Source organism: Sus scrofa, chromosome 13 (assembly GCF_000003025.6).
Source record: "Sus scrofa isolate TJ Tabasco breed Duroc chromosome 13, Sscrofa11.1, whole genome shotgun sequence".
In the NCBI taxonomy this organism is placed as follows: Eukaryota; Metazoa; Chordata; class Mammalia; order Artiodactyla; family Suidae; genus Sus; species Sus scrofa.
In genome coordinates this window covers 117,672,002-118,140,526 of record NC_010455.5, presented here as the reverse complement: position 1 = coordinate 118,140,526, position 468,525 = coordinate 117,672,002, and the positions used below count along the sequence as shown (strand labels likewise).

At 39.0% G+C, this 468,525-nt stretch overlaps 2 protein-coding genes and 1 long non-coding RNA gene across 25 annotated transcripts; 1 reads left to right on the top strand and 2 right to left on the bottom strand.

Annotated features, from left to right (window-relative positions):
* On the top strand, positions 52,144 to 308,328 carry PEX5L (peroxisomal biogenesis factor 5 like). 22 transcript variants are annotated; one of them, XM_021071214.1, is made up of 17 exons: positions 111,149 to 111,371; positions 112,112 to 112,247; positions 113,711 to 113,782; positions 185,142 to 185,207; positions 187,498 to 187,602; positions 197,644 to 197,755; positions 206,565 to 206,759; positions 209,975 to 210,101; positions 211,629 to 211,725; positions 221,518 to 221,613; positions 284,669 to 284,785; positions 287,628 to 287,771; positions 290,868 to 290,938; positions 292,289 to 292,486; positions 293,143 to 293,308; positions 293,695 to 293,852; positions 300,398 to 308,328. In XM_021071214.1, exons 2-17 carry the CDS (start codon positions 112,155 to 112,157, stop codon positions 300,600 to 300,602), a joined length of 2,022 nt encoding a protein of 673 aa, XP_020926873.1. In that variant the 5' UTR covers positions 111,149 to 111,371; positions 112,112 to 112,154; the 3' UTR covers positions 300,603 to 308,328. The 22 variants fall into 22 exon arrangements, with proteins under 22 accessions (XP_003132599.5, XP_005670067.2, XP_020926881.1 ...); XM_021071215.1 differs by having other exon boundaries at positions 112,108 to 112,247; positions 209,978 to 210,101; XM_021071213.1 differs by having other exon boundaries at positions 112,108 to 112,247.
* LOC106505754 lies at positions 272,429 to 293,122 on the bottom strand. The gene is made up of 3 exons (XR_001300453.2): positions 292,422 to 293,122; positions 291,508 to 291,542; positions 272,429 to 272,508 (listed from the first exon to the last, which is right to left on the bottom strand). It is a non-coding gene; the product is annotated as an uncharacterized LOC106505754 (long non-coding RNA).
* Positions 313,576 to 440,447, bottom strand: USP13 (ubiquitin specific peptidase 13 (isopeptidase T-3)). 2 transcript variants are annotated; one of them, XM_021071212.1, is made up of 21 exons: positions 440,091 to 440,447; positions 414,085 to 414,210; positions 406,262 to 406,322; positions 398,261 to 398,382; positions 390,945 to 391,087; positions 389,094 to 389,278; positions 378,030 to 378,124; positions 376,647 to 376,834; positions 369,382 to 369,453; positions 368,932 to 369,025; positions 358,584 to 358,709; positions 357,358 to 357,511; positions 354,730 to 354,904; positions 346,074 to 346,162; positions 343,275 to 343,397; positions 342,999 to 343,025; positions 338,698 to 338,841; positions 338,126 to 338,292; positions 336,229 to 336,382; positions 320,397 to 320,481; positions 313,576 to 318,499 (listed from the first exon to the last, which is right to left on the bottom strand). In XM_021071212.1, exons 1-21 carry the CDS (start codon positions 440,256 to 440,258, stop codon positions 318,406 to 318,408), a joined length of 2,592 nt encoding a protein of 863 aa, XP_020926871.1. In that variant the 5' UTR covers positions 440,259 to 440,447; the 3' UTR covers positions 313,576 to 318,405. The 2 variants fall into 2 exon arrangements, with proteins under 2 accessions (XP_020926871.1, XP_013837679.2); XM_013982225.2 differs by lacking the exon at positions 440,091 to 440,447 and adding an exon at positions 439,676 to 439,984.

Sequence of the window (468,525 nt, the reverse complement as noted above, 5' to 3'; positions counted from 1 at the left end):
AGGTCCTTGACTAGAAGTTTCATGTCATTCTTAATTTTGTTCCTTATAGGTAAAATGTTAATTTGTTTTGGCTTCTTTCGAGATTTTCTCTGTTTTTGACTTTCTGAAATATTAACATGATATATCTAGATGAAGTTATTTTTTGGTACTTATTTTGTTTGGTACTCTATGAGCTTCCTGGATCTGTGGTTTGGGATTGGCATATGTATGCTGAGGTATGGTGGAATGATTGGCCAATGGGGACCTGCCATATAGCACAGAGAACTCTACCCAGTAGTCTCTGATAATCTATGCGGGAAAAGAATCTGAAAGAAAATGTATATGTGTATATATATGACCGAGTCACCCTTTATACAGATGAATTATCACAGCCTTGCGAATCAACTATACTTCAATAAAACTTTTTTTAAATGTGCCTTTCTTTGTCTTTTAGCATGCCTGATAATTTTTTTGGTAAATGTCAGACATGATACATTAACAAATAGGAACAGAGGTAATTAAGCTTTTGGTGTGAAGTTTTGTGACAGTCTGCATAGGAGGTAGGCTGTATTTAATGTTTGCTGTAGCTGTAGGTACTAAAGGTTTCAGTTTCCTCAAGTTCACATTTCATGTCTATTTTTTTTAACTACCCTTTGTCTTTGTGTTTAACTAAGACCTCCTTCTTATATTGAGTCTGTGTCTTATAATTCTCTCAGTTGTAATCCACTGATATTACACTGGAGTCCTGTTGAAGTGATGGTAAGGTATTATAGAGGAGATCCTTTCTATAGTCTTATGGTAAAAACTCATTTTTTTTTTTTTTTAAGCAGCCTAAGTCCCTGGGCTTCAGTAGTGCCTCTTGGTTGTTGTGTTGTTGTCTTCCTCGTCCCCTTACTTGTGATAGGAAAGCTAGAAGTTTGGATATGGCCAGTTGTCCCTCCTTTGCATCAAATAAGACTCTGGTAATGTAGTTTCCCTTGAAGGGCAGGCTTTTGTTTTGGAGGCACTCTGGGCATATTTCAGAATGGTTACCTTTCCCCTCCTCCTTCTCAAAACATACTCTCTTCGGGCAAGAACCTGGTGAGATTGTTAGAGATAAAACCAAGGAAAATGTGGAGGTCTCTCTAAGCTAGTCCATACCCAGTCTCTAGAAAGTTATCAAAATTACCAAGTTTGTGTTCTTACCCATTTATGACTCCAGTGACTTCTGCTTCAGGTAAACTAATCTTAGCTGTGCTTCTCTGTATTTACCAGTCTCTCCGAATTTTAGGGTGACAATTTTCTCTGTGGCTCAAATTATTTAATAGATCTAAGAAAAGTCATTTGCTTTTCAGCTTGTTCAGTGTTTTTCTTGTTGTCAGGATGGAAGTGACAATTTCCCAAGCTCTTTACATGTCAGAATTCAAAAAATATATTTTAACAGCTTAATTGAGTTATAGTTTATGTAGTATAAAATTTGTGTATTTCAAGTGTTCAAGTTAATGATTTCTAGTAACTTTACCAAGTAGGGCAACCATTACCATATATCCATTTTAGAGCATTTTTACTCCCATGTTGGGGAGTATGCTCTTGATATTTCCAGCCTCCTCATAGAAACTTTTGTATCTAAATGTCTCTGCTTATATTCCCCCAACATTTTATTAAATCTGATAAAATATCTGCTGGAACTCTTCTGATTCCCTGCCTTGTTTTCCTTAGAGATTGGATTTGGAGTTTGAAGACCCCATATTGCTACTTATTATTTTTATCACCCTAGGCAATTCACTTAAACTTTGGAGCATTTCCTGAAAAAAGAAAGCAGAAATTATTTGTCCTGAAAATTCTTTGCAACTAGCAAAATAACATAGAGGTGGTGATCAATAAATATTTGTGAATGAACAAATCTGGACTTGGTTTCAAGATTCATGAATTGGTGGCACTGAGCAAGATAAGGAGGTGTGTTCATGGATCTATGCATACAGTTTTGAGAGATACAGGAATGTTCTGATACTGTCTGAAAATTTTTGTTGGTATAGCCTCACAAAGTTTTCAAAGGTTTCAATGCCCAAAGGGGTGAATAACAATGGTCTAGATGATAATCAAGGACTTTTCCAACTCAAACATTCTGTTAATCAATGTATATACTCTATTTTCTGTTCTTAACTCAGGATTTTTATAAACCAGATGTTATGTAACTGAGAGCCTTTGGCATTTGGCTCTAGTTGTTAATAATATTTCCTATCATACCGCACACCGGAATTTATACAAGCACTTATAAAAGGTGGATTCCACACCCCTTAGGCTCAAAGACTGCAAGGTGCTCATTCCCCCAAATCTAAACCTTGGAATCTCACTACCTGTAAGTTCACCATAAAAAAGACGGAGGTTGAGGGGATGAAGGGAAAAGAAATGATTAGGTCTGCAAATCAGACCCCAGCTTAATTTATCCAAATAGCTGGATATTTGTGGAAGAGGTAGAAGTCAAAGTTTAGTTTGCCTAGCTAGCCTCAAAGAGTGTAAACCTGCTTATCACTTTAAAACAGGAAACAGAAAGTAGAACACCATTCATTCCTTAAAAGACCGTCGTGAATTAGGTTGCAACTCTTCATTTTTTTTAGCGTGCAAGCAGGTAGGTGAACTAAGAAGAGAGTGGACAGAAGAGGCAGGTCTGATGTGGAGAGAAGGGGCTAAAAGTTTCCCTCCCTCCTACCTAGACATTAGACTTATTTTGATTGATAGACTGTCATTCATCACTCAAGCATGATTTTGCCTTGAGCCTGATTTCAACTGGATAAATGCTTTGTTGTTCTAATAAATGCTTTGTTGTTCTTGCTGTATATAACTTTTCCTCACAAAGCCATGCACTCATTAACACCTAGACTGTTGATACAATGGATTTATACTTAATCATTTTCTTTACTGAACTCTACTAAATACACACACACACACAAAAAAATTAATTAAATATATTTTTACTATTAGGTAGTTTATAAATATTTATTAAATGGACGGACAAATGCATAAATGAATCATTGCTGTCTTAAAGCATTTAGCTGAATAGAGTTACTAACAATTCATTCATTGATATGTCTACTTAAATTATTAATTTTCTTCCTTATTCCCAACCCATACATGGTAAGATATAGAGTAATAGGAGCATAGGACAAAGCAAATATATTTGGAGATTTAAGAAATCAGGATGAAATAAGAAGCAATTTCTGTTGCCTGGGCCCTAAGATACCAGGAGCCCTGATGAGGTTTTTTTGTTTGTTTATTTGTTTGTTGATTTCATGGATCACCGCAAATAGTCTGATAAAACAGGTAGGGCATAATTATATTTATTTTTCAGAAGAGCTAAACCAAGGAAAAGTAATGGACTTACCCAAGGTCATAGAGCCAGTAAGTGATATAGCCATACCAGGAATCCAGTGTCAACTCCAATTTAGCACAGAGCCAGCCTGCATTTTACCCAGAGTCTGCTCAGACTAAATCTGACCCCATACACAGGGTATGCCCAGGTTGGCCCAGAAGGGAAGCAAAATCTGTCACCCCCAAATCAGCCTCTTTGCATATTGATTATTTTAATCTGGTTATTTTTAAGAAACTGCAGACGCAAAAGAAGCTCTGAAAACTGAGTAAAATCTACCCTTTTGTAAGGATATTTATATTTATAAGGGAAATCTCCATTCCTAAGTGTGTCTGCCGCTCCCCCACCCAATACTTCTAAATCTCTAGAAACACTTATCAGTGAAGAAGGCTAGGACTTAAATCTGCATAAGAACCCTACCTTATTTACCGTGCTTTTCCTGGGACCCTCCTATAACTGATTCCTCACCTCACACACCCTCTTTTGTCTTTGGCTGAATTGAAGGTGCTATTTAAAGTGATGGCTGTGGCCATTTGCAAGATTTAGTTAGTTTTCCTGGAACTGTCTTGTGTATATAGGAGGTATACATGTTATTAAACTTCTAGTTTTTTTGTTCTTTTAATCTGTCTTATATCAGTTTAATTATTAAACTAGCCAAAAAACCCAGAAGGGTAAAAGGAAGTTTTTTCTGCCCCTACAGTCCGTAGAAATAAAGCAGAGGAGAGGTGTCTTTAGTTCATGGCTGCATTGTAGCCCAACTCTAAGGGCTCAGCTGAGCCATGGTGACAAACAAAGACTTCTGACTGATGTGTTTTATGCTAAAGAGTCCTACAAAACAGCTGGGATTTATCTCACTAGTGTTCCATCTGCATTGTCTATGAATGTTACAGCTACATTGTTTTCTCAGTTCTTATCCCCCGTGCAGCAAAAAATTGAAATGGCAGAAGCTTTAGAAAGTGTAAGCCAGCTCTTTAAAGCGAAGGTGTTGCAGCTCAAAAATGTTACAGCAAGTTTATTAAAGTGAAAGTACACTCTTGAGAGGGAGACCAGGCCACCCTGCCTGTAGGGACTTGGCCCCCTTTACAGTTGGGTTTCTCTTTATATCCCTTTCTGCAGGACTGAGAATGAAGACCTGATTTTTCCCAACCAGGCCCTCTGCACGTGTGAGAGAGCTGAGTGTTGATTGGTCTCAAGTGTATGCCTCATCTGCATGGGGCATACTTGATCTTCTGGTTGGTCTCAGGAAGGATAAGTCATCTGCATGGGGGATGGGTCGTGGAGAATTCCTCTTAAAAGTCCCTTGTCATTGCGCCTGTATGATGTATATTGCTCCAGTAGAGGTAGGGTGAGGAGTGGCCCAAATACTTGTCCTAGGAGGGAGTAGGAAGGAATAGGACAGGTTGCTCAAGGTGGGGAAAGGGGCATTACAATGAGATAGGTGGGGTGACGATAAGGGTCTGGTAATTCTTGTCTTGGCCAGAGGCATTGAGTTCAGTCTTCTAGAAGGGGACTTGAAGCCCAACAGTAAGAAAAGCACTTAGTTGCTGAACCCACAACTGCACCTCATATTCATTTGACATTCTTAAGATTGACTTGCTAGTAGTCTCTGAAGATGATGGTACAGTAGGGGGCAGTTTCTGAAATGATCTTACTCATAAATGAATGAATAATTAGTATTCTATGAGAATCTTCTACCCATCAGTATGACTAAGGTGGGAGGACTGGGACACAGAAAAGAGTAGGTAAGAATCTTTTCCCTAGCAAAAGAAAACATGGGTTATTTTCCTTGATAAATCAGAACCAAATGCCTAGGCCAATATTTATCAAATCATAGAAGCACCTGGGGCACTTGTTTAAAATGTAAATTCTGAATAGCCCTCCCTAGCAATTCCTGAGGAGTGGATAAGAAAAAAACCAGCATTATTTACAAGGATTGCAGTTGATACTGATGTTGGGGACAGAGCAAATCTATAAGTGATCATCTAAATAACAACAGATTTGTAAATAATGTGGAATTATATTCAACAGAGAAGATATAGATGCAATCATATTAGTATCTCTAAGCCCTTTATTTCACAGGACAGTGGTGAAACAAAGGCAGAGCCAACTTTTTGCCTGGAAAATTTAGGAGGAACCATAAACTTTCTTTTTTGACAGTATTTCTACAACTTGACTTCCACAGTTCTAGGCGATTCAATTAATTAAATACATTTCCAGCACCTATCACATTCTGGTACCTAAACCTTTGTCCTCTCATCCATCAAGCCCAATAAAAGAGACAGATACAGAATTATACAAATAACCTCAATTCAAGGGAGAACATGATCAATGAAAACAAATGTAATAAAGAAGATGCCTGAATTTTTAAGTTGTTAGATTAAGTCCTTATAGCACACATTAGAGATGGGCTTCCTGAAAGAACTAATACAAATCAGCATTGTCCCTGATATACATGTGTTGGGTCAATATTACATGGATAAGCAGAATTGGCTGTGTAATTAAGTAGATAATTCATCACAATTGATTGTCAATATTTTGTTTACAATACACTCGTTTTACAGACCATATGTATTACACGACCACTTACCTCCATGTATATACAACCCCCATTCACACTGCAGAAAGTGGGCTCTAAGGACTTCCAGGGCTTCCTAGAAAACACTATAAAAACTATTACAAAAGGAGAGAAAAACAACAGAAAAAGGAAGGAGGGGTATAGAAAGTGCGGAATAAGTTGGTGGAAATAAATCCAAACTTACTAGTAGTTAAATAAAAATGGACTTATGTCTGCTTGCAGCCAAAATGGAGTAAGAGAAAGACCAGGTTTTAACCACTTTGAACAACTAGGAAACCAGAAAAAAAAAAAAAAAGTGCATAAAATCATGGTTATCAGACTTTGGACAAAGAGCTGCACAGGTCTGTGATCCCAAGAAGAGGAAAACAAGCACTCTTGCACCAGATTATTGCCTGGAGGCAGACTAGATTCTGCATGTCCCACAAAGAGCAGGAATCCAGACAGAGCCCTTTGGTTCTGCTGAGTTGGGGAGGCAGAGTTTGAAGTTTGGAGAGGACTCTGTGTCTAGAATTTGATAGGAAGAATGTAGTTGAGGAGAGAGCTGGACAGAAGAGCTCCAGAGAGCGCCTTCGTGTCTGGCTGAGTGCAGATATGCACATATATGAAACAGAAAGAGTTTATTTAGTTAGAGGACCCCCAAAAGTGAAGCCATTTGGCAGTATGTAAAAAGAGCTGTGAAATCATCAAGTACTTTGACCAGGGAATCCTATTTCTGACAACTATCATATACATCCATATGCCTATATATGCATTATTTATAATAAGGAAACATTGAAAAATCTGTCTAAAAATTAGGTAATAATTATGTAAACTATACTATAACCTAAAGTCCTTGAACCCAAAGAATCCATGAATCTTATTGCTGTACAGTAAATTTTGAGGATGTATATATTTGGGGAGAGCACATTTCAATCGTGCTCAGTCTTGAACACATTAGAAAAATCTATTTGTTTTTTAATGTTGTTGCCTGGGCCTAACTCCTGAATTTCTCAGGATGAGGCTCACACACACAGTGATCTTTTTCAACTCCCCACATTAATCTGAAGCATGTTAATATGAGAATCACTGGATCTGAAGCTCTTCCAGTTCTCAAAGGGAATTTCATCTAAAATTTAAGAATTACTTTCATAGATAAAAATAGTATGTAGTCATTAAAAATGCTTATTACAAATACTATTTTAAAATGGGAAAATACTTACAATGTTGAAAAAAGTATAGGCTAAAACTATATGTATACTGTGATTACAAGAACACATATTGATGGAAATACCAGAAGGAAATGTGACAAAATGTTGCCAAGAGTGGTTTCAGTAACTCACAAGTATCTTTTTTTATTTTCTAAATTTTCTGATTCATATTTGGAGAGGTGAGGGGTACCTTTGGAGGACTGTACACAGCAAGTGGTGGGGTAGGAGACCCTAAAGGATTGCCCTCCTGTGGAGCCCTTTGGTCTCCTTAGCCTCCTGACAGCTCCACTTCAGACTTGCTGTGCCACTGAGTCATTGCTCAGCCTCATTAACCAGAGCACTATCTCATTAAAATAAAAAAATAAGATAGCCTAATTTAAGGGATGTCTGCCTCTAACCTCTGCCCTTTGACGTAGCTTATAATCTTTCAGACCTCCCAAATCAGAGGGTTTAGATCCAACATTTTTTTTTTGGAATCACTGTTACAGGAGAGTGGTTTTTTTGTTTGTTTGTTTGTTTGTTTGTTTGTTTGTTTGTTTGTTTTTCCTCCTATGAGGAGACCTAAATTAAAAGATGAATATTTGGGATCCTAAACTCTTTTCCCAGATAACGTGGAAAATCTCCCTATGCAGAAGCCAGAAAATAGCTGATGCTAATCTTAGCAAAGCACAAAGCACACAACTTTTAACTACTGCAAGACCAATAGACTGATTATGACCTCTTTCCTGCTGGGCCCTAAGAACCTGCAGGCATTCTTCTATTTCAAAAGTTAGGTAATAGCTCCTGTTGTTACTTCTTTTAATTTCATAAAATGGCAAATCCCTGTAGTCCTGAGTGATTTAGCAAAGTAAGCAATTATAGGAGATTGCTGGATCCATCTGCTTTTCCCCAGTATATTTGAAGCTGAGAATGAGCATGTTCAGTTTTCCATTCTTCCAAAAAGTCAATCAAACTCCTACTGCTTTGTAAGGTCACAGAATACCTGCAGGCTCCTTTGAGAACTCTAGGGGGGATTCTTCTTAAAATAGCAGTCCCATTGTATTAGGTCTTCTTTGGTTGCAAATGACAGAATCCCCTCAAACTAGCTTACGCAAAAAAAAAAAAAAATTAATGAGAGTAGGAACCATTTAATAATAGCTCACATAGCAAAAAGTCTAGGAGCACACTGTATGCAAGATATCATCAAACATCTCATATTATCTGAGCTCTAATTTCCTCTGTGTTAACTTTATTCACCACAGGCTACCTTCACATGGAGGTAAAAATGGCTGCCCCCACATAGCTCCAGGCCTGTGCCATCCTTGCATGTAACCTTAGAAAGAGGTCCTCTCCCTCTCAACATCTGTAGCATACTACAAAAACTTTGGCCCTGCTTAAAACACACACAGCCTGTGTGTGGTACACGCTGAACAGATACTCTAAAAATTGGTCAACCTAGATTAGATGCTTCTTAACCGGAATCAGGAACTCATTGTGAATGGTCTCAGCAGGTGGAAGGAACACTGTATCTCCACCATAATGTACATCCAAAACAAGAGTTATCCATTTAAACTTCATCAAAAGTAAAGGAAAGGGAGAGAGAATTTTAGTTGAAAAATACGATTTTAATAACTTGTCACTGAAGAATAGAGGTAATAAAGAAAAAGAATCAGAGAAATGTAAAGGACAACAAATGTGAGATATACAGCATTCCCATGACCCTAGAAAGTTCCTTGTGCCCATTTTCAGTCATTACTCATCCCCATATTGGCAATTACTGTCTTATTTCTAAGCCCATAGATTAGTTTTAACTTTCTCAAACTTTATATAATCAGAATTACTCTAGTGTGTACTTTTCTATGTTCTTTCACTCAATATGAGATGTATCCATATTTTTGTGTTCATTATTTATTGATGAGCTCTATTCCATTGTAGCAATATCTATTAAGTTTCTGTTGATGGATGTTTAGGTACTCTTTATTTTTTAGCAATTATGAATAAAGCTTCTATAAGCATTCTTGTACATGTATTTTTGACCAAATGTTTACATTTCTCTTGAGTAAATGCCTAAGAGTGAAACAATCTCCCAAAGTGGTTGTGCCACTTTATACTCCTATCAGTAATGTTAAAGTATTCCATTTGTCATGGAATATGAAATCTTTGTCATGATACTACTAGTCTTTCTAATTTTAGCTATTTTGGTGGTTGTGTAGTGTTATCCTGTTGTGGTTTTAATTTTCATCCATGATGACAATTGTGTTGAGCACCTTTTATGTGTGTGTTGTCCATTCAATATATTCTTTTGTCAAGTGTCTTTTTGAGTACTTGGACACTTTTATTGAGATATCATCATTATTGATTTTTGTACTATTTATACTTATCATTTGTTGTACATGCATATTGCAAATATTTTCTATTTGTGCCTTCATTACTAATATCTTTGAATAAGAAAAACTTTTTAATTTTGATGAGAACTAATTCATCAAAATTTTTTAATGATTGTTGTTTTTTTTTGTCCTGCCTAGAGAAATCTGCTTGTCCTAATGTCATGGAGATAGTCTCCTATGTTTTATTCCATATGCTTTATAGTTTAGCATATGGCTGATGAGTCTTTTTAGATTATTTTTATAAATGATTTGAAGTAGGAATAGAGGCTCATTTTTCTTTACATACTTTAGTTCCAGTATTTCTCTGACATTTTGGGTCAGAAAATATTTTCTGTGGGAGGCTGTTCTATTCATTGTAGAATGTTTAGCAGCATTCCTTGTCTCTACCCACTAGAATGCTGGTAGTGCCCCTACTCAATTGAGACAATCAAAAATGTCCCCAGACATTGCCAAATGTTGGAGGTGGGGGGCAGAGTTGCCTGTGGTTGAGAATGGTTACTTTATGCAATTGTTCCAGTATCATCCTTTCACCATTGAATTGTTTTGGCTCCTTTTATTCAAAAATTAATTGTTATATACATGTGGATTTTTTCCTAGACTATCTCCATTATGCATATGATCTACTGAATTACACCAGTATTGTAATACATCAATATTGCAGTTTTTATTGTTTTAAAATAAGATAGTAGAATATGCTTCAACTCTGTTTTTCTTTTTCAAGATTTTTTATATTGAGCAAGATTAAATTCTGAAATCTTCCCTCAAATTATTTAGTTCTAGTAGGGTTTGTTTGTTTTGTTTTGTTTTTAGATTTCTTAGTATTTCTACAAATCTAATGATGTCATTTGTAACTAAAGATAAATTTACTTCCTTCTCTCCAATTGCATGCCTTTTATTCTTGCCTCATTGCACTGAGTAGAACACCTGGTACAATGCTAAAAAAAAAGTGAGAACTGATATGCTTGCCTAGTTCCTAATCTTAGGGGGAAAGCATTCAATATATTACCACTAGATATAGTGTTTGCCATAGGTTTTTAGTAAATACCCTTGTAAGATTAAATTCTCATCCATTCCTAGATTTTTAATTATGAGTAGTTTAGTATTTGTATGGCACATTTTTTCACCTTTTAGTTCTGAGTCTGTATTTGGATCACATTTTTTTAAAGACACACATAGTTGAGTCTTGTGTTTTTATATGCAATCTGACAACCCTGATTTTAAGGTGAAGTGTTCAGTCCATTTTCATGTGGTGTAATTACTGATATACTTGGTTTCTAATTATTGCCCACTCTGAATTTTGTTGCTTGTTTCTTCTTGTTTCTCTTCTTTTGATTAACAGAATGTTATTTTGCCTATTAACTTTTAGTTATCTCATTAATATTTTGATAGCTGTCCTAGTTATTACAATATTTATCCTTCATTTATTGTTGCCTACTTTAAAATAATGTAGCACTTCAGGTAAAATATAAGGACATGAAGCAGCATATTCTACAATTCCATTTACTTATCCCTTATGTTACATCTTTTTACTTCTGGCTTCAGGATTTTTCTATCTTTGATTTTCAGCAGTTTTACCAATATGTGCCTAGCATGACTTTCTTTCTATTTACCCTTCTTGGGATCTACTGAACTTCCTGGATCCCTAGGCTGATATTTGGACAAATTTAGGAAATTTTCGGATGTTATTTCTTTTTTCTTTTTTTTATAATCACACCACAGCATGAGTTGATTTGAGTTTCACCCCTAGTTCTAGTTCTCCAGGGTGTGAGGTTTTTTTGTTGTTGTTGTTGTTTTTTTCTGTTTAAGTATCCCCTGATGGATTTCCACTGGATTGTTGAGGTAGACCGTTCCCTCTACTCTGGATGTGGTGACCTCCATCTTCCAGCATTCTGTGACCTCTTTTATATCAGTTTATTTCTTAACCCTTTACAGTATGTGCTGGCCTTTGAGAGGTTTTACCCAGTACAAATCAGCCCTTAATCAAAGACATGAGCAAAACCTACCTGCAGACATCTTGGCACTTCTCAAATACCCAAGTCTCTTGTTTCCAATCTCTGCTACACAAATTCTAAGCATTTCTGCCGCTCTAAACTCTGATCTCTGACTGGTCAGAGGCAGACCTCTGGTTTCTGCTTGGGTTCAACCTACCCACACCACAGTCAGGAAAATGCTTCAGGACAGAAAGCTGGGGTTAACAGGGAGCTCATTACATACATTTGTTTCTCTTTTCATAAGAATCACAGTTCTGCACTGCCTGTTTACTAAAAACTAGTCCTAAATACATTTATACCTTTTTTTCCCCCCAATTTTATAGGTATTTATGTCAGGAGAGAAGTTCAAAACAAATATCTTAGTCATGGCTGAATGCAAAAAACCTTTTGGGATTTTGGCTAAGATCAAGTGCAGTATCTGTTTTCATAAGTTCTATAAATTTTGAAGCAAAATGAATAAATTAATGAATATTGGCAGAATCAGGAAGAATTATTTTAAAGGTATGCCTTGCTAATCATCTCTATCATCCTGGCAACCTCTTACACAAACTCATCCACCTATCATTTATCCCATTCATTATAAAAATGTTTTTTGGTTTTTTGTTTGTTTGTTTGTTGTCTTTTTAGGGCCACACTGCAGCATATGAAAGTTCCCAGGCTAAGGGTCCAATCAGAGCTGTAGCTGCTGGCCTACACCACAGCCACAGCAACATGGGATCCAAGCCGTGTCTGTGACCTACACCACAGTTCATGGCAATGCCGAATCCTTAACCCACTGAGCAAGGCCAGGGATCAAACCCATTTCCTTATGGATGCTAGTCAGATTTGTTAACTTCTGAGCCATGATGGAAACTCCAGAAAAATATTTTTAATTGTACATCAACTGTACTTCATTTTAAAAAAAGGAAAAAATGTTTTCTGCATTTACAAAACATACTTTAAAGTAGAAAAGTCTTAAATAAATCAAAATAATAAATATTCAAATTTTTATGCATCTCTACTAGCTGTTAAAATTAGTGGACAAGAAATGTTCCTTTTAATTCTCAAATTTCCCCCTCTCTATTTTGCCATCTGCTTTGCCTACAAGGTCATTCCTGATATCAAATATATACTTGCCACCTTGGTACTACACTTATAGCACAAAAGAACAAGTGTACACAGCTAGCATTCTCCCTCTTTTTTTTTTTTTTTTTTTTTTTTTTGTCTTTTCAGGCCACACCCACAGCATATGGAGGTTTCCAGGCTAGGGGTCTAATTGGAGCTGTAGCCACCGGCCTAAACCACAGCCACAGCAATGTGGGATCCGAGCCACATCTGCGAACTACACCACAGCTCACGGTAACACCAGATCCTTAACCCACTGAGCGAGGCCAGGGATTGAACCCACAAGCTCATGGTTCCTAGTTGGATTTGTTTCCGTTGCGCCACAGCAGGAACTCTGTACACAGCTAGCATTCTTTCTAACCTTATCACTTTTTCCTTCAGATCATGGCATTTTTTTTTTTTTTTTTTTTTTTGCTTACATAATTCTCCATGTCCTTTTCTCCTTATTACTTCTCATAAGTAACAGAGAAGATGGCCAGAATAACTAGAAATTAAACAATACTTCTAATTCATAAGAACATTGACCGTGGAATACCATAAGTTATGATACCCCTCAGTTTGTATTCATGTACTGGATTCATACAATCAGGTAAAGGGAACCAGGTATTGGAGACAGAATGAGGAATCAGAAGATCTTAGTCTTCTGCTTTTTACTAACTAGCTGTGAGCCCTTAGGTGATTTCATCTTTGGTGACTGGTTTCATCATCAGTAAAATGATAGGGTTGGACTAAATAATTTTAATATCTAACATTTACTGTGACGACTTTCTAGGTACCAGGTACTATGCTAAGAATTTAGAACATTCAATGTTTTTTAATCCTTACCATAATAAATCTATGAGACTATTTATCAGGGTTCTCCAGAGAAACAGAACCAATAGGATACATATAGATATATAAAAGGAGATTTATTATGAGAATTTGCTCACATGGTTATGGAAGTCAAGAAGTCCCACAGTATGCCATTGTAAAGCTGGAGAACCAGAAAAGCTGGTGGTAAAATTCAGTCTGAGGCCAGAAGCCTGAGAACAAGAGAGGCTGCTGATGTAAGTCCTAGAGTTCAAAGGCCCAAGACCCAGGCACTTCAGTGTCCGTAGGAAGGATAATATGGGCATCCCATATACAAAACAGAGAGTAAATTAGCCCTGCCTCCTCCTCTTTGTTCTGTTCAGGCCCTCAGTGGAGAGGGTAATGCTTTGGGGAAGGCAATCTGCTTCACTCAGTCTACTGATTCAAAAGCTAATCTCATCCAGAGACACTCTCACAGACATAGCCAGAGATAATGATCAACTATTGAGCACCCTTTAGTCAGTCAAGTTGGCGTATAAAATTAAACATCACAGAGATGGATGTTATTATTGTTATCTATAGAACACTTAATACTGATGTTCAGCACCATTAAGGATCTTTTGTAAGTGATAAATAGAAGAGCCAGTATTGGACTTAAACCTGTCTGACTCATGGGCCTGGGCTGGTAATCCTCAAATTCCAAGTGAAACAGATTTTCTAAACGTTCTTCCCTAAAATATTATATTCCATATCCTATTGGGAAAAAAGTTTACACACAAACTGGCAAGTCTTATCACTCCCCCTTCTGTTGAGCATAACCCAGGCTTGTACTATGTTTGCACATTGTCTGTCAAGTTTGTTCCCAAGCTGAAACTTCGTCTAACACAACATTCTGCCTAGAGGTTCACACATTGCTGGCACTTAGTAAGTGTTCATAATAATATGAATGACATCTGTTTATAAAAGGAACTTTGCCGTTAATGCTCATTTGATATTAGTCCAAATATATATTTAGCAATGCTAAATGCTGAAAATATTCTAATCTTTTTAATATACATAAAAGATTGTTTATATTAATATTAGCCCACAATAGCCTCAGTTTGTAAAAGATTGTTTATATTAATATTAGCCCACATTAGCCTCGATTTGCATAGTCTGGTTCTGGATAGGTTGCACTCCCAGTAAATATCCCTAGCCAAAAACTATTCTAGATCATTCATTTATTCACTCATCAGTGAATGTTTAGCATTTAGTGAATATTATTTACCTACCACTGTGCTAAGTGCTAGACAAATGAAACAAATATGATTTCAGCCTTCAAGAATTTAGTAAGTATTGGTAAGTAAACAGACAATTACAATTTGGTATAAGTTCTATTGAGTTAGTACAGTAGACAGGCATCTCAACCAGGATTAGGGATCAGAGAAGTGATACTACACAAAGTGATATCCCAATAAGACTTAAAATATTCTCATAAATTAGCCAGGTGAAGAGCAAGTGGCAGAGGATTCCAGAAAGAAGAATTGTTTTAAAGAACCAATGGTTAGGGAAAGAAAAATGCATTATTAGAAAAACTAAAATATAGTTCAGAATGGTCCAAAGGGGAGTGGTAAGAAATGAAATTGAAAGATAGGTGTGCATCATCCTTATGGACCTTATAAGCCTAATAAGCTCCATGTTAAGCCATGGAACCTTTACCTCAAGACAACAGAAAAGATTTAACTGATAAAGTGAGATAATCAGATTTGCATCTTGGAAAGTTCACTTTGCCTGAAGTGTGGGAAGCAAAATACAGGGGATAAAGAAGGGCCAAAGGAGAACAATTGGTGGCCTTTTAAATTGATGGTATCCTTGGAGTTCCCATTGTGGTTCAGTGGTTAAGGAATCTGACTAGGAACCACGAGGTTGCAGGCTCGATCCCTGGCCTTGCTCAGTAGGTTAAGGATCCAACGTTGCCGTGAGCTGTGGTGTAGGTCACAGATGCAGCTCGGATCCCACATTGCTGTGGAGGTGGTGTAGGCCAGTGGGTACAGGTCCAATTAGACCCCTAGCCTGAGAACCTCCATATGCCACATGAATGGCCCTAGAAATGGCAAAAAGACAAAAAAAAATAAAAATAAAAACTGACAGTATCCTTAACTATGATAAAGGTAATTGATGAGCTAGAGTTGATTGAGATTAAATTAACAGGACGGAGAGTTGTTTGGAAAGAGGTAGTTGAGAATAAATAGGAATCAAGGATGTGCCTGTGTTTGGGGCTCAAAAACCTGGATAGATGTTGGTTTTACTCATTGGGAGGGAACATGGAGAGGGATAAGCAGCTTTGAGGTGAGAAAAACTGATTAATTCAGTTGAAGTCAAGTCTAAATAATTAGCATTGTTGTTGTTTGGAATATCTTCCTGGACTATTTCGATTCTAATATAGTCCTTATCTGTACAACGAATTTGCACCTGTGAATTAGAGTACATTCAGTTTTCTCTTTCTCCATCAACTTTCAAAAAATGCTCTTCAATTACTGGAAAGGTGATAGGAAATGGAGATTTCTCATCCTGAATAATATTGATTCTTAAAGAAGGTGATAGTGGAACATACCTCATAGGCTGGACCCAATCCTGTGGGGAAAGTACCATTCTGGGCTAGTCAGTAAATTTTACATGATCTTATATGGTGAGTAGGCACATATACTGCAATACTAGTTCCATGGGAAACAACTGAGAGAGGTCCTAAAGGACTGCAAGACAGTATTAGCTGACACAGCATTTCTGAAAAAGCTGATACAGCATTTCTGAATATGTAGCTGCTTTCATAGAAATGGATAAGAGTCCTGGTGATGTAGAAAATTAAATCCAATGTCCCAATCCAGTAGCTTTCACTGTATGCTGCTATAGGATCCCCTCAAAGACTAGAGTTACTCATTGAGTAAAACCATTGGAAACATCCACCAAATTGCCTAACTGCTAAAAACTGAGATTATCCTCAAAGAATTCTGTGCCCCCCCCAGCGATTACACTTCTCACCCAGACTATTCTCCTCAATGACTTTACCTCTCCAACACCTGCAGACATTTGCATTTGTGACTTCATCACAGAACAGAGCTCAGTGACTTATCCTAGACATTTTTCAGGAAGATGTTAAAGCCATAAAATTCAACTATCTAATGAAATCCTTCAAAATAAATTAACTACAGGTATCTTAATGAGTCGATGTAATGAAGGATGTCTGCCAAGAAGGATGGTTTTGGCTAGGAGCAACTGATCTTAAGTCCATCCTTCTGATGATAATTAGATAATATGTCTGGTTACCTGTTGTTTATTGAGCCCACTCCTAATTTATGACAATAAAACAATGCTCTCAATTTAAAAAGAAAACTTTATGTTTCTGTATTCTACGGTGTAGTAGCAAAAGAGGTTTTAAAATATCTCAGGTAAAAGTTAAAGAGAACAATGAAGGATGACACAGAGCATCCTTATTTTATGCTGCTCTGCCTTGTCAATTTTAAAATGATTATCCTATTGAATTCTCAAGGTGGTATTATAAACAATGTGAGGAACAGCTTTGTGATTATATCCTTAGATTAAATTTCTAAAAGTGGGATTATACCCTGGATCAAATAATTTGCTCAATTTACAGTTTATACATCAAATTACATACAAAAAGAACTATCCATTTAACTAAATCCCATCAATAAAACATGAGAATGACTATTTCCTTATATTTTCACTAATAATGGCATTTATCTATATATTAATCTGTACTAATCCAAACGCCAAAACATATTTCAATGTTTATTATTCACTTATCTGAGTATTAATGCAGTTAGATATATTTTCTTGTTTCTTGGCCATTTCTTTCTATTTATCACCTTTGTATTATCATTGTTCATTTTTAAACTAAGCTATTGATTTGTTTTCCTCATTGTGGACCTCATTTTTTTTCTTCTGATTTTTAAATTTGTAATGTTTGTAACATTAATTTTTTTATTTTTACAGCCTAGAAATCAGCTTTATTTGATATTAATACCATTGCCTCTTATTTTCTTTTTGTCTGTGCTTGATATATTTGTCATATTTATTTATCTATAAATTCTTCTAGAAAACTCTAAAGTTATTCAGTTTTTCTATCTTCTCAAATAAGTCTTAGTAAAATTTTATCCTCATTCTCCCAAAGTGCCCACCTAAAAATATGCTTTTTTTATGTTTAGCAGTTAATTTCTATCTAATAGATGTTATCAATTTCTGAACTCACTGTAGGTCCTTGCATCCTACTCCTCTTTAGGTTTAATTTTAGAAGCTTTTTATGCAAGAATCTGTGGTAAACTTTCTAGAAAATCTTGTGTTTAAAAACAAAGATGAATTATCCCTTACTCTGGAATGATTAATTTGGCATGGAATTCTAGCTTAATTTCCCTCAGCTCTTTGAAGACATTCTTCCTTTGTCTTCTGACAATTCTGCTGCTGATGAGAATTCTACTGTCAATCTGCCTTTTCTTTCTGGTTATCTCGCTCTGTGATTTTCTGAAGTTTCACTTTATTTTTCTTGTTCAGTATTTGGAGAGTTTTATGGACTGAATTGCGTCCCCTAAAAAAGGTATGTTGAAGTTCTCATCCCAGTGTCTCAAAATTTGACTTACTTGGAAACAGGCTTCTTACAGGGGTAATCAAGTTAAAATGAGGTCATTGGAGTGGACTTTAATTCAATATGATTGGTATCCTTTTAAAAGGGAGAAATTTGGAAATAGAGACAGACATATGAAGAAGCTTCAGAGAAAGAGAGAGAATGCCATGTGAAGCTCAAAGCTGAGATTGGGGTGAGGGATCTGCAAGCCAAGTAAACAACCAGAAGATGGGAGAGAAACAGGGAACAAATTCTTCCTTCTAGTCCTCCGAAGGATTCAGTGCTGCTAACACTGGATCCAAGCTGCATCTGCAACCTACGCCACAGCTCATGGCAATGCTGGATCTTTATCCCACTGAGCAAGGCTAGAGATCAAACCCGCTTTCTCATGGATGCTAGTCAGATTAGTTTCCACTGAGCCACGATGGGAACTCCCCCTAGATTACTTTCTAACTTCAAACCTTGTGAGTCATTCTTAGTTAACTACTGTTAATACCTTTTCCACAGCCCAAAGCAGAGAACTCTGTTGGCCTGGGATGTGAACTATTTCTAGGCTATAAACAAATTAGGCTTAATAGCTTTTGACAAAATCAGGCTTAGGGAGGCCCTATTTCTTTTCTCCAGATTGAAAAAATACACACATACCAGCACCTGGTGCAGTGTAAACACAGAAAGATAATGATTTTTCCTTAATTCTGAATGCTGAGCTAAGATTATTTGCCTTCCATAATGCTGAGTTAAGGTTCTTGGTCCTTAACACCTCAGCATTGTAAAAGGGAAATACAGAAGAGAGAGAATATCCACTTCCAGTTTTTTAATTTTTGTTACATAAAGACTCTCCTCATAAGCAAATCTAAGCTGTGTGTTGCTGTAAAATCTGACTGAGATCAATTATCCTCTTTCCTGGAGTGGAAGAAGTAATGAAGAAAAGATTTGAACGCCTTCCTTGAAGATTAACATTCCTTTTCCTCAAAACTTTTTCTTGTTGTTCCACAATCTTTTACTTCTAATAAAGCAAATAGGTTGAGAGCATACTGATATTTTCCCCCTGGATGGATATGCTACTTCTCCTGTCAATATAGCTAAGAACTCTTTATCATTGAACTTCACTAAGATTCTATTTCTAGTTTACATGGGTATGGCTTATATATTACCTTAGACTTTGAGCTGAAAATCTAGTGTATAAACCCATAGCTCATAATTAGTCATTAAGTTACTAGGGCCTGTATGAAGAGTAACCTGGAGGAACTGGTAGCCAAAGTTTAGGTGGGTTGTATCTGCCTACTTCTGTGACAATTTGACTAACTTGCTCTGGGAATTATCCATTATTTTTAGGGAAAGAATTCCTAGTGTTTAACTCTTCCCCAGCTTTGGTCTCCTTAACTAGTTTTTTGCAGATTTCAGTAAGTAGCCGCAAATCTCCCACCACTACCATCACCATCAAGTATTATTTACCAGTTCTCTTTAGATTTAATCTTTCCTCCAGCCATGCACTATATTCCTGTTAAAAAACAAACAAACAAACAAAACCAAACAAACTCCACCTAGTTGTTAAAAGAGTAATGTGATTTTTCCATTAGACCTGCTCCTCTCTTGTTCTGTGGATGAGTCTTAAATGAGCCATTTCCTTCTTTTTCTCTCATGGCTCTTTTTCATCACTGGAACTTCTTCACCCACTTTCTGATCCTAACCTTAATATCCTCATTTGTTTTCATCCAATGTATTATATCTGGCAAATTTGCAATATGACTTTCTGGTCATGTCCCTAGTATTTCTAAAGATGGACTTTTATCTCTATTTTTATTCTTGATATTTTTGTTATTCACTTATGTAAATATTACATAAAGGCATAAATTATGCAAATATGTCTTGACTCTACACTCTGTCCCATAAATATAACACTAAAGTGGACTTTAATTTAGCAATTTATAATAAAAAGTGAGAACTATTAGGTAACCAGATAAAGAACAAAGAAAGTGTAAAACTTGGTCAAAGACGCTGAGGAAGGCTTCTAGGAGATTGGTTTGGCTAAAACAGACCTTAAGTCTTAGATACTTATCAGAAGATTCTATGGATAAAAATTATAAATATTAATATTATAATAAATGTATTGCTCCTTGTAGTATCATAGGACAATGTATTTGACAAAGTAGAATCAAATCTGTGGAATAAAGAAAGCAAAGGAATAGGATTCATAAGACCTTCTTTATTTTTCCTTATTTTTTTTTTTTAACTATAAACAACTGCCGCTAATTAGCTATATGTACTTAGATGTGGCATCTGTCATCTCTGGGATTCACTTACTGCAACTATCAAATAAGTTAAATTTTCTGTTCTCTAGGTTACTTCATGCTATACTTATTTATGCATAAATGGTAAAAAGATGACTTCTCTGTAGGTAAAATTGCCCGCATACAGAAGATACATTTTATCTTTGCCTAGCTACTTTCTTCAGAGTGTTGGTATCCATGACATCACAACCAACAATTATAAAAATAATTGGGAAACTTTAATTGAACGTATTAAAGATTCTTCAAGCATAACTTAGAAGAAAAGATTTCAAAATTGCATTCAAATGAAATGTTTATCTTTTAAAAAAATTTCTGTTTGAGTGGATTTTAAAGCGAACTGTATTTTATTCAAAAATAGAGTCAAGAAAGTCATGATTATTATCATTTTGGGAATAGTGTGTTATAGCATAGTTTAAGTTCAAAAAGTACCTTCTGAAGACTCTTAAAGATCCTTTCAAATTGTTCTCTCCCACCTCTGAAGTGAAGGGCATTTGAGGCAAGTACAAAGCGGAAAAAAATTATAAACAATGATGGTTAGTAATAGGAAGGCAGATGGCATTGATTAAAAGAAAATAGTAAAAGATTCTGATTTGGAAGTAATTTCACAATTATGTATTATGCTTTAATCTATTCTGGAGACTGTGATATGAGAGTAATGCAAATTTTGCTAAGCTTTATAATTATGAACTATTGAAGGTGAAAAACTATCAGCCTAATCACATTATCCTATACACAGGAGCCCATGGTTAGATATTCTTGCATCTGAATTTCTCTGCCATCACAGATTGCTCTATACTATCTTCCAAGCAGTGGCGTTCCAGAGAGGGAAATAGCCATGTTATTTGACATTTGCTCTGTTTCTCAACACTCAATACATACTCAGTAAATACTGATCAATATTGTCTTTAATGAGAATTCAGATTAAAATAAATATCTTATGAATAATCCTTAAGCACAATGCAGTAACTAGGAGCATCTTGACATAATTTCTTATAAATTAAAACTAGGCAAGGTTGGGCTCACCACTTAACATTTTCAATATTATTATGAAGTCTCCTTAGATAAGAATAGAGCAGACCTTTGGTACAGTATAATTTTCTTTGACATCTCGTAATTCATTTATGCAATGCAGATGTAAAAATATTTTTGAGTTTTTAGATCATGACTTCTTTGGCCATGGAAATGACTTTAAAGAGCAAAGAGAACAAATTTCTCACCATATTGCTTTTCTTTTGTAAGATATATCTTCTTTGCAACAGTATGCACTGCCTAGTTCTCAAAATCAATTGTGAATAAGAATAACCTAGGAATGTTGAAAAAAATACTCAGTTCCTAAATCTGACACAAAGAGATTCTAATTAAGGAGGAAATAATGCAGGTTGCCTTGAGTACCTCATAGGACTATAGGATAGCAGATATGAAAGATTTATTTTTAATTTGAATATTTTTTCATGGAGTTTAAATTATTATTACAATAATTAATACCTCTCAAGAAACTGTACAGGAAAAGATTCTTTTGAATACATTTTTCTAATAAGAAATTATATATTCATTACATAGAAAATTTGGAAAATAATGGAAGGTTTAAATAAGAATTTAAAATTTGCCCATATCCTACTATGGAAAATTTCAACCATTAATTTTTGGAGATTTTTCTTTTTTGGAGATTTTTTTATTGTTGCATAAAAACCCAGAGAAAATTGTAACAATTACATGTATTTCAACAAGGAAATTTACACAGACACACCTGTTTAGCCAGCTTTCAGCTCCCTGATCAAGAAATAGTATAAGCACCTCAGAATCCTCTCATTTTGTGCTTCTTTTTGTCACAACCCTCCACCAAAGATAAATATCATTATCCAGACTTCTAATGCCACAAGTAGATTTTGTCTACTTTTTATTTATAAAACATCTTTCTCTCAATATTAAGAAAACATAGAGATTTATGTAGTTTATATTGTTCTGAATAGTTACAGTTCATTCATTTTCATAGCTATGAATAGTTTGGGGCAATTGCAGATTATTCCAGTATGAACATTCCTGTACATGTTTTGTGGTGAACATATATTTGCACTTATATTAGATATTTACCCAGGAGTGGAAATACTGAGTCATAAGATATGTGTGGAGTATCCATACCTTCAGTTTAGTATATTCTGCCAAATGAGTTTTTAAAGTAGCTATACCAATTTGCATTCCTACTAGCAAAGTATGAAAGTTCTAGCTGTTCCATTTCTTTACCAAAACTTAGTACTTTATTTCCTTTTCACTTGAGTAATTTTGGTAGATAAAATGTTGTCATATTGTGGTTTTAATTTTTATTTTCCTAGTGACTAAGGATGTTGAGCTCCTATCATTGACATTTTGGTGAATTTCTTTCCAGTCTTTTTTTATATGTCTCTAGCTATGTATATTGATATTTTAAAACTAAGGTGATATTGAATATGCAATTATGTGACCATGTTAAATTACATCATGAGAATTTTCCATGTTCATAAATATTCTTCATAAATATAATTTTTAGGATATCATTCTGACTCATCTCATTAAAAATAATTAAATAATTCTCTAATATGTGGATAAAAATAGACTAGAGAAAACTGTATCTGAACAACTGACTTCCCTACTTTGACTTTTAGATGTCTCTGTTTCTCCATTATAAGTCATGGACATTAAATTGATTTGTGATTATTATATCATTATGATGAGTAGCAGTAGATTGGACCTAAAGTAGTCAAGTCACATGAGGATGATAGGACATTCCCTGGCTATGTTGGCTGGGTTTTGGCAGATCAGTGAGGGTCCTTTGAATCTGAAAATAATTTGTACTGTGTAAGGCAAAGCATTGTGATAAATTAGGAATTATTATTATAATTTTAGTACATCTCATAAACAGGAGGATTTCAATCAATATTTGCTCAAAGTCAAAAGTACAGATGGCCACCCACAAGTAAAGTCTATTCTGTGGTATTCTGTATTGCAGTGATCAGAAGTCCAGACTCTCTACAAATGTCATGAAGATTAATTCCACTTCTAATCATTGTAAAGAAAAGAAATTTAGAGTTGATCATATATTTGCCCTAGTAGAATAGACATAAAAGTTTGAAAATTTTTAAAAATAAGAATATTACCGTTAGCTAGAGGTTAGTTTTAACTTGTAAATATCCCCTCAAAAAAGGGTACTCTATTACTTATAAACTCCCTTATAGAACTGATTTAGTGAACTCATTTTTTCAGAGCAATTCTTGGCGTCAAATTCTTAGTAATATTCTGAGTGTGTTGGAATATAGTTTATTAATCCTAGTTAACCACAGCTGACTCAGTAAACAGGTACAGTAGCTACTTATATATCAGAACAACATAGCAAATACCCTTTCCTAGTAAGAGGAGGGACAGTCTTTCAAAAGAAGATTTGAAAGGAAAAGTGAGATTACTAAGCATAAACCATATTCTATGAACTTCACAAAGTAGGTTAACTGATAAATACTTCACCTAATTGGAAAAGGAATCACTGGCTTAGTTTCTGTCACTGTATGATCAGTTAGATTTTAAAATGTGAGCATTAAAAAAATCAACTTGAGCTCTGCTGACAACCTGCTTAAAGACGACAAGTCTGAATTCAGCACATATTTCAAACTCTCATGGCCTGTATTTCTTTTCCCTTTGTTTATGTGGCTTCTACGATTACACCTAACAATTGCACTTCCTTATGTTCAGTAATACTTACATTTCACAGATAGTGAGCATTGCTAGCTTTCCCTTTTCTTTATTTGCAGACTTTTGTATAGTTTTGGTTCAATTCATTTACTGATACATTGTATACATCTAAGCCATTTGGTGCTAATATGTTAGGAGCACCCAGGTCCACACAGTGACATTTCCAGAGGCAATGACCTGTGCTATATGTCACAAGTCACCCAGAGCTTACAACAAAAAAGATAAGATTACTAGACAAAAATCCCAAATACATATATTTCTGACCTCATGGCAAAGAATACATTACAGTCTTGCTTATTCCAACCCTCCCAAAAACTAATGCAGTAAGACATGGATTTTCATGGTGATAGAGAACTGAAAAGAGTACAGCCAGTGTTTCTCAAAATATCATTTGAGAATTTTCTGCATCGGGAATTCCCATTGTGGCTTAGTGGAAACAAACCCAGTTAGTATTCATGAGGACATGGGTTCAATCCCTGGCCTTACTCAGTGAGTTAAGGATCCGGCATTGCCATGAGCTGCGGTGTAGGTTCCAGACACGGCTTGGGTCCCACGTTGCTGTGGCTATGGTGTAGGCCAGCAGCTACAGCTCTCATTTGATCCCTAGCCTGGGAACCTCCATTCCTGCATCAGAACACCTAAACTTCTTACTACGAAATGCCACACCCAGAGTTCCGTGGTGGCTCAGGGTAAAGGATGTGGTATTGTCACTGCTGTGCCTCAGGTCATTGTTATGGCACAGGTTCAGTCCCTGGCCTGGGAATGTCTGCGTGCCATGGACTTGGCGGAAAAAAAAAAAAAAGAAGAAGGAAAGAAAATGCCACACTTGTACCCTTAGAACCAAAATCTCTGGGGATTAAGCTGGTAAATTTAGATTTCTATTAAGTTTCCTGAGTGATCCCTACTCATGATAAAGTTTGAGTGTCCCTGCTGTAACATTGTAACAATATTTATCAGAGTTAACTCTGTAAAGCTGGGCTTCAGGAAGCACCTGGCCTGCTAGCAGGGGACATCATGAACACAGGTCAGGAAATTCTCCTTGCATTCTTCAAGTCAAGCTGTTCTCTGTCATCACACATCTACCCAGATGCTGCAAGGAGACTATGACTGCTAACAGCCAGTCCTGATGGTCGGAGCAGTAGATTACAGTTGGCAAGTTACAGACTCCTTTATGGCACAGATTTCCCTTTGAAAGTGCACATGTGAGCATATGCCTATATGAGCATATGAGGCACCATTAAGCACTGAAAACTAATGTGAAGTTAGAAGACCTGACTTTAAATCCTGCTCCAATAGTTACTATTAGTTAGATGATACACTACTCTGTCCAGTCCTGTGGCTTTTCTATGTGACTTTAGGGAAATTGTTTAAATTTAAACCTCAGTTTCCTCACCAGATAAACGGGATTCATAATAATTACTTTATAAATATGAGGACTAAATGAGACCCAAACATAATTTCTGAGATATGGTAGGTACTCGTCAAGATTTATTCAGTAATTCTTTACATAGACACGTGTGTGAACAGTATGTAAATTATAAAGAGCTATCCAAAAGGATGAGGTACTATGTAGTCAGAATGAGCACAGATGGGAGACAATTTGTGTTAGAATTCCAGCTCCATCACATGCTATCAACGTGATGTTGGACAGATTACTTAATATCTCTAAGCTTCCCTTCTGTCATCTGTAAAATGGGGATAACAATTGTATCTTTCTCATAGACCATTATAAAAATCAATGAGAGAATGCACTTAAATCCCTTAGCATAGAGTCTGAAACATTGTAAGCACTCAAAGCATGTTTGCTTTTATTATATTACCATTGTAAGATATTAATAGCAATGGTTGAACATTATATACTAATTATTATAATTGATCTCATGGTAATTTTGTCAGGCAAGCTGGTAGGTCTTGTTTTCCTCACTTTACAGATGAGGACACAGGATATAAGATGAAGAGCCCTAGACATCATCACTCAACTAATAAATGCCAGTCAAGGTATGAACCTAGGGCAGCAGGAAGTTTGCTCAAGTTATGTAGATATTTATTCCCACCCTCCATCTCATTTCTATTGTCTTAGCCTAATTTAGGACTAATAAAACAAATTTATTTGGAATTTACTTTGACAAAAGTGTTTTTCATAAGGGTTGCAATCAGAAAATTTTTAAAACTGAACAGGGTAAAGAATCATCTCCATGATTTGTCTTGAGGACATTTAAGCAGTATCTCCATTGTCATAGATCCTGGAATTTTCTACTAAAAATGTATTTATTTCTATATTGGTAACTTCTAATAACCAAAGACCGTCTAGAAGACAAACTGCTTTTAACAAATTGTCCTGGCACTAGTAACATGAATTGTCATAGAATTCTCTTTTGAATTCTCTCCCTCCTCTGCAGTTTGAACCCTCAATCTGATTTAGTACCTCATTGTCACCCCCTATAATTAGCATAGCAGCCCCTTATTTAGTCTTCCTACTCTGGTCAATTCTCCACACTGCTCCCAGAAATATTCTTAAAATTATATCCTACCGTGTAACTCCTTGGCTTAAAATTCTTCATTGCTTGCAATGGCTGTTTAAAAAAAAAAAATCTTGCGCCATTAGCTGGCCATTAAGACTCTCACAACCCACCTTCCTTTCTAGCCTTGTATTACCCCCTCCCCACTGTAGCCACACTGGACCTTACCTCTGACTGAAATGTCCTTCATCAACCAGACCCTTTCAACTGGAAAACTCTGACTTCTCTGTCAACTCTCAGCTCAGATAAAACCTTCTTTATAAGGTCTTCCCATAGGACTTTATTACACATGGTGAAATATAAAATGCAGCATGTTACTTCTGAGTATGTGGTAATTCTTTACTCCAATGCCCTCAGGTCTTTCTTTTATGAATTCAGTCCTCAATAGCTGCTGAAAACTGTGCCTGGCACATAGTAAGAGTCTCAATACATATTTTAACATACAAATGATTAAATAAGAGGTAGTTTGAGCAGGACTTTGTGGGAATAGATCCCAGGATTGGAGAGATAGGTAGGGAGGCTGGAAAGTGGAGGCAGGAAATAAATCAACTTTTTTTTTTTTTTGGCCAGAGTTCTGCCTGGGGCTGATGTTCGGTGAAGATACTCCCTCAGGCTTCATATAAATCTTCTTGAACTCTGCTTACCTGTTTACCACATAGGTTTGAGCTACAAAACTGTTGAGATCTCCCTGAACCAGATGAGTAGCAAAGTTAATAGATTCTTTGAAGTTAGCACAGAGGATATTGTTACCAGATCCAGCAAACAAGAATGTAGGATGCCAAATTAAGTTAAGTTTCAATGATAATCAATGAATAGATTTTAGATATTTATACCCTGTAATTTTTTTTTTTTTTTTTTTTTTTTGGCAATGCTAAAATAGGGCCATCAATTGAGTTTGGCAGTGATGATATTTTATTGCATTTATAAATGTTTTGCTTTTCTCCAAAAAAGATTTATACCAGCTTAAAGCAAAAGATATAAGATAGTTAGTAAATTAGATATAGAAAACTAGGAATGAGTAAAATCTATAATTAGTATAATTGAGCTTTAAATTTTGCCCTAAACTTTCTGAAACAGTACAACAAGTCATGATAAAATGCATATGTCTTGGGATTAAAAAGACCATTATTTATGGTGGAAAAGTATTATTATCATAAAGAAGAAATGTGGTATGATAGACTATTTTTAGTAAGGGCGTTTATGTTCAAGTCCTTAAGCAAGTCACAACAGCATTCCGGACCTCATTTCAGAGTTTATCTATAATAAAATGGGATTATAATTGTCTCTTCCAGTTACCTACCTATAGGTATATAACAAATTACCCTATAACTTAGTGGCTTAAAATAACAACCATTTTATTTTAGCTTGTAATTACTGGATCAAGAAATTGAGCAGGCCTTCGCTAGGTAATGTGTCTCCTTCATGCAGCATTAGCTAAGGTCACTCCATGGTATTCAGCTTCGGCATCGGCTGTTCTGAAGGTCCAAGATGCTTCACTATCAAATCTGTGCCTTCATGGGATCATGTGGAAGGTCAGGTCCATCTAGGATAACAAGGTACCTACAAGAGGTCTCTCTAGTACAATAGATTCAAATTAGTTAGACTGCTAACAAGGCAGTTCAGGGATTGTAGAGAGTTATTCTAAGAGACAAGAAGTAGAAATTTCTGATCTCTTAAGACTTGGGCCCAGAAATAGACTTAGTCAGCCCTCCTCCATGTTCTACTGGTTGCACAGTCACAGGGCCAACCCAGATTCATGAACAGAGGACACAGACCCAACCTCCCAATAGGAGGGTCAAAAATATACTGGCCAACCTCCACTCTGACTCTTCATCAGGTTCATGGAAAGATGGAATGAGATGATGTATGTATGTATGGGTACAGATAATGTAAATAGCCTATTATGTGCCAGTCTTATCAAAATATCCCTTAGCACAAAAGACCCTGAATAGGCAAAGCAATCCTGAGAAAGAAAACTGGAGCTGGAGGAATCAGGTACCCTGACTTCTGACTATATTACAAAGCTATGATCATCAAAACAGTAAGGTACTGGCACAAAAACAGAAATATAGATCAGTGGAACAGGATAGAAAGCCCAGAAACAAACCCAAGTACTTATGGTCAATTAATCTATGACAAAGGAGACAATAATATACAATGAAGTAAAGACACTCTCTTCAATAAGTAGTGTTGGGAAAACTGGACAGCTACATACAAAAGAATGAAATTAGAACACTAACACTACACACAAAAATAAAATGGATTAAAAACTTAAATGTAAGACCAAATACTATAAAACTCTTGGAGGAAAATTCTCTGACGTAAAGCACAGCAATATCTTCTCAGATCAACCTCCTAGAGTAATGAAAATAACAAAAACAAATGGAACCTAATTAAACTTAAAAGTTTTTGCACAGCAAAGGAACCATCAACAAAATGAAAAGATAATCCACAGAATGGAAAAAATATTTGCAAATGAGGCAACTGACAAAAGTTTAATCTCCAGAATATACAAATACCTCCTATAGCTCAATATCAAAAAAATAAACAACCCAATCAAAAAATGGGCAGAAGGGAGTTCCCATCATGGCTCAGTGGAAGCAAATCTGACTAGTATCCATAAGGAGGCAGGTTCAATCCCTAGTCTTGCTCAGTGGGTTAAGGATCCAGCATTGCCCTGAGCTGTGGCATGGGTCACAGAAGTGGCTTGGATCTGGCATTGCTGTGGCTGTAGTGTAGGCCATTGGCTACAGGTCTAATTCAACTCCTAGCCTAGGAAACTCAATATGCCATGGGTGCTGCCCTAAAAAGATAAAAAAAAAAAATAATGGGCAGAAGATCTAAATAGACATTTCTCCAAAGGAGACCTACAGATGGCCAAAAAAAAAAAAAAAAAAAAAAAAAAAAAACCATGAAAAGATGTACAACATCACTAATTATTAGAGAAATGCAAATCAAAACTACTATGAGGTACCACCATACACCAACTAGAATGGCTACCATTAAAAACTCTACAAACAATAAATGCTGGAGAAGGTGTAGAGAAAAGGGAACCCTCCTACACTGTTGGTGGGAAAGCAAATTGGAGCAACCACTATGGAGAATAGTATGGGGAGATTCCTTAAACTAAATATAGAACTACCATATGCTCCAGCAATCCCACCCCTGGGTATCTATCTATGCAAAATACAATTCAAAAAGATACATGCACCCCAATGTTCACTGCAGTACTATTTACAATAGCCAAGACGTGGAAGTTACCTAAATGTCCATCAAAAGAGGAAAGGATAAAGAAGATGTGGTACATATATACAATAGAATATTACTCAGCCTTAAAAAAGATAAAATAATACCATTTTCAGCAACATGGATATACCTAGAAACTATTATATTAAGTGAAGTTAGACAGACAGTGAAAGACAAACATCATATGATATCACTTGTGTGTGGAATCTAAAAAAAAAAAAAAAAAAAGGTACAAATGAACTTATTTACAGAACATAAACAGATTCACAGACTTTGAAAAACTTATGGTTACCAAAGGGGACAGGTGGGGGGTGAAAGGGATAGACTACGAGTTTGGGATTGGCATATCCACACTGAGGTATATGGAATGAGGTCAATGGGAACATGCTGTACAGCACAGAGAACACTACCCAATATTCTGTGATAATCTATGTGGGAAAAGAATCTGAAAGAGAAGGGATGCACATATACATATGACTGAATCACTTTGTTGTACAGCAAAAATTATCACAAGTTTGTAAATCAACTATATTTCAATAAAACTTTAAAAAAACAATCTGAAAATACAATTTATAAATTTAAAAAATATATCCCTTAACTATGGCCTCTACCTAATCCCTGCTGCAGATAATCCTTTAAGCCAGGGAAAAGGTATACATGTAAATAAGATGACTGAGATTTTCACAAGTACTCCTTGGGAATACAAAACCCTGAATATTAAAAGAAGCTGATAGATAGGACACTGATTTCCAGCTGTTTCTAGGGCACTGAACTCTGCCTTAGGCCACTGGACCAGTATCACCATCCTGGTTTTCTCAGCAAGTGACCCATGTGCCTAAGAGTATTTATATTAATGATAGTTCCCAAGACTGGAAAGACTGTCAGTATTTTAGGGAGAATAATATTATAAATAAATTTTGTATTGTGTATATATACCACATCTTCTTAATCCAATCATCTGCTGATGGACATTTAGGTTGTTTCCGTGTCTTGGCTGTTGTGAATGGTGCTGCTGTAAACCAGCTACAATGGAAAAAATTAAAATCATTGTAAATGAAAAATAAATAACACATCCAAAATAAATAAATAAATAAATAAATAAATTTTGTGAATTAGCTAGTTCACAAAAGAAAAAAAATCATTTTCTTGAAAAAATATTCTAATGATGTTATACCTGTTCAATAACAAAAAAACTCTTTTTTGTTTTTTTATGATTTTTATTTTTTCCATTATAGTTGATTTACCATGTTCTGTCAATTTCTACTGCACAGCAAAGTGACCCAGTCTATATATATATATATATATATATATACACATACACACACACACACACACATATATAGACATATATACACATACACAAATATATACATATACATATGTGTGTATATATATATATTCTTTTTCTCACATTATCCCCCATCATGTTCCATCACAAGTGACCAGATATAGTTCCCTGTGCTACACAGAGAAAATCTCCTTTAAAACTTCATTTATTGAGTTGTTAGCCTAAGGAACATGTACCTAGGATTGATTCCCTACCATAGCATTTTTCCAAGAATGCTGGGTATGCCATTACCAGTTCCATTCAATTGCAGAACCAAGGTTTGGGAACCACAAAGGTATTCTTATTGCTCTTCTTCCCTAAAACAATTCTTTTGTTATCACCTTGAGATTATTAATCACTTCCTTGAGCTGAAGAGATGCTTTAGGGAAAAAAAAAAAAAAAAACCTGCTAAAATGACATTTAGTACTCACTGACCTTAATAACCCACAGGAATTTAATGCTGGAGAGGATTTTACTGTCTTCATCCATACCTACAGCTAAAGAAACAAAGCCCGGGGACCTGCATAAGCTCACAGAGCTTGGAGTAATAGGGACGGGACATGATCATAACAAAGCTTTACATTCATATATTTGACAAGCCGTAAGCTCTTATGCTTATTTTATGCCATTTGATCCCCATAACCTCGTATAAGGAAACTCTAAAACCCAGTGCATCTGAAGACTAGCCGGGGTTCTTTCTACTACACACTTATCTAACATCTACTCCCCAAGAGGATGGAGCATGGGTCAGGTAAACTTTGCTTTGCAGCATGAAGGTGGGAGAGGGATGAGAGTAGACCAGGCAGGCTGGTCTAGGCAGATAGGCTGGATGGGTCATCTGGATGAAGAAGAGCAGGGGAGTGCAAACTGGGGAAGGAACCCCCAAAAGAAAACAGCTGTTTGTCAGATTTTCTTAGGGGTTAATTTTGAATAGCTTCTTCATTTTCCATTGAGTCCTTTTAATGGCCTTAAAGGACACCTGACCTCATGTGATTATATCTGCAGAAGAAGGACTTGCCCAAATACAGACTGCTTAGCCTTTTCTCCTTTTCTTTAGCTATTTTTGCTGAACCATCAGTAAAAACCCAAGTGTTTGAGCTAAGCAACAATGGGAATAATTTCCAGTTTTGCTTCCCTTAGCATAAAAGGAGGCAATCTCTTTCCAATCCAAGAAACTTGGTTAGCAAAAATTAAGAAACATCAGGAACCATCAGTTTCTCTAGCCTTTTTTACTTTTTTTAAAAGAAAAAAAAAAGCACCAATTATGATTTTTGTCTATTTCTTTTGTAACAAGAAGTATTTGCTCCCAGTCTTCTGAGATGTTATTTCTAGGTTTATTCTGTCAGTATCTGAAGAATATTTCATAGCAATGAGATAACTTTTGGATGCGTGGAGAGAAAATAAGCTGTATTCAGACCTTCAGAAAACCCTGCTGTAGTCATGGGGCCTGAGAATATGTCTCATATCCTTTATCACGGTCAAGAGACTCCAAGGGTGGATGTTTCATCAACAAATCTAGTTTTAATTTAATTCCTAAATTAAAAATCCTGGGACTATTTTACAGTATCTAAATTTAGATAGCTAGATAAGAGAGAGAGGGAATTTAAAATAGCTAAACACTATTAAATGTTTTAGGGAAATTCAGTTATGCAAAGGCATAACTAAGGGTAAATACTGGTCCCACTGTGATGAGAAGATAAGGAAATAATGGGCCCATTGACCCCAAAAGTGTCTTAGTGTTGGAGACATTAAGTAACACAAGAATAGCATGGATAGTATCAGTAATCCCAAGAGGTGTTACTAGAAATTTCAGATGCTCTTAGAAAGATTTTTTTCAAAATTAAAATAGTTAATTGTTTTTATTATAAAAATATTTTACAATCTTTGTCTTCAAATATAAAATTGTTAAGAAAGTAGACTAAGAGAGTTCTCTTCATCTCCACACTCTCTCCTTCCTACCCCTGGAACATGCACAAACCTTCTATAATCCCCTTCCCTAGCAGTATCCACTGTTAACAGTTTTAATATAGCCTTCTGGACTTATGTGCACAATGAATACTTTAATGTGTTCATGTTTATATAATGTTCTGTAATATGCTTTTTAAGCCACTAGTATGCTATAACCATCTTTCCACTTCAACACGTCATAAAATCATCTCATCTTTTATAATAGTTACATAAAAATTCATTTCCCAAAATCCATTCTTACCAAGGCCCTGCTGAGTTTAGGTGGTTTCCAAATGTTTTTTTATTTCAAAGAGTACTGCAATGGACGTCTTTAAATTTATATCATGATACACTTTATTGAGTATATCCCTATGGTAAATTTCTTGCAATGAAATTTTGGGCCAAAACATCTGCACATTTTATAATGCCATAAATTTTTCTAGGTTGCCTTCTAGAAGATTATAACATTGCTCATTCCCACTAAGAACATATAAACATTCCTAGGAAGATTTTTTTGCTTCTAACAGCTGCTTCATGGAAAGAGAAGTTTGTTTCTGCCATTTAATGGCAATTGAGAATGTGATGACTTCTCCGGAAGCCAAAGAATCATTGGATAAGAAACCATGGAACTTTAAAACCCCAGTAGTGACTAGATAGCTCTCTTCAAATCTGGTGCCATATAAGACATCTGACTTTTTGAAAACTTTATATACCAATGTCTTCATTGAAAACTAAACAAGTGCCCTCACGGCTGTCTAATGGGAAGTATTTGAGTTTTTTTTTTTTCCCTTCCACACAGAATGCACTTAGAATACAGTATAATAGGGGAAGCACTGGGCAGGAAGTTATGGTACATGGAGCCGATACCAGTAGGCTGTGCCACAAAGTGGCACCAAGTGCACAGTAGGGAAATTGATCTGTCAGGGCAAATGACAGATCGGGATAGACATGGCTATTTAAAGTGAGTCAAGCATAACAGTTGCAGCCATTGGTTGTGGTTAGATAGGATATGAGGCAGCAATACTGGTTTGTATCAATTGAAGTCAAAATTGGGTGAGAAGGTGAGAAAAATGCATTCAAAGCAAGCAGAGTCAAGGGAAGAAAGTGATTCTCAGAGAAGTAGACCAGGCTCTGAATACTGCCCTAGATAAATATAACTTAGATCTAGTTGAAGGTGCTCTCAATGGTAATCTATTCAACAAAGATATAAACACACGCATGAAATACAAATACACATCTATGGTCTGTGTGTACATATGTGTATATATGTATGTATATATTTGTATTTTGTATGTGTGTTTCTAAGGATATAGCAATAATCAAAGTCTTTCCTTTATGAAACTAGTATTTCAGTTAAAGGGACAAAGGATTTTGATCACCAATTTCAGTGTGTGTAGAGGGCAGTGTAGGGTTTCCCCACACTTCTAGCAATTCTCTTATAGCAGCTAAGTAGCCTAGCATTCAGCTCAATTCTGATACTGATTAAAGACAATATCAAGTTGAAAAGATTAAGGACTCATTCTTATAAAACTGCTTTCCATTTCAAATGCCAGTTGCAAGTCCAGGTTGTCACCTGTGCTTCTGACCAACCAGCTATAAACTGGAGGTTCCAGTGATACCTTCCTTGGGTTCAATTAATTTGCTTGATAAACTCATAGAGCTCAGAGAAACATAACTTACTAGGTCACTGGTTTATTACAAAAGGGTATAACTTGGGAGTTCCCTGGTGGCCTAGCAGGTTAAGGATCCAGCATTCATTACTGCTATGGCTCAGGTCACTGCTTTGGCATGGGTTCAGTCCCTGGCCCTGGAACTTCCACATGCCATGGGCACAGTCAAAATAAACAAAAAGGTATAACTTGTGAATAGCCAGATGGAAAAGATACATAGGGCAAGGTATGGGGAAGGGGCACTAAATTTCCCTGCCCTCTCCAAGACCACTCTCCCTAAATTTCCATGTGTTCACCAACCTAGAAGCTCTCTGAACTCTGTTCTTTGGAGGTTTTATGAAGGTTTCATTATGTAGACATGATTGATTAAATCATTGGCAATCCTTGATTGAACCCAATCATCTATCCCTCTCCCCTCCCTGAGGTAAAAGATAAGGAGGAGACTGAAAATTCTAATCCCCTAATCACCTGGTAGGCTCAACCAGGTACAACCAAAAGTCGCCTCATTAACATAATAAAAGACACTTGTATCACTCTCCTCCTTGGAAATTCCAGTGGTTTTAGGGGCTCTAAATTGGAAACTGGGACAAAAACCAAATAAACTATTTCAGATACAATAATCAGAGAAGTATATTTGATAATGCATTTTGAGCAAAGGCTTGAAGGAAATGAGCAGATGAGCAATATACATAACTAGAGGAAGAAACTTCTATGTATGAATTTTAAAGGATGGAGTATGCTTGGATGGTAGAGGAGCAGCAAGGAGGCTAGTGTGCCTGGAGCCAACTGATAAACCAGAGGAAGTGTAAGACAAGATCAGATATATACAAATATACATCTATGTGTGCACATATATGCATGTACATGTATGTTTACAAATTACTATGGCAGACCATGTAGTGTTGCAGCCCTAAGGACTCATATTAAGCAGAATAGTGTTTAAAAGTGTTATTCTGGATGCTGTGGAGAGGAATCTGCAGAGGGGTGGTGATAGAAGCAAAGACCAATTGGGTGCATGTCCAGGCAAAAGACCAGAGTGGTAAGTGGAGAGGTAGAAAGAAGTAGTTTGCCTACTTCAAAAGTAGAGTGGGCAGAATTTGCTGATACGTTGGATTTGGAGTGGAAAGAGTCAAGTCAAGGATGATTCAAGATTTTTGGCCTGAACAACTAGAAAAATTGGAAAGCTGTGGAAAGAACAGATTTAGAGGGAAGTGGGAAAAAAGGGGTTTGACTTGGGGGACTGTTAGGTTTGAAACGTTTATTAAACATTTAAGTGGAAATATCAATTAAACAGTTGGAAATATGAGTCTGGAGTTCAGGGGCAAGAGCAGGGCTGGAGACAAAAGTATTGAGTCATCAACATAAAGAAGCCATGGGACCAAAAAAGGTTATCCATAGAATGAATGGAGATAAAGACAGGGCCCAAGGACTGAGCCCTAGCACATACCCAGGTTCAGCTGAGGAGGAACCAACCATGGAGAGGAAGAAGAGCAGATAGTGAGGTAGAAGGAAGCCAGAAGAGAGTGGTCTCCCAAGGGTAAAGTGAAGAAAGTGTTTTAAGAAGTGGGGGTGACAATCTGTATCAGACATTGCCAACAGATTGAATAAGATGGTGACTGAGAATTGACGATTAGATTTGATAGTGTAAAGGTCATCATTGACCTTGAGAAAGCAGTTTTGGTGATATAGGATTGTGAAAAGCCCAAATAAATTAGATTCCTGATAAATTAGAAAGGGAGCATTAAAAACATCTAAAATGGGTAAATCTCTCAAAGAGTTTAACTATACAGAGAAAAGATTGATAACTGAAGGAGAATCAAGAGTCGGGAGTGTGTTAAAGATGGGAGATATCCATGTATTTGGGCTAATGGAAATGAGCAGTAAAGAGGAGACAGTTTATGTTAGAGAGAGATGGGGAAATTGCAAGCATGAAGTTTTTTTGTTTTTTTTTTTTTTCTTTTCTTTCTGTTTTTTTTCTTAGGGTTGCAGATGCAGTATATAGAAGTTCCCAGGCTAGGGGTTAAATCAGAGCTACAGCTGCTGGCCTATGCCACAGCCACAGCAATGCCAGATCTAAGCCCTATCTGCAACCTACACCAAAGCTCCTGGTAACACAGGATCCTTAGCCCACTGATCAAGGCCAGGGATGGAACCACGTCCTCAGGTTCATTTCCGCTGAGCCACAACAGGAATTCTGCAGGCATGAAGTTCTTGAAGAAGAGAAAATGAGATCCATTTCACAAGGGGAAGGGTTGGTCTCAGGAGCAGAACTTTTGTCTTTTGAAACAAAAGTAATGCATTCAGGCACAGGTGGAAGTAGATTAATAGATGAAGTGGTAGGAGAATATAGAAATTATCTTCTTGGTTTTTCCCGTTTACCAGTTAAATAAAAAATTGAAGTAGCCAGCTGAAAGTCAGTTGAGAGAAAGAGGCATTGAGTATCAGAAGCAGAAGAGAGTAGACTGACTAAGGAAGTGAAGGATTGCTGGGCAGCACAGAAGACCTACTTGCAATTTGTGGTCCTGAATTTAAAATGAGGCCAGCAAGATGTAGCAGGTATCAAAAGAGTAAATTCAATCAGAATTGGGTTTTTTTCAGGTGATTTTGACAGAGGGAAAGAAGAATAAGGGAGCTGAAGACATAATCTTTATCATTTAATCACAATAGCCAATATTTATTAATCATCTATGGTATGCAAGATACCATGCTCAATGCTCTACACAATTTATCCACAATCTTTGTAACATCTCTTAATGGTAGATATTGTTATCCTCATTTACAAGTGAAGAAACTAAGGCCCAGTGATATTCAGTGATTTACAAGAGCTACACATGTCTAGTGTTTATCTGGACTGGGATTCAATGATATTTTGTATATCTTAAATTGATAGTAATGACTTCAGTATTTTTAATTTTAATTTCCCATTCATGGCTCATGGGAAAGGGAACAGGGAAAAAGGAAAACATGACTGCTGAAGTCTGCTTTGGAAAACACCCTACACACATACTTTCAGACAACCAATATTAGGGCTGCCTTAACATACTAGTTCAAATACTTGGAAAACTTTTCTGTTTGCAAAGACTTTTCAGAGAATGGGGGACTGCGGGGAGAGAGATCAGGTTCTTTAAACTGAGCTAAGCCCAAGGAATTGATTCTGAGTTTTGAAACTTTTTGAAACATTCTTTAATTTCAAAGTTCTGCACTTCTTTCTGTTGTTTATGGCACGGACTTGGTTTCTCGTTTTGCACTCAGGACTCTTGAGAATCACTGGGCCTTTGGAAAGGCATCTAAAAGTAAGATCTTGATCTTGAGTGGACACTAAGGAATGACATTATCCTGTATGGTAAATAAAAGGCCCTGGTCATTGAGTGTCATTTCCGGAATCCAAAAATGTGTCCAGGTTTAGGATACTTGTTCAAAACCACTCCTAAATGTTGGATAAGAGCTGGCCCCCCCAAGTATGGCATTAGCCAAGGGAAATGGGAGAATAGCCAATTGGAAATAGCAGTATCTATCCCCCAGTTGTGTTCTATCTTCTACATTATAAACCCCATTCTGTTAACCTCAAGCCTTCTTAAAGTTTTAAAAACAATGTGCTGGTCTTACAAGTTTGGGGGATTTCAGATGGAACCTTTGATCACACATAGGACAAAGTGTTTTGTGACCTGCTACAGAAACCTGAAGAATGGTTATGAGGAAACAAAAAAAACCCAAAGAAGTCCTCCAGGTGAATGGGGGGCCTTTAGGTACTCCCTGGGAAGTCTCAGAAAAAGTAAGGACAAATGGGACTTCCTGCTAATGAGGACCTGCTCTTATTTAAAGAAGAGAATCCTTTAGGCTGAAGAACTTGAGGACATCTGAGTTACTGAAACTGTTTGATTGTCTCTACGATGCAGTTTTAAGTTTTAACTACAGTTGCAAATATTCATGTTCCTTCTTTGCAAATATATAAATACAAAGTATCTGTATTAATGTTACATACCTGAAATTTGTGATTCTAGTTGCTGGCTTACAATGCCACTCAAAAGATGCAAAGTGACATTAATTCTTAAGGTGCAAAAGAGAAAAAAAAGTAAGTAATTATTCATAAACTCTTAGAATTCATGTCATAAACATAGCTTTTAACCATGATAAATTTATGCAAAAACACATTCTTCCCATACCCCTTATACAGATGTGGTTCAACTTCTTACCCACCTCCCACTGAAGTCACTGAAGTAAAGTCCTGAGACCCTCCTTTATCAATCTTTGTTCTTTTACTTTATAGAAAAACTTCATAGCAAAATCTTATTTTACAAAATTCAGAAAATATGAAATATAAAACAATATAAATTCACACTATCATAAAGAAGACACTGCTAATATCTCAGAGGCATTTAATTTCAGTACAAAAATCAAAAATACAAGAATCTCTATCTTCATTATCTGAATATAATACTTCTCAAAAAATGTTGGATATGAAATTAACAGGAGCCATATTTCATTACTCTAAATACAAAAGAAAGTTCTCAGACCATCAAAACTTTTCAAGTAATTTCCTCAAATGTCATTAAAATACTCTTAAATACAAATGTAACAATCACCAAGAAAGAATTTCTTCATAATATAAAGCATATAAAACACCAATCACCTAATTATTAAACTTTTAACTCACTAGTAGGTATCTTTATATGCAATATACATGGAGTTTGTACATTAGCAAAGATAAGTTACAGTTTCCCTCTATACTACAGGAAATGTGTACTGTAATATAAATGATAAAATAATAAGTTAGGTAATAAAAATAAGATCTGAGTTGGACCTGGACTGGTAGAACTGTTAGATGGCTCACAGAAGTGGCTTCTGGTAGTGTTGAAAATCTAGACCATCGGGGAGAAGGTGGGGAAAATGGTAATAATAACGCATGTCATGTTTACACTCCTGTAGAGAGCAGGTACAATGAGCCTACGTTTTGTCACACAATGCACACCGTTTTGTCAGGACTCAGGGGCAACTGTAGAGTCTTCCCTAAACAGTATTTGCAAATCCCTTATGATTTTGCTTTTAATTTAAATAATGAATTTGGATAGTGAATTGGTTAGTCGATTTGGGGCAATTTTTTTTTTTACAAATTATTACAGTGGCCGTTCATATAGTAAGAGCCAGATAGCGAGGAATTATATACACACACATACATAAGTGTACACACACATCATATATGTGTGTTTGTGTATACCCATTCTGCTATTATTCATATTATGGCAGAAACAATTTTTCATTAATATTTACACATTTTCCATGTTTTAGTTTCTAAATCACTATTTTTAAAGATGAATAGTGTTTTATCATATCCAAATTAATAAATTATCATTTTCCTTTTGCTAGCATTTAGGTTGTTTCAGTTTTCCATTACTACGAACAATACTTCATATATAAATCAGTGTAAATTTGTGATTGGTTTTAAATTCTTGAAGGTGGAAATATTAAGTCACCAGATATAAACATTTTTGAAGATTTTAATCCATGTTACCAAACTATCTTCCAGAAAAGTTGTACTAATGACAGTACCCCTGCAGTGTAAGAAAGTAATTTAAAGTGTCTCTTGATACTGAGCTTTTTCTTTTTAAAAAACTGCAACCTGATAAGTGACAAAGGTGCTATGTTCAAGTAACCATTTCTTTCATTGCTGTTTTTGCTAACCTTTTATTTATCATTTATATTTATTGACCACTCATACATCATAATTTTATGAATTTTCTATTCATGTTTTGTTTATGTTCCTATCGGATTATTTTTTTTAATTTTATTTGTAAAAGTATTTGCATATTAACTATAACTGCCCACTATCTTTTATGTTGTGAATATTTTTTTCTGCTTAAAGTATGAAAGATTCCAAACTTGAGCTATGTACCATTTACTGAACTGAATCAATCCCCTTAGGAATACTTCCTGGTATAAATGAGCCTTATCAATTACTACAGGGAAATCATCACATTTTCCACCCATCCCACCTCACCTCAAAAACTTTTCTTCTTCACATTGGGTGGAAGAATCACATTTTCTACACTGATCTAGGCCTCCCCTGACCTGTCCTGGTTTTTACGAAGTTCCAATTGTCAGGTAGTTCTTACACTTCTTTTCTTGAAGCACTCAAGTCCTGAAATTTCAGTGCTTTTGAGCTGGGCATAGAGTTTGTCCAGAACTGAGGCCTTGATCAAGTTAGTCCCTTAACTTGTCTAGATCTCAGGTTCTTCATCTGTAGAATCAAATGCATGATCCAGGTGACTTCCAGCATCCCTTTCAGTTCTACCCTTCTGTGGATCTTAGTTAAGTTAATACTGCATGTGCCTGAAAGTAACTTTTCATTAGTGGGCTTAAAAGACTCCATTTGTTTTGAATGTCCAATTCCTTATTTTAATAAGTGGATAAAACCCATAATTTCTTTCCTTCAATAGCACTGACTTTTTTTTTTTTTGGTATATTTACTCACAAAAAATTGATGTATCACTTCAGAAAACTCAAGACACATTATTAGTAGAAAGATGGGAAATTATTCATTCGACAAACATTGAATAATAGTGTGCCATGCACTGTAGTCAGCCCTGAGGATGCAGTGATATGTAAACACAACTTCTGCTTTAGGGACCTCACAGCCTAGTGAGCAGGCAGATATGTAAATCAATAAGTATACTCTTGTGAGGTAACACCAGTGTCATGTGTATAAAACCTGTATGCAGTCACAACCAAGGCATGAAATAGTGAGGGAAAACTTCACAGTGGAGCTGACACTTAAGTAATAGCCTGAAACAAACCTCTGGATTCTTCAGCATGTTAAAGGAGAAGAAAAGGAGAGGGCTGCAAATGGAAAGAAGGAACAGCATGTGTGTGAAAAGAGGCTTGGAGGGAAAAAATAGTGAAGAGCTTTGCTTGTCTTGAAAATAATGTGGATTTTATCCTCTTTTTAATGGAGAATGGAGGATTTTTAAAAGTAATTTACATTTGTTTTTGAATGTTGATTCTCATTGCATTATAGAGAATTGATTAGAATGAAGAGAAAGGGGAGGCTGAAAAATTTAGGAGATTCTTATAAATTAGTCCAGAAAGGAAATAATGAGAGTCTAAACCCATACATTATGGATCTTTATTATAATACTATACAATATTCTAGTGATTCCCTTTGTGGGATGAAAAATCATCTCTACTAGGGAGTTCCCGTTGTGGTGCAGCAGAAACGAAATCAACTAGTATCCATGAGGATGCGAGTTTGATCCCTGGGCCCTCTTAGTGGGTTAAGGATCTGACATTGCTGTGAGCTGTGGTGTAGTTCGCAGACATGGCTTGGATCCCACATTGCTATGACTGCTGCATAGGCCAGCAACTGTGGTTCCAATTCAACTCCTAGATTGGGAAATTCCATATGCCATGGGTGCAGCCCTAAAAAAAAAAAAAAAAAAGGCAATAATAATAATAATAATAATCTACCATCAATCTACAAAATCACTAAGAGTTAATAAATACCAAGATTATTTCACTTCTAAAAAGCTATAATTTTTTGAGTTCCTTTTGTGGCTCAGCAGGTTAAGAACCCAACTAGTATCCATGAGGACGTGGGTTGACCCTAACCTTGCCTGTAATTTAAGGATCCGGCGTTCTGCAAGCTGCAGTGGCTGAAGTGTAGGCTGGCAGCTACAGCTCTGATTCAGCCCCTACCCTGAGAACTTCCATATGCCAGAGGTGTGACCCTTGAAAAAAAAAAAAAAGCTATAATTTTTTTTTTTTTTCTGGCCACAACACAGCATGTGGAAGTTCCCAGGGCCAGGGATCAAACCAGAGTCACAGCAGTGATCCAAGCTGCTGCAGTGAACACCAGATCCTTAACAGGCTACGCCACAAGAGAACTGTTTAAAATTACAATTTTACAAGCATTTACCCACAGGCATTATATATCACATTGAAATCTTATTTCCTCTTTCAAAAATAAACTCGAGGTTTTATTTCCCCCTCTCCCCCCATACATCTGTTTCAACAGTAGGTAAATGGAAATAGAATAATCTAAGAAAAGAGAATTATCTCAACAAGGATTAAAAACCAGGGATTTACCTTGATAAATAATTCTCCATTTTTGTGGATTATTCATGTCTCTAATTGATATAATATTGCTTATCTGTCTGTCTAACAAGAACTCTTTAAAAAATCAAATCCCCTCTCTTTGTGAGTAGCAAAACCAGGCCATTTTCATTTATATGAAGTAAACCTTTAATCCTATCACATTCCTAAAATGCCTTTGCAAATCCTCATAAAGATTTGCAACTTTTCCTAAGTCTAACAGTTTGTCCATTGCATTTCCTCCCTTGGGATATTAATTCATCAAAAAAAAAAAAAATTCAGATATCAGTATTTTTGAAGCCTGAACAGAATTTTATCATCGCTAGTGTACTTTGAGTTATACTCCCAAATTCCTTTATTTAATCATAAATATTTGTTTCACCTCTGTCAAAGCATGTCAAGAATAATCATTTGATTTCATTAGTCCTCAAATTCTTCATATGAAAAAGGAGGAAGTCAGGCTAAAAAAGCTAAAAGTTTTTTTCCAGCCTTAGCTTTGGGTTAATTCTCCAGGTCCTTTTGTTTTAGTTCAAGGAGAGAGAAGTGTTTGTGTACTACAGGAGGCCCGACTTTCCCTCCTGTCTCCACCAATGGGCAGATTTTTACATTGAATATTGTCTATTTTTCTCCATTTTTTACTTGTGAGCATGTTTCTCTTTTCCTAACTTTAAGTTTGGTCCTGAGTAAGGAGGGAATTCCGATAGATATGGGGGAGCTTTGGTGTCACCTCATGAGGGGCTTCAGGTTTTAAGTTGCACTGAAGTGGAGTGGCCCCTTACTTTACCTGGTCTCTATTGTGCTCATGCCTCTGATCAATATCCAATCCACACTTATGACATAGCTCCCTGTTATCCCTCAGCTAGAAGAATGCCTGCACATAGGATATTTCCCCCCATTTTCCCTGCTATTTGCAAAATAGGATTAGTTGTAGGATATGTTATAATTTATGCTCCCATTCTCTGGCCAGTGTTCCCTATCCTCAAGTGGGTATTGGGGCCAGGCAGTTTTACAGAAAAAGTTCATTCTTTTCCTCAGATTTTGGGGGTCAAATAGATCTCAATTATCAAGGATACATTTTAGAGGCATCTTCTATGGGGCTGACTGCTTGTTTCCCATCTTAAGTGGGTCTTCCTAGGAGGCTGACAATGATCTGAGTCATAGCACCAAAAATGTCGGGTTCCTCTGCTCTGTGCTATCTCTCCTGGTCCTTGCCTACACACAAGGATTTGGAGGTGTAAGCCGAGAAGCGCTGTAGCTGTGCCAGAATAGAGCCAGCAGGCTTCTTCCCCAGAAAGGATGGAGGCAGGAGGTCTGGTGGGAGGTTTTTCCAGCTGGGAGGTACTGCAGCAGGGCCAGGATAGAGCCAGTGGTCTTGCTGCACAGGGATGGAGGTAGGCTGTCTCTCCAGGTAGGAGAGATCAGCTCAGGACAGGAATCTTTCTAGGTCAAAGGGAATTTCTGCTTGAACTGACACTGCAGTGTAACAACTATGACCTGGGCCCTTTTAATGAGCCATTCTTGTCCATCGCCCTGAGTGAAAAATGCTCTTGCTGGTTGCCTCGGAGGTCAAAATCAAGATTCATGTAGCAGTCAGGTAGCAGTGTACAGCAAGTTTCATTTATGCCCTCAGAGAGAGCAGGCTGCCCTGGGGTAGGGACTGGCTCTGGCTGCAACCAAGTCTCTCCTTATACTCCTATATCATGGACCTGTTTGGGGAGCCCTATTCTCTTGCCCCAGGCCCACTAATTTCCTATCCCAAACCCCTCTGCACCATGTGTTGTTTTGATCTCTGTATGGGGGCTGCGTTTTGATCCTCTGATTGGTTCTGGGTGAGGACGCCTTATTTGCATGGGAAAAAGGTTATGGGGAAGTGCCCCAAAGAGCATTCCTGATACTGGTTTGTGTCTTCATTGTTTTATCACAGGCTTCCTGTTTTTGGTAATTGATAAATGGTCTGTTTTAAATCACCTGGGTCTGAGTCCCTATCCTATCCTACCTAACAATTCTACATAAAATCAACACATTTTCATTAATATTTTATTTCAGAGAACTATATCTGAAGTGTGCCTTCAGAGTGCACTAATTTTAAATTATTTTATTTTCAAAACTTTTCTACTGTTCCAAAAACATCCAAAATAATTTATGTTCTTCAATTACTATTGAGAATTTTCCATTCAAGATGCTGTAAGTTATCTAAGCAAAACAAAGAATAAAACAAAATTCTTCATCTGCCTACATCTAATAAGGAGTGAAAAAAAAAAGCAAAGAAATAATTAAACAAGGGAAAAACTGTATGAATTAAGAGAATTTCCTATCATAAAGGACTTCTCAGCAAGGGGATGTATTACACCGGAGTATAAATAAAGGCTTCATGAAGGTTTTGCTAAAATTCAACCTCTGTCTGCCACTGCCTAACTGAAACTCAGAAACAGAGTTTTGGGTAAAGGAGAAAAAGATCTCTTTATTGCTTTGCCAGGCAAAGGGCGCCGCAGCAGGCTAACACCTTAAAGACTGTGCTCCCTATTGGAAAGAATTGCGAGGAGTTTTATAGTAAAAAGGAGAAAAACAGGCTTTCAGATTGGAATCAGGATTGGGACAAACATGCATTCTTCTTTCTTTGGGGGGATCTTAGTCATCAAAGCTGGTGTCTAGAGGTCTTGGCATGATCATGATGGTGGTCTTTTGGGTTATTGCCTAGACTAATAGTACTTGCAAAAGGGGCATATAGATCAGAAATTAGAACAAACTAGGAAAATTCCTGAAAAATATCTTTAACCCACAGGCAATTGTGCTCAGAGTGCCTAATCTTTAGCTTACAGGTGATTGTGTTTAGGGTGCAATTAAGCCACGAAGAAGGACAAGGACAGACTCTAAGTTATTCAGTTTTAAAGTATTCATTTCTAAAAGAAGCATAAGGAATATAACTTTTCTCTTAGGTGTATAAGATGCCTATATTATTATGTGTATCCCTTGAGAGGGAACCAGGACCCTGCCCCAAGGCTTTGCTGTTGTTTCTTGGCTGTTCCTCCCTGGTCTTTGCATCTCCTCCCTTCCTTGATTAGCAACTGTCTGAACCTGTCCCTAGGAACTCAGGGAAGGTCATGGAGGCTGAACGAGGCCCATTTCTTAAAAACAAGAAATGGGGGACACAGAAAGGATTTTGGCCCCAGGAGCCCCACAGGGTCCTGCTCCGTTACAAAGGTAATAGGATTTGAGACCAAACTTGAATAATTAATAAGCTTTCATCCCTTAGGAGTAGGGAGGGAGTATACATTCCAAAGAGAGTGAAGAGTAGAAGTGTAACTTGGACTATCTTTGGGGAATAATATAAAAGTAAAGTTACTGTAGAAGTTAGGGAATACACAGAATTGAAAAAAAGATAGGCCAGTTTGTGGAAGACCATTGTATTAATAAGCAGGATTTGGGGTGCAAGTGACATAAAATCCAACTCAAAAAGGAACGTATGGGAGTTCCTGTTGTGGCGCAGTGGAAATGAAACCCCCTGGGAACCATGGGGTTGTGGGTTCGATCCCTGGCCTCGCTCAATGGATTGGGGATCCAGAGTTGCCGTGAGCTGTGGTGTAGGTTGCACACGAGGCTCGGATCCTGCATTGCTGTGGCTGTGGTGTAAGGCCAGCAGCTGTGGCTTTGATTCAGCTGCTAGCCAGGGAACCTCCATATGCCTTGGGTGCAACCTAAAAAGAAAAAAAAAAAAAAAAAGGAATGCACTAGCTGAAATAACTAAAAATGCATAGGTAGGCTGGCTTTAAGTGTGGTTTATTTGCTCAAATATTGTCCCCAGGAGCTTGCATAGACTCTTCCTCCAGGTTGGTTTCCTTTCACATTTGGATTGCTAGATGCTAGCATTTGCCCTGGTTGAATAACTTGGTCATATATGTGACCAATGGGGATGGAATGTATGGTTGGCTCAGCCTGGATCATGTTTCACCTCATAAACCTAGTTGTAAAATGTTTCCCACCGTATAAATGGACCAGTATAGAGAAGAAATGGCTCCTCGAAGAGAAAAGACAGTTCTTCCTGCCACTAGAAGAAGGTATGGCTCTGTGTAGCAAACGATATTCCATGACTGAATAAAAAGCCAAAGGCTTTGGATACTAGTGGCAACAGGAATCCAGTATGGTATTTGAACTGGGCAGTAATATAATAATGCAGGCCTTTGTGAAATTAATCTGGCTTCAATGCAAATGATAGTTTGGAGTGAGAGATGAATAAAGGTGACAACACTAGCTTTGAGATTGGTAAGAGGCTTTGAGAGTCTGTGCTAGGATGGTAAGGAAAGAAAGAGTCAAAAGCAAGAGACATTTTTGTTGGCAAATATTTCCTCACCAGGACTAAGAAAGTCTAGAAAGTATTTTTAAAATTAAAAGCATTATTAGATTGCTAAACGAAACGTCATAAAAAATGTAAATTATTTTAGTGTGATTTCTTAATAAACTGGTTTAATAGGAGGCCCAACTCTGAAGCATACACCTTGTCTGTTCATTTGGAAAAACATTTCTGCCATCTCCTAGTCACCAGAGTCCATATACGTTTCTTCAATCATAATTCCCCCAACAACTTGGGGTCTGCTGTATGGGCTTTTGAAATTCTTTCCAGATCGAATGACCTAAACACCAGCTAATCTCATTCAATGTGTCAAGGAGACAAAAAGCGCAACTGGGCAAACTTTAACAAACTGTTCCTCCCTCTGACTGAACAATAAAAAACAATTAGACATTTTAATTTGAGTCTACAATTATTTTGACTTTTGTTCTCTCCTACACCATCTTTGAGCATCAGGGTTTGAATAGTACAGATTATAAAAGAATGGTTGAATCACCAAATGAGTATTATTCGTATTTTTTAAGTCCACAAGCATACTGACATCATCATTATTACTCAGCTTTTTAAAGATTTAATAAATCCAGAATTTTTAATAGCATTTAGTATGCAGGAGGATACACTTAAACAAAACTTAACTCGGTCAATACAAAATATATTCTGCTACCACTCAACTCTAATTTTATTAAAGTGATCAAAATTACAAATAGTATTAGCACATTTCTTGCTGTAAAGAAGCTGGGCATGCTGTGATTTTATGTCAAGTCCTTTGGCCACTCAGAATACAGTGAGGTTATCTTATAAATTGAGCAGAATATGTTTTGGACTTTTATCTTGGCACTGATGTCGCTCATTGCAAAAGGCAAGGATTAGCTTTGCCACATACTTACACGAATAAATGAACCTTCTGGGCCACAGTGCTGCTCAAATTTGATGGTGCATACAAGGCATTTGGGGATTTTGTTAAAATGCAGATTCTGATTCAGTAGGTCAGGAATGGGGCCCAAGAGTCTCCGTTTCTAATAAATGCAAGGAAGATCTGATACTGCTGGTCAACAGACCACACTGAGTTACAAGGGTCTTTGAATTTAAAATGAGAAATATTTTCTGGACCTTGAATCTGGTATTAAATCATGCTGATTTTCTATTGCAAAACAATGCAAAAGGAGTAAAATATGGATTATCTTTATTTTCCTCAGAAGCAATGTGTCTTCATAACATGAATTATACTGGATTAGGCTTGGCAGTCATGATCCTAACCGCTTGTAGGTTAGACCATAGCTGATGGCAGCATTCCTGCCAATGAGATGTATACTTGTATGTTGGTTGGTTAGATTCATTAGTAACTGTTCCTTCTACACTGTTTATAGAAACGTTCTTCTTTGCTTCATATATTAAATGTAATTCTTTGAGTTTGACACATACTACGAATTCATCTTCAAAGTTGTTTTTCCATGATTCCAATTATTAATATGAAAACTGGAAGATCCTGTGAAAAATTAAAAAGATATTTGGCAGAGATTTTCATTTTTATTGAAATATTTCTGGTCTCAGAGAAGCATACATGCATCTATTGCCACTTGCCTTTGTTCCAAAAGAACCACACCTTTTTCAAACTGCTACATCTCTATTTGTTTGCCTTCTACCAGTTTAACTTAATGATTCCATGGGGGGACCAGAGATTACACCAAGAGATGCATTTCTCACCATTACTGAAGTCATAGGATAGAGAAAGTTAGGCACATTTTCTCTTTTCAACATCTCTTAAAAACAACTTGATCTGCAAAAAAAGATTTTCACAAATATAATTACATTATGATTTAATTTATTATTATATGTATCATGAAATTCACATCTGCTTTATCTTCTCAATTTTCTACTGGTGTCTAATTGCGCATGAAAAATTTCTTTTTGCGCCAAAACACTCTACTACTTAAGCTAAGAGGCTAGGTCTAGATGAAAATTTTTGTCCTAGCCAAATAAAATGTATAAATTGCTATATTCTGTGAATCAAGAATATCTCAGGATACTGCCTCTTGTATTGGTAAGCAGCCAAATATTTCCAATTTGAAGGAAATATTAGTGCTATGGAGATAATTAAAATTCAAAACTGAGGGGGGAAAGTTTGAGAGGAGAGGTTAGATGTGAACTCTTAGATAGGAGAAATGGAAAAAATATGGACTCTGCAGAGGTTTTTTGGTTGTTGTTTTAAGAAAAGTCTAGGAATTCCTGTTGTGGTGTAGCAGAAATGAATCCAACTAGGAAACATGAGGTTGTGGATTCAATCCCTGGCCTTGCTCAGTGGGTTAAGGATTGGGCATTGCAGTGAGCTATGGTGTAGGTTGCAGACATGGCTCGGATCTGGCATTGCTGTGGCTGTGGTGTAGACCAGCAGCTGTAACTCTGATTGGATCCCTAGCCTGAGAACCTCCATATGCCACGGGTACAGCCCTAAAAAGCAAAAAAAAAAGAAAGAAAGAAAGAAAGAAAGAAAGAAAGAAAGAAAGAAAGAAAGAAAGAAAGAAAGAAAGAAAGAAAGAAGGAAAGAAAAGTCTAGACAGCTTATCATTCTGGGATGGTAAAATGTACTCATGTCAAGAACCTGGACCTTGGGTTTCATGGAGATAGAGACCTTGTCTGTCTCACTCATCAGTGTATTTCAGCACGTGGCACAGCATTCCCACCTAATAAGTTCTTAATAAATATGAATGAATGAATGAAGAGATACATATGTATTTACTTACATTCCTGAGATTTTGTGAATGTAGGGAGAAACTAAATGAGTTACTTAGGTTTTAAAAAAACTTCTACCTTCTACTCTAGGTAATTGCCATACAGATTCAAGTGCTTTTTTTGGCTTATCACCCCCTGAATCTGCCATTAGGTAAAAATAAGCATATAATGGATTGGAAAACTTTGGCCCCTACTTTACAGATTTCTAGCACTTTTAAATCAAATTTCCCTAAGGTTTCTATGCTAACATGCAAAAATTTTATAATAAATAATTTCCACCTTTTAAATTTGTAGAACTTGAGGTCTGAGGAATAATCACTCATATTTCCTGAATTGGAAAAGAGCCTGTTTACATACTTATATATGGTAGTTTAAAATTTACAACTCCCAGAGTTCCCATCATGGCTCAGTGGTTAACAAATCCGACTAGGAACTGCAAGGTTGCAGGTTCAATCCCTGGCCTTGCTCAGTGGGATAAGGATCCGGTGTTGCCGTGAGCTGTGGTGTAGGTCGCAGATGCGGCTCAGATCCCATGTTGCTGTGGCTGAGGTGTAGGCCAGCAGCTACAGCTCCGAGTTGACCCCTAGCCTGGGAACCTCCATATGCCGAAGGAGCAGCCCTAGAAATGGCAAAAAGACAAAAAAAAAAAAAAAAATTTGCAACTCCCTTTGCATACATTGAATCCTCAGCAACCCTGTGTAGGTCAAGCAGATTCTTGCCTTACTTCAAATGCCAGTAAATAGAGAATTAGTGCACTTGCCCAAGAGAGTAGTGAGATAAAATCAGCATTTCTACATGCTGGCTCCTATTCTAGTGCTCTGTCCTATAAAGAACAATAAAATGAGAACTGGGTGGTACTTTACAGTTTATGGTTCTTGTCAACATATCTCAATTTTCAGGATAAAACAATACATTTATCCTGTAGGGTTTAGATATTAAAAGGCTAAAGTCTAAAGAGGGTAAAGGAAACTGTTCAGGGCTAACTTCTGGTGAAATCTAGGAATCTACATCTCCTGCCTGCAACTCTTAGTGACTTTGCATTTGGTTGTTCATTGGTTGGCTTGTTGGTTGGTTGGTTGGCTGTTTTAGGGCATCAGTTGCATTGAATTGGATTAATTTTTTTTTTTTGGTTCATTTCACTCTTTCACTAGTCCATGCATGGCTTTGTTTTATTTAGTTACACAGTGATTTTTATAGGGTAATGCATGCCTGTGAATCACTACCCAACATAACAGCTGACATTGACAGTTAACCTTCATATAAAATACTTCCCTATCCCTTTCCCTACCTCCCCTTACCCAATATCACCAACATTTTAAATACTCTATTAATTGCTCTAGTACTTTTCTTTTCATATGGGTATATATAAATATATATTTATATTCCTAGGGAGTTTGGTTTTATTTTTTAACTTTATTAAAAGTGTATCATGATATATGCAAGGTTTGGGGGATTATATCATGTTGTATGTAATTTGAGGGATATGTAGTTGTGTAATGAGAAAGCTTTTTACCAATTAAAGTAGGTAATCACATTATAGACACATACAGCAGCCCACCAGCCCAGGTGTGTTGTGTGTGTACTCATTTATAATGTAAAGATTACATCAAACTCCCCAGTCTCTTTGACTTGAGATATATTTAAATGCACTCTACCTATATATTATATAGGAAAAACCCATTCATTCAATTAATATTTATAGGGTGACTACAATGTGCCAGGAGGTATTGTAATGTGGTGTGACACATCTCTGCAAAAACAGATACACTCCTCCCGCAAAATATCCCTGATCTCATGGAAATAACATTGCATATATAGAGACAGACAATAAATACATAAAATATACAGGATGTTAGGTGTTGTTAAGTGCTAGGGAAAAAAACAAATTGTGGAAGGCCCTCAGGGACTGGGATTTGCGATTTTATAGTGGTCAACGATGAATTGGGGTGGGGGAATGAGTGGGGAACCTTTATTCGCTCAGTGACATGGAGGTAATTTGTGAGAGCTGAATTAGAACAGAAGTAAACTCTTCGGAAACCCCCACGCTCAGCTTATTCCGTCTGTAGGATGACAGGCTTAGTTGGTATTGATGGCTCCTCGAGAGACAATGCATATTCCTCCTACTTTTCTTGCAAATAGCCGCCAGCTCCGCTGGCATCTCCCTAGAAGCCCATGCCACACCTGAACGCCTAACAAGACCACCATCCGCCGGCACTTGGCAGTCAGGTGCGTGCATTCCCAGCACGCGAGGTGCGGGGAAGTGGGTGCCGCCTTCCTCGGGCAGCTCCAGAACCCGGCCGGGGACGCGCGCGCGTGCCCGGCCTCGCGGCCTCTCGGCAGGGACGCGGCCAGGAGGGCGGCGTGCGCCCGGCTCGGCAGCTGCAGCGGCGGCTGGTGTGGGCGCTCACGTCAGGGCTGGGAGGAGGAAAGGGTTCGGGGCGAAAAGAGTGAGAGAGATATGAGGCAGCCAGGCAGGAAGCGAGAAAGAGTTCGGCGGAGGAGTGAGTTTTAGAGACGCCCAGCTAGCAGGACCTGCGCCTGCGGGAGAGCGTAGCCGCCTGGGCTCCGCGCGCCTCCTCCGCGCTCTCTCCTGTGTCCGCTTTCAGCACCCCGAGCAGAGAACAGTTCCCTGCAGCCCGCAGCGCTGTCAAGGGGCAGCAGCCGGCGGGGCTACCTGGAGCCTTAGACCCAGCTCAGGGGCACCCTTTGCGAACCCACTGTGCACACCACCGTCTCCCCTCTGTTGGTGTGCAAGTAAACACTGGGGGAAATCATCCGGCGGCCTCAGGGAGCTCTAAAGAAGCCGAAGCAGAATGTACCAGGGACACATGCAGGTAAGACATTTCCATCGAACCGGTTAGGAATCTTGGGGACTTAATATAAGAGCAAGGCGGTTCACCAAGTTACTGAGGTCAAGTGCTACCTTCATACAATTCAACAAGTGAAGTGGTGCAACATGACCATGACATTTCAGTCCAGTGCTATCGGTAAAACTAGACGGGTTTCTGAGGGTGGGAGAAGGGGAGGAAAGACCTCAAACTTTGATCTGGGAAGTTTGTTTTCTGTGCATTCCCTGAGCCTGTTTCTTTAAACAAGATCAAGGAATCGAAACAGAGGAAACCTGGAGATGACTGTGTTTCCGTTGTAACCCTATTGATGCAACTCCGCATGTATGTCAACTGAAGGGCAAATAATAATAGGAAAGACAAAGCTTTTCCTTTACCATCTGCAAAGGTTTCTAGACAGTTGGAACACTTTGCCACTTTCGTTTTATTTTTTTTTAACGTGATAATTTTTAAATGGTTTGTGCTGTATATTTACCCCTTCAGATGATGGGACATTTTCAGCTATTCCTAAATTCACAGGATGACTTAGGAGGATGAATTCCAAACATATGTCTAAGAGGCTTTCATGTTTTTCAGGAGAGGTGCTGTCTCTGCTATTAAAGCTCATCTGAGCTGAGAGCCACTGCTTCTCTCTGATAGTCTCTACTCTCTTGGGCAAGATTACTTTAACCTTGACTCCAGTTCTCATTCACATGGTTGGTTCTTCCTTATAAAGGCAGGTGTATGCTTTAGGGAAAAAAACTGAAATACTAACTCAGCCTAAGGTTGTTTTGTTTTGTTTTGTTTAATCATTCCTAAATGCTTTCGTCATCAGGTTTGATGTTTGGGCTTCCTTTCCATTCCAAAGATAGTCAAATACTGTTATCATATGTGGTGCTTTCACCCTAGTGTGTAACATGTGTGAATCCTGAGAATGCTACTTCTGTGTCTTCAGAGCAATTGAAAATAGAAAAATTAATATGTTATTACATACATGACTTAGTACTACCCAATATTTAATTTCCAAGTCTGTAGGGAAATTCTTTTGGATTATAATTAACTTTTATATAAAGTAGTATTATAGCATATTCCTAAGTTTTGTAAGAATTCTGAATCAGCACTATCGGAATTCTAAAAGCATTTCCCATGTTACTGACATCATTGTGTTTTGAAAATTAATAGAATTATATCACAGTTGATGGAAAATAATTAGTGTATGAAGTATGTTTCTAAATATGTATAATAAATATGATTTGCACATTTCTTATTAAAGCTACACCAATTGGAAAGTTAGTAACAAAGAAGCATTCAAACAATGACAGCTAAAACAATTAACAGAGGATTATTACCATAGTTTCATGCTTCATCTTCACCTAAGAGTGATACTTATAATTTTATGTATTATCTATTTATTATCCCTAAGCAGTTTCTCCGCAGGAGTAAAAATAGGAAGATTTTGATAATTGGAGTCAATCTTTACAAAATTGCTCACTCACACAAAATTCATAATTGACTACTTGGGCAATTTATAAAAACTTTCCACTTTATTTTTTGTTTGAAAGTATGTTTTGTGAATCAAGAATTGAAGCCACAATCTGGTAAACTCAGCCCCCCTACCCAACAATTTAAACTCAATTTTCTGGATATTTCAAGGAAGGATGCTACTTAAACTTGAATTGTCTAGAACAATGTCTGAAGGTTTCATTTCATTTTGAGAGAATAGACAAAAATCTAAGACTCTGCATATGCTCCTGACTTAATGTTTTTTTGCTTGTGCACTGCTGTAACAGCAAATATGATGGCTTGCAGTAAAACTCGCAAATCTTTGCTGCCAAGTTTAACTTGGAAACATTACTAAATAAGGACTGTAATCAATATACTTGCCAAAATTTCAGAGCACAATACTTTTTTTTGCTATTGACCATTGATGTTAACTTCTAAGACCGCTAAATGATATGATCATCTGAGTGGGAACACCCCAAAAAACACTTATTACAACCTGATTTATAATATAGTTGTTTGCCTACATTTTAAAACCCCATTCTCTTTACCAGAGAATAGTATTTAGCCTATAGACAAAACCTCCATTGTGTTGGTACCTTTAGATTAAATAAAGAATTTTTCTTTATCAGAGATAGCATAATCTTCCTGTGTGTACCTGACTGAAACTAATCACAACGGAGGAGAATAATAGCCCAAACACTTGAAAAATATTTTTTATTGAAAATCTGAATACATATTTGGTAAAGTGGACCAGGGATAAGCAGATTTGCTAACATTTCTGCCAACTTTGGAGTTCTTGAAACACTGGTGTTACTTGGCTAATACCTTAAAACAGGAATGAAACAGAAAATATTTGCCATCATTAGCTGCGCCTTCTAATTCTCTTTTCTGTATCCAAGAGATGCTAAAATGCTTTGTAAATAGGCAGTCTGACGTGGGGAAAGTGTTCACATGAAGTCTTTAAAAAAGTCTAATTTAAAACTCCTGTAGTGCCTTTGTTTTTGCAATTTAATGATTTTGTAAAGCCTATTAATTCTTATACATATGGCTAATTCATCCAGTTCACCATAGAAACTGAATTCATTTTAGAAGCCACAAATTTTAAAAACATGCATTTGTTTTACTTTGCTAGTTTATTAGAAGATACAAGTTGACATCCATTAAAGACAGACAGACAAGTAAAACAATAGTATATATTTCTTGGATTCAAAGTAAATGCCACAGGTATATTTCTTGGGAGCAGGGCCCCAGAGTTGTGCTGTTTTCCAAGTGCCTCACCAGTTATTTCCAGTGGGAATTCATCACCGCAGCAACTTCAGCAAAAGCTGTTTCTTTAGCAACTATTATAGATCTGCTTCTTCTTCCCTTTGACCAAGAGGACCAATGGTGTTTAAATACACTTTAGCATCAGTCTGACCACCTCTCTATTCCTAATAAATGGCCTGTGATTTTAATCCCTCCAATAGCTCTGTGTGCACTGCACTGTGATGTTTTGTGTATGTGCAGATGAATTAACACTGCCAATTAGAGCAAAATAATTACGTCTCTGAATGTCTCTTAACCAAACTTTTTTCTGAAATGGTATAAAAACTGAGCAATATAATTTCAATTTTGAATTAAGATTTGTTGTTTTTATTTTTAATAATGCATCCCCAGTAATGTTTTTGTACAAAGAAAGTTTTTTCAGAAGACAAACAAAAAAAATCTATTTGTAATTATAGCTGGTCTTTATTTAGACATTCACAATAGACTTTTTGACTTATTCGGGCCTGCTGAGGAAACATTCCACACTCTCTGGCTTTATAAGACATTAACTAAAGAAAATTTAAGTAACGAAAATGGTACGATTACTAACAATTTTAAAAGTAGCCATTTTAATTGTTTTCCCCTAAAGGGGTTTTGTGTTTATCCTTATTTATGACTTTGCTTAAGCTTTTAAAAAAATTTATAAAAGGGAACAGCTTGTATAACATAAATTATGTTAATACATTAGATCTGGCCACTGGGGATTCATCTGGCTCATAAGAAACAGCAAACATAAGAAGCCAGTTCAACGTGAAATCGTAGAATGTTCTCAACATCTATAACAGAAGTTTGTCATAACTGATACCTTAAACAAAACTGTAAAGTAGATAGTGTTTGCCATGGGTACTTCCACTTCTCTAAAAGATTCACTTTTTCCTTCCTGATACCATTTTCTGTCCTATGTTATTTCTTTATCAACCTTTTGCTAACAAAAATATAATTAATACCAATATACCACAAACATGCACATGTGCACTAATACACACACGCACACGCACACACACACACACAAACACTACAGTAGTATTTGTATTTTTAGAGGAGACTCTTAGGGGTTTTTTTAGGGAGAAGTATATTTTAAAGAGAAAAAGGTACTGCTGGCCTAGGTCTGGGTTTGGTAGTTTTGTTTTGGTCATAGGTCACTGCTGCCCTCTCCTCCCCTCTCCCCCCAGCTCAAATAGTACCTGTCCTTCCTCCTCAAAGTCTTCCTATGAATGATAATCAGTATTACTACTCCTCGAATGAATTTGCTTCGTACATGATTTATTGTCTGAATTAATATCAAATAGGACACTATTGAAGGAAATTCACATATAGTAAAGTTGCAGGCTCCAGCAAGATTCTGAAGTGCCTTCTGATATATTTACAAGCAAATCATGCTTGGTATGAGAGTGATATTGAGCTTCTAACACTTAAAAATTATAATACTTAGGGTATAATATTGCTGAATATTTGATTAACCTGAAAATCTCATTCCCCAACTATACCGGCCAACAGTTTACTTTATAGACTTACTGTAAAGAACACAATATGTTCTTCCTAGATTTTGTTTATGGTTTATAAACATTCTTTCTAAAAACATGTGTTTGAAAGAAAAAATTCCAGCATACAAATGTTTTGACTATAAAACATTTTCGAAGTAAAGAAGAAGAAAAGGTTAAAACAGAACTTGTTAATTTTAAAATCCTGAATCTCTAGTATTTCCACTGCCAACCTAAGAAACATTCAGATGTGATGTACCATGTAGTCAAAACATCTGGCAGCCTACTTTTTTACACTTTTCGTTGAGATCACATGTTGCCAACACAGGCACAAGCTAGCGCTGTTGAAAGGCTTTATATTCTAGAATTAAATTCTCAACACAGTTATAGAATAACTGGTGTACATTTCCTGCACTAAAAGTGAAGGCAAACTCCAACCTAATGTTTCCTTATGGGACCTAAGTCCAGTCTGAGTGGTTGGGGACATCTAAACATGATGTCATTTCAAATACACTTATAAAGAAACTGGGGTTGCCAAGTTTCTGAAATATTAAATCTTTTCATAATTCAGAATTTGTAGAAGGGAAAAAAAATCTTGAAACACAGCATGGAACCCATGGATCAGAGACCAGATGCTGTAAATTTCAAGGTACATTTTTTTTTCAACAACCTCTTCCTTCATCTCCACCTCACCTGCGTCTAACCCTCTTCAGCTATGCCATCCCCCTTACTAGGGGTGCCAGATGGAAGACCTTTTCCCTGTTTAGAAATATTCATACATCTTATATATTATTATATTATGCAACATATAAACAGAAAGATTAGCTGATACCCTATTAGTTAAATATCAAGACTGATATTGCTGATTGTTCAGAGCCCAGAATCTAATGGAGCACATTGCCAGTGTTTTCTTATAACTTCGTTTTTTCATTTATAAATTATTTGTGACAGAAGTGACACCTGTACTGCCAGAGGGAAATTTTCTTTGTCACTTAATGATTCTTGGTTAATTGGCTATCTATATATTTTTAAAAAGTGAATATTGACTTCTATTTTGCATGTACATGAAAGTTCATCCAAGGTGGGTTAAAATAAGAGAATATATCTATGACTTTGCAGGTAGTCAGTGAACATGTGAGAGTATATTTACCAGTAGCTGTTTTAATGTCCTTATTGACAAATCCTTTTATCTGTGCCATTTTGTGGACTATTTCTATTGACTTGTATCCTCATTATGGGTTGTATTTCCCTGCTTTTTTATCTGCCTGGTGCTTTTTGATTGGATGTCAGACATTGTGAATTTTGCTGAGTGCTAGGGTTTTTTAATTCCTTATTTATTTTTATCTTTTTTTTTTTTTAAAGGCTGTACCCATGGCATATGAAAGTTCCCAGGGTAGTGGTTGAATCTGAACTGCAGCTGCTGGCCTACACCACAGCCACAGCAACACGGGATCCAAGCCATATCTACGACCTACACCACAGCTCACAGTAATGCCGAATCCTTAACTCACTGAGCGAGGCCAGGGATCGAGCCCATGTCCTCATGGATACTAGTCGGGCTCATTACTGCTGCACCATGATGGGAACTCCTCCTTTTTTATTTTTTAAGTTTTGTGATTGTACGCAATTCAGATATTTGGAAACAAGAGTTCCTGTCATGGCACAGCAGAAATGAATCCAACTGGGAACCATGAGGTTGCAGGTTCGATCCCTGGCCTTGCTCAGTGGGTTAAGGATCCAGCATTGCCATGAGCTATGATGTAAGTCACAGATGCGGCTCAGATCCCACATTGCTGTGGCTGTGGCATAGGCCAGCAGCTGTAGCTCTAATTCCACCCCTAGCCTGGGAACCTCCATATGCCATGGGTGAGGCCCTAAAAAGCAACAACAAAAAAAATTGGAAACAGTTCGACCATTTCAAAGTTTGCTTTAAAGAGGTTTTACATGATACCAAAAGCTACCAAAATATTTCAGTCTGGTGCTGATTTGTTCTCCCTGCTGAGGTAATATTCTTCTGAGTCCTTTATCTGATGTTCCATTCATTAAGAGATTTCTTGACTTGGCTTTGAAAATGTCAACTCTTTATAGCCCTGTTTCAGCTCCAAGAACCGCTCTGCCTTCTCCTTTCTGATGGTCTGAGGGTAGTTTCCCCACATACCTCATCAGAACTCAGTGGAAGAATAGATGGGGAAGGCTCTACATGTCTCCAGAGCTCTCACTCTGTGCAGACTTCCCTCAAGCACTCTGCCCTGGGTATTCTAACACCTTGGGCTCTTCAAATCCTCTGCTCTGTCTCCTCAACTAGGTGGGAATACCAGACTCTTTTAGGGTTCTTGCTTCCTGTACTGTATTCTGGAAACTCTTCCCTGGCAGTAAGCTAGGACAATTGTAGGCCTTGCCTTATTTGTTTCCCTTCTCTTGGGAATCCTTTAAGGGTATTTTCCCCCAAGGTTTAAAAATCACTATTTTGTATATTTTGTCTATTGTTCCAATTTTATATGGAAATAAATGACATGTAGCACTGCATAAGCTTAAAGCATATAACGTAATGGTTTGATTTATGTATGCTATGAAATGATTACCACAGTAGGTTCAGATACTACCCATCTTATGTAGATACAAGGAAAAGAAAGAAAAAGGAAAAAAAAAGTCTTCCCTTTGATGAGAGCTCTTAAGACTCATTCTAACAACTTTCCTATCTATTATATGTCAGTGTTAGCTACAGTCATCATGTTGTGCATTACATCCCTAGTGTTTATTTATCTTATAACTGAAAGTTTGTGCCTTTTGACCACCTTCTTCCAATTCTCCCTCCCCCCAGTTCACTACCTCTGGTAACTACAAGTCTGATCTCTTTTTCTATGAGTTTGTTTGTTTGTTCCCAGAATCCACATCTAAGTGAGATCGCACAGTATTTGTCTTCCTCCATCTGACTTATTTCATTTAGCATAATGTCTTCAAATCCCATCCATGTTGTTGCAAATAGTACCATTTCCTCATTTTTTATGGCTGAGTAATAGTCCACGGAATATATATACCATAGCTTCTTTAGTCATTCATCTATCAATGGACACTTCAGTTGTTTCAATGTCTTGACTATTGTAACTAATGCTGCTATGAATTTTTTAAGCTAGTGCTCTGTTTTCCTTTGTATGAATTATCAGAAGTGGAATTTCTGGATCATATTGTAGTTCTATTTTTAAATTTTCAAGGGTCCTCCATACTGTGTTCCATAGTGGCCATACCAATTTACAAACCCACCAACTGTGCACAAGGTTTCCCTTTTCTCCACATCCACACCAGCATTTGTTTTTTCTTGGTTTTGTTTTGTTTTGTTTTTGGATGGTGGGTATTCTAACAGGTGTGAGATCATATATCATTGTGGTTTTACTTTGCTTTTCCCTGATGACTAGTGATAGTCATATACCTGTGGACTTTTTTATATCTTACAGAGAAATGTCTACCTAAGTCTTTTGCCTATTTTTAAATTGGGGTATTTGGTATTTGCTATTGAGTTGCATAAGTTCTTTATATATTTTGTATATTAACCCCTTATCAGATACATGTTTTGTAAATATTTTTTTCCAATTCCTCAGGCTCTCTTTTCACTTTCTTGATGGCTTGTTTTACTGTGCAGAAGCTTTTTTAGTTTGATGGGTCTCACTTATTTGTTTTTTTATTCTGTTGCTGGTGCTTTAGGTGTTGTATCGTCTTTTTTTGGCTGATCCTTATTAATACTGATATACTTCTCCTATTAAAACTCCATTAGATAAATTACCATCATTATTCTCCATGTGAAATTTCACTAAATTGATCATCTTTATGTGTATTATTTTTAGACAATGACTGTTAAAAATTGCACAGATGAAAAATAATAGCTCACTGAGATAGGAAGAGGCTGCTTATCCACCATTTCATTCAAGAGAAACACACAGAACTCTGCCAGCAGCTCTGAAATGGGGTGAACCTGAGCCAAGTGGGAGAGTTTGCATTGCAGGTGCATACATGATTCCCCAAAGCCTCTGCTCAGGCATAGATACCCCTGGAAAAACAGATACACCCTGTGAATGGGACATGATGTAGCAAAAACTTTTTTTTCCCCTAAGAGAATGCCATATGGTGATCTATAAATCATGGAGCTTCCAAGAGCAATCAGTGCTGTTGTAATGCCAGATGCCAGAAATCTACCTAGGGAGCAACCAAATTCCCACTCCCACATACCTCTCAAAAACCATGCTGTTTTTAAAGCAAGTGGTATGGTAAAGGGATTTAGAACCTTTTCAAATGAGTCATGATAAAAGGAACTGGGGATGTTTATGTTGGAAAGTGAAGAGGAGACTGTTATGACTTTAGAAATATTTGAAGGGTTATTATATAGGAAGGAGAATTATTCTATACATCCTTGAGTGTTAAAACTAGTATCACATCAGAGTGAAGTAAAGTTTCCTCGGGCAGTGACAATAAGATGACCCTGGATATGGTACCTAGTTCTCACTGTGGTGAGATGCCTAATTGAGGACAGAAGAGGCCTAGAGTGAGGGGGAGCTGCAAGTGAGCACTGCACACAAAGGCCTGTGATCTGAGACCATTATCCCTATGGACAAAATCCAGTGAAAAGCACGATGAGCTGGTATGCGTGTTTGTGTGTGCATGTCTATGTGTCCTACCAAAAATGGAAGTAGTCGACTGAAATAATGACCTAAAATGAGAAAATGATCAGCATATCCTGACGGGGGGGGAATATTCCTTGGTTACCTGAAAATACATAGGTAAACATCAGACAGAGCTATGCCAGTACTATGATGCAAAGTGATCAACGACAGTGAAAAGTCGGAAAATATGGAACCTTTTCAAGGAGATGAGAAAGAGGAAGACATGTATACATCATGAAAAGATGAAGCTGCTGGAGCTACAAAACGTATTTTTAATTCTTTTCACATGGGTATTAACTGTGGGTACACAGTTATACTGAATGGTATCCCCTGGTCATGTGGGGATATAACATCTGATTGGACAGATGATTATATGCACATGAAACATCTGGGCGCTTGCTGGAAATGCAGAATCCTAGGTCCCACTCTACTTCTACTAAATCAGAAACTAAATTTTCCAAGATACCCAGAGACTTATATGCACAGTAAAATTTGAGATCCACTGATCTGAAAAGTTGACATAGAGAACAGAACCTGATCTATTGCCTTGAGACCTTAGCAAAAAGATTGGGTAGTTTTCTAACATCACAGAGGCATGATGTGGTCCCTGACAGAGGAGATGGCAAAAGCAACTATCACAACTATGTCTGAATAAAATTTCTTCCTTATATTCACATTGTAATCTCTCTAAATTGGTTGTAGTTTTTCCATCTGGAGAAAACTCTGCAAGTCTATTATACTCCATCTGAATAAAACAAACCTTCAAATATTTAGAGAACTTTTATGTCTTCATCCCATTAAATCTTTTCTTCTCCAAGATAAGCAGCCTAGTTCATGCAATCATTTCTCGTAATGACATTTCTGATGCTTTAGTGACTCCATGAACATATGACTCTCTGAGCAAGACACACTGTTCAAGATGCGATCTGACCAATGCTAAGCACTGTGAGATTATTTATCTCTTGGGAAAGACATCTACCTAGCTTAAGACTGCTATACCGCCTTAGACTAAATTGCCCTCTAAATTGTTCTCACATTTCTGTTCTCTGAATAACTTGGGAGTTATCTCACAGGTGTTAGGTCTTTATACCAGAATAATCTTGGATTCACCGGCATTGCCGTGAGCAGGGTGTAGGTTGCAGACTCAGCTTGGATCCCACATTGCTGTGGCTGTGGTGTAGGCCAGCGGCTATAGTTCTGATTGAACCCCTAGCCTGGGAACCTCCATATGCCATGGATGTGGCCCTAAAAGATGAAAGAAAAAAAAAAAAAAACAGCATAATCTTGGATCCAAATGTACTCATTAGAATATTCTAGGTTAACAGTTCCTTATGTTTCCAACAATTGCAGTAGTGTTCAGTTTTGAGGCCACAGAATCTTGAGTTTGAAGGACTCTTAAAAATATTTTGTCCAACCTTCTCATTTCACAGATGAGGAAACTAAGGTCCAAGAAAGCCAGATAGCTTAGTTAGCAGAGCTAGTACTGGAATGAAAGCTCCCTTACCCTGGTGTGCTATTCTCATTCCACCGTCATTCTTTATTTTGATGTTTGTTAAAAGCCAAAATCTAAATGAAAATTAAATGTTATAATTAACTGCTAGATGTTTTCAAATATCCAAGAGTTTGGCATTTCAACATAAAAACTGATTTTTTTCCTGCTTTTCAATGTCGGTGTAGCTATTTGGTATTTTATTTATTTGATTTTAGTAGGCATTTACTTGGCTGACAATGGAAGAAAGTCTGATCTGTAAATCTATTTTAAAAGTGGAATGAAGTGCCATGAAAAGTTCTATCAGTTTTTTTCCCTAAAGGTATTTCTTACTGTTTCTCCTTGAACTGACTAGATTGACCATTTGAGTGAACTTGTTTGATAGGTTCTTGGAATTAGTCGCCTAAATGCAAGTAAATCAATTTGGAGTTCTTAGCTGTAAGCAACAGAAAACAACACTGGCTCATTTAAGCATAAAGTACATTTGGACACTTAATAAGCACAGAGGAATGATGAAGATAGAAAAATCACCATTTTGCAATCATCATAGTAAGAACTAATTTAAGCCAGAATAATCAGTGGTTGCTAAATCTAAGGATGGTTTGAGGAGAAACAGCATATTTACATCAAAATATCACCCATACAAAAAAAATAGTGCCTTTTACATGGAGGAATTTGTCAACATCCTAAGTAATCAAAATCAACATCACCAATAATGTTACCGACTAATGTCCATCTCCGGAGGTAAGGCCCTGAGAAGGATACATCAGTCCTGTAATGTTACTGCTGAGAATACCCAACCTGAATCTAATCATGAAAAAATCAAAGATAAACCCAAAATAAGGGATATGCCATAAAATAAACAGATTATATGTTTTTCAAAAATGTCAGTATCATGAAAAACAAGGAAAGACATTTTTTCCCATTAAAAGACTAGAGAGATATGACAGCTTAAATGCAATACATGATCCTGGATTGGATCTTGGGCTGGGAAAGAAATTTGTCATAAAGCACAGTGTTGGCACTCTTTGAATATAGACTAGAGTTAGTGTGATTTTGATAAACTTAACTACGGCTAGGGCAAGAGGATATCTTTGTTCATAGAAAATACAGTCTGAAGTATGAAAGGGTAAAGGAGCATAGTGAGTGTAACCTACTCCAAAGTGATTTGGAATAATAAAAATAATATGTACAATATAATTACATATATGCATTAGAGAGAGAACACAAATATAGTAAAATGTTAAAAATTGATAGATCTGGGAAAAGGTTATTATGGGAGTCCCATTGTACTCTTTTTGTAATTTTTCTGTAGGCCTTCTTTTCTTTTTATGGCTACACCTATGGCATTTGGATGTTCCCAGGCTAGGGGTTGAATCAGAGCTGCAGCCACTGGCCTACACCACAGCCACGGCAACACAGGATCCAAGCTGCATCTGCAGCCTATGCTGCAGCTTGTAACAATGCCTCATCCTTAACCCACTGAGTTAAGGGATCAAACCCTCATCCTCACAGAGACAACACTGGGTCCTTAACCCACTGAGCCACTTAAGATTATTTCAAAATAAAAAGATTTTTTTATGATTTAAAAAATAGTGCATTAGGATACTCACAGACTCTTAAAACCAGGATGGAAGGACCATGAAAACCCCATGTTGGAGCTTCCGCCACTGCCCCCCACAGCCAGGATCAATTCTGTAACATGACTGCTTCTATGTTCCCCAAATATCAATTCAAAATGCAGGCAGGGTAAGTTCCCATCATGGCTCAGCAGAAATGAATCTGACTAGTATCCATGAGGATGCAGGTTCAGTCCCTGGGTTAAGGATCCAGCGTTGCTATAAGCTGTGGTGTAGGTTGCAGACGTGGATCAGTTCTGACGTGGCTGTGATGTAGGCCAGCGGCTACAGCTCCGATTCAACTCCTAGCCTTGGAACCTCCATATGCCACAGGTACAGCCCTAAAAAGATAAAACAAAACAAAAAAACCCCAAAGTAGAGGCAGGTGTTACTGGTAGGTGATGCTGAGTCATCACATCCATTCCCTATTTGCAAGTAGTTTGGGAAAATGTGTCTGCTCATCACCAAGAGTCCAAAGGTAGACAGTTTTCCAAATATAGAGTTTAGATTTGGGAAAGTTAAAAAAAATATTTAAAAATTCAATATCCACTATAACATGTCGTATATATTACTTGAAAGTAAAATAGACTCCTATCTTGACTTCACTAGAGTCCAGTCGGCCTTAGTAGATAAGAGTTAAAAGAAAATAATTCTCTTTAAGCCCTGAATTAATTTGGTACTACCTGCCATTACATGCAGGCCTGTAAGAGACTATAGTAGAGCCAGAATATATTGGTTTATTAAATCACGCAGCAAAGAAGAGAAGAATGATCCCTCCATCATTCATCAGTGTCTATCTACCGCTCACTTCTGTTCTTTTTGAGAAATTAGAAAGAGTTCTATAAAGAATTTAGTAATTAACCAGGGAATTAAAATACTTATCAGGTACCTTAGTGATAAGAACACTTTTTTTCCCTCCATATGTAGGAATTTAATGTGGAAAACTGGGCACATTAGCATTTCATATTCACCAAAGAATGATTATAATCAAGATGCCCTGTGCATGTGAGTCATTAATATTGATATGCGGCCTATTATATAAGTCTTTAGGAAGATTTATGTAAGACAAGAGAAAGTTCTTAAGCTTGGGGCAAGATTAAATTAAGATAGAATCTTGGAGATGTAAAGGTCTTTTAGAGTTGACATAGCACAATGTTGTCATTTCACATATGAGGAAACTGAGGGTTCAGTCTTAATTCTCAGACTTCTGGAATTAATTGCCTTCCCCAAAATGGAAAAAAAAAAAAAGCATGTTAAAAGGCTTTTGATGGCATGCATGAAATGTTGTTTAATGATCCCTCACATTTGAAGAAGCTATAAAAACATACTGGCTAAGAGCTAGCACTCAGAATCAGACAACCCCAAGTTCAAATCCTGGCTTCACCGTGTATTATCTGTGTGATCTTCCTCTAATAACTTGCCCTCTGAAAACTTCACTTTCCACATCTGGGGCAAGAAGATGATAGAAGTACCTATATGTTGTGATGAGTTTGTGAAGATTAGCTCTTATGTTTTTACAAAGCTAGCAAAGTATTTCATATCCATTGTGTATGGAAGAAGGGCTTTAGCCACAGCAGTGCTTATTATACTTGATTTTTTACAATAGTGACAGATGCTTGATTTTCTTCTTTCCTCACAGCTTTGGATTTTTTTTTTCACTTCCCCATCCCCAATCTCTTGCCTTCTGAACATTTATTCATCCTTTAATATCCCACCCAAATGTTATCTCCTCAGTGAGAGCTGCTCTGTACCCTACCAGTAGTACCTTCCCACCTCCCCTACACAGGGTGCAGGATTAGGGATGTCTTTCTTAATACGTACTTAGAATGATGATCTTATGTCCATCATTAAAGCCATAATTAACATATAGCTTAAATTATATATTTTTGTCGGTCTCCTCAACTACTTGTATGCCCATCTGTGGTAGTGACTATATATTCAATATATCTTTATATCCTTGGAGACTAGGAGTGCTAGGCACCTACTGTTAATGTAGTATTTATTGAATGAATGAAAGAATGAGTTAATGAATAGATGAAAGAATGAATGAATGATTGAAATACACAGAAGAGTCCCTACCTATCCTGAATACCAAAGTGCAGTTGGTATGGTCTTCCTGATTTTAAGACACATGGCCCCAGAATCTGGTCTATTCCCATGAGTTTTAGGAGTGAATACATATCAAGTGAAGTTTCTACACACTTGAAAGGGAATCAATTACAGGGAAACCTTATAAACCTTATAATTAGATTGCCACTGTAATTAAGCAACTCTCTGCTGTCAAAGCAGACTACGCAGTTTAATGGGTTCGACCTCTTCAAAGCCTGAGGACAGTCTAGGGCTGCACATTTAGAAATAGAATAGATTCTCCTAATGGTTTCTAACTATATATCTAACTGGCCAAGGTCACTTGGAATTAGAATTCATACCTCTAAGGTTCTATATACCTCCTCACCACCTCAGCTAGTTGTCAACAGTGATTTTGATATAGTGCTAACACGCACACTCTTGAGACTGCTGAGACGACAGAACATCATAGTTAGAACTGTCCTAGGAGGATGTCATTTGCTTACACCCAGTTGTAAGGGTTGCTTATAACTCTAGCCCTGACCTTTTCATACATAGGCGTGCACACACGCGTGCACACACACACACACACACACACACACACACACACACACTCTTTCCCAAGGAGCCAAAGAAGGAGCTTCACTCACAATGGTCATCCAGGGATGTATCTATTTCATGAGCCTGTCTGAATAAGGTCTCCATAGATCTTATTATGTCTCACACAGTTATTCTAATATGGGAGCCTGAGATCTGGAGGAATAATTCTTCCTGTTCAGATACACAGTAAAAAGATTCGAAAATCACATGTCAAAGATCTCTCTAACAGGAGAGAGGAAAAAACTATGCCAGTAATATGTGCCATCTCTGGGAAGATTATAAAAAGGGACCCTACCCTCTCTGAGTGGGTTGAATACACAAAAACTCTCCTTTTCCCTGGAGGACACAGTCCCACACTCAGGCATGTGATTTGGCAAGTGGAGTTAGAGGGTTGGGTTTCAGACTTGGCTTGTGCCTCCCTGATCCAGACATTCTTGCAGCACCAGTATGTTTGATCATATGTATGTATGTGTGCGTATATAATGAATGGTTAATAAATGAGCCCTGTTTTACCAAAGATAGTCTAACACAGATTGAATATGAGTTTGCTAGTCTTTATGGAAGGTGGTTGGCTTACAAGATTACTGGCTTTTGGAAGTTCACTTGTGATACAGCAGGTTAAGGATCTGGTGTTGCTGTCGCAGCTGTGGTGCAGGCCATAACTGCAGCACCGTTTTGATCCCTGGCCAGGAAACATCTACATGCCACAGGTGAGGCCAAAAAAAAAGTTACTGGCTTTTGTTCCAGCTCTAGGATTCTATTATTATCGAGTACTTATTTAGTGATACAGTGCATCTCTGAGGATTAGGTCAGGGAAGATTTTTTTCCACTTTACTAATAACCATATCATGGAAAATAAATTTTAAAGCTTCGCTAACATCAAGATACTTGTGTTTCCTTAAGACACCAAAGAACAATGTCTCCTAATTCTTCAAAGGATGTACTACTTAGGAGGATCCCTCTGTACTTCTCCTCTCCATTCTGCAAATAACAAGAGATACTTTTCCACAAAGCTATCCTCAATATGGCAGAACTCTCAGCTGTTCTAGAATACTGATTAACTCTACAACAATAGTCACTTTTTGTGAGAGCCTTGTAAAAGTTAATCTTTACAATGTTTCAGTGAGGTTGGCAAAGGATAGCTATTTTATCTTTGTCATGCTGATAAGGAGACTACAGCTCACAGGGTTTGAATGCTTCACCCAGACCTCCACATCAAATCAGTTGGGAACTGAGGATCAGAATCTGGGTCTTCAGTTTTTACTCTATTGCTTAAGTGCACATGGCAAATTCAGGCCACATCTCTACGTCAGTAACTCAGCTATAGCAAAATGACTCAACTAACAGGGGACAAAAGGATTTTGTAAGTTTTCTGGAACATTGCATGGCCTTGGAGGGTAGAAATCTCTGATGCATTCTTCCTACCATTTATGTAAGACAGATGCTAAATCCATGCAGCTCTATCAATTCTCTGAACTCAAAGTCTGCATATATTAACTTAGTACCTTGAGACTACCTTTGTCTGTGATGAGGTGTGCTTGCCTAGTGGAGTACATACAGCTGTGAGGCATCTGTTTGTGCAGAAAGCCTCCCTAGAATCACAAATGCCAAGGAATCCAGGAAAATAATAAGGCTGTGGGATTAACTCAAGCTCAGAATCCCAGTGTAGAATCACTCTGTGTTCAATGTGTAGAAGTAGAATCTTGGGTTGTATGTATAAACTACATTGAAATAGCCTCCCAAACCTGTCATTTACCTAAATATTTTACTGTTATGTTTTATTTTGTACTTTGTTCTTATAAGAAATTTTAAAATAATATGGTGATGAACCAAATTATTTATCTTTTACTTTAAGGCTTTAACCTCTATTAAACCCATCTTTGACTTTAGTATTGAAAAATTAATCACTACATGTTTGGGGGAGCTCTCTTAATTTCTTCTGCTCTTAGAGATTAATTTTTTGCAGGGAAAAAGAAAATAAAAGCTTTGTTGAAAGAGAACTTCTAATTGGCAGGATCAAAATTAATGGGAATATGTATGTATATTTTTAATAATCTCAGTTGATCTTGAAACATACTTAGAATGGAACCATAGTTCCCTTATTTCATCAAATTAATTTTAAACTTTTCATTACTTTAGAAGTGGAAGGCCAAGAAATAACATTATAAATATCAGAAGGTAGTTTACTACCTCAATACCAACTCAAAATAAAACTAAAAATAAAAATCATGCTTTGTTTTATAGCTGAATCAGCCTCCATGAAAGTAAGGCCCGGACATCTTCACTTTAACACTCTGCAGGGAAATTTAGTGCACACTGACGTGCGGAAACACTAGCCTCCAAAGTAAGATCTGACTTATACGGCCTACCCATCTGGCCTTCTCATCTACAACTTCCCCATAATTTTGGTGCTTTCCCAAACTATATCCACTGCTTCCATGCCTCTGGCCTTCTCTAATGAGTTCTCTCTGACCAGAACATTCACCATTTCATCTACTCGATTAATCCTTGCCCATCCGTCAAAACTCAGTTAAAGGGTTCTTGCCAACAAGGAGTCCTCCCTGAATCTCCAGGGCTGGGGTAGCCACCCTCCTCTCTGCTCTCCTAGCAGTCTATACCTGTGCAGACCTTTTGTCTCATCTCCCCTCACCCCACTTTCTGGTGAGTCCCCTTGGCTGTGTCTTGTTCATCTTTTTAACACTGGCATTTAACACAAGTCTGCTCATGGTAGATGAAAAATACATGTTGTATAAAGTCATGAATCACTGAATTAATTCATCTTTTAAAAAAAATAGTTGATTTACTATGTTGTCATCTTTTATTTAGCCTGAATTAATTTTTTTAACTTGATGTAAACTTCTGGAAATCCCCATAGATCAGTATAGATTGAGCATCTTACCTGGGGTCTTTGAAGGTGGAATTAAATTAAATATTCCATGAAAATAGAATATTCCCTTTAAAAAACAACTAATGCTGAGTATTATATTCAAAATCCTGTCTGATTGATTAATAACAAAAGAGAGTGGGGCAGGTGTGGGAAACCAAAAAAATAGTAAGCACTAGCAGGCAAAAGAATTGGATCCCAGACCAATTTCTGCCCTAACTAGTGAATGATTTAGGGAACATATCTGGCTAGGGGTCAAACTGGAACTGTAGTTGCTGGTCTACACCACAGCCACAGCAATGCCAGATCCAATCCGTGTCTGCAACCTACACTACAGCTCACGGCAACACCGGATCTCTAACCCACTGAGCAAGGCCAGGGATCGAACCTGCATCCTTATGGATGCTAGTCAGATTCATTTCCAGTGAGCCATGTCAGGAACTCCCAGGAACAACTCTTAATTTCTGTGAGTCTCAGTTTTCTCATCCGCAAAACGACTAAATAGAATCTTAATCTTTCCCCGGTACTATTATTTTATAACTCTAAACCAAAATTTAGTAAATTAACATTTTGAAATATTATTTAACACAATAAAATCAATTTCAGTAAATGATATATAGAATTTATATTTGTGAAATCGGATTTTGGGAAGAAAAACTATTGATCCAACTTTACCGTAATATTAGACCAGTATTATATATTTACTCTGGCTTTTTTCTACTTAGTTACAGAATGTTTGGTCATGTGGATTTGGATTTTTTCCCTCTATTTATTGGTTTTTTTACTGGTTAATTACATGACTTGATTTTCCTATGAAATGGTAATCATTTGTATTCATGCTTGTGAATTACATTATTATGAGTGATATGAAAGCCATGACATTATTTAACTAAGTAGATGATCTTCACATTTTCCTTATGGTTTCAAAGACATGGGAAAAAATTTTGAGTGAGTTATTAATTCAAGTTATATCACTCCATACCTGTGTGGCCTTTGGACAAATTATTGAACCTTTCTGAGCATCTCAGGATAGAAAACTGAAGTGTGTAATAAGTTATACAAAAGATTGATTTTTTGATTTCTAACTCTTGACAATAATAACACGGATTTTTTTTTTTTTTGCCAAATTTTAACAGTGGATTCTCTACTTAAGAAATACCTTATATTACTGAGGATGATAAAAGATTGTTCACAGTATCCAGTTAATATAGTGCAGTGTCTCATTAAAACAGAGACTAGCACTTCCACTTTTTTAAAAGGCTACAGTAAGATTATCTTAATGGAAATTATACCCTCAAACCAATAATGGACTAACTTAGTTGCAGTAAAAAGTATTTCTATTTTCTTTCATCTGTCTCATTTCCTCAGTGAACCCCAAAGAAATGTAGATACTGGTTGTGCTACTCATCTGATACAACTACAGATCCTTTGGAAACTGCCTTCAGTATGCCCATTTAGAAGGAATTGGAGGAACAGATATGAGGATAAGTAAAAATGGGAAACTAGATAATAAATCTATGCTTACCTTTGTGAATATTTAAAATAACGTGACATTGTAAGTCAAAAGTAGAGACCAGAAACTAACACTCTGACAGAGCTGTAAGTTCTCTTTTGTAGGAGGCAAGCAAGTTTAGTATCTGGGGGCAAAGTTTTAAAGAATATTGATTTATTAGAGAACAAAAAAAGCTGATCAAATGAGAGGAATGTTTATGCATTTATTCATGCATTCTTTAAGTAAGCGTGATTGTGCAAGTAAACCATAATCTACATAAGGACCTAAAACCCAGAGACTTAGAGTTCAAATTTTTGACTTTATTCCCATTGCTGGGTCCATGTGGCCTTAAATAGCCTATTTGATCCATTCAGAGGTCCTCGCCACAGATTGTAGGATGCTACCCAACTTAGTAATGGCAAAGATTATTTTGCCGGTTCTTGCTTCTTCTTTCTCACTTCCTACACCCTCCTTATGCACCCAATTAAAATAGACACCAAGACACAGACACTGAAGAAGTGCTTTCCTTTTATTGACCATTCATACCTGACTGTAAAAAAATGTTGGTTGCACTTATCTCTGAGACTCTAACATGCCCATAAGAGAGCAACCCTGAACCTCCAGCCCTGCTGTCCTGGATCACAATGAAAATTCTAGACAAAGCGAATCTGCATAAATCTCCAAGAGGCATTCCAGAGGCAGGGGGAGCCCTTTGAGAAGCATAGCGACTGAATGTCACCAGCCAGGACAGGCAGGCATAGATGACAGCCTTATTGGGAATGGTCTAAATGCCGTACCTCAAGCCTTCTGTGAATTTGTTGGTACCATTCAGAGCAGCAGCCAGCCTCCTATCACAGTGAACAAGGCCTCCAGGCTAACAAAGCTTTTCTCCTCCTCCCTAAAAACAGACCAAACAAAAAGCAGGTTTGGAAAGAGCTGCACCGTCACAAATGTTTGCATCGTCTTTAACCAGAACTTTTCACTTAAAAAAAAAAATCATGTTCTGATTTATATCATAGTTTATGTTCATGATACTTAAATTGTCAAGTACAGGTCATACCACTAACAGAGGCACAGAGTGTTAGTTACCGGCATTTCCAGTAATTATCAGATACAGATGGTTCACCATGAAGCCAGAACTAGCCTCCCAATGCTGTAGTTAGTGTGATTTCCTTTAGAATATGCTTGCATGAACTACACACTGGCCAGAAGAACTCCAGCCCATTCAACAAGAAGGTTAACACAAAACCTACAAAATGGTGGGAAAATCCAGGCATAAAACTAATTATAACAGCAATTAGTACATATATTTTGTTTTTACTCATGCAAGGTATATGGTATAGGTGTGAAATCACAACACAACCTTTGGAGGAAAAGGACATTCTCATGTAATGTATATGTTCCATACAGTGCCTGACACACTGTACAACCATAACACATGTAAGTCACTGAAATCCAATTTATTTTCTGGCCACGCTCCCAGGAAAGCTTATCTGATTTCCAAACTGTGGGTGCTAAAATAAAATCTGAGAAACACAGCAGAATAAGAAATAGATCTCTTCAGCATATCTGATATCCACCCACCCTGAGTCTTCATTCTTCATCTTACTTTTCTTTATTTTGGAACCTGATTCCTTTCTCTGAAACTAAACCTTTTCAAAAAGGTATGTATCCAGTAATGTTGATAGAAATAAATGTTCATTCATTTTTATTGTTATTATTATTAGTAGTAGTATATTATTGTAACTGTTATTCATTATGAAATATTTTTGAGCACCTCTTTTTATAGAAACAAAGATTTATGATAATCCCTTTCTTTAGGGAGTTTTTATCTGAAGTGATAAGAAAACTTACATAACAAGATCAGATTTAAATAAAATAAGGAAACTCACCAATTTTTGTTTTGCTTCTCAATCCTGAAGATCTGTGTTTTTAAGAATTCCTGAAACTGGAATAATAAAAATGGAAATTTTAAAAACTTTAAAACACAGAAAGTGATATATGACTGACTGGGTCACTTTGATGTACAAAAGAAATTGACAGAACACTGTAAATCAATAATAAAAATTATAAAAATAAAACTGTTGAAATATTCAAAAAATTAAAAATAAAAATAAAACAATACCAATGTTAAAAAATCAAGGAAACTCAAGAATTTTCATAAGGCAATGTAGTTAAATATAAAGTATGTAGAAAATAAGCATTTAAAAATATGGTTCATGTGCACATGACTTATAGATGTGGTACACTCAGTTTGAGAGTAAATTAATTGACTATATATACAGTGCTTTAAATTAAGTATCAAAAAATAGTCCCAAATCAAATACAACATATTTTAAATTTTTTCTCTGCTGAAAAGGTTAACTTTTTACTGGCCCCAGCTTAAAAGCACTTTTTATAAATTTATAAAGGGAGGGAATTCTTTGAAGCCTTCCTGGAGTTTGAATTAGTAACCCATATATTCCTTTTATTGGTGTTATTTCATACCCTAGATGTTATATGAGGAAAATGTCCCTCTTCCAAAACAACAGAGAGAAAATTATTAAAGATATTTCTGCCTGGGGATAGGTAAACATTAAAGTTTGGCAAACTGCCATTTCAAGCTATTCATAAGTCAAAAATATAGTGGCATAGTAGTTCTTCTGATTTCCTTCATGTAAAAAATGTCTCAAATCTGTAAAAAAAAATCTTTTTTCCTTTTATCATGACACAGCAATTTACCCACTAGAGAAAATCTTTTGTAGAAGTTAACCCAGTATAAAATTTCATTGTGGAAAAATAATTTCATATACAAATGTAACATGTTAATGAACACTACTCTTTTTACCCTAAAACCTTTAGTAATAAAATCTGGAGTTAAATAATTTTTTTCATGAATCAGTCATGCTCTATTCCTCAGGATTTCCACTGAGTTAGGTATTGATTGACCAAACAAACAACCCAGATGATAAGTGCAAAATCATTTATAGTTATAAAAAATGTTCAGATATTGGCATGAATAAATTAACTAAAATAATAGCAACAGTTAAGAATATTGCTTTACAACTAAATATAGTATTCACATCCTAAAAGTGACTTAAAAAATCCATCAGCCGTCCTCTGTCTGAGTCCTTGGCAGCTCAACATCCTTCACCTCAGAGGGAAAGGGCAAGGCCAGGCATTTACTGACAGCACAGCACTTCCAGAACTAACCCTGACTCTGGCCGCTCTAGTGGTATACATCTGCTGCTTTTGAGAGAAATCAGCAATCATCTTTTCTTTTGCATCCCTGGACAGATAGCCTAACTAGATATATTCAAGGACAATCAAACTAAAAGTCACTTGGGGATAGGAGTTCCATGTTCGCACTTTGTGAGTCTCGTCTGTTTTAATTTAGAAATTCCTTAAAGACAGGATCATGAACATTCACATATAGAGAGAAATGAACATAGATAGCAAAAAAAAAAAAAAAAAAAAATTCACAGCACTGAGCTGACATCCAGTTAATAGGAAGTTAGTTTCAACATTAGAGGTAGCAGTAAGGATTTATAAAATACTTTGAATGCTATGATCTAATAATTGATGAAAGTCATTCCTTTCCAGGGTCTGACCTGCCATGTTTGCCTGAGGAGTGAGATTGAGATGCTAGAATAAAATGAAGGATAGAATTAAGAACAAAAAGATGGGATATTTCGTGTCGGTGGTAGTGGTGATACTATAGCATTTACTTATTGCTTTTTATGGAAAGGAATATTATTTTCCTCAATTTAGTCGTTGTCTAAATCACTAATAGCCATTATTTTCCTATCTCCATAAACTTAGCCCAAATACCTCCTTATACTTTTCTATAATTTCTCGTGTTGATTATTCATTCTGTGGTTACTCTTTAATTTATTATACACCGATGCCAACTATGCTCAAGACGAAAATCCAGACAATTTGCTTCAAATCTCTCTTATCATTGCCTTCCATTCTCCTAACCTGAGTCCTCTCTACAGTTTGGTTTCTTCACCTCAATGGTGAGGAAATTAACATACAGAATGGTCTGAGGGCCCCTTCAACTCTGAAATTCTAGTTCAATACAATAAGATATCAGGGTTGTTGCTTTGTTTTAATTTTTAATGATACAGAATGATTATCACTTTAAAGAACATCTCACTGTATGAGACAGTTATGGATGCCTGTACCATGAATGGGGCTTATTCTTCTTCTGTTATACAGAAAACAGTATATAACATTACAGGAGAATTTAAAAACAAAAACAAAAATCTTTATTTTGGAGAAAACACATTTTCTGTAAATTGTAATTAAATTCCAGTAGCTTTTTTCTCTAACGTAGCAAAGATGGGACTTGAGCCCAGAAAATCGCTCCAGAGCCCACCCACTTGTGTACAATATTATTAAACAAGCATTGTAAAGCATTTATTGGAGTGTTAGCAGCAAAGGATGCAAAGCTGAATGAGGTATGGGCCTGTCCTCAAGGGGGTTACAGAGCCAACTTGTCTTTGAGCAAAGCATTTCTCCAAGGCTCTGCCAAGGAAGAAGACAAAGCCCTTTGTGTCCAGAATCCCCAGAGCACTTCGACCCTTCCTTTCTCACAACACTTTAACAAGGGGGTTATTGTTATTTGGGTTCACCTGTCAGGTCCCTTACTTGAAAGGAATAAACATTACTCATGTTCGCACTCTATGTTTATGCTGTAAAATGCTTTAATGCTTTTTAAATAATGGAAAGAATACCCTGATGTTTACATGTGGACAGCGTCTTATGGTAAGTACTGTGCAAGGATGAAATAAGAGCCGTGGTGAAGTAGCTGCAATTGCAAGAACAAAATCACCATAATAATCCCAATTCAGATTTCAGGGTGGTTCCCCCCACCCCTTTCCTGGAAGAAAAAAAGAATGCAATGGAAAGATTTGCTTTATTTTTTCAGTAAGTGCAGGTAAGATAGAGCACATTTTTTATTATGCATATTTAAGTCTTTCCTTACATGACTTAAGAGTTTAGCTTCTGTTAAACCAGACTACTTTCTGTGGTTTCTTTTGTTTTTTTGCATTTTTTTTTTCAAACAAATTTCCAGATTTAAATTTCCGACAGGCTTTCTGGAAACTATAACCTCTTTGTTTTTAAAGTTTTCATTAAAGTAATAGCTCTACACGTGTGTGATTTGGGAATTCTGAGTCTCCTTTCTTCGCCTATTCTTAGTACTAAGGTCACATACATTGTACATTGTCGCTTAATTGAAGAACAGAATCAGAATGATGGTTCCTTCCTCAATAGTTTCCTAAGAGAGACCTGCTGACTTGTCACAGAAAACATAAAAAACACATTTCATTAATTTTCATTCTGCTCTCGAACTCTTCAAGGCCATAAGCTTGGATGTGTTATCACATTGCCCATCTGACGATGCTCTCTCTCATTCCCATCAGTCTATACTGGCAGGTCTGGCAATTCACGGTGGAATATGATAGACAGACACGCAAGAGAAGTTCGACAAAACTTTAAAGGGAATCACAAAATTAAAATTTGATTTTTTTTCTGATCATAGAAGTCATGTATGTTCAGTGTAGAAAATTTGGACAGTAAAGTTAGGAAGAAATACAAAATCATCCACTATATGATAATTATTAATTTTCAGTGATTTGTCATGAACTATTCTTTCTATAAGAGGATGTGAATATCCTAAGGATACCATGAAATAGTAATAATATTTTATTCCTATTGTATGAATAATAATCAAAATAACCAACATTTATAGGATTATTACTCTATATTAGGCATTCTACTAAGCATGTTACATACATTTTTTAACTTAATTCTCTCTGGAAATGAATTTATGAAGGAATATTTGTAGTTCTAAGCCATGGTTGAAGTCACCATGTAGAGTCAAGACTAATGGTCTTGGCAAGTGATCCAAAAATTATGGAAAACAAGTATTAAAATCATAAATTAAAGATTAAGACATAAGTTTAAGGAATTTTATAATAGAAGTAAATTTTTTATTTTTCGCTTTTTAGGGCCGCACCTGCAGCATATAGAGGTTCCCAGGTCAGGGGTCTAATTGGAGCTACAGCAGCCAGCCTGCGCCACAGCAACACAGAATCTGAGCCGTGTCTGTGACTTACTCCACAGCTCACAACAACATGGAATCCTTAACCCACTAAGCGAGTCCAGGGATCAAACCCTCAACATCATGGTTCCTAATTGGATTTGTTTCTGCTGCGCCACAATGGGAATGCCCAGAAGTAAAATTTTTAAATGTGGTAAAATTTAAACTCACATATTGTCAAGTAATAAGTTATTTTATCCAAAAAAGTCCTTTGCCATCATTTTGAGTTACTAAGACCTGATCTAAAAGTGAAAAAAAATTAAAGTATTAAGGATTTTAAACACATATATTCATGCACAAACACACAGACTTAGATTCATGCTTCAATACCACTAAATGTATCATGGGCAGTACACTGTTGTGCATTTTCTTTCTTAAAAAACCAAGCATTTATAGGAGTTCCCATTGTGGCTCAGTGGTTAACGAATCTGACTAGGAATGATGAGGTTGTGAGTTCGATCGCTGGCCTTGCTCAGTGGGTTAAGGATCTGGTGTTGCCGTGAGCTGTGGTATAGGTTGCAGACACGGCTCTGATCCCGTGTTGCTGTGGCTCTGGTGTAGGCTGGCAGCTACAGCTCTGATTAGACCCATAGCCTGGGAACATCCATATGCTGTGAGAGCAGCCCTAGAAAGGGCAAAAAGACCAAAAAAAAAAAAAAAAAAAAAAAGCCCTACGTAACATAATTGTGAATACAATCCTTTTTTTTTTTTTTTTTTTTTTTTTTTGCCATTTCTTGGGCTGCTCCCATGGCATATGGAGGTTTCCAGGCTAGGGGTCCAATCAGAACTGTAGCCGCCGGCCTACGCCAGAGCCACAGCAATGAGGGATCCGAGAGGCACCTGCAACCTACATCACAGCTCACGGCAACGCCAGATCCTTAACCCACTGAGCAAGGCCAGGGACCAAACCCGCAACCTCATGGTTCCTAGTCAGATTCGTTAACCACTGGGCCATGATGGGAACTCCAAATAGAATCCTAATCTTTTTAGCTCCATGAAATGAGTACTTGATTTTTTATTGTGATTCAGAGAGATACATTTTAAAAATAACTCTGCATACCAAAGAATGTTTTGATCATATAAAGTCAGGAAGTTTTTACTAAAATAAAAACATTTAAAAGAGATTGCCATAGGTAATTTAATATATTCTTCCCATGTGGGCTATATAGTCCATATTCTGGAATTTATCATTCTCTTGCATAAAGTATATTGCATAAAATGAGGATCATTAACCTTTTTTATTTCTTCTTTGTTGTTGAATTCTTCTGCCTATTGCTTTTGGTCTTCGCCTTATTAAATAAAGTATGTTAAACATAAATTTAAACATAATTCAATCCTTTTTTTTTGTAATACCTTAACCAGGGTCAACATTTTATACATCAGTTCTCCTTGCTGAGTACTGTAATCATATAATCCTTTTAGAGAAGATATTGAGTTTAAATAGCACTAAGTCCAAAACAAGACCAGTCTAGGGTGGTTGCTTTCCATTTATTTAATTAATTTATTTATTTATTTATAATGAAATCTCTGTTATCAATTTGTTGTGATAGAGATAGTGGGAGAGGGGGATTATTTGCTCCTTTCTCATAAAAAGGTTGTACAGAAATACTCTACTTAATTGCATACTATTTTTATGTTAGTGTTTCAGTAACCTTAAAGGCATCATGGTTGATGTTAGTTTTAAAATATCAATAAGACAAAATGTCTGTCTATTATCATAAGTTATAAATAAATTAAATTGAGAACCCTTTTCTTCCTTGCCCATCTCACAGTAGCTGTTAAAATTCTAATTAAAGATTGTTTGTCTACTCTGTGAGGAGCTTTTTACCAAAGCTGGAGCAAATGGGATTACTGTGAAGGTGATGGATATAAAGCCATTTAAGGATTAAGTCATTTTAGGTTCCATGAGTCCCTTCAACTAGGCAAATTGCCATGAGATGATAAGAGGAGAAAATAAAATTGAGGGGGCAAGATTGTTTTCTTGCTAGCTGCCAAGTTAGAAATTGAATTTTATGGCTTCTTCTCAGACAGGCAGTGCTCAGAAGCTATGCTCATCATCATTCTCTGTTATCAATTTGTTGTGATAGAGATAGTGGGAGAGGGGGATTATTTGCAACTTCCAAAGTTCAGCGCCTGTTGCATTCTGCCTTTGGAAAACTCTTACTCTTTTCAGTCTTCTGGAGTTTAAAAAATAGCCCTTTAAATGTGATCTGTTGTTGTTTCCTCGAAAAGGATAAAAAGGGAAGGGAGACAATGGAAGGGATGAAAGAGTGAGGGGGCGATCACTCAAGAATTGAAACTTCTGGAGTTCCCATCGTGGAAATGAATCCAACTAGGAACGATGAGGTTGAGGTTCGATCCCTGGCCTCGCTCAGTGTTGCCGTGAGCTGTGGTGTAGGTTGCAGACGTGGTGCAGATCTGGCGTTGCTGTGACTCTGGCTACAGCTCAGATTAGACCCCTAGCCTGGGAACCCACACATGCCACGGGTGCGGCCCTAAAAGGGACAAAAAGACAAAAAAAGAAAAAGAATTTAAATTTCCAGCAATCCTGAGAAGTAAAAGACTGCATTAGCAAAAGACATCTTATTTTCATTCAAAATCAAGTATTCTGCTTTCTTTATAGTCACTTAATTATCATCAAAAAACCTGCTAAACAATGCTCTTTATAATTTTTCTATAATGGTAAAAGTTGGAAGGAGAAAAAGATCACATTATCAAAATGCTTGGCAAATTCTGAATTATTAAGTATCTTAGTAAGTCACATGCATTTCCCCAATCATTTTTTCAGGAGAGGATGCTACCATTTTCTTACAATATAGCTTACACTGCCCTTTTTGGTGGTTAGTGTAATTTAATGCGTTTTAAGGTAACAAAGCCACCTGCTCTAATAGCTAAATCAGCATTAATACATAAAAGCTTTTCTCTCAGCAGCAGAAAGATATGAACTCTTATTCGTACTTTGCTTTTGAAGTTTCATTTCCCAGAGAGGTCTTATAATCATTATGATTTGGATTTCAATATTATACTGTATTTGACAACTAACCTTGTTTTTGGTGAAGATCACCAAGGAAGTTTTTCAAGATATGTTAGTTTCTTGTATTTCACAGGGTATTGGCAGGGAGGATGTGCATGTATGCAGTCTTTTACTGTGTCCAGCCCTCTATGAGGTTCTGTCACTTTTACGTCTTATTTAAATGGCATGTCTTAATCAAGGCCACGTAAACTAATCTAATGTGGACACAGTACTGAACAGAAGTGTCCTATTGACCAGCAACCTGTCTGGTACTCCTTTCCAATTCTCTGTTATTATTTAACCCATTTCATAATAAGGAAGATTAAAAAGGAGTAATGTTAAATAAGAAGTTTTTAATATTTCAGTGAATCTAACAAAATTAATAATAGTTAATGCCACAAAATATACTCAGGAAAAGACATTTGAGATGATAAGATATGGCAAAGATGAAAAGAGAAGACATTATTGAAGTTTTTTAATGAAATGACATTTTTATACAGGTAAAAGTATGATTGATACCAGATGAGAAAGAAGTGAGTTGAAAGAATATCAATTTTAGACATATTTTAATTTCATTTGCTTTAAATGTAAGTGAACAAGGAGAAAACCTTAGTTGCCAAATCATTTGGTAAAACACACCTGTAATTCAGTTTTGCCCTTCTAGAGTAATTGTTATATTTTCTCAGTGGATAATTAATAAGGAGGGTCAACACAAGTTTCCCAGCACTGACGGTATTAATGTTTTAGACCCAATAATTCTGTATTGTGGGGGGCTTCCTTGTTTTGTAGGGTGTTTAGCAGCATCCCTCCCATCTACCCACTAGATGCCAGTAGCACCCTCCTGGTTCTGACAATCAAAACTATCTCTAGTCAGCGCCAAATATCCCCTGGGGGCAAGATCACCCTCTGTGGAGAACCACTGCAGTTAACAAGCACTTGCCCTATGCCAAGTGAACTAAACAAAGACCCTGATCTCATAGAAATTATATTGTAGTGAGAGAGACAGAAAAAAAGAAAAACTAAACTATGTAATGTAATGAAAAGAGCTGAAAAGGAAAACAGGGCAGAATAAGAGCATAAAGAATAATGTCAACGACATTTAAATCAGCACTGTCCGAGGAGGTGTCTTGAGCAGAGACCTAAAGTGAGATGTGAATATCTGGAGGAACAGTGTCTTAACTGGATGGAATAGCAAGTGGGAGGGCCCTGAGGCAGGACCAGTTTGGAATGTCTGAGGATAGCTAGTGACTAGTTGTTGCTAGGGCAGAGTGAGCAGGTGAAAATAAGCAAAGGATAAAGTCACAGAGGCAGAGAAAAGCCAGATCATGCAGAGACTTCCAGATTAGCTCTGCCCAACAGAACTTGCTGCCATGATGAAAATGTTCCATTAATTGTACTGCCCCAAACAGTAGCCACTGACCACATGTGGCTATTGAGCACTTGAAATATGGCTACAGTAACTGAGAAACTTAATTTTTAATTTACTTTACTTTGATTAAAGTATACCTAAATATATGATGAGCTACTGTACTAAACAGTGCAGTCTAAATCACAGTGACTTTAGATTTTATTCTAAATATGATTTTAAAAAAAAAAACTACCAGAAGGATTTGACCAAAGGAAAGACGTGATCTCCTTAGCTTTAATAGGACAGTAAAAAAAAAAAAAAAAAAAAAAAAAAAAAAAAGGAATATACAATACAGAAAAGACAGTCTCCTTCATAAGTGGCACTGGGAAAACTGATCAGCTACATGTAAAAGAATGAAATTAGAACATTCTCTAACACCATATACAAAAACAAACTCAAAATGGATTAAGGACTTAAATGGAAGACTGGATAATATAGAACTTCTAGAGGAAAACATAGGTAGAATACTCTTTGACGTAAATCACAGTGGTATCTTTTTTGATCTGTCTCCTAGAGTAATGCAAATAAAAGCAAAAATAAGTGAACAAGACCTAATTATGCTTAAAAACTTTGGTACAGTAAAGGAAACCATAAACAAAATGAAAAGACCACCTTAGTACTGGGAGAAAATATTAGCAAATGATGTAACTGACAAGGGATTAATTTCCAAAACATGCAAACAGCTCATACAGCTCACTATCAAATAAGCAAACAACCCAATCAAAAAATGGGCAGAAGGTCTAAACAGACATTTCTCCAAAGAAGACATACAGGTAGCCAGTAGGCACATTAATAAATGCTCAATATTGCTAATTATTAGAGAAATGTAAATCAAAATTACGTACCATCTCACTCCAGTCAGAGTGGCCATTGTCAAAAAGCCTATAAGTAATAAATGCTAGAGAAGATATGGAGAAAAAGGAACCCTCCTACATTGTTGATGGGAATGAAAATTGGTTCACCTATTGTGGAGAATGGTATGGAGGTTTCTTAAAAAACTAAAACTAGTAACAATCTACTATTATAGATATGATCCTACAATCCCACTCCTGAGCATATACCCAGAGAAAACCATAATTTGAAAAGATACGTATATCCCAGTGTTCATTGCAGTATTATTCACAATAGCCAAGACATGGAAGCAACCTAAAGGTGCATCAAGAGAGGAATGAATAAAGAAGATATACACAATGGAATGTTACTCAACCACTAAAAAGAATAAAATAATGCCATTTGCAGCAACATGGATGGACCTAGATATTACCATACTAAGTGAAGTAAGCCAAAGACAAATACTCTATGATACCATTTATGTGTGGAATCTAAAAAAAATGATACCAATGAACTTATTTACAAAATAGAAATAGACCTACAGACATAGAAAACAAACTTTTGGTTACCAAAGAGGAAAGAGAGGGAGAGGGAAAATTTAGGACTTTGGGATTAACATATATACACTACTATATATAAAATAAATAGCCAACAAGGGCCTACTGTGTAGCACAGGTAACCATACTCAATATTTTGTGATAAACTTTAAGGGAAAGAAATCTGAAAAAGAATATATATAACTGAATCACTGTGCTGTACACCTGAAACTAACATGCCATTGGAAATGAACTATACTTCAATAAAAAAGGACAGTAAAGGTCATAAAATCCAATGTATTTTCCCCATTTTAGGAGATCAGATCTAAATCTAATGAGAACTTCAACTAAATAACTCATGCTGAATTCCAATGATTTTCTAATTCCCTTGTCCTTTTAATTGGCTTTCCTCTGTTTTCATTTTTTAAATTATTGTTTGCTTATTTTATTGCTTAATTTTGTGAAACTGTTTCAAATTCTTTTTGGAGTAAGGATGAATACATAATCTAAATAAGGAAATGGGTTAATAAATGGTAAAAGGTAGGTATAATCTCCATTACTTAATAACTGAGAAAAAAGAATTAAGCTATTTTGCTTTATGAGGGGATATAACAAGATAGAACCAAAAATTCAAAGATACAAGAAAAGTTAAGAAATGTGATCTGGACACAACCCCCTGTATCTACATTGTAGTTGCTCATTAGATGTTTAGTAAATGAACCCATAAAGAAATGCTATCTGCAGACTTTTTCAATATGTACGACCAAAATATGGAGACGAGAGTATATATAATGTATAAAGGTTAAATTCTGATGAATGGGAAAAATAAATTATTTAAAAAATGGGATATTTCCTTAACCAGTTGGAGTTAAATTATCACTTACCCAACAATACTATGTTTATACACAATGAAAATGAAGTTAAACTCTGGCAATTATATGATTAATCTGAAGTAGGCAAACAGATTAATCAAAATGTTTCATTCTGTTGAGCTGAATGAAAAAGCTAGAGAATGACATCAAAAGAATTTAGTCATTGGTAAATGTGATTTGATGGTTAATTTCCACTTTCTGTATTCTTCTCAGTGGCCCTCACTCTGTCTTCCTCTAACTTTGATACTTTAAGGGAAAAACAAACAAACAGATATGCTTATCTCTATAGGTTTAGGACATGCTTTTGACCTTTCATGTTTCTTCACTACTGAAGCGGTTGGGTTTAGGTGTACTTGTAAAAAAGTAAATTAATAAATAAGGAAGGAAATGATGAAGAGAATGAAAGACCTTGATATGAATGGAAATGAGGTTTCTGAAGTAATTAATTAAAAATGTCATAGACTGCCATTAAAGAAAAGATTAGCAATTAAAGCAGAGAGATTTTGTTAATTACTCAAGGTTGAAGCACAGAACAACCTGAGAGCAGTGAATCCATTAATGAGTGTCATTTCAAGGGAAAACTGGGTAATATTTTTTTGTCATTTGATTGAAGCTGTATTGAAAAGGTTTGATTTAATAACAATATCAGACTTTTTAAAGATATACATGGTAAGATGGATGCCCTTATGCCTAGGTATTTCATGTCTAATAGTGACATATCACATTTGTAAATATTTCTATTTTGAACAGATAAAAAAAGAAAGACAAAGTCATCTGTCTTAAGACTCATCAATTTGTTTGATTTAAGACTCAAAATGACAATAATTTTTCAATTTTATCTTTCTGTCCTAAGAAGTAGTCAATTAATAGAGTAATCCATTATAATTTCACTGTTTTCAATGCCTGTTTTTAAAACATTTTTTCTCTTCCAATCAGAAAGATTACATCCTCCTATATATATATATATATATAACGAAAAAAAGCTTACTGTTTGATGCTTAAAATTAACCCAGTAAAAATGTTCATAAACTAAAATTTTATTTTAAAAAAGCTTTTAAAAGCCTTTGGCAGATTTCATAAAATTACTTTAAGATATTCTTGATCCTGCATTTATAAAAATATTGAGCAAAATTTTAAGTAGTCCAATTTATCTGAAATAACTAAGTTTTAAGTAATTCTAGCCTGTATTTGGCATTTCTTTTATTCAAATTCTTTTAGAGAAATTCAGTTCAAACAGTTGATGAAGCCAATTAGATATTCTGCTTTGTCAAAGTGGATGATATTCATGCTTCAGCGCATAAGAAATCCACCTGGAGTGCTTTTGAAAGTGCAGCTCCTGGAGCCCCATCCCAAAGATTTGATTTATGTACCTAGGTGGAGCCCAGAGATGTCCTTCTTAATAAAAATCCAGGTAGTTTTGATGCAGCAAGACTTTGAACCTCTGCACAAAAAAACAACAGGTTAAGATAGCTCAGTACCAAGTTCCCGTTTCATTTTGCTTGTTATATATTTGGGTTCCAATGTAGAGCTGTTACCATATTCATTTAAATTGATATATTTGATTGTTATACACATTATTTTAATATTTTGTGAGCCATATATCATTCCCTTTAGCTTGACCAAAAAGCTTTACCTGAAATTTGAATGTGAATTTTATCTTATTTCCTAATTTTACCACATAGTAGATATTTTTAATCAATTATTAAAAAATGAATCTGGCTTGCTACCATGAATATAAAACTATGAAATGATCATCTGAAGTGCTTTTACTAAATCTAACCTTTTATACCTAGCAACAGATATCTTTAAACAGAGGTCTCTGTGGTCTAAGTTTGAAGACCATAGAAATTTACCAAGTATTCAGGATTTAATTTTTCAGCCAAGGGTTTTTTAGGCAGTTAAAGAGCAAAAACCAAATTTATAGGGACTTTCCTATCTATTACTATTCAAATAATAACTGCTTCCAAGTTGGAAAGGCCCCTACAAATAGCACTTTCTCTTTATAACTGAAATTGTGAGATCTCTTGTGGAGGAGAAAAATATAAGATTCTCAGAGTTCCCTGGTGGCTCAGCTAGTTAAGGATCCAGCAGTGTCACTGCTGTGGCTCAGGTTGTTGCTGTGGTATGGGTTCTGGCCCAGGAGCTTCCGCATGCCACGAGCAAGGCAAAAAATATTTATATATATACACACATATAATATATATATAAGATTCTCTGTATAAATAATCAAGAAAGAGATGATTGGGATGAAAGCAGTGGCCAGTAGCACTTGCTAGAGGATTGCCTCACATGCCTCATTTTAAAATTCAAATCATTATTGTATAAACCCTCTTCACTTATTTGCAGAACAGATTTCTATTAGATTTTATGAAATTTAATTGCTCTTTTAATACTATCATTTTTATAACCAAAAGGAACCAAAGTAGCCTGTTAAGGACTATTAGGTAAGACGTAATTATTATTTATTTGCCTTTTGTACTTTTTGGAAAATGTTTAGGTTAAATTTGTGACATTTTCATATAAGATATGTAAAAATATCTTCAAAGTTGAGAAAAAATTGTACCATAATTGAACTTGAATAACAAATCTGAGGCCTCCGGAGCATTTAGATATACAAAGTTTTATTTTTACTAAAGTCTTTATTTTTATTAAATCTTTGAAATAATAAAGGTCTATATATGTGGTTCTTCAGTTTATATAGGTTTAGGACTTTATTAGAAAGATTGAAATGTCAATAATATAAATTTGATGAAATAATTATAGTATTTTGGCTCTCTGCAATTTGTTATTAAAATGTATGTTCAGGGTGATTTTTTAAATTTGTTTTTGTTTTGTTTCATTTTTAGTGCACACAGTCTGAGCCCACAAAAATTAGACAGTCATTCTTAAAACCTAATATACTCCTCATCCAGTAACACATAAGCATGGGGTATAGTACAGATCGTTCTAATAATGGATTAAGACACAGATGTTTTCTGTGTTTCACATGATAGAATAGAGTGAGCTAAGCTCCCTTTGGAGACTGAGTTTTCTGAATCAACTTGTTTACAGAGCTGCTAAGACTTCAGGCTTTATTTAGGAACGTCTCAATAGGGTATTTGAGGCTAGGCTCCAAATCCTCACCTGAATTGTGTCAGTTTACATCTCCGCTAATATCTCAGAATGGATTAGATTTATATCTCTCTTTTCTCTGTTTGAAAATAGAAATTCTTTGGTCTCATCTATCATACTTTCCTAGCCTATGAAATGAATGAAGATTTAGCTAAAGATATTACTTAAGATCCCCTCCAGATTTAACTGGCTATGAAAATATAAGATAATTTAGATTTTTACAGGACATTCCACATTGAAATTGCAATTGTTTCCTGATTTAGCAAGATTAATAATGATACTTGTCAGATTGTTCTGAAAGGAAGAGTTTTATTATGTTTGCCATTATCTCAGCCTTTTCTTGTAAAATACTATATGTTAGATGGTCTCTCTACAATTCCAGTGGAGTTAATGTTGTAGCTGCACTTGAAACTGAAGTAAATATATTTCTTGATATAAAAATTAATAATATAAACCCAGAAAGGGTTCTATTGAGAGAAAAATATGTTATATGAAAAATATTTGCAACACAGTTGACAAAGGGTTAATAGCCATACTATACAAAAGGTTCTCACAAATTGCCAATAAATAGACTGGCAACCCAATATAAAACCAGGGAAAGGATACAAGTGGGACTTCCAGTCAACAAACATGAAAAGATGTTCAAATTATAGGAAATTGAAAGAAAAGATATCATTTTACATTCATCAGACCAAGAAAAAAATTTTAAAGAAATTAATACCTATTGCTGCCAAGGATGGAGTCAAGACATAATTATATAATTATGGTCTGGCAAATTTTTTAAACAGTTTTAAAATTGAAAGTCTGTATACTTTTTTATTCAGCAGTCCCACTCCTAGGAATCTATCTCATAGAAATAAAACAACCAGAAGCTAAGGAAATATGCACAAGGATGCTAGTTGCAAGACTGTTCAGAACGGAGGGAAAAGGAAACCAAGAGACTGTCCGTTTTTTAAAATGGTAGAAAATTTATGGTATATCCATACCTAGAGTGATGCAAACATTGAAAATAACAAATTAGAGCTATGAAGGTGAAGCTAATTCAGGTGATTGCTTATGAGGCATAACTGTGAGAGGGAAAAAAAAAAAAGACACAAAGAAGTAAATGTCACATTATCTGTAAAATATAAAACAATGACAATCCCAGCTAATGTATATGTGTAAATGATTGATTGTATTTACCCACAAATATGTGTGTTTGACTAGGTCTGTGGCTAAAATGAACACATATTGCACTATTATGCATGAGATGGATCATGTCTATATTTGGTGATATGGTATGTTATATACAGGCAGGAGAAGCAGGCAAGCCAAAAAAAAAAAAAAAAGGAACAGACAAAATAAAGACTAGAATGTAAAAATAATACATATCATCCCATTAAAGCATTTATATTAATTACGTATATGCTTAAAATATTTAACCTAAAATGAGTAAAACAATGTTTTCAAATTGAATTCACAGAGCATTGCTTGAGAGCACAATGAAAAATATAGCTAACATTATTTATCAACCCCCCCTTCAAAGAATGTAGGTTTAGCTACAAGATATGGCTCGAAGCCTTATTTTACACACAATGACAACAAAATTCAGTAAATGAGCTTAAAATGTCCACCACTTGTGATAAGCTATGTTAACACTGCATATCCATTGAAAATGATGTTATAGAAGTACACATATTTACAGAAGGGAAGCTCATAATATATTAAATCAAGAAAGCAAGTTTGGAGTTCTCTGGTAGCCTAGCAGTTAAGAACTCAGGGTTGTCACTGCTGCAACTTGGGTCACTGCTCTGGCATGGGTTGGATCCCTGGCTGAGGAAATTGCATGTGGGAGTGGCAGAAAAAAGCAAGTTATAAAAATTATATATACATACTGTGATCCTTTTTTATCATTTTAAAAATTATAGTTGATTTACAATGTGCCAATTCTGTATGGCAAAGTGACTCAGTCATTCATACATATGCATTCTTTTTTAATATTATTTTCCATCATGATCTATCCCAGGAGATTGGATATAGTTCCCTGTGCTATCATTTTTATCAAAAAACTCAATGGAAAAATGGGTAAAATCAAGAATAACTGATAAGCAGGACTTCATTAAAATTAAAAACTGCTCTGCAAGAAAAGTCAAGAGAATTAGAAAAAGCCACAGACTGCAAGAAGATATTTACAAAAGATACATCTGATAAAAGACTGTTATCCAAAATATACAAAGAACTCATAGAATTCAGCAATAGGAAAACAATTTGATTTTTAAAATGGGCAGAAGACCTTAAGAGACACTTCACCAAAGAAGAAATGCAGATGGCAAATAAGCATATGAAAAGATTCTCCTCATCATATGACACCAGGGAAATGCAACTAAAACAAGATACCTCCACACACGGACAGAATGGCCAAAATTTGTAACCCTAATAACACCAAATGCTGGTGAGGATGTGGAATAAGTTACTCTCATACGGTGCTGATGAGAACGCAAAATGGTATAGCCACTTTGGAAAATGGTTTGGTGATTTTCTTACAAAACTAAATGCACTCTTACCTTACAATCCAACAACCGCATTCCTTGGTATCCACCGAAGGGAGCTGAAAACTTTACATTAACCTGGAAAACTTCCCACAGATATTTACAGAAGCTTTCTTCATAATTGCTAAAACCTGGAAGCAACTAAGATGTCCTTTAATGAGTGAATGGATAAACTGTGGTACATCCACACAGTGAAATATTATTCAGTGCTAAAAAGAAATGAATTATCAAGCCACAAAAAGACATGGAAGACTCTAAATGCATATTGCTAAGTGAAAAAAAAGCCAGTCTTGGAGTTCCCTTGTAGTGCAGCAGGTTAAGGATCCAGTGAAGTCACTGCAGCAGCTCAATTTACTGCCATGACGAAGGTTCAGTCCCTGGCCCAGGAACTTCTGCATGCTACAGTTGTGGCAAAAAGAAAAAAATATGGAGACTACATAACCATTTGTTGTATCTCCTGGTTTACCTTCTCCAGCTTTGGCATAAAAATCACTATTTGATAAACACACAGTGGTTGATTTTTAGTCACTCAACATTTCTTGAGCCTCATTTTTCTCCCATCTATAATGGTGAGGGAACAAAGGTTGAACTAAATGTTCTTTAGAATCCTTTCAGCTCTGAAAATTAAATAAGTTTGTTTCTACATTTTCCTATTTGTACATGGCTTGAATAAGTCTTTAACAATCTAACAATCAGAACATGAGGCTGGGCAGAATAGATTATAGCAAGTATCAGTTCTGAGCATTTCTGCTTTGTATATGTCTACTCTGTCTTCATTTTAATCACTGGACTGCTTGCTTTCCAAGGGCAGTCATATTCCCCATAAACCCTCACACATAAATAGGACTCAGGAGGTGACATCATTAATATCTCCTTCTATTTTTAAGAACAAAAATAAATGTCTAAAATGCTAATTCCATAAGTAAACACATTAAATATTTAGGAGACAGGATAGTCTAGATTTGATTGGTTGTCCCAAAAAAATGACTAAAGAAAATATGCTTAATTATGTATTTTGTATGATTTATTTTCTTGAATATTTGAAAAAACAAATACTGTGCATTTCAGAGAAGGGCAAGAGAGAGAAAGAGGGAGGATAGTATGATCTTAGAAATTATTTAAGTACCAGAAAAGCTGTGTCCGTTTATACACAGAGGGGAAGAACTGAGGGAGATTGAGAGATGGAAGTTGTAGGTGAGAAAATAATTGGTGAAGCAAAGTGGAAAAATCTGTGTGGGGGAAATGAGATCTGAACCACAGGCAAAGAGCTTCATCCTATCAAGCAATGTTTCTCCTAAAAAAAAATAGGCAAGAAGGGGAGTTCCTGTTGTGGCTCAGCGGAAAGAAATCCAACTAGTATCCATGAGGAGGATGCAGGTTCAATCATTGGCCTTGATCAGTGGGTCAGGGATCTGGCATTGCTGTGATCTGCATTGTAGGTTGGAGATGCCACTTGGATCCTGCATTGCTGTGACTGTGGCTGTGGCTAGGCCAGCAGCTGTAGCTCCATTTGCCCCCTTCCATATGCCACAAGTGTGGCCCTAAAAAAAAACGCAAAAAAAAAAAAAAAAAAAAGAACCACAAAATCAAGACCCAAAGATAAGTAGAGGAAAACAAAGGCTGCTGAGGCCTTGAACATCTCAGAAAGCAGCTCTGGTTGGACCCAGGCAAAAGTATCGGTCTTCATGGCAGTGATAATAAGATAAGCTGCTGTAAGGACCTAGCTATTCAACAATATCATGTGTCTGCAATAGATACAGTAACCTTGGCTTCATGACATTATTTGTAAAACTTGATGATCTAGAAGAGTTACTGCATCCATGATGCAGCAAGCACCTCAATGAAATGTCTTATGGGCAACCCCAGGGCTGTGCTGTCAAGGGATAGCAGAGAGAGTGATGGTCAAATGGGGAAGCATCCAGTGCCTCCATGCAGGTTTGGTGTTGTTTCTGTGGAAGTGAGGAAGAAGGCTGCTGACATACTAACCTGTTGTGGTAAAAGGGAATCCTGACAGAAATGCCCAGCATTTGCAACATGCACCCAGGAATACATGTAGGATACAAAGAGGCAGGCAGTCCCTAAGTCTTTTCCTAGATTTATGAGGGATCCTGGGCTTCATATTCTCCATCCATTGGGAGTATTATAGAGTTGTTATATGTGGAGATAGGAATTATATAAATAGGCTTGAATGCCAGCTTCCAAAACTGACTAGTCAAGTGAGCTAATGGAAATGTACCCAGTACTTTTATGTCCATCCCCTCATCTACAGCTTAGGTATAGTGAAAGTACTTACTCAGGAGGTTATGAAAATTAAAACAAACAATACAAGAAAGTTATGAGTAAAGTTCCTGGGACTTTGGTATGTACTTAGTAAATTGTTGATACTAATAATCAGCAGCTTAATATCAGAATAAGGGGACATGACAAGAAATAGGAACTAATGGAATAAAAAGAGTCTAATGTTGTTTTTAAATATAGGAGAAATATGTAAGCTATGAGCCAAGATCTTGTTTCTGTTGAAAGTGATTGATAATAGTATCTGTATGAGATTTCTGAGTGCAACAACCAAAAAATTCTCCTATAAGCATAAATGCATAGAATGGTGGAGATGGAAGACACTAAAAATAGTCTCAATTGATCCAGTCACTTTACATATAAGGAAACCAAGATTTAAACATACTAAATTTACTGGCACAAATGATATTGACTGGCAATGGCAACACTGGAACAAAGCTATCCTTTAATAACGTGCTTGACATACTTACACCTAGTATTAGTACTTTGCATTTCCTGTCAACCCCTGTCTGTCAAACAAGACACAGGCAAGAATCACCTTAGTTTCAAGAAGCCTTGTTCCTACCTATATTTGAACACAGAGTCCATAACCTTACCTGTTCACTTGTCTCATTAGTTTTTCTTTGATGATACTTACCTTTGTATGGGCTCTCTGGAATTTTTTCCTGCCATGCAATCCAGCTCCATCATTCTGCTCTTCCACATGACTGGCTTTACCTCACCCAAGCCCACAATGATGGTTACACTTGACCATATTCCATGATGCAACAGGCGGCAGAACCCTTCGACTGCTCAGCCCCAGATTTATCGATCATGTCAAAAAGGATGTCAGTGCATCAGTGTATACATTGTTGGATTGCTGTAGCACAGGAAGCAGCTGAGTCTAAGGACTCATGTTAACAGGGGCCATGCGTTCTTTTTTCCCAGTGCTTCACCTTTCTGCTGCAGACATTAATCAATCTGCCCTCTGTAATCCAGCCAATTCCTTAATACAGCAGACTCTTGAATTTCATGAGGTCTATAGACTGATCTAGATTGCCCTAAATTTAATCATTTCCTACATTAGTTAGAAATGCAGTTGTTCTGATTATAAACCACTACTAAACGTGGGGATACTGACTTCACTCACATCGTTTTCAAACTTTGGCTGCACAGGGAAATCACCTGAGGAGTAGTCTTAAGTGGTTACTTTTTTAGGTAATACTGATGCCCAAGCCCATCCCAGATCAATTGTATCAGAATCTTAAGAGTGGGGCCTGGACAATTATATAGGTACAAACTCTGGCTCTTCCTTAGGAAAACTACTTAAGCTTTAAGCTCTCTTTTCCTCAATTTTCTCATCTGTATATGAAAGTGACAAAGTTCTCATATGGTCATAGTGAGAACTAGAAAAATAAATATATGGTACAATGCTCAGAATATGCCTGGCCCATCATAAATACTCAATAAGCATGTTATTATTATTACCTCATAGGGTTATCATGAGAAAAAATAACTATAAGTGTTCAATAAGTACTTAAACAGGTGAATAAAAGAAGTTTGTAAGTACTAATGTGCTATTCAAATGTAAAGTGTTTGTAGTATTTTATGTTACATGTAGTATATAGGTCCGAATGTTATAGAAATGTAAAGTTTATTAAAATTTACATTGCTATAATGCAAAGCACAAATATGTGCTTAATTACAATTTTAAAATTGATTTGGTTTCTTTTTCAAAGATTATGACCACCAGAAACAGTTCTGTAATGATGATTGAAAATCTCCTTGATAATACAGTGGAATGGGAAATCTTTGGAAATAATTTATATCTGCTGAGATTCTAGAGGATAGGGTACTGGCCTAATTCATTTCTGTGTCTCCTGAGTGTTGTTCAGGGACTGGGACATATTAAGAACGCAGTAAATAGTAGGACAGAATTAGGAAGTGAGGGTAGGAAGGAATGTATGTCTCCGTCAAATTTAGAACCCAGAGGAAAATGTTATGGAATATGTTTTTAAGGACATACATCACCTACTTTTTATTAATTTTGATTTTGAACAAGTAACTTAACCTTCTGTGTTATTCAGTTGTTTCATCTTTTTTTTTTTTTTTCCTGTCTTTTTGCCTTTTCTAGGGCCGCTCCTGCGGCACATGGAGGTTCCCAGGCTAGGGGTTGAATCAGAGCTGTAGCTGCCAGCCTGCACCACAGCCACAGCAACTCGGGATCCAAGCCGCGTCTGAGACCTACACCACAGCTCACAGCAATGCCAGATCCTTAACCCACTGAGCAAGTCCAGGGTTGAACCCACAACCTCATGGTTCCTAGGGTTTCCTTAACCACTGAGCCACGACGGGCACTCCCTCAGTTGTTTCATCTTTAATGTTAATATTAGCATATGAATTTGTGCAACTGTTCTACTTGATTAAGCAGATTTGAATGCATTTTTAAAAATTTAAATAACTAGTAAAATTGTGAGAATGATAATGGAGAACTGAAAGAGTGGGTTGTTTTGGCTTAATTCGGTGGTTTCATGGATACAACAGTGTTATTTAAATTGGAATGGGGGATGCCAATCCTTAACGATCAATTAACCTTTAGTATTTACCAAGTGCTTTCTCTATATGAGAAGCTATAGTTACTGCTGCTTGGACAAACAAGGCAAATACAGGCCATGGTCCCAGGCTGCCTGCAGTGGATAGAGCTGGGCCACTAGTTCTGTTCCATGTCCTCAGACTTAATCCTGCCAACTGAGTTCTGCCTGTTTCCTTGGAGGCCTATGCAAAAAACGCCGGTGAATTCAGTCACTTCCAAGATCAGTGCCAGAAAAGGCATTTCAGGTCCTTCCTCTATTATCTGGGATATAATACATAAACTTGTCTTTTAAATTTTATCTTGAAATAGCATTTTACTGATTTTTCAGTAAAGAATGTTCCAAAATAACACAAAGAATGTACATCAAGTTTATTTCTATATAAACACCAACTTGCCAAATCCTAGTAATTCTACTCTTTTTCCTGATATCTTCTTTCAAGTTTATATCCTGTGATTTGACTCCTAACTATATTTGTGTCTCCACTTTTTACTCCCTCCAATGAAATCTATACCTTGTTGCCTTGTTAGTTTTCCTTAAAGATGACTGAGCACCAACATATTCCTTCTTGAGAAATGTATTTTTACATCCAATTTCAACTACATTTATTTGTTGCATCAGAATGGAGACTTAAGTTGCAGCCTTTTTTCTTACATTAAGAAATATTGAGTTTGACAGATGTGAAGGTTACACAGCAGCTTGTGGAAGACCCCAAATCCTCTTCAGTATTTGAAATAATGTTATATTTTATTAGGCTTAGCTTCTTTCTTTAATTAATAATGGTTTTCTTTCTTAATAACCACAAAATTACTAATTAACTGCTTCCCAATAGTTTCAAAAGAAATCACAGAATCAACAACGTTAAAGATCGTGTAGTATGAACCGTTACTTTGAAAATGGAAAAGCTGAGCATGAAAGAGTTAACCAGGCTGTTAAGAAAAAAAGTGATAAAAACAAGGATAGGACCCAGATGTTGGCACAAACCAAAGTCCTTCTCTACCTACTTTCCAAATCCACCATCTGTAGTCATTCTTTTTCTGTATCCTTAATATTTTGCATCATATCTGAAACATTCTGTAAAAAATCCAGTTTATGTTAAAAGTAGATTTAACAAAGAGGTGAACTTCAAAAGGGTCAGCAGCGAAGGCTCACTGCTGGGGTTCTGCTCCAGTTACTTGGTAGCAGCACCTGAGTTCAGTTTAGTTGGCTTTTTCAAGGGGGATGTTTGGTCAGGCCAGAATTCTTCCTGTTGCTTGGTTTTAGGTTCACAGAAAAGCAAACCGTCAAGGGGATGTTCTGATGTATCCATGAACTGCAGCTAAGCCATTCAGGGTCTTCTTAAAATAAAGCTTTGCTGGGTTTTCTCAGTACAGCCTTCTAAAAGTTGACACAGCAAGAATTGCTTCTCACAGGTTCTATTTTTAAATCCCAGTCAAATTTTTTTTAACTTCAAGATTGAGTTTCTGAGCCATCTTTGGTGAGTCTTGCCATCTTGCTAGAAAGATTGCTTAGTGGTTACACACTATCAACTCAACAAGGAAGGAAGGAGGGAAGAAGGGAGGGAGGGAAGGAAGGAAGGAAAGAGGGAGGGAGGGAAGGAGAGGGAGAAAGGAGGAAGACAAAGGAAGAGAGGGAAAGAAAGATCAACTAATAATAGCTTTTATTTACTGAGTATTAAATGTGTCTCTTCTAAGCACTTTACATGTATTAGTTAAATTTTCTTGGAACAACTCAAGGAGGTAGGTTCTATTATTATTCTCAGATGAGAAAACTTAGGCATAGAGGAGTTAAATGGCTTGCTTAAAACCACGCAGTTAGATAGGATGTAGCAGAGCTGGCTCTAAACCAAGCAATCTGACCTCAGAGACTGACCTCTCCACTACATAGCTTTGAGCTGAAAAAGCATTAAAAGGCTGTTAACTTTTCTCGATTTTTTTTCTTTTTGTACTTAACCAAACATGCATCTTTACATTATGTCATCCTAACTTTCGGTCAAATGGAAATATACTGGAGGAAAGGGGCTGAGCTAAAAAGAATCCAGTCTTTTGGATTAGTCAGAAAATCTTAGGTTCTAATTATGCTCTGCTACTTATAGGTTGTGTGACCTTGGACTTGACTCTGGGAAAAAAAGCTTAAAACTTTAGGACTTTCCATTTCCTCATTTGAAAACTGAGAAAAATATAAACAAACACATGATATTATTCAGACAATTAAAGCAGACAATATAGGTAAATTCTTCATTTTAGTGTATAGCAAACTGTCCTCCCCAAAGTAAGTTTACTATAACAAATTCAAAGTTTTAGTGGCTCGTTCTTATTTTGTTATTGTTGCATAAAGTTGTATATATCTACATAGAAAAATATGTATGAGATTGTTCCTATGAATTCTAGCTGTTAACATAATTATCATATTAGGTATAAACACATGCATGAACTATGTTGGGATCAATGCGCAAAGACAGCTAAATTAATACCACTAGTTTTCCTATACTAAGGAACTACCTCCTCTAGAAACTCTTACCTCCCTTAACTGCCAGAATTTGGCTCATCTGCTTCCACACCCAGCCAAATCTTACTAGCATTGCCCCTGAACATCATGTAGCTGAAGGGCTCTGTAGGAGCCACCAGAAAGCCTGACTCATCCTGAAGGCACTGCGGGAAGAGAGGCTGCAAGTGTGAAGTGAAGAGAATCAAAATGAGAAAAATGTAGAGAAAATAGGGTTTAAGGCTAAGGTTAGACGGCCTTACTTGGATTCTCAAAGCTTTTTTTGTGGCTCCAACAGCCAGAGGTAGGGACAGGGAGGAAGCCATTCAAGGTGGTGATGTCTCATAGCCATTCAAAGCTGCTTTGGACCAGGCCTGGCAAGCAGAGGAGTGATGTATTGACCTATCCAGTCACCTCTAAATTTAAATGCAAAGTCGAGGTCTAGGTCAACATCATATAGAGAATGACCTCTGGCTTCCAGCCTAGAAAAGGCTGCATTTCACTTGCTCTTCAGGCTGCAATTGTTCTGAAGCTTTTTCATATGCCATTCATCTACTTTTGTCTTATTGACTGAACCCCTTCATATTTGATCTAAGATTTGGGTGAAACCCAAGCTACACTGGTCTTGTGCAGGGTTTACCTATTATGCTAAGTAAGAAACTAATAACAGGACCTAATATATACCAAGCACAATTTATCATATCTTGACCTATATTTATTTCCCACAATCCTTGTATATAGGCAGAAGAGATGTGCTGGAATAAGTCAGGATCCTTGCTCAACTCTAGAAGATATGTCAATACCCAGCCAGCTCTTAGGTCTATTGTATAAAAGCTGAAGTACATAATTTATGATTATAATAATCAAAAAGACTTTTTCCCATCCAAAAATTGAAAAAAGAGCACAGAACATAAGTTCGGGAGACCTGAATTTGATTCTGCATTCTAGCACTTTCTAGATGGACAGAGCACTTTTTTTCTCTTAGAATACCTTCATCAGCTATTATTATAAATAAGGAAAAGAACATCTACTTTCATGGAATCACCTAGAAAAAGTAAAGGATATAGAAGAATATAGAAGTACATGTAGAAGTATTTGTAAAGTCTAAAGCTATAACCATTTTATGATTCAGATGTATACTGAGTAACACACAAAGCAATTTATCATAATTGGATAATTTTTGACATGGTCTAGTATGGAATTTTCCACCAGACTCTAAAAGAGACAAATTGACTTTGTTTATCATTATTAAAAAGAAGGAAAATAAAAACTAATTTTCCAAGGGAAAATTTTTCTACCACCTCAGAACAAGTTTACATTCTTTATAATATAGCAACGGTTTTCAAACTTCTGCGTCAGTGCCGTTCTGTACTCTTAAAAAATATTACAGAAACCAAAGAGCTTTTGTTTATATGGATTATATCTCCTGGATTTACCATATTAAAAAGAAGACTATGAAAAAATTTAGCTGTGTACTTACTAAATTCATTGACAAATAGCAATAAAACACTCATTGCTGAAACCAATAACATTTTTTAAAACTCTATTTTCAAAAAAAAATTACAAATTTTGGTGAGAGGTATGTTTCACACTTTTACAAATTTCATTAATATCAATCTTAATAGAGAAAATTGAATTATAATATCTGCCTCTGCATTTAATCTGTTGCAATTTTTTGGTTTAAACATGAAAGGAAAAATTTATCTTCATGCAAATATATAATTGGGAAAGGAAGGAGTGTTTTAATAGCCATTTCAAATAATTATTGCTAGTCTTTGCTACTACATCAAAATTTGACATGTTATTTCTTAATGTTTAGCAGCAATGTGGCACTGGACGTAGTATCAGTAAACTTTGTGTACTTTTTATATTAAAATCCATGGTTTTTCCTTACACTTTGAATGGATCTTTAACTCATGCACAGTTTTGATAACATGCCATTTGGAAAACGTTAACCCACTGAGTTATTCATATCTTATAAAAATTTCCATGCTTCATTTTGCAATATCAAAAAATACTTCATTAATATTGCTGATCTCATCAGGAACATCTTTAACTAAAGGGAAGTTATCAAGCTCATAGTGGCAGATGCAAGTTTCCAAAATTCTAACTTTTATTGAATGCTTGAATTTTGGCGATGAAGATTGGTTATTGTCCTTGAAAGGCTCTCTTCATTTATTTAGGGGGGTAAATGCATGATTCCCAAATTTAAATAACCATAGTTTTTCTGTCAATCATTTTTTAAGTAAAAATTCTATTACTTAAAGTAGCTAGTTTTAAAGTAGCTAGTTCAGTTCTAACAAGCACTCTTACTTTGGTGCCTCCATCTTGATTCTTTCTAGGGTGTTAACAATTTTACCCACTGTTGCTTTTGCACCACAAATGCAAATGTCAACACAGCAAAAAGGGTAAATAACATTTTGGTACTATTATGAAAATTGTTTTAACTTCACAGCCCACCTGAAAGAATCTCAGAAACCACCAGTGTTCTGTGGACAACATTCATGAGCTAGCATTATCTCTTAAGTGTTATGTATTCTTCATTCTGATGGTTTTAAGGATTTCTTAAACTTTCTTAACAAAAACTGTTAGTGTAAGATGGATTTGGATATGTAAGGTAGATATGAGTGTGTGTTAACATGAAAAGATATTCACAATATGTTGTTGAGTAAAAAGTGTAGTTTAGTATTTATACTACAACCACGTTTAAAAAATAAAAAATATTTGTATGTATACATGAACATATGTATTTATCCATACATATATGTGTATCTCTGTATATAACCATTTGGTAGGATGACATCAACAAGAGAGAATAAGAGGAGTTAGGAGTAATGGGAATGATTAATCTTTTCCTTTTGACTGTAAAGCAGATGGATTTCATTAAATGTTTAATAAGCATCAACAAACAATTTAATAGGCACATTTCTGTACTTAAAAATTTTGTAAGTGTTTTTTATAAGGAAAAGCTTCTACATTTATAATTTTAAAAAACCTTTTTCCATTTGGGGCACAGTACTCTCCATTGGCAATTCAGCTGTTCCTTACTGGATCCTCGCTTTATCTCTCTTTAAAACCCCCAGACTCACCTACCCAGGATGATTTTACAGGAGTGCAGAGTTTTTAAATGACTCTTTAGGGAATTCCCATTGTGGCTCAGTAAAAACCCGATTAGTATCCATGAGGATGGAGGTTTGATCCCTACACTCCAGTGGGTTAAGTGCATTAAGGATCTGGCATTCCCACAAGCTGTGGTATAGGTCACAGACAGAGTTGGATCTGGTGTTGCTGTGGCTGTGGTGTAGGCCAGCAGCTGCGGCTCTGATTTAACCCCAGCCTGGGAACTTCCATATGCCACTGGTGCAGCCCTAAAGAAAAAAAAAAAAGACTTTTTATTAAAGTCATATCTATTTCCAAAGATGTATTTAAAGTAATCAAGCTGCAGTCATCCTTCCATTTCTCAGTACTATGTTATCAATATAGTTTTCACTTTGGGTATTAATCAGAGGTTCAAGAGTCTTCAAAGGGACCCTTCCAGTACTCTCAAGTTGATATGAGCTTTGTACTCTTCATCACTGAAATTTCTCTGCTCTGTATTGCTCAAGTCTTTCTCAATGTCTCTTTAAAACTTTGTGACAACCTCTGTAATAGAAGCATCTAAAATTTGGGATTTGATTCCTAAAGAGGAAAAAAAGAAAAATGCAAATATTAGAATTGATGGAAGAAGACTACCAGTAGTGATCTGTACCCACCAGGATGCTGTGGTTTGGTAGAAAGAAGTCTGTTCTGCAGCTCTGACATTTGCTTACATATAGCTGAATATCCTTGAATAGTTTGCATGTAAGATAATTATTTTTAAAATTAATAACAAAGGAGTATCTCATTAAGTAGCAAGAATCCCTAAAGAAACTTTGAATAAGAAGATAAATATTGTGATTGAATCTACCTTACTCTACCTCACCTTACTCCAGCTTTCTCCCATTGTAAAGTTTTATTCTGTGACAAGTTAAAAACAAGTGAAATGCAATGGAAGCGATGAGTAAATACATTCCTTTTCAATATTTTATACTCCCTGAACAATCCAGCTCTTAGGTTTGCATAAAGGATTCCTGTTTTTGATGCCCAAAAATCACAATAAATCCTTTTAGATGTTCTGCAGTGCTGAACAATTTCACATTGTATTTTTTTAAACAGACTCCCTTTGTTTTCGTCAACAAGCAAGAAACAAGAAAAGTTTAGATGTTGCTTTGGAACTTTACAGGGTATAAAAATATCCTTCACTAAATGCAAAATGTTTATCTATATTAGTCAAAATACATTCTCTCACTTTTCTCTGGCTATCTATATCTATCTATCAAGAGTTTTTGTTTCATTATATTTTTCTTAAAATAATTTTACATATTACTAAATTGAGTGCCTAGAATGTGGGGGAGGTTTGGTAGGTCCATTCACTGCTAATTTAATTCCCGACTACAGCAAATACAGATACTTTTATCACTTATAATAGCCAGTGGTGAAAAGGTAGTCTTATAGCACAGAAATTGATTAATTAAACATGTCATCATAAAACTGATATGTGGTCAGCCCTCAACCCGTCCACATGCCAGTTTTAATAGGCTCCATGGCTAATACAGACTGACCACTTCAGTGGCTTCCATTTACTTTCCTTGCCTCCATTCTTCTTTCCTACAATCTGTTTCCCACACTTAAGCCAGAGTGGGCTTCTTAAAGCACAGACATGATAGTGTCACTCACCTGCTTAAAACCCTGCATAGGGTGTTCCCTTGTAGCACAGTGGGTTAAGGATCCAGTATTGTTCACACCATGGCTCAGGTTTCAGTATGGCATGCGTTTGATCCCTGGCTGAGAATTTCTGTACGCCATGTTCTCAAAAAAAAAACAAAAACCTCTATGGCTCCACATTGCACTTACTATAAAGATGCAATTTTCAAGATTCCACCTTCCTCTGTAGAGTCATCTGAGATCACCCTCCCGAACCCAACTTTGCTCTAGCTACACCACCCTCCTTTCCAATGTTAGAAGGCCCTGCCGTCTCCTACCTTTGGTCTTCCCTCTGTATCACACTTGTGTATGCCAACTCCCCAAGCCCTCACACAGACCAGTCCCTCTCCTCTACCTGCAAGGCTTCGCCTCATCATTCAGATCCCAGTGTCTCCTCAGGGCATCCTCTGACCTTGACACAAAGTGAAGTCCCATGGCCCCTTCATATCTCCAGACTCCTCTGTCATAGATTCCTTGCATGTTTATAATTACTTGCATAATTACCTCTCTTCCCCAGTAGGCATCGAGCTTTCTGAGAGCAGCGGACCATACCTCCCTTGTAGCTCTAGAGTCCCAGATTTCAGCACCTCCATAGTAGATGATCAAAAATACATAGAAGATGAGTGAATAACACAGCCCTGATGTTCAGAAGCTTGTAATATAGTAGTAAAGTAGACCAAAAATATGGCAAAATCTGTCCCATTATCACCTTATACATGGCACTCGAATCTCTTTTATGGAAAAAAAATAGATGTTTTGGATCTATAGAATGTATTAAAAATAAAATTTTAGTAATATACTTTTATTGAAAAGCATATGTTTAAAGTAGTATAAGAATAAAATTAAATAGTCCATACTTATGCCAAGGAAAAATCAATTTACCGTATTTGACAAGCTCTCTCTATCCCTTATCTTATTAACAAATAAGGGAGGTTTTATAGTTTATTTATTTATTTTTTTAGTTTATTTTTTGAAGTCCATTTCTTTCTTAGCTGATTAAGTCATATGAATTTCCTATAAAAATCAACAAAGTGCCAAAAATCCCATGTGTATTCATATGCATTTGTGCTTAGTTTTTCCAGTAATGTATGTCATATTTCCTAAAAGTTTCAGGTGCTATCCACTACCTGTTACTATTTTTGTGACAGTAACACATAACTGTATTGACTGAATCTAGTGTCCCTGGTGCTAAAGGGGTGATCACCATGAACATGAAGCAACCATTGTTCTAAATTAATACAATTTTGTCTAAACAAACTCATCCAGTACTTGAACATCTGACATGGTCATACACTCTACCTTTCATCTTCTCAAATTAAAACAAAAATTACATCATAACTCAAATACACAATTTCTAGACAACAAACCTGTTAGCTTGTGCCATGGATTCAGAATATTTTATCTCAGATGGTCAGTGATAGTACTTTATATAAATAAAGCTTTTAAAGGTTGCCTTTCATTTTAAGCCACTTTACTCTTCCCCTCATTAGCAGTAATACTTTCTATATCAAGCAAGGTGTTAGTTGATGCTTGTCCAAAAGTAGTATATGTGCTTGTCTACATTGTCTTCTGCTGTTTTAATCTTTTAACTGATTGTCACGTGTCCAGTGTATCAATGAGCTGTCTGTAAACTAGATTTTCTTGGCCCCTTGTACATCCTATGGCTTAGATGAGCTCTCTCAACAAGGAGTTGGCCAGAAGCCCTTATCCATGAAAAAGATGAATAGGAATCCCAGACCTGCGCACCTTCCAAGGATTCCATGTCTTATCCATAGTGTTGTCATCAGTGAACCTATAAGCCATTGCAAAAGGGATGAACAAAAGAAGCCATCAGGAGACTGATGGAGAAATGATAAGAATTGAGGTGTTGGGTTAGGATTCCTGAGGCTATCAAGGCCACAGGGGAGAACCCAGAAGTGAGAGTAATGGGTTATACCTCTCTGCATAGGTTTTATGACTGAAGCATAAACTTGGGGTTAATTCTTGTCAGAAACAAAATTTCATAGACAGATTTTACTCAAGAACCGTCTAACCATCAAAGCAATGTATAAAAATAGAGGCATAATTCATATGAAACAATGCTTATAGAAGAAGCTAGCTTTTTCTTTCTTTTGTGTTAAAGTGAAAAGATTGCTCTTTTCTTCCACAAGGACATAAAATCATCACATCCAGAGCAGTTGTTATAAAGGAAGTCAGTGGCAGGTGTGCTATGCCAGGTGCACCAACTGCCAGTAAAAAAGGAAAGGAGCCACTGGAGAGGTCATTGCTAAGCACAGCTGTGTTTGAGATTGGAGTGACAAGGCTCTAGTCCCCATCTAGTAAGGCCAATGTATATAAAAACAAGAACACATGTCAATAAGGATCAGAAGCAGAATGTCAAGTAATGGTTTTAGTTTTAAATAGATTACTTTTTTTCTCAAATATGAAAATATAAAATACATAGATTACCCTTTTATTATTTTTTGGGGGGAGACTTTTATGTGATAACAGTGTTCATTTGCCATTCGAGGATCCAACATAATGTCAGTACTCTCAGGCCCCTTACCTGAATTATACCAGCAACCTCTCCGGCCCTGCTGTTCCAGTGATGACAGGTAAAATTGCCAAATGGGAGTGCTTTTAGTTTCACCTTGCCTTGAAAATAGCACCAATACCACATAATGCCAAGAAATCTTGTAGATTAAAATACATATCATTTTTCAATCATTATTGTCTTCAGCAGGCAGGAAACAATTTGTGTATATTGGTCATTGCAGGCTATACCACTGCATTTACAGCTTCAAGAGCCAAATCCAGAGGAAATGAGAAAATGATTTTTGTAGAGATGAGAACCTTTCAGATGAAAGAGTTGGGCTCAGAATTTTCCAGTTAAGAAGGGCATCATTTTTTGTTTGTTTGTTTGTTTGTTTTCTTTGTGGTTTGGTTTGGTTTGGGGAGTGAGGGAGGGTTAAGAAGAGTTTGCTTATTGTACTCAAAGTAATGTGGAACATTGCTAAATCTGACGTAACTGAAATATCAAGTTTAATTTTTGTTTTCTGCCTGCTTAATCTCAATAAGCCACCCAACTACTATACTGTTCCTTGGAACATATGTAACCCCTCTGAGACGCCATTAGCTAACTCTACCTGAGTCTTCTACTTTTGTTGAATGTGTCAGAGGTAAATACTTACTATCTAGCCTCCATTAAAGAGAAGTTATTTGCAGTAAACACTGACGATCAAAGGATATGAAATTGAGGACATGATGATTAATATCAACTGGAACTGCCTATCACACCCTGGATTTGTCTCAAAAAATTGAGTTGTTTGATCACTTGCTTTTGCCTGAGAACTATAAAAATCCCAGCCCTTTGATCAGAAATCCTCTTTCCTAATCCTAGTGATAGGACCTATCACTAGCACATAACACTAGAAATGTAGTTCACTGATTTGCTTTTCAAATGAATATAACAATTTGCTATAGGGTAACAGATCCTAAACTTTTAGTACTCTTATTTTGGAAGCTGAATAAAGCAATGACTTTGCTTGTCTGAGTTTTAAATTAAGTAAACCTTGGAAGAAAGAATGTATAAAAATGTGATAGTATGAACTATATGTACTATGCTTTAAAAATATATTACAGAAGATAGATGGACAGATATGCAAAAAGCAAGTATAGTAAAATGTTAGTGGTAGAGGAATTCCCTCTGTGGTACAGTGAGTTAAGAATCTAATTGCAGGAGTTCCCTTCATGGCACAGTGATTAACGAATCCAACTAGGAACCATGAGGTTGCAGGTTCAATCCCTGTCCTTGCTCAGTGGGTTAAAGATCCAGTGTTGCCATGAGCTGTGGTGTAGGTTGCAGACGCGGGTCAGATCTGGTATTGCTGTGGCAGTGGCATAGGCCAGTGACTACAGCTCCGATTGGACCCCTAGCCTGGAAACCTCCAAATGCCCTGGGAACGGCTCAAGAAAAGACAGAAAGACAAAAAAGAAGAAAAGAATCTGATTGCAGCGGCTCCAGTTGCTTCAGAGAAGTAAGTTTGATCCCTAGCCCGGCACAGTGGGTTAAAGGATCCAGTGTTGCCACAGCTTCTGTGTAAGTCACAGCTGCTGTTCAGATTCAGTCCCTGGCCTAGGAACTTCTATATGCTGCGGGTTCAGCCACATGAGAAAAAAAATGTTAGTGGTAGAATCTAGGTAGTAAGTATACAGGTGCTCACTAAAATTCTTTCAACTACACCATATACTTAATTTTTTTATGATAAAATATTGGACAAGGTATATAAGAAGCTGCATATCTAATAATTTGTGTACTTGAGAAAAAGTCATTCACAAGGATGTAAGATTGAGCAATCTTAATGGATATTTATGTTGGAGAATTCTCATCTTTGGAAAATATAAAATTCTTATAAGAAGTTTTCAAGCTCTTCAGGTTACTCTCTTATAGACCAAGAGCCACTCTAAAGGTAGGAAAGCAGCATTAAGGAGGGACCATAAGGCTATAGTAAAAATTTTATTGTGCATCACTGCTACTTTAGTATTCAATTAGTAAGTAACTGGAATATCTATGTTCCCAATTAGACTTAGCCTTAAAATTAAAAAATTACTAAAAATCTGGACATATGCAAATGACTTAAAACGTGGTTTAAAATGCATATTTGTTATGCTTTCATCTCTTTTTTCACCCAGCAATATACCTTTAGAACTGAGTTTGATTACCATATGTTATGTTTGCCCAAGCCTAGCCACACAAAACTAAAAAAAATTGCATCCTGTGGCTATTTTGTTTTGTCATAACATCACAGTTGGTGGGAGGAGAACACAACTGTGAATGTCTTTAAGAAAGGAAAAAATAGTTTCTGAAAAATGCCAAACCTAAGCCCTTCTGCAAACGATTTTCTGTAATGATGACATTTTCCCTTCAGAAAGTTGATTTCCTCTGTATATAAGAGAAATTAAAAATCTGCAAATTGTCCTTTTACTTGGTAAGGTGATTACTTTCTAATTAAACGTTCTGTCCAGGATTATGTCCTAAATGGGGAAACTCTCAAGCTTTTATTCCAAGTCTTTGGGGAGAAGCTCCTCCTCTCTTATTTTGTATTTTCTTTTTTCACTGTTTCTTTGGCTCCCACAGGAATGATCTTGGTAGATGTGCTGACATTGTGGATCTTAAAAAAAAAACAAGGGACATGGGACCAAAATGATGTCAAAGAACTGAAGGCTTAATATTATAAGGGAAAGTCAAGAGGAAAGGAGCATATTAAATGCAATAAAGAAAACATCCACTTCACCATCCTATGACACTTGCCACAAGGGACAAAAGTAATAACCATAGCATGAATCTCTACATTTTTTAGAAAAACAAGCTTTTATTCCTCCAGAAACATAATAAAGGAAGGGTAAAGCCCTGACCCAGTCACTTTTCCGCAAAGTAGACTTTAATGAGTCTTTTCTATGGCAATTTTATGGATCTCTGAAGCAATCACATTTTCCTTTTTTTAATAATTTTATAAAAGAAATTCATTCTTACTTCAAAAAGAACTCCCAAGTATACAGAGAACACACAGATCATGTATAATTCCATCATCCAGTGAAAAGAACTTTTAATATTTGAAATATATCCTTCCAGATTTTTCTTCTATAAATATATATATCACATATATTTTAAAAGAGAAACATTCAATTTTTCTCCAAAAGCACTTTGTTCTTACTTTCTTGCTTCATGAATTATTCCCCTTCACCCTCCGGTATCTCCATTTTCACTTTCTTTACTGCTCCTTCTTGAACAATAAACACACTTAATACCTTTACACAAGGGAAGAGGGGGAACTATTACTTTCCCAGTATTCTTGCCCTGTATTTTTTGTCTTTTCACTAGCACACTCTCTCTTTCTCTTCTCTTTCTCCTGTGCTAAGAACACTTAACATGAAATCTACGATCTTAATAAATTTTTTTGTCTTTCCCTTTTCATTCAAGCTTTCCTAAGGGAGAATAAGCCCTCTCTTAACCTTACTACCAATGTATTCATTAATTTACTCTAATCTTATTTCCACCTTCACTAATTTTTGAAGTCCAGAAGTCCTTGATGACTTCTAAAATGTCAAATACAGTGAAAGTGTGCATTTCACTTCCTTACTTAACCTTTCATTGGTATTTGACACCATCTACAACTTGTTTTCCCTTGACTGCATTCTGGCTCTCCTCCTACGCCTGTGAGCACTCCTGTTCCACCTCCTTCATTGGGTTCTTTTCTATGGCCCTTTCTTTAAATGTAGCAATTCTATAGGACTCATCTCTTCTGTCTCTACATTTTCTTTTTTGTGATTTCAACCACTGCTACAAATCTAATTCAATCCATATGTCCTGCCTTTATCTCTCTTCTAAGATATAGACCCATCTATCCAAGTGGCCAACCGGGTTCTTCCAACTGGAAATTTCCACAGACACTATGAACTCAGCAAATATCTTCTTAGCACAATATTTCCCTTCACAATCCTCGTCAATGACTAAGACTCTATTCAACTGGTGGCAACACCATTCAACAGCTATAATAGTGAAAATAACAGTAAAGATGTTTCTGAAAATATTTGATACAGATTTGCCCACTGAAAGAAGTAATATTTGCATCTGTTTTGGCATCCTGTCAATCATAAATTACATTTGAGACTGATTCATCCAATTAGCTCTAAAAGGGGCTGCTAGATAATTTGATAACTAGGAGTCCATTGGTGACTATCAAGAATGCAATTACAGAAAATTGCAACCTGATTGTGGTTGGTTTAAAAGTGAAGAGAAGTATTCCATTGTGTATATATACACCACATCTTCCTAATCCAATCATCTGTTGGACATTTAGGTTGTTTCCATGTCTTGGCTATTGTGAATAGAGCTGCAATGAACATGTAGGTGCATGTGTCTTTTTCAAGGAAAGTTTTGTTCAGATATATGCCCAAGAGTGGGATTTCTGGGTCATATAGTAGTTCTATGTATAGTTTTCTAAGGTACCTCCATACTGTTCTCTGTAGTGGTTGTACCAGCTTACACTCCAACCAACAGTGCAGGAGGGTTCCCTTTTCTCCACACCCCCTCCAGCATTTGTTATTTGTGAACTTATTAATGATGGGATTGAACTAGAGACTCTCATACTGAGTGAAGTAAGTCAGAAAGAGAAAGACAAAAACCATATGATATCACTTACATCTGGAATCTAATATACAGCACAACTGAAGCTTTCCACAGAAAAGAACATCATGGACTTGGAGAATAGACTCCTGGTTGCTAAGGGGGAGGGGGAGGGAGCGGGATGCATTGGGAACTTAGGGTTAATAGATGCAGACTCTTGCCTTTGGAATGGATAAGCAATGAGATCCTGCTGTGTAGCACTGGGAATTTTATCTAATCACTTATGATGGAGCATGATAATGTGAGAAAAAAGAATGTATACATGTATGTGTAACTGGGCCACCATGCTGTACAGTAGAAAACTGACAGAACACTGTAAACCAGCTATAATGAAAAAAAATCATTATATAAAATAAAGAAGTGAAGAGAAAGGGACTATGTGTGGTGAGTATGGACCACTCTTTCAAGTTTGAAAGTAAAGAGATGAAAGAAAAAATGAGTGTCTTTAGGGGAAAGTAGATGTGAGGAAGTCATCTTTTAGGACAAGGAATACTGAGCAATTTTACAGGCTTAGAGAAGGAAGGTGGTGGAGAAGAAGGAATTAAAGCTAGGAAGAATAAGAAGATAGGAGTTGAACACTGACCACTATGAAGAAGAGAGTAAGAAGGTCTTTGTCCCTTTTCGTATATTATATATTCTTCATTAACATTTGCTTTAATAAATTCAGATCTACAATTTATCACTTATTGAAGCATTGAATAAATAATAGGAAAAAAGTTTTGGAAATATTCACATGCAATCTTTAACCTTTATTTTGATGTCTCTAATTAGGAAAAAAAAACTGTAGTTGAGGCTAATTTGTACAATTAACTAAATCATGTGTTCCTTTTCCCTTTCAAAACTTCCTTTTATATATTCCATTCCTAATGAGTATAAAGAATCCTTTTAATTCAACCCATACGCAACTAGCATCTTTCAATTAAAACTCTTTCATAAACTCTTATTTTAAAATGAATATTGGGTGCTTCCTTTTTTAGGTCTCTGTCCCATCAGATTTTGTTGTTTTGTTGTTATATAAAATTTTCTTATATAATATATTCTATATCTGTGGCTATATGTTGTTCCTCTATCCAGTTTCCAAGTTTTATTGTTTATTTAATTCAAGTGAATAAATCTACCTTTCTGTTCTACTTTTGCAGAAACAGATAGGGTTAGGGAGAGATGGTGGAACTTTTACAGAGAAGAAAATTTACCAATTAGGCTTAATGTTCCTAAGACAACAACACCTCTGATTCAGTGGTATTAAAAAAATTTGTCAGCACTAAGAAATAACTGGATAGTTCTCTTTCCAGTTACTTAGAAAGTGTTCATAATGGTTTGGGGATGATGGCAGACACTGTGTTTGGAGTTTCAGAGATTGGACATGTATCCTGAGCTGAAAGCACCTCACAGGGAGCGAGGCATTCTCAGCAAATGATGACTACTTCCTTTCTCTCTTTCCTCATTTCTCCCACCTTGAGGTCCTCACCATCTTAGCTCCACTGCACTGATGCTGTCACTCAGCTGCACATAGGTAATCAGTGGACAAAATCGGCTCTCAGCAGGCAGTGGGCAAAGGATGAGGTGGAGAGGGGCCTAACCTTACTGTACTGCCTCAGTGGAAATCCTCAGCTCCAGCATCTGTCAGGGGAGGTGGGAGGAGCACAGGAAGTGATTACCCTCTGGCTTCTCCTCCCACAGAAGCCCTGCCTCCTCTGCTTGGACAGTGGGGAGGTTAGTTTTCTTTCTCCTTCTAATTCAGTACTTTGGCTAATGTGAAAGACCACACAGACGCTATGGAGTTGCTTTTTGTGCTTGACAAAAGTGCATAGATAGAAGACAGGGATTCCCGGCTGGGAGGAGGGAGGAGAGCTGAAGATCCCTGCCTGGGCGCCCGATCTAAGCAGTCAAAGTGGGAAGCTGAGTGCTTGAAAGAAGATTATACTCGCACTAGAAACAATCAGTAAGTGAGCGAATAACCATTATGGCTTAGAAAAGGCTTAATCCCCCTGGGGTTATGGGGTGAGCTAGAAAATATTGCTTAACTCTAGAGTAAAACTTGAAGGCTTCCGACTCTGTGTACAGTTGTCTGCTGTTTGGAGACTAGGAGTTTAAGTGCAAACCCAGAGCTCTAAATACCTCCTCCCACTCTTGGAAAATGCCAACTACTACTTACAGTAGTTGGGGATATAATTTCCTTCCCTGACCTATTCTGTTCCTGGGAATATTACTGCTAAACCAGATAAGGAGTTAGGATTCAGTTGGAAAGGTGGAATCTGGTATTGGCAGAAGAGGCGATCTTGAAGCAGGTTCTGTGAATGCTGACATTGTTGTATCTATTAGCAGTGATTTGTTAATCACAAGAAAGTCTGGCGTGGGGCTTTAAAAAAGGAAAATTGAAAGCTTTTATGACAGAGAAGCTGAGTAGTCCATCTGTGTGAAGTGAAATATAAAAAATCTGTATATTAATAATGGATGGAGGGTGTATTTGAGCATTAAACTAGAAAAACAGTCATGGAACATAGCAGTGCATGGATAAAAATTAGCTAGAAAAGGAGAAATTATAGTTTCAATGACTTTTTGTGCTATCCAAAAATTTCACAATGTTTACAAAGTCAAGGCAATGATTCAGGGATACTTTGATTACTGTATTACATTATAAAAATGTTGCTGGGCAATATCTGTGGTTCTGTGGTCAGCAAGTTTTGGCAATGAAGCCACTGCCGCTGGTGCAAAGAATTCTGGGATGTCTGACAGTGAAATGGATGGAAAGACCCACATTCCATCTCTCCTTAATGCCCTTTTGTCCAGAAATCGGGTCATGCAAATGAGCTACTTGGTACGTATACAGATCAATATTTGGAAAGACATTTCTAAGTATTTTGCATTATAGGGTCTCTGGACAATATCTTATGGCAACCAGTGGACTAAAAGGATACAGAGGCAAAGTGATAGGAAGGAAGTCAGCTTGATTGAAACCAACCTTGTTCTTTTTTGTTTTCCATCAGTCCTGAAATGGAACCTCAAATGAGGACAAGAATAATAACAGAGAGAAATACTGTGGCCATCTGTTCTGTTCTAAGTGGCTAAACTCATTAATATATGAATGAGAATTCAGATTTTATTTATGCATCATAATACTTGAAGATTCAGAAAATCTCTTTATTACAGAAAAAAAAATGGGAGGTATGTTTATTGAGGAGGAAATGTGGAAATTTGGTTTTGAAATGTTTTAGGAGAAAGAACAGACAAGAATCATGTCCCACAGCATGTAGATTTATGTCATGTTTGCTGAAGGATGTAATTATTCCTCCAATGAGATGAGACTTTTAGAGTGACACAGTAGATGCAAACATAAGAAATATTTTTAATTCCTCTAATTCTAGTTGATATAGTTAATACCTAGAGAAAGGATTATTTTTTTAAAAAAATAATAACCTTGAATTACAACTATGTAGTGAATTTTATTCTTACTAGTCCACTATGGACATACTATGGTTTCTGAAATTATGAGGAAACAACTCATTTGTGATATTTCCTTAACCGTTACACTGGGAGAAAGAAAGAAAGAAAACAAAAAAACAAAAAAACTCAGACATATATCTTTCTCCTGTAACATAGCAATACAATGGTTATCATGATCTGTATCCTTTTCTAACTTTATAACTTTTACTATGGAGAAGATAGATGGGGGAAAATGCCAATAAAGTACATTTTTTAAGTGGTCTCTACTCTTCCAACTTTTCAAAATGCTTAATTTTGAAAATTACCTTGTTTATCTTTTAAAAATTATTTCTAAGTTATTTTTTCCAATGTTAGTTTTCATCAAATTTATATTCAAATATAGAAAATCTGAAGATTTGTTATCTGAGTGGTGTTATTCTTACTTATTCTTAAAAAATATGTAAAGGATTAAAACAAAACATTTAACAGTTGAAGTCTTAAGCATAGTACAGTTACTAAATGCAGTTTCAGTCTATAAGAAAAATGTGCTGGGACTCTTTAAGGAATTGCTTGTTTATCTCAAATTATTAAAGAATATTTTCTAAAAATGTAGAATTGAAAAAAGCTGACAGTATTCAGAAAAGGATTAAAGGTATAATTTGGATGGAAGAGGCTAAGCAGAAGCCAGCAGTTTAATAAAGATATTTGCTTTCATGAGAGATTGACATAAAGAATGATGTATTTTGACTAGTGAACAAGGCTAAGTAAAGACTTTTATCTTTAAAAAGTATTAAGTGGAAATTAACATTTTTAATGGAAAGAAAACTAAATGATCATTTAAAATTATTCTTTCACAAGAAAAGTAAAGAAAAAGGATATGGAAAACTAAGCAGTGATGAAGACCTGGAAATAATTGTTGATCAAAAGCAGGTAAGTGAATGCTTACATACATTTTCTACTGTTGCATTGTAGATTTTTGACAATTGAAGCCCTTTGAGCATTCAGCCCTGCCCTGGCAACTATATTAACTTGTCCAGCTGAGGCCTGCATAAAAAGATAGATTTTGAGAGCAGCTAAGCCTCCCCCATACAACACCTCTGATCCACTGACTTCTGTATGATGTAATATCTGTGCCCTGTGTGTAGGAATAATGGAAAATAAAGCAGAGCAAGATAAGACAACTTTTGGAAATTAAAAGCCCCACTAGAAAAATGAACAATGATAATTTTGTTGGGGGGAAAAAAAAGACTTAAACAAGAACCAGAAAGTATATTATTTTGAAAATGAGCAATGCAACCATTAACATAAAACAGTATAATTCAGGGGGAGGGGATGAAAGATTTTTAAAAACTGATAAGTTTAAAATATATCCCCAGTTTTCTTTCTCAGATTGCAATAAATTTAGAAATCATTTTTTAAACAAACAAAAAAAGAAGTTATTTAATATTTTTTTAAACTGCCTGTAATTTGAGAAACATCTAGCTTGGATTTCATATGGGTCCATAAGGTGAAATGAAAACTGCTTAATAGACCATAAACAATGATACACCAGGTAATGGAAGGTATCCAGCTCATGCCACTGAATTGGCATTAGCCCTTAACATCTTTGTTAGTTATCAGGTAGACAAGATAACTGCACATCTATTTCATGTGTAAGTGGCACTGATTCTGAGGGTATGTAAGCTCAGGTGGAGTTAGAGAAATAATTCAAAGGGATCTGAACAGATGAAGAAGTTAGAAAGAAAGCAGTCAGCAAGTTACAGAGAGCCAAGTTGAATTTGGACAATTTCCTAATCATGCAGTTTGTTTTGCATCATGGTGATTGCTTTAAAGGGGCCATTGTGTCGATTTCTGAAAAAAGGGGAAAATGACATCAGAAGATAGCAACTGGGAACAGTTGACTTACAGACTGACTTCTTAGGTCTGAAATAATTGAAGTAACTGAAGTCGTCTTTTGGGGAAAACTGGCCAAGCAAAGCATCTCCCCAGGGGGTGCAGAATATATCCATACTACAGGGTTCACACAACCTACCTTCAAGTTTTTCTTTCCTTATCTTCACTTTCCAGAGTAAATTGTGGTGAAGTGTTGGGTTTGGCCCTGTGTTTCTACTTAGTGCCAAATTGTCAGTTCAATTAATAAGATAAGTGGGACTGGAGCCTGAGTGCTCTGCTGGGCTATTAACTAGCATTTTAACTATGCCAGATTAATTACTTGGGGTATGTGATCTCCATCTCCCACAGATCCTGCCCTGTAGACTGGCATTCTGATGAAACGACTGGACCTCCTTGGCAAAAGAATTCATAAAATGCAGGGAGTTCCCGTCATGGCTCAGTGGTTAACAAACCCTGCTGGTAACCATGAGGTTGCATGTTCAATCCCTGGCCTTGCTCCGTGAGTTAAGGATCTGGCGTTGCCGTGAGCTGTTGTGTGGGTTGCAGACGCAGCTCGGATCCCATGTTGCTGTGGCTGTGGTATAGGCTGGCGGCTACAGCTCTGATTCAACTCCTAGCCTGGGAACCTCCATATACCGCGGGTGTGGCCCTCAAAAAAACAAACAAAAAAAAAGAATTCATAAAATTCAATTGAGTGTATTATGAGAATACACATACCTATACATTTCTCTATGAAAATGAAAAGTTTTTTTTTTCTTCTTTAATCACGTAGAAGTTAAATTCCTACTCTTTTTGTACTTCTTTCATGTCATTTTACCCCCAAAGGTGCTTTGCTTTTCTTCCTTTCTTTTCTTTATTTTCCCCTAAAGCTTCTTTTTGTTTTAAGTGAATTTGGGGATTCAGAAAAAGGTGTCATTGTTCTTTTATTCTCATGGCGCTTTTCTTAAAATGTATATTGTTGTGCCTGAACACATTTTACCAACTGTTAAGGAATCTTTTGAAAAAGAGAACCCACTTTCCTTCTTCTTCAGAAAATAATGCTTTTTTTACTTTGATCAAATGAGGAAGGATTCAGTTTCTCAGTCACTGTTGCCTCTGTTGTTATCATGTTACCTCTGATGCCGTTGGACCAGTTGGCACCAGTTGGCAGTGACCCAGCTTTGCTGAGTCATTCATGTCAAAACATGTTTCAAAAGATGAGTAATTATAAATATGAGTTGGCTTTGATGTTTGCTGTTGGCAGTAAGAGTAGTCCTTCCTTTGGGGGAAGGTTTATTTGGTGTTGATGTAATGAGCAAATACTAGGTTTGAAACAATGACAACGTTGACACCTCAAAGTAAAATATTTGGGAAAACATTCTAATTCGTCTTTATAACACTATGAAAAATTCTTCCTAGGTTTAAGAGATCAACGTTAAAAGTGTATGTGTGTTTATGTGTGGATGTGTATAAATTACAGTTATGTAGTATTGCCTCATCTCATAGATATTATATGTATTTTTGGAGGGGAGAGGAATCCTTATGTTCAATGTAGTCTTCCTATGCCTTTTCAGAAACATAGTAGAAATGTGTTAGTCTAATCTTCATATAATTGCAAAAAGCTTTTTCAGTAAATTGTGCCAAAAGAAAATCTAAAGGAAATAAAATAGTTGGAATGCTGTAATAGGCAGAAGTCTACTAATCTCATTGTCTGTCATTCAGAAGCTGTCATTTTACAAATGCTTTGCTGTTTTATCAGTCATGTGATTTGCAAGTTTTGTACTTCCACAGAAAGCCCACAGTTTTACTTATATAAGAAAATTAATAACAGAAGTAGCACAGAGTATGAGGATTTTGTTCACTCTGGCTGCCCATGTTCAGGGAGGTAAAATGTGATTTCTGTGTTATCTCTACGTGAGAAAAAGTAATTTTGGAAATGTATAAGGTTTTACTCCTAAAAGGCCATATTGTGCTTTTCTCTTTGTAAATTTTAATGGTGAGATTTATTTGAGATACACATTAAAACTTTCCAGAGAATTCTTAAATTAGTGTTGACATCCGAAAACAATAGGAGGTGCCATATAATATGTAATCACACATCCACACACTTCTATGGTCATTTAAATATAAATGTATCATATGGGCAGTGAAGTCTATATTCTCTTCCAGAAATCCCTAGAGTTTTCAAACTTCATGCATAGGAAAGTAATCAAAGGAAACACTGGATAAAAATTTTTATGTCGAAGAAAAAGGGAATTCTTTAGTGGCCTAAAGGATTAAGGATCCAGCATTGTCACTGCTGTTGCTTGGGTCACTGCTGTGGTATGGATTCAGTCCCTGTCCTGGGAACTTGCACATGCCCCAGGCATAGCCAGAAAAAATATTTATGCATCTAAAATCCAGAGATTTGATATAAGTATATACATATATTTCATTAGATGTATACTTATATACCATATATAATATACATATATATAATTATATATATAATTATAATAAAATACATAGAATTAGTTCTATATTTGGCTTTCTAGAATAAATATTGAAAGAAATTTGTATATGTATTTTGGATTATTTTTATAATTTATTAAAATATTCTTTCCCGATTAGAAGAGGATACATCTTGTTTAGGAAAATATTTCATGGACAAATGAATTTCCTTTGAAGTTACTGAGATACCAAGGGTGGGAGTGGGGAAGTAGATAGTCAAGTGATTAAAAACATTAGCACTTTGAATAAATAAATTTATTCTAAGTTACTATTTTTAACTAGAATAGAGTCAACTTAATTAAGGTTTATGATATATGTGCTGGATCAAGATCACTTTTTTCCTAAAATGTTTTCAAATTCCAAGCAGACTTAGAGAAGGTAACCAAGGCTGACACAAAATCATAGAATATTACAATTGTAAAGAGGATATACTTGTAGGTTCAAGCTCTTCAAAATGATTTTTTGTTGTTTTTCTTTTTTAAAAAAATAAATTGTATTTGTAGTGCATTTTTTATTATAGTTGATTTACATGTTCCTTCAATTTCTGCTAAACAGCGAAGTGATCCAGCCACCCATACACACCCCTTTTTTTTTATTTCATTTTCCATCAGGTTCTTACCCAAGAGACTGATACAGTTCCCTGTGCTATACAGCAGGACCCCATCACCCATCCATTCTAAATGAAACGGTCTGCATCTACCAACCCCAAACTACCCATCAGCCCCCCTCTTTTTCTCCTCCCCGCTGGCAAACCTGCCCTACAAGTCCATGATCTGTTTCTTTTCTGTAGGGAAGTCATTTGTGCCATATTTCAGACTGCACATATAAGTGATACCATATGGTGTTTGTCCTTCTCCTTCTGACTTACTTCACTTAGTGAGTGTCTCTAGTTCCAACCATGTTGCTACAAATGGCATTATTTTGTCCTTTCTTTTGGCTGAATAGTATTCCATTGTATATATGTACCACATCATCTTAATTCGTCCATCCGTCAGTGGACATTTAGATTGTTTCTATGTCTTAGCTATGATGAAATGTGCTACGATGAGCATGCAGGTGCATGTATCTTTTTCAATGAAATTTTTTTCTGGACATAAGCCCAGGAGTGGGATTACTGGATCATATGGTAGTTCTACATTCAGTTTTCTGAGGCACCTCCATACTGTTTTCTGTAGTGGTTGTATCAATTTACATTCCCACCGACAGTGAAGGAGGGTTCCCTTTTCTCCACATCGTCTGCAGCATTTGTTGTTTGTTGACTTGTTAATGATGGCCACTCTAACTGGTGTGAGGTGGTACCTCATTATAGTTTTGATTTACTTTTCTGTAATAATTAGTGATGTTGAGCATTTCTTCATGTGCCTGCTGGCCATCTGTATGTCCTCTTTGGAAAAATGTCTCTTTAGGTCTTCCGCCCATTTTTCAGTTGGGTTGCTTGTTTTTTTGTTGTTAAGTGATATGAGTTATTTGTATATTTTAGAGATTAAACCTTTGTCGATTGAATCATTTACAAAGATTTTTCTCCCACTCTGTGGCTTGTCTTTTCGTTTTTTTAAGGGTTTCCTTTGCTGTGCAGAAGCTTTTGAGTTTAATTTGGTCCCATCGGTTTGTTTTTGCCTTTATTGTCATTATTCTAGGAGGTGGATCAAACAAAATGTTTCTGTGATTTATGTCAAAGAGCATTCTGCCTGTCTTTTCCTCTAGGAGTTTAATAGCATCTTGCCTTAAATTTAGGTCTTTAATCCAGTTTGAGTTTATTTTTGTGTGTGGTGTTAGAAAATGTTCTAATTTCATTATCTTACATGTGGCTGTCCCAAGCCATTTATTGAAGATACTATTTTTCTTCCATTGTATGTTCTTGCCTCCTTTGTCCAGAGGTGCTTGGATTTATTTCTGGGCTTTCTATTCTGTTCCATTGATCTATTCTTCTGTTTTTGTGCCAGTACTATAATAGTATGTTGTAGATTGAGTTCATTGTAGGACTCAGAGTTGCAGCTGCATATCATTCAGTGCAATAAGATATGGAAATGTCAAATATCAGCCCATTACAAGGAGAACAAGTGTACATGGATAAGAACCATGATTCTCAAATTTTAGCATCTCAGAATCCCCTTCTCAGAACACAGATTGCTGGGCCCCACCACCAGAGTTTCTGATTTTGCAGGTTGAGTTATGGCCCAAGAGCTTGTATTTCTAAGTCCTCAGTTTATCTCAGATCCCAGACCATACTTTGAGAATGGCTGGGTCAAAGGAAACAACTCTTGCAATGCTAAAGAGAAAAAAATATATGTATGACTTATGATAAATTTGGCATTCTTCAACTAAGTATTACTTGGAAATCTAAAAGCAAGATTATTGACATCCAATGTAATGATGCTGAAAACAAGAAAATCATGGCTATTTACAACTAAAAGTGCCTTCGAAGACCCACAGGTACAGTCTACCTGAATTGCTATCTTGTGGCAGCCTTGTGATCAGAGATATTTCCTTATCTGTAAAATAATACTGTGCATTCTTATTTTTAAAATAATACTCTGCTCTTCCCATCTCTTAGAGTTTCTCTAGGAAGATAAAATTTGCTAAAAGTTCTTTATAAACTGTAAACCATTGTGTCGTTTTAATTAGCTAGTCATCACCTCCTATTAGTCTGCTTGGCCTGCCATACAAAATATCGTAGACGGGGTGGCTTAAACAACATACATTTATTTCTCACAGCTCTGAGGGCTAGAAAGTCAAAGATAAACCCACTGGCATGGGTGGTTTCTGGTGAAGGCTCTCTTTCTGGCTTGTAAATGACCACCTTCTCACTGTATACTCATATCCTCATATGGCAGAGAGAGAGAGCTGTGATCTCTCTTCCTCTTCTTATAAGGGCCCAATCTTCAAGGCATCATTTAACCATTACCACCTCCTTGCAGGCCTATCTCCAAATACAGTCATATTAAGGATTAGGGCTTCAACACATGGGTTTGGAGGGGACATAAATATTCACTCCATAAAACCACCCTACAACCTCAATTTAGCCAAGAGGAACGTTGATACCTAGCATGATGAATCAAGCTGCTCAGAGTTCCTGGTTAGTACAGAGAGAGTACTGGAAGGCAGCCTTCCTTCCTGATGTCCAGCTTTATACACTATCATCCTACACAGCTCTGTGGTCGCCCATTCCTGGTCATCCCAGATGAGAATTAAGAAGCTGTTTTGCTTAACTGCTCTAATTATATAAAATAACTAGTTGATGGAAGTATCATAATTGGCCAATATTTCTTCATTGAACCCTCCAGGGAAACTTTTTCCACCAACACTCCTTAACTGTTTACTTCCCTCTCTGCCTTATGGCTTTGTTAGGAGAGAAATGCCCTTCAAAGCAAATATATACAGAATTAGAGTTGAAAGGTGATTGTTGCCATCTGCTCACCCTCCCCTTCCCTACACAGCCTCCTCCAGGAGATCCTTGACCAGGCATGAGAAGCACCATGGAGAGAGACAACACATACTATTCTTAGCCTAAAACCTTTATGAGAATCTCCTTTTAAATTTATAGAAGCCTTAGCAGAAAGCAATGGAAACTACAATTTCTGTGAAAAAGAAGAGATGAAGTATAGCCACCCCTTTGTGTTTCCAGTAGCGCATAAGCTTTTGAGTAGGATTGTAATTTTATCCTGGTGATTGTTGTGGCAATGAATCCTAAAGAGGAAAATACAGGCCCACATGGAAGAAAGAGAAAAATGGGTTTATAGGAAAAGATATTGATCTTACTTCTGGTACTAACAGTGAGTGTAGTCATGCCACCATCTAAGCAGCTGACCCGATTCTTGGACCCTTAAATAGCGAGAGGAATGGGGGTGATATGTGTCACTGCCTTGTACTCAGCACCATCTGGCCAGTGCTTTTTTTGCCATATCAATGTGGTGAGTTAATTTAAATATAATTCCAATTCCATTTACCTCTGAGGAGACTTATAAAGCATGAGATCCCATCTCTCGGTGTCATGTATAGCATTCTCCCCAGGTACCTTCTTGGAACTCTGTGTTGGTCACCAAGAACAGAAACCCCTCTAGAGCTGCAGAAAAGAGACAAGCTGGGTGGCCTGGAGATTCTGAAGCGGGATACTGTGAGACTCTGGAGGGACCAAGCACATTATGCAGCTGTGCTTGCCTGCATTATGCTCATAGCAGACATAGCCTCATTAGAATTTTCCTCAGGAAAGATTGATAGATGAGAAGTGGATCAATGAAAATATACCCTATCTGTGTGTGAGGAGAGAGACTAAAGCTTTTCAAATGTGCTGTCTGAAATCAGCATCAGAGTAAACAAAGATTCACTGCTGTAGTCCAATCAATGCCATCTTGTCAGCAAAGCTATTTATCATCAATAAATGTTGTACAAGGCATAGGGAAAGTTTTGCACCCAGTAAAATAGAAAAATTACTGGGATAAAGGCATTTTCACCTGCATTTTATTCCTAAATATTACCTGCTTGTATCAAGTAATATGAAAATAGTTCTGAGTTATTGGTTATTGGAAAGGGAACAGAGGTAGAAATCACAGTAATGCAGAGTATCTTTATTTTTTCCTTGTAAACTCACAGTGGTGAGGGGTTTTTTAGTTTTGTCTTTTGCTTTTTGGGGTTTTTTATTTGTTTGTTTGTTTGTTTGTCTTTTTAGGGCCACACCCACAGCATATGGAAGTTCCCAGGCTAGGGATCGAATTGGAGCTGCAGCTCCTGGCCTATGCCACAGTCACAGTCACGCAGGATTCAAGTCATGTCTATGACCTACACTGCAGCTCGCAGCAACACCAGCTCCTTAACCCACTAAGTGGGGGCTGGGATCAAACCCATGTCCTCATGGATACTAGTTGGGTTTGTTACTGCTGAGCCACAATGGGAATTCTGTGGGCTTTTTCGGTTTTTTTACTTCATGCATTTGAATTGAGTGTATGGATTCCCCTAGGCATCACCTCTGTCTCTAGGAAAAATAAAAGGGCAGACCTAATGTCTTAATTTCAGAGTCTTCTGACATGTTACTGAAATCTAAAGGTAGGAGGCCAGAAAATGTAGAGGGTCACTCTTTATGGAGTGACATAGAGGTAGGAAAGAGAGACCTGAAAATGAAGTAGGAGGCCATTGTCCTAATTTCTGATTTTGACTTTGCCACTAACTAAGCAGAAGATCTTGGAGTGAGCAATTTAAGTCCTCCGCGTTTCTGTTTCTTCATCTGTTAAATGGAATAATACCATCTGTCTCAGACGTCTGTTAGGTTCATATGGGGATGCCCCTCCAGAGAGCTTGTGTCCAGCTCAACCTCTCTTGGTCAGAGCCAAGTCTAGAATCCAGGGCCTCTGGTTTGTCTAATGCTCTTTCTCCAGCATCTCACGATTCCTGAGTGTCACATTGGTTGTAAATTACATTTACAACATTTCCTCTGTAAATTACTTATTCCCACTGCTTTGCCAGTAAGCAGTCTGCATGCCCTCTGTAAGACTCTAGTCTGGTGCCCTTTCATGGCTGCCAACTCCTCTGCTGCTGCATGTGTTGGCCATGGTTATGTCTAACAAAATTGTTACACAGTGGTTAAGAGCAGCACTTTCTGTCAGGAATCTGATTAAAATCTGAATGAAAATAGGCTACAGTCACATAGTAGCTATATTGTCCTGGAAAAATTAACCAGCCTTTCTGAGCCTTAGGCTGCTCTACTATAAAATGAAGAAAATACTGTCTACTTCATGAAGAGGCTGTTAAGATAAATAAGTTGCTGTATATAAATTCTTAGCAAAGCGTGTGGCATGAAATAAGTATTTTATACAATATCAGGCACTGGAGTGGATGAGTGGCAGGAGTTGATGGTAAAACCCTTAGATTTATTAGGTGTAGAATCCCCTTGTATTTCTTCAGGACTGAGTTATAATATTTCTAAACAATAAAGTCTCTTCTGAGGTACTAAGTACAAATGCCTCCTTGGATCAACAAAGTACAGAAATGAGGGGAATAGACTGTGTATAAGAAAAATACGGAGTGAAGAGGACAGTGGCTAATGTCACAAGCTAGAAGGGGCACACACCTACCAGCTCCAGCTAATTGCTGTCTTGCTGAAAATGGGCTCAATATCACCACATACATGAAATTTTTCAAGAGAAACAATTAATATGCTCCTTTTTACATGTTTAAAATCAATTTTAAAATTGTATAATAATATGTAGTCAAATAAGTCAGTCTGGGTCTGTATACAGCCCTGAGATTCCAGTTTGTGACCTGTTATTCCCAGACTCTAAGATCAAAGAAGAGTAGGAGGCTGGCCCGGGGCCAGGAAGGCCTCTGCTCTCCCCCTATTTCTCTCCTGTTTTACAGCTTCTCCTTTAGACTTAACCTAGTTGTCAACCTGGTTTAAATAATGGAGATAAAGAGAGTTCCCATTGTGGCTCAGCAGTAATGAACCTGACTAGTATCCATGAGGGCACGGGGTTTAATCCATGGCCTTGCTCAGTGGGTTAAGGATAGAGTGTTGCCATGAGCTGTGGTATAGATTATAGACATGGCTCAGATCCTGCGTTGCTGAGGCTGTGCCATAGGCTGGCAGCTGCAGCTCTGATTCAGCCACTAGCCTGGAAACTTCCATGTGCTGTGGGTGTGCCCCTAAAAATAAATAAATAAATAAATAAATAAAAAGTTAAAATATAATCATCTAGTGGACTTCAGTCCCCTGGAGGTTCAAGTACCTCACAAGGGAACCAGTTAAACTAAAATGCAAAAAATCCCCATTTGATAAAATGAGGTCAGGTAAAGATAAGCTGATATTTCCTCCTATTCAAGACTTTTACCACCTCCTAGTCTTACCACTCTAGCATCTCAGAGAGTAATCAAGGGACCAGCCCTGTAGAATAATAGGCACTTAGCTTTCTTCTACCAGTCCATCTTCACCAGTTTTCCAAATAGTAGTACAAACCACAGGGCTTGGTTAAAAACTGTAATCACTGAAAGACCATGAGTTAGCACTTCAAGTTCACCAAATATCTTAAATGCCATTATATGTCTTTATTTTAAGATATTAATGTACAGTCTATGTTTATTACATGCAGCATAAAAAACTGGACTTTCAAGTTGGAAAAATATATAGATGTCAAGTAATTTTCAAATAGCCCATTTTTTAAAACCTAATGGGAAAAAGTTCTGGCAGCATGTTTTGTCACTGAGAAAAATAAAATACAAAATCGAAATGACATGAGCTGACATGCTGTGTGTAAGAATGATGTGATATATGAAAATAACATCCAAGGACAACAGTGCTTGAAACACAGCCATCTGGAACACAACTTGAAAAGAAACCATTCAGCCTTTCACTATGGAAAGTTTGTTGTGCTCTTACTGGTTTTGATGTTTGGGGATTTGTTTTTTTAGTGGTGGTGTTGTTTTAACTAGATTCATATGGTCAATTGGAAAACTATAAACATTAGAGCTGGAAGGAATTTCAGAAGATAATCTAACCCAGTGGTTTTAAGATCACACTCCATGGAACCCAGCCACTTTGAACAGAGGAGCGTATCTATGTATGCGATAATTCCCCTTAGAGAGCAAGTTAGCCCTTAGAGGTGCAGACAAACTTTGTCTGATGAAAGGGTGCTGCTGCTAAGAAGTTTAATTATATTGGTTCTAGTTCAACCAGAATAAGTTGAGTCGGTATAAGGAAGCAGCTTGATTGTGTCACTAGGCTATTTTATGTTGCAGGAAATATTAGAATTCAGATCTGCAGCCACTAGTCTTGGCTTCATTCATCTACCCCATAACTGCCTTCCTAAATTAAACTGCTTCTTAGCCTTTCTTCTAAGCCCCCTCATGCTGGAAAGCCAAGCATACCAGTCAAGCCAAAAACATCACTTGAGAGGAGTGTGTATTTCAAGTGCACAGCTAACTCTATTAAATTTATCTGATCTTTATGAAAGGCTGTCTATATGAAGTGCTTTCTACTTCATAAAGAGGTCTCCCAAACTTTGTGACAATTTCCCAGTATATATCAGGCACAGATGTTAAAGAGTTTTAAAGTGGAATTTGAATCTCCTACAATCCTCCTAACGAGATTAGCAATGTGTTTCCTCCATGTTGAAGCAGATGGTTTTCCACAGCTTATCTCTCAAGTCTTCTCTACCTGGATCAGCTTATCATCTCCCTTTCATCTCCACAATCCCTTTCCCTGGGGACTGTGAACTAGGCCCACAGTTCAACATCTAGCTTCCTGGTCCATCCATTCTGAAGTGAGCTGCCAGCACTTTGTCTAATGAACCTGCATGTGACCTCACTGATTACTGATTCTATCCATGTCTATTGTCATAAGGGCTTTGAAATAAGTGGTGGGTAGAAACATTTATACTGAAATGATTTATGTTACAAATTCAAAATATGTTCAATGAAAATGACTAAGTAACAGACATATCATACAATTGTTTTTTTTCCTTTTTTGATACTTAAAGTGGAGAGAGAGTTTGGAGAGTAACTTCCCTTTCTTCTCTCTGACTTTGGCCCTAGATGTTTGTATATGCCATTGCTCTGACCTTTTCATTTCTGTGGTTGTGCTTTTATTTCTCTCTCATCCAGATTTTGCATTATGTATCTTTTCCTTTCTGCTCAACCCCACTCTCTGGAATGTGTTTCTTATTCTGACACTGCATATATAAGGTTTGACAGAAACACAGTTCCTGCAAACCTGCTTTGAATAAAAAAAAAGTCCCATTGCTTCCTTTTCTTTCTTCAAAACAAGTCTGTAATTCTGTCATTTCCATTTTTAGTCATTAATTTTTCACATGGTCTACCCCTAATCAGAGTGAATACCACTTCCTTCCTATCCTATCTTGTGATCTAGGAAAAACATGTGCATACACAAATGATCATTCAGTACAATTGTTATTTATTCCTCATTGTAGTATTTTTTGGCCAAATGATCTCATTCTTGAAATATATGAGTAAGCGACTTATTAAAGAAATGGTGGTGAGAGAACGTACCATCTCGGCTTTGTGCTGGATGTTCTGAATAGAAAAAAACATTCATTCATCACTTTTTTCTAACAAAATTATCTCATTTGTATAATTTGTGAATAATTAATGAATTCTTGTTGTAGAAAAACACTAAGCATAGAAGGAGTTTTCTTCCATTCAAAGGTTGTCCAATTATCACTTCCCTACACTCTCAGCTTCTATCTTTAAACTTTAAATGTGTCCCCAAAGTTGACACATTAATTTTTGTGAACTATGGGAGTAGTTTCTGAAAAAGAAATGAGTGATGGTGCATCAGATGATGGATTTTTTTAAATCAAATTGTTTAGTACAGAATAAAACAAATTGAAGCTCACAGATAGGCTTAGTTATTCTTAAACTTTTAAGCCATAAACATAAAACCTTGGAAACAGTGCATTTAAAAAAAAAAAAAAAAAAAAAAAAGAAGAAGCGTAGTTTCCGCTGTGGTACAGCAGGTTATGGAGGATCCAGCATTGTCTCTATGGCAGTGTGGGTTTAATCCCTGGCCCAGCACAGTAGGTTAAGAATCCAGCATTGCTGCAGCTGTGGCATAGGTCGGATTCAATTCCTGGCCTGGGAATGCACTTTTTGGATGCAGCAAAAAGAATAAAATAAAATAATATAGAAGCAATTTGCTTTTCACTAAATGAATGAGCAGTCTTACCCTTTCACCTAAATTCTAAGGAACTTGATTTAAAATAATTCACTTGTGGTTTTTTGAACCACAGTAGCCATGCAAGACATGCATAGGCACCAACACTGCTTGACTTACATGTGATACACCCTCAAAACATGAAGAGAACATGCTGCCGCTCCCTGTCTACCAAATACAATGCAAAACTCCTCACTTGGGCTTGTAGGCCATGTGTGGTCCAGCCCTCAATGACCCTGTTATCCTCACCCAGTGCCACCTCAACTCCACACCCCATTCATACTGAACAACTTGAAGTACTCCAAGTGGGTAACACTCTTTCTCCCCTTTTGTCCTGTGCATGTGTGTGCATTTATGATACACATCACAAATCTTCTAATATATCTCCTAGGAGTGGAAGGATATAGATGGAGGAACGGGGCCTCCTCATGTTTCTGCTACAGACTTTCACCTTTAAGAATTCAAATGGTAAGAGAGGAGAGAGAGAATGAACAAGGCCCTCTTGGCTCTACAGACAGATAGACTTCCTAAGTCCTATAAGGGTGGGGGCAAGTGAGGAGGTGTGGAAAAAGGCAAAATCCAGATAAAGCCTTTTCCTCAAAAAAAGAGGGAGCAAATTGGAAAACAGAAAAAAATCTAAGAATTTATTGTTTATAGAAATGTGATATGCAAACAGTTTTGCTGTGTATCATCTGGGGCTTGGTTGTGGGGAGAAATTTTAGTTACATTTAGCGTGTTTATACCTTTTATTGCTCTAATGAAAACTGGGGCTTGATTCTGTCCTGTGCCAAGGTCCTTCCTCTCACACGATACATGAGGGAGGGCAGTAGAGAGCCTACAGAACCAGCTCAAGGGATTTCAGCAACATTCAACTTAAAATATTCAGGGGAGACAACTCAGCAGGGAATCATCCATTTAAAAACTGGTTCTAAGATAAACCAAGCAAAATTAAATTGCCTTTTTTTAATTAGTAGTAACTTAAAATAACTTCTAAAGATACATGAGATGCTGCTTTTGAAAAAAATAACATTACTTTGATGGAAATGATCTAACCTCTACTTCATTCAATTATTTTACAAAAACTTCTTAATAGCCTATTTCTTGCCAGGTGTTTGCCAGATACTGTGACACAGCAATGGCGTAAACACAGGCACAGTCTTTAGGAAGCCAACAGCACGGTGTGGCGCGTCAGTCAAAAAGCAGTTATGGTGCAGGTGCTATAAGCAGAGCTGGAACCAAGGACTTGAGGAGGCACTTGGGATCCCCAGGCCTCTAAGATGTGCATTATTTCCCGGTCATGGTCCTGAAAGAGTTACAGTCTTCCTAGGATTCATCATATTCCCAGGATAAGACGTGGGTTTGGGGAACAAGAACCAAAGATGTTTTTAGAGCCTGACTACTCAAAGAGAAGTTCATGGACCAGTAGCAGCAGCATCAACCTGGAATTTGCTAGAAATTCATTCTCTGAGTCCCAGACTGAATCAGAGTCTCTAGGAGCAGGGTCCAGGAATTGGCTCTGATGCTCCTTCCAGGGAATTCCTCTCCACACTGTGGTTTGAGAAGTACTGTTTTAGATTATTCAAATGTTTGGTGTGAAGAAGGAATTAGTTATTATTTTGGTAAAGACATTAAACTTTTATTTCCTAGGACTGCAAAAGAAAAGGAGTTAAGACAAGCTAAGAATTTAAACCCTTTATTTGAAAGTCCCTAACCTTGCAAATATTCCCTCCCAGCTTCGTTCATTAAAGTGAACCTACACAGTAATCAGTCCTGTGACCCAGGTTTACATAAAATATAGATGATAGTAACCAAGAGCTAAAACTTATTAACCTAATCTTTTCTAAGCTTAAACCACTTTTGTTTTTAATGGTCTGTAGCATATGGAAGTTCCTCAGCCAGGAATAAAATTCAAGCCACACCTGCAGCAACACCAGATACTTTAACCCACTGCGTTGGGCCAGGGATTAAACCTGCACCTCCCAGAAACCCAGGCTCCTGCAGCTGGAGGTTTAATGCACTGTGCCACAGTGGGAACTCCTTAAACCAATTTTATTTAGAGATTAATAACTACAGACTTATATAACATTTACTGTGTGCTATATTCTGTTCTAAACATTTTGTATATTAGGTCATTTAATCTTCCCAATAAATCCATGAAGTAGATACCATCATCCCCATTTCCAACCACACACTAAGGCATGAGGAATTTTATTCCAGGCTGCTGCATTGCACACTCCCAAGGAGATATGCTGTGCACACAGTCTGTGCAGCTGTACATGACTACCCTAGATCCAGTGAGTTCACAGTTAGGAATTTATCCTTTCCTCATGCTTCCCTGACTTATCAAGGAGTTCTGTTCCTATCTTGATTGTGGTAGGAATGTAAAAAGGTAAAATCTGAGAAAGGCTTTCTGTTTGTAAGAGAAAGATGTATAGAATAAAGAAAAGCATGAATCAATTAAGATGAGTAAGTTGAGAAAGAAATATTCTCCCTCAAAAGACACTGTTCTTTGTGTATGTGTATGTAGGTGAAAGAGAGGGGAGAGAGAAATAGAGACTGTGGATAGATAGCCATAAACACACATACACAAAAACAGACCTATGAAAACGGGTGCTTGCTCAGTCCTTGGATACACACACACTTCTGAGGCCGTTGGGACCTTTCAGTGTGCTGAATAGTAGCACCGGGTGACAAGGCAGCCTTGCGAGGTAACCAGTAAAAGGCATACTGCATTGGGATTGCCTCATGTGTTCAGGTTCTTCCACCTGAGGTATGTCTCATGATATGTTAAATCCTTACTTCATGCCTAGAATTACCATTGGGCTCACCACATTTGAAAAATTCCATGCCTGAGACAAGACAAGAAAGCCCATGGCTTCAGCATTTGTTGAGTAGCTTCCCATTACTGGAGTAGATTGCTGTGCTCCAAAAATGTCACTCCGCCGCCAGCTGCCTCACAGGGGCTGACCTTTCTTCTTAGGCTGAAGTCCCTGCTGAACAGTTCACTAGAACTGGTTTATCTCGGGTCATTGGCAGATCTCCAGTTTCCCTGCCTGTCCATCTAGAAGAGTGGTCTGAGAATTGATATTCTGTCACCCGTTCAGATTTTGACTGGCACAACTCTGCCCCTCTAAGCTCCTGGTAATTCCTGCATCCTCCCCAAAGCAGCACCCAGCCTTCCTCCAAGAGCCTTACCTGTGGGTGCTAAAGAGCTAACAGTCACCCTTGGGGTCCATTCTCACTGGTTACTCTGCTTATGGTATACAAAACCCTCCTCAGAAACTTGGAACAAGATCAAAAATATCACCCACACTCCCAAGGATTTTTCGTTTTCCATACTTATTTTTGCATAGTCATAAGCATAATTTAAATTTTTTGCATAGTTGCAGTTAGTATGCATTCAGTTTTGTTTCTGCCTTTTTATGTAACGCTATACCAGACTCATTTTCCCACATCATTATTTAGCGATTATAAATATCATTTTAATGGTTGCCTTATATTGAATCAAGGTGATCTTTCCACATGGTTTTTTCCTCACAACTTCCCCTGGCTTATACAGTGACCATCCAAATTTTTCCCTCCTTTTTTAAGGATGCAAGTTATCAAATTAAAAAGGGAAAGAAGGATTGCCAGAAAATCATGTACATTGCCAGGATTAGACATATACTGACTTACCATGAATTATGCATGTGTATGGGAATATATATATTGTAATATTTCCATATCCCTACTGCACCTTTAAATATCACTGGAGATGCCACCACAAACATTGCACGGCTCTTATAAAACCTCAAGTTTAAATCACATCCTACATGGCAGTTATATGGGGTTCTGCTTCCTCAGGCTGACCACAGCCGAATCACAAACATGGATTTGCATAAATTTGGTTTGCATGAATTTTTAAGATTGCTGAGAAGGGAAATTGACTAAATATTGTTAGAGCCACAGATAACTTGGGATATAATTTACTCTGGTACCATATGTATTGAGGACACAGATGTATGGACCCACTAGGATATTCCTATGCCAAACAAATACATAGGCTTAAAGATCTATATTGAATATAGTTCTTATATAAATGAGGTAATAGACTTAAGTCCTATGACTTCTTCATGTTGCAAGGCAATGATAAAAAGAAGTAATTGTTAATGTATTTTAGAATATATAGTCTTTCGGAGTTCCTTTCATGGCACAGTGGAAACGAATCCGACTAGGAACCATGAGGTTGCGGGCTCAATACCTGGCCTCCAGCGGGTTGAGGATCCGGTGTTGCCGTGAGCTGTGCTGTGGGTTGCAGACACGGCCTGGATCTGGCATTGCTGTGGCTGTTGCATAGGCCAATGGCTACAGCTCCAATTAGACCCCTAGCCTGGGAACCTCCATATGCTGCGAGTTTGGCCCTACAAAGACAAAAAGACACACACACACACAAAAAAATATATATATATATGTATATATATATATATATAGTCTTTCTAGACTTTATATATACATTCTAGATTTTAAATTTTTTGCTCTGGTTCCAAAATGTAAAATTCTTACATCAATGCAGATTCAAGGAGTACACAAAGTGCCCATTTTAGCTCCAGTGGGGATGCTATGATTCAGGTTTCTGGCTTTGCCAATGACGTTCTCCTTGACCTTGAGCAAATCTCTAAGCCTTGATGTCCCTATCAGCACAGTGATATTTTCGTTACTTATATCTCACAAGAATTCTGGAAGAATTTCTTAAAGAAAACTAAAAAAGAAAAAAAAATCATCTGAGCCACTCAAGAAGCTTACTTCCAGTGAATAAATCCAAAATAGTATCATCTTTAAGGAAGCCATTCACTAAGGCTATAAATCAATCTCTGTGTCGAAGAGCAATTTATTTTTTTTTCTTTCTTTCTTTCTTTTTTTTTTTTTTTTTTGTCTTTTGTCCTTTTAGGGCCGCACCTGGGGCATATGGAGGTTCCCAGGCTAGGGGTCTAATGGGAGCTGTTGCTGCCAGCCTACACCGGAGCCACAGCAATGCCAGATCTGAGCCGCATCTGCAACCTACACCACAGCTCACGGCAACGCCGGATCCTTAACTCACTGAGTGAGACCAGGGATCAAACCTGCAACCTCATGGTTCCCAGTCAGATTCATTTCCTCTGCGCCATAACAGGAACTCCAAAGAGCAATTTAAAAATAAAATCCCCTGTAGAAAAATGAATACATCCAGAACTATTACTTTTAGATCAGTGATACTTAGGGAGGCAGGCAAATTGTGGCTTCATTTTATGAATTTATAAGTGGTAGAATTACATGGCCTTTCCTTTAGAATGATTCTTCTGATAACTTTTCTCTCTAGTCATAATGAGAGAAAAGATGAATAATTTTTCATGTTTATGTTTTCTAGCTGTCTTGAAAATATGATATAAATATAAAGTTCTAGAGAAATAACATTTATCTAGTGATTCTATTTTTTTAAATGAGCAAAATTTTTTTCTACAAAAGTAAAACCTATGCTGAAGCTTCTAAACTCTAGGAGTCAAGAAATAGCATATTCCAAGTCAAAGCAATGTATTTCTTCCCCAAGACTAGAAAAAGTCCTCCTCAATGAATTTTGTTAACACCTGAGATTTCTTTAAAATAAAAATGGAAAGTATGCAGAGTTCATAATGACTCTTTAGCAGAAAAGTCACATAATATCTCTCAAAATACAGTGAAACCAAATTAGTTTCAGCCAAGTGCCAAAGAAAAAGAAAACTTCCTTTCCTGTAGTAAGTTGACATTTAGAACCACTCTGTATAGTTTTGAAAGGAATCACACCCTCTGTCAATAAGATGTATTTGGAACAATTATTTTGGGGTACCATGGTGGGAAAATGTAGTAACCACCAATGAGTTTTTATTATTCTTTCTTATTTAGAAATCTGCTTCTGACATCACAGGAAGGCTTGTGATCAGTTTCCTTAGCCTATCAGAAAGGAAAAAAATAATCCAAAAAATATATATAAGGTTTAAAGTTTATGGTGAGGCCAGAGTTGGGGGACTGGGTGCAGAGAATTTAGTTGTCGGCTTGTGAACAGGTCATTTTAAACACATGCACAAGCATGGCAGATGAGATTAGTGAAGTTGGGTGGATCAAACTTTGTACCCCAACTTGTCCAATATAGTCTCCTTATGACAGGAAGAGGGGTGAGAATAAAGGGAATTAACTGTGTGCCAGACTACAATCTGAGAGGTATTATTATTATGCCAGTTTTTCAGAATGGGAAAAAAAAAAGCTGAGAAGGATTGAGAAACTTGAAAATAGTCACATAACTAGTAAAGCAGCAAAAATGGAGTTGAAATAAAGTCTCCCTCCAAAGCCCATGCTCTTCCTGCCAAATACGTTCCCACAAATCATTAAGAAAACTAAACAGCAATGCATTTTGTTTAAAAAGATAGAGTCATTATGGGGTTCCCATTGTGGCTCAGCAGGTTAATAACCTGACATAGTTTCTAGGATATGGTTTCAATCCCTGGCCTTGCTCAGTGGGTCAAGGATCCCAAATTGCCACAAGCTGCAATGCAGGTCACAGATGTGACTTGGATCCAGTATTGCCATGGCTGTGGCATAGGCCCCAGCTATGGCTCCAATTCAACCCCTGGCCTGGAAACTTCCATATGCTGAAGGTGCAGCTATTAAAAAAAAAAAAAAAATACAGTCATTAGTTAGTGTATCTTGCCTACCATCCATGGGAGTTTAGATAAAAAGAGACTTCTTGAAGAAAAAAAAAGAAAAATATTTTGTCGTCCCCATTGTGACTCAGTGGGTTAAGGACCCGGTGTTGTCTCTGTGAGGATGTGGGTTCCATCCCTGGCCTCGCTCAGTGGGTTAAGGATACGGCCTTGCCTTAAGCTGTGGCATAGGCCTCAGCTACAACTCCTATTTAAGCCCTAGGCTTGGAACTTCCATGTGGCACAGGTGCCACAGATGGCAAAGAGAAAGGTGGGGCTGGGTCAGGGTCAAAACAAAGGCCCTACTGGTCTGCTTCATAATTGCCAGTCCTTTTTTGGAGATTCTTTGGAAGAAGCCAAGTGCTAAAAAATGAAAGTGAGTAGGCAGGGTTCTCATGAAACACAAGAAACAAATAAAAATGAAGAATGTAGTGTCCTATTTCCTATAGTTGTTTGCACACAACTATGCTTATATTTACTCATAATTGGCCTAAAGGTAAATTGTACAGGAAAAATGGCTCATTTCACCAGATTTTTCTCCCATTCTGAGCACCAAAGCTCCTACATTCATAGCAGATTTTTTTCACTATTAGCTAATTCCTGAGTTTGTTCTTATAGAATTATTCTTTAAGTAAATCTCTCCAAGGCAGATGCAAAAGAACAAAAAAGAAATCTCTTTGTAACTTAAGAAGCAGCAAAGTTCCGTAGTAACTAGAAGAGATCACCCCTCACATCCCTTCTGGGATTTATGGAATTAATAATGTCGGGAAACACAAAAGTTAAAATTTTTTATAATTTTTCTAGAAGACTAGAGTGGAAAAAGTGGGTTATTTTGCAACATGTTGCACTTTGGGGAATATTTTGAGTCTCTTGCCCACTTTTAGTTTCATTAGTTACTCAACATTTGCTTTCTCACTGTATTCATATTGGTTGACCATGGTCTTCTTTTCCAGCTCTTCCACATGCTTCATGATTTGCTGCACGTTGGTCTTTGAGTCTCTTCCTCAGAGAGACTGTTTGTTCTTTCACTTTTAGTGGAATGAGTTTCCCAACATCATTCCACTATTTCCATCCTGAGTCGTGGCGAGGTCCCCAGCGCTCACATGGAGAGAGAGAGATGGGCCATGTAGAAACATTCCTCACAAGACTGGGGAAGCCAACTTAAACTTATAAAAGATGCAGCCTTCTACTTTCTCAAAACAAAACAAAATGACATGTTTTAATGTTAAGTAGATCAAGAATTTTTATTAAATAATGCAGACCTCCTTGATTATACCTGCATACAAATAGATTAAATCGTATCAGAGGCAGACTCTTTAAATAAAAATGACTATGCCACTTTGTGTCACACTTAGGTTATTCAAACCACTTTGTTTCACTGGTTTCACTTTTATCATCATCATCACAAATTCTTGAGCACCCACCACAGACTAAGTACCATTGAACATGTTCCTGTTCTTGAGAAGCACGTGTTCTCTATATATTTATGACATTAATGCCTAAACACAATGGCTTAAACAGAAGAAGCTTATTTATCTCTCGCTTCAAAAGAAGTCTAGAGTTTCACTGTCCAGGGCTGGTATAGGAGCTCCCCAAAGTCATCAAGGATTCATGCTTCTTCCAGATCTTGGCTCCTCTAGACCTTGAAAGAAGTTCTACTCCATATATTCCAAAATGGCTACTGAATCCCCATCCATTGTCTTGCCCAAGAAGCAGAAAAGAAGAAGGTAGGGAGAGAAGGGCAGGGACTTCTAGTCCTCCTTTTTTATCCCCTTTCCCTTTTCTTTTATTCACTCCTTTTCAGAAGACTCCCCAGAAGTTCCATAGAGTCCTTTAACTTATATTTATTGCCCAGGACTTAGTCATATGGTCGCAGCTGGCTACTGGAGAGGGAAATAGAGAGTCATTTATTCTGCATGGTAATATGTCCACCTAAAAAGCATGTTACTAAGAAAAGAAAGATCTTGGGGTAGAAAACTAGCAATCTCAGCCATGAATGTCCTTCTAAAATTGTCAAAAATAAATTTCACCTCTGAATTCAATGACAAAGGAAAATAGCACATATCACACATTTTTCAAATTTTTCTTAACAATTTTATCTTACAAAGTCACAGAGCCCAATATTGTTTAACTAAGGTGTGGGTAGGGAAACAAGAAAAACTGTTTTTAGGGAATATGCACAGTATCTGCAGTGATGTCTTTAGCATTTAGCAATACAAAAGGAAATAGACTCACTTGTGCATATTCTAAAATAAGAAAAGGCCAACAGTCCTTGGATCTTGTGGGATTAATCATTTCAGTGCAATCTGATACCCTTTGCCATTAGGTAACACACATTTTGGTCCAGGCCCTTTCTCATGTTTTCATATTTTCGAATGCTCACCAGTTTTATCTCAGCCTTTCCTATTTGTCACTCACCTCATCAGTTCCTTAAGCTCCCCTACACAGATGTTTCATTTGCTTGTCTCCTAGGGACATATGGTATCAGTGAGGGGAATGTTATCATGATCTTACTTTTGTCTCCTCCATGTTTTAGTATACATTTTCAGCTAGATTCTAAGTGCCTCAATAGCTGTCTAGTCTTGGCTCCTGCATTAGCCCCCATAGTGTTTACTGGGGTTGTTGTGTATGTAACAGGCCCTTTGTAGATGCTCTCAGAATAAGTAAAAGATGTGAAAAGATAGGAAAAAAGGATTTTTTTATACAAGGCTGCCCTAATGGTCCAGCAAGTTTGACTCTGAGCCATTCTGAGACCCGCACCACGGGGCAGAAGGAAAGGAGCGAAAGTGACCTACACGTAAGGAAGCTGTCAGCACAACTCAAGTGCCACTAACTGAGAAAGTTTAGATGGCAGTGGGATTTCAGGCAGTGCTCTGCATTTCAGCCACTATTACACACTACTGAGGAACACAATACTGAGGAACTCATCCACTTACAGCAAACCCTTAGCAAAGGCTGATGGTTCAGGGAAAGGGACTGACAAATGGTTAGGAGAGGTGTCAGGGTCTCAGTCAAGATGAAGACAGGGTCCCAGGAGCAAATGATGGTGAAACCCAGTAGCACAGACTGGGCCTACATTGCCAGCCCTCACAAGGAAGAAACAATATCTTATGCATCTTGATGTCCCCAGCACCTTAGCATTTCTCCTGCTCCCAGTAGATTTTTAATAAATGTTTGTGTCTCTAGATCCTTTGTCCATAACCATAAGACTACTCCTGACTCCACCTTGCTGACAGAATGAAACTGCTAATTCCTCCTACCTTTGAGGACTCCATTGGTTTCACCTTGTTTGAGGAAAGTAACGTGGAGCAGTGGGGTGAGAAGGCAGCCTGCCCCCAACTTTGGTTCTTTACTTGTACTTGAGAACAAAACACCATACACCCTGCTGTGGATGACAGTCCAGCATTAACACAGGCAACTTTGTGTGCAGTTCTACCAGATACGCTATGTGAAAATAAAGACTTCATGGCCTCTAAATTTAAAAGATAGCAATTGGCTGGCCTTTAAATTTTTTTTTTAAGGGAAATAATTTCTGGTACATTCATAATATAGAATACTACCTGCAACTTAAAGTCACACTGACAGAGTTTATACTGACACACACAAAAAAATGCTTGCAACATATTAAGCAAAACACAAATGCAAGGCAAAAACTGGAAAAGTCCAACTGTTAAAACATGCTTAGCAAAAAAGATTCTAAGGAAACATCCTAAATTATTAAAAGTTATTATCTCTGGATGCTGAATTTTTAAACTACTTTTCTGTTCTTCTCAGTTCTGTATTTTGCAATTCATTAATCCCCCCAAAACAATTTTTTAAAATAAAATACTACAATACTGATTAAAAGTAAAATATAAAGAGAAAGAGCTATACAACTAATCAGACTAGAAATAATGCTGTTCCAAACACCAGTTACAAATAAAGCCATGTGTTTCCTTTAAATAGTAGAGACACAATGGAATTAGAACCAGGAAACTAGGTGTAGGATCTGCTTACTCTTTGTGTGGCCCTTAATTAAATATTATTAAAATCTCTTCCCATGAATATAGATACAATGATTTCTTGTGTTTAAAATCAACATCAGCAACAATGTTTCTTAAAAACGTCTTAGTTGCCAGTTTATATATTTGTGTTAAAATGCATTTTAACAATGAGCTTTAATACTTTCAGCAGCTTCAGATTAATGAGTCCTGTGCTTTCATGGAGAGAACATCTGTGGTAGACATTCCTTTTGTTTATCTAGTACTTTGTATTTTCAGTGATTGGTGGGGATGGGGAATCAGGGAAAGGTAATGTAGCCTGAGCCTACCCAGTTTTACAAATGAAAATATCATTTATAATTTTCCAGGATTAAATTAGTAACTCCTGCAGGGAGGAAATTTCCTTGAGCTCTAATTCTCTCCTTGGCGCCACACACCTAATTGTATTTCTTCCGTGCTGCGTTCCTATTTGTCTCCTCATTCATCTTCTCTGGTGAGATGACAACTCTGTCAGCACCCATTTCCAAATTCTAATCTTCCTCCTTGTAATTTCTCACCTTGCTGACCACAGTCAAACAGAAGGGGAAGCCGAGCTGGTTTTGGCAGGTGCTTTAGATAAAGACTAAACAGAAGCTAAATTCTTACAGGAAGGAAGACAACTTGCTAAATAAGGATTGCATCAGGGTTCTACCTGCTGCTGCTTTTGTGAAGTTTGATCATTTAATAACTTTAGCAAATGTCTGTGTCTCAAATGCAAGGACAGTTTTGAAAACTGAACTTCCAGATCCCTTGCTCTGAAATATAAATCCATGAAATTTATTTGTAACTATGGAAGGTTGAATACATCTTTATTCCTGGATGTTCATGATTTTAATTAAGAATAAGCACCTGATTAATAACAATGTTCTAAATAATAGATCTGATCCCTGTACTTACCATTCATTTTTGTCCTTCTTTCAAAAAACTTTTGATTATAACATGTAAAATATCGCTATTATAAAAAAAATTAGAAACTATAAAGGAAAGGATGCTATTGACTTTGTATCAGTACTTTATATTGTTTTTGCTTCATTTTGGAGAATCAAGTTGCTGAATAGAATAAGCCTTTCAAACAAACCTGGGTTTTAATCCTAACTTGGCCACTTTCTAGCTGTGATTATGGACAGATTTCTTAACCTCCCTAAAACTTTTCTCTGGATGAAATGAGGACAGTCATACCTGCTTCATGCAGTTGGCATGAGGATTAGAAATAATATATCCTTGGCACATAGTAGATAATCAATTAATGGCAACTATAATAATAGCTATTATTATAACCTTTTAAGAGTTTAAGTTTAAACTTTTTTTACAGTATTTTTTAATGCTTAGGAATTTCAATCCCATTTCTAATATACCTAGTGTGTGGAACTGAGAGGATACCATCACTTTGTCAGATGAGTGCACTTTCTCAGTGCCTCAGGAAGGGATTTGCCACACCTGCCCTGTACATTCGTCTGTGAGAGCCTCCATCCAACTGAAAATTACCATAGGAAGGGGGTCCATGTCTCATATACTGTGAAGCCCTACACAGCTAGCAACTGCTAAATTCACACCCACTGCTCCTGACCTTAACCCACAGAGATAATAATTCATGGCAGATATTTCTCATTGATCCTTCTCTTCCTGTCAATTCAAAAAAACCATGTATATCCAGCTCTATTTTACACCATTTAGAGGTGTGCCCTTGGTGTCCAGGAGAGCCTGAATTGGCAAAAGCTGCCTCCACTAATTGAAGGCCTTCTGGGTGCTGTGTGCTGTGTGGGTGGGAGACCCTTAGCCCCTGGGTTCTCAGTCAAGGCTTGCACCCTGGAACCCCCTGAGGACTTACAGGAAAAAAAAAAAAAAAAAAAAAAACTGATGTTTGGATCACACTGACAGGGATTCTGACTTAATTGGTCCAGAGTTGGGCTCAGCTCTAGCTAACCTCTGCCCTTTCAGTAACCATTGAAACCTGTTACTGACTCTACTCAGAGTAATTAAGAATCCATGTGTGCTTCAGAAATTGGTGATTTTATCGACTTGTTTGCTTTTTATTCTCATCATCACTTTAATTCTACTGTAGTTTCTCACCTGACTTTTTTATCTCTGATATTTTTCTTTCTTCAGTCTCTATGTTGGACCTGTAAACAAGGAATTTCATAGGGAGGTAAGGGCTGTCATGCAGTGAATTTATATTTCCTAAGCACCAACCTATGCCCAGCACTGTCCTTGGAACTATTTCAGTTAAGCTTCACAGCAGTTTTAGAAGGCAGGTGGGAGCAGCACATCTACTAATGAGGAAACTGTGACATGTGGAGTCTAGCCCACTTACCCTGTGTCATACAGCCAGCAAGAGCCAGGATTCGAATTAGATCATTTCTGATTTCAAAAATACTTCCTCTTAATATGCCCCATGGATCACAAAATCAATGTTTTGAGAGAGAGGGGAGACCACATAAAAGAGTGAAGCTGATTAGAGAGGCTATAGGAAGAGGTAAGGACTGTGGCAAACTGGAAAATGAATGCCCCAATGAGGATAGTCAGATGCAAAATTTAACAAGACATATCTAGGTATACACTGAATTTGGCTCGCAGGCCACCAGCTTTTAAGCGTTGAAAAATACCACAGTCCTGCAGTTTGACTCTACAACCACATAGAAGAGGCAGAGAATATACTGTAACCTTGAGTGGAATGGAATGCATAGAACTTGAAGGAAGCAGATTCTGATCTGGTATGTTCAGTAGATCTTTCCATGCAAGCTGCCCAGCAGAGGAACTAGCTGCCATGAAATAGCAGCTAGTTCTGCACCAGGATAACAGGGTACTGAGCTAAGGAAATGCCTCAGCCACTCCTAAGGAAAGCTTCCTTCCCATGGATGTAAGGTACAATTCTGTTAAACATTTACTGAGCCCCTAGTATGTGCCATGCCCTGTGCTAGGGACTATGGAACTATCAAGGTGCAGGACCCTGGTAGAGCCTGCAGTTTTAGCTAGCCTGGCATCATATTAAGGGGTTTATATACATTAGTTTGTTTTTTCGTTTGTTTTAGGACTGCACCCACAGCATATGGAGGTTCCCAGGCTAGGGGTCAAATCAGAGCTGTTGCTGCCAGCCTATGGGATCTGAGCTATGTCTGCAACCTACACCACAGCTCACGGCAATGCCAGATCCTTAACCCACCGAGTGAGGCCAGGGATCAAACCCACATCCTCGTGGATGCTAGTTGGATTTGTTAACCGCTGAGCCACAATGGGAACTACCTAGTTCTTTAATGTTTATCGGTAACCTTAAGAGATAGTTTCCATTAACTCCAATTAAAGAATGATATTAAGACTTAGATCAAGAAAGTTGTTCAAGGGCACAAGGTAGTAAATGACAGAGAGGGCTTTAATTGGAATTAAAAGCCTGTGCTCCTAACAACTGTGCCAAATATCCTCCCTCAGTAGGGACACAGCTTGGAGTCCTGAGTCATCATTCAGGAAATCTGTCCCAGGCCTGATGTCCTAGTGCTCAAGCTTTGGCCTATTGCACACTGTCCAAACCATATCAAAAAAGAGCAACCCAAGAACTCCCTTCTACTAGCACCTCCCTGGTTCCTGGTGATGTGATATGGGGACTTCAGTTAACTTGGTTCTGTCCAGTCGAACCACAAGGGAACCAGTTCACTTAAATTTTTCACTCTGTTGTTTCTGAAGCAGGCGGTGAGATAAGAGGTGTTCTGAGTGCAAGCACTGCACAGCTTTTCTCATTTCAAATATGACTTTGAGGTCAGCAGTACAACAAAATATCAAGAAATAAGCATATTGAGAGGCAATCTTGCATTGTGAAGAGGATGTAGAAGGAGAGCTTAAGAGATCAGAGTTTAAGTCCTCTTTCTCCACTTACTAGTTGTTTTTGTGCTCCTTCCTCAAATAATAATAGAAGAATTGCTAAATGTGCCTTAAATGTGCATACATTGAAAAAAAGCTTACAAGATTTGTAAAAGTTGGTTTATAAATCAATACACCAGTAACACATATATTATCATTTTCAGAAGCATAATTTTAAAAATTTTGGCCACACCCATGGCATGTGGAAGTTCCTAGGCCAGGGATTGAACCCAGGCCAAAGCAGTAACCCAAGCCACAGCAGTGATGAGTCCTTAACTGCTGGCCACCAGGGAACTCCAGTTTTATAAAGATAATAATAATAATAATAATTAAACTGGAGGAGGAGGAAGGGAGGAGAAAGGGAAACTGATATTTATTAAGCTCCTGGTACATACCAGATCATGCTAGATCTTTCTGGATATTTCATTTAATCCGCACTAAGCACTCTGAGCTAAGCAATTTCACAAATGATGACCCACTATGACTGAGAGGTTAAGAAAACTGCATGGTATTCAGGCAACTCAAGTTCCTGGACTACTCAACTTCTTCTAGCAGGGACCATAGTCTTTTCATTCTTGTTGAATAAAAGTTTCTTCTTAGGGAGTTCCCACCGTGGCGCAGTGGTTAACGAATCCGACTAGGAACCATGAGGTTGCGGGTTCGGTCCCTGCCCTTGCTCAATGGGTTAACGATCCGGCGTTGCCGTGAGCTGTGGTGTAGGTTGCAGACGCAGCTCGGATCCCACGTTACTGTGGCTCTGGCGTAGGCCAGGGGCAGGCCAGGGGCTACAGCTCCGATTAGACCCCTAGCCTGGGAACCTCCATATGCCGTGGGAGCGGCCCAAAAGAAATAGCAAAAAGACCAAAAAAAAAAAAGTTTCTTCTTAGGAAGCTAGGTTGAATACAACATCTCACTTACCTTTCATGCATCTCTGAAAGCAGCAATCTGCTATGGTCTGAGTTAACAGTTGCTCTTCAGCAGGAACTCACATGGACTCATGTTTCTAAAATTTCTGCTGTATTCTAACTCTCTAAAATTTGGAATAACTCATGATTAAAGATATGGATATTATGATCTGCTTTTATATGGAAAAGTTGTCTGTGCATTCATAAGTAGTGCTAACTATAATTTGAGCGGCTATAAGTTTACAAATTTTTTTGATCATTATCGTTTCTTGGGGAAGACATATTCTTCTAGAAAGTTTGTTGAGAGTTTCCTTGGAATTAAGCATCTCTTGCTCTAAGTACTTGAGTTACCATTTTACCAGGAAGCTTTATCTGGCCCAGTTTCCTTCCACTTTGCCCAGGGAATTTGCACAACTGGTGTAGAAAGGGAAAAGGAGATGAAGCAGAATTGGTAGAATCAAGCATTGTGTTGAGAATTGTGACCAAGCCCTTCAAGAGACCTTTGTCTGACTTAAGCCGCTAAGAATTCAAGGCTTGTTTTTCTTTCTCTTATATAATGACAGCAGTGGGCCACAGATGTCACATGCTTTGCATGCACCACCTCATCTGTGTTTTTGTGATTCTTCACGTGGTAGAAGAAACACTGCTCACAGAATTCAGATTGCATTCAGCTTCCCAGAGAATTAGCTTTCAGTGGGCAGAAACTGAGTTTCCATATCTAAACGCTACAGCAAAGCATTTGATTATTTGAACATGAGTTTCTGTTCTCCTCACAATAATTTACTGCAGGCTAATTGTTACACATTTAAATACTTTGAATAAATGAATTAAAAGTCAGTTTTCATCTTCGTTCATCCAATTCATTAGATGATTTCGTTTTAGGAAATGAGGAAGTAGATGTGATTCATTGTGCAACAAATGAACAATTCATTCATTTATGCAAGGAATAAGTATTGGCTTGGCTATCTCTGCTGAAAGATGAGATGGTGTTTTTCCCCACTGCCAAGGCGACCACTGGGCATATGGTGGGTGGCGATGCAGTGTAAATGCTAGAGGTGAAGCTAACTAACTTAGTGTAAAGATTTTGCTTGGAACCTAGGGCAACCTTCATGTACCATAAATAGAAAAATAAATATGGCTCTAAAAGTAAATACAGTAAAAACAAACAAACAAAAAAATCAACTTTTAGGTAGTGTTTTATTTTTGCAAGTGCTTTGGTATGTGTTATACCATTTGATTGTTACACAACAACCTGGATATCAGTATTATTATTATCCCCATTTGACCAGAAAAAAACTGAGAGTCAGAGAAGATTGGTGGATTGCCAAAGGATGTTAACAGAATCAGAATTGGAACCCAGGCCTCATGATGCCAAAATGTTATACTCTTTCTACTATATCTGCTGTAATTAACGTAAAAGGACATAATGGGGAGAGAAAGAAATGGTCATCCTGAAGCTGTGTCCTTTGGTTGTTCTCGCTCCTGTCACAAGAGGCAGCCTGTCCCAAGGGGCTAAATCAAGGTATAGAATCTGGGAGGCTGAGTTGAGAGGCGAGTCTTGTCCCTACCTACCATCCTCAGTATGTGCATCTACCTGCCCCAGGAAGGTGGGCGCAGGGGAGAAACCATCCATCTCATGGGCCTGGGAGGGAGGGAGAATCTGGGTGCAATGTGTGGCAATTGAGGACCAGGAGATTCAAAGAGGATTTCATCACTGGAGAGCTGGGAGCCTTGGGCTCTGGCAACAATGCAGCCAATGATCACCATGATCCCAGAGTGCTAGTGTTGCTCTGGCCACCACAGACACATCCCTCTCCCAAACAGCCCCTGGAAAGTGCACTGCTTTGGGAGTGTCCCTCCTCAGGCGTAAAGGGCTCTAAAACAGTCAAAACAGCTGAAGTATTGACCTCAAAAGGGAGCCCTCAGAGGAAAAATGTGGTCATTGCTTGTTTAGAGAGACACAGGAAAGGCTGCCACAATTACTTTCAGGTCAGCCGCCACTTTCTGGGAGGATTCCATTTACCAGCACAGTTTTTTCTCACACTTGTGAAAAGCAGAGTGAACTTTAGATCCAGATCCTCTCCCTCCTGTCAGCCTCTTTTTAAAATAACTGATTAAACATCTTGTTACTTATGGAATTCCCTGGAGGCTCAGCAGATTAAGGATCACTGCAGTGGCTCAGGTCAGTATTGTGGCACAAGTTTGATCCCGGCCCAGGAACTTCCACATGCCATGGGCACAGATTTAAAAGAAAAAAAAGAAATCTTGTTACTTTCAAAGGGAGAGATATCCTAATCCTATAATTAGTGTGAGCTGTATCAGAAAGATGAGGGCTGGTTGGTTGGTTTAATTTTTTTTAACTATCCTAACTCCCACTCTTCCCTACCACATGAATCAGTGTTTTGGCAAAGGCTTTAGCACCACCCAGACCAGGGTTCAAATCCCAGATGTGCTCTTTATTATCTGTGATTTTCGAGCCATTAACTCTCTGATCATCAGTTACTTCATCTGTAAAATGGGGAAAATGCTACCGAGCTGACAGTTATAAGAATTATATGAATACTGCATGTTAAATGCTTACCATGACATTATACATAGTTAAGTAAGTCAGGCACAAAAGGACAGATGTTCCATATATATGAAGAATCTAGAGTAATCATATTCACAGACAGAAAGAATGGTGATCGCCAGGCAGAACAGTGGTGAATGTGAAGTTAGTGCTTAATGGGTACAGACTTTCAGTTTGGGAAGATGAAAAAGTTCTGGAGATGGACAGTGGTAATGGTTGCACAATAGTGTGAATGTACCCAATGCTGCCGAACTGTACACTTAAAAATGGCTAAGGTGAGCTTCCTTCATGGCCTAGCGATTGAGGATCTGGCCTTGTCAGCTGCTGTAGCTCTGGTTACAGCTGTGGTACAGGTTTGATCACTGATCCAGGAACTTCTCTATATCATCAACCCAGCAAAAAAAAAAAAAAAAAAAAAAAAAAGGCTGTGATGACAAGTTTTATGTTATATATATTTTACTATAGTAAAATAATTAAATACATCCTTAATGTTTACAATAGCACTTGGCCTGCAATAAATAATAAGTGGTCCTTCTAATCCTATGTCCCACTCTTGGCATATTGCTATCAATGCCATTTTTCACACTGTTTCACCCACTGTGTCTGTCTCTACTATGGTACTTCACTCTCCCTGTTTATAAAGGGCTGTTTATTATATCTTATTCACCTTTCCAGTCTTCATAGAATCTGGCATACAGTAAATACTCATTAAATGATTTGGGGAAAGAGAGAAGGTTGCTGATATTCTTTCCTTTTTCTTTCTCTCTCTCTCTCTCTCTCTTTTTTTTTTTTTTTTTTTTTTTTTAGTCTCTTTAGGGCTGCACCCACAGCATATGGAAGTTCCCAGGCTAGAGGCTGAATCTGCCAGCCTACACCACAGCCACACCAATGCAGGATACAAGCTGCATCTGCTACCTACACCACAGCTCATGACAACACCAGATTCTTAGCCCACTGAGAGCAAAGCCAGGGATCAAACCTGCATCTTCATGGATACTAGGCAGGTTTGTTACCACTGAGCCATGATGGGAACTCCTCCCTTCTGTCTTTTACATCTTAAAACCACTAAACAGAGCAGTAATCAGTCACTTATTTCTCTTGGGTGCTAGAAGATCATTATTTGGACTAAAATAATGAGCTCACACTATTGTACAAATGTACTAGTTTCTTTAATCCTCAGTAAATGAGGGGGAAATTTCTCTAAATTAAGTCTCTGGGGATTGAATTCATGTTGTTCTTAAGGAGTTATATCTTGATCTAAAAATATAGGCAGAACAAAAATGGAGCATAAGGTTGCTGTTCCTTTAGAGAGAAATGAATCCTATATAGTGTTTATCTTACCTAAATATAGCTGGAGCGACACACAGTCCTATCTCTGTGCAGTGTCATTTCAAAGAAACAGTGGCCAGATGCCATAGCTTTGAAGAATAATGCAAATCATTAATGAACTTTCCTGACAGTGGTGACTGAGGGGCTCTCACAACACCTTGCACAGAAAACCTCTCAATGATATAGCTCTCGAGGATTAAGATGGAAAGACTGTAGCTCAACTGCTCTCCTAAAAACAACAAAATTTACAACCAAATACTGAGCAATCTTCAACCAAATGGACGAGAAACTTTCAAAAACATATCCTACTCCAGAAGACAAAGAGGAGGCTACATCAAGAGGTAGGAGGATCAATTACATGATATAAGCAACCCCATACCTCCCGGGTGGGAAGCCCCACAGGCTGGAAAGGATCACAGAGACTCACCTACAGGAGTGAGAGTTCTGAGCCTCATATCAAACTCCCACATGTGGGGAACTGGCACTGGGAGAAAGAGCCCCCAGAGCATCTGGCATTGAAGGCCAGTGGGGCTTGTGTGCAGGAGCTCCACAGGACTGGGGGAAACAGAGACCCTATTCTTTTTTTTCTTTTTATTTTTCTTTAAACTTTTTTTTATTACTCAAATGAATTTATCATTTTAATGATCATAACAATCCAATTTCACAAGATTTCCATCCCACAGCCCAAACACATCCTCCCAACCCCCAAACTGTCTCCCCCAGAGACCATAAGTTTTTCAATATCTGTGAGTCAGCATCTATTCTGCAAAGAAGTTCAGTTTGTCCTTTTTTCAGATTCCACATGTCAGTGAAATCATTTGATGTTGGTGTCTCATTGTATGGCTGACTTCACATACCATGATTATTTCTAGGTCCATCCGTGTTGCTAAAAATGCTGGTATTTCATTCCTTTTAATGGCTGAGTAGGAGACCCCATTCTTAAAAGGTGCACACAGACTTTCATGTGCACTGGGTCCCAGGGCAAAACAAAGTCTCCATAGGAATCTGGGTCAAACCTGACTGCAGTTCTTGGAGGACCTCCTAGGAAAACAGGGGTGAATATGGCTTGTTGTGGGGGAAGGACATTGGAAGCAAACTCTTGGGAAGATTCATCAGCATGCCTTTCTCTGGATGTGGCCATTTTGGGAAAATCTGGCCCCACCCATCAGCGCTGAGAAGCCCCAGGTCAAACAACAATCCAGGTGGGATCACAGCCCCACCCATCAGTAAACAGGCTGCCTAAAGACCCCCCAGGCACACACCCAGCGACAAAGCCCCACCCACCAGAGGGATAGGAATCAAGCTCCACCTACCAGTGGACAGACATCAGTCCCTCCCATCAGGAAGCCTACAGCAAGCCCCTGTGCCAACTTTAGCCACAAGGGGGGCAGACACCAGAAGTAAGAGAGGCTACAATTCTTGTTATCTGTAAAAAGGTCACTGCACCAAAAACCTGTAAAAATGAAGAGACAGAGAGCTATAACTAAAATGAGGGAGAAATTAAAAAACCCCAGAAAAACAGCTAAGTGATCAGGAGATTCTCAACTTCCAGAAAAAAGACTTTAGACTGTTGACGCTGAAGATAATACAAGACATTGGAAATCAACTGGAGGCAAAGATGGATAACTTACAGGAAGCACTGAGCAAAGAGATCCAAGATATAAAACTTAAACAAGAAGAGGTGCAAAATACAACAACTGAAATAAAAAAATTCATTAGAAGCAGCCAACAGCAGAATACAGGAGGCAGAAGAACGAATAATTAAGGTGGAGGACAGATTAGTGGAAATTACGGATGCAGAACAGAAAAGAGAAAAAAGGTGGAAAACAAATGAGGAGAGTCTCAGAGAACTCTGGGACAATGTTAAACACACCAACATCCGTATTATAGGGATGTCAGAAGGAAAAGAGAGAGAGAAGGGGACAGAAAAAATATTCCAAGAGATAATAGCTGAAAACTTCCCTGACATGGGAAAGGAACCACTAACTCAAATCCAGGAAGCACAATGAGTACCATATAAAATAAACCCAAGGAGGAATATCCCAAGACACATATTAATCAAATGGACCAAAATTAAAGACAAAGAGAAAATCTTGAAAGCAGCTAGGGAAAAGAAACTAATAACATACAAGGGAACCCCGATAAGGTTATCAGCATATTTTTCAGCAGAAACTCTGCAGGCCAGAAGGGAGTGACATGATATACTTAATGTGATGAAAGGACAAAAACCTCCAACCAAGATTACTCTACCCAGCAAGGCTCTCATTCAGATTTGAAGGAGAAATCAAAATCACAGATAAGCAAAAGCTAGGAGAATTCAGCAACACTAAACCAGCTTTACAACAAATACTAAAGGAACTTCTCTAGGGAGAAAAGAAAAGCCCGCAACCAGAAACAAAAATACCACAAATACAAGGCTCACCATTAAAGGCATATATATAGTAAAGATATAAATCATCCACACACAATTATGCCACCAAAATCAGAAATCATGAGAAGAGGAGGGTACAAATGCAGGACACTGGAGATGAACTTGCAATTAAGAGACCAACAACTTAAAACAATCTCATATATATATAGACTCTTATATCAAAACTTCAGAATAACTGCAAACTAAAAATCTACAACTGATACACAAACAAAGAAAAATCAACTCAAATACAACACCAAAGATAGTCATCAAACCAGAAGAGGAGAGAACAAGAGAAGAAGGGAAGAAAGAAGAGCAACAAAAACAAGTCCAAAGCAATTAATAAAATGGCAAAAAGAACATGCATATCAATAAGTACCTTAAATGTTAATGGACTAAACACCACAACCAAAAGACATAGACTGGATGAATGGATACAAAAACAAGATCCATATATATGCTGTCTTCAAGAGACCCATTTCACTTCTAGGGACACGTACAAATTGAAAGTGAGAGGATGGAAGAAAATATTCCATGCAAACAGGAATCAAGAGAAAGCTGGAGTAGCAATACTCATATCAGACAAAATAGACTTTAAAATGAAGAATATTTTAAGAGACAAGGAAGGTCACTACCTAATGATCAAAGAATCAATCCAAGAAGAAGATATAACAATTTTAAGTATCTACACACCCAACATAGGTTTCCCACAATATATAAAGCAACTGCTAACAACATTAAAGGGACAAATAGATGATAACACAATCATAGTGGGAATATTAACACCCCACTTACAGCAATGGACAAATCATCCATACAGAAAATCAATAAAGAAACACAGGCCCTGAATGAAACATTAGACCAGATGGACTTAATAGACGTTTATAGGACATTCCATCCCAAAGCAACAGAATACACATTCTTTTCAAGTGAACATGGAACATTCTCGAAGATTGATCACATTCTAGGCTAAAAATCAAACCTCAGTAACTTTAAGAAAATTGAAATCATATCAAGCATCTTTTCTTACCACAAGGCTATACAACTGGAAATCAACAAGAAAAAAACTGCAAAAAATACAAACACGTGTAGACTCAACAACATGCTACTAAACAACCAATGGATCACTGAAAAAATCAAAGAAGAAATTATAAAATACCTAGAAGCAAATGACAGCAAAGATACGACACTCCAAAACCTGTGGGATGCAGCAAAAGCCATTCTAAGAGGAAAGTTTATAGCAATACAAGCCCACCTCAGGAAACAAGAAAAAGCTCAAATAAACAAGCTAACTTTACATCTAAAGCAGCTCGATAGAGAACAGACAAGACCTGAAATTAGTAAAAGGAAAGAAATCATAAAGATCAGAGCAGAAATCAATGAAATAGAAACCAAGAAAACCATAGAAAAGATCAATGAAGGGAAAAGCTGGTTCTTTGAAAAGATCAACAAAATTGATAAACCCCTAGCCAGACTTATCAAGAAAAAAAGAGAGAGGACTCAAATCAATAAAATTAGAAATGAAAAAGGAGAAGTAACAGCAGACATCACAGAAATACAAAGGATCATAAGAGACTACTATATGCAACTACATGCCAATAAAACAGAAAACCTAGAAGAAATGGACAAATTCTTAGAAAAGTACAATCTTCCAAGACTAAATCCAGAAGAAATAGAAAAGATGAATGGACCCATCACAAGAACTGAAATTGAAACTGTGATTAAAAAACTTCCAACAAACAAAAGTCCAGGACCAGATGGCTTCACAAGCGAATTCTATCAAACATTTAGAGAAGAGCTAACACCTATCCTTCTGAAACTATTCCAAAAAATTGCATAGGAACGGACACTCCCAAAATCATTCTATGAGGCCACCATCACCCTGATACCAAAACCAGACAAAGATACCACAATAAAAAAAAAAAAAAAGAAAACCATAGGCCAATTTCACTGATGAACATAAATGCAAAAATCCTCAACAAAATACTAGCAACCTGAATCCAACAATACATTAAAAGGATTGTACTTCATGATCAAGTGGGATTTATCCCAGGGATGCAAGGGTTCTTCAATATCCGCAAATCAATCAGTGCGATACACCACATTAACAAACTGAAGAATAAAAACCATATGATCCTCTCAATAGATGCAGAGAAAGCCTTTGACAAAACCCAACACCCATTTCTGATAAAAACCCTTCAGAAAGTGGGCATAGAGGGAACCTACCTCAACATAATAAAGGCTATATATGACAAACCCACAGCAAACATCATTCTCAATGGTGAAAAGCTGAACAAATTCCTTCTGAGATCAGGAACAAGAAAAGGATGCCCACTCTCACCACTACTATTCAACATAGTTTTGGAAGTCCTAGCCATTGCAATCAGAGAAGTTAAAGAAATGAAAGGAATCCAAATTGGAAAGGAAGAAGTGAAACTGTTACTATTTGCAGATGACATGATACTATACCTAGAGAATCCTAAAGGCTCTACCAGAAAACTGTTAGAGCACATCCATGAATTTGGCGAAGTCGCAGGATACAAAATTAATACACAGAAATCAATGGCATATCTATATACTAACAATGAAAGATCAGAAAGAGAAATTAGGGAAGCAATTCCATTTACCACTGCATCCAAAAGGATAAAATACCTAGGAGTAAACTTACCTAAAGAGACAAAAGACCTGTACTCTGAAAATTATAAGACACTGATGAAAGAAATCAACGATGACACAAACAGATGGAAAGACTCTTGGATTGGAAGTCAATATTATCAAAATGACTATACTACCCAAGGCAATCTACACATTCAATGCAATCCCTATCAAATTACCAAGGACATTTTTCACAGAACTCAAACAAAATATTTTAAAGTTTGTTTGGAAGCACAAAAGACCCAGAATAGCCAAAGACATCCTGAAAAAGAAAAATGGAGCTTGAGGAATGAGGCTCCCGGACTTCAGACTATACTACAAAGCAACAATCATCAAAAGCATTTGGTACTGGCACAAAACCAGACATATAGATTAGTGGAACAGGATAGAAAGCCCAGATTTAAACCCACACACCTATAGCCAACTAATTTATGACAAAGGAGGTAAGAATATACAATGGAGAAAAGACAGCCTATTCAATAAGTGGTGCTAGAAAATTGGACAGCCACATGGAAAAAAATGAAATTAGAACACTCCCTAACACCATACACAAAAATAAACTCAAAGTGGATTAAAGACCTAGATATAAGACCAGACACTATAAAACTCTTAGAGGAAAGCATAGCCAAACACTCTCCAGCATAAACAACAGCAACATCTTCTCAGATCCACCTCTTAGAGTAATGACAGTAAAAACAAAAATAAACAAATTGGACTTAATTAAACTTAAAAGTTTCTGCACAGCAAAGGAGACCCTAAACAAAATGAAAAGACAACCCACAGAATGGGAGAAAATCTTTGCAAATGAACTGACTGACAAGGGATTAATCTCCAAAATTTATAAACACCTCCTACAGCTCCATACTAAAAAAACAAACAACCCCATCAAAAAAATGGGCAGAAGATCTAAACAAACAATTCTCCAAAGAAGACATACAGATGGCCAAAAAACATATGAAAAGATGTTCAACATCACTCATTATTAGAGAAATGCAAATCAAAACCACTATGAGGTACGACCTTATACCAGCCAGAATGGCCATCATCACAAAGTCTACAAACAATAAGTGCTGGAGATGGTGTGGAGAAAAAGGAACACTAGTACACTCTTGGTGGGATTGTAAACTGGTGCAACCACTGTGGAAAACAGTATGGAGATTCCCCAGAAAGCTAAAAATAGAACTACCATTTGACCCAGCAATCCCACTCCTGGGCATCTATCCAGAGAAAACCATGACTCAAAAAGACACATGTACTCCAATGTTCATTGCAACACTATTCACAATAGCCAAGACATGGAAACAACCTAAATGTCCACCAACAGAGGAGTAGATAAAGATGTGGTACATATACACAGTGGAATATTACTCAGCCATTAAAAGGAACGAAGTAATGGCATTTTTAGCAACATGGATGGATCTAGAAATTATCATGTTAAATGAAGTCAGCCAGACAATGAGACATCAACATCACATGCTATCCCTGACATGTGGAATCTGAAAAATGGACATAATGAACTTTTTTCAGAGCAGATACTAACTCAGACTTTGAAAAACTTATGGTTTCCAAAGGAGACATGTTGGGGGTGGGGGATGGAAATGCTGTAAAATTGGGTTCTGATGATCATTGTACAACTATAAATGTAATAAATTCATTGAGTAATAAAAAAATTATATAGCTCTCTCCCTCTCATCAGTCTTTCCTATTCATAGGAACTTCAAAAACCAATCTCCACCTCCTCCTCCTCCTCTTCTTAGTCTTCATCTTCTTCTCTGTGTCTTTCTTCAGAACCCTCTAGAATACCTGGCTTTAGTTTAATACTTCAAAAATGACCTTCAGGAGTTCCCATCATGATGCAGTGGAAATGAATCCAACTAGGAACCGTGAGGTTGCAGGTTCAATCTCTAGCCTCGCTCAGTGGATTGGGGATCCAGCATTGCCATGAGCTCTGGTGTAGGTTGCAGCCACAGCTCCAATCTGGCATGGCTGTGGCATAGGCCAGCGGCTACAGCTCTGATTAGACCCCTAGCCGCTAGTTCAGCCCTAAAAAAGCAAAAAAAAAAAAAAAAAAAAAAAAAAGACCCTCAATGGAAGTCCCACCCCCAGAGTTTCTGATTCATTGGGGGATTTGCATTTCTCACAAGTGCTTAGGTAATGCAGGTACTTCTGGTCTAGGGAACACACTTTGAAAACCACCAGACGAAGAATTTCATGAAGCCTCTCTAGTTAGAGGTATTAATCCCCTTTACCCAGGGCTGACCACTCTTGGGGTTTGTTTTCTTTTATAGTGTCTTTATTTCAAAGCATGCCTACTCAATCAAAAAGTATTGTCCTAGAACTTCCATCCTCACAAAAAGAAGGCCATCTAGGAAACCTAACTTTAAGAATGAGGAAACTGAAGTGTAATTCTTAGGTGCAACAGATTTCCCAGAGGAATTCAGATATCACCAGGTCCTGCAACAGAATCCCTAGAGCACGAAGCAGTCTTTTCCCCAATTCACAAGCCATTCACTAGGCCAGGTCATCTGTTCGGAGCTCATGTTTTATGATCCCTGTGGATAAAACACTTCTAACCATTACTTCATCAGGACTTAACTTCTAATGCAATGACTGTATGCTGCACTGCAGAGGAGATTTAAGACTGGGGTCTAATGGCTTAAAACAGGCCAGCACTGTTCTCATAAACTGCTAAAAGTAGAAACTACAGGTCACAGGGCAGTTAGAAATTGCAGCACCCCCACAAATAAGCTTCTGAAGTGGAACAGTGATTCCCAGGAATTTGAAACACTCTAAGAAAGGAGTTTGAGCTTCCCCTCCCTACACCTGCATCCCTTCCTTGAGGCATGTCTACTTTGAAAGCTCTTTTCTCCCAAAGTGTTCACCTTTTCACTGTGTTGTTCTGTGGCATTTCCCCCATCAGCTCATATTTTGTGTGATTATGTTAATGAACCTTATAATGCCAGTCCCAGTGGATGTAGACAGTTTTATTAAACACACTATTTCCCTTACCCACCAAAGTGTTAAATCATGGTTTAGAGGTTTGAATTCATCATGCTGATCTAGTTATACCAGACAGCTCTTATTGAATCTCCAGATTAACTGGACTTGAAAGTCTTTTGTGCAGATGCACAATTTTGAAGGGATTAGCAGATTAAATATCTTCTAAGGTCTCCTCCATCCAAGTTAGGAATAAACAGCCTACATCTAGTACTTATACTCCATTGACCCTAACAGAAAAAGGGATGGTCAGCTAGCCCACACTTAAATAGGTGAAAAGCGGGACTTCTAGTCTGGATGTCATAAGCAGCTGCATCTCTCTGGAGCTCTTCTTGAAAGGACTTAGCCCCATTTTGTATATTCACCTCTGCAGAGTTCATCTTAAAGATATTTACCTCTTTGGAGTCAATCGTCATGATGTTTAGTTAGCCTTTGATGCCGTAATTACAAGGTGGCAGTGGTAGCAGTGAGAATGGTGGTGGTGAAAGTGGTGTTGGAGTTGGTAGAGGTGTAGAAAGTAGTGGTGGTAACAGTGGTAGAGGTGGTGACAGAGGTGATGGGGGTGAGAGAAGTAGTTGAAGCAGTGGAGGTGGTGAAAGGGAAGGTGACTGAAATGGGGAGAAGAGAAGTGGTAGAAGTGCTGGCGCTGCTGCTCTGCTTGGATAGAGCCAAGAGGAGCCAAGCAATGTTAGACCTGGTAGCTCTCGCACCCTACCCTTCATATGAAGAAACTTAAGCCCCCAGAAGGGGCGGCATTATCATTCTACCCAAGAGAAGCCCCTCACCTTCCTGACTCCTTCCTGTTGCAAATGCACCAAGCTTGGTGAATGTTGAATGCCCCTGAGAAATGACACCAACACCTTTGAGCCAAGATTCCAGAATTTCCAAATCCTTAGAACTAGGTATTCAGAAACATTGAGGACACCTTGCTTCTCCCAAGCCAAAGAGCTGACCTCTATATGATAGATATAACCTCTATCTGGTTATACAAGATGTATATAACCAGATGTGATTTCACCACATCTGGTTATATATCCACTGCATGGGCAACCCTGAAGCCTATTATTCTATGCAGTTGGGACTTGCATCTGGAACTGGTGAATGAATTGGGTCTTCCTGGAGAGAAGTAAATTAAGGTGATTGGTTGTTATATGATGGTGACATGAAAGGAAGCCAGGGTTGAAAGATTGAAAGTATGTTTGCAGGCAAATCTGTTTGCAGTGCTTAATACTGTTTGATTTTTCTTAATGAACTTTTTTCTTTTAGAATAATTTTAGATATGCAAAAAACTGCAACGATTAAATAGAGTCCCCACATGCCCTGCATTCAGTTTCCCCTTTTGTTAGCATCTTACATTAGTATGGTACATTTGCCACAATTAATGTACCAGTATTGGTTCTTTGGTACATTAATATTAACTAGATTCCACACTTTAATTGAATTTTATTATTGGTATCTCTCTAAATATAAAACAATGTGAACTTTTTACTATTGCAACATGGTAGATTCCGTCACACAAGATTGCCTGAAGCTCCTGAGGATAGGATCTGCTTTTATACATTTGTTTATATTTCTTTTAGCACTTTGTATATACCAGAGACATAGTAAATGTGTGTTGACTGATAGATGACTGCAGTATCCCACTGATGCTGTTTTAGTACACAATAATGCACCAGCCTTACTCAGTACGGGTATGGTTTTATACACCTGGAACATAATTGAGTAACTAGGGAAATATGCTGTCATGCAAGCTGTCAAGTATATTTCCCCTACTTTCACTTTCACAAAGCCTGGCCCAGCACGTGTCTGTGCTAAAGACAGTGCTTATAGCTATGGAGCAAGGTAATCTCAGAGAAATTGCAAGAAAGAAAGGTTGGAAGGTCAAGGACCATATATAAATCCCTACTCATCCTGATGATTCTCATTGGTGACTAGACTCTCGGGGAGTCACATGATACACTGTCCCTTTTCCTGACAAGGGCACCTACGCACAGCTGTGTCTGGCCCTCTTAGCAAAGTCCTAATTCTTTGGTAGTCAAGCTTCCTATGCAAATTGAGGGTTTTCCTAAAAGTTAATGGAGTAAAATTAGGTTACCTAGAAAGGACAAAAAGAAGGAAATCATTAGATCCAAAACTTAAATTAGAAACTAAACATAGCTCCTTTTGATTCAGTAATAATAGCCCACATTTCCTCAATACTTAGTGTTCTAAGAGGTTGATTAACTCATCCTTCAGGAACCCAAGAGGTAGATTTTCTCTTACACACAGGCAAAAACCTCCTTCTTCTCCTTTCTTTCCACTTGATCAAATGAGTAGAGGTCCCATCTGAAATATATTGGCATCTTTCATCCTGAAAGGTGGTGAAGTTGTTTGCCAGTGTGTGAATCTGATTCCATAACCCTGCAATAATGACAAGAGAAACATATCAGCAATCAAAAACTGTTCAGTACATCTCTTCCACCCTCCCTACCCTGTTCCCATCTCTTCATGATTTTTTTCTTTCTTTTTCTCTTTCACTCACACACACACACACACACACACACACACAGAAGATGGGATACTGTCATAACTTTCAAAATAATTTGTCCTGCTTACTTTGAACTTTAATAGGGAAAAAATCAGCAAGTTAACTTTAAAAAATTAAAAATGCCTTTCTTCTTATTAGAGTAATATATGTTCATGGTAAGAAATAAATAACAAATAATTACATCAGCTTTAAAGAAGCCAAAAATAATCCATAAGCATATCTCAAAGATAGCCATCACCACTATTTCATTCTGTTCTTCCAAAACTTTTTCTTTCTGTGCATGTATGGTTTTCCTTAATTGAAATCACCTACATTTACTCTTTGATTCTCTATTTGTTCATGTAACATTGTGCATTATCATTTTCCCATGTTATTAAAAATTCTTCCAAAATATTTTTTGTGGCTGTGGAAGTGTATTTCATATTGTAAGTTAGGACTAATGTTAAGTCTTCTCACCTCAATAGTTCCCTCAGTTCCCCTACCTCCATATGCACAACACTTTTTAAAAAAAACTAATTCTCACATAACAACAGAATCATACAGGACTTTTCATAAGCTTGGCTTTTGTTCTGGGTTTGATTCCTGGCCAAATTACCTCTGCCAATATCTGGTCCTTTGCTATCCAAAGTACTTTAAACTTGACATCTGACCATTTGCGATAGGAAACACACAAACACAGTGACTCTTTAATGCAGGAGATTGCACCAGCAAAAAAAAAAGTTTTTTAAAAGTACATTAATTCTATAAAATGCTACTGCATGAGAAAATCAATATTTTAGAGGTAGTAGTTTCCAAACAATTTAGATTATTAATATTGAGCCCTTTTGTGTACTAAGCAAAAACCCACACAACCACGGTAAGAAATGGTCTGTGGAGGACAAATTGATATTAGATTCATAACAATATTATCTGCTCAAATAATTTTTATTTGCTTCATGTTGTGTCAATGAAAGTAAATAAAATATAGACACTGAAGTCAAATGTAACCAGGTACAAATTCCACCTTTGCCATTTGGTAACTCATTATTACCAGGCAAGTGGTTTCACCTCTGAGACCCAGAGACCTCATGCACCAAATAAGAACCATGGAGCCCAATCTCACTGTGTCATTTGTGCTAAGCAGTCATTGAGACACTGTGTGAAGATTCTTAACAGTGCACGGTAGATAATGGAGACTTCATAAGTGTTCATTCTCACTGCCCTTCCTTCTCCCTAAATAGCCCAGTTTACCCAACAGACACTTAGCTTAATTCCTGGTTCAGTATACACATCCTTTCCAATCTTCCTCCTATGTATATACATAAAGCCTGCCATATCTGCTTGCACAGAAATATGCTATATATAACTGCAAATTTTACTCTATGCAAATATGTATAGGACAACTTCCAGAGTAGCAGCTATTCATATGCACAAATTGTATGCCAACCTACTCAGTCTGGAGAGGGTTGGTACAGACTGGATGAGAAAGCAAGCTGGCCAGGGCATCTGCTATGCTCATCAGTTGCCAGGCTGGATTTGGCAGATCTACCTAGCTGGTCTGGGAGGATATTCCCTTCTTTTGTGTCCCATTGGGTCCTTCTGAGTACTGTGACAACCTTCCCAGATAGAAAGGTACTCTTCTCCCATCAGGCATGTCAAAATGGGCCACAATTTAAACTCTCAGGTGTCAGGAAATATAGGGAACAGACTGCAAACTAAAGCAATGCTACTGAAGGCTGTCCCTCAGCACCACCTGGAAACTTATTAGAAATGCAAATTCAGGGGCTCCCCACAAACCTACTGCATCAAAATCTCTGGAGAAGGGGCTATTCAGGGACTCTGATGCTCAAAGAAATTTAGTGTAAAGTGGAACTGCATTCATTCCACCAATGTGTTTTAAGTATCTGTCACTCTCACATGACACTAGACACACAGGTCCCCTTGCTATACCATGAAATCAGAAGATGAAAAGTAAAGACTCAGCATAATTAACTAGAACTTTTAAAATTCTATCTGCATTTTATTAACATTTCTGGTTCTAAAGTTACAGACTATTTTCCAATTTCAGTTAAAAATTCATTTGAAATGCTTGCTCTTTAGTAATAGATATTTCACTGGTGTTTAAATTAGTTTTCTCAAAAGAAGGAATTGTCCATTGCTCCACTGCCTCTGGTCACTTAATCTAGCATGAGCTCCCTAAGTGCCAACATTAGCAGCACTGGCTGGTGGGTGGGTGACAGCTCCTGCATGGAAGGCACATGTGCACATAGTGGTTCTGCAGCAGGTGGCCGTTGTCACTTCCATGATTGGTCCTAGATTTCCTGGTAATGAGAGCCACTGGGTACATGCTCAGGAAGAACACACATGGTCCAGAATAGCTGTCACTGCTGGAAACAACCTGAGATGTATGTGAATAAAAGTCTGGGGTCATGAATTATTCCATCAAAAGTGCCTTTATAAAAAAGTTAATGACCATAAATGGAGCTTAAGTTAACCTTTATTTTTTCAAATTGGAATGAGAATCAAATCAAATTATATTTGAAACCCAATCCCTTGTGGCTTTTGAAATGTCTTAAATGTATTTGCCTAGTGTTCATTCTTCAGACTATCATAAAGCATAATCTGGCAATATCAAAACATATTCAGCTTTGTCCTGTTTAAAATATGGAGAAAGATCTTTTTTTAATTATAAAGCTTATACCTGCTCATATATAAAATTCATGGAAACAAGAGTTCCCATTGTGGCTTAGTGGAAATGAATCTGACTAGTACCCATGAGGACGCAGGTTTGTTTCCTGGCCTTGCTTAGTGGATTAAGGATCTGGCGTTGCCATGAGCCGTGGTGTACATCGCAGATGCAGCTCAAATCCTGTGTTGCTGTGGCTGTGGCATTGGCTGGTGGCTAAGCTCTGATTCGCCCCCTAGCCTGGGAACCTCCATATGTCAGCCCAAAAAGACACAAAAATAAAAAATAAAAAATAAAAAAATAAAAGATAAAATTCATGCAAACATAAAAAGGGAAAAACATCTCAAATTCACCACCTTAAGGTGATCACTGTTTAACATTTTGGGAGTTATTCTTACGCATGCCTCCCTATAATCACATACACACATATATACACACATACACATAATTTTACAGAAATATGATCATACTATACCTGAGGTATTGAACTGTTTTTCCCTCTCTTCCCTATGTCCTAAAGATCTTTAGATCTTGGTAAATATAATTTATGTTTTTTAATAACTGTGTAAAATTTTGTTTTACAGATTATCATAATGTATATAATTAACCCCCAATTCACAGACTTTAGAGTACTTCCAGGTTTTCAGACTTCTAAATAATAGTGGGATAAACATCCTTGTACATGGACATCTTTGCACTTTTCTGATATCATTAGCATAAATAACTAGAAGCAAAACTGTTGATAGAATAAAATGTGCATTTAAAAAGTCGTCTCCATCAGTAAGCTGCCCTCCAAAAAGATTATGTCAATTTCCCTCTCATATATAGCATATGAATCATATTTATCTATATTCCAGCCAAAAGACTGTCACTCTTTTTAATATTTGCCAATCTGATAGGCAAAAATCGACATCTCATTTTTATTTCTTTTCTTTCATTACTAGTGAAGCTAAGGAAAACTGAGTTTGGGATACATGTAAAATTAACTGAATATCTCAGGACCCCTCTGGTTAGCATTTGAGTTAATTGGACTGTGCTGTATCCAAGGAATTTTTAATTTATTAGCTTGGAAATGACGCTTTTTGAACCTCTTTAGGAGAAAAACACATAGTGATTTTTTTTCTTAAGAGACAGATAAGAATAATTTAAACAAATCAGAGCATACGGCTTCAGGCATCTTGTCATTTTTTAAGATATTTATAATCTTGAAAAAAAGTATTTGAGGAAAAGTCATCCTTTCCAATGTGGTTCTATCATTATAAATAAATGCCAAACATGATTTCTAAAGCAGACTGAGAGAAGAATTTATAGTCAGGAAATTTGGGTTATGTTCTAGGTTTTGCCACCAACCAACTTGGTGACCTTATAAAACTGACTTCACCCCCATAGGCCTCAGTTCTCTCCTCCAAAAAAATGAAAAAGGTTCCTTGAGATCTTAACAGTCTAAGATGTGTTAATGATCTACATTGAAGAACAGTAGTTTTGCTACTTTAGTTGGCAGAGATACTGAACCCTAGCAGTAACACAACTCTAGCTCCCCATCTTGACATGATAATAGATGTTGAACTTAGATCTTGGTCAAAAACAAACAGTTCATTTTTCTTTTCATAATGTTTAATAATCCAGACAATCTGGGTAAATAGATCTTTCATTTTTGCATGTGACGGAGAGAGAGAATGTGTGTGAGTGTGTTTCCATTTATTCATTTCTCACTCATTGAGTATCCACCATCTTGCAGGCAAGTACTAGAAATATAAAAATGGACTAGACAAAAAATGGTCTTCTTCAAGGAGCTAAACATTTCATGGAGAAGCGGACAGATAAGCAAACAGGTATTATATGAAAGAAAGTTGAAGTTGTGCTTAAATAATATGATTTCTTTATCAAAATTCACATTTGTATGAAATGGTATTTCCCTCCTCCTCCATTTTGCTATACAGGTGAAAATGATGAAATGTTTGAGCAAGCATAAAATGTTTTTAGGGAAAAAAGTGGAAGTCGGGGCCTCTTAGTATTAAGGTATCCACTTTGAACAACAGATCCTAACATTTCTTCTTATTTTAATAGCTCAAATGTGAACAACCTAGAAAGTATTTACCATATTTCAAATCCAAAGATGGTTATTTGGTCCTAATACAGTAGAGAAGGACCAGGTGTAGTATAGGGCTTGCCCATCAAAGCAGAACAGGTCTAGGGAGTAGTGCCCATTCATAGGAGACTCATATAGGCAGGCAAAGCACCAAGTTCATGGGCATCACAAAGCTAGCTGCAGTTTACCCTAATGGCCAGCTTCCTGGGTTCCAATAGATAGGCAGAGGCTAACATTTCAGAACCCAGAGTAGATGATATCAGCATCCCAAGAGGGTGGCATTTAGTAACTGATAAGTCATTCCATGTATAAGAGGAATCCAGCTATAAGCCTGGGATTCAGTTGAACTTTAAGCTGCTGGGAATGAAATTAGAAACTGCCTAGAAAAAGAAGGTTGTAAAAGACTGTCGGTAACAGAAAATAAAGGTCAGAGGAGAAACTCCATTTTATGATGTAGTTCGGTGGTTCTCAACTTCAGCATGTATTCACATCACCTGGAGGGCTTGTTAAAACTCAGATTGCTGGGCCCTACCCCCTGAATGTCTGATTCATTTGATTCCAGCCAAGAATTTTCTTTGCAAACAAGTTCCCAGGTGGTGCTGATGCTTCTGGTCCAGGCCATGGGCCATGCTTTGAGAACCACTGACAGGACAAACAAAGGAGAATTCACTCAAGATTTAGCACCTCAGAGGTGGGAAAGGAAAGGGAGTGCTGTGGAGCCTGTGATTTAAACAAGATTTGAGTACTGATCTGGTGAGCAGCAAGAGTAACTGGGACGGCAAGATGAGGATTCATAGGGTGGGAGGGGACAGGATGCCTGAAGCTGAAGAAGTGCTTGGTTGGAGAACAGACACCATGGATGGAGTATGGGGGATACCCATGACCTCTGTTGTAGGGTGAGGCAGAAGCGGGTGATTAGACAGGACCTAGCCTCACTGTCCACAGGACTCATCACCGTCTCTCTGTTGCTCCCTGTGAACACATGTCCTTCTTCATGTCTACTTGAAGAGAATTTCTGTAAATTCTGCTCAAACTATTTCCTTTAACCCTTTGAAATTGCCAATATTCAATGGCTTTTGCTTACATATGAAAAATGGCAATTTCCTGAGGTTCAACCCCGCACAAGCTAGAATATGAACTGAAAGTAAATGCAAAATTCTTTATGCTTGACTTGGCTCTTTTTTTAAAAAATGATGAAGAAAACTCTTAGGTTTCCCATATTTAGATTTAAGCACTTTGAGGATTTTTCTGCTGCAAATTTTCCATCTTGGACACTGCTTTTTTTGCTGCCCCCTGATGTTAACCAGGGAAGCAACCTGATTTTAACTGTATTTGGGAGGTTAGAGCTGTTCAAACAAAAAAAAAAAAAAAAAAAAAAAAATCAGGCTTTCTAAACATTTCACTTAAGATTATCCCTTGTTTCAAATAATCCTTGCCACTGCTTTTCTCCACTATAAGACTATTAAGACTTGATGGGATGTCATTATCATATGAGCCCTGCTAGCATGATGTATTTCCCTTTGGGATATAACTTAAAGAGTCAGAAAAGAAGGATAGAATTACAGTTGGATTCTCAATAACTTGCACTAATGACAGAGACAACTGCTCCCAGATTTCGGTCATCAGGCTAAAGAGGATGTAGAGAAGGGTAATAGAATAAAGGGGCTTCGAGCCTGGATCTTGGTGATTTTGCTGAAGTGTGTTTGCATTTAATTATCTTCAACAAAAGCTAGGGTTTATGCTCTGGTAGTTTTGTTCTCCATGTGATAGAACCACATGAGGTAAGCCAACTCCAGTCCTTCGCCCTCAATTCTTCTCTGTAACATCAAAAGAGACTGCTGGGTTTTTATAAGAATCACTGAGCTTTAGATCTGACACAGAATGAACTGTGTGCTGCCAGTGGTAACTGATGGTTACTTGCGGGAAATGAAGGAAGTGCTTAACATTCAAGCCAGAATCAGTAGGAAGGTCGAGACTGCAACTTAGATACACAACTGTTTAAATGCCACCCCTTCCCCACTCCTCGCTTGTTCTTAATTGCTTTTAAAGGCCACTCTCCACCCTGTTTCTGAAGCTGGGGATGGGAAGTATGTCCCTGTGAGGCCGTAATCCGGCCTCGTTCCCCAGCTGCAGACAGTCCTTCTCTCTCCTGGAACAGCGAGCCTTGGACAAACTGGGGGTCCAAAAGGGAGTGCTCCCATTCGGGTCACAGGCTGAAAACCTTGAGAGTAGCTCTCCTGAATTATAGTTGCAATTTAATTCAGCAAGATTATTGAACCTCTCCCTGTAATTGAGTAGGCTCTGGAGATCCAGGAAAGTATAAATCCCATCCAAAGACACACAATCTACTGGTAGATTTCTATAAGTGCATGTAGTTTGGTTTTTCTCAGCTATTATTGAGGTAAAGGAAATTGTTGGCTGAAACTTTTTAACTATCATTAGAACTGTTATTTGGTATGCCAGCTACATGAGCATTTGCTGCACTTTATGCCCATTTCTGAAAAGATTAAAACCGAACTTGGCTCATAAGATCCAGACCACAGCTGCACTATCTTTACTAAAGGGCCGCTTTTGCTTTTTAATGTCCAATCTGTTGTGGATTTGTGCTTTTATAAATAAAGATTAATTGCACACATCAATGAAATGAAAACCAAAAGTCATGCAAAATGTTAAGTCCAACTTTTTTTGTTATTAAGTTAAACAAGCCTGAAATTACTTTGTAAAATTGCTACAAAATTTCTAAACACATACTTTCAATTTCTATACCCACCTCATTGCAGTATGGTAACAGACAGTTCAGAGGGCTGAGTAACATGGTGTAGCCCCTGCCTACCTCTCCTGGTCACTCTGTAGACAGTCACATTGGCCTGCTTCCCCTTCTGAGAACACCACCTTGCCTGGCAAAGATGTCCCCTTTGCCTTGAAGACACTTCAACCCCTCTGTGCTTAATTAACTAGAACCACCCATCAGATCTGAAGTCAAAGTCTCTGTCTACCCTGGCATCCTAGACTTGGTCAGGGCCCCTGCTCTGGCTCTCATTGTATCACACATCTCTCCTCATCACATTTACCACCATTTAGAAAAATGTGCCTCCCTCACTAAACTGAACTCCATGAATGAAGTGCTGTCATCCGTCTTATTCACCAAGGATCCCAAATGCCTAGTCACCAGGTGCCTGGAACATAGTAGATCTTCAATAAATACTCGTCCAAATAATAAATAACATGTAACTTGAGTTTCTATCACTCAAATCCCCATTTTAAAAATGAGAAAAATGAGCTACAGAGAGTTTAAGCAATGTGCCTGAAATTTCCAAAGACATATATATAGTTAAAACTATTTAAGATCTGTCAATTTCCATACCACTCCTTTTTTATGACACATTCTAAAATGGGACATTTCACAGACATTATGAATGCTGTTTTGGATGATAGCATTTCTATGAGATGAAGAAAGTCTAATATTCAGTACTATGGTATTTCTAGAACTAGCCAGAAATTTTGCACAAACAGAATTTTATTTTATAATCCATCTATTCATTACATGGATATTTATTGAACACCTACCATGTGCCAGGCACTCCTCTTAGTACTATAGATGTAGCAGGTGGGGATATTTTCCATAGTCCTAAAAGACTGAATCACTGACCTAAAATCACGAGTACTTAATAAGAACAGGATATGCATTTACTGCTTGGGTCTAAGAGGCAAAATCCACTTGCTCCCCATTTTTTTTCTAGGTGATAATAGGGATTAAATTTACTTTGGGAGAAAGTAAAACAGCTTGTCTCTTTTCTTACACTGAGTGCTTGTTTACTGTGGTAAGAGTATAAAATAGCCTATTTCAGCTTTTCACTTTGGTTTGAAAACATTAATTCACTCATTTATTCATTCACTTTTTTAATTCCAAAAACGTTGATCCCATCATGGCGGCTAGGTGTGATGGTAGATGCTAAAGGCAGTATGAAAGAAAGAAAGAAATATGGGCCTTGTCTTAAGAAGGTAACATCTAGTTAGAGAGTAACAGCATGCTCATAATTAACTACAATACACAGCACAAACGACCAATGCTTTAGGAGAGCTTCAGAGAAAGTGTTCTAAAGAGACAGGCATCAGCTGAGCTGCCAAGGCACCAAGGAAGACTTCATCACAGAGCCCCAGGCAGAGGTCGCTCTGATGTGGTCCAGGTCAGACCTCCCCCAGATAAAATTGAAGCCTGTGCAAATCTCCTAATCAGAAAGAGGCTTCTGTACCTCATGCTTCCAGTGTGGTAGCTGAAGGATATCTCTTGATTATATATCTTAGTTCAGGAGTTTTCCTATGTCTTTAAAAATACATCGATAGCTCTGATAATAGTTTTGATATTTACAGTCTACTTGAATAGGATGTCACTTGATTAGAAATAAATATAGCCCCACTTTGTCCTGCAAGTAAACAAGGTCAGTAACCCCATTAGTCCAGTCACATAGGTGAAAAACAGATAAAATATTGAAATGAACAGCCAACATTTTTTTTAAAACTTTTAGTGCTTACCTACTTTACAAGTATTCTTTTTCTTTTCTTTTCTTTTCTTTTTTTTTTTTTTTTTGCCACACCCATGACACATGGAGGTTCCCAGGCTAGTGGTCGAATTGGAGCTACAGCTGCCAGCCACAGCCACAGCAACAGCAGATCTGAACCATGTCTGAGACATATACCATAGCTCATGGCAATGCCAGATCCTTAACCCACTGGGAAAGGCCAGGGATGGAACCTGCACCTCATAGTTCCTAGTCAGATTCATTTCCATTGCACTGTGATGGGAACTCTTCATTGCTTCTTTTAATCCTTAGATCAAACTTACAAGTTAGACACTGTTTATTATTACCATGCCGATTGTACCAGTAGCAAAATGGAGGTTTAAAGAGGTTGTTATCTATAGTCCCACAGCTACTAAGTGGTAGAACTAGGAGTTGACTCCAGGTTTGATTCCAAACCCATGAACTTAACCACCATGCCATGGTTTTCAAACTTTAGTGCACACCAGAATCACCTGGAGGGCTTGTTAAAACACAGCTTAGTGGCTTCACCCCTAGAGTTTCTGATTAAGTAGATTGAGAATATGGTCCAAGAATTTGTTTCTAACAAGTTCCCAGGAGATGCTGCCACTGATGATGATGCAGGTGCTGCATTTGAGAACCACTGCAATCTGCTACTATCCTACCAATGATAGTTTTCCCGGTGCTCTATGGAAGAACCTTAAAGCAGTCTTGTTGAATAAATATATATGCCAATTTTCCCTTTATTGCAATAATCAAGAATTCACTTGAAGTCTCTGAACAAACTGATACACAGAAAATTTAAAGCAAATAACCAACATATTAAAATTCCTAATTAAATTTTCCTATGAAATGAATAGGGAATTCTTTATCATAAAGGGCAAAGTTGATCTTCTTATATGAAGAATGAGATTTTTAAATTAGTTGACTAGCATTCTGATCACCAACTTATAATTGTTTCAATGAATATGTTGTCCTTCAAATAGCAATATGATATGAGAAGTTTAAGAAAGCTCTCAAAGTCTAAAGGCAGCACTGGACAAGCAAGAGAAGGAGATATTTTCTTGGCACATCTAAATAAAGGGAAAAAAAAACATCGACATCCTGCTGTTTTCTCTTCCCATAGGACATTGTGCTTCTCCTTGGCAGCGTTTATCACACTGGAAGATATTTGTGTATTATCTCTCATTGCTTCTAAATTGTAAGGATCGCAATTGTTTGTCTTGTTTACCACTATCCCCCAGCCTGGTACAGTGCCTGGCAATATCTGATGACTGGCTGACTTATGGCTTTCTAATCCATAATCTCACAGGCAACAGATCATAGTCACAGCAGTTACACACCTGCCTAGCCAGCTCCAGAAGAACGTTGTACAGAATATACAGCAAATCCTTATATATTGCAAGAAGTAAAGGAGAGAACTGTGAACGCTCCATGAATCAGAAGCAAAATGTTTTTGTTGCCCATTCCTAAGCCTTTTCTTGAAGCACTTCTCTGAGATGCTTTCTTCCTGCTCAGTGATTTCTGAGCTAGAACATAAAGAAAACACACATTGCTTGAGGAAAGCTATAGTTTAATGAGGCAAACAATAAAAACATCCTATGAATCCAAATCCAGCTGTGTGGGTATTTCCTGCCAAAAGATGTAGGAGTTGGAGGAGTAGGGGATGTGTCTGAATGTGAATGGGTGTTAGAGGCCCAGATGGTTGCAAGCTAAATCAGGAAGAACCAGTGACTGTGCTCATTGTCATGCTCCAGATGACACAGTAGCTGTCCCTACAAGGGTAGGGACACCAAAGGAGAGGATGCTGACTGAGTCACTGCTCTCAGATTCTTGGATCACATGGATCTCTTCACTCCCATTGTACCTATGGTGATATGTCATGGATTTTGAAGTGCTGGAAGAATAATCATAAAGTTTGAGTACAGAGATATTAAAAACTTTATATGGACTCCAAGCAAATAACTGAGCAGAATACATTTGTAATTTAGCTCAAATATGAATTGCCATAATCAGAGAAATGAGTATTACCTGTGCAGACTTAGAACATAAGGAACAGTCTTAGTTTTGCTAGTTCCTTAATAAGTTCGTATCTGATTGAGATGATGATGTTTGTTGGAGTGTGCCCTAGTGTGATGCTACTGGCCAATGTGGAAAGACAGAAACAGCCTGATAAAATGCACTCATTATCATGCCGCTCTTAAAGTTATTTTTAGGACATTACTCACTGTAATATCTAGTCCCCTCTCCAAAGGTAAAATTCCCTGGGAAGGAAGAGATTTATTTTTAGAAGAGCTGTGCATGTCCAAAGCAATTGGCTTGTTTCCAACCTTTTTAAAAAAATTATTGAAGTATAGTTGATTTACAGTGTTATGATAATTTCCGCTGTACAACAAAGTGATTTTATATATATATATATATATATATATATATATACATATACATTCTTTTTTTCAGATTGTTTTCACATATAGATAATCACAGAATATTGGGTAGAGTTCCCTGTGCAATATACCAGGTCTCCATTGGCCAACCATTCCATATATCACAGTGTGCATATGCCAATCCCACGTCCTAACCCATTCCACCCCCTAACCTGTCTCCTTTGATAACCATAAGTTTTCAAAGTCTGTGAGTCTGTTTCTGCAAATAAGTTCATTTACATCCTTTTTTTTTCAGATTCCACATGTAAGTGATGTCACACAATGTCTGTCTGACTTATTTCACTTAGTATAATAATCTCTGGGTCCCATCCATGTTGCTGCAAATGGCATTATTTCATCCTTTTTATGGCTAATGTTCCATTGCATATATGTATCACATCTTCTTGTTTTGAATCTTAAAGAAGCTAGAAATTGTGAAACCAGTTAAGAGTCAGTGTTCCTAGTTAGTAATAAGTAACTTAGGAAAATGAAACACCTGGTATTCATCTTTGTACTAGACTTATTTTGACTCTATATTTATGTTACCTCGAGTCTTACCCATATGTAATGTGTTTTTCTTTCTCTATTTTATTAATTTTGAAAGCTAACATATACCCATTTGTGTAGCAAGGTGCAAATAAGTTCATTACAAAATACTTTCTGAGTATCTATTAAGTGCAAAGAACTCTGAGGTGACAGGAATTTTGTGGTGAAAAAAAAAAAACGCTGTGGTTCCTATCTATACTTGTGGAACTTAACTTTGTAAAGACATGAAAAGTTTATTAAGGCATGTCTAGAAAATAGATTCATATTCTCCCAATGATCTTGGGCAAATTATTTAACCCTTTTAAGTCTTTCTCATTTTTATTCAATTTAGCAGAATAATAACTTCATTTTGAAAGATTTTTGTAAGGATTAAATTAGATCAAACATGTAATGTATGCCTGTCACATAACAGGTTCTCCACTAATACCTTTCTCTTTTCCCACTTAAAACCATGATATGTTTTGCTTAAACGCTTCTGACTTAAATTTTGCTTCAGAACAATAGATGTTTCAGGTACTCTGTTGAAGCTAAAAGAAAGGATTTTTAAACACAAATTTCATTTTACTAAGGACCCAACCTAAATCAAAATGGGGTTGAGAAGGGTGCCTTTGAAGTGTCCCCATAATCATTCACAGAAATAGACCTATCCCCTAACAAGGAGTAGTTCTGGCTGGGAAAGATTTTCATGAGTCTAAAAATTATTTCTGTTTATTTATCTCATTCTTATCAGGTACCTAGAGGAGGCCACTTGCTGTAGTTGTGGGAAGATCTTCAGCTTCAGAGTTAAACAAACCCAAATTAAATCCCACCTCGCCACCTTAACCTTCGGCATTATCGAAGAAAGTATTAGGACCTACTTTTCTGGGATCTTTTAAGAATTCTTTCTGATCTCCAACATAAAGTGTAGTTACTTCCCTGACAATGCCTTTGCCTTTGTGCTGGTAACTGTGCTGTACACAAAAGATAATCCAGCATAGATAGTTGTGAAATCACAAAAGCAGAGTATGAGATGGTACTTGATCAAGTCCTGGTATCTGTGGAATGTACTTCCAAACCTACAGCTGGTCTTGAGCTGACCTGCAATATAGAGAAGTCAGTAGGACTTGAAGACTGAAAAAATTCTCAAATATTTTCATTTCATAGGACCCTTTTCTTCAGAACAGTCTATGGATGCCTCGTGAAGTACACACAAATATACACCCATTGTGCATAATGTTTATATCACTTAAAAATGGTATTCTCTTTTGTCTTGCCCAAGAGAATAAAGAGACGAGAGACAAAGGGGCAAGAAAGAAAAAAAGGAAACTAATGTCTAACATCTATCAAATACCCACACTTTTCACACACAGCTCTGTGAAGTGGATGTCATTATCCCCATTTTAAGAGATGAGAAGGGAGAAACTCAGCCAGATTAACCCAAAGTGACACCCTCATAAGTAGGAGTCCTGGGATTTAAACTTGGGCTTTAAACTTGGACTTTCTGCCTCATAATTCAGAGAGAGGTAGAAAGAGACTTTTATTAATGAATCACTTCAATGACACTAGAAGAGCTGCTGTACCAGGGTGTCTTTGGGGCTTTTCACATTAAGGTATCCAGCCTAGGATAGAAGAAAGGGCATGGGCTTGGGGGTCAAATGTGCTTGTGCCCAAATCCTGACCCTCACCTTCCCTATCAGCTGGGTGGCCTGTTTAACAATAGGAAGTTTTCCACATATGGCTACTGGAATCCATATACTTTTTTCCAAGGAGGAAATAAACCGCAGTGGAAATTCCAAAGTATCACTCAGTAGAACCAAGTGGTAGTAGAAGGGCATGGCTAAAAGTGAGGGCCCCAGAATCAGACAGACTTGACTTCTAATCACAGAGCTAATGGGAGACAGTGAAACAGTAGTTAAAAACATAGACCCCCTAAGTCAGACTCTGGGCTCCTGTCCCAGCTCAGACACTTACTAGCTCTTTTACTAGTAGACACTCTTCATCTCAGTTTCTTCACCTGTAAAATGGTTATAATAAAAGTATACACCTCTGGGAGTTTCCTGGTGGCCTAGTGGGTTAAGAATCTGGCTTTGTCACTGCTGTGGCTCTGGTTCAATCCTGGGCCCTGGAACTTCCACGTGCCACAATACCTGGTACATTTTAGATGCTTATAAGTGATTACTATTATTACTAGTATTACTTGGGACCTGTCTTTGGGCAAGTTATTCTTTCTGAGCTTTAAGTATCTCTTTTTCAAAATGAGGATATAATCATATTGACTTCAAAGCAGCATTTGTGAGAATTCACCTGGAAACTATAATGCACTTAATACCATTTTGGTAGTTATTTTAATTAGCTGGATGCTCTGATGTTCATCTCTTCTTTGAACCATGACACTCTTCAGATAAGTTTACAGTTCTGAGTAATTTCCCAAGAGTTGAAATTGTTGTGTTAATTGTTAAACATCAAGTCAAGAACTGTTTTATTCCTGGAGGCTTCAAAGTGAAGAGAACATCTAATGCACAGAGGCATCTTCTCCAGGAGTGACTCTGTAACAGTCTCCCTGTGCCTCCTTCATTCTCATATTGTGCAGGAAATTGTATTACTCAAAAAGCCAGAAAATGCTTTCTACCTTCCTCCAGGCAGAACATATCACAGAATAATCACTATATTTCCACATAAAATGTCACTGCACTTTTCAGATTTTTCCAATAATCTTTCAAGATTGGGTGACTTTTCTGCATATTTCTCAGCACTAAGTTAATTTGTGTTGGTTTCAATATTACTGTACTAGTCCTTTCTTAGAGCATCTTTAATTAAAGTTTTACTTCCTTTTCTTTTATTTTATATAACCTCCATGCCAGTTGGGTTTCCCTGAATCTTAGGATCAAGATAAGATTGACTTCAAGCATTCCTACGCCATGAAATTCAATACCTCTCCAACCCAGCACCACTTCACAAGAGTTCTGCAAATTTAGAGGCTCCTTAGTGATCTGGCTCTGAACTCATGCTTCTACTTTATCAGAGTTGTTTGTAGATTTTTTTAAATTCATTCAGTCTACTCTGTGTCAGGCACTGTTCTGGGCTCTTCTTATGTGGTACAGCACAAAACATCCAAGTCACTTCTCTGCTTCTCTCCATCTTCCCCACTTAGTCAATAGCAATGTGGAACATGGCTCTATTCCTCAGTTACAAGTAAAAAAGTTTCATTTTACAGAGATATTTGTGTTTCCAGCTGATATCACTGGAGGTTTGGGAATATAACTTGAAGGGGAGGGGGGCAGAGGAGAGGACTAAATTGCCACCAAATTTGTTTTAATTATGCAGAGTTTTTTTAGCCAGTATTATTTCTCTCCTTTCTCCCTATTTTATATTTCTACTATGTTTTAATACAAGTAAATGCAATTTCTACCACCTCCACAAAAGGCTTTTTAGGAAATAAGAACTCATGGATGAACCGTAAATTCATAGAGCCTTTCCCTTGGCTACTGAAATGAGATCACGGGGGTTTTAAAATATCACTGGTAAGATCTCCCTTAAATTCTTAGCCAGGTGCTGAAATTTCTAGTTTCTGCCTAGTGGTAGAGGGGTATGGGAAGGAGGTGTCATATTTCTGTAACCCAGGTTTAGGAAGAATCTCAAGAAGTCTTAGGTAGTAGGACTATATATCATCTATCCATCCATACATGCCTTCATTCATTCATTCATTCACTCACTCAGTGAGCCTTCATTTAGTACCCCTGTACTCACAAGATACTGTGCCTGTGGTAACACAAAACAGATGAGATTCAGTGTCCAGTGTCATGGACATCATAGTTTATACTTCAACAAAGAAAAGAAAATCATGACTGAGCAGGATCTGGAAGGATACAAGGAAATACCATATGATATCTCTTATATCTGAAATCTAATAGGCAGCACAAATGAACCTTTCCACAGAAAAGAAAATCATGGACTTGGAGAATAGACTTGTGGTTGCCAAGGGGGAGGGGGAGGGAGTGGGATGGATTTGAAATTTGGGGTTAATAGGTGCAAACTTTTGCCTTTGGAATGGATAAGCAATGAGATCCTGCTGTGTAGCACTGGGAACTATATCTAGTCACTTACGACGGAGCATGATAATGTGAGAAAAAAGAATGTATACATGTATGTGTAACTGGGTCACCTTGCTGTACAGTAGAAATTTGACAGAACACTGTAAACCAGCTATAATGGAAAAAATTAAAAAACATTATAAAAAAAAAGGAATACAAGGAATTCAACAGGTAGAGATGCGGGAATTCCAAGTGAAGAAAACAGTCTCTAGAGATGCAGAAACTTGCATGCATGCAGCCTTCACTGGCATGGTGAGTGGTGCAGAAGAGCTAGTGAAAGGGGAACTGCAGAAAGGAAGTGTGGAAGAGGATCCTGCAGACTTGAGCAGGAATACAGGCACAAAGAGCCCCTTCTCTCAAGAATGTTCCATGATTCCAGGCAACTCTTAGAGTTTGTTCTGTCCTCTCTCAAAATTTGGTGCCCTGTATAGGAAGACTGACATTCTAAGAGTCATGTTAGCACCTAAGGAGACATCAGTTTTCTGAAACCCAGGTCAATCAAAGGGAAGATCCACTCCATGTATTTTTGCCAGCTTTTGCACTTGCCTCTGCAGTCACAAATATCACATAGAGAGCAACTATATTTATGAAAGATCCCAGCATATAAAGTACTTAATTTCATTATTCATTTTGTAGAAGGGGGGAAAAGATTAAAATATTGCATGGTATGATATGATTTTTTAAAAAAACTATAAACCTTCACAGAATTTAGACTGAAAATAAATGAGTAAAATTCTACAGTACTAATTAAAAGAGACCTAAATAAACAATGAGTTCCATAATAGAGAAATTCAAGGTTAAATTATTTCAAAAACTATCACTTCCTTTGTTTACTGTGACATAGTTTGTTTTATTATTGTAACTTCAACCACTATGATATTAAAATATCCAAAGTCAAGAAACACATTTCTATTTCCAATTAAATCTTTTCTAAGAAAATAAGCATTTTTTAATGAGGGTAAAAATGCAAACAACTTCATTTTCACTTTTCAGAGAAAAGGTCAGCAGAACTCTAAGCCTACTAAAAGAATTTTTTTTAAGTTGCTGGAAAGGTCAGGCCGAAAAAATATATCTGGAATTTCTAAATTTTGATGACTTTAATATAGAAAGTTCCACAACAGAGGGTTCTATTTTTACTGAAATTTAAAATCTCTTAAAAGACATTTGTGATAAGTAACATTTATTATAGATGGAAATAAGACTAGAAAATAAATCTAACATTTTTATTTGGTTGAATAAATTAGCCAGGATACAGATATAGATACCAGATATAAACAAGTTTTATATATATATTTTGGTATGACAACATATATATGTGACATACATATACATGTCACATTTAAAAGGATCTGTGATCTGTGTTGGACTAAGGGAGAAATGGGAAGTAAGCCTTTAAAATAACTGATCTTCTATTGCTTTGATAGTGACATTTGAGGAAAGGCAATGTTTAAGTATAAGAAAATGAATCCTTTCTGTTTTTAGTCTAGTGAAATGTTACAAAGTTTCAATTAATCAGAACACTCAGAGCTGTTTGAGTGTTGTGCGTTGAAATTCTTCATTACATCAATGTTGACTAAAAGGGGAAAAAAACTATTTTAGTGACAGATCTTTCTAAAATATATTAATGCTTTTTTCTATATTACTGAGTGCATTAATACTATACCTAATTCTTTCTTCAAAGAATGTGAATATTATAGTCTTCAGGGCTATTGCTCAGTGCAGCTCTCCTTACTGAGTGGTACTCAGATGTTATTGTCAGAGATGCTGAATATACACTGACTGTGAGGCATAACTTGGAATCTTTATATCCTTCAAATGAGCTTTTTTGTTTGTAATTAATTTTTTCTTCTAAACATCAAATTTTCTAGAAAAAGTTAATTAAGGATACTGGTTAATTAGGTTTTTATTTTTGTTTTACTATTACTGAACAGATTATAAATGGCTAAAAGGAAATAGTGTGATACTGTTAATCTGTGGAGGAAGGAAGAGTAATGATGAATTTTCAGCAAATTTTGATAGACTGAAATCAATTTGAGCTTTCTTCAATTTAGTGTTTAGAGGAATAGCTTAAGTAGAGAATCTAAGACCTTTTATATTTTGTGGAACCTTTTAAAAGCTTAATAAACATATGCCAGCATATGTTGATATGGGAACAACTAGCATCTTAAAGAAATGAATATTTCTATATATATAATATATATCTAGAATTAGAATCAATTTCAATCTGTCTAATGAAATATCAGGATCATGAGTTGCTTTTATCTTTGAACCTAATAGACCATAATGCATTATTTAGTAGGTTGAAATTAGTTCAAGTCAAATCTCTTCTAAATGTTAATTTAATCTTGTTATATATATAACCATGATATATATATATATATATATGATTCAGGAGGAAGAAAATGTGGAGGATAGCAGAGAATCCATCTTTAGGAGATGGAAAAAAACTTCATAGGCAATTTAAGATTAGCATTATCAAATTACTCTTCTACATATTTTTAGTAGCCTGGTACACAGATTATAGACATATTTCAAGTATAGGAGATACAGGCAATATGCCTAAAGCAGGCTGTAGAAATGACCCAATGCATCTGTGAACTTGATGTTCCACCAAACTATTCCAGTCCTTCAGAAGCAGGAACAAGATATGAAGGTGATGCCTATTTATAATTCGTCAGACAAACCAGTGAACTCATTAGTAGAAATATATACTTTTGGAAATGCCAGAAATGTTTTAACAGTCTTAAGGTCCCCTTTGTTGAAAGTTGAAGGTTATCTTTTCTATTGTGATTATATAACTTTGGTTGAATAGATTTCCTAATATGGCTCTATATTTGTCAACCCTAGAGCACATAACACAGGCTGTGAATTCATCAGCAGTCTAATGGCACCTTGGGAGTTTTGCAACTGCTACCTTAATGTGCCAGATCCAGACTTGCCTTCTTTTTCTATTGTTAGGGGAAGTCCATTAACTTTTTCATTTCATTATAGCATACCCCTGTCAAGTTACTCTCAAAATAATAAATAGTTCTTTCAGATACTATAGACTCTCAAAAACATATGGAAAATAATTTACTCAGCTAATGGGATTTTGCTAATTTATAAAATTATTAGTGCATATTGAGGACTCACTTCTACATTTTATCTATTTGATCATCACAAAATGCCTGCAGTCAGGGAGGCATTTATTAATACCAGTCTCATGCTCCAACTTAGAGAAAACTAAGCCCTCTTTTCAAGAAGTTCCAAACTATAATTTGTGATCATGTGACTAAATGCTCAATTCAGTTCAAGAACACACAGCTCCTGTTGGCACTGGCTGACCACTCCAAGCATAATCTTCATTTGAATCTCTTTTAAGCAACGTTCCCTGACAAGTAGGTCATAGCCCCTGATGGGATATCACCGTAGAGGCCAATTTTGGCCACCAAGGTTCAGAATTTCTAGTTTTCAATATCTATGAAGTCCTTTAGATCAGATTAGAAATCACAAAAGGAGTGAATTGAGAAGGCTTAAAATAGACCTGTAACTCAATAGTCTTTGGATGTTCCTAAAAAGTTTACTAAGGTACAAACGTAAGGTTACTTTGTAATCATGGGTAGTTGTTTCATTACTGTATTAGTTTACCAGGGCTTCCATAACAATGTCCCACAGACTGGGTGGTTTAAACAGTATAAATTTATTTGCTCTTAGATCTGAAGACTAGAATTCTGAGACTGAGGTGTCAGAAGGAATGGCTTCTTCTGAAGCCTCCCTTCTTGGCTTATAGAGGACTGCCTTCTCCCCCTGTCTTCATATAGTCTTTCTTCTGTGTCCTAATTTCTGTGTCCCAATACCAGTCAGATTAGGGCCTACTGTAATACTTTGTTTTAACTTAATCCCAACTTTAATAAAGACCCTATATCCAAACACAGGTACATTCTAAGCTACTGGGAGATAAACCTTCAACATATGAATGGGAGGTGGTGTCTCAAGCCAGTCCATAATAGTTACTAATCTCAGCTCATTAGAAACTGATTTCTCATTAGCCCGAATGGCTAGAATTAGCATCCCAGTCTTGCTTCTGATGCCTGATTTCCATGCCTTATTAGTCCCTTTTGATTTAGGTCATCGCAATCCTGGCCTTTGCTTGTTGGCTACAGAGACAGACTTCCTCCTAATTTGCATATGGATAAGACCTCTTATCCATATTGTGAATGTTCTCTGCCTCTGTTGCTGTCATGGTAGTCTCTTTACACCTATTTTTCAGTTGTTTGCTCCTCTTACGTTTCCCATGGCTTCTAAATCCAAGCTTATTACAGTGTTCTACAGTAGCCCAAAACTGGAAACAACTCAAATGTCCATCTACAGTTCAGTGGATAAATTGTGGTATAGTCAGATGATGAAATACTATGCAGTGAAGCAAATATAGTAACTATTGCTACTTACTCCATGGATAAATCTAACAAACATAATATTGCATCTTTTGCTACCTACTTCATAAGGACACTTAGGCCACAGAGTCCATGAGCTCAGCAGCAACAATTCAGAGTCAATATTTATTGAGTACCTACAAGGCTCTAGGCATTACGGAAGTGCTTCATAGCTACTCTTATTTAATTCTCTCAAATTTATGAAGTAGATAGCGTTTCTATCCTATTTGTAGAAGGTGAAATGAAGCCTCAGAGAGAAAAATTTATAAAAGGCAGAGCTGGGATTGAAACTCCTATCTTCCGACTCCAGTCCTGGTATTTGGTGCCACCAAGCCACATGGCCATCTCTCCCTTCCACTAAGCATGGAAGCTGCACTGACTCCATTAGCTATTACTCACTGGCCGCACAGTAACTGGTGCTTACCACTTTAGGGTCTCTCCATACTTTCCCTAACTCCTCTCCATAGAGTAAGAAAGACTTGATCCTTTTAAGGAACCAGAAGGCATTAGGGAGGATCTGACTCACACATTGCCAATGACCTCACAGGATGATCAAGAGAAGCAGAGATGTCAGAGCCTGATCCAGAATTTTAGAATAGAAATGCCCAAAGCCTCGGCTTCTTTCTTAGAGCTGTTTCAGGGAAGTCGGGCAGATGGAGTACCTTAACTGAGAACTTCTTGGCTAGTAGCTTGTGAATTTAGCCTGATTTCTGTAATTTAGTTTTCCTAAGTTATATCAACAAAACCAGGGCATTTGGTGACTGGAGAACAAGCTGGTAAAAACACTTACACCTGCCAGAAAATGAGAAAAGCCACAAAGAAGGCTACCAAATAGACTCCAAGTCCACAACTCATTCATAAATTAGAATTTGCCTAAAAATGTTCATAATGGGTAATTCAGTTTCACTACTTACTAGTCTTCCTCTAGAAAGAAAATGAACAGAGTGTAACTCTACCTTCTGATATCTGTATAAATTTGCTATCTCATGTTCAAACATTTGGTAACAATATATTTACCATATACTCTTTACATCTTTTTTGGCCATCCCATGGCATATGGAGTTCCCCAGACAGTGACCAGATCTGAGCTATGGCTGTGGCAATGCCATAATCTTAACCCACTGTTCTGGGCAAGGAGTCAAACCGGTGTCTCAGCACTCCAGAGATGCCACAGATCCCATTGCACCACAGCGGGAACTCCTCCATTTAAGGATCAATTTCTTTGCTGTAAGATAATGATAGTAAACATTTAAAGGCCTCCAATTTGGTAGGGAGATGGCATTCTTTCTTGAAACTTATTTTTTTTTTTTTACTTGATACACAGATTTTACTTACCAGGGGCAAGGATTTGGGGGATGCATCTAATCACTGATTAAGAAAATTTTCCCAGGAGCTCCCGCCATGGCACAACAGGATCAGCAGCATCTTGGGAGCTCTGGGAGTTGGGTTTGATCCCTGGCCCAACACAGTGGGTTAAGGATCTGGCATTGACCAGCTGAGGCTTAGTTAACAGCTTGGCTTGGATCTGATCCCTGGCTTGGGAGCTCCCACATGCCAAGGGGCGGCCAAAAAAAAAAGGAAAAGTTTTCCAGATGATCAAATCAATTTAAGGAAACTGTTTCATGGTCTTGACCACATATTTACCTACAGGGATTCATATTTATTATGTTTTCTTTGGAAAACTTTTCAGTGAAGAATATGTGGGGAAGGGAGTTCCCACTGTGGCACAGAGGAAACGAATCCAGACTAGTATCCATAAGGATGTGGGTTCCAAACTCTGGCCTCACTCAGTGGGTCAGGGATTCTGCATTGTCGTGAGCCATAGGTTGTGGACACAGCTCAGATCCCTCATTGCTGTGGCTATGGTGTAGGCAGGCAGCTGCAGCTCTGATTCAACCCCTAGCCTAGGAAATTCCATATGCCATGGGTGCAACCCTAAAAAGCAAAAAAAAAAAAAAATGTAGGGAAGACAGGAATGATAAAGAAACCAAATTTTTGTACATGGTTCTTCTCCAGTTTTCTTATCCCCAGTCTTTCTCATTCTGCTATCTTGTATGCTCCACCAGCTTGGCTACCTGCCAACACTTAGAAACCCCAGACCTCAATACTTTTCCTAACTCCTCCCAGAAAGAGGCCATGTCTCACCTTCCTCTGTGCTCAAAACACCACTGATTCAGCAGTGCTTAAGCATCTATCCATACTGGTGATGAATGATTCTCTTAACATCTTAGAGTGTTGGACAGCCATCCATTTATGCAAGTAAAATACAAGCAGTCTGGAGTACTTGTATTTGGGAGGGTATTTTTTTGAAAAGAAAAAGAAATAACAAAATAATCTTTAGGACTTTGGGTTGTCAGTCATTTTCCTTTTACGTAAAATTAACTCCCCCAAAATGACCATTTTACAAATCATCTGAGATATTTAACAAGGAATTGAAAATAACAAGAGTAACCCTTTAATTACAATAACAGTTTTTTGGTTACATAAAACATAATCATCAAGTTCATATAATCATCAAAATCTCTCAAACATAAGTATATCTATATAAGTGTAAATAATAAATTTTGGGATTTATCAAACCAAAAAGGAAAACTTACCACCACATTCTGCAGTTACTTATTAATTACCAGATATGCATTATGTATATCATTCTCAACATAAAGCTGAACAAGGTCAAAAGAAAGCAATATTTTTTAAACCAGACCACCCTGCATAGCAAAAGTTGCTTGCAGATGCATAATAGTCAATATTAACGTGAAATAGCTTCCAAGTAATTTACAGTCACATAATCAGAGTAAGCATGCTAATAAAATTTCACTAATTCAGAATGGTTATAGATGAATGAGAACTGAATGTTGTGACTTTGAGCATTTGTCAGAAAAGCTTGCTAAGTAAACATAGTAAATAACCTGGGGACAAGGTGGGAGTGAGATGGAGAATGTTTAACCTTCTCTGGAGAACAAATGGTAAACTATGGACAAATGGATCTTGTTAATTAAAAAGAAGTCTTATCTGTTCTTCAGAGATAATTCTAAGTATCTTTACTTGATGATGCTTTATTAACTTTAATGAATTTTTATTTAGATACTTGAAATTATTTAATTTCTTTAAATGTCTAATTAAGACTTTTTATGGAATACCAAATCACCTTTTGTCAAAGTTGGGCATGTTATATGATTTCAGTATCTTAAATAATTTGAAAATGGTATTTCATACTTACTTGTACTTACTGAGTAAACTTGAGTGTCTATCACTATATCAAATAACGCAAAATGTTTCAAAAGAAACAAGCACAATCTTTGCTCACACAAGGCAGTTTCATTGACGAGACACAGTCATGGAACATCTTACAAAATAAAGGATTATAATAAGGTTCCTGGGAGGAGCTTAATCTGCATGCACAGCTCGGGAATTTTGGATACCTGTACCAGGCAGTTCTGTTCCTCAGGTGACCCACTGTGTAATTAGAAAAAATGACAAGGAGTGCTTGGAACTAACTGGTGACTCTGGTCATTGAGGGCTGATTTTTTTTTTTTTTTTTTGATAAAAGTAGAGATAGAGGTTGATTCAACTTCCTCAGAAGTGCTCCTGGATGGTCAGGAACACACCTTGAGGCAGGAGAGACTAAAGTGCTCAGGCCTACTTTCTGGAGGAGAAACCACAGAGTTACATCGGTTTTGCACACCAGTTTTCTGCTTCAGGACTGTATGTTCCAGGCTTTCAGAGTGTGTTTTAAGTGCTGTAAGATGAAAGCTACTGATTGGGCACCCATTAAGATTTGTGAGTGCTGTTAAGAGAGACTCCTTGAATGCTAACAAAAATAGTGAGAGCACAGCAGTGACAAGGAGGGCCTGTTAGAGCAGGAACAGCCATGATGCAAGTACTGAAGGGGTGGTGGAGGCAGCCCAAATGGACCATGTGGAGGTGACCGAGAGAGCAGCTCCAGGGACAGCACAGCAGCCCCAGGGACACCACACTGCCTGTTGAGAAGACACTAACCCGGGGTCAACTTATGTACCAGTCACCACACATACACATACCACATACAAAAAGTGCCGAATAGCATATAACAAAAACCGAGGGCATGGATGTTCTATAGTAAAATTTTATTAGAATCACTCCTCATTCATCTCAGAAGACTTCACAGGAAAGAGGATGGTTTAGAGAATCATCTGGAAACAAAACAACACTGAAGGGAAAAAAAGGACAATAAGAGAGAAAGATATGGAGAATCAACTAGATTCTCTCCTTTTAAATACCATGTGTCATTATTTTAAATAGAGAGGCATCAATTTCTTTACTCCAACTTGACTACCCTTATTAAGGAATCAGAAATCACATTATTTCCAGTAATAAACAGACCACTGAACCAATGGTGAATTTGTTATGATTTATGAATTTGACATATGAATCTAATTAGGACAGAATTCTGTCCATGCTTCCCAACTGTTTACATCTAGATCTGTGCCTCCTTTGGAATGTTTAGAAACAAGGGATGATTGGAGTTCCCATTGGCTCAGCGGAAACGAATCTGACTAGCATCCATGAGGATGCAGGTTCAATCCCTGGCCTTGCTCAGTGAGTTAAGGATCTGGCATTGCCATGAGCTGTGGTGTAGGTCACAGATGCCTCTTGGATCCTGCGTTGCTGTGGCTGTGGTGTAGGCCAGCCACTACAGCTCCAATTCGACCCCTAGCCTAGGAACCTCCATATGCTGTGGGTACAGTCCTAAAAAGACAAAAAAAGAAACAAGGAATGATCAGTATGCTCAGATTTAGTTCTATTTGTACCACCTTTAAAATATACAAAACATTCTGTTGGGGGAAAATGAGTTAAATGTTACTGTGATAGAACCAGCATGGTTTGAACACTGCTATGTGTTGGGACAAATCTATAGCACACTTAACTAGGATATGCAGAGATGGCCAGCATTCAGGGAACATTGCTCTGACATTTTCCAGTATTTGAAGAAAAGCTTGAAGAGAGCATGACACTTACCATGACATTTACCTTCCCTAGTGCAGGATTATCTTGGCTCTGCACATGAGAGACAAGAATAGCCATCAGAAATTAGCCCTTTTGTGGCCAGTTTTCAGCAGATACGTATAAGACCAGGGTCCAGAATTTATGAGATATGTAATTTTTTAGCATATACAATACTGAATACCATTTCATTTCAAACAATGTTGCTAAAATGGTCTAAATGGCAGATATTTGCTTACATGTATTTATACATAAAGAAATATATGTAGTACATTCATAGTTGTAAACTTGATTGTAGTTTGTCTATCCTTAAAATATTCATCCTAAAAAAACTGTTTAATATCTAATATCGGAAATATAAATTTTGGGTGGAAAAAGAGTGAAAATGTTAAGGCTGCTGTTTTTATTTTCTTGTTTCTGCTTTTTCTCAGTTTTTGGCAACAGCATATATTAAATTTATAATCAGAACAAAAGGAAGACTATTTTTTAAATTCATATAGCAGCTAATTTAGGATTAGCAGAGATACCTAGTATTGTATCTTTTACTTTTCCCCTAATTTAATGTATATACATTTCTTTTGTTTAATATCTCTGATAAAGAAACTGTGTTATTGTTGATAGATTAAAAATAATAAAAATTTTAAGTTACAAACTCCATAGTAGCAGTAATAGAATCTGTCACTAGATAATTGCTTATGAACAGACTGTATAACCATGAAATTAATTAATTTCATGTACCCAAAATGGATCTCAGGAAAATCCTAGTAAAGATGGGATTTAATAGCATGGAATTAGCATTTAGTAAGAATTAGAGAGATGCTAAAGCTTATAGGCCTGTAATATCTACAGAATAGGAAAAAAAAAGTTTGTACATGAAATGCTTTGGCTCATTTTCCATGGAGATAAAAGAAACAAAACATTTTGTTAGAAATGTGCTCATGGGTGAAGTTTTGGGTGTCAGACTCTTATTGACTACTGCAGACTGAAGAAAACGTTTCTCCAAAATGTCTGCTGAGATCCACATTTTGCAGTTATACGGAGAAGTGGTTGCTGCCCCAAATTGAATGGGACCACTGAAACACCCTGCATTTAGGGCAGTATGTGAGGATGTCTGGGAGAGCCCCTGGCCTCACAGAGACCAATGGAGAAAGAACAGTGTGGTGGAGAAGGATGCACACAGACCGAGAGGTGGGTCTGGGTTCCTGTCCTGGCTTAACTTTGAAGCCTTGACCAAATCATCTCTGAGTTTCAAAGCCCAGAAGTGTCTAGCAAAGATGATAATACAGGCAGAGCTCTCATGAGATCAAATTAGTAAAAAACTGTAAAACACCTCGCAGAATTCTCATCCCACAGTAGCTTCTCCAAATAGTTTAGATCCTTTCCCTGTGGGACAGACTTGCAATCAATACCTTCACAACTGAAGATTATCTGATAGCTTCATAGCCTGATAACCAGCCGGAAAGGTTCTGTGACTTCCAATACTTTCTACTCTATTCCTTATATTCTGTTAAAAAAAAAAAATTGTGTTTTCTTAATAAATATTAATGTCCCTTGCTATACTCCCTGTGTTTCATTCATTTATGCCTGGACGTATGATAGAAATTAATTAAAAAGACCATTCCCAAGAATAAGAGTTTGTTAGAAAAGCTATTGTTTTATATATTGCATTTGTGGAGAAAAAACAACAAAAGAAACTTTAAAAAATCAAAGAATTCTCTACAGCAAATCACCAAAAAGGAGACATTTCCCCTTATGCTAATATTGTTTTCCCAGCAGTCAAAAATATCTCAAGAGATTCAATAAGGAGATGGAAAAAGGTGATTTTGAAGTATTATTTGAAAAGAAATAGGCTGAAATAATTGCTGGAGGGTGTCATGATGTGATAATCAACTCATAAAGTTTCACTGTGCTTTTCTCTTAAGGATAGAATAATGTAGAAGCATACTGGCTCAATGTAATCTAAATCCATTCATATGCTTGAGTGCTTGAGTCAGGATGTATTTCCTTTTTGCTATCTTCATGTTGTTCCAAATAACAGATTAATATTGACCTTTTGGTATACTTGTATTTAGAAAATTGAGCTTGAAGTTTGGGTAATTACGTGTATGTATTTCTCACAATGTTTTAAGCCACTGAATTCAAAAAAGGGGAAAAAAAAACAAAAACAAAAACCTGCATAGCTGTATTACTGTCAGCCCTGCAGAACTGCTGATAAGCCATGATAAGCCAAGTTGTATAGTTTTATGAATTGCCAAATCAATAATCAGCCAGGTTCTGAATTCTAGAAGCATTATCCCACAAGATAAATGGACAAGTCAGAATTAACATGGCTTGATTTTAAGGTACCAAGTGGAAGTGGTAATTCAACCCAGGGAAAATCTTGCTTTAATAAATGAGCGCATTCATGTGATCTGGCAGTGGTTTTAGATGCTTTATATGGAACCATGGAGATGTCATGTGGCGGACCTTCCTGCTCTGTTCTTGGACTGTATCACACTTGTAAAACAGCGAAGCTCATGGGGTACTAACTCAAAAACAGGCTGTAAAGAAATAAAGTTGCTAGCAGGCACTAACCTGGGTGTCATGACTCTTTTCAGGTAGTAGGTGTAACCTTGAAGAAAAAGTGGCACTGTCTTCAAAAAAGTGACCTGACCCTGGCTTTGGTGGGTTTTTCTGCAAGAAATAAAAAGCACCGCATGTGTTTATTATACATCCTTTCTAGCTGACCACTGCTTTGTTCTAGAGTTCAGCATGAAAGGACTAATTTTTGTTTTGTTTTATTTTTGTTTTAGTGAAATGGCATGTCCGTTGCTAATTCTAGCTATTATAGTTGCACATGTGAAAAATAACCTATATGTAGTTCATAGATTGGTAGCATTTCAAATAAATGGTATAATGAAAAATTGACCTGAAATTTTTTGAGATGCTTATCAATTGACACTTTTTTTCTTAGCCCAAGGAGTCTGAATTATTATTTTTTTAATTATTTTTGTAACATTAGATATGTTTTTTTAAATATATTAGGAATTTAAATATAAGCATGCCACTTTGTTACTGCTGTATTATTAAATTTCTTGGAGCATGGAAAGAATTCTTCACAAATGATTTTGCTCTTTTGAAAAAAGTAAGCTGCAAAAATAATTGTGAAATTATATTTAGTCTCTAAATGAGTGTAGCTTATAAGGGTATCTGAGCGTATAGTATGTATTTGTTTCATCCAAATAATTTTTATATTTCGGAAAAAAATGTCAAATAGTTCAACAGTGCCATAATAAATCTTTTCTCAGAATTCAGAATTGTATGTATCTCTATTTTAGTAAGTTGACATTGCTTCTGTACAGGAAAAAACTGAAATCGTTATGCACCCCAATTCATTATGCAATGAACCATTATTTCCCTTTGTTCTTCCAGAAGTTAGTTAATCTAAGCATTATGCCCATATAAACTTGTCAGAACACATATGAAAACTATTACTGTCATATCTGCTAAATAAAATCTCTAATAGTTGCTATTTCATCATAGATATATCATCATTTAATAATGCTAGTTCTTAAGTTAAAACCAAAGAAACAAACTTTCAGCATTCTAAAGAGATTCACACATCTTTAAATGTAGTTGTTATACAGAAAGTTCTTCTTTGTTACAGTAAATAAAAGCTGCCACTTGTTAATTTTAGAAAGGCAAGGCCTGAGAACATGGACAATATTTTGTTTCCTAGAGTGCACCTACCTTCTAAACACTTAAAGCCCTGTGCAAACCAAAGATAATAATGTGGTTCTATACTTTTTTGTTGCATAGAAACTATCAGGATTTATTAACCTCCAGAGTTAATATTGACCCTAGCTCTTAAATCCTTTTTGGACAACAGACCCCATATGTCCATTTTTGTTTCTTTGCCTCTGATATCTCTGTATGCCACATTTGTATTTTAAGTAGATTTATGACCATCATATGTGCACTTAGTATAAAATGGTTTTCTCCAGGGAGGCTCTCCCCAGAGACCAAAGAAAATAGAAGTTTTTCTTTTTAAAGTGTTTAAAAATTATTTAATTTTTACATAGTATGACATATTGCTATTTGGGCTGGGAAGATGATATTTTGGTTTTTGTTTTTCCCATATGACATATCCGCTCTCAAAAACTTAATAATCTGGTAAACTAAAACCACAGAAAGCCAGTATGCCCTTTTATAGTCATAATTATGCTTGCATGAGACCAAAAAATATAGTTATCTGTTTATCAGTGCCTCAGTTACTAATCATCCTTTACTTACATCTAGATGGATGAAGTTCTCCAATTAAAACACATTTCTAAACTCTATTAAAATGCTTTGATCTCAAGAAGAACATGGAAAGTTGCAAATCTTTTTTCATACTACCTCCACAAAATAAACAAGCTGGGTGAATTCCTGTGAAATAAGGCCACTGGAAAATTTTTAGAGGTTTCATGATGCATTTATTCTTTGTGCCTAATCCACTCAAAAATGACAGACTCCAGAGACCACCCAGCAAAAGCCCTCTGTGGGAGTGAAAGACCCTGATCTTAATCCCTATCCCAAACACCTGTCATTCAAAACATTTAGGGCCTATGTAGGAATAATTTATAAATGAACGTTAACGGGCAATCCATTGTGTTTTTAAATTGATACGGTAAAAATTTTGTCATGTCATGTAAATTGCCTTAAAATATATTATACATATAAAATACTATGTTAAAATTAAATAATATAATATGTCAGCTGTAAAGGTGAAAAAGTAGCTAACTAAAAAGTTCACAAATAATCTTTTTTCAGATTTTGTGTGTTTTCTCCTCAGCCAAAAGCCTCAAGATTCACTCGCAGCAGCCTACCTCTTCTTTTATGTTGGATTGCTCTTTAAACATTAGAATATCTTGTGATAAATAATAAGTTAAAGATTTCTCCTGACACAAGTCATTGTTGATTTCACTGTTATAGGGAAAAGGCTCTAGGGCGGCAGATAAGGCTGTTGCCATGGTGATGAAGGAGATACCGAGGGAGGAGTCTGCTGAAGAAAAGCCCCTCCTTACTATGACATCACAGGTGGGCAGACCCTTAGAAGGTTCCTGTAGGAAGCTGACATATGTTAATATATCAGACATTGTGATTTTTTAACTAGAAAAAAAAACATTAACTCGATCCAATTTTTAAAAAACACAGTTTCAATGAAACAATTATTCAATATAAAATGAAAACCAAAATTGCTTTTAAAAAAAGGAAAATTCCATCATTTAGTTACTTATTCGTTGATAGTAATTTTCATTACTCAACTTTAGTTTAAAAAAGAAAAAGAAAATGTACGTGCAAGTAAACATGTTGCTTCTTTATAAAGGAGTCTTGTTAACAACTTTGGGAAAGAAATAACAATTCAGCTAATGGAACATTTGAAAAATAACAACCAAAAAAAAAAGAAGAAGAAAGAAAGAAAATCAAATTCCTATGAATAAATACAACTTATATTGTATACATATGTCAGTTTACCAGTAGAATATCTAAATTTTATTAAATGTTAAATATATTTATGTTGTGACTATGCATACTACATATATGTCTATACATATTTATGTGAATAACTAATTTACAGGAATGAGCCAGAAGTCCCTGAGTCCCCATGCAGAAAATGGCATTTGTGACCCCTCTTCTACTTAGTGACCTTGACAACAAAAAAAATCATCTCTATTAAAAGCACATGAGAGCCATTTTCAGCATTTATTTTAACAAGTGTAGAAAAAAGTTTGCATTTGTATGCAAAGACACGCTGAGACTGAATCCTGTATGTCCTCAGGGACTTTTGAAACACCCTGTAAAATTCACATACATATGTATAATATACTCTCATCACCACTCTGTGGAACTATCAGTTTTAAATTCTTAAATGCAAAATATTTTTACTTGCATTTATCTTATAATTTAGATTAGATTATTATCTTAAACATTTTTTCCCGTAATGCAATAGTAAATGCAGTGATTCAGTTCTAATTATATGAACATGTCTAGAATTAGAAAAATGTCCATTTAAATTTCTTATGAAAGGCATTCATAGCAAAAGCTAAATTATGGCAACTTATTTTGAGAATATCATCAGATCACATCCCCAGCTGCTGCCAACATGTGGGGGTTTATTTCATTTTAAACATTGTGTTGTAAGTAATGAAAATTATAACAACATATAACATCAAAATTGAATAATAAAAAAGTTATTAAAGATTCCCAGGACTTTGGGATAAATCTTATGTTGTGAGGTTTTTTTGGAGGTTTTTTGTTTGTTTTTTTAATGCAAAACAAGAGATGCTCCTCCCAATGACACATAGCAATAGTTGTAAAGGAATTTGCTTGATATTTATCAAGGACTGCATTCTTTATTCAGTTTACAAAGCAAAATATACACAATTTTACATTGGCCTCCTGTCCTTTGCAGAATCCATTTCCAAAATATACAGTCCACAGTTCCTCAGGTGAATGCTATGAGAGGTGAGAACTGCTTGGAGTTCTCAGCTAATGGCAGAGCCATGTACATCAGTAGATAAGACCTACCCAAATTTGCAATTGACATAGTTGTAACATATCATTTCAGGACGTCACAATTCAGGACAGGCTCTAGTGCCCAAAATGCTTTTTCTTCAAAACCATGCACTGCTGTGTGCTTTCCAGAAATCCTTTTCAAATGTCCAAAATTACCACTTTAACCTAAACTTGAATTTAAATTTAATGCAAAATAATATTTTTTATTTTTTTAGTTAGAAAAGAAATTGTGATATTACCGTTTTCTCATACTCAGAACATCTGTGTGTACCAAGTTCCTTCTTTAATCCCTTTCTAATGTTGCATTAACTGTTTTTAAAAACTAGTTACAATTTACTGCATGAAGATGATGTAATGCTTTCTCTGATGCATCATATTCTTTTTGCATCCTGACTAGTTTATGAATCAGCAAATGGAGAGTTCTGATTCATAAAATGCAATGCACCTATAGTGTTGATAATTTTATGGAATTAATCCAGTGACAACCTTGATACAATTATTTCTCAGTCAAATGTGGTTTTATTAGTTAATATACTTTTTCCACTATACACAAGTGGCTTCTTCCCTGCTATGCACCAGTGGCGTGCACAAGCCAAAAAGCAGCAGAATGATCTGAAAAAGTGAGTACTTCTCATGGCAACCACAGCATCCAACCTGTGTACCTATCATACCACATTCTTAATCGTTATCTTGCGTGAATGTATTAGTGTCTTGAAACCTGTCTGTCCCTTGTCTCCTGTAAAGCCCCTATGACATAGTGCTACATTCTGCAGGATACATTGACTCATCTGCATCACTGGTATGTCCATGCCAGCAGCTCATTCATAATTCCAGAAACATCAGAAGCTAATTGCTGCTCTCTCAATAATGTCTTCAGGATAATCATAATTGATAAATACAGAATAAGTCCTTGAAACACTTAGTCCCTACCTTGTTTAGTAACGTTCATTCCACAGATTAAGTGTAGAATAATTTATATTGAAGCATTTTTACATTATGTGATTATTAGGATCACTTAGAGGAGTTTAGCCAAGCATACACCAGTCAAGTCATTTATCGTGCATTGAACAAATTGAACAAAACAGATGAGCTGGCTAAGTGACCTGAACTCAGAAATTGCTGGACCCCTGAGAACTGCTCTTTTTGTTTCAATTAATTATTAATTCTGTGATAAACAATATGGCAAGCCCTTCATAGAAGCTCAAGTTCATGCTGTGCTACACTGTAAGTCAAACAGTATGTAAACAAATGTGCATTGATGAAAGGTTTGAAGGGAAAAAATATGTGAACCATTAAATTTTGGAGGAAACAAAGAGTTCCCAGACCTGAGCTCTTTAATACAGCAGCCACTAGCCATACATGGATACCTCCCAATGATATAGGCTGTAAGTATAAAATATAAACCAGGGAGTTTCTGTCCTGGCTCAGCAGTAATGAATCTGGCTAGTATCCATGAAGATGTAGGTTTGATCCCTGGCCTCATTCAGTGAGTTAAGGATACGGCATGGCCATGAGCTGTGGTGTAGGTTGCAGATGTGGCTCAGATCCCATGTTACTGTGGCTGTGGCGTAGGCCAGCAGCTACAGTTCTGATTCAACCCCAGCCTAGGAACTTCCATATGCTGCTGGTACAGCCCTAAAAATAAATAAATAATAAAATACACATCCAATTTTGAAGATTTAGTCCAAAGAAAAATAATGTGAATTATCATATTAATAGTTTTTTTGTTGATCACATGTTGAAATGATAATACTTGGATATATTAGACTAAATAAAATATGTTATGAAAATTATTTTCGTTAGGAGTCCTTCTGTGGCTCAGCAGGTTAAGGACCCAATGGTGTCACTGCTGCTGCTTAGGTCACTGCTGTGGCATGAATTCAGTCCATGGCCTGGGAACTTTCACGTGCTGCTGGCACAACCAAAAAGAAAAAAATTATTTTCATCTATTTCTTTTCACTGTTTTTAATGTGGCTACTAGAAAATTTTAAATTACCAAGCTTTCATTATATGTCTATTGAACAGTACTATGTTAGGCTGTAAAAGTATTTTTTTTAATCCTGTTTGAAGATAGAATGGAAAACTATCTGCCAGAAGATTGAATATATCATAGAAAAAAGTCCATTCTTTATGAGAATGAAATTACTTTAGTGAATATTTTTCTTTAGTAAGGAAACTTCGGAAATTTTCATTTTAACTACATCCTGTGGTACTCTTTTAGCAAGGTATTAGCCCATTCATTTTTTTTTTGCTACAAAGCACAAAACTCTGTGTTTTGTGCCTTGAAACTTAAAACAATTGTTCCAGACCTCTTCTCGTCAAGGGAATTTTGTTTTGAAAACTCAACCTTAATATCTCAATATTGATTTAATTTTGTGTCTGAGAAAGATAAAAAGAGTAATGTCCTTGATTGGAAAAACATTTGCAAGGCTGCTAAATATAGTCTTGTTTGGGTTTTCTATTACTAACTTGAAACAACTGCTTTGACTATATTCTTCTTCCTACCTTGATGTTAGTACTACCCAAGCTGTAAATGGTAATATTTGTTCATTTCCCCATGAATAGATTCACATTTTATATGCCTAACTATACTGTCAGAAAAATATTTGTAGTCAGTTGATTGACATTTAGATCAAGTCAGAGTTGAAAATTATCATATAGTTATCTTTTACAAGATCCACTAGACCTCATGTATAGAACTGGGAGTTGGGGCAATACCATTAGCATTCTCATAAGAAATTAATTTTGTTGGGAGTTATAGTCACCAAGACTAATATTCAAAGGCTGGATATTTAAGGGATGCGTGATAATGATTTAGCTATCTTGTCTTTTCAATGGATTGAGTCAGTCCACTTAGTTTTAATGTGATCACTATTTGATAGGCTTTGCACACACTTCTAAACTTGGACAGGACTAAGAAAGCCATAAACATGGTTTAAGTATAAAATTATAAACAAAAACCTATTTAACAAATGACACTTTGAATCAACAGAATACAAATAATAAAGGAATTTTCAAAACTCATAAAGATATCTATTAAAAGCATATCTATTTTTATTTATATAGAAACAAAACCTTAATTTTTCTGTTATTTATGAGATAAAAAGGAGTTATATATTTTATAAAATTTTTAAATCAACATCACAAATATGAGATATATGTCAACTGTTTTTTTAACTTATTAGCTTCAATGTATTAACTTTTAAAATTATTCTTGAAGTACTAAAATATTTACAAATAAAAACAGAATATTTTACTTTAAACAGCAGATGGAGATCTTCAATCTGAAGTATAAAATTATAGAATGAGTTATTATCCTTTACAGACTTTGTTTTATTTTCTAAAATGTATTTTGGTTTGAAGTTAGTTCTTATTGATATGTTATCACAAACTTCAGCTCTATATTTTTTTAATGAAGGACCTTAGCAATATATTGTGTAAAGAAAAATAGACTTCAAAACAAGTTATGTTTAATGCGCTGGAGCTTAAGTAGCAGGGAGTATTTAAAAGCAAAATATTTTCATTCATCTTGATTAAAAGTTCTCTTACAGCTTGGGTCATATAATCATTTAATTTTTAACATTCAAATTAAGGATATTCCAAGTTGAACTAAAGCAAATGAATTTTTAGATAGTTTTAAAACAGACAATAATTCATTAAAGCTGGATCATATTGTCGGCATTTTGTTCAACACTAAGCACCGTATTGATATAAAATACTGTGGCTCAGTGGTGAACGAACCCGACTAGTATCCATGAGGACATGGGTTCAATCCCTGGCCTTGCTTATTGGGTTAAGGATCCAGAGATGCCATGAGCTGTGGTGTAGGTCAGAGAGGCAGCTCAGATCCCAAGTTGCTGTGGCTGTGGTATAGGTTGGCAGCTACAGCTTTGATTCAACCACTAGCCTGGGAACCTCCATATGCCATGGGTGAGGCCCTAAAAAGACCAAAAAAAGACAGAAAAAAAAAAAAACCAAATTGGCCACATCAAATGATCAGTCTAAGTCATAGGTAAATTGAAGGCATTTGACTGAATATTTCATTTACAATCTGTGATTATAAGGAAGATGTAAAGATTCAATAGTCTTTTGAATTCTAAGTGACAAGAAGCCCCTACATGCAAATTCTCGCCTGTCTTTTTACTTCTGCTGTTTTCTTTTTGTTTCCATATCCATTGACCATTAAGGGTTTTCCCTCAAAATCTCTGAATTTGAATCTCTGATATAAAATTCCTGAGTGAGGTAGGGGTGTTATGTCCTGAAGTGTTACTGGCCTCCCATTTGCATTGGCCCATGTCCTTCTTCCAAAGATGGAATGAGGCAAGTCCATGCCTTGATTTCAATTTTTCTCACTAGACATTCACTCTTTGCATTTTTGACTTGTTGATAGAAGCTTTGCATATGGAAACGTTCCTTTAGGTACCTATAGGTTTCCAAGCATTTCAATGACGTGACAGTGGGGAAAGTGGAATTAGGTATGTGGTTTAACATCTTCCAGGAAATTAGTAAACATTTATGAGGACCACTAGCCTCTCTATGAGTTGATGAAACCAGTATGAAATTGAGGATGTCCCTACAATCATTCTTTTACACAATTCACTGTTTAGTTGCATAAAATCGGTCGATATTAATTAAACTGCTACTGTGAGATACAAAAATAATTTAATAAGGTCTCTACTTCAAAGAAGTCATGTCTAGTGGGAGGAAAACAGATAAAACTAAGGTTATAAAACTAGGTAAACATGGGAGTGTAGAGCTGCTGTAGGATGGCACTCTGCTGCCTAGCCCTTTAGACAGTTCCCAATGCGTCGATAGAACAGGGTCCTACAAGAGAAATAAGAATCTGTCACTATTAGAAAGGCCTTTAAACTAATCTAAATATTGAGAAGAGGACAAAGAAAGATAATAAAGAAAAATTTTAAATGTAAACAAGCTGAGACAAAGGCCTTAGCAATTAATGAAGTAGGTCATTTAACTCATTTATGATCATCTGATTGGACCAAAATTGCAATCACTCCAACTCAGTTATTAAAAAAAAAAAAATGGAAAACTTTTGACTCACATTTTATTATTTTTAGAACATAAATGAACTCTGTACCAAAAAGATGAAATGAGGCAAGTTCATAAAGTATTTTTAAGCTAGAGGAAGTAATTCTAAGAAATAATCAATAAGCTATATCCTACCAATGAATAAAGAGAAAATAAATAGCATTCTATCTGGAAGTAAAGCTTAGGGGAATTATTTGGGAGATTCAGTTCAGTTCGCAATATTCCTTTATGAACCCAAAAGGTTTACTTATTCTCAGGTCACCATAGAAAAACCATAACTTTGTTTGAAAATCAGAAGAGGGCATGTGAAAAGCTAGCTTATCTATACAAATATAAATAAAATGGGACTTGGTATGGATAAAATAATAATTCCTGCATTCATATGACCAAAGATACGGTTCAAAATTGAACTGTTTGAGATAGGTATTTCTATATCTTTCAGTTTCTGCAAAGTCACAGTCCAGTTTGGTAGCCAATTACTGAGCCCCTCTTACATGAAAACATTCTATTTGAAGTTATGGAGGATATAAATACGAGTAAGACAGAGATTCTGACCTCAGAGCTTATAAGAAAATTTTTTGTCATGATATCTCCTGTTTCATCTTCCATGTATCAAACAAAACCAAAACACCTTCAGTTCCCAAATTACCTTTCCATGCTATCTGAAATCTGGCCCTTCATCTTCTTCACCCCGAGCCCCACCACTATCCCCTACTCCAATCTCAGCATTTCCTGACAGCTAAGCTGTGTTCTTGCTTGAAAAGCCCAGACTCACAAAATAATGTGTGTTTCCTCTTTGATTTGTGTCTGTGGAAGAAAGTCTCAGGAACAGCTCAGTTATAGGAACAGGACAGACGGAACAACTCCGTCAGTCCAGGAGTGATATGTGGTCACAAACAAGATATTCAGTGTGGAAGAAACACTGACTTTATGAGGCAGAGGATTAGGAAAACACTGGAGAAGCCATGTCTTAGTCCTGGGCTCCTTAGGGTCTCTCTGCACAGTCTCCTCTTTGGTGTTCTTTTCTTTCAATGCTGAGGAAATCTGAGTGGTAGAAGTTTTTTCTCCAGAAAATAAGTCTGAGTTTAATTGAGGGGAGACACTCAAAAAAAAAAAAAAAAAATCCTGTGACTTCTGAGAAAGCAAACTTGCCTTCACAGAATAGGCCTTTCAATTAATTGTGCCTTTTCCTTTGCATTTCCATTGAGATGTTATGTGGAAAGGTCTTACTTTCTCAAATTCTTTTATCGAATTTAGACTATAATTTGTAGTGTTTACAACTAAAAGTATCAACATAAATCTAATATCCTGGTCTTCTAAAACTATAGGTAATTTAAGTCTATTCCACATATCTACTCACAGAGCTGTGATTTGGAAATAAATTATTAGTCCTTTTATTTACAGAGGAGTTTGTGTCCAAGTTAAAGAAAAATTGTAAGGGGGCTTTCATGGAATATAAATCATACATATCTTTACGTAATAATTTATATTTCTCAAAACCATGAATAACAATAAATTTTCTTATAAAATCAGACTTCTTCAGAAAAATAATGATTAACAGAGAGTTCTGACATCACACATACGTATATATACATATTTTAAAGTTGAAGTTATATTGAGTTTTTGTAACCTTTTCACTTTCTGCTAGGTCAATAAGACCTAGAACCAGAGACCAAGTAATCAGAATGCACATCGTAATAAATGGAAGCCTATTACAATAAATTTTATGAGTATAGTGTGGTGCCATATTTGATGGTAACCTTTATCTTCCACAATGTCTATAGCACAGCAGAATCCAGCTCTCATTTAACAGCCATGAGAATGACAGTCTGGAGGTGGGCATTGTTGCTAAGTCAGGACCACATCATTCCAGTGATATCATACTAGATGGGTTCATGACACTAAGCACATATGGCTAAAAGGGCAAGTTCTCCCAGGAAGTGTACACTAATGTATGGGCCTTTTGGATACTGTTGGGTAAATACAGTTTTTATAGGAACTAACTCTAAATGAAAAACAGATCCTGGAAAACTAATCATGTTTTCAGAAGAGCTGGCATAAACCATGGCATTTACAAAACTCAAATATATTTTATCCTAGAAGCATGAAAGGCTCAAAGTCCCTCAACATTAATAAATATTTCAATATAAATAAGATTCCAAAAATGTTCAAATTCAGAAAAAAAAATGCAGAAACTCAGAGTTTCATTCATAGATTAAAAGGGTATCCTCAAAAAGTTATGACCAAAACAGACCTCAATACCAAAGGTGCCTCTTTGTTTTCAGCCTCCAAATGATTACTGAATGTTTCCATATTCCTCCTTCAGCAATAATAGAATTATATTTTTTATTCTGATATTTACCATTATTTAGGTCTGTTGCCATCTTCCATAAACTCTAAGCTGTAATATCACTAACACTGTGCTAAAAAATAATCAAGTGAAAGTGAGTCATATAAAATATTTTGATTTGGCAATACTCCAAAACACTTCATTTGTTATTTCATGTCTCTTAAAGTACAGCCTTGCAAATAAGTATTTTAAAATCTAGAGGGGTATTTTTTGGCACATCTTTTTTCTTATAACAAGTAGAAAACTATGTGGCTATGCCCATTTTAAGAAAGCCAATATAAAAAACTCCTGAAAAACCAAGACATTTAATTTAGGGACTAACCACTTGTGTATCCTAAGTATAATTTTTCCCTTAACCATAGAAACAGAACTTAAGTATGTTTGGGTTCAAAAGTGTTCAGAATAGCTGAAGGTAAATAGTTGGCTGCCACTGATAAAGAGACACAATGAAAAACAAACTGAAAGATTCTGAAATTAGAAAACAAGCCGATGGGGAAATAGAATGGAATTTACAGAAATCTATTTTACATATAGCTTTTCACAAACATCCCTATTGGATACCTGTGCAATTAATATAACAGTATTTCCTACTCTCTCAATATAATATTTGTTATGTACTACAGAATCTCTCAAGGAAATGTAAGGAAGGGTGTGTGCCCTTGGGTGACTAGAGCTTTTTAAGAGAGGGAGAAAGAGAGCATTTCTTGGCACACACAGATCTTGTCTTGTGCTCTTAGCAGATAACACCAACTGACCAGTTCCAACCAGAATGTGTCACCTCAAGGTCTGAAACCACTGTTCTAGGTCTCAGTAGGAGCTTTTTGTAAAGCAAAGAGTGGGATTGGCCATTAGGAACTGTGATTGAGTAGATGTCATCTTCTACGTAGTGAAATGAGAGAATAATTCTAAAACTGTTCTAGGAGGAGGGAAAAAAAAAAAAGCTTGAGCTTTAAAAACTGAAGTTGGCTGCATCAAAAATCTGATAGTGCTCAAAGGCTCATTCCCCATCCCTTGGTTTTTATTCTTTCTTGCCCCTCCCCCTTTATTTATTTATTTATTTTTGGTAGGCTTGCTATTCTCATTTTGTTGCAAGGCTGCATTTTAATCCACCTGATTCTGCAGTTTGACAAAGCCCTTTGACACCTGTGTTCGTTTGTTCTCAGCTGGTGAATGAACAGCAAGAAAGCAGACCCCTCCTGAGTCCCTCCATCGATGACTTTCTCTGTGAAACCAAATCGGAGGCAATAGCAAGGCCAGTAACATCCAACACAGCCGGTAATTCTTTCACTTTTAACTGATCCTCAAGTAGAGTTAATTTTTGCTGTAGAAAAATGCACATTTTCTTTCCACAGTGCATTTTAAGTGGACAATAATGTTTGCAACCATTATTAGAGCATATACTTTAGAACATATACTGTTCAACATAAACCAACAAATCACTTTTCTTTATATAAGAAACTCCAGTGTATATTACCCAACCAATTTTGCTGAACATTAGAGTACCACTATGAGCAATGAATCATTTTTCAATGCCAATTTTCATATTAATATCTTCACATCTCAAGTCAAAAAGCATCTATCTTAAAGTTTTTCAAGGTCTATCTAGAAATATTTTGAATGACAAAAGTTCACTAAAGTAAAAATATAGGCAGCCCCTTCAAATGGATTGAAATAACTATTAAAATGTCCTAGAGACTTGGGATATCATCAAGACAGTTTCATTTTTTCTTGTCATATAAATGGGTTGCTTGCTCCTTCTTACAACAATTTGTTTGAACATCATTCTGAAATTAAACATATTCAAACAGTAAGCTATCTGTATAGGCACTAATAAGTAGTCATCCAGTGAGGGAATGTAGGAAGCAGGTGGTATCAATCACAGTTTCTCCAGCATCCTCTGCACTTCCCAGTTCTCACTGATAGGAAAACTAAAACACTTAGGAATGGTCCATCCTGAGGCCACAACAGGAGTTTTGACTCAAAAGCTACTTTTCATCTTCTAGGTCTGCGGCAGCCTCTCTGTACTCATTTCATTCAGTCAGCATTCACATTTAAAGGCATGCTGTTCAAATAAGAATAAAAGAATATGTCCAGAATCAAAGAACAGAAGTTATGTTGAATTGAAAGAGAGAATTTAATGGGGAAAGGAGAGGATAATTACATACTGTCTTGTTAAGTTTATTTAATTTCCCCATCATATTGCTGTTTCCTGACATTGTTTTATTATACTTTCAAGTAAATGAAGAAAACCATAGGTGAAGGAAATTGTGATTTTTAAGAAATGCTAAAAATTACAATAAGTGTATCTAACACAAGATAGAAGCATTTTATGTGGGAGTGTAGTCTACAGTCTCTGGAGTCAAAACTTCGTGATTTCCAACCCCAGCTCTGCCACTTAGCAGCTCTGTGTCCTTGGGCAAGTTGCTTAACTAAGTCTATTTCCTCATCTAACAATAGAAAGATTTCTACTTCATAGGTTGCTTGGGAAGATTAAATGAAGCAATCTATGTAAGTGCTTAACACCGTGTAAGCTCTAACAGATGGTAAGATTATTGTGAGATATTGGGTGAAAACAGTATACCCAACACTTTCCTTTTCAAAGGCATTAACTTTCTTTATATCACACCAAAGCAATCATTTTCTAAATTCAACTATCACTTTGCATAATCAAGCAAATAAAATTATACTTGTTATATTTTAGGCTGGAAATTAAACAAGTTCAGATATTATCAGATCGGCTTCTTCCTTCTTACTATGAAACTGGAGCTCACCTCTCCAAAACTGAGCTATCCCCAGACAAATACAGAGGAGCCTGGTGTCTCTAAGTGCAGGAAAATCCATGAGAATGGGATACTCTGAGAAGCTCCTGCTTGGGAGCTGCAGAGGATAATTCTCAGACCTTGATTCTAGTATCCTCTGCAATTCTTAATGATGGTAAAACTAAATCATTTAGGAAGGGCCCTCCAGAGAGAGCAATAACAGTCAACTCAAAAGCTGCCTTTCACCTTGATTTTTCTAATACATAAAAGAGAGACCTGTGAAATATTGGAGAAAAAAAATCAAAAGAATGTGTAATTTCTTGTGATCCCAATACCTGCAGTATTGCCTTCTGTATTAGTTTCCTAGGACTGCCATGACAAAATACCACAAAATGAGTGTGGTACACAACAGATTTATTAACTCACAATTCTAGAAGTTCAGAATCAAGGTATCAGCAAGACCATGCTCCCTCTGAAGTCTCTTGGGAAGGATCTGTTCCAGGATCCTCTCCTGGTTTCTGGTAGCTCCTTGGCTTTTGGCAGCATAACTCTGATCTTCACATGGCACTCTCCCTGCAAGCATGTCTCCCAGGATGCGTGTTGGTCTCTGGGTCCAAATTTCCTCTCCCTATAAGGACACCAGTTGTATTGGATTAGGGGCCCACTACTCCTATCTGACTCATTTTTTAACTGATTTCCTCTCCAATGACCCTATTTCCAACTGAAGTTGCATTCTGAGATACTAGGGGTTAAAACTCCAACCTGTGAGGTTTTTGGGGTTTTGGGGGCGAGGGAGGGAGTCGCAATTCAATATATAACATCCTGCAAAGTAAGAAGTCAGGAAAACTGGTATGTTGAGACTGAGTTTTTCATTTCTTGACCTCAGCATTCAGTGCATCTGAGTCACATAGATTTTTATGATTAAGGAAGACTCCTGTTGATAGTATGATTTTTTAAATCTTAAAAATATATCTCGGAGTTCCCGTCATGGCACAGTGGTTAACGAATCCGACTAGGAACCATGAGGTTGGGGGTTCGGTCCCTGCCCTTGCTCAGTGGGTTAACGATCTGGTGTTGCCGTGAGCTGTGGTGTAGGTTGCAGACGCAGCTCAGATCCTGCGTTGCTGTGGCTCTGGCATAGGCTGGTGGCTACAGCTCCAATTGGACCCCTAGCCTGGGAACCTCCATATGCCGCGGGAGCGGCCCAAGAAATGCCAAAAATACCAAAAAAAAAAAAAAAAAAAAAAAAAAAAAATATATATATATATATATATATATATCTTCTCAAGGCAAAAACACTATATCTTTGTTAATCCCCAAGGATTATGGCCCTTTTTTAAATTATTATAAGCCCACAATTTATATCTCGATATGCAACACAATTCATATTATTACACATTTTTATTTTTTATTTATTTATTTATTTTTGTCTTTTTGCCATTTCTTGGGCCGTTCCTGAGGCATATGGAGGTTCCCAGGCTAGAGGTCGAATTGGAGCTGTAGCCACCGGCCTACACCAGAGCCACAGCAACGCAGCATCCGAGCCGCCTCTCACCAGAGCTCATGGCAATGCCAGATCCTTAACCCACTGAGCAAGGGCAGGGACCGAACCCGCAACCTCATGGTTACTAGTCGGATTCGTTAACCACTGAGCCATGACGGGAACTCCTTATTACACATTTTTAAAAAGGAAAAGCTTTAGCATACAAACACCAAAATCCTGATATGGTCCAATGATTTTATAGCTAAGGTTTCTGGGCAAAAGCTGTCATTATTTTCTGTCCAAATCTGTAATAAACAGTAATTTTACATGGAATGTCATTTTATAGATAGTATGAAATTCTATCGTGAAATTAACATTGTCATTGAACATTGTCTATTACATCCCATTATGTACATTTTTAACTTAAGGAATGGATAGTAAACAATCTTGGAGTAAAATACAGGAGAAAACTTGTTTCAAATTGTACCAAGTCAATCAAGTAGAAATTTGAAGGACCTTGTATTAAGATGAGAAGCTGTCATTCTTGGCATTTTCTTCCAATGAAAAAATAAAACCATCTTGACAACTCCTTAAATATATAAGGAATATACTTATATAATGTAATACAAAGTAAACAATATAGGAATTATTTATTCCAAAGGTTAGTCAAATGACAGGTTTTTTTCTTCCACTGACCCTAAAAAAATATATCAATCTACTACCTAACAGAAGTTCTAGATTATTATTTTGTTCTTAAGTATTTCAATTTTTTTTTAAATTTCTGTTTTACATTAAGATTAACTTTTAGAGTTCCCATTGTGGCTCAGCAGTAACAAACCCTAGTATCCATGAGGATGTGGTTTCGATCCCTGGCCTAGCTCATTGGTTTAAGGATCTGGCATTGCCATGAGCTATGGTGTAGGTTGCAGATGTGGCTCAGATTTGGCATTGCTTTTGATTCAACCCTAACCTGGGATCTTCCATATGCCGTGGGTGTGGCCCTAAAAAGATGAAAAAAGAAAAAAAGATTAAGTTTTATCATCCAATGATGTTAACTTCAAGCTAACTTCAAGCTGATCAAATAAGGATGAATTCCAATTTTTTTTTTGCCATTGACATCTTAAATTATCTTTAATTCATCTGCAATCTAGAGAGATTACAAGCTATTTTGTAGACAATTCCTTGACCCTTTCAAACTGTATCCCTGCATGGTAGGTAGGCCAAGATCATTGCTAATATCCTTGATTTTTAAATGGCAAATAAATATGTATTATACATAGATGCAATATCAAATGTTCTGAACGTAACTAGAAAATAGATTTTTTTAAAGATATTAAGCATATTATAGGACAGGTAGTTACTGTAAAACTTGCAGTAATAACTTCTTGGTCTATAATCTCCAAAAAAATCTAATATATATCAAAGTAGAGGAAAGACTCTTCTAAAGAACAAAAAGAACAGGGTGCCCTTGGTTTGCATTTATCAGTCTACATGATAATCTAAAAAAATTTTATCCACAATCTTGAGCTATTAGGTGGACCATTACTATAGCAGAAACATTTTTTATGCTCTAAAAAAATAATATCATTCCTTGGTATGGGTCATGTATATGTCATCAGAGACCCTTGTATATATAAGAGAAAAGCTTTCCTCTCCCATCATAGCCCCTAATTAAGTATCTTAACTGCAAAATTAGTGTAATGTTTTTCCAAATATATTTTTATGAAGCCCAAATATCCATGAACCCAATGGCATGCCTCTTGAAAAACTTAGAAATTTGCGAAGTCACTTTAATTACGTATTCCAATAAAAAAAAGGCAAAAGTTGGTTAAATTAAGTCCAGGTTATCTATTTGATATCACTGGCAAAGGATTTTGCTTTGTAAGCATTATATTAAAGAATTCCATGTGTTCTGGAATGGGAGAACAAATTGCGAGTTTACAAATCAGAAGATCCCACAAGCTCCTTGTAGCATCTTCTGTGACGGCCCTAGTCAGTGCTGTCCCATCATCTGTCCTCTCTGACCTGTCCTTGTAGCTTTTTTCCTTTAGAGAAAGTCACTAAAAGTCTGCAGCTCATTATTCTGTAGTGGTATTAATAGCATTGTACTTACCATTAAAGTATCAAATCAGAGCTTCATAATAGGTGCTATTTAATCCTAACTGTTCTAAGCTGCCTCACCTCCCAGGGCCCAAGTAATCTAGTATTCATAAACATCTTCAGTGCCCTGTGGGAGCCTTCCAGTTCAATAGGTGGCGATCTTCAATCAAGTGTCCTTGAGATAGATGGAAACAAATACTTATATAACATATTGCATCTTCTATCTTCAGGAAATTCCACCTAGTGGAATTAGGTTATCAAAAAAAAAAGTTTCTGAGATTTTCAACTATTTAAATTATGCCCCAGGGAGTTCCTTTCATGGCTTAGCAGTAACAAACCTGACTAGTGTCCATGAGGGCACAGGTTAGATCCCTGGCCTCACTCAATGGGTTAAGGATCCAGCATTGCTTTGAGCTTTGGAGTAGGCCACAGACATGACTCAGATCTGGTGTTGCTGTGGCTGTAGTATAGTTCCCTAGCCTAGGAACTTCTATATGCTATGGGTACGGCCCTAAAAAGACAATCAATCGATCAATCAGTAATGCCTCAGACTACCCAAACTGGAAAATAATTGATAGCTAAACAAAAAATAATCAAAGCCACATCAACAGAGCCAGCACATTGCCTCTAAGTTCAGATAAAGTCTAGAGAGGAGTAGTGAAAAGCACAGGCTTGTGGGTGTTTGAATCCTCGATGGACACTGACCTGCCAACTGTATTAGTTTTCTGTTGTTGCTGTAACAAATTGCCACAAATTAAGTGGCTTAAAACAATACAAATTTATTATCTTACAGTTCTAGAAGTCAGCTGTCCTAAAATCAAGGTGTCAGGAGGGCTGCATTTCCTTATTTTTTCCAGCTTCTGGATGGAACCTAAATTGGTTAGTGGCCCCATATTCCATCTCCAAAGCCAATGGCGTTTTCAAGCCTCTCTTTCTCTCTCTCACACACACACAGAGACACTTGCACACACGCAATTTCACATCCACCATAACAGGTGATTATTTTATTATTTTAATTTAAAGACATTAATTCTGGAACACAATACTTCATGTGCCTATTAACATCTTTAAAATCAGGTTAAGAAAACCAGAAGGCCAGACACCCTCTTCCATGCCAAGGTATGCTATCTCCAAAGCTCATGTGGTACAGTGAGACCCTTTATTTTTGTCTTAACTAAAGTGCATACACACACACACACACACACACACACTAAAATAAGATTTGTCTTTCCTCAGAAAGTGAAATGCTGCACTCATCCTTCTATGTTTTTGAAATTGTGTTCCCCAGGGACTCTCTCTGCTTCCAGCTTGCCGTTCAACCTCCAAGCCACCCCCTTCATCAACTGGGTAACAAATAAGGCCTTTTGTGTATGCCAAGCAGTTGTTTCACATTTCCTGGGAAAAACAGAGAGCTCAAAACAAACATGGGAAGTGCTGAGGACAGTTTGGAGGGGGAAAGAACGTTACTGAGCCAAGTTTGAATCCGTAATTCAGTCTTTTAGTAATGCATTTATTCTGAATGGTGAGAAACAGATATAGAATTAAATTAATACTCATCACTTATTATTCTGTAACAAATATACTTCCTATATAAAAGTAGACAAGTCCTATATAATTTGTTTCTAAAAGAAGTGTAGGAGCAAGTGACTAATTCTTAATTGTACAATTAGTAAAAAGACATGTATGGCATTCCAGAGTCCACTATCCCCTTTCTTCTGTTATAAGAAAATCATGGTAGGCCTAGAATCCTTGTCAGTGGCCTGAAAATTTCTATTTAAATATTCAAAGGATATGAAATATGTGGCATCCTAGCCTACCTTGGCTGCTTGCCATGCTTAAATTCTAGATATCAAACCAGGAAGCTGAGCTCTGAAAGCCACTTCTTCCCTCCCACATTCACGTACTTGCTAGCCACAAAACACTCCTCATAGCTCAGAGCATCTTGTATCAGAAAGTGGCTCCCAGCTTCTCAGGAAGTCTCAGACAAGATGAGCTCTTATGAGATGACACTTTCAGGCCACTTTATGATAAATTTACTTCATAGCATCTTCTATGGAACCAATATCCTTGCCTTATCCTCCATTTTATTCCCAATGGTGTTTTCTCCTTCCTTTATTCCCGTCATTGTGTAGATCTGATTCGTGCCTGAAATAGAGAGGAGTAGGGAAAATAGGAGATCAACAAAAAGGAAAAGGAAAGAAAAGCATCACAAATTAGCCACCGAAGAATGGAAATAACATTTATTGAGTACCTACAGTATGCCTGGCACTTTACACATTCGATATTCAAATTAGATAATTTAATCTTCATTTCATACCTAAAGGACAGACTTAATTCTGCATTTTTCAGATGAAGACACTGAAACTCAGGTCAGGAAACTTACTCCAAGTTACACAGCTAAGCAGTGGTAGAGTTAGGTCTTTCCACTTCACCATTAACATCCAACTATTGTGATGTATAATTGAAATCAGAAAGCAAGATTATTGAGAATAAAACTTGACATCCTATCCTAAGGATCCCAGAGGGATGGTTAGCTCATGAGGACAGTTCAGTACTAAAGAAATCCTGATTGCAAACTCAATTAAGCCTTGACCCTCCCTTGAATGCAAAGGGGAAATAGATGGAAGAGTGTTGAGATGTCAACAAAAATCCATTTCCTACAAAGAGGAAAAGCCAGAAGATCAAAGACAAGGAGAAGGAACCATGTAATGGTTGCTGTAAATGGTGCGAAAAAGGTTAGAACAAGGAGTGTCCCTGTTTCTTTGGTGGCTTTCCTAAGCTAGCCAGATGATGAGATGCTAGACCAGGAAGCCATCAAGCCAATTCAGAAACCAGCCTCTCAGGTGCTGGGGCTGATAGAGAGGTAGGGGTGGAGGGGCCTTTTCTAACTGGAATTTTCCATTTTCCACAATGAACTAATCAGACACTGTTATTTGAACTCAAGAGGGAGTAATGAAGAGTTACAGAACTTGCCTTTTTAATTCTCATTTGCCTAGTTTGCATTTGAACAAATTATTATTTCTACCTTCATTAGAGTATTTAACACAATGTAATCAACCTGCTGGGAAGTAAAAGTGTATCCATTTTATGGTTTGTTACATTGAAATTTAAATTTGCATATTAAACAACAAAAGCATTAACATGTGTACCTATTCATCAACTATGGATGATAAAATACCTCTCTAGTGTGAGCCCAAACAGCAAACCGTTTTCTGATTGAACTGCTTAATTAAATAAAAGATGATTAACAGCATCCCTTTATACCCTGGATTCTTTAGTAGTTTGAAATTAAAACACAAAGATATTCAGAAATTTTACTAAATCTTCCTCATCACTGTTTTGCCAGCATCTCTCTGAATATGATAGAATTACTCTGCTCTAGAAAAAAACTGCACTCTAAAATAAACCTCTTTACAAAGAAAGCGAGAAACAATAAAGTAAATAGTACCTGAGCTCAGATTCAGTTTTATCATTTTAATTTCATTCAAACCTTCATCACTGGTGAGGCTGGTCCAAGTCCTGTTTCGCAGATTTGTACTGTACCCAGTAAAGGAGAACTTACAGCAAGCTTCCCACTCTGAGTACAAACTGTCTTTATAAATCGATGGCGAGCTAACTTAATGTGGTGCTTCTAACCTAAGCTACAAACACAAAATTATTCTGCACCCAATTGAAACCTATTTTTTAAAAATAATTTCAGAGAAGCGAGTGGGCTTAACTTAACCTCTTCTGTATCTGATAGTATTGACCACAGGCTTAGATCTCCTTGACCTGAGTGAACCAGTATCTCAAACCCAAACCAAAGCCAAAAAGTTGGAGGCCTCGTCGAAAACTTCATCCCTCAAGAAAAAGGCTGATGGATCTGACCTCATCAGCGCAGACGCTGAGCAGAGAAGCCAGGCTCTCCGAGGCTCAGAGACGGCATCCTTAGACTTAGGTAAGGTGATAGCTTGTGTTGGCTGCTGTTCATCCTTGCCTCAATACAACAAGGAAATTCTACAAATGACCACAAAACCATGGGCAAAGCAGTAGAAAGATGAATTCTATGTAGGAAATTGGGCAGAACATATTTCTTTATGCTTAGATTAACAGTTGAGTAGTTCAAGTTTGCAAAACTGGTATAGATTTATACATTTATTTACTCAATTCAGGTATATTGAGTTTTTGATAGATGTCTTGCACGGCAATAGGCACTAGAGTTACAATAAAAATAAGGCATGAATATTGCTGTCTAGGAGCATTTGGTCTAGAGAGGAAGAGAGTCTAAAAAGAGAGAGAAAACACTAACCCAAAGTCCAGGAAGAGCCAGATGGAATATGTAACATGCATGGGGATATGTCCACTACAATAGTAATAGATGCCATTTATGGATGGCTTACAATGTCCAGGACCATGCTACATGATTTAGATATACATATTAGCCCATTAATTCATTGCAACTCTTTGAAGTGAGTGAGGAACCAAATTTTGAAGTTTAAATAACTTGCCTAAGATCTCAATTAGTATGAGAAAGTCCTAGAATTTGAGCCAAGTTCTAACTTCAAAGACCATTGTTCTCTCCACTGTACATCTTCTTGAGAAAGAAGACCTCAATCTCAGCTCATGGAACCAGTCAAATTAAGCTCTCCTTTCTTGAAAGAAAGGTGACAGGTATTTCAGAAAGCCAAGGGAAATGTGGATCTCTCCAGCTGTGACTGACTTGTTTGTATGTATATACCTATGTATATGGGTAAATAGTCATAAAATGAGCATATTTACTAATGTTCATTTATCCATAAAATCGGGAAGGTTAAGGGGGATATATATGTAAAATCAGCACTGTGATATGTACGTGTTAGATGGTCTTGTATTAATTTATTCATTTGTTCAGTAAACATTTCTCCAAATAACTACTATGTTCCATACTATGTGCTAGGAATACAAAGATAAATAGCGTAAGCTGGAGTTCCCATTGTGGCTCAGCAATAATGAACCCAACTAGTATCCATGAGGATGTGGGTTTGATTCCTGGCCTTGCTCAGTGGGTTAAGGATCTGGCATTGCCATGAGCTGCAGTGTAGGTTGCAGAATGTGGCCCGGATCCTGTGTTGCTGTGGCTGTGGTGTAGGCTAATAGCTGCAGCTCTAATTTGACCCCGGGCAAGGGAATCCCACATGCCATAGGTGTGACCCTAAAAAAAATTTTTTTTAATTTAAAAAGCAATAGTATAAGCTCTCTGCTGCTTGGTAAGTTTACAGTCTAGTGAAATTAAATAAAACTGATTAAGTGACTATAATAAAATTTGTACTATGTGCTGCAATAAAGAAAAGCCCATGTTAATTACTACATGAGCACCTTCATAGAGCCCCTGACCCAGGCAGGAAGTTATAAAAGGTGTTTTACAGGAGGTACTAGGTGGCCAGAATCTTGAAGGATGAGTAAGAATTTGCCAGATGAAAAATATGGATCAGAGAGATGTGGGAAGGAAGGGCTAGGGCATTCCTGATGCAGAAGAGAAAGGGATCCACACACAAACAAACACAGAAAGACTTTTTTCAAGAAAATACCAGTATTGGCACAGTACTCAAGAGTGTAGAGTAGTGAGAAATAAGTCTGAGAGTCACCAGGGGTCAGATAATGGGAGTTATTGAATGCCAGACACCTACATTTGGGGGGAAGTCAGGGTTGAAGAGTTTTTACTCAGGAAAGTGACATCAATAGATTCTATTTTAGAAAATTTTTTCTCTGGTGGATGTGTGGAGAAAGGAATAGAGGCAAGGAGACCAACACACACATCTAAGATAGTGACAGAGGGAAGAGTAAGAGGGAGACAGGTTCAAAACAATAAAATGAAACAGGACTTATGGGCTGGGTAGATGTACATATGCCAGCAAGGAAAACATATTGAATGTGCCCAGCTCTGTGATGAGACTATGGTAGGGGAATGAAAGGACAAGGGAGTCAGAGGGGAAATTGGTAAGTTCAGGGTGGGACCTGTTATATACGAGGAAACAGTGGGGCTTCTCTGTGGAGATGTCCAGTGGACTGTTAAATTATAGATTAGAACTCAGGAAAGAAAACTGAGCAAGAAATGGAGATTTGAAAGTTAGAGCCCATGAATGGGTATCACAGTCACAGGTAAAAATGAGTTCAGCTAAGGACAGATCTTAAGGAAAGGGGAGAGGACCAGCACGTTGCTCAAACCAGTTGCACAGACAGGATCCACTCTTCTCTGCCACAAACCTCGTTGAGGCCTCTCTTTGGAGGAAAATTTTAACTCTCTCCAGAACTTACACACCATCCATGCACCCTAGGTTCATTCCATTTCCATAAATGACATTTATATATATGCTTAAGGATAGATTATTAAATACATTGCAGCATCATATAATAAACAAGCAAATGAAACTTCCATTTCTTTGCTTTTGAGAAAACATTCTGTGAAGAAGTCACAAAAATTCTTAAAGAACTTAGGAAGACATGGCTGCAAACCTATCTTTTTAGAGATTGAAAAAAACTAGCCCCCAAGGTCATTTAAGTGGATGGTTCACAGTCACACACCTGTTAATGAGAGAGAACCCAGCCGGGTTCTTTGTCTGTAAGAATTCGGCCACAGAGAGGCAATGATTCTAGCAAACTCTTAACTTTCTCCATTGCCTCCTTTCTCTCTATCCCATTATAAATTCCCTTCTTTGGTGAAAAATTAAGTAGTCTATAACAAAAACTGTGAAAAGTGTTCCAGTTTCTTCCCAACTCCCTGTAACAATGAGGCTTATCTCTTTAAACAGAATTCTTTCTAGAAACATGCCAGCAGTGCCTTAGAGCCACCTCCTTAACTGGAGGCCCATAGGATAGCACTTCATATGCTCATTCTGTACTCAATCCCATGCGCTCATATACTGAATTCAGAATGCACGTAGCTCTTGAAAAAAATTCAGTAGAAAATAAATAAACTTGATTGTTTAACTGTAAAAGCAATCCAATTTCTCTGAATAGGTCTCATATTTATTTAGCCGCATGTTTTAATTAATTTTCATGCAACCTTTGGTCCTGGGGTTTGAGAGCATCAGTTAAGTACAGTTCATGTGTATGACTTCTCACTCTTAATCTCTCTTCTTCTCTCTGCATATCATACTCTCCCTCATCCCCTTCACCACCTTCCTGTCTTCTTAGCAGACATTCAAACACAATTGGAAAAATGGGATGATGTTAAGTTTCATGGAGATCGAAATAGCAAGGGGCACCCCATGGCAGAGAGAAAATCATGCTCATCTAGAACGGGATCAAAAGAACTTTTATGGTAAGATGTTTTAATATCAGAAAATAGTCTTTTATCACAGCCATGAAATTTTGCCATTTGCAGCAACATGGATGGACATGGAGGGCATTATACTAAGTGAACGGCAGAAAAAGACAAATACCGTATGATATCACTTATATGCAGTATCTAAAAAATACAACAAACTAGTAAATATAGCAAAAAAAGAAGAAGAAGCAGACTCATAGATATAGAGAACAAATTAGTGGAGGAGGAGCAATAGGGGAGTGGAGGAATGGGAGGTACAAACTATTAGGTATAAGATAGGCTACAAGGGAGTATTATACAACATGGGAAATATAGCCAATATTTTATTGTAACTGCAAATGGAGTGTAAAAAATGTGTAAAATATTTTTAAATTTTAAACAAAAATTAAAAAAAAAACAAAAAAAACAAGAAAAGAAAATAGCCGTTTATGTCATGTACTCATATACTGAAATAGCCATGAGTTAATTCAAACAAAATACTTGGTGCCATTTATAACACCCTATTAATAATTGTGGCTTCCAAAATTACTTTTTCTGAATCGTCAAAGATTCAGCCAATAAGGATTTTGGTAGATTAAATATTCAATATTTGTTCAATATTTGTGGATAATTTTCTGAATGTGTAACTGAGCTGATTAATCACAACGGTGCACGAGTATGTTTATATATATGTGTGTACTCAATATATTACATGAATGATCATTAAATTAAATATTTCTGGTTACACAGTTAAACTTTTCTGACTTTCTTAATCATCACTGTCAGATAATGCACTACTTAAGAATAATCCGTGGATGCCCATGAGAAAAACTGGCCACTTGAATTGTACCATATTTTTAAAGCTTGCTAAAGGAAAGCATGTTTCAGTCTCTTGCCCTTTATACACCTCAATTTATTATGACTTTTTTTTTTTTTTTTTGTCTTTTTGCCATTTCTTGGGCCGCTCCTGCGGCACATGGAGGTTCCCAGGCTAGGGGTCTAATTGGAGCTGTATCTGCCCGCCTACACCAGAGGCACAGCAACGCGGGATCCGAGCCGCGTCTGCAACCTACACCACAGCTCGAGGCAACGCTAGATCGTTAACCCATTGAGCAAGGGCAGGGATCGAACCCGCAACCTCATGTTTCCTAGTCAGATTCGTTAACCACTGTGCTACGACGGGAACTCCTATTATGACCTTTTAAATTCCACATAAATATCAGATCTCATTGAGACACTTTGTGAGACACTCCCCTCCCTCAAAAAAACAATATTTAATGACACCGAACTTTCTGTAACAAAAATGGTATTGCATATATTTGCTTGTTGCACTAACTGAAGTCTAAATTAATCAGAGACAACACCTAGCATATTGTGGCCACTTATAGTCCAAATGTGGTCATTCTAAAGCTCTCATCAAAAGTCTGATGAGAACTTTGTTACCATGGTTCTTAATGATCCAAATTAACCAGGTTTTTTGGCTGGGTTTCTAGCTGAATTTGCTTCTTCATGTACATTAGTTTCCTCATGCGTTCCTTATAGGTCCTCAGAGCACAGATCTCAGCCAGAACTGAGTGGTGGGAAAAGCGCCCTGAACTCTGAGTCAGCTTCGGAGCTAGAATTAGTGCCTCCAACACAGGTAACACAACGAATTCCTCAATGCACCCATCTTTTCTAATACCTAAATTATGTCATGAATATTTTATTTAAAGTTTCACAAAAAAAGCTTGAAGTTTTTTTTCTGTATTTTGTATTTCATGTATTTTCTCAATATCTGTCTCAATGCTTTTAACTGATGACTGATCCATAGATAGATAGATAGATAGATAGATAGATAGATAGATAGATAGATAGATAGATAAATTTATTTGGCTGGAAAATGTGTCCATGCACTCACTATGTACTTGGTTTTTCCTTGGTCTACCACTTACTATTTCATTATTTTCCGAAACAAAATCTATTCTACTCCAGTATTAGCACTATTTATGTAACAGACACAAAGAAGAAATTACATCTTGAACATTCATTCACACCTATGCCTTGCAGACCAAGGTACTTACACATCAGGATCCTGACTATCATGTTAAAATATATTTGATGCTAAGGAATAAATAATTTTAGTTGTAGCAGTCATGATTATACCAAGAGCTACCATTTGTGAGTACCACTAAGAATTAGGAACTTTACTGTGTGCTTTTCATATACATTGTATCTAATCCTCAAGTAATCCTGTGAATTATTATTAGGCTCACTTTAAAGATCTTTGAAAAGTCTTGGTCGAATCAAAATCCTTTTTCTGGGGCACCCAACTAATTGCTGGCAGAAGTGGAGTGTGAACCAGACCTGTGTGTCCACTCCTTGACCCTTGACTCCAGTGTAATTGGCTTGTCTATAACTAGTTATCTCCTATTGTCAAAGCTGTGCCAAGGAGGCTCAAGTCAGTCTCAATATTTTCATTTGCTCAAACACTTTACAAGGGTACACCCTTGATTGAGAACCATGGGGTTCTCTTAAGAAATGTGTCCGCATTCATACATCTGCAATCTAGTTGAAAATAAGCTGAAGTGAGCAAGAGAGATTTTCTAGCGCTTACTAGATAAGATATTGAAACTAAGAGAGGAGATATGTTGTCTAAAGGATTAAGTAAAGGGGATAACTATAATGATAGAAAATATTATGGAGAGCTCTGAGAAGGCCTTCCAATATATATTAATTAGCTTGTCTGATCCTGATAAATGACTCTATGAGGTATTTTTATTACCCCCATTTTATAGAAGAGGAAACTAAGGCACAGAGAGACTAAGAAAATTATCGATGCACCCACAGCTAGTAAGTGGCATAGATAAGGAGGACACATCTAGAGAGGAAATGGAAGGCATCTGGAAACCTTTCTAAGCCATCAGCAGCACCTCCCACGTACACTTCACCCTCCACAAGAGAGGGGTGGGCATTACTGCTCCCAGAACTCTGCTGGAAAACAAGGCAACTAACTTCCAGAACAAATAACCCTAGGAAGCTTAAAGAATTGTAAATGTAGCATGAAAATGTGTTTTCTTCTTTGTTCATTCTAAATGTGTCTTTTTTAAAAGCAAATTGATAACATTTATTAGAGAAACATTTTTTGATAAGTGCATTAGAGATTTAGACACAGCTAAAGTAATTGGACCTGTTTCAAAAGCTGGAATCCTTGGAATGTAGCATTAGAACACTTGTTTCTGCAGCAGGGGGAGACTTGGCACACCTGGGCTCTTCCACACTGAGACGGGGAGATGGCGGGTGGAGGATCAGCTGGGGTCCTCTGTTGCCATGGAGACCCACGATGAATTTGTCTTACTATTCTCGTGACTGCTACTCTCCTGCTGGTTGTCTGATTTCATCCCACCACATTGTCCTTCCACTTACCCACCAGTATGCCTTTAAGCAAACACAGTGTGCTTTGGAAAATTTGGGAGAAATTCCCAACTTTGTCATCCAAAATGTAATGTGAAAGGCCCTGTGATAGTTCTCAGTCTAGATAAATCATTGCAAACCCTTTTAGAGGGTTACCAATTATTTGTAAAGAATTTATCCCTTAAATTGTTTTGTTTTGTTTTTCTTTTTCAGCCACACCTGTGGCATATGGAAATTCCTGGATCAGGGATGGAATCTGAGTGCAGCTGCAATCCACGCCACAGCTGTGGCAACACTGGATCCTTAACCCACTATGCTGGGCTGGGGAGGGAACAAGATCCAACTGCAGTGACCCAAACTGCTGCAGCTGGATCCTTAACCCACTGCACCACAGCAGGAGTCCCTAAATTGTTAAAAACAAACAAACACTCCATGTTTACTTATCAAGATTTGCCTAAACTAAGGAAATTTATAATCTCCTAGTTTTAATGCCAGCCTATGGTTAGGAAAATTCCATGAATTTGGGATTTAATCATCTAAAATATTGTCATCAAATGGAGCAGCAAGAGAATAGACATTCATCTACTTTGAATAAAACACAGATGTCTTTAATGCTCTTAAATATATGCTCTCTTTAAGTAAATAAGATGATGAAGTGATATCTACTTAAAACTGACCTGCAGACTTCAAATGAACAATTTCAGCACACCAAAATTTGTTACTATTCCATTATCACTCAAATGGCTCACAGGAAAATCTTAACCTCTCTCAAGCCGACATAAACTATCTTGGTACAACAGGTGAGGAACTATTTCCAAGCCTTGCTTTAAAATCGTATTTAGAATCACAAAGGGAATGAAAGCTCACAGTGAAAAGAATTCTCATGTTAGTTCATTTTCTTTTTAAGATGGGGAAAAAGAAAAACATAGACTAGTCTCTTTCAAATAGTGTTTTGAACACACTAATCAGAGTGGCAGGAGATTATAATAAATTATAAAATCCCTGTATATTTAAAGTTTCTTGACATTATGCAAACTGGGTAAAATTTGTATTCCCCGGAGTTACCTGTTTAAAGTAATCATGAAATCTGAAAAATTAGAAAGCATTTGAAGCATCAAAGAAAAACACACAGAAGGTAATGGTATAAAATTAGCTTTCTCCATAAATAAATTGAGATAGTGGTGAAGCAAAGAAAAAGAATCCAACTCTTGCCAGAGAGTGATGGTTCAAGCATATCTTTTTCAAGCCTGGACCCTGGAAGGATTGCTCCAAGACAGGCTCTTGCCCACCTAAGCTGGACTTCACCAGAGGTATGGCAGCTGGGGTCTCCAAATATGGAGTCACAATCGTGTAACTCTCTGATGTTGCTGGCTTTGGCAGAGCAAATGCTTCCTTTCACATAGTAATAATTCCATCAAGTCGGCAGTATCCAAAATAAGAACAATTTAAACTTTAAAGGTACAGGTATATATTCTAAATTTTTTAAAGAGTCATGTAAAGGGAAATGCATCTTAATAGTAATGTAATATATTTCTAATATAATATTTGAAATGTTTACAATAATCTTGGGAATGAATATTCTCTCCATTTCTCAGATGAGAAATGCATCTTAGAAAACAGAAGTAGGAGTTCCCGTCGTGGCGCAGTGGTTAACGAATCCGACTAGGAACCATGAGGTCGCGGGTTCGGTCCCTGCCCTTGCTCAGTGGGTTAACGATCCGGCGTTGCCGTGAGCTGTGGTGTAGGTTGCAGACGCGGCTCGGATCCCGCGTTGCTGTGGCTCTGGCGTAGGCCGGTGGCTACAGCTCCGATTCAACCCCTAGCCTGGGAACCTCCATATGCCGCGGAAGCGGCCCAAGAGATAGCAACAACAACAACGACAAAAGACAAAAAGACAAAAAAAAAAAAAAAAAAGAAAACAGAAGTAATTTTCCCCAGGTGACACAGCTGACCTGAAGAGGCGCCACTACTCAAATCACACCCATCAGCTTCTAAAGCCCTTGTCTTCATCACACATCACCTCATCAGCCACATCAAGCCTATCCACCTGAGAGAACTCACAGACCATCGATTTCTCTTCTCATTGCAAGCCCCAACTATTACTTATGTTTCTAGTCTTAATATGTGTTGGGTGATTTTAAGGAATATCACTTTCTTCCAGAAACTGTAAGATGATTTAGGGTTGTCATCTGATCTGAGGCCATACACAATTTTGTGCCTCTTCCACCAAATTCATTCTCATCCTCTTACTCTTAGAAATGCTGATGACTTCCATTTCATTCCATTTCAATAAATGAGACTGAATGTCTACTATCCGTAAAGCCATAAGTGAGGCAGTGGAAAAATTAGAAATATGAGGAGGTAGATTTTAAGTATGAAGACCATTATATCAGTAGAAACAATTAGATTGTACATTATAAATACAGATGTGCTTTTTGGAAGATAGCACAGGAGCCACAGTAACATCCCTTGTCCCCTCCTGGCCACACATGGTACGCTACCAATGAGGAAGAAAGCAAGGAAGAGGGAAGGAAGGAACAAAGCAAAGAAGGCAGAAAGGCAAGGACAGCAGGAAGGCAAAAAGGAAGGAAGGAAATCTGAAGATCATTCTCAGCATACTAGAAAATCTGCACATACCAAGTACTCAAAATATACTTTTTAAAGTGAAGAAATAAGGGATGCTACCAAAAAGGAGAAACAAAATTTTTGCCCAATTAAAAAAAGTTGAAAGTAGAGACTAATGGTTCAAGGACAAAAATTAAAAAATAAAAGGACAAAATTTTATTCTTTTATCATTTTGACGGTTGTTTCAAAAGTGAATTTCAATTATATATGCTATTAGACTGTCCATCTCCTTTAAAAATCAGTCCTGATTTGCCTTGATGTTCCATAAAATAGAATTCCATAGTTGGATGGAGATGGAAATCATGTTCTGCCCACCTTTGCACAAAGCTCTGTGAATTTGCTCTTGTTATATAAGGTACAACTTTTTATATACTTTCAATGATAAATGTCTGTTGACTGATTAAGAAAAAATATCCTTACCATTTTAACAAGGTAAGTGTTTAGATGATCTGTTCTAGCATGAGTTCAACTTGTCTTCATTAACCAGTAAACAACAGTGCTCCAAATACAGATTTTTAAATGAATTTCTGAAGGCACACTTGTAAGCACTAACCAGAAAAATAATAACAAAAGCCAAGTTTTATTGAGCACTTAACTATGTACTGAGAATTGTGTATGTATTACTTACATGAATCATTGCACTCAATTCTTATATGGACTTCATAATTGAATAAACACTTTGCAGATGAGAATACTGAGGATTATAGAGATTAAGTAATTTGTCCAAGGTCACCACTTATAGGAAATGGTAAAGCGGGATTTGACTCCAGACAGTCTCACTTCAGAGATTATACTTTTAATGACTTTTATATAAAGTCTGCTAGTTGTTATAGTTTTCTTCATTTAAGCAGATCCCTTTTCTCCAATTTCTTTTGGAAAGATGCTGAACTTTTTTAAAATGTGTTTTGGTGGAAGATCTCTAGCAATAAAGTAAAGGTAATTTTATAAGAAGCTACTGCTTATAAATGACTGCTTTAGAGGTTAGCCAACAAAATTATGCTAGAACAACCACAGCCACAAATACAGTCATTTGAAAATCACAATTTTGATCAGTCATAATTTTGAATAAAGAGAATGAAACATAATATTATTTTTAGAGTTATTTAGTTCTTTCTTCTTTCCCTTCACCTAGTGCCGATCATTCAGTGCAACCAACAGCTGGGAGAATTAAATGCTTTCTTCTTTGGAGAATGTAATACCCTAAAATCCAATTAGCTTAAACCAATTAAAATACTGTTTCTAAAGCCAAGGCACTTCCAGGAGGTTGCTGTTAACTGTGGAGTGTTTTGCAAAATCATGCAAAGAAGAAAAGAAATGCCTACATCAGAGCATTTTTCTGAACTCCAGAGTTCCACCTACATGCACATAATGTCCATATCTAGATCAGAAGTTCTCACAGTGTGGTCCCTAGGCCTGCAGTGCCAGCAGCACCTGGGGACTTCTTAGAAATAACGATTCTACAGCCCCACACAACACCTACTGGCTCCAGGGGTTGGAGCCCGGCAAACCATGTTGGAACAAGACCTCCAGGTGACTCCAATGCACAATGTACACTACAGCTCAAGACCTGTTATTACAGCCTTTATGCTACCAAAATAGCTGCAACCCAAACTTACAGGTGTAATTCTGTTGCTTGTCATTCCTCTAGTCAAATACTAAGAAATATTTGCAATTTACAAGCATTACTTATGTTTTCCCATATTACAGTGTTGTCTATAATGAAATTAGATGTAAAAAAAAGTGTTATTTGAAAAGAAGGCTGATCTTATACTATGTGTATAATCTCTATTTCTTTCTCAGTCCTGAATCAGCATTTCTGGACACACTGCTGTGTTGCTAAAAAGTTTCAGAACCTTTACCTATAATGGTTTTTACATATACTGCTCTCAGCTTGAAAAGGGCCTCTGTTTACATTTGGTATCTACTTATATTTTATAACATTTATTTTATGCTTCCTTGGGCAAAATAAATGGCTTTAAAATGTGAAGTAGCTAACATTTGAATTAGTAATAACACAAGGCTTTTATAACAATGTAGAAAATAGCACTTACCTAAATAGTAATTGTACTATCAAAATAAAATTTCATTTGCACAGTAAGATTCTATTTACACTTGCTATTTTAGGTGGTTAAAGAAAATATGAATTGTAAGTCTAGAATCCTGAGAGATTTTTCACTTCTTCCTGATATATGGTGCCCTTTGAATCCTGTGATTCATAATCCACTTGGGTCGTGAAACATTGATGAACGGAAGCCAGTGACAGTAATGGAGTCCTGTTAGGTCAGGCTTCACAGGAAAGACAGATCATATTTCACCAGTGAAAAGTGCCTCTGAAAAAATGAGGTGCCTTGGGACAAAAATATTAGTGCTTTCTCTTTCTTCTCCTAATGTCATTTATGACATTATTAAATAAATGCACAAAGTTTATATCTTACCATGTGCCCAAATTTTTAAAATCCGTTGATTTCATTAATGCAGGATCCAGCAAGAAGATGAAAGGGTTTGTTGCAAAAGAAAAGGATTAAGGAACAAAGGTTTAAATAGCCAGTTGGAAAAGAAATGCTTAAATTGGTTTACCAAGTTAGATACAAGATTGATTAATTTTCCACACCGACAATAAAGTCGTATCATCTTTGGGGTTAACTCCTCTACCAGGCTCTAACACCCTAACAAGCAATCCATTCTAAAAGGTTGTAAATCATCTGTACCTTTATATTTGTTAATCAAATATATTGTGACTCAAGAGTGTCAGATGAGGGTTGTGGTGGCTGAATGATGGCCCCCCAAAAGATGTATTTACATCCTAATATCTGGAATTTGTAATAATCAATCTCGCTTATGTTTTTGGAGATTCCTTCCCCCTCCCTGCCTCAGTTGTCTGGATTAGAAAAAGTTAGTAGCTTCCACAGGGCCCAGATAATAAGAGGACATGCTTGTTCCTGGTGGCCACTGGGGCTGGCCCACCAGAGAGCAAGGCACTGGTCCCAGAGGACAGACCCCAACCTGCCCTCATCCACCTCCCTCTTCTGACTATATGCACTGCTCTAGAGGCCTCAACCCTGAGCTTCTGACAGAACTCACTCCTTATTAGGAACCCTTTTAGAGCATACCACAGCTGTTCCCCAACCCCAAAACCAGGGCTTGCTAGCACAGACCTCTGCTACTCCAGGCACAAGAAAAAAAAAAGTCTCCTATGAATTCTCCTTAACCTCTAATTGGCCGGGAGACCTTGACCGAGAACACATACTACCTTCTGGGAGTAGGGGAGATAAATATCTTTCATTCATTCACTCATATATCCCCTGACAGCATATTTTCAACAAATATTTACTGATTATCTATGGAGCACCTACTATTTGCAGGAGATGCCAGAGATACAGCAGGGAGTACATCCAGGAGGAGAAAACATAAATTAATGTTCCAATAAATTAAACTTTCACGTTCATAAAGCAAAACTCAGTCTAAGACAGTTGTTTGTGGTCAGTTCTCTTAATAATTATTTCATTATTATTTTCAGCCTACAGTATTCTAGAGGATTTCTTGGCTGACTCGCTCAACCATGCATGAACCTCCAAGGGACAGCTTTTCCACATTTTGCGTCTTCTTAAAATAGCCAGTTGAGCATAGCTTTCTGTGAGAGGCACTGCATGCAGTGGCTATGAGCATAGCCCAGAAGCACCAGCCCTTCTACTTACTAGCTGTGAGACCAGGGGCGAGTTGCTTAGGTTCTCTGTGCCTCAGTGTTGTGGAGTTAACAGTTACCTACCTAAGGTTGTTGAAAAGGCAAATATGAGTTATAGTAGCTAAAGAACTTGGAGAACATCTGGCATGTAGTGAGCCATGGTATTACTACTGGGTAATCATAAAATGGGGGACAAGGTTCCTCTTGAGGACCAGTGATGATGGAAAAAGAATAAAAAGCAGCTGAGTGAAATGGTAAGTGCTGGGTAAAGAGCAAAGTTTTGCTATAGTTTTTGTTTTTGAACATGACTGCTTTTCAAAAGCATTACAGGAGCTTTTCAAACATTTAATTCTCAGGCCCCACCTTCAGAGATAATTTCATTGGTCTGGCATGGAACCCAGGCCTGTTTAAGTAATTTTCATAGAAGCAGGGGTTGAGACTACAGAACAGCTGTCTACCACATGGGCCAAGGAACCACCCCTGCCCTGGAAGCGGTGGGGGCACTTTACTCCAAGCCTCTCTCCTCCTAGCTCCCCAAGGCCTAGCTGCCTCATCAGTGCAGTCTGTCCACAGGTATCCTTGGGGCCTACATCATGCCAGGCCCTGAGCTACGGATGAGGCAGTAAAAAAGTTATCAGACAAAACCCTACCCATGTGGATCCTGCAGCAGAGCCAGAAGATAGAGAAGAAAACAAGCAATTACATGGAGAAAAATCAGAAATACCCTGAATGCTCATGGAGAGAGTTCTGATTAAAGTACAGTATATACTCACTAGGAAATCCCTGGAGAAAGATTGAGGTAGATCTATAAGAAGGAAATGTGGAGGCTCTCCAAGAGACACTGTTGGATAGAATAAAGTAAGCAACAGAATTGCATACTGTTTATGTTTCAAAAAAATTTTTAGAACACATTGCAACATTCTATCTATGGGTGCATCTCTGGGTTTATGGGTGCATAAACATACCTGTAACTTGAAGAAAAAAAAAGATCTAAAGTTACACCTCTTATTTGCCATGATTAAATTGTTCAGAATGAATATATCCATTGTGAAATTAAAAATTAATAACTTTTTAAAATTCCAGCATATTTTTTGTGGGGGATCCTCTGGAAATATTTGCATTTAGTTAAGATGTGTATCACATTGCCTGTTAATTGCAGCAAAGCAGTTGGTATTACCAGACATGATTTTATCTAAGTGACTATTATTTAGGAGAGAGCAGTGAGGAAATGGGACGTGAGACAGATGTGTGCCAACAGAAGGGAGGCAAAGGAAAGAGAATTCAGCATGAATCTCTGCTGTGTGTATGGGAGAAAGACCTAGCAGCTGCCTCCCATCTCAGCATCTAAACGGTTTCACCTGAGGCTGGTCCTCCTGAAAGGTCAAATATTCTAGGTCTCATCATCCTAGCTGAATGTTAGAATCACATGGGAATACTTAGGAACCTATCAATGCCTGAAACCAAGACCAATGAAAAGATCTTTGGGAGGCTGGGCCTGGTCATTGGTTTTAATAAGACTAGGGCTGAGGCCAAGCACTTGAAGGTCCACGCACGTATGTGCATGCTTTTAGGCGCCACATCAGGCTGGGCAACATCATGCTTGCATCACTCCAAAAATAATATCAGATGCAGGTGCTTCTTAAACTTTAGTGGACTCTGGGAAAAGGAAAAAATTGGTATTTTTTTATTACATGACTCCAAAATTATAACACCACATGTTTGTTTTTTTTTCAGGCTCGACTGACCAAAGAACAGCGCTGGGGAAGTGCGTTGCTTTCCAGAAACCACTCCTTGGAAGAGGAATTTGAAAGGGCAAAAGCAGCAGTGGAGGTAGCTTTTTTGGTTTGTTCTTCTGTTTCATGTTTCTGAGAGTGGAATTGAAAAAAAATCAAATTTCAGGAGGATATGTATGAAGTGGGTCTTTGTAGACATGAAATAACCATGACTATGATTGTTAGAATGAGACTTGTTACTCTAGAATTTGTGGCTTCCCAGCTGGGGTGACTGACGTGTCACCACTTATGCCAATTCTGTGGTGGGTTAGCAGTGACTGGATCCTTGAGCCATAAAGAACTCTGAGCCTTGGCTGGGTTCTGTGATGAACCTATGCTGTACATTTGCTATGCTTCTATGAGTCCATGGTTCATGCCTAATGTTTTTATCTCTTTGGCCTCAAGCACAATGTCTGACACATAGACATTCTTGCTACCCCTGAAATGTTATACATTTTCCTAACTGGGTGGGGAAAAAAAACAGGACTGGGATATTCTCACCAATGATAGCCCATCTTGACTTAAGCCATTACTTTTTACTGTTAAGAGGGTCCCAACAGTGACAATGTTGGTAAATCAAATGAATTTGATTTGAATTTGAATATTAATTTCCTTCTTTAGCCTTTTAATGAGAGGAGAGGAGGAGGAAAGAAGAAAGGAAAGCTAAAAAAAAAACCTTTGCTGTCTTTTTATTCATTTCCTTCCTCCTTAGAAATTGCAAAGAGTGCATCACAGATGCTATTATTCTCACCAAAGCTCTGCTAGATTACTAGCTTTTCACTGAACCCAAGTATGAACTTGCCAGGACCTCCATTTCTATTACTGATAAGAAATCCTGAAAATTGAAAGTATTCCTGTAATACAGTTCATTTATGTGTCTTACCACTAGAATTTGGGTGAAATTATTACACTGTGGGCAGTCTTTCAGTAACTCCATACTTGAAGTGCAATTAAATCATATTTGCAATTTAATATTAGGATTCTTTATATTCTAGGAAATAATTCCAGCCAAATTTCATATCATTCAGAAACCCAATAAGAGAACACTTTTATCTCATCGCAATACAATCCACTCACATTTCTTCTTTTAATTTTAACCTCTTTCATTTAAAAAAAGTTAATGCATATTTACTGCCCTTGAATGTGATCAACTGATAGATTTGATTGAGACCAGGTGAGTTCAGCTGCGTTCAATCATTTGTTCAACTGCATGGAGCCTGTAGGTCAATTTATCTTAAATGTAGATTTTTTTTTCTATGCTTAAGAGCTAATTTAAATTTACTATTTGAACTCCTACTGTGTATAGCACACTGAATTAGCACTAAAAAGACGATTTAGAACCGTATAATCTTGGGGCAGTGGGGACCTTAGAATTTATCTGGTCTATCCCACTTATAACAGGAAACAATACGTTGATATGCAAAAGATTTAATTACTAGGTAACATGTCCACAAAGAAAAAATTATCCATCTATCTATGCATAAAATCATTTAATCTCAGTTTTGGTGGAGAACTTAGAAGTCACCCATCCCAACCAGGTACACAAAACATTTTTTTTCTTTTCAAACATACTTGATAATTTATTCAAAATACCCTATTTATACTTAAACACTTCCTTTCAAGAAAACTTATTTCACTTTGGGACAATCCTAACTATCCAAAATGCTCTTCCCTGAATTAGGCTGAAATTGCCCTACCAAAAACTACCAGTTTTACATACCCCTAGCTTTGCCCCTTGAACAAGGCAGGGTTAGTTGAATCCCTTCTCTACATGACACCATTATTTTCCCAAGAAGCCTTGTTTTCTCCTGGCTTTTTTTCTCTCCTGGGAGTTGAGACCTGAGTTGTTCCAACCGTGTAACTAACATATCACATTAACCAATATAAGCCTCATTCCCTACAACTCTATAGCCCTTTCCAGCTACAAAAATCTGAAAGGCTATAAGTTAATACTTCCAAGTAGTCATTCAGCAAACATGATTGGCTGTCTAGCTGTGCTGCTGCTGAACTACATAGCAGAGATAAAAAAATGAGCAGGCTTTGAGTAGTTGTCTAACAGTGGCATGGACCAGATGAGCAACTTGGACAAATTGCTTGGCTCCCTCTACTTGAATTTCTTTATTATAAAATGAGAGGCTTGGGTTTCTAATATACTGAAAATGCTCTATGTTTAGAGCTTCAAGCAAAGTGAATAATAACTACAGAATTGCCAGCAAATCAGAAAATTGTAAGCACACTTGTTCAACTGGAAACCTGGAACTGTGAGAAGTTTCCTTTAGGAATGAGAGAGGATGATGCTGACCAAAAGATATAAACAAGTGTGGAGAAAAAAAAGGCAGGGATTGTATTTCACTAAGCTGATGGTAAATCAGACCTACAAAATGGCACACATATGCAAACTACTTATTTCTCAACATTATTTACCCATGGTATAATCAAAATCCATTGTAGAAGACAGTCAAACGTAGCAAAGAGTCTTGGAAATATACATGCCCATGACTCAGTCACTTTTGGAATTTATCCTAGTGAAATAATCATGAAAATTTGTAATATTTTATCTGTAGAATTTTTTTAATTGTGAAAAATTGAAACTAATCTAACTGTGCCATCACAGAGAATTAACTAAGTTATTATCTCTACAGAAAAATGAGATGTGAACATTAAAGATGACAACATACAAAAATATTTAAGATCATGTAAAAATGCTAGTGATAATTGGAATAATAACTTATATACTGACAGTTCTACAGTATGATCCCAACTTTGTAAAATGGTAATAGCAAAATGCCTAACATGTTAGAGTGTGTAATGTATGCCAGGCACTGCCTCGGGATCATTGCATGGATTCTCATTTCATCCTCACAGCAGACTTAGGAGAAAGGTAATATTACTATTATCATTCTGCAGATGAGGAAGCTGAGGCTAAAAGATAATTGCAGACAGTTACACTGCATTTTAATAAGCAATTAAAACAGACTGAAAAATGAACAACTTTCATTTAGCAAGTTACAAAGCCATGATTTTCACCCAGACTCAAGAATCACTGCACTAGTGATTTCAAATCACTGCACTAAATAAGCATTAAGAGAGTCTGTGCTCAGATGTTAACAGTAGTTATCCTTGGGTGGCTGGATTTGGAGTGATTTTATTTCTTCCATTAGCTTATCTGTATTCTCTAAATGTTCCATCAGAAATGTGTATTATGTTGGTAACCAAGGGAAAAATATGTTACAGACAAGATAGTGGAATCTAAGATTAAGAGACCAATAAAGAATGGCACTGCAGGTTGGCTTCATCAGAGACTGTTCTAGGCACTAATAAGACCCAGATGAAAACCATGCCTGGAGCAAGTTGAGCTTTTCCAAAAGTCTACATTTTAGTATCATCTGATTCCAACTGTTCCTTCTATTTTGCCTTCTGTTCCATTCTTAAGCCCAAATATTTTTTGGTCATCATCCTGCCTGGTGACCTGGCACCTGGTCCCCCTCCCTAGCTCCTTCTGCGCTTCATCCCCTCATGAACTCCAGGGACATTGCCCTGTGCTCTGTTCCCCTCGTGCAGTGGCCTCATTGCCTGCTGTCCCCACTCGTTCCTCTGCAGGGAACATTCTTGCCCCAGATCTTCGTGTGACAGGTTCCTTCTTGTCATCCCGATTTTAGCTTGACACCTTAAAAAAGCTGAATCTGGCCAGCAATTGCTATCATATCACCTAAGAGTTTTGTTTTTCTTACAGGTATCACTGCATCTTTGCTTGTTTTTATTTACATGTCTTTCACTTTAAAATATATCCTCCATGAAAAGAGGGATCTTGTCTCTTATTTAATACTGTACCCCAAGAGGTAAAATAATGTCTGGTACCTAGCAAGTACCTAATAAGTATTTATGTAATTAGTGGATGGATGGCTAATTGTTAATCACCTAATGTGAACAACACTTCTGTTGTTGCTTATAAAGTGCCGTATCAGCTTCTAATGTAATTTGGTATTTGCATTTCTGTAGCTGACATAAACAATTCTGGCTATGGCATATGAATTTCTGCCAGGGACTGTGCTGAAGTGTCCTCTGTGACTCTCTTGGTCTTAGCGTCAGTCAATGAGACATTTCTAACAATGTAGGTGCTGTAAAGGAACATTGAGCATGTTTGATATTTTACATGGTATGGACTAGCGCATACTTACATTGGGTAATATCTGAAAATATACAGTTCACTATTGTTGAGCTATAATGCCCTAAAATTCCATCTCTCATACTAGAGAAAAGAAACACCACGTGCACAGTTATTGTATGTCTTAAATGACCTGGGAACCTGTTTGTGCCAAGACTCACATTGTTCAGGTTGAATGGTTAGATCTAGTGAGGCCTTGGTGGGTGAAGCTTTTTTGTCTCCATATCTTACATTTTATTTAAAAAATCACTGCAAATCTCTCTTGGCTCAAAGTGTTGTAATTTTAGGAGAAAGAGACAAGTGTTCCTACTTAGGGCTTTCTAAAAAATGCCTCTTCTTTGAAGGAGCTTCCTCCATGCTTCCTCCTGGATTTTCTTCTTAGCCAGCAGCCTAAACTACAATGCGTTCCTGGGAAGCATGCACAGAGGGATGCAGAAGTGAAAAGCAGGGAAGTAGCCCCAGGGGCCTGATGAGGCCTGAAGTTGCCTTCCGGAAACAGAGATCCCTGGAGAGAAATGTGATGCATCTGCAGAGGAGAGAGGCAATCATGTGGGCAGTCAGCACACCTGCAACCACTTATCAAAAAATTACCTCTTCTGGCGTTCCCACTGTGGTGCAGCAGAAACGAATTCGACTCATATCCATGAAGATGCGGGTTATATCCCTGGCCTCACTCAGTGGGTTAAGGATCTAGCATTGCGGTGAGCTGAGGTATAGGCTACAGATGCAACTTGGATCCCATGTTGCTGTGGCTATGGCATAGGACAGCAGCTATAGTTCCAATTTGAGCCCTAGCCTGGCAACTTCCATATGCCACAGATGCAGCCCCCCCCCCAAAAAAAAAAAAAGAGGTTGTTGTTAATGGGGGAAAGACCCTGCCAGGATCTGCTACTGTGTTGAGCTAGTCAGCCTCTCTAAGTGCTCAGCCTTCAAAATAAACTGGATGGCACAACAAATTCCACAGACATGTGTAAGCTCCTTCTGTGAGCCAGATACTGGGCTAGGTGCTAGGGATAGAAGATTGAATAAGACAGCTCTGCCCTTAAAGATCTAGAAGAATTGCAGGTTATTTGCAGCTTAGATCACCAAGCAAGCTTACCCCATGGTATAGTCACTATGGATTTACATACCTTTCTCCACACTAGATATATTTTTGACCTCTTAACATGTGGGACCATGTCTTGGCTTTTTGTTCTCAGCACCTTGCAAGGAGGCTGGTGCAGAATGAGGCCCCACAAACTTTTGCTGGCTTAACAAAATTAGCAATGTATTTCTCTAATGTGTCTATTTCAACTAAGCATTATTCTCTTCTCTAATAGCTGCTTAAAAAATATCACCACCTTACTAACAGAAGATGAACTTTGTACCTTGACAAGCCTCAACAAAAACTACCTAACTTACCATTTCTATATCCTATCTCAAAGGACAGAGATCTCAAGATAACTCCTCTTCAGACTTCAGGCTAACCTTCCCTCAGCAGCACTATATGAAAAAGCACAGGCAAATTCATAATTGCTGTTTAAGAACATGAATAGTGAGAATTTAATGCTAATTAGTAATTCCTTGGTCTGGAAGTATGAGTGACCTTCTTCATCTCAAGTTTAACTAGGAAATGTCATGTACAAAATAATGCAACATATGATAGGCACTCCAGAAATATTAAATGATTGAAGGAAATTAGAGACCACTCTTAAACTGCTTTTATTAATAGAGAATTATGTGAGAAACTGCTGACTCAGGTGCCCTCCTACCAAGCTAATTATCTGTCTCTACCACCCCCTCATATTTTCTCTTGCTTTCTGTGACAGTGTCACCTCTTTGAAGTAGGTAGAAGGGATTAATGGATTAGACATATAACTTAAATCATTCTGACATAGGTTCAATATCCAAAAAAAGAGAAATTCTTCTGAAAATATAGAAATACTCCTTGGGTAATATTGAAGGAATCTTGAGGCTAACTGTTTAAGATACAGATTTCCTAAAGCTTAGCACACCATGTTAGCCAACATGGTTCACATGTCAAATTGTAGATATTTCACATGAAAATGAGATGTATTGTGAATTCATTGGGAAACTGGCAACTTTGCTCATAATGATTTAATATCCTTAGACTTTAAACGGGAGTTAATTTCCAAAAACAACGTGAAACATAGAATTATTGTGGAGTGACTTCATGATAAACCCTCATAAGTGATATGGGTGAAAGTAAAAAGAAGTGTAAGATGCTCTTAGATAAATTTGTGGATAAGTAATCCATTGAAAGGAAGAACTATTTAGAGTCCACCCATAATTTGTCAGCATTTTGAACAGCTATGGTATCTTTCACTATCCCTTGATAGAATCTGTATAAATACAAAGTAATTAAATCTTTGACTTGACCCATTCTAACAAAACTTTAGTTACCCATAGATTGGTCTTCTGGATCATCGTATTTGTAGACAAGCTCCAGACCAAAATGTAGCTTGGATAAATTCTCTGAACTCCAGACTAGCAGGCAGCTCTGCTCCACGCCACCATTCAGGGTCCCAGGTTCCTTGTACCTTGTTTCCCCTCAGTCCCGTAGGGTGTTTCCTCCCCTGAATGGTCAAAGCCAAGTTGCAAGTGTGTTGTTTCTTCAGCCTCCACCAGGGGAAGGAGAGCTTGGAGGAGGGAGGCCTATCTTCCTAGAAGCTCTGGCCCAGATCTCTTTGGCTCACCCTCATAGACTGGAGCTTGGTCAAACACATTATACAGGAACTCCTGCCCAAACTGCAAGGGGGCCTGGGAAATGGCCACAATTCTATCACCACAGAATAAAAGGAAGTGTATTTTGGTGGTTTTTTGTTTTTATCTTTTTGTATTTCTAGGGCTGCACCAGCGGCATGTGGAGGTGCCCTAGCTAGGGGTCCAATCAGAGCTGATGCCACAGCAACACCAGATCCAAGCCGCATCTGTGACCTACACCACAGCTCATGGCAATGCCAGATCCTTAACCCACTGAGCAAGCCCAGGGATCGAACCCACAACCTCATGGTTCCTAGTTGGATTCGTTTTCACTGCACCACGACAGGAACTCCAGGAAGTGTAGTTTGACTAACAGCTAGCACTCTGCTAGCACTTCTGCATCAGGTACCCTCCAGCACTGATATTTGTAGGAATATTAGAAAGCCTCTCTTGCTGTCTCTTCCTCTCTCTCTTGAATTTTTTTACTTTGGGACCAATTATTAAATAGTTTTCTAGGAATTTTATTTCTGTGGGAGGAATAATGTAATTCTATTTATCTATAACATTCAAAACCCCATCTGTTTTTCTTTTTTATTAAAGTATATTTACAGTGAAGTTGATTTATAGTGTTAGTTTCTGCTGTACTGCAAAATGATTCAGTTATACACACATATTTAATATATATTTATCATACTCTATTCCATTATGGTTTGTTACAGGATATTGACTAGAGTTCCCTGTGCTATACACTTTAACCTTGTTGTTTATCTATTTTATATATAGTAGTTTGTATCTGCTAATCTCAAACTCCCAATTTATCCCTCACCCACCCCCTTCCCCCTTTGGTAACCATGAGTTTTTTTCAGTATCTTCAAAACCCCATCTCTTGATTAGCAATGCTGTGCCATATAAACCAATCATCACTATTCTGTAAAACTTTCTGTAATATTGAATGTTATTGTTCATGGTTTATTGAAAAGGAACAACGATGGAATCTGCAGGTTAAATACCTTTAGTCAAATAGTGAAGTCAGGGATTAAAATAATTGCAGTCTTGTGCTGTATTCAGGTCAGTAGTGCTATCTGCCCATTTCGGTTTCAAAATTTTAAAAAATCAAAATACTGAATGATGAGAGCTATCTCTTTTTGATGACAAACATTTAAACTGCCCATTTGTTTAATAAGTAGAACATCAAATACATAACCCAACAGAGTTCCGTAAAGAAACAGTAAACTCCCTGTGGGCAGACTGGCATCTTGAATTTCCTTTATTCACTTGACTAGGGTATATAATATACAATGATGGTACATAGTTGATGTTCAATACATAAATACTTCCTATTAATTAGGAAAGTGGTTCTTTTCTCTGAGGATAACCAGTCTTTCCTCTTCCTGATCAATCATCCAGCCTCTTAGATCTAGTATTAGGTTCTCTAGAGAAACAGAACCAGTAGGATATATAGATAGAGATAATAAAGACTGTGATGGAGAGACTGAGATTGTGTAAGGAATTGGCTCACTTTACGGAAATTGAGAAGTCCCACAATCTGCTGTTTGAAAGTTGAGACCTAGAAAAGCTGGTGATGTAGTTCCAGTCCACATCCAAAGGCCTGAGGACCAGGAGAGACGATGGTCCAAGTTTCAGTCTGAGGATAAGAGAAGATCAGTGTCCCAAGCAGTCAAGCAGAGAGCATTCTCTCTTTCTCTGCCTTTTTGTTCTATGTGGACTCTCAGTGTATTAGATGATGGTGGACACATGCAAAAATAATGCTTAACCAAATATCTAGTTATTCTATGGCTCAATCAGGTTGACACATAATGTTAATCATCACAGATCTTAATGGCATTCCCAGAGATCCCCAATCTTTTCTGGAACCTCTGATACTGAACCACGAGAGATGTCCCAGGCCATTTTATTTTTTTATTTATTTAGCTTTATAGGGCCACATCCACAGCATATGGAAGTTCCCAGGCTAGGGATCGAATCAGAGTTGCAGATACTACCCTACCCCATAGCCACAGCAACACAGGATCCAAGCCGTCTGTGACCTACACCATGGCTCACAGCAACGCCAGATCCCCGACCCATGGAGTGAACCCACAACCTCATGGGTACTAGTCGGATTTGTTTCCACTGTGCCACAATGGGAACTCCCGTCCTGGGCCACTTTAGAGTTCATGCTTCATGCCAGGGATTGATAGGGCACACCCCACCCCCATAGAGAAGGGCCTGAAGCCCACCAATGTTAAGGAACTTGCCCAAGCACACACAGCTGATTACTGGCAGCAGAACTAAGGCCCACATTTGTATGTTCCCTGAGGAGCCTCCATATAATTCTTGGCAGTATGCATGTATTAGTTAATGCCATATTCCCAATTTATCCCTCCTCTCTTCCCCTTTGGTAACCACAAGTTTTTATTCTATGTCTGAGTCTGTTTCTTTTTTGTAAATAAGTTCATTTATAACATCTTTTTAGATTCCACATATGTGATATCATGATATTTGTCCTTCTGTCTTACTTTGCTAAGTATGATTATCTCTGAGTCCACTGATGTTGCTACAAATGACAATAGCCCATTCTTTTTATGGCCGAATAATACTTCATTGTGTATGTGTTGTGTAGGTCACATCGTCTTTACCTATTCATTTGTTGATGGACATTTAGGTTGCTTCCATGTCTTGGCTATTGTAAATAGTGCCACTGCGAACATTGAGGTACATGTATCTTTTCAAATTAGAGCTTTCATCTTTCCCAGTTTTATGCCCAGGAGTGAGATAGTTGGGTTATATAGCAACACTGTTTTCAATTTTTGAAGAAACCTCCATACCGTTGTCCATAGTGGCTGCACTAATATACACATTCCCACCAACGGTGTAGAAAGATTCCCTTTTCTCCACACCCTCTCCAGCATTTATTACTTGTAGACTTTTTGATGATGGCCATTCTGACTGGTGTGAAGTGATACCTCATTATAGTTTTGATTTGCATTTCTCTAATAATTATCAATGTTGAGCATCTTTTCATTTGACTGTATGGCTTTTTTGGAGAGATGGTCTTATGTAGATCTTCTACCCATTTTTTGATTGAGTTGTTTGGTTTTTAATCAAGTTGTATGAACTGTTTGTATATTTTGTTTTATTTATTTTTTAATGATTTTTATTTTTTCCATCATAGCTGGTTTACAATGTTCTGTCAATTTTCTACTGTACAGCAAGGTGACCCAGTCACACATATATATATATACATTCTTTTTCTCATATTATTATGCTCCATCATAAGTGACTAGATATAGTTCCCAGTGCTATACAGCAGGATCTCTTTGGTTATCCATTCCAAAGGCAATAGTTTGCATCTATTAATCCAAAGTTCCCAGTCCATCTCATTACCTTCCCCTCCCCCTTGGAAACACAAGTCTGTTCTACTAGTCTCTGATTTTCTTTTCTGTGGAAAGTTTCATTTGTGCTATATATTAGATTCCAAATATAAGGGATATGGTAGTTGTCTTTCTCTTTCTGACTTACTTCACTCAGTATGAGTCTCTAATGCCATCCATGTTGCTGCAAATGGCATTATTTTGTTCATTTTTATGGCTGAGTAGTATTCCATTGTGTATATATACCACATCTTCTTAATCCATTCATCTGTCATTGGACATTTGGGTTGTTTCCATGTCTTGGCTATTGTGACTATTGCTTCAATAAACATACAGGCTCATGTGTCTTTTTCAAGGAAAGTTTTGTCCAGACATATGCCCAAGAGTAGGATTGCTGGTCATATGGCTGTTCTATATTTAGTTTTCTGAGGTACCTCCATACTGTTTTCCATAGTGGTTGTACTAATTTACATTCCCACCAACAGCACAGGAGGGTTCCCTTTTCTCCACACCCTCTCCAGCCTTTGTTATTTGTGGACTTGCTAATGATGGCCATTCTGACTGGTGTGAGGTAGAACTTCATAGTAGTTTGATTTGCATTTATCTAATAATCAGTGATGTCGAGCATTTTTTTTTTCATGTGCTTGTTGGGTATCTGTTTATCTTCTTTGGAGAAATGTCTATTCAGGTCTTTTGCCCATTTTTCCATTGGGTTGTTGGCTTTTCTGCTGTTGAGTTGTATAAGTTGTGTGTATATTTTAGAGACTCAGCCATTGCCAGTTGCATCTTTTGAAAATATTTTCTCCAATTCTGCAAGTTGTCTTTTTGTTTACTTTATGGTTTCCTTTGCTGTGCAAAAGCTTGTCAGTTTGATTAGGTCCCATTGGTTTATTTTGGCTTTTATTTCTATTGGCTTGGGAGACTGACCTGAGAAAATATTTGTAAGGTTGATGTCAGAGAATGTTTTGCCTATGTTCTCTTCTAGGAGTTTGATGGTGTCTTGTCTTATATTTAAGTCTTTAAGGCATTTTGAGTTTATTTTTGTGTATGGTGTGAGGGTGTGTTCCAGTTTGATTGATTTACATGTGGCTGTCCAGTTTTCCCAGCATCACTTGCTAAAAAGGCTGTCTTTTTCCCATTTTATATTCTTGCCTCCTTTGTTGAAGATTAATTGACCATGGGTGTCTGGGTTTATTTCTGGGTTCTCTGTTCTGTTCCAGTGGTCTGTATGTCTGTTTTGGTACCAGTACCACACTATCTTGATTACTGTAGCTTTGTAATATTGCCTGAAGTCTGGGAGAGTTATGCCTCCAGCTTGGTTTTTGTTCCTTAGGATTGCTTTGGCAATTCTGGGTCTTTTGTGATTCCATATAAATTTTTGGGTTGTTTGTTCTAGTTCTGTGAAAAATGTCATGGTAATTTGATAGGGATTACACTGAATCTGTAGATTGCTTTGGGTAGTATGACCATTTTTTATGACCATTTTAATGTTATTAATTCTTCTATTCAAGGAGCATGGAATACCTTGTCATTTCTTTGAATCCTCTTTAATTTCTTTGATGAATATTTTATAATTCTTAGCATATAAGTCTTTCACCTCCTTGGTCAGGTTTATTCCTAGGTACTTTACTTTTGGAATGATTTTAAAGGTTATTGTGATTTTATATTCCTTTGCTAATATTTCATCATTAGTATACAGAAATCCAACTGATTTCTGAATGATAATCTTGTATCCTGCTACTTTTCTGAAGTCGTTGAATAGTTTGAATAGTTTTTGGGTGGAGTCCTTAGGGTTTTCTATCTGTAGTGTCAGATCATCTGCATACAGTGACAATTTTACCTCTTCTCTTCCAAATACCTTTTATTTCCTTTGTTTGTCTGATTCCTGTGGCTAGGACTTGCAATACTATGTTGAATAAAAGTTGTTCCAGATTTTGGTGGGAAGGCTTTCAGCTTTTCTCCATTGAGTATTTGCTGTGGGTTTGTAATAAATGGCTTTTATTATGTTAAAGTATGTTCCCCTCTATACCCACTTTGGTAAGAATTTTTATCATGAATGGATGTTGGACTTTGTCAAATGCTTTTTCTGCATCTATTGAGATGATAATGCGGTTTTTGACTTTTCTTTTGTTAATGTGGTATATGAGGTTGACTGATTTGCATATGTTGTACCATCCTTGTGAACCTGGGATGAATCCCACTTGGTCATGGTGTATGATCTTTTTTATATGTTGTTGGATTCGGTTGGCTAAAATTATGCTGAGAATTTTTGCATCTATATTCACCAAATTTATTGGCTTATAATTTTCTTTTTTGGTAGGATCTTTGTCTGGTTTTGATATTAGGGTGATGGTGGCATAATAGAACATTTTTGGGTGTGGTCCTTCTTTAAACTTTTGGAAAGGTTTAAGGAGAATGGATATAAATTCCCCTTTGTATATTTGGTCAAATTCGCCTGTGAAGTCATCTGGTCCTGGACTTTTATTTGTAGGGAGTATTTTTATGACATATTCAATTTCATTCTAGTGATTGGTCTGTTCAGTTGATTTATTTCTTCTTGATTCAGTTTTGGCAGACTATAAGTCTCTAGAAAGTTGTCCATTTCTTCTAGGTTGTCAAATTTGTTGACGTATAATTGTTCATAGTATTCTCTTAGGGTTTTTTGTATTTCTGCATTACCTACTGTGATTTTTTCTTTTTCAACTTCTTATTTTGTTTATTTGGGTTTTTTCTCTCCATTTGGTGAGTCTGGCAAGAGGTTTGTCAATTTTGCTTACCTTTTCAAAGAACCAGCTCTTGGTTTTATTGATTTTTTTTCTATTGTTTCTTGAATCTCTATTTTATTGATTTCCTCTCTGATCTTTATGATTTCTTTCCTTCTGCTGACTTTAGGGTTTTGTTTTTTTTTTTGTCTTTTTATAATTCATTTAGGTGGTGGGGTAGGTTGTCTATTTGAGATTTTTTCCTCTTTTTTGAGGAAGGCTTATATCACTATGAATTTCTCTCTAAGCATTGCTTTTGCACCATCCCATAGATTTTAAATGGTTGTATCTTCTCATCATATCATTTGTCTTGAGGTATTTTTTAAATTCCTTATTGATTTCCTCATTGATCCACTGGTTTTTTTAGTAGCATGTTGTTTAGTCTTCATGTAGTTTTTTCTCATTTCTTTTCCTGTGGTTGATTTCTAGTTTCATGCCTTTGTGTTCAGAGAAGATAATTGAAGTTCTATACTCTTTAATTTGTTGAGGTTAGTTTTGTGTCCCAGAATGTGATTGATCCTTGAGAATGTTCCATGTGCACTTGAGAAGAATGTATATTCCGATTTTTTGGATGTAATGTCCTGAAAATGTCAATTAAGTCTAACTTTTCTATTGTGTCATTTAGGATCTCCATTGCCTTAATTGATTTTCTGTATAGAGGATCTGTCCATTGATGAGAGCAGGGTGTTAAAGTCTCCCACTATGATTGTATACCCATCAATTTCTCCTTTTATATCTGTTAGTATTTATTGTAAGTATCTGGGTTCTCCTGTATTAGAGCCATATATTTTGACAAGTGTAATATCCTCTTCTTGAATGGATCCTTTTACCATTAAATAGTGTCCTTCTTTGTCTTTCTTTGTGGCCTTCATTTTAAAGTCTATTTTGTCTGATATGAGTATTGCAACTCCTGCTTTCATGTCTTGTCCATTGGCATGAAATATCTTTTCCCGTCCCCTCACTTTCAATCTATGCCCTAAGGTGAATCTCTTGTAGACAGCAGATTGTAGGTTTTTGCTTTTTTATCCAACCTGCCACTTTGTGCCTTTTGATTGGAGGCTTCAGTCCATTGACGTTTAAGGTAATTATTGATAAATATGTATTTATTGCCATTTTAAACCTTGTTTTCCAGTTGATTCTATGTTTCTCCTTTTTTCCTTTCTTTTTTGGTTGGATGATTTCCACTTTATTTTATGCTTGTGTACTTTTCTGTTTGGTTTTGATTTGTGGTTGCCTTTTTTTTAAAAGTATGTTAACCCCTTCCTATATTTTCTTGCTTTAGCTTAATAGTCATACAGGCTCAAACACATTATTAAAAAAAAATAAAGGTTTAGATTTTCTTACTTTCCTTCCCCACATTCAATGTTTTTGAAGTCCTTTTTTATATATATAATGATTTTTATTTTTTTCCATTATAGCTGGTTTACAATGTTCTGTCAATTTTCTACTGTACAGCATGGTGACCTGGTCACACATAACATGTATACATTCTTTTTTCTCACATTATCATGCTCCATCATAAGTGACTATATGTAGTTCCCAGTGCTACACAGCAGGATCTCATTGCTAATCCATTCCAAAGGCAATAGTCTGCATCTATTAACCCCAAGCTCCCAATCCATCCCCCTCCCTCCCCCTCCCCCATGAAGTCCTTTTTTTAACATCTTCTTGTTTGTCCTTCTGCTATTCCTTGTGTTTATCGTCACTTTTACAGTAGTTCCCCCCCCCTTCTGTTCTTTATGCTGGCTTATTTAGTGATTGCTTTCCAGTTGTGATTTCCTCCATCCTATTTATTTTTTATTGGTAGGAGACCTTTCAGTATTTTTTTTAGATTACCTTTTATTATTGATGTAGTCTTTTAGGTTTTGTTTGTTGGAGAAATCCTTTATTTCCCCTTTCTATTTTAAATGATATTCTTGCTGGGTAGAGTATTCTAGGCTGCAAATTTTTTCCTTTTAGAACTTTGACTATATCTCACCACTCTCTTCTGGCCTGTAGTGTTTCTGTAGAGAAATCAGCTGATAGCCTTATGAGAGTTCCCTTATAATCAATGCTATTTTTTTTCTCTTGCTGCCTTTAAAATCCTCTCTTTATCTTTAAATTTGCCATTTTTGTTATAATATTTCTTGTTGTGGGCCTATTTGGGTTCAACTTGTTTGGGGCCCTCTGTGCTTCCTGTATCTTGATATCAGTTTGCTTTAGATCTGGATAGTTTTCAGACATAATTTTTTCAAATATATTTTCAATCCCCTTTTCTATTTCCTCTCCTTCTGGAATTCCTATTACATATAGATTGGCCTGCACTTAGTCCCCCACTTCTCTTAGCCCACACAAGAAGTACCTGGCCACCCATAGCCTGAGCAAGTGGCTTCTAGCCACCCATAGCCTGTGCCAGAGTTGCCCCACCCTCTGACAGCCTCCGTGTACACAGGGAGATTCTTATGATGATCCACCCCTCCTCCTTTCACCCTCCCCAACAGTGGTGCCTTGCCTCTCCTGTAGGCCCAGACCTCCACCCAGGTTCCCTTTGCCATGAGTTCCATTCCCCAGCCCATAGCTCACCACTCTCCAGCCCATGGCACACCACTCCTTAGTCCCTCAAACTGTCTCCATGCAGCTAACTCTAGTCCTCTGCTCCAGAGCCTAAGTCTCAGCCTCCAGCCCCTGCCTGAGCATCTCAGGCTGTGGTGTCCAGGGAAGTGGTGCAGATGATCTGTGTGGTTCTCAGTCTATTGTGCTCTCCACAGTCCAGCTGCTGTTCTTTTCTCGGTGACTTTGAGGTCCCTCCATCTTGGACAATCTCCCTGTAGGTTAAGTGGCTTCCCAGCATATGGGTTCCTTTTCTCCTTTGCAGTTCCCTCTCAGGAATGCTAGTCTCATTATGATTCCTTTTCTCTCTCTCTTTTCTTTTTTTCTTTTGTTTTACCCAGTTATGCCAAGAGTTTCTTGCCCTTTTTGGAGGTTCTTCTTCCAGTGTTCAGTAGATGTTCTGTGTCTATCGTTTTACATATAGAAGTAGTTTTTTCTAATGTCTGTCTTACTCCTCCATCATCTTGATCCTTCCTTCTGTTTGTATATTTTGGAAATTAAGTCCTTGTCTGTCACAACATTTGCAAATATTTTCTCCCATTCTATAGGTTGTTTTTTGTTTTGTTTTGTTTATGGGTACCTTTGCTATACAAAAGCTTGTATTTTGCTTAGGTCCTGTTTGTTTATTTCTGCTTTAATTTCTATTGCCTTGGGAGATGAACCTAAGAAAATATTGGTACAATTTATATCAGAATGTTTTGCCTATGTTCTTTTCTAGAAGTTTCATGATGTCATGTCTTATATTGAAGTCTTTAAGCCATTTTGAGTTTACTTTTGTGTATGGTGTGAGGCAGGGAGTGTTCTAACTCCATTGATTTACATGCAACTGTCTAGCTTTCCCAACACCACTTACTGTCTTTTCTCCATTATATATTCTTGCTTTCTTCATTAAAGATTAATTTACCATAGGATCTGGGTTTACTTCTTGGCTCAGTATTCTCTTCCATTGATTGTTATGTCCATTTTTGTGCCAATACCACACTGTTTTGATTAGGGTAACTTTGTGCTATTGTCTGTGATCTGGAAGGGTTATGCCTCCAGCTTTGTTCTTGTTCCTCAGGATTGCTCTGGCAATTCTGGGTCCTTTGTATTTTCATATAAATTTTAAGAATATTTGCTCTAGATCTTTGAAAAATACCATGGGTAATTGGATATGGAATATAAATCTGAAGATTGCTTTGGGTGGTATGGCTATTTTAACTTATTAATTTTTCCAATTCGGAGTTCCAGTCATGGCTCAGTAGTCAACGAACCTGACTAGTGTCCATGAGAATGCAGGTTGGATCCCTGGTCTCACTCCTCACGTAGTGAGTTAAAGATCCAGCATTTCTGTGAGCTGTGGTATAGATTGCAGATGTGGCTCAGATCCAGCATTGCTGTGGCTGTGGCGTAGGTCAGCAGCTACAGCTCCAACTCAACCCCTAGCCTGGGAACCTCCATATGCTGGTGGTATGGCCCTAAATAGACCAAAAAAAAAAAAAAATTCCAATCCAAGTGTGTGCAACAGCTTTTCACTTCCTTGAGTCTTCATTTTATTTTATCAGTGTTTTATAGTTCTCAGAATTATCATATTTCTTTAATATATTGATTTTAATTTACATTAAAATGACTTTGTATTCTTTGAAGTGCACATCAATCTCTGACAATAGCAGCTGTATTTAATCGACCAAGAAGGCTGGAGGCATGGAGTGAGAGTAAGTAAAAGGCAGAGAAGGGGAGTTCCCATCGTGGCGCAGTGGTTAATGAATCCGACTGGGAACCATGAGGTTGCGGGTTCGTTCCCTGCCCTTGCTCAGTGGGTTAACGATCTGGCGTTGCCGTTAGCTGTGGTGTAGGTTGCAGACGCGGCTCGGATCCTGCGTTGCTGTGGCTCTGGTGTAGGCCGGTGGCTACAGCTCCGATTGGACCCCTAGCCTGGGAACCTCCATATGCCGCGGGAGCGGCCCAAGAAATAGCAAAAAAAAAAAAAAAAAAAAAAAGGCAGAGAAGTATTAAAACATAAGCCATATGTTAACAACATCATACCTGAGCCACATGTAAATAATCGGAGAATTTAATTCCTTGTGAAAAACTGAATTACATCATCAAATCTGAAAGTAAAAGGTTTAAAGGGATATCCTATCCTAGATACCTCATACTCAGAGGGTAAAAATGAATAAATAACCTCAAGTCAAGCTCAAAAATCAGAATGTTATGGTTATTAAACGCCATTTGCTTCCTATATTAAAAAGCCTGAGTGATTATAGAAAAGAAAGGAGCAGTCAAATATTCTATTTCCGTGTCCTGCTTGGCTCTGGAGTGAAAATGGAGACATGTATGAGATTCATCACCTGATGTGACTACAGAAGGGAAGTATCCTGAAACCTAAATGTGAAAAAATAATTCATTTTCTCAGAATAAGTAAAACCAATCTGGATGTGTTTCCCGTAATTAAACTCAGACATGTTCCTGTGATGGTAACTGTGTTTATTGAAGCCACTGATGTAAAGAACACACTTGAGAAAGCTTCATTTGAAGTTAGTCACTTGCTCATCTAAACAAACATATGTGGCATTCTAAAGAGAGTCTTCCTTTCCATAGTAAGCTGGTTCTTGATATTAAAGCATTCATTCTCTACCTGTAGTGAACAGACATTGAACTAGGAGCATCAGATTTAAGAGTGAATTAGGTTTTAGTTTTAACTGGCCAGGTGGCAATAATTCAGTATGGTCTTTGAAACTGTAATTATTTATTTCATTAGTAAAGTTTGATTTTATGTATCACAGTGATTATTTGGATTGATGATTAAGATTTAACCCATTCAAAATAATAACTTTGCATCATTTAGGTTGCCTGAGATGGGTGAGAACACACACACACACACACACACACACACATTATACACAGACTGCTGTAAATTTAGGTGAGTCCCTGACTTATTCAGGCAAGGATCCCAAGCATGATGGAACTGAAGTGGCCACATGAGTGGAAGCAAAAGCAGCTTCTCAGTCTGGCTTCCTCTAGAGTTCCTAACAGGATATACAGTTGTTGGTGACACTAAGTCCACAAGGCAGGCCTTTTACACTTGAGCTTTTTGTCTTGGGAGGAACTTAGAATCCATCCTGAACCCATTTGGCTCTCAGGCAAAATGCAGGTGTCAGAAAAGATGGGGCCTCATACTGTGTGTCCATCAAGGGATGGCAAGAAGATGATAGAGATACACCCCAGCATTACCCAATGCCATCAGTACCTCTAGCTCCCTGGGTTTCCAGAAAGCCTACTGCCGTGCTCATAGGGATGATGCTAACTTTTACAAAAATTTACAAGTACGCATAGGCTTTGAGAAGAGTTAAAGGAAATGCAAAAGTATCAATAGTGATTAATAACACTGGATAGTGAGATTGAATAATTTTCACTGGCAATTTCAATGGGTTTTTAAATTATCTACAATGATGTATTGATTTTATAAACATGAAATGAGTTTGGTTTTTCTCTTTTGGTTGTTCTCTTTTCTTAAAACATACTGTCTATCAGATCAGGGTCGGGGAACTTGAGCTCTAATTCTACTGGGATACTGGCTGCCCTGACAGGCTTGGAAAAGTCCCTTTCCCTCACTGTGCCTCAAATTCTTCATATGTAACCTGAGGCCATTCATTAGGTCCACAGTACCCTCATTAGGCTGCCCACTGGAAAAACCTGGGGGGCTTCCAAAAGGCCTGATGCTGTTCCTGCCCCAAGAGGTTGGGATTGCATTGGCCCTGCTGTGCCCTACGTTTTGGAATTTTGAAAAGGTCCCCAGGGGATTTGGTGTAAAGGCAAATTTGAGAACCTCTGGATTTGATGATTTCTAAGGCTGTCTTCTGCTAGGACATTCTGTGAGTCTATGATTGTTCACATTTGCCTAAGGCTATCCCTGAGTATCAGTTCTATTTTTAGCAATTGCTAAGAAATAATATTCCAAAACTTTCCTAGGTAACCCATTTCAATGTCTTGCAATCATTTCAATCAGAATATATTTTTCTATGTCTAATCTAAATTCCTGATGCAGCAATTTAAGTCATGATGGGGAAGAAGAACATTGAGTTATGATTGGATTTGTTGCTGAATTCCTTGTGTGAACTTACATCTACTCCTAAATTTTCTAATTACCAAACTTTAACCTAGCAAGTTCCTTGTGAAGGTTCTAATAGGAAGAAATGCAAGATTCCTTACTGCTGTACCATCCAGGATATACTTTCCAGTTTCTGCCAAAATTATTTCTAGATGTGTGTTCCTGTAAAGTTCTTAAGGAGAGTATCTTTTCAGTGTTTAATTTTTTTTAAACCTGGGAAGAATAATTTCAAAGAGAAGGTATCATTAGGACTGAAGCATAGTTTTATTAGATGAACAATATCTTCCTTTTCACTCTCAGTGTTTTTCCTTCCTTTATTAATATACTTAATGAAGTTAACAGATTTCAACAAAACAAATTACAAAGGACATGTCACACGACATGTTCTGGACAAATACTCAAGATTCAACTAAAACAAGGAAAAATATAGTGCCATTTACAAAACTCTTTCTCATGCTAAAAAAAATATGATTTGATGCTCCTTAAAATTGTATCAGGATTCAAGAATGGTGAATGACATGAATATGAGCCCTCTTTTTAAATTTTTCTTACATAGGTTCCTATTTTAGCTTTGAACATTAGCTCCAAGGCAAATACTTTGTTCCTTGTGTATTTTACCATTTGATGGGAACCTTTCTTAGGTCTTGCTATGACCAATCCATTTGCAGATGAAAATAGAAATAGTTGCCTGTCCTGGTTACAGAATTCTGGGAACAGAGTCCTGATAAAATCTGAACTGCATAGAAGGGCTTGGTTCCCCATCACAGCTGTGTCACATCTGTGTTTTAGCAGCAGGCAAGAATGTGGCCGCTTTGAGAAGTTGATGGTGCATGTGTAATACCACCTCATTATTAAACATGAGGTTGATTGAGCAGCATCGTGATTCAGTAAAATTATTCCAATTCATTGCACTTCTTCACGATTTTTAGAGGGTCTTTGAAATATTTTCAAAGGAGCAGGAGCATTTTGCATGAATCCACTGAATGATGCTGACTGCTTAAGGAACCTTTAGGATATGACTTAAACCATGCTTTTTATCTCTTCTACACCGTTGATATCTAAATTGTTTCCTTGGTGAAATGGTAGTTTCTAAAGTCTTGTCAAAGGCGGTTTCTCTTGCGTAAAATACGGATAAGATGTGTACAGAACAGAAAGCCTCTTCTGTCTCAGTAAAATAAGCACAAGTAGAGAGCTCAGAACATGCTGTGCCACCTTGTTCTGTGGGTTTGGTAAACAAACTAGAAATCTGTCCATATAATTTGGGGGTAATACATAATCTAGGAAGGACCTAAAGTCACCTAGGAAGTTGAATTGATGCTCACAGATTGAATGGTGTCATCATTCATTTGTTTAAAAAGAGCATTAAGAGGTCCCGGGTGGCCTAGTGGTTAAGGATTCAGCATTGTCGTTGCTGTGGCATGGGTTTCATCCCTGGCCCAGGAACTTCTGAATGCCATAAAAAAAGGCATTACATTTTTTTAAGTGACTGTTATTTTCAGACTCTACGTTAGGCACTTAGAGATACTGAAATGAGAGAGAACTCTTTGCCTTCAGCTTGCTCAGAATTGAGTGGGAGATAATTAAGAATCCTAATGCAGGGACAGAGAGGGTTTCCCAAGAACAGGCATCACACCTCACAGTTAAGAAAGGGAGTGAGACCCGAAGGGAGAAGGCACTGAAAGCAGAGGGAAGAAAATGTGGAAATACTCAGAGACCTAGCTGAGTATTAAGGCATCATTGGGTATGGTGAGATACAGGGTGGGCATGGAGGAGCAGTGAGAGATGAAATGAAGAGGCAGAAGATGAAGAGGCAGATGAGGAAGCAGAAGCCAGATCATTCGTGCTTTCCTTGAGCAGATTTGTGCAGCATGTGTATTATATGCCAAGCAATGCATTGTGCCAGGTTCTGTTTTTCTCCTTCCTAGCAGACCATTCCTCCCTTGTCTCCTTTGCTGGCTCCTCCCCTGTGTCTATATTACAGGCCCAGGGCAAAGCCCTCACTCCTCTCTTCTCCACCTACATTTTTCTCCTTACCCATCTCTTTTGATCCCATGGATTTAATTACCACCTATACTTTGATGGCTCTCAATCTGGCTTTTTGACCTTTACCTCTCCCCAGAGATCCCAAATTGAATTTCCAATTGCCTAATAATACTACCACATGGGTTCTAGCATCCGTTGTATACATAACATGACAAAAAAACGAACTCTTATTAATCTCCCATTCCAAACCAGTCCTTACCCTACCTCAGTAATAGCACCACAATCTGCTCAAACCAAAATCCTAAAAGATGTCCTTCCTTTCCCTATAGCTTCACAGCCAATCTAGTAGGAGGACCTGTTGGATTAAGGATCAAACTAAAGGAATCCAACTACATTTATTATCTCCCCTGCTCACAACTTCCTCGACACCTGAAGCATCCCTGGCCCAAACCACTGCCACAGCCTCCTACCTTGCCTCCCATCTTCCAGTCTTGCTCCCCCAGAGAACTGTAAGTTCTCTTCTCAAAGGGGACATCAGATCCTATTACTTCCTTACCAGTAATGGCAGTTAAAATCTGCCAGTAGTTTCCCATCCCAAATAAATTAGATACAAAGTCCTTATTTATGGCCCATAGAGCATGATCTGACCTCTGTTTTCATTCCTTCTTGGCCTTCCTCTCCATCCCATACAGCTACAATGGCTTTTCTGTCCCTTCCTCCCTCCAAGCTCATGCCCATCTCCAGATTGTCTGTCCAGAATGCTCTTACCTAGGCCGTTGGGGTCTGAGTTCACAGGTCATCCCCTTTAAGAGGTCTTCATGATCACTAAAATAATTCATCTGTAATTGGCCTGTATAATTATTTCTCAAGGTGCTAATAACTACCTGAATTTACATTATTCACTTATCTATTTGTTATTACCATATCCTTCCACTAAACTGAAAACTCCATGAGAGTGGGGACTTTGCCATGTTTACTGTTGTGTCTCAGCTTCCCAGAATGGCACACAGAAATATAATCACAAACTGTGCTGTGTACAGATAAGGGAAAAGTATAGAATTTACATGAGTTTACATGGCACTGACAAGTAGAATTCAACCTTCTGTTGAAGGTACCCAAGGAATTCTATTTATTCTCTTCAATGTGAGACAGTAGCTCAATAGTACAATTAGCATAAAAGCATAATTTGATAGTCTAGCACTCATTTGGATACTTCTGCCTTATTTTCTTTAGGAAATAATTGACCAAGAAACAATGTTTATGACTTCATAAAAACTAGAGAGAGAGTTGTGCCCCACTTAGATTTTTAATATTAAAAAACATGTTGAATTACAGTAAATTCAAGAATAGTGGAAAAGTATAGGAACAATTAAGTCTTTACTCAAAAATCATTAATTTATGTCAGTTGCCTTTTAATTTATACCTGATTTTGTAAACAAATTTGAGTAATCCTCTTGAAACTGGAATTTTTCCTGAATCTTATTTGTGGAAACATAAACAAGTCCTTATGTTTCCTTACCTCAGGGCCAAAGGGAAAGAAAAACTAGTGTCATTGCAGCATAATACATCACCTGCCAGAATGAATCCCCACCTCTTCTACCAGAAAGAGTAGATTTTCTCTCTTCAAAGGAGAAAGTCCCTTCCTTCAACAAGATTCTAGGCTTACTGATTAGTTTAGAGACTCTGGTCTCCATAACAACCAATACGTTTAACAGCCTCTGTTGAAAACTTTTTTCTCCTTAAAAGCCTATCATTATAGAGCAAGCTACATCAGAACACTGGGGGGGGAGGGGGAATAAATGTTTTCTTCTTAGTGAAACAAATCAATACATTGGTTAAATTATTTATTTTTTGAAATCTCTTTGCTGTTACCCTACTGTGCTATATAACATTATGAAGCATCTGTAATTTTCAGGTTTATACTAAGTTTTGCACATATAATATCACATTTCATTATCAAGATTTTCAGCTAAATAGTTGTAATCCATTTATAAATGTAGAAATTACCCAAAGGTGCATAGTAATACATTAGTAAGTAGCAGTAGTCAGAATTCAACCCCAAGCCTTGGAGATACAAGGGCAGTGACATTCTGTTCATAATGTTGCCTTTCTCCAGAGATTTTATTTAAATTCCCCAAGTCTAATAAAATTAGTGCATCTAAAATTTAAATCTTGATTCCCAGTGAAACTTACACAACTCATCAGAAGTAAATGAATTTATATTTTCATGTGTTTTAAGGATGCATAGGTATGTGAGGCAGCTCTGGTACATCCATGTTAAATGCAATTTAAGGGAAACCTAATTTTCTGAATTTGGAATTTTAATTGTCTATTTTTCACCAGTTCTTAATTCCTCTATCTTATTATTGAAATAGTCAAACAAAACACAGGTGGAAAAAAATCTTTTATCAATACCAAATAATAGGAATGAATGCCATTAAAATGCCTGAAACTATAGAATTTCTAAAAAATATTCTAAGATTGTTCCTGAAAGAAAATATATGCAATGTCTTCATTATCAATCAAGGTATAAAAAATAGAAGTGGAAAGGAATAAAAAGGATAAGTAATCTCTCACTTTAAATGAAGGAGTTCACTATTATATTGGTTATTGAATCAGTAGAGAAATGAAAAGCCAAAATTGTTTTTAATTGAATGGTAACTACATAATACAAATTAATGTAACATTTTTAATAAAGGACAAAAAGCAGGAGGAAAAAAAAGTTTATCAATATGGCAAATATGAGGGAAAAGAGCCAAAGTTAGTCCTCTTCATCTCAGTTTTAACAATAAATATGAGTTAAATTATTCTATTTGAAAGCAAAGATAATTCTGTTTAAAATATAAATGACAGAGTTCCCCTTGTGGCGCAGTGGTTAATGAATCCGACTAGGAACCATGAGGTTGCAGGTTCGATCCCTGGCCTTGCTCAGTGGGTTAAGGATCCAGCATTGCCGTGAGCTGTGGTGTAGGTTGCAGGTGCCTCTCGGATCTCTCGTTGCTGTGGCTGTGGTGTAGGCCAGTGGCTACAGCTCCGATTAGACCCCTAGCCTGGGAACCTCCATATGCCATGGGTGTGGCCCTAGAAAAGACAAAAAGACAAGTTTATTATATATAAACCAGTTTATTATATATATATATTATTATTATATATTATTACATATTATATATATTATTACATATTATATATATATTATTACATATTATATATATATTATTATTATATATTATTACATATTATTGTATAGTTTATATATATAGTTTATTATATATATTATATATATATAAGTTTATTTTATATATATATATATATATATAAATGACAGTTAAATGTGTTTGTTTTGTCTTTTCTAGGGCCACACCCATGGCATATGGAGGTTCCCAGGCTAGGAGTCTAATCGGAGCTGTAGCCACTGGCCTATACCACAGCCACAGCAAGGTAGGATCCAAGCCGCATCTCCGCAGCTCATGAAAACACGAGATCCTTAACCCACTGAGCAAGGCCAGGGATCGAACCTGCAACCTCATGTTTCGTAGTCAGATTCATTAACCACTGAGCCACGACAGGAACTCCTACAATTAAATGTTTTTGAAAGAAATACAAGCTAACAAAATTATACAGAAAAAATAATTATGCAGAAAAATTAGTAGTAATGAGATGGGCAAAGCTAAACTAGACACAATGCTAGATAAAGCAGAATTCAAACAAAAAAGGATTAAATGGAATAACAGACAGTTTATACTGACCTCAAGTAAATTTTACATTGAATATATAATAACTAAAACTTTGTGCATTGAATATATAATCAAAGTTTACCAAAAAAAGTCTGCAATATGGAAGACCAGGTACCCTTCAACTCTTCTACTATGAATACTAATATTTAATTACAAACATTAAATATTAAAACTTATCTTTTTAAGTGTTATTAGCATTAAACAGAGTAAAAGTCCCCAGAGGCCAGAATTGTGAGGTAGGAACATAAATTCAGAGTATAAACAGGCACTAACACTAGCAGCTACTTTAAATTACCTGTTAATCCATTTACCTGCAGCTAAGGACTTTAACAGCCACATAGTTGATAACAAAATTTGGGGCCTAAACAAAGTGGGGAGTTAAGTTTTTAAAAAGCTAGTGAACTTGAAGGGCCACATGTCAATGAAGGATAAACTAGGAGGGGAAATGTTTATCAGTTATTTTTAATAGACAGGGATATAGTAATAGACCAGAAACTTTGAGAAATTCTAAAAAATATGTAAGTGGTTCGGGGGGTCTCCTAAGAGAATATGGAACAAAGAGCAGTCTTCATGCAAGTTACACTGTAATTCATATGGACATGGTCCTAGAAATATTAAACCAAGAATTTAAAGTGGCCCCTCATGGTGGTACCTCCAGCATCTGCCAAACACACATACACATAAACACATACATAAATATGCATACATATATAATTGAGCACATAAACACACATGCATGTGTACATTAAACCATATATATGACATAAGGTATGCACATATGTGATACACACACATAAATATACATAAAAACACATGCATAGACACTCATACATAAACACACACAAATTCTCTCTAAAGACATTCTTCTCAAACCAAACCCCAGGAAATTTTCACAGATAAATTTCCCTGTTTAAGATGAGAGAACTCGGAGTTCCCATTGTGGCTCAGTGATTAACGAATCTGACTAAGAACCATGAGGTTGCAGGTTTGATTAGTGGCCTTTCTCAGTGGGTTAAGTATCCAGCGTTGCCATGAGCTGTGGTGTAGGTCGCAGACGCAGCCGGATCTGGTGTTGCTGTGGCTCTGGTGTAGGCCGGTGGCTACAGCTCCGATTCGACCCCTAGCCTGGGAACCTCCATATGCCACTAGAGCGGCTCAAGAAAAGGCAAAAAAAAAAAAAAAAAAAAAGAGAGAACCCAAAACAGGTAAAAAATGAAACCATGAGTAAGAACAGAAACAAAAAACAGATAATACCTCAAAGACTTGAGTATTATCAGATATAGAACATGGAAGAATGTTTCATATATTTAAATAAGAGGGAATTGAAGCACAGTAAAAGACAAATGACTATCAACAGTAATTTGGCAAATTTGGAAACAACAGAAATTTTAGGAAAAAATATACTATTAATTGAAATTAAGAACATAAATTTTTTGTGTTCAGGAGGAGGATAAATATGTTAATTTTAGGCTTGTTAAATTTTTAAGGGTAATAATAAAAATGATAGAATGTATAACTTCCAGTCTATGAAAAGAAAACAAATATAATTAAGACATTATTTCTAAAAATGCCTTAGTCATGCCAAAAGATGACAAAAAAGGAGAAAAATACTTTTTAAAAAGGTAGAACAAATAAATAGAACAAAATAAGATAAATTCAGATATATCAGTTAATGCATAAATCATCCTTTCCAATTAAATGACAAAGATTATCCAACTAGATATAAAATAAATATAATTCTAGACTGTTTATAAAAGACACACCTAGTCTGAAAGAAAAATCATGGAAAATATATACCAAGAAAACTATAACCAAAAGAAAGCTGGCATAGCTATTAGCATCAGGTAAAAGGAAAACAAAAACAAAAAACCTTGAAGGCAAAAGTCTAATATAAAAGGCTCAGTTCACAAGAAGATAAAACCATTCCAGACTCACATAAAACTAAAAAGATATAATCAAAATATATAAAGCAAAAATGGATAAAACTATAAGGAAAAATCTATTATAATGGATATTTTAATATGCCTCTAGGAAAACTGGTATTATGCAGAAAGAGTTCAGTAAAACTACAAAGGATTTAACCTAGTGGCCATATATAGAAGGCTGAACACAACTGCAGAATATATATTCTAAGCTCACTTGGAACAGTGTCTTTCTCTTTCTGACTGACTTCATTTAGTATGTTCATCTTTAGATCCATGAGAAATAGAATAATTCTTGGTAGAGTATAATTTAGCAGTACAGACATAAGAAGAAATATGCAACCCAAGCTATCCTATGACTATTAAATAAGTTAAATCATTAAAAGTCTTCCCACCAGCCAGAGACACATTTACAAATTTTCTGGTAACAAGGAATAGGTATATAAAAAAAAAAAGTTCATCATTAATTGGCCACTATGGCAAAGAATTATTTTAAATGATAATACTCAGCACAAGTGGGAGAATGGATTTGTGACATATTTCAGAAAGGCAATTTCAAAATATACCAAAAGCTTCCAAATGTTTGTGCCTTTTGACCCAGCAATTCCTTGATCCTAGAGATATAATCACTCACGCTTGGAGTTCCCATTGTGGCACAGTGAAAACGAATCCAGCCAGGAACCATGAGGTTGTGGGTTTGATCCCTGGCCTCACTCAGTAGGTTAAGGATCTGGCATTGTCATGAGCTGTGATATAGGTTGCAGATTCAGCTTGGATCTGGCATTGCTGTGGCTCCTGCATAGGCTGGCAGCTGTAGCTCCAATTCGACCCCTAGCCTGAGAACCTCCATATGCCATGGATGAGGCTGTTAAAAAAAAAACTAATAATCACTCATGCTTAAAATGCATGCCCAAGAATATTCGATATAAATTTTTGCAATAGCAGTAATAGGAGAAAGTGAAATGTATTAAGATAAATCTATATAATGGGATATTCTGGAGTCATTAAAATGATATAATGGTTATATATTTATTGACATAAATATGTTCATAATAAAAGGTTAACCACATGTACAGTAAGGTTCCTTTTTCACAAGTAAATAATGAAATAATTATTTTAGCTAAAATTGAGTATTATGTTCCAGCTACTTTGCTAAATATTTTATAAGTATTATGAAATTTACTCTTCACAACTACCCTATGAATTATGTATTTAACTCCTTTTTAAGAGAAAAAAAAAAACTAGAGCTCAGAGAAGGAGGTAACTGGCCCTACAACTGAGAATTCATGAACAGTGTTTTTTTTTTTTTCACATAAACATAGGGGGAATAATCCCAAATGAGATAAATCAGAGTAATCCCGGTTATTATATCTAGGTAGTAAAAAATTAATAGGGTTATTTTTCTTTTTGTTCATCATTTTTTTCCCCAACTTGTCTGCCAGGAAAGTGTTACATAATCTTAAAGTTTTCTGTTTAAAAAAAATCAACCCCAAAACAAAGACCAAAATGAAATAAAAGTCCACGTCCTCTCATACATTTTTTTTTACATATACACACACCCATTCTTTTTCAGATACTTTTCCCATATCACAGAATATTGGTAGAGTTGCCTGTACTATACAACAGGTCCCTGTCGGACACTCATTCCACATACCACAGGGTGCATATGCCAGTCCCAAAATCCCAGTCCATCCCTCAGCCTCACCTGTTCCTTTCAGTAACCATAAGTTAGTTTTCAAAGTCTGTGAGTCTGTTTCTGTCCTGAAAATAATTTCATTTGTATCCCTTTTTTAGATTCCACATGTAAGTGATGTCATATGATTGTCCTTCACTGTCTAACTTCATTTCTGTGATAATCCTTTAGGTCTATCCATGTTGCTGCATTATTTCATTCTTTTTATGGCCAAGTAATATTCCATTGTAAATACGTACCACATTTTTTTATCCATTCCTCTCTCAATGGACATTTAGGTTGCTTCCATGTCTTGTCTATTATAAATAGCACTGCAGTGAACATTGAGGGGCATGTATCTTTTTGAATAATGGTTTTCTTAGGATAGATACACAGAAGTGGAATTCTGGATCACATGGTAATTCTGTTTTAAGATTTTTGAGGAACCTCCTACTGTTTGCCATAGTAGTTGTACCAATTTACATTCCCACCAAGAGTGGAAAAGGGTTCTCTTTTCTCTGCAACCTCTCCAGCATTTATAGTTTGTAGACTTTTTGATGATGGCCATTCTGACTGGTGTAAGGTGGCAACTCATAGAGCTTTGGTTGCATTTCTCTAAAAATTATCAATGTTGAGCATTTTTTCCTGTCTTTTTGTCCATTTGTATGTCTTTGGAGAAGTGTCTGCTTAGATCTTCCGCCCATTTTTGGGGGGGTTCGTTTGTTTTGTTTTGTTTTTACTTTTTGGGGCTGCACTTGAAGCATGTGGAAGTTCCCAGGCTAGGGGTCAAATCGGAGCTACACCTACCAACCTATACCACAGCCAGAGAAAAGCAAGATCTGAGCCATGTTTGTGACCTACACCACAACTCACGGCATATTGAGCTGCATGAGTTTTCTGTATATTTTAGAGATTAATTCCCTGTCAGCCACTTTATTTGCAAATATTTTCTCCCATTCTATATATGGTCTTTTCATCCTGCTGATGGTTTACTTTGTGGTGCAAAAACTTTTAAGTTTAACTAAGTCCCATTGGTTTATTTTTGGTTTAATTTTCATTACTCTAGGAGGTGGATCTGAAAAGATATTGCTGTGTTTATGTCTCAGAGTGTTCTGCATGTTTTCCTCTGTTTTATAGTGTCCAGTCTTATATTTAGGTGTTTAATCCATCTTAAGTTTATTTTCCTCTATTGTGTTAGAATATTCTAATATCATTCTTTTACATGTAGCTGTCCAGTTTTCCAAGCACCACTTGCTGAAGAGACCGTCTTTTCTCCATTGTATCTTCTTGCCTCCTTTGTTGTAAATTAGTTGACCATAGGGGTGTGGGCTTATTTCTGGGCTTTCTATCTGGTTCCATTGATCTGTATTTCTGTTTTTGTGCCAGTACCTTACTGTATTGATGACTGTAACTTTGTAGTGTAGGCTGAAGTTAGCCAGATTCCTCTAACTCCTTTTTTCTTTCTCAAGATTGCTTTGGCTACCCAGGACCTTTTGTATTTCCATACAAATTTTAATTTTTTTAATCCTAGTTCTGTGAAAAATTCCGTTGGTAATTTGATAGAGATTGTGTTGAATCTGTAGATTGCTTTGGGTAGTATAGTCATTTTGACAATGTCAATTCTTCCAATCCAAGAATATTATATATCTTGCCATCTGTTTGTGTCATCTTTGATTTCTTTCATCAGCATTTTATAGTTTTCAGAGTAGAGGTCTTTTGTCTCTCTCTCTCCCTTTTAGAGCTACACATGCAGCATATGGAAGTTCCCAGGCAAATTGGAGCTGCAGCTGCCAGCCTACACAACAGCAATGCCAGAACCAAGCTGTATCTGTGACCTATACCACGGCTTACAGCAGCACTGGATCCTTAATCCACTGAGTCAGGGAGGGATCAAATCCATGTCCTCATAGGTACTAGTTGGGTTTGTTACCACTGAACCACAGCAGGAACTCCTGTCTCTTCGGGTAGTTTTATTCCTAGATATTTTATTCTTTTTGATGTGGTAAATGAGATTGTTTCCCTAATTTCTCTTTTTTATCTTTCATTGTTGGTATACAGAAATGCAGTTAATTTCTGTGTGTTCATTTGTATCTTGCAACTATACCAAATTTATTGATGAGTTCCAACAGGTTTTGTGGTAGCATCTTTAGTATTTTATATATATAGTATCATGCCATCTCTAAACAGGGATAGTTTTACTTCTTCTTTTCCAATTTGGATTCCTTTTATTTTTTTCTTCTCTGATTGCCTTAGCTAGGACTTCCAAAACTAGGTTGAGTAAAAGTGGCAAGAGTAGACATCTTGTCTTGTTCTTTTTTTTTTTTTTTTTTTTTTTTTTTTTTGTCTTTTTGCCATTTCTAGGGCTGCTTCCATGGCATATGGAGGTTCCCAGGCTAGGGTTCTAATCAGAGCTGTAGCCACTGGCCCACACCAGAGCCACAGCAACATGGGAGCCGAGCCACATCTGCAACCTACACCACAGCTCATGGCAACGCTGGATCCTTAACCCACTGAGCAAGGCCAGGGATCAAACCCACAACCTCATGGTTCCTAGTCAGAGTCGTTAACCACTGAGCCACGACGGGAACTCCATCTTGTCTTGTTCTTGATCACAGCAGAAATTCTTTTAGCTTGTCACTGTTGAGAATGATGTAAGCTATGTGTTTATCATTTATGGCCTTTAGTCTGTTGAGGTAGGTTCATGTTGGATTTTTTTCAGATGCTTTTTCTACATCTATTGAGATGATCATATGATTTTTATTCTTCAAATGTATCACACTGATTGATTTACAGATATTGAAAAATCCTTGCATCCCTGGTATAAATCCCTCTTGATCATGGTGTATGATCCTTTTAATGTATTTTTGGATGCAGTTTGCTAATATTTTGTTGAGGATTTTTGCATGTGTGTTCCTCAATGATATTGGCCTATGGTTATCTTTTTTTGTGGTGTCTTTGGTTTCACTATCATGGTGATGACCTCATAGAATGTTCTTGGGAGAGGTCCTTCCTCTAAAACTTTTTGGAATAGTTTCAGAAGGATAGGTGTTAACTCTTCTCTAAATGTTTGGTAGAATTCACCTGTGAAGCCATCTGGTCCTGGATTTTTGTTTGTTGGAGTTTTTAATCACAGTTTCAATTTCAGTTCTTGAAACTGGTCCGTTCATCTTTTCTATTTCTCCCCAGTTCAGTTTTAGAAGATTGTACTTTCAAAGAATTTGTCCATTTCTTCTAGGTTGGCCATTTTATTGACATATATTTGGTCGTAGTATTCTCTATGATCCTTTGTATTTCAGTGATGCCAGTTGGAACTTCTTTTTCATTTCTGATTTTATTGATTTGAGCCCTCTCCCTTTTTTTTTTTTCCTTTGAGTGTGGCTAAGGGTTTATCAGTTTTGTTGATCTTTTCAAAGAACCAGCTTTTTGTTTCATCTTTTCTATTTTCTTCATTTGTATTTCATTTATTTCTGCTCTGATCACTATGATTTCTTCTACTCACTTTGGGATTCTTTCTCTAGTTGCTTTAGGTGTAAGGTTAGGTTGTTTATTTGAGATTTTTCATATTTCTTGAGGTGAATTTGTATTCCTATGAACTTCCCTCTTAGAACTGCTTTTGCTGCATCCTGTAGATTTTGGATAGTTTTCATTTTCATTTTTCTCTAGATACTGCTTGATTTCCACTTTGATTTCATTAATTCATTGTTTGGTTAGTAGCATATTGTTTATTCTCCACATGTTTGTGGTTTTTTTAGCTTTTTCCTATTGCTGATCACTAGTCCTACTGTGTTGTGGTCAGAAAAGATGCTTTATGTGATTTCAGTTTTCTTAAATTTACCAAGGCTTGATTTGTGGCCCAGAATTTGATCTATTCTAGAGAATGTTCCATGTGCACTTGAGAAGAATGTGTATTCTGCTTTCTGACAGAATGTTCTATAAATAAGTATTAAGTCCACAGGATCTAATACATCATTCAAGGCCTGTGTTTTCCTATTTTCTGTCTGGATGATATGTCCATTGCTGTAAGTGGAGTGTTAATGCCCCCACTATTATCATGTTATTGTCAGTTTCTCCTTTTAATGGCTGTTAACAGTTGCTTTCCATATTGAAGTACTCCTATGTTAAGTGAATATATATTTACAATCATTATGTCTTTTTCTTAGATTAATTTTTTAACCATTATGTTGTTTTCTTCTTTGTCTCTTGTAACTGTATTTAAGGTCTATTTTGTATATGAATATTTCTACTCCAGCTTTTTTTTTAATTTCCATTTGCATGGATTATCTTCTTCCATCCTCTCACTTTCAGTTTGTATGTATTCCTAGAACTTAAGTGGGTCTCTTGTAGACAGCAAATATATGGGTCTTGTTTTTGTATCCATTCAGCCAGTCTATGTCTTTTGGTTGGAGCATTTACATTTAAGGCAATTACATTTACATTTTAGGTAATTAATGATATCTATATTATTTTGCCATTTTGTTAATTGTTTTGGATTTGGTTTTGTTGGTCTTCTTTCTGCTCTTCTTTTGTTCTCTTCTCTTGTGGTCTGATGACTGCATTTGGTATTGTGTTTGGATTGCTTTTTTTACTTGTGTGTGTAACTATTGAAGATTTTTGTTTTGTAGTTACCATGAGGTTTTGATATAGGCGTCTCTATATATACACACACACACAAGGTTGTTTTAAGTTGCTGTTCTCTTAATTACAAATGCATCCTGCTGTATAGCACTGGGAACTATATCTAGTCACTTGTGATGGAGCATGATGAAGGATAATGTGAGAAAAAGAATATGTGTGTGTGTGTGAGAGAGAGAGAGACTGGGTCACTTTGCTGTACAGTATAAAGTTGACAAAACACTGTAAACCAACTGTAATGGAAAAAATAAAAATCATTTAAAAAATAAAATAAAATTTCATGTCAATTGGTTAAAAAAAAAATGCATCTCCAGTGTCCTGCATTTGTACCCTCCTCTTCTCACCATTTCTGCTGTTGATATCATATCTGTGGGTGGATGACTTCCTACCCTTACTATATGGTTGCTTTTACTGGTGAGCCTTGTCATTTGTAATTCTTTTGTTTCTAATTGTGGCCTTTTCTTCTCTGACTAGAGAAGTTCCTATAGCATTTGTTGTAAAGTTGGTTTAGTGGTGCTGAATTCTCTTAGCTTTTGCTTGTCTGTAAAGCTTTTGATTTCTCCTTCAAATCTGAATGATAGCCTTGCTGGGTAGAGTATTCTCTAGTTGTAGGCTTTTTCCCTTTCATCTCTCTTATCATGCCACTCCCTTCTGGTCTGCAATTTCTGCTAAAAATTCAGCTGATCATCTTATCAGTGTTCCCTTGTATGTTATTTGATGCTTTTCCCTCACTGCTTTCAGTATTTTCTCTGTTAATTTTGATCAGTTTGATTAATGTGTCTTTGAGTGTTTCTCCTTAGGTTTATTCTATATAGTACTGGTTCTTCTTGGACTTGTAATTCCTTTCCCATGTTAGGGAAGTTTAGTTTTCTGCTATTATCTCCACATATTTTCTCCAGAACTTTCTCTCTCTTTTCTCCTTCTGACACACCTATATGTAAGTGTTGTTGTGTTTAATGCTGTCCCGGAGTTCTCTTAGACTGTCCTCATTTCTTTTCATTCTTTCTTTATTTTGTTCCATGTCAATGATTCCCACCAGTCTGTCTTCCACCTCTTTTATGTGTTCTTATGCCTCCTGTATTCTGTTTTTGGTTTCTTCTAGTGAGGTTTTCATTTCAGTTATTGTGTTGTTCATCTGCTTTTTTATTCTTAAATTCCTCTATTTATTAAATGCTTCTTGTAATTTACTGATCTTTGTCTCCAGTTTTTTTCCCAAGATCTTGGATCATTCTTACTATCATTACTCTAAAGTCTTTTTCATGTAGGTTGCTTATCTCCACTTCACTTAGCTGTTATCCCGGGGTTTTGTCTTATTCCTTCATCTGGCTCATATTTCTCTGCCATTTCATTTTGTCTAGGTTTTTCTGTGGTTTCCTTTTTGCAGGCTACAAGGTTATAGCCTCTCTTGCCTCTAGAATCTGCCCCCTTGTGGGTGAGGTTGATACAGAGACTTCAGGCTGACTTCCTGATGGGAGGGACTGATGCCTGCCCACTGGTGGGTGGAGCTGAGTCTTGTCCCTCTAGTGGGTGGGGCTGTGTCTCTTGAGCATGATTAGAGGCAGCTGTATGCCTAAGATGACTTTAGGCAGCCTGTTTGCCCATGGATGGAGCTGTGTTCCCACCCTCTTTGTTATTTGACCTAGGACAGACTAGCCCTGATGGGTGAGACCAGATTTCTTCCAAAAAGGCAACTTCTAGTGGTCACTCACACCAATGATTATTCTCTGGGACCTCTGCCTCCAGTCTCCTGCCCCCACAGTGAACCACAACCAACTTCTGCTTTTGCAGGAGACCCTCCAAGACTCATAAGTAGGTCTGACCCAGATTCTTATGGAATCCCTGCTTTACCATGGGACCCAGTGCACATAAAACCCTGTGTGTTCCCTTCAAGAGTGGAGTCAGCTTCCCCTAATCCTGTGGTGCTCCTGTGCTGAAGCCCCACTGGCCTTCAATGCCACATGTTCCAGGGGCTCCTCCTCCCAATGCCAGGCCCCCAGGCATGGGAACCTGACGTGGGGTTTGGAACTCTCACTCCTGTGGAAGAGCCTCTGGGATATAGTTATTTTCCATTCTGTGGGTTGCCCACCCTGTGAGTATGGGATTGCCTATATCACAGAAGTACCCATCCTACTCTCTTGTGGCTTCTTTTTTGTCCTTGGATGTAGGAGATCTTTTTTGGTAGCATCCAATTTTTGTTGATGATTGTTCAAAAGTTATAATTGTAGTGTTTTCATTAGAGCAGGTGAGCTTGAATCCTTCTATACCACTATCTTGTCTCTCTCTCCTGTCCTCTCAAACTGTGAGTTTTATGAAGTCTCTAAAATACACCCTTAACACCCCTTTAAGTTTAATTTGAAAGATTTGGGTTATCCCTAATTTAAACAAATTTTAATTCTTCTCTTCCCTGCCATCTGGACAGTTAATAGGCTCTGAGGAGTTCCCCATGTGAAAACAGAGCATGTTTATAGTTTATTGTCATTAAATACTTAGTTAAAATGTGGGACTACAATTATCTTTGAGAACAACCTTTTAATTATTCAAATGTCATGATAGCACAGCTTAGATGCAACAATTGACCTTTACATTTCTCTTGAGTCAGCAATGTGCTTCAGATCCTAAATATCTTTTTAAAAAAATAAATCACAAGCTAACTCCAAGAAAAAAAAAATCCCTAATGTGGTTCTGTCCTTACAGAATTTAACTAGGATTGTTTGTGCTCTACTAGTTAGCAGCATCCATTATTAACTGATATATTGTGTCACATCTCTTTGGACGTTTAAATCATACAAGATACATAAAACCATAACCATAAAAAATAATAAGGTCCACTAACTCTGGTGTAACTCTTAAGTTTACAGAAAAATTTCCCCAAAACTTGGGAATGATAAAAGGTTATTTGATATGGCTGAATCACACCCATAAGGAGTGGTGGCACAAGGACAAGTGTCCATATCTTCTGATGACTTGTTCAGATTACTTTGCAATACCCCCAAAAAACTCCTTCCAAGTGACTGTGAGTTCCTTAAGGCCAGGAATTATCTTTTTCAGCTTCATAATCTAAGAATAAAACACAGATCTAGAATCTAGAGTTTGATACATGTTCAATTTATTTGAGGTACCCAACCTATTCTCTGCCTGTTTTCCTATAGATGGACTTTTCAATCAAGAACCAAAATTGCCAGGAGTTCCCATCATGATGTAGAAGAAACTAATCCAACTAGGAACCATGAGGTTGTGGGTTTGATCCCTGGCCTCACTCAGTAGGTTAAGGATCTGGTGTTGCCGTGAGCTGTGGTGTAGGTCACAGACAAGACTCAGATCCTTTGTTGCTGTGGCTGTGGTATAGGCTGGCGGCTACAGCTCCAATTAGAACCCTAGCCTGGAAACCTTCATATGCCATGGGTGTGGCCCTAAAAACACAAAAAAAGAAAAGAAAAGAAAGAACCAAAATTGCCAGGAAAATATATTCTTGTGTCCACATTCTAAGAAATCATCTCAAAATAAGGCACAGTGATTTGCCGCAGCTATGAGCAGCTATAAAATCAGTTTTCCCTTGGCCAACATGGCGCCCTTGTGGCCACAGGGACTTTGCTCTGGGGGTTCCTTATCAGTTGTGGGCACAATAGTCCCCCACAGTGTTGCATTCCCAGCAAGTAGTGGATTACAAGGGCACATCCTGTCCCTATGGCAGAAGAACTGGCCTCTCTCTGGTGGCCTGTCCTTGAATGGGATGGCAGGAAGGGGGTCAGCTTTTAGGGTGGTTGGAACTAAAATTTGGAGAAATCTCTTTTCCTACTTATATAGTTAAATACAGAAGTAAAAATGTAACGTTATATAAGTTAATCACATGGATGCAATGATGTTTTGTCTATGTGATTTATGTAAGGTTTAAAGATAGTTTTCATTGGAGTTCCCGTCGTGGCACAGTGGTTAACGAATCCGACTAAGAGCCATGAGGTTGCGGGTTCGATCCCTGGCCTTACTCAGCGGGTTAATGATCCAGCATTGCCGTGAGCTGTGGTGTAGGTTGCAGATGTGCCTTGGATCCCATGTTGCTGTGGCTCTGGCGTAGGCCAGCAGCTACAGCTCCAATTAGACCCCTAGCCTGGGAACCTCCATATGCCACAGGAGCGGCCCAAGAAAATGGCAAAAAAAAAAAAAAAAAGTAGTTTTCATGAAAATTGTTGAAACTTGCAATGGTTATATGACAGGTCATCATACTTTTTAATTATCCTTTGTCCATGTTTTAAGTTTCCTTAATAAATCATGTTTTTTAAATCATTTTTAAAAATGAGGCAGAGTTTTCTGAACATGACACAGGCTGTTGGACATCTCACCAATAGTTTCTGGATTAATCTGATGATAGTAGTGTGGAAAAATACAGACTGGAGGCAGGAAGGAAGACCTCTGTTCAAATCTCAGTTCTGGGGGAGTTTTCATTGTGGCTCTCAGAACCAAATCTGACTAATATCCATGGAGAATGCAGCTTTGATCCCTGGCCTTGCTCAGTGGGTTAAGGATCTGGCATCGCAGTGAGCTGTGGTATAGGTCACAAACTCAGCTCAGATCCTAGTTGCTTTGTCTGTGGAGTAGGCCAGCAGCTACAGCTCCCATTCAACCCCTAGCCTGGGAACCTCCACATGCCATGCATGCAGCCCTAAGAAAAAAAAAATCTCAGTTCTGCTCAGAGCCATTTTCCTTGGACAAGTTATTTAATCTTTGTGACTTCAGCTTTAGCATTTACAAAAATGGAAATAATGCACATAATCCCATTTGAGGAATTAATGAAATAGGATGTAAGAAATTATATCTCAGTAAGCAAGGGAAACCATTCATTCACAACTGGTATTGACTTGTTGAGCACATATCAGGTACTAGAGCTCTTGGCTAGCATTTCAGTTAATGGGCAGAACTCAGTAGGGTGAGAATAAAAAATAAACTTGATTGTATCTTCTACTGGCCATTGAAACCTCATTTGTGAGCTAGCCTGTGACTGAAATCACTGGTTGTTCCCTTGTGTTGGTTTCTTGCAGCTTTTGTAACAAAACACCACAACCAGGGTCACTTAAAAGAAATGTATTATCTCACAGCTATGGAAGCTAGAATTCTGGAATCAAGGTATTAGCAGAGCTGTGCTCCCCGCCCCCCTCCCCCCCAGGCTTCTTGCCTCTTCCAGTTTCTGGTAGCCCCAAGTGTTCCTTGGCATGTGGCTACATATATCCAATCTCTCTTCCAACTTCCCATGGCTGTCTTCCCTCTGTGTCTGTGTCCACATCCCCTTCTTCTTATAGGGACACCAAAGATATTGGATTAAAGGTTCTCCGTAAGAACATCACCTGAACTTGATTTTATCTGCAAAGACCTATTTTGAAATAAGATCACGTTTGTATATACCAGAGGTTAGGACTTTACCAAATCTTTTAAGGAACGCAATTCAACCTATAAGAGTCCCATTGATTTTTCCAGTCATGCTAAGATGATAAAAAGTCCTCCAGTTACTTTTGTTCTCAAGAACAGTATTGCATCAATAACTGAGACACCCAGTCCCCTATAATAATTATATGCCTCCTTCCATAGTCACAACCTAGAGCTCCTATCTCCCAAAGCTAGGAATGCCTTTAGGCCTAAGATCACTTCTGGGAATAGCCAACTGCAGTTGCAGCAAGAAGGTCACCAATCCCAGAATGTCAACCTTCCAGGAAGGCCTCTTGGATACAATTCAAGATAGCTGTAAGGTGGCTTGTCCCTTGATGGCCCAGATCTGGTCATGAGAAACACTCATTCTTGACCATTCACTTCACTGAAATGCTCTCCCCGTCCCCTTCAACATTAGCCCTTTTACAAGAAATATAGGCCAAATATTGGGAAATGCATATATGTGTATTATATATAACCATTCCTTTTGCAAGCCAGGCACCTATTTCTTTTTGTTTTTTTTTTTTTCTTTGCTTTTTTTTTTTTTTTTTTTTTTTTGGAAACACAGCCAAAACTTAGACTAAAAGAGTCCCATTTTAGCATTCCATTGCAGTTTCCCTCATTCCTGATAGAAAAGCAGCTGAATACAGTATCAGTGACCTTGTATTTCTAAACAGAATGAACTTGCTTTGTCTCAGAAAATTAAGAGACAAGAGACAAGCAGAAGGGCTCTGTTCTGCTCTTTTCTCTAACCAAGATAATATTTACCAAGCAACAACCTTGACTGATCCTTAATGCTAAGGACAGGTAAGAGCTGCAGAGTAAGCTGAGGGAAACAAGGTTGTATTAATGAAAAGGGTATAAGAGTAGGAATTAGGAGATGTGGCTCTAGGTCCATTACTGACTAGCTGGTGACCTTGAAGTCACTTATGAAGGTCAAATAAGTTAATGTACTTGAAATCTTTTTAAAAATTATACATATTCAAGGCAACAATATTTCTTTTAGTAAGAAGCAATGCAGTTTTGTCACTAAATTCTCTTATTCTTCACTTAAAAACCCTCTGATTCAGTCTTTTTTCTTTGTTCCCATTGCAGCCAGCCTGATCTCAACCCTGATTATTGCAATAGCCTCCCAGTTAGTCTCTCTTCTCCCCCTGACCTTTGTTTATCTCCATAGGGCCAAACTAGGTGCTGCTAGGGCTTTTTCTTTCCTGTTTTGATGCTCAGATCTTATGAGACAATGAATAATAAAACATGGCTGTTCCTATCCGTATCCTACTCCATCCTTAGCCTTGGCTATGATTCAAATAAGTCATTAGGCTTAACAGTTACAGATGAGATAGATAAATAAGTAATGAGGTAGGTGGGTGGGTAGGTATAAATGCATAAAATTGAGGAGGAACAAAACCAGTTAAGTGAAGATTGGGATTTTTCAGCTATTTCATAGTTTCAGTAATTCCACAAGCACTTCAAAGATGATTGTATTTACTGTTACTGTGTGTGTGTGTGTGTATTTATTCTCACTTGCTCTCAACCCATGGTGATTTAGCTTCTACCCCTATTCCAGGGACATTGCTCTGGACAAAATCATCACATCTCCATTACTGTCCATGCTCATAGATGTGCTTCAGTCTAATTTAATGCCTTTGTAGCATATGACACTGCTAAAAAACTTCCTCCACTTAAAGGTTCTCTTCTTTTGGATTTTTCTGAACCCAAACTTTTTCTCCCTCTTCCCTCCTCTGCCTGTTCCTTGTTGCTGATGTTCCCAGAGTGCAGCCCCAGGCATCCTGCTCTCCTCTCCTGACATTTCTCATTGCCTCGTTTGATTTCAGTCACCACTCACCACTTAAATGCCAATGATTCCAAAATCCACATCTCTGGCTCTGATTGTCCTTCTGAGACCAAACTCATGTACTCTTGAGCCTACTCAACATCTGTGCTCAGTCATACCGAAGACACCTGAAACTGCACATTTCCTGATCTGAGCTCTTCCCCATAACTCTACCTTTTCTGTTCTCTAACTCAGGGGATAGAATCCCCCAAGCAAAAAGCTTCATGTCTCTCTATTGCTCTCTCACAAATACCAATATCTTCTCTCCTCCAATAGCTAATCAAACACAAAATCCTGTTGATTCTACTAAATACCTCACAAAACCATCCATTTCTTTCTGTCTCCACTACCAAAACACTACTCTGGTCACCATCGTCGGTATACAGACAACTCTAACAGCCTTGCCTCCCCGCCTCCAGAATGGAAAATGGAATGCCCCACTTATTCATTCTCTGTATTTCATCCACGTAATCTTCCTAAAACACAGATCTGAATAATGGCTTCTCACTCACAGAATAAAGCCCTAACTCATGGACATAACTTTATAAAGCCCTTTGTGATTTGTACCACTCTTGCCCCTACTTCCTCAACTCTGTCTACTACCCCAATGTCTGCCCTGGCATCATAATAAATTATCAGTTCCCAGAATAGGACATGTAATCTTCCTTCTGGCTTTTGCACATACTATTTCCTATTAGAAATGCTCTTTCCTCTCCCCGTTACCTAACTCCTCTTCACTCTTAGGGTCTCAGTTGGCTCTCACTGCTTCTAGGAAGATCCCTGAACTCTCAAAACTCTCAAGTCTAAGTTGGGTTCCCCTCCTCTTTGTTCCTAGAGCCCTCTCCCCCTTATCTTACAGTACTGTGCTGCATTTATCTATGCCCCACAAGACTGCATGCAGGGGCAAGATCAGCATCTGTCTTATCCACTGCCTGGTGTACCCCAGTGACTAGAACATTGCCTGTTGCAGAATAGGCTTGTCCATAATTTTGCTGAATGAGTGAATTAAGTGGGTAAGTATATATAATAAAATTACTTTGAGAAGATGTTACCCCTGAAATTTTATATATTACCTCAATGAAAGGAGTTCTATATATGAAAAATTGTCCATTTTAGAAACATTAGAAAAGCAGTACTTACCTTGTACATCTAAGTATTTCCTTTTAAAAATGTTGTGCCTAACTTTTCAAAATGTGCTCTTAATTACATAATCACTCCTGAGGGCAATGCAGGTATTATCATTTGTTAGGGTCCAGCAGATATTGCCAGTACAGTCTAATAATTGAAACGAGAGAAACATCAATCCATTTATAAGCTCCTGTACATTTTTTGTTAGGTTTTGTACAAAAGAGCACTCCAACAGCAGATTTTCTCCTGGGCTCGTGGAGTCTGTCCTGGCATTTTATTGGGCTTCTCTGTGCTTTGATACTGGGATGAGAGAGCTGTTGCCAAGAAGCTAGATCTGATGCCTAGTATCTTGGCAGAGAAAATATTTCTCTAGTTCTATCCAAATTAATCTTCACAGGCCAATAAATCAATACACAAGGAGAATGTGTGATAATTTTGACCATCTGGAATTTTTTTTAAGGCACTGGTGGGTATGACAGAAATTGCCTAGCTCCATAGTAGCTATGAACAGCTGGATATTAGCTCAAGGTGGCTTGAGCATGGTCTCCCTCCCCACATGACAACACTACCCTAATCAATGGGGTGGGGCAGGGGAGGCAGCTTTTCAGAATCTTTAGTTTGCCACTGAGTCAGCAAGTTTGATGTCAGTGTCAAAGGAAGCAGCTTCTACTGTTTTCCTTCCTAATACTCTCATAAGATAACAAACTGGGTCCAGACTCTGTCTTCATACCTGATCAACTGTTGTGACAATCAGGTAGTCCAAAGAAAAGGGAGAAAATCAATATCAACACAATATGATCAATACAATATAAGTGAATTTTTTTAAATTTTTATTGAAGATAGTCGATTTACGATGTATTAGTTTCAGATTTGCAGCAAAGTGATTATACATATACATATATATACACATATATATACATATAATGAATATATACTTTTCAGATTCTTCTCAATTATAGGTTATTACAAAATATTGACTACAGTAACCTATACTATACAGTAGGACCTTGTTGTTTATGCTATATTTGGCAGTGTGCATCTGTTAATGCCATACTCCCATTTATCCCTCCCCTGCCTTCCTCTTTGGTAACAATAAGATTGTTTTCTATGTGTGTGAGTCTGTTTCTATATTGTAAATAAGTTCATTTGAATCATTTTTTAGATGCCACATATAAGTGATATCATATATTTGTCTTTCTCTAATATACTTCCTTTAGTATAATAATCTCTAGGTATGCCCATATTGCTGCAAATGGCATTATTTCATTCTTTTTTATGGCTGAGTGGTGAGTGTATATACACACACTACATCTTCTTTATCTGTTGGACATTTAGTTTGCTTCAATGTCTTTATTATAAATAGAGCGCAGCTATCTTTTCAAATTAGACTTTTTGTCTTTTCTAGATACATGCCCAGGAGTGAGGTTGCTGGATCATATAGTAACTATATTTTTAGTTTTCTACAGAACCTCAGTACTGTTCTCCATAGTGGCTGCACCAATTTACATTCACATCGACAATATAGGAGGGTTCCTTTTTCTCCCATCTTCTCTAGCATTTATTATTTGTAGACTTTTTGTTGATGGCCTTTCTGACCAGTCTGAGGTGATAATTTGATATAGTTTTGACTTGCATTTCTCTCATAATTAGCAATACTTGGCATCTTTCCATGTGTCTGTTGGCCAGCTATATGACCATCTCTTCTTTGGAGAAATGTCTGTTTAGGTATTCTCATTTTTTGATTGGGTTGTCTGATTTTTTGCTATTGAGTTGTATGAGCTGTTTGTATATTTTGGAAATTAAGCCCTTGTTAGTCACAATGTTTGCAAATATTTTCTCCCATTCTGTAGGATGTCTTTCATTTTGTTGATGATCTTCATGGCTGGGCTAAAACTTGTAAGTTTGAATAGGTCCCATTTGTTTATTTTTGCTTTTATTTCTATTGCCTTGGGAGATTGACCTAGAAAACATTCCTACGATTTATATCAGAGAATGTCTTGTGTGTGTTCTCTTCTAGGAGTTTTATGGTGTCATGTCTTACATTTAAGCTATTTTGAATTTATTTTTGTGTACAGCATGAGGGAAGGTTCTAATTTCATTGATTTTCAGGTGACGCTCTAACTTTCCCAACACCACTTGCTAAAGAGACTGTTTTTTCTCCATTGTATATTCTTGCCTCCTTTGTTGAAGATTAATTTATTATAGGCGTGTGGGTTTATTTATGGGCTCCCTATTCTCTTCCATTGATCTGTATGTCTGTTTTTGAAGACAAAAACATGCTATTTTGAAGACCATAGCTTTGTAGTATTATTTGCAATCTAGAAGGGTTATGCCTCCAGCTTTGTTCTTTTTCTTCAGGATTGCTTTGGCAATTCTGGGTCTTTTGTCTTTCCATACAAATTTTAGGATTATTTGTTCTAATTCTGTGAAAAATGTCATGGGTAATGTGATAGGGATCACATTAAATCCTATAGCTGAGGATTTGAGTAGTATGGCCATTTTAACAATATTCATTCTTCTAATCCAAGAGCAAGGGATATCTTTCCATTCCTTGAATCATCTTCAATCTCCTTTATCAATGTTTTCTAGTTCTCAGCATATAAATCTATTACCTCCTTGATCAGGTTTATTCCTAGGTATTTTTTTGGGGGGGTGAAATTTTAAAAGAATTTTTTTTTACTTTCTTTTTTTTTTTTTTTTTATTTTCCCACTGTACAGCAAGGGGGTCAGGTTATCCTTAGATGTATACATTGCAGTTACAGTTTTTTCCCCCACCCTTTCTTCTGTTGCGACATGAGTATCTAGACATAGTTCTCAATGCTATTCAGCAGGATCTCCTTGTAAATCTATTCTAGGTTGTGTCTGATAAGCCCAAGCTCCCGATCCCTCCCACTCCCTCCCCCTCCCATCAGGCAACCACAAGTCTCATCTCCAAGTCCATGATTTTCTTTTCTGAGGAGATGTTCATTTGTGCTGGATATTAGATTAACCTCGTGTTCCAGTTGATTCTATGGTTCTCCATTCTTCCTTTCTTTTTTTTTTTTTTTTTTTTTTTTTTTTGGTTGGATGGTCTCCTGTTGTTATCTGCTTGAGTGTATTTTTTTTTTCATTTTTTGCAAATGCAATATTTGGTTTTGGCTTGTGGTTGCCCTGTTTTTTAAGTATGCTAACCCCTTCCCATAATTGTGTGTTTTAGCCTGATAGTCCTGTAAGTTCAAACACTTCATTACTATATTAAAATTAAGAAGAGAGACATACATATAAACAAAAAGGGTTATTTACCTCCTGACATCCCTTGCCCACATTTTATGGTTTTGATGACTCTTTTTTATTTTTTTCTTTTTAATTTTATTTTGTTTGAAGCATGTTCAAGATTAAATCTGTATGCTGGCTTATTTGAGTGACTGCTCTCTGATTGCAGTTTCCTCAGTCCTAATTCTTCCTCTTCTTCTTCTTTTTTTTTTTTCTTTTCTTTTTTCTTCCCTTTCTGATATTTATGATACTTTCTGTTAGTGTAAAGAAATGCAACAGATATTGCATGCTAATCTTACATCCTGCTACCTTGCTCAATTTATTAGTTCTAACAGTTTTTGTGTGGAGTCTTTAGGGTTTTCTACAGAGAGTATTGTGTCACCTGCATATGACAGTTTTACCTCTTGCCTTCCAATTTGGATACATTTTATTTATTATCTGGTTGCTGTGGCTAGGATTTCTAATACTGTATTGAAAGAAGTTATGACAGTGGGCATCCTTGTCTTGTTCCAGCAGGAAGTCTTTCAGCATTTCACCATTGAGTATTATATTGGCTGTGGGTTTGTTTTAAATGGCCTTTACTATATTGATAGGTTTTCTCTATACCCACTTCAGTGAGTTTCATGGTTACCCTGGTTCTCAAGTATGTTAACCCATTACTATATCTGTTGCTTTCAACTGGTAGTCATGTAAGTTCAAACACATTCTAAAAAATTGGTTTTCTTACTCCCTTCCACTACAGTTTATGATTTTGATGTTCTCTTTTACATCTTCATGTTTATCCTTTTGCTCTTAATTGAGATTATAATTGCTTTCACAATTGCTTTTATTTTTAATCTATGTACTGGCTTATTTAAGTGATCTATATAATCCTTTTATGTATTTTCCTATCCTGTTGTGATTGTCACTTCCCCATAGCTTCTACTATATAAAGAAGAACTTTCAGTATTTCTTTTAGGATATGTTTGATACTGCTGTGTTCTTTTGGTTTTTGTTTGAGAAATTCTTTATTTCCCCTTCTTCTATAAATGATGATCTTGCTGGTTAGAGTATCCTAAGTTGAAGGTTTTTTCCTTTCAGGACTTTGAATGTATCTTGCCACTCCCTTCTGGCTTGCAATGCTTCTGGAGCGAAATCAGCTGCTAGCCTTATTGGGGTTCCTTTGTAATTAATTCTTTGTTTTTCTCTTGCTGCCTTTAGAATTCTTTTTAACTTTTGCCATTTTAATTATGATGCATCTCAGTGTGGGTCTCTTTAGGTTCATCTTGTTTGAGACCCTCTGTGCTTCCTTTACTTGGATATCTATTTTCCTCCTTAGGTCTGGGAAGTTTTCAACAATAATATCTTCAAATACATTTTTGATCTTCTTTTCTGTTTCTTCTTCTGGGATCCCTATTATGCATAGATTGACATAGTTATATATGCCATGGGTCTCATGTCTTGCTTTCTTTTCTTTTCTTTTCTTTTTTTTTTTTTTTAATGTCTTTTTAGAGCCACCCATGGCATTTGGAGGTTCCCAGGCTAGGGGTTGAATCAGAGCTGTAGCTTCTGGCCTATGCCACAGCCACAGCAACACCAGATCTGAGCCTCATCTTAGACCTACACCACAGCTCACAGCAATGCCAGATCCTTAACCCACTGAGTGAGGCCAGGGATCAAACCTGCATCCTCATGGATACTAGTCAGATTATTTTCCACTGAGCCACAATGGGAACTCCTCATTTTTTGTTTTTCATTTATCTTTCTATCTGATGTGCTGATTGGGTGATTTCCATTATATTCTCTTCCAGAACACTTACTTGTCCTTCTGCATTATTTAGTCTGCTGTTTTTTGCCTTTAGCTTGAGCAGTTGCACTCTCTAATTTTGACTGGCTCTTCTTTATAGCTTCTAATTCCTTGTTACAATGTTTTGCATTTCTATTGATAGTCTGTCTTGATTCCTTCAGCACTTTTATTACCTCCTTTATGAAACTCAGGGCCTAGTAGACTGAAGATGTCTATTTCATTGCTTTTTCAGGGGATTTCTCTTGTTCTTTTAATTGGAAGTAGTTCTGCTTTTTCATTTGACTTATATTTTTCTGACTGTATGAACTTAGGGGAAATAGTTATCTACTGTGGTCTTGAAGGGCTGTTTTTATGTGAAAATGTCCTGTAGCTTGAGTGAGTCCAGTATTTTTGGTACAAGGACTCTTTTGGGTTTGGATGCCTGACATACTTTCCTCAGTGTGTGCTGGTCATGATCACTTTATGGGGGGGGGGGGAGATTGGTGTTGTGGCAACCAGAGCCTACCCTGGATTTTGGACAGGGCCTCCTCTTTGCTCTGTGGGTGTAGGGGTCAGGATCTGCTCCCCAGTTGTTGGAGTAGAAGCCCCCAGTTCCAGTTCTAAGCTGTGGTGTGAGGTAGGGGGATGGGAGCACTCCTGCTAAGAAAGGAGCCACCACACTTTCCTCCCCAGGCCATGTGCTCTGTGATGTAGCCTTTCACCTGGTGCATGCACTAAGAAAGTACACTGTTGTTGGCATTGGCCTTAGCCCCATTACACAGTGGGCATACAGGTAATTGGCCCCACTTCTGCATGTGCAAGCCCATAAATCCTGCAAAGGCACACCGGTAATCAGCCTGAATGTCCCCTAAGTGCTGCCACAGGCATTAATTTGTTGACATTGTGTGCCTGCCATAAATCAGCTCAGATTTCAGCTCTGCCTCTAAGAGTGAGCAACTTGCCAGCATTTCCACACCCCAAGTTCATGGCATCACCATCCCACTGAAAGCAAGCTGAGAATGAGACTGCTGTGGCAGGTCCCTCCCTCTCCCTTTGCATGTTCATTAACTATGGGGCTTCTCGTGTGGACTTGGGCACACCCCCGCAGCCCAGACCTCACTCCAGAGCCTTTGGGCTTTCTCTGCATAGCCAAACGGAATCTTTTCCTTGGGTCTGTTTGCTGAACCCTGACTTTCAGCACTCAGCCACTGCACTCACCGGAAGACTTGCATCTCTGGCTGGGAAGTGCAGCGAGGTGGCCCAAACCATCTGTGCTCTTCTCTCTCAGACCTGCCTGCCACAAGCCAGTTGCTACACCCTCTTTGAGTCTCTGAGGATCCTTGTAAGTCCCAGCTGACCTCCGTGTTGGTGAAGAGGGTTCCCAAGCTGAGAGAATCTCTCCCCTTTCATAGATCCCTCCCAGGGGTGCAGGCCCCATCCCTACTCCTTTTTTTTTTTTCTTTTTATCCTACCCAGTTACATGGTGCTATTTCTTGCAGCTTGGGTGTATGAGATCTTCTGCCAGCACTCAATGAGTGTTCTGTGAGAGTTTCTCCAAATGTAGATGTATTTTTGATGTATTTGTGGGAGGAGGTGAGCTATACATCTTCTGTTCCGCCATCTTGATCACCACTCAGTGAGTGAATTTTTAATCTGACTTTTCTTGTCAAAATGACTGGCCTCCATATTTTGCCCTTAAATATCCTGACAAGACAGGGGAGGGAGTGATTACTGCCACAAAAGCAGTGTCTACATGGGTATTAGATAGAGCAAGATAAGTTCTTTATCACTGGGAAAAACTATTATAAAAGAAATTGCTTCTAAACTGATCTCTCTTGTGGCCTTGCCCTGCAGCCAAGGAAAGTGGAAAAAAGAACCAGTGTACATGTCTAGCCATCCTAATATTGCTTTAGTTGTAGTTCTAATGCTGCCCTGGGTGGGCTCCATGTTCTGAGCCTAGTGTTTGATACTCATCATGTTACTCAGAGCTCACGGCAGCCCTATCATGTGAGTGTTACTCCCATTTTACTGTGGGACATTTTACTGAGACAAAGAGGGATTCAGTGATGTACTCAAGGTCACACCATAAGAAGGTGGTGAATCAAGGACTCTAACCAAGTGTAAAATGCCGCAACTCTTGCTCTTAATTTCTGTTCTCAATATAAAGAATGTCTACATGTTTTATAGGACCTGAAACAATGATGGAACTTAGGTTGTTGGTCACAAGAAAATAATTCCTTTATCAAAGATTTTCCTTTCTTTAAGTTATTTTTAAAAATAATAATAAAGGAAATCAGAAAGTTGGGAGAGGGAAGATTAGGAACTACTTCGAAATCCCACTACGCTAATAAATTAACTGTTTCCTTTTTTTTTTTTTTCGTGTTTCTTCCAATCTTTGTCCAATCTGTATACAAAATTATATGTAGTTTCAAAGGCCATTTTAAATCACTAGTTAGTATTGAAATGATAAATGCTTCAAATGAGTTGTCTTCCCAAAAACATACAAAAATTACTTTAATTCTTCCCTCCACATTCTGGGTTTCATTTTACTTTCTGGAACAACAACAGCAACAAAATCTTGAATTCTGATTCACACAGCAGATGTAAGACTCAGAGAACCTACTGGCTAATTGGAGATGAGTCTCCCTGGAAAGTATCACGGAAAAGCAATATGTTGTGAATTCCTATCCCTGATAGCTTCTCAGGATACAGCAAATTTATCCAACCAAAGAGCTCTGTTTCAGATGCTGATGCTCTGGGTCTCTATATTGGCATTTTACAAGGTATGTTCTAGAGAACCCTAACACCCCCCACACATACCCACACACACGGAGTTTCAAGGTAGTTACATTTAGGAGTGACTGCTTATATACACCTCTTAGAGATTTAAAATATGCATTAGCATTACAGAAGATCGCAGAAGTCATGCAGAAAGGAACTGCTCACTTTTATCTAGAAGTCGCCAATTGAGTTACCTCCAGAAGCAAGGCAGGTAAAGGGTGTGATCTTATGTGACTGAGATAAAGTGGAGACCACATACATTGCCTGAGAGTTGCTGCTTTTAGACACGTGGGCCTGATATTAAATTTCTGAAATCTGAGTTTTGATGTAAAATTTTCATATCTAGGACGGAGAGATGCGGGAACATGACTCTTGGCTAGACCTACCCTGTAGGCCACCAATTTGCAGCCTCTGTTTTTTAACCCAAAGTTTCTCAAGCTCATTTAACCAAAGAACTCTTTGTTCCTAGAACGCTTTTTGAGAAAATGCCACCACATGTCATTAGCCTGTCAATCCTTTGAGGAAGGCCCATCATAAGGTCCCTTCTCCATGCCTCATCCTCCTTCCTTGCTCCAGTCCTCTGACCTAAAATACGTTCCAATTACTCTAGCTGTGAAATAAATTACTCCAGCACTTAGGGCCGAAGGCAACAATATTTTACTCAAAATCTGTAATTTGGTTAACGTTCAGAAAGAATGGCTCTTTTTTCCACGAGGTGGCTTGAAGGCTGGTGGCAGCAGAGGGGGTGGGTGGAGGGAATCATCTGAAGGTGCGTGGCAGCAGAGGGGGTGGGTGGAAGGAATCATCTGAAGATGCTCTCACTCACATGTCAGAAGGCTTATGTTGGTAGCCACCTGAGACCTTAGTACTGACAGCTAATATACCTACAGGTGGCCTTTCTTTGAGGCCTGGGCTTCTTTCTAACATGACAGCTAGTTTCTAAGGTTGAGTGGCCAGAAAGAGAAAGAGGCAGCAGAAGCTGTATCACCTTTTAGGATCTAGCCTCAGAAGTACACCGGTTCACTTCCATTCCATTCTGTTTGTCAAGGCAAGTGTTCAGAGCAGTAGATTCCACCTCTAGTGTGGCAAAACTCTGAAGAGAATGGGGGACCAGAAATGCTATTGTAGCCATTTTGGAAGATGCAATCTGCCCTGAAAGGAAAGAATGAAATATCTTTGAATCAGGATCTTCTGTTTACCAATAAAAATGTGATTTGAGCAAGTAACTTTTTCTCTTTTTACAACATTTTTTCAACCTGTCCTGAATTACAGTTACCTCTATTTTTAATTTATATCTTATATTTGGACAGTGAGCTGCTACTGTTTGTTTTTTTGTTTTGTTTGTTTGTTTTTATTTTTTTAGGGCCATATTCACAGCATATTCACAGTTCCCAGGTTAGGGGTCAAATCAGAGCTACAGCTGCCAGCCTACACCACAGCCACAGCAACTAGGGATCTGAGCCATGTCTGCAATGTACACCACAGCTCATGGCAACACCAGATCCCTGACCCACTAACAAGGCGAGGGATCAAACCTGCATCCTAATGAATATTAGATTCATTTCCACTGTGCCAAAATGGGAACTCCTGAGCTTCTTGAAAGTAGCATCCACAGCTAGATGTTTTGTTTAATATTGCCATGATGTAAGCATAAACATATAGTTTGGGTTTAGCACATATTTCTAATGCCTTAGTTTTTAAAAATAGTAGGGAGTTTCCTAGTAACTTTCCCTACTTGTAGACATGGCTAAAGCAGAAGAAAACCCCTCTAGAATCGAGTCACAATGCTTGCAGTTCAGTGTTGTTCTGTGCCCATCTCAGTGTTGTGGCTGAACTAGCCCTTGTGGTTCTTATAATGGTTGCAAGATGCCCTCAGCAGTAACCACCAGGAAACTGAAAGAAAAATAAAAGATTTATAACTTACAGATCCTGGAAACTACATGACACACCTGAGGCCACACAGTGAAGTCACAGAGAAAGAGCACAACTTGGACCTGGAGTTCTCGTATTATTGGGGTCAAGAATGAAGACCTAAGATTTCAAGGCCTCAGTCTTTATTGGTGAATTTAAAACATGAGCAGGAATTTAAAGCTCAGAAAGAGGAAAAACAAAACAAAAACAAAAACAACCTCCCAAATGGTCAATTGTTGAGAGCAACAAAGAAATCTAAAATAAGGGAACCTGGGAAGTAAGGCGAGGAGGGAGGTGGCTGGGCACAGACTGGCTCCTTAGCTAGTCTTGTGGCCGGTGATGTGTTTGTCAAGATAGCCAACTTGAAGAGGATGAACTGCTTTGAACTAAGCAAACATAGTCAGGTACTTGCATTGCAGGAAGCAAAGCCAACCCTCACGACTTACACTCCAGCTATCCACCTTCATCATGTGACTTGTCGCTCGGAACCTAAGATAAGCCTCAAACCCATGGGTCCTCCACATCTCCCCAAGCCTGTGCTAAAGCAGCCCTATAGTCTCTGGCTGTTCAGGGCCCAAAGAGCAGCCAGGAAGCCTGCAAGAAGTAAGCAGCCTCTGAGAAATCAGCCTCAAGTGTTCCCAAGACCAAGCCAACCCCAGGCTTAGTTGCCAAACCTCATTCCAAGGCACCCTAAGAACAGTTCTTTATTGTGAATGCAAATATGACTGGAGCCACAAACAGATAATCATATGAAATTCTGGTTCTGGGGAGGCGTTCATTTGCTAATGAATACGCTAAAAGCCTTTTCAAAAGTGACCCCTACCCATTTGGACAATAGGCTTTGCTTATTGTGCTTTAATATTCCATTCCTCTTTGCCACTTGTCGGGTGAAGCAAAGAACAGGAGATCTGTGTAGATTCTCTGTTAGAAATGGCCCTTGGTTGCCTCTGACATCCTGCTCAAGCCTTGTATTGAATTATTTCAAGCCTCCTATGCTCTCTCCTTTTCTCCCATCATTTCCAGTTTTTCCTCCCCACATTTCCGCAGGTATAAGGCTGGCATGTTGTTGGGTGAGAGTCTCAGGCTGTTTGTCCTGCCTGCTGACATTGGCAGTGATGGTTACTCCATTAAACAAAGAAGTGCAACTAACCCAGAGGCAACCAGAAAATCTTTGAGTGCTAGTACCAATATATTTTTTTAAACACTTCTGAACCACAGTTTACAGTCTGTGGGATTATATCCTCCATCCTGGAAATATTCTTTCTCATTTTCAAATCTAAAACAACATCAATTGCCGATTCCTTAGTTCTTACATGTTACAGATTCTAAGCACTTTACATACATTGCTTCACTTAATCCACACAACCACATTAAGAGACTACATTTTACAAACCAGGAAACTGAGTTAAAGAGGTGGACTAAATTGCCAAAAATCAGGTGACAAGTGTTGGCAAAACTCAGCCTCTGTCCACTGGTTCCAAATAAAAACTTGGAGACAGAGTTTTGGCTGAAGGAGGAAAAAAATTAGCTTTTATTGCTTTGCCAGTCAAAGGACGCCATGGCAGGCTAATGCCTTAAAGACTCTGCCCTCCCTTGGAGAAGAATTTCCAGGAGTTTTATAGTCTAAAAGGAGGAAAACAGAGTTTCATATAAGACTCTGGGTTGGGGGCAAACATGCATTCTTCTTTCTTTCAGGGACTCTTAGTCATCAAAGCTGATATCAGATCTCAATGTGATCCTGGTGATGGTCTTCTGGGTTATGGCATCCTGACTTTTCCTAGAATAACAATACTTGTGAAAAGGGCATAGTGATCAGAGACAAGAACAAACTAGGAAAATTCCTGAAAAACATCAGGTGCTTAGCATAATCTCTGATTCAAAGCAGTTGTGCCTCGAGTGCATAATCTCTAGCTCACAGATGATTATGGTCAGGGTGCAATCAAATAAGGGAGAAACACAAGGAAAGGGCTCCAAGCTGTTAAATTTTAAGCTATCCATTTCTTAAAAAAAAAAGGAATATAATCTTTTCTTTTAGGTGTATAAGATGCCTACATGTTATGTATATCCCTTGAGGGGGATCCAGAACCTTGCCCCAAGGCTATACTATTGATGGTTTGTTGTTGCTGTTGTTGTTGTTTGTTTTACTGCTCCTCCTCCCTTGTCTTTGAATCCCCTCTCTTCCCCAGTCAGCAACTCTCTGAACCTACCCCTTGGAACTCAGAGAAGGCCACAGAGGAGGAATGAGACCCATTTCCTAAAAACAAGAAATGGAGAAACAGAAAGGCCTTTGTGCCCAGGAGCTCCACAGGACCCCACTTGGTTTCCCAGGAAGCATAGCCGGGGTTTTGGCCTGTTCCACCTGATGCCAAAGCTCATCTGTTTTCTTCACTATACAGTTGAGCTTGAGAAAGGGGTGTGCATGATAGGTCCATTTCTTAGCTCATAGAGATTTTATTAATCTCAAATCTTCCTGTTTGACTCAGTAAATCAATTCAGGGAGTTGCTGTGGGGCTCAGTGGGTAAAAACCTGATGTAGTGTCCATGAGGATGTGCATTTGATCCCTGGCATTGCTCAGTGGGTTAAAGGTCCAGCATTGCCGCAAATAGCAGTTGTAGGTCACAGATGCGACTTGGATCAATGTTGCTGTGGCTGTGGCGTAGGCCTACAGCTGCAGTTCCAATTTAACAGAACTTCCCATATGTCACAGGTGCAGCCATAAAAAGGAAAAAGTTCATTAATAACACTGTAAGCAAAGACACTCAGGCTTGTAAGAGATCATTGAATTCATTAGGTCAAACTGACCTATGAGTTGTCTGTACAGCACTCCTCACATTGGTCATTGTGTTTCTGAAGACTTCTAATTCTGGGGAACCCATCCCTCTGAGGAAGAAGCAGCCCATTCCATTTTCAGGTAGCTTCATGTTGCAGTGGATAAAAATCTTTCCCCCTGGTACTGCCCTTCTCTCATCCTAATTCTGCTGTCTGCAAAAACAAAGCTAAACTGCTTGCTCTGCGCTCAGCACCCCTCTCAGCCTTGCTTTACCAGGCTAATTGCTTCAAAAACAGGCTTACTCCTACCCATCCACTCTTGCCTGAGGAGACTCCAGTTTACCAATGACCCTAACTGTGTGGGATACCCAGGGCTATACCCAGAGCTCAAACTAATTCTGAACAATCAAAATTCTCTCCTATCCTTCATCAGGGTGCTGGACAGTCTTTCACTGCAGCCTTGGGTTGAATATGTTCTTTGGGCAGCCATGTGGACTCCTCCACTAATATTGAGCTGTAAGTCAGCAAGTGATGAGAGAAGACATTTCTGCCACTCTTCACCAGGCTGGGCTACTAGATCCAAGACAATGAGGTCCCTAACTCATCTGCATATAGTTTCATTTCAACAAAATTTTTTTATCATGGCAAATACTTTATCCAAACTTGCTTAGTGATTTTCATTCCTCACCATGTTTGGTGGTGGGTCTTTTTTTTTTTTTTAGTTTTGATCCAGTGACTGTTAATCAATGGATGTCTAAACAGAGAAAGAGGGAAGTCAGACTTCTCACAGACAGAATTGACATGTAAACTCACATCAACCAGTTCCTTCACAACACAACCCCAGGATCTTTCTAATAGACAATTATGTTTGACCACAAAATTGGAAGGAACTCTAACTCAAGAATGACCAAAATATACTGATGAATGGGAGCTGATAATATACTGCTATCCCTTAAAATTTCCCTGGTTCTAAGTAAAATTTCTTATTTTCTTTATATATTAGTTAATATTTGTCATGGTTCTCATAGAAATTTTTATTTACTAGTTTTACAATCAAAAAGTGAAAGGAAAAATGTCAAATATACTATTAGAGAAATGCTTTAGAGTATAATTTTGGAGATCAGTGAACTGGATAGAAGCCCTCTTCCAGAAAAAAATGTGATCCTGGATTAAGATCTCCTTTCCCCCTTATTCTGATGTTCTAAGTCAATCTACACAAAGCCAGTCTTTTCACTTTACAGATGACAAAAAATGATGTATAGGTGTTCTCCTGTGGCACAGCGGGTTAAGGATCTGGCATTGTCACTGCAGTGACAAGGGTCACTGCTGTGGTGTGGCCTCGCTTAGTGGGTTAACGATTCCCTGGCCTGGGAAGTTCTGAATGCTATGGGCATAGCCAAAAAAAAAAGAAGAAAAAAAAAAGGTACAGATGGGTATAAATGACTTGTTCAAGTTCAAAGGGATGATGGCAGTTTCTAGCCCTTAATCTCTTTTCTTCCAAACCACTGATCAGGAATATCGGTATTGGAATTCAGAGAGGTAAGAGATTGCTCTAGTGTCAGGTCTTTGGAGAAAACATCATGGAGGAATTGAAACTAAAAAGACGTAAGCTTTTTTAACCAAATCTTTCTTTTTCATTAAAATAACACAAGCTAGCAATAGAAAACTTGGAAAGTGTTGCAAAGCACAAGGAACAGTGATAGGCAAATTACTCATAATCGCAACCCATGAACTCAGTACTGTGGGTGTATTTCCTCTATAGTCATTTTCTCCTAACATATTGTTTGTTGTTTCTATTATTGTGATCATACTACACATTAAGGAACATAACTCAAGGCCTATTCCGTATCATAATAAATTCTTCATAAATATCATTTTAATTGCCATGTAATAGTCCATTTTTGCAATAATCTTTTTAACCTTGCTCTTATTTTTGACTAATTAGGTAGAAAGGAAAGATTTAAATGCAGAAGGGGAGTTCCCATTGTGGCTCAGTGGGTTAAGAACCCAACTAGTATTCATGAGGTCGCTGGTTCAATCCCTGGCCTCACTTAGTGGGTTAAGGATCCAGCATTGTCGTGAACTGTGGTGTAGGCCTCAGACTAGGCATGGATCCTGCATTGCTGTGGCTGTGATATAGGCCAGCAGCTACAGTTCCAACCTGGGAACCTCCATATACTGTAGGTGCAGCCCTAAAAAGTCAAAAAAAAAAAAAAAGAGAGAGGAAAGGTTATCTAGAAGTAGATAATGTATATACAGAAAATTAAATCACCAGAATACTCACAGATGTGTATTTGAGCTTTGAGGTTGTGAGTGATTGTTTCATTCTTTTTTTTTTAATTTAATTTTATTTTTTGGTCCTTTTAGGGCCTCACCCGCAGCATATGCAGGTTCCCAGGCTAGGGGTCGAATTGGAGTTATAGCCGCTGGCCTGCACCACAGCCAAAGCCAGATCCAAGCCACATCTGTGACCTACACAATACTCACGGCAACACCAGATCCTTAACCCACTGAGCGAGTCCAGGGATCAAACCCACAACTTCATGGTTCCTAGTTGGATTGGTTTCTGCTGCACCATGATGGGAACTCCTTAATTTTCATTATAGTTCATTTAAAATGTTCTGTCAGTTTCTGCTGTACAGCAAAGTGACCCAGTTATACACGTATATACATTCTTTTTCTTGCATTATCCACCATCATATTCCATCACAAGTGATTAGATATAGTTCCTTGTGCTATATAGCAGGATCTCACTGCTTATCCACTCCAAATGTTAGTAGTTGTAAACTTGACAACCACAAGCCTAGTCTCCAAGTCCATGAGTTTGTTTCTTTTCTGTAGATAGGTTTGTTTGTGACGTATATTAGATTCCAGATATGAGTGGTATCATAGATTGTATTTGTCTTTCTGACTTACTTCACTTAGTATGAGAGGCTCTAGTTCCATCCTTGTTGCTGCAAATGGCATTATCTTGTTCTTTTTTATGGCTGAGTAGTATTCCATTGTGTATATGTACCACATCTTCTTAATCCATTCATCTGTCTTTGGACATTTAGGTTGTTTCCATATCTTGGCTATTGTGAATAGTATTGCAATGAACACAGGGGTGCATGTACCTTTTTCAATGAATGTTTTGTCTGGACATATGCCCAAGAGTAGGATTGCTGGTCATATGGCAGTTCTGTATTTAGTTTTCTGAGGTACCTCCATACTGTTTTCCATAGTGGTTGTACCAATTTACATTCCCACCAGCAGTGCAGGAGGATTCCCTTTTCTCCACACCCTCTCCAGCCTTTGTTATTTGTGGACTTGCTAATGATGGCCATTCTGACTGGTGTGAAATGGTACCTCACTCTAATTTTGATTTGCATTTCTCTAGTACTTAATGATGTTGAACATTTTTACATATGCCTGTTGGCCATCTGTGTGTCTTCTTTGGAGAAATGTCTCTTCAGAGACATTTTCTGCCCACTTTTCAATTGGGTTGTTTTTTTGCTGTTGAGTTATATGAATTGTTTGTGTATTTTGGAAATTAAGCCCTTGTCAGTTATGTCATTTGAAACTATTTTCTCCCATTCTGTAGGTTGTCTTTTTTTTTTTTTTTCAATGGCTTCCTTCACTGTGAAAAGCTTTTAAGTTTGATTAGGTCCCATTGGTTTATTCTTGTTTTTATTTCTATTGTTTATGAAAGGGGGGGTCCCTTATAATTAACTCCTTGTTTTTCTCTTGCCACCTTTAGAATCCTCTCTTTAACTTTTGCCATTTTTATTACAATATGTCTTGGTGTGGGCCTGTTTGGGTTCAACTTGTTTGGGGCCGTCTCTGCTTCCTATATCTGTTTCCTTCCGATTTGGAAAGTTTTCAGCCATAACTTCTTCAAATATGTTTTTGATCCTCTTTTCTCTTTTTCCTCCTTCTGAAATCTCTGTTATGTGTAGATTAGCCTGCTTTATATTATCCCATAGATCTCTTATATTGCTTTCATGTGTTTTTTTTTATGGTTTTGTGTCTGCTGTCCTGATTGGGTGATTTCCATTATTCTATCTTCCAAGTCACTGATTTCATTCCTCTGCATTATTCATCCTGCTCTTCAGTGCCTTTAACTCAGTTTGCATCTCTGCAAATGAATTTTATAATTTTTCTTGGCTTTTCCTTATATTTTCTAGTTCCTTTATAAAGTGATCGGTATTACTGTTCATATCTATTCTTATTTCTTTCATATTTGCTCTTAATTCCTTCAGTATTTTCACTATTTTATTTTTGAACGTGCTGGCTTAACAGACTGCAGAGGTCTGTTTCATTGTTTGCTCCTTCAAGGGGAATTCTCCTGTTCTTTTAACTGGGCATGGTTCCTGAGCTGCTTCATTTTGCTTATATTTTTCTTATTCTGTGAGTTGAGGGAAAGCAACTGCTGTAGTCATGAAGGGCTATTTATATATAAGAGCACCCTGGATATTTTGTAAAGGGTTACTATTTTTGGCATGAGGGCTGCTTTTGTTTGGATGCTTGCTGTCTCTTTCCTTAGTGTGTGCAGGCTGTTACCCACTTGATAAGGTCCTGCGTGTGCTTCCAGGGAGATGGAGGCAATGGGGAGGGCTAGTGAGCAGTGCCTGGTTGCTGGGACCTTGACAGTGGCAAGGACTTGTGGGAAGTTGGCACAGGCTGCTCTTAGTTGCAAGGCCCTGGGAAGTGGCAGTGATCCTCAGGCAGGTGTAAGTGGCACCTGGAGCATTTGGCAGTGGGGTGTGAGAGGAACAATGGATGGTACTCAGTTGCAGTGTCCTCCTCTGTGACAATCTCTGAGGTGACTGGAGTCACAGGTGGTGCCTGTTCACAGACCCCTAGTGGTAGCAGGCCACACCTACTTCTGGAGTCTGAGATGACTGCTGTGGTTTTTCCCCACTGCCTGTAGCCCATAGAAGAGGTGCTTCGCCACCCATACCCTGCCCTCCAAGAGTCTGCGTTTGCACAGAGAAAGATATTCCTATGGTGGCCCACCCCTCCTCCTCTTGCCTTCCCCAACAATGGTGCCTTGCTTCTCCTGGGGGCCTAGGCCTTCTCCTGGTTCCCTCAGCTGTGGTGCTTTGCTCCCCAGCCCTTCAGACTGCCTCCACAGCAACCCTTGTCCTCTTCCTGGAACTGACCTCTGGAGCCTGAATCTCAGCACACAGCCCCCTTCCAAGCATCTCAGGCTGTGGTGTCCTGGGAGGTGGTAGCAATGGTCTGTACAGCTCTCTGCTTTGCCCTCCTCAGTCCAGCTGCTGTGCTTTTTCCTGAAACTTTGAGGTCCCTCTATCTCAGTTGATCTCCCTGTCAGTTAGGTGGCTTCCCATGGTGTGGGTTCCTTTCCTCTTTCACAGTGCCCTCTCAGGAGTCCTGATTCATTTTCTCTCTCTCTCTTTTATTTTTTCCTTTTCTTCTACCTGGTTATATGGAGGGTTTCTTGCCCTTTTTGGAGGTTTAGGGTCTCCTGCCAGCATTCAATAGATGTTCTCTGAGAATCGTTTTACAAGTAAATGGTCTTTTTGATATGTTTGTGGGAGAAGTTGAGTGCCATGTGTTACTTCTCTGCCATCTTGATCCTGCCTCCTGTTTCATTTATATTTTTTCCAGTGGTACAAAAACACTACTAAGCACACCTACATTTATTGAGCGTTTACCACATGCTTTATGCATAGATACACTCATTTAGCCCTAGTAATGACTAACCAAGATCATTAGTCTGTCTTCATTTTAAGGGTAAGAAAATGAGGCCTGGAGATGGTTAGGGACTTAAAGAAGGTCAGTGATGGAACCAAAATTTGTCCACAGATCCATGTGAAGAGAAAGGTTCTGTTCTTAACCACCATATTGCAGATCCCATGGTTTTAATGAAGATCTACAGTTGTTGTAATCAAAAAGCTATTTTTAAAATGAAAATGGCTTGCAAACAATAGTTCATTTCTGGTGTAAGCAGATATGTTGTTACCCACTACCAATCTACCAAAATCCCACGATAGCTAAGAAAATCATCAATACATAAAATCCCCTTAGTCATGTCTAAAATATTTAAAATTCAAGTATGTTTCAGGTTTCTCTGAAATTGATTAGAATAGAAAAAAAGAAGCACTGTTAATTGCTGTTACGTGAATGAAGTCTGGATTCTGAGACTGGGTGAATATTGATTGTGCTAAAAGTAGTCTTCTGTAATTAAATGAAACTGTGCTATGTACTTTAATTAGTTAGCAGATCTTATTCTAAGTGGTAACAGTCAGTCCTGGTGTATCTCATTAAATTAGAGCCTGGCAGTCCCACCTCAAATGAGGTTCTTTTTCCACAGCTCTTATTTATGCATTTACTGCTCTAATTTGAAAGTGCAGGAAAGGTGACTTTTGCAATCTAGGTGTACACATTATAAAAGCTTCCTCATTCTTTCATTCAAAAGACTCGTAATAGCTTTAGATTGTAAGGAATCTCAATAGGGGAACGTAACTGCCTCAGAAAGTACTGAAGCCGTTGGCATCTCACATCACCCATCAGGGGGCTTGGGAAAGTCAGTAAACATTATAAAATTCACTTGATAGATTTCTCTTTGTTTCTGTGCAGAGAAGCTGAACCTACATCTGTGAAAGGCTATTCAAGAAAATGAATTTCCTTATATCTAAATGTACAGGTTTCATGGTATTTAATGAAGGAAAGATAACCTTTCATCTCATTGTTTTTTGGCCTTTTTAAAATTATAAAAGAAGTGCATACTTAGAGAAAATTTAGGAAGTGCAGAAAAACTAAAAAGGCAAGAAAAACATTATTCATCATTGCTTTTTTCAAAGATGGATTATTCTTAAGGAGGATAGGGTATTTCCTTTTCATCTCTCACCTAGCTGTTGTATATCTGAAATCATTCTGTTTGCATAATTGGTGTTTTACTAGAAAGACTCACTGAAAAAGAAATTTTGAATTGTATTCCAAACCCTAACCTGGATAAGTGGGGGCCATTTCATGGGTTTCTAGTATCCAGACTTATATTGTCAAATGCCCTCTGACCTAAGCCTTTGTTGGAGAGAGACCTCTACTGAAAGGACAGACCCATTTCTGGGGTAGGAATGAGTATTCTGGATATAATAAAGAAAGAGGAAAAAGAGATACTATTTACTTAGTAGCCTGGATTAATCACATTGGGCTGGCCCTTTCCCCTGCATGTTTGTATTCAAAAGAAGTAAGTTTATAATTATCATTCAGAGAAACTTTGAAAAAGAGGTCCCACCACATAACTACCACCACCCAGGCATGAGGGTGGGATAGATGGTGAGCCTGGGAAGATTAAAAGGTGAATAACAACCTTAGTGAGATGTCAACAAGTCGTAAGATTTAGAATCATAGAAATTGAGATTTGCAGATAAATTGGATTTCAGTCCCAGACTGAGATGTTCACGGAATGCCCAAGCATATCTCTTACCAAATTGGCAGGTAACTTAGTTTCAGGCACTGAATATGGAAGACTTTTGTGGTGCCAGAAAACAGGGACAAGTCTCCACCCTCTTGTCTGTCATACTGACTGCCATTGGCTACCAAGTTCTACCTGGTTCCTTGAAATCCAGTTTCTATTTCTCTGCCATGTGGGTATCAGAGTAGCACACCCTCTGTCATCCTCTTGGAGGTCAGGCCAATTTGCCAGAGAAATACCTAAAAGCTAAGCATCATCTCCCACTCACCTCAGAACCCACTACCCTCCTTCTCTTTTCCCACCCCAGAAAGTTCCCTTCCTAAGATACTTGCTCGTTTCCCTCCCCCCAAGACACCTAACATACTCTCTTCAGGCTTAGTAAAATGGAAGCCAACCAGAGTTAGATTTTGCTGGAAAATTCTGCTTTAGTAGAGGAACACACACCTCCCCTGAAGTAAAGAAGAACAAATGGACTGGTTTCCCTTTTGGAAGACATAAAGGAAAGTTATAAAGAGAAAAATGCAAAGTAATATCTAAAAAAAAAAAAAAAAAAAAAAAAAACCATCCTGCCATAGAAAAGAGCTTGAAGAGGACTCGGTTGAGTTCACATCCAAAGCTAGGGTCCTTCATTCCTTAACATGGAGGCCATGTTCACTGTAAGGTGATGAGTGTGGGCTTGGTAAGCCACTGTGGTTTAGATCCTGTGCCATCCTAGCTTTATGACCATACCCTCTAGGCTCAGTTTTCTCCTATCACAGTGTTCGGCACAGAGTACTATCTACCAATGTTGCTCTCCCTTGTCCCTGGCTGGCTGCCTCCCTAAGGCGCTGCCCAGCCAGTCCCAAAGCAATTTATCTAATACTTCATAGCCTAGGAGCAACTCTAGGAAAGAGTGCCCTTCCTAAAAATGTGTGCGTGGTACCCATGCTTGGAGCTGTTCAATGAGTTTTTAGCTGAATTTGGTTTATATGATCCTGGTTCCTCAGATGGTGAATATTTTCCTGCTGGAGAAAGTCACAGCTAATCCAATTTGACTCTTTAACCACAGAATGCCTTCCAAAAGCTCTTCAACCATGAATATTATTGGAGATGGCCAGTTCCTTCTTAGAACTCATTCTGATCTTTGAGGAAAACAGTTGTTCTGGAAATAAACCTAATGATATAGCATGTTCTTAAATCCATCTCTCTTCATTTTCTCTGTCTCCTAGTCAGATACAGAGTTTTGGGACAAGATGCAAGCAGAATGGGAAGAAATGGCCCGGAGGAACTGGATATCAGAGAACCAAGAAGCCCAGAACCAGGTTACAATCTCAGCTAGCGAGAAGGTAACCGTTTCTCTTCATACATATGCTGACCAGTTTTCTCAAATCTTTGGATCATATTCCTATAAATTAGTAGATAAGTAAAAAAAAAAATTGTGAAAAAAATTTGAAAAAAAGAAAGTTTAAAAAAAAAAAATCCAAGAATTAAGCAGACAATTTAATGTCAGTCTGACCTAGAAGAAATTCTGGTAGATGAAAACAATATAATCATCCAATGTGTGAAAGCAGCAAAGCTGGAATGGATACCCTTATTTTTATCAATATTAAGACAGACCATTTGGCAGCCAACCAGAACTTGGATCCTGATGGCTGGCCAGTTACTAAACTAATACTGAGCGTAGGTTAGAATAAGAACTGGGCTAATCCCACAATATGCTTTGTCAGTTTGTCATGTGAGCTGTGTGGATGAGCTAACAGAAGTGATAGCAATGGACAGGAGAGTGAGAGGGGACTTAGGGCTGTAGTTCACAGGTGGGCTTTCTGCAGCTGGCAAAGAACTTAGTGGGAGTGATGCCCTTCACACAACCAGGTCAAGTCCCAAGGAGATTCCTCAGAAACATTCCCCCTGATAAGAGCTCCTGCAATTGTGTGAGTACAGTGAATAATCAGCCAGATTATCCATTTAGTCTCAGTCGCTCTAGGACTTATGCTTTTAAAAACACTTGAAAAAAGAAAACGCTTGAGAAATAAATTTAAATGACTTGAAAGAAAAAGATGTGGAATTTTCTTACACAGGGAATAGGTGTATACGTATATGTTATAGTTTTTTCGTGGTGGAGGAATTCTCAGTCATACTCAGTTTTGGATAACTTCCATGATACTTAGTTCAACTCAACAAATATTTACGGAGTGTTTCTTCTGCTCTCAACAGCAGGGACTTTGATGAACAGTCTCTGATCTTCAGGGATTAGCAATCTATGTCATCATTAAAATGTCTTCCTCCATCCAGTATTTTCTGTCCCACAGTAGGCCAGGCAATCTCATAAAATCAGAACAACCATCTCATTAAAAATCATTATATTTTCCACAAAGAAACTGAGAGTAAGTGAGAAGAGAGAACATTGATGGGGAACAGCACTTTCTGGGCTATAATCCGTGCATCTGAGGGAGGGATGGCCGAGGGCCCTGAGCTCCCACTCCCAGGCCTCATCATCATTACATAAGCTTGGTCATATCCCTTGGATTTTGACAAAGGGTTTTGTCTTTCTAAGCACCTGTGGAGAATGAAGGTCTCTGTGGAGAATGAAGGTCTCCATGTGATGTGTTTAAAAACCTTAGACTAGACATCAACAGATAGCTTAATTATATCTATAAACTGGAAGGATATTATGATAACCCACTACCAAGGTTGCAACAGATGATAGCTCTGCTATTTTTTTTCTTTTTTTTTTTTTTTTTTTGTCTTTTTGCCTTTTCTAGGGCCGCTTCCGGAGGCATATGGAGGTTCCCCAGCTAGGGGTCTAATCAGAGCTGTAGCCGCCAGCCTACGCCAGAGCCACAGCAACTCGAGATCTGAGTCACGACTGCAACCTACACCACAGCTCACAGCAACGCCGGATCTTTAACCCACTGAGTGAGGCCAGGGATCGAACCCACAACCTCATGGTTCCTAGTCAGATTCATTAACCACTGAGCCACGAGGGGAAGCTCTGCTATTTCTGATGTGAGTTTAAGTCGGGACAGACTCTCTCAAAAACAGTTCAACTACATGTATATCAAGGGCCTCAAATAGTTCATAGTCTTTAGCCTAAGAAATCCTTCTAGAAGTCTATCTTGAGGTAATAGTCATATGCAAAGTTTTGAGCATGAGGCTTTCACTGTAGCTTCATTTATGTTAACAAAAAAAATTGAAAATAAATTCCATCAAAAGAGGGCTAATTTTTAGCATAATATAGTTTTAATAAGTAAAACTGGATTTTAAGCTACAAACCTACGTATGTAGTATGAGCATATTGATTTAATTTATATTCTCATAAAAAAATACTAGAAGATTATTTGTACATTCTGATAAATTTTTGCAATAAAAGATCTATAACTTTAAAACATGCATTCTTTGTGGGGAGATATAGCCCTTCCAGTGGGGCAAAAACTGATCTGAGAAGTAAAAGGCGAAAAAAGCCTTAGATATTACAGTAATTTGTAGCCTTCCAAAGGGCCACTGTACATAAACAGAAGTACAGTATGTGGTGTTAACATTTCAAGGGAATGAGTGGCAGCATTTAGCAAAAAGATATCCCGGAAGTCAGTATTTTTTAAATCTTGGGAAGAAATGGCTAAAACAAAAAGAAAAAAAATCAGAACAACAAAGAGTTCTATAGTGGAGTTCCTGTAGTGGCCCAGCAGAAATGAATCTGACTAGGAACCATGAGGTTGCAGGTTCAATCCCTGTCCTCGCTCGGTGGGTTAAGGATCTGGCATTACTGTGAGCTGTGGTATAGGTCACAGACACAGCTCAGATCTGGTGTTGCTGTGGCATAGGCTGGCAGGTGTATCTCCGATTAGACCCCTACCCTGGGATCCTCCATATGCCATGGGTGCAGCCCTAAAAAGAAAAAAAAAGAGAGAAGAAGAACAAACCAGAATACTAGCAATGATCATATTTAGGTTGGGACATTATGGGTAACTTTTAGTTTCTTTTTATATTATTTGATGATAAAATAATATGATCTAACATTTCCAGAATGAAAATGTTCTACAGTCATAATAAGAAAAAAACCATTGAAATTTAATTGAAATTAATGTAAATAAATAAAATGAATTAAATTCAAATTCAAAATGAACTGATTGAATATAACCATGAAGAGAAAAATCCATAGATCTGTGTTGGCCCCTCTCTGTGTTATAGGGATATTACTTTCACACTGAAAATCCCTTCAAGGACTGGCCTGGAGCATTTGAAGAAGGCTTGAAAAGGCTGAAAGAAGGGGACCTGCCAGTCACCATCCTCTTCATGGAGGCAGCAATTCTTCAGGACCCCGCAGATGCAGAGGTGTTGTTTCCCTTCATCCTGCCAGGCTCAGAAAGGGGCCTCCTGTGCCAACAAGGGGCAGTGGGTGGCACAGGACTCTGCTGGGTGGCGTTTTCCACCAAGTAAAGGTCCCCAAAGGAATTAACCTGGCTTGGTCTGATATGTATTTGAAAGTTATCAAATAAGTATTTACTTTCTAACCAAATCTTCAGTGCCTGTGATGCTCAAAAAAGAAAGGGTGGGAACAAGAAATGAAAAACAACCACCACCAACCTGGAGGCTCAAAGAGTTGAAAGGACAGATGCATGATGAGTCTGAAAGACAAGTAAATACCTCAGTGCAATGTAATAAAAGCAATGTCAGAGTTTGCACAGGATGCTAGGAGAGCAGAGAGCAAGGCATCTGACCCAGCCACCCGCCACAAGTGAATCCAAAGCTGAGTTTTGAAGGAAAGGATTAAAAACTGCAGGAGAGTCCAGCTGTCATTAAGAGGGAATGGCTTGTGGGGCCGAAGGACATGAAACTTTGGGTCTGTGGGGAGAGAGGAAGAGACAATGGCAGAAGAGGAGGCAAGAAGAGATAGGCAAGAGTTTGAACTTCATTCTAAAAGCCTTGGGGAACCACCTAGGGGAGAGACAGACACAATCAGATTTGCATGTTAGAAAAGCCCCTTTCTCTGAGACAGGAAGGTGATTGGAGATGGAGGCTGGGAGACCACCAAAGAGGCTGCAACAGTTTTATCTTGGTTCACTAAGTTTCCCAGCCTACAAATACCTATAATAAGATACTGGCCAGGTATAAAGGCTTCTTTTTTAGTTTGTGGATAATTTTCAGGAAACATCATATAAGGGATATTCCCAGAGGAATTTGAAGAAATTTATATGCACTGCTGAGCAGGCAGTACAGAATAGTGGTTAAGCTTTTAGGCTCTGCTATCCTAACCATGTGGGTTCAAATCCCTGCGCTACCACTCGTTAGCCAGGAGCCATGTTATCTGAGACAAGCCATTTAAACCTTCTAAGCTTCAGTTTCCTTGCATATAAAATAGAAATCACAATTGTAACTATCTCATTGGGTGCTATGAGGATTAAATTAGTACATGCAAATGAAATAGTTCAGTGCCTGGCGCATCAATATTTAACCTTCATTATTATTATCAGTTATACTTAGTTGGTATAGAAAGAACAAGTAAACTGATTACTAGTGAAAGCCCCTACTATCTTGTTAGTCAAAATGACTAAGAAATAATTGACTTGAGAGTTGTAATTCTGAAACAAAATGTTGGAATTTTTAAAAGATCTATCATTGTAGAAGAGAAAGTCATCTCATCAATAGGAAACGACAATCCCCCCCACCAACAAAATAATGTCATATTACATTTCTAAATGCTCTGTGTTTTCATATACATCATTTGACACAACCACCCTGAGAAGTGGAAAAAAAAAGAGTATACATTATTATCCCAGATTCATAACTGAGAAAATGAGAACACTTGGTAATTAATGGATCTTGGTCAAGGACCCAGGGCTTTTAAATCAATGGAGACCCCGAGGCTAAGATAACGGATGGTCTGTGAACAGTGAAAATGACACCACACCCAAAGGAGAGGAAGATGCCCCCAGAGGAAGATAGTTTCATCAATCGTTTCTTAAAAAGCATTCTAAGATGTATGGAAGATGAAATCAAAATAGATGCTGCTCCGTATATGTTTGAAAGATTAAAAAGAATCACTGATATCCATGGGGGAGCAGGGAGGGATAATCAGTATTTTGAGTTTATATGGTATGTGTAATAACCTATGAGGGGAAAAGCCAACACAATTTTTACAGCACTTTAAGATGACGCTATATTTTTTTATATAGGTTTTTGGGGTTTTTTTTTTTTGTCTTTTTGTCTTTTCTATACCTGCACCTGCAACATATGGAGGTTCCCAGGTTAGGGGTCAAATCAGAGCTATAGCCGCTGGCCTACACCACAGCCACAGCAATGCAGGATCCAAGCCGAGTCTGGGACCTACACCACCACTCAGGACAACGCCAGATCCTTAACCCACGGAGCAAGGCCAGGGGTCAAACCCACAGCCTCATGGTTCCTAGTCAGATTCACTAACCACTGAGCCACAATGGGAACTCCTATTTTTATACAGTTTCACTTTAAAATGTTCATAGCATCAATTATCAAAGGTGGGAAAGTTATGCAAACCTTTTGAAATCCCTAAGAGTCCAATACATCCCAGCAAATTTTAGGACAATGGTGTGTAGCAAGAGGTTTTATTGATGCATATTGCTCTGTAATGATATGAGAATTACTGTTATTGTAAGTATATAAGTAGAAATTTGTTACATTAAAATTTTTCATTCCAGATATGAAAAACATTCTCTGCTTGAAAATATTCTTCACATTGATGACAATAGCAAAGGACTGGATACAACATACAGCCATAAGCCAATTGGTTGAGGGAATAATGGGATATTCATTAAACAAAATTTAAATTAAAAATTATAAGTAGGGGATTTTATAAAAACATGAAAGTTCTGATAAAGTAATATAAGGTGTAAATGTACACTATAAAATTATGTATGTGTCACATTGCACTGTATGTCTTTTATGCTTTTTAAAACGGATTATATTAAGTGGTGGACATGTTGTAGAGGGGTCCATTTTGTTTTGTTTCCCCTAGTTCCTAAATTTCCTGTTATCACTTCTAAGAACTGCTTGACTCTTTCATTTATACCAACTAATTTCATTTTCTATGTCTCAAGAGTCTTTATTGTAAACTTTAGACTATTTAGCTACATTTCTGAGTTATTTTTCTACCTCGTTTCCTGACAAATGCACAGTTTTTATACATTTATCTTTTGGTTTTAAGATATTAGTATCATGAAATCTCAAACTCAGAGGTTTCCATGGGCCACAGAGAGAATAAATACTGAGAGTTTGTAAATAATGACTCTTGGCCCGGATGTCACAGTTTGATTGAAGAAACGCATGTGATATTTTTCCCTCTTACAAGACTCTCACATCCAAGACAGGTTGCTCTGCACAGAGGAATCTGTCCCATGTAAACACCAACTAAATCTTCCTCCTGCGATGTTGACATTGGTTGTTTTTTTGTAGGCATGGCAGTTCCTTGGGATAACCCAGGCAGAGAATGAGAATGAACAAGCAGCTATTGTCGCCCTCCAGAGGTAGATGAAGCTAAGTGCAAAATCATGGGCTTACTGGAAATTTATTAAGGGACTCTTGTTTCAGATTTGTCTTTTGACCCTTAAGTACATTGTGAAGCATTTGACCAGGATAAGTGCCGAGATGCCACATATAACTTAGCTCTAGAAAACAAGAACTTATGAAGAAATCATGTTCCTAAATTTTGCAGTATTTTACCATTTACAAATTGACCTTCATTGGCACAAAAGAATCTAGGTCAAAAGCAGTCAAAAAATAGACTCACTGAACCAATAGTTCCTTTTTAACTTTCTAGCCTTCTACAGACTCTGAAAGCTTTTTTTTTCCAGGAAAAATATACTCAAAATAATCTCAATGTAATGTTATCTTCATGCGTTTATGGAGAATCTCCTAAGATAGTTTCAGCATCCTGAGCCCCTGACTAAAGGTCTAGACTACTTTGGGTGGATGTAGCATCACATCTTACTTGATTAGAGCACCTGTTTAAACCCTGGAACCTTTGCCATAAAACAGAAATTGACAGAACATTATAAAGCAACTATTTTAAAAATCCTGGAAAAATAGCCCTTACCAGATAGATTTTCACTTTTTTCTTCATTTTCTTTCCTACAAATAAATATTTATATATATTATAAAATCTCTTCCTAAAGAACTAGAGCTTGCTAATTAAAATCTATCCAGGAACTCCCGGCGTCCACATTACCTGAGAGCTTGTCACACCTGCATAGCCTCAGCCCACCCTCCAAAGCCCACTGTATTAGAATCTTCATCTTACAGATCCCACAGTGATTCTTATGTACATCAGAGTTTGATAAGCCCTTGCAAGAGGCCAGTGGAATAGCAGGAAGGACAGAAACTATAGCCTGTGCCTTCCAAACCAACATCAGTAGTCTGGAAAAATGGAGAATGCCCCCTCCTTTTAGAAACACTCTGTGTTATTTCATCTCTGAATGTCTAAATTCAGTTCAAGTCAGTTTTCTTTGTGGATAAGACACATTTAATAAATTGATAGTAGAGCAGCATTAAAATAATGCTATTCCCTACTTCTCATTAGATAAACTAACTACTAATAAATTACCTGCAGGGATTAGCATGTGTTCTATACTTTTTAACCATTTCCTTAAAATTACCAAACCTAGCTCTTATCAGGCTGAGTTTTAACTTTCTTAAAAATGTGCATAGGTCTCAATTTCATTTAGATAAATATGGTATTTTCCAGAGCCTTAGCATTAACTTAAGCAATGCTTTTGCACCATTTAATTAATAAAAACTTCAAGTTTTCTAAAGAACTGTTTAGAACTGATTCTGGCTCCAAAAAATTTGACATTGGCTTTTATTTTACCTTCTTTCAGGTGCTTAGAATTGCAGCCCAACAACTTAAAAGCTTTGATGGCCTTGGCTGTGAGTTACACTAACACTGGCCATCAGCAGGATGCCTGTGAAGCCTTAAAGAACTGGATTAAGCAAAATCCCAAGTATAAATACCTTGTGAAGAGCAAGAAGAGTTCTCCAGGCCTCACCCGGCGAATGTCTAAGTCTCCAGTTGATAGGTATCCTTCTCATTATATTATATCCCTGTACACAGTTAATCATCTTCAGGGCAATTAGCAAGCCTCAGGGCTCCACCACCACTCATTTCAGGATGGTTTGTAGGACAGCACTCTGCTGGAAGGGCAGCACTGATTACAAAGATTGATGCTGAGAACAGAGCTAAACTTTGAACACATGACCTATATTGTGGACGCTCATAGATGTTTATCTGAGTGCCATGTATCCAAGCCAAATGCTTTGGACATATAATTAACCTAAAATAAGTTATAGTAAATACCAATGTGCCAAGTTTTGTAAGCCTAAGAATTAAGTATGGAGGAAAAGAAAAGTCCTTTATTCTGGGACTAAATTGTGCTGTTACATTCTTTCTCACTGAAGCCCTGGAAGCTTAGCCCTGGGCTTTTCCACATCAGCATCATAGGGTCAGTGGAACTCTCCTTGTGAAAACCTTACTTAGCAGTCTTAGCTGCATACAACAAAATATTTCATGAAAATCAGCAGGTATTTTTAACATACAGTATTCCTACTCCTCTCATTAAGCTGTTTTAAGCAAGATTTTTCCAGTATAGAATGTTCTTCTGGAACAGAGAACATGACAGTAAATCACTTATGTTTAGACTATTTGGATTACAAAGCTAAGTTGTTTACCTTGTAGCTCTGTTCTGGAAGGAGTGAAGGAATTATATCTGGAAGCCGCCCACCAAAATGGAGATATGATCGACCCAGATCTCCAGACAGGCCTGGGGGTGCTGTTCCACCTGAGCGGAGAATTTAATAGAGCAATAGATGCATTTAATGCTGCCTTAACTGTTCGGCCAGAGGTAAGTGTATAGGAAGAAACCATAAGGTTTTCTGTTAAAAATAAATTTTCACAGACTATATGTTATGCGTTTCAGCTATACTTTATTTTCCTGCATCCAGTGGTTTAAAGTAATGAGTACTAATGATATGCCACAGCAGCTATTAATACTCAAGTACCTAAAATAGAAATATGAATTGCCTGACAACATCAAGTGGTAGTGCTCTTTGCCAAATGAAAGCCATTTCAGAGGGTTGTCCTAAAGATCTTTGAGTAATTCACCAGTCCTGGTCCTTGTCCATGAGCACTGGATACTTTTGAGCTCTCACCTGTCTTCTGCAGGAAATAGGGGAATACTCTGTCACTCTGTCTGCATGTACGAGTTATTAGCTCTGATTTTGTCGTCAGGACTATTCATTATGGAACCGTCTCGGGGCAACCCTGGCAAACGGAGACCGCAGTGAGGAAGCTGTGGAAGCCTACACACGAGCACTGGAGATTCAGCCTGGCTTCATCCGGTCCAGATACAACCTAGGGATAAGCTGCATCAACCTGGGCGCCTACAGGTGAAGTATGGCAGCAGGCTGACAACTCCAGGCTCGGGGCTGGAGTTCAAGGGTCTGAAAGGTTGTTTTCCAGTAAAAATACCTCCTTTTGTAATCTCTTCCTCTTGTTTAAAGGTAAATTTCAGACCTTTGAATCCTGAGGTCTGTAGAAACAAAAACAGTTTGCTTCCATGCTTCCCAGTCTTTGGCATCCATTTGGGCCTCTAGTGAAAGGTAGATTCCTAGACCACTCTCCCAGAGATTTTGATTTGATTTGGAGTTAGGACAAGTTGTCTGGCTTTTTAACACCTAAGGGACAAATCTCTGAGAAACATAAGCAGTCCAAGCCTTCATTTCCCAAGTAAGGAAAAAAAAAAAAAAAAAAACATGGTGGGTAGGACAAGGGGACACAGCAAAATGACTCAAGTCTCCAGATCACTTTTCTGGCAAAGTGCAATCAAGAATTGAGGTTTCCTAAACCTAATTTACTGGTAAAGTTAGTTTATTTTAAAAAGGAAAAAATTTAAACACTGGGTTGAGAGTCTGAAATGTCTTTCTCCTTCTCTCGTGACTCCTCATTATCATTCAGGTCTATATCCTCTGTTAGTTGCCCATCAACACAGACCATAAATGACCTTTATTTCTTTTACATAAAATAAGTTTGGGTGATTTTTTCTTCTTTCTTTTCCTATATTTTTCTATTTTCTAAATGAGCAGGAGTTACTTTTATAACTAGAAATAACACATTAATGTCAAACTCCACAAAAAATGTTAAGTCCTTTCTCATTCTCAGAAAGAGCCAGGCTTTTAGAATTCAGACAGGCTTGGGTTTAAATCACAGCTATGCCATTTATATGATTCTGGACACATAATTTTGAGCCTCAATTTCTTCACTTGCATTAAAAAAGAGAGATAATAATATCTGTCCTGCAGGATTTTTATGCAGGTTAAATGTAATTGGCTAGCACAGAGCAGATGTTTGATACTTAGTAGGCATTATTATGAGTATTATCATTACCATCATCATTATCACTATTACTAAATAAGGCGTGAGAGAGCTATGTAACTGGCTTGCACTCTTTGACATCTGAAGAATTGCTGGTTCTGAACTGCATTAGAGCATTATGCCACTGGCAAATATTGAAGCTTTAGAAAATAGTTGCTGCATTTATACTAAAAGGATCTTAGAAAGAACATTAGTCACTTGGATTACACTCTATCCCCTAAGAGGATGTTACTCAGCTCAAACCAAGAATAGCTGAGTGACTCCTGAGCAACCGGTTTGTTTTATTTTGTGGACATTGTGAGATGACTCCCTGTAGAGGCCCTCTTAACATCAGCTGCACAAAGGGCCACTGTCAAATCTGTGCAGCCTCTCTGCATCAGCCTGATGATGTCTGTTTCATATACTAACTTCATTCTTGGTTCTGTCTGATTTCCTTTGATTTCCCTACTCTGATTTAATCTTTACTCCCTTTATTCACTTAACTAGGTTTGTTGTGTATATGTATTTTATGACACTTTAGGTCCTTTTTTGGAACAAATAGAGATGTAAATAAATGCATATGGTTTTTTTTGGTTTTTTTTTTTTTTTCTTTTTTTTGCTATTTCTTGGGCCGCTCCCGCGGCATATGGAGGTTCCCAGGCTAGGGGTCGAATCGGAGCTGTAGCCACTGGCCTACGCCAGAGCCACAGCAACGCGGGATCCGAGCCGCGTCTGCAACCTACACCACAGCTCACAGCAACGCCGGATCGTTAACCCACTGAGCAAGGGCAGGGATCGAACCCGCAACCTCATGGTTCCTAGTCGGATTCGTTAACCACTGCGCCACGACGGGAACTCCAATAAATGCATATGTATGCATGTACACCTAGACATATTGAATTCAACTAAAGGAGGCCTTTTTAAAAAAAATTGAGGTATAACTCATTTACAATGTTGTGTTAGTTTCTGGTATACAGCAAAGAAATTGACATGTATTTCAGATTCTTGTCCATGCTAGATTACAAGATATGGAGTATAGTTGCCTGTGCTATACAGTAGGACCTTGTTGTTTATCTATTTTAGGTATAGTAGTGTATATCTGTTAATCCCAAACTCCTAATTTACTCCTCCCCCCGACCTTTCCCCTTTGTTATCCATAAATTTGCCTTCTGTTTCTGTGAGTCTGTTTGTTGTGTAAATAAGTTCATTTGTTTCATTTTTTTAGATTGCACCGGTAAGTGATATCATATTTGTCTTTGTCTGACCAACTTCATTTAGTATGATAATCTCTAGGTCCATCCATGTTGTTGCAAATGGCATTGTTTCATGTTTTTTTTATGGCTGAGTGGTATTCCAGTGTGTGTGTGTGTGTGTGTGTGTACCACATCTTTAACGATTCATCTGTTGATGGACATTTAGGTTGCTTCCATGCCTTGGCAATCGTAAATAGTGCCACAGTGAAACTTAGGGTGCGTGTCTCTTTTCAAATTAGAGTTTTAGCTGGGTATATGCCCAGGAATAGGATTGCTGGATCGTATGGTAACTCCGTTTTTAGTTTTTAAGAAACCTCCAGATTATTTTCCATGGTGGCTGCACTGATCTACATTCCCACCAACAGTTCCCTTTTTTCCATACCCTCTCCAGCATTTATTATTTGTAGACTTTTTGATGGCCATTCTGATCTGTGTGATCTGATACCTCATGTAGTTTTAATTTGCATTTTTCTAACAATTAGCAATGTTGAGCACCTTTTCATGTGCCTGTTGGCCATCGGTGTGCCTTCTTTGGAGAAATGTCTGTTTCAGTCTTCTGCCCTTTTTCAATTGGGTTGTTTGGGGTTTTTTATATTGAAGTGTATAAGCTATTTGTCTGTCACATCATTTGCAAATATTTCTCCCATTCTATAATTGTCTTTTCATTTTATTGATGGTTTCCTTTGTTGTGCAAAAGTTTGTAAGTTTGATTAGGCTCCATTTGATGTCTTTTACTTTTTTTCTTTTTTTTGGGGGGGGGTTCTTTTTGCCTTTTCTAGGGCCACTCCTACAGCATATGGAGGTTCCCAGGCTAGGGGTCTAATCGGATCTGTAGCTACTGGCCTACGCCACAGCCACTCGGGATCCAAGCCTCGTCTGAGACCTACACCACAGCTCACAGCAACACCGGATCCTTAACCCACTGAGCAAGGCCAGGGATCGAACCCGCAACCTCATGGTTCCTAGACGGATTTGTTAAGCACTGTGCCATGACAGGAACTCCTGATTTCTTTTACTTTTATTTCTTTTGCTTTGGGAGACTGAACTAAGAAAAACTGGTATAATTTATGTCAGAGAAAGTCTGGCCTGTATTCTCTTATAGTAACTCTATATTTCTTATAGTAATCTTATATTTCAGTCTTTAAGGCATTTTGAGTTTAATTTTTGTGTATGGTGTGAGGGAGTGTTATAACTTCATTGATTTATATGCTAGCAGCTGCCTTTCCAAAGCTTCCAGATGAGTTTTAATTGTAACATCTTACTGTAGAAAAAATACTTGAGGAGCCAATAAAATACTTTCTTGACATTCACAGATGTAAGACTCAGTATGGGTCACAATTTGTAGGAATAAAAGTCCATAAGAGGTAGAAACGGACAAACTTTGTTGCGATGTGAATTTGCAATCTCAAGCAGAAAGTCTCCTGTACAAGAGCAAGTCAATTTTAAGGTTGTCAGATAAAATGCAGACTGCTCAGAAAACATGTTTTTAGATAAGTATTTCCCAAATAATGCATGAGACATACTTTTACTGAAAATTACTCATTGATTACGTGAAATTCAAATTTAACTATGCATCCCGTATTCTCATTTGCTAAATTTGTCCATTTTGATCAATTAGACACTGGAGTAGCAAAGTGTTTTGGCAAGACTTTGTAGGTCTCTTATTGTCACGTTGGATATGGGAAATCTTGTGAAGTGATAAACAGTTTCTCCTGAGAAAAAAAGACCACAAAGTGAAACATAAATCTGAAATGCATTCTGAAAGTAAGTTTCATTTGAGATATAAGTGGATACCTAGGAAAAACAACCCCTAATAGAGATGTGGCCCAGAAGAAAGCCAGGAGCTGGTCCAGTGCTTCCGTTTCCACCAGTCTTGGAACTTGTCCCTCAAGAAGTGCAAGTGTCTGTGAATGTAGCTATAACATGCTCTGTTTGTCATCTCACCTGTTCTATAAAGAGTCAAAGACAAGCCTCCCCCCATACTGCACACAGCTGAAATAAGGAGAGGAAATTGTTGGCATGAAACTTGGATGGAGCTTAAAATGCTGCCCTTTTGTCAGTAGGAGTTTCACAGCAGAACTTAGAGCAAAGAGTCTTAACCTTTTTAAAAGTGAGAACCCTTTTTAATGAAAACATAAATCCCCATCCCTGTTGATAATATACTATTAATATAAAGAGGGAAAGCTACTAAAAATGAAGACTGCTTTTAAATGTATGTGCTTTTTATTAATCATGACATTGAAAACAATTTAAACTTATTCATTCATATATGTTAGACATTTGAAAACTATTCACATGTGTACATGTACAGTCTTCTGAGTCCCCCGAAAGGACTCTGAGTTCCAAAGTTGGGGAACAGGTTTAGACTATCTTCCTGGGGAAAACCTTGAGTTGCTTGACAGGCTAACAAATAGACTAGTCTGTTATTCTCCACAGTGCCCAGAGACCACTGCCACCCACGAGGGTGGGAGCAGCCTTGCAGGAGGGAATCCCAGCATCTTCCTTCCCCCCAAGAGTCCTTACAGGCCTAGGATGATGAGAGGAAATTGAGTCATTGTCATTCAAGCTGCCACCCTATGCCTAGGAAGCCAGAAAGGGCCTCCAAAACTAGTCACTGTAAGCATCTGTTTTAAGTCCCCCTCACCAGAAGAGGGGTAATGAGAACCCCCACTCCCTCCCAGGACCCAGGTTGCTGCATACAGCACAACCGTTTCCCAACTGCCCTTTGCTTCTGGGCAGATCTAACAATATAGGTGATCAAATACCTGGATCATATGCATTGGAATCAGAAATCCAGCCTTGCTTTCCATAAGGTTTCCCACCAGATGCGTAACAGTGACTATCTTATAGGATTAAATGAGGTCAAATGTGAAAAGCTTTCAAGAAGAGTTAAGAAGATACAAATTGAAAGAGGCATCATTCTTGGCCAAGACTAGTTTGTCAGATACACAACACAGGCTCCAGGTGACAGGATTGCTGAAGAGGGCAATCCTAGCAAGTACCCTGGGCACACCAGCAGCCCAGCACAGTCATGGGCCAGAGAAGCCAGCCCTTGAGACAGCATGTGACTCAGAAGGTCACAGACTTTATGTTCTCAGGACCCTTTTACACTTTTAACAATTATAGAGAACCTCAAGGGGCTTTTGTTTATGCAGGTGATACCTATCAATATTTACCATATTAGAAGTTAAACTGAGAACAGTTTAAAAGATTCATTTAAAAATAATAACAAAATGCAGTTCAGCGTGTTAAGACCCCGACACAGCATCCATGAGGATGCGGGTTTGATCCCTGGCCTCACTCAGTGGGTTAAGGATCCAGCATTTCTGTGGCTGTGGCATAGGCCGGCAGTTACCACTCATTTTCAGTCTATAGCCTGGGAACTTCCATATGCCTCAGGTGCAGCTGTAAAAAGAAAATAATAATTACATGTTGACATAAATTATATATTTTACAGAAAATAATTATTCTCCAAAACAAACTGTTTAGTCAGAAGGGTGGCAATTTTTTTTCATTTTTGCAAATTTCTTTACTATCTTGCTTCTGCATTCAATCTATTTGGAGTATCACACATTATATAGTCGCTGGAAAATTCCATTGTATGTTCATGAGAAAATGAGAATGAAAAGGTAAAATAACATCTCAGTATTACTATAAAAATAATTTTGACCTCACTGATCCCCAGAGTTCCCCAGACCACACGTGGAAAATATCAATCAAATGTAATAGGAGCTTTCACATAAATTGATTCATCTGCACCTCACAGCAAGGTTTTAAAATGACTTAATGTTTTCCCAACAATATAGCTGGAGAAACTGAGGCTTTGGTGAAGATAAGAGATTCGCCTAAGGCTAAATACTGGGATTCAAGCCCCCAGGTGCTTGGATAACAAACCCAACTCAACCCTGGCTGCCTCCTGTATTCTATCACTAAGGAGAAAAGTTAAACTATTTTGTTGCTGAGTAAGACCAGATGATGCACCCTCTGGTTATATTACATCTGCAAATGTATCAAGTCTTTCAATCACTCCTGGAGTAGGGGAAGATCAAACACATTAATGAGTTAGTGATGGTTTTGCTATTACTCTTCCTGTCCAATGTGACATAAACAAAAATAAAATTGGCTTTCCTATCTTCTTTCCAATTTCACTGTACTTAACAATGACTTTTCACAAATGGATAATGAGAGAATCAAAAAGTTGTTCATTCGATGTTCCAAAACACCAGAGGAGTGCTTTATGATTTTAGACTAAGATAATTTTTTATTTTTAAGTTGGCTAACTCTGAAATCTGTTGCATTTTTAAGTGTCTGTTTTTCTACCCCCTTAGAGAGGCGGTCAGCAATTTTCTCACAGCCCTCAGTTTGCAAAGAAAGAGCAGGAATCAACAACAAGTTCCTCATCCTGCAATCTCTGGGAATATCTGGGCTGCCCTCAGAATCGCCCTTTCTCTGATGGACCAACCGGAACTCTTCCAGGCAGCTAATCTTGGTGACCTGGATGTCCTCCTAAGAGCTTTCAACTTGGATCCTTGAAGGAAAAGAAAAGATTAAAAAATAATAATCCCTCATCTGTGTAATTGTACTGAGAAATGCAAAACTATTTCATTATGAATTCCAAAAAGGATAAAACGGATGTTCAAAAGGCCATGGTGATATAACCCAAGGGAATTCCTACAGACAATGCCCAGTCTCTGTTCAGATCCAAAAGCACAAAATGTTGTATTTAGAGTCAAGGTCGGGCTCGAAAGAATTGAGAGACACAAGACAAACCAAGATAAAGTACCTGTGTGTGAACGCTCTTCCCAGGCTGCAAGCATATTGCAAGTCTGTTCTTTGGGGGTTTTGTCCCCACTAATGACATATCTAAGGAATTTGCTTATGGGACACCTGGAGAAAGCACTGCCTCAGATCAGGGAATTCTGACCATTTCTGAACTGTCCCCTGAAATTCCTTCTTTTACCAGATTGAACATAATGTGGGCCAAGGTGCATGCACATATATTAACTCCTGACTGAAGAGAAGCATTGCTTAAACCTGTTCCAATTTTAACTTTTACTGTAGCCTTTGATTCCAGAGAGGGAGCTTTGCTGGCAAAAGCAGTTTTTGCACTAGGAATTTTTGCTGTTCCCAATCAAAACTTTTCTGGGACTGTATATATATATGCACTTTAATATCTTATTTATGCCTTGCTGGAGTTTTGTTTTGTTGCTCCAATTTTTAACTTGGGGGTGAAAGATTTGAGAACTCTGCTTTGTTAGATCAACGGACCAAATAAAAACTCCTGAAAATAGTTTTTCATAGTGTAGGGTTTTGAAGGAGTGTTTTTCTTAAAGCAGATATGGTATAGGGTGCAAATATGTCAAACACAGATCTTCTTATTCACATGCTTTTCTGGGACTGTATGAACGTAAACAAGAGATAAGGTCGCATCTCTTCACAAATTCTCTGCAGGGAGAAAGTTTGATGATATTGTGACTTGTATTGAGTTAATATTAGCTTGTTTAAATATCATATTTTCCCTTGCTTTCTTAACTGCCCTGCATATCAACATTCCTTTTAAACTCTTAATATTTTAAATAGTATTTCTTAAGAATGATAAATAACATCTTCTAAAGATTATGTGTTTTCTTAGTTCCATCATCATCTGCACTGCTCACCCTTTTGCATTCTAAGTGATAGAATATCAATATTTTCTGGCTAATGTCAGCGGTTTAATATGAAAGATGCATGCCTGCCTCTCACTTTGAACATTTTCAAGTATCAGGAATTTTCTGCTGGCAGTGGTATCTTATTGAATCAGTTACATTCCACTCAGTTCTTCAGTGTTTTGTGCCTGTTGGGAGTTTGGTGATTATTTGGAAAGACATCATTTTTTAAAGAATTAGACAAATTGTTTGCAAGATGCTAACCCAAATATAATTTCCCTGATGTCCAGTTCCAGTAATTTGTCCTGCTAAGTTGTCTTGTTCTTCATTGTGTCTCCTTCCTCCCTCCAGAATCTTCCCCAAAGCACTTTTTTGATCCCAACTTTTTCTTCATGTCATTTAGTCAGTAAGGGCTGGTTACACTCATGATTATAGGTACCATGCAAAACAGCATTTGGGTCAAGAGTTTAATTGACTGAGGAGTTGGCTTCTACTGGGGAGGGGAGAGGAAATGTACACACATGCTGAGACAGGTGGAAATCCTCTAGATACAGGTAGAAATCCACTCTTCTGTTATGTTGGAAGTCTCCAGGGTAGGAAGGGGCACCAAGAACATATGAAATCACAAGTCCTTGAGGCTTCCATACATCATAACCTATTGTAGTTCAAAAAGACAAAGAGCTGAGGGCACTGTGGTGGTACCAGGCTTTTCTCTTCATGTCAGAGCGCACTTTGGGCCAGGTGATGCCTCCAGCTGGCCAGCAGAAGCAGGAGCATTAAGGCATTCACTGTTGGGCAGGAGTCACAACCCAGTCATGGCCTGCCTGCTGCTTCCCTGCAGTCTGAGAAGCAAAGTAAGGCTCAACAGTACTTTCTAAAGAATAGGTGGTATTCGTTAGCAGTTTAGAATCCTGAAGCCTCCAAACCATGGGGCAGCCTCCAAACCATGACAGCTGCCTGCTTGAGTATCCCTGACATAATAGCATCCATTCTCTGTGTTTTCCTCCTCCCAGTCCCTGTGCAGTTCCTGGCTGGCCAGCTGACAGCATAACCCATCACAAGCCAACATTACAGGTGTTCTGTTTATGATGTCATTCTGGACTTTGAACAGCCACTGAATTTGCAATAGCCTTCTTTCTTAGCCTTGCTGCCCTGCCTACATGAGATCAGTAACAAATTTAAAGCCTGACAGTAGGGTAAATGCAGGATATTTTGATTTAATTTGGTGATTGCTAAGTGGTGGCAGATTTTGCAGCCCAATTTTTATTTTGCTTTTGGAATACAAAGTAACTTCAAACTTCAAAGTGTTGTGTTAGAGAGTAGACAATGTTCCATTCCCATCATAATTTGGAAACTTGCTGGTCATTCAGTACGATTTTCTCTAATACAACTGTCCATCAGAACCACGATTTTCATAGGCTGTTACATGTCAAGAAGTTCAGAATTATTGCCCAAGAAAATTTTCAATAATACTTAACAAAATTAAGTAAAAACGGTTACTAAAAATTGAGCGAAAGTTTATAAAAGTCAGAGCACCACTGAAAATTAAGTAGCAAGATTTTAGAATGTATACATCTTTAAGCATGGCTCAATTTTTAAATTTTTATTGAAGTATAGTTGATTTATAATATTGCATTAATTTCTTCTGTAAGCAAAGTGACTCAATTATACATATATATATTATTTTTCATATTCTCTTCCATTACAGTTTATCATAGGATAGTAAATATAGTTCCCTGTGCTTTACAGTAGGTTCTTATTGTTTGTCCATCCTATATATAATAGTTTGCATCTGCTAATCCCAAACTCAATCCTTCTCTCTCTGGCATACCCCATGCTGGCAACTGCAAGTCTGTTCTCTATATCCACGAGTCTGTTTTTGTTTTGTAGATATGCTGATTTGTGTCTTATCTTAAATTGCACATGTATTTGTCTTTCTCTGTCAGACTTTATTTAGTATGATAATCTCTACGTCCACCCATGTTGCTGCAAATGGCATTGTTCATGCTTTTTATGGCTGTGTAGTATTCCATTATATATATGTATCTTCTTTATCCATTCATCTGTTGCTAGACATTTATTTATATGCCATGGCTAATTGTAAGTAGTGTTGCTGTGAAAATAGGGGTGCCTGTATCTTTTCAACTTAAGTTTTTTCTCGGTATATGCCCAGGAATGGATTGCTGGATCAAATGGTAGTTCTATTTTTAGTTTTTTTGAGGAACTTCTATACAGTTTTCCAAGGTGGCTGTACCAATTTACATTCCTGCCAACAGTGTAAGAGGGTTGCCTTTTCTCCAGACCCTCTCCAGCATTTATTACGTGCAGATTTTGATGATGGACATTCTGACCAGTGTGAAGTGATACCTCATTATAGTTTTGATTTGTATTTCTCTAATAATTAGCAATGATAAGCGTCTTTTCATGTGCTTACTGGCTTATCTGCATATCTCTGTTGGAGAAATGTCTGTTTCAGTCTTCTACCCATTTTTCGATGGAGTTTTTAGTTTGTTTTTGTCATTGAGTTGTATGAGCTCTTTGTATATTTTAGAAATTAAACCCTTGTCAGTCACATCATTTGCAAATATTTTCTCCCAGTCTGCAGGGGGCCTTTTCATTTTGTTGATGGTTTCCTTTGCTGCTGTGCAAAAGCTTGTAAGTCTGATTAGGTCTCATTTGTTTATTTTTGCTTTTATTTCTATTGCCTTGAGATACTTACCTTAAGAAAACATTGGAGTGATTTATGTCAGAGAATGTTAATGGCTATGTTTTCTTCCAGGAATTTTATAGTGTCATGTCTTATATTTAAGTCTTTAAGCCATTTTGAGTTTATTTTTGCATATGGTGTGAGGGAGTGTTGTAACTTCATGGATTTACACACAGCTTTAAGTATAACACATTTTTTCAGGCGGAACTGTTTTTGGCATCTTAGCCTCCTGGTGTGAAATGTCTTTTAAATTACCCTTTCCATTTGAAAGGGTAGGGTGTCTTTGGTTACTTTCTGGGGCATTCTGGGAAGGCTTTGAGTATCTTTTTTTTCCCTGTATTCCTGAGTAAAAGCCTAAGATATCTGACAGGATGGTACTATTTTCTTAGAGTGACCAATTTCATAAATGTTGACTTTCGAGGACCAATTTCACTAGTATATGGGATGAAAATGCAGAGGCAGTCAGTGATTGATGCTGAATTTCACAGTATGTTTTAACTATGTCTAGTGGGCTACTTCTATGTGCTTCTGTACCTTCATGGCGAGGTGGAGGTGGAGAGATGGGGCAAAGGAGAAGTAAGGCATCCACGTACTGGGTCAATCATGTTGGGTTATCATTCCCTCTGCTTTCTCCCAAGCTCACTCTTCATAATTCCTTGAAAAAAGGGCAGATCTTGTCCACCAGGAGACTTTAATAGAAAACTATGAGCTGTGCTTTCTGTGTCAATCTGCGTTTCAACTAGAATGGCATGTTCATCACATTTAACTGGGTTGGAATGGCCAGGACCCACTCATTTTCAGAGTTTAATGCCATTTTCTTCATTCTCTTCTTTAAAGAGAACTATATGTTATTCTTGGGTCTATGTCTGGATATTAATATTAGATAAATCTTTCTCGTATATTTGTGCTATACATGCAAGACTCGAACACAACTATAGCTAGTCCCACTTACAACAGGAGCTCCAAACCCCATACCATAAACTTTATGAGCTCCTTGGGAGTAGAGAGAAAGCAAGATGGTCACTTTGTGTCCCTTCCTCATTTGTTCCTGAATCAGTTCCACCAAGCTGCACTATACTTTTAGTTGTTGTTGTTATTGTTGTTGTTTCATTGCTTGAAATGCTTCTAAAAGCATTGTAGAAACAGGGTATTCCGAAGGCTTAATTCGTGTGCCATCTTTTTGAGGTCTCCTGTTTTAGAAATTATTAATCACGCATATGCATGATTTCTACTTTGTATAATAATTTCAAAATTATTCCCTCTCCAGGTTTTACTACACAGTTTCCTTATTTCAGTATTTATAGAACTGGTTGAAATTAATCTGTTTTGAACTATGAAGTAGACAGGTCTATATATTTTTAAAGAGTGTTTGTAGATAAACTCTGGCATACGGTTTGTAAAAAGGCAGTTTTTAAAAAGTAAAACCTATAACCTCAGGTACCAAAATCATGCATGCATTAGTACTTGCAAATCTGCCTACTCAAATATTAACCAAAGCATGCAAGATAACTTTAATGAATGTAAATTTACCCAGTGCATGATTAAGTCTCATAGGTTAGCTGATTTTTCCTTGCTTCTGAACAAGGAAGCATTTTCATGAACTTTGTGTTCCAGTTTTTCTATTTGCTTTTAATATCCCATCCCTGAGATCGTTTTCATGCTCTCACACTGAACTTTACAGAGACTCACATATCTGGTTTATGCAGTGTTGCAGCCAATGCCAAACTAATCCCCTGAGGGATCCAGATATTTATACATCCAAACAATTTTTAAAGCCCAGATGAGGCACAACAGATGCAAAACAGAAACAAAATCCCTGTATCTGAATGCTACTAAACAAAAACCATGTTGATCGCCTCAGCATAGTTTTGGGTTCTAAATTCTGAATAGCATATTTCAAGTCTTTTTCTGAATTAGAAATACCTTCTAAGTAAGGTGGGGAGGTCAGGGTAACATCAGGTACATGATAACCATCATAAAACAAAGTGGACATGGGGCCTTAATTTCCACAAATGTCATATAGTGTGTGGGGTGTCTGTCCCACCATTGTCCTCAACATGGCCCTATTTGTATGGTAAGTGGGCTACTTGGGCCCACATCCCTTGAGAAACTGGACTTAGTATTTCTAAAAACACTAAAATTCAGAGTTGAGGTAATCTGATGATCACTCAGCTCCAGCTCTAAAGTCCTGTCACTGCCTTTTTCTGTGGCCCCTGCTTTATGAAAAAATAAGACAAGGAGACCAGAAATGGAGCAAAGCTAAGACAGTGGGAGCATCTTATGTTAGTGACAGCTTCATCACCAAATCATACCCCCCTTGTAACCTCCCAACACATGAGCTCCAAGATAGAATTCCCCAAACACACAGTCAAGACTGTTGTGTGCAAGCACTGAACAGTTGAGGAGAAAAAAAAAAAAAAAAACACCACCACAGAAAACTAAAGTGTGAGATTTAACAAACTCTCATGTGGTATTTTGCCTTGAATAAAGTTTCTACTACCTACACCCTCTGCAGAAATGCCAAAATAATACACTCTGGAAACAAGTGCCCCACTCTCAAAACTGTTTTTCTCAGGACTTCTCTCCAAGAGAGAACTCTCTTGTCATGCTATAGAGTGTCACCGCAAAATCCTGACAGGCCACTGGGTCACTTTTAGAAACCTGCACTCAAAATAAGATGTAAAAAGGAATTGAGGTAGTTCTTTGCTCACAGATAAGATGTGTGGGGTTTTATGCTTTGAATTTTTGGAAAGGGAAGCTCTATGACACACAAAGGACTCAATGAGGATAGACACACTCAATGAGGTAGTTTGTCATTTCCACTGAGATAAAAAAATACCATAAAAGATTGTGCCACATGAGACACATGTTTGTGACTGAATGTTACCAGTGGATAAAAGAAATATAGTGAAACTAATTTTTACCATTTCCAATATGCCCTACATCATCTAACCCAAACCCTCTTCAATTTTCATTGCCCAAATTTGTTTACATCTGTTGAAGAAAAAATCCTGATTAATTTAGTAAACTTTTTACTAAGTATAACAAGCATTTATTAACTATTTAGAAAAGATATTTCTATATATTTTGTATATCTATGGATATTGCATATCTAATCTAAAATATCCTTTAAGACAAATTCTTCTGTGATGCTTCCTTATTATGCTTAATAATGTTTAAAATCCTGGGATTTCATTTATAAGCTTGAATAGATAACAGAAAAAATTTAACCTTAAATATTTACATTGAGTTTTTAAATTAAAACCAACCCAAATTAAATGACCTATATAGTAAATTAATGGCAGTGGGGGCGGGGGCTTAAAAGTTATTGGCATACTACATGATATCTGTGTATGTAGTGAAATATTATGTCATAGCACAACTGTTGGGTATTAAGGCTTCATCTTAGTATTTCCCTTCAGTGTTCTTTGAAATAAAATTACTACCATAAAAATAATCTATCATATTGATGTGTTTAATTTACTCCTTTGGCTTATAATTTGCAAAGTACCGAGATTAAGGTAGTATTTTTGTACAATTGTTGGAAGCATGCCTTCCCTTTTTCACACTATTCAATTGTATTTATATTTGTGCAATTTTAAACTATGTTTTCAAATAAACTTTGTCTGTGGCTTCAAGGTATTTCCAAAAATCTTTCAAAGTGGGATTATGGGGGGCCAGAATTGCTTCAAATCAAACTGGGTTCTATTGTACTACTGGTTAAAAAGTCATTTTATTGAATATCACTACACATGATTTTGCATGAGTTATCTGGAAGTCAGGAATGCATTTTTCCATACAAAACAAAGCTTTAAAATCTTCCTCCTTTGTTTAAAGACTAAAATATTATTTATCCTGAAATTGGATTTTGGTGATTTTCTTTTTAGAATAAAAGGATTAAAATATATTTCAGTTTTAGGGTCTTTTTTTTTTTTTTTTGACCAAATATTTAAGCACTACAAAGTACAGGTACTGTTCTAGTGCAGGACAGTGGTAAGTAAATCAAATCCAGCCCTTGAACAACTCAGAGTTCTGTGAGAGAGCAACAAATACTTTAACAAATAAGAATGTCATGTGCTGCCAAGTGCTAGAAGAACAAGGCAAATAAGGTATTATGACAGTAACAGGGGCTTCTTTACTCACAGGTCCTCAAGAAGGGCTTCTCTTACCTCACATCTGGGCTGACATCTGAATGACAAGCCAGTCAAGCGGAGTTGGGGATAAGCTCTCCCTCTTCAAACTCCCTTTTTCCCAGCAGAGTTGGGGATAAGCCCTCTCTTTCAGAATCTGAGGCAGCACTTAATCTTGCTGGGATTTTATTTTCTCCTTTGTAAATTAAGTAGCACATCTTTCTTTCCTGCTTTTGCTTATTCAATATGCAGTAAAGTTCCATCCACCTGGTGGTGAATTATGACTCCTCTCCTCACCTGCTTTGTAATCAAACCTTTTTTAAGTCCCCTACCCACCCACCCCCAATTTTTAAACATGAATGTTAATTACCTCAGTAGTTGCTTCGCTCCATGTGTGCATACCAAAGCAGCTTTAGGTTTGAAGGGCTCTTTACAGGGCTCCTTAAGGTAACACCATACCCATCTGGCACTTTTAGGGCTCACAAAGAACTGACATAGTTTTTCCTGGGTAATAAATAATGCTGCCTGGTAATCATCTATATGAATCAGAACTTTAGGAGCCTATAGTTAATTTTAGTATTTTGCCCTGTGGAACTAAATTACTGATTCTCAGTAAGCACCCTACTTGAGGCTGCACTGAATTGAGAAGGGTAGAGACCAGACAGTACAGCCTTCCCAGCTCAAGTTCTTTGAAAGGGAAAGAGGAAGCTAATACGTACTGAAACCTCCCAAGTGCCAGATTCCTCACCAGATGTTTCTCCTCTACCACTTTAACCTCAGTGGGCACCCAGGTCCTAAGCCTACCGATCCTCCTCCTACCAGGTCCTAAGCTCTACTGATAATTGTATCCAGCCTGTAATTAATATTTCTGCAAGTAATTAACATAACAGCAAAAATGGACAGGTGAAAAAATGTCTTAGAGATTAAAAACAGAGTAAAGATCACATCCAATACTAAAAACCGCAAAAACCGACCTGGTGAAAAAAAAAAAAAGACTTGAGAGAAATTACCAAGACACGGCTGACACTGCTCATACTAAAATTTGCTATTGATTAAAAATTTATATAAGAATGAAATCCTCTAGACAAAATCTAGATATGTAAAACTTGACCTGGAAAAGCTGGACCCAGTGGAAATAATGCCTATAAAGGGCTATTTGCAGTAGAAATTACAGTAGGGAAAAATTGATGAGGACCGAAGAAAGTGATGACTCAGGCTGTTCTTATAAAATTCACAGAACTATTAACAATTAAAGTTCATTAAAACAAAGGAAAATGTACAAGTTTTCGAAGTGTTCAACTGGGTAACTCTCGCCTTCTCCTCACATCCCCTGTCTTACACTTGCCATCTTGCTTCCCTGAGAAAATGAAGCAGGCAGCAGAGGACGCCTGGACTCACGGCACTCGGTCTCCTGGTCCCTTCACTGTGGCATCTGCACTCAGGTCTCTGCTTCCTCCTGTCCCCACACAGGTCTTCCCAGGACCTGCCTAAAGTCCGCTCTGACTTTGGCACCAGATTCCATCACCTTTGCCTGTTCAAGAAGCAGATCAGTGCTTCCTTCTCCCTCCCACATCCTCCATGTTGTACTTTATGTCTGACCTCTTATTTTTCATAGTTAAAAATAAAAACCTTTAGCGTTCCCACTGTGGCACAGCAGGTTAAGAATTTGAATGCAGTGGCTCGGGTTGCTACATAGTCATGGGTTTGATCCCCAGCCCTACAGAGTGGGTTAAAGGATCTGGTGTAGGTCACAGCTGCAGCTTGCATTCAACTCCTAGCTCAGGAACTTCCATATGCCATGGGTGCAGCCATTTAAAAAAAAAAAAAAAAAAAAAGACAACTCCATCTGAGCCCACTTTCCTTGTTGGCCATGACCCTACTTCTTTGCTTCCCTTTGTAGCAAAACTCCCCAAAGAGTTGTCTGCATTCATCTTCTGCAATTCCTCCCTTCCCAAACTATTCCCATGGAAACCACCCATGACTCCAAGTAGATCCATCTCACAATGAACTCATCTTAATCTATCACAGTTATTTGACAGCTGATCACTCTCACCACTTCAAGATGCTTTCTTCTTTAGGCTTTCACTCCCAGGCACCATTCTTTTGGTTTCTGTGCACACTGGCGGTCACTCCTCTCATGTCTCCTTTGCTGGCTTGTCTTCTCCCTGACTTATGTTGACGGGCTCAGTCCCTGGACCTCTTCTATTTCCTGTCTCCTTTCATTGATGATTCCATCCAGTTCCATGGCTTTAAATACCATCTAGATACCAACCACTTCTGATTCTATATCTACAGTCAAGATTTCTCAAAGTCCAGAGTTGTATATCCAGCTTCCTACTAGTATCAACCACAAGGTCTAATAGGCATTTCAAACTCAACATGTTCCAAACCAGACTTCTGACTATTTTTTCCCATGACCACCTCCAACCCCATCCACACTCACTACCTTAGCTGACTGCAACTGCATTCTTCAGTTGCTCAGAACAAAAACTTTGAGGGCAGCCTTGGCTACTCTTATTTCTTTATACCCCACATCCTATCCACCAGGAATCCTCATGGCTTGACCACCAAATGTATCCAGAATCTGCCCATCCATACTACCTCCATCTGAGCCATCATTCTTTCTCCTTGCTTACCACAGTAGCCCCTACTTCTTTCTTTGCCTTCCTATCATCTAGTCTAAACAAAGAACAATCTTCCTGGAACTTTGGTCAGATCAGGCATTGCTCTGCTCAAGACCCTGTAATAGCTGCCAACTACAGTCTAGAGTCATGCCCTTCCAATTCCTCCCAGGCTCAGGCGATCTGGCCCCCTCCCCTCTTTCACCCCCTTATTTCCTTCTCTCCAAACACACTAGTCCCCCTGCTGTTTCTCCGATACATCAGATCAGTTCTTACCCCGGAGCTAGTGCTTCAGCTAGTCCCCATGATAGGACTCCTTCAAGCCTCTGTTCCAATATCACCTATAAGACAATGCCTTCCCTGAGTAAGTGATTTAGCACCTCAGTCTGCACCTCCACCCCTTCTCCATGCTCTTTTTCCCATAGGACCCAATATATTTTAACATATCATTTTCTTATTTCTTATGTTTAGTATTCATCACTCCCTGGTACAAAATTAACTCAGCAAGAGCAGAAACCATTGTCTACTTTGTTTACTGATAAATATAAGAAAAACAATGCCAAGCACATAGTAGATATTTCGTATTTATTGAATGATGAACCATGCCATACAGATTAACAAAATAAATTGGCTTGGAGTTCCCTGATAGCCTAGTGGGTTAAGGACCTGGCATTGTCATTGCTTTGGCTCAGGTTCAATCCCTGGCCCAGGAACTTCCACACACGAGTATGGCCAAATAAATAAACAGGCTTAATGAAATTATCTCCAGAAAAAAAAATACTTTTGGAAAAAAAGCTATCAATGTTAATATAATTCTGATTGTTTTTAAAAAATTCTTTAGACTGAAATAAATCAAAACCTCCACTGAATCAAAATGCTACATGAGCTAAAATGATGAAGACATAAAATAGCATAGTATAAAATAGCACAGTATAAAATAGCACATAAAAATATCCTGTGTCCAGCAGACTGTCAGATGCTTTACATTACTAATCTCAGGTATTATTATGCCCACTGAACTGATGAAAAGACTGAGTCTCAGGATGCCAAGTGCTTACCAAGGTCACAAAGTCAGTCTTTGTGGGGAATAGGATTTGAACTTGTCTGTATGCTTCTACTCTTGCCATTATCCCACCTGGCCTCCCTGCCTCACTGAACAACTTCCTTACATTTTCAAATAATTGGTTGCATGAGGATGAGAATTACTCACCACTTTCCTGTTAAATTTCCTCACTGTGACTGAAGTTTGTCACTGACAGTATCTGAAAAGCATGACATGAATTCAACAGCACATACGCACACGGGTAAACTCTCCCACTGGAACACCTCAAGGGAACATAAAGAGCAGCTGGCCTACAAACATCATCCTAAAACTGTACAATCCTCTGAATTGAAAAAAAAAAAACCCTCCCTATCCCCACCGTTTCCATCTCCTCCTATCTCCTCACCAAGACATATGGCACAATACTGATGTCTGTCATTTTACTTGGATTTTTAGAAATAGATAGCTTCATTCTTTTTCAAATTTTAAGCACTGAGTAAACATATTTAAACAGTAATTAGCATATCCTAGATGGTAGGCAAAATAATGCTGCCCAAAGACATCCATATACTACTCCCCCCAAATCTGTCACTGTAAGACCTTACATGGCAAAAGAAACACTGTGGGTATGATTAAGTTAAGGGGTCCTGAGCAGGAAGGATATTGTGGACTGAGGGAACCCAATGACATCATAGGGTCTTTGGAAAAGAAGCAGGAGAGCTCGGAGAGGAGAGAGGACCACAGACGCAGATGCTGGAGTGATGCTGTTGGGAGGTCATGAGCCAAGGAACACGAACAGCTTCCAGGAACTGGAAAAGGCAAGAGACGGCTTCTCTCCTACAGCCTCCCTGCCAGCACCTTGATTTTAGCCCTTGGAGCTCCATTTCCAGACTTCTGACCTAATAAATGTCTTGGAGCCATTTAGTTGTGGTGATTTGTTACGGCAATAATAAGAAACTTAGACGGCCTAGAAACTAAAATCCCCTGACGCAACTAGTGTCCCTGCTGCTTATACCAGTGTTAAAGAAGCCACCAGCAAACAGAGAGCCAGGGAACCACAGAAAGGTCTCAACGGATTCCAATAGTCCACTTGACACCCACAGAGAACGTCTAACAGACAGCAGACTCCCTCTGCCCTGCCTCTCCCTCCTTCACAGAGGTAACATCTTGCCACCATGGATGTCCCACTATTGATGGGGCCCAGGCAGCCTCGGTGCCCAAAGAAACCCTAAAAAGAAATAAAATTAGTCACTGTCTCAAGTTACCTGTTCCACTGATGGGTAAGAACCTGCAAAAGGCAGAATCAGTTTACTTGGCATTTTACAAAAGGAAAAAAAAAAAAGAGCCATAAAGGGACCTCGGATTGTGAGAATAGCTTTTAATTTAAAACAATTGAAGCAATAAATCATCCATCTCTCTTTCCATCACAGGCAAATAGTCTCCCAACACATGTGAGATATTTCAAACAACAACTGTGACTAGTGCAAAATAAACACAAACTCAGGAGCCAACATCAAAACCTTCCAGGCAGGTGGGCGCAGGCCACAGGCTCAGCCCCGCCGAGGCCAGAAGCGGTGAGATTTGCACAGTATTTCAACACACCCAGCTCTGAACAGACAAAACAATACCTGGGGAGGGGAGACTACAAGAGAATGTTGCCCAAAGTGAAACAAATCCACCCAACACCTTCATGTGACTAACGTCCTCAGCACCTGGAAGATGCTTGAAAAATAAATGCAAAGTTGGCAGCTTCTAGGCAAAGCTGAATGAATGGGGTTTGGGCTCCTTTGCTTTTGGTTTTAATTAGGGCCTTATACATATGGGTTCTTATGTAGAAAAATCTGCTTTCTGGAAGGCATTCTGTGCCTCACAGTGCTCCTGACTCCAGTGAAATTACTTGTGTTGCTTCTGTCTGCCTGCACTCTTCACAGAATTACCTTCCATACCTACAGCATCTTGCTGCCTCCCCCACAACACCTGGTCTAGAGAAGCACTGTCCAGTAAAAGTATAAGGCGGGGCTAATTTCAATTTTTTTGGTAGCTACATTTAAAAAAAGATAAAAAAGAATAAGTGAAACTTTAATTAATTCTTACTTGATATATCTAAAAGTATCATTTTAGCATACAGTCTATATAAAATATTGATGCACTATTTTATGTTTCCCTTTTTTGTTTCCATGTTTTAAAGATCTGGTGTGCATTTCCTGTGCACTGCACCTCAGTGTGGACAAGCAGCATTTCCAGAGGTCATTAGCCACACGTGGCCAGGGACAGCTCCACTGAATAGTGCAGATGTGGAAAACTGTAAAATAAAGTCTTGCAGGATGATTTACTAAGCAGGTAACCTCTGTGGCACTGCACAGGCAATCTTATACACCCGCCTAAGGGTACAGAACCTTATCCTATAACCAAGGACTTCTGACCTTAGGTAAAGGATAAAATCACATCTTATCTAATCCTCTCCCCCATCCAGCTCCCAATACGGGCCATCTCCTGACAGATGGTTGGCACGGATGATTTGATTTGGCAACAACGATGCCTCCAAGATGAAAAGACATCCTTTCTGTGTATAAAAATGTACTTGAGGATCATAGCTATAACCAAATAAGAGAATATCCCAGAAAGGTTACAGTGTTTGCTGAAGGTAGGTCTGAGGTTTTGCAGAGTAGGATGGGTTTAAAACAGATTTTTCATTTTTGAGGAGGACGTTAACAAAATGCCTTACCAACTGGGAAGTGGAGAATTTCAAGAGTGGGAGGGGAAAAAAATGGGATAATTACCAAAGAAATTAACTACCCAAGAAAGTGGGACTAGAAGTTGGGGTGGGGACCCTATTATCAAGGCAGGTTCTAAAGTGGGGTGCATGAGCTACAACAGACCAGAAACATCATCTAACCTCTGTGTGATCCCTTAGCATCCTCCATGTCTCACCCTGGTAGTAACCATAGGAAAATAAAAGTAGAATTAAATGTTACGACAGCAAGGAACTTCTGAGCTTCTCAGGTCTGACCCACTCATTGTAAAGAAAAAGACCTAGAAAGGGAAAGTGACACTTGTCACACTGACAAGTGGAATCAGGCTACAAACTCAGGTGCTCTCACTATGAATGGCAGGTAAGGGCTGACCCCATTCAGGGCAAGGGAATAAGCCATGTTGGGAGTAACAGGCTAGAGTTACTCCCTACAGCCCACAGTGAGCACAGGGAATGGCAGGCACATTCTCTTGTAGGTGGGAGAAAACAGCAGGTCATTTCAAAATGGTAAAGCAATGCTGACATAAAATGGCATGAAAACATGAGGCTTCTTAATAGTCCCTTCTGCATACTTTCTCTCCCCGCCCCCCAATCCCAATCCAAACAACTGGATTTCTGACTCATTATGTGGGCATTTAGATCAATTGACAAAACGAAAACGTTGATACACTATATTTTCCAAAGATACATTCATGGGGATTCTACACAAATGGATATCAAAAGATATTTACAGGAAGAAAGTGCTGTCTTTCACACATATACCCACACAGTGAGAATTTCACAATTACACCACCACGCCTCACACAGAAGACTCCTAAAAGGCTGATGATCAGTTGACAAAATACACACATGATTCCAGTTTTCTGTCATAAATAATCTCATCTATATACATGTGAAAAATTAAGCAATATATCCCAGACTTTGATTCCAGGGAAGCCTGCCTTGAATATGTTAGGATATACATATAAATACATTTATAAGCATGAAAGAAAACCAGTATTTGCTCCAGTTTTTCCCAACTCTCAACCTGAAATAAAGAGCGTATATACAAAACTTTGCCTTATAGAAATAGCCCTTTGTTTTGTGAGGCAGGAAGAAAAAAAGGCCGCCATATTCCACTTCTTACGATATGTTTAGGTATCAAAAGGGCTAAAATTTCTTTTTCTACTTAATGAGTTAAATAATGTGTAGCCTGTAAGCTTAGATACTGACTTTGTGCCACTCATTTTGCAAAGATTATAAAATTTATTTTGTTCAAAATACACATGCTATCTTTTTCCCACAATTCAATCCAAAACCCAATCACCCTCCACCCCCAGAAAAGGTCTCCACTTCATAATTGCAGTGAAAAGTCATTTTTGATGTGTGTTTGGAGTCATTACTCTATGACACTCAGCCCTAAGGAGACTGGATATTGATGTGTGTTTGGAGTCATTACTCTATGATACTCAGCCCTAAGGAGGCTGCTTAGTGTGGGGGTTTCTACAGGAGGGGGGACACAGAGTGGGACTGCTTTGGGACGTCCGAGACGATGTGAAAAGGCAACACCAGAGGACAGAGTTGAGAGAGTTACTGCCCCATAAGCTCCCTCCTTCTGCCCTCTCATTTGCTCCCAAACTGAAGGACACCTCAGGAGAGGAGAGAGGATGCATCCTCCACCAGGATGCCACTGGGAGCACCATCACCTGCTCTTCTGGATCCTCAAAGCGCAGGTGGAAAGAGAAGGCAGGGCCATCACATCATCGTGCAGGTAAGTGAGGCACAGGGAGGGTGAGGGACTTGCCCAGCTCTGGGCAGCACCCAGGTCCCGGGCCACAGGCCTCAGAATCCACTTCCCTTGCTCACAGAGCATTATCTCCTGTGAGAAGGGCCCCTGTCCTCACCAGAATCTTGACTGGATCATGACATGTGAGTCATGAACAATTTCTGTATCTCAAAGAATTGTGAGATTCTGTGCTATATTTCACCCAAATGGTTCTACTTTATTTTCCTACAGCTTCTGGAAAGATCTGTTCTACCAGTCCAAGATTAAGCAGGTAGCAGAAGCCTTTTTTATCTGACTGAATAATCTGAAACAGAAACTCTAGAGACCCTAGCATTTGGTACAGAGTGGTAGGAAAATTATAGAGCACTATCGTTCTACATTTTCATCACATCTGAAACACTCATCTAATTCCAATTTGCAACTAAACTACTGAAATACCAAAATGGAAAGGATGGTCTTTCCTAACGATGGTTATGTAAAGTTTCCTTGCATCTGAAACCCTTCAACTGTCCAAGATCACACTGCTGGTCACAGCAGATAAGCAACAAAGGTAAGTCAGGAGGTGATTAGCTAAGAAAGGGCAGAGGTGAGACTCTGGCCCCAGAAAACAGACATGGAAACAAGCAAAGAGCTGGGGGATGAGAAAATTACAGACAAATTTGGGGCACTTAACATGATTCCAGGGAGTTGTCATGTGTTATGGAGAAAAGAGATCAGTAATTTTTCTAACAACACACAGGACTACGCCTTGTCGGGAGGCGGGGGAAGCTGCTGAGAAACAGAATTCATCTACCTTTGGCAAAGAACAATACGGTGCTGCTGTGGGCATCTGCCTTCAAACCGCCAAATGTCACAAACCCATGTGCAGTCTTAACAGCACTCAAAGGGACCACAGCCCTTTTTACGCTTGAAAAACTAAGTGGGGAACTAATTCTTTAAACTGTTCCTGAGTTATAGTTTCTTTAAAATATTTACTTGCCTTTTCCGGCTATGCTTAATATCAACTATTTTAACCCTTAAAAACCAACCGGTCACAGGTTTTCTCGTTGACTATAAAGGTCTCACACTCTCGGTCTCATTCTCACACACATTCACACAATCATATGAATTTTGGTATGATTAAATTAAAAATATCTTTCATCGCAGATGTTCTAACCTACTATTCATGGAGAGGTCAGAAATTACTGTGTGTAATGAAAAAAAAATATGTCACAAATAAAAGCCCAGCCCAGTTGCTGATTTTCGATATGAAACAAAAGTGGGCTTTTTGGGTCTATCCCGGCTGAGGCTACACAACTGGCCCCATTACTTGGTTTCTCTGGAGGCCACTACCACTGACCCCCAAAGCAAAATCGAGGGCTGGTGGCACTTCCTGTTTTGATGTGCCAGTGGCAGACCCCTCACCAGCAACATGAATATTTTTTTTTTCAATCACCCTCTTCTTAAACATTTATAAAAAGAAAAACTATCTACAGGAGTGTATCATCACTAATAGAAATTTCCTCCCAGTTCTATTTCAGAAGGCATCAAATGATGTTCTTTAAATAAACTATAAATACTCCATGTATTCCTTCACGTCTGGCTGTTCCAGCTTACTTTTTTTTTTTTTTTTTTTTTTTTTTTGGCAAATTAAAAAGGCGTATGGCTTCTTCTCGCCAATCTGTACGTCCAGGTTTAGCTTGGTATCCTGCGGTAAAAGTACATGTAGCCCAGGTCTTTAGGGGGCCTTTCTGAGGCACAAACTTTATGGTCATTGTAGATTACCCACCTAAAAAAAAAAGAAAAGAAAAAAAAGACAGAAGTATTTGATGGATTTAGGTCTGTTCCAGGAAACTTAGCAGAAGAAAGTTAGGGCCAATACTTAAAATAATCAAGATGTTTTAAGATAAACCAAACTCAAAGTCTGTTGTAGAAAAAGAAACAATGCTGCTGGGAAATTACAACTGCTTTGTTATTTTCAAGGGCAATCAAAAAGTAGTTCCTAGGGAGTTCCCATTGTGGCTCAGCAGGTAAAGAACCCAAACTAGTGTCTGTGAAGATGTGGATTCGATTCCTGGCCTTGCTCAGTGGGTTATGGATCTGGTGCTGCCACAAGCTGAGGCATAGGCTGCAGATGCAGCTCAGATCCCTAGTTGCTGTGGCATAGGATGGCAGCTGCGGCTCCAGTTCAACCCCTAGCCTGGGAACTTCCACATGCTGCAGGTGTGGACATTAAAAAAAAAAAAAAAAAAGGTAATTCATGAAGGAGTCTCCAAACACTTTAAATCCTTTGAACTCATAATTCCATTTGTAAAATTCCATAGACGGCCTCAGAAACTGAGTCAATGAATTATGTGTTTATTTCAGCCTTAGGTATAAAACTAGCTAAAAATCAGAAGTAAAGAGACATATAGTAAACTATTATAAACTACTAAAATGTCTTCAAAGAATATTTGGTAAAGTGAGCATAATCACAATACCATATGAAATGGGAAAAAAGCAGGTTACAAAGTTGTACATAACGACAGATGAACTTTAAGCTTTTAGAAAAGTTGTAAATACACATATATATTTTTATGTAGTATGTGTGGGTATAGACATACACACCCTCTCGCAATAAAATAAAGTGAAATATATCAAGATACAGACAACAGTTCTCTCTACATTTCCATAGGGCATTTTCTTTGAATGTTTTTGTATTTCACAAATTTCTCATAGTGAAGTTTGCTGCTTTTAAATTGTAATTTAAAAAAGAAATTCTTTTAAGTATTTTGAAAAGAGCTCTCATACTTGGTAATAAAAAGAATTCACTGTAAGTCAAGTTTCCTGTGCTCAAATATTGTATTAATCAAGTGAAGAAGACAAGACTAAACCAAAAAGGAGCACAGTGGATCCTGGGAGGGAACCAGTCACTCTTGCAGTACTAGGTCAGCGTCCTGCTAGGAGAGGCCAAGGTTATGTGCTTCTCCAGCGTCCCTATGGCCCAGGCACAGCCTCGGGCAGGGATGCTAACCCACGGGCCAGGCCGCTCAGAGCACAAGGAAGGGAAGCTGGCGGGGCCTGTGAGGATCTAGCCCAGGAAGAAGATTCTGAAAAGAGGAGCAGCCTTACACCCCACAACTGTCTCATTCCCAGCTGACCACACACCTAAAAGAAGCCAAGGCTGCAACAACAGAGCAAACCCTGGGTGTCAGGGTTGCCAGAGAGAACACAGGGTACCCAGTCCAATTTAAATACCACCTAGGCAACAAATACCTTTTTCATAAAAGAATGCTGCATGCAATAGTTGAGACATATTTATACTAAAAAGCTACTCTTTGTCTGAAATTCAAATGTAACTGGCCATCCTGGTTTTATTGCTTTGTTTCATTTTGTTGGCTAGATCTGGCAATCCTGTGGGAGTTCCAATTAGGGACACACATTCTACTGCAGGACACGTCTTTACCTTGGCAAGTCCCCTTGCTATGATGGGGAAGAGGGGCCTTAATACCAGCTCGGACACAGCTGCTGAGGTCAAGCTATTCAGCCTCCCTGACCCTCAGGGTCTTGATGTGTAAAATGGCTTTTCTCTACAAGACCACTGTGAGAACCAAATGAGATAACATATGAAACACCTGATGGAGTGCCTGGCGCATAATAGGTGCTCAATATAATAGAGATTGCATTTTATTCTCAAAAAGACTTACCTTCCTTCCTTTTTGATGTGGCAAACATAATGGCCACTCATTGTAGATGTTCCCATGTGACTGATGAACGCAAACAATTCATATGCTATGAAAGAGAAAACAACTCAGTTACAAGGCAGCATTTCTAGAAATCAATAGCACTTCTGATAAGTTAAAATCAGTAAGAATGTAGTCCAGCAACCATTTAGACTGAAGAATAAAGCCAATTTACTTACTATGCTGAGTACACATACCCAAAGTGACAACTTCAACCTGCAAATGCATAACAAAGCAGGACATAAACTATCAAAGTACAGCTGACAGGAAGTTCCTATCTGAAAAAGGATTAAAAATCCCACAGCCCAGTCTGCTGGCCAGCTCATGGGTCTAAAAGGGTAGCTCTAGCTCCACCACTTCTAAGCAGCATGAGGGTGAATGTGTTCCATCTTTCTGAGCCTGTTTCTTCACAGAACTGAAAAATCCACCCACTTCACAAGGTTGTATGAGACTTAAATGAGCAATTCAGATGAAAATACCATACAAATGTCAGGAGAGGAGGAAGACAGCAGATAGCTGTTATCATTTATAGAACAGGATAATGCTCAGAATATGCATCTCATGATTTCTGACTTGCTCACGATTATGAACTATATGGGACCAAAATTTTGGCTTCATGCCTTCTGAACAAGGAGATATACAGCTTCTGAGAGCATGAGATGGATGTTTATTCTCCAAAAAGTAACCCCTGCCATCCAACACAGAATGCTGTACCAAAGCCACGGTGAATGAATTTCACCTCATGCTCTGCCCACCAATTCCACAATCACACAACACCTACACAATACAAAGTGGGTTCCACATGGAGTTCCCTGGTGGGTTACTCTGGTGCACGTTCCATCCTTGGCCCAGGAACTTTCACAAGTGAGCCCAAAAAATTAAAAAATAAAGTGGGTTCCGCAGACTAATACCAGTCCAACTTCACAAAATGCTACAGACTAGAATGAGATAGGTACAGAAGCTGAGTGAGCATTTACAAACTTTTACAATAATTTGAGAGTAGTACTCATATCTGTTAGTCTAATAAGGGAAAAAAAACGTACGTGCTTATTCATTTTTCTAGGACTCAATTTTTGTCGTATTTTACAAGTGTGTTGGTTCTGGAAAGACCTTTTCCGTGGGTCCTCCCTTTCCCATCCTTTCTCTCTCTTGCAGTTCACCAAGGCTCATAGGCTTACTCAGCTGGAACAGCCTGTCCTCATCTTACCCTTCAGCATTCCACACACTGTGGACCACCTCCTGCTTCCTCAAACATCTGCCCCCAGGACTTGACTCTTTAGTCGTGCAGATGTCTTACTGGCTCCTCCTCTTCTTCTTGACCAGTTAAACGTTGGTGACCTGGGGCTCTGACCTTAGGCCTCTCTTTTCTCAATCTTCTCATATATACACATACACACACAGTCTCTCTCTCTCTCCCTTTTTCTCCCTCTCTCTCTCCTTCTCCCCATCTTTCCCTCCTTCCCCCTCTGGGTGCTCTCACCTAATTTCATGGTGTTAAATGGAATTAGTTTTTAAATTTCATTTCCAAAATGTTCATTGCTAATGTGTAGAACTACAATTGAATTTTGTATATTGATCTTGTTTTCTGCAATCTTGCTGAACTCATTTATTAGTTCTAATGGTTTTTAAAGTAGATTCCTTAGGATTTTGTATATACAAGACCATATCTTCTGCAAAGAGAAGTAGTTTTACTTCTTCCTTGCTTATCTGGATGCCCGGTATTTTTCTTACTTAGCTGCCACAGCTAAAACCCCTTACACAATGTTAAATACAAGTGGCAAGAGTGGACATCCTTGTCTTGTTCCTGCTCTTAGAGGAAATGCATTCAGTCCTTCATCATTATGCATGACGGGAACTGTGGATCTTTTGGTAGATGCCTTTTATCAAGTTGAGTGTTCTCTCCTCAGCCTTATCCATCTCAGTCAATGGTGATTCCTTCTGCCAGTAACTCAACAAAATCTTGACTCCCCTCTCCCACTCTTTACACACATCCAATCCATCAGCAAATCCTTCAAAAATATATCCGGCATTTTCTTCAAAAGTGGTAATACCACTTCTTACCGTCCACTAGTAACCCCTAATCTGAGTTACCATCATCTCTTGCCTGAATTATTATAATAGCCTCCCCTCCTAACTTGGCTCCCTGCTTCCTCCCTTAGCCCTACCGACCATCTCAGTATGGCTGCCAGCTCACTCTAAGTGGAGGTAAAATCTCACTCTTACAATGACCTATGAGGTCCTCCACCTCCTCTCACTCTCCCCCTCACTCCACTCCAGCTCCTCCAGCCTCCTGGCCACTGTTCATATACCAGCTATTCGTCTCATTGACAGAGAGGGCTTCAAGCCTCGACACCTACTATAACTTCTACCTGAAACTCTTTTTTCAGATGCCACATGACCCACCCCTCATTTCATCCAGGTCTCAGAGAGCCTTCCATATAAACAGCCACTCCTCCCTTCTTCCACCCCACCCTCACCCCAACCTTGCTTTCCTATTGCCCACAGACCTCACAACGACACCCTATCACATACTTATTTGTGCAGTTACTTATAGTCTGCCTCCTTTTATCCCAGGCTAGAATATAGCTCCATAAGGAAAAGAAGTTTGTCTGTTTTGTTCACTGGAATATTCAAGGCACAGCAAACAGGGTGCTTAGCACATAGTAGGCATCGATCCCTCCCTTCACTCCATGTCCTCACTTTTTTTTTTTAACTTTTCACATTGTATACATTTTTATAAATCACCTGTCAAAGTATAAAGTGGGGTATAAATTAGTCAAATAATTATTTCTAAAAGAAATGAATCAGAATAGACTGCCTTCTCCATCATTAATTTTTTGTTGCTATCATATCAACCGACAACGCCCCCCCCCAAAAAAAAAAAAGCATTTGAAACAAACCAGGCAAAAATAGTTGTGAATGACAATCATTTTGCCTGGCACTTAGTGACAAAGGACCCTACCCTTGTCTGCCTTCCCTGCATCCCCTGTCACTAAGTACCCACCTCTACCCTAGTAAGCAAGAGAGAGAGGAGAACCTGAACTTTTTTCATGTGTCTTGACCCTGGATGGGTTTTTGTTGTTGTTGTTTTCTTTTGTTTTCTCTTTTTAGGGCTGCACCCACAGCATATGGAGGCTCCCAGGCTAGGGGTCCAATCAGAGCTGCAGCTGCCTATACCACAGCCACAGCAACGCCAGATCCAAGCCGTGTCTACAATCTACACCTCAGCTCACAGCAACGCCAGATCCTTAACCCACTGAGCAGGGCCAGGGATCGAACCTGGGTCCTCATGGATACTAGTCAGGTTTCTTACCACTGAGCCACAACAGGAACTCTCCTGGGTGGTTTTTAAAAATCTTTTGGAATAATTTTAAATCAAATTCCAAATATCCAATTTGAGAGACATGGTGCTGGTCTCCTACAAGACAGCTGCCCTCTTAGATTTTCCATGAAATGAAGACAGAATGTAATTCTCGAACCAAGGTTCCCCCCCCAAGGAACTGCCCCCCAAACAATGACTTAAATAATTGAACAGAGTATTTAATGATCACTTCCCACCATAACCTAGAGTTATTTCAATGAAACATTGCTCAGACACCAACACAGCCAACGTGTTGACAAAACAGACAGACATAGAGAAAGGAACAAATCCATACACTGCAATACACCCAAACATGTCATTAAGCCCCAACGTCATTTTCCCCCTCCTTGGTTAAAAGCAATTAATTCACGTGTATACTCAGAACCATAAAAATAAAGAAAAAAGATTAGCATAAATCTTAGTCCTATAATTAAAATTAACTGTGTTTATCAATAGAAGCAACCACTCCATGCATTATTCAAGGCCTCCTGCTAGGAGCAAACAGCAAAAGAGAGAATCTCAATTTTGCAAAAATTCAACAGATAAGAAATCTCAATTTATATTAGTTTCCGAAGAGAAAGTAAAGGTGAATAAACCAAACAGGGAAGCCACTGTGGTTCTTCTCCCAGTTTTCAGAGATCTCCCTCCAAACACAGCATCATCACACCCTCAAAAAATATAGTGACCCCTTTTTATGTAGGTGGAAAAGGCATTTCAAAGCAAGGTAAATTGTTTCAAAAATGTTGATTTGCTACAGAGAACCTTTCAAAATAACTGAAAGAACTGGACAAAACTGCCTAAACTGGAGGAGTTCCCACTGTGGCTTAGGTTAAGAACATGACACAGTCTCTGCGAGGATGCAGGTTCGATTCCTGGCCTCACTTAGTGGGTTAAGGATCCAGTGTTGCATGAGTTGTGGCATTGGTTGCAGATGTGGCTCAGATCCAGTGTTGCCATGGCTGTGGTGTAGGCCAGCAGCTGCAGCTCCAATTCAACCCACTAGTCTGGGAGCTTCCATATGCCAAGAGTGCAGCCATAAAAAGGAGGGGGGGACACTTTATGGTTAAAAAATGTTAACTATCAGCTGCGCTTTCAGCAAGTTATAATCTTTTTGCTAGTGGAGGGCTCAAAATATTGCAAGAATTACCAAAATGTGACACAGAAACTAAGTGAGCAAATGCTATTGGAAAAATGGCACCAAGAGTCTTATTGATGCATGGTCCCACAAGCCTTCAATTTGTTTAAAAAAAAAACATTATTTGTGAAGCACAACAAAGCACAGCACAAGAAAATGAGGTCTGCCTTGTGGATGTCGCCTGCTGTTCTGGTTCTGCAACAATCAAGCCATCAGCCATTGCAACAGCTGCCCCCCCCCCCCGAAAGGTCTCTTGGAACAGCAATCTGCTTTTTTTTTTTTTTTTTTTTTTGTCTTTTTGCCATTTCTTGGGCTGCTCCCGCAGCATATGGAAATTCCCAGGCTAGGGGTCGAATCAGAGCTGTAGCCACTGGCCTACACCAGAGCCACAGCAACGCAGGAACCAAGCTGTGTCTGCAACCTACACCACAGCTCATGGCAACGCTGGATCCTTAACCTACTGAGCAAAGCCAGGGATTGAACCCACAACCTCATGGTTCTTAGTCGGATTTGTTAACCACTGTGCCACGATGGGAACTCCCCAGCAATCTGCTTTTGATAGCAGACTGTAATTAAGTAATCCATCGTAACTTCCTGTATTTGCATTTAAAATCTTTTTTTGTCACTTTGGTTCAATCAATAAGTATTGTTTCACTGACCTAGGATCCTATTTGACCAAGTGGGTTTTTTTGTTTTTTGGTCTTTTTCTCTTTTTTAGGGCCACACCTGTGGCACATGGAGGTTCCCAGGCTAGGGGTCCAATCGGAGCTGTGGCTGCCAGCCTATGTCAAAGCCACAGCAACACAACCGAGCCATGTCTGCAACCTACACCACAGCTAACGCCAACACAGGATCCTTGACCCACTGAGCAAGGCCAAGAATCGAACCCACATCCTCTTGTATGCTAGTCAGGTTCGTCAACCACGAGCCATGACGGGAACTCCTTGACCAAGTGTTTTAAAACCTCTTGATATCTTTGACAAATGTCCCAAGTCAAATTCTAAAAGAAGTTCTTTTGACCTCTATCTGATTTGGGGTTGCTTCCAAGGGCCCCTGTAACATCCCAAAGAGACATTAAACTAATTATGTTTATTCAGTATGTTAAATTACATGGGAAACATTGTCAAGTGGTGATAAACCTTAAGTTACATTGTATGAGTAAATATCATTAATATAGATTTTTAGGAATTTCATACAACTTTTGGAATATCTATATTAATGATATTTACTCATACAACTTAAGGTTTATCACCACTTGACAATAAATCTTGTATGTCCTAGTATAATATTATCTGTTATAATTCTACTTATTATCTTAAAATGTTGTATGTCTTAGAAATAACAAAATTTCTTATCAATTGCATTGCAATCATATCTTTAACCATGCCATTGTTAAGTCTTTTGTCATTGGCAGTCTTTCACTCTGATGCTTTTATAAAATGAAGATCTTCAAGAAAATCCATTAAAAGGGCTTTTTGACAAATACAAGTTTCTGATGACTTTTAGATAAATACCACTGAACTGGGTAAGAAATTATAAAACTAATAGAAAACCTGATGGCTTCATCCTGATCAACAGGAATTAACTACATGGACCAGAATGAACTGATAAATATGATTTACAACTTTATGATTTTTCACCTGACATATTAGTGGCTTTTAATCTTTGTTATCCAGAAAACCTTTTCCCTTATGCTAACTATGACCTACAACACGTTGATAAAGTATACCTCCATAAACAAAGATGAAATATTTATCTTCTTCTACCTGATCACTCCAGAATTTGGCTTCTACCTGATCCCACCAGCTGGCTCCCCTGTGGATTTGATGGGGTCTTCGCAATCCAGGTTACAACTAGTTATACTAATCATTGTTTTAGTTTGTTCTGTTATTTCAAACTGTTTTATGTTTTGTGTCTCTCTGCTGTACTACAACCTTATTAGTGTTATTAGCTATATTACTTATATTCTATAAGATTGTTGTCTCTTCCATTATCTGATGTGCAACCGGGCCGCTGACAAAATTAATGGTGGCTGAACATCCAGAGGCAATTGATCACATATATAACTCTATATAGAACAACTGTAGTAGTGCAATTCTAGATATGGGAAGAAGCAATAAAGGGAAACATCTCGTGGATCATAATAAACTACTAAGACAAATGATCCAGAAAATTTTAGGTTATCAGCAGAGCCTAATTCAAAAACTGCACACTGAATAGCCTACCAACAAAATCCTTGTCTGATCTAGGAATGAGAATTCCTAGTGCTGTGGAACAAACTGCTTACAAAATACCTTCCAAACCCTAATCAAATTTCTGACCAAGAGGGGGCACTGTAGACAGGGAATGTTGCCACTCCAGTTCTACAAGGATCAAGCCATCAACCACTCCTTCTGTCCCTAGCACTGCCCCCACCACGGTGTAATCTTAGAGAATTCGGGATGAAGAAAAACGGGAAGCTTTTAGTGCTTTGGATGCTGGCCTTAGATAGATAGTTAAGATGCATAACTAAGAAATAATTGCAATGAGCCCAGACATGTGCATCTTCTCCCATATAGAAAAGTACTAAAATCATTAACTTGAGATGTCTTTTCTTTGTGATTAGCAGTAATTTTTTTGATGTTTGATACATGATTTTTTTTCCAGCAAAAAAACTCCAATATACCTTGGCTCCTTCTTTATGTCTTCAGAGTAGATCCTTAGAGCTATCTGAGAGGCTGTCTTCCAGGCTTATAGTCCTCAGTAAGGTCCCCAGGTAAAAACTTACCTTGAAACTTTTAGGCTGTGGTTTTTTCTTCTATCAACCCCGGTAACTTCAAGAGTTCCTGATCCTGATAGACACTAATTTTATATCTAACTCAGCAATCAAATTACCATTAAATATCCTCACTTTCCAGATGCTTTTGAACCAGTAATAACAACTAACTGCTTCCCTAATTAAGGAGTCAAAGAAAATCTGTAGTATATAGTCATTTCTATGTACCTGACAGTCATCATTTTACCTTTTTTGAAAAGTATAATTCAACAACACATAATGACCAAAAGCAACTCTAGATTCAGGAGTGCAGTTAATTTACAGTTGATAAACCATTATAGCACCTATATCCACTTGAAAAGCAGCAATATCTCATGAGGGCACAACACGTTAGTCAGCCTACAGAGTGCTCAGAACACCAAAACACCAAAAGACTCCTTAAAACTCCGGGAACTCAGGAGCTCCGCAGCCTTCTGGTGAGAAAGCCAAACTGAGTTTTCCAACTGAATCTTCCAAAAGTGAATAACCTGTTTCATTACCCATCTCTAACAACAGAAGGGAAAATCTCATCCCCAAATACCAAGATTTGACTCACAAACATGCTATATCTGCAAACAACCTCTACCCCCCAACAACTTTACTTCCCTCATCCCTGCTCTGAGAAAAGACCTGCATCATGTGTGGTGGGGGCATGGAGGGTGGATTTGGAGCTTTTAGAAAACTACTGAATTCCCAAAAAGAGAAAAAGGAGGATTTGGGTAAATCTATAACAGCTTAAAGCAGCTGATAACATGCATAGATCTTTAAAAGATGTACAAATTGCCTCCCCAACACTAGCCAGCTCAAAATTACCAATCCATCTGGACTTCTTTTTGTTATGCTGCCTAAAATGACAAATATTAAAGACTTTCCTCCAAGCAGAAGAGTTTTTGGTCACCTCCACTTCAGCGTAAATTAGCCGACTCTGCCGAATGGCTTCCTCTTAACTTCCAATCACACTACTGAAAAGAACAAGTACGGACGTGGGACGAGAATGAGAGCCCAGAGGTATTAGTGTGTGTGGCTTTCAATCCGACCACTGAGACTTAGGTTCCCTGGGCAAAACCCCTCCGCTCTCCAGATCCTGTGTGGGCTGCATTCCTGTGGAGCCCTGCATGTACCGAGCCCCACCATCATGTCAATGCAATGTCTCTCTGCTCCCCTGGCTGGAAAATCCTCAGCTGCAGCACAAGATGTCTGAACCGATACAGCCATGTGCCTGAAGGAGCCAGAGCAGGTTCTGAGTAATCACAGTCTAATCACATTTTAATTACATTGGCAATCAGTGAGCTCTTTTAAAAAAAAAAAAAAGTGGATTCTCGTTAAGTGCAACACGGAAACAGAAATGATTTTGCAAATGGCAGAGACCTAGATAGATTAGATTGATGGCTTGATTTCCTACTTCTTAAAATTAAAAAAAAAATTTAAAAATCAACAGAAAGTGTCCTATCTTAAAACAGGTAGGACATGACAATAAAGAGAGTCTTCTGGAAAAGAAAACAGACTCCTGCCTCCATTCCAATTTTAAAAATCTGAAATAAGATGACTCAATAGGGAGCAAAGGAGAAAATGCAGTCTTTAAAATCAGCCAGACCCAGATTCCAAGGCAGTCCTCTCACAAGAAAGTCGGTAACCTTGCCAGTGACGACTTTCCTATCTAAATACTTAGTTGTAAGGAGTGAGGCAAAAGTGGTAGAAGAAACACCTGGCACTTAGCAGACATTCAATAAAAGACAGCTACTATTTCACCGAGTATTGATAGCACTAACCCTTTTAATCAAATTAGGTAACATTTAAAAGTTTCATCTAATGACATTACCTCCTCATTCAAAAAGATGGAAAATGGTTATTTTTAATTAACACATTCCTTAAGGGAAGAATTTGATACAAGTGCTTCTTTAATCTGTGTCTTTGTAACAGTTACTCTTTTTCCAACTCAAACACTTACCTTGTCACTATTTTCAGTATTAACTTGCTGTAGCAGTGACCGCTCTTCTCCTCAAAGAACAACCTAATCTTGCTGTTAAGGTGGTGCTTCTCGAATTAAAGCTGCGTTAGAACCTCCTGGAGAGCCTATTCAACCACAGATCGCTAAGCCCTCCCTCAGAGGTCCTAATTCAGTAGGTCTGGGTGAGGCCCAAAGAGTTGCAGCTCCAACAAGTTCTCAGGTGATGCTGATTCTGCAGGTCTAGACCCACACTAGTGTTCTGAAGGTTGATCCTTCCCTTCTCAACTCACACTTGACAGAGGAGGGTACCTGACAGACGCTCATGTTCCTAGAACCTCTGCTGAGAACCCCAGAACAATATACTTTCTGCTAGATTTTAACCTGGGGAGATACAGAAGTAGAAGACACTCGTAGCCATCTTGTGGCTATGATGGCAAGCCTGTCTGAGACTGGAACCAACCCCTCACCCCACCCCCGCCAGGAAGCAGAGACAAGAGACATACTCAGGTAAAAGGGTTTGAGTCTTGGAGTCAAGGACATGCCCAGAATCAAGTCTTCCTGGGACTTTTCGGCTTTTATGATATAAGACATCCCCCTTTTTGCTTAGAAAAGCTTGGCTCAGCAATCCTGCTACTTAAAAAAGAACCCTGAAAACTGAAGTTGTTGCTTTTACTCGGTCTGTTTTGGCTTCCTATTTTGCTACTAAATAGAAATTACCTTGGGAGTTTCCGTCATGGCTCAGAGGAAACAAACCCGACTGGGACCCACAAGGATGTGTGGGTTTGATCCCTGGTCTCCTTCAGTGGGTTAAGGATCCTGTGTTGCCATGAGCCATGTCATAGGTTGCAGACATGGCTTGGATCCTGCATTGCTGTGGCTGTGGTGTAGGCTGGCAGCTGCAACTCTAATTCGACTTCTAGCCTGGGAACTTCCACATGCTGCAGGTACAGCCCTAAAAAGAAAAAAGGAAAAAAAAAGAAATTACCTGAACTTTTAAATTGTCTTCATTACCCCCAAGTCAAATGTCTGAGTCAATTAACCAACCAAAATAAAGGTAAAAAACAATGTCTTGGGAATGTAAACAACGCACCTACATAGTACACATCTCCTGGGATGGAACCTATGAATTTAATGTAATTCTAATCAAATCCCTCCAGAATGGCCATTTACAAGATCAGGACCTTTCCAAAAATTCAGCAGGAACAACTTAGAAAATATAATGGGAAAAAAATGGTATTTATAAGTAACACAGAAAATTTAACTCTGAGAATTAACCAGAAAGGCACAGGACATTTATAAAGAAAACCATATAGCTTTTCAGGGGCAGGAGAAGAAGGAAATGAAGCAAAAGAAAAGGGTAACATGTTTCTGGCCAGAAAAACTCAGTACTGTAAAGCTACAAGGTATTCCAAAACTTGTGTATATAACACATGATATATTTTAAAGTCTCATACAAATCCATTAAAAGCGATCTAAAAACCTCAGTAAAAGTGGGAGATTGGGCCAAAGGAAATAAGGAAGTGATTAACACAAAAACAAGTCGGCAATGAAGATGTGAAAAGTACTGTTGGGAGGGACAGGGAATAGGAGCACATGGCAGTGCTGTGATTCTGGGGCTAAAGGGATCATCTGTATTAAAATCTCAAAAGTAGGATCCACATTGTCACTGCTATGGCTCCATTTGATCCCTGGCCCAGGAACTTCTGCATGCTGCCACTGTGGCCAAAAAAATAAAATAAAATCTCAAAAACATACAGTTTTGCATCTAAAACCTTCACTTCTACACTAATCCTAAAGAAATATTAAGGACTCAGGAATGTTCATTTTAACATTATTTTTAATAGAGAAAAGAATGGAGGAAGGGGATGAGGGGAGAAATGAAACATAAATGTTGACCAAGTTGAAAGAATTCTAACCAAATTATTACCTGGATAGAGATTGAAAGAGGCATTTGTTGCACTTCTCTGAACTGAATTTATCCTTTAAGAAATGTAGCATTTAAAAATCATTGCCATCACCTTCTGAATGTGCAAAGAACCCCATTATTTAAAACTCTTTCTGGAATCGTCTTTTATTTAAATACTAACTGGTTGGCCTAAAACTAGGTACATATATTATAGTACAACAGAATATTAATATATGTTCACTGACCTAGATTTACATAATGTACACCCACAGGGAAAGAGCAGGCTATAAAATAGCATGTAGAGCATGAAGTAGATAAGCAGTAAGAATACACTGTACAGCACAGGGAAATATAGCCAATATTTTGTAATAACTGTAAATGGAGTATAATCTATAAAAATACCAAATCACTATATTGTACACCTGAAACTAATATAGTATAAACCAACAATAGTTCAATTTTAAAAAAATAGCATGCATAGAATAGAATGCTATATATATACACACACCTTTGGATTCATTTTTACACATTTGCAAAGAAAGGTCTAAAGAATATACACAAAATATATAACAGTGGTTATGACTAGGTAGTAGGATTGTAATTTTTGTTTTCTTCTACTCATACATCCGTATTTTCTCAAGCTGCTAAAATTACTACCTATCCTTTTAATTATAAGAAATAACATAAATGATAATTTTTATAAACAGAAAAAGAGAAAAGTGACTAACATATGAATTCAGGTGCTAATGCAGCCAAGTACAAAAAAAAAATCACCTTTTCCCTTTCCTGTGATGTAAGCAAAAGAACACAACACCACACCGTCAATTCCTCCAGCTGGCGCTGAATGGAGGCAATAAAAAACCTAACCTGTGACCCTCACCACCTGGCACTCATTTAATTCTTCACTTAATCATTCACTTGCTGATCACCTCCCAAGAGCCAGCGCTAGAAAGGCTACTTAAAAAGCACTGGTCCTTCCAGAGTTCCCGATGTGGCACAGCAGAAATGAATCTGACTAGTATCCATGAGGATGCAGGTTTGATCCCTGGCCTTGCTCAATGGGTTAGAGATCTGGTGTTGCCATGAGCTGTGGTTGTAGGTCGCAGACGCAGCTTGGATCCCACATTGTTATGGCTGTGACATAGGCAGGCAGCTGTAGCTCCAATTCAACCCGTAGGCTGGAAACCTCCATATGCTGCAGGTGCAGCCCTAAAAAGCAAGACAACAGCAACAACAAAAACACTGGTTCTTCTATAAAATCAAAGGCAAAATGCATTTGGTGCATTAGGGTGGTTTATGCTTTTTTTCATAATTAACTTTTTTCACCTACTTCTCTAGATCTGGAATATCCTATCTGTGATTTCTCACAGTGCAGCACTGTCTCCATCCCCACCCTCACCCACAAGTGCCTGAACTTTGGGAGAGATGAGTAAGGCCATAGGGTTCGGCCCAGAGTGTCTTCAAATGGGTGCTTGAAAACATCACAGGACATCCTATTCAAGGATATAACTCAAAAAGGAGGACTATCTGCAGGTCACTCTGAGTTCAGTAAGCCCAAGTAGAGGATGTGGCTGTTCCACATCATTAATGACCATCTCTGAGAGAGGCTGGTCCCGCCAAGCTCCATCAGGAGACAGGAATCCCTAATGATCAAACTCTCCCTCCCTCTGAAGCCAAATAACTCAGCAGCTTTACAATGGCCCCATCTTGTGGTTTATTTCTTCAGCAAGAATTCACCATCCCTAAAGAAAAGTCCATTACTGAAAATCAAGGAAGCAGTGAACCGATGGACTTGTAACACACCATAAATCTTGCTCATGAATTATTAACTTGTCCATTACAGCTTTTAATATTTTAGGCAAGCCAGCAATTTCCACCAAGTAATACAAGACCCTTTAGGTGAACATGGAAGTCAGGAGAACTAAGGCTCATCCTTTTCTCACCTAGTCAGGATTAAAACAGTTGCAGTGAAGAAATTCATTTTTTTATTTTTATTTTTTATTTTTTGCTTTTTAGGACCACATCTGCAGCATATGGAAGTTCCCAGGCTAGGGGTCGAATCAGTGCTGCAGCTGCTGGCCTATACCACAGCAATGCAGGATCCAAGCTACAACTGCAACCTGTACCACAGTTCATGGCAACACCAGATCCTTAACCCACTGAGCAAAGCCAGGGATCAAACCCAAGTCTTCATGGATCCTAGTTAGGATCCTTCAGGATCCTACTGCTGAGTCACAAAGGGAACTCCTGAAATTCATATTTTATGTAGAAGTAAGTTTCCTTCCCACTCTCTGTCCCTAGAGCCAGATCACACATACATGTTAGGCCTGGTGAGACCATTAACAACTAGAGCTACAGCTACACAATTCTAGAAACAAACTAGGTTATGGTCCATTAATTAAACCCAATTATTATTTACCTGGTTCTCTCTATGCACTGGACACCACATGCCTTATAAAAGGAAAAAGGCCTCCGGGAGTTCCCATTGTGGCTCAGTGGTAACGAACCCAACTAGTATCCATGAGGACATGGGTTCAATCCCCAACCTCGCTCAGTGGGTTAAGGATCTGGCATTACTGTAAGCTCTAGTATAGGCCGGCAGCTGCAGCTCCGATTCAACCCCCAGCCTGGGAACTTCCACATGCCTCATGTATGGCCTTAAAAAGAAAATAAAGTGAAGCCTCTGTCCCCAGGAGTTCCCAGGCAGCTGGGAGACACAGGTATTTACATAACTAATTTTACTGCAAGATGAATGCCATGCCTCTAATAACAGAAGGACAAACGCTGCATTACAGCGGCTACAGGCACAGGCTCAAAGGCAGGCTGCCTGGTCCAAATCCCTGTTCTATTTTGCACTGGCTAAGTGACTCTGGCAACTTACTTTGCCTTCTTGACCTGTTCCTGAAGCAGCGAGATGATGATAGTATCTACCTCACAGGGTTACTGTGAAGAGTCAACGCGACACAAATGGAAGGAATGTTAATATTGGTATAATGACTACTGGCCTGGAAAGTAAGTGGGGTGGGTGGAAGCCTGATCATGACTAGAACCTGGGAAAATGGTCCAGAGAAATGGAAACTGTGGCCGAGTTTCTGAACAGAGGTGAGGATGTGAGTGTGCAGCAGTGGGAAAGAAGGGCAATTCACTAGGAAGGGCTGGCCTAAACAACGGCCTGGGAGTAGGGAGTAGGGAGAGGGGGTTCAAGGATGGCTGAGTAGGCTGCTGGTGCACCAGGCCTGTGAGCTGTAGGCATGCAGGTGCAGAGAAATCATACTAAGAGATGAGCAGGCTGAGATGTGACTGGAGGAGGTGATGGATGCCAGGCTATGATCCTGCAGGCAGGGACAGCCTGAGAAGCAGGGCATCACGATGATTAAGAACCCAGATTCCAAGTTTAAATATTGGCTCCACCTCTGAAGAGCTGCATGATCCCAGGAAGGTTACCTACTTTTTTTATGCCTCTATTTTCTCACCTGTAAAATGGGTGTGATGAGGATTAAGTGAGTAGCTCTATGTAAAGTGCTTAGAGCCATACTCAGCACAGAATGACACATATGTTTGTCGTCAGAAGGCACAACATGGGCCTCTGGCACCTCTTCCTGCCATCCTGACAGCCCTTCAGAAAATGATCAGGAGGAAGCATGGACAGTGACAGGGTCAAGGGTGTGAGACTGCTTTCAACTCTTCAAAAATACTCCCATGATGGAGTTCCTGGTGGCGCAGTGGGTTAAGGTTCCGGCATTGTCACTGCTATGACTCAGGTTTGAGCCCCAGCCCAGGAACTTCTGCATGCCATTGATGTGGCCATTATATATAGATATATGTTTCATATCTAGCTATATGTATATATAGATATATATTTCATATCTAGCTATATGTATATATAGATATATATTTCATATCTAGCTATATGTATATATAGATATATATTTCATATCTAGCTATATGTATATATAGATATATATTTCATATCTAGCTATATGTATATATAGATATATATTTCATATCTAGCTATATGTATATATAGATATATATTTCATATCTAGCTATATGTATATATAGATATATATTTCATATCTAGCTATATGTATATATAGATATATATTTCATATCTAGCTATATGTATATATAGATATATATTTCATATCTAGCTATATGTATATATAGATATATACCTCACCATGAAAATAAATGTCCCGCCACCCCCACAGCATATGGAAATTCCCAGGCCAGGATCAAATCCAAGCGGGAGCTGTGATCTATGCCACAGCTATCACAATGCAGGATCCTTAACCCACTGCACAGGCTAGGGATCAAACCAGCGCCTCCACAGAAACAAGCCAGATCATTACCCCACCGCACCAGAGTGGGAACTCCATAGACGCTATCTTTTAGACAAAGACATCCATGGTCCATGATGAAATTTCACCTCACAGGACAGACAAGTCAGAGCTGGCACTAAATCAAGGCACACACACTACCAAGTGACATGACTGAGTGTGCCCGAGATGTGCTCAGATCTCCCCGGCCTGTGCACTGACTCCTGAGAGGCTGGGATCTGTGCTAACTGCAGAACGACAGCAAAGGCTGCAACATGCAGGAGTGGGAGGGAAGGGGGTGACACTCAAACCACCCCTGAGGCAGGAACTTACTTCCAGATCCATCCTTGACTCTGGGTCCTTCAGGCTTGGCCTCCGAAATAATGTTCGCATTGGCATTATTCTCCATCTCGATCACAAAGTCGCTGTCCTCCTCAAACTCAGGGTGGCTAAAGATCCAATCCAGTGCTCTTTCCAGGTTACTATTCTAATAAAACAAAACATTTTACAACGTTTGCTGTCCTGAGGCCTCATTACATCCTGACCGTTTGAACCAGGATGTCAAGCAGATAGGGCAGGAGGCCTGAATTCATTAATCCTAAGTGCCTCTGGGTAGGGAGCCCTGACCCTGCATGAGAAATGTACTCTCCGTTGACATTCTGCAAGTCTCCTGACTGAGGTCTGTAATTGGATTCACTGGAAAACAGTTCACAGCATCAGGTCAGCATTCCAAGGCCCCTATCAGTCTTAGCTCAGCGTTTCTGCAGGCTGATGCTGATAATGAAAGGAGGCAGAAGGCCAAAGAGACTGGCATTTGTTTAAGTGCAGCCCTTTCCAAAGCCACACTAACTGCACACACTCCCTTCTCTACCAACTATACTTTCTGCAGATAATCATGCAGGGCCAAGGAGTGCCAGCCTGACTACTATGTCAGAGCCCCCTCTCCCTAAATGTTGGCAAAATAATGGAATTACAGTAGAGATAAGCCTTGACTAATGATGGCAACACTGGTTAGACAAGTTAAATTGTTTTAAACTGAACTCCATGTAGTTCGAATCAGTGGACCACAAAAACATTTCCATCTTCCCCGGTTTATGATATCACTGGGTGACTTACTGAATTTGTTCAGACGTAGGCAGAATACCCAATTAAACAGTCAAGCAAGTAAAATAAGTGGGGCATAAGCAAGCACCCTGAGTACAACAAACTGGTTGAGGAGTTTCAGGGACTTGAAAGGGAAACAGGTTTTTCCAGCCACATTGCCCAGAGCCAGGGGATGGCCCCTGTGACCTCAGCAAGGGACCTCTGCAGGTCACCAGTCAGGACAGGCAAGAAGGAATCAGGAGCAGATATGCACTCAAAAGCAGATTATAGCGTGAAAAAAAATTATTTTCCCTCAATAGTAAACAGACATCTGCAAGAGGAAGATTTGCATCTGCCCTTCAGTGTCATGGTTCTTCCCTCCTGATGTCAGGATAATCATGAACACCTGAAAAACCTTCTCTCTCTGCAGAAAGAGACTGATGCAGAGAATTCCAAGGACATTGCTCTGTAAGGACTTTTTTTTTCCTTTTCTTTTTAGGATCACACCTGCAGCACATGGAAGTTCCCCAACTAGGGTTCAAATAGGAGCTGCAGCTGCTGGCCTTCGCCATAGCCACAGCAACGCCAGATCTGAGCTGCCAGATCTGAGCCGCATTTGTGACCTACACCACAGCTCATGGCAACACCGGATCCTTAACCAAGTGAGGCCAGGGATCAAACCCACATCCTCATGAATACCTCTGCGTCACAACGGGAACTCCTATAATGACTTTTGAGAGACACTGCTCTGAGGTCTTGGTACCAGAAAAGCATAATTTTTCCTCAAGAACTGCCTTATTAAACACAGAATCTCAGGCATCCCTCTGCTCTAAGGCCACAAGCAAGCTTCAAGTCAAATCTCTGAAAACATTAAGTTGATACAGGGTTTCTTTCAGTTGGGTCATCTCTCTCTCACTGTATTATTCTCTCCTTTTTTAATCTTTTTCTTAATATCCCTGTATAATTCCCTCAATCATTTATTTTAGCTTTGTATATACGATACACAAATTTTGTGGGGCACAGTGGTGTATAGCATAAGGCAGAGTCAAAATCATTAAAGGACAGTGGAATGTTTCAATTGCTACTGACAAGTTACAAACTACCCCCAATAAGAGGGAGGTATTCACAGACAGTCTCTCATGCTTACCGTGGCGCGAAGTGCCTGAACAGCCTGATTTCGATGGAATCCCATGGAGGTAATGATAGCTACAATTTCCTCCGGAGGTTGGTTGTCCAATCCAGTAGCACCAAAAACAGAGGCTCCAGCAGAAGCTGCTCCTCCATAACCAGGCATGGTCAGCGGTTCAGCAAAATCTGGGGAAAATAATTACACTCAGGCCCTTTTCTTTCTTTGGGTCTTGAAATAAACAACATTTTATAACTAAGAAGCAAAAAATACCTACAGTTACAGTAATCAAGACAGTCTGGTACTGGCATGAAGATACAGATCAATAGACCAATTGAACAGAATTGAGAGTTCAGATATAAACCCACATATCTGTGGTCAACTGATGTTTTTGTGGCCATGCATACAGCACGTGGAAGTTCCAAGGCCACTGATGGAACCTGCACTTACAAGCCCCCCTACTCACAATGCAGCAGATTATGAGCTAATAAATCATTTTCTAGGACACACCCAGAGGACATACAAGGACCAAGACTTAGAGTCACTGAGGGTCACATTAGACTCCAAAGCCATCCCATTTTCCGACCACCTACCTGGCTCTTCCATGTGAACAATGATCCAGTTGAAGGCCACCTCAGCTCCCATGTTTCCAGTAAAATACACAGCCTTCCGACACGCTTCCAGGGGAAAGCCCATCTCGGCCAGCTGCATCACCGATGACTCATCGATTTCTGAGGCTATAAGCACAACAGGATATTCTAGTATAAAAAGTCAACCCTAGTTCTTCTTTTCTTTTTTTTTTTTCTGTCTTTTTGCCTTTTCTAGGGCTGCTCCCACAGGAAATGGAGGTTCCCAGGCTAGGGGTCTAATCAAAGCTGTAGCTGCCGGCCTACACCGGAGCCACAGCAACGTCAGATTCCGAGCCACATCTTCAACCTACACCACAGCTCACAGCAATGCTGGATCCTTAACCCACTGAGCGAGGCCAGGGATCAAACCCACAACCTCATGGTTCATAGTCAGATTCATATTTGCTGAACCACGACGGGAACTCCAACCCTAATTCTTCTTGTCTTAGCTTCTCCCTACCTTTATCCACATGCTACCCAAAGAAAGTGTGGCACTCTTTTATTTAATGTGTAGATGGTGATAACTATTTTTTTATGCCAACCTAACATTAAGCTTTCTAAGCTTAGTTTATATCTTTGACCTAAATAGGAACCATAGTAATTACCTGAATAATCCAAGTACTAAAAAACAAGTCTCTAATCTCCTACAAAGAGATTCAGTGTATTCCCAGAAACATTCAGCCTCTTAGCTCATTCTCAGGACCACTATAGCAGCCTCTCCTCTGACTGAAATTTGAAGGGAAGAACAATTTCTACAGGCCAAAAAGCCTATTCCTTAAATCTCACAGGATGTTATAGCAGGCCTTTAGAAATATCAGGAATCAAAGGAAGTAATTAGCTCTGAGAAATGGAGAGCCCAATGTTAAAACAGAAGGAAAGAATGTGCTTTTTAATTGTATAAAAAAAGACTGCTTTACAAACCTTACTTTGCCTTTGACACAAGTTTTGGTTTTTTTTCAGAGTAATATATAATGGTAGAGATGTGCATTTACCTATATACAAATAAATATAGGTTTGTACGTATATGTATATACATGGGTGCGTATGTATGTTTGTGTGTGTGTATACACATACGCACCCACATGGTGCTCTCAAATTATACTGAAAGTGGGGAAGGAACAGGAGCACAGAATATAGCCTTTGTTTTCCATGTCCTGAGGTCTCTAATCTACTGAAAAATCTACAAAGGAAAGCAATCAGTAGACGAACTGAAGAACAGAGATCTCTGTTTTACAAAAATTATATTGAAAATGTATTTACCAAAGTGCTCTCTCACAAGGAAGATGCACAGAATATCCTATCAAGAAAAAATTTTAAGGGAACTTCCCATTGTGGCTCAGTGGAAACAAATCTGACTAGCATCCATGAGGATGTAGGTTCGAGCCCTGGCCTCGCTCAGTGGGTTAAGGATCTGGCATTGCTGTGAGCTGTGGTGTAGGCCAGCAGCTACAACTCCGATTTGACCCTTAGCTGGGGAATTTCCATACACTGAGGGTGTGTCCTTTAAAAGACAAAAGAAAAAAATTTTAAAAAGCAGTGTGCAGGACAACAGTGACTCACTCCTAAACTGTATTCTAGAGTATCCTAGTGTTCTCAGAGAGATGTAATTACTGAAGCACAAAATGAGGGGTCTCTATGCATAGTCAAATAAGTTTTTTTTAATCTATCTTCTCTATTCTCCCCTTAGAAATTCACAATATACATTAACATAGTGAAAACTCAGAAGTCCTGCAATAAAGACTCCTGCAGTAAAGAAACCAGGAAACTCTTTCTACAGAACACTTTTCAACATCCCTTAAGTCTCTGTTCCCTAGAATGCACAGTAATGCAGCTTAATAAGTTTATGTCTGTATATATCAGCATATTAAATTGAAAATGTTTAAGTCTTTTGGAGGAAAATAAGGTGAGCCAAGAACAGCAGAAGGATAGATGCCACAGGTTAATAGTAGTTACAGGTGGGTGATGAATCAGAAATTACTCCTAGCACTAACCCCTAATCTTGACATTATCTTTTTACTCTTGTAATAAGAAAATAATCAAAGTTATTCCTTTTAAATATCTGAAAAAGGTAGGATATACATGTAACTTAACACAGATACCTCTGTTCTCTCCTACTGATATAAGAAATTACTGGAGTTCCCGTCGTGGCACAGCAGAAACGAATCCGACTGGGAAGCACGAGGTTGCGGGCTCGATCCCTGGCCTCACGCAGTGGGTTAAGGATCTGGTGTTGCCTTGAGCTGTGGTGTAGGTTGCAGATGTGGCTCAGATCTGGCATTGCTATGGCTGTGTCTTAGGCCAGCGGCAACATCTCCGATACGACCCCTAGCCTGGGAACCTCCAAATGCCTCGGGTATGGCACTCAAAAAGACAAAAAACAAAAAGCAAAAAAAAAAATTACTGATAAGGCAGCAGGCTTAGATCAGGAGGAAACTAGTGGCCAACTGGAAAATGGCTGCATGCTCGAGGTCACACAGCCTACTCTGACACAGTTCCAACCAACAGTGCCCTCCCTGGGGGCAAGACCCTGCAGGCCAGCTCTCTGCAGGATCAGGGGCAGCCAGCAAACTTCTCACCCTGCAGAAAAAAGTCGACTGACATCAACAGCATGCTTGACTCCTAGAACCCTGGCTCTGGTCCCACTCGTGGTTCTCTGAACTTTCCTGGGACTCAGTTTTATCCTCTGTAAAAGGTCACCTGCTCTGCCCTTCTTACTGTGACAATCAGAGAATCCGGGCTTTGTATTAATAGCAAAGTTATACACAGTTGAAAGAACTTATGGAGTAATATATTCAACATGACTCACGGTAACTGTTCCAAAATATTAGTTACCATTACAATCAGATTATTTACAGAGGCAGTGGTTTGTACATGACCCTTGCTGACTCGAACAGCTTCTTCCAGCAATCAGTAAATCAAAATTGACCCAAGGAGTTCCCGTCGTGGCGCAGTGGTTAACGAATCCGACTAGGAACCATGAGGTCGCGGGTTCGGTCCCTGCCCTTGCTCAGTGGGTTAACGACGATCCGGCGTTGCCGTGAGCTGTGGTGTAGGTTGCAGATGCGGCTCGGATCCCGCGTTGCTGTGGCTCTGGCGTAGGCCGGTGGCTACAGCTCCGATTCAACCCCTAGCCTGGGAACCTCCATATGCCGCGGAAGTGGCCCAAGAGATAGCAACAACAACAACAACAAAAAGACAAAAAAAAAAAAAATTGACCCAAGAAAGGAAATATGGAGGCTGGGCCACATGATCAATCATGTAAAGTGTATACAATGTAAAATACTTGAACTTCTCACTTAACAATAGTATCTCCAGAAAGGCTCTGCAGACAAAAAGATTCAGAGCAGTCTGTGTTACACACTCCTTCTTCCTCCTAAATAATATCTAAATATTCACTATAAAGAATTTATGTTTTAATGTTCTTTTTAGGAGATCAAGAGTATCAATTCCCAGAATTCCCATTGTGGCTCAGTGTAAACGAATCCAATTAGTAACCATGAGGATGCGGGTTCGATCCCTGGCCTCGTTCAGTGGATCGGGGATATGGTGTTGACGTGAGCCATGGTGTAGGTCACAGGCGCGGTTTGGATCCCATGTTGCTATGGCTGTGGTGTAGCGGGCAGCTGTAGCTCTGATTTGACCCCTAGCCTGGGAACCTCCATATGTCACAGGTACAGCCCTAAAAAGCAAAAAAAAAAAAAAAAAAAAAGAGTATCAACTCCCACTGGATTAAAGAATGAAAAGGCTACAAAATTAATGAACAATCCAATAAAATCAACAACCTTAAGAGTATTAATTAATACTACCATGTCCTGTCAGTCTTGTGTCTTTATTACATGTGCAAAAGCAGAAGTGGAAGAAGTGGCAGAGGCCACTGTGTCATCACTGTGGAAAGAGGCTACTCACGCAGCCAGCGAGGGAAGAGATGGCATCACTATCCCCTGTTCAGCCATGAACAGAAACTGAGGCTCAGAGAAGTTAAGCTTATTATTCTAGGTCACAGTCACCAATCACAGAGCCAAGATTCCAAATCAGGGCTAGCTTGCGCTCACACTAACAGTCACTCTCCGGAACCACAGGGCCACCTCCTCACCATGTCACTGGCTTAGGTTTGCTGCTACCTCAAGTTGCAAACCAAGCATTGTTTCCACCTAGGAAAAGCTGCCATACACACAGAGCAACGCCCGTTCACTCAACCCCCACAGATAAATGTGTTAGACCAATAGTAACTGGAGGACACAGAAAAAAACATAAAAGATACATACGGTCTATCAATTGGTTCATCAGGCGATCTGCAAATTAAAGGAGAGGGCAGGAAGTGAGACCAAACCACGGCAAAAAGTTCTAGAGAAAGAACAAGAGTTAAGCCGGAGCACTCGCTCACCACCCTTTACCCTTGAGATCCCACCCTGTGTCAGTCTCTCCATCCCCCATGCAGGCCACCCAGCCCACGTGACATAAAATCATGCCAGGACAGAAGGGAAATGCCAGGTTTCAGGCATTTAGAGCAGATAAAACATGAATCCTGGAGGAGACGGTACCTTTTGAGTCATCAGGAATAACTATGGGGGGACTGATGTCTGGAAGTTCCTCTTCTCCTGGCTGTAACCCCCTGGCTCGGAGATGGTTGATATCAAGTAGGTCTGGCATATCAATAGAAACATCTACAAAACGAGAGAGATTATATTCGCTGGGCTCCCCCAAATACCTATAATCACCTCCTAAATCCAGCACCACTAACTCTATGCACATGTGTCTAGGCAGAGCCAAGGGATACCTTACAGCTCCCTGAAGTAAATCTCAGGACCAGAAGACTCATAGAGACTGATTAGATTTTAACAGGGGAAACACAGAGGATGGCAGATTTCACACTGGATAAGAACAAATGAGGTAAAGCAGAGATCAAACTGGGAGCCCAGAGAACACTCGTAGACACTTTCTGTGTGATGTTTTTAAAATGTTGGCAACAAACCCCAATTTCCAAGTCAAAAGTTAATTCAAAAATCCAGATTTCCCATTCATTTTGAAAAACAAAACAAAACAAAAAAAAAAAAAGCTGCACCATTAGTCTCATGAAGTAACAACTGCCCAGGGCTGATCTTCAGCTTCCACTGTAGGCAACGTGGGCTCTTTGTGCCAGTCTGTCCCAGACCCCACCCCTCCCTACTGCCCCCGCAACCCTGAGGTTATATCTATGCTATTCTGATTCTTATGGGCGAGAAATGTTCTCCTAATCCACGTCTTTATCCAAAATGGGAATACCCAAGAAAGACCAAGACAGCTATAGCTACATGTTTCTTATACCTGGCCACTTCTTTCCTTTACATGATCACCCTGTCCTCATTAGGCAATTGAGTTTGCAACCCTGGTTTATACCTTTTCTCAGATCATGATAGGCACTGTGATTATTCTACCCAAGGTAATAAATAAAGCATGAAGCTTTAAAGAAATTAATTGAATCTCAAATGTGTTCACCTTGAGGCACGTTTTTTTAACTTCTCGGCTCAGGTATCATTGTGTTGACTTACTCACATACAAAATTTATCAGTCTAACAGCCTGTCAAGATTTAGTACCACACATATTCAGACACAGTAATGATGGAAAATGGGTTCAAATGCTGGTGCAGAATATGTCTCTTGGGCTAGCAAACAGAACCTAAAAATACTATCCTCAAAACCAATTATGATACCAGGTATGTAAATCCTATTTTAAAACAACCAACCAAAGAAAAAGCTTAGTTTAAAAAAAAAATTAAATCTCAGCAGACAGCAAAATCAAACACAATGTCTCACCAACAAAATCAATACAACTGCCCCTCAACAGAAAAATTCAGGTTCATTAAAGAAAGCTTTGGAGCTACTTTAAATTCAGCAAGACCATGAAATCTGAGCTGAATTGTTTGTCTTTTACTGTAATTCCAAGGACAAAGGAAAATACAAAAACTGATTCCAATGTAGTTCAAAGCCTTTAGAAGTCAGTTTTCTCTTAGGTATTTCTCAGGTCCAAGGAGGAACAGCTGAGTGGTGGGAATCCTGCCCTCTGTCCACAAAACTATTCCACCAAGAAGAGCAAAATGAGCTGCTGATTCAGTCATAGGCTACATAATGCAGCGTGGAAACAAGTGCCATGAAAACTGTCAGTGGCAGAGGTTTCTGGGAAATCACTCCCACCGAGTTTACATTGTTTTCATCCGTCCCCTTCACACGAGCATGAGACTTGATTATTGTTCTTTAAGTGCTCAAAAAATATGAATTCCTTGAAAGTGTGGCAAACAGTCTGAGGTATTTGCTAGAGAACTCAGAGGATAAAACTGCATCCTTCCACAGCCCCGAGGACAGCCTAGTAATATTGAAATTCACTTGAGATGGTGAAGAAAATGTTCCATGCATTTTCTGTAAAGCTAACTTTCAACATCGGTTAAGGGCCTTTAAGATTAACAGAAAGGAGTTCCCGTCGTGGCGCAGTGGTTAACGAATCCGACTAGGAACCATGAGGTCGCGGGTTCGGTCCCTGCCCTTGCTCAGTGGGTTAACGATCCGGCGTTGCAGTGAGCTGTGGTGTAGGCTGCAGATGCGGCTCGGATCCCGCGTTGCTGTGGCTCTGGCGTAGGCCGGTGGCTACAGCCCCGATTCAACCCCTAGCCTGGGAACCTCCATATGCCGCGGGAGCGGCCCAAGAAATAGCAACAACAACAAAAAGACAAAAGACAAAAAAAAATAAAAATAAATAAAGATAAAAATAAAAAAAAAAGATTAACAAGAAAAAAGCTCAATGAAGCCAAAGTCGCATCCCTTTTTTGACTTTTTAATTCAACTGACTGTACTCAGTTATTATTAATAAAATCTGTATGAGTCAAGCAAATATCATTAGCCACATCTGCCTGCTTCAGAGCCAGAGGATAAATACTAAAAAGAAAGCTTATTTTCAATTACTTGTACCTCCAACTGTGGTTTTTGAACCAGCAGCAGCATCACCTGGGAACTTGTTAGAGTAAAGAATCCCGGGGCCCCACCCCAGACCTGCTGAATCAGCACCTGCATTTTGCCAGGATCATATTAAAGTTTGGGAAGTGTGATTTATTTGATAGTGTGAGGATCCTGTCTTCACTCTTAGAATCCCGTCCTTCCAGAACTCAACATTAGAGGGTGCGTTAGCACGTGGCCATTTTTGGCTCTCAGCGCCTATCATACATTCTCTTTCAAAAGAGAAAGGTGGGAATCATGGGGAAAGAATGAAATGAAACGGTTTCTGGCAGCCAACCACGGGGGCTCTTTCACATGCTATGTTTTTTCAATGGCTAATTGGATATTTTAAGCAAAAGCATGCAAAAGATACCTACCAAATTTTTTGGGAACCCAGTCAAGACCAAAAGTGAACTTCTTTATCTGCACTACCAAGTATTCAGGGAATGAGGCAAAGCGAGATGTTCTGGGAAACACAAGGGGATTAGATCAATGAAACAAGGAAATTAGAATATGAATACAGTTCATGAAGCATCACAAGCTTGTCTGAGGCATACCTGGCAGTCCCAACACCTGCACTGAAGAGAAGGAACAGGCACACAGACACGAGCACGCACGCGCGCGCACACACACACACACCCCACCTCAGCATTCATCCTGACCTTTTCACCAGAAGAAAGCATTTAATGGAAGACATTGTTGTTCCCTGGATATGATTTTGGGCATGTTGCAAAATTATTGCTTTTAATTTACTGCGGCATTTCACGTTTCTGAAAAGTGGTTTTCAACCATAAACACGTTTTCTTCTAAAACCCTTGCTAGGAGTTCCTGCCCTGGTGCAGTAGGTTAAAAATCCCACTGCTGCAGCTTCAGTACTGTGGAAATACAGGTTCAATCCCCAGCCCAGTACAGTGGGTTAAAGGATCTGGCATTAGAGTTCCCTTTGTGATGCACTGGAAACCAATCCGACTAGTACCCATGAGGATGCAGGTTTGATCCCTAGCCTTGCTCAGTGGGTTAAGGATATGGCGTTGCAGTGAGCCGTGGTGTACATCACAGATGCAACTCAGGTCCTGCTTTGCTGTGGCTCTGATTCAACCCTAGCCTGGGAACTTCCATATGCCTCAAGTGTGGCCCTAGGGAAAAAAAAAAAAAAAAGGATCAGGCATTGTTGCAACAGCCACAGCTGCACCTCGGACTAAAACCCCGGCTAGGAAACTTCCAAATGCCACGGGTGCAGATTTAGACAAACAAAAATAAAAAAAAGCAAGTCTGTTCTCTTAAGTTCATGAGGCTGTTTCTGTTTTGCAGATGAGAAAAAAAATGTATATATATGACTGGGTCACTGATTCTGTACAGCAGAAATTGATTCAACACCGTAAATCAACTATACCCTAAAAAATTTTTAAAAATGACCTTGCTAGAATTTAGTATATTTGCAGGTGCATGCAGGTACCTGTGCATTACGTGTTTATATGTGAGGTTTGAAAAGCTCCCTGAGCAATCCTGACACACCCCAACCCACTCCCACTGAGAGTCTATATCTTGTAGCACAGGGCTGGCATGAGGAAGGTTTATTAGAATTTTGGTTGAGGCTAGTGGAAATACCAGGTCCTTATTAAAATGCCATTGCACCCCAAACCCATGGCCACAGGAGGTATCTAAAATATCTAAATCTGGGGCTTAAGTTTAAAAATTAATACATATGGTCGAGGAGTTCCCATCATGGCTCAGCAGAAATAAATCTGACTAGCACACATGAGGATGCAGGTTCAATCCCTGGCCTTGCTCAGTGGCTTAAAGGATCTGGCGTTGCCGTGAGCAGTGGTGTAGGTCGCAGACACGACTTGGATCTGGTGTTGCTTCAACTGTGGCATAGGCTGGTGGCTACAGCTCCAATTCAACCCCCAGCCTGGCGACCTCCATAAGACAAAGGTGTGGCCATAAAAAGTTTTTTTAATTTAAAAAAAATTTTTTTAAATTAAAAAAATACATGTGATCAATGTCTTGAGTTCCCCTTCAAACTTTCAGGAGTGCTGAACTACCTGAACTTGAGTTTGACAATTTTATGCACAAACTATTCAACTTATACACCACATTAACACCCCAGTTCCAGCTCATTCTCTCCATGTTTATTATCTTGTTTATAACAACTATTTCTATTTGAGTGTCAATGTGGGTACAGCAGGTATATGGGAAAAAGAAAATTAGCTGTACATAGATACTATGGGTACCTTTTAAAATAAACAATTCCAGAACACACGCCCTACAAACCACTTTTCAAATCTCATTGTTGCCTTCTATTTGGAATGTATCTTCCCAGAATTCAGAAAGCAAATGCAAATGCACTGCTGCCCCCTAGCGTAGAAGAGAAGCCACAGTATACAGGGCAGAGGACTGTTCAAAAACTGGGAGTTTGGGGTTAGTAGATGCAAACTATTGCATTTGGAGTGGATAAGCAACGAGATCCTGCTCTACAGAACAGGGAACTATATCTAGTCACTTGTGATGGAACATGATGGAGGATAATATGAGACAAAGAATTGACTGGGTCACTTTGCTAACAGCAGAAATTGACAGAACATTATAAATCAACCATAATAGTTAAAATTAAAATCTTACCAGAAAAAGTGTCAAAAGACTTACAGTCTTCTTAATTCACTCCAAATATGACCCTCCTTGAGGCCCCATCTTCACAGTTACAAAATGAATTTAGTAAAAACATCTACTTGCCAGGTCTGTGCAATGTTCGTGAAATGATATGACACCACCTGGCATATTAGAACATGCTAAGGAACGAGTATGATTATTTTGTCATGAAAGAGCAAGAATCCACGAGGCCCTGGACACTGACTTGGTCTGTCACTGATTTGTATTTTTGCTCCAGGCAAGTCATTTAACCTCTATGGATTTCAAATTCTCCATCACAAGGAGGGCAGAAGTGTATAGGCAATAATATAAAGGAGTTCTTCAAAAAACAGAAACTTCACTAGCCTAAGGAAATGATCTGTTATCACCCTGGCTCACTCTCCAGAAATTATATATTATCTCCAGGTTTTCCTATCTCCTGAGAAGCATTAACACACATCATTCTAAAATATAGCCGCATCTCCAATTTCCCCAAAAAACCAACAAACTCCATCTGATATTTTCAACTACTGTAAAAATGTCACCTCTCTGACCCTTTCCTCTTACCAGAGTAACTTAAAATCTGGAAAACGTAACAATGAAATCAACCAAAAGTCATCAGTAAATCAATGATTTCCAAAATGTGGTTCAGGAACCCTAAGACTCTTATGTGTTGCTCTGTGGTCAGTATCTGGGTGAGGAATCAGCTGGAAACACCATGGAGTACAGGGCAGTGGAGGGATCTCGACACTGGAGGGTGCCGAGGGTGGTCGGGGGGTGGATAATTTAACACATCACTTTGTTATGGATAACTACTAACCTAAGAGTACCAGAAAGCAGGTTGGATGATGGCCACCTTATATATGCCCTGCTGGGTAAACATTCCTTACTCATCTTGCTAACCTCCATAAGGTCTCAAGTTGAATCACACATGCAGTAACGAATTTGAACAAGTTTATATTGAGCAATCTCAAAATTAATACTTGGCATTCATTAATTGCAGGTTTGGGACATCGAGTGTGTTAGTTAAATCCAGCAATGTTATAAACTATGCAGCACTTACCCTTTTATTCCTAAATTTAATTCCTGGAATTAAAATTTTTCTTGAAAAGTTTTATGTTAAGGAGGACCATTAGAATATAAATCATTCAAAAAGGCCTAAATAGACACAGAGCAAATTTACCTCAAAGAATTGTTATGGGAACTGAGGACATAAAGTGCTTAGAATAGTGCCTGACAACACTGCTGCCTTGTCTATGACAATCTGGTATCATTATTTAAAATATATCAATTCTTAAATGTCCATCGACAGATGATGGATTAGGAAGATGTGGTATATATACATAATGGAATACTACTCAGCCATAAAAAATAACACAACAATGCCATTTGCAGCAACATGGATGAAACTAGAAACTCATACCAAGTGAAGTCAGAAAGCCAAAGACAAATACCATATGATATTACTTATATCTGGAATCTAAAATATGGCATAAATGAACCTTTCCACAGAAAAGAAACTCATGGACTTGGAGAACAGACTTGTGGTTGCCCAGGGGGAGGGAGAGGGAGTGGGATAGACTGGGAGTCTGGGATTTATAGATGTAGACTATTGCATTTGAATGGGTAAGCAATGAAATCCTGCTGTATAGCACTGGGAACTACATCTAATCACTTGTGATGGAGCATGATGGAGGATAATGTGAGAAAAAATATATATATACATATATGTATGTGTGTGACTCAGTCACTTTGCTGTACAGGAGAAAATGCACAGAACACTGTAAGCCAAGTATAATGGAAAATTTTTTTAAAATAAAAAATAAAAATCATTTAAAAATATATATTTATATCAATTCTTCACTAATTACAATTCAGGAAAAAACACTATAAAAGCCTTAAGAAAAAATATATAAACTGTCCCTCTCCCTAAAATTATTATTTTATTGAAAACCTGGCAACTAAAAAAATGTAATTCTATTCTTTCCATTAAATAGGTTGAAAATGCGATAATCAACCAGTCAAATTGAACCATCCAAGGCTAAAAAGAAAACAATAATGTAATAATTACAGTATATATTTATTCTCCCAGGCACTGTGCAAAGCATTTTATGTAGCTTACCTTGCCTTAATCCTCACCTCAAGCCTATAAAGAAAATACTATTCTTATCCCCAATTTACATATAAGGAAACGGGGTCTTATGGAAGTGAGGTCACTGAGCCAAGGTCACACACCAATAGTTTCTATCTACACTGAGGATTCAAATGCTGCCAGTCCACTAAAGCTTATGCTCTGGAACTGCATACCATGCTTTTCTCTTCCTAAATGATAAAGGTCAGAACAAAATCTCTCCCTACTGACCCTTAACCTGTAAGCTGATTAAGGGGAGGAACTAGGTCTTATTCAACTCATTGCTGACAATACACTGGCTGAGCAATAATATTCACTGGGTAAACTTTCCAGTCACTAATGTTCTTCCTGGTCACTGTCTGTTCATGACCAATTAAGGAAAGGGCCTTTATGTCTGGTGACCACTGACCCAAGATCTACCAAGAGGATATCTCCTGTCTCTTCCTAGGCTTTCAGGATCTGGGTCTAAGGCAGAAAAATTCAAGGCCCCAAATTAACATAATAAGGAGATCATGTCTGTATTGTTAGAAATAAGAAGAGAAAAAGATCTTTTAGAAAGCCACTAAACTGGTTTCCCCAAAACTAATATTTGAAACATGATACGGCATAATAAGGAATAAACAAGGTTCTATAAAGATTATAAAGATGGAGAGTTCCTGTTGTGGTGCAGTGGAGACAAATCCAACTAGTATCCCTGAGGATGCGGGTTTGATGCCTGGCCTCACTCAGTGGGTCAGGGATCCAGTGCTGCCATGAGCTGTGGTGTAGGTGGCAGATGCAGCTCAGATCGGGCGTGGCTGTGGCGTAGGCCGGCAGCTATAGCTCCAATTTGACCCCTGGCCTGGGAACTTCACTTACTGGCCAATTAGTTCCTTTTATCTCCTCCTCTGTACAATGGGAAGAATCATGTACCAACCTCAGGGTAGTACTAAGAGGATTAAGTGATAACTGATGGGAAGCATTTATCACATGCCCTAAATGGTAGTTGCTCTATTATCCTAAAACACTGTTTTCCTTTCCCACAATGACCAGTTTATTAACATTGTGATGCATCTAGTATACGTTTTTTTCATATACATAAACCATAAGTGTATGTATGTAAAAGACAGAGAAAAGAAAAAACACATTTAGGAGTTCCCGTCGTGGCGCAGTGGTTAACGAATCCGACTAGGAACCATGAGGTTGCGGGTTCGGTCCAGGCCCTTGCTCAGTGGGTTAACGATCCGGCGTTGCCGTGAGCTGTGGTGTAGGTTGCAGACACGGCTCGGATCACGCGTTGCTGTGGCTCTGGCGTAGGCCGGTGGCTACAGCTCCGATTCGACCCCTAGCCTGGGAACCTCCATTTGCCGTGGGAGCGGCCCAAGAAATAGCTAAAAAGACCAAAAAAAAAAAGAAAAAACACATTTAAATCTACTATTAAGGGTTAGAGAAAGCAGAAACCCCTCCTCAAGGATTCTAAATATCATACTAGCACTGCCTACAACTACATATATTTGTAGAATTTGAGGAGACAATAAGATCAGTGAGCATCATTCCTCCATTCAGAGGTCAGAAGTTCCTTGAGTGGTCTTTGCCCCAGAACAGAACACAGGAGAAGAATCCAGATCTCCTGAGCACAGGCCCAGGGGTCAGAGACTGTCTCTGTGGAAAGCTAATGCCCTCAGCTCCACCTTAGAAATGGGCCTTTTCCTAAGGATGAGAAGGCTCCTTCCCAAAGGTCCAGAGAGCATGTCACGCCCTGCACGGCTAAGACATGGGGCCACTTTTCCGAAAAGCAGAAAAGGGTGACCAAGTGGAGAGACCAGTGAAGACCACTCTGCAGTTCACACCTGATGTTGGGGGCTTCCATACAGAATCACAACTAAAGCCCAGAGAGAAAAGGAAAAATGTTTGGGGAATCTTCACCCTACTGTCAATAGTTAAAGTGGAAAAAATAGGAGTTCCCATCGTGGCGCAGCAGAAACGAATCCAACTGAGAACCATGAGGTTGTGAGTTCGATTCCTGGCCTCGCTCGGTGGGTTAAGGATCTAGCGTTGCTGTAAGCTATGGTGTAGGTCACAGATGTAGCTCAGATCTGGCATTGCTGTGGCTGTGGCCAGCAGCAACAGCTCTGATTCGACCCCTAGCCTGGGAACCTCCATGTACCACAGGTGCAGCCCTAAAAAGACAAAAAAAAAAAAAGTAAAAAAACAAAATCTACATGATGTACAACCTTATATGTCAATTATATGTCAGTAAAGCCAAGAGAAAAAAAGACATTGTTTCCACCACTAATATTGAGTGTAGATTTCTAGCTGCCCAAAGATGTGTCCAAGTTGGAATGAAGTGAATCTCTAACGTTCAACATGCCAACTCACTAACCATTATCTGCAAGGACACAAACACACAGACAAACACATATACACATACACAAAACTAAGCAGTCCTAGAATGAAAATTTACCACTCAATAGATAATCAATAACTATTATTAATCTCATTTAGATAGGAAGAAACTTTTTCAAAGAAATTATTTTAAGGAAAAAAATAGCGTTTTTTAGCTTTTGAAGTAGGTTCTTTCTGTTTTCCCATTTTTAAAACATGAAGTCAATCATCTGAAACAGGAATCCTGAGGGATGGCTGTCACGGGAAATAACAGATTCAGGTTTGACTGCTACTTGAGGTAGTGATTAAAAAAAAAAAAAAAAAAACAGCCAGCAGTAGCTCATCCATACTTCCTTCCCCTTCACATCAGCCAGCGCTCGGTCTCAGCCAAGAGGAAAAATTGCTGAAGAATATTTAAAAGCAGCGAGAGACCCAGAGCCTAACTTTTAGACCTCCCCTCTTTTTATCCTACCGTAAGGTCCTCTTTTCCAACTATATGAAATGTGCTGGTAAGGACTCACTTGACTGTATAAAATCAATTAAGGTGTTGGAGTTCGCGTCGTGGTGGTGCAGTGGTTAACGAATCCGACTAGGAACCATGAGGTTTCGGGTTCGGTCCCTGCCCTAGCTCAGTGGGTTAACGATCCGGCGTTGCCGTGAGCTGTGGTGTAGGCTGCAGTCGCGGCTCGGATCCCGCGTTGCTGTGGCTCTGGCGTAGGCCGGTGGCTACAGCTCCGATTCAACCCCTAGCCTGGGAACCTCCATATGCCGCGGGATCGGACCAAGAAATAGCAAAAAGACCAAAAAAAAAAAAAAAAAAATTAAGGTGTCAAATAAGGAAAAAAAAATTTTTTATTTGGCTTTTTTAGGGCCATACCCTTGGAATATGAAAGTTCCCAGGTTAGGGGTGGAATCAGAGCTACAGCTGCTGGCCTACACCACAGCCACAGCCACATGGGATCTGAGCCACATCTGAGACCTGCACCACAGTTCATGGCAACAATGGATCTTTAACCCACTGAGAGAGGCCAGGGATTGAATCCACATCCTCATGGATACTAGTCAGATTTGTTTCTGCTGCACCACAACAAGAATATCAAAATTCTTATGTATCTGAGAGCAAGGCTTTTAGAACACCTGCTGACCACATCCTAAGCAGCTCGTTGGAACAATGCTCAGGATCCCTGATGTCCCCTTTGAGAAACCCTCAGAGCCCCAGCTGCCAGGCAGGACCACAGCCACCAAGTCCTAAGGCAAATCTTTTTTTTGTTTTGCCACACCCACAGCATCTGGAAGTTCCATGGTCAGGAATCAAATCCCAGCCACAGATGCCACCTATGCCACAACTGCACCAACACCAGATCCTTAACCCACGACGCCAAGCTTCAGCAGCAACCTGAGCCACCACAGAGACAACACCAGATCCTTAACCCACTGTGCTACAGCAGGAACTCCAGCAAATCTTTCATTATCAAATTAAAGTCTATCACAGTAGAGTTTAAAAATTGAAGACTCTCAGAAGTATTTATACTTCTGATATCATTCTTGAAGCAGGGAAGGATTCTTGACTACCCCCTCTTGGCCAAAAAAAAAAAAGGCAAATTCCCTAAAGAGGACAAACCACAGCCTGGCTTTTTTTTAAAGGCATCCACATCCTTGCATATGATATAGATTACAACAAGCCTGTTTTACTGTACAAGTCTCATACAAGTGAGGTCTACGACAACTATGGTTGTGTAAATTATAATCCTATTTCACCACACTTGAGTCAAGCATGCCCAGACTCATACAGTGCCTGCCAACCCTCCCTACCACAGTCCCCACCTCTCAAGGTCCCCTCCTTACCCTACTGCCACCACATAAGCGAGTGCAGAAACATTACAAACACACACACACACACACACACTTACTTTACACCCGCAGACTTTGCTTGTAGGGCACTGCTCCAGAAATCATCAACGTTTTCTGGTTCAGAAAAGGCCTGAAGGCAGGCACTAAATGGTATCTTGGCACGCACCAACTCGGGAAGGGGTCTTCTATTTGCTTCTGCTTCCCTTCTCGTTAGTTCATAGGCGATCAACTCATCTAAGCAAAAGAGCAAACAAATGACTTTGCAATCACTTATCTTCTTGAAATAAAAAAGACCCTCTTGGGAGTTCCCATCATGGCTCAGGGGAAACGAATACGAATAGGAACCATGAGGTTGAGGGTTCAATCCCTGGCCTTGCTCAGTGGGTTAAGGATCTGGTGTCATTGTGAGCTGTAGTGCAGGTTACAGATGTGGCTCAGATCTGGTGTTGCTGTGGCTGTGGTGTAGGCCAGTAGCTGTAGCTCTGATTGGACCCCTAGCCTGGGAACCTCCATATGCCAAGGGTGTGGCCCTAAAAAAAAAAAAAACAAAACCCCTTGGACAATGAGCAATCTTCCCTGAAGGTCCTGGGCTGGGACAGGATTGCTTACTTGCTGCCCTCAAAGAGCCACAGAAGCCTGCTCAAAGCTTGTTTAGAGTGGCACCACCAGGCTGCATCAAGCCATTCATAGTTTTTTACCCATTCCGTTTGAGACTGATAGGAGGGAACTATCAACTCCCACCCAAGTGAGGGGGTCAAACCACACATGTGCCATAAGTGATGCATGAACCTGGTCTTTCATTTGTCCAGAAGTCAAGGCTGGTTTAACCACACACCACCCTCAAATCACAAAGCCTTCACACCACAGAATTTCACACTGAAAGAGACCTGAGGGCTCACCTCTTCCTGGGCCTGTCACTACAATTAGAGGTCATGGAGGGTGTGGGCCAAGGAGCAGGAAGAACTACAAGAACTGCAGTTATCCGAGGCACCCAGCCCAAGATTCTAACAAACACTGCCAAGACAACTTCATGCTGGGGTTACCCGACACTGCAGAGAGCAGGGAAGCCAAAGTCAAAATGTTATATAGATTTTGAATGGAACTTTCTGGGAATTTCTTTTGTGTTACCAAAAAAAAAAAAAATCACTCCTGATTTATCAGCTTTTTGGCACACTGATAAACACTTGTGTTTTCTTAAACACATCTGGATATGCTTTTACAATTCATTCCCCAGTCCACAATCAGTTTACAATGTACTTCTATCTAGGATGCTAGCATTAGGCATTCCCAGCAATTTTCTGAGACTAAATCATAAATCTCTTTCCTGAAAAAAAAAAAGTTACCTCTCATAAGCTATCAACAGTCAATTAGAGAAGATCACAGAACTGAGCAGAATATGTAAGTCACTATCCCCAAAGTAGGCAAGAGAAAGTGATGAAGCCTGGTGCTAAAAAGGAAACAAACCACAGACCCCCACCATCATTTCCTTTGTATAATGAATAAGAATTTAAAAACTAGGAGTTCCCATTGTGGTGCAGTGGAAACAAATCCAACTAGGATTCATCCCTGCAGGATCGATCTCTAGCCTCGGTCAGGGGGTCAGAATCTGTAGTTGTTGTGGCCTATGCTGTAGGTTGCAGACACAGCTCAGATCTGGTGTTGCTATGGCTGTGGCACAGGCTGGCAGCTGTAGCTCTGATTTGACCCCTAGCCTGAAAACTTCAATATGCCACAGGTGTGGCCCTAAAAAGACAAATTAAAAAAAAAATTAAGAATTTATAAACTAGTCAAAAGCTGCATGAGTTTATAGAAAATGGAAATCATTCCATCTTAAAAATCATCACAAGAGTGCCTGATGTGGCACAACAGGAACAGGGGCATTTCTGCAGAGCCAGGGCGCAGCTGCAGCTGAGGTCGTGCGGCTTGGATCTGATCCCTGGACTGGGAACTCCATATGCTGTGGGGCAGCCAAAAAAAAATCATCATAATCATCACTTTCTAATTAACACAACTAAGTGACTATCCCCTCCAAAAAAAGAGGAAAAGGTCACCCGGGGAGTGGCTGAACTTTGCAAAAATGACCAGTTCACGGGAGATAAGCAAGTCAGCAGATATTTCTCCTTTTCCTGCTTCTAAGATGTTAATTCTACTAATTCATGAAGAACCAGATCAGACTGATTGAAGGAACCTTCCCCTGAGCCTCCACCTGGTTCCAGTATCTGCCTTCTTCCTGCTTCCTAGGTCCAGAGACCCTCCTAAGGGGCCTCACTCCACAAAGAGCCCTGCCATGCTTTATCCCAGCAGGCATCTTACTCAGCTGTCAAAGCTGGATTATTTACAGAGGCCTCTGCTTGAATGTCTCACATCAAAAAACGCAGTTCTGATCATTTTCCTCAGACTTTACAGTACTTAGGAATGATAATATTAAATTACTAATAATTTCCTCCACATTAAGCTAACTCTAAACCAACCACTGGGTCAAATTTCATAGGTGCCCAAGTAGGTTCCCTGAATAAATCCTCTACAAAAATCTCAGTCAGACGGGGACGGAGGAAAAGCTGAAGAGCTTTTGAAAAGAGCAAGCCAAACACTGGGTCCACTCTTGTTCAGTCAACCATGCATGACTAAACGGCAGTATCTCTGGTGCAAGTTTCTACATGATGAAGTCCATTGCTCATCCCCATTACCCTTGTTGGTCGCCGCCTCCATGGCCACGGGTAACTGCATCAGGTAATCCACCCTCTCCATGTAGCGGACTTTCCGGGTCTGACAGCACTGAATGCGTTCTTCCACCAAAAACCGAAAAACGTCACTTGGGTTTTCTGAGCCAATGCGGTTCCTCTGAAGGTTGGATTATATCAGGTTAGTAAATTCATGAATATTAAGCCCTGAATGAAAATTAGCATAAAATCACACATAAATCTGGTGTAAAGACCTGGTGCTACCAAATGTTCCCTCTGGGCATGCCAGTTCACCAGAGAACTTCAAAGCAAAAGACTGGTATTTACCTAAAGTCCAAACATGGCAGATTGGTCAAATAAATTATAGTTCATCATGTGAATTAACATTATGCAGCCATTAAAAGTCATGGCAGAGACTTTTTCTGACCTAGATAGAACTAGAAGAAAGGAGATGAGGAAACCCAATTAAAGAAAAAGGAGGAAAAAAAAAAAAATCAAGGACTGCCCTGGAAAAACTAATCCATGTATGATACGATTATGTAAATGCACTAATGCAAATTATATAAAAATCAAAAAGAAGTCACGTTATATTCAAGTATGTAATGACATGGCAAAACATTCACAAATGAAAATCAGCATGCAAAGAATTGATTTCACCTGGAAAATCACCAGGGTGGGGGGGTCAGACACCAAAATATCAGCATTGATCATTCGTGGGGCTGGTAGCATGGAGGTTTTGGTTTTCTCCTTTGTGCCTTTCTGTTTCCACAAGGAACACATTTGTCATCAGGAAAAAAAATAGTTGTTTCTTTTCAGAGGGGAAAAAAGCCTTTAATCATGAATTCTCCGTAGCCTTTAAAAACCACAGCATTTAATGTGATTTGCCTCTGCTCTGAGCCAAGAGTGACTGTCTCGGAGTGATGGCAGGAGGACACCAAATACCATGCGGGACTCTCAGGAAGCATGTTGCAGGGACAAAAAAAAAACAAAAACAGCGAATAGAAATAATGGATCAACACTCCTATAACACGTTCAAATTAAGAGGAGAACAGGCAGACCCAGAAGTGCCCAGGAGGGTGATTATATCAAATGGGCCCAGAGGAGGAAGCCCCAAAGAACCAATTCTGAATTAGGTGGGGAGGGGGGCGTTCCAGCCACATCAGCGGGGACTGCATGCAAGGGCGGGGCACACTTCTTACAACTCTTTCCAGCATTTTGAAAGACTGATTCACCTCTACTAGATTCACCAGGTGTAAGAAAAATTCTTGGGCATCCTGCTGTCTGTTGGAAGAGAATTCTGGGTGGCTCTTGCTCACAAAGGCCTTAAACATTCGTGGAGAGATCCCATTCTGTTGAGGCTGAAAAATGAAAATAACCAATTCACAACACTTTCATACACATTAGCAGCACTAAGTGGGAAACAGAGTGGCGATTACCATTAGCCCTGACTTGCAGATAAGAAAACTCAAGCCCACAGAAGCTAAATAGTGATAGTGGCCAACATGCACTGGATGTTGACTATGTACCAGGCATGAGAACAGGACTCTTCCTGCTGACTCAGAACTAAAGGCGTGATAAACACCCCACTTTCTGTCCTTATAGGACTTGCTCCTCAGTGGGCATATGGGTCCATGACAGCCTATTTCAGAGCAGGCTAGTGATGCATTGGCAGGGGGTGGGGAGGGTCCTCTGAAGGAAGTTACAGGAGAGGAGGGCTCTGCAGCCTCTCCCATGTGGGAAGATGAGAGAAACCCTGGTGGAGACTGGGGTACCAGCAAGAAAAACCAATGGCTCCGCGCCCCAGGCAACTGCTGCAGAGCTCCTGGGCTCTGAGTGTACCTGCCTGGGGCTGTTTCTGGAGCAGAACACAGGGAGCTCTCAGGAACTTGCCTTTACCCGGAGAAGCATAGGAGGCTGGCTGCAACTGCCAGGATGGGAAAAGCAGAGACAACTCTGGCTGACAAGGATGTGTGGGCTTCTTCTGGGGCTAAAAGGAGAGCTCAGAAGGCAGTCAGGCCCCGCCAGAGAGGGCACCATATAAGACGATGGGATGGCGGCTGAAGAGGCTCAGGCAGGAGCTGGGATGGGGATATAGAGGTTGTCGGTCTCTAAATCAGAGACGGAACTAAAACCAAGATCCTCTGCCACGTTTATGATGAACCTCTCAATCTAAACTTTACTCCCTTTCTTGTTCCACACTGGTTCCTTCTTAAGATTGAGGAACATCAAAGAAAAAGGTAGACTGAAACCATGTATAAGCCCTTGAGTCCTTGTGGGCTTTTCCTTTTTTTTTTTTTTTTTTTTCGCTTTTTTTAGGGCTGCACCCACAGTATATGGAGGTTCCCAGGCTGGGGGTAGAATCTGAGCTGTAGCTGCCGGCCTACACCACAGCCACAGCAACGCAGGATCCGAGCTGCATCTGTAACCTACACCACAGCTTACCGAAACACCAGATCCTTAACCCACTGAGCGAGGCCAGGGCTCAAACCTGCGTCCTCATGGATTCCAGTCAGATTCATTAACTGCTGAGCCACGACCGAAACTCCTAGTCCTTATGTTTTGAAGTAAAAGGCTTTTCCTTTAACCTCCCAGGCCTCCCCTCAGTTTCAAAAGACTGACTCAAGGGTTAATGATTAGGAAATATTTCTACAGCTAAAAACTAGTTAAAACAGTCTCCATTATGTTATGTCCTTAACCCACTAACTTACTCTAACTGGCTTTTCACAAATAATTTCTTCCTTGCTTAATTGCTTTCTTTTTCTAACGGTTACTTTCTAGTTAGAGTTTTATCACACCTGGTGTTTTCTTTTGAAACACTCCCTAACACCCACATCCTTTTCTGGGCAATCTTCACTGCAAAGCGATGGTCATGATGCGATAACCCCAAAGACCACCAGAAACCATTTACCCAACCCCCTGACTCTGGCCCCGATGACTCTGAAATGATCTAGGGAGGGAGAAGAATGCAGGCACCTTAATCCTTATCAACAGCCCTGTTTGTTCAGCCTATAAAACCTCTTGCTATCCTCTCTCAAGAGAGGAAAGTTTTGAAGGCATTAGCCTACTATGGACTCCTTTGCCTGGCAAAGCAATAAAGTGTTCTTTCTGCTTCACCCAAAACTCTGTCTCTGAGACTTAATTAGTACCCCTGTACAGAGGTTGATTTTGGCTACAACAGGGCATCAAAAGGTCCTTGTGGAAGTCCCTGAGAGGAAAAGAAGGAGTGGAAGGTATCTCTAAAGAACCACTAGTGTGACCCCACAAAAAGACCAGGAAGACTCATGGCCGCCCAGCAGGAGCAAACGCACCAGCTCAGTGAAAGCCTCTGTCTCCTCTCCAATCTCCCCATCCCTTGATCCTTGACTCCAGAGAGGTTAGGAGGAGACAAAGAGGTAGAGCACAGAGGAAAAAAACACCAGAGGATGCCAATGCCAACCCTTCTGCTCTGCTGGATCCAGGGCTCCTGAGCTTGGTGGTGGGAGAAGCTTTAAACTGGCTTTGATGTGAACTGGCCTTTTCAATGCCGATAATCTACAGGCAATCACTGGAAATCTGGGTATTCTGCCTGAGCTCCTCTGAAGAGGCAGAGTGGAAACTCACATCACCTTTAAGGACAGAGGTGGGCTCAGGACAGAGCTGTTTCCCAAGTTCCTTGCAAGTTGAGCCCATCTAACAATGGTGCTATACAGTGACCCTACGGAGAAGGTACCACCATTATCCCCATTTTACAGCTAGGGAAGCTAAGTCTGCCAGAAAAGTGCCACAGAGGTCTGTCAACAGAAAGCGGACTTAAGACCAGATTATGATGCAGCCAGCAAACAGCAGAACCAGAATGAACTCCAGGTTCCGATTCCAATTCCAGGCTCCTCCGCAGCAAAAAAAAAAAAAAAAAAAACAGACTGGCAGCTATAGCACAGAGTAGATCTCAGCAAGACAAACCTCACCTTGCCAATTCAGCAGAATTCACGTGCTCGCTGCAAACGTGTGGCCGCTGCCTACCCACATCTCAAAACCGCCCTGAGGTCAGCTTCCAGGCCTCATCCCCTCCTGTGAAGTTTAGAGAACCTGCTCTCTGGGTCATCACTGGGCACACGGCACAACGCACCTCCCACCTGACTCTTAGCCCTCTCTGGCCGCCCCCTCTGCTCGACTGCAGCCCTCGGCAGGCAGGGCCTGGCCTCACACATCTCGGAGATTAGGTGCCAGGATCCACACCCAGGCTCACGAGACAACAGCAGGTCCACAATCACAGTCAGATGCAGTGGATGATGAGAAAGACCCAAGATCTATGGGGCAGCTCCACATCATACAACCTCTCCAACACACGTGTTCTAAGTAATGTTTCCAATAAAACTCAGGTGAATTTCCCTGTCTTGCTGAAAATACATCTGATCTAGGCATCCAGGATGTACTGACCCCCTACTTCACGTAGAACACACTGGGGGTTCTGCCCTCCAAGAGCTGACAGACAATGGGGATGATGAGAGACAACCTGTCTCCCTGTATCTGTCTTTCTCTTTCCCTTGTATCCAAAAATTTCTTCGTGCACATATGTGCCTAGTTCTCACCTCTGATGCCCCTGCGTCCCTCCTATTGGTTGCCAAGAAAAGATGAAAGTGGGTCCTAGACCCTGCATAAGCCCTCTTCAAACCACACACCTCTGGGGCCAAAATCTCAGGCAGGTCAGCAATCCCGTCTCAGCTCTCAGCTGCATCGAGACATCACTTGGGAACACATCTGTTCACATTGTGCATTTTGGGTAGGCATTCGCTCAAGCAGACGCTTGATGTCTGCTGCTGGTGGTGTTACTTCTTAGAAGCTGTGCTTGGAGCTTGAGGCAGCTGCCAGGTCCTGTCAGAACAGCTTCTTGGGAAAGCTTACTAACTTGTTGAAAGTTAGTAAATTCTGAAAAGTGGATGCTGCTCTGTGCCACCATGTGTTGTACATCTAGGAGGAGGCTTTTCATGGAGACCGTGGTGAAAACTCCAGAGACTCAGCCCCACTTGGACTGTGATCCAGCCTCATTCATTAACTTCTCACACCTCTTCTCTCTCAGTGCCCATTTCATTTCTTTGCTTTTCCTCAACTGACCTTGCTTAATCCCTGGCTCAGCAGATAAGCTGTAGATGGAGAATTAATGATCACTGAGAAGTTATCTGAAAAACTTCCAAACCAGAAAGATGCTGGCTCAACTTCTCTATCTCCCATTGCAGACCACCAGCTCCTGGCTGTCCCAGCTGGGTTTGATTTTTATCTCAAACTCAACCAAGCCACCCTTCATGCCTAGCCATCAGCTGGCCCCTGCCTGCAACCACACCCACATGCATTCTATCTCTGATTTGCAAGGGGAGGTCTCACTAACTACTATATTCACGCTGTGTCTAATAGATTAGAAAGTCAGGCTGTAAAAGAGTTGAGCCTGAATTTAATTAAGTTTCTGGGTCCAACTTCCAGCCTATAAGAAACATAAGATAAACAATACTTCAACAAAATAATCCTGAGAGCAGTCCTGGGAATAATGAGCCAGCTCCTTCTGGCTCCAGTTTGAGATCTTGATTCTTCAACAAATCAACCACTTGCAAAAAGAGGGGGACTTTGAAAAGATGTCTTTGATACTGCAGGGAAAAATCCAGATATGGGCTGGGTAGTGGATAACACATTTTGCTGGTGTGCTTCTAACACTTAAAACAACTTTCAACAGATTAGCATTTTTTTAAAAAAGAAGGTATTCTAATTACAGGTGTCTACTGAATATCCACAGGTGAAAAGTCTGCTTAGATTTTGTGTTAAAATACTGCAGGGAAAGGAGAGGAGGGGAAGTAAAAGGGAAGGGAAAAATTGAGTTCAGGGGGATTGATGAAATCAGATTGGCAGAATGGTAACTACTGAAGCTATATAGTGGTACCTGGAGATTCATTACACTTTGCTCTCTACGTCTGTGTATACTGCAAATTTAAATAATTTGTGTGTGTGTGTGTGTCTTTTTAGGGCTGTACCCACAGCATGGAAGTTCCCAGGCTAGGAGTCGAATCAGAGCTATAGCTGGTGGCCTATACCACAGCCACAGCAACTCGGGATCCGAGTCGTGCCTGCAACCTATACCACAGCTCATGGCAAGGCCAAGGATCAAATCTGCGTCCTCAAGGATGCTAGTCAGATTCGTTTCTGCTGAGCCACGACAGGAACTCCACAAATTTAAATATTTTTTTAAAAAATCTTGCTCTAGGAGTTCCAGCCATGGCACAGTGGGTCATCTGCAGCAGCTTGGGTAACAGCTGTGGCTCCAATTCAATCCCTGGCCAGGGAATTTCCATATGCTGTGGTTGTGGCCATATTCAAAAAAAAAAAAAAAAAAAAAAAAAAAAAAAAAAAAACACTAGAATAAGGCAGTTGGTTAAACCAAAAAGCCAAAATAAGAACTAAATCAAGGAAATACCACATTTCCTGATTGATACTGGGTCAGTGACATCACCTGGGTGTCACCTATGGGGCTGTCATGGAACAAGACAAGAGAACCAAAACCAAGAGTTAGACCTGCCAGAGTTCCTGTCATGGCTCAGGGGTTAACAAATCTGACTAGGAACCGTGAGGTTTCGAGTTTGATCTCTGGCCTTGCTCAGTGGGTTAAGGATCCGGCGTTGCCGTGAACTGTGGTGTAGGTCGCAGACGCAGCTCAGATCCCACGTTGCTGTGGCTCTGGCATAGGCCAGCAGCTACATCTCCCATTCGACCCCTAGCCTGGGAATCTCCATATGCCCAAGACAAAAAAAAAAAAAAAGAGTTAGACCTGCCTTCAGGACACTTGCACACTTGCCATGAGCTGGCCCTCAGACACCAGAAGCAATGGCCAGTCCTGACAACTAACTTTTAAGAGGCATTCCCAGAGAGTCTCCAAAATAGCAACCACCTAAGGAACCTATCATATTTATAGGATACTGTACTTACTTTCTCCATCAGCAATTGCAAAACACATCAGCTAAAATTAGAGTGAGGACTACGGTGTAAAGAATCTTTCCCAAATGCTTACACAGAACTTTGTTTAACACTGCACCAAGAAAGCAGCCAGACACTGTCCACTCATTTTCCTCTGAATCCAACGCTTTAATTAAGAAAGAAGCAGCAAGACGGAGGCTTTGTATCACATTAGAGCAATATGTGTACAGATATTCACCTTGTTAAGACCACAGGAATGAAAAAAAGATACATTTCAGCCTGCCCCCCATACACAAGTATATGCCATCTATTGATTTAAAATTTTAACTTTAAATTATAAACCTTGAACCAGTAACTCCTAAATCAGGTCCAAACCCCAAATCTCCTAAGCTAAAGGAATAGAAGGTATTCACTAAACAATTTTTCATATTTCAAAAGGTGAGTTAGTAATGTTATTTTTGCCCAAGGAAGGAAAACGGAGGTTAGTGAATACAAAGTTCTTGCTTTTGGAGCTAAAATTATATCATCTGGAAACAAAACCCTGATTATCTCATGTTGATCAAAAAACTGAGACCAGCAGTTCTGTATCAAGGATTAGTTAGACGGGAAATCAAATGAAAGGTTGCTTTAGAAACACTGTTCGGAATACGGAATTGTTAATATCACGCTATCTTTGGAAGGACAAATAAATTATAGAGTACTTAGAATGCATAAAGATGAAGAATATTATTTTTGAATAAGAAAAAGTATCCTTTTTGGAGTTCCTGTCATGGCTCAGTGGTTAATGAATCCAACTAGGAACCATGAGGTTAAGGGTTCAATCCCTGGCCTCGTTCAGTGGGTTAAGGATCCCACATTGCTGTGGCTGTGGTGTAGGCCAGCAGCTGCGGCTCCAAGTTGACCTCTAGCCTGGGAACCTTTGCCCTGGAAAAGACAAAAAGACAAAAAAAGAAAAAAAGAAAAAGAAAAGAAAGAAAAAGTATCCTTTTATAGTGAGGAAGTTTTATCTACTTCAGACACAATTTAATTTTAAAAAGCAATTCAACAAATTTACATAGAAATGGCAGTGTTCTCCACAAAACACTGCAGATCTTTTCACCAATGAAGTATGTATTAAGCATGCATGTATAAAAACTAGATTTCACTAGTTGGTAGCATAGCAATTTAATGTCAGGAAGTATATGGTCTAGAAATGACCCAAGAAGTAAGTAGCCCAAGTTACTGGGCTCCCTGGTAAGTGTGCAAAATTTAAGCAGCCCCTTTTGTCATCCACACACTGTGACACTGGGAGCCTAAAATAAGTATTGGAACAACTGTTAGGGAAGCAGGGCAGTGCAGTGGTCAAACACACAGATGCAGGTCCAGACTGCCTGGGGTAAACCCCAGCTCTCCCGCTCCCTAGCACTGTGACTTTAGGCAAGGAATCTGTACATCTGTTATGCATCAGTGAACATATAGGAAGAGCCTGGCCTTTTATGTAATGCTAGTCATCGGTATCACTGGTGGTGGCAGCCCTGTAAAGAAGCATTCCCATCACATGGCTCTGTGTCCTCTCCCTTCCACTACACATTATTCTCATAATCCATCCTCTTCTCTGCTTCAGCACATCTTTCCTCTCTTGGGGCATTTCAGGTTGCCCAGGGGAGGAGGAGGGAGTGGGATGGACTGGGAGTCTGGGGTTAATAGGCGCAAACTATCGCATTTGGAGTGGATGAGCAATGCGATCATGTTGCATGGCACAGGAACTATATCCACTCACTTGTGATGGAGCATGATGGAGGATAATGTGAGGAAAAGAATGTGTGTGTATATGTATGACTGGTCACTTCGCTATACAGTAGAAATTGACAGAACACTGTAAATCAACTATAATGGAAAAAATAATCATAAAAAATTTTAAAAATTAAAAATAAAAACAAAAATTTTAAAAATAAAAAAAAAAACAAGATGCAAATGCCATAAACCTGGCACAAGACCACCTGACCAAAGGGCTCACAAGACCTAGAAGAACAATTCTCACAAATTGGTTTCTCTGAAACCAAATGCTGATGAAAATCCTGATGCCTCAGATAGTTAATTCCCTCCACTGTCAAGAGTGGAATTTTACCATGAATTACCTGCCTAAGTTGCAGCTTGAAACAGATACCTCCAGGGACACAGGGAAAATCATAAGGTCAATTCAAGCTCATTTTGAATGTTAAAGGGACCCTATTGATCCTGGTACCTCAGAGTGGGGAAAGGACTTTACCAGTCATCTAGGTCAAGGGTTACAGACCCAAATACCCAGCATCCCAGCCAAGTCACGAACCACAAAAGGACTGAAGCTGGCCAGGGACTGCGTGTCTCACATGGAGGGAGGGCTGCTACTCAGCTCCGGCCACTGCTGTCCTGGGCCTGGGGGTTGCCAGAGGTTCTAAGTGTTTAAGAGAAGCTAGAAATTCAGATACTGTGTGTGGAGGCCAAGCAAAACATACCCACAGGACAGATATGGCCCAAGTGCTCCTAGGTTACACCCTGTGGGCCATGTGGGACAGGGGTTCCCATCTGCAAGCCTCAGACACCTGGATATCACATAGCTACCGTATGAATCCAACAGCAGGGAGGGGCCTAGGGCCCCCAGACCTTGGTAGACTAAATATGTCTTGCTCATGTAAGAACTACTTTTTGGGAGTTTCCTTTGTGGCTCAGCAGTAATGAATCTGACTAGTATCCATGAGGATGCGGGTTCAATCCCTGACCTCACCCCACGGGTTGAGGATCCAGCACTGCCACGAGCTATGGTATAGGTCACAGATGCAGCTCAGATCCCTCATAGCTGTGGCTGTGATGTAGGCTGGCAGCTGCAGCTCCGATTGGACCCCTATGGCATGGGAGCAGCCATTAAAAAAAACCAAAAAATAAAAATAAAAAAAGAACTACTTTTTTTCTAATGTAAAAGGATATTATGATATTAACAAAATCAAGTTTTCCTTTCAAAGACTGCTAAATTGATGAGTTTTCATTTCACATTTTCTCAAATGAGGAGATTCCAAAAGCACAACAGTCCTGGAAAGCACACAGATTTTATTTACATTAGAGAGGGGACCTTCACGCTTACAATATTCACAACCACCAGTGGGATTAATCTGCCATTTGATGGCTGAGAAGGAAAAGTCACAGGACTCGCCCCAGTCTATAGCTCCCTGCGGAGCCTGGAGAGGGAGCCAGGCTCCTGAATCCCCATCCAGTCTCCTTCTCCACCAGGAAGGGTGGACTCTGCCCCAAGAGTGGCCCAAGAAGTAACAGCCTGGATGAAAGCCCAGAATAAATGTGATCGAAAACCACATCTTGGACCAGGTTTTTTCACCATCACCTGTTCAAAGTTACACAAGAGCTCAAAGGTAGATGGAGCCTGGAGAACTCCATACCCCAACCCTACACCCAAACCATTTCAACTGCACTCCAATTGAGAGTCTTCTAGTCTCAGGTGGACAAAGAGCTCGTTATCTTGCGATGCTGGATAGCAGCGCAACTGGAGGACTTCAATCTTTCTGTCCCACGACATTCCATCTCCTGGCCACCGAAAATGTCTACATCCCTCCCCACCCTCCTCACAACCTACTTCCTTCTTCCACCCCCAACACTGCCTCTATGTCCCTTCCTAATCTCTCTTCTCCTGTTTGCTCCATTTCCCCAGCTAATTGGCTTCATTATAAAAAAGCACATATTCACTTTCAATTCCTGCTCTCAGTTTGCAGGCATTAGTTAAGGATGACTGACTTAAGATGGGAGCACAGAGGTCGCACACCTGAGAAAGAGAATTGAAAGAACTTGCCCACTGAGTCAAGACATGGTACCCTAAAGGCAGGGCAGATGTTGGGGAAGTGGGGCCTACATTCGACCCAGGACATCTGCAGTGAGAGCCAAGGCCGTCAAAATACAGCTGTGTAAGCTGCACACAGCAGAGTTCCAAGGGCCCCACTTGAAGAGAACAGGTTGTGAGTGGCACCCTCTGGAGTTGTGTTAACAGAACTGCCCAGGCAGCAGTCAGTGGGCCATCCTGCAGGAACATGGAAGTGCGACTCTGGTTACTAGGAGAAGAAGGACATCTTCTTATTAATCAATTAATTCTGACCAAGTGGCCAACTAAGTTTCTTATACTAGAGTATGCTTACCAACCCCCTTTCAAAAATGAGGACTTCCCAGCTCTCCCCAGAAATTCAGAATCCTCAGCTCTGGGGGGATAGGAATGTGTGTTGTTTTTTAATAACCAGTCTCTTGAGAAAGCCTAGCAAAAAAAAGTTGAGGCTTAGAAGTGGAAAAACACTAGAAGGGCCAAGATTGTGTTATGAAGGGGAAATGTTTATATTTTTATGTTTATTCCTTCTATTTCCACTCTATTTTATAAAGAATATTATTTCTGAAAGCCATTAAATGATGGCAATCAGATATAATCCATAAAGCAACTGCCTCTGGAAACCCCAACTCTGGCCATCTCTTGGCATGGTTTTTAAAAGCAGACAGACATCCTAAACTCTAAAATGAAAGAACTGTTTTGACAGCTTGCTAAATGCACAGCCACCCATTCATCAAATCACAGGAAATCCTCACTCTGGCGGGAAGTCCCTCCTTCCTCCACATGCACATGGCAGACTCACAGTCACATACCTTGTGTTCCTCCTTCATCACCTGTTCGATGAGTTCAGATTTCACTGGAGGTTTTGAATACTGGCCTGAGAGAAGGCCATGTCCTAACTTAGTCCTGAACAGGAGGGAGAAACAGACAAAAAGGTCATTGTTGTTTCCCCTCAGAGATATTAAAATTGTCTACAAATTTCAGTAAGTATAGCTGCTTTTAGGTGGAACACGGTATCTCAATGACAAATAACTCATTCATTTGACTCTGCCTGATACTGATTCCATTTTCAAATTTTCTCAGTATTTTATAACTTTACTAATTTATTTCTTCTTATCAAAGCAACACATGCTCATCTTAGAATACTTTTAAAAATACAGAAAATAAAGAAAAGAGAATTGCCTTTAATTCTGCAACCCCAAGATAACCACTACGAACACTTTGTCAGACACATTTCTTAAAAACTGTAATTGGACACTTACATCTGTGTGTTGAAATCTTGTGTTGGATCTAAAGGAGAGTAGTCAAATATTCTTGGCAGATTTCCGACATACCTAGAAAATGAGAAGTGACAATCAAAACGTAGGAACTGAGACATGAACAGAACTAAAATCAGCCATCATGCCAGTTAAGATCTCCTAGCCTTTCCATCAAAATTAAATCATCCAGGAGTTCCCATTGTGGCTCAGAGGTAACAACCGGACTAGTATGCATGAGGACGTGGGTTTGATCCCTGGCCCTGCTCAGTGGGTTCAAGATCCAGCACTGCCACGAGCCATGGTGTAGGTCACAGATGTGGCTCAGATCTGGTATTACTGTGGCTGTGGTATAGGCCGGCAACTACAGCTCCGATTGGACCCCTAGCCTGGGAACTTCCATATGCCACAGGTGCATCCCTGAAAAGACCAAAAAAAAAAAAATTATCCATCTGAAGAGAAGTTTCTCCTGAGCTCCTATCTCTGTAGCCATATTCATGGGCCTCCCTAAAATGTTTATGCTTCTATCAGTGGGTCTCCATCCAGGTGCGGGTTAGAATCCCCTAAAGAGTTTCAAGGAGAAAACATGGAGCCAACGCTATCCCCAGATGCTCTGATCACACCGCCTGAGGTTGAGGCCTGAGACTTGGGAGTCTTTTGGAAGTTACCCAAATGATTCAAACATGGAGCCAGAGTCAAGGACCACTGGCTTAGGCCAATGCAACTACCATCTCAAATATGAAAGACAAGGTTAGGAACTGTTCTAATGATGTTGAAATACACAATGATGGTAATATCATTTCCACGGGGCTTCTATATTGCCTAAGTCTTTAGTACAATCATATGAGAAAGGGATTATTATCATTACACCATTTGAGAGATGAGAACACAGGATGCAAATTCATTAGGTAGCTTTCAGAATCACCCAGGAGGGAGTATTAAGTCCAGAGTGGATGCAGGCAGCCTGACTCCCAAACCGTGACCTGAACCACACTGTCAGCTGTACCCTGTGTGTCCACCCACAGTCCCTTGAGCAGCCCACAAGCCCTCCTTCTGATCAGTTCACCCGACAGGGCAGTGTTCACTGTAACCACCCATCTCTCATCTCAATGTACATTCATTTTTTTTTTACCTCTTAAGTTAATTTCCTATTTCAAACCTCCTGGTTTGTGCTTTTCGCCTTTCCCTCTTGAGGCTTTGACTCTCTGAGCCTGAAAGCTCTGGGGAGAAGAATCCAGAAGCAGATCCCTTTCCCTGGCCCTTCCTGCAACCTATTCTGCCCACTTCTCTGACTTCATTCCTACCCCTCTCCCACAGCCCACAACACTCTGGCTGCTTCCCCTTCTTGCTGCCCAGGGCATGCCACATTCACTCCTGCTTCAGGGTCATGCCACCCAGTCATCCCTTTTTGGAATGTTCTCCCTATGGATCCTTGCTCCTTTTTAGGTCTCATTAAAAATCACTTCCCTACCCTTCCTATTTCCCTCTTCACCTGACCCTGACTAATTTTCTTCTTAGAATGCATCACTATTGGTAATTATACAATTTATCTCTGTTCCTGTTTATTATCTATCTCTCCAGAGATTACATACTAGAATATAATCTCCATGAAGGCAGAGACTTTATCTAAATTACTACACCCTCAGCACTAAAACACCATCTGACATGTAAACGGCACTCAATAAATTTCGGTTAAATCAATACATTCATATCATGTAATCACATAACCAAATCCTATAACTGACTACCTAATAACCCAACAGAACAGGCACTGCTGCAATAAAACCTTGGCAGAGGACCCTGATACACTATAGTTAGTAATGACCTCTGATTAGATCCCTCAGGTACTAGAAACTTCCAGGCACCTGCTCCCTATAAACTTGGAATATGTATCCCAGGTTATACACCGACATCAAGATTACAGAGCACACACTTCTGGAATAGTCCCATTTGAATGACTTTTGGATGCGTCACTAGGGTAACAATTCCAACTAGAAATTTTCAATGGACCAAGAGCCAAATAATATATAAACCAAACTTTGGAATCAAACTATATTGAGTTTATCTAAGTATGCACAAGCCAATAATATATAAACCAAACTTTGGAATCAAACTATATTGAGTTTATCTAGAGTTTGCACTAAAGAATTCTTAGTAATATACAACATGGTAAACATTATAGACATTATCTCTCTTATGATCCAGTCTTTATCTGATCTCAAAACCTGACAAGACAAAAAACAAACAAACAAACAAAAAAATTCACTGGTAAGATGAACAATAGTAAAAGCCTTTCAGGCAGGGCAGGTGGAGAAAAATAAAGTTAAGGGGATAAATCTTTGATGTCAGAAAAGTCTACTGTGCTAGTAATTTACATTCCTTTTCTAACGAACAAGGAATAATCTTTATTAAAATTAAATTGAAATGTAGCAGTAATGCTAGGTAATTTTTAAAGTACTTATGGTATCTTCGATTTGTAATCTATTAGTTTTCAAAGAAAAAACATAGTTTTGCTATCTGACAATCCATCTTTGTTGTCATTTCATTTGTACACCAGTGTATTTAGATTTGTTCCCCATCAGAATGATTTTGAAATGTAAACTGGGTTCAAGTGGCACGGGGGGTATCAAGGAGTCCGGCTGATGTTCCCAAATTACACTGTGGTTGTGCATAAGTCATTTAATCTCTCTGTGAGTCACTCTTTCTCAGTAGAAAATGGAGAGACTGCCCCTGGACAAAACCCCACTGAGTGTGTCCCACTGGGAAAAAAGGAGTCGGAGGAACAAGTACTTTCACTCAGTGATATTTGGTAAAAGAACCAAAAGACTGAGGACAGTATGACTAATAACTTGCCCATGCTCTAATATAGACAATAAACGTTTGGGAAATAGAATATAAAGAATAGGTACTATAAAATTCTAAAACTCTTGAAAGGAGACAGGATCAGAGATTCAAATCTTAAACCCAAAATACAGACTGGAGGTACATTTTTTCACTGAAGAAAAAAGTCAGAAAGTTAATTGTTCATCAAACTGTGAGGTATAGAAAATATTTTCAAAAACTATAGACTGTAAAGCCTGAAAAATATTGTTGGGCTTTGCGAAAGACCACAAGTTTCTTCCATTCTAGTTTAAAAGAAATAATAATCACATAACACCTACCATAAGGATTTTCCTTCAATATTTAAAAAAATTTATTGGGGCATGAGACAGATAAAATGAAGCTACATTGTTCCCAAATTAAATGATAATACAAGCACAAGACATAGGTAAACATTTATAAAAATAATACAATGCACAATGCAAACCTTTTAAAAGGTTTTCCCATCTCAGGGCTTCAAACCTGCCCTTCCTTTTGTCCAAGATCCTGTCTCTCCTTCTCCTGCACACCAGTGAAGGTGAGTGTCCCTTTGTGTGTCCTTTCTTCAAAGAGATGCTCCCTGATCACCCACTTCCCTTTTCTTCCATGGAACTTATGGTGTTTATGACAACACAGTTGTTCTTATTAGAGATCTTCCTTGACAAAAGATGGGGTTATGTCCCAATAAATCCAATGTTAGTTGAAAATATATTGAGTCAAAAATGCATTTAGGGAGTTCCTGTTATGGATCAGGAGAAACGAACCCAACTAGTATCCTTGAGGATGTGGGTTAAATCCCTGGCCTTGCTCAGCGGGTTAAGGATCCAGCATTGCTATGAGCTATGGTGTAGGTCTCAGACGCTGCTCGGATCTAACGCTGCTGTGGCTGTGATATAGGCCAGCAGCTATAGTTCTGATTCGACCCCTAGCCTGGGAACTTCCATATGCCACAGGTGCGAGCCTTAAAAAAGGGGGGGGGATTTAATACATCTAACCTACCTAACATCACAGTTTAGCCCTGCCTACCTTAAATGTGCTCAGAACACTTATATTAGCCTACAGCTGGAATAAATCATCTAACATAAAGCCCATACGATAATACAGTGATGACTATCTCATGTGGTTTATTGAACACTATACTGAAAGTGAAGACCAGAAAGGCTATATGGGTACCGGATGGTTGTAAGTGACAGGGGCGGGGCTGTGGCTTGCTGCCCTGCCTGGGGTCACAAGGAAGTAGGTACCACCTGTCGCTAATCCAGGAAAAGAACAAAATTCAAAATTAAAAAACAACCTTTTCAGCAAGGATTGCTGAGAAACCTGGTCAGCTGCATGCAAATCAATAAAACTAGAACACACGCTCACACCATGCACAGAAATAAACTAAAAATGGCTGAAAGACTTAAACATAAGACATGACACCATAAACTCCTAGAAGAGAACATAGGCAAAACATTCTCTAACATCAACCTGACAAATGTTTTCTCAGGTCAGTCTCCCAAAGCAACAAAAATAAAAGCAAAAATAACCAATGAGACCTAATCAAACTGATAAGCTTTTGCACAGCAAAGGAAATCAAAAAGAAAACAAAAAGACAACTTACAGAATGGGAGAAAATAGTTTCAAATGATGCAACTGGCAAGGGCTTAATCTCTAAAATATACAAACAACTTATACAACTCAACAGCAAAAAAGCCAACAATCCAATGGAAAAATGGGCAAAAGACCTGAATAGACATTTCTCCAAGGAAGATATACAGATGGCCAACGAGCACATGAAAAAATGCTCAGCATCACTGATTGTTAGAGAAATGCAAATCAAACCTACCATGAGATACCACCTCACACCAGTCAGAATGGCCATCATTAATAAGTCCACAAATAACAAATGCTGGAGAGGGTGTGGAGAAAAGGGAACCCTCCTGCACTGTTGGTGGGAATGTAAGCTGGTACAACCACTATGGAGAACAGTATGGAGGTATCTTAGAAAACTATACATAGAACTACCATATGACCCAGCAACCCCACTCTTGGGCATATATCCGGACAAAACTCTCCTGAAAAAAGATACATGCACCGCATGTTCATTGCAGCTCTATTCACAATAGCCAAGACATGGAAACAACCCAAATGTCCATCAGCAGATGATTGGATTAGGAAGATGCGGTATATATACACAATGGAACACTACTCAGCCATAAAAAAAGAACAAAATAATGCCATTTGCAGCAACATGGATGGAACTAGAGACTCTCATACTGAGTGAAGTAAGTCAAAGAGAAAGACAAATACCATATGATATCACTTACACCTGGAATCTAATATACAGCACAAATGAACCTTTCCACAGAAAAGAAAATCATGGACTTGGAGAATAGACTTGTGGTTGCCAAGGGGGAGGGGGAGGGAGTGAAATGGATTGGGAGTTTGGGGTTAATAGATGCATACTATTGCATTTGGAATGGATTAGCAATGAGATCCTGCTATGTAGCACTGAGAACTATATCTAGTCACTTATGATGGAGCATGATAATGGGAGAAAAAAGACTACGTACATGTATGTGTACCTGGGTCACCATGCTGTACAGTAGGAAAAAAAAATGTATTGGGGAAATAACAATTAAAAAAAGTAGTTTCTACTTAATACATACTTTTGCACTATCAGAAAGTCAAAAAAATCTTAGGTAGAATTATCACAAATCAGGGACCATTAATTTAATGTCTATTTCCCCAAGTGGGGCCAGGGCACCAAGTCCTGTGGTTTACTCCTTTACCCCCACATCCAGTGCACAGCTGAGCTGAGCAGAACCCACTCTTTATTGGCTGGATGAAAAAAAGGAAAGCCTGATATAGAAACTGACCATAAATTTCCAAAGCCAGAAACAGTAAGAAGAAGAAAGACTTCGAATACCAAGAGAGGAAAGAAAAGAATATTTGATACGCTTTTATTAACTACCATAAAGTCATTAGCATTCAACTCCATGTGGATTAAACATTGCCCTCTGCTGTTCTTAGTATGCTGTGTGCCTGTCAGTCTGTTAAAGCACAAGTGTATCCTCTTCCATATCTGAACCGAGGTCGAAACCTACCTGCTGTGGAAAACACTAGAGATTATTTCCTAAACTTAGGCAGTAGCTGCCCATGAGCACACCAGCTGCCAGTCTCCACAGCTCCCTACCCTAAGCCCAGTCTAAGGAAGAAAATGCCTAGGAGTTCCCGTTGTTGCTTAGCAGGTCAAGGACATGACATAGTCTCCTTGAGGATGTGGGTTCAATCCCTGGCCTTGCTCAGTGGGTTAAAGATCCAGCAAGGTGCAGTGGAGGTTGCAGATGCAGCTCGGATCCTGAGTTGCTGTGACTGTGGCACAGGCCCATAGCTGCAGCTCCAATTAGATCCCTATAGCCTGGGAACTTCCATCTGCTGCAGGTGCGGCTGTAAAATTAAAAAAGAAGAAGAAAAGAAAATGCCCAGAGACACGGCCCCTCTGCCCCTTGGTAAGGGAAGAAGAAGGCAGCCTGTTCTCCCACTGTTAGGAAGCACCCTAAATCAATGCCTCCCTATTACTTGAAGTGAAGATCCAGCTTGTTTGCTGATTTCAACTCATACAGATGCCTTTAAAAATACAATAAAAATAAATTACAGTTTACCCCTGAACGACATGGGAGCTCAGGGCGCCAACCCTCCACGCAGTCAAAATTCCATGCTTAACTTTACAGTCAGCCCTTTGGATTCACAGTTCCTCCTTATCCATGGTTTCAACCAAACACAGATGGTGTATGCAGTGCTGTAGGATGTATTTATTGAAAAAAATTTGACATAGAAGTGAACTCATGCAGTTCAAACCTGTGTTGTTCAAGGGTCAAATAGAAAAATGAAATGCCACTGACAAAATAAAGCAACATCAAATTACTCCAACAATTTCTGAATGCTCAGTCTCATATACTTAACTCATTGCCGATCCTTACCCAGCAGTCCAAGGACCGGCACCATCTGCGAACCACACTGTGAGAAGCAAAAAATGAAAAGCCTAAATCCTCTGAGAAACTTCACTCACTCACCACTGACCAAACAAATCACTGAATCTCTTGTGGCACCTCTATAGGCAGAGATATGGCAGGTCTGCTGTGAAGATTAATCAGTATTATCTCCTCGGCATAGAAGGTGAGAGTCTAAAAATGGAAGCCCTTATTAATATGGCAAATCCTAGCAGGAAGTTTTTCAAAGCTCTCCTTACCTCACCCCAGCCCATAACCCTTGACACGTGTTCTCACCCAGCGTCAGTGCAGGAAATTACAGCACAGATGGTGTGGTGAGATGGGTAGTGAAGTTGGTGAAGAAGGGTTTCCCCAGCATGCGCTGCCTGACTGGACGTGGCTGGGGGGGAAGCACTCAGGTCTGCACGGGACACTTACGCTCTCTGGAACTCCGGGATGCTGAAGATGGCCTGCATGACAGAGCTGAGGTAGCAGCTGTTGCCCAGGTTCTTGAGGCCTGTGTACCCGGGGCCATACATGGGCTTCAGCTTCGTCCCAGTCTCCTGGATCACCTCCCACTCGCTGACCCGAGGCTTGATGTCATTGTCCTGGAGCCCGTTCTCTGTCTGGGGCCACATCATTGAGGAAAAGCAACGCTCACGATGACCATCACTCAGGATCTCATCGCATATCCTGTGAATTATCTCTAACAGCAATAGACGTTTCTGCCTTCCCCCCACCCTCCCACCCCGCCAATGAAACAGAGGAATAAACAGCCTCCTTCAAAGAAACTGAGATGGTGATGGTCGCACAAGGCAAAGGCACTGGATGCCCTAAAACTGTACACTTAAAAAATGGCTAAAACAGTACATTTGATGTTGGTATATCTTTACACAATTTTTTAAAAAGCCCACATTGAAAAGATTTAAAAATAAAAGAGACAAAACTGAGAGGAAAGGAGATAGGAGGAGGAAGAAGACAAATAGGAATCAATTAAAAAAAAAAAAAAGAACCACGCAGAATAATATCAAGGGCAGATACAATGCAACACAGCAGGAAAAAAGCAAGGCGATTAGAGAGGAAAGTGAAATAAAACCATGGGGCTTGGGAGAAGCTCAATATAGGAGGGAGGTGTAAAGAAGAGTAGAGAACATAAGTTAAAAAATAATGGAAAAAAATTAAAATCATTATATATAAAAAGAAAAAAGGAAACAGAAGTCTCACACAGGGAAGAAAAAAAAAAAGTGGCACAAGTTAGAGAGGAGAACATGAGGAAAGGGAGATGGCCTGGGCTGGGAGGGAAAGGCTAAAGCAAAACACACACATTTAACCAGCTCCTCAAAGGGACAAATAATGCATAGTCACGATACCAGCCTGAAGACACAATATGAAATGAGGCAAAGCGTTTCCATCAACCATAATCTGTTGGCTTATTCTTTCCACCACCCGCCCCCCCCGCCCCAGGAGCTCTGCTTCCCTTTCTGAAATTAATGAAAGTGATGTTGGCCACAGAACATTTTAAAGGTCATCTCCCTGTACCTTCTCCCTTGACTGAACAAAGTGTGATTCATGCAACACTCCATCAAAGGAGACAGAAATTATCCAACTAAAACAAAATGGTACCTAATGAGGTACCTTTTTGATTACAAAATTTAAAAATCTAAGCTGATAAGCAGAAGCAAATGCTAATTAAGTTCAAGAAGTAAATGCAAGCATTAAAACCTAAAACCTATACGATGAGGATCTGTGTGATAGGAATTACATAAATAAACCACAGTTTCCCTGAAAGGGGGGAACAGAGACAAAAGAGGACTTTCTTACCCCGTGCATATGAAGCATATCAATTCCAAAATGTGCTAAGTGCTTGGCCAAATGAGGATCCAAAACAGCTTCCTCTTCTTGGAAAGAATAAACATCTGGAGGATGAAGAGAAAATGAGCACTGAGATCTGCCATCCAGTCATTCGATAGTCAACACATACTTACTGAGCACCAACTGAGCACGGCTTGGGATGTATCCATGAACAATACAAAACCTCTGTGAGTTTCAACAGGAGGGACAACAGACGATAAGCAATATAAAGAGGTGTTCTTGTAAATAAACCCAATTCTTTTGACATTTCAGAAAGTAATTTTTTAAAGGTTTTCTGAAACAAGAAAAAAAGAACAGTGTCTAAAGTGAAAATCATTTAAAATTTGACCAATATAGGAGTTCTCTTGTGGTGCAGCAGGTTAAGAATCTGGCATTGTCACTGTAGCAGCTTGGGTTGCTGCTATGGCACAGGTACGATCCCTGGCCCAAGAACATCCACGTGCAGCAGGCACACACACAAAAAAATTGACAAATATAAGTGCCTAACTCTGATTTTTCTAACCCAGATCCAGTGGCATAACTATATAGGTTCAGAAGGAGGAGAGGGTGAGGGAGGAGAGGGTGACACTATCCACCCATGGCAGGGAGAACCTGTGAGGAACCGAGAACACACAGGCCCTGGGGCAGCTAAATGGCTGGACAGGGGTGTGAGGTCCAGGACAAAACCAAACTCTGCCCAAGGAACCCTCTCTAGGGAAGGTCTCAGACCTACCACCTCACCCCCTTCCACCTCCACCTGCCCCCCCATTCCCTCTTTCCTACTTGAATGCCCATACTTCACAGAGCTGATAAGAGATGTGTGAAGATCAAGGTGCTTCCCAAACAGGTCCACCTCGAAGCACATCTGTCTGTACATCACGGTAACAAGGGTAGCCTCCCACCCCCTGCCCCAGGCCCTGCCCTTCCCCCTCCCCTGGGGCCTGAGGGTCAGATGTTGGCCTCATCGTAACCCCTTCACCATGTACTGGGGTGGGGAGGCTGTGAGCTGGGTGGCTTCTCTCCTCAGGACCTTCATTTCCCATCTGACAACAGAATGCTTTAGACCAAACCTGCCTTCCCCAAAGGTGGGGTATGATCGAAAGTAGGAGCATACCTGAGAGCTGGAAGAAAAACACGGAAACTTGAGCCCTCCACCACCCAGACTTAAAGAGAATCTGCACTTTAACAAGATCCCCATATGCACAGCTAAATTTGAGAAGCACTGTCTAGAGTTTTCTTCTTTTTTTTTTTTTTTTTTTTGGTTTTTTTTGTTTGTTTGGTTGGTTTTTTTTGTCTTTTGTCTTTTTAGGGGTGCACCCACGGCCTGCAAGGTTCCCAGGGTAGGGGTCCGATCAGAGCTACAGCTGCTGGCCTACTCCACAGCCACAGCAACACCAGATCCGAGCTACGCCTGCGACGTACACCACACCTCACAGCAACGCCGGATCCTTAACTCACTGAGCGAAGCCAGGAATTGAACCCGCAACCTCATGGTTTCTAGTCGGATTCATTTCTGCTGCACCACGACGAGAACTCCAGCCTAGAGTTTTCAAAAGCTATCTGAGGTGTTCCCTGGTGGTACAGCAGGTTAAGGGTATAGCATTGTCGCTGCTGTGGCTCAGATCACCACTGTAGCGTAGGTTCATCCCTGGCCCAGAAACTTCCAAATGCCATGGCAAAAAAAAAGCTATCAGAACTACAGCCTTATCTGACCTCACAGCAGTGCAATGCGGGAGAGGGAAACACTTTCAGACCCATTGTGCAGATGAGGAAATGAGGCTTAGAAAAGTTAGATCACTTGCCTCGAATCCCCCACGTGGCCGAGAACCCAAGTATTCTGAATCTGGTCCAGTCCTTTTTCCTCTGCAACAGACTATTTCCTCAGATCTCTCAGGAGACCAAAACACTCAGTAAAGCACCATCCTAGGCCAGTAACAGGATTGGAGAGTCAAAAAACACAATTTCTTCACTCCTAAATTTCTTTCTTTTTTTTGGCCTCGTTTGAGGCATGCAGAAATTCCCAGGCCTGAGACCGCAACCGTGCCACAGCAGTGACCTGACTACAGCAATGATAACGCCTGATCCTTAACTGCTAGGCCACCAGGGAACTCCCACTCCTAAATGTGAAAAACAAAATCTGAAACTAGATATAAAGATATTATTCATTAGGACAGTAAAGGATAGATTGTTCAAGGAGTCTCCTGCTCTCTGGAACAACATCAGGAAGAGGAAAAAAGTAACAAACGGGAACTGTGGTGACCCTCTGACTTCAACCCAGATACATGGAGACTCACCGCCATCCAACAAAAGCCAGTCTTTCTATTATTAATAAATTAAACATTGTGGGAATTCCCATTGTGGCTCAGCGGAAACAAATCCAACTAGTATCCACGCATATACAGGTTCGATCCCTGGTCTCTCTCAGTGGATTAAGGATCTGGCATTGCCATTAGCTGCAGGGTAGGTCGAAGAGGCAGCTCAGATTTGGTACTGCTGTGGCTCTGGCGTAGGCCCGCAGCTGTAGCTCTGATTCAATCCCTAGCCTGGGAACCTCCATATGCTGCGAGTGTGGCCCTAAAAAGCAAAAAAAAAAAAAAAAAAAAAACTAGATTAAACATTGTATAGATTTCTCTTCTCTCCCTCTTCCCCTAGGGCCCATTTTAACTTGCTGAATAGCAGCTTTCATCTATATTCTCTTTTAAATATAATTCAGTACTCTCAAAAACAAAAAACAAAATCCCCAGCCCAATTAAGAAAATACTTACAAAAAATCTAAATCCTAAAAAAACCCCAACAAAATTCTTCAAACTAATAATTTGAAATAAATACATCAACAGTATTTTTAACCTATGACCAGTGACAGGAAAATACCACTTAAATATTGACTAGAAAGTGAAAATGACACTCCCTGAGTACTTTAACTTTGGTAATTATTAACTAGTGAGATGGTTTGAAGACTCGAGACTTTAAGCCTCTAGTTATCAGAGCCCCAACTGAACATAATAAGATTGCTAGAAATGTAAACTTGGCATTGTTCAAGGAGTTTGAAATAAGTGAAAATCACATAGAATTCTATGGTTCTTAAGCCATCAGGCTCCACATGGTGAGAAATTAAAACTTTCTATCTCTAGGGAGTAACTGCTTCAAAATATGACATGATTTTGGTCAGACACAGTAAAATGTTACTTCTTACTCCAATGGTAAAAACAGTTTAGTTGAGTAACACACAAGAAATCTAAAAATGAACTGTGATCCTTAAACTTGGCAATCATGAAGAATTTATAAATGACATACAGTCATAGAAAAGAAATTTGGGAGTTCCCAGCGTGGCTCAGAGGTTAACAAATCCAACTAGGAACCATGAGGTTACGGGTTCAATTCCTGGCCTCACTCAGTGGGTTAAGGATCCAGCATTGCCGTGAGCTGTGGTGTAGGTCACAGACATGGCTTGGATTCCACATTGCTGTGGCTCTAGCCTAGGTTGGCAGCTGCAGCTCCAATTAGACCCCTAGCCTGGGAACCTCTATATGCCCCAGGTACGGCCTTGAAAAGACAGACAGAAAGAAAGAAAGGAAAGAAAAGAAATTTGAAGGAGACTCAGGCTGAAAATCCTTATACATGTTCCATTGGGAAACACTTTATTTCCAACTTCAGCTTAGCAAAGTCAGGTCTTAGTCTGAAACTATTGTAGCAAATAAGCATTGCATCAGGTATCACTCTCCCCAACTCCCACGGTGACTTAAAAAAAAGGTGGAGCTGGACTTCTGGTCATGACTCAGAGGAAATAAATCTAATAGCCATGAGGATGCAGGTTGGATCCCTGGCCTCCACTCAGTGGGTTAAGGATCCAGCATTGCTGTGAGCTGCAGTGCAGGTTGAAGACACGGCTCAGAACTGGCATTGCTGTGGCTGTGGCGTAAGCCGGCAGCTCCAGCTCTGATTCAACCCCTAGACTGGGAACATCCATATGCCATGGACGCAGCCCTGAAAAGCAAAAAACAAAAAAGGTGGCACTAAGAAATATAATTAGGAAGTTCACAAAAAGATTCCCCTAAGAATAGCCCAAGCAGAATTTTATGAGTAACTACACTTACTTTAGAAGGAAACCAGTCATTCTTTCAAGTTAAATGACAACTCAAGCCTTGGACAGCAAGGAAAAATCCATACAAGGGAAAAGATAAAAGAAAAGGCTTAGAGCACGAATAACTCATTGATGTGATATGCAGGTTAGAAAATAGTATATGCAGGAGTTCCCTAGTGGTCCAGTGGGTTAAGGATCCAGCATTGTCACTGCTGTGGCTTGGGTTGCTGCCATGGCTCAGATTCAAATCTCTGTATGCCACAGGCACGGCCGAAAAAAAACAAAAAATCAAAAAGAAAATAATATATGCACTGTTACAAAACTAACTATCGAAAAAGAAAATAGTGATGAAGACTGCAACTTGCACCAAGACTGAGACACCAGGGAGTTCCCGTTATGGCTCAGCAGAAATTAATCTTGACTAGTATCCATGAGGATGTAGGTTTGATCCCTGGCTTCACTCAGTGGGTTAAGGATCTGGCATTCCCATGAGCTGTGGTGTAGGTCGAAGATGCAGCTCTTATCCCAAGTTTCTGTGGCTGTGGTGTAGGCCGGAAACTGCAGCTCCGATTTGACCCCTAGCCTGGGAACTTCCGTGTGCCGCTACTGTGGCCTAAAAAGCAAAAAAAAAAAAAAAAAAAAAAGACTGAGACTCCATAAGGAACTATATAAAAATAATAATTTCTTATCTCTGAACAGAAAAGTTTATTTTTAGTCTTTTGCCTTTTTTTCCAAATTTAATATTAAATAAGATAAGCAGGGTCCCTGTCCTCACAAGTTTTAACTTTATTATTTCAAACATTCTTATAAGAACACTGGTTTGCTATAAAAGACCTCAACAGATGTCTTCTTGGCAATGGTTTACTTCATGTGACTTTAGGCTCTCTTCCTAAGCCCCGGAAAATGGCAGAAGTCCAAATCCCGCCCTCAGATTCCCACCTAGGAAAGCAGAAGGAGAGAGAGGTAAAGATCTTGTGTTTGGAAAGACTAAAGACTAACAGAACCAGAGAAGTGGCTTCACTGCTCTGCTGTCACAGCTCACATGGAAAAAAGAACAGAACTCCTGGTCAAACACCAAGCCATAAGCCAGAGAGGAAAGGATGAGAAATGCTTCTCTCCATTATAAATGTGATCCATCCACCAAACTGCATCTCTCCAGCATGAGCTCATATTTGTATACCTATAGAGCATCTGCCACAGACAAGAAGAAAACTAAGAGAGCACTCCAGCAATTAATCTAGAAAACCAAACACAAAATGAATGCAGACAGTGTAACTCTCAGGCCAGACATAACCTAGACCGTGGTCAGAAAAGGAAAACAAGTAAGAGTAAAGAGATGTCAATAAAATAGCAAAAAAAGAACAAAAAGAAAAAAGGTAAAGAAACAAACTTTATTGGTGTTTCTGTTTTCCTCCACTGTTTACTCCTGCCATGTGTGAGGGGCTAGGCTGGATGCTACAGATATAGCAACAAACGTGGGCTCAGGCCCTGCTGTCAGGGGTTGGGGTAACGCAGTTACAAGATCTTGTGAAAAGTGTCGCAATGGAGCCGTGCGAGGTGCTACAGAGGCACGCAGGTGGGGCACAAGCCAGGTCAAAACTAAAATGAAGGCCATGGGTTGGGGAGTGGAGGACCAAATGAAACAAAACAGGGAGTTCCCGTTGTGACTCAAGGGTAACTAGTATCCATGAGGATGCGGGTTCAAGCCTGGCCTCGATACGGCGTTGCCGTGAGCTGTGGGGCAGGTCACAGACAGAGCTTAGATCCCACGTTGCTGGTGGCTGTGGTGTAAGCTGGCAGCTGCAGCTCCAATTCAACTCCTAGCCTGGGAACTTCCATATGCCACAAATGTGGCCCTGAAAAGCAAAAAAAAAAAACAAAACAAAACAAAAAATTAAATGAAGTAGTCAATGCTTAGATTCCAAACTCTTGGGCTGATGCTCAGGTCAGAGGTGAAGATGACCAAAGAAGGAAAACTGCCTTGAGATGACGCTGGGCTGGGGCAGGGGCCGCTGGGACAGGCAATTTCTCCTGCCGTCACCAAAGCTTTGAGGCTACTTCTCAGGTGAACTCATTTTCACGATGAAAGAAAACAACATCCTCTCCTGTCTCCCATCCTCTTCATTCCCTTCCCACCACAAACTTCATCCTTGCTCTGCCAAATGAACATCTCCTCCCACAGAGAAAAGCTTTTGGTTTGTTTGTACAGAGATCTGTTTCTTTGTTTGTTGCTGTACCATGGGGACTCAGAGCGGCATTTGATATGGGGCCCGCTTTTATTACCAGGCCACCACGATGGCCTCGCCTGGGGGGATGGAGGCTTTCTGGAAGAACTAAGTCTAGGTTGAGACCTCAAGATGAGAAGGAGTGTCTCTCTGAACAAGTATATCCTTACTGGGGAGAAGGACACCGGGGTGATTAGATCACATGACCGTTAAATATTTGAGTTCACAACCTGCTTTGGATTCCATGTTCACTAAGCAATATTCTAAATATAATTCATCTTCCCACAGGGAAGGAATGTACTGGTCAAGTTGACATAAACATCCCACTTACAGGCAGTTGTGGTTCTCATTAGAAACTAAAAAAATCAACGCCCTGACTTTGAGACTCTGTCTCCTATGAGTTGAATTCGCCTCAGGAGCCCACAGAGGATGGAGGACACATCCTCAGCAGTGGTACCTTCCTCAGGAGGTGGCCACCCCACCCCCCAGACAGAGGTTCCCCCTGCCCTCCTGGGCCTCCACATCCACAAGGCCCATCACCAGACATTTAAGGAAACTTTACGCATGTTTTCATTAACTTACTGGCTTTTGCATCAACAATAAGCTACAAGGAGCAATCTATTACACTGATTTAAAAGAAACAAAAATAAAATCAATGCCTCCCATAAACTAATAAGAAATGATAATTAGACCGAAAATAATTATTTGCCTTAAAACCAACTCTGTGCAAGATAAATAGGAATCAAATACTGATCTATTTTCAAAAAGCGAACTTTTTTTCAGCTAAGTGAATTCAAGAACCCTCATGGGTTCAGGTTCTACATGGCTTTTGCCAGTGTTTTATACTTTCTATGGTTAAAAAAAAGAATATTTATTCAAATGCTCTCAATTACATAATAAGGAAAACCTTAAAAGTTTTCTCTCTTCTACCAAGGGAAAAAAACTTAATTATGGCAGATAACGGGTTAATATTTTTAATAGTCAAGGAGTTTTTAAAAACCAAAAAGACTCTTCTCTTTCTCTGTCTATCTATCTCTGTCTCTCTGCCCCCTGGCAGCCCACGGTGCTTTCTTCACACCTATCTTCTCTCTTCTCTCTCAATGAACATTTTATTTGCCTCACTAAAACAAAACAAAAACACCTAAATATATACCTACTAGAAAATCAGCCTAAGAAACTGACAAAAACAACTACAAACAGCCAAAAATACTATGAAAAATGTTCAGCCTCACTATAAAGAATTAAAACAAGGGAGTTCCCTTCACATCTCAATGGTTAAAGAACCTGACTAGGATCCACAAGGATTCAGGTTTGATCCCTGGCCTTGCACAGTAGGGTAAGGATCCAGCATTGCCGTGAGCTGTGGTGTAGGTCACAGACACAGCTCGGATCCACATTGCTGTGGGTGTGGTGTGGGCCAGCAGCTGCAGCTCCGATTACACCCCTAGCTTGGGAACCTCCATGTGGCCTCAGGTGCAGCCCTAAAAAGCAAAAAAAAAAAAAGAGAGAGAAAGAAAGAAATTAAAACATGATAACAGATTACCAAAGGTTTTGTACAAACTTTGAATACCCAAAATTTCAAAGATTGTTATGTAAAAATGGGTATTCTTATACAGTTCTAGAGGGAACATTAATTACTATGGCTGTTTAAAAGAGAAACTCAGCAACTGAAAATTTTAAATGTTCAACCCTTTGTTCATAGGTATTGTTCCTAAAAAGTCACTGTGGCACAATGGGATTGGTGGCATCTTGGGAGCACTGAGACTCAGGTTTGATCCCCGGCCTGCCACAGTGGGTTAGGGATCCCGCGTTGCCACAGCTGCAGCTTGAGTCATGACTGCAGCTCAGATATGATACCTAGCCCAGGAGCTCCATTGCCCTGGGGGCAGCAAAAATGGAAAAAAAAAAAATTATTAGACGAACCCTCAAAGATTTGCACACGTACAAAGATGTTCATCAGAACAGCAAAACTGTAAGAACTCACAACTCAGGGGAATAGTGAAATGATTTATAGAACTATCATGGGATACTGAAGACCATTTGATGACAAGGAAAGATATAGTTTAATGTTAAATAGAGAATACAAGGAATAAAACTTTAAACAGTGTGATTCAAATTTTTGTAAAAATACAAGCTGTGTGTGTGTGTGTGTTTGTATAAGAACTAATCAAGGCCTTAGAAGAGAAAAATGACTGAAAAGAAATACCCAAATTGTGAGACATGATGTCTATAATCAAAGGGCAAATATAAAACTCCCCCTCCCCAAGATGAAACGAAAGAAACTTTAGAGCAACTCTAAATCACAGTTTGAAAATAAGTTTCGTGCTAGAAAGAAAAGGCTTTTGGAAAATTAAAGTTACACAGAGAATAGAATTAATCCCTGCCTTTATTATTAGCATACATTTAAATAGAATCTAATTATTTAAATACTTACACCAGTTGGTTCACTCAAAAGTATTCATGCCTACTATGTGTCAGATTTTGTTAGGAACTCAAAGACAAATAAGACATAACTCAACTGAAATTTTAGAACAGAGCCCCATATACAAACAATTGTAGTCTTGAATAGGATGTTCAGAAAGCTGGCCTTAACAATGACTGCTCTTATCCAAGCACTACATGATATTACTCATCCAGAAAAAGGAATTAAACATTGCCATTTGTTAGACCTAGAGATTATCATACTAAGGGATGTCAGTGTGAGAAAGGTAATATCACGATATCACTTATATGTGGAATCTAAAATATGATACAAATGAACTTATTTACAAAACATAAACAGACTCGCAGACATAGAAAACAAACTTATGGTTACCAAAGGGGAAAGGCGGCGGGAAGGATAAATTGGGAATTTGAGTTTAACAGATACACACTACTATATACAAAACAGATAATAAGAACACACCATATAGCACAGGGATAATAGAAATACCTAATAATAGAAAAGAATCTGAGAAAGAATGGATATATGTAAATGTATAATTGATCACTTTGGGGTACACCCGAAACTAACACATTGTAAACCAACCATACTTCAAGTTAAAAAAAAAAAAAAAAGGCAACGTTAAGACAGCACTGAAAGTAGAAACATCTGAATATGCAATTGTACCCAGCAGAATATCTACATTACAAACCCTTCTCTGTGTAGGCCCTACAAGAACAATGATGGTTACCACATACAGCAGTCATTCGACATAGCAATGACCTATAAGCACTTTGCTATAAGCCTGAACCCAACTGCATGTCCTGAATTTCCTCTTCAGATCCTGGAAGGCTCAGGATTCGACCTGGCTTGTGTTTATTTGCTGGAGGGGAAAATTTGTGTCACCAATGCCTGGGACTCTTGCAGCTACTTTTCTCTAATGAGTTAAAGCAAGTCCAGCAAACTTTGGAAGTAGGAAAATTCCCCAAAGGTGAATTAAAAGAAACTTGAAGTGACCTAACTGCCATTCCTCAATTACAAAACAAATGAGAAATGAAACCAGTTTAATGGCAAGTGCATGGTTGACAAGTATGGTATGAGAATACCATATATATTGGAAACATCTTTACTAATTAACTTTGAAGCAGGCTAATGCAGTCACAAAAAGATAACAGAGAAGAAGACAAAAGACTTTGTATTTTTCCTTTAAAAATCATCCTGCATTAAAGTGAAGAAGAAATTGAGACTAACTCCTGGACAGATGGAAAAGACTGACCAAGGTCTGTGCTTCATAAATGTTTTCAGTGATGCTTAGATGATGGGTTCTTTTTTTTATTTAGGACCGCACCTGCGGCATAAGGAGGTTCCCAGGCTTGGGGTCAAATTAGAGCTGTAGCCGCTGGCCTATGCCACAGCCACAGCAACACAGGTCTGAGCTGTGACTGCAACCTACACCACAGCTCACGGCAACTCCAGATCCTTAACCCACTGAACGATGCCAGGGATGGAACCTGAAACCTCATGGTTCCTAGTCGGATTCATTTCCACTGTGCCACAACAGGAACTCCAGATGATGGGTTCTTATGGGCACTGCTCAGTATTTAAGTTTCTCATTATGGACCCTGATATTATTTCCCTTTTCCCTTACCAAATGGGAAAAGGAATTAACTGTACAAACATGGCCAAAAGCTAACCTTTTAGAGCATGCAATGTGAGAGCATAAAGAGAACCAATTCTGAAGCTGACAGAACAAGCAGGAACAACTCCCAATCCTTTGCTGCGCTGGACACCATCACTGCCTGCTGATGTCAGGGACTCTGCATACAGAGTATCCTGCAAAACCCATCTTCTCCATCATGAATCCATTTGCACCTAAAATGATACTAATCCCCATAGTGAATGCTAGGACTTCCCCCTACTATTATCACGGTAGATTTGATTATGCATGTTCACTTCATGAGTCCTGGTTCCTACTCCTGTCCTCTTAGCCAAGAGAGACACAGAAAGATACTAACAATAGTTGTGAATTTTTATCAAGACTCTACTGTGTGTACTGGGCTAGATGCTTATGCAACCTTAATAAACCTTCGAGGGAGGTACCATGATTATCCTTAGGATGAGGGACCTGAGGTTTAGAAGGACTTGAAAACTCACCCAAGCCCTCACAGCTAACGAGAGGCAGAATTAGGATTCAAACCTGGGCCGTCTGAGTCCAGAGCCTACGCCCTCCAACCCCAGAGATTAAGGCACTGGTTAAATTAAGAGAGAGTCACTGCAAGGGCCCAAGTTGGTAAAGGCTCACTCACCTGCCCCATCAGGAGTGATGGTTTCCAGCTTCACAGCTAGAGGGTAGCCCAGGTCTCTGTAATGCTCCAGTGCATGCCCGTTGCCTCCAGAGCTGTCAAAGAACCACTTCCCACACAGCACGGAGCCGTCAGTCAGATTCAACCAGAGGTTTTCCCGCAGGTCACACCTGGCACACTTCCAACCACTGGAAAGTCATCAGAGAGCAATTAGCACAGCCAGAGCCTAAGGTGTGAGTAGAAAATTTACACCTAGGAAAATGGAGAGTCTCAGCGGTGGCGGGGGGTGGGGGTGGGAGGTGCAGCAGGAGAGACGGTGGTCACAGGAAATGGTCAGTGGAATAACCGCGAGCCTTCCAGAGCTGCAGGACCACTCAATACCCTGCCAGCCACCCCAATCAGGGCCAGCCCCTCCCAGATTCTTCGAGATGGCTCTTTTACTTTAGAAAACTGACAAAGAACCTGAGGGTAGGAAGGAAGGTCATTCCCTTAAAATTCCTTACATGAAGGACAGTGGAGCCTGAGGAAGCTTAAAATATTAAAGACCCCATGTGTACAAACATCTAAAGTTCTAAAGCATCACCCACATGTACATAGTAAGACTAGTTTAAATAAAACTCTACTACCCTGACCATCTAAATCAAGTAGAAAGGAAAATGGCTGAACTGAAAGTTAAATGTCGGGTGTATGCCAGGTGCTTTACAGAAGTTTTATCACTTAATTCAAATATAACTCTTCAGCATCACCATTACCTCGGGAAAAAGAGACCCAGAGATATCATGCCTTCCCGAAGACAACACAGAACAGGTATGCAGTCCAGTTAGGGTTCAACCAGATCACACATTCCTAACCTTCCTGCTCAGTCTCTCTAGCATCTGCCACAGGAAACACACTGGCATCTAGTTCCAGGAGGCACTAATGTAGCCTACACAGCATTCCAGGCAAATGCGACAACCAAAGACCGTTGTAAGTTTTTTTGTTGTTTTTTGTTTTGTTTTGTTTTGTTTTGCTTTTTAGGGCCGGACCTGCGGCATATAGAAGTTCCCGGGCTAGGGGTCGAATTGGAGCTGTAGCTGCCAGCCTGCACCACAGCAATAGCAACATGGGATCCGAGCCACATCTGCAAACTACACCACAGCTCATGGCAATGCTGGATCCTTAACCCACTGAGCGAGGCCAGGGATGGAACCCACATCCTCATGGATACTAGTCAGGCTCATTACCACTGAGCCACGACGGGAACTCCCCACTATGAGTTTTTTAAGTTGGGTTCCCCTAGAAGCAGGCTCTGAGATGAAAAGTTGAATGCAATTAGTTTGTTTGTAGGTGATTCCAGGGCGAGTGGTATGGGAGAGAAGGGACTGCAAGGGCAAGACACCAGTGCAGGGACTGTCAACAAGCAGATGATCCCACTGGCTCTGGGGCTCAGACTCGCTCGGAACTCCAGGACAGTTACCCCACCTGAGGGTAGGGATCTAGGGAGTTCATCCCTCCTCTCCATAGTCACAGGTTGGGGGCTGTTCCAGGAGGACAGGAAGGAGCATAACTCTGTTTCTGGCTGTCCCGAGCATTGGCGTCCCTGGCTTCAGCAGGCAGAGAAAGATCTCAAGCAAAGAGCTGCAAGTGCCTGCAACTGGAGGCCTGAGGATGGGGACTGGTTCAGCCATGTGGGCTGGCCATGGTCAGCCTCTACTCCAAAGGTATAGATAATTCTAGAGAGAATATTTGAGCTTATTTTTAATAAAAGGCATCTGATAAAATATATAATCACTAATCCAGTGAAGATATGAAAAAATAAATATTCCTTTGGCCAGTTTTAGGGGGCAAAGTTCCATTTTGCTGCCTGACCCTCACCTTGGAGGAATCCTGACTCCATTGTCCAACTGGGTGAGGTTATTGGCATATTTGGATACTGGCAATTCATTTTCCCATGTGTCTGGGTCCTGCTTTCTGTATGGAGATTTTGAACTGAGAACTGCATCACAGGCAATTGTTACCTGTAAGACAAATGCAGATGTAATATATTAAAACCGTTTGAGAGAATGGCAACTTCTATAAAATAAATTTTAAAGTTTATTAATAAATATAGCTGAATTCAAGAAAATTCAAAAATCCCAGTTACCATGAGAACAAGATCCAAGTTTCCCAACTCCACCACTTTTTCCCTGGGTCTAGCTAGATTTTGTCCTGGCCTGGAGTTTGCAGCATTAACAATGACATAAGATAGCAGAGAACCAAATCCAGTTTGTAAACTGAAGCGTAAGAGTCAGATTTAACAATGCCTACCTCTGCCCAAGCAGAGTGAAAGCATAAGGCAAACAATTTACAAGGGTGAAATTAGCAACAGGAATACCTAGGATTTACCCAAGTGGTGTGTAGCACTCCTAACAAATATACACCCAGATATCCAATATCCTCAACTCATCACACAATGACATGTGGTCAAGGGCACTTGAATGGAATGCAAGCAGCATGGCTCCATTTCTTAATCTGGTGCAAATGTGACCCTGGACGGGGACATCCCTAGATGTCTCTGTGCCAGATCAGTCCACATCATAAGCAAATCTGTGATGTCCAGCTTAGCACCAACTGACCACAGGGGAGGAGAAAACTCTGCTTTCTCCCAAACCCCACTGATCCTGGACATAAGCCTCTCACCCCATGTGCTATTTGCTTAATGCTATAAGCTATTTCTAGCTCTCTATCTTTTTTTTTTTTTTGCTATTTATTTGGGCCGCTCCCGCGGCATATGGAGGTTCCCAGGCTAGGGGTCGAATCGGAGCTGTAGCCAACAGCCTACGCCATAGCCACAGCAACGCAGGATCTGAGCCGTGTCTGCAACCTACACCACAGCTCATGGCAACGCCGGATCTTTAACCCCCTGAGCAAGGGCAGGGACCAAACCCGCAACCTCATGGTTCCTAGTCGGATTCGTTAACCACTGCGCCACGACGGGAACTCCTCTAGCTCTCTTTAAAAACATGTTCTGATGAAAGGTAAAATGGTGCAGCCACTTTGGAAAATAGTTTGGCAGGTCCTCAAATGGTTAAACAGACTTACCCAGCAATTCCACTCCTAGGTACACAGCCATGATAAATAAAAATACATGTCTACACAAAAACATATACACAAATGTTCATAGAAGCATTATTTATAAGAGCCAAAAAAATAGAAACAATCCAAATGCTTATTAATGATAAGTGGATAAAGTATTGTATTTGATACAATAAATTGTTATTCAGCAATAAAAAGGAATGAAGCAGATACATGCTACAACATGGATAAATCTTAAAAATATATGCTAAGATTAAAAAAAAAAAACAGCCACAATCATACAATCATTTATCGTATGATTCTTTTTATGTGGAATGTCTAGAATAGGCAAATCCAGAAACAGAGAGTAAACTAGTGACTGCCAAAGGCTAGGGGGATGAGAGGTTGAGAGGTGACGGCTACAGGTAATTAAAATATTCTAGAATGAGACTGTCATGATAAAAGCCCAACTCTGAATATAAAAGCCACTGAACTGTTTTGTTTTGTTTTTAATTCTAGGGAGTTCCCTGGTAGCACAGCAGGTTAAGGATGTGGCGTTGTCAATGCAGCAGCTCAGGTCACTGCTATAACATGGGTTCAATCCCTGGCCCAGGAACTTCTGCATGCCACAGGTGCAGCAGAAAAATAATTTCTTTTAATAGAAAGTTGTATCCTATATCACCAGCATCCTGCACTATTAGCTGAACTTGAAGCCCAATATTTTCTTCTGGGTAGCACTGGCAACTGACCCCAGAACTGATTCAAAGACAATGGAGGAAGTTCCCTCAGCTACCATCCCACCCCCACCCAGGCCATGAACAAGTCCTATTAGCCCTAGCTCCAAAATCTATTTAGCAACTACCTCAGCTCGATTTTGGCCACACCCATCCTCATTCCAGCCACTGTCCCAGCTCACCAGGAAGGCCATCCAGCAGCCTCCTTATAGTCACCTTTCTCCCATTCCTGCTCCCTCTTCTCTGCCCAGCAGCCAGAGTGATCTTCTGAGAACCTTAGATCCCATCCTTCTCCAGCTTAAAACTAGCCAAGGTTATACTGAACACCATCAACTGACAACGCTAGGCTAGGCATGGTCAGGAAAAGGGAAAGGTCCCTGCCCTCAAAAAGCTTATACTCCATTACAGATCAGGCAATCAGGCATTCATGAAGACATTTTAATCTTTTTTTGGGGGGTGGGGTGTATTTATTTGATAGAAGTTTTTATCAAAGTATAATTGACTTACAATGTTATATTAGTTTGAGGGGTACAACATAGTGATTTGATAATTTTATAGCTTATGTTCCATTGAAAGTTATTATAAAATATTGGTTATATTCCCTGTGCTGTACATTATATCCTTTTTTGGTTTGTTTGTTTGCTTTTTAGGGCCACATATGGAAGTTCCCAGGCCAGGGGTCCAGTGGGAGCTGCAGCTGCCGGCCTTTGACACCACAGCCACAACAAAGCCAGATCTGAGCTGCACCTGCGACCTACACCACAGCTCACAGCAACGCCAGATCCTTAACCCACTGAGAGAAGTCAGGGATCGAACTCACATCCTCATGGATACTAGTGGGGTTCATTACTGCTGAGCCACAATGGGAACTCCCTACATCCTTGTATCTTATTTATTTTATACCTAGTAGTTTGTACCTCTTAATCCCCCGTCTTGCCCCCTCTGAACCTTTTAAAAAATATTATCTCCCACAAGCAATGTTTTATAATTAGCCTTTCCTTTCAATTATCAAAATTTATCTCCCATTCCCTTCCAGTAATGCCCTTAGAAAAGGGTTGAGTTCACCATTACTGCCTTCCTGACTTTATGGGTTTGAGCCATGCTGCCTTAGCACTTCTGGATACACATCCTAATCTTTTCAGTCTGGCCTGTTGTAACCTTGTTTAACTGACTCCCTCAATCCCTTCCCTGTCCTCCTCTGAATTTTCTCCATCCCACTGGATCTTTTTTAAATATTCTGGTTCGCAATGCACAATGATCTTGACCATTATTTGGATATAATAGTCTCTCTTTTCTTTGAATATCTTTCCTGATGACACTCAACAAAATTTCCTTAATCATCTGGGACACTATAAAACACTGACCTAGTGTTTTCAGACTAAATCTAAAATCACTTAGAGGCCCTTTTTATGGATCATTGCTGAAGGTCAGGATCCATTATCCTCTAATTACACTGTGAATTATCTCAAGTTCAAGGGTGTTCTGGACTTGGCTCAAACTGGCTCACAGACTTGATTGTTAAATTTTAAGAAATTCTGCAAGAGGACTGTTAAACAGAACCATTATTAAAAATTAAATTATACAGTCTCACAGTTAAATATATTTTTAAAAAATAACAAATACTGAAAATTCTTCACTTCCTAGTTATGTTACCCTATTTAACTATTATCCACGTGCTCCTGAGGTCATTTATGTCCACATTATGTGAATGGTGGAAACTCTATGTGATGGTGTCCTGCTACACATCTCTTCCCAACTCTGTATTTAGTGACAGTAGCCTGGAATTGGCCATGGAAGGAGGATTTACACCACGAAAATCAGCAACTACAATGCAAGGCTTTTCCCCAGGGGAGCTGGTTGCTAAATATGTTCAAGCACACCACTACTTGAGGTCTAAGATGAGGCATTGGGAGTTCCCATCATGGCTCAGCAGAAACTAATCTGACTAGTATCCACGAGGATTTAGGTTCCATCCCTGGCCTTGCTCAGGGGGTTAAGGATTCGTCGTTGCCATGAGCTGTGGTGTAGGTTGAAGATGCGGCCCAGATCTGGTGTTGCTATGGCTGTGGTGAAGGCTGGCGGCTACAGTTCTATTTCAGCCCCTAGCCTGGGAACTTCCATATGCCCTGGGTGAGGCCCTAAAAAGCAAATTAATTAATTAATTAATTAATTTAATTAAATGAGGCATTGGATTTCAGGTTCTAAGCTCCCTACTGAGTCCCTACTATGTCTCTTTGACCTCTAAATCACAGATACTATGGTTGAACTTCCCGGTAGACTTATAGAGTACCACTCTGAAACTGAATTTTTTTTGTGCTGAGAAACTCAAGAAACAATGCAAAAGTCACCCAATTGGGTAATCTGGTCCCCAATAATTTTTGTTATTTAAAAGCTTAAAAATAGAATTATTAAACACCAAAAATGTAGAAAAGCAGGAAAAGAAATTTTAGAAACTAGCATCTGTTATACAGATAAATCTTACCAGTTACCAACAGATAAATCCAGGCTTTTCCTTCTATCTCCTCACCTCGCCTTCCAAACAATTATTTCCCTCTTTTTTTTTTTTAAGATTTTTAAAGTATTTCTTAGTTCTGGAGTTCCTGTTGTAGCTCACCAGTACTGAACCCTACTAGTATGCATGAGGACTGGGGTTTAATTCCTGGCCTCACTCAGTAGGCTAAAGGATCTGGCATTGCCATGAGCTGTGGTGTAGGCCAGCAGCTGCAGCTCCGATTTGACCCCTAGCCCAGGAACTTCCACATGCTGCAGGTGTGGCCCTTAAAAAATTATAATACATATTTGCTAGATTCAGATTTCTATGACAATTACTTTTTCTTTCTTTCTTTTTTTTTTTTTTTTTTTTTTTGGCCACACCTACAGCACATGGAAGTTCCCAAGCCAGGGATCAAATCTGAGCCACAGCTGTGGCAACACCACACCACAGCAGGAACTCCAACACTTCACTTTCTTATAAAAGTGTTCACACTTAGAATTATGTTCTGAATATAAGAATAATTAAAAGTACTTAAATGCTCTTTTATTAACTTTTTCACATAAAGATCTGTTCTTCATAAGTGAGAGAAAAATCATTTCTCATGACATTCATTCACAATGTGCTTCTTTTTTTGACAGCAGACTTAAGAGTTATATTAAGGGCAGTAAGAACTCTCAGTTTTATACAGATATAAGCTTTAGTATATAATATCAGGTAATGGGACGAGGTAAGACCATTTTGTCCACTCATATATTTTATCCTCAGTAACAGTAGGAGTTGACACAGGGAATTGGAGAAAGGAGAGGTTAGCTTAATTCTGTACACATTGATAAAAGCTGCACACTTGGTACTAAAAAGGATACATTATATCAAATATTAGAGGAGGAGTTCCCATCGTGGTGCAGAGGAAACAAATCTGACTAGGAACCATGAGGCTGCAGGTTCAATCCCTGGCCTCACTCAGTGGGTTAAGGATCTGGCATTGCCGTGAGCTGTGGCGTAGGTCACAGACGCAGCTCGGATCTGGTGTTGCTGTGGCTGTGGCATAGGCCAGCAGCTACACTCCAATTAGACCCCTAGCCTGGGAACCTCCGTATGCCACGGGTGTGGCCCTCAAAAAGACAAAAGACAAAAAAAAATTATAGAGGAAAGAGCTACAATACCTAAGTACACACAATTTTCAATTCTATGGTCTCATGGTGAGGTATACAGTAGGTCAGAGGCAAAAGAGGTTGAATGATGGAAACCTGGTCCCTAATGACATGGGAACTTCAAGCACAAATGTCCCCTCTTGGCAGGGGCCAGTGAGCAGGGAGCTGTAGATACAGAGTCATACAACATCCAGAGAATCTGGAACCCTAAAGACCTGGCATTGCAACTCAAATGTCTGTTGATAGAGGAATGGATAAAGAAGATGTGGTGCATATATACAATGGAATGTTAGCCATAAAAAGGAATGAAATAATGCCATTTGCAGCAACATGGATGGCCCTAGAGATTATCATGCTAGGTGCAAAATGTTAGAGAAAGACAAATATCATATGATATCCCTTATAAGCAGAATCTAATAAAAAAATTATACAAAAAAAAAAAACTTACTCGCAAAAGACTCACAGATTTCGAAAGCAAACTTACAGTTACCAAAGGGGAAATGTGGGAGGAGGGATAAATTAGTAGGTTGGGATTAACATATGCACACTACTACATATAAAAACAGATAATTAACACAGACCTACTGCACAGCACAGGGAAATCTACTCAAGATTCTGTAATAGCCTCCACAGGAAAAAAGAATGGATATATGTATACGTATAACTGATTCCTTTGCTGTACGCCTGAAACTAATCTAAGACAATATTGTAGACTATACTCCAAAAAATTTTTTTAAAAAATAAAAGGCCTGGCTTTGGTTCTGGTAAAGATTGAGGCAGGAAAAAATGAAGTGGCATGTCTAACTCTATCAACCCAGACTCCTGACCACATCGCTATATCTACCATCAGGCTCTGAAAAGTCAGGGGGAATGGAGTGGAAAAGGGAAAAAGAGGAAAAGAAAGGGAAGAGAACACAGGAAGGAAGGATGGGACAATACAGGAGATGTGGGAAGAACAAGAAAATGGTCTGGGTCCCCACTGGATTCAAGAATCAAAGTAAAACAGACCCTGGCTTCCTTACACCACCACAGCCTCCCCAGCTTTAAGTTGTTCAGGAAGAGGAAAATCACCCCACAAAAAAAGAAGAGAAGGGAAGGGAAGAAAAAAAACTCACCACTAAATCTAAATTCCAAAACCTAGAAAGCAGTCTTTGTCCTCAAAGGAACAAAACTAAAAAGTAGGTTCACATTACCACGAAGCTCCTGAAGACCCACAATTGGTAATATGCTGTTATTTTTATAATCGTGCTGCTGTTGCTTCTCAATGCAACTCTTTCATGTTTCCCAAACAAAATTTTACTCGGGAGGCCAACATGCAGAAGAGAGAAAAATTTTAGGTGCTCCTCAGCTTGGAGGCAGCCCCTCTCTGCAGACCTGGTTGCACAATTTGAAGATCTAAGCAACAGACTATAATTCACAGGTGGCAAGAAGCCAGTCCACCTGGAGGAGGCCAGCCCGTGAGCAGTGAAGCCCAAACAGGCAGGAAGTGACAGGCAGTGAGGGCACGTGCCCAAGGCTACCGAATGGCACCCGGCAAGACCCCCTTCACAGAGAAGCAACCTGCGGCAGTTCCTGCTCACTCCTCTCCTCCTCTCTCATTCCCCCGCCTCCCCTATGACCAGCACACACACACACACACACACACACACACACACACACACGCACACGCACACGCACACACGCACACCGCATTCACACACACACACCTGACACAGAGAGTCACACGCATCTAGCTAGCAGCCGTGCACACTCACTGACCAGGGCTGGTAACTCCTCAATATTTGGTAGTGCTATTTCATAGTGGTCTGGGAATATAACAAGTTTGGCTTCATCTTCATATTCATAATCGTCGCTATTTAAATCGTCATCAGTATCTAGATCTGAGGAGAAAACAAAAACAAAGAACAGAAGTGAAGAAAGAACATTCCACACCATGGCAGCACTCACTGGGAAAGCCAGAAATCCACAGGGCTGACATTTACAATTCCCTCCTCAGACACAGCCATCCATCTGCCCAAAGGAATAGGAGGCCTTTCTACTTTTCCTAAGCTATACATACTTATCTACCAGGGGCAGAGGTATAAAGAAGACTGAGTCATATCATAAAGCTTTGCAATTAAAAGAGACATTTGTTCTAAATGTTCAATTCTTAGAGATGTTTAAAGGAACAGGCTGCTCCTTATGATTTGTCAGGTACCTGGATCATGATTTTACCACAATAGGGTGGAATGTTTTTCATGGTACCTGGGTTTGAGAGCAGAAAAACCTATGTTCAACTCTTGCCCCCAAATTTAATGTTTCTTTGAGCAAGTCAGAGACTTGCTAAGCTTTAGCTTCCTCATTTGTAGAATGGGGATAATAACACTTATCTCACAGTTTATAAGGGGAATAAATAAGAAATTATAGACAAGAAATCTGGCACCTAATAGACAGTCAATAAATGGTAACTGTTATTTGAAAATAACATCTCAATTTCCCTTCCTCTGTCTCTTTCCCTTTCCACTCAGAGTTGTTGAGATATTGCATATAAGCCAGAGGGGGAAACCCCATAATATCAGTAGTCCTGTTGTCCTCAGGCTGTGGAGAATTCTTAGTAAGAAAGTCTAGCCTATTATCTATCAGGTCATTGCCTCTTTGCTTGGCTAATCTCTGGGAAAGGTCAGGCAAAAGCTCAAGGAAATGTCTTGTCACAATATTTACATGGACAGCCTTGTGTTCACATGGATGCCAACACCCCAGATCATGTTTGTATATTTAGATGTTTGGAACTATGGTGACAAAAATCTACTGAGCCATATTACACACACACACACACACACACACACACAGATACACAAACATAGGAGAGAGTTACTTTCCTAGACAAAGCAGGCAGCTGATAACCAAAGGATCCAGATTCTGTTACTGCTTTGTTGCATGCCTCTGACCGAAAACCTGGTATCCCTCTTAAACTCTCAGAGGAACAGCAGTTTTACATGAAAAATAAGATATAGCCAAAATACAGTCTATACATTTTAATAAAAGATTCTAGATAATAAGAAAGAAAGATGCCAGAATAAAGAAACAAACAACATTTTTAGAAAGCCATAAGAGGTTTGGCAAAAAGCAATGTTCGAGAACAGTCTAAGAGCCTAAAAAGTAACTAAAGGCATTTATTTCAAAGAAATAATTCAAAGACATTCTATGTGTTCTAAAAATATGAATGCCTCAATATCTATGATTTTTTAAAATTAGAACCTAAATACTCAATGAGAATGGTATTTCTCATAGAATATCACTTAAATGATATTTACTATATAGAAACATGGAAATGTTTATGCTATATTAATGCTAAAAATACAAAATTCATCTTCACTGAAAAGACAACTTTGTAGTAATTATGTTCACAGACAAAATTTGGAAGGCAATCTGAACAAATGAAAATAGTGAGTTGAATTTCATTCTTAAATTTTTCTTTAACAAAATTTAACATATATTGTGTGTTATAATTTTAAGTAACCAAAGGACAAATTTTTTGATTTTGTGTATAGACTTGGATCATAAAACACATTATCTAAGTGCCTTTTTTTCCAGAGAACACATACTTAATGCTAATTCAAATCTTACCTGGCCAAAAACAATGATAAACTAAGTCAAAAAAAAAAAAAAATCCAGAGTTCCCACTGTGGTGCAGTGGTTTAAGAATCCATCTGCACCAGCTCTAGCGGCTGCGGAGGCACAGGTCCAACCCCCAACCCAGGACAGTGGGTTAAAGGATCCAGCATTGCTGCAGCTGTGGAGTAGCTTCCAGCTGTGGCCCGGATTCAGTCCCTGGACTGGGAATTTCCATGTGCCGCAGGTATGGCCATAAAGTAAAAAGATAAAAAGTAAAAAAAGATCCAGCCCTGACCTTGACTAACAACTTAAGCCTGGGTAAGTTCTTTCCATTTTCCTCATGAGTAGGCTTATTATCTACCCCCTAAGATTGTTGAAAGGATTAAACAGGACAAGGTTTTAAGGTTCCCAGTTTCTGGTAGGTATTAGGGGCTCCAGAGAGTAGCCATCACCTTCACACCACCATCTCTTCTCTACACTCCTGCCAACTAATGTCACCAAAAGTGCCTTCCCTCCCCTTCGGCTGCCCAGCTCCAAAGAAATCCTGAAGTAAGTTTCAGGAGGACCAGAATATCATGGGGATCTTCTCTGTGATCTGAGTGTGGAATAGATACAAACTTCAAATGTTTCCAGGCTGTAAACTCGAAGAGCAGGAAATGGGTCTTATTTACCTTCCATAACCCCAGCCCCTGCACAGTGCCCAGCACATACCACACACTCAGGCAATGTCTGTGAAAGGAAACTCTAGGAAGTTAACAACATCATCATACAAAGGACAATAGAAAAGCAAGAGCATCCAAAGGGTTGTTACACTTTGAGTTTTTTAAATTGGTAGCTGATCTGTGTTTTAAAAAGCAAGACTGCTATCATGCAAAAAAGCAGAGCTTTGCTGAGCTTCTTTAAACATAATTTATAGTTTACTTTTATCTTTACTTTTATTTCCATTGGATAGAAGGGGACCATGATCTTTCCCAAACAATCTAACTTAGGGAAAAGTCAGTAGAGGTAACCTACACTCTGAATCTAAGGGACGAATCTAAGGTTTCTCCTGAATATATGTGACCCCACAATCTATAAATCCAAATTCCTCTAAGTAGAGGAATTAAGTGGGTTAAGAATCCAACTGCATCAGCTCTAGGGGCTGCAGAGGCACAGGTTCAATCCCCAACCCAGCGCAGTGGGTTAAAGGATCCAGCATTGCTGGATTTCTTAACTCCTATTCCAAAATATCTAGTTGAGGAATCTACAGAGGAACCTAGGAACCGGCAGAACGAGGACCCCCAATTTCTTCCGGCAGCTCCTTTCCCCTGGGACTGGGGAACTGGCAATACCTGGGTGGGCTCTTTTTCTAAGCTAAAAGGAAAAAATGTTTTTTGATACCTCTGTTTCAACTTTACTTCAATGATCTGCTCAGATCCCTGGGAAAAGTGGCTGGACACAGCCATTTCCAAGAAGTAACTATGAAGCAGCACAGCAGAGGAAAGGATCCCTAAGTCAAACCAGGGCTCTGAAGCCAGCTCAGAGTTCTCTGGCCAGACTGTACTGACTTTAACTTGCAAGCTGGAGGCAAGCAGTCTGCTGCACCAGTGCTGGGAAAAACTGCTCGCCCTCCCAAGAAGCTCCTTGAGCACAGACCCTGCTCTGAGTCCTACTCCCAAAGGAGACAAAGAGTTTACTTGAACCTTCTGGTCATTAGAGGCACAGATGAGTTTTCTGGCCCATTCCTAGAATCTTCCACAGATGTTCTATTTTCAATCTATTCCTCATCAGGTATGAATGCCAGAGCTAAAGTCAAAAGAATTGGAATTTAAGCTCTCTGAGGTTTAGCAGTAGCTCTTCCACATCCCAGTATTTTATTCCTATTTGTGAAAGGTGGCGGGGGGGTGGTAATAAAAATATGAACATTTAACACTGTCTATGACATGCCAAAGATATGGCATTTTTAAATCAATTTATTAGCAGTTATTTACACATTTTATACTTGCAGCTTTAATGTAAAGAATACATCACAAGTCCAGGGGTCTTTCTTTGAAGATACCAGACTCCCTTACATCTCCTTTCTCTCCTTCCAGCTCATAAAACAGTACGTTTTGTATCAGCTTATCCCCAACATTCACAATCTTTCACGCTGTTGTAAATTATCTTTGTCAAAGACAGACGAATTGTGTCCCTTTCAAGCTTAAAGACATTACCGCAGAGCTAGCCACACTTTCTCAGTTCACAGTGCCCTTAAACATCCCAGCAATTTTTGCACAGCAGTCCTAAATCAAAAGAAATGCCCAATGGTTCTTTTAATCTCCTAGTTAGGTACAAACAACTTAATAAGTATTTGTGGTCTAACAAGTTAGTAACCATTTGAAAAAATTATACATATAAACTAAAAGGAAATAAATGTATTACCTCACTCTTAAAGAACCACAATTCCTTACTAAGGGGATGTGTGTATCTGCTGTCAGGCGCTGCAGAATTTCTCCTTGAATCAAACTGGACACTGACTCCCTTATTTCCCATTCCACATTTATTTTCAGATGGTACTTACCTTTTACTATAGAAACCACCACCAACAAACAAACAAACAAACAAAAAAGCTTCACAAAGAGATCAAGTCATTGAAAGGAATATAGGATATTCTAACAGCCAGACTCCATCAAGCTTTTGTTCAAGCATCACTGTGCTCCCTTAAGAACTAAAATACCCTGTGTTTTACCTGTGAGTTCTTTGTGGCAAACCCAGAGTCCCTCAGAACACACTCTGAGTGTGGGAACCAAAGTATTAATGGCTCCCCACTGCCTAAAGGAAAAAAGTCTAAAAGCATGGTATGCATCTAGACTATTGCTGGAAGAGTAACCAAGTAGCTGGGAAACAAGAAGGGGAGAAAAAACTTCTTTTGTCATTATGGAGGCTCTTATAACTTTTCGATTTTAAGCTCTGCCCATGTGTTACATATTCAAAGAATACTTTTAAAATCTTATCTTTTAGCAAAAATTTCTATGATTCAAAAATTATCAATAATTGCCACTGTGGTTTTTTTGTTTTGTTTTGTTTGTTTTTGTTTTTTAATTACCAGCAAAAGCGAGCACTGAGGGAAGGATTCTTAACTGGGATTTCACTTAGATGACTATCAAGGTAATCAGGAGGAAAGAGGACATGAATGTTGAGGGGCAGAATAGGCCTCGGGGGACTTGGATAAGCCATTCAGCACCAGCTAATGGCCTCAGTTTCCCTTATAAAATCAATAGTGCTGGAGGTCATAACTGAATGATTCAATAGTTTCAATGTCACTGTTGAGCCAGTGGGAAGGGAATTAATCATAAAATCATTAAGTGAATGGGGAGGAAAAAGCCCTATCCAAGAGAAAGCATTAGTCATCTGCAAGCGTTTTGTAAAGGAGAAGAGTCATCATAACTACATTTCAATAGCAATGAAAAAAGTGCCTTTTAGTCAAAGAAACAAAGAGACTGCAAGAGAGTTCAGAGTTCTCTTAATGAAGAGACAATCCAATGTCCCTTTTAGAGAAGAAGACTGTGGCAGAGGCTACTAGCTGCCTCCTCGTATTCATTCTCCCTTTCTTCCTTAGCAACAGACTTTATTTGGTAAAGCCAGTTAGTAGACTTTACTTTCCAGCCTCTTGTGTAGCACAAAGCAAAACAAAACATGTAACCAAGTTCTGATCAGAGACATGTAAACTAATGTGTGGCAAGAAGATCTGTGAGAAGGCTGACAAAAAGAAGCAGAATCCACTGGGAGATTAGGTTTTTTTGTCCTTCCCACTTGTCTTCCCTGATTTCCAGGATTGAGATGTGATGGCTGGAGGTCTAGCAGCCATTCTGGACCAGGAAATGACCATGAAGTTCAGAAATCACAAGCTAGGATAGAGGATGAAGCAGAAATATGGGAAGAACCTCAATCCTGGAGTTCCCATCGTGGCGCAGTGGTTAACGAATCCGACTAGGAACCATGAGGTTGCGGGTTCGGTCCCTGCCCTTGCTCAGTGGGTTAACGATCCGGCGTTGCCGGGAGCTGTGGTGTAGGTTGCAGACGCGGCTCGGATCCCACGTTGCTGCGGCTCTGGTGTAGGCCGGCAGCTACAGCTCCGATTCAACCCCTAGCCTGGGAACTTCCATATGCTGCAGGAGCGGCCAAAGAAATAGCAAAAAAAAAAAAAAAAAGAACCTCAATCCTGATGGACATGAGGCCATCACATCAGCCTGGACTTGCTGCTTCCCAATATCCTCTAAATGAAACGAGTGAAATAAACATTTATTCTAAATGAAATGAGAGAAATAAACATTTACTTCATTTAAATTCAACAATATTTTAAGCTTCCTGTTACATAAACCAGAAGCACACCTTCAGTGAAATTAATTTATAGGCCACACCAACTTGAACACAGAGCCATGATCAGTGTGGCAAGAGAAAAATACCCACCACTGGGAGATATGAAGCACCAGTTGAGAGGGCTGTAAATCAGAGCTTGCAAAACTTAATTCTTACAAAACATCTGAGTATAAAACAATAGAGAGAAAAGGGGTCTGAGCAATCCCCAGAATGCCAATGACATTCAAATTTCACTTTTTTAAAAATTGGTACAGTCCAAAGAAAACATTTTGGCTGGGCTCTCGGTTTTAGATGCATCCTGTGGCTAAGACATGGAATGTTGAGAGAACACAGAAAGCAGCCTATAGAAAAAGTCCCACTGAAATGAAAGGGTGGGCTAGTGCTCCCAGGAAGCAATGGAGGGGTCCACACAGTACAAAGCACAAAACCTTTGGATTAATTCTTAAAACAGTCACTTGATAACATCTTCTACCACCAATATGATCACTAGAGAAATCGAACTACAAGGTCTTTTGAATAAAAGACATAAAGGCTAAAGGAGAAAAGGTTGGCTAACTTCTTTGGTCAACCAAAGAAAATAATGAAAAATAACAACAGCAGGTCAAATGTTCAATTATTTCCATGTTCAAGAATGCCATGCTGGGGAGTTACTGTCAGATTCATTCAGTGGCGCAGCAGAAAAGAATCCGACTAGGAACCATGAGGTTGTGGGTTCCATTTCTGGCCTTGCTCAGTGGGTTAAGGATCCGGCATTGCCGTGAGCTGTGGTGTAGGCAGACGTGGCTCAGGTCCCTCATTACTATGGCTACGGTGTAGGACAGCAGCTACAGCTCTGATTCAACCCCCTAGCCTGGGAACTTCCATATGCCATGGGTGCGGCCCTAAAAAGATTAAATAAAAAAAGTTTAGTATGAAATATGATCATGATTACATGATATAGAAGACAGTATGCATTTGCATGAACAAAATTGCCTCTTTGAATGAGGGAAAGAGAAAATCACTCTTAGGCAAAGACCACAGTAATCACTGTTACAGACCAACCCCACTAATGGATGAAAAAATTAGTGGGCAAAACTTTGAGGAGAAATAACTACTAGCATAGTCTCAAAGTATCACTCTAATCATTTATTAAGTATACTGTAACCTCACAAAGGAGAAACCCAACAGGTACTACCTTAACAAGGGATCAAAGTCAATATCGCCAGTGTGAAGACACCTCAGCTTCATGTGACCCCTGACATCATGCCCTGAGGAAGGCACATCACCTCTATGATATTCCTGCCAAAAATGCATGACCATGCGCTTAGTGTGAGGTAACACGATAAATCCAAAGTAGGGTACATTCTTCAAAAAGTGTCACAATTATTAAAGACCTAAAAAGCCTGAGGAACTATCACAGACGAGACAGGATTAAGGAAGCACAACAACCAAATGCAAAATGGGATCCTGGATTTTAAAAAAAGAAAAAGACATGAGAAAAAAAATGGTGAAATACAAATAAATCTTGTAGCTTGGCTAATATTTTTCAAAAAGAAAGACCATCTTCTTTAAAGGCAGTGAGAAAAGAGACCAGAAGCAGAATCACAATTACTCTTCAGTCACTATCAGTATAATTGCCTCAAACACTAACCCAATAAGAGTGCTAAAAGCATTCCTTCACCACCAGGAAAACCCAAAGTGGAATAGAGCATCTCCAGTTAAATCGGTTCCTCTCACCCTTAAACTGCAGAGCAGTAAACAACCTATTATTCCAAATACAATGCACACATGCACACACATACCCACATCCAGACAATCAGGTACATTATTGACAATTATTTACATTACCTAAAAAAATCTTCGAATTCCTCCTTTTGGGCAAAGCTCCACCAGATGCCCCTCTTACCTTCTGAAAAGAAAACAAGAGATTATTAAAATGCGGCCCAGGTAACAGATGATTGGGGGTGGGGGTGGGGGTAACATCTCAGAGGCTCCTAGTTTTTATGAAAGGCCAAGAGCAAATACTTAAGCTGGACTAGAGAGGCCAGGGTAAACAGGAGCTTGACCCAGGTCCATAAAGGTAAGTGAAGGGCAAGACAATAGCTCCACCAGATTATGTTTTCCCCGGATTATCAAGAAAGCACTCCCAGGAAGGGAGTCAAGGTGAAGGGTCAAGGTGAAGTGGACACTTCAATTCAGATGGGCACGTGCTCCCAAGAGGCATTTTTTAAAAATCTAAAGTAGAGGGATTAATCCTACCAGCTTTTCAGTCACATTTGTTATTCAAAGGAAGCACATGAGTGAAGAGCGCTGGGGATAGACTAACACTCTCCTGAGCTCCTAAGAGGCTGCACATCAGCAAGTCTAATGCCCGAGGCTAGAGCTACTCTGGAGAGATGGTGGGGGCTCCAGTAGAGAGACTTTTGTTCCCCTGCTACCCATTGGACCCCCAGTGCTTGGTCCTAGGCATGCACAACAATTACTGTTGAAAGAGTTCATAAACATTAATAGAGCCACTGATATTCTGGTCATAGAAGCCTCAGTCTAACATCCCTAAACATTTTTGGAGTGCCAACTGACGGCTGTTTGCCATCCTAAGCTCCATGTATTTTCTCCCCCTGGTGTAAATCCCCCACAGCAACAAAATAAATGCCCATCAAGTGGTTATGCAAAAGAAGTCATTCATTATCCTTCTGATACTCACTCACACACAAATTTTACTCTCAAAGAGGATTTGTAAATAGTCTTTTTCAAATGACCAAAACCATATTGCCACACTGCATGTTCTTCCCGTGACTAGAAAAGAGCACATTCCAAACACACCGTGGTGTGTGGGTTGAAGCCCAGCATTTTCCCAAGCAGCTCCAGCCATGGCAGAATCAAGCCCTGCTGCCTCTTTAGTTTGTCCTCCTATTAGTCTTAAGCCTCCCTTCCCCATTTTATTATTAGGCATTGAAGGTGGGCTCATCTGCTCATCTTTGTGAGTTTCACAATAATTTTTTACAGCTTCTACTATAAGTTTATAGTTCACATTTTAGGAATGTAAAATTATTGAACCCTTTAACTCAAAAAACTGTCTCTCCAAATTCTAATGCCACATTCATATCACTGCCCTTGGGATCCATCTCGTCCAAGGTCTCGGAGCCTCTGTTCCTCATCTCCCCACTTACTTGCCTCAAATAAGGATGAAATAAAAACCTGCACCAAAGGCATATTTAATGGCCCACATTTACCAATCCTGGAGGCCACTTGCAATCTCTCTATAGAAGTTTATGGCCTCCTTTCAATTGTTCCAACCTCACTGACCCCTCCATTCCTGTGTGATGGTTGGGGGCGAAAGAAGAAGAGGAGCTGCAGGGGGATCTGCTAGAACACAGGGCTCTCCCTGGTTGTAAAAGGCACACCTCAAACCCAGACTGGATCTACATCTTTTCAGAAGAGAAATCGCAACAACTACAAGACCTTCCTTCCAATGACCATCACTCTATGCCTGCATCAGTCACCTCTAGGAATCGGCAGCATCTGAGAAAGGGGAACTCCTCAGTCAGCAAACGTGACTGTCAGGCCCTGTGCTGGAGCTCAGGCTGCAGAGTGAAGACACGCTCCATCCCTTGAGGAGCTCACCAGCACATGCATGCAGACAAAGAGCACAATAGATTCTGGTGAGTGTTAAGAGAGGTGAGGATAGGAGAGAGTGAAGAGCATAACTTAAGGGAAAAAATGATAGTTCTTCTGGGGATGCAGGGTGTGGGCAAGGTTGGTGAGGTAAGAAGAGCAGCAGGCATATAGCAACTACTATGCAAATATGTATTCCTAGGCTGGATGGTTGGTTGGATGGATGATGGATGGATGGTAGATGGATGGATGGATGGATGGATGGATAATGAATGTTTGGGTAGTTGATGAGTAGGAGATAGAAGTAGGGCATCCCCAAAAAAGAAAATAGCACCTATAAAGGCCTGAAATCACAGTGTGTTCCAGAAAGGAGAAGTGGTTTTCTATGTCTAGAGCACAGAGCTGGTGGAGTCAGAGGGAAAGTTAGAAATGCTACAGTGGTCAAATCATGAGGGGGCCTTGTAATCACATGCAAAAGAGTTTCATCTAGCAACAAAGGGAAAGACATCCAAGATTTAAGCTTCAGTGTGCCACAGATGCATAGGAATGCACATTTGAAAAAAATCACCCTGGGTGCAACATGCAGACTGGGTGGGATTGATGGTAGTTGGTTTGAAGGAAGGAAGGAAGCCAAAGTACTCAGACAAGAACAGCAGGAATGAAGACGACAGCAGGACGTCTAAGCTATTTGGGAGACCCAGGTAACTAGTCTTGGTCACCAACCTGCTATGGAATGAAAGCAGAATCCAAAGATGTCTAGGTCTCTAAAATTCAACTTGGAGAAAGGTGATTATTCATTCTATCTGAGCACAGTGAACCTGAAGTACCTATGAAGTGTTCGAGTAGAAAAGGCCAGCTCAGAGTCAGAGGGTCAGACCTTCAACTCTAAAAGGATTCTGACTTGAAGACATCAGCTCAGAGATAGTGGTTGAACAAGGGTATGGATGACACTGATGGGAAAGAGCAGCTTTCAGAGAGAAAAGACAGGATGGTCAAAAGGCATCCTGCCAATGCCAATATTTAAGGGGTAAAGAAAAGAAACAATACTATTGAAAGTGAGAAAGGGCATTCTGAGAGGGAAGGGAAATGCGCAGAAAATGGTGGCAAAGAGAGCAGGGGAGGAGCAGTTCCAAAAGGAAAAGACATTTAAAGACTGAAAAACTCAGGTAAAATCAGAGCTAACAAGTAGCCACCAAGAGTGGCAAGAAAGAGGTCACTGACTACCTCAGCAGTTTTAGCAGATTTGCAGGAAGATCCATTGGACGGTAGTGTTGAACTTCAAGGGAAGTACAGTAAAGATGGTGAAACCAGAAAAGCTTTAAAGCTTTAGTGGGAGTTCCCATTTTGGCTCAGTGGGTTAAGGACCCGACATTGTCTCTGTGAGGATCCACATTCGATTCCTGGCCTCACTCAGTGGGTTAGGGATCTGGCATTGCCACAAGCAGCAGTGTAGGTCACAGAAGCTGCTTGGATCCAAAAGAAGCTCTAATGGGGAGTTCTACTGTGGCTCAGCGGGTTACAAACCCAACTAGTATCCATGAGGATGCAGGCTCTATCCCTGGCCTTGCTCAGTGGGTTAAGGACCAGATGTTGCCATGAGCTGTGGGGTAGGTTGCAAACATAGCTTGGACCTGGAGTTGCTGTGGCTGTGGCTATGGTGTAGGCCAGCTGCTGAAGCTCTGATTTGACTGGTAGCCTGGGAGCTTCCATATGCCACAGTTGCAGCCCAAAAAAAAAAAAAAAGGAAGAAGAAGAAGAAGCAGCTCTAATGAAGGATGGGATGCCTGAAGGAGGACTCAAATAAGAGGAACAGTTCTATGGTGTGGTCTTTTTTAAGGTGAGAGAAAAAAGCCAGAAGAGGAAGATGCTAGAGACACAAGAGGGAGTGGAGTCAATGACTGAGCAAGCTTCCCAGGCAGGAGGAAATGGGATCAGGAGGACACAGAAAACACAGCTTCCTGCTGAAGTGGGAGGAAACAAAAGTAAAAGCACTACAGATGAGTTCCCAAGTCACAAGCAAGGAGCTCAGGGAGTTCCTACCCAGGGTCCTGTTTTCTCTGGAAAGTACAAGTCTGATTGTTCTCTGAGAATGAGGAAGGAGGCACAGATAAAGGACTGTGGAGAACATCCAGAGTCTGGCATGGAAAAGAAGAGACAAGGTTTGCTGGGCAGTGAGAGGGCCCAGCTGAATGGGGAAGGCCGGGAATTTGACGTGGTCCCAACCCCGTGGCTGTGAGGGATCCCTGGCAGGACACCCATGGAAGCAGAGGATGATACTGGTGGATGGATTGGCCAGGGTTCTGGTAAGGAGGCAAGACAAGGGGTAAGGGTCAGTTGAAGGTATTAGTGATAAAAGAATGTTTATGGAATGGAATGGATCCATAGAAGCAGGCTAAACAGATCAAAATAGGAAGGAATGAGTGAAAGAGCTCAAATGAGAGAGGGTTGTGGTCGAGTGAAATATTTAATATAAAATCACAGAAGCAGAGCTCACTGCATTCTACAATTTAGCCTCTAGCTTTGTGACCCTGGGCAAGTTACTTCAAGTCTTTGGGCCTCAGTTTCCTAGAACTTCATCAAGTTACACTAAGAGAGATGATACAAACTGACCTTCATCATAATTCCTAGGTCCCAGCTAAAAGGAGTAGTGAATGTAAAATCATACACTATTATACCAACATCAGATCATTTTAAAGTTAATCTTTCAGTTTGTGACCTATCTGACCTGATGGCCTTTCTTGCTCCTTTTCCTCCTGTTCTCCCCACTGTGCAATTTGGAGAACACTCCTTTGTCTAGAACTTAAACAGAGAACATGTTAGGCAGGACAAGGTGAGAGGTTCAATGAACTTCAAACCAACACTAAGGGGATTTCCCGTTGTGGTGCAGCAGAAATTAATCCAACCAGGAATCATGAGGTTGTGGGTTCGATCCCTGGCCTCGCTCAGTGGTTAAGGATCTGGTGTTGCCATGAGCTGCAGTGTAGGTCGCAGATGCAGTTCAGATCCCAAGTTGCTGTGGCTATGGCGTAGGCTGGCAGCAGTAGCTCTGATTTGACACCTAGCCTGGGAACTTCCATATGCCATGGGTGTAGACCTTAAAAAAAAAGGAATGAAATTCAAATCAACACTGAGTATATAGAAGATCCAAGATAGTCTACAAACTACTAGGAGTAAAGTGAAAGTTGAACAATACTGCTAAACATAAAATCACTATCTAAAAATTAATAACATCTCCATGGAGTTCCCAACGTGGCTCAGTGGAAACAAATCCGACTAGGAATCACGAGGTTGCAGTTCAATTCCAGGCCTCGCTCAGTGGGTTAAGGATCTGGCGTTGCCATGAGCTGTGGTGTAGGTCACAGAGGCAGCTTGGATCTGGCGTTGGATCTGGCGTTGCTGTGGCTCTGGCGTAGGTTGGCAGCAACAGCTCTGATTAGACCCCTAGCCTGGGAACCTCCATATGCCACAGGCACAGCCCTAGAAAAGACAAAAATAAAAAATAAAAAAATAACATCTCCAAACAACATCAATAACCAATTAAAATACATTAAAAGATAAAGGATAGCAGTAACAAATAGTTACAAAAAATATAGAGTACCTTAAAAAAATCTAAAAAATAAAAGCTGCTTTATTGAAACTTACAAAACATTAAGGGACATAAAAGAGACCTGAATCAATAGAGAGGTATGCCATGCTGAACAGTAATTCAATCAATACTTATGAAGCACTTCTACATGCTGGGCACTGGTAAGTGATGAAGACACAGAGGTGAACAGACAAGTCTCTGCCCTCATGGAACTTACACAATGATACAGACTACAGCTTAACCTGCAAATCGATGTAATCATGATCAAAATCTCAACAGGATTTTTAGAACTAGATGAACTGATTCCAAAATCCACAGAGAAAAATAAAACTCTAAATCCATGAAATTTCTAGGGAAAAAATGACCAAGGAAAAAGTGCTTGCACTCCTAGATATCAAGACTTGCAGCATCAACACAAAGACACACAAAAAGAGCAACAGAACAGAACTGACAGTCTTAAGTATGAATGGTTAAGTTAAAATATTTATGTGTTTGTGGCGTACTTGTTTTTTGGCCATGCTCACGGCACATGGAAGTTCCCAGGCCAGGGATCAATCCCATGCAACAGCAATGACCTGAATTGCTGCAGTGACAATGCTGGATCCTTAACCCACTATGCCAGATGGGAACTCCTAAGTTAAAATAGTTTTTAAATGGCACTATAAATTGTTGGAAAAGTTTCCACTACTCCAGTAATAGTGGGACAACTGGTTATCAACATTGGGGGAAAAGCAGATTCCCATACTTGACACAAATATAAAGATAGATTATAGATGAATTAAAGACCTAAAATGTTAAAACATTAAACATTCAGTCTCCCTCCACTCACATATACACATCCTCCAAAAAAAAAAAAAAGTATTAGAAGAAATATCTTTATGACCTTGAGTTGGGAAACAATTTCTTAGACAAGATACAAAAAACACAACTTATAAGAGAAAAGTCTAATAAACCTAACTAGATCAAAATTCAAAACTTCTTGGAATTCCCATCATGGCTCAGCGGTTAACGAACCCAACTAGCATCCATGAGGATGGGGGTTTGATCCTTGGCCTCACTCAGTGGGTTAAGGATCCAGTGTTGCCATGAGCTGTAGCATAGGTCACAGACATGGCTTGGATCCCAGTGTTGCTGTGGCTCTGGCATAGGCAGGTGGCTACAGCTCCGATTCATCCCCTAGCCTCGGAACCTCCATATGCCATAGATGCGGGCTTAAAAAGACCAAAAAAAAAAAAAATCACAACTTCTGTTCTACGAAATAATTCACAAATGAAGTAAGAAGACAAGCCATAGACGATAAGAAATTTCTGTACTTAGCAGACAGAAGGTTTTGGTATCCACAATGTAATAAGAACTAATAAAACTTTATAAAAAAGGATAAATCCTTAGAGAAGTAGGCCAAAAATATAAATAGGCAAGTCAGAGAAGAGCAAAAGAGAATGGCCAAACAACAGATGAAAAGATGTTCCACCCTCACAGGACAAAATACCAAATATTTAGATGCCACTTCACAATCATTCAATTGGTAAAAATCAAAAGTCTAAGTGTTGGTGAGGGTATAGGGAAACAGACACTCATAATCATGGCAGATTTGAGTTTACACGAGTACAACCACTCTGGGGAGAGATTTAGCAGTATCTAGTGAAGGTGAAGATAAGCATACCCACAAGCCAACACTGCCAGTGGGAATATGATTCTGAAAGAAACTTTGCACATGTTCCCCAAGAAAAATGTATAAAGATGTTAACCGATACATTGTTTGTAGAAGCAAAGAAAAGTGGAAACAATCTAAATGTTTTCATCAAGGGAGAGAAGAATAATAAATAACAAGATACTCATAAGACAGAACCCCAAACAACTACTTAATGAATTAAGTAAGTACATCCAGACACATCCTAACATGGATAGATTCTGTCCAAGGAAAAAGCTCCAGGCAGACTTATAGGTAACAGTATGATAGTATTTATCTAAAACTTTAAAACACATAAAGTCATATCATATATTGTTCATGAATACCTGTACCTAAATACAATATAATGATGACATACATGGGAATGAGAAACAGCAAAGTCACAACAGTGCTTACTTCTGCGGAGGGAGAGGACCAAAAGGGACTTGACCTTTTAGGAAAGCTCTTTCTATCACTACAAAAACAAAACAAAACAAAAACCCAAATGTTTTTTAATTCTTAGTTTTGTACCCATGAGTGTTTCTGGCATTATCTTCTGTATTTTTATACTCGACTTTTTTTTTTCAATCAGCCTCCCCGTGTCTTTCTTAACAACTCCAATAAGAGGGGTAGAGGAAGAGAAATACGAAACTGGTTAAGCAAAGGTTTGGGAAGTCCATGAATATCTACTAACAGTGCTCGTTTTGTTTCCCATCCTCCAAGAGAAGGAGAAGCTATGTGGGCACAGTAAAATCTCCATGGGATGAACCCCACTAAGTTTCCCCAAAGTGTGTACCTCACCTCACGCACATGTCTCTTCAGGTGCATGTAGACACTCTGTCCAGTTTTTCGAAAATGTCTTTCCACGTGTTCCCTTCCAAAGGCCAAAAATGTATTCATGCATACATAGAGCCCACCTTCAGAATTCTAGAAGAAAGAGGTTACAACATTAGTCAAGTAGTCAAGGTACAGTAAAGGGGAAGGAGGGAAAGGAAGTCAAATGATGACAAATGATGACATCAATCTGGCCAAAGGCCACCAAGCGGTTGTGGTCATCTGCAGTGACCTCCAAGGGCTCACAGCCACCCGGGGCAGCTCCCACCCGAACCTTGAGTTCCAGGTGCTCCAGGACCCAGCTGAGCATAGTCTCACAGGTAGGGAGTTCCTCAGAGATCCTAAGAAATAAACACAGCTATCTGACTCTCCAGACTGGGATAAGAGAGGATCAGGGAGAGAAGAAAGTTGGCAAGTGATCCAATGACCATCACTGCAATGGTTCAGCATTGTTCCCCTCGCTGGTCAGTGCAAGTCTCCAGAAACATAAGGTTTTATACACTTTTAGCAGAACAGGATGCTTCAAAAACATTGCTCCCTTCCTTTGGTGATGCATGATATTTGATGGTACCCATTAAAAAACTGTAACAACTCAATAAATAAATAATAACATAAGCAAATAATAAAGGATGGAGTCCTCACATTATTGCATGCCTGATATGTGCCAGGTGCTTTGCATAGATTATTTCTAAACCCAACAATACTGTGAACTGCTTAGTATTATGTCCATTTTATAGTTTAAAAAAAAAAAAGAAAGAAAGAAAGAAAAAACTAAGCATGAGTGAGTCACTTGCCCAAGTTCACACAGCTTGGAAGTAGCAAAGTTAAATCTGAACCTATTTCTCTTTTATCCCTCTAGGCCACATTTCAAATATTATTTAGTTAAACAGTCAAGGATATTGCTCACATTTTGTGTGTGTGTGTGTGTGTGTGTGTGTGTGTGTGTCTTTTCATGGCTGCACTCCCAATATATGGAGGTTCCCAAGCTAGGGGTCCAACTGGAGCTGGAGCTGCCAGCCTACTCCACAGCCACAGCAATGCCAGATCTGAGCCACATCTGTGACCTACACCACAGGTCACAGCAAGGCCAGATCCTCAACCAACTGATTGAGGCCAGGAATCGAACCCCCAACCTTACAGTTACTAGTCGGATTCATTTCCATTGAGCCATCATGGGAACTCCAGATATTGCTCACATTTAAGATACCTGATTTTCTATCCCAATTTCATCTCTCCTTTTCTCTCACTTTGTTTACTGGGCTTCTCTGTAAACTCAGCCTATAAAATTAGCCACACTTTCCTCAATGGAAATGGATTTTTATTACAATCCTGTTAGTCTCACCCCTCCAAATAATCTTTCAAAAAACAAAATATTTAAATACTTGTCAGAATTGCCAACAAACACCTACCAAAATTCCTTACACTGAATTCTAGTAGAGCATGATTTACAATATCAAAACAGACATTAATGTTCATTACAAATACATGAAAAATAATTTTTCAAGTTCCAATAACTCAAGATCATTTATTTTTAATTTAAAATAAAATTCTCCAACAGTGTATACGCGGTTTATAAGCCAGGCATCAAGGAGTCTTATCACAACAAGAATATTATAACAGCATTAGTTCAAATATGTGGCTACTATCGTAACATTTACATGGCATAGAGCAAGAAAAAGAAAAAGACACAAAGATCACAAAGAAAAAAGTAAAATGGTGTCATTTGCTGATAACATTAGAGCCTGCCTGGAAAATCCTAGGAATCTACTAACTATTAAAAATAAAATAACAGGAATTCCCGTCGTGGCTCAGTGGTTAATAAATCTGACTAGGAACCATGAGGCTTCAGGTTCAATCCCTGGCCTGGCTCAGTGGGTTAAGGATCCAGTGTTGTGGTCACAGACACGGCTCAGATCTGGCATTGCTGTGGCTCTGGCATACGCCGGCGGCTACAGTTCCGATTAGATCCCTAGCCTGGGAACCTCCATATGCTGCAGGTGCATCCCTAGAAAATACAAAAAGATAAAATAAATAAATAAATAAAAATAACACAACAACTAATAAAACTAATAAGTGAATTTAATTTAGCAAGGTCGTGCAATACAAGTTAGTAGACAAAAATTAATTTCAATTTTATACTCTGGCAACAAACACAAATGAAATTTTTAAAACTTGACTATAAAATACCATACATAAAACTCAGAATTATATAGCTTGTGTTTTTGGTTAACTTTTTTCCCTTTAAATGAGATTCCTGGTGAGAGTTCCCACTGTGGTGCAATGGGTTAAGAATCTTACTGCAGTGGCTCAGTTACTATGGAGGTGCGTGTTCAACCCCTGGCCCAGTGCAGTGGGTTAAAGGATCGAGCCTTGCCACAGCTGTGGTGTAGGTTGCAGCTGAGGCTCGGATTCAATACATGGCCTGGGAATTTCCACATGTAGCAAGTGCCCGCAAAATTAAAAAAATAAAAATAAATAAGATCACTGGAATAAAATTAGAAAAGCTCTTCAACTTAGAGGCAACACATCACATTCACCTGATCTAAAGATTAGGTAAGTATTTTCAAAATATTTTTTTAAATAAACATATTCTTTGCATAGTCATAATCCTTAAGAAAAAATATTGCATCATTACAGTGGTCAGTTATTCATTAAGCCCATTACATTGAGCACCACATGGTGTGATTTTTTTTTAAATAGAACACACCCATTTTCTTCCAATAAAATTTAATACAATCAAAAAGAATTCAAATCAGAAGATATACTGGGAGAAATATGAGATTTGTAACCAAAGGTCCTGAACTGCCACTAATTAGCTCTGTGTCCTAAACAGGTTGTCATATAGTCTCTGAGCTTCATGGTTTTCCTGGAGAAACATGGCTACAGCAATAATTCCCACCTCACAGGGTTTCATGAAGTTCCAAGGAGACAAAATATCCCCTGTATTATAAAGCATTGCATAAACATCAATAATTATTTATTATGAGTTAAAAGTTCTGTCTACTGCACATATCTCCTATTATCTCAATTATTTTATAATTGGGAAAAAATGGAGAAGGAAGAAAAAAGTGAGTCTGACAGCCACATAGGTTGGGGGATAACAAATATTTATCTGTCAGGGAAAAAAACATATTAGGTAACCAGTGGGAGAACCAAGAAATAAGCAAGCAGAAAAAGAAAAACATTCAAGTACAGCATTTTTCTGAAGAAAAATATGAAATAGCTATAAAGTGCAAGAGTACATAATCTCTAAATAATCATAAAGGCTTTGGTAATTTCACTGCCAAGACTTTTTGACTTATTAGGGAATTTGATAAAAATTTAATTATACCAGGAGTTCCTGTCATGGCTCAGTGGTTAACAAACCCAACCAGCATCCACAGAGGGTTTGATCCCTGTCCTCACTGAGGGGGGTTAAGGATCCAGTGTTGCCATGAGCTGTGGTGTAGGCTGCAGACTAATCTCCGATCTGGCATTGCTGTAGCTCTGGTGTAGGCTGGCGACTACAGTTCTGATTGGACCCCTAGCCTGAGAACTTCCATAAGACACAGGTTCGGCCCTAAAAAGACAAAAAAAAAAAAAAAGTAATTATATGAAATATTCAATCTCAAATTTCTGGCATCACTTGATAGCACTGTCACAAAGTCCATAATCAAAGAGAAAAAGGCTTTGGGATTCACAAACAAGCTCCCATAGAGAAGGATTCTATTATAAACATCCACGGGCATCTTCCATCCAACACTCAGGCTGGTCTCTAAAGCAGCATATGCCCCTCACTAGAGGCTCTGAGGTGGAAGCACTATCTGGGAGACCTGTCAGTAGTTGTAAACATTCATGACACAGTGAGACAGAAAATACACTTTTTTTTTTTTTTTTTTGTCTTTTGTCTTTCAGGGCCACACCTGTGGCATATGGCGGTTTCCAGGCTAGGGGTGGAATTGAGCTACAGCTGCCAGCCTATGTCACAGCCACAGCAGTGCAGGATCCAAGCTGTGTCTTCGACCTACACCACAGCTCATGGCACGCCGGATCATTAACCCACTGAGCGAGGCCAGGGATCGAACCTGCATCTTCGTGGCTAATAGATTCGTTTCCAATGAGCCACAATGGGAACTCGGAGACAGAAAACCCTTTAAAAATTACCCCATATACAACTAACACCCCAGTCTAATGATCTACACTTTCCTCCCTCTTGCCTCATTAATGTCTAAACATTGGTCCTATATGACACTTTCTTTCACATACAAGATCAATATTCCATGCCCTGTGCTCTGAACACCTTCTCTCACTAATGATGACAAGTCAGTGATGACAAACCTCCCCCAAATTCCTTCGTGAAGGAAGCACAGAGGACGGTTTATAGCCTGGGATCAGAGCTAAGCTAATTGACTCTTAAGAGTTTTCAAACCCTCAAACTCATCCTCTCACTGCCCACACACCCCCACTGAGATCACTACCTTACCTAGTGCTCTCAAACACTTGCCTTCATGTGGCCAATAGTGCAGCCAAGAAATGAGGTTGGACTTTCTTGTATGAGCACTATGCTAAAATTGCAGAAACTAGGATCTCATCTGTAAAGACTAGTGTGGACCACCTCTTTCTTAATGTCCAGTGTCCTTTGTCTTAAGATTTTGTGTGATATGTCTTTAGAAAAAAATTAAAATTAAAAAAAAAAATTTAAGGGAGTTCCCTGGTGGCCTAGTGGTTAAGGATCAGGCATTGTCGCTGTTATGGCTCAGGTAAAATCCCTGGCCCAGGAACTTTCACATGCCACAGGAGTGGCCAAAATAAATAAATAACATAAATTTTAAAATAAAGAAAAATCAAACCATCCTATCTTCACTCTCTCCTGCAGTAAGCACATTAAAACAATCTCAAGGCAATAATATGCCTACAAAACTAACAAAAAGTCTTAAAATTACCCAGTCTAAAGCTACAGAGATAAACCTGTATGTCTGTTCTCACAATATAAATTGGTTCCTTCATTCTAGAGAATAATAAAATCGTGAACTCTGATACAATATTTCTTCTTCGGGTATGACTTCAGGAACCTAACAGTAAGAAAGAAAAAAATAAACCCTAATTTGTACAAAAATATTCACAGATGAACTATTAATAATAGGAAAAAGCAATGGCTCCAAATAGAGGAAGTAAGAACCTGTGATATGTACACGCAGCAAAATACTGTAACACAATTTAAAATGACAAAGTTATGAACTGTGTGTAAAGTGTATTGAAAATATGTATAGAATTGTGTACAATGTACATAGAAAAATAATGTTCAAGGAAAGAGAACACCGGCTGATGAGAAGGAAAAGGAAGAGAGGAAGGGTTGTTGTACCCAAACAAAAACCTGAACTGAAACTAGAACAGATCAATGGTCTTCTATTTATTTAAGTTCTTGACTTGAGGGCCCTCAGCTTCATGCTTGGGCTAACATGGTGTCTCCCAAACTACTGTCCTGAAGGCTAGGTTGGTTTTTGTTTTATGGGTTTTTTGGTTTTGTTTTTGTTTTTCGTCTTTTTAGGGCCACACCCACAGCACATGGAGGTTCCCGCTATGAGTCGAATCGCTGCTATAGCCACCAGCCTACACGACAACCACATCAACAGCAACGCCAGATCTGAGCCATGTCTACAACCTATACTGCAGCTCACGGCACTGCCGGATCATTAACCAACTGAGCGAGACCAGGGATCAAACCTGCATCCTCATGGATGTTAGTCAGGTTTGTTTCCACTGAGCCATAACGGGAGGGAACTCCCTGTTTTGCGGAGGGTGGTGGTGGGGGGCAGGGGGACTGGCTTCTATTCATTAAGGGAAGATACATGGTCCGGTGGTCCCACTGCATGTGGCTGCTCACGGCTCCAGCCAGGTGTGAACTTGTGCATGTAAGCACCACAGAACCTGATGGGTCAGTATCCTGTTCAGACAAACTAAGTCACTGCTCATGCACTTGGATGGGGCAGCAATGTCAAGCTGCTACGGAAATTTCTAAACGCTTACTCTCCACGTTTGTCCTTATCTCTTGGCACCAGTCAGCTGATCACACTGCAAGTAGCCCTGGTCTAGAGAGCTGGCTGAACTGCCCAGTTCTGAGCGTCTCACTGTCAGGAAAGCATCTCTTCAAGGACCTTCGGGGACACCAGGCTAGTCCTCAAGCCTTCAGAGCAGCCCACGTCAAAACCAACTACACGTTTCCACCTACACCTCTGCAGATGCTCCCCAGGTCCCAGGGCCCACACCCATACACCTGTCCACACTGCCTGTGACCAATTCCCACATCCCCATGCTTATCCCCCCGAGATGACAGTCCTTAACCCCAAATTCACTTTCATTTCACAACTGTGAGCATCTTATTCATCAAAGTCTGCATCTGTGAGAAACCCATGTCTCCTTCACTTAGGACCACCACATTCAGAGCATTGATTTGCTCCCTGAGGGCAGGAAAGCTTTATCACGTTCATTACTGAATTGCAAAAACAGTACCTGAGCAGTTCAGAGCAGGACTGAACAAACATTTACAGAAAGAATGGCAAGTTTTGCGTAGTTATTTGTCATTCAGTTACTCAGTTTAGTCTCTCTCTCAAACAGGCCTTCAGGGCTCTTCCGATTTGGATTTAAAATATTTCGAAGCATAGGCTCCATTTCAAGTCTTTGGGGAACCCAAACAATGTGGATCATCAAAAGAAAACCCTATGGCAGGGCATAGAGAAACAGCCTGAGGCATCATCAGGAATACTGGCTTTTCAAGTTTGTTTGGCGAAAGTCACATTCTTAGCAGCATGGACACCAGACCTGCACTGTCCCAGCTCTCCTGCCTTCTGGAGAAGCCAGCCTCACACAGTTCTTCAGGACAGCGGGGCCATCTCCACATCCCCTGTCCTACCTCACCCAAATCACACCATGGACCCTCTCTAGCTCCAGAGGCCACCCAGCCCTGTATGGCCAACGTGCACTTCTCTGCATGTTCTTAGGTAAATAAGATTCTAATTATCATTTACATGAAGCACTGAACAGAAACTTGACCAAGATGCAAGACTTGATCCAGAAACCTGAAATTACAAAGAAGTCAAGAAATACCACCAGGGCTTTTCCAAGGCTCTAAAACAATGCCCTCTGACAATTTCTTCCACCCTGCGATTAAACCCAAGAGAGAGGAGCAGCCAGCATTGCTTAAACCCACTCTTTAGAATTTCTCTTGTGGCACAGCACATTAGGGACCCAGTGTTGTCACTACAGCAGCTCAGGTGGCAAGGGGTCTATCCCTGGCCCAGGAACTCCCATACATCTCGGGAGCAGCCAAAAAATAAAAAATAATTTTTAAAAAAAGCCCACTTTTCAAGGTATTTCAATACAGATACTAGAGCTACAAAGCCATCCACGTATTACTTTATGTTGTAGGACCCTTCATACTATTAAGAAGTAATAGCAAGGACGAAGTCACCTTGTTTTACAATGCCTGCCATTTAAACAAATATTAAAACAGTAGCAAATATAAAGGTCAAGGTTACAACATGTTTCAGAGGAGCAAGTGAACAGTCATTTTAAATAAAAATACACCACTCTGTCAATCAGTAGGTGTTCAGAGAACTTTGTTTACAACAGTGTGTTCTTGGAGACCAACCTCCGCTGGAGGACAGGAAGGGAGAGGGAGCATGTGTGAGCCACGCAATCAGAAAACAGCATCCCAAGTAACCCTTGTTTTTATAACTATAGAACAGCGTGGAAAACAAGCGGTCATTGCCTCAAAGAGAAACATGATGTAGGTAGATGGAGTCACAACAAATCCATGTCCAGGACAAATTACATACCAACACCAGGGAAGACTCTGACTCACACACTTGTGCAAAAGGGAGATAAAATGGACAAGAATGCAGTATTTTCTAGGATTTAAAAAAAAAAAAAAAAAGGAGAGAAAAGAAATGAACTAAATTAACTGATTATAATAGTGAAAAGAAATAACCTGCATACTCAAGAAGAGATTTATATAGGAAATTATGGTATATCCATAAAGGGTTAACACTCTTTAGCCATTTAATATTGACTCAGGATGCGTATTTACTGATAGGAAAACCTGTACGTGTTTGTTGGTTGGTTGTTTTTTTATGGCCACACTTGCGATATACAGATGTTCCTGGGCCAGGGATGGAATCTTAGCCACAGCTGAGACTACGCCACAGCAACATTGGAAGCAGGGTCAAACCTGCTTCACCACAGAGACAACGCCAGATTTTTAACCTGCTGTACCAACAGCAGGAACTCCTGTACATGGTATTTTTGAGTGAAGAAAGCAAGTACCAAAAAGTGGATTATGATGTAATATACACAACTTGTACATGCACAAGTGTCAAATCAGCATGGGGAGATAATGTGGGATTTTTTTTTTTTCTTCACATAGTTTTTGTATTTTCTAATTTTTCTTCAGGAACATGGATTCACTTTTTTTTTTTTAAGAAATCTGATTATTTGAAGAAAGCATTTTTTAAGTCTGAGTAGTTCATTAGGAATCAGAAATTTGGTGTGTTTTGTTTTCTTGTATTATTTGTCTATAACATGCCTTCATTATGCCGGCATATGGAAGTTCCCAGGCTAGAGGTTGAATTGGAGCTGCAGCTGCCAGCCTACACTACAGCCACAACAATGCAGGATCCAAGCCTCGTCTGCAATCTACAGAGTGGGGCCAGGGATCAAACCCCCATCCTCATGGATAACTGTCGGGTTCATACCACTGAGCCACAACAAGAACTCCATGGTTTCACTTTTTAATAATAAAAATAACAGTTTTCTTTTCTTTTTTTTTTCTTTTTCAGCCACACTCCCAGCGTATGGAAGTTCCCGGGCCAGGGACGGAATCCAAGCCACAACTGTGACCAATGCCACAGCGGCAACGACACTGGATCCTTACTTAACCCACTGCACTGGGCCAGGGACTGAACCTACACAGCCGCAGAGACACTGCCAGATCCTTAACCCACTGCACCACAGCAGGAACTCCAATAATAGTTTTCTTAACTGTATATATTTTAGCGTTGAAAAAGGTAAGTGGATAGAACAGGCAGTTCAAAATGTTTCCTTTTCTCTAAGCAAGATTTGCTTAGGCTTTTGTATCTTCTCAGCTTTAGAAGGGCTGGATATTCTTACTACTCAAAGTAAAACTGTGATTTGAAATAACTGAGATTATCTTGAAATGAGTAGCTAAGGAAATGTGAGAACACACAAGTAAAGAGAGGTGATTAGGGAGGAAGACAAGAATGTGACTACAACAAGAAAAATGAAACTACTCAAGGACACCGTACCCCAGCTGGATGTCATCCAAGTTAACAGAAGGGGATGGTCTGTGCAGAGTCTGGAAAAGAAGCTATGAGAGAAGATGAGGCTGTGAGTCTTCTCCCTCTACAGAAGTGGGAGCAGGAGTGGAGGATGTGGGGCAGGAGGAGTTTATTCAGCAGAGAGAGAGACAAGCAAGCTCAGCGTCCTGATAACATTTGCAACCTAGCATGGAGGGATGGAAAATAAATAGAAAGAGACATAAAAGATCATTTCTGGCAGAAATAAGAGTAATAGTAGAGCCTGGGGGTGGGGACAGGAGAGTTGGGGTTTTGATACAGCAAGCTGGGGTGGGGATGGGGGGCTCTCTAGGAGGGCAAGACCTCAGGATGAGGGACCAGGCAAGCAAGTGGGAAGAGCACTCTCTCTGGAAGAAAAAAGGCTACTCCTCCAGGAATATCTTGGCTGTGTCCTCAAAGAACAGAAAGAAACTCAGGGAGCTGGAGGAGGGGAGAAAGAAGAGAGGACTGCAGAGGCCAGAGAAGTGCAGGATGCAAAACCACTGGGTGTTCCCAGTCTCATCTACATTTTGAAAGATCACTCTGGCTGTGGAGAGAGAATTATGAGGAGAGGATCCACAGAATACATGGTTACATGGCTACTGTATGGTCTAGACACACACTGTGCAATACAGTAGCCACTAGCCACATGTGAATATATCAATCTAAATTAATTTAAATTAGGTTCAATTAAAAATCCAAATTAAAATTTAAAAATTCAAATTCAAATGAAAAATTCAGTTTCTTGATCATACTGGTCACATTTCAAGTGCTAAATCAATAGTCATGTGTAGCTAGTGGGTTACCATACAGGACAGCACAGATACAAGCAGTCCATCACCCTAGAAAGTTCTTTTAGACAGTCCTGTCTAAACAAGGCAAGATGGTGGCTTAGCCTGGGAGAGGCAGTCGTGGGAGCTCGTGGCAGAGATTGGGAAACTGGGGTGAATTCAGGATATAACTTTAGGATAGAGTCCAGAAGCACACAAGACAGAAGAGATGTGAGAGTGTGTGGAAAAGGTCAGAATCAAGGTCAACTCCCAAATGTTTTGACTCTTTGTTTCCTAAGACTACCCACCTCTCTCTGCTCAACTCTTGCTTTCATCAAGCAACCATCTGCCTATTAATTCAGCCTCCCTGTACTTCCATAGCAATGTTACATATTATTCCAATGACCAGAGCACATATTCCCCAGTACCAAATCTGGCTTCTAGAGCAAAACAAACAGACAAGAGTTTTAAAATACAAAAATTAAGTACATGCAGATAGGACACAAAGGTGCAATAAGAAAGTACAACAAGGAGTTCTCTAGTGGCCAGGTGATTAAAGATCTGGTATTGTCACTACTGTGGCTTAGGTTTAGCCCCTGGCCTGGGAACTTCTGCATGCCACAGGTATGCCCCCCCCCAAAAAAAAAAGAAAAAGAAAGAAAGTAAAACAAAGTCCTAGATGAAGCCTGGCAAGCACGCAACCCACAGAAAGGAGAAACATGATAGAGAAAAAGCACTATCAAAAAAATAGGCTGCATAGCGAGGAAAGACTCAAACAGCTCACCAGTAGAACAGAACTACCAGAACACAAAATTTGCAAAATCCAAAACCTTGGTTTCAACAGCAAATCCACAGAAATAAAACTGCCTGTATCAGCTAAACAGAAAATAAAAACAAATGCATATTATCCCAAAAGAGTATAGGCTTCTCTGCTAAACATTGATAAATCATGCTTGTGGCTGTAAAGTGTTAAGAAAAATTAGAAAAGTAAATGCAGTAATGATTCTTCCAGTTTGCTCCAACTCTGATGTTCTCTCTGCAGAGGATTCCTACACCATAGAGCTGTACAGCCTGGCCCCAAAAGGCTAAAAGCACAGTCCAAGCAGCTAGGCTGTGACACACTATAAATTTATTGTTCCATTGAGGCATCATTTATTAACTTTTGTTCTAAGTATAAACCTGAATACTTGCTCTGGGTATTCAGAGCAATGAGGATGCTGTCACCTGAACAGCTGGGAAGGGTTTGGGCGGGACCTGAGGAGGAGCAGCTGGACAAATGGACACAATAAAAATAACCAGAGGATGAAGACACTGAGGTGAGCATCTTCAGCCATGCTATACTGAAGCTATAGTCCATCTAAGTAATTCCCAGCTAACAACTAAAAAACAATGTGAAACCATCCTGCCAAAGATAAACCATCCTGCCAAAGATAAAAACCTTTTATAATCATTTCTTACTATTTTTACCTATCTTTAAAAAGAGATGGCTTGAAGGATGCACTTCCCCTGATAAACTACATTAAACACAGAGATTAGGTTTCCAGACCATGGGTATGAGCTGATTTTGTGTATGAATAAGAGCCCTAAACAGAGCATTCTATCACCCACCACTGCATGAGGCAGCAAACACTCCTGTCCGAGGCTTTCACAAAAAGCAGAGCCTCACAAAGAATGACCTAGTATAGGATGTTCCCCTAAGACAACCCCAAGACCCTATAAATCCCATTTCACCTTCTTCTCAGAGGGGTCCCTCCACTACATCCCACTAAAGAGATGGACAGCAATAAGTACATTCAGCGGGCAGCTGTGGTTACAACAACCCTGTAAGGCAGAAGGGAAAGCCAAGGCTCAGAAAAATTCAGTAAAATCAGAGCACTTGCTGAAGTTGCTATTAAGTAGGAAGAAGGGGGGTGGTCTGGCCCCCACATGCTACCAGGTGCCACTGAGAAGCCCATGTCATTGTGGTGGCAGGAGCTAGGTGGGTGGCTGTCAGCAAGCACACACCATCATGGGAGTTTGGAGGAAAGAGTAGCTTCTTCTTTTTTCCAAGGTTGTTGCATTCTAAGAGAGCAGAAGGAGTAGGCAAAGGAGAGCCACTCAACTCGAGCTAGTACCCTGGGCTGGGTGCTCTGCCAGGCTTTCCTGCAAGGGAGGGGAGAAGCTGGAGCAGGCCCTATCAGCTCCACTCCCCAAAATCGAAAGGACAGCTGGAGGCCTTGGAGGTGGCTATTCCAGGCTGACATCAGTGGCAAGGCCCATTGTGAGGGGCTATTGCCACAGCTACAGGGTTTGACAGCTTCCACAGTGCATGCACCCCTCACTGACTTCAGCCACTAAACTGGATATATCAGTGGTTGCACTCTGCTGGTTGGGGGTCTACAGAGACAGCCCACACTGACTAAGGCTCCTTCCAAAGCCTCAGTATAGAATACTGCTCCAGGCTCCTGTCTGAATTTCTCCAGAACGTGGGCCCATCACTGGGAAGGCAAGAGGCCTGTGTCAGTGGCTTCTTCCTCCACAACCTGGAGGGCAAAGAAGTGGGGCCCTGGGGGCCTTCCAAAGGAAAGGCTATTCATAACTCCAGGGTCTCTAAACCCTGGGACTGGAGTTCCCATTGTGGCTCAGCAGAAATGAATCTGACTAGTAACCATGAGGTTGCGGGTTCCATCCCTGGCCTCACTCAGTTGGCAAGGGATCCGGCTTTGCCCTGAGCTGTGGTGTTGGTCGCAGATGAGGCTCGGATACCGAGTTGCTGTGGCTGTGGCATGGGCCAGCAGCTACAGCTCTGATTCGACCCCTAGCCTGGGAACCCCGATAGGCTGCAGGTGCAGCCCTAAAAAGAAAAAAAAAAAATCCCTGGGACTGCCAGGATCTATAATTGAACCCTGACCTCTGAGCACCATGCCAGTCCCCAACTTTCCCCATGGGCACACAGTACTTGCCCATTTGCACTTGACCATCTCAGCTTCCTCATCTAAGTCTTTGATTCACTTCATCTCCCAGGGCACCAGCCGTGAAGTCACCTTTAACTTCTCCCACGCCTTCAACCCACTGCATATTCTGTCACTAAGCTGGGCTGTATCTTTCACCAAATTCAGTCCCGCCATCTCACCATCTCTATCCCCACTGCCATCACCCTCATGAAAGCGGCCCCTCCAACATCACAGGAGACTCCTAGTTGAATTCCTACTCAGGGTCTCCCCACCTCCCAACCTACTCCCCATTCCACTTCCAGAATAGCCACACCAAATAACCACCACCTCACGCTGCCCCCTCGCTCTTAACTGGCCCAGCCAGTCTAACCTCATCAAGACAATCTCTTTCATAACCCACCGAGGTCTCAGCCTTGCTTCCCAGTCTCTCCAGTAATATCCTCTCTTCCATAAGCCAGTAAGGGCTCTCACACATAAGCCGAGCTTGGTTCCACCTCCATGCCCTTGTCTATCCCCCTCCAAAATTCCACCTCTTCAGAGCCCATCTGGTTATCCAGGGCTAGTAACTCTTCCAGATTTTACTGACTGTTCCTGTGCCTGAAATCTCCATTCACACATCACGAGTGCCATTCACAAGTGCCATTCACAGTGTTCAAAACTTAATACACTATAAGTACTTCAAGGTCTAACCTCATGACATATCAGAGCTTACATCCCATCTCTGCCACATGTGAGTCTTTGAACAAGCTACCTAACCTCCCTGGCTCTCAGGTTCTTCTTCTGTAAAACAGGGCAACAATAGTGATTATAATTTATAAGCCAGTTACTATTGTAATTAAATGCAATGATGTACACAGACTTACCTGGTACAATATCTGACTCATTATAGACACTCAGAATTGGTGCTCACATGCCACTACGACAGAAAGAGCCACATCAAACTCTTCTTCCCTGTGGTCCTCTGTTTATCTCCTAAAACTCACACCTCCCTACCCCCTATAGCACCTAGCACAGTCCAGGGGGCATAGTAGGCTCTAAATAAGTATTAGTACTTGCTAATTAACCCAAAATGAAATGTTTTATTTTTAATCTTATCACAGGAAGTGCATACTCTTCTGCACCTCAAGCAACAATCTCTAGCCTGGAGGCGTGTTCAGATTCATTAAATTCTTGTCATGATTGCCTTGTCCTGATATTCCAGCTCTAAAAATAGGGGCTCTCGTTCACATCTTCCCTGTATATGAGGACAAGGAGAATCCTGGGCTGGTCACCTGAGTGGCAGCACCAAGACCTGGGCAACATCCACAGAGACCAGCTCTCTTGTCATGTCCCTGAGGGCACCATATGTGATCACTTCCACCGAGATCCTAAGGCATCTAGAATCATAATACATGAAACACTCAGCAAGTACTCAAGACACTTCTCCCTAGCCTTTCAAGGAACATGCTTACAACTTCCCAGACAATATGATAAAATAAAAACATGATACTGGTTATGTTTAATAACTTTTTTTTTTCTTTTTAGGGCCACACCCACAGCATATGGAAGTTCCAGCCTAAGGGTTGAATCGGAGCTGCAGCTGCAGGCCTACGCCACAGCTACAGCACTGCCAGATCTGGGCCACATCTGCAACCTACACCACAGCTCACAGCAACACCAGATCCTTAACCCACTGAGCAAGGTCAAGGATCAAACCCACATCCTCATGGATACTAGTCAGGTTCGTTACTGCTGAACCACAATGGAAACTCCTAATAACATTTTTTAATCCAAAACATATGTCCGCAATTTTTTAAAAAAAGAGAAAAACAGAAAAGATACAGCATTGCTAGCACAGGGTTCACAAAACTAGCACAGTTTTTGGTCCTGTACTATTCTCCCTTTAATTCTCTAAGACCTCAGCTAATCTATGTGTCTTCAACAGTCAATATTCCAACCATGATAGAGATGTACAAAGTGCTTTGAAAGCAGGGGAAAATAAATCTCTAAACCAGCTTGCGGAGGTGTGGGGAAGACCCCAAGAGAATACCTGAGCTGGTTTTGAGGGATTGGTCAGGTGTTCCCAGGGGTGAGGGGTTGAGGGAAGGCACTCCAGGTCAAGGGATGAGCACAGGCCAACAGGGGATGAAAGCATGGGGCATCTGAAGAACACAGAGTCCTTAGGGCCAAAGGGAATGTGGGCAGTGGGCAGGTGCTAAGGGACAACACTGGCAAGGAAGCTTGGATCAACACAGTACATTGGCTTGTTTACTATGTTAGACAAGACTGAATGGTGTTGAAAATTTCAAGGCAGGGAAATGATGTGCTAAGACCCTTGTTTTAGAGAAAACTGACAGTGCAACATGACCGATGGAAGGTGGTCAGTTAAGAGGCTTCTATAGGAGTCCAGGCGGGGGAGGAGAAAGGAGGCCAAGTCGGAACCTGGTCCCTAATGGTAGGTGATATAAAAGAGAAGGGGGCACACCCATGTTCACAGCAGCATTACTCAAACAGCTAAAAGGTGGGAGCCACCCAAGTGTGCACTGACAGATGAATTGCATACAGTGCAATATTACTCAGCTTTCAAAGGAAAGGAAATTCTGACACATGCTATGACATGGATGGATTTTGCAAACATGGTAAGTGAGGAGTTCCCTCCATAGCACAGTAGGTTAAGAATCTGGTGTTGGGAGTTCTGTCCCGTCAACGGTTAAAGAACCCAACTAGGATCCCTGAGGACGCGGGTTTAATCCCTAGCCTCGATCAGTGGGTTAAGGATCTGGTGTTGCCGTGAGCTGTAGGTCGAAGATGCAGCCGGATCTGGCATTGCTGTGACTGTGATGTAGGCCAGCGGCTAAAGCTCCAATTCGACCCCTAGCCTGGGAACCTCCATATGCCGCAGGTACACCCTAAAAAGACAAAAGACAAAACAAACAAAAAAAAAACATGTATTAAAGAATATGGTGTTGCTGCAGCTGTGGCATAGGTCTCAGCTGCAGTTCGGATTCAACCCCTGGCCCAGAAACTTCCATATGTCAAGAATGGGGCCAAAAAAAAAGCCATGGTAAGTGAAATAAGATAGTCACAAAAGGATAAATACTATGTGACCTCACTTACATAAGGTACCGAGAACAGTCAAGTTCACAGAGACAGAAGGTAGAATGGTGATTGCCAGGGACTGGGAAGAAGAAGGAATGGGGAATTACTGTTTAATTGGAACAGAGTTTCTGTTTTGCAAGATGAAAAGAATTCCGGAGATGGATGGTAGTGATGGCTGAATAACTAATGGGAATGTACATAATACCACAGAAGTGTATATTTCACATGTTTAAGATGATAAATTTGGAGTTCCCGTTGTGGTGCAGTGGTTAACGAATCTGACTAGGAACCATGAGGTTGCGGGTTTAGTCCCTGCCCTTGCTCAGTGGGTTAACGATCAGGCGTTGCCGTGAGCTGTGGTGTAGGTTGCAGACACGGCTCGGATCCCACGTTGCTGTGGCTCTGGCGTAGGCCACGGGCTACAGCTCCGATTGGACCCCTAGCCTGGGAACCTCCATATGCCGCGGGAGTGGCCCAAAGAAATAGCAAAAAGACAAAAAACAAACAAACAAACAAACAAACAAAAAAAGATGATAAATTTTATGTTGTGTGTACTTACACAACTGTTTAAAAAGAGAGACCCAGTGTTTCAGCACAGCAGGTGAAGGATCCAGTGTTGTTACTGCTGTAGTGAAGGTTCAATCCCTGGCCCAGGAACTTCTACATACCATGGACATGGCCAAAAATTAAAATTAAAATAAATGAGTAAATAAATGAATAGAGAGAGTGGGAGAAGGAGGTAGAGTGGATGACACTGTACACCTCCCAGCCTGGGGTACGAAATGAATGACAGCACCTTGAACTGAGCTCCAGTCCACAAGAAGAAGGGTACAGGGGAATAAAAAGAGCATCTGGAGTTGCACAGATGTCCACGTTTTTCCGGAACACAAAATTTCCCAAAAAGGCTCCCTGACAGAATCGGCATCATCTCTTACATTCCAAAACTTTAAAAATGCCTCAACTTTAAAGGTAATTAATTGCTGCCAAAAAGAGACAGCAAATGATTTTTTGATTATTAGATTGGAAAAGTAGGACTCCAGGGTACCTAGGGCTGATTATACACATGCATCAATTTCACTCCATTCTGAAACTCAAAGAAAAGAATGCTGAAGAGAGTTTTTAAAAACGATAACCACAAAATCTGGAAAATGAACTAAAAATGCATTCGTGCTAAAAAGACTAAGAAGAACTGACAAAGCTGAATCCTAGGCCTGCAAGAGGGAAAGCCAAGATCCAATGTGATTTATACCCCAGAATTTCCAAAAGACTCCACAACCTGCAGTTCCAGGTTACTCTGAAATTGGGGTGAAAAAGGAGCTAAAATAAGGAGCAAAGGTTGAAAAATCTGTGTAGGTAGCACTGAGAGCCCCAGATCCCTCCTCCATGCCAAGTGGTCCCTCCTATACCAGCAAACTACTGATTTATTCTCTAAAACACATAAAAACAAAAAAACTCAGGTTCGTGGGAGAATGGGCTCAGTTAAGGACAGGGGTACCATCACACACAGAGACTTAGACACATATACATAACATATTTGTATCAGTCCAGAATTGGTCAGAAAATACAAACTATTCTAGGTATTGCAGGCAGGAAGGGATTTATTACAGGGAATTAGAGGCTTATAACATCCTGGGAAAAGCTGTGAGAGCCAAGGGCAGAGAAACCACTCAAGTTCAGGAAATCAGGATGCACAAGCATCACAAGAAACTGCGCAAAGGATCCCAGCTTCCCCATGACTGAGGTGGCTTTGAATCCCAGAAGGACACTCAGAAGCTGATAAGAAGATCTCACATCTGCCATGTGACATGTGTCATAGCAATGGTGGCTTCTCCCTTTGCCTTTGAAACTGCTCTGGCAAAATCAAAACCGGAAACCTGCCATCAAAAATTCTGGGGAGTACAGTGTCCAGATTCCCAGCTTCCGCAACATGGGAGAAGGTTTCCAAAACAGGGCTAGGGTTAAGAACTGAGAATAAGAGTTCCTGCTGTGCTGCAAAGAGTTCCTGCTGTGCTGCAGTGTCTCTGCAGCTCCAGGACAGAGGTTAGATCCCTGGGGCCTGGCACAGTGGGTTAAAGGATCCGGCGTTGCTGCAGCCTGGGCTGCAACTGCAGCTGAGATCTGAATCCTGGCCCAGGAGCTCCATAAGCCAAGGGGTAGCCAAAAAAAAGACAATATCCAGCTGGTATTCAGTATTCAAATGCTAAGACCACCTTTATCCTCTTCTGCTCAGCTCCCTGAGTCCTGGCAGATAGGTCTTCAGTTTCCAGCCCAGAGAGAGCAGAAGTTTCCTAACCAGAGGTCAAAGGAAAAAAATCAGGATGCTAAAACGTAAGGTTCTCCAAAGAAATAGTCCAGCCAAATCACCCTACAAGAAAGCTTACAGTCAACAGAATGAATTCTCATCTCTGAAAGAGCCAATAATTCCCAGCCCAAGTAGCTGCAATTTTTTTCAAAAGAAGTCAAATTCCCCAAACTTTAATTTGCTTTAAAAAGAACAAACATGTCAATGGAGTTCCCATCGTGGCTCAGTGGAAACAAATCTGATTAGTATCCATGAGGACGAAGGTTCAGTCCCTGGCCTTGCTCAGTGGGTTAAGGATCTGGCATTGCCATGAGCTGTGGTGTAGGTCGCAGACATGGCTCGGATCTGGGGTTGCTGTGGCTCTGGCGTAGGCCAGTGGCTACAGCTCCAATTTGACCCCTAGCCTGGGAAACTCCACATGCCACAGGTGCAGCCCTAAAAAGACAAAAAAAAAAAAAAAAAAAAAAAAAAAAGCCCATACATGTCAAATATGACATTATGGTTGAGCTAAGATTACCCTTAAATTATTCAATCACCACAAATGTGAAAATGTGAACCCACAAAAACCACAGTGAATATGTGGTTATGTCACTTGAGTAACCAGTCGTACTCTTCTGGCCTAAACTCTAGAACTTTGGTTTTCAAAGTAGGCCCTGGGAACCCTGTGGTGCCCCAAGACCCTTCATGTGATCTGGGAAGTCAAAACTATTTTCACAGTGAATGGATTTACCCTTTTCACTCATTCTCTCATGAGCATACAGTGGCATTTTTCAGAGTCTACATAACGTCAGATGACATCATCATTCTAATAGTTAATAGAATGGAAGTTGTTTTAAGTTTTTCTATCTTAATTTTTAATATGGTAAATATCAATAGATAGAAACCACACAAACGCTCTTTGGGGTCCTCAAAAACATTTAAGAGTATAAAGGAGTCAAAAAGCTTGAAAATTGTTGCCATAAGACAACTTTTTAGTTATTTGGTTTTGGAAGGGAACTTTTGATGTGTGAAACCAATTAAGACTTAAAGTTCACATCTTCAAAGAGGGGAAAAAAAAAGGAGTGGAGCAGCAGAAACGAATCTGACTAGGAACCACGACGTTTCGGGTTCGATCCCTGGCCTGGTCAATGGGTTAAGGATCTGGTGTTGCCATGAGCTGTAGTGTAGGTCGCAGATGCGGCTCGGATCTGGTGTCGCTGTGGCTGTAGCGCAGGCCAGCAGCTGTAGCTCTGATTGGACCCCTAGCCCAGGAACCTCCATATGCCTCGGGTATGGCCCTAAAAAGACGAAAAGACAAAAAAATTTTAAAAAATCTGTAAGTTCCTAAATTTTGCTTTACTATCACATATGTGTTTATCCATTAGGAGGAGGATTTTTCCAGATAGATCTTAAATTAAATTATTTTTTCCCCAGGGAAGCAAGAAAGCATCATAATAGCCAGTCTCATTGCCCAGAAGGCATCATTCACAGCACAACAGTAAAAAGCACAGATTCTACAGGGACTCAAGCAGATATGTGTACACTACTGATCACAGCAGCTTTATTTCATGACAGCCAAAAGGTGGAAGCAACCCAAATGTCCATTGCCAGATGAACAAAACAGATAAACAAAATGTGGTCTATACAAACCATAGAATATTATTTGATCTTAAAAAAAGGAAGGAAATTTTGATACATGCTACAACATGGATGAACCCCGAAGACATAATAAGTGAAATAAGCCAGACACAAAAGAATCAATCAAATAAACCAGATCACAAAATACTCTTGTGATCCCATTTATATGAGGTACCTAGAATAGGCAAATTCATAGAGACAAAACAGAAAAGTGGTTACCAGAGGTGGGGGATGGGGGTGGAATGGGAAGTTATTGCTTCATGGGTATAGAGTTTCAGTTTAGGATGATAAAAAAAGTTCTGGAGATGGATGGTGCTGATGGTTTGCAGAATAATGTGAATGTATTTATGACACTGAATTGTATAATTAACATGGTTAAAGTGGTATAAAGAACAAAAAGCAGAGATTCTACAGCTAGATAGCCTGGATTCACATCTCAGCTCCACCACTTATTATTTGTGTGACTTTTGTGCTTCAGTTTCCTTATCTGTAAAATGATAATAATATACAGCATAAGGTTGTCAAGAGGATTACATGAGTTAATATATGAATAACTATATGTTTAGAATGATTCCTGGTACCTAGTAAGTGTCCTATCACTGGCTCGCAAACTTTGGCATGCATCAGAATCACCTGGAAAACTTATTCGTATGTGGATTGCTTGACCCCATCCCCAGAGTACCTGTCTCAGTGGGTCTGGGTTGGGACCCAAGATCTGCATTTCTAACAGGTTCCCAGGACACGCTGGTGCTGCTGGTCTAGGAAGTACACTTTGAGAACCACTGTTCTGCTCAAATATTAGCTGTCATGGGAGTTCCCATCATGGCTCAGCAGAAACAAATCTAACTAGTATCCATGAACATACAGGTTCAACCCCTGGCCTCACTCACGGCGTTGCTGTGAGCTGTAGTATAGGCCAGCAACTACAGCTCCGATTCAAATCCTAGCCTGGGAACCTCACGGGTGCAGCCCTAAAAAATAAAAAAGACCAAAAAATGTTGGTTGTCATTATTAGCTGTGTCTGAGGTAAGACCAGGCAGATCCATAAAAACTTGTAGAAGGAAGGGAGATCCTGCTGTGGTGCAATGGGATCACCAGCATCTTGGGAGCCCTAGGATAGGGGTCCTATCCCTGGCCCGGCACAGTGGGTTAAAGATCCAGCATTGCCGTAGCTGCAGCTTAGGTCACAACTATGGCTGGGATCTGATCCCTGACCCCGGAGCTCTATATGCCACCGGGAAGCCAAAAACAGAAGAAAAGAAAGGAAGGAAGGAAGGAAGACAGACCTCATAAAAGAAGGACGGGAACACAGAATTGCACTTCTATGTTTCTCATGTTTCTCTTCTACTTCACTTCTAGTCACCAAACATGGAGGAGAGGGGTTCCCACAGGAAGCAATTCTCCGATCCCTGTAGACATCGAGTATCCCACACTTTAATTCGATTCTGACACTATCTACCTGGAGTTACCATCAGATTCCATGGGTTAAGGCTCAGTCCCACAAGACTGGATCTCCCATCCCCCTACTTTAGACACCAATCCTAAGTCCAGGGTGTCACCTGTGCTTCTGAAGGACTGACTATAAATCATAGGTCCCCAGACTCCCTCCTCAGGTTCACTTAATTGGCTAGAGTGGCCTACAGAACTCAGGAGAACAATTTACTTACTAATTAAATTACCAGTTTAATACAAAGAATGTTAAAGGATACCAATGGGAGTTCTCTTGTGGCCCAGCAGGTTAAGGATCTGGTGTTGTCACTGCAATGGCTCAGGCCACTGCTGTGGCACACATTCGATCCCTGGGTACAGCCAAAAAATATATATTAGTTACTTAAAAGGATACCAATGAACCATCAGAAGAGATATGCAAAGCAAGGCATGGGGAAAGGGGAGTGGAGTTCCCATGCCCTTCCAGCACCCTCCAAACTCTATAGCTCAGGGGGGTTTTTGTTGTCTTCATTAGATAGGCAAGAACAACTAAATCATTGGCCACTATTGATTATGTCAATCATCAGTTCCTCTCCCCTCCCAGGAGGTGAGGGAAGGCTGAAAGTTCCTACCTTCTAATCCCTTGGTTGGTTCCCCTGGCAACCAGCCCATCCTTAGGAGCTTTCCAAAATCCCCTAACATAAACTCAAGTGTGGTGGTAAGGATGTTGTTAAGAATAACAAAAGACACCTTCAGGGCTCTTATCGCTTAGGAAATCCAAGAGTTTTAGGAGCTCTGTACTAGAAATAGGGATGAAGACAGAATACATATTCCTGATTATAAATCACACCATCACAGAAGAATGTACTGGGTCTAATATGAAATTTTCCTACAAGGAGAGGGTCTCAAAGCCTTTCCTGATGGATATCCAAACCAACAACTACCACTCTGTCCACCAGAGTTTTGCAAAGACTCCCAGGAAGGCGGAGAACCAACATCATTAAGCAATATCTCAACATCACCTAGAAATCTCAGCGCTTTAGAGAAGAGGGGGAAGAGCTCCTTTTTACAAAACTGTGCAGCTGCTGGAAGGGAAGAAAACATGTAGGGGGCACTGCTTATGCTGGTCTCACATACTCTCAGGCCACCTTTGAGGTGGGTGCAGCTGCCTGCCTTAGCAGATGTGGCTGCCGTCAAGCCTGCTCAGGCTCCCCCACACAAATACAAACCTGCAAGAGTCAGAGTGTTTCAGCCTTGAAACACCCTTGACAAGCAGGCCACTGGAGCCAGTGTCCCAGGTGGATGGTGCTGGCATGCACCGACTTCCTGGCCAGTTGAACACCGGCAGCGGAGCATGGTATCGGCTCAATAACTCACCTCTGGATGGGCTTCCCTACCTTCCCTCTGTCATGATTCCCCTGACTGTCCTTCCACTTCTGTCCCCGGGATACCTTTCCAAAAACAGCCTGTGCCAAAGCCCTTGCCTTGGTCTTTGGGTGACCCCAGCTGAGACCAGGCATAAGATATGCTCCCCACACTCAGAAGGTGGGGAGGGGGCATACATAGCACCAGAGTGGCCCAGATCCTCTCCTACCTAATGTTTGGTACAGCTTTGCGCCTAATAGATGTTTTAAAAGTACCAATTAAATAGATAAAAGAGGGCATTACCATTGTGGCTCAGCCAGTTATGAACCCAACTAGCATCCATGAGGATGCGAATTTGAGCCCTGGCCTCGTTCAGTGGGTTAAGGGTCAAGCCATTGCTGTAAGCTGTGGTTAAGAAAAAAAAAAAGTATCAATTCAGTCTTGCTCTAGCACCACTTTATTTTATTTTATTTTATTTTATTTTTTGCTTTTTAGGGCCGCGCCCAAGGCATATGGAGGGTCCCAGGCCAGGGCTCAAATCGGAGCTACAGCTGCCAGCCTATGCCACAGCCACAGCAACTCAGGATCCAAGCCGCATCTGCGACCTACAACACAGCTCACGGCAATGCCGGATCCTTACCCCACTGAGCAAAGCTATAGATCAAACCCACATCCTCATGGATCCTAATCAGCTTCATTTACCACTGAGCCATGAAAGTAACTCCTCTAGCACCACTTCAAATCACATTACTCACAGTAGCTCTCCATAACTGATTGTATGAAATCAAGATCCTATACGCAGGTATTCAAGTCCCCCATCTTCTCTCTACTTGGTTCTGACCTCATTGCTTGTGAAATCAGTCTTTTTCTTCCAAATACATCACAAGCAAATAAAAAAAATATTCACACTTTACGTGTTTGTGCATGTGATTTACCTGGCATAAAATGCTGGTCTTCTATTTATTTCTATCCATCTTTATCTATGACCATTTTCAAAAGTATTCAAGGCAAGTATGACTATTTTCTCCACTCAAATGGCTTTGCCCTTTTCTCTACCACAGTCCTATGGCACTGATGGATTAAAGTCTCTGCTGTGTTTGTCACCAATAGATTTTGTTCTTACAGCCATGCATGTATGAGTTGGCACATAGTACGTGCTCAAGAACACTTATGGGATTCATGATGAAGTGTTAGGTAAGTACCATTGAGAAAGGTCTCAAATTATCATGCACTGTGCTTTAATATAACTTGTTATAAAACCTTTCTCTTCCTCCCTTGAAACACAGATAAAGAAATACACTGATTCATCAGCCTTGTAAATAAGCCCAGTTTTCCCCCAAGGAACTACTGTGAATGAAATCATCAGTTTACACTGGACAAGATGCTTCTAGAACGTTTGGCATGCAGTAAGCTCCCAATAACTATTTGTGGAAGTAAATTAAAATAATCAGATTTTTTCCCTACCTGCCATACACTATATACAGTGAAAAAGACTTTCAATAACAAAGTTTGTAAGAAGCATTTTAAGAGTAACCCAGATCAAACATAGAAAAAAAGCAGTCTTACCCACTTCAGACGTTGTGCTATCCTAATGTACCTTATCCACTTTCTTTCTGGAGTTCACATTCTACCAATAGCTTAAGTTTGTTAGGGTTATCCCTCTCCACCGTCAGAAGCTATTAGTAGGAACCTGCCCAACATTGGACATAAAATCTGAAAATGGCATTTTCAAATACTTTGTGGATAACAGGACTGAAAGACTCTGTTGACAGTCACATTAAGCAGTGTGATCACAATATGTGAAATATTAAATTTGTTTTTATTAAATGAAATTAACCATTTTATTCCACTCTACACAGACTTTTTTGAAAGAAAAAAAAAAGTGAAGAACAAATAAGTGAGATTTTTTATCCCCAAAATGATCTGGAATTGGCATAAAAAAATTAAATGTCACAGAGAGGATACTAACTCTGGGACTCCAATGTGTACAAAACAAAAAAGCTGTGAAATCAGTCAAAATCAACTCACAAAATAATAATGAATACTTTGGAACATTTTGCCACCATTGGGTTTTTTTCTTTTCATCCAACAATACAAAACATGAGTAAAATGTGTTAGACTATTGTTGTGAAACCTGTCTCAGTCCTTCCAATCCATGCACCTCCTGTTTGCATTTAGATCTGCCGGGTGACACATGAGCTCTAAAGTGGGTGGATAAAAATAACCTGGTCCTCAAAAAGACATGATAAACGCCAGACAGCTGAGTCACTTTGATGCCCATTTTGACTCCTGAAAGGGACATTCACCCTCCTTTTCCTTTTCACACATACACATGCAACCTAGTGAAAAACACCACCAACCGCCCTGGGTGGAAGGCGGTGATGCGTCTTCACTCCCCACTCCAGTCTCTGAGGTCACGACTCGCGATTGAACTTTTAATAATTTATACTAGTGCATTTCAGTCAAACTAATTCGTTCAGAGGAGGAAGGGGACAGGCTTAAGGAAACCGTAATAATGCAGCAGACCCCTATTTTGCTGCCCAAGTGGAAGCACCCAAAGGTGTCTTCTGACATTCTGACGGAAAGAAAAGGAGTGGGGAGAAATTTCAAGTGGAGGGAGAAACGCTCAGAGAGGAAATCATAATTGTCCAGGAGTGGGAATCCCTGGGCAAAGCAAACGGTCCCAGAAAAAGAAGGGCTGCATTCGTTCAGAGGGAATCAGTCCGGTCCACCTACCAGCCCTTCGCTCTCCCACCAAAGAGAACGCAAACCGTCTGCAGCGTACACTTAAGATCAGGGAACTCTTCGATTCGATCTACGTTTCAAACGTCGGCGGGGCTTGGGTCAGGCTGCTACGAATCCGGGCCCTGTCAGCCTAAGGTTGGAGAAGCAAACCTTCCCAGGTGCCCAGTCTTCGGCTGAGGAGCCTTGGGAATGCAGTGCGCAGCACCTAGTAGACACTAAGTGTTTGCAGAACCGCCGTGCCTCTGGGCCAACTCTGCCGCCCAGAGGAGGAGGTCCCCGGCTGCCACTGCGCATCTTCTCCCCCCAGCTTCACGTGCAGGAGAGTTCGGCTGCTCGCTGTTGCCCCAGGCCGCCTGCACCGCCACCCTCCCGCTAGGCGCCGCCGGCGCCGCCGAGCCTCACTTACGGGAGAGTCGTAGGAGAATGCGCACTCGTTCTTGTAGACTCGGTCCCCGGACCTGGGCACGCGGATCGTCGGCATGTGGGGCACCAGCAGCTCGCCGATGTCTCCTGCAGCCATCTTCCTGCTGCTGCTGCCGCCCGGCATGCCGAATAGGGCGCCCCGGCGCTGCATGGCCGCGGCGCGCACCGGAGCGGAGCTGAGCCGAGCTGGAGCGTTGGGTCTGCCCGCGGCTGCGGCGGGCTGCGCGGGCGACGGGAGCCGAGCCGGGGCGGGCAGGGAGAGCGGGCCGCGGGGCGGGAGCGGGCACCCGGGGCCTGGGGCGGGCTGGCCAAGGGGACGCTGCTATTTTTAATCCAATGGCGAATCGCCGGCCCAGCTGCAGCGTCAGGCGGGGCGTTCGGGAGCGCCAGCCGCAGCGCGCGGGGAGGGGGCGCTGGAGAGGGGCCTCGAGCAGTGGCCGCGCTAGGAGCGGGGGTGGAGGGCGAGCCCCGGCGGGCAGACTCGGGAGTCGTGAGTCGGACTTGAGGCACAACCGCAGTGTTTTCTATTCTAAATCGCTAGGTTGCAAAGGGACATCTCCGAGGCAGCCAACACAAAGAGCAGGGTTTGAGGTTTGAAAAACCGCTAGCTTTTAAAAACAGCCGAAGATAACAGCGGGGACTACTCCCGAGTGCACTCGAGGTGCAGATCGGGAACCCAAGTTGGGCCCAAATCTAAATTTGTGATTTGCATTTCGGTGTTAATTTCACTAAGGCTTGTTCCACACTTTTTTTTTTTTTTTTTTTTTGGTCTTTTTGTCTTTTTTTGTTGTTGTTGTTGCTATTTCTTGGGCCGCTCCCGCGGCATATGGAGGTTCCCAGGCTAGGGGCTGAATCGGAGCTGTAGCCACCGGCCTACGCCAGAGCCACAGCAACGCGGGATCCGAGCCGCGTCAGCAACCTACACCACAGCTCACGGCAACGCCGGATCGTTAACCCACTGAGCAAGGGCAGGGACCGAACCCGCAACCTCATGGTTCCTAGTCGGATTCGTTAACCACTGCGCCACGACGGGAACTCCTGTTCCACACTTTTTTTAACATCTAAAACTCACTAAAAGAGAATAAAATAGGATCCAGTAAGGACAGATGTATGTTTTATCAGTAATACTGATTGTTATTAACGTATGGGGCAGGAAGTGTCAAGATTATTTTCGGGGGCACGGAAATTTTACATTTTTCTCTATCTTTCAGACGTCTTCCGCGAGATTTGGTGTCAATCATTCAACTTACTGATTTGGGATCTTACGTGCAGACATACATCTTCCCTGCCTTGCAAGTCCAGTTACTCAAAATAAAAAATAAGTGGGGTTATGTGGGGGGGGGTGTGAATAATCTGCAAACAGAGCATGTTCTCATTTTCTCCCAAAAATTCTTAAAACAAGATTCAATTCCATTGAGGTTCTCTAACTACACCCAACCTAAAGAACAGAGTACCAGTGATAAGTGCCAGTTAACAGAGAAATAGTGAATCAAAACACTGATTTCTGGGAGTTTTCTCGTGGCTCAGAGGGTTAAGGATATGGAGGTGTCACTGCTATGGCTCTGATTACAGCTGTGGCTGCGGGTTCGATCAGGAAAGGATGATACCTGGAATTTGATGTGAGATAGATGGATGAGCCCTTTCTTGCCCCGCTCTTTTAAATTTCCATACCTCAAGCAAGGGTCAAGCACATCACCTGTCTATGTAACTCACAATGCTATCTATGGAATAGGAGAAGCAGAGACACAAAAGCAAAAAATTCAACACCATTGCTACCCTCACCCTCTAGTAGTATCTGTGCCTGTTTCAGTTTCATGGATGAAGTTTGTCTAATAACAGAGAAAAACTTGATTCGGAAGCATTCAAAACTTAAAATTTTAAATATTTTTAGATTAAATGCAGATTAAATCAAGACACCCTTTTTCATTCTTCAGACTGACACAGATATATTGAGTTGGACCACGTTTGGGAAATAGGCCCTCATATTCATTGTCGTTGGGAATAAAAGCAGTGAACCTCATTGGAAGGAAATTTAATAATACCAACCTTAATTTAATATGCATATTTTGTTTTCCCCAGCAATTCTTCATCTAGACATTTATGCTACAGATAAATTTATACTGTATAAGGAGATTTGTTGGAACATTGTTTATAGTAACAAAAGACTGGGAACAGCCTAAAAATCCATCTATAGGAAGGGGTTAAAATACAGTACCATTGAAAGAATGAAGCTTTCTGGGAGTTCCCGTTGTGGCTCAGCAGTAACAAACCCGACTAGTATCCATGAGGATGCAGGTTTGAGCCCTGGCCTCGATCAGTGGGTTAAGGATCTGGTGTTGCCATGAGCTGTGATGTAGGGGTCACAGATGTGGCTCAAATCTGGAGTGGCTATGGCTGGCTGTGGCTGTGGCCAGCAGTTGTAGCTCCAATTCGACCCCTAGCCTGGGAACTTTCATATGCTGAAGGTGTGGCCCTAAAAAGCAAAAAAAAAAAAAGAGAGAGAACAATCTCCAAATCATATTCCTGGATGAAAAAGCCGAGCACAAATCAGTGTGTAAAAGCAAGGTACACATGCGAGGCTAAGAATGCGCAAGGTGCTCTGGCACATCTTTCTAGTACACCATGGGCCTTCCTTCCAGGTGGTTGTATCTGTGCTAAATTTTTTTTTTTTTTCTTTTTAGGACCACACCTTCGACACATGGAGGTACCCAGGCTAGCGGTCAAATCAGAGCTGCAGCTGCCAGCCTACACCACAGCCACAGCAACATAGGATATGAGCATGTCTGCTACCTATACTACAGCTCTCAGCAACACCAGATACTTAACCTACTGAGCGATGCCAGGGATGGAACCCACATCCTCGTGGATACTAGTGGAGTTCGTTATTGCTGATCCACAACGGGAAATCCCTGTGGTAAATATTTTTAATGTTGCCCCTAGATACCTATAGATATCATTATCAATATCTATAGATGTATGCAACATTAGAGATAGATAAGTGCTTGTTTGGCCTTAAGCATCTGCAAGAACACACAAGAAATTACTGACAGTTGGGCTCTATTGAGAGAAACTCACAATGCCTGAGTTTAGATAAAAATTTCTACTACTCTTTACCTTTCTATACCATTTACATCTTATTATTATATATAAATATTGTTTTTAAAAAATGATTAAAACTTGGGGTTCCATCATGGCTCAGCAGTATTGAACCCCATTAGGATCCATGAGGATGTGGGTTCCATCCTGGCCTTGTTCAGTGGGTTAAGGATCCAGTGTTGCCATGAGCTATGGTGTAGGTTGCAGATGAGACTCGGATCCCAAGTTGCTGTGGCTGTGATGTAGGCTGGCAGCTGCAGCTCCAATTAGACCCTAGCCTGGGAACTTCTATATGCTGTGGGTGCAGCCCTAAAAAAAAAAAAGTAATTAAAACTCAAATGTAAAAACAATATAAGTTCAATAACCAGTAATAGTAATAGAAGTTGAAGACAATTACTGTATCACTATAAAAATACTTTCCAACTTTTTTCATGCAATAGCACACTTGGAAAATGATAATATTTGTACAGCCCACTGAAGTAATTTGTCAAGGATGCCTCATGCAGCCTAAGGCCACTAATCTGGGAAGCCCAATCACTGCAAGCCCTACCCTCAGCCTCCCAGGGACCAAAGAGATCTCATCACACCTGAATGCCGTCTCTGCACACCAGAATGTCAATGGCAAAACAAGGAAAAGTGGAAGTTCCCGCTATGGCAGATAAGGTTAAGGATCCTGATTTTTTCACTGCAATAGCTTGGATTGCTGCTGTGACACGGTTTCAATCCCTTGCCCAGGAACTTCCACATGCTTCAGGTGCAGCCAAAAAAAAAAAAAAAAAACAAACAAACAAACAAAAAAAAACCCCCAATGTTCTAATACAGTTGTAATATGTTAACTGAACATATTTACAATACTTATATAATATTATTGCAACTGGGTAAAAATAAAAATCCATTTTGACAAGGCTGGAAAGATATGTAAAATTTAAATAGTTTTGTTTAAATTTGGTTATACGATTTTGTTTCTATTTTCAAAATGTCTTCTACAATGTTATGCTTGTTTTATAACATAAAAATGCATTAAGAATAAAGCTAATAGGAGTTCCCGTTGTGGCGCAGTGGTTAACGAATCCGACTAGGAACCATGAGGTTGCAGGTTCAATCCCTGGCCTTGCTCAGTGGGTTAAGGATCCAGTGTTACCGTGAGCTGTGGTGTAGGTCGCAGACGAGGCTTGGATCCTGAGTTGCTGTGGCTCTGGCATAGGCTGATTAGACCCCTAGCCTGGGAGTCTCCATATGCCACGGCCGTGGCCCTAGGAAAAAAAAAAAAAAAAAGAAGAAGAAGAAAAAAAAAAGCTAATAAAACTTCACTGAATTAAGACAATGTCTTAATCATGCCATTTTAGGGAAAAAATTCTGGTTCAATTACTAGAACTTTTTACTTGATTTTGCAATGTACAAATTTATAACTAGACTATTTTACTACTGGGCCAGTTTTTGCATGTGGCTTTTGAGCAAAGAGCTGGAATAAAGTGATAATGGGTAAGCAATTTTAACTTACAACATAAATTCAAAGTCCTACGGAAGAGATTTCAAAGAACTGACTTTTTTTTTTTTTTTTTTTTTTTGCTTTTTGGGGCCACACTCACAGCATATGGAAGTTCCCAGGCTAAGGGTCCAATTGGAGCTATGTCTGGCTGCCAGCCACAGCCACAGCCACAGCAACTTGGAATCCAAGCCCTGTCTGTGACCTACACCACAGCTCATGGTAACACCAGATCCTTAACCCGCTGAACAAGGCCAGGGATCGAACCCAAATCCTCATGGATACTAGTTATATTCTTTTCCACCATGCCACAAAAGGAACACCTGTCACATCAAGGTGGTTAGGCCACTAAGTCCCTCTATTGCTCAAAAGCCTCCTCCAGTGGTGTTCAGGGTGGAGCCCAGATGACCCTGGCCTGGAATTCAGGAGTCTTTCCTGTCTAGCACTCCTTTTCAGACTTTACTCTCACTCCTACCCTTCTGGTGAGCTCAATTAACTGTCCCCCAAGGATAAATGTACTTATCTCCTAGCTTTAGTTGAAAGCACTCACCTCTGCTTTCTATCTTCCTAATACTTTCAAAACTTTTTCCATGAAGCCTTTTCTGACTGCTACACTCTCAGGGATCACTCTTTAAAAAATAAAAAAAAGACAGCCCCAATTGCTTATACCCATTATTAGATAACTACCTTATAACATCTCTTGTACTGTTATTTTAATGTCTTGTTTCCATATCTTGTCTCCTAGAAAGCAAACCCTTTGAAAGAAGTTTTGTTTCTTAGTATCCTTGCAAATTGTGGAAGCCCAGTGTTTAAAGACTCTTGCCTGCTGGGAATGGAGTGTTCTGTTGAATTTAGGCACTCAGAAAGTACTACCAAATGAATGACTCACATCTGTGACATTGTAATAGATGTCTTGCAGTCAGCTTTGTGCCTTTTAGGTAAAATTCATTGCTGCATAAATGTTCCCAGAACTGACAGAGGTTACATTAAAACATGACATGAATATTAGTTACTGTAACTAATGCCAAAAAAGGGGAATTGGGGAAATCTACAGAGAAAAAAGATATCTTAATTATATCAATTAATGAAATAGCTCATGACCTCAGATGTCCTCTAATTATGTACAGTGATCTGGTAAAGCCATATATGGTGACAGCTTGTTATGGAGGCATATCCATAAAATTTTCTCTCCTGGCAGACAGCCTCTGCAAGAAGTATTGGTTACTAAATTAAAACAATAGGTCACAGGTTAAGAAGTTTAAGGAATTTTCTTCTTCCTTTTTTTTTTGGCCACAGCCTCGGCATGTGGAGGTTCCTGGGCCAAGAATTGAACCTGTACCACATTCAAGACCCCAGCCACTGCAGTGACAATGACAGATACTTAACCCACTGCGCCACAAAGGAACTCCTTAAGGTACTTTCTGTTTGAGGAAATTTTATGTAACCATCAAAAGTCATGTGGTATAAGAATATTCATTGATAGGAGTTCCGGTCGTTGCTCAGTGGTTAACGAATCCAACTAGGAACCATGAGGTTTCGGGTTCAATCCCTGGCCTTGCTTAGTGGATTAGGGATCCAGTGTTGCCATGAGCTGTGGTGTAGGTCGCAGATGCAGCTCAAATCCCCACGTTGCTGTGGCTCTGGCGTAGGCCTGTGGCTACAGCTCCGATTGGACCCCTAGCCTGGGAACCTCCAAATGCCGTGGGAGCAGCCCAAGAAACAGCAAAAAGACCAAAAAAAAAAAAAAATCATTGCTATGGAAAAACAATCACTGTAATGCAAATTTCAAGAACGGATTATAAATGATCATATACACTATCATTCTGTCTAAATACATACACACATATCACATAACCATAGCATAGATAAAAGACTAGATTGGAATAAGTTGTATGTTGGTGGTTATCTCTGACTGAAAAATTATTTTTTCCTTCGTGCTCTTCTGTGTTATCAAAATGCTTTGCCTTAAGTATCCATTTCTTTTTGTAAATAAGGGAAATGTTAACTTTTTACATTACCATAATTATGTCAATTTTCTCTTCCACTTGCCCTCTTCCTTACCTGCTTGTCTCCTCTAACCTCCACATAAAACTCAGCACATTTCTGCTGTTAAGTTTATAGACAATCTGCCCAACTAGAAGGTAGATTCACTCTGGAATGAGAAAATTCCATGAACAGCTCTTAACATCAAGATGAGGTAGCTATTGGGAGTTCCCTTGTGGCTCAGCCAGTTAGGGATCCAGCATTGTCATTGCAGGGGCTTGGGTCACTGCTATGGCCAGGTTCAATCCCTGGCCCAGGAATTTCTGCGTAGCTAAAAGTGGGGGTGGGTGGAGAGATGAGGTGGCTATTATTCTGCTTAAGAGGCAATCTGGGATCCCTATTCACTTTCTTGGGTTTCGTGGTATGTAATGCTCACCACAGTAATCCCAGGAGCCTGACTCATAAATTACTCACCAAAGCAGCTAGGCAGATTGCCTTTTGAGGCAATCTGACATCATCTCTGTTCATGCCCACCACCGTTTCCATGCACACACAGGAAGACATGTCCTCTGCTCAGGTGTGAACACAGTAAATAACACAGTAAATAACAACAACAACAAAAAAAAATGAGTTCCCATCATGGCTTAGCAGAAATGACTCTAACTAGCATCCATGAGGACGCAGGTTCAATCCCTGGCCTCGCTTGGTGGGGTAAGGATCTGGCATTATTGTGAGCTGTGATGTAGATGGCAGATGTGGCTCAGATCTGACATTGCTGTGGCTGTGGTGCAGGCTGACAGCTACAGCTCCCATTTGACTCCTAGCCTGGGAACATCCATATGCCACAGGGTGGTCCTAAAAAGAAAAAAACAAACAAACAAGAAAAAACAACAACAAAAAAAAAAAAACCCCAAACCTGACATTAACCATGGAGCCATAGGCTGCCTTCACGGTTTCCTAGTAAATCAGCAAAGCAAGTTACCAAAACATGATACGGATTAGCTCCAAAATCCAAAGAAATTCACCAAACACAGTGTCTCATTCTCAGTGATAGGAATTTGAGGTAAAGAACTTGACCTTCACTTTACAATGTTATTAAACTCCCCTCTGGAATTCCACTGGAGTGGCAAACACCTGTAATTCTCAGACTATGTCTCTCATCCTCTGTCATAGGGCACCTGCTGCTTCCTGCTCTCCAGATGCTGTCTGCATGTTGTTATCATTGTAGGACTAACATGAGGTCTTATAGATGTTGATGGTCAAGATCAGGAGTCAGCAAACTGCAGCCCATGGACTAAATCCAGCTTGCAGTTTGCTTTTGTAAATAAAGCTTTGCTGGAACCCAGCCACACTCACCCACATACATATTATGTGTGGATGCTTTGGTGCCCCAGCAGCAAAGTGGAGGGGAATGCAACCAAAGCCACATGGACTAATACCCAAGGTGTTTACTGTCTGGACCTTTATAGAAAACCTTTGCCAACTCCTGGTCAAGATCCCTACAGCCCATGTGTTATGATTCAGAATCAGAGAAGTGACATGACCCTAAGCAAGAGAGTTAATTTATACTACTTATCCTTCAGGTGATGGCAAACCTGTTTGGATAAAATGCTTTCAACCAGATCAGTACCTACAAACTGAATGCCATGAGAAGTATTAATTTGCTTCATAAGATCATCTCTGGAACCTCAACCAAATTGAAATCACCACTTTTCTTTGGTTGGTTGGTTTTTAGGGTCCAACCCTTGGCATATTTGCTTCATAAGGAGATTCCCCAGGTAGGGGTCGAAACTGAGCTGCAGTTGCCAGCCTACACCATAGCCACAGCAACGTGGGATCTGAGCCATGTCTGCAACCTACACCATAGCTCACAGCAACACTGGATCCTTAACTCAGTGAATGAGGCCAGGGATTGAACCCGCGTCCTTATGGATACTAGTTGGGTTCATTACCATTGAGCCGTGACAGGAACTCCGAAATCACCACCTTGATAACTTTACCTTAGTCCACTATCATTTTCTATTCTAATGGGATAAATGATAGGAAATGATGGGGAAAGGAATGGGAGTATGACCGAAATCACCAAGTCTTTGTCTTCCTGGTCTTTGCTACTGGCACAAATTCCTGCAGCTCCACTCAAAGTGCAGCTTTGATTCACATTTACAGTTTTATTATGGAAGGGGAACGCCAGTGGCAACGTCCTAGTCTTCCTCTTATGGAATTCTTACTCCACAGGTCAGGGATCTAATGTGGAGATTCTACAGTTTGCTGAGGTAATATATCCCAATAATACTTTCAGGAACTAGAGGAACAGTCACAGGATGAGCTTGGGGTCCCACTTAGCCTACCATGAGGTGAACTTGGTCAGAAGTTCATGTATCATCGGCTCGCCTCAAGCTTCAGCTCTAGCAGATGCAAGTGGCATTCCAACAAGCTACAGTTTCAGTCAGAGCCAGTTTCCAATACTCTTTAAAAACTACAGATATTTCCCATTCTCTAGAGCACTGTTACTCAATATTACTAGGGAAGTGCCTGAAGGGAAGGCCAGGAAGAAGTTTCAGAATGTCCATATTTAATAACACTACAGCATCTTTCCTAAGGAACCCAGTCTCCTCTCCAATCAAGGAGCTTTGGGGTTACCAACTAACTCCCCCTGACTATCTGGTGAGGTGGCTTGATGGAGGTCTCTGCTCATTAAACTTGAAGTTGGGGAGAGTGGGATATGCTATCTGGAAGGTCCACTACTTACACACCTGGGAACCCAGTGATAAAATGTAGCCAGAGTTTTCTGTGAATTAGCCACTCCCCAAGATCTGTTAATCACATTTGGACTGCTGCCTCATGTCAAAATCCTGATGCCTCTACTCCTGCCAGTGAATTACTACCACCTGGGGTTTCTACCCTGGACTCCTCTGGCACCACAGGTATCAGAAAGCCCACTTCATGGGCACCTCCAGTGAGCAGCAGTCATAACTGTTGGAATGATTAGTAAATTGACTTTGAAAGACTCTGGGCCCCACTGGAGGCATGTTTGATAGATCAAACTCAATATTTCTTTCTTTCTTTTTTTAAGGCCACACCTGCAGCATATGGATGTTCCCAGGCTGGGAACTGAATCCAAGCCACAGATGCCACCTACACCACAGCTGTGGCAACACTGTACCGGGCTGGGGATCAAACCCTTGTCTCCTCAGCAACCCAAACTTTTGCAGTTGGATACTTAACCCACTATGTCACAGCAGGAACTCCCAAATTCAGCATTTCTATCTCTGGAGTCCCTTCCTCTACGCTATGCCAAGGGATTTATAGCCCTTATCACTTAACAGGAGCCAGAATGTGGTCCAGGCTTGGGCTGGACAACCAAAGTTTGCATTAGATCATGCCCACATTAATGCATTCTGTAGAGAATGTCTGCTGAGTAAATCCATATCAACACTGACACATTTGGTTTGATCCAAACTTGTGTTTTGCCCTGCTTACTGCAACATCCTCAAAATCCATTCCCACAGACATTGCCCCATTTTCTAAAATGTTCTGATTCCTGTGATAACTTTGAGTATAACTGCCGAACTCCTCTACTCGATACTGCAGTTTACTCTTGGAAATCACATTGCGTTATCAGATAAAATTGTTATCAGTAGAAAATACTGAAGGGTTGATAGTGATAAAAACCCTAATTTGTTACTGAAAGGAAGTATGGCTTCCTTATTAATTTTTGACCATGCCCATAGCATTCAGAAGTTCTTGGGCCAGGGATTGAACTCGAGCCACAACAGTGACAACACTGGGTGCTTAACTCGCTGAAACACCAGGGAACTCCAGGCTTCCTTGGAAGGAACAGAAAAAGAAAGAAGGAGAGAGTGTGGGGAGGAGTTCAGAAGGGTTTCAGAATTCATGATTCCCCAAATTCCCTACATACTCCTAGATTTCTCTATTTCAATTATGGGAATCCTACTCTTTCCTTACATTGAAGGAAGGAAGACAGCATTTTTAGCTGTAGGATTTGATTTTCAGGGATCTCATTCCACAGCTACAAGCAGGAAGTAATCATTTTATCATGGTCACATAAATAGTTTGATTCATCCTATTTCTTAAAGACTAAAGTTTTGAGCATGTCTATTCTTTGCATCGAATTATCCAATGTATTTTAAAACAAAGTCCTGACACTTCCCACTGCCCAGGGTCTAGGACAACAACTTGTCCCAGAACTTTATGCCTCTGGGCACACAGTCCCAGACAACACAAGTGCTCATCTGATTAATCTATTCCACCACTGAGGTCTATCATCTGCTATTTTCTATCTTGAAATCTGAATGGAAATCTAACTGCCTTCTATCCGATTTTGAGCTGAAAAGCAATTCCAAATACCCACCTCATATCCTTCACCATCAGTTGCCTGCAACCCATTCTCTGAGACTGAAAAAAGTTGGAGTTCTGTTGTAGACAATAGAAACTAACTCTGACCAACATAGAGCAATAAGAAAGGGTATTTTGGAAAAATATTGGTTGACTCATGGTACTGAAAAGAGAAAAAAAAAAAAAGCCTGAACTATCAGAAACCACAACTCCAAGGTTACAGCACTGGCTACTCATATGTCTTCTTTCCAAATACTGTCATGGGTCAACGTAAAAATAATTTCATTCCACCCATATGTGTCTCTACTCAAGATCCTTATTTCTGGGAGAAAGTCAGCTTGGTTGAGCCTCTGAATATGTCCACACCTGTGACTGGAAAGAGGCCATTCTGCAAATTAAGGATGCTCATCAGACTAAAATTCAATAATTAAATACTGTACTGACCTTGCAGAATTGTTACAAGCATGTGAAATGTTTGTAAAGCATTTAACAGAGTTCCTAGAGCATGCTAACTATGCTTATTATTTCTCCCATTATCCACTAGGCCACCAGGGGACTTTTTCTGCTTCTCTTCTAATGAAAAACTATATTTTACAAACCACCTGTTATCTTCTCAACTTCTACCTCCCAACGTCTCCTGCCTGACATATTATAGATGCCCAAAATATGTTTGGTAAATGAGTAAGTCCACACATTTTCCCTTTGCACACCTGAGATGCAATATTCCACAATATATACATGACACAGATAAAAACTAGTGTACTGGGGGAGTGCACAAAATAAATTTAAAGGATAGACTGGTTTTGCAAGAATCAAGTGTCCACAAAGTTTATCATTGAAAAGAATGTGATGCTGCAGGCAGTTGGGAGTGGGTCGAGGACTTTGGGCTTCCTTCTTACAGGCAATGGAGAGTCACTGGAGGTCGTTGAGCAGGAAAGTGATGCACATGGACGTGACCTTCAAGGAAGATAAGGCTGGTGGCCCAGTGTAACATAGGCTGCAGGGGGGTGGCTGCTGGTAAAAAAAGAGCCTACCAGGGATATTGCAAAAATGCATGCAGCAAGAAATGACCAAGCCAGGGAGAAGCAGTGGAAATCATATTTCATGAGGGAACTTGTAAAGTAAAAATGGATAGGACAATGATTTGGGAGATATAAGTCCCATGTTTTATTCTTAGCTGTAGATATCCAGCTCTACTTCCTAGTTATATCACCTGAAAGAACTAATAAACTGCTCCTCTCTTTGGTCTCTTCATTGGTAAAATGATGTTAGGAAGATTAAAAAAAAAAGTACTTCCTGTGAATGGAGAAAAAAGTCATGGAAGAACTGTACTTTCCCTAACTTCTCATTCTCATTGTCTCTTCTATTACTGTTTTTTTTTTTTAATTTAGAGATCTCAGAGTTCCCTAGTGGCTTAGTGGTTAAGGATCTGGTATTGTCACAGCTATGGCTTGGGTTCCATCCCTGGGACAGGAACTTCTGCATGTCACAGACTCAGCCCCAAAACAAACAAACAAAAACCAAAAACCAAAACAAAAAGCAAAAAACCCTCTGATATCTCCTAAACTCTCCTGAAATGATATGACAAAAGGCCAAGTGAAGAGAAAGCTCCAACATATACAAGGAAGTCAAGATCTTTTTATTTTTTTCTTTTTTGGTTTCACCCACAGCATATGGAAGTTCTTAGGTCAGGGATAGAATCCGAGCCAGAGCTGCAACCTACACCACAGCTGTGGGATCCTTAACCCACTGCACCAGCGCCTCCACAGAGATAAGCCGGATAATTAACCCACTGCACCACAGCAGGAATTCCAAGATGTTCTAATGAAACCTGTGACAGGTACATATGCATATATATGATGTCATTCATCTAAATTTTGTTGTATTATTTCCAGTGTCACTTTGATAGCCCTGTTGAGCAATTTGCAAGAACAGTTTAAGTACATGAATATTTCTCAAGAAAATTTATCTTATGAAACTAACAAGAAGAGAAGAAGGTAAGGGAGAATAAAAGGAAAAGGAGGAGGAAAAGAGAAATGAAAAAAAGAGGAAAAGAAATAGAAGTGTGATAACCAGGGGCTACCTGTGTATGATCTTAACCCTCTCAACAACCCTAAAGGTAGGGCCTATTATGATCTTGTTTTTGCAGATGAGGATATCAAAACTATACAAAGTCAAATAACTTACCCAAGGTACCACAGCTAGGAAATAAAAGAACTAGAATCCAAAGTTCTAATGCCCATGCTCAGGGATGGATAGTTTTATAGAAGGGCAAAGTCAAGTATGTGACACAAATGAAGAAACAAGTCAGTATGGAATTAAGGTCCATGTGATATGTTATTTGTTCAAACATACTCATTCCTGTCCTGCCCCTCCCATGCTCACCTGTAGGCAGAACGTTGCCATCAAAAGTTGCTCCTTTAGGGAGTTCCCATCGTGGCGCAGTGGTGAACGAATCCGACTAGGAACCATGAGGTTTCGGGTTCGATCCCTGCCCTTGCTCAGTGGGTTAATGATCCGGCGTTGCCGTGAGCTGTGGTGTAGGTCGCGGACGAGGCTTGGATGCTGTGGCTCTGGTGTAGGCTGGCAGCTACAGCTCCGATCGTACCCCTAGCCTAGGAACCTCCATATGGCATGGGAGCGGCCTGAGAAATGGCAAAAAGACAAAAAAAATCCTTTAGGAGTTCCCGTTGTGGCTTAGTGGAAATAAATCTGACTATATCCATGAGGATACAGGTTCAATTCCTGCCTCGCTTGGTGGGTTAAGGATCCAGCATTGCTGTGAGCTGTGGTGTAGGTCGCAGATGAGGCTTGGAGCTGGCTTTGCTGTGTCTGTGGTGTATGCCAGCGGCTACGGCTCCAATTTGAGCTGTAGTACCAGAAGAGACCAGTAGGTCCAAAGCTACCCCTCAGCCCTTAAAACTGAGAATTGTTGGTCATTATTATAAGCCTCTAAGAAGTTGGGTTGCTTGTTACCACAGCACAACCTGAGCCAAGTGCGCAGTACTGCTACTGGCAGCCAGGTTGCCTGCTAAATTCTATTCCTTTTTCTGTTATTGCCCAGACAAAAAGCAATGTTCCTTTCCTTCCTATTTTTGAAGAGTACAGACAAAAATGTATCTGTGAACTAAACATTAGTTCACTCATGTAGAAATGATTATTGAATTTTTCCACCATAGTACTCCTAACAATAGAAACACTATGAGAACATTGAGATAAAATAGAGTTACAACGAATAATGCATATAAATCATCCAAAATTATTTCACTCAGAACCACCATTGTTAATAATAGGTGAACTTCACTCAAAGTATCTATTACTTGATTACAGATTAAAAGGTGGATGGATGGATGAATGGCTAGGCAGAAATAATTTTTCAAAATCAGGAACGCCTGATACCTGAAGCAAGTTAGATTTTTCTAACTTATAAGTGAACTGATTTTTCTGCCTACAAATTTTCCCTACCTCCATTTTAATTTTTAAAAATTATACAATACAATGTTATCAACTATAGTCACCATGGTATACATTAGATCCTCAGACCTTATTCATCTTACAGGTGAGAGCCTTTTACCAACCTATCCCTATTACCCTAAAATGTGTAAGCCCTAAAATGCTATCATTTAGACGGGATATGTCTTACTGGCATTTGTCCCATTATTTCCTAGCATATAGTACCATATGCCCTTTCTATCTTCAACTTAGGTTCTTTATTTCTTGAAATTTTCTCTTCCTAAGTATCTACCTTGGGGATTTCAATGCTTATTCCTACTTCACATTTGACAAATATGGGCTTCCCAAGAAGCTCCCTGACTTCTCTAGAGAAGAGGGCAGCTAGTGCTAGTGTCCTTGAGTTCTTCAATGCCTACCTAGTATTTTTCTACTAAAGCATACTCCCCATCACTCTCCCTTCCTTCCCTCAAAACATTTGCTCTCGAGTGGATAGATATAAAAAGAGACTGGTGTCTGGCTTCTTCCTTCCTTCCTTCCTTCCTTTTCTCCCACCACCCTTCCCCCTCCTCTCTCTCTCCTTCCTTCTCTCTCTCTCTCCTTTTCCTTTCTTTCTCCTTCCTTCTCTTCATCCATCCCTCCATGAATATGAGGTCTTTCCTTTTCTTTCCTATTTGGTCCAGATTTCCCTAATCTTCAAATTAGCATTAACCCTCCCCTTTCTGTATAGTCACAATGGCGATGTGGTTCTAAGAGCACAAAATTTATAATGGAGATTTCTAAGACTCCACTTACTTTCCCTAGCCATTCTCATGAGCATGACATCTGAGACCTCACATATCAATGGTAATATATTGACATTATGTCCAGAGAAGACAGAGTAGCCTGGAAATCTACCTTATCCAATGTTCAGAAAATTATCTAAAATATGTTACCATGGGAGCAAAAAATGTGGTCTCCAAATAAATGCAGCAGAAGCATGGTTCCCTCTAGGAGTAGGGGAAGGCTTTGTGCTGTTAAGCAAGAATATCATGATATGCAAAACAATGGAAAAACATCTGGGAAACAACCCAGCTCTGGAGAAACTGTGGCTTCATATCCAGGATAAAGTGCACTTCATGTTTTCCAAGGACTCATTGAGATTAAAGACTGCTGCTGGCCAGACAGGCAGCAGGCAACACAGGCAGGTGCTACTGCCTGTGTTGATGTGATAGCTCCATGCAATGTCACCAAGTCAGTGCAGAACACTGGTCTGGGCCTGGGAAGATTGCCTTCTTTCAGTCTTGGGCATCATGACCAAGATATCAGGTGTACCACTGAAAGCCTGAGGGATATGCCTTGATTAAAACTGGAGACAAGGGAGTTCCCATCATGGCTCAGCGTTAACAAATCCGACTAGGAACCATGAGGTTGCAGGTTCGATCCCTGGCCTTGCTCAGTGGGTTAAGGATTTGGCACTGCCATGAGCTGTGGTGTAGGTCACAGACACGGCTTGGATCTGGCGTTGCTGTGGCTCTGGCATAGGCTGGCGGCTACAGCTCTGATTAGACCCCTAGCCTGGGAACCTCCGTTTGCAGTGGAAGCGGCCTGAGAAATGGCAAAAAGACAAAAAAAACAAAACAAAACAAAACAAAAAAACCAAAAACTGGAGACAAGAGGGAATGCCTGGCTCAGTGGAAATGAATCTGATTAGCATCCATGAGGACACAGGTTTGATCCCTGGCCTCACTCAGGGGGTTAAGGATCCAGTGTTGTGGGAGATCTCTCACGCAGCTCGGATCTCACATTGCTGTGGTTGCCAGTGGCTAGAGCTCTAATTCGACCCCTAGCCTGGCAACCTCCATATGCCCAGATGGGGTCCTAAAAAGCCAAACAAACAAAACAAACAAACAAACAAAAGCAGTCTGGAAACAAAGCAAAACCACAATGCTGAACATACTGAGATACTGAGTATCCCCTTCAGGTCAATCAACAGCAGATATTTAACAAAATTTGTATCTACCAACCCCAAAGGCTTGACATTCTTACTTGCTATAGGAAATCCATAATGCTGTCAGTATTTGTCTGTGAACTGAGTAACTCAAATGTTGCATCAATACTCCACTCTATCATCAGTGGGTACTAGGGGAATCTGACGTCTGTAGAAACCGATTTCTTTCTTTCTTTTTTTTTTTTTCTTTTAGGTTGCACCTACGTATGGAAGTTCCTGGGGTAGGGGCCTAATCAGAGCTTCAGCTGTTGGCTTACTGTATCCAAGTCACATCTGCAACCTACACCACAGCTCACAGCAACACTGGATCCTTAACCCACTGAGCAAGGCCAGAGATCGAAACCACACCCTCGTGGATACTAGTTGGGTTCCTAACCCACTGAGCAATGACAGAAAAGCCTGTAGAGACCAATTCATCTTTAAAATGCTTTGGGGAGTTCCTGTCGTGGCGCAGTGGTTAACGAATCTGACTAGGAACCATGAGGTTGCGGGTTCAGTCCCTGCCCTTGCTCAGTGGGTTAACGATCTCGCGTTGCCATGAGCTGTGGTGTAGGTTGCAGACGTGGCTCGGATCCCACGTTGCTGTGGCTCTGTGTAGGCCGGTGGCTACAGCTCCAATTCGACCCCTAGCCTGGGAACCTCCACATGCCGTGGGAGCGGCCCAAGAAATAGCAAAAAGACAAAAAAATAAATAAATAAATAAAATGCTTTGGACTAGTAATGTTGGCAGAAGCAAATGCAAAGGAAATGAAAAGCTCATAGCGAAAAAATAAGTAAGCATAGAAAAGGCACAATGAGTGAGGACAACTGAAACAACCAATACACAAGATGTATGTGCAAAATTTCTTAAATTAGAATTCTCAAACAGAATATAAAACAACTATGATTACCCACTATATAGCACAGGAAACTATATCTTGTCACTTGTAATGGAACATGAAGGAGGATAATGTGAGAAAAAGAATATATATATATATATATGAAAAAAGTAAAAATCTTAAAAATTGTGATTAAAAACTATGATTATCCCAGGCAAAGAAATGAAAGACAAAATTTTAAATACATGCAGGGAACTAAAGACTATCTTCTAAAGAAAGCTGTTTTGTTGGCATTAGTCACCTTTTACTGCAATTCAACGAGTACATCAAGCAGTTTAGTAAACAGAGTCAAATTGCCAAGATCTGGAATGCTGAGCAAAGGTATAAGTTTTGTGACCAGTGGGAAATAATATGTTGAGAATTACAGCATTGAAAGAAACTGTTACAAAATTCTATCATCAGAGAATTAAAAAGACTTTAGGGCTTAAGAAAATTGATGCCCTCTTGTGCTAGAATGGTAACGTGAATTGGTACATTATAGGAGGACAACTGTGAAACATGTATCAAGTCTAAAAATACCATGTGACCCAGCAATCCCACACCTGGGTATATAACTGGAGAAAACCATATTTGAAAACATACATGCACCCCAATGTTCACTGCAGCATTATTTACAATAGCCAAGACATGGAAGCCACCTAAATGTCCATTGAAAGAGGAACATATCAAGAAGATGTGGTACTTAGGAGTTCCCGTGTAGATCAGCAGTAACAAGCCCGGCTATTATCCATGAGGACGAAGGTTTGATCCCTGGCCTCATTCAGTGGGTTAAGGATCTGGCGTTGCTGTAAGCTGTGGTGTAGGTAGCAGGTGCAGCTTGGATCTGGCGTTGTTATGGCTGCGGTGTTGGCCGGCAGCTGCAGCTCCAATTTGACCCCTAGCCTGGGGACTTCCATATGCCACAGGTGCGGCCCTAAAAAAAGAAAAGAAAAGAAAGGAAAAGAAAAAAGATGATGTGGTACTTATACACAATGGACTATTACTCAGGCATAAAAAAGAATGAAATAATGCCATTTGCAGCAACATGGATGGACTTAGAGATTATCATCTCTATTTCACTTATATGTGGAATCTAATTTTAAAATGATACAAAAGAAACTTGTTTACAAAACAGAAACAGACTCACAGATTGTGAAATTAAATTTGTGGTACCAAAGGGGAAAGGTGGCGGGGGGGATAAATTAGGAGTCTGGGATTAACATATACACACTACTATGTATAAAGTAGATAATCGACCAGGACTACTATATAGCACAGGGAACTCTACTCAATATTCTGTAATAACCTATAAAGGGAAAGAATTTGAAAATGGATGTATGTTTATGCATAACAGAATCACTTTGCTGTATCGCCAAAACTAATGCAACATTATAAATCAACTGCACACCAATAAAATAAAAAAATTTTTTAAAAACAAAAAAAAAACCATATTTTCTGGCAAAAATCTCCCTTCCAAGAGTTTGTTCAAAAGAACAAATTAAGAATGCATGAAAACATTTATTTTTGAGATTAAAGACAATATAAATGTCCCAAAATAGGGGATTGTTAAATAAATTATTCATTTCCAAAGGACGAGTTTCTATGTGACTCAGTGGGTGAAGCACCCAAAGCTGTCACTGCAGTGGCTCGGGACTGATCCCTGGCCTAGGAACAGGTGTGGCAAAAAAAAAAAAAAAAAAAAAGAAAAAAGAAATGAAGAGAGTACTGTACACTTAGAGATGTACCAAATGAAAGTCAGTTTAAAATGTACCAAAGATTAGTCCTGTCATTCCCTCCCTAAGACTGATGTATTTTTATTTATAATTCCTTTTGAAAATCTAGAGTAACTTTTGTTAGATATAACTTTAGGATATTTAACTTTAAGCTTTCTGAGTCTCAATTTTCTTATTTAATTGAGGATAGTAAAATCTATCTTGAGGCATTATTGTCAGAAGTATACAATATTCTATATAAATGTAAAATATAAAGTCATTAGTGTTTGCTACATAGTGGGCTAAGTAAGCAGTAGCTATTTTAATTTATTAAAAATATAAAAAGCAATAAAATATCCCAAGAAAATTGAATTTAAGAGAAAAAAATTATTTCGTCACCTTAAGTCAATCATTTTATTTTTTTTTTGTTTCACAGTTAGGTTTTGTCCACATTATGGTGTACATGTACTACATAAATAGTTATATAAAATAATATGTAATAAATAAATAAGTGCAAATAATATATATTATTTTTAAATTTAAAAGTAATAACAAAATTGCAAAATATAGAACAAGGAATACCCACATACACTTTTTCTAGATTATCTATAAACCCTTTACTTCATTGCTTGAATTTGCTCTCACTCTTGTATGTATGTGTGTGTATATATATATATATATATTTATATATACAAAGATTACCCCTGAAACTAACAAACACAATATATATGTGTGTGTGTGTGTATAATATATATAACATACACACACACAGTTATGTAGATATACACATATGCTATGTTAGTCTCCTAGGGCTGCCATAATAAAGTACATAGACTGGATGACTGAAACAAAAATTTATTTTCTCACAACTCTGGAGGCCAGAAGTCCAAGATAGAGGTGTTTGAAGGGTTGCTTTCTTTTGAAACCTCTTTCCTTGGCTTGTAGATGACCATTTTCCACCCTGTGTTTTCATATGATCTTTCCTCTATAAATATATTTGTTCTAATCTATTTATTTATTTATTTAGGCCGCACCTGCGGCATATGTAAGTTCCCAGGCTAGGAGTCAAATCAGAGATGCAGCTGCCAGCCTATGCCACAGCCACAGCAACGAGGGATCCCAGCTGCACCTGCAAACTACACCATAGTTCATGGCAATGCCAGATCCTTAACCCACTGAGTGAGCCCAAGGAACAAACCTACATCCTCATGGATACTAGATGGGTTCTTAATCCACTGAGCCACAATGGGAATTCCTTAATCTCTCTTTTAATCTCTTATTAAAAGATCATTCATATTGGATCAGGGCCCACCTAATAAACTTATTTTAGGTTAATTACCTCTTTAAAGGCGCTAACTTCAAATACAGTCATAGTTTGAAATGCTAGTGGTTAGGATTTCAACATATGAATTTTTTAATGGGGGGCACAACTCAGCCTATACGCTCACACACACATACACAGATCTGAAACTAATTACTGTATATGTAAAGAAACATACACATATACACATGTACATATCTATTCATACACATACATGTATACAAATATGAACATACATGATTTTTTCTGAACGATTTGAGTCACAAACATCATTTCACATACATCACCTTTACCCCTAAATATTTCTATTTTCTACCCTTAAATATGTCCATTTCCTAAGAATATTAGTTTTTATATAACCACAGAACATTATCAACTTCTTACATTCATTCTGAAATAACACTTTTATCTAACCCACCTTTCATACTCTAATTGGATCAGTTGATCTAACAAGTTCCTTTGTAACAGCCCCCCATCCCATCAGGTACAGTATGGTGTCAGGTATTGCATTTAGTTGCATGTCTCTTTCTCCTCTTTTTATATGGAAGATTTCCGCAGTCTTTCTTTGTCTTTTACGACATTCACATTTTTAATAAACACAGTCCAGCTTTTTTTTTTTTTTTAAGCAATATTTACCTTGTTTTTTGTCTGATGTTTCTGTGTAATTGGATTGAGTCAGACTGAGGTTATACATTCTTGGTTGGCATACTGCACACTTTGTGTTCTTCTCAGGATACATCCATGCATCACTCACATATGATGCTATATGTGTGTGTGCGTGACGTTAGTTTTGATCACCAGGTCAAAGTGTCACTTCACTATACATACTGTTTAGTTACTTTTTTTTTTTTTTTTTTTTTGTCTTTTTGCTGTTTCTAGGGCCGCTCTCGCGGCATATGGAGGTTCCCAGGCCAGGGGTCTAATCAGAGCTGTAGCTGCCGGCCTGCACCAGAACCACAGCAACGCAGGATCCGAGCCGCGTCTGCAACCTACACCACAGCTCACGGCAACATTGGAGCCTTAACCCACTGAGCGAGGCCAGGGATCGAACCCGCAACCTCATGGTTCCTAGTCGGATTCGTTAACCACTGCGCCACAACGGGAACTTCTGTTTAGTTACTTTTGTATCCTGCTCTTTTCACTTAACACTAAAGAAAATTGGCAGAGACTATTAGTTTTTCTTCAATATCCATTGTCCAAAACTTTTAGCTGGAAATATTTCTTGAAGCTGGGTATGGTCTTATGACTAAGTCTTGTCTACTGATATGGAAACACAAATGGCGTATGATTTCTAGTCTTACGTTTCAGATGGATAGAGCATGCCTCCCCCTTCTATTTCCCTCTTTCCACTTGTTGGGATTTAGTCATTATAGCAAAAAGTAGATGAGTCATCTTGAGTCATGCAATGCAAGCAGCATGCTAAGAATGGCAGAGCAACAAGAAAGAAGGAGGCTCAGATCCTGAGAATTCAGAGAACAACCGTGACAGCAGAGAATTTTACAAAGAGAAAGACAACTTCCATCTCATTAGTGATATATTTCACGTTTCTGTAATAGCATCTCTACCTCTGTCTTAACTAACATAGGTATTTCCCCTTGTTACTACATAGTTTTAATAATTATTTTTCTTTCTTTTTTTCTTTTTTTTTTTCTTTTCAATGGCTGCACTTGTGGCATATGGAAGTTCCTAGGCTAGGGGTCAAATTGGAGCTTCAGCTGCAGGCCTACACCACAGCCCTGGCAATGCTGGATCCAAACCGCATATGTGATCTACAACGTGGCTTGCAGCCACATCAGATCTTTAACCAGCTGAGCAAGGCCAGGGATAAAACCTGCATTCTTATGGACGGTATGTCAGATTCTTAACCTACTGAGCCACAATGGGAACTCCCATAATTATTTTTAATGTCTACACGAGATTCCACCAAGTGACATACTAATAATCAACAAATCATTTGCCTATTAAGTATATATTGCTTATGTTTTTTATTATATATGACATTATGATTAAGAGTTTAATGTATGTGACTTTTTCATTTTTGTGGATTATTTCTTTAAGATAAATACCTAGGTATGTGATTATTAGCTTAAAAATAGAAGAGATCAGAGTTCCCTGGTGGCCTAGCAGTTAATGATCCAGTGTTATGGCTTGGGTCACTGCTGTGGCACAGGGTTCGATCCTTGCCTGGAAACGTCCATGTGCCGTGGAGATAGCCAAATAAATAAATAATAAAAATAGAAGAGATCACAGCTCTATGTAGGTTTTGTTCAAATGACTTCCAAAAAAGAAACTCTGTTGTTGAATTCTGATATGCAATGCTAAATGACTTATGCTTTTAGATAAGTGATTTGAAGTCATGATAAGTGATTTGAAAAACAAGTAAAATGTGAATTAAGGTTAATTATAATCAATACATTAGAGGATGTTCATTTCCATGTTTTCCAATGTCACTGGTATTGCCATCTTAATGCAATATACAAAAAATGTCCAAAATGTGGGCATATATCTAGAGGATATTGTTTATTACATCACAACCAAGTTATCGCTTTTTCAATTTTCTATTCGATTTCATAAAGGAAAGTCTCCATTTGGTACTAATATGTCTTTGACACAATTAACCTCCTTTTTAAATTCTCCTTTTCTCCCCCCACACCCACGCCATGTGGAATCTCCCAGGCCAGGGATCAAACCCACACCACAGCAGCAACCCAAGCCATTGCAGTGACTGCTGGGATCCTTAACCTGCTGTGCCACAAGGGAACTCCCTAAATTCTCCCTTTTTAACGAAGAGAGAGCCAGACCTTAGGCAACAAAATCTAGGTAGAATATAATTCATATTCATATCTTTGACTGTATTTTAATTACAAAAAAGACAAATTTTCTATTTATAATCATAATTGATTTTTAAAATTAAAAAAGGTCAAATTAAAGAAACTGTTATATAGATATCATACATGGAAGTAAAAATAGACAGTTGAAATTGAGGAGGACTGAAATTTGGAATTAGTTACATGCGGAAGGAAAGAGACTGAGGCCAAGGAATACACTAACTCCTTCTGATCTGCCCAGCACAGTGTATTTGTTTCTAATGAGAACGGTATGGTTAATTTATATTGCATAATTTGGTACATTTAACTTTTCCATCATCTGGGAGTAGTTTTAAAAACATTACCCACTGGTCATATTTTTAAGTCAATAGGTCCAAAGCAGAGATAGCAGAGGATGTTTAGCAATTTTCTTGAAAAAGGGGTGCACTATTACAGAGAGAAGTCTGTATTTATCGCCTGTTACTTACAAGTGCAGTAGGCACTTTACATACATCGTCCTAGTGATCCTCGCAACAGTACCATGGGATGAAAAGCATAATCCCCATTTTAGAGATAGGGCTAAGAGCACTAAAAGTATTTTCTCAATATGAGCTAGGGAGAAGATTAAATGTAAAATTCCTAGTGTAATGTCTGGCATGTGCAGATACCAAATAGACAGTATTCAGTATTACTGTCACAGTGACTGGTAAGCTCAGGATTTAATCTGACATCTACTCGATTCAAGTCCATGTCTTTATATAACACCATGCTTGGCCTTCTAGAACCACAGAAAATGAAGAAAAGATAATTTAATAATTTAAAGATAACTCAAAGCAGTGTTAAATCCATGAATCATTCACTCAGTGGATCTTGACTCAGTGCCTACTGTGTTCCAGATGCTATGGAACAAGTTTACAATCATTCCATGTACTCTTAGACTAGCTTGGGGTGCCACAGAGCTCTGTTCTTCCCCCAACACATGTAACTTCTGATTTAATGTCCACAGTCTGTACTAAAGATTAAACTCTTTGGAGGAAACATGTATACTATCATGACCACAGTGTGTCTTAGTGACCAATATATAATTAGCTTAAATATTTGAATTGGAAAAGCTGTTATTAAAAATACATAGTATATATATGTGTGTATAGTTTATTTAGTTTTATAGTTTATATATAGTTTTATTAACATTTCCCAAGAAACACTTTCAAACTTTAAAAAAAAAAACCTCTCCAAGCCCAAGTAATCCTTAGAAAGAAAAGAGCTGGAGGAATCAGGTTCCTTGACTTCAGACTATACCACAAAGCTACAGTAATCAAAATAGTATATGCCCTGAGTACAGCCCTAAAAAGCAAAAACAAGAAAAAGTATGGTACCGGCATAAAAACAGAAATACAGATCAATAGAACAGGATAGACAGCCCAGAAATAAACCCATGCATCTATGGTCAATTAGTCTATGACAAAGGAGGCAAGAATACACAATGGAGAAAAAACAGTCACTTCAGTAAGTGGTGCTGGGAAAACTGGACAGCTATATGTAAAAGAATGAGATTAGAACATTCTCTTACACCATACACAAAAATAAAATGGGAGTTCCTGTCATGGCTCAGTGGCTAACAAATCAGACTAGGAACCACAAGGTTGCAGGTTTGATGCCTGGCATTGCTCAGTGGGTTAAGGCTGGTGACCACAGCTCCGATTAGACCCCTAGCCTGGGAACTTCCATATGCCACAGGTGCAGCCCTAGAAAAGGCAAAAAGACAAAAAATAATAATAATAATAATAAATAAAATAAAATGGATTAAAGACTTAAATGTAAGACCAGACACTATAAAACTATTAGAGGAAAATGGGCAGAACACCCTTTGACAAAAATCACAACAGTATCTTTTTTTTTTTTTTTTTTTTTTGGGTCTCTTTGCCTTTTCTAGGGCCGCTCCTGCAGCATATGGAAGTTCCCAGGCTAGGGGTCTAATCGGAGCTGTTGCTGCCAGCCCACGCCAGAGCCACAGCAACGCAGGATCCGAGCCATGTCTGCAACCCACACCACAGCTCACAGCAATGCCAGATCCTTAACCGACTGAGCAAGGCCAGGGATTGAACCCGCAATGTCATGGTTCGTAGTCAGATTCATTAACCACTGAGGCACGACGGGATCTCCACAGCAGTATCTTTTTGAATCTAACTCCTAGAGTAATTAAAATAAAAATAGGAGTTCCCATTGTGGCCCAGCAGGTTAAGAACCTGACTGGTATCCATAAGGATGCGGGTTCAATCCCTGACCTTCCTCAATGGTTAAAGATCTGGTGTTGCTATGAGCTGTGGTGTAGGTTGCAGACATGGCTTGGATTTGGTGCTGCTGTGGCCATGGCATAGGCCAGCAGCTGCAGCTCTGATTCAACTCCTAGCCTGGGAACTTCCATATGCTGAAGGTGTGGTCCTAAAAAAATAAAATAAAAATAAAAATAAACAGATGGATCTAATTAAACTTAAAAGCTTTTGCACAGCAAAGGAAACCATAAACAAAATGAAAAGACAACTCACAGAATGGGAGAAAATATTTGCAAACAAAGTGACCAACAAGGGATTAATCTCCAAAATATACAAACAGATCGTGTAGCTCCATATCAAAAAAAAAAAAAAAAGACTAACCCAATAAAAAATGTGCAGATCTAAACAGAAACTTCTCCAAAGAAAGCAAATGGCCAAAAAGCACAAGAAGATGCTCAACATCACTAATTATTTGAGAAATGCAAATCAAAACTGAGGTATCACCTCACACCAGTCAGAATGACTATCATTAAAAGTCTAAACACAGTAAATGCTGGAGACACTAGGGAGAAAAAGGAACCCTCTTACACTATTGGTGGGAATGAAATTGGTACATCCCCTGTGAAGAATAGTATGAAGATTCCTTAAAAAACTAAAGATAAAAAAAAGATTAAAAAAACCAAAATACAAAACTAAAGACAGAAGTACTATATGATCCAGCAAGCCTACTCCTGGGCACATATCTAGAGAAAACCATAATCTGAAAAGATACATGCACCTCAACTTTTATTGCAGTGGTATTAACAATAGCCAGGACAGGAGTTCCCATTGTGGCTCAGTGGTAACAAACCCAACTAGTTTCCGTGAGGACGTGGGTTTGATCCTTGGCCTCGCTCAGAGGGTTAGGAATCCAGCGTTGCCATGAGCTGTGGTGTAGGCCAGCAGCGACAGCTCCAATTCGACCCCTAGCCTGGGAACTTACATATGCAATGGGTTTGGCCCTTTAAAAAAAAGCAAAAAAAAAAAAAATCCAAGACATGGAAGAAACCTAAATGTCCATCAACAGAGGAATGCATAAAGATATGGGACAATGGACTATTATTCAGCCATAAAAAAGACTAAAAATGCCATCTGCAGAAATATGGATAGACCTAGAGATTATCATACTAACTGAAGTAAGCCAGATAAAGACAAATATGATTATCACTTATATGTGGAACCTTAAAAGAAATGATATAAAAGAACTAATTTACAAAACATAAATAGACTCACAGATTTTGAAAGCAAATCTATGGTTATCAAAGGCATAGTGGGGGTAGGGATAAATTAAGTGTGAGATTAATATATACACACTATTACATATAAAATAGATAATCAACAAAGACCTACTGTATATACAGGGAACTCAGTATTCTGTAAAAACCTATATGGGAAAAGAATCTGAAAAAGAATGGATATATGCATATGTATAACTGAATCACTTTGCTGTACGACACTGTAAATCAATTATACTTTAATAAAAAATAGGAGTTCCCATCGTGGCACAGCAGAAAGAACCCGACTAGGAACCATGAGGTTGTAGGTTTGATCCCAGGCCTCGCTCAGTGGGTTAAGGATCCAGCATTGCCCTGAGCTGTGGCTCCAATTTGACTCCTAGCCTGGGAACCTCCATATGTCACAGGTGCGGCCCTAAAAAGCAAATAATAATAATGATAATAAACCACTTCTCCTTTACATATATATATATATATATATATACACACACACACATACATATATATATATACACACACACATATATATATATACATACATATATATATATATATATGATTCCAGCTATGCTATAAAAAAGGTATAAGGAAATCTTCAGATTTCTTTATGCGCGGCAGATGATCAATATTTCTTGAAACACTTTCACATTTTCTAAGTTTTTCTATATAATAAGGGATAAAATAAAGTAAAACCTACCGGTGTCAAAAAAATGAATGAATTCTAAAAATACTGGATGTTGGAGTCCCTGCTGTGACACAACCCAATGAGCAGCATCTCTGCTACACCAGGATGTAGTTTGGATCCTGGCTGTGCAGTGGATTAAAGGATATGGATGTTGCTGCAGCTGCCATGGAGGTATCTGATCCCTGGTCCCAGAAACTCCACATGCCATGAGGTGGCCAAGAATGAAAAAAACAAACCCAAAGCCTGGATATAAATGTATATAGATGTACCATCATTTACAACTTAACACTGATAAGAACTACCTGCTTCCATTTTCCTTATTCTATCCTATAAAACTGGTTTCTGCAGGGACTCAGGGACAGCATGTCTTTATTGCAAATACTTTGGCAGAATTATGAGGTTGTAATTACACTGCATGGGGAAATCCTCAGAACAAAATCTGGAAGTAGCTGGGTGAGGTAGCCCTTTTCTGGGGAAGTAAGAAAATGCAACCACCCCAAAGATGTTGGCGGAATTGTCAAGGACACAAGGGCACTCAAAAGATATTTACTGAAAATAATGAATTTTTGAAGCTAAAAGGTCATGTTGGAAGTTGAAGGGTAAATGCTTATTTTTGTAAATACTGTGTATGTGTTTAAAATCTCTGAGCCTCAATTTCTCATCTGTAAAATGGAGAAAGTGATAGTACTTCATAAGGTCATTTTCAAAATAATGTGAAAAAAATGCAGTTATTCAGCACAGTGCTCAGCAGACAGTACATGCTTAATAAATGACCACCATTACTTTAGCTTTTACTCATTTCATGTTTGCAATAATCATTTTACCTTGTGGAACTTCTCCAGCATTTACAAAGAGGGATTCTAAGGAGTCTTAGGTATTAAACCTAAGAAAAATACACATGTATACACATTTAAAAAGAATGATTATAGCTAAAAAATATGAAAACATTAAACTTACATATTTGTTCACTGAAAAATTGTTAAGGTATTAATGTTTTGTAGTGTTGGTTCAGTATTTGTGTAATTCAAAATTCTGAATTGCCCCTGAATAATCTAGATGTCTACAATACTCACATGTATGCAAACTACCATATTTCCTGATATTTAACATTAGACTTCTCTAACTTCC

Bases quoted from the DNA above. Each gene is read 5' to 3' on its own strand.
- USP13 (XM_021071212.1), bottom strand. From the start codon at position 440,258: ATGCAGCGCCGGGGCGCCCTATTCGGCATGCCGGGCGGCAGCAGCAGC. The intron at 398,383-406,261 runs GTAATGTAAATA...TTTTCTCCTCAG, and splicing joins GAATTCGAAGATTTTTTTAG to ATCTAGATACTGATGACGAT. The intron at 369,454-376,646 runs GTAAGTGTCCCG...CTCATTTTCTAG, and splicing joins ATCCCGGAGTTCCAGAGAGC to GTATGTCGGAAATCTGCCAA.
- PEX5L (XM_021071214.1), top strand. From the start codon at position 112,155: ATGTCTGACAGTGAAATGGATGGAAAGACCCACATTCCATCTCTCCTT. The intron at 197,756-206,564 runs GTAATTCTTTCA...TGTATCTGATAG, and splicing joins AGTAACATCCAACACAGCCG to TATTGACCACAGGCTTAGAT. The intron at 206,760-209,974 runs GTAAGGTGATAG...CTGTCTTCTTAG, and splicing joins GACGGCATCCTTAGACTTAG to CAGACATTCAAACACAATTG.